Below are 576,716 nucleotides of genomic sequence, written 5' to 3' on the forward strand. Positions count from 1 at the left end.
ACAAGTGCTGCCAGAAATATCTCAGTTTCATTTGTTTGATTTTAAATTAATTTTTGGTTGTTATATGTTTAGAAGCCTTCTAATGTTACCAAATTTTATCTAGTTCCCCATATTCAATAATACAATCCTATATGGGGTTGTGACCCATCATTTAAGAAGCTTTGTCCTACACCCTGATTTGAGCACTTTATTAGCTATGCTATATTGATATCTGGTTTAAAAAAGGGATTAAATTTGTTCATCTTTGCCCCAGGAGTAGAACTAGGAGTAGGTGAAAATTTCAGTTAGATATCACCTCTGTCTTGGGGAGGGGGTAGAAGAGAAGAGAGAGGAAAAAAAAATTGGAACAAAAGGTTTTGCCAAGTTGGATGTTGAAAACAATCTTTGTATGTATGTGGAAAAATAAAATACTATTAATAAATACAAAAAAAAAAAGCAGTAGCCTCAGGAGTTATTGAGTATCTCCTGCTAGAAGTCTTGAATGCATGAATCAATGAGAAAGTATTTCTTAAGCACTTACTATGTGCTATGCACCAAGGACACTTGGTTATAAAACCATAGGACAGACCATGTCCTCAAGGATCTTTTTTTCTAATAGGATAAATAACATAACTGGGGGGGGAAGAGACAGAAAGAATGGGGGGGTCATAAGAAAAGAGATTCACTCCTTTCAAGAGCAGTGTTAAAGTCAATCTGATCATAATGTCATGGCTTGAATTGGAAGGAGTAAGGGTTAGGTGCTCCTGTACTCTTGCAGCTTCCAAGAAGATGGCCAATGAATAAGAAACAGAACTAAGCATAGTTGAGGCCTGCATATAATAATGGACCAGGTAAATTCAAGGGTGAGATTTCCGGAGTTGGACGATCTGAAACCTGCATGTATAATCTCTAGCCAGATGAGAAAAAATGGTCAGAGATAGTCATTTGATGTAGATATTGTAGCAGAGAACGGGGGACAAATATGAGTTGGATTACACAACCTCTAAGTGAACCATCTAGTGGTTGTCTAGATGGTGCAGAGGATAGATTTCTTGAGTTTTCCAGATTGAATTTAAATCTGGCCTCAGACACTTAATAGATGTATAACTAAAGAAGTTACTTAATCCTATTTAGTTCAGTTTCCTCATCTGCAAAAGGAAATAGCAATCCATTCCAATATCTTTGCCAAGAAAACCCATATGGGGTAACAAAGACTTGGATTTGACTGCCATGAAAACAAACTATTCTGGGATTCAGTGATTGGAGACAAGTGAATCTTTGAATTTTAAAAAGAAAAAGCAAGTGGATACTTCAACATAAGATCATGAGATTGTCATTGATGCTTGATAAAATTATTTAATAGACTTTTAAGAAATGGTTTATGATTGCTTAGAAAAGGAAGAGATTATTCTTGTAAGCCAACCTATGTCCATTGAAAACAAGTCACACTAGACTATATTTTTTGACAGGTGTTATTTTGTTAGTTCAAGGAACAATGACTAGAAAACTGGGCTTGGAAAGACTCTTCATGAGTTCAAATTTGACCTCAAATACTTACTAGCTGTGTGACCCCAGGGTCTCTGTTTGCCTCAGTTTTCTCATCTGCAAAATGAGCTGGAGATGGAATTAGCAAATCTATCTAGTACCTTTGTCAAAAAAAATCCAAATGGGGTCATAATAAGTTAAACACAACTCAACAATAACAATAAAAACAGTACTGGAATATTGCAGATATTGTTAATTTATCTTGTTTGAAACAAGAAATTTGGCAAAGACTCTTGCTGTATCTCCACAAACAAGGTAATAAATGGAATTAGAACTGGCATAAAGTTATAGTGAGTGTTGATAGATTGATAGCAACATTGAAGAAGTTATCTAGTATAGTATTCTAAGATTTAGATCTTGAACTTATATTGATGATCTTTTTATGCAATGATTATATGAAGGCATCTTCATTAAATTGATAAATCTCATTAAGTTGATATATTAGATAAGCTATTTGGATTAAGGATAAATATCTCAAAAGTCTCAGATAGTAGACTGAAAGCCAATGTTTTAAGGGTTGCATTTTTCATTTTACTAGTTTTAGAATATATTGGCATATTAATATATGGCTACTTTTCTTTTTGATGAGTTCTTCCTAAAAATCCATTTTGTAAAGGATATCCCTTCCAAATTCCCAGAACTAGTTCAAAATTATAGTACAAAAAATCCTGAAGCTTGAAATAGTGCCCCATCCTTCTTCATATTATGAACAGAGTCTAACTTTTACATAAAGTTCAAAAACCTAACATACTCAGAAAGATCCCATAAAATCCTTCAAGGCAAAAATGGACATTTAATTAAACAGACAAATTTCAAGCATTCCTGAGGAAAAGAACAGAGCAGATTAGAAAATTTGACTTTCAAATATAAGACTCAAGAGAAGCACTAAAATGTAAACATAAAAGAGAAATCATAAAAGACTTCCAAGTTATATGTAACTTCTAAGAATTTTATCATTTATTATGACTTGTAAGTCTACATAAAAAAGACAGCATGGAAATGAACTGATTATGTTGGGAAGATGGGGGAAAATGGAGAGATGAGAAAGAGGGATGCCTTAGGAGAAGAGGAAAGGGAAAGGAAGAATGAGACTAATTATTTCTTAATATACACAAGGAAGAGCTTTAGCAGCGGAAAGGAATATAGAAAAAAGAGGCAGGCAATGCTTGAACTTCACTTATATCTAAATTGATGTAAAGAGGGGAAAATATATACATGCTTAATTGGTGATTAAAATCAATCTTATCCAAAAGGGAAATGAGGAGGAGGAAAGGAGAACATAATAAAAGGGAGGCAGTGGTCAGAATCAAAATAGATGCTAAAGGATAGATAGAATAAAGGTGGGGGGGTGGAAATAGAGGGAAAGGAGGGAGAAAGGAGGTAAGAAGAGAAATAGAATGAAAGAAAATTGTATTGAGGGAAATGTAACTGAATATGAATGAGAATAAATTAATAAAGGAGATTAAATAGAAATGTACAGTAGAATAAATTAGAAATCAAACTCAAACTATGTTATTTACAAGAAACACTTTTAAAACAAAGATATTGCACAGAGAATTGAAATAAGGGATTTGATTGAAATTTTTTTATATTTCAGCTGAAGTAAAAAAGGTATAGGAAGCAATCATGATCTCAGACAAAGCAAAAATAGACCTTATTAAAAGGGACAAGGAAAGAAATCACATCTTACTAAAAGGCACCGTAGACAATATCAATACTAAACCAAATGAAAGAGCATCAAAATTCTGATAGGGAAAGTTTAATGCATTACAAAAGGCAAATATAAATCTATAAGAGCAGGGAACTTCAACTCTCTTCTTTCAGAACTAGATAAATATAATCATAAAATAAGAAACAAATTGAGGAGGTGAAATAGAATCTTAGAAAATTTAGATGATAGACCTTTGGAGAAAACTAAATGAGAATAGAAATGAATGTAGCTTTTTTTAAGCTTATAAATGGCATCTTCACAAAAACTGACTATATGTTAGGGCATAAAAACCTCCAACCAATTTCAGAAAATCTGAAATATCATATGCATTCCTATTATATTACAACATAATAAAAATTACATTCAACAAAATTCATGGAAAAATAGATTAAAAATAATTAGATACTAAATAATCTAACAAATGAGTAGGTCAAAGAATCATAGAAACTATCATGCAGGAGAATAAGTGAGACAACATAACAAAATTTATGGGCTACAAAGCCATATAGGGAAAATTTATATTTTTAAACATGAATAGTAATGAAAGAGAGAAAGACTAGATCAATGAATTGGACATGCAACTAAAATGATCCAAATCGCTATGGAGTAGAGAATTGCAAAATAAAAAAAACTCTGATATATCACTTCATACCCCAGCAGACTATTGAATAGGATAGAAAAGGAAAAGGGCAAATGCTAGAGGAGATGTGGAAAAATTGAAAGGAGTTGAGAATTAGAAGTCATTCTAAAGAACAATTTGGAACTATCCCCAAAGGACTATAAAACTGTGCCTTCCTTTTGACCCGGAAATATCATTATTACATCTGTATCCCAAAGAAATACAAGAAGAAGGAAAAGGAAATTTTGTACAAAAACACATATAGTAACTTTTTTTTTTTTTTTTTTTTTTTTTTTTTTGTGCTGGCAAAGAATTGGAAATCAACAGGATTCCCATCAATTGGGGAATGACTGAATAAATTATGGTGTATGATTATGATGGAATATTATTTTACTATAAAAATGATAAGCAGTCTCAGGAAAACCCAAGAAGAAGTATTTAAACTGTTGCAAAATGAAGGACAATGTTGTACACAGTTAACAGAACCATTGTAAGGATGATCAACTGTGAAAGATATAATTATTCTGAGCAATGAATGATAAATTATGATATCCACTTTCAGAGAATAAGCTGATGAACTCTGAATTCACAATGAAGCTTTTTTTTTTCCTTTTTATGGTCTTTTTTCTTGCAACATGGTTAATATAGAACTACATTTTGCATAATTTCACATGTATATTCAACTTAAAATTGCTTCCTTTCTCAACGAGGTAGGAAAAGTTAGTGGGAAGAGAGAATTTGGAACTCAAATTTTAAAAAGATGATAATTTTTTACATGTAATTTGGAAATATCTAATGAAATAAAACTATATTTTAAAAAAAAGTCATCAAAAGACAGGGAGATGTTAAGCCCTGCAGGACTCTTTCTTTAGAATATTCCTGAATTATTACAGCAAAATAGAAAAAAATTAGGGCACAGCATATAGGATCTAATTTTGAGGAACTAGAATAAATTAAGTGAATAAGAGGATGGTGAAAGGACTTAAAACCTTGCCAAATGAGGATCAATGGGAAGAACTAGAGATGGTTTAGGCAAGGAAAAATTTTGACTTCATGATGACATGATAGTTGCTTTCAAACATATGATAATAGGCTTTTATGTGGAAGAAAGATTAACTGCTTGGTTCCAGTGCAAAACTAGGACCTATGGTTAGAAAAGTCTTTAATCATAAATTGGAAAAATTACCATGAACAGAACAAAAAATGAGAAAGATTCACAAAAGCCATTTCAGCTTTTTTTTTTTTTTTTTTTTTTTTTTCCATCAGAGGTAGTGAAACTATGCTACGAGCACTCTGAGGAACTGATTAAGAAGACAGAATGGCACTAGAGAGAACAAAAGACAGGAACAGATTTGGATTGGATTAATATGATTAAAGGAGATTCAAGCTGAAGGTGATATGCTTAAGAAGGACTACTTAAGTACAAGGTGTCTGAATTAATTGTAATAATGTCATGGAACAAATCTTAGACCTTTTTTTTTTAGGTTTTTTTTTTTTTAAGTTTTTTTTTTTTTTTTGTTAGTAGCTAGAGTCACATGTCTATTCTTCTATCAATACAAAATCTTTACATGATTCATTTATATGCAAATTGAAAATGCCCTTAATGAGATTATTAATTAGGAATAACAAGGCTTTTACAAGTCATTTTAAGTTTTGGACTCTTCTCACAAATGTATGAAAGATGCAAAAAAATACAGGATCTCTTTATGTTTATTATTTAAAATTTAAATATTTAAGTAAATAAAACAAAATATAGATTTTCCAGGGCCTTTAACAGCAAGAGATCTTCATCCATATGTGAGAATCATCCAGGCATTCCTGATTGTAACCACAGAAATCAACTTATTCAATGATCCTCTGATGATATATATCAGGCAAGCCATAAAACAGGTTGATGCATGCTTTTCAAAAATATTTACCTGTACCAGGAAATCATTGTATACTTCAACAACAATACTATATGATGATCAATTCTGATGGAGGTGGACATTTTCAACAATGAGATGAACCAAATCAGTTCCAATAGAGCAGTAATGAACTGAACCAGCTACACCCAACAAGAGAACTCTGGGAGATGACTATGAACCACTATGTAGAATTCCCAATCCCTCTAATTTTGTCTGCCTGCATTTTGGATTTCCTTCATAGGATAATGGTACACTATTTCAAAGTCAGACTCTTTTTGTACAGCAAACAATTGTTTGGTCATGTGTACATTTATTGTATTTAATTTATACTCTAACATATTTAACACGTATTGGTCAACCTGCCATCTGGCGGGGGGGGGAGGGGAAAAATTAGAACAAAAGGTTTGGCAATTGTCAATGTTGTAAAATTACCAATGCATATATCTGATAAATAAAAGCTATTAAAATATATTAAAAAAATTTACCTGTGATAAAGGGGAGATGGTGTATAGTTTAGTTCAAAGAAGAATTGCCTGTGGTCTTCAATATGTTTTTATGTAAGGTCTTCAATATGTCCTTATTTCTGAGGACATCATTTTAAATACATTGAGCTCCATGACATTAGAGAGCCTCCAATTTTTTTTGAGACTGGCTAGTGATCACTTCTTTTACCTAGTACTCTCTATTCTTCCCTAAATGAAGGAGCTGTCACTAATGCTGCCATTTCTGTTGCTGCTACTTTTTTTGATAACTATTTCATTAGCATTTTAAAGCTTAAAATGTGATTTATATATATTATCTCATTTGAATTTTCCATCAAATCTATGAGATAAGCACTATAGATACATTTACATTTTTGGTTGTCTTAATTTTTTTATTTTATTTTTAATTTATGAAATTAAACAAGTATTTCCATAGCACAGTATAATAATAATAATAAAAAAGATGAATGAAACTGCAAATCTATTATGGAAAACTTACTATCTCTTTTGAATATAACAAAAAATAATGAAAATTTCTTTTTTTTTCCTTCTTTCTTTCCTTCCTGTCCTCACCCTAGAGATGGCTATCATTAGACATAAATATCTGTCTATCTGTCTATCTATCTATCTATCTATCTATCTATTTATCTATCTATCCATCCATCCATCTATCTATCTATCTAAACATATACATATATAACAAATATATGTAAAATCATACTCTACCTACTTCTATTTACCAGTTTTTGTTCCCCCCTCATGCAGATAGTGCTTTCCTTTACACTTTGTAATCAGTTTGGGTATTTATCATAGTTAAAATGACTTCACTCAAAGTTGTTCTTAAAACAATCTTGCTGTTACTGTACATAAATTTCTTTTACTTCTGCTCATTTCATTCTTCATTATTTAGTACAAGTCTATCAATGTTTTTCCTAAGATTTTTGAGCTGATCATTTCTTATAGCACAGTAATATACCATCACAATCATATAACTAAACTTTTTCAGTCATTCCCTCATTGATGGGCATCCCCACAATTTCCAGTTGTTTCCTATTACATAGAAAGCTGCTATAAATATTTTTAGAACATAGACATATCATTTTATTTCTCCAAATGCATGTAAAAATAGTTTTCAACATTTGTTTTTGCAAGACTTTGTGTTCCACATCTATTTTATTCTATATGATGTTATTTAATGCTCAAGGAATATAATGCCTTTCTTTTTTTTCTTTAATAAAACATTTATACATGGAAGTGTCTCTTCTCACTCCTTTTTCCTAAGTCATGCTTCTCATCCTCACTTTTTTCTACTGTTGCACTAAAGTAATCAAATTTTGACTTAATTTGGAGGGTATTAACAAATTTTTTGGAGAATTTCTCAACTATATCATTCTCTATAGTCACTTTTGTGGCATAAAGCTGAAATTATTTTCATGGTGGTTCTCTTGAAAATATTAATCATTAGTATTAAAATATATGAGAGTTAAATATCACAAGAAATAATATTTCTTGTTGGCTTTGGACGTATGATAAAACTCACTCTTCCACTTGTTTCATTACCTTTTCAAGAAATACTAATGAACCATCCTATTTAGTGAATACCATCCTCCTTCCCACAATTCTTAGCACCATCACTGCAGTTGTAGAAAGAGGAAGCAGAATAATTTTATATTTTTCTTTGTTTCATTCATTATTATTATTATTACCACATCTGCTCATCTCCTCCCCTCCCCCCCCAAAAAAAAGAATCATTACCAAGTGGCTACTGATTGTCTCTGCAGTTAGTTAGATTGACTGGCCCTAGAGAAAATAGTCTACTTCTATTGCTACGTCCCTACTGAAAGCTTCTCTTTGTAGAATTCTCAAGTTTTATAATCATCTGTAACAAAATAAAACCCTTAGATTCATATTGCCTTTAAGTTCATGACTACACACCTGTACAGGAAGCACTGCAGGGCATAAACACAATTTTTATAATTGGGTGGGAACAACTCAGTATTAAAAAGAAAAAAAACAACACAACTTCCACAGGAAATTCCCAGTATACAGTCTCACAGTTGATTGCCTTTAGTCACTGCTGTTGCTATTACCATTATTTTTGCTATGCTACATAAAGTTACCCATGTCTAAAGATTCTTTTCTTGCTTATAACATAGCATTGCTGCTGACCTTTGTCCTCTGTGATTGCTATCTAGCAATGCTAAGCTAATGAGCTAAGGAAGCCAATGATTAGATCCAGGAAGTTAGAGTTAGCAGTGGAAAATTATCAATCTAACTATCATAAAGTATGGTTGTACATCATTGAAACCATGGAAATCAATATGAATTCTGTGAGGCACATATCAGGCTCATCTTCTGTGTCCTTGTAGAAAAAAAGGGTAAAGAATTATCAAATTACCTACATTATAAATATAATATTCCTTCCCATAATGGAGAATAGTAGTTTTTAAAAGAGCATTGTTTTAAGAAAACTGTGGTAAAGGAACTAATATAATGCTCTTGGGAAGTTTCTAAATTTATCCCAATTGTGAACTTGCCCTATTTATCTAAATTCCTGGAACTCATTGTTGTCTGGTGCTGACCAGTTTTTGACTCATATATCTCATTGCCTATTTTTTTGTTAAACTTTAATCAAGCTTGAAGACAGAATGAGTTTCCAAAACGACAATTATTATATTGTGGTGAATTTGATTCAATTCATAACTCTCATACTCTTTTAGAGTTCCTCAATGCAAGTTTCAGTTGACTTTAAATTTTTTTCTGACTTAGGATAAATTATATTATTTTGTTCAGATCTCATTTTAAAACATAATTTATTTTTCAAAGATAAAATCATTATACTATTTCTCTCTTGCTTCTACAAATATTTATTTGCATTTAGAGACAGCTTAATGATATGCCATTATAATTTTAATCTTTTGTTGAATGGAGGAGATCTCAGGTGTTTTCCTGACTTTCTACTAGCTTATCTGACTATTGCTATCTTTTCAAACCCAGTGAAAATCTATTTTAAAAAATCATGGCAACAATTGCAATGCCTTTTTTTCTTCCAATACTGCCTCATCATAAATATTTAACCATTTAATTATCTAGAGGGCAAATTAAGGGACTCCATAGCCCAAGAATTATTATGAAGGGATTATGTTACATTCTCAGTCATTTGCTCCATAAGGATACTTACATGAGTCATTTGGCTCTCTGCTTTGGGGAATTACCTTCTTATATCTCTAGATCTTCTTTTCCTTATCTGTAAAATAATGAAGTTGGACAAAAATGGAATAGAACATTTCAATAATGACTAGATAATTTGAAATACATACTACTTGTAACAGAGAGGGTCCTCAAATTGGTTTAGTCTTTAGTGACATTATTTCTTTATTTTACTTATTCACCAAATATTCCACAAAAGTCTCACTATGATTCCTTATTTTGGCATAGACATAACCCTGGCTCTTCAAACACTATTCCAATAAAGCACAAATTCCAGCAGAACATAATACATTGGAAAGGCTATCTTAATTAAACTTAGAGAATCTCTTTACCACATTGGGCACAGTAATGGATTTTTATAGTCATAGACCCTCTTGAAGATCATTCTAGTATGCCTCAGAAGGATTATGAACCACATTAATGAGGCCTGTATGCACATCTATGAAATCACAGACCTTTTAAAAATCGATGTATGTTCTAAAGATTTCCAATTATTTTTTAAAGGTCACAGTCCATTTTTACCCAATTCCTGTGAGCATGATATTGTTAATCTCTTTGTTTATTTGGTATATTTCTATCTTATGTGACTTATGGTATGAGTCAGGATCATATTCTCTCAAAAGCAAAAATGTGTTGATGAATATGTTTTAGGAGTTTTGGGCTAGTCGTTTGATTAGTTAGATGATGGAATGAGAGGGAATTATTTAGCTTCATGTTATGACCAATGTTTGAAAACTTACCCATTTGAAGATATGCAGATTTTTATATTTCAATCATAATTTATCAATTGAAAATTTAAAATAACTGACCATGATTGGAAAGAATGCTTTCTCTTTCAGAATTCAGAAAGGTGAAAGTTATTCATAAAGAGAAAGCTATGCTTTGATGGAGGATGGAGAATCAAAGATAGAAGACATGGAAGGGGAAAAAGATGTATTTCACAAAATTGAATGGGGAATTGAAAGTTTTAAAAATAAAGAGTATTTTGAGTAATAAAAAATGAAATTAATTTTTGGTTTCAGGAACATTGAAAACATATTCTTTTCTACCTTCCCTTTAATAGAATCATATAATATCAAAATTTAAAAAGATCTTCCAATCCAGACTGATTCATGCTTGAAAAGTAATTTCATCTTCCCACTATTATATATCTCTACATGTTATAATATTTAAGAGTTAGTTGTATTGATTTTATATCTATAAATATATACATATACACATACATACATACATGCATTTATGAATATGCATGCACACATCTAAATAAAGGTACACATATATACACACATCAATACACACCTGTGAATATCTGTAACAAATGTTTGTATACCCATATTAATATATGTATACCTAGCCACATGTAGCCAAAAGGAGTAAAAGAGGAGAAATTCTCTCTTTTTACTTTAAAGGTATTCTCCATAGAAAATTTCCAGCTCAACATTTCTCCTTTTGTCTGTGGCTTAGTTTTTTAAAATCCCTAGATGAAGGACTTTTTCTCTGTTCAATTGATAGGATCATTCTTGTCTTGAATTAATTATACAGGTGCACTTTTACAGTTAGCTTCACACCTTGTAATTATATTCTAAGTATATCAATTGTAGTAGAGAATTCCCTGTTACATTTAGATAATGTTATTGAAAAGGCCCATAATGAAAATGAGCATAGCATAGCAGAAAGAGCATTTTATGCAGCTTCTATCCCCATATCCATTGTTAGTTAGTTGTGTGACCTTGAGCAAAATACTAAACTGCTTTGAGTTTACATTTTCATCTGTGAAACATGAGAACTGAACATAAGAAATCCACAATACTTGCTCCTGAAAAATTCTTGATTTTACAATTTTGTATTTTAAAAAAACATATGTGTATAAAGTTCAATACATTTCCTGTGATTTTGCAAGATACTAAAGATCTAATTTGAACTAAAGATAAAATTTGAACCAATGTTTCTTTTGACTCCAGATTCAATACTCTATTTATATTGAGCAATTGACAAACATTTAACTATTGCTTACTTATTGATTCATTCTTGTACTTTGTTCTCCACAAGAACCAAAATGGCATCATTATGTTGTAGTCTTGACACAGTGTATCTGACTATGGCTGATCAGACTGATCATGGAAGGCTCTACCACATATAGTCCACACGAACATTTGGAGTGGAAATGTCCTTAAATTTGCATATCTTGCATTTCTTTTGAGTTGCTGCAATTCTGCTTTGCTTATAGATCACAGCCCTTTCTTTGATGTGGACATGCCATGTTGGACAGTTCTTTGCCAGTGTTTCCTTTATCATGTAATTGATTCCAAAGTTCTTCAAAGATACCTTGAGAGTATCTTTGTACCACTTCTTCTGACTTCCATGTGAACACTTGCCTTTTATGAGTATTCTGTAAAAGTCTTTTAGGCAAGTACACATTTGGCAATAGAATAAAGTCCATTAGAGTTACGTTCTCTGCAGTAGAGTTTGAACACTTGGCAGTTTAGCTCGAATCAGAATCTCAGTGTCTGATACTTTGTCTTGTCAGGTGATCTTCAGAATCTTCTTAATATAATTAAAATAGAAGCAATTCAATTTTCTGGCATGACACTGCTATAGTATCCAAGTTTCACAAGTATACAATAATGTAGTCAGCACAACAGGTGTGCAGATTTTTAGCTTGGTAGGGAATCTAAAATCTCTCCTCTCCCTCACTTGCTTTCAGAGCTTCCCAAATACTGATTTACTTCTGGCAATATATGCATCATCCTCATCATCAATGTGTACATTCCCAGAAAGCATACTGCTAGGATAAATGAAGTTACCCGCAGGATTCAAAATTTCTCCATTTGTGATAACCCATGGGTCCACATGTGGATGATGTGGTGCCAGCTGGTAAAGAATCTCTGTGGTGTTAGGTCAAAATTAGTGCAAGCAGCAAAATGATTGATTCATACTTTGTTGCACCTTGGTCTCAGAGGCTGCACAATCACCCTGCAAACAAAAAAAAAATGCACCTACTCTTCTTCACGTGAGTCTTGGCCTGTAGCCTTCCCAAGTTTTATAATGTACCATCATTGGTAGCTCACCTTAATACCCTTTTCATCCTCAATGAAGGCACCTGACAATGTTATCGAAAACATCATGTTAAAAAGCAGAGGAGTAAGCACATGGCTCTGCTTCACTCCACTGGTAACTGGGAAAGTAAAAGAGAGCATAGTTCATTACCCTGGGTTCTGGATATTTTATTTTAATCATACTCCCCACAAGTCTTCATGATCAACAATATCAGAGACCTTGGCCAGATTGAAAAGCATCGGGTACAAATTTTTATTCTACTCCTGACATTTTTTCTGGATTTGTTGGATAGCAAACCCCCAACTGTTTCTTGGCCCCTTCTTGGGTAAATGGCTCTTGAGTAAATGACCGTAACCCAAATAAAGGATAATTAAGGAGAACTTTGGAAAGAATCTTGCTGACAGTGACTAAAAGAAAGAACCCCCAGTTCTTATCACAGGATAATCTAATTCCTTTATCTTTATAGAGAAACAATATCCTTGAATGCCTGGGGGATAACCTCCTCTTGCCCTATAACTGAGAATATTTCAGTCGAATTTTATTTGAGCAGAGGACTTCTTGCCTTATAAATCTTAGCTGGAATAGAATCATACCAAGAACTTTGAATAGCATTAGTTGGAAGTCTAGCTAGAGAGGAATTGACTTCAACCTGAGGTATATAGTTAACGACTTCAGAATTGATAGATGGCATTGAAATCAAGATGATTTATGATTGCTCAGAATGCAATGGATGACTTTGGTGTCTTTAATGTCTAACCAAGCTCAGCTGCCTTCATGGTCATTGAAACAAAATGTTCTCATCCATCTATCTATTCTACTGGGAGAAGCATTCACAGAATTGAGGTAGAATCCCCCTAACTCACCTAGGTTGAGACTTCTCATTTGCTCTCTTTTTTATATTAAAACCATCATTTTATTAAGAGAATTAGGTTTATGCTTCACTATATTGTGATAGAATTTTTATTAAAGCTTTTTATTTTCAAAACATATGCATGGATATTTTTTCAATATTAACCCTTGAAAAAACTTTGTGTTCCATAAGATTATATCATGATCAATTCTGATGGATGTGGCTCTCATCAACAATGAGATTATTCCAACCAGTTCCAGTTGTTCAATGATGAAGAGAGCCATCTGCACCCAGAGAGAGCATTGTGGGAACTGAATGTGTCCCACAACATAGCATTCTCACTCTTTTTGTTGTTGTTTGCTTGCATTTTATTTTGCTTCTCTCTCTTTTTTTTTCTAATTGGTTTGATTTGATTTTTCTTGTGCGGAACAATAATTGTATGAAAATATGTAGGCATATATTGGATTTAACATATATTTTTACTATGTTTTTTTAAAAAAAAAACTTTGTATTCCAATTCCCCCCTTTACCTGACCTCTTTCCCTAGATGGAAAGTAATCTAATATATGTAAGTTCCAACATATAATTTACCTATACATACATTCAGATTTATATCTCAGGTTGAAGGTCAATCCCTCTCTAGCTAGACTTCCAACAAATGCCATTCAACTCCTCTCATATGACAAAAATATCTTTGCCAAGATAGTTATCCGATTATCTTGCTGCATAAGAAAAATCAAAGCAAAAAGGAAAAAATGAGAAAGAAAATGAAATGTAAGCAAAACACAACAAAAAGACTGAAAATGTTATGCTGTGATCTACACTCAGTTCCCACAGTTCTCTCCCTGGGTGTAGATGGCTCTCTTCATCACAAGATCATTGGAACTGATCTGAATCATCTCACGGTTGAAAAGGGACACATCCATCAGAATTGATCATCATATAATCTTGTTGTTGCTGGATACAATGATCTGCCTCAGTTACTCTCAATCTGGTTTAGCTCATATGCTGAAATGGTTTACTGGGGGCATGCCAGCTCTGCATGCTACAAATTCTTGGAACCATGGGTGAGAGAAATGGGTGAATCAGGTAAGATTCCAAAAGTGGAAGTGCCCTGAAAAGATCTTCGAAGCCCTTACACCACAAACTAGAAGCTATACTAAAGGCAGTTTAGAAGAGAATAAGAGGAAAGAATATAGAGATATCTAATCTAGATGGATTTTTTTGTGAAAAAAGATGATTAGTTCTTTTTTGGACATGTGTTTGAGATAACTCATGGATATCTAGCTCAAAATGTCAAATAGGCATTTGCATCTACAAAATAGATACAGAGATTGAAGAGTAAAGAAACAGGCATTTATTGAGCTCCTACTATGTGCTAGGCATTGTGTGCTAAGTGCTTTGCAAATATATTTCACTTGATAATAATAAAATAAAGATTAATGGTTAACATTATCAAAAAGAAAAAAAGTATTTTGTTTTTTCTATTTGTTAAATTAAATTGTATAAATGATAAATTACATGATCATTCTAGGTATCATTCTGTTTTTCCCAACAAATATTAATCAATCATAAACATTTTAAAGTATTTATATATATATATATATATATATATATATATAAACTTTTAGGAGAACTGTTGTAGTATGAGATGATTCTTGTCTCTAAGAAAATGAGATAACTTTGAGTTCAGTTTTTTAAATTTTGGGAGGGGAGTGTGCTTTGTGATTACTATTTTTCTCTCATCCAGGTTTTAGTTTGAAGTTAAATTTCTTTGAATATTGACTCCCTGCCCCTATGTCCCAATACACACATCTTGCTTTAATAGAGTACCTAAAGCAAGAGAGGCTAACAGATGTGTGTGCTGTATTGCATTTTCATATTGTAATTTTCCTCTGCTAAAAAAACTCAGACGTGTCACTAAGAGGCCCAAGGGATTTCCTGATTGGCAGGGTCTTTGAAGTTGGAGAGTGTCTTAGGACAGAAGTTTTTAATTGCAAAATATCTCTAACATTTAGGGAAATACATCTTTGGAATGTGTCTCTTTGAAAGGTCCATTCACCAGTGAGAGTATGGCTCTAAGAATGGATCTTCAGCCCTAATGTTTTCATGTCTCCCAACATATTTATATATCTTTATTAACAAATTTCATTTGTAAAATTCCCTAAGTTAAGCCTCCTCACTTATTTATTATTCTAACTTTAAAATTTCATCCCCAACAAGAAATTGTTTGAGACAGATAAGGATGACTTTCAGTCTCTAACAACAATATAAATTCCTAGTAATTGAGATTTTCTATGTTTAACTCTTTATTGGTAAAATTCTGGTAGTAGTCTATTCTTTTCTAAAGAGCCACTGAAAACTTCCACTAACATTTATTTTGGTTATATACTCATAAGTCATAAAAAAAGCAGATCCCATCCCCTCTCTCCTATTTTACTTTTTGAAATAATTTGCTATCATTTTACGTGTGAATTATTTGGCCTTTTTAAAAGTATATGAACTTGTACAAACTGACTATTCTAATAGCTGACAGGAGGTGGGAAAGCCAGACTGTTGGTAATATGGGGAAACTCAGAAGAACAACATCATCAAAGCTTGTTTAGTTAGGATAATTGTCACAAATCTCTCATCAGTATTCCCTTTAGGATTTGGAAAAGCATCTTTCTGAATTTCATTCTAGTAAAAGGAAATGCATCACAACCAGAAGAATGTTTAAGAGTTATTATCCTTTGAACTAGGAATATGTGCAGGCCACAGAACTAGGCTCTGTGCAGAAAATAACAAGCAAACTATTTTTAAAATGGAAAAAAAATATTGAACAACAGTTCTTTTGCTCAAAATAAATAAATCACTAGAAGGAAATGAATGCCTTGGTAAAGAAGTCTAATCAGGACTGATTATCTCTTGCTTCTGGAATTATACTTTATATTTCAAGGGTCTGTGATTTCACAGGTCATGTCTATCCCCTTCACTGATAGATTACAATAAAACGTTTTTTAGAATTATATTTTTAGAATAGAATACAAAGATGTATTTCTCTAATTAGAATTTTTAGAATTATTTAGAATTAGAATATAGAATTCCCATTTGGGAATAACAATAAGAATGAATGATGGTGGTAATATTGAAAATCAGTCCAAAATATAGCATTTTTAAACTTATCAATTGCTATATTATTTATATTTTATTTAATCATTTGAGTTCATAACTACACTGTGAAAAATGTATTAAAATGATTTTTCTCATTTTACAAATAAGGAAAGTGAAGTTTAGAAAAGTTGATAAACTGTCCAAGGCTACACAGCTAGTAGGAATTTTTTTGTTGTTAAATCATTCCAGTCATGTCTGAATATTTGTGATCTAGAGTTATCTCGGCCTTTCTAGGTCATTAAGTGACTTACACAGGGCACAGAACTAGGAAGTGTCTAAAGCCAAATTTGAACTCAGGATGGGAGTCTTGCTGTCATTAGGCCTGATACTCTATCCATTGTGCCAAGGTGCCAGGATTTAAATCTAGCTTCCTTGATATCAAATCTAAATCTTTAGCAGCCTTTCTGGAATCATAACATATCAGAGGTACATAGAGCTAACTTGCATGCTTTCAGGAGCATTCTCTCTCATATACCTATGCTGCCTATTTAGTCTAGTACTTATTTTTTTGTTTTGTGGTTAGTGTCATTTCCAACTCCAATTTAGCTTCTTTTGAAGTCACTGCTATCCTTGGTAATCATTTCCATGTGTATCAATGTGGCTAATGACTAGTGATGTTTTGCTGTATTGTACTAGAAGATAGGAGGCAAAAAGACAGGATGCAAACAAGTCACAGAAAAGCAGATAAGTTGTTTTTTTTTTTTTAATAAAATAGGTTGCAAATTTGGAGGATGACAACAACTTCTAACCAAGATATAGTTGTTGCACAGGCTATCCTTAATGAAAAAGTACAATTACCTGGGTTGTCCAAGTGTTCTTTAATCTTTGAATGGGGGAAGGGCAAGAAAAAATTGTAAAATAGGGTCACATGTTTAATGGTTGAAATATGTTTAATGAAACAGCCTACTCAATCAAAACTACAAAATACAACTAGAATTTTTTTTTAAATTCCTAATTAATTCCTGTTAATACCTAACATCCCGGTTAGGTATATCTTGAATCAAATATTTACTTGAATATTTTTTGACTATTTACTTGAAGCAAAATAAAAAGATAAATTTTTGTTAAAACTGGAATGCTGTCGATTTCTGATGTAAATCAGTGATCACTTCTATAAACTTGTGCTTAGAATGAGTTACTTTTCATAGAAATCTGAAAATTCATACATATTTTGATCACCATCAGCTGAAGTTTTAAAGATTATTATAGTATAATACATACCAATTATTTCTTGCTTTATATGATTATTTTGAATTTTGAAGAAAAAAGTATAGAATTAAAATAGAAGGAATTTCAACATGAATCATGATCTTTCTTAAGAAACAATAAACACAAAAATAAACAAAACCCACATATTTCTTCTCATGCAGCCAGGAGAATTCAAAATCAATATTTAAGAATTTTCAGCACATAGTCTGTATATCTCTGAAGTTTCTTATTATTGTAAATGATATTGAGATTCTCCAAGATTCTATCACACATTTTCCATACAACTTAAATAGACAGTCATGTGGCTTTTTTGTTGTGTTGAATAGATCCTATTATTGTAGTCTGTTCTTTAATATATAGATATTTCACTTTTTTTTTTAAAGCAACCAGATCTAGAGGAAATATATTTTATGAGTTAGGTAAAACACTTAATTCAAACAATCCATAGCAGAATTCTTGTCCAACTTCTCTTCCTGTCTCATATTTCAGCTTTCACATCCTCTTGCTGCCTGCATTTTCAGGCTAGAAGCAAAAGGTGAAAACAAGGTGTGAAATACCATCTACCACCTTCTGGAAGTCCTATTATTCCTGGGCTTCATTTATTCCGTATGGCACTCAAGGTAAAACCCATGTCCAGCTAAATGTTGATTCCTTCTCTCTGTCTCCCTAGCAACCATTGGTGTCTAATACCACAATACAATGTGATTCTTGTACACTAGGTGAAATACAAGTTTTGGTGAAGTTAACTTGAAGTTCTGTCTATCCTTTTTAAAAAATGTAATATTATAAAATGCTGAGGGTGTAGATTTCCTACTTGTAATCTTGAGTTTTATTCATAGGAAATAACTAGAAGAAAAAAGAGTGAAAAGTAATTTGCCAACAATTTGGAAAGAATAGAGGCTTAAGTAATAATGAACAAAACTGTACAAAATTCAGCAAGACTAATCTAATCTCCTTTGATGAAAGAATGACAGGTTCGACTGGTAAACTGAGGAGGAAGGAAAGAGATGAGGTTTCTTGATTCTGTCTTGAATGACACACTTCAGTAAACAGTTCTAAATTTGTTCTACCCTATGAAGGCTCTTCTGGAGCAGGGTGAAGAAGTGAGCAAGAAAGACATAGAGAAAGAGACAGAAGAGAGAAACAGAGAGGGGGAAGAGAAGATGGAGGAAGATAGAGGGACAGAGACAGAGACAGAGATAGAAAGACAGAAAGAGAAGGGGGAGAGAAAAAGAGAAGAAAACAGAGACAGAAAGCAGAGGAGGGAGGCAGATGGGGGGAATGGAGAAACCAAAACTCAGCGATAGAGGAAGGCACAGTGAGACAGAAGATAGGGAAAAAGCCAGGAATCAAAAGAAAAAAATTATATATTTCTATATTATTGAGGAAAAATTCCACAAGTCAAAGAATTCTTCTTAAGTGTTTGCTATATGAAAGCTGCTGTTTTAGGCTCTCAGGCTGGAAAACACAAAACACAATGGAATGTATAATCTAAATTCCTTGGTGTCAGCAACTGTCTTTTGATTTTAATGAATGAAACATTTATTAAGTGCTTGCTATGTTCAAAACACTGAGGATATAAATAAAAAAAAAATAATCCAGTTTCTACTCTTAAGGAGCTCCCATTCTAATGAGAAAGTCAACGCATATGGAAGTCAGGTGGAAAGTCCCATGGTCCTTAGGATTTAGAATCAAAGCAGATGTTAATGTCTCTTGGTTAATGTTATTATATACTGTCACTATTTTCCACTTTCTTGGGCTCAGATTTAGGTTAGACTGTCCTCCTCTCCCTTCCAGAATTTGAAGGGAGATGGTGGTGAAAGAAGTAGTGATGACCTGCCCGGACTGATACATCCCGCCTCCTGTCTGCTTCCCTGCTTCAGATTGGCTGATTTGCTTGCCCTTTGTATGACAGCTAGTGGGGATGGCCAACATTTCTTCTGCAAGTGTTGCTTACAACTTCTAGGACTGGACTGGAAGAATAATGGCGTTCTGGGAGACATTGGTAATTCAGGGCTGCTGTACTTCTCTTCCTGTTGGTGGCAATTTGCCCAGGATTTCCAACCTTTATTTTTATTTTTTAATTGTACTATTTATTTTTAATACACATTGCTTTATGGATCATGTTGGGAGAGAAAAAGCAAAGTAAAAAGGAAAAAATGGGAGAGATAAAAATAAAAGCCAGAAAAAAGAAGTGAACATAGCTTGTGTTGATTTATATCCAGTCTCCTTAGATAGTTTTCTGGATGCACATGGCATTTTCTGTGCAAAGTCTATTGGGATTGCTTCAGATACTGACCTGTTGAAAAGAACCAAGTCTTTCATAGTTGATTATCACACATTCTTGCTGTCATTGTGTGCAATGTATTCCTGGTTCATTCAGCATCAGTTCATGTAAATCTTTCCAGGCATTTCTATAATCAACTTGTTCATCATTTTTTATAGAACAATAATATTCCATTACCTTCATGTACCACAGCTTTTCTAGCCACTCCCCAATTGATGGGCCTCCACTCCTTTCCCAATTCTTTGCTACCACAAAAAGAGCTGCTACAAACATTTTTGCACATGTGGATCCTTTTCAGTCTTTTATGATTTCCTAGTAGTGGCACAGCTGGGTCAAAGTGTATGCACAGTTTTATAGCCCTTTGAGCATAGTTCCAAATTGCTCTCCAGAATGGTTGGATCATTTCAAAACTCCACCAACAATGCATTAGTATCCCAGTTTTCCCACATCCTTGCCAATATTTATCACTATCTTTTCCTGTCATCTTAGCCAATCTGAGAGCTGTGAGGTGGTATCTCAGTTGTTTTAATTTGCATTTTTCTAATCAATAGTGATTTAGAGCATTTTTCATATTAATATAAATGGCTTTAATTTTATCATCTGAAAATTGTCTCTTCATATCTTTTGATCAGTTATCAATTCGGGAATGACTTAATTTAACACAGATATTTATATATTTTAGAATTGAGACCTTTATTAGAAATACTGCCTATTTCCCCCCAAATTTGTACTTCCCTTTTAATCTTGAATCTATTGGTTTTGTTTGTGCAAAAACATTTTAATTTAGTGTAATTAAAGTTGTCCAATTTGCCTTTCATAATGTTCTTTTTTGGTCATAAATTTGTTATTTCTCCAAAGATCTGATAGATAAATTATCCCTTGTTCTCCTAACTTGTTTATGGTATCATCTTTTATGCCCAAATCATGCATTTATTTTGACCTTACTTTGATATGGGGTGTGAGATGTAGGTTTATGATGATTTTCTAACATAATTTTCCATTTTTTCCCAGAACTTTTGGTCAAATAGTGAATTTTTATCCAAAAACTTGAGTTTGGAAATTTATCAAATACTAGATTGCTATAGGCCTTGATTATTGTATCATCTATATCTAATCTATTCTACTGATATACCATTCTATTTCTTAGCCATTAGCAAATGGTTTTGATGACTGCTGCTTTATAATATATTTTAAGGTTTGGTACTGCTTAGCCACCATCCCTTGTATTTTTTTCCCTTTGATATTCTTGACCTTTTGTTCTTCTGGATGAATTTTGTCATTATTTTTTTCAAATTCTTTAAAATAATATTTTGGCAGCTTGATTGGTATAATACTGAATAAGTAGACCAATTTAGACAGAATTGTCATTTTTACTATTACCTCAGCCTATCCATGAGAAACTGATATTTTTGGAATTGGTTAAATCTGACTTTATTTGTGTGAGAAGTGTCTTGCAATTGTGTTTGTATACTTCTTCAGTTTGTCTTAGGAAGTAGACCCCTCAGTATTTTATTTTGTCTACAGTAATTTTACATGGAATTTCTCTTTCTATCTCTTTTTGTTGAGCTTTGTCAGTAATATATAGAAATGCAGATGATTTGTGTGGGTTTATTTTATAATCTGCAATTTTGCTAAAGCTATGAATTGTTGCCAATGGGTTTTTTTTGATGATTTTCTAGTATTCTCTAATTCATCTATCATCTGCAAAGAGTAATAGTTTTATTTCCTCATTGCCTATTCTAATTCCTTTACTTTTCTTTTCTTATTGCTAAAGTCATCATTTATAGTACAATGTTGAATAATAGTAATGATAATGAGCATTATTATTTCACCCCTGATCTTATTGGGAATGCATCCAGCCTCTCTCCATTATAAATAATGCTTGCTGTAAATTTTAGATAGACACTGCTTATTGTTTTAAAGAAAATTCAGTTACCTTTTGTGTATCTTTTCTCATTTGGTTTATTCTACTGTTTAAATAGTTGTTTTTTTCAAACAATTTTTCCTTCCTTTTCCAAACTGTTGATTTTCTTATGCATACTTCTCATTTCTTTCCTCATTTTTTTCTTCTGCTTCTTATTTGCCTTTTGAAATTTTTTGTGAGCATTTCCAAGAAACTTCTTTGATCTTGAGACCAATTTATCTCACTTTTTGAGATTTCTTCTGTGGACATTCTGTCCTCATCTAAGTTTTTGTTTTGATCTGCCCTGTCACCACAGTAGCTTTCTCTGGTCAAGATTCTTTTCTGTTCTTACTCATTTTCTTTCCTTTTCTTTTGTTTTTTTCCTCTTATTTTTACTTTTGGTGTGGAGTTCTACTCTTGTAAAGGAGGATGTGTCCCAATATTCCTGTGCAGCTCTGAGCCTTGGCTTTGAATGAGAAGGCCCCTTGTGTTTGTAGGGGATAGCTTTGCCTGCTTTGTTCAGGAAACAGCCTGATTTCCCAGAGTTTGCCTCCTGAGCTGGGATTGGAAACTGCTCCACTTATTTGCTCCTCTACTGAGTCAGGACTGAGAATCTTAGTTCATGATTTGCTGTGATTAAGACCCTCAGATGACTTTCCTAGAGTCTATCTGACTTGAGCTAAACACCCTTTTCACCCCAGTAAGAGTGATCTTTCTTGAAATTTTTTCAGTCTACCTTGAGCTAAAGACTGGTTTCATCCTATCACACTCTGTTCAGAAGCTTGGTTTTCATGTGGTCTTCCAGGGAAACTGGGAGAGGTCCAGCAGCTTCCTGACTTTACTCCACCATCTTGGCTCTACCCTGGGAACCAGGATAATGATTACTAATAAGACTTGATTTCCAATCTTTAAAGTAATTATACATAGTAAGCCTTTAATACATGTTTGCCAGATTTAATTGAATTAAAGGAACTTCATGTAGTGTTCAGGTAGATAGCTTAATTAGGAGAAACAGGGATTAGTCTGAACACTGGGAAACTCAAGGTGGAGAGAGCTGTTGGAGGGGAAAGAGAGAGAGAGAGAAAGAGAGAGAGAGAGAGAGAGAGAGAGAGAGAGAGAGAGAGAGAGAGAGAGAGAGAGAGAGAGAGAGAGAGAGAGAGAGAGAAGGACGGGAGAGAGATTCAGAGAGAGAGAGACAGAAAGATAGAGATAAACAGAGGCAATCACACACAGAGACAGAGAGACATAGATATAAAATAGACAGATAAAAGCAAAGATAGGGACAGAGACAGAGAGAATTCCCCATAGTAGCAAATAACAGCAAAAATAATTTTAAGGTTTTCAAAGAACTTTATGTGTTAGCTTTTAGAGCTGGAAGGAAGGAACCTCGGAGACAATCTAGTCCAAACCCCTTATTTTATACATGAGGAAGCTGAGGTTGATTGTTGAGGTGAATTGCTCAAAATCACACAGCTAGTAAAGAACAAACCTTGAATCTGAAACCCAATTTTCAGATTTCAAATCCAATATTCTTTCTACTACACAACGGATTTTTCTGATGCATCACCTTTTCTAGAAAAACTGCTATCAAGAATGCTTAGTTCTGTAGCCATTATAGATTCAGTACTTTCTCACATCTTTCCAGTTGAAAGCAGATCTCATTTACCTTTATCTCATTTTAATTTCACTTTCCTCATTTTACTAATGAGAAAACTGAGAATCATGAAAGCTAAGCAGCTTTAGAATGCAAGGAAAGGAATTATCAGAGGTAGAATTTGAACCCACGTCCTTCAGCTGTTAGAGACAGCCTTCTTTCTATGTCATTGAAAATGTCTTTTGTATCATTTTCTTGTTCAAGAGAAGCAATATGTTGTAGACCTATTATATCTATCTATCTTTTCAATGCTCTTTGGATCATCTGCAATTCCCTCTCTGCCATAGGATAAAATGCAGTATAATCAACCTCACATTTAAAATCTTCCACACAGCCCTTTTTGTAGTGGCTAGAAACTGGAAGATGAATGGATGTCCATCAATTGGAGAATGGTTGGGTAAATTATGGCATATGAAGGTTATGGAATATTATTGCTCTGTAAGAAATGACCAGCAGGATGAATTCAGAAAGGTTTGGAGAGACTTACATGAACTGATGCTGAGTGAAATGAGCAGAACCAGAAGATCACTAAACACTTCAACAACAATACTGTATGAAGATATATTCTGATGGAAGTGGAAATCTTCAACATAAAGAAGATCCAACTCACTTCCAGTTGATCAATGATGGACAGAAACAACTACACCCAGAGAAGGAACACTGAGAAATAAATGTAAATTGTTAGCACTACTGTCTATCTACTCAGGTTACTTATACCTTCAGAATCTAATACTTAATGTGCAACAAGAAAATGGGATTTATACATATATATTGCATCTAGGTTATACTGTAACACATGTAAAATGTCTGGGATTGCCTGTCATCTACGGGAAGGGGTAGAGAGAGGGAGGGGAAAATTTGGAACAATGAATACAAGGGATAATGTTATAAAAATTACTCATGCATATATACTGTCATAAAAATTTATAATTATAAAATTTTTTAAAAATTAAAAATAAATAAATAAAATAAAATAAAATAAAATAAAATCTTCCACAAAATCCAGTTAAGACCTTTCACAATTTAGATCCAACATACATTGCCTACTTTAAAAAATATTTTATTCTTCTATCCTCTGGATCCCAGTCAAACTGTACTTGGTGGGTAACTATCTACTCTCCAGAAAGAACTTGGAATGCATCTTTTCCTTTCCAAATTCTATTCTACCTTCAAAGGTCAGGTCAAGTTTTCCCTGATTGTCAGAATAAAAAAACGTTCTCCACCTCCTTCTCCTCTTTCTTTTCCTTTCTCCTTCTCCTCTTATGCCTCTTCCAGATCTTTTTTTCATATACTCCTGCTCTTTCTCCTTTTCCTTCTCATTTTCCTCTTCCTTTTTCTCTTCCACTTCTTCTTAGTTCTTCTCCAGACCCTCTTCTTTCATATCCTTCTGCTCCTTCTTTCCCTCTTCCTCTTTTTTTCCCTCTTTTTCCTTGAATTTTTCAAGAATATTTTGGGCCTCTCTTTTGTCCCTATTGAATCCTGTCTTTCATCAAACATATATGTTTATGTTTCATCCCCCATTTAAGTATAACACTTGAAAAGATGGCAGAGTTCCTTCCTTCTTTCCCTCCTTCCTTCCTTCCTTCCTTCCTTCCTTCCTTCCTTCCTTCCTTCCTTCCTTCCTTCCTTCCTTCCTTCCTTCCTTCCTTCCTTCCTTCCTTCCTTCCTTCCTTCCTTCCTTCCTTCCTTCCTTCCTTCCTTCCTTCCTTCCTTCCTTCCTTCCTTTCTTTCTTTTTCTTTTTATATGTTCAGTACTTTGTAGCTGATTAATAAATACTACTGAGTTGAAATGAATTTTTGTTGACTTTTACTCATGTTGTTTGTACCCAATGCATTCTTTCTCAACTTTTTAACCTATTAGAAGTCAACTCAGATGCCACCTCTACTGCAAAAAGCTTCCTTGATCCCCTCAAGACCACTAGTGACATTTCTGCTCTTTGACCTCCTTGTAACTCTCTAATCATGCTTTATTTTCATATTTTCAGTCATAGCTGTATGTATCACATTCTGCCATCAGATATAAGTATCACAAAGTCAATGATTGTAATTTATCTAAACTTGGTCTATTCCCCAATGCCTAACACAGTGTTATGACCCAGGACAGACTTTAAATGTTTTCAATGAATTGAATTAAACAAGATGAATACAAATCAGTGGTCTCATTTTAAATTTAATATTTTATTTATAAAATATATTTAAAATTTTAAAATTAAAAAAAATTAAAAATGAAAAACTTAGGTACATAGGAAAGGGCAGGAAGTGTTCATTTTTCATCCACCAATGACCAATTTTTGTCCACAGTTTCTTGAAGTCACAAGTTGGAGTTACATGTAGGTAAATGCCAAAGGGTGAATGAGCAGACCTGAAAAGGGTTCATTAATGTAAAGATGATGAAACTTATATAGAGCATTAAAGCAACTTATATTTACATAGCTAATAAGTGGCAGAGCCCAAAATTGAATCCATATCTCTTGATTATATCAATTAAATGTTTTCCCTACCCTACTTTATTGATAGAGGGGAATGGGATACATTTTATAGAAAACAGAATTTCATCAATGTCACAGCATACTACTGAAAGACCCCTTTGGGAAGCACAATCATCATTTAAATTGACAAGTACACTTTTCTAAAAGGAAATCTGTTGTGAAAGGTGAAGCAAATATTTAGAAGAAAAGGCTTCTTGGCTCACCATCTGCAATCCAGAGGAAAGTGTAAGTAAGAAAATTATTTGACTACTTATTAATTACCACAACAAAACTCTTCCATGTTTTCTAGGTAACTTTCATTAGCAAATCAATTTTTGAAAACAAAACAGCAAACATTGCCAAACCATATTTACCAGTTGTCAAATTAAAGCATTGTTGGATTTGGACCTTTGGTCTTCCAAAGGTCATGATAAAATTTAAAATCAAATGTGGTATATTTAGTTTTTGATTGGCATTTGTGAAGTGGATTCTCTTCACAAAGTTTAGGGAAGTTTATTTTGGTTTAGGTGAGTTCTTTCAGTTTCTTCACTAGTTTTCTAAATCCTTTTTATCTAGGTCAGATTCCCTGAGTATCAGTAACTTCCTAATGCTCCTGATAGAAGGCCTCATTAGAGCACATTTTCATTTCTGTCTTTGTAGCACCTGAGTCCAACACAGTAGATCTCATATAATAACTTAATAAATTATTTTGGTTCAGTGAGCTATTGAATGAAAAGTATTAAAGAAAGGGGCAAAGTATAAAAATCAGAATAGGAAAAGGGACTGCATGAAGTCTGTTGTGATATTAAATGAGGGAGAGATTACTTCTAGGTAATGAAATCAAGAAAAGTTAATGAAAGAGGAAACTTCTGAGTTGGATTTCAAAGAGTGAATAGGGTGACAACTAAAGGAGATGAGGATTGAAGGAGAGTACATTTCAGGAAAAGATAATAAGATGAGAAAAATATAAAGTCAAATGTGGGACATATTTAATATACAGCACATAGTCTTTATCTTACTATCTTACTTGATAAGATACAGAGGAAGATAAAACAGTAGAGATAGGTGGGGTCCAGATTATAAAGGACTTCTAATGATAGGTCAGTACAATGTAATAAACATTTATTAGACATACTCTATGCTTACACTGTGCTGTCTTGAGGATATAATTAATTAAAAGAAACATCATTTCTGTCTCATGGAGCTGATAATCTAATTGAGAGAGACAATATATAAAAGGAGACAAAAATCTCATTGGAGTTGAAAGCAAGCAGAACACAGAAGAAGGATGGAATGAGTTGAGTTCATTTTCTGTCTTCTATTAAGAGAGGCATTTTTTACTCTACCCTCCAGGCCTCCAATCACAAGGGAGAGAAGCTAGAGGAAGATGGTATTAACCAAGGCTTGAGTGAGCAGCAATGATAATATTAGAAGTAATGGGTTTCTCATGGGAAGCACATCTTGTTCTGTGAAGTTGAAACTAAGCACACTGATAGATACAAAGTGGAGGCTAAAATACTGGGCATTATTTGGTATTTGGTAGGCAATGTGGAACCATTAAAGATTTTCAGGCAATAAGGAAATCTAATAAGATCTGTGCCTTTGGAAAATTAATCTGGTATTGGTATGAGTTGTGGAAATGAGAAATAGGATGTGTGTAAATATCTCGAAAGCTATCATGTTGGTAGAGACATCTAAGCTCAGTGGCAGGTAGAATAGTAAGGAAGAGAGAAATCTGAAAGAAATTGAAAAAAAAAAACCCTAAATAGTCCTTGGTGGCTGATTACAAATATAAGATGATAAAAGATTCTTTTGAACTCCTGAGGATGGATGACATTATCATTAGTAAACTAGGATACAAATAGTAATAATGAACAACAGATATAGGTAGAAAGATGATGAATTAAATTCATCCAGATAAAACAGCCAGGAAGAGTTTATTGTTGGACAACTGAAATTTTTATTCTGTAGGAAGTCAGAATGGAGGGCAGATTGGGAAGTATAGGTCTTTACATTATTTACAAAGAAAGTCAATTCAGCAAATAGTGCCTACTTTCAATAGTTCATATTACACTGAAGCTGAAGTTTTAGATTTGGATAAGCATAGCAGAGAAAATAGTATAGAAAGAGATGAGATACAAACTTAGAAAATGCCAATATTAAGAGAGATGATAGTGCAAAGAAACAAGTAAAAATAAAGAAGCATCAGTAAAGAAGGGTAGAAATGGAGAAGCTTATGGTGTTAAAGAGACCAAGGGAGAAGAATTCACCAAAGAAGAAATAGTCAATGTATCAGTTTCTTTAGAGAGGAAGGAAAGGCAATTGGATGATATAATCATGAGAAAAATGAGGAAGAGGAGGATCATTTCAGTTTTGCATATATTAAGCTTGAGATAGCAAATAGATATTCATATGGGAATTTTGGTGGCAATAGAAGAGAGGGATACAAGTTTGGTAGTGAGATCAAGGCAAGAGGTGAACATATAGATTTGAAAGTCATTTGTATAGTTGAAAACAAGAAAGTAGATGTCTTCTCAGAAGGAGATGATGCAGAGAAAGAACAAAGTTCCATAAACTGTAAAGGGCATGGAATCTGATATTCCAAAAGGTAAAAGAACTTGGATTGCAGCTAAAAATCAACTATCCAGCAAAATTGAGCATTATCTTTCAGGGGAAAAGATGAACATTCAGAGAAACAGGTGAATTTCATTTATTTCTGATGAAAACACCAGAGCTGAATAGAAAAATTTGATCTTCAAATGCAGAATTCAAGAGAAGCATAAAAAGGTAAAAAGGAAAGAAAAAAACTTTCTTTTAAAAGTTAAAAAGCTTATATCTCTATATAGGAAGATGATATGTTTAACACTTGAGATTTGTATCTGTTATGGATATACTTAGAGGGGGCAGGTATAATTTGATTTTATTGTAATGATATAAAATCATCTTGTTCATAATTAAAAAAAATAAAACAACAATATTACATTACTTTCATATACCATAAGTTATTCAGCCATTTCCTAGTTGAGGGCATCTACTCATTTTTCAATTCTTTGTCATTACAAAAAAAAGCTGCTATAAATACTTTTGCACTGTGGATCCTTTTCCCTGCTTTATGATTTCTTTGAGATATAGATCCAGTAATGGCATTGCTGGGTCAATGGATATGCACAGTTTTATGGTTCTTTGGGCATAATAGCAAAATTGCTCTACAGAAATTGTTTTCTTTTAAAAATTTATTATCTTTTTATCTCATTAGTTGACAATTGATAGATGTCTAGTTAGTGATTGCAGATTAATTGATTGCAATGATGTACACACTTTTTCAGTTGGTACTTATTACAATCCAATTACATCTCCTTATCTGTGCTCCTTGTCCACATCTTCCTATAAATCCTCCATAGGATGCCCAATATGGGCCTTATTCTAGTTGTTTTAACATTATATTGATACCAATACAACATATAGATAGTCATCATCTGCCACCTGAATGATTACCATAATCTTCTGATTCAGTATTTCTACCTCAATTGTTTCTTCACTAAAGTCTAGCCTCTATTCAACTGTGAAAGTGATTTTTTCAAATGTCAGACTTGGCTATATCTATCACCTGTCTCCTCCTCCTCCCCAACTCTATTTGGAATTTAAGCCCTTCATGAAATGTGTCATTCCTCCATTTCCAATGTCCTTTCATGTGTCTTCTCTCATGCATTTTTACAAATTAGCCATACTAACTTCTGGACTACATACCATTCTTTAGACATAATACACCATTTCCTGACTCAGTACATTTGTACCAACTGTTTACCATGATTAGAATTTTATTCTTTCTCATCTCTCTAGCTTCCTTACTTCATTCAGGGTTTAGATCAAATTCTATATTCTGTAGGAGGCCTTTCCTTGTCCTCACCAGTTCCTAGTTTCTTCCCTCTAAAATCACCCTAAATTTTACACTGAGTATATTTAATTTTTTCATGTTGTCTCCTCTATTAGATGTGAGAAAAGATACTAGGTTTTTGCCTTTCTTGATGTAATCCACATAAATTAAGGGTATTCCATTGTCACTGGCAAGTTGGGTCTTCAAGAAAATTGCTGTTTTCTTCTCTCCAAAGTTCTTAGTGTTAGGGATACTTTCTGGAATCCTATCAGTGTGACACACAATATGGTATGTTCTCACCAAGCTCAATCTTTAGTTATGATTAACATCTCCTATGTCAATAACCTCCGGTGATTAGTGATCCAATTTCATTTAACCAATTAACATCAGTTAGCTTTTACAAAGGAATGTTTACTGAGAAAATATAGCAAGAACAAAAGTTACAAAGCATTTCCTCTAACACTTGGGAACATATTCTCTCCTAAACCAATTTTAGACCCAGGGGAGAAAGGGTTTAATCTTAAAATAATTGCTAAAAAACTCCACCAAATTCACTTCCAAATGCAGTATAGTTGATGGAAGAGCCCCTGGTTTCTTCCTCTTAGATAACTTTGATCTATTCTATGCTGGATAAAAAGGTCATTGGAAATTTTGCTCCCCACCTGCATCAGCTGTCTCTAAATTCTTACAAGGAGTCCACCTCCCAGAACTGTATCAGCTTATTTTTCCTACCTTTTAAAGATCACAAAGTCAACAGCTAGTCAAATACTCTTTTATCTAAAAGCAAGAAAGAGCTAACATAAAAAGATAAAGAATAGAAGCTCAAATTTAAGGGTCATATGTCACCTCCTGGTGGGGAGGGCCCTAGGAACCTCAGCATCCAGAGACTTATAGCTCCCATCACTCAAACCAGGCCAGCAGAAAAGGAATCTAATTTTCCTAGTGGGAATCTTTTGTAAAACTTCAGTTCTGGCTGAGCAGTTTATCAAAAAGGCATGCAATAAACAGACTGGGAATGGTCAGATAACTTCTGTGCATGCTCTCAAGTAAAGAGGTAAGTCTCTTAATTGGAAGTTAATCAGATACTTCCAAAAGTAGGCTCATTAAATGCACACAGAAACTCACTGGCCAGGCTTAGTTATAGATTGAATGAAAGAAAGAGTAATTGGCTTCATTATACTATGAGTTCATTATTATTTATTATTTCTGCATGTAAATGAGCATTTGAATAATATGGAAGTTACCATTCCATCTGTCAATTGACAGTTCTTAAGCTCCTACTATGTACTAAGCATTGTGCTAAGCACTGGGGATATAAAAAGAGGCAAAGTTCTCATGGATTTCATAATCTAATAGGAGAGATACTAAGCAAACAAATATGTATAAAGCCACTACATACAGAATAAAAAGGAAATAATTATAAGTTGGAAGGGACTAGAATTATAATATGTTGAGAAAGCTTTTCTGTAGAAGTTGGAATTTTAATTGGAACTTGAAGGAAGCCAAAAGACAGAGATGAAAAGGGGAGCATTATGAGTATGGGGGACAGCCTGAGAAAATGCCCAGTTCTGAGAGATGACGGGTCTTGTTTATAGAACAGATAGGATGCCAGTATCACCGGATCAAAAATAATGAGAAATGGAAAACGAAAAGTTAGGGGTTAGCAAGGTTTTGAAGGACTTTGAATGTCAAAGGAGGATTTTGTATTTGATCCTAGAGGTGTTAGGGAATTTATTTACTTAGTTGAATCGATACTATCTATAATTGTATAAATAGTAACAATGGGTATTGCCTTTATGGTTTTAAAGGCTTGAAATGTAGCTACTGTTTTGTTTTTATCCTTTTGTCAATATGAAATATTGAGTGGCTGATTTGAAAGTTTTGATAGGAACAGTATTTGATATCTGTAAGTGGGTGTTTCTATTTAAGTGGGCAGGGAGGTCACTCTCAAAGTCATTAATGATTTTGCTTCTGTTGTACCTGATACCTAAAAGGTCAAACTTATTGGAGTTTGGTGTCAAAGGCTTCAGCAGAATTCTTATTCCCTTGCAGAAATCTTTTCTATGCCTCTCTAACCTAACAAGACTGATTTCAGTGGTGAGTGTAATAGTAAAAAGTAATTTTATATGAATTATTCTATTTTTTAAACTTCAAAAATTTTATTCAGTTTGATCCAGTGTGGAAAGACCCCCCACTGATGCAGAACAAAAACGGGATTTTTATGTGTGGTCTTCGAAAACTGGAATGCTCAGAAGTTAAATGGTTTGCTCATTACCACATAGCAAGTATGTAACAGAAAACACTTAAAACCAGGTCTTCCTGACTTTAAGACTGGCCCTCTATCCATTCTGGTACACTGCCTTTTAGTTGTTTTTAGAGAACCTCAAACACATTTATAAAAATATCTACTAAGAAAAATCTTGTAAATTCTACTTCCTTTCCCATCCCCAGATATTTGCCTTTAAATATAGAGTTTATTGGAGTAGCTTCTCTAAGAAAACCTATCCTAATTGTTTTATTATTCCATTAAAGGATACCATTGATGTAGGCACAAAATATTCTAGAAAGAAATTTATAGCCAAGAAAACACATTTGGATTGTCAGATGCGGTTATTTTTGCTCACACTGATTCACTCACCAGCTCAAATTCACACTCAAGCATAAATTCATTTGGAAAAATCTCTTTTCCCCTAGAAATCTCAACTGTAATTGCCTTTATTTTACAATAAATGTACAATTGTTTTAATTCTTTTAGAATTTTTTTGAGATATTTTGATAATTTGAAAATTAATACTGAATATTTTAAAATTATGTAATATACAGCAAATTTTTTTCTTTCTTTTTTCATTCATTCATTTTTCTTACAGGCTGTTGCTATTTGTTATCTGCATATTAAATATAAAATCTAAATTTTATATCTTCATTCTTATTCTCAAAGATACATTTGAGATCATCTACTTCAAGTATTTAGAAACAATATTAGATTTGAAGTCAGAAAATGTCAGTTAAAACCTGCCTCTGGCATTTCTTACCAATATGACTTTGGGCAAATCACAACTTCTAGGATTCAAATTTGTCCATTGGTAAAATTGGGGAATTAGACTTGATGACTTTTAAAGTCCTTTCTAGTTTTAAAATCCTATGATCCTGGTCTAAAATCCTTTGTTCTCTAAGAGAACCAAAATGACACCACTATATTAGAGACAAGTTTCAATGTGTCTAACTGTATGATCAAACCAATAGAAGCTTAGGATGTTCTTCCATAGGCTGAACACAAATAGTTTCTATGAACCTTTGGGATCAGTTCTCTAACTTTGCACATCTCACATTTCTTCTGAGTTAATTCAATTGTCCCTTGCTCATAGAGCATAACACCTTCTCTGATGAGGACATACCATGTTGGGCAGCCCTGTGCCAGTGGGGATCCATGTCATGAAACTGATTCTTAAGTTCTGAAGAGAGATCTTCAGAGTGTCCTTGTATCCCTTTTTCTGTCCACCTTGTGAGTGTTTGCCATGTGTGAGTTCTCCATAAAATAATATTTTTGGCCAGTATCCATTTAACTTTTGAACAATGTGGCCAGCCTAGTGGAGTTATGCTGTCTATAGCAGAGTTGGAATGCTTGACACTTTAGTTGGAAAAAGGACCACAGAATCTGGTATCTTATCCTGCCAGGTGATTTTCAGAATCTTCCTGAGATAATTGAAATGGAAGCGGTTCAGTTTTCTGGCATGGTATGTATGTTGTCCTTCTTTTGGCTATTTCAATAAATAATCTTAGAATGATTTGATATAGATTTTTCAAAAAATTCATTGTGAGATTTTTTTTTCCTCAATGACTTTTTATTATTTTGTATGTTAGCAATAGCTCATCTACCATCATCTGTCTGCATACTTAAAGAGGTATGAAATACTGCTTTGGGAGTCAGATGCCTTAGGTTCAAACCCTGGCTTTTCTATTTCTTTCCTGGTTAACTTTAGGCAAATCATTTCACTTCCCTGGGTCTCAGGTACTCATATATAGGATGACAGGATTGGAATTATTTGTCCTCTGATGTATTTTCAAGCTATAAATCTATGATTCTTTGATGACCAATCTCCATGATATTTGGCACAATGAACTATACTTTGTTGCTTTTCTACCAGCTACTAGGTCTCTCTCTTTGACCAAAGGAGATTTTATGTTTGCTGCTATGGTTCCTTCAGTCTCCTCATGGTGGGAACAATTTTTCGGTTATTAGACTTCTCTAAAAGTGATCATGGGGTTAATGTATCTATTATATAGATATATGACACTTTTTTTAGAGTAGGTAGCTTTTTAAGACAGTTTGTCTTAGAAGAGCATAATTATATGTAGTGTTTTATTCTCATCTTTATTATGTCTTTTAAATTGGTGCTGACTTTGATCTTTCTCCTAGAACAATGTAAATTCCTTGAGATCAGTGTGCTAATTAATTGTTGCCTTGTAACCTCTAAGCTTTGCCCAGAGTTATTATAAACATTTTAGATACTTAATGACAGATCAGTAAAACACATCTCTTGTCATTTCCCCCCTTTGGGATATGTATCTTTTGACTATCTTTTTTAAGACAGTGTTCCTGCAGTAAAATTGTGGGCCTCTCAATATTCTACCCAAACCACATTCTATGACATTGTTTCTGTTGTCTACCTATGACCACCTTTGGTATCTGAATACTCAACCCAAACCATATTCTGTATCATTGTTTTTGATGCTTGCCCCATGACCATCTTTGCACTTAAATCTAAGTATATGAGAATATGCTGACTTATTAAGGATGCTCATGTGAAGTCCTTCATAGATTCTTTCTACTTTATTTTCTCCTAAGGCAGAGACTAAAGAGGCAGTTTGGTCCAAAGTTAACCTAGAAGCCTAAGTCAATTGCATGGATAATATCTTTGCCTGTTAAGTCAGCCATTAGCCACCTCCTTCTACCCTGAACCTTAAGATACCATTTGAAGTTTAGAGAAGCTTAAGCACTCTGTTGAGCAGGAATGGTAGTGGTAGTTTTTGTTTTTAAGCCTATATAATTTTGTCCAGGAGTTTGAATGAAATCACTTTTGTTTATTCTGTGAGGAATTCCATGGTCCACAGATTTAGTTCAGAAAACTCTCCAGGGACTCTAAGAACTTACAGATCTTATTAGCAAGCTGGTGTGCTAGAAGGGTATTCCTTACAGTCATCTGGAGCTCCTGGCAAAATTCTCATTACATGGTAACTACGACATTTTATCCAGCTCAGACAAGCATTTAGGCACAACTTGCCCAGGTTTATTAATGGAATGAATGGACAAATGAAGTCAGATAAATGGGTAGTAATAAATTATAATTTGGGAGTTGTATCACTTTGAGTAAATAATTCTTCTGGATTTCAAGTCCATGATTATAAAAGTTTGGGAATCAACCCCAAACTGAAAATTAAGGTGATGCTATTAGAGAATAGCTAAAATTATGATATATTAATGTAATATGTTACATTATGTTAGGTATTAAATTGGCAGTTTGAGAGGGAACTGAGATCTCTATGAACTTATGCAAAATGAAGGAAGCAGAATAAGAATAATTTGTACAATAACAACATTATAGAGAAAAAAAAAACTTTGAAATATTTCAGAGTTCTAATCAATGTCATGGTAGGCCATGAGTACAGAGGACTGAAGATGAAACATGTCAGAGAGATGTTGAACTTAAATACAGAATTAAATATTCTTAGACATGACTAATATGTGAATTTGTTTTGGATAATCTATGCATCTTTGGCATAAGGATTTTATCTTAAAGTTAGTTTCATCATTCAACTGTGAAAAATAACAGGAGCAAGAGAAAATAAATGTTGGTAAAAGTCAATGAAAAAATTAAACAATTTAAAAAGGAATAAAAGATGCATAACATTTTCAGACTTTATTTTATAAATCATTAATCATTGACACTAAATCAATACATTTCAGCTATTTTTTACAAAATAGATAATTAGATCAAAGGAACAGACTAGTCATGAAAGAACAAAATAATCAAATGCAGTATAGTCCCATATCCAATAAAAAACTCCATTTTATAAGATTTGAAAAAAATGTAATTTGGCAGAAAAGAAGTAGGGACCAACATGCCAGAATACCTCAAAATGGATAGATGATCTAAATTTTAAATATCATACCATAAAAATAGAAGAAATCATAAGAGATTATATCTCATACCTTTGATAGAAACATTTAGCAAGAGCATTCTTCAACAAACAATAGATAGAAGCAATTACAAAAGGTAAAATAGGTAACATCAATTACACACAATTGGAAAGTTTTTGAGTGAACAAAACCAATGCAATGAAACAAGAAGGAAAGTTGTCAACTGAGGAAAAAATATTTGCATTAAATATTTGATCAATAGGGTTCTTATTGGATATGGAGCTACTGCATTTGATTATATAAACTTAAGTCTTAGAAGATTGATTTTCAGTCATAAAATTCCCTCAGAAGAATTCCCTAGAAGGAACTTTAGAGACTATACATTCTAACCCTCTTAATTTAGAAGAAGAAATGAGTTCAGAAAGTTAAGTGTCTTATATAAGGTAATAAGTATCAGAGTCAGAATTTGAATCCAGGTTTTTTTTTACTACAAAGTCAATGCTCCTCCCCACCCCCTAAACCCTTAAATGTTTTTGATATAGGTAATTTCTAATATTCCTTTCATGTCTAAAAGTTTATAATTTGGAACTCAATTTTACTATTTTTAAATTACTATAAAGAATTATAAATTCTGTATCCTTGCTTTCACTATGATTTATTTGTTGTGGAGACTCTAGTTAGTAATTCACACTCTAATTGTAATACTTTTTTTTTTCCATTTCACAATGATCTGCTTTTATAAAGTCGTTTCTAGGAATTTATTATAACGCTGAACAGAGGCTTCTTGCATTACATTTTTATTTGTAAAGTTCCATAAATGTAAAAAAAACCAGCAAAATAAAACAACAAAGCAGAAAGAATAAGTTGGAAATGATCCTCAGTACTCCTCAGTAATAATTTTTTTCAATCCTTATGTATTCCTCACAATTTTCATTATATGCATGAAAATGAAGGAAACCTCTAAAAATCACAGGATTCATTTAGGATAGCTTAATAAATATGGTTAGTACACTTTAAAGTATATTAAAATGTGTAAGGATGGAGTTTTAACCCTCTTCACAGTTTACATAATTAGAGAAGGAAATGGATTTCCTAAATATGAACTCTAAACTAAGTATAAAAATCCTTTCATAATCAAATTGGTAGGAGTGAAAGGCTTTGAACTTTAGATGAAGAGAGATGATGCTGGGATGATGAGGGAAATTTTTAGTGATTGACTAAAAACATCATATATAGCTTTGGGCATATATAGATAAATGGATGGATGGATGGATGGATGGATGGATGGATGGATGGATGGATGGATGGATATCACACTGCAGGACAGTTAGTTAGGAATTGACCATTTGCAGTTGAATGGGTGAACAACATTAATATTGAAGGACTCCTGAGAGGAAATTACCCTGGTAGAGAGGGATGCACTGAAAGAATTTCATTCCTTCCCAGTAACCCTCACATCCTTAACCAGGTAATGACCTTGAGAACTTCAAAAGGTTATATGATCTGGAGTTTCCAGTATAGTAATGGTTAACAGCTGTATTAGAATTAGGGAACATAGCAAGGATAAAGTAGATACATTTAGGCTAAGAGAATTCAGGACTATGTAAAGGCTATATCTAAGGGGAACTTCATAGGGATTTTACAAAGGGACAATAAAAAGACCTCCAGCAAACAGGATTTATGAGTTTACCCTTTGGTAAACAGCTTAGGTAAAGTCTTTAGGGACTTTGGTTATATATGTTATTTAAATGTAAGCAGATCTTTTTCTTAGTGACTTTATGGACTATATACCCCTCTGTTTTTTTGGAAGGGTATACTCTGTAATATACTCTTGCTCTATCTGGTTAGTAAACATACTTTCTAAAAGCTTGACTTTTAGACAGTTTGGCTAATACTCATTGGGGAAGACATTTATTCATTAGCTAAAGTACTAAAAGTTCTGGGTCTTTAGAATTATCCCCAAAACCTAGAGAGAAAAAGTAGTCAGCTTCCCTCTAGGGATAATTTATCAACAGGAGTGAAAACTGAGAGAGCAAATTTTTAGTAGTTGTTACATATCTTATATCCAATAATCAATTAGAAAGAACAGGGAAATACATACTCAACTGACATGTTAGAAGAAATCCCACCCTTTAATCCTAAATGACTTATTCTATATACATAAAAACACTTCATAAATATTATTTGCTGATGGTTGAAATATGATTTAATTCAATTTAATTAAAAATTATATTTAACCTTCTAAGTATAGGACATAGCAGCAAAAGAGAGAGTTAAACATAATGGTTTGAGAACTTGTACTGGTTTCACAAAGACATGGGTGCAAGTTCCACACTGGCTATGTGACCTTTGGAAATTCACTTAACTATATTCTTGACAACTTTCTAAGGCCATAAATAATAAAACTAGTATTAATGTTCCTTGGTAAAGAAAGATCCGTTGTTAATTCCCTATAGTCTATACAAATGAAAATCATCAGTATAGTTTAAACATGTGTATAACTGAAAGGGATACAACAATGGGAAAAATCAAGCATCTGCTCTTTTGCAGATTAAGAGATATAACAAAAAGATTAACACCTTCCCTCCCCCAAATGAAACATAATAATAAGAGAAATACAGACATATCTCTATTAATGTCTGAAAAGACAATATTATTTCTGATTAGAAGGTGAGGAAGAAATGTCAGTAGAGCTAGATTAAAGGTTAATAAGGATTTCAGTGAATGGAAATAAAGGAAGGACATTTGAAGAGCAAAGAAAGTGTGAGCAAAAGCCCAGAGAAGGGAGAATGAAAAATATGCAAAGAAGACAGTGAATAATCATTTGGTTTAAGTTAAAGTTATAATTTGGTTAAAGCATAGAATAAATGAAGGAAAATAAATATGAGATAAATTGGGAATATGGGACTAGCCATAACGTGGAAAACCTTGAATGCCAGACTATGCCTTTTGCACATTATTTACTAGGTCATTAAATATTTTTGAACAATGAAGTGATATGATTAAACTTGAATATTAGGAAGATTAGTCTGGAAAGCAAATTATGAATGAACTGAAAGTTTGATTACAAGCATTGCTCCAGTCAGCAATCCCCAATGGTATATTTGTTCATGAACTTAAGATAGCAGATGCTAATAATATTTCATCCTGATTTAGGAGATCATGATCAAGTGAAATTCTTTATTTTTCATAAATACATTGTGTGTATCTCAGAGTATTCAGAAGCTAAATTAATTTCCCAGTCCTTTCTTCACCAGATGTAACTTAAATTGCACAGTTTTTGCTTTGCTGTTTTGATCCTAAATTGTAATAACAATGTACTAATCTTGATCTCTAGGGAAATAAGTGTTTTCTTAGAGTATACATGCCATGCTCCTGGTAGTAATAGTTATTAAGGTGATAAAGAAGGATAGGATTTTGAGACTCAGAGAGGCTGATGAGTTTGAAGGTCATGAGTTTTAGACTGAAAAAGGGACTGATGGAATGGTCAGCAAGGAAGGAGTTATATTACATAATTATGATAAAGTGGGAAAAAAACTGAACAGTTGGCCCATCTAAATAGATAACTGGAAAGTAAAAGAAAGGAAGCAAAATGTGAAGTAAATTACATAATGCATTAGATAGTATAATGGAACTTGGACTCTGAAGACGTAGGACTGAGGTCAAGATTCCTTCATTGAACAGCTGTGTGATTTTTGATATCACTTTGCAATTCTGAACTGGAGTTTCTTCATCTGTAAAAAAAAAAAAAAAAAAAAAGAAAGAAAAGAAAAGAAATAAGATTTGCACTAATGACCTTATTGTAGGGATTGAATTAAAAAGTGTAAACTGCTTCATGATACCCAGGAATTTCAATATTCATGGTGATAAACTTTTCAACAAACTGATTTCTCCATTTATAATACCACAGAATAACTGGAGTTAGAATTAAAAGACATGTTATTTGTTGTTCAGTTATGTCTAACTCTTCATGACCCCATTTGGGTTTCTTGGCAAAGATATTAAAATAGTTTGCTGTAAAGGGCTAGAATTGAGCAGATGCACTTAACCCTAGCACTTAAGGCTAATTACCAATTGGACAATTCTCTATTAACATGTTTGGAGAATGACCCTACTCAACTCTATGCTGGCTCCATCTGTGGGTGTGGTGAGAAAAGGGAGGAGAGATCATTGGGTGGAGTAGGAGAAGGAGGATCATTCTTGGGCGGTGGAGAGAGAGGAAGGAGATGTGAAGGTTCCTAGATCTAATCCCCTGACAGAGACCCAAAAGACCAAGAATAAAGATTTTTGCTTATCCTGACTCCAGCTGATTCTAAGATATCCAGGGTACTAACTGGGCACAACAGTTTGCCATTTTCTTCTCCAGCTCAATTTATAGATGAGGAAACTAAGGCAATCAGGGCTAAGTGACTTGCCCAGGGTCACACAGTTACTAAATATCTGAGGCCAGATTTGAATACACAAAAATGAGTCTTCCTCACTCCAGGTCTAGTACTCTATTGTACCATATAGTTGCCCAAAAAGATGTTAGGGGTCATTAATCTAATTCTATCATTTTATATAGGAAGAAAATGACTTAATGAGAATAGATATGAATATTATCTCATACATTTCATAATATATTTATAATATAGTTGAATTATTTATCTTACTACATTAAAACTTGTTATGTTTATCTTTCAGTGGTTACAATTTAATTGGCAATTTTTCAGCTTTTTGAGGCATCCTTGTAGGTCCCTGAAATTTGAGGAATTTTGCATCAAGAATCTTTTACAAAATATGATTTACAAACTTCCACCAATATCATTTATATTTTATCTGCCAGGTAATTTACTTAATTAATAACAAAGGCTTTATAGTTAAATAGTAATAAAAATAACATAGTATTTCTTACATAAACCTTGAGCTCATACTCTTGTGAATACAGATATATTTATGATGTGTGGACAGGTATACATGGTAAAAACTTGACTTTGTGTGACCAAGACACATATAGCAAGGGATATTTTATGTCCCTGACAGTATAAGGTTGATGATGTCTTTTCTCTGTTAGACCTCCATTGCTTTCATAATGTTCCTTCTTGGTACTGTTTGGCACCATTTTCTGTCAAGAATTGTCTTTGGCTCTAGTTAGTCATCAATTCTTTATTTTTAGAGTCATATAATATTGTGCATAGTGTCTACAAGGGGTGCTATAGGACTAACTCTTTCACTATCTCAGGCATCCATGGAGAAGGCTATGATGAAGAAGCCTATCTGTAATGTCCAGACTAGCTTTCTCGAGGTCCTTTAGACGGGCCTTGGTCTTTAAGTGGAGAAGTAATAAAGGCAGGACAGCCACCACCAGGCTGGTCAAAGGTAGAATGTCTCCTTTCGAGTCCTTCTTAGCCCTTAAACATCCTATTACAATTACATCATTATAGCATGCTTAATGTATGAACTAGAGAACATTACATCATCTTACTAAGTACTAAATATATATATATATATATATATATATATATATATATATATATATATATGTATGAACTGGAGAATCATCATTTCATCAATTCCATTGAATTAGCACCTTGTTTCAAGTTTACTTTTCCAAAATTCTGGCCCTCTACATCTCTCCTCTTGCAAAGAGGAAGCTCCAACTATTTAACTTTTTTTTTAATGCTTTACCTACATATCCCTCAGCAAAAGTATATCTTCAGAACTATCTATAATACAATCTTCTATCTCCTGGAAGTGTTGTGATTAATAATTCTTTCCCCTCCAAGAAAGGTTAAAGCTCTCCTCTGCCAGTATTTCTTATAATAACTATAATGCTTGCTCTGGTTCTTTGACTTTCTTCCCTCTGAGGATATTTTCAGTATGGAGCTTGCTTCTGTGTTTTGAATCAGGTTTTTTAGACAATAGCTATGAAGGTCTGTAGTGTTCTCTCAAGCCAGGTTGCACAGTAACATATCATAGGACTTTTATTGAGATTAAGTCTGAAATTTTTCTGTTGACAGTTTTTCTTCTAATGAGGTCATCTCTAAATTGAATTGCTTTTAACTGCCCTTCCTCTACTGTCTCCCCTGGGTCTTTCATTTTAGTTGTTGATAACTTATAGTAACAAATCCTGTATCATATTTTTAAAGGATTATTATATCCTTCAGCTGAGGAAAGTATCTCTAGGGCCCTACTTTTATAAACAGAAAGGGGACTGAAAGATACTGTGCTAAGGGAATGATTTTAACCTTAGCCTAGCAGTCCATAGGTTCTATGCAATATAGCAACAGCTGTGCAGGGTAGAGAATTCCAATATACTGTAACTTTTATTCTACATCCCTCAGCAACACATCATGTCTGGATCTTTCTTATTACTTTTTTTTTTACTTAAACAACACTACTCTTAGCTCACCTATGACCTACTAAGTGCAAAATTCATTAGTGTTTTCCCAATTTCATCCATTTTTGACTTCTCTACAATATTGAATATTATTGACCAGTTTTTCCTTTCCTTAAAGAAATTATATTTTCCTGGTTACTCTTACACCACAAAGCTATTTCTTTCCCTCTGTTTTCCCTACTGATCTTCTGTCCTCTTCTCAAGCTTTAAGTGTAATTGAATCCAAAAACTCTGTTTTTGATCCTGTTTTCCTCTTTCTTCACATGCTCTATTGGCAATTTTATTCACTCCTATAGCTTTGACCTCCCATTATGTAATTCTATCCCTAAGGGTCATATTTGAATCAGACCTGATTGTCCACCTAATTAGGGGATGTTTGTTACTGGTTATACTACCAATACCTCTATTTCAACATGTTTAAATTTATACAAATAATCTTTTCCCCTCAACCTACTTTTACTTCTGACTTTCCTGTTTCTATTTGTGTCACCTCATTTCACTCTGTCTCCAACATCTATATCCTTGGCTTTAAGGATTTTTGACCTTTCGCTCTCTCTCAATTCATATAATCTATCAATTTTATTCATATTTTTCACTTCCTCATTTCCAGTGGTTTCCTTAATCAAACTCAGCCACATCTGGTTACATTTTAGATTTCATCATCTCTAAGACTATACCACCTTCATTCCCTAGAACTTGGAAAATCCACACTCCATCCCAAATGCTTATCCTTCTAATTCTTCCATTCTTGTATTCATACTAAATGTATTTGTTGTCACTGTTAAAACCTTTATTCCTTGACTTATTTTCTATTCTTCCATCCACATATCTGCTCTGCTTTCACTTGCCTGAGTATACAGCTTAGACCCACCCCCACCCGGAAAGGATTGTATTGGATGTTTTCCATGTCTGGAATACTCTGCCCCTCAGCTCATTTTCATCTATTAATTTACCTAGCTTAACTTTAGTACACAAATCAAATTCCATCTTCTGCAAGGAGGTCACTCTTGGTCTCCCCAGATGCTAGTGTCTTTCCTTCCCATCCTTCTTACTCTCTCTTCTTCTCATACATACATACATATATGTATATACATACATATATAGCTAGCTATTTACATATTGTTTTCTCAGTTAGATGTAGGTCCCCAGAGGACATGATAATGCCTTTCTTTTTATTCCTTGCTTTTAACACCGTGCCTGTCACACTGTAAGCTCTAGATAATGTTTGTGGATTGCCTGATTACTTAATTGACTAACATTAGAAACTAGTGCAATAGGAAAGTAGTCAAATAGTAGAACAGTCAAATCTGTAATCACTCAGCCCTTTAAACTTCAGACATTACCAGTCTTAATTTTCACACATGAGTATCCTTACTGTTAAGTTTCTGTACTTCTTTTTCAGGGCTGCTAAGCATTGCTGGAGAAGATTATGAAATCCAGCTGAATTTACTCCCTATAAATTTTTTTTCTTTAACTTAAGATGGGCCCCCAGGACCCTTAACTGTATTTTTATTCTACCTACCTTCATTTCTTTCTTCTCTATCCACCACACTCACTATCAATACCCATTGAAAGTAATCTAACTTTTTGTTTCACTGAGAGATATGACCCCTCTCATTTCCTAAGACTCTATCTGTTCTTTTAAAAATCTTAACTCATAGGATATTTTAAAAGTGCTTGCAGTCTCCTAAGTCATATATATATATATATATATATATATATATATATATATATATATATATATATATATATATATATAATTTGCCACTTTTGAGAAATAAAGATTTAGATAGAATTAATTAGTACAAATAGATAAATAATAAAAATATGAAGTTTGGATTTGAGGCCATTGTCATAAAGTCTTTTTTTTTCAACTTATTTTCTTTTTTTTTCTTTTTTTCTTTTATAATTATAAATTTTTTTGACAGTATATATGCATGAGTAATTTTTTTTTATAACATTATCCCTTGTATTCATTTTTCCAAATTATCCCCTCCCTCCCTCTACTCCCTCACCTAGATGACAGGCAATCCCATACATTTTCCATGTGATACAATATAACCTAGATTATAATATATGTGTGTAAATACCATTTTCTTGTTGCACGTTAAGTATTAGATTCCGAAGGTATAAGTAACCTGGGTAGATAGACAGTAGTGCTAACAATTTACATTCACTTCCCAGTGTTCCTTCTCTGGGTGTAGTTGTTTCTATCCATCATTGGTCAACTGGAAGTGAGTTGGATCTTCTTTATGTTGAAGATATCCACTTCTATTAGAATACATCTTCATACAGTCATAAATTCTTAAATTGAAAATAAATCCAGTAAATATTATGAATGACTGCTTTATAGAATTAGAAGAGGCCACCTACACAGTACCTCTCCCAACTTTGCTTAAAGACTTCTAATGAAGGGAAACCTACTGCCTCTTGAGAGAGTCCCTTCCACTTTGGACAACTCTAATTGTTAACAAAGCTTTCCCTTAAATTAAGCCTAACTTTGTAACTTCCACATATTTATCTCTAACTTGTTAAGGACATTGTCAAGTAGGACAATCATGCTCCCCCACAAATCATCCTTGGGTACTACCACAATTGTTTCCTGTTTCACCCATCCCTTTCATTATAGGGACACAACCTTACAGGATAGGAAATTGGCTGCCTTCCATGATAAGGACTAGCCTTGGAAGACTGGAAATGGCAAGAGTCTGTTAGCACTTCCAGATGAATGGAGGCAAATATTTATCAGCACACAAGAACTTTGGTAGAAATAATCATATTTCAACTTGTTTCTAGAAGGGAGAGATATTTGCCTGATATGCTTAATTGAGCTAATCACAGAAAAGGAAGCAAACTATGTCTAGAAAAGGCTTAGACTAAATCAAGGTTGGAATGGAGTACAAAGCAAAGGAATCAAGAATAAGAATATATACAACAAGATAAACAAATGCCAAAAAATTTTTTTAAGGAGAGTTTTGGTCAAATCAATGTAGTAAGTCATCAAAGAATATAAATACAGAGTATCAGATAAAAGACAGGAATTGTAGTGGAAGATAGAGAACATAGTGGATAGAATGCTAAACTTGATATCAGGAAAGCAAGATCAAATTGAACCTCAGATATTTATTAGCTACATGACCTGGCTGAGATCACTTAACTTCAATCTGCTTTAGTGTCCTCATCTGTAAAATGGACATAAAAATAACATTTATCTCCAGAGTTGCTGGAGAAAAAAAATGAGATAATTTTAATTTTCAAATTTTGTTATGCTAACTTAAATGTTAGATAATAATAATAATAATAATAATTATTATTTTTAAACAGCTAGGGCAAACAATTTGTTTAACTCATGCTGACAGCTGAAATAAAAACTGACATTACTTATATCTTCCCATTCTAATTGGTAAGTGGCAGTTAATAGGAATCTGACCCAAATGTGACAATTTAATCACAATTAATTATCTACTTAATGGTAGTTTTCATAGAAACTTCTCAGTAGAATAAATATTTTTAATGGAGAGATTTCAAGAAATTTGTAAACAATTTTTTGAAAGTATATTTCAATATAATTGATTTCCTTATAAACACATGTATTTTATATTGTGTATTTAAAAACATTTTCTTTTTAGAGGAGGAGTCCTTAGGCTTCACTAAGCTAGCAAAAGTTTTGATGCCACAAAAAAAGGCAAAGAATAGTTGCCACAAAGGGAGATAGAAAGGAAGACCAGAACAGGGAATAACAGATTTTAGCTAAAAAAATATTAGCATTGGTGAGAAAAAACTGGGTCTGGCAAATCTAATTAACAATATTAGTTAATATTATGGTACTTTAGTTAGGTGATTGTGGGGAGGACAATGATGGCAGATTGTATGTAAAGTTGCTGACTAATGAAAGTCTAAAGTGAATAAAATTTTTAATTATAAACTAGATATAAAATAACTTTTGGATTGTTTATTATGTAAGACTTTAAAATGGGATTTTAATGCTTCTTTATAGGAGTTTATTGAAGCCCAAATAGTTACTTTCTTATGTTTGACAAGATAAGGCCTTCACAGATGATTCTTAGATCACATCTTGACAGTCACATAGTAAACTAAAAAGTGCAAAGTATATTAACTATGTTCTTATTGTTGATTACAAGAAACAAAAATAAAACACATTTGATTACATGGATCAAAATGAAGCCTTAAACACTCTTCTTTCACCAAGAGTCTTTTATGCACATGCTAGGATCCTATAAAAGCTAATTACATTGATAATCCTTTACAATGATGCTCTGAGTATTGGTGTCAAATTAAGGTATATAATAAGGATTTTATGTTTTTGAAACATGTTGGCCACTATTATAGAGGGTGCATTGTTCAAGGTCCAAGTGGAAGAAAGATGACAAAGTCCTACTGATGCTACTGTTTTCTGCTGATGTGGTCTTTCAAGTCTTACACTTTTATAGGGTTAGTACGTTATTTGGCTCAGTAATATCTATGTTTACTCAAGAGATATTTAATAGTCATACATATAGGAGAAAAAAATGGCTGAACAATACCTGTTTTTCAGATTATGATATACCATTTGGATGGAGAGGCCATTGAATTAATACATCACTATCTCTCTTTATATATATATATGTATATATATATGTAGATACATAAATTTTTGAATATGTATGTATATATGTACATATACATATATACACATGCATATTTTATTATATAGTATTATATAATTATATAAAATTTATAAAGCATTATATAATACTTTTAATCCTAAATTGATAAAAAAAGCCCCATCTTTTAAATACAAATATCCTTCTAAAAATACTGTATAATTATAAATTTTGTAATATAACAATCTCTGAGAAATCACAGTTGCGGTTAACATAAAGGATGGAGATAAATGGTGGATGCAAGTAGTCTGCAGCATATTTCTAATGATAATATATCTATATCTATATCTATGTAGAATGGTTTGAGGACATTATAAAGGAAATATCTGTTTGAAAAGGCATGGACCATTCCTTCATGTGGTGAAAGGGAAGGATAGCAGATCACTATCATAAGATGTCTACTGCTACTCATGAAACTCATGAATTATAGTAACTTCAAGGAAAACTTCCAGCATTTTAAGCATGCAGAAGATCTAAGGACACTGACAAGAATCACACATATAAATAAATTCACATACCTCAACACTTAATTGAATGTCTGATATAATAGATGTGGCCATTCCATCAATTGTTGCAAAGTTCAAACTATATTATTTTTCCTGTTAATATAATTAATAGAAAAGTCCTATGACAACTGAATAAGGCTGGCTAATTGATATAGTGGTTAGAGTACCAGGTCTAGAGCGAGGATGACTTGAGTTCAAATCCAGATTCAGACACTTACTAAATTTTTGACCTGGGCAAATCATTTAACCTTGTTTGTTTCAGGTTCCTCATCTGTAAAATGAGGTGGAAAAGAAAAAGGCAGACTACTCCAGTATCTTTGCCAAGAAAACTTCCAAATGTGAAGAGTTGGACATGACTAAAATGACTGAAAAACCTGTCATTTCTATAATGTACATTAGAAATTGTTGGGAACACAATATGTAACTTTGCTTTACTTCCGTTAGACCTTCTCTTCTTGTGAGAGAATGATGGTGATTCAAGGAGACTGAGAGGTAGTTGCTATTCTCTGACCTCCTCACTGAGAGGCCATTGAGTTGTCTGACCTCCCTCCTCTTCCCTCTGCCTCCAATTTATTTTCCCAATCCACAAGCAAAGCCTGTGTCAGTAAAGGCTGCTTTGCAACTCCTTTAGATGTTCACAACTGTGGAGGCTCTCAGAGAATTGACCTATCCCTTACAATGCACTAAGGGATGGTCCTTAACAAGAAATTACTTTATTAACTCATCAAAACATTTTTGCCAAGATAATGTTCCAGCAGGATGGGAAATATTTTATGTTAAAACATGAGTAAAGTGGGTTCTGACTGAAATATGATTGGAGGAGGTCCTTCTTATAAAGACAGTGTTGTATTTCACAGAAATTCTCTATTTTCAGAAAGTTACCCAACCTTGATTTGCCCCAGATGTCTCAAAAGCATAGAGTCCCTAGGCATAGAGCTATTTAATTATTCCTCCATTCTATATGGTATTAGATTTTAATTGGCTTAAACATGGAAATGTTGGAGTACCATATAAAATGAATTTAAATAGATGATCTAACTATCCATTGCCTTTACCTCATAAATGTCATCTTTTACATTTTGATACTTGTATGTCCTCAATCCCTATTTAAAAAAACAACCAAACAAACAACTTTTATTTAATGTCATTGTCACTTCTCAATATTTCTATCACTTCCTTCCATCCAACATTTAGCCCTCTCTTGTGACAAGGAAAAGTATTTAAACCAACCAGACTGAGAAAGTAATTTCATTTGATGCCATATACAACATACAACAGGTTAATTCTTCAACATTTTACAGAGAGATGTTTTTCATCCTCTGTTTTCTGAAACCAAACTTATTTATCGTAATTAATCTGCATTCAGCCGCTTTAAAAAAATAAACAAACAACATTTTCAGTTATATTACTGTCAATTTTTTTTACCATGTTTTCATTGGATATTCCAGTCCCATTAACCCTGGTTCTGAAAGAATTGGTTGTTGCTGAGATACTAGGAACATTCTAAAAGAGTGCTCTGCATGAGGTCCTGAAGTTGTGTATTAATTATAAATGATGTTCTGGCTTGTTTATATTATAGGGAGCTGTGGAAGAATGGGTAGACATTGTCAGAGTAAGACATCTAGACAAAAATGACTCAAGGAAAATCCTGTTTGTTAAGGGAGGAGACATTAGCTATTCAGTAATTGGGCACAATTGGCCAGACAGAGATGACATTCACTAAAGATCAAGACATGGAAGGAACACTGATGAATTGGCAAAAGTTGAAAGTACCTCTTTAACACCTGCATTTTTTCCTTCCTGCCTTTATTGAATTGTGTGAAGTATAAAATATATGTTTGATTTATCTATCACTGAATTTATATTTTGTGTGTCTACTGTTCTTTTGTTTATTCATTTGGTAAATGGTCCCAACCTTGTTATTTAATGCTTGTTGCTTTTTTTTGACTGTTGAGTTTGAATAGATCTTACTTTACTTTTGTAAAAGATGATTCTAGAATCTCCATACTTAGTATTTATTTAGAAAAACAATACTTGTTGTATCAATTCACCATACTATTATCAATTAAAATTTTAACTAGTTGCAAATGAGTGCAAATAGATTTCTGGAAGAAAGAAATCAGAAATTTCATTTAGAAAATCTCAGAATACAAACTTTAGTAAATCATCAAAGATTTTTTAGGAATGTTTTGAAAAGTTACCCGTTGATTTTTTTTAATATAAAAATGCTTCTTTGGCTAAGTGATTATTTCAACTTAATCAGTTGGTGGTCTAAAAAAGTTGGGTATTATAGGAAAAATCCATTCCAAAATGAAATATAAAACTTGATAACATCTGCTTTATTTTGTTTGTGTTAGATTTGTTGGGTATGTTCAGTGCTTATTAGTTCCTACCTCTATTTATAAGTACAGCAAAACCATCAAAATAAACATTAAAGGCAGTTTCTCCTTTCTTTCAGCAGAAAAAACAATATTCTTTTGAATGATATTCAACAATCAGTTTTATGCTTTATTATTCAGTCTGGTGACACTTGTTTAAATTATTTCAGATTTTCAGTAGTTTTAATCTGATGCAAATGTGTGACTTGGGAATGAATTTATTAATTCTGGAGGGAATAGTTATAGATAGATAAGCAAAGTGCATTCTTTCCTGTCTATAATATAATCAGTATGGAGGATATATTTCTTCAATTCATCTGAAGTTTCTTGGTTATACTTGTCTGTCACATTCCCAAGGTGTCTTCATCTTTTATGCTAATTTGACCTTTCCAATGCAAAGCAGAAAATTACTTTTGTTATTGTTGTTTTTTATATCCTTCATTCAAGAGAATCATGATGTGGGAAGGTGATATCATGACTTGCAAGTGAATTGGATTTAAGTGAGGCAGGGCTATGTAAAGTCACCAGTTTCATTCTCTCCTCTGGAAGTCTGTGGATCCATGAGGAAAACTGAAGATGGCCCAATGTGTAGTGAGAGACTTTGTCCTTTTAAAGCTAAGGTCTTTCTCAGATGTTTCCCAGATTTGTCTGAGGATGCCCAATTAGTGATTAAGGCTAGACAAAATAAATAAACAAACAAACAAACAAATAAATAAAAGTTAAAATTAAAATTTTAAAAATGAGACAAAGACTGGCTTCTTTTACCTCCCCCCAAATAAAATGGGAGTGGAAGGCAATTGCTATTTTCACTCTCAACCATCAGGGTCCAAACAATGACCAAGTGAGGTCTTGGCTGGAACCTACTGTTGCCATTCAATGAGAGCAAACTACTTGTAGAGTGTAAGTGTTCAGAGAAGTTTTCTCAGGCTTTAATTAAAAAAAAAAATCAGTTTGGGGAGGGAAGAAAAAAATCAATATATTTATTTTCAACTAGAGAAAGATAGGTGAGAGGGTAAATATTTTTCTTCCCAAGTTATGTAATAGAGATACTTGTTTCTTTGCTTTCAGGATATGTACACAGCACATTGAAGCTTAACAATAGGACTGTTAGTCTAGTGGGAATTTGGGACATGATAAAACCAGTGTGTCTGTCTCCTTGTATCCTCTTAGATCTTCAGGGCCCACAATTAAATCCAAATTCTGTGTGTGTGTGTGTGTGTGTGTGTGTGTGTGTGTGTGTGAGTGAGAGAGAGAGAGAGAGAGACAGAGACAGAGACACAGAGACACAGAGACAGACACACAGAGAGAGGTATTGGTGGTGCAACTAGTTGGCACGAAACATTTCCTGAAGGTTGTGTTTCCTTTCCCTTTTCCTGAGATTTGGCTAAGGGTAAAGAGCTGGAGTCACATGGAATACAAAGCTTTTTGATTAATGTCCAAGTTGCTGCTGCTGTCACCACCTCTTCCAATTCTGAGAGAGAGAGGAGAGAGAAGAGAAGAAAAGAAAGAAAAAGAAAAAAGAAAAAAAAAAAGAAAAGGAGAGAGAGAAAGAAGAGACAGAGACAGGGAGAGAGGGAGAGAGAGAGAGAGAGAGAGAGAGAGAGAGAGAGAGAGAGAGAGAGAGAGAGAGAGAGAGAGAGAGAGAGAGAGAGAGAGAGAGAGAGAGAGAGAGAGAGAGAGAGAGAGAGAGAGAGAGAGAGAGAGAGAGAGAAAACTTAGCTACGAAAAGGGTGAGTAGATACTCCAGTCCCAAGAATCCCTCTCCTCTGTATTGGGTGTTTTGTTTTTTTCTTTTCTTCTGTTTCCTCTGACTCTTTGGGACCTGTAGCTAAGATCTGCAGACAGGGAGGACTGGAGGGAGAACTGCAGGGAGGAAAGCACTGTGCGCGGAGAGGGAGGATCGTCTGCTGGGAGGACCGACGCGCTCCGCTCTAGTGTCTCAGTAGTTTGCCGGAGTCCAGATCCCGGCTTCCCCGCCCCTATTCCCTGCTCCTCCCCCACTATCCACCCCTCTCCCTTCTATCCCCTTTTCACCATGGAAAGTCTCCCGGGGGCCTTCTCGCACTAGTTGAAGAGATAAGCAACTTTGCTTTCTCGCGTGGGCCAAAGCAGGGCAGGGCAGGGAAGAGCAGAATCTGGCAAGGACGGTGCCAGGACCGGACCAGACCCACCACAGCACGATGACCGAAGAGAGCAAAGGGGAAGGCAAAGGAGAGAGCGGGAAAGACCTAGAGAAGCAGCTTCGCCTCCGAGTATGTGTCCTGAGCGAGCTCCTGAAGACCGAAAGGGACTATGTGGGGACGCTGGAGTTTCTGGTGTCGGTGAGTTTTCCAGGAGTGGGAGAGGCGGAGGAGATGGGAGGTAAGGGCCGGTGGCTTTATGCAGAAACGCTGCTGGAAAGGTTAGACCGGACTCCTCCACCCTTGGAAGCTGGGGAGAGATTTCCTTTTCAGGGGGCGATCTTACATCCCTATGCATTGGAGGAAGGAGGGAGAGACCTTGCAGAGGCATTGACTTGCGGAAAAACTCCTCTATCCTGAATCTCAGAGTTTAGGAATCACCTAAGCTGGGACAAAGATTTTTGAGACTTGGAAGCTCCCAGCTTTGCAAGTACCTTGAGGTTCTTTGGTTTGGCAACCTTAGATCCAAAAGGAGGAGGCACTTGATGATGGGAAAAAACCTCATTCCTTCCTCATTTTTCACCTTTCCTTTGTCCTTTTGCTTTCTTGCAGCAACACTAGATTTTTTTGGGGAAAAAAAATCATTTAAGTATTAATTTCCTTGCCCTCCTGGGATTTTCGCTTTAGGACTCTGATTTTGCGATCTAAAGCTGAGTGGTTCATTCAGGTACATTTGGTTAAACTCTGAATCTGCTGGGGTTTGAGTTCGTTATTTAGGTTACATGGCAGTGCAGTCCCTTTATTTATAATAATCCTTGAAACATAGGATTCTGGTAGGGGGTAACAGAAAGAGCAAAGAGGTTTTGATCTGCAGCAGCTGTTGGATATTAAAGCCACATGTGGTGCTCACACCCCTTCCTACAAGTCCCTTTTGCCCTTCTTTAAAACTTCTGTACTATATTGTGGGCTTGATATTCACTCTAAGCACGAGTGTGGTATAATAAAGCTCATGTCAAAAAAAAAAGTAAAACCCCCAAACTTATAAACTTTGAGATTTCTTATAAGATTTTACCTCAGAGTTTCAACTTTACTGAGAACAAACTTTGAAAAAGTTGTGTCAACTTTAATGCCAGGAATTACATTTTGAGAAGCTGTTTAAGTTCCTTTCATTCATGAAAAAGAACTTAAACAACTTCTCAAAATGTAGTTCCATTTTCTGATGTAAGTACAAAGAATATGGACAACTGTACCTTATTTTCCTATTTGCTTTGGGAGAACATCATTTCAGGAGTTTAAGTGACTTAGCTATAAACAGTTCAGTTCATCTACTTAACTTTGTATGAAGCCTGATTGTTATTAGGGCTCTGACTTTCTTCTCTCTCTACCCACCCTCTTTCATCCCCCTTTGTCTGGAGGGAAGTGCTTCAAACACCAAACTTCCTGCTCAACTTTCTGAGATTTGTATACTTTCAGCATATGATCATGGAAGAAGAAAATCTTTGACTCTGGCAAAAATGTACCTTAAATTTAAGGAAGATGCACCAATTGGCTTTGGTAGACTAAGCAATTTAAAGCCAAGTCAGCTAAATTGAAATGCATTTTTGGTAAATTTGAAAACTTTTAGTCTCAAATTTGGCTTCTCTCAAAACTTTTTTTTTTTTAAATTCTGTCAACAAAAGTCTTTCAGTTTTGTAAGAACTAGTTACTTTAGTGTGGTTTTTAGGGGGGAAAAAGGACTGGTCAGAGTGCTGATTTTGCAGAAATAGCCACCAATAGATAGATAGAGAAGGTAAATTTCTACAAACAACACTGTCATATGGTGACTTTTCCATTTAAGCTTATTTCCTTATTTATCTTAATAGGAAACCAATCTTGCTGATTTAAGATTAAAGTTAAAAAGGAAAAGTGATATGGTTAATTTTTAATTTTTGGAAGATCCTCCCTCCCCTCATATCATTTTTCACCTCATCAAGAAATTATAGATCCTTCTGCTTTTTCTATTTTCACTGGACTATTTTCTACATAAAAACATGGATATCTACAACTTTGGATCATAGTTTTAGAATTGGAAGAGACATTAAGATCATCAAGTCCTGCCTCCTCATTTTATAAATGTCTAAAAGAAGTATAGGTGTATGCCCAAGATAACCCTGGCAGCTAAAGGCAGAGCTGGGACTCACACTCAGGTTCTCTGCCCCCAAATTCTTTGCTTTTTTCTCTGTCTCATGATAACAACATATTATGGCTTATTTTCACATCATATCTTTCCATCATTCAAGATCCATTCTTAAATAGGAAAACAAAAAACATAAATTTGTGGGAAAATTATAATGTATTCAAAATGAAATTAATTTGGGGTTGAATGTATTTGAAAGTCAAATGACTGTCAATTTTGTGTTAATTTTTTATGTTCAGAGGAAAAAGCTGCTTAAATCTTTTTGTACTGACAAAGATAGAATTTGTTTACCAACATAGATACTTGTATACATGCATACATACATACATACACATGACAACAATAACAATAGCTTAACTATATAAAACATTGTAAAAGATTTACCCGAGAAAAAAGATGAATAAGAAATTGATAGTTAAGTAGAAGAGATAATACAGTGACAAATTCATATACTGTACTTTATTTTAGACTGGTTGTTTCATTGGTTTGAGGAACTCTTGTTGCAAAAACTATTCAACAATGCAGATCAAAATATTACTCTATAGCTTATAATCTTAAAGTATGGTCTGAGACACCTCAGTGTCTCAGTATCCCCTCAGGGTTGAGATTTAAATAATCATAGACATACACAGACATAGGTATATATGTCAAAGGTGGGACTTGAACCCAGGACTTCCTGATTCTAAGGCTGGATCTCTGTTCACCTCACTTCATAAGTGTAGGTTTGATTTTGTCTATTTCTTCCTATTGGATATTCTTCCTTCCCTGGGCTTCTGTGGAATTCTTTTTGTTTTCATTTTTCCTAAATCCCAAAGGTTCTGTTTTTTCCTTTATCACCCTTCTCTTACCTTCTAAGAATGGAGTGTTGATCAAGACCCTCAGGCTTCATCTCTCTTTATATTATCTTCCTTTGTGAGCCTTTACAAATGGTGGTACACTTATCTCAACTATGCATATAACTCCTAAATCTTTATGTCCAGTTCCATTTGATCCCTTAAAAAGTGGTGTTGCCTATCAAACTGCTTCCTGGACTATGCTACCAAGAAATACCACTGGTATCTGAAACTCAATGTGTATAAAAGTCCCTTTGTCCCATTCCTTCTTAACCCAATTTCTTTATTACTTTTGTCAAGCAGGGGTTCTCAAACTACGGCCCTCGGGCCATATGTGGCCCACATTTATGTGGCCCGTTGGGTTATGGCAAATGGGCTGAGGAGTGGAGACTATAGTCCGGCCCTCTCATTGTCTGAGGGACAGTGAACTGGCCCCCTATTTAAAAAGTTTGAGGACCACTGCGATTGTTACAATAGACTTGCAGTCATCTAGACTCAAAACCTTGTAGTCATTTTTGACTTTTTACTTTATTTTATACCTTTCTCTCATGCGATCTATTGCCAAGTCCCATTGTTTCTACTTCCATAATATCTTATGCATATGTCTATTCTCTCCAATTCACATTCTTACCACCGAAGTTCAGATTCTCTTTACTGTTCTTTTATTATAGCTTTCTTAGTGGGCTCTCTCTCTCTCTCTCTCTCTCTCTCTCTCTCTCTCTCTCTCTCTCTCTCTCTCTCTCTCTCTCTCTCTCTCTCAGTTCTCTTTTTACTTATCTGCAAAAATAATCTTCTAAATACAATCACATAATTTCCTTGCTCAAAAGCTGTCTATTGGCTTTGATATCAAAATCAAATTTCTTAGCTTGACATTAAGGTCCTCTAACGTTTGTATTCAACCTACCTTTATATCTTCATTCACATTATTCTTTCACATACTGTACTTTTCAGCCTACCTGACCTATTAACTATTCCTTAATTTCAAATTATCCCCACCCACCTCCAAAGTTTCATAGATCATCTAAATATCTGGGAATGCACTCTTTTTCCCTTGTCTTTCAGAATCCTTCTCCTCAAGGTGTAATTCAGGTGCTTGCTTCAGCATAATCCAAAACTGTCAACAGAAAGCGTTGCTCTACCTCTTCAAATTTTTCCCAGTAATCTTGACCTCTATGTCTCCTTTTCTCTTATAACACTAGTCTTGTATTACAATTATTATTTTGATTATTTATATGTATTTAACACCTAAATTTATCAAAGCCTTTCTTTTCCTCAGAGCAAAATTTGTATATATCATATAATAATATCCATGCTCATTAGATTGGAAGCTCTTTGAAGATAGAGATGGTCTTTTTTTCTGTACCTGTGTTGATAGCACTTAATACATGTTTATTGAATTGCTGAATAAAATAATTACCAAATTATTATGAAGTATGAGAAAGAAATATCATTTCCATCTGGGCTAATTAGTGAAGACTTCCTGGAGGAGATGGAATTTGAACTTTTCTGAAATAGGTAGGATTTCAGTTGGTCACAATAAGTTGGGAGAACATTTAAAGAAAAGTAAAGTAAAATGTGTGAGCAAAGGGGGAGGGGTTAGGTGGAGTAGAGTAGAGAAGCTTGGAGCTTATAGTACATGGACCATTAAAAAGTTCTGAGCAGTAAAATGGCAAATCAGATTTGCTCATAAAGAAAGATTAATTAGGCATGGGCCTTGTTAGGAGATTATTATAGTAGTATAGGAAAGAGGAAATAGGTTGTGAACTATAGTGCTAGTGGGAGTAGGAAGGGGATGATATATAAATTAAATATTATATAGAATTCACAGGGTAATGAATTGGAAGAGGTAAGAAAGAAAAAATAGATGCAAGCATAATGAATTCATTAGTTCATTTTTAATAGCAATGTATATCTACCACGGTTAGTGTGTCGTGTAAACTACTGGGGATACAAAGATTTTAAAATGACACACTTTGTCTTCATTTAGTCCAAACCAGTCCACAATTGAGAATCCTAGGAAAAACCTTATTCCTATTCTAGTTCTTTTCAATGAAATGTTCATTTTAATAAAATTATTTCTGTGCTTAACTTCCCTCATCTATTAAAGTCAAAACTAGCCTTTCTGTACCCTAAAGACAGAGCCTCAGTGTATTTTGGCTCTATGATTTAGGCAGTTACTACATTCTAAGTTATTTTTCTTCATTACCTAACAAGTCAGTTGGAGTTCCTCTATTTCTGTCATAAATATTATAGCTTCCTCTTGTCTTAACAAATTCTTAGCTCTTTTTACATTATTGTAGGATCACAATATTTCCTTGAAGTCTAACTGGAAAAGTTTTGAATGTTCCCCCAGTGTTTAGAGCTTTGAGAACATAAGGGTGCTAAAGGGACAGCTATGAAAATGAAATTATCTATTCTGTGTTGTGTATGTGTTTCAAAGCAGGTTTCTCAGGCTGTGAGTACCTAATAAAATTTATTGGTTGAATGGATTTGGGGTTGGTATCCTGGCTCTCTTCCTCAATTTGTTTTTATTTCTACTGGGAATTAATTGAAAACATTGTTACAATTGTAAAATGATCCAAAATGCTAAACCAAAATAGGATACTGTCCTTGAGAAAGATGGAAACTTAAAAAAAAATTTTAAAAGGCTTGAGTAAAATCTACCCAAAACCTGGATAGCCAGCCCGTTTTGCTATGCATTTTATATCCTATATTGAAATCTATCTGTAATTTAATGTAAGAAAATTTTCTTGTTTGTGAATCAGTCTCCTTGCCTCAGATTTCTCTTTTCCATTAAATAAGTGATTTTCTTAAAAGGTAGGTATCATCATGTCACTTTTCCCACACTATTCAATAAACTACAATGGCTTCATAATGTTGCTTGGGTCAAAAAGAAAATCTTCTGTTTGACTTTTAAAATCCTTTATAATTTGATTCTTTATTATTTCTTCAGTCTTCCTACATCTTCTTCCTCTATACATTCCTCTATACATGAACAAGTGACCCCAGCCAGAGAAATCCCAGAATTCTCTCCCTCCTAATCCATCCTTCCAAGGTTCCACGATTTCTTTCAAGCCTTAGCTAAAGTTCTATGCTTGGAAAGAAGTCTTTTCTAGATCACTTTAATTATACTGCCTTTCCACTATTGATTATCTCTAATTTATCTTGTTGGTTTTTTTTTTTTCATAGTTTTTTGCATGCTGTGTTCTTCATAAGATTGTGAGCCCCTCAAAGAAAGAGAATAAGTTTTGACTTTTTTTTCTATTCACAGCACCTAAAATAGTGTCTGGCATATATTAGGTACTTAATAAACGCTTATTGAGTTTACTTGACCATCATTTTACTATGTCAGTAGAGAACAAGGCTTTATTATTTGGAGACTAAAAGAGTTAATAATATCATTAGAAACTTGAATTTTAGGTTCAAGCAACGCATTTCCTAATTATTAAATGCACTAGGATAGCCTCTTATTAAGCCTGTTCTAATACCTTTTGGGTTATACTCAGTTGATGATTTTTTAAAAACATCATATTCCTGCTATAAAATTATTAAATTTTTAAAGTTCCCCAGGAGTGGCCCAAATAATTTAGAATGCATATTTTATATTTTAGTTTTAATTGGTGACTCTTGTGATTGTTTATCTTATGCCTTTAACCCCTTCATGATCTGTTTGTGTAGAGCAAAGATTCTTTGACTCTGCCCTATTTTTGAGAACAATCTTATGGTAGAAATTTGACATGCAGTGGTGTGGACTGGGAAATACTCCAAATTTAGAAGCACAAAATTTCCATTTTATCTGTCTTTTAGTTGGCAGAAATTTTTTTTAATTTTTTTATTATTTTATATATATATATTTATAATATTATCCCTTGTATTCATTTTTCCAAATTATCCCCCCCCTCTACTTCTTCCCCCTGATGACAGGCAATCCCATACATTTTACATGTGTTACAATATAACCTAGATACAATACATGTGTGTAAATACCATTTTCTTGTTGCACAATAAGCATTAGATTCCGAAGGTACAAGTAACCTGGGTAGACAGACATTAGTGCTAACAATTTACATTCACTTCCCAGTGTTCCTTCTCTGGGTGTAGCTACCTCTGTCCATCATTGATCAACTGGAAGTGAGTTAGATCTTCTTTATGTTGAAGATTTCTACTTCCATCAGAATACATCCTCATACAGTATTGTTGTTGAAGTGTATAGTGATCTTCTGGTTCTGCTCATTTCACTCAGCATCAGTTGATGTAAGTCTCTCCAAGCCTCTCTGTATTCCTCCTGCTGGTCATTTCTTACAGAGCAATAATATTCCATAACCTTCATATACCATAATTTACCCAACCATTCTCCAACTGATGGACATCCATTCATCTTCCAGTTTCTAGCTACAACAAAAAGAGCAGTTGGCAGAAGTTTTAAAAAATTATATCAGGAATATTAGAATTTACTCAATAATACATCTAAATAGGTAATAAACAAAGATGTAAACATTCTCCTAAGCCAGTTCTTGAGATGTTGAATTCTTGTCCCTACTACAGCATTATTGTAACAGGTTGAAAATGTATATTGGATGTCTTAGGCAAGTCTCATGATCCATATTTCTTAAGTTTTAGGTTGTTAGATCTTTATCCCCATTGGAATGGTGCTCATGAATGCTGGTAATTAAGGCCATTTAACAGTCTGGGATGGGTACTAAACTTGGGGATAAAAGACTTGGTTCAAACTGTGATTTGGGGTAACTGGTACTTTGTTCTGGGGTCAGGCTAAAAAAAATTAACCAAAGCCAGTAAATCCATGAAATACATGCCCAAGGTCAGAGGAAGGTCAGCAGAAGAGACTCAGATAACAGCCTTGAAGATAGTTTTCCTGAGACCAAACCTCTACTCAGGATAACATCCCTTTATAATGGCAATTTCTCATCCTTGTCCAATTGTATCTTAATTCCTTTGGGTTTATGGATAGATAGAAAAAAAATTTTAAGAAAAAGAATGGAATCATAGGTTTGTTTGCCATTAAGTTGATTTCTTCTTTCTTCTCCTTTCTCTTTCCCTCTCCTCTCAATGAATTCAGTAGGCATTTCTGAAACAGCTGCAGTAGAGACATTAGTATAGATTGGAAATGTTGCTTAATTTTTATAGTCAAAGAACCTGGACTCAAATTCTGATTCTGCAACTTACTATGAACCTGTGAAAATTTCTGCCAATGGATTGTCTCTTCACATCATTGTCTGATATCTCCAGTAAGAGAAGTGACAGTGCAATATTCACATATGATATTCTTTGTCTTAACTCATTATCTTAAGATATAGTGTAGACATTTAAAAATTCAAAAAGTGAAATAGCCTCTTCTGAGAATTCTATTCCAATATATTATTTAATGATAATAACATCCAGTCATCATGTACTGCTTTGATGTTTGTAAATTGCTTATTTGATTAAATTTTATTAAAATATTAGCTTATTTGATCCTCATAACAACACTGAGAAATTAGTGATTTTATTACTCCCATTTTATAGATGTTGAAAGTGAGGCAATGGTTAATTGATTTGCCAGTCAGTGTCTGGGGTTGGATTTTAATTTGAATCTTTCTGACTGTAGGTTCAAGAGTATAGTATTGAGTACTGTACTATTCATCTTTCTGCCTTGATTATAATACCAAAGAATAATGCCACACTTTTTGAGCATAATGTGAAACTCCTAAATTGTCCTTTTGTGATTGATACTGCATCTGTTTTATAGTCTATACAATTTTTCATCAAAATAGACCTTAAAATTAATTCTGATTTACCTGTTACCTGAGTAAACTTTACTGTGCTGCATTGGAAATAGCATGCAACTTGGAATTAAAGGACCTGGGTTTGCCTGTCAGCTCTGCTATTTTTAACCTTTGTGACTTTCAACAAAATACTTAATATTTCAGGGTCATTTGACTAAACTATAATCTTAGTGGTTGTTGTTTTTCTAATGACTCCATTCTCTTCCTTCCTGTCTGATCATTCTTTCTGTTTCTTTAGCTGGATCTTCATTCAAGTCATACCCCAAAACCATGGGTATCTTCCAAGCCTCTCTCTTGAACTCTCTTACCTTCTCCTTCTATACTATTTCACTTTATGATTTCATTAGCTCCCATGGTTTCAACTATTATTTCCAAGGAGTTGATTTTCAGAATTATTGGTTTAGCCTTAGAATTTCTCCTGACTTCCAGTGCCATATCTCCAATTGCCTCTTAGACATATTAAACTATTTGAAAAGCAACCTGTTGAAAATTAAACCCTTTTCTTTTCCCTTAAATATTCTTTTCTTCTTAACCCTGCTATTATTGTGGAGTGTAATGATTCATTAGTACCCTGGATATCTTAGAATCAGCTGGAGTCAGTATAAGCAAAAATCTTTATTCTTGGTCTTTTGGGGGTCGTCCTCAGGAGATTACATATAGGAACCTCCACGCCTCCTTTCTTTCTCTCCACCGACAAAGAATGATCCCACTAGTCCTACTCCATCCTTTAATCTCTCTCCCCCTTCTCTGTCCACACCCACCAATGGAGCCAGCACAGAATAGTTGGTCAGGGTCATCTTCCAAGCATATGTTAATAGAGTATGGTCCAATTGATAATTAGCCTCAAGTGCTTGGTTGGATTCAGTGCAACTCAGATTTTCAGCCCTTTACAATGGAGAATACCTCCTTCCTCCCAGACTCCCATGTTCAAAATCTAGGACTCTTATCAATATCTTATTCTACTCAATTTTCAAAATATTTCCAAAGCCTGCCTTGATAACTTTTAAAATATTTTCCTTTATAACGTATCTCATATAAATCCCCTTTTCTCCTCTGTCACAACCCCCATCATAATTCAGGCCCTTATCACATAATTTCATAATCACATAATATCATAATAATTTATAATATTGCTCTAGTCAGCTGATTAGTCTCCCTGGTTCAAGACTCTCCTTGCTCCTGTCCATCTTCCATTTAACCATCAAATTTTTTGTCCTAAAGTACATGTTTGACAATGTCCCCCCTTCAACTCTCATGCCTATCCCCCAATCAATCAACTCCAGTGTTTCCCTACTGCCTTCTTTTTGACTTTTAAAGATCTTCATAACCTAGCCATTTTCTGCCTTTCCAGTTTTGTTACAGGTCATATCACATCTTCGATCCTCCATTCCACTACTCTGCAGTCCAGTGACACTGGCCTTTATTCTTTTTGATTATCTCTAATTTATCTTGCATATATTTTGTTTACAAATAATTGTTTGCATGTCCTCTTTCTTATTAGGCTGTGAGCTCCTTGTAAAGAAGGATTTTTTTTTAACTTTGTACTCCTGACACTTAGCCAAATGTTTGAGACATAATAGGGGCTTGATAAATACTTGTTGACATGTCTTGATTGACTTGACAAATCTAGCTCCACATATTTTACATCTAGCCATTATCTATTTCAAATCATTACTTTAACTGAGGCCCTTATTATCAGGAGTCCCAGAGTACTGTAAATACTATCCTTACATATCTTCTCATTTCAGCTCTCTATTTTTCTTCCTTCATGATAATGCCACTTATTTTCCAGTCTTATCTTTCTCTCTCCTCTCTCTCTCTCTCTCTCTCTCTCTCTCTCTCTCTCTCTCTCTCTCTCTCTCTCTCTCTCTCTCTCTCTCTCTTTTAATTCTTGATGGGTGATATGTTGTAGTAGAATCAGGTCCATCTCCCTGGGGACATACACTGACTTTCATGCCTCCATGACTTTGTTCCAATATCCCTTATACTTGGAATAATCTGTCTTTTACTGTTTTATTTGTCTACCTCCTTTCCTTTAAAAATTCACTTCATCATATGGGGCAAGTTAAGAAAATGAAAACTTTTTTTTTCCATCTTTGCTTTTTCTGAGGCAAATTGCCCTAAAACCAAGAATGCTTTGTATCAATCAATTTGACAAGTTGAGCAAGAGGAAATAATTATAAAGCAAGTGTTTTTTTAAACATGAATCATACCACTTATAGTTTTATCAACTGAATTATAAAGCCTAGAACTGTTAAAAGCATCAAATGGTATTTGCTACGTGCACAAGAGTATATGGTAACTGCATCTGTTTATTTGTTTTATAAATGCATCTACAAAACAGAGATGGATTGTCTTTGGAAGAAGTTTGTTCCTAGCTAGGGAAATCAGGGGAGACTTCCTTTCTTAATTTGCCCCATATGATGAAGTCTTCAAAGTTAGGTGTTGTTGCAGAGGAATTGATGAAAATTAATCACTTAAGTAAGCAAGAAGACTCTGATTATTGAGATAAGTTTAGTACCATGGTCTCACCCTTTAAGAGAGATTGTCCAGTCTGAAATCCAAGTTATCTCAAACCCTGAGGACCAACTCTTTACAGAGGTCTCAAGCAGTCTCACCTTACCATACCCTGTCAGGAATCCCAGTCATATCCCTGAGGTTAAATTTTCCCTTTAAAATCCACTTATGGGTTATCTCAAGGCTGCGGCTTTCTTTGGGTCAGCCCTCCGTGGCACTCTGCCTCCTGGTGTCTTTCTCCCTTACCTACCCACCCATGCCATCTGGTATTTCCCCTAATACCACTATGCTTCCCAATCCCAGTTCTCCTTCCTACAGTTAACTTTTTTAGGGTGCTAAATTCCTTTCAGGATTTAGCCTGCCAGCTAAAGGTTTGCTCCAACCTCATGCAATGGCCCCTTTCTATTGGGTAATTGTAAGCTCCACTGAGGAACTTGTCTTTCATATACTCTCCCACTGTATTTCATATTTACCATTTTTGGTGTCTGTTGTATTCCTTCCATTTTTCTGTACTCTATTCCCCCCCTAATTTTACCCTTTTGTCAAATAGAATGATCACTATGAATTCTTCTCATGACTGAACTCCAACCTTTGGGGTAAGCCATCATTTGTTGACAAATCACTTCACAATACTGAAACTAAATCTTTTAAATTCTGTCACTTCTTGTTATTATTATTATTCCATCTCCTAACCCCCAACTCTTTAATTTTTGTACTTCTGGATTTATACGGGACTTAAATAGTATAATCTCTAAGAGCATTTATTATATATCCTTTTGACAAATGAAAAATCCAAAAGACTGAGTTTTGGGGTGATTAATGATTAACTAATTAGGCTAGCTAATAATCAATAAAATGATGGTCATTGGCTTCTCTTGGCAACCAAAGACAAAAGATATGGAAAATCTGAAAGGTTTAAATAATCTTTGAGAGGGAATTCTCTCAACAACCAAAAATCAGCCCTTACTGGTGGATATTTAAATGAAAAGTTGGAATAGAAGTTTTCAATTCCTCCTGCAGAAAATGTGGCTTGATCATGAGGCTGAAATGCTTTCAGCAATCTGCATTAGAATCTGTTTTCACCCAGACTACTTTGGTAGTACTCTCCATAGCTGGATCACTCTAAACTCTAGTGGGGGGAAACTGGGATTCATATCCTTAGGGCAAGAACTCATCTAAACTGGATTCTAGAACTAAACTCTACTAGTTGGGCTGGATCTTGGAGAGAATGAAGAGCATCTACCTTGAAGGCTAGGACAATTCATCAATTAGCCATGTTCTTTAGAATATCTAACTCTAATATGACTTTCCTGAATTGAGGAAATAAAGGAAATAGATCCCAAAATAATAATTAGTTGTTAATATAATAGTAATTTCACTTACCATTCAATAAAGGCAATATTCATTCTTCCATTTGTATGCATATGTGACTTCTAATTCATTATATTTTTGCCTATTCTATGTATACTAAGTCTAATATATCATAAAGAGCCTTTATGTTTCCTCTTTAGTATAGGATATATATTCACCATTTAAAGTTAAGTATACTTCAAAGGTTAATTTGGAAGATATATGTAAAAATTAATCATATTAGGTTAAATTTAGAATACTGAAGGAAACTATATATAGTTATGTTAATCTGTAAATTAGTTAACAATTTCAAAATATTTGAAAGTTTAGTATTTTTTGAGGTTGTCTAATATAGTAATGTCTATTACACTGGACTTTACAATTTTGTATTTGTTCCTTGAATCATCTATTTTAGTTGTATCATGGCCAATTAGAATGGCTTAATAGCTGCTAACACATTGTTAGTGATTGTGCAAGAAGTGTTGATATTTGCCTATGTTATTTTGTTGCTTAGTGCATCAATTTAGCCTTGTTTTGCTGCTCCCTTGGAGTTCTTATTTTTTCCTGTTTGAAGTCAGTCTCTGGGGGAGGAGCATAAGCAATAGCTTGAGAATCTAAGATCTGTTCACTTATTCAATGTTTTCATGGTAGTACAAAGTAGGGATCACAGCACTACTTTATACAAAGTATTCATTCTTTATGTGGATATTTAAGAAGAAATGTAGCATAGATATTTAAAATTGAAATCATGAAATAGCCCTTATGTAGTGAAATTGTTGAAAATAGTAATTCATACATCTTAGAGTTTTGTCTCTATATCCTGCAAAAATGCCAATTAACCCTATAGTGACAATTAACATGAACAGCAGATATAAATTTAGAAGTACTTGGCTCAGGCACCAATCTACAAAATCAGTCCTATCATGTTTTTTTTTGGTATTTAGTTCCACTACCAAGATCTCCCATTAGTTTGCATCATTTTCTTCAAAGTGCTTTACTCCCCCAGGGAAGAAGTACAAAACACGTTGTTCTTCTGCAGTTACTACTGCCTCCAGCCTTGGACAGATTTGGTAAAGAAAGATGTAACGTTGTTTAAGTAGCATGCCATTGCAGCATGGCATATAAGATTTGGTTTTGGGAGAGACCAGGCTTTGAATCTTAGTTCTGATACTCACTAGCTATGTGACAGGGAGTTAATTACTTAACCTAAGCCTTATTTTCCAAATCTATGAAGTGGGCTTAATGATACCCATAGCCATGGAAGGCAGCATGGTAGATAGTTTGATCCTAGGACTTGGAGTTAGGAATCTTTTCTTTGAATAATATGTCAGACCCTTACTAGCTATGTAAAAAGGGACAAGTTACTTAAACTGTCTCTGTTTTCTCACCCATAAAAGGGGGATAATAAAAGCACCTATTTGACAAGTTTGGCAAAGATAAGATATATAGTACTTTGCCAACTTTAAAATACTCTGTATATATGCTAGCTATGTATGTAGGGAGTTTCTGTGAGGAAACCATGTGTGTACCTTAATCTGCTGCATGAATATGTGCGACATTTTTATGGATGAAAATTAATAGATAAAAGGTATACTGTAACATAAAGCTATTGTTCCTGACTTTATATTCCAGGGAAAGGAACTTAAATAACCAACAAGAGATAAGCAGATGGATTCCTTTGATAATAATAATAGCATTTATATAGTATATGGTGTTTACATATACTATGTGCCAAACATTATGCTAAGCATTTACCAATATCTCATTTTATCTTCACAATAATCCTGAGAGGTAGGTATTATGATTATCCCCATTTTATAGTTGAGGAAATGGAGCTTAAGTAATTTGCCCAGAGCCACCTGTTTGGGGTCTGAGGCTGGATCCAGGCCCAGCATTCTATCTGCTTTGGCAACTAACTGCAAGGGAGATATTTTATTGAATATTTCTAACATTCATTTTGTAAGGATGGTGGTCTTTGCTTTTGTCTAAGGATCACATTTAAAACCCTTCACAGTCTGTCTCCAACCTATTCTAAGCTTATTATACATAGTATTTCTATTTTATGCCCTCTACATTCCAACCAAATTGACTTACATGCTGTTCTCTAAATTCAGTAGGCCATCTCCCATTTTAATACCTTTGCAGAGACTGTCCTCCATGTCTGGAAAGCATTCTATCCTCACCTCCATTTTTTAGAATCTCTGGGTTCTTTTTTAGATTCAATTCCATTGTCACCTCTTATGGGAAACCTTTCCTGATCTCTTTATTCATCAGGATTCTCCACTTCCTCAAATCATTTTGTATATACTCTTCTGTTGACTGTCTTCTATATCTCACTCACCCCCTCATTGTAAATTTCTTGAGGGCAAGGGTTATTTTCATTTTTTCCTTGTATTACCAGAATCTAGCATAGTGCCTGATGTATAGAAGATATTTAATAAATACTTGTTGAATTGGATCCTCTCAGCTTATCAGTAATGTATTGTCTGTGGGCAGAGTATTGTTCTATTACTTTAATCATGTTCTTAAAAATAATATATTTTGCTTTTCATCCTTTATTGCCCACTAGGATAATAAGATACTTGTTTATAATAAATTGGCCATTGTACCTATATAGTGTAACTTAAGTATATATAATTGTCATAAATCATCCCTTTGAAAATTTGAATTTGATGAATCGGTCCATTATTGGATTTGTCTGGGTCTGGATAAGTTTGAATGTCATATTTTTCTTTTTCATGAATAAGCACATGTTCATTTTATCTTTTTCTATTTATAATTCTGTATAAATCATATTGTCTTTGAGTCTTTTTAGTTTGTTGCATTCTAATTTTAAGCTTATTCTCATCTGCAAAGATACTTTTTACTTTAACTAAACACCTTGTTCTGAGTTTGTATAAAGTATAATATTTGAAAAAGCTAGAATATTTCCTTGTTTTGTTTTGTTGCTTGCTTGTAATACATTTCTATATAATGTTGTGCATTTTGATATGACTCTAATCATACGTGGGTCTGATGTCCTTATACAGCTGATACCTAGTAAACAGCAGTGATTCCTAGTCTCTTTTATGTCAGAGAACTATGTCTGTTGTACAATATGTCAGAGAACAACTTGTCTGTAGTAAAGTTTGTTTGCTATTTTTATGCCTATTTCCTCAATCTTTTGAGCTCTTCAAGTTCATCTCATAGCTTTTTATAATTCAGAAAAATCAACTTTATGACATTTGTCAAATAACAGATTTGATATGATTTTATAATATCTTGAGACCCCCCCCTGGTTAGGGGCGATGGAATTCCAGATGAGCTATTTAAAATTCTAAAAGATGATGCTGTTAAAATGTTACACTCAGTATGCCATCAAATTTGGAAAACTCACCATTGGCCACTGAATTGGAAAAGATCATTTTATGATCCCAGTCTTAAGGAAGGGCAACATCAAAGAATGTTCAAATTATTGAACAATTGTGCTCATCTCACATGTCAGTAAGCCTGTGCTTAAGATTCTGCAGGCTATGCTTTGGCAGTGTGTAAATTGAAAATTGCCAGAAGAGCAGAATGGTTTTCAAAGAGGCACAAAAACTAGAGACCAAATTGGCAGCATTTGCTAAACTATATAGAAAGCAAGGGAGTTCCAGAAAAAATCTACTTCTGCTTCATTGACTACATATACTAAAACCTTTGACTGTGTGGATCACAACAAAATGTAGCAAGTCCTCAAAGAGAGGGGAGAATCAGATTATTTTTCTTGTCTCCCAAGGAATCCTTATGCAGGTTAAGCTATAAGTTAGAACTGAACATGTAAGTAATGACTGGGTTAAGATTGAAAAAGGAGTATGACAAGGTTGTGTATTGTCATTTTATTTACCTTCATGTGAAATACCAGGCTGGTTGGATCAAAAGCCAGAATTAAGTTTACCAAGAGAAATAGCAATAATTTCATATATGTAGATGATACCATTTGATGGCAGAAAGTGAAGAAGAAATAAGAAATCTCTTGATGCAGGTGAGAGTGTAAAATAAGGCTTGAAGATTAATAACAACAACTGTAACAAAAAATTAAGATCTTGGCAACTGGTCTCATCATTTTCTGGAAAATAGAGAAGAAATGGAAGAATTTCTTATTCTTGGGCTTGAAAATCACTGCAAATATCAACTGCAGCCATGAAATTGCTCATTGGAAGGAAAGCTATGGTTAATTTGGACAGCATTCTAAAGAGCAGAGATGTCACTTTGCCAACAAAGCCCTGTATGGTTAAAGTAGTGAATATTAAAGTAGTGAATAATAGGGAGTAAACTATAAAGAAATCTGAGTTCAGCAGAATTGGTGCTTTCAGATTGTGCTGGAGAAGATTTTTGAGTCTCTTGGAAAGCAAGGATATCAAATCACTCAGTACTTAAAAACCAATTCAGACCATTCACTGGAAGATTAAATACTGAAGCTGAATCTTAAATGTATTAGTTCCATAATGAGAAGACATCACTCACTAGAAAAGAACTGATAGTGGGAACGATTGAAGGCAAAGGGAAAGGGAAAGGCAGAGGATGAAATGGGCAGTAGATAGGATCATGGAAACAAAGAACATGAACTTGGAAAGGCTTTGGGAGATAGTGGAAGATAGAAGGTCCTAGAGTGTTATGGTCCATGGCATCAGCAAGAGTTGGATATCACTGAATGAAGAAAAACAACAACTAAGATACAGAGCATTCCAATTAATATCCATGGTTTTATGGTACCTTCCTATTTTAACTGGACTGTTATTGTGATGCTGTGTGGTTGGTAGGTTCCAATAAGCTGTGGACAGTGGGATAAGGCATTAAGCCAAGACTTGGAAAGACAAAGTAGATGTTGAAATCAGACCATAAGGACATGTTGAAGAGATGGTCTGGATTCCGGATTTATAGAGATGTCAGATGTCAGAAAGAAACAGTGGGCTGATTCCTGGTAAGCAGTCATCAGCAAGGCTACAAATACAAGCTGGAGGTCAAAGCATGTCAAGTGGTCAAATCTAGGCAACCAGCCAAAAGCTAGAAAGTATACAAAAGGAGGAGGTAGAGAGGAGACAGTGAGTCAGTCATTCAAGTGCAGGTTGTTTACAGTGTACACATGGGCTGTGCTCCAAATATTCATTTGTACCTGTATAAAATGAGAGGTTTGAACAGTATGATTTATAAGGTCCTTATACCGTTAAAATCCTATGATATTTTAATTCAAATACATTGGTTATTTAGAAATAGAATAGTCCGTTTGGCCTACAAAACCCTTCAAAACCTAGTTCCTTCCTACCTTTATATTCTTATTTCCTTGTATACTATGATCTAATGATACTGGTCTCCATGTTGATTCTTGAACATCTCATTCTGTCTCCCAACTCTATGAATTCTCAGTGCTGTCTTTACCTTAATCTCTTGGTTTCTTGGACTTCCTTCAAATCTCAACTAAAATTCTACATGTTGCAAGAGGCCTTTCCAGTTATCTTTAATCATGATGCCTTCTCTGTAGACTAATTCCAATTTATTTTGTATAAATCTTGTTTCTGAATAGTTGTTTCCATGTTGTGCCACTCTTTAGATGGTGAAATCCTTGAAGGCAGGGATTCCTAACCCCCATCCCTTCTTTATAACTTCAGCTTTAAGTATAGTAGTTCCTGCCACAAAATAAGTACTTAATAAATACTTGTGGACTTGATTTACTGAAACTATATCATAAAGAGTAATTAGATTCTCAAGCTATTATAAAAATCCACTTAAACCACAACGTAGCTGAAATATTATGTATTTGCCATTATAATGTAAAATATTGTTGCTATGCCTATAATCAAATAAAGAAAAGAGGGTGCTTTAAAAATTATTTAATTCTGATTCTCAAAGAAAAGTATATATAATTAGAGGAAGACAGGATTTAAAAGTTAATGAAACTGTTTCCATATATGTATATGTATATGTACATATATGTATAGGTATTTATATACACACACATATATATATGTATACATGCATACACATATATTCTAGGACTAGAAACCTTGATTTTAACTCTCCTTAAATAGTTAAGAAAAGAGAGATACTAAGGAACTGTCAAGAAATTAAAGAGAATGGAATAAGAAATGGGGTCAAAAGTGTGACTATAAATTTAGAATACTAAACCTAATTTTCAGTATCTGGAACAATTAGATATGATAAAACAAGCATGGTGAAGAAAAATTGAAGCCATAGAGAAGATAAAATTAAGAAAACAGCCACTTTAAAAGAGTTGAATTCTATTCCAAACCACCAAAGAATTTGCAGATGAGATTATAAAACCATTTCAAATAATCTCTAAGGAGTATTGCAGATTTACAAAGTTACCAGAAGAGTTAATATGCTCAAACATTGTCTTGATTTTCAAGAAGGGAAAGAAATCAAATTCTGGAAATTATGTTTTTGCCATTAACCAGTCTAAATTATACTGCTAAATACATGGTTTATATGTGTTTCAAAAAGACTGTTATACTTAGGAACTAGTATAGGTCCATGAAGAATAGGTTATTTTCAAATCTCCTTTTATTATTTTTTGATAGAATTGTTAGATTAGGAGAAAGATAGAAAGCATAGACATAGAATCATCGGATAGTCTTTAGAGTTAGAAAGGATATTAGATGCAATACAATCCAACTTTTCCATTTTGTAAATGAGTAAACATTCAGGCCCCATATAGATTAATAAATTTTTGAAATTCACATGGCAAACACAAAACACCCATGATTGAACTCATATTTATTTACTGTAAATTTAGTACTTTTTATATTACACAATTTAAATCAGTTTCATTTTATTTTTTTATCAGATTGTTATAAATTCTGAATGAGATTATTTGTGTATGCAACATACATGCTTAATAATTTATAAGAAAATAGATGGGTAGAGGAAATATAGTATAATAACTTTTGCTACTCTATGAAGGTTTTTTTTTCCTTCTTGTATTTGATTTATTTACTATTTTCTCCCCATCTCTGAAGGTTTTAATGGAGATATCTATTTAATATTTAATGGAGATATCTATTACAGAAATATGTTGTAGATAATATAAAAACTGATATGAAAAATATGAAAAATATGAAAAATAGGAGCCAGGTACTATATACTGGTGCTATGAAAGAAAAGTCTTTGAAATCATCAACAGAGAATTGGAGGAAATTAGAAAAATAATGAAATTTTAGGCTTTTATAGGATCTTAACTTGGTGAGAGACTATTTTGCCCACCCTCTCAGAAAAGGACTTTCTTTAATTTATCACTTATAATTTAACACCTGTCTGTGCTTGAATACTTCCAGTGACAGAGAACTTCATTCATTTATTCAACAAGTATTTATTAAATGCCTACTGTGTGTCAGGTATTGAAAGTCCAAAAGGCAAGAAGGCCAGTTTAATGAGAATGTAAAATGGATGAATAATATGCAACCAATCTAGAAAAGTTGTCTGGAGTATTTGTGAAAGGCTTTAAAAATAATCAGGGGCATTTTAAAGTTTGTTTTAGAGATAAAGGATAACATCAGGAGCTTCTTGAGTAGAGAAGCAAAAAAAAAAAAAAAGTATGTGTTTCTCATTTCTAAGGAGGATAAATTGAGAAAGGAGACACTGAAGAATAAGTGGCCAGTTCAAGGTTCTGACAGTAGTCCAGGCAAGAGGTGCTGAGAGCTTGAAGCAGGGAAGAGGGTAGATATGAAAGATAGTGAGGAAGCAGAACTGACAAAATTTGCAGAATCTATGAATGTGAGACATGAGGGAAAGAGAAAAGTGAAGGATGACTCTGAGGTTCCTTTAAGAGAAACAGAAAGTTAAGAAAAGGGGAAATAAAGGGAAGAAACATGTTTTCTGATTTGTGTATATTGCGTTTGAGATGCTTAAGGGACATTCAGTTGCAGACATCCACTAGGCAGGTTATGATGTATTAGAATTTAGGAGAGTTAGTGCATTTATAGACAATTCTAAAATGTCTTCTTTATGATAAACCATTCTCTTATATAAGTTACAAGAATGTTAAAATAGACAGTTCCAAGGACAGAGTATTAGTTTGGCAATAATTATCACCTACCAGGTTGGCATTAATAAATACTTAGTGTACATTTCTGCCATTCGGCTTAGACTTCTCTGACTTGTCTTATAAGGAAACTATGAGTATCTTTGTCAATTATCTTGTAATCAATAGTTGTGGAAACTAAATGATAGAAAGAACAGTGGAGTTGGTATTCTGTTTATGATGGGGGGCAGCAAGGCACAGTGGATACAGTCATCCTCAGAATTAAGAAGATTTGGGTTCAAGTCTCACTCCTAATACTGCCTATGTGCTCCTGAGCAAGTTATTTAACCTCCCAGTGTCACAGACAATTCTCTAAGACTATAAATTGCAGAGAAAGTGCCAACCTGCTTTGGTTGAAATAATTTTCATTACCTGGGAGATCTTTAGGCCAAAGAGACCACAATTTCAAACCTTTTCCTATTCCACTATATGTGCTGCTGAAGCAAGCACTCTTTTCCTATTCTAAATATGATTTTTTTGTACAACTACCAAATTGAAATGCTACTGAAGGAATATAACCAGGCCTACATTGACATTCTCAGTATAAACAAAACTGGAAGTTATAAGGAAATTACAGCTAAATTAAAGGACATATTCTACTTAGGCTAAAAACTAGCTTGAGGCAAAAAAGACACATCATTCTAAGGAACACTTTTCTATTTTGCTTGGTAGTGTTCACAATGAGCAAAACCTGGTGGTCTTTTTAGACCACCATGAATATAAATGCAGACTCTACATGAATGCTTTCGGAGAAGAAGAGGTTAAAAAATCCACATCAAATTTGAGTAGATTTTTCAAATGAAGCCAAAAAATAAAGGTATTTCAACAGTCAGTCAGTAAACATTTATTAAACACTTATATGCTACAGGCACTGCTTCAGTGCAAAGGTAGAGACAGAGGAATAGAAAGGAGACTGTGTTTTGAGATTCTAAGAAGAAAGGAATCAAAAGCTTACCATCCCAGAAAACTCATGCCTATTTTTCATTCATGGCTCCCTTTCCCCCCCCCCCCCCCCCCCCAAGTAAGTGCTGCAGTTCCTGGACAAAGAGAACTGCACAATAGGAGATTTTAGTTCAAGTGTAGGTGTAGTGAGAATAAGAGATGACAGGGTCATTTTCCAATACAGATTCTTTGATTCTTTTTTAGGATGTATATTTTTGTATATTTATTTATTGTTTCTATATTTTGGATACATATAAAGACTTTTTTCCACTAAACAACTTTCTTTCTTAGATATAGTAATTTTATCTGAGTATCTTTATTTTTGGGAGTAGAAAGAATAAAAAAATTATATTTTAAAATTTGAAATAATAATATATGGCACTATAATAAGTAATTCTATGTTATTAATATATGTAACATAAACATAAATAAAAACTAACATAAAAATTAAAATTTTAAAATTAATAGTAAATTAAGTAAAAATTATTTCCATAACATTAGTATAAATAATAAACATTTGCCAAATCAGAAAGTGTAGAAATTTTAAAAGATCTATATAGAAAGTTGGCTTAATTGTACATACAGATCATGTTGGGTTTGGTTGTTAGGGAAATTGTTAATGGCTGATGCTTTATTAGATTGTCTTTGGGATTTAACTACTTCTCTTTTTATTATATGGAGACAATGTGAATGAATCAAATTTAAAATGAAATTTGGAGACTTAGTAAGAACTTATTCTTCAAGGAAAAATAATTTTTTTCTAAAGTGAGATTTTTCTATGCTTGTCTTATATTTCTATTATGTCTTGTGATGTTAATCTCTTCAAAAATAATTACTTTTTAAAAGTTTCATATATATTTCCCCCCTCAGTCTTGAAAATGTTGGGTAAAATAAGGGAAAAAAGAGATTTTTTTTCATATTAGTAGCATGCGACTTAAAGTTTGTGTTCCCAAAAATATCTTATAAACAAGAGGAGCATATTTGCCTCTAAAGTTTAATAAAAATCACATTGAAAGCAGTTGTGTGATTTATGTATTAGATTAAAAACAACTCAAGTGATTCAAATAACAAATAAAATGACTCACCAAATATATTAAAAAATTTAGGTACTAGGACTCAGATTTCCCTAGAATTGAGTTGTCCCTTTTTGATAAGGGTTGGAGGTTAGGAAATATTGAATAATATTCTAGAAATGGTGTAAGGAATATCCATGAATCAGAAAATAAAGTGAGCCTCTTTTTTTAAGAGTTGAATACTCAGAGTAATTGGGAAATATTAAAAACCATAAAGGGCTGATATACGTATATAGGGAAGTATTCTGCTGAATAGAAGAATATATATAAGTATTACACATACTGAGAAAACATGCATGAGTTATAAGCCTATCTCTTGTTTATTCCATGATTATGCACTTTCTTCTTCCTCCACTCTTTCAATCTCTTTCCAATCTCCTGGTTCCTTTCTTGCTGTCTACATGACAAATTTTCTCCATCTTGAAAAATATCCTACATCTTCTTGAAGGCAGATACAGGTTTTGTTTTTTGTTGCATTCCCCAAGAACTAGTTCAATTCCTGGGACATAATAGGCACATATATATATATGCTTATTCACTTGACTTCCCTGTACCATCTGTCCCTCTTTAAAGCTTACCTATTTTGATTAAGAATAAATTAATCTTTCTATCACTGAGGTTCAAAACTTCTATATTAATTTATTAATTAATTAATATATTAATTAAATTGTCATATCTGGGGCAGCTAGGTGGCGCAGTGGATAGAGCACCAGCCTTGAATTCAGGAGGACCCGAGTTCAAATTTGATCTCAGACACTTAACACTCCCTAGCTGTGTGACCCTGGGCAAGTCACTTAACCCCAGCCTCAGAAAAAGGAAAAAAAAAATTGTCATATCTTGTCATTTCTATCCTTACTGTGTCTCTTGTACTTGCCACTTTCCTATCCATCTGGTTCCATTGTGGTTCAAATCATCCTTGCCTGAGTTTTTGTAGTAGTTTTCTAATTGGTCTTCTTTCCTTAAAGTTTCTTTTCTCTTTAAACCATCATTTACATATTTGGAAGGTGGAGGTCTGTTTATGTTACTCCCCTATTCAAGAAGCTGCATCATTCCTATTGCTGCTAGAATGAAATATAATCTTTTAAAAATCATTATGACTTAATCTTGGTCGACCCTTCCAACCTTATCATCCATTGTTAACATTTAACACGGTTAACATTTCTTATTAACAGTCCTTTGATTGTCCTTGTTAATTTGCACTGGCTTTTTCCCAGTCAAATGAGATAATATTTGTAAAATGCTTAGCACATTGACTGGTGGTATATTTTATAAAACCCTCCCTTCCTTTCTTTTCTTTCCTCCTTTCTTTTCCTCTCTCACTCATTGCTTCCTTTTTTCCCCCTTCCTTCCTCTCTTCTTCCTCCCTTTCTTCTTTCCCCTTTTACTTGAATACTTTTTCAGGATTCTGGATCCTGTTAGTGGGCAATATTCTTCCCCATGACAATTTGCCTCATTTGTGTCTGTGTGCATGTATATATAGATAATATATGTACATACATTACATATATCCATATTTACATGCTTCACACACTCTTGCTTCCCAACTTTGTCCATTTCTCTTAAAACAGTTTAAAACTTGTAAAACAATATCAAGAGGCAGCTTGATGGTTTAGAGTGCTGGGCCTGGAGTCAGGGAGAACTGAGTTCAAATATGACTTCAGACACTCACATTAATCCCTCTTTGCTTTAATATGCTGAAGAAGGAAATGGCAAATCACCAGTGCCTTTGCCAAAAAAACCCTATGAACAGTCAGACCTACAGTCTCCTGAAGAGTTGGAAAAAACTTGAACACATGAACAATGTCAAAGATAGTACCAAGTAATAGGTATTTCATAAATGTCTGTTTTTGATTTACCTACAACCTTGGAAGTAATTTTTATATAAATCAGATCACAAGTTAATGAAATATATAGGGGATTATATACTTCCTGTGCACAAAGCACTATGTTAGGAAGAGCAGAAATTCAAAGTTTAAATAAAATCTTTCCTCTTGAATTTTGAAAATTAATTAGGAAATAATGGCTCATATATAATATGATAATACAATAAATCTGCAAAAGAATCTTCCTCTTTAAATCTGTTTAATGATTTCCTTTGGTTAAGTAAAACAATGGATTTTCCTCTTAGTTTTAGATGTGTTTTATTTTCTTAGCATTTCAGTCACAACTCTACAACTCTAAAAATAATTGAAATACTTTTCATCTTTAATGGGATCACTGTTAAACTTAGTAGGTAATGAAAAGCAGAAAAAAGTTCTAAGTTGCTGTTTGATTTGTAAGTCTATCAGAATTTCAGAAGCTTGTGAAATTCTATGTAAAACTCTCAAGAACAATAACATTAAATACTTTGTGTCAGGCACTGGTGCAAAAGAGAGAAAAGTGAAACAACTCTTAACCTTAACATATAATTAATTGCCTTTATAAGTATACATAGTATATGTACAAATGTGAATAAACATTCTAGTAAAAATGTGATTATAACAAGGTTTACAGATATCTAGTTTAATTGGTTATTCCTGAACTTGTCAAAATATTGGTTTTAAAATAAGTAATTTAACAGTTGATGATGGTTTAGTTTAATGAGCTATTTCCCTCTCCAATCCAATCTCCCATTTATTTTTAGAGTTGAAAAATAAAAATATTCTGAAGTCTATTCCTATCTGTTGTTCTCTGTGTTGAGGCTTTTGGAAAGAAAAAATCCTTTTTTTTTTTTTTTTTTTTGTAAAATGTTTCATTGCTACTATTTTGTGTCCTGACAGTTTTACTTATAGTGGGAATTAAGGCAGATGTTAGAATTAATCTTCTACTCACAGGGTAGTTCCTTGTGTTGTGCTCATTAAAAATGCTGTTGTAGAGAGAAGAAATGTCCATTAACATGGAGGGGATGGAAAGGTTGTGGGAATAGGGGGAGGGGATAGATTTTTGAATGCTGACTGGTATCTATGGTAGTTTTCATTTTCTTTCTTTAAATAACCCCAGGTATGGGTTGAATATATTGAAATGAACAATTTTGCTTTATTTGAAGCAAAAATTTGCTTTATTATAAGAAGTATTTTTAGTCCTTAGAAGGAAGGATGCTGGAAGGGAAAAAAAAAAAAACCCTGTATGTTGTAATTGACCATTTTCTCTACTTCCATGTCACCCTGGTTAGTCCATGTAGCAATGAATTCCCCCTTGAGAATTGTGGACAGCTGGATACGGTCTCCCCTGCTGGCCTATGAAGTGTCACTTTGAGTCCCTGCCAAAGACAATGGGGGAGGGGAGAGGTCACTTAAGGACTGTGGAAGGCATTCTCTTTCTCCAAAGAGTCCTGGACCCTTGTCTTTTTCTTCAATGTTAGCCAGTGCTGGGAGCCGGGATTCTTGCTGCTAACATTTCCTCTTGGGGTTAGCCATATAAATGCTATTTTTTAAAAATCGTCTTTTGTGAGTATCTTTATCTATCCGAGCTTACTAAAGAGGGAAACAGATTTGTTACTGTCGTCATTATCAACATCATAAATTGAGATTAGTGAATAATCTTACTTACATTAAGGTAAAAATTTTTAAAAAGTATCATTGAATGGGAGGGAAGAGATATAGTGGTCTGTGTTTTTTGATAAGGTTATGTGATTTCCTTTTCCTTTCCTCTTTAAAGAGACCATTCTATGGCTAATACATCATGAAAAGTCAAAAGGAAGTGCAAACAATTACCATAGAAAGTCAAAATCTTTTCCATTCATTACTGTTTTCTACTGTTTGTGGCTTGTCTGACTAGTTGTTACAAAGTAAGGAAAAACCTGGGCCTGTTTATCTGTTCTTCCTCCGTCACATGGGATTTCATTGACATCAACTGCTGCATTTATCAGAGGGAAATCATGACAGGATCTGCTTTAACTAGTACAGGCTGCAATTCCAACTAATCAATACAAAATATTGACATATTTTAAGGTAAATATTGATTAATTAGGCCTAGGATTTAATTCCCAAATGGCTATACAAAAAAGATAGTTCATTTTATTTTTCTAGGAAAAAATTTGTCAACCCTTCAAGATGACTCTTATTTGTGCTGAGATGCACTTAATTGCACTTCATCAGACATAGCTGGTGATATTATTGCATCTAGGTTGCATTTCTATATCCCCCTCTTTTTTGTATTGCTGGTGTTTAGCACGATGTCTGGCACATAGTACACATTTAATAAATGTTTATTGACTGATTGTAGGAGCAGACCAGTCATGCTCTGTTATGGTTCTTTTGTCTCTGGTCTACAGTGTGAGGGTTAAGCACATAGGGCAAATTGAGTCAGTTGTCAAAAAGACAGGTAATCATGCAGTGGAGAATAAAGTAGTCCTTAGTCTAAGTATCTTTTACACACCAAAGGCTAGTATTTCTTGAGAAAGAATTTATTAATTGTCCTGTGACAATGGCAAGTGTTAGAAGTCAATGGATTAACACAACTTAGAACTGAGGAGTCTTTGTTCATAGCCAAAGCGACAATAATAGCTGTCTACTGGCTACCAGATGGTTTAAGCTAGAACATTTTAGCTTTTGGCTATACATACATACATGCATACATACATATACATATATATACATATGTATATATATAATATATATATATATATACACATATATGTATATCTATGTTAGATTTGTATATTTTCTCCCTTATTTTCTATTATATGTATATATCTATATATATACATATATATAATTTTTAATTTTTTTTGGTGAGGCACTTGGGATTAAGTGACTTGTCAGGATCAGTATCTGAAATCATATTTGAACTCAGCTCCTTCTGACTCCATGGCTGATGCTCTATCTATTGCACCATCTAGCTGCTCTGATGTTCTGTTTTAAAGATTGCTGTAACCATATCTCACAAATATATGTCTTCTATCTCCATCTCTAATTTCCCCTCCTAAGATCGAGGCTCACATTTTCAATGATCTATTAGATATATAAACTTGAGTACTCTTTTATTCCTCATTTATAAATATCCTCTAAGGTTAGGTTTAGCTTTATTATTATCCTCTAAGTAGGTTTATTGTCCATCTGCAGTGTCTGTCTGAGATATTCTAGTCAGGTTAGCAAATATTTCTTAGTATGTACCAGGAACTGCTAAATGTTGGGGATACAAAGAAAGGCAAAACTAGATCCTATCCTCAAGGAGTTCACATTATAATGGAGGAGACAGCTTCTTATCAACTATGTACAAACAAGATATAGATAGGATTTCTTGGAGATGGTTACAAAAGGAAGACTACCATTAAGGGGAACTGGGGTCATAATTTATGAAATAGGCACCCTTTATCCTTTTGATATTTTTTTGATATTTCTTTTTGGACAATTAGACAATGGTAAAATTTCTGAATATAGTTATAGAATGTGAGTTCAAATTTTGCCTCTGCCATTTGTTCTATGTGTGATATTGAGCAAATTACTTAATCTCTTTGGATCTTTATTTGTAAAATTATGGGGTCCAGCTAGATGATCTCCAAAAGGTCTCTTCCATCTCTTTGACTATGATCTTATGAACTTCAAATGTTAGGCTGGACAAGAGAAGGCATGGAGAAAACTTGCTAATTCATTGTCTTTAAGTACTTAAAGGACTACTAGTAGCAATAACAACAATTGTAGTACTAAAAGTAGAAAAATGAATAGCTGCTTCAGGAGGTACTAGATTTCCCTGAATCAGTTATCCTAAGAATTTAAAAATAATTTACTATTATTTAATATAATTTTCCTATATGTATAATATACTCTAAATATTATTTCTTTCACATTGGTCCTCTCTATATATTCCTTCTAACTGTACTAATAATGAGAAAAAAATTTTATGAATTATAAGTATTATCTTCCCATATAGGAATGTAAACAGATTAATTGTGCCCTTATGATTTCCCTTTTCTGATTATCTTTTTATGCTTCTTTTAAGTTTTATATTTTAAAGTCAAGTTTCCTATTCAGCTGTAGTTTTTTTCATCAAGAATGCTTGAAAATCCTTTATTTCATTGATTACTTATTCCCTTCCCCCAACCCCACCAAAGGATTATACTTAGTTTTGCTAGGTAATCCTAGCTTCTTTGCTCTCTGGAATATCATATTCCACGCCCCCCAGTCCTTTAATCTTAAACTACTAAATCTTGTGTTATATTGAATGTGCTTCTATGATATTTGAATTGTTTTATTCTGACTACTTGCATTATTTTCTCCTTGACCTGGATGTTCTGGAATTTGTCTATGCTATTCCTGGGAATTTTCATTTTGGGATCTCTTTTAGGAGGTGTCAATGTATTCTTTTAATTTCTATGCTACCATCTGGTTCTAGAATATCAGGACAGTTTCATTTGACAATTTCTTGAAAGATAATCTCTAGACTCTTGTTTTGATCATGGCTTTTAGGTAGTCCAATAATTTTTAAATGATCTCTCCTGAACCTATTTTCCATGTCAGTTGTTTTTTCCAATAAGATAGTTCACATTCTTTTCTATTTTTCATTCTTTTGGCTTTATTTTATTGTTTCTTGATTTCTCATAAAGTCATTAGCTTCTATTTGCTCAATTCTAATTTTTAAGCAGTTATTTTCTCCCATGAACTTTTGTGCATTTTTTTTCTATTTTGCCAGTCTTGTTTTTTAAAGCTCTCTTCTCCTCATTGGCTTTTTGTACTACCTTTTGCATTTTATTTCTCTTTACAATTTTTTCCTCTACCTCTCTTACTTAATTTTCAAAATTCCCTTTGAATTCTTCCATAGCCTGAGACAAATTCTTATTTTTCTTGGAAGCTTTTGATATAGGAGCATTGACTTTGTTATCTTCTTCATCACCAGGGTAACTTTCTATGATCAGAATTTTTTTCTGATGTTTGCTCATTTTTAAAGCTTATTAGTTGAGTTTCAACTTTTTATTAAAGTGGAGCTCTATCTCCAGTATGGAAGGTTGCATTGTCCCAAGCTTTAGGGGTTTTATGCAGCTGTTTTCAGAGATTCTTCTATTTACATGTAAGTTTTTTGTTCTTTCAGGGTGGTATGATCTAAGGAGATGATTATTATTTTCTTGGTATTCTCTGGTCTGTATGTAATCACAAGTATTCTTTTATGCCTTAGAAGTGTAAGGAAGGACCCTGCTCTACAGTGGCTGCAAGTAAAGTGTGCTAGTGCTCTTCCTGCCCTGAGACTGATACCCAAGATAGTCTCCTGGATTTGAGTAGGGACAAAACAACAGAAACCTGCCTCAGTGCTAGCAAAAGACCATTGTAATCTTTTCTGACTAGTTATTCTACCTCCTGTGATTTAACAGTTCTGGAAATTGCCACTTGGAGGGATGTGGAAAAGAGCTCAGGAGAATCTCTGCCTTTATTCTGCCATCTTGGTTCTGCTTCCCTGGACCAACTTACTTTTTGACCTCCTTTCTAATTCTTAATTTCTATAATTCTATAACTAATACTGTTAGTAGTTTCCAGATGAGACAAGACATGAAAACAAATTGGAAAGTTAATTTTCAAGTTTAAAACTATTAAGACCATACATATTAAAATAACTATTTTTGTGTTGGCATTGATCTCAAATTGCTTAAATGGTTATTCATCCCACTCTTAATCATTAGGAAATTGGACTAACCAATGGAATGTCTAAAAATTTTGTAATCAATAAGGAAAATATTTTTTATTTCCTCCCCTTTTTATTAGAAACACTTTGCTAAAACTAAAGGACCAGCTTATACTAGTTATGATGAAAAGATTCTTCTCTCTTCTGTCCTCAGAATTTTAATCTAATTGAGATCATAAAAATAAGGAATCTGTATAATGGATTCTAGATGGATATCTTATTATGTAGAGATAGTTTAAATCTTTCAGAAAAAATGCTTAAAAATAACTATTCAAGGTCAATTTAGCATTGTATGCTTATTCATTTATTCCTAAAGCAATCTGTATAAGGAATGGTAATGTGTATGAGAAATAATGGGCTCATTCTGTCACACTGATTTCTTTTCAGCCCTAGGCAAAGGGTTTTTTGATTGTACTAAGACTTTGACTTGAATATACAAATGCACAGCAAGATTCTTCAAAGATGATGATCACTACAGATCAATAATTCTGTATATCTTTATTCCCCTTTGTAATACCATTACAAAGTGGTACAGTATATATAAAGTTTCCACTTTGTACTTTTTATTCCATCTTTCACTTATGTATAGATGTTTCCCCATTGCTGTGTCCTCTTTGTGTGTCTGTATTTATCTCTATTTCTGGGTCTGTTTATCCTTTTATTTGTCTGTCTCTCCCTGAAAATCTTCATTCTGATAGCTTTAGTTATTATTATTTTGCAAATGATTCTAAAGTGTGAGGCAGCCAGGTGGCACAGTGTATAGAGCACCAGTCCTGAAATCAGGAGGACCTGAGTTCAAATTTGGTCTCAGACACTTAACTCTTCCTAGCTGTATAACTCTGGGCAAGTCACTTAATCCCAATTGCCTCACCAAAAAAATAAATTCTCAAGTGAATATCTCAATCCATGCTCTTTTACCTTACATCTAGTTCTTTATTTCCAATTACGTGCTACACCTGCTCATCTTAGTGATTCAAGATATTGAACTTACCATGTCAATTCATCATCATTCATTTTAAATACCTACTACAGGCCAGCCATTGTTTGAGATACTAAAGACTATGTTAGGGACTGAGACACTGTGCTAAGTGCTGTCCAGCACTAAATTTCTCCTTTTTCCATTTCCTAATTGTATTGACAGAAGAAACATTCTCAGGAATTTGTTTGAAAAGTCATTATTGCCTTGTATTTCCATGATGACCAATTCCAACCAGTTGTCAAATCTTGTTGATTCTCTTATATCTCACATCTCTCTTGTATATCAACTGCCACTCATAGCTCAGATGCTTTGTTGCCTCTAGTCTGTGAGAATTATCAATGCTTATCTGTTTTCCACATGATTTTTTGGGGGTTGCAATCTATCTTTCTACTTTATGTTGCTCTCCCTTGGATATATTCTACTTCATTTATTCTGTACTCTCCCTACGGTTTCATATTATGGTTTTACATGCTCCCTTCTTGGAGTTATTTTGCATGCAGTTCTTCATCCCCTTTGCATGTTTCAATTTCCTGTTAAATTGTAAAGGCCCTTGAAATCAGAACTATGTGTCCTATTTCAATTTTTATAAGCACAATGCTTAGCTCTGTGCTGGAAGATAATAGCCACTTAGTAAATACTGATTAAATTTAAACTAAGGAGAAGTAATTCTAGTCATTAAATGAATAGTTAGTGTGGGCCACACATTAAATGCTAATGATAAGAAAGACAAAAGCCAATAAATCCCTGTTCTCAAGAAGCTTCCAGTTTAATGAGGAAAACAGCATACAAACAACTATGTATAAACAGAAAATATACAGGATAAATAAAAGGTAATCAGTAGAGGAAAAAAATGGTGTTGAAGGAGATCAGGAAAGCTTCTTTCAGAAATAAAAGTTTAATTGAGACTTGAAGGAAACTGGGAGTTGGACACACATATAAAGCCAGGAGTTGGAAAACACATACACACATGTAAATGTCTGTGTGGCAGTGTGTAGACATAAAGATACATATAAGAATAAAAATTATTGAGAAACTGGTAAGGAAACAACCTTTAGCTATTTAAGAAGATTGTTTTCTCAAAAAGAGCCATCTGAAATCATGAAATTATGTTTGTACAAATAGGTTATTTTCTCTTCTGTTTGATATTCAGATCCAGTAGTGGTATTTATGCATCAAAGGGTACACACAGTTTATAATCCTTGGAGCATAATACCAAATTGTTTCCCAGAATGGTTGGACTAGTTAACAATTCCACCAAAAATGCATTAGTGTCCCAATTTTTCCATATCCCATATAGCATTTGTTACTTTTCCTTCCTATAAGTTAGTCAGTCTGATAAATGTGAAGTGGAATCTCAAAGTTGTGTAAATTTTCATTTCTCTAGTCAATAGTGATTCAGAGTATTTTTTCTTGTGACTATTGATAGCCTTGATTCTTCTTCAAAAACTGCCTATGCATATTCTTTGATTATCAACTTTTGTTTGTATAAAAGCTTTTTAACATCATTTAATCAAAGCTATCCATTTTACTTTTATCCATAGATCTGACATGTACATTTTTTCTATGTTCTCTTAATTTATTTAATTATTTTATGTCTAAGTCATTTTTCTATTATGACCTTACCTTGCTATATAGTGTGAGATGTTTTAAGTTTCTGCCACACTGCTTTTCTCGTTTTCCTAGCAATTTTTGTCAGATGTTGAATTCTTTCCTCTAAAGCTTGGATACTTGGGTTTATCAATCACTGTATAATCATTTGTGAATGTATATTGTATGCACTGTGACATATGAAACATTTGAAAGACATAGTTTCTGAGAAATTAGTCATTTTATTAATTATGTTAGCAATAATTAATAAAATGGGTCAGTGACTCTCTAAAATACCAGACTCTCAAAGAACCTACTCAATGCTTATATGCCCTTGAAAGAGTGGGTGTTCCTGAGGATAGCAATAGACTCTGATTAGTTAATAACTAAGAAGAATGAATATTATAATGAGAGTTGTACCTATTCTAATTAAGGGCTAGGAGACATGATTTTCATCAATCATTCTTAGATAGAGAGATATATCCAGAATACTTCTGCTGTAAGCAATCTAGACAAAAAGGAACCATCTCTGCTTAGACCTGGCTGAGTTTAACACAATTGGCCAGAATTTAACTTAAATTCTCTGGAAACTCTCTTTTTGGATAGAGTTTCCCATCATCTTGAAACGCATGTGTACACCTGAGATTTAAATAATCTTATCCATCAATAATGTCCTTTAGAGACTGAACAACTTCTGAAAAAATCCTGATTGTGTTTCAGCAGTTGATCATTAACATAAGAGAAATAGTCATTTCTCTCAGTAGCTAAGTATTACACCAATATACCACTCTATTTCTTAGCCAATACCAAATTGTTTTGATGATTACCAGTTTGTGACAGTTTAAAGTTTGGATCTGCAAGGCCACTTTCCTTAATTTTTTTCTTTGATTCCTGTAAGGGCCCTTTAAATGGGCGGACACAGTGCATCGGGAGATTTGAGTCCCCCCAGGAAGTAATTTGTGGATATTAGGACTGCCTTGTAGGTGGGATCTTGTCCACATTGAGATAGCTTTGTAATGGATGACTTTCTCGCTGATTGGCTGTGTGTGTGTGACCTCACAGGCCATTTATAAGCCCACTGCAGGCAGCAGTCGCTCTCTTTAACCTGGCGCTCTTTACCCTGGCTCCCTAACCTGGGTGGCCAAGCCAAGATGGGTAGCCAAAAGAGGTAAGGATTTTGGTAGTGAACACATGGGTCTTCTGACCAGGTGTTCACTCAGGAACCAACAAGTCAGGGCATCAGTCAGGGCATTATGTGAGTACATATAATAAAGGCTTTTAAGATTACACGTGGCTGTTCTTGAGTGTGCTACCGGTTATTAAACTATAGATTCAAGAGATCGTGGCCAGAGACCTTTGAAGGCCTCAGAGGAGGTGAGCCGGGTAGAGTTCACACTGCAAAGGTCAGTGGTCAAAGGTACTCTGTTGGGCCTAAGACAGACTAGTAATTGTAACTGCCAGGAGGGCATGTTACAGATTCCCTTCATATTCTTAAGATTTTTTTTTCTTTTAGATGACTATGATGAAATAGTAATGATGAAATTGAGGTGTCTGGCACTTAATGTTGGGGCTCAGCACCAAATGATGAAGTTGAAACCTGACACCAAATGATAAGGTTGTGGCATAGCAATCCCAAGTTCAAAACATGAAGCACAAGGCATAATGGCTTTTTCATTGTCCAAAGGTACCTTTATTTATGAAAAGAAGTTACAGACAAAATGAAGAAGAAAAATAGACAGCAGGAGTGATATATATGAAATAGGTTTGGGAGAGAATATAGTTAGCAAGGAAAGGAGTTTAAACAATTAACAATGGAAAATACAAGTTTTCCAGTGGAATTCACAAATAATCAGGAGAAAGAGGATATGTCATGAGGTGAAAGTTGCCATTAACTGGCAGACGAAATCCGTAGAGGAATCAGTTAAGTATAACTAGGGAAAGAAACAAGAGACATAGGGGAGGGGATGAGGAGAAAGATACCCTAGAAAAGAATGCTGTGGCAAGCTAACCCAAAAGTTGTTAAATTTATAGGGGAAATTTAACCACTGGGGTTTGAATTTATCTCTTGGCTTTCTGATTGGATACAATAAGGTGGGGTTTCTCAAGACTTCCAAGGAGTAGGATTGTAAGGCTGAGCTGTTCCCCATCAGTGCCTTTTGTGCCTTGCCTCAGAAAATATTTTAATCTTTTCAGTACTTCAGACTTTTTCTTCCCTCCTTTCCTGGTTATGCAGAATCTCATCAGTAAAATGCAGGCATTTTATAAGTATATATATATATATATATATATATATATATATTTATGAGTATAAAGACCTGCTAGTGGCAAGATTCTTTTATTATTAAGCCTCTCATTGAGATCTTAATCAACAAGCATTTATTAAGCACCTGTAATGTTCTATAATGTTATTCCACTTTGCATCTACTTCTCTGTTTGGTTTCAATTCCAATGAACAAGATGCCAACCAACTGAGGATCCCTCAGTCTCCTTCCCCTTTCCTTTCCTTCCTTCTTTTGAGTGTTGTCTCCCCCCTATTCAATTGTTACTTCTTGAGAGTACAATATCTTTTATTAGTCATACCTCCGGTGCTTAGTACCATGCTTGGCACATAGAAGTTACTTAGTAAATGTTTTGGGGGTTGGATTGGATTTCAGGCACTATATTAGGCTTTGGGCATACAAATACAGAGCATGAAACAATCACTATTTATAAAGAGTTTATAGTCCAATCTATAGAATATTCTAATATATAGAACATATGTGTCCATATAGAATAAATATAAAGAGAACAAATCCAAAATAGTAAAATATAAAATCATTTGGGAACAATCATATGATATCTGACAAGTGTTTAATTATTTATGAATCAAAAAGGGAAATAAACACACCCTTGGCCCAGATTTGTGCTGAGTACACACACACACACACACACACACACACACACACAGGAATATCAGGAACAGAATGGATAGAAAGTCTCTCCCTGGGAATTCCTCAAAAGTTGAGGATATTGAAGAACTAAAGGTTTTAAATATATTTCAGGATTGAGATTCCATTATACCTTTGTAGCTAACTCTTCATCCACAAAAGATGGAACTGACTGAATTCAAAATGATCACCCTAAGGCAAAATGAAGGGAAGTGGTTTTGGCTTGATTTTCAAATAGGACTGGTAAGCCCTCTCTAGTTTCTTTCCAGGGGATGACTGACAACTTGAGAACCAAGCTTCTGAGGGAATTGAAGAGGCTTCTTCAGATAATAGGCTAGTCATTGCCCAGCTAAAAGAGACTGTCAGCCAGAAAGAACACTGTAGCCCTCCAGCAAAAGAGTACAATATCACCCATCGAAGCCAGTGGCTAGTGGTGGGAATGACTGAAGCTGTGCACTGAAAAAATGAGTCCATTGGCTCCATCCGCACAGAAGAGCTACTATGTCCTCAGAAGATCCCAGAAGCCTAGCAACCTGCTCAGCCAAGGCTGGCTGAAGCATACTAGTGGCTAATTAACCTGCTCAGCATCATTGAATAGCAGATGTTGAATGGTAGTGTGGTCTGCTGGGTACTGTACAGCAGTAGCTGAGTTATATGGGAGGCATTATAACTCTCTTCTCTTTTGTTTGGCCCAGACTAGTAGCAGCTTTTCCTGTCCAGCTGAGATTTTTATGGCTATAAAGATTCCTTGACTGAGCAGCAGAGTGATTTTATCTATCACCAACACCATGCCCCAGAGCAAATTTTGTATGTATATAGAGAGGGAGAGAGAGAAAAAGAAGGAAGAGAGAGGGAGGGAGGGAGAGAGAGAGAGAGAGAGAGAGAGAGAGAGACAGACAGACAGACAGACAGACAGACAGACAGACAGAAGATACAGACGGACAGAGAGACAGACCGGGGAGTTGTTTTACACCCATATATTCCCTTCATATGATCCTCACAACCTTTGTCGTTTACACTGATGACCAATCTTTTCCTGCTAGGATCTACGAGTATTTGTGGGAGAATGTGCCCTTTAGTGTTAGAGGAAATCTTTTGTGTCATTTGAATAAATACCTTTGCTAAAGAATTGAGTCTACCATGTGATTATTAAGGCAACAATATTAGTAGGGACTTGTGAAGTATTGTTAGAGGATTTGCAACTCATTGGGTTTTTCCTAGATCCTGGACAATAGTAATAGTAGCCAACTAGTTAGAGATTAAACCTTCCATTTATGAACTTGTTAAGTGAGTCTCAAGAGAGGAGTTATAGATAAAAAAACCCAAACATATATATGTATGTATGTATATACGTACATAGGTACACACAGTATATATATGATGGAGTATGGGGGTCAGAAACACAACCCTCCAAATATATTGGAATTTTAGGACTCTCCCCATATGACTTTCCAAATGTTGGAGTATGGTATTGAAATCCTCCAAATATATTGGGGTTTGAGACTGGTGTTGCAAGGTGTCTCAAAAGAATTTGTAAGCTTAGACCATCTCCAAATCAAGAGCAAAGATTTTATCATGCTACTGCTAATCTTCAAAAAGGGAGTTATATCTATTAACAAGGTGGAAGAGCCATCATGAGGGGGAAGATGCCATAAGGCAGATAAAGTTCCTAGAGAAATTGCTGCTACAAGGTGGGGAATTCATAATGAACTCACAAAGAAGTGGGAGATGAGTAGGTTCTTTTTGACTGAATACAATAACTGTGGGATTATGGTAGTTTGTCAATTCAAGTAATTCAAGGAATTCCACAAGGACTTATTGCAATAGAGGACCACTTAGGGATAACTAGAGGCCTATTTAAGGACTAGATAATTCTATCTATGCTCCTCCCTCTTTCCCTTGGGAATAGCTATATGAATTCATCTAAGGCCCACTGCAACAAAGGCTCACTTAAATTCCACTTAAATTCTTCTCTTGTTAGTTGCCAATCCTTATGGCCCACCGTTATTTTATTCACCCCATCATATGTATGTGAATGTGTATTTATATACACACATGTAGATATAGATGTCTATGTCATCTATATGTATATAAAGTATAGAATACAAATATACTTATATAATTAAAATGGCTTGCAATAATGTAAATGAATATGAAATATTCAAGATGTCAAAATTTTCTAATAGGATATGTTATTTTGTTTGCTTTTGAAGTTTTATGTAACTGAGAAGATAGAAAACAGCTGATGTTGTAAGTTAAGTCAAAACAGTTAGTGGATGAATATTCAAAGAACCCTTACAATGCTGAAAGAAGTGGGTTAAATTAGTCATATAGAAAATCGTTTGTAAGAGTCACAGTGTTAAAAGATGTTCCTCACATTAATTTAAGGCCAGGCTATATTCCTCATTAAAGGCTCCTTTTTGTCTGTTCTGGTTCTTAATCTCATTATTCAGTTGAAGTGGTTATAAGTCATTCAACCTCTCAGAGCTCTAGGTAAAAGTCTAAGCTTACAAGCTGAGAAAATGTCAACTTGTCTGGTTCCTATCCCTATTAATAAAAATGATAATAATAATTTATGCATTATAACCTCAATACATTCTCATCTTTGTTCACAAATATCTATCATCTATTATCCATATATTTTCAGCCTGTATTTTTTCTAGTCCTTCTTTCTTTGTTTTGCATCATTTTGTATGTTTTTTCCATATTTGTCACTTTGAATGACACTGCTGTTTCATCATATTGACACACTACAATTTATGTTGCCACTTGAATATTTGTTTTTTCCTATTTGTTTTTTATAAATTGTATTATATTTTATTATATTGCCCAATTACATGTAAAGATTGTTTTCAAAATTCATTTTCATAAGATTTTGAGTTCCAAAATGTTTACCGCTTGTCCATCTCCAAGACAAAAGGCAGTCTGTTATAGATTACATATGTGCAAGCATGTTAAACATATTTCTACATTGATTATGGTATGAAAGAAGAAACAAAACAAAAGGGAAAAACAACACAAAAGAAAAAAAAAGTAAAAATCGTATGCTTTTTAAATTTTTTAAAATTGTCTGCATTTGGATTTCATAGTTCTTTATCTGGACGTGATAGTATTGTCTGTTCTGAACAGACTTGGAACTATCTTAGATCATGCTGAGCAGAGCTAAATCTATCATGGGTGATTGTCACACAGTATTGCTATTACTGTGTAAAGGCTTCTCATGGTTCTGCTCACTTCACTTAGCATCAATCAGTTCATATAAGTCTTTTCAGGTTTTTCTGAAATAGGCCTCCTTATTAATTCTTATAGCACAATAGTATTTATATTAATATACTGCAACTTCTTCAGTCATTCCTCAGATGATGGGCATTCCCTCAGTTTTCAATTCTTTCCCATGACAAAAAGCTGCTACAAATATATTAATACATGTAAGTCCTTTTTTTTTTTTCCCTTAAAACAGGGGAAGTCTTTGGCAAAACCGGAGTTAGAATTCTTGAAAATAATTTTCATGTCTCATATTATGATTATAATACCTAACAGTATTTTGTTTTGTTTGTTATTTTCTGCTGTGAGGAATCATAGCACACTACAAATGAGTCAGGAGACTGAGCATGCTACTGCAAAAGCAGCAAAACTTAAAAAAAATTCCACAATGAGTTCACCCTTTGAGTACCTTTGCTACAGAACACAGGCAAGTTCACAAATAAGTAACTTGTTAATTTATTGAAAATTCTTTTGGTCAGTTCCTACATTGTCCAATCTCTAATTTGTCCACAAGGTTAATATAATCAGACACATAAGTATCAAAGCACACAAATTAGAAAATGTTATTTCAGTTAGACATCCTGGGTTGAATTAATAATAGTTTCTTTTTGGAAACTATTTGATCTGCCAAGGGCTGTTATTTTCTGTTTTGTAAGTAGCATGAGAAATAAAATCACATTGTTTTCTATAACAATAAAAGATGAAACCCAAATCAACAACTGATGTTTCAGGGCAGAATTATCCTCAAGGGTTTTAAACTTTAGTTTAAATCACTCATCAGAATGAAGCTAAGGAATTGTAGTACAACACACACACACACACACACACACACACACACACACACACACACACACACACCCACACACACACACTGTCCTTCATATAGATTGTTTTGAATAGAAGGAAAGGAAGGGAATAAGCATTTACAGTGCCTGCTTTGTACTGTGTTTAAATGTTTTTGCAAACTTTATCCCATTTTATCTTTAGAACAAACCTGTGAAGTAGATGCTATTGTTACCTCTATTTTACAGCTAAGGAAATTGAGGTGGAAATTGGTTAAGTGTTTGAACTCAGGGCTCTCTGACTCCAGACTCACTTCCCACCTACTATTCTCATTAGCTGCTCTCAATAGCCACATGCTTTATGCTTTGCTACGTTGGAAGAAATGAAGGGAAATTAAACTATTCTTTATCTTCCACAGTTACAGTCAACTTGGGGACACATCTTTGCACCATATCTCTGTAGAGCAACATTTAGATTGTTTATTTTTCAGAAATATTTGAAGTAAAATTGTTCCAAATAAGCCAGATCTGACATACATATATTTTAATTCCAACACCATATGGAAAAGTTTTGACTCCTGGATGCCAGCATTTTTTAAGTGTAGCACAGAGACAAAAAGAGTGACATGTATATTCAAATTAAAATCAGATGTTAGTGATTTGTTTATATGATTTAAAATTCAGAAGAATTTGTATAAATAAAATATTAAAGAACCCTCTTCAATAACTAAGTAGTAGGCTTTAAAAATGTATATGAATATTTAATTTTCATGATTTCCCTTTTAGTTTCTTTTATATCTGTTCTGATCTTCCTTCATACTATCCATCCCATCTTTTTCATTTCCATTGCCACCCTCCTACTACAGGATTTTATTGCTGTGCTCTAGAATTGCTGAAAAAGTCAATTGGTCACTCTGCCTCAGGCATTTCCTTCTTCCAATCTGTGTTATATATTTCTGTATCAGAAATTTTTTTCTGATTTGCAACTTTACATATGGCATTTCTCTTGCTTAAAACATTCAATGATTCTCTACAGCCCATGGATGAAATCATATATTCTTGTAGTCTTATAGTTGGAACTGAACAAAAAAGGCTGTCCTGTAAGTTCCTGTCTCAATATGAATTCTTTCTACATTTACTTGATGTATACTATAATATCCTCTGCTCATCAAACAACCTCTTTTGGACTATTTGTTGTGATTGGGTACTTTATATATATAAAGTATATATATATGTGTGTGTGTGTGTGTGTGTGTGTGTGTGTGGTGATTGGGTACTTTATATATAATATATATATATATATATATATATATATATATATATATATATATATATATATATATATATAGTAGACCAAATAAAAAAATCTATTTTAAATTGGACAGAATGTTGTTGCTTTGTGGGGTATCTGTCATTATTAGAAGGCCCTTATGCTGAGCTAAAATATGCCCATCTGAAACTTACATTTTTACTTTCCACTTACTAGCTGTGTGACCCTGAGCAAATCAGTAAACCCTGATTGCCCCCCTCTAAAACAAAACCAAAAAAAAAAAAAAAAAAAAAAAAGGAAAAGGAAAAAATAGCATAGAATAAATTTAATCCTTCATTGTAAAAACATATTTGGAACTTTTTATCCTTTGATTTATTTTTTTGGTGAGGTAGTAATATTTCAATTTATTATTTCATTAATGACAAGATGCAATTTTTCAAGGTTATTGGCAATGCATCTCAAATATTTGTTTTTTCAAATAGCTTAGTGTATATCTTCCTCTTATTTTGAATGATTATAAAATTATCATGGGTTTTCCACATTGGAATTCCTTAACATTTATAAGTCTTTCTCTTGACTAAATGCAAAATTTTATATCAGGTATCAAAATTATGCAAGTCAATCACTAAATGGATTGGAATTTGGGCTTTCCTTAATGGAAAGTTAGTAGTGACATTAGTAGGAGTTCCCAAATCAAACTTTTCCTTGGTGGCCATTTCTCTTGTATTTGTGGGTCCTAATATGATATTAATATTAGAATGTAATCTCTTTGAAGGTGGAAAATTTCTTACTTTACTGTTTACATCCTTTGCACAGTGGTTGGCATATGCTAATAAATGATTATTTATTAGTTCCTTGATGAAATTGTTAAAACACCAGATGTGTCCAATTGAGTACACAGTTTTAGTAGACTATTTTATGTAATTTTTGCGATTTGTTGATTAGTACAGTGGAAGTCAAGCATAGTGATATAAGCATAAACTGTTGTTGTGGTGGTGGTTAATTATTATTATATCAGCTAAGTAGTGCAGTGGCTAATGCACTGTGCCTGGAGTCATTTAAATCCAATGTCAGATACCTTCTAGCTGTGTGACCCTGAACAAATCACTTAAGTCCATTTCCTATGAATTACAAGGCATTTGGACTTCTTTGGAATGCTCCACAATGTCTTCCTTTCCCAGGAAACATTACTAGAAATCTTATCATGCTGCAAGATTGAATCTTATTATTAATATGTCATTAATACTTTGTCCCTCTTGTTGGACCCTCTGACTGAACAACAAGGCCATGCATGAGTTTTATTGTCTCAATTTAATGAGACCACTCAGCACAGTTCCTCCCCCCTCTGTATTTTTCACTACTAGACTGCTTTTGGATTTCTATGTAACTTTCTATCTGGACTATGCTGGGGTACTTAAATTCCTTTCCCTCCTCCCTTTTTAACTTCCTTTTTATATTGTTTAATTGTAAGCTAAAGGCAAGAACTATGTTTGTTTTTAATGTATTTTTGTATCCCTAGTACTTAGATGGTGCTTGTCAAATAGCACTTTATAAATGTATTGATCAACTAATTGACTTCAGTTTTCTCAACTGTAGAAGTGGGATAATCACCTACTTTATAGCATTCTTATGAGGATCAAATGAGATAATATTTGTAAAAGTGCTTAATTATGTGTCTGAAATAGAGTGATATATAAATGTCCATTCCTATCTTCCTCATCCCCCCACTTATAGCCTGATTCTATTGACTGACATAGAAGATTTGAACATTCTTTCCAACCTAGGTCAGTTTGCTCCTTCCTAGGCAGCCTGAAGGCAGGATTAATTCCTCTCTTTGGGGGCTTACTGTATTGGTTCCAGACTTATTATGGACATCTTATCAGGTTCAGTAACAGCAGCTCAGAACTCTAAAATTCAGCAATTCATCAGCATCAGCCTCTCTGGTAGTGATGATTAAAAGCATACCATGCTCAGCATCCCATAAGTAATTATAACGTAGGCTAATTTGTGTCATGATGATAAACTGTATATATTAACTATAAAAAGAATTGTCTTACTGAACAAAGCACAAAGTACAGCCATCTTGGTTATTTAGATGATCATCATACAAATTGTGAGCTATCCATGTACTTATTTATTTTTTTTTTTGGTTTTATTGATTATGATCCCTGCATGTTGATAACTTTTTAGAAGGAAAAACACAATAAGCACCTATTAGTCAGTTTGGCTTCTGGTTAAAAGGCTGCTAAGAAACTTAGTGGGAGAGGTCAATGAAACTAATTTTTCTCTCAATACTATTTTCCCCCAAATACATGTAAAGATAGTTTTCATCATTAATTTTTTTCTAAGACTTTGCATTCCAATTTTTTTCTCCCTCCCTCCATTAACCCCCCTTCCCCAAGACATCATGCAATATAGGTTAAATATATACAATCCTTTTAAACATTTCCATATTTTTCATGTTGTACAAGAAAAGTTGTACTGAAAGGGGAAAAAACAAGAGAAAGAAAGAGTAAACAAAAAAAGTGAAAATACTATGTTTTGATCCACCTTCAGTCTATAGATCTCTGGATACGGATGGCATTTTTCATCCCAAATCTATTAGAATTGTCTTGGATCATTACATTGCTGAAAATTCTCAGAGCTAAGTCTGTCATAGTTGATCATCATGTAATATTGCTATTATTATGTATAATGATCTCCTGCTTTGACCACTTCACTCAGAATTAGTTCCTGTAAGTCTTTTCAGTCTTTTTTGAAGTCTACCTGCTAATCATTTCTTAAAGAACAATAATATTCCATTACATTCATATAACATAATACATTCAGCCATTCTTGTTGAATGAAACTATTGACCAAGATTAAGTTTTGTTTTCTGTGCCTTTCATTTGCTTATGTGAATAAAATCATAACCTCTATCACTTTGACTATATACGGACTATTTTCAAATTCAATAGAAGGTAACTTCAAACATAACTTGATGATTGTATGTATCTATTTGTGATATATGTTAGACATGGATTTTTGTGCATATATCTAAAGGGATAAAAATTTGCTACTATAAATGACTTAAGACTTGTTCTTCCATAAGTCTTTACTATTTCTTTCAGTAATACTACCTTTTAAACAAGTCTCCTGTACTAGAAACTATGGAGTTATTTTTTTCTTTCCCACCTCTTATAGACTACCAGTATTATTTTCAACTCCATAGCATCACTTTCCTCACTGCTATTTATTCCTATTACTGCCAGATTACTGTAGGTGTTCATTACATTTAAGCTCATTAAAAAACTTATGCCTGATGCCTAATGGTGCATTAGGCAGGCAATAAATGCTTATTGACTGACTATAAGCTCCATGAGCTAAGAATTATGACTCTTACAACAGTGCCTAGCAAAGGAGCTTAAAAGGTAGAAGCAAGTTAAACTATGTTGAGAGGCAGCTGTTGTATCCAATGCTAACATGAAATCTTTGTTTAAAAATAGTAGTAATTCTTTCTATATAAAAGAAATGTTAACAGAATTCAATGCTTTTGACATATTAAATCCAGATATTGGTAGATTCATAATTTATTCACTTTATTTTTGCCAATCTTTTAAAAATCTAACTTGGTTCTTGTTCTTTCTGTTCAGTCTTTCCTGATTTTTATCTAGAAATAATTTTTTCCTCTTGAACTCTTTCAGATATCTTGTTTGAAATATTTATTTGCCAGTTTTGCCTTTTAGTAACTGGCATTGTTAAAGTCTTTGCATTGATATAGTCCTTAATCCCCAGCTAAATTGTTTTTCTTCAGGTAATCAATGCATTTATCCTTTTTCTCTTTTTCTTTCCTCCTTCCCTTCTTCCCTCCCTCCCTCCTTTCCTTCCCTTTAGAAGAATGAGGATGGAGAAAAGACAAGTTTTAGTCTTTAGACAAGTAAAAAGATAATTGATAATGGTTTTAGTTGAGTGGTGATGAAGTAGCTTTTATGTTTACCTGTGAAAGGCAAGAGAAATAGAGAACTATAGCTAGTAGAGGTAGATGGAGAAATTGAAAGTTTTTTTGTTTTGTTTTGTTTTGTTTTTTCCTGAATGGCTAAGATTTGGGCAGCAGGAAAAGAATAAGTAGATTGGGGGAGAATAAAGACTAGAAAGAGAGTGGGAATGATATTGAGTGAGGATGGTCTGCTACAGAAGATCAGAAGAGATACGATTCAAGGCATATATAGATGGGTTTATGTCAAATACATGGGCTGCTTTTTATGAGAGACTGAAATATAATCAAGGAATGCTGTTAGAAATGTATAAGATGGAATATGTGTAGCAAAAATAGAAGAAAAGATGGTAATAGGAGCTGAGTAAATTGAGGGACTGTGAAGTTAAAATATTTGAAGGAACATTAACATATTTATTGAAGTTCCCACATGAGGGTACTGAAGGAAAGGAGAACATCAGATAGGTCAGTTGCCACCATAACCTGGATTTGGTGCTGAATTTGGTTGGACTGAATATTAAAGGAAGAGATGCTTCTTAGTGATGGAGGTAGAGGAATTGGGGGATCTTTCCCTCCTACCAAATATAACCAGTGAGGGGGCTATATGAGAAAAGGATAACTAGGAATTCAGTATTCCATGATTTTAATGAGGCTTCTAATCTGAAAATGCCACAGATTTGCATTTCCATCTTTCATCTCTTTCTTTAGCTCCAGTTGCATATCAATAGCTGCCTACTAGACATTTTCATCTGGTTTTCCATTAATAATTTAAGCTCAACACATTTAAAATAAAACTCACTGTTTCCTCCTTAAACTGAATAGCTTTCCTAACTCTTTCATTTGTCTTGAGTGTATTTGCATCCTTCCAAGTACCTAAGTTTGGAATTACAGAGTCACCCTCAGTTCTTCCTTCTCTGTCACCTCACATATCCAGAAAGGTATGTAGTCTTATTAATCCCTGCCTTCACAATATCTCTATCATTGCTTTTTCTTCCACTCAACACTGCTCTTGCATTCTTCACTTCTCAAATGAGCAATTGCAATAGTTTCCTAGTTGACCTTCCTGCATCCATTCTTTCTCCATCTCTCATCCATCCTCCACAAAACTGTCAAGTTGATATTCCTAAGCTTAGATTTAGTGACATCACTCCCCTAATCAAGAAGTTCCAGTTTCTTTATTTACCTCTAGGATAAAATATATACTTCCACGTTTGATATTCTAGCTCCAGCCAAATTTTTATTGCACATCATTTTCCTTTGAGCACTCTATAATATGACCAAAATGATGACCTCATACACTATGCATGACATTCAGTCTCCTGCGTCTGTTCCTTTGCAGTTCTCCACACTTGGAATTTTCTTTTTCTTAGTCATTCTTAGAAGCCCTAGCTTCATTCAAGGGTCATCTCATATGTTAGATCCCATATAAGGTGTTTCTCAAGCCCTCAAATTCCTTTTGTTTACCCTCAAAACTTTGAATATACTGTGTATTTTCTTGATTTTTGTACATTCTGTTTCCTCCATTAGAATATAATTTGGCTAGAGGAAGAGGTAACATGTAAGGTTTTCATTTCTGTACTGTTTATATTTGATTCAAAATATTCTTATTCCATGTTCAGTGTCAGAAATGGAAGGAATCTTAAAGACCATTTATTTCTTCGTAAACCTTATTTCTCTATGAAACTATTCAGGAATATCTTGTTTCCTAACTTTTAGTCTAGTACATCATCCATTATACTGTGGCACTTCATATGTCTAGATTTAAATTTGAACAACTATTTTGAAGAGTTTATACAGACTAGGTGACTTGGCAGTTTGGTATGCATATGTTTGCTAATAAAAATAGTAAAAGCAATGAATTGTTCATATATTCATTTTTTCAACTCCCAGTGAAATGTAAATGAGTTTCTTTGACTACAAATGTAGAAATTTATGAGTGCCTGTGATTGATTCAGGAAAGTAAAGCCATTACAAGAATCTGTTAATGTTAAACTGGAATATTATATGTCCACCAGTCCAGTCTCTGATTTAATAAACAGAAGCTCAAACAATTCAGGATGGAAAATACAGCTGAGGTTTCTTTCAAGTGAACATGCTGATCATGCTGGATGCTTTTCTAGGTCATGTTCATTTCATGAAAAAAAAAAAAAAAAAAAAAAAAAAGCCAATTCCCCAGCTTTCTCAGAAGAGGAAGTAGAGAAGGTCCCTTGCTGCAGTGGGGGAAAGCATAGGGGGGACAAGAGGGGGATGGGCAGGTGGATCATATCTTTTCATTCACAAGTACAGAGATGGCAACAGGCCCAGTCTCACACGGTTCCCTGCACAGTGCCTTTCATTCTAAATTCATGCTGCTGATTAGATGTAAAAGTTTCTTTTCTTTCATAGTAGTCAGTTTTAAAAAAATCCACTGAATACAGTAACAAAGCATAAAAGTATAGTACAGAGAACATACCAAGACTTGCCAATTTCTAGGCAGAATAAACCTTCTGGGATTCTTAAATTTCCTTAATCATGAAGCAAGACACAATAATATAGGGAGCTCCCATCAGTGTTTGGTATGCTCTGAAACTTGGCTCTGAGTTATTGTAATCTCAATTTAGGGAAGAAGGATATTAAAGAAAGTGATTATGATTGAAAAATAACTTTTCAAAGCATTTGAAATAAATTTATAATTGAATGTCTATGCTTGTTATTGAGGTATATGAATTTGCAACAGAAAACGTATATTATATGCCACCTTACAAGTTGAGGATGATTTATTTAGAGCTAGAAGAGACCTCGATCTCTAAGTCTCTAAATCTCTAAAGCTTAACTTTAGAGAACATCTCTTCTAATCCTTCTTTTCAGGTGAAGAAAGTGAGATTACATAAATTGCCCTTGGTCACAGACAAGTACATATCAAATTCGGCATTTGAGTCCAGGTCCCTATTGACCCTTTTGTATGGGACCAAACAAATTAGATTCCACTTACAGATGATACTCTTTCATAAGTTGAAAACTACTTTAATGTCTTCCATGCTTAGCTAAAATCTAAATTAGTAGTACTTCTCTGAGCTACCAATCCACATTCCCAATCAGTTGCCAAGTCTAACAAAGTTAACAACAGATTCTGTGTCCAACACATTTCTAGCGTTTTTTGTCTCCTCAAATTACTGCTCTTGTTTAGACTTGGTCATTTCTATGCAATAGCCTCATAATTGGTTTCCTTGTTTCCTTGTTCCAAATATCTCCCCATTTTTATCTACCTTCACATAGCTATGAAGGTGATCTTCCTAAATCTCTGATCTAAATGTCATGCTCTTACCCAACAATAAATCCCAATGATTTATTATAACCTCCAGGATCAAATATACTTCATTCTATTTTATGTTTAAAGTTCTTCACATCATTCTTTTTTACCATTCTCACATTCTCCATGCATTGTGTAGTTTAATCATTTCTGATCCCTTGCTATTTCTTATACATGCTACTTCAGCCCTAGTGTTGTACCTTTGCAAGAGCTGTTCTATATGCCTAGGTTGTTCTTTTTCAACGTTTTTTTGGTTTTCTTCAAAATTCAGATTAAATTCTACCTTCAATACCCAACGTTATTAATGCCTTTCCCTTTGAGGTATTACCTTAAATCTAATTTCAGTGTGTAGTGTACATACCTTTTAATGGATATCTTATTTTTTCCCCTTAGAATATAATCTCGTGTTCTCTTATATCTATTCTTAGTGTATAGTGTACATACCCTTTAATAATAATAATACCTTTTTCCTTAGAATTTAATCTCCTTTATAGAAATGTAACTACTCATTTATCACAGAGTGTGATAAAGAAATGAGTGCTTAATATATGATTATTGATTTCAGTCAGCTATCAGTTTAACATAAAGGAACATAAACTTCCCTATTGACAGTTTTGACTGTTCAAGGTGCAGTTTATTAAATACCAAAGTGGGGAAAGAAAAGGGCTATACCATTTTTAAAGCAATGTGATGACTATTTGAATATAATTGATTGCCTTTGGAATACTGTGTTTATATTTTGCATTTGAAACATTATTCTGAAAAGGTATCCATAGGCCTTATCAGACTTCCAAGGGAATCCCTAACATACAAAAAGATTAATAATTCTATTGTTTTATTAATATGTTTTGAAATTTGCCAGAAATCTATCAGTTGATTGGTCTATGATTTGAAAACTCTTGAATAGAACTGAACAGGGTTTTTTTTTTTTTTTTTTCCCAATTCTGTGATACCTCTTGCATTTTTAATTATTTTTTCAAACATCGCTGACTCAATTATTTTATCTGCCAAGTTTTTGAATAACCAAGAACTTTGCAAGCCAGATGACTTAGGGCCCAATAAGTTAAACTTTAGGGTACTAAGGTATCCTTTTAAATATCTTTTTTATTAGCTCTTCATTTGCTATTTCTGTTCTTTCCTTTTTGCTTTTGAAGTTTTTTCTCCTTGATAAGAAAACAGAAGCAGAATAAGGTTTACTCTTTGAGGTCAGGAACTGGGGTGTGTTTGTGTGTATGTGTGTGTGTGTGTGTGTGTGTGTGTGTGTGTGTGTGTGTGTGTGTTTATATGTATGCATGCACCCACTGGTGCCTGTTTTTGTATTCCCAGAAAATTAGCATAGGTAACATTTTGCCCTTCCTCAGCCAACTTGCTTCTTTGTCTGTTTTTAGAATTTCATTCTTAAAGGATTCTCATAACTGCCTGTTCTATCTCTGTAGATTTCTTCCAACTATGCTAATAATAACAAATTTCTCAGGAGATGCATGTGTCATTTTTCCATACAGGGAAGTAAATATTATTGAATTCTTTATTACTTTTCTTTCATGTTTTCCTTTTTATCCTTCTGAAATCTTTTATTTCTATTCATTTATCCTATTTTCATCAGAATTTAAAATTATTTATGTAATATTTTCTCCAGTTACATTAAAACAACTTTTTAACATTTGTTTTTAAGAATTATGATTTTTAAGATCTCCCCTCTCCTTACCCACAATTAAGAAACCACATGAAGTTATTCAAAACATCTCCATAAAAAGTCCCAAAAAATGAAAACAAAAACCCTCAAGAAAAATTAAGCCAAAAATAGAGAGATGTAGAAAATAATAGAAAATGCTTCAATTTATATTCTGACTTGATCACTTCCTTCTCTGGGTATGGATAGAATTTTTCATTATAAGTTCTTCAGAGTAAGTGAGGATGATTGTACTACTGAGAATAACAAAGTCATTTACAGCTGCTCATCCCAAAACATTGCTATTACTTTGTGTACAGTATATATCACTGTGTTCATGGAGGACTTTTCCAGTTTTTTGTTTTTTTTTTCTGAGAGGATCCTGCTCATCATTTCCCAGAGAACAATAATATTCCATCAAAGAAGCTTGCTTCAAAAATGTTTTTTATTTACTATTGCTAATTATATTTTCACCCATTTATCCTTTCTCTTTTCACCCTGTCTCTCCTCAAAAGTGTTTTGCTACTGACAAACTCCCTCTCTCAATATGCCCTCTTTTTTATTACCCTCCCTCCTTTCTACATCCCATTTCCCCTCTTTTTTACTGCAGGTTAAAATAGATTTCTATACCCCTATTGAGTATGAATGTTTTTTTTTTCCTTATTTGAGATAATTCTGATGTAAGATTCACTTACTCCTCCTCTCTTCCTTCTCTTCCCCTCAACTTTAAAAGCTTTTTCTTGTGTCTTTTTAAAAAGGCAGATAATTTGCACCATTCCACTTCACCTTTTCTTTTTATTCCAATACATTCCTCTCTCACCCTTTAATTTCAGCATTGTTTAAAAAAATTATCAGAACTCTTGAAAATTGTATTTCCCTCCTCAAAGTTTTTGCTCAGTTTTGCTGGATAGGTTATTCTTGGTTTATTCTTAGCAACTTTGCCTTCCAGAATATCATTTCCAACATCTTCTTTAATTCAGAAATTGCTAAATCTTCTGTGATCCTGACTGTGACTTCATGATATCTGAATTGATTCCTTCTGAATACTTGAAATATTTTCTCCTTGATTTGGAAGCTTTTGAAATTTGGTGGGCACTTTTCATTTTGGAATCTCTTTCAAAGGAAGTGATTGGTGAATTCCTTCAATTTCCATTTTACCCTTTGGATATTGGTGCAGTGTGGGACAGACCACTGGCTCAAATAAATCAAATAAATTAAGGAGATTTCTCAAGGTAAAAGCAGAAAGGAATTTTATTATGATCTCCAGAGAAAAGGAGTTTCCCTTCCCAGAAGCAGTTAGGCAAAGAGAGGCAAAACTCAGTTAACAAACAAGAGTTATATAGGGGCTTGAGGTAACACTCCCTATAGGGCTGATTCTTTGCCCTGATTAGCCAGGACAAATGACCTCACATAAATGAGGAAAAAACTTTCAACCCAACTACAATTGTTTTAAGAATATGGGAGGGTCAGTGCCAAGGTGGCTCCAACTTAGTCTCACAAAGAAAAAGTCCCACTTCTTGTAAACCATGTGATTTCTGGAGAAAGAAATCTGGCTCTGGGGCCCACCTGACCTTCATTCAATTTTTACAACACTGTCTCCATCTTGTGAGACAACTTTCACAGTTCACTTCATTCAGTGCTAAGATATTGCTGCCATTTTCCTTGATGCTTCCTATGCTGTCTTGGCTCTTTATTTTGATTATGAATTTCAGGAATTTAATAATTTCTTAAATTATTTTCCTTTTATATATTTCTAGGTTAGTTGTTTTTCCAGTAAGATATTTTATGTTTTCTTCAATTTCTTCATTATTTTTATGTTATTGCTTTTTGAAGTCTCATGGAGTCATTCTAATTTTTAAGGAATTATTTTCTTCAATTAGGTTTTGTGAATCTTTTTCTATTTCCTCTATTCTGCTTTTTAATGTGTTTTTCTCCTTCAGTATTCTTTTGTGCTTCTTTTACCAAGCTGTTAAATTGTCTTTTCATAAGTATTTTGGATCACCTGTTTTCTTTTCCCATTTTTTCTTGTACAAATCTTCTTACTTTCTCTTTTTAAATGTATTGGAATTCTTGTTGGGCTTGTGTCCAATTTCTCCCCTCTGTTTTGAGGTTTTGCTTCTAGCTGTTTTCATGTTGTTGTTTTCTTTTGAGTTTTTGTCTTGGTCTTTCTTGCCATTGAATTAACTTAGATTAATTAATTAACAAAGATATTGCAATATTTTCAGTGAAAGGAGTGATCATAACAAAATTATGGCTTTCTTCAAATAATAAAATTAGAGGAATTTAGTCTCATCATCTGATTTGGGGAACAACAACACATTGGCCAAAAATATAGCAAATAATCTGAATTTCAGTCATATGAAAGAACTGAAGGTATTGAACTGCCAAAAGGGAAGACACAGATAGAAAATTATATTTGGATGGTTATAAATAAGTAACATAGAAGACAGGTTCTTAACTAGGAATTCTTAAGCTATTTTTTTTTTTTTTATTATAAACTTCTTTAGTAATTTGGTGAAATCTATGGATTCTATCTCAAAATAACATTTTAAAGTGATTAAGATATGTAGGACTATGAATGAAAAAATATGCAGAAAAATACAATTATAAAATATTAAAAACTAAAATGTTTTATATCAGCTTGTGTTTTTTATTGACACATTACATAATAACCAGCACTTTTAAAATATAGGCAAATTAAAGTTAAAAAAATTTTAAAGACAATGTGAATGTTATTGTTGCTTAATAAGAAAATCAAACTAATGAAAACTATCTTTGCTGCATTTTGAAAAATAAAAATCTATTATAAAAATGAGCTGGAGAAGGAAATGGCAGCCCACTTTGGGTTCTTTGAAAATGAAACCCAAAGTAGGGTCACAAAGAATTAGATACAACTGAAATGACTGAACAACTGTAGAATTAACAATAGAACCAGCAAAATTCCCTGTACAGTGAATGAATGAATTTGTTAATTAAATTAATAAATTGATTTCACTTAAAAAAAAAAGGAAATCCAACAGAGTGGTCTTGGGCAAGACAATAGACATGTCATATTGAACATTCTATGGCTTTCAATTTCTTGCTTTGTCTTGAAAATGCTGATTTCCAATTTCCACAGTATTGATGCAAATGCAATTAAAACTCACATAGCTTGCTTTATAAGATGAAGTTAAACTTCCCTCAATAAATATTAGAAATCTCTGAGGCTTTTTGAGGCAAACTATAATGGTAAGATCAATTAATTAATTTTTGACTAGTTCAGTAATTTTGATATAGTTTAATATAAGAAAAAAAGATTGGCAATCTGTGGTTCAACTAATGCCATAAAGATAAAAAAATAACTTTTGAAATATTTCTTATGGATTTAAGGTGCTGATTAATTTCTTTTTTCAAAGAAATCGATGGGAATTTTATATCCCCCAGTATTTGAAAGTTTACATGATTATTAAAGTTAACTTTTCTAGTATTTGAGTTTCCATGATTATTAAAGTCATTTCTCTTCTTCTGCAATGGCATCTTAGTCAATAGAACTTGTAATTTTTAAGAGCATCCATACTGGTGACTTCAGAATTTTATATTGAAAGATTTATCTCATTTATATGATTAAAAATATACTTTCCAGTTAAGTCTACCAACTCATAAAATCCTTTCTTTTAAAGCACTTCAGGTAAATTTTCTTTCAAAAAAAGTGAGATTTCTACCTATTGTTTGAACAAATGCATCAGGAATTATACTTTTGGGGGGCAGCTAGGTGGCATAGTAGATAGAGCACCAGCCCTGAATTCAGGAAGACCCGAGTTCAAATGTGGCCTCAGACACTTAACACTTCCTATCTGTGTGACCCTGGGCAAATCACTTAACCCCAGCCTCAGAAAAAGGAAAAGGAAAAAAAAAAAAAAAAAAAAAGGAATTATACTTTTGAAAACCTGTGTGAGACACAAGCACTTTATATTCTCTTGTATCTTGACAGAGCTGATCTTTTAAAAATACAGTAATTCAGAGACCTATTAAAGTTGATTATTTTTGTGACTTGACTTCTTTCAGAGTTGTTGGAAGAATCTTTCTTGCCAGTGCATGTCTTTGTTAAACAAGCAATGAGTGATAAAGATGAGAAAAACTTCCTTTTTTAATAATGTAGCAAAACCAGATTATTATCTAATATCCTAGGAGCTGCATTTCTGTGAAAAATGTGAAACTTTTTTTTTTAAACAATCAGATTCTTTTTAAAAATAATTTCCTATGTTTTACCACCTTTATAGTTATTGAAAGGAATTCATAAAATCAAAATTTTTCTGTAGTGGCACCAACATGTGTATATTAAAAGAAACCACAAAAAAATCAAGGAGCCAACTTTATGGAAACCTGTCTATAGTTTCATCTAGTTGGTACTGAAAGAGAAATATTTAGGAGGCTAGAATCTATAACATTATTCAATTGGATTTTCCCTCCGTTGCATTCCACAAATCAGTTCAACCACTTCCCAATACACATAGCTTTACTAAAGCCTCTCTAATAATGTGAATTTTTTTCATCACCAATTCATTACAAGACCTCACAAGAGATGCTTATGAAAACAATTTTTTAAAAATGGGAAATTAAATTTTGGAAGTAACCATTTTTTTCCAAATAAAACTTTCTTAACATAAAAAGAAGCATTTTGAGAAGAATTTTCAAGATGGCACTCATGAGATGACCTTTCAGTATTTTGTACTTGCATTCAGAAGAGTTTTTCTACACAAAACCTTGCTGTATTTTGTGCCTCATCATGTTCATTAATAAAGAGAAACCAAAAACACATAGTATTCTTTTTACCCCCTTATCTTCACTATTTCAACTCAAATTGAATCTGTAAATGAAGTAAAAAAAGCTTAACATATTCAATTCATTTGAAATTTTTTGAAACAAATCTGCATAGAAGGCAGTAATTTGTATGATAAGCAAAGTGTAAGATATTCAGTAACTTTGTATGATAAGTAAAATAAAATAGATTTTACAATTTAATTAAAATTTTAACACTTTTAAAGGATTTAACATGGATTATATCAGTACCTCAGGATTTGTATCCTTTAGAACATTCAGCTATTGTTGCCTTTTTTATATCTTCCCTAGCAAAAATCGTTTCTGTTTATGATATCATTCAGTTTTCTCATAGTTGTTTTTTAAATGTGTGATAATTTTATGAAATAATAATACATGGACAATTACTTATATAGAGTATGTATGCCTTTATTCTATAACAAAGGCAATGAATAAAAATAGACTGTGATGATAAAATCATGTAAAAAAAAGTATTGCTGATCAAAGAACTTATTGCTGCAATTTGTTAGAAATAATAATGTTACTTTAAGTAATAATACATGGACAATCACTTATATATGTAGGGTATGCATGCCTTTATTTTCTAACACAGGCAATGAATAAAAAAAGACTATGATGATAAAAACATGTAAAAAAAAGTATCTCTGGTCAAAGAACTTATTGCTGCAATCTGTTAGAAATAATAATGTTACTTTAAATAATACTTCCAACAGTTATCTCTTTGAACTTGCTTGGTCTACACTGCTTTATGACTAGTTAAGAATTCTCAATAATCACAAGTTAAGAATTCTCATTTTCTCACCTCCAGGTTTATCAAACTTTAACAAACAATTGCAGAAGGAATAACACTAGAAATCAAGCCAAATGATTTTCCATGAATGCATGAGAGATGAGATTTTACTTAACTACAAAGGGAAGAGTTGCACAATAATTTACTGTTCATTGTTTGTCCTCTCTTCTGGAAGAGGAACATGACATCAGGAAGATAATGTTATGACTTGCAAGTGAATTGGATTTAAGTGAGATAGGGTTTTGCAAAGTCACCATACCAAGTTCCCTGCAACCGTCTGGCTCCAGTGGCAAAATGTAGATCAGAATAATGGTAAATGGCCTCAGGTAAATAATTGGCTAGATACATCATATAAGTATCTGTATATTACTAGACTAAGATCATAGTTAATCAGTCTAGTAATTTCAAAGTAGTGATGAACATAAATGACATTTTGAGAGCTATAATAATTCTACTTAATATGGTCATATCTATGATTTTCTTTTGGTGAAAAAGTCATAGTTGTGGTTAATAATACTGCATTTTTTTTTGCCTACAAATTCATAATTGAAGAAAATGCAAAACTTAAGTCAAAAATCAGTGAAAATCAGAATGTAACTTTTCTCTATGCAATTTCACAGATTCCCTGGGGTCATTAGACCCCAGATTAAAAACCCTTGTATTATTTTTTTTAGGCTGCAGTTCTAGAAACAGAGGTTACTATAAAGAATAAATCCAAAAGAATTAGGATTTACTGAAATGGAGTGGTCTGACTTTGGAGATGGATTCTCCTTCAATTGGTCTTCAAGCAAAGGTTAAATGATCTCATTTGTCAGTTGCATTATAGGCTAAATTCTTTTTAAGTTATGAATGGGATTAGATGAGACAACTAAGTGGCTCAATAGCTAAAGTATTTACCTGGAATCAGGAAGATACTAGTTTATATCAGGCCTCAGACCCTAGCTTAGGCAAGTCAATAAGCATTCTTTTTGCTTCTGGAGAAAAAAATAGCAAATCATGGTATTATCTTTGCCAAGAAAATTGCACCACTAGTATTGTTGTGATACGGTCCAAGGGTCATGAAGATTTGGACCCACCTGAACAATAGCAACAATAAATGGGCCTTTCCAACTTTGAAAAATTTTTTTTTTTAAATGACAATTTTTTTGGGGAAGATACTAGAGTTTAGCTTGTGTATATATTTGCTTGCTTGGAATATCTATTGGATTTCTATTCCAGTTGATATTTACTCTGTTCACATCCCTGGAGCTCACTCTTGGTGAATAAAGCATTCACATCTGCTCTTCTATCTGTTGGCATCTTTATTATTTGCCTAGTAGCTGGTTTTTTTTTTTTTTTTTTTTTTTTTTTTTTTCACAATTCATGTGGCTCTGAGCTTCAAGGCATATAGCTTGGCAAGAAAAATTATAAGGAGCTGGGCGCCCCTGTGACTGCATGACAGAATTCAATTCTAGTCTTTCTGGCTTCTTTGAATCAGAGCTGCTACCACAACAAACAAACAAAACAAAAAGCAAGCCCACCCTAGTGATGTCACTTTTTTGTAAAGTTTTCTTCTTCTTCTCACCCACCCACTTTGGTTGTCAGGGAGGTCTGTAGAACTTTGATTTCCCCACCCAGTAGTAGAAGCTCCCCTTAGGGCTGTCAATGAAAAAGGAAGATAGTAAAGCTAAGAAGGGTTGTGAACATCACATGATTTGCCTATGGGATAATGAGTCTGCTGACAGTAGAATTGTTCCTCTGGATAAAATGCTAAGATTATTCAGCCCCTTTCTGTTTAGTCTGAAAGAAATTATCTTTCTTCCCTTAATATTGTCCTCTTCTCTTGTCTCCAGTGGTCTTAGATGTAAAACTTTTGTAGCTGTGGGGTTTTGGATTAATGTGCTATAGTTCTTTTGATCAGTCTTTTGACAAATGGCCAATGATTCTGGAGAAAGAAACTGGAAATTTGTTTGGGGAAAGAGCAAAGGGGACACATAATGTATCTGGAAAATAATATGTCTTCCAGTTAAAAAAATGCACATTCATACTACAGCAAGGTGACAAAACCTGTATTTATAGTTACATGATAATAGCAATGTAATTTATTTCCTCAAATATCAAGATTTAAAAAAAAAAGATTTTCTTCTGAAACTTTATTAGTTACAATTAGAAGACAAACATTATTAACTATATTATGTTGTAAGATTACTTGTTTCAAGTACACTTGGCCTTCTATATCTTCCACTTCTTTTTGCTTTAGAACATAGATGGTCATACACTCCCTGACTTCTCAGAGAGGTGAGAATCCCAAAAAGAAGGTGATCACACTCTCTCTGACTTCTCAGAAAGGGAGTGAAAACACCAAAAAAGGAGGTGATCACACCCTCCCTGACTTCTCACAAAGGGGGTAAAAGAACTAAAAAAGGAGGTAATTATGCGCTCCCTGATTTCTCAGAAAGGGGGTGAAAACACCAAAAAAGGAGGTAATTATGCGCTCCCTGATTTCTCAGAAAAGGGGTGAAAACACCAAAAAAGGAAGTGATCTCGCCCTCCCTGACATCTCAGGGAGGGAGGTGAAAACACCAAATCAAATATTGTTACTAGGTTTCCTTTAGGCCTAAGTGTCTTAGCTGAAAAAGGTAGACATAAATCCATCAGCATGGGAGGCATTACACAAGCATATGGCAATATAACACAGGTTAGTAGTGATGTAACAAAAACAATATGAATCAACATAGTGCTATAACAAAACAATATGAATATACACATCCATAAATCCTGTAAGGAGTGTGTATAAATAACAATCACACATACACCTTCTTCAGCAGTCAAGAAGATAGTCCAAAACCAATCTATTGTCCATTACTTCATATGTCAGGGAATCCAATAATGATTCCTGCAAATTTTGAAGTCCTGCAACAGTCTCATTATCAGCCATGCTCTTTCAGTGTCAGATGTTGCTTGGGTCTTTTCCTTTGTTTTGAGGTTTTTTCTCTTTTTCTCTCTCTTTCTGATGGACAAGGCAAATACATCTCGTTGGCACTCATCTGATTCCTTCTTCATCTGTAGAGATACAAGCAAACCCTCTCCCCCAAGCAGTTAATCTATCTGGTCCCTTCCATTCACCACTTTCTAGGTCACTCCACATCACCTGGCAATTATCTAAAGATAGTGGAGCTGCTTGCACTGGATATTGCCCTTTCAGTGGATTATAAAACCTGTTTATTGGAGCCAGTGCATCTTTCTCAAAAATCAAGAAGTTAATAGAATAAAGAGCTAAATTTAGAAGTTCTCTAGTATTATTTGTGGCTCCCCTTTTCTTTTGTTTTTGGAGGAGTGTCTTAATGTCTCTGTTTCTCCTCTCCACTATTGCCTGTCCTTGAGAATTAAAGAGTATGCCAGTGGTGTGTAAAATCTGATACTGTGCATAAAAGTGTGCAAAATGTTTAGAAGTATATGCAGGTCCATTATCTGTTTTTATTGCTTGTGGCACCCTCATAATTGCAAAAGCTTGTATAAGTAATTCAGTGACCACTTGGGCTGTCTCTTTTGCTGCTGGTATTGCAAAAGTGAATCCTGAAAAGGTGTCTACCACAGCATGGATAAAAGACAGACGACCAACAGATTTATAATGAATCTCATCCATCTGCCAAATTTCATTGGGTCTCAAACTATGAGGGTTCTTCCCTGGAGGGGGTGTAGGAGTGTGGAAAGGAAGGCAAGCTGTACAGGCTTTTATATATATATATATATATATATATATATATATATATGTATGTATCTTTTAATAGTTTTTATTTACCAGATATATGCATGGGTAATTTTACAACATTGACAATTGCCCAACCTTTTGTTCTAATTTTTCCCTTCCTTCCCCCCCCCCCACCACAGATGGCAGGTTGACCAATACATGTTAAATATGTTAGAGTATAAATTAAATACAATATATGTATACATTGTATAGGCTTTTACTATGCTCCTAGCTTCCTCTCTTGTTATTCCAAATTGTAAATGTAAAGCTCAAGCAGCCTGATGATATTTAAAATGAGATTCTTGGGCTTCTTGAAATAAACGAGTATTGGCCAACATGGTTAGAAGGCTATCTGCCTTTGAATTACCATCGAAAATAGGACCTGGAAGTCCACTATGAGAATGGACATGCAAGATATAAATCTTATCTGGATGCCTCCTCACTTGCTCTTGAAGTTTCTTAAAGAGCTGATACATATTATGGGTTGAAACTATGAAAAGGTGTACTTGAATCAGATAACCAAGCACTTTAGGCTAATTACCTATTCAATATAAGACAATGACTCTTATAGCATAAGTTTGGAAAAATGGCCCTTTTCACTGTTTGTTGCTGGCTCATTGTTTGGGGTTAAGATAGTCGTAGGTGAGAATTAGAGGGTGGGGTGACAGAGGGCAAAGACTCACTTGGCCACAGAATGAGGAGGAGAAAGGTGGAGATTCTGAACTCCAGAATCAAGAAGAGATCTTTGGCAAAACTCCTGGCAGTTTGACTGCTTCTCCCCCCAAATCCAAGGACTTTTACTTATCGTGACTCTGGCTGATCCTGAGGCCTACAGGGAGCTAACCCGGGCTTAATATATTAGAAGCTGCAAATTTTATTTGGGCTGTGGCAATTCTTTGTATCACACCCACTGAATAGGCTGAATCAGATATTATATTTATATCTCCTGGATAATAAGCAAGAGATAGAATGATTTCATACCATTCATTCTACTGAGTGGATTGAAAAGGAGCTCTGACTACTCTCTTTATAGTTAAGTCACGAGAGTATACAGCACAAATATTATGTTTGTATGCATCTGTAAAGATAGCTGGTCCTTTAAGAGGAACCTTAGAAACCTTTTCTTCAAAAATACATTGCCAATTATGTAGGGTTATCTTTAATGGGAACATGTGTGTAAAATTTAGAGCTGTGACCAATAAAATTTGCTGGGATGGTTTCACAGCACACATTAATTTTTGCATTGGTCTAGAAGGTATATATCTTTTCAGGTCTGATCCCAGATAATTGCACTACTTGCTTAATGGTCTTTAATAAAAGCACTGGGTAAGGAGTAAGGCTTTGTTCTGGTTGTGCTGGGAGGTTCACCCACTCTATCATGATGTCTGCTTGATGAAGGACTGCTGTGGGTGTCTCTTGTGTAGCAAAAACTGTTATTTCCAAGGGTTTTTGAGTGACTCTTTCAACCACATTGGATAAAATTAGTTCAACTTCTCCCAAAGCCTTGAGTTTCTTTTGTAAGGTGGTGTGGTAAGTTTAAAGCAGTGTCTCCCCTTAAAATGTCATATAATGTTGGCAATTGATGGGCAGGTAAGCCTAACACTGGCCATATCCATTGGATATCTCCTATCAATTTCTGAAAGTCATTTAATGTGTTCAACTCCTCTGTTCTTAAAGAAAGCTTTTGTACTGCAAGCACTTTAGGATATACTAAATATCCTAAATATTGAAAAGAAGCGTGCCTTTGAATTTTTTCTGGAGATATATGCAATTTGTAGCTCCTTTGTGTTTCTATGGTTTTTGTAGACATGCTTTTAACATTGCTCCTTGGGTGCATACTTTGAGGTTTATGTATACTTCTTTCAAGTGAGACCCTTATTAAGTACTAATGAGATAATGAGAAATTAGGTTCTTACTAAGTGCTAAGTTGGTACTTAACAATTCTCTAGTTCCAGAAACCCACTAACAAAATCTGGTTTGGTGTTTTCACCTCCCTCCCTGAGAAGTCAGGGAGGGCGTAATCATCTCCTTTTTGATGTTTTCACCCCACTTTCTGAGAAGTCAGGGATGGTGTGACTACCTATGTTCTAAAACAAAAGAAAGCAGGAGATGAAGAAATATACTTGAGGGAAGGATTCTTGCAATAAGGTGTTAACTCAGTGGAATTGAGATAATGATTCTCTAGTTTACATGTACTTAGTATACTTCTACAAGTTGATACCTTGTTGTAAGATTACTTGTTTCAAGTACACTTGGCCCTCTACAATATTAAACATTTTGTAACTGTCCAGTTTGAATCCATATCCAAGTAATTTCTCGTTTACTCATTCATTCATTTAACAAAATGTTAGAAGACATAATGCCTTGAACAAAACATATAGAATCCAAATATACAAATATTCCAAGGAGTACAGACACAAATTGGACAAAGTCCTTTTCCTCTAAAAGCTTAAAATAGAATGTGTGAAGTAGGTACACAAATAATTATAATACAAATGAAAAGTATATCAAAATGTACAGCAAAATACCATGACACTTCCGAGGAAGGGGAGGTAGTTTCTAGCTCATGGGATCAGAGAAGTTTCCCAGGCAAAATGACTTTTGTACTGGTCCTTAAAGTGTGGAAAGGGTTTTTATAAGGCAGAGACTGAGTAAAAGGAAGCCATTTCAGACAAGAGAATGGTATAAATGAAGATCTTAAGGCAAAAAAAAAAAAAAAAAAAAAAAAGAAAGAAATATATTCAGTGGACAGAGAATTAGTTTGAATGAATACAGATTACACAAAAGAAGTAATACAGCTTGTGACTGATTGTAAAGGTAGAATGGAGGCAGATTATAGAGAGATTTGTATTATATGCTGAGCATTTTTTCTGGTATTCATTGAATACCTATTGAATATTGAAATGATCACAGCCTCACAGTACCTGGGGGGAATAACTAACACAGTGGATGGCAGATAGGATCCATAAAAGATCTACACAGGCTAGAATAATTGGCTTCATCTAACAAGCTAAAACTTGATATTGATAGATGTAAAACCTGAATCTTGGGTTTAAAAAAAAATTGCACATTTATAAGATGAAGTGTCATGGCCATCCAACATTTTGTATGAAAGGATATATTAATGAACTGCAAACTAAATATAAATCAATAGGGTGACATGGCAGTCCAACAAAGCTTCTTTAGGTTATGTTAAAGAAGTGATTGTGATCAGACTTAGATAAGTGATGATGGTATTATTCTACTATATTTTGGTATTGGTAAGCAACATAAATAATATTTTGAGATCTTTAATAACTACAATGTGATATGAAAATACATGGAATTCCTTTGGTAAAAAGGGATACTATAAATAATAAATACTTTGGTTTTTCTTAAACCTCCATGCAAAATTAAAGAAAATGCTAAATTTCAGTTAGAGACTAGTGAAAATCAAAATGTATTTTTCCTATTCAATTTCATAGACTAATTGGGGTCACTGGACCGAGGTTAAAAACCTAGATAGAATTGTGTTTGGTTTTTGTTAGCATCTCTCAGATCCAAAGCAGCTTAGAAATAATGTGATCACTGCTGCTCTTGTATTTTAATATATATTCATTGAAAAATTGGAATGAATTCATAGTAGGTTAATTATCACTAAAGTTCTTCAAAAAGAACATTGTCAGAAATTTTGTAGAGATATACTTTACTATTTTTCTGAGTTGGAACTGGATGATCTTTGTTGTCTATTATAACTCTGTGGTTCTTTGAGTCTGTGATACCATGAAAGTTATTTTAAGAGATTAATTGTAGAGTGGGTTGGGAATAAGGCTCATGCAATAGGACTCTTTGGTCCTCTGATTTTTATGGGGGGCCTGGGTCAGAAAACTCTGAACCTTCTGGCTTTGGTTTACCACCCTCCACCTTTAATTCACCTGGAGATTACTCTTTAGCTTCTAGCTAGGAAACTTCTATTTCACATGGAAAATTATAAATTAATGGCTAGAGTGATGTTATTGAGATGAAACACTATCATGGATCCTGGATTTATAGAATTTATTATAGAGAGTATTTTTTAAGGTACAACTAAGTTTAGATGATTGTGGAAAACTTTTATGACTCTGAAATTCAGTGCTCTAGAACTCTTAGAACAAATGTTTCCTGCCTACATTAATTTTAAATCTACCCTAAATCATCTCCTCAGTATAGCTTCTATATCAATTTTATTTTTAATAATAGAGCATAACATTAGAAAATGAATGCTAACTATGCCTGATTACAGGTGAGATTGAACACTTAATATAGAACATGAATTGATACCTTATTTGGATTTTCATTTGATGCCATGCAAATGATAGCCATTTCAGTGTACTTATTTTTTGCAGTCTGTATCTCTGTTTATCCTAAATTATCTATAAAGAATACACTGAACATAGTAGAAATATCCTTTTGGTTCTTTTAGCATCTCTGGGGAACCAACGTCCTTTATGTGCTGTCTCTCGTCCTTAATTGAATGGGCTACTTCTTTTCATCATAAACAACTCTAATAGTGTTATTCCTATTAATTTTGTATAGCTATGTTACTTAACACCATGCTATCTTTACAGTGATGGTATGGACTAAAATCAATTTAGTTAACTTAATTGAATAAATTTGAAACCTGCTCCACCAGTTGTTTTGTAGAATTTCCCAGTGGTACTGACTGGTTGATGTTTATATAGCTAGTATGTGTCATAGTTGGGTCTGTATAATAATGGTCTTTCAAAAATGTGTCATATATGAAAGTGTTAAAAAAAATTGCTTTCTAGATGTGTGACCCTGGGCAAGTCACTTAACCCCAAGTGCCTCAGGGGGAAAATTTGCTGGGTTACTTTGGAAAAACTATTTGTATAATTCTATAATAAGTAAATTCTCTTTCAAAATATTCCACTAGTTCTTAATTTTGAGACATAGCTTGATGATTCTAGGCTATTTCCTTTCCACATATTGGATGCCTTGAATAGTTATGCATGATAATATTTCCTTATTAAGTCTTTTTTGTTCGTTTCCATTTTCCCATTCCACCAATATAGCTTATAATTCTTGAATTCTAACCAACATATGATGTAAGTTTCTGGTTTGATAGAAACTTTTTTTTTTTTTTCGGTATGTCATTTGCTGGCCAAAGTAAACTTAAAAAAATAACTTATAAAAGCAGCTTGTCATGTAGCATTATGATTTATACATGGATAATTTTCAAAAGGTATATGAAACCATTCATTTAGTATTGTTATTATGTTTGAAAGCTTAAATAGATATATTAGGTGATTTTCTGTAAAGTTGTACTTAATGCTTTTATAACACATGATGGCATTAACATTAAACATGTTTTATATTATATATATATATGTATTTACATGTGTATACATATCCACAATATATATGTATGTGAGTATACATTTACAGACATGCAAAAATGGGTCACTCACATGTTGATTTCACATAACGTGAACCAGTAAAATAATGATCTGCACTATGTCCTTAGTGGAAGTTACAAGCAGGAATCTTATGGCAGGATGCTAGAATAATATTTAATACCGAGGTGTCAAACATGTGGTCTCCAAAATTCCTCAGATTAAAATATAATTGACAAACATCTAACAGAGCAAATAAAAATATAGTAAAACATACATTATGTTATGTGGTATTCTAAGTCAATAGTGTGTCCTGCAAGATCCTTATGTATAGGTTAGTGACCTTTATTTCTGTTTGAATTTCACACCAATGATTGAGTACATTGTTGTTTTGGTTTATAATGAGCAATTCAATATCCCCTCAGCAGATGCTATACACTAAGTGGGACTAGGAAGTACTAAAAGCAAAAACAAAAACAAAAAAAACTCAACAATTCTCAAAGAGACCCTAAACATTTAATCAATGGGAAGTGACTTTGGAGCATAGGAAGGTAGAGTAGTATGAGAGGAATGGTATTGTAGTGGAAAGTTCAATGGACTGGGAATCAGGAACCTTGAATCCTAGTCTGGTATACCATTGCTATGTTACATGACTTTTTTACTTAAGTAAATATTTTAAGCCTTCTTGACCCTCAGTTTTGGCATCTGTGTAATGTGTGTATTGGAGTAAGTGCTCCTCAAGATCCCTTCCAGCTTCATCCTTCTGTGATTCTAAGAAAATATAATTTAGAGTATTGGAGATTGGGCTATGGTTATATTATCTTAATACACTATATTGAATTTAAATAGCATTCTTTATGTGCACAACAAAAACATTTTATACACGGTCCCCACTTTTCTCTAGGGAACTCTTTAGAGATAGTACCTCATTAATTCTCATAACATTCCTGTAAAGTTACTAGTAGTGTTATCTCAAGTTTATAATTGAAAAAATTGAAGGACAGTGTGCCTCAAAAATTAGCTCAAGATTATTAAGTATCCTTTATCAGCAAAAGAATCTTGGTCTCTTGCTTTCCAGAGCACCTCTTCATCTATTCTGATTTCAGTTTACCTTTTTTCATACAGCCTTTCTGGTTTTCATATTACTTATTTCTTGTTGCACAGTAACATTCAATTACATTCAGATACTAAATTTTTTTTTAATCTTAATCCAGTTGATGGACACTTAACTTTGAAGTAGCGAAGAGCTAGAAACAAAGACATCTGCTATGAAGAGTTTGGTTTATATACCACCCCTCTTTCTATTCGATTCCTATGGAACATATGACCAGTAGTGAGATTGGGTCAAATGGTTATAGATTCACTTTTCTTGCATAATTCCCTTTTGATATCATTGATTGTTTAAACCTATACATAGCTCTATTAACAACTTTTTAGGATGCCTGTTTTCCCACAGGTAATTAAATTGTTTTTTTCAACTAAGTAAGTAATTATTAAGTGCCTGCTGTGTTCTAGATTGCATGCTAAGTGTTGGGGATAGAAAAGAGGCAACAAGTCAGTGTCAGTTTTAAGTACATTATAATCTAATGAATTTTATTGTCAATTTAGCTAATTTCCCAATTCTGCTAGATATAATCTCAGTTATTTTAATTTCCATTTCCTCTTCTGATTACTTATTTAAAACACATTTTCACTTGGTTTTTTATAGTTTACAGTTCTTTCAGAAACTGTTCCTTTGCTCTTTTAGTATGTCAATTGGGGAATAACTTTTGATGTTTATTTTTTTTTTTGCCAGTCTCTTATGTATTTTGTATGCCAGGCTTTTTGTTGATGATATCTGGTGTGCAATTTTTTTTCTATTTTTTGTTTTATCTATTTTCAATTATTTCATTTGCATAAAAATAAAAAAGCCTTTATGCAGTCAAATATTTATCAGATCTTTTTATTATTTCTTCTATTCCTTGTTTAGTTAAAAATTATTTCCCTAGCTACAGTTGTGGGGGAAAAAAAACCTTTATGATATATATATGTATATATATATATATATATTTTTTTTTTTTTAATAGTGTGATCTCCTATGGTGAGGTCATGAATGCATTTTGAATATATATATATATATATATATATATATATATATATATATAAGGAATTGATCTGTGCCTATTTTTTGCCAAATGGCTTCCCAATTCTCCCAGCAGCTCTTGTCAAAAAAGGAAATCTTCTCCTTAGTCTTTTATGCTTGAGGGTTTATCAAATATTGAATTACTATTTTTGATCATTATGTTCTTATAAATATTACTAATCTAGTCTGTTCTGTCTTTTTCTCCTTTTTCCTCTCTTTTTAAACAGATAAGAAATAGTTTTCATGACTAGAAATATTTGTTTTAAATAGGGAAATAAAGAAGAGTTATGACTGGGTAAATGTTGTTATTGTTGTTATTGTTTGTCTTTGATTCTCAAAGAGAGGACCATGACTCAGAGAGGTAATTCCATTACATGAATGAATTGGATTTAAGTGAGGGAGGGCTGTGTAAGATCACCTGTCTCATTTTACCCTCCAGAGCCATCCAATGACAAGATATGGAACAGGATGACCAGAGATGACTCTGGATGCAATGGGAGGTCTTGAATAATCTACTTGAATCCCTATAATATTCCAGCACTTTATAGCACCGTTACAAGAATATGAGGCTTCTGCTCCTGTGTGCAACCCAGTAGATAGAATTGAGTGCTGCTTTCATAGGTGCTGTTTTTTATAATTTTCTGTTGATTTTCTTTAGTCTTCTTTTTACATTCATCAAATAACTCACAATAAGGTGTTCTTGATCTTTCTCTTGTTCTGTCTGAAGATTTTTGTATTTCCCTATTGCTTCCAGCAAGAATTCCAAGTTTGGGTCACTTGGACCCATGGTTACGTTTTGGACCTACAAGACCAAGATAATTTCTTAGGCAAAGCAGAACCAAAAGGGGAAAAAGTAAAACTAAAATTCTTTTTGTGCTGCCCTGCAGTTCTCCTCATTCTATATTACAGCTCTGATGAGATGGTTCTCTGGGGGGTACTTCTTCCTGAAACAATTTCTTTTCACCACTACTTGAATAGTCTGTAACTACTCAACAAATCTCCAGAAGTGGAATCTTTTATTGTTATCCAGTTGTGATATGTCCCCTGTCCCTTCTGTTAATTGGTACATATGTATACAAATGTGGTGATGATGATAATTGACATTTATATAGCACCTACTATATGCTAGTCACTATGTTAAAGTATTTTATAAATTTTTTTTTCTCATTTAATACTCATAACAATCCTGGAAGTTAGGTGGTGTATCAATGTATGGGGCAGTAGCGACACCAAAAACAAAGATTCTCAGAGTAAGAAAAAGGAAAAAGGAAGGGGTTTATTACAGTCTTGTGAGAAAAAGACATCTCCCATCTGACTAGGTATTTGTCAGCAAAAGCAATGCAAGGTAAAAATTGAAAAACATAAGATTAAATAGCCTGAATGCAGAAGGCCCAATCCCCTACCCTTTTCTCCCATTGTATGGGGGAGTCCGCTTACATTCTAATATTGGAAATCTAATCCAGAAATAAAAGAACAAACTGCCTTTAAAAGAGGGACTTGAATGCTAATTAAGAGGTAATGGGACAACAGGAGAGGAGGAACACTTGGAATTTTTTTAGCTATAGCTCTATTTATTATTATAAAGTCTGAATTCACAATTAAGTTATAATTTAAAGCTATATTTCCATGAGAGTGTTTTCACCCAGCTATTTCCACACATCATTATCCCCATTTTGCAGATGAGGAAACTGAGGGATATAGGGTTTTAATGACTTGCCTGTAATTACACAGTTAGTAAATATCAGAGGCTAAAACTGAATTCAGCTTTTCTTGAATCTGAGCCCAGAGTTCTATCCACTGTACCTTGTAGCTCCTATTGTTTTGGGCTGCTTTAGGAAGGCTATGAAAAGTTGAATTCTTTCAAATTCTAAATGTTTGGTAGGTAAAACTTTGGTTTAGGAATGAGAGAAATAAGAGGTACTTTTCCTCTCTCTACAAGTGGTTTGGCTTTAGGTATTTTCCTGAATTGATTTTTATTTTTAGCTATCAGATGCTCAAATTTTGATTTCCAACTAGTTTGCTATTAAATAGAAAACCTCACTGAGACTAACTTATCTCCTTAGTAAATACTAGCATATTTTCTATTCATTATCACTCAATTTCATCTAGTGACCCAAAGCTACTATTCTTACTTCATTTGAGGAACCAACTTTTCAGACGTAGTTTAAATTCACTTACTCAATCAGCATGTGTTAGGTATTTTGCTAAGCACTGGGGATTCCTTTGATTAATTGTCTATATCTAGTTCACATCTCAATGATATATCTGAAAGAGAATTCCTACCCTTAGCTGTTGAAGGAATACTATGGAACACTACATATAAACATATACACATGTAGATAGATGCACACACACATATTTCCCACACAAATAGAGGTGTGTGCACACACATACTCTTATTTGTATACATTTTGTCTTCCTGCCCAATATAATACTTATGTGCCTTAAGGGGATGAGATGTGTAGTTGTTTTTTTTTTTTTTTTTTTTTAAATATATTCCCAATATCTGATAAAACTTCTGAGGTCTTACATGAGACATTTATTAAATGATTATTGAGTTGAATTGATCTATTATTGACATTTGAAATCTAGGTTCAGTTGAGTTGACCAAAATCTAGATGTTTTCCCCTATGCACCTTGAGGGGTGTTTTCTTTGAGGAATACTCAATTATCTTTAGTTAGATTTTTTTATGGAAGCAGAGAGATTAATCACCTGCTAGTTAGGTCTTTCTCTACTAGTGACTGTGCCACTGAAACCACTTTATTCTTTAAGGGGACACACTAATTCTCCCCCATTGCTCAGTTGGAGAAATGGAAAGGGGAAAATTCCAACAAAAATTGATGAACAATAGATGTCTATGAGATTGTCTAATCCAAGAGCTATTAGATTAATCAAAATCCTTATATATCTCATTTTGATGTTCATTTTTCAATAATTGTCATTTTCCCCTGAAAAACTAGAAATTTTAATAAATTCTATTAAATTTTGCTTTTCAACTAGTCTGCTATTAAATAGAATTTTATTAAATGCACTTTATTTTCATACTTTGGACTCAATAAAGACATTTTCTATATCTTTTAAATAGTAAATAGGTTTATAATATAATTATGGAAATCAGTTTTAGTATTTTGTAATGAAAGGAAACAGAGATGATTATAGGTACAAATTATGGGCCTTCATTCTTCTGTTTTAGAATGAAAGAATATAAAGGCAGAATGTTTATAACTAAAGTCTGTTCATTTTTATAAGTGAATGAAAAATATTTAATAAATTTTTATTATAGGCCACATACTATGATAAGCTCTCTGGGCACAGAAAAAAACTAGTACTTTCCCTCAAGAAGCACATTAAGAAAAGAGTACATTAAGGGAATTGCTGACAAGGAAGGAAATTTTACTTTGGGAAGTCACTAAGACAGTGAGTGAAGCAGTAGGTTGGTATCAGAACAAGGAGGAAGCAAAATGAGATGGGATGGAGAGTTGTCAAGATTTTATTTCAGCAGGGTGCAAAGTAGCAAGGTGGAGTAGATACTGGGTGGTCTAAGGGAATGCCCACCTGAGTGTCTTAGTGGCTTCCAGGAATGGTCACTAGAGATCTGTTTGGGAAAATAAAGTGTCAACAGGACACATTATTGTAGAGATTCTCACCTTTTTTTTTTTTTTTTCTTTTTGTCCTTTGGTCTCTATTATCTGTATCCTTTTATTCTACAAGAATGGAAATAAATTCTAACATTTACCATACATATGCTTATAAGAAATAAAATTAAGAGATCTATTTAATATGAAAGAGAATCAATTCTGTCTTTTACCATGCATATTCATTTAAAATAACAGATTAAAGTTATTGAATTCCATAGCAGTAGTAGCAAAATAACAATGTCTCCAAACTAGCAGTAATGGAAGCCAAATAGAGTAACTGTGATGAGAGAGCAAAGGCATTCTTGTACCATGATTAAAACTTGTGGGAGGTAAAACTGAGGAGCATCAATAATTTTAAGTAACAAACCTGGACCTTGATAGACAGAAGTTGGACAATGTAGGTCTACAAAGATGGTGGGGCCAATGAAGAAGATAGCTTTCTAGACTTACTAGCAGGCTTAAATTTCCTTCTCCCATTTGGTGAAGATATTAACTTTATTAAGTCATAAATCTGGGGCAACTGTAGATACTGTTTAAGGAAGGTTGGGTTCATCAGGGGAGAAAGTTTCCTTTTGTTTCTATAGAAATAGGCATGAGTCATTGCTGTAGACTTTATTATTTGAATCATAAATTTAGAGCTGAAAGATCTCAAAAGATCAAATAGTCCAATCTCTTTTTATAGACAAGGAAATTAAGTCTTAGAGAATTTAAGTGACTCACCTAGATCAAGCTGGGATGCAAATTTAGAGGATCTGTTTTAAATGTTATGTATGATAAATTCTCTATGCTTCATGCCTTCTTAGGTTTATGTAAACAAGATAATTGAAGACACCAATAGAGAGCAAAATGAGCTAAATGTTGATGTCACAAACCAAAAGGAACAAGATTGTTGAGAATTTGTCTTCATTAAACTCTGTCTTTGTAAATCCAGTACTTTGGAATTGAGTTGTAGGTTACTCTAGTAGTCACTTTCCCTTTAAAACTTTGATTTAGTCAGGAATTTCATTTAAAAAAGAAAAATTATCTAATAATAATTATAATTATATAGTTCATGTTTGTATCTTGTCTTTGGATTTGTATAATTATACATATATATGCATATGTGTGTGTGTGTGTGTGTGTGTGTGTGTGTGTGTAGAGGCAAGAGAGCGAGCATGCAAGAGAGAGAGTAAAAGAAAAGAAACAAAATATCTCCACAATAAAGTTGTGAGATATGTATTAAAATTCTTCTATCTCCATTTTACAGAGGAGGTAAGTAGTGTTTAGAGAAAAGTGCTTTGCCTAAATATAAAGAACTAGTTAAGGAGTATAGTCAAGTTACATCCTCTGTCTCATGAGTCCAGAATTCTGATAAAATTTGTCTTAGGATTGGTTTTATGAAGTCATTTATTTCAATGGAAATTAAATTTATAGAATTGTTGAACCATTTTACACTTCAATTTGTCATGCCTTTACACAGTGAGGTAGACCTAAGAGTCTAGATTTAGGTAATTCATAAAGTAGATGAATGTTCATACTATATGTAAATTATTTTTATTTGAACTTTAGTTTTATTTTGTTGTGGTTATGTCACTTCTAGTTCTACATCATTGTGATAGTTCCTAGCATAAGGCTGCTTACTTTTAAAAACTATGATATACAGAAAAAGACATCCATATACTGGCAAATCAGAGATGGCTGAGAATGTAATTCAATAAGCATTTATTAAATGCTTGCTGTTTTTATAGTCCTGGAGTCAGAATAACCTGAGTTAAAATTCAGTCAAAAATTCTTACCAGATGTGTGATTCTGGGCAAGTCATTTTCCTCACTTGTAAAATGAACTGGAAAATATGTGACAAATCACTCCAGTATTTTTACCATGAAAATCCCAAATGACGTCACAAAGAGATGAACACAATTGAAACCACTTCTGCAGACAACTTGTCCTGGATATTGAGTTAGGTAGAGACTTTAAATAAGCCATCATCCCTGCCCTGCAGAAGCTTTTATGGCATATATATGCAAAAAGTGTACAATAGAAAATAGAAATAGCTGGATGAGTTTGATTAAAAACAGTAAGAAAAAAGCAACTTTTATGGCTTATAATACAATATTAGAACTTGGAAACAGTAGAATAGTGAGAACACATTTTAGATATCTTATTGCTTTTAGGGAATAGGGCAAGCAATTCTGTCATCTGATTAAGGTCAGAACCAGAAGTTAAAGAAGGGATGATAAGTGCACAGGAAGGAGCATTGTCATAAAAATTATTTGTTACAAAAAACAAAATTATCTTATTGTTCATTTAAATTGTTGTGCATATTGCCTGAATAAAGTAGGTGTTTCAACACTTTAATCAACCAAATAGTTTTCAAATGCCTACTCTGTGCCAGACATCAAGGTAAGCATTGCAAAATACAACATCTGATTGACTAATTTTAATTGGAAAATTGCTAAATGATAATCTAACAATACTGTCTTATCCAGCCATTCTGGTCTATCTATAATACATGATTAAGAGCTGTTTTAATCGAAGAAGTGCCTAAAATAGGTCTCATCAGCACTGCAGATCTTTCAAGTATGTAGTCTCCCTTATTTATTTCTTATGGGTAGAATGAGGAGAAAGAGCTTCTGCTGAATTTTCTTCTACAAGAAATGTTCAGTTAGAGAAATAAAAGGCTTTTCAAATTCTGAGATTCTTATTCAGTAAGTCAAATGTCAGTGTAATTGGAAGCAAGTGGCTTTTAGGAGGACATAGAGTTATTGGATTTCTCTGTTTAAAAAGGTCAAAAGGGCTTCCTGACTGCCTCATCTTTATGCAGTCTATTTTAAGTTATCAAGGATTGATGGAGCCACTGGAAAGGAAATCTAAAAGTTAGCATTGGAATCTGACTTGATTTGCATTTCAGTTGCAAATATGGGAAACTCTTAGGTATGCCAGCCTATTTTAAAGTAATCTTTTAAAACTAAAAAGTTGGAAAATTGCAGGATCCCTTCCAATACTTTTTATACTTAAAAAAGAGAAGTAGGATTGTTGAGTTAAGCATTATTATCGCATGCTTCTGAGAAACAGGTGGTGAGTTCTGTAATGTGCTTTTATTTAGTCATTTCATTTTGGGACAGACATATCATTTTGACTGGAGAATTGACTTGAATCCTCCTAAAGTCCATTGGCAAAGTTTGCCACCAAATACAAGAGGTCATTCAATTCTGTGGCCTCAATGCCTCAGCTAAGGAGCTCTAATGGAAAAATCCAACTTGAATGAAAAGTTGTACTCTGTACCTAGAAGAGATCATAGATATGAGCTGTGTGGATCTCCCAAGTGTTAAAAAGGAGCTCCTCTGTTAGAGAAATTTTGGAGTTATGGGTTCTTACTTGTTAGATTGGCTATTGCCTGACTGCTTACTTCCCCCTTGAAGGGTAGCTTGTTTCAAGGGCTATAGCTATTTTGTTACATTGAACAATATTTCCTCTGTACCTGATCTCTCCACTGATAAAACAAATTAGATAAAACATTAATATGGAATTTCCTACCACCCACACTAGTTTACAGAATGAAGATTAACAAAATAGTGACTTCAGTTCTTAAAATGAAATTGTAACTTCTGAGAAAAAAAAAATATTATATGCTGTTACTTTGGTGTTAGATTTAGCCATTATTCTCGCTCTCTTTTGCAGAATCACTGTAAAATCTAGTGGCTTAGCTTCTTAGATACAATCTCCATAGAATAGGAATCAATCATGGGGGTATTTCAGGGAGGCATGAAAAATGGAAAGGGTCCTTCATTCTATAAAAATGTGTACTTTTCATTTATATTATGATTTTTTTTAAAAAGGAGGAATAAGCCTATGCTTTCATTGATGTAGGTAATTCTGGGATTAGAAAACTGACTTCTACTTTGTCAGAATGACTGTGCAATTACTTGTCCAGGATCATACAACCAGCATAAATCACAGAAAGGACTTGAGTTAAGGCCTTCCTTGCTTAGAAGTTGGAAATCTACTATATCACTCTTTTATAGGCAGGTTCCTTTTATATTTTATCACAGTAAAAGTATCTTTTCTTTTATTCTCTCTGATATTAAAGATGTTGCTTGTGGGTTCCAGAGAAGGTACAACAAGAGGGAAAAGGATAGATTGAAATAATGTTTGTGATTACCTGGTGTAGGATTACATATGTCTGAATTTACCATTTGACAACTATCCATTTCATGTCTGAGTCCCAATAGAACTAGTATAAAATAATAAAGGGTTTAAAAAGTTCTTCCAATCATTAATTGCTTTAAAGGACATAAAAAACCTGGATACATAGAAAAATTTTCCACTTGACATTTTGCTTGATGGAGTAGTGACTATTAAGTAACAGTTAGGTAGAATTCATTCATTTTTAGAACAGCCAAATGCTTTGCACTTGCTTATAACTTTGCAAAGTAAAAAATATGGGAAGATAATGTTTATCCTTTGCAACATTGTCAACTGAGATTACTGTGTTGGCTTTTTTTTCTTGTGACAAATAATGGTTCTCAGATTGGGAGAGAAATATTGATGGATTTAGTCAATTAAAAATTTGAAAGTAATTTAAGGAGTGGTAAAAACGCAAACCTGATAACTTATACTCAAGCCTTGAAAATTTCTGTGATTGCACTGGTAGTGCTTGCTATTCCTACACATCCCAATTCTTTCATTCCTTAATATACCAGTCTCCAGAGTTTTATTTTTCCTTTCTTTACTCATAGGGACTCTATGAGTAAAATATTTTTGATTGAAGACTTCATATGTAAAAAAAAAAAAGGAGTGTATCCCTTGCCTATGTATAGTTGACTTAGTTATAAATTATATAATATGAGAGTCCTAATAATTATGTACATTAAAAATAAAAGAGACTAAAAATTTCAAAAGAAAATATAAACATGAAATATTATATGGTGCTAGAGTCAATAGGGAAACACTAAAGTTGCTGAACTTAATTTGGTAAGAATTTATATGACCAGACTGATTTTAAGAAAATTATTTCAGTAGTTATGTAGAAGATGGATTGTATAGGGATGAGATTTGAGTTAGAGAGACCAAATATGATATTATTGAAATAATGTAGCAGAGAAATATTGAGGATTGAGCTGGAGTGGTGGGTGTTTGATTAGAAAGAATAGGACAGATGTGAGAGATATACACATATCCCTCCCACTGAGTTTCTCCATTATGGTTTCAATGTATCAGAGATTGGCAGTAGAAATTAAATGGGAATTATTTGGGATTTTTTGCAGAAGCCACAGGTAATAGTAGAATCCCAGTAGATGACTCATAGCCTATGACTGCATATGTAATGTCCGGGCTAGCTTTCTGGAGGGCCTTAGGACCAAGGCTTGTTCTCAGAAGAATAATCACCACTAGAATAGTCAGGAATAAAGTCCAAAGTCTTTATTGTCCCCTTCACAGTCTGTGTCTGTCATAGTCTGACCCAGTCTCCTCTGCCAGTTTGCCAGTCTCCCTCTGAGTCTGACTTTGTCCTCAGTTTAAATATCCTATTACAATTACATCATTATATGATGAATGTTGGAGGGGATGTGGGAAAACTGGGACACTGATACATTGTTGGTGGAGTTGTGAAAGAATCCAGCCATTCTGGAGAGCAATTTGGAACTATGCCCAAAAAGTTATCAAACTGTGCATACCCTTTGACCCAGCATTGCTGTTATTGGGATTATATCCCAAAGAAATACTAAAGAGTGGAAAGGTACCTGTATGTGCCAAAATGTTTGTGGCAGCTCTTTTTGTTGTAGCTAGAAACTGGAAGTTGAATGGATGTCCATCAATTGGAGAATGGTTGGGTAAATTGTGGTATATGAAGGTTATGGAATATTTTTGCTCTGTAAGAAATGACCAGCAGGAGGAATACAGAGAGGCTTGGAGAGACTTAAATCAACTGTTGCTGAGTGAAATGAGCAGAACCAGAAGATCACTATACACTTCAACAACAATACTGTATGAGGATGTATTCTGATGGAAGTGGAAATCTTCAACATAAAGAAGATCCAACTCACTTCCAGTTGATCAATGATGGACAGAAATAACTATACCCAGAGAAGGAACACTGGGAAGCGAATATAAATTGTTAGCACTACTGTCTATCTACCTAGGTTACTTATACCTTCGGAAGCTAATACTTAATGTGCAACAAGAAAATGGTATTTACACACATATATTGTATCTAGGTTATATTGTAACACATGTAAAATGTATGGGATTGCCTGCCATCGGGAGAAGGGAGTGGAGGGAGGGAGGGGATAATTTGGAAAAATGAATAAAAAAATTTAAAAAAAAACAATTACATCATTATAGTATACTGAGCATAAGCCAATCTAGAGTGATTATATCATTATATCATACTAGATATATGTGCACTAGAGAACCATTAGCTCATCAATTTCACTGAGTTAAAACCTTGTTTCAAGTATATTTCTCAGAGTTCTGCCCTCTACACACATACTTAGTCCAAATTTTATAATAAGGTTCTATGAATATCCCATAAAAGAAAAAAAAAATCAGACTTCTCTTATATGAAAGGATGTCTAAAAAATTTCATAGGGATATTTCAAATTGTAGGAATGCTGCTTTTCTAATCCTCACGATTTGGAAGGGATCATTGTACAAGTAGAATCAAAAGGATTTGGCAACTGATTAGATATATTGGATGGGAAACAGTGAGGAGTCAAAGATAATACCAAAGTTGTGAAAACTTTCGTGATTAGTTGGAGGGATGGTAATCATCTCATCAGAAATGGAGAAGTGTGGAAAAAGGGTGACTTTGGATGGGCTGGAGAAGAATGATATATGCCACATTGATAACAAGCAGTTAAATTTTACTTCTCTATGACTCAAAAGAGAGCGCTTAATCACTCTTCTTTGCTCAAACCATAGGGTGCCTATCATAGCCATGAAATGACTTGGGGAGTTTTCCTAATAGGCATCTCCACAGTTGCTATAAGTAGCATTTAGGGTAAATCATAACAGTACTAATGGGCCAATTAGATCACCTCACAATAAAGCTATGGTCCCCTGGGGTGACATCACAGCAGTGTAGGAAGTTCAAAGACTCATTTTTGGAGTATTTTAATAATTTTTATGAATTTCTATGGCAAAAAAAAATCAGAATTCTGGTAATGAGCTTTTTAAAACTTTTAATTAGGTGAGAGAACTCAAAGAACAGATGTTATTGTTTCTGAAGTTGAAATCTTTGCAGTTTTGCAATCATCTATTTGAGTCCAGATTGGGTTCTGCTGGCATATCCCTCATGAACATACAAGATCATCTCTGCATTAGCAATAACCATTAGAGTATGACTTAGTGGAGGAAAAATGGAGAAATTCATATGTAATTTAAATGAATAAGTTATATAATATCAATTTTTCCTTAAACATTAGAAATCACTATAGTAAAATAGGATTTCTGATAATTTTCATTTATAGTATGTCCAATTTTCTTAGGATATAAACATTTGACATAAGGACAATTTAGCCTGTTTTTACATGTATTTTGGAAAATAAGATGTGCTTAAAACAATTTTCTTTTCAGTACCTATTGCATTGTGGATTATTTGTGGAAAAATCTTAAAGTTTATTTTAATACAGTGAAGTAGAGGAGTTTGCTGTGATCCTGTGTAGTATATTCTTTTTACTTGTATGAGTCAATAGACTTTCCTATTCTAAAACAACTCATTTAATCCAAACTATGTTTCAACTCTGAGAAAACAGGATGAGAAAGCACAAAAGAAATATTGGTTTATAGCTTTTAGACAGGTGGATGCAATCATTTTGAAAGATGATATTTTCAATAAGTTTCAAATGGATACATAATCTAAATATAAAATGTATGTCATACATGAATTAAGAGGGTCTGGTAAACAGGCACCTTTTATGACTAAATAGGGGAAAAGTTCTTGACAAAAATGGATATAAAGGATGACAGTAAAAAATGAATTATATATTCGTTATGTATTAATTTAATCATATAATTATTAATATGTTAACTATATGAATATTAACATTAATTATACAATTATATTATTTATTATTATGATATATCAATTATATAAATTATTAATTACTTATAATGTTATTTGTACAAATATTAATTATAATAATTATTAATATTAATTATATAATTTAATTTTTTTTTTTACCAGAACAAAATGAATACAGTTAGAAAGGGAACAATGAACTGGAAAAACAATTTTGCAGCAAAATTTTCTGGCAAAGTTCTGATATTTGTCCACATGTATCTAGAGAATTAATAGTTATATGTGTATATGTTTATATATATATATATATGTACATATAAATAATTTATATTACCTATTTCTTGGTCATATATATGTTTAAAATACTAATATCCAGGATATAGAGGGAATTGGTACATTATGTGTTTTTTTATAAATAAATGTATGTATATTTATGTGCTCCATATCTTTAATCTATTTATATGTCATTTTGTTATCTCTTATTTATATATGTATATACATAAATACGTGGATATATATACTACATATTTGTATATATTTATGTGAATAATAGATAAATGATCAAAAGGTATGAACATGTAGTTCCCAAAAGAAGTCAAGCTAAGAGCAACCACATGAAAAAATGTTGCAGGTCACAAATGAGACGACAAATACACAGTTAAATAAATTACTGCAAGCTTACCCTTTTTTCCTATTAGACTGACAGATGGCAAAAAAGAAAAATGACACTAAATGGAGAAAATGTGGGAAGATAGACACATAAATGAACAGTTGCTGGAGCTTTGATTTGTTCCAACCATTCTGGAAAATAATGAAAGTCACAATATATTCTTTAACCCAGTGATATCGTCCAGAGATATCAAAGAAAGAAGGAAAGGACTTTTTTGCATATAAATATTTATAATAGTTCTTTTTGTTGTAGCAAAGAACTAGAAACATATGGAGTACCCATTAATTGGGAAATAATTAAACAAATAGATATAATTGAATATAAAGTAGAACCCAGAAAAGGAACACTGGGAAATGAGTGTAAACTGTGAGCATTTTTGTTTTTTGTTTTTGTTTTTCTTCCCAGATTATTTTTAACTTCCGAATACAATTCTTCCTTTGCAACAATAACAAGCAACAACAAAATTCGGTTCTGCACATATATATTGTACCAAGCATATACTATAAGATATTTAATATGTATGGGAATGCCTGCCATCTAGGGGAGGGAGTGGAGGGAAGGAGGGGAAAAATTCGGAACAGAAGAGAGTACAAGGGATAATGTTGTAAAAAAAAAAAATTACCTATGTCAAAAAAAAAGTTATAATTATAAAATTAATAAAAAAAGGAAAAAAAAAGAATATAAAGTAGAACATTTTTGTGCCATAAGAAATGACAGAACAGATGAATTCAGAGAAGTAATTGTAAAACTGGTATAAATTGCTGCAGAATGAAGTGAACAGTACCTAAATAACAATGTATACCATTAGTAGAATATTGTCAAGGAAAACAATTTAATAAATGAGTGAGTGGGCATTTATTAAGCACTTATCATGTACCAAGCATTGTACTAAGTGTTAAAACAACCCGAGTTATCATCTTGTAATCCTAACAATTAATAGAAAAAGTGAAACAGCTCTTGTTCTCAAGGAGTTCACACTGTAATTGGGGAGACAGCACATGAAAGAAAATTCTGCTGCAGAACAGATGAGAAAGTTGAGAATTCCTAAGTCTTTATTAGTGTGGTGAATGGAAAGGCCCAGATATCCTTAGGTTCCTGTGAGAGACTTGAGCATTATGGTCAATGTAATAAGCAATTAAGATTCCAGAAAAAAACCAATGGAAAATCATGCTTTGGTGAAGAATGAAATACGCATTTTCAAATATGATGAATATATGGATTTGATTTGCATGATTTTATAATTCATAGCGAGAGGGTTTGTTTTTTTTTAATGAGGAGAATTTGCATTATGTGAGGGGGTAATATAGTGATAAAAAGTGTTTGAATTATAAAAAAAGAGAGCCAAAGAAAGTTCAGAAGAGGATACAGACAAATAAAGCAATGTTGAAATTTCCATGTTAAATTTGAAATAACACAAAAAAGCTCAAACTGAATTTAGTGGGAATGAACAGTTTCATAGATCTTTTTTTTTTTCTGTCTCCTTCACTCCTCCCTTGTCAGATTCATAGTAGTATGAAAGTTAAGAATAGAGACTGTTTTGGTAGAGTGGACCCTGGAGTGAAGAAACTCCTTCCAATGCAGATCTATACCTTCTCTGCAAATTAATAGTTTTTGAGTTTTCTGGGAAACTGATATTATTACAACTTATTTGCCCACTGTCTACAACCAGAATGTGGGGGAAAGGGAAGGAAATAAGACTTTATAGTGCCTATTTTATGTCAGGCACTGCACTGAGTACTTAAAAAAAGAATTATCTCATTTGATCCTCTTAACAGTATTTTGAGATAGGTATAATTATTATCAACATTTCACAGCTGAGGAAATTAAACAAGCAGGTTACTTGACTTGCCCAAGGTTACAGAGGTGGTGTCTGAGGCTGGCTTTGAATTCAGGTCTTCTTGAACCTGGGTCCATTGCTCCATCTATTATGCCACCAGCTGCTGCTGACATGTTATAGGTAGACTTTGAACCCAGGTCTTTCTGACTCAGAGCCAGTTCTCTATCTGCTATAACCTTTGCTTCTCTATTGATTGGGAGGAAAGAAGGAAGGAAAATAAAAACAAAAATAAAGCACCTTAGCATATAGCTTAATAAGAATTGTAATAAGATACACCTGGAGTCAGAGAGACCTGGCTTTAGTACTGGTGTCCAAGATAAATGATTTGGAGAAAGTTATTCAATAATTCTGAATTTTAATTTAAAATGAAAATAATAATATCAGCCTCATGTACCTCCCAAAGCTGTGACTGAAAACTCTTTTGTAAACCTTAATATGATTACATATATGTATATGTGTGCATATATATATATATATATATATACATTTACAAACATATAATATTTGTAAGAAAATTTATTATTATATGAATTGTTATTATCCTTTATTTCCAGTGTGGAGTAAGAAATGGCAAATAGGTTCGTGTGGTTGAACAGTGACAAAGGTTGGCTATTTAATTGTTTTATTTAAAGTATTAATTTAGCAAATATCACATATCCTTATCCCTCTATAGCTATAAATATATTCTATATCCAAATATATTTTTCTTGTCCCATATTGGAACCTATCTACATACTACCTCCTTCTGTAATTTAAAATTCAATATATTGATGTTTAATTGTATTTGGCCATTGCTTCATTTAAAAGTATCTTGTTTTTACATTGGTTAATTTGCCTGTATACTTTCTCTCACCTCCACAAGAACTGTCTTTTATAAATGTTTTTTTTTAAAAGTAAAATAGTATTAAGAAAAGAAAAAAAGATAAGAAAAACACATTGAAAAAAAAAAAAGGTGATACAATGCAATATTCTGTACTTCTACACAACATCCCTATGCTCACCCTACCCCTCCCTTCTTTAAAGGATGGATTGTGCTTTACTATCTTACTATTGCATTTCCTCAAATATGCATTATGTGTATTGTAGGACAGATGTATCACTTTGGGCTAGCATTTAGGGACTACTGTGCTAATCTGTACAATAAAGAATCAGATTTTTGTAACTCAGAGAACTTGAACTTAGAAGTAGTACATTTGCTATAGTTGCTGCTTTTTTTTCTCAGAATAGGATGAGATTTTATAGCTAACCTGGTAGACAAAATTCAGTTGTTGTTATTGTTGTTGTTTAAAATCTTCTATGGGCAATAAGGTGTTTTGCTATTTTTGACAGTTTATCTCTTTGCCTACATAATAAAGGTTATAGTTTTTAAATAGTGAGTGCAATTTTTTGGATATAGTCCACTATAGATGTAAAAATGTATATGTGTAGTTGTGTAAGTAGATTTTTTTTTTTTTCAGGAGAGCACCAGTCTTGTTTACCTGAACTAAATCAGCCTCATGAATATTCTGTTGTCAGGATTGTAGTAAGCCAATTTCTATTGAAATGAGTTTATTAATGACATTTTAACTCCATTTGATTCACTGTACACTTTTTCAATTTATTTCCACGTGTATATTATTTTTTTGACACTTGTTAGGATTTGATAAAATTTCTTTCCCAGAATTTCACTTGAATTTAATGTTTTTTCCCCTCATTGCTTTTAAAAATATTTTGATGTTACAAACCTCAAAAATGAATACTATGCTCACCAGAAAATGAATCATTTTAATGACTACAGAATGGTCTGAGGATATGTGTGTGTGTGTGTGTGTGTGTGTGTGTGTGTGTGTGTGTGTGTGTGTAAATGTACACATTCTTTTTTAGTGGCATTATATTGAGTGAGATATAATGTTCAAACAGGCAAGTATAGTAGAAGCAAAATTGAGGAAGGAGAGTGATCTAATTTAGGGTAAGAAAATAGAAATTAGGGAAGACTTTCAATAGGAAGTGACAATGGAGCTGAATCTTCAAGGAAAAATAATTCCGAGAGGCAGAGATGAAGAAGGAATGTACTCCATGGATGAGGAAAGGCTGACAAAAATGTCCAGGATACATGTTCAGGGAATAACTAATAGTTAAGTTTGGCTAGAATCTGGAGTTCATGACTAGGAACAGCCTGAAAAAAATGTTAATGTAGTTGCAAGCTAGAATGTGAAGAATATTTAATTGCAACAATGAAGAATGTGTCATAGAGATTTTGGGAAGTCACTCAAGTTTGTAAGCTAGGAAGTGATAAAGTCAGGTTATTACTTTAGGAAGACTATTTTGATGATAGAAGATTGGTAAGTAAAAGGGAAATCAGGTCCTATAAAGCTTTAAAAAATTTTCAAGGTAGTGAACACTAGTACATTTGGTGCTGAGGAGAAAATAAGAGCTGCTGAACAAAAGAGGATATTGATTATTCTGCAAGATTTTTGCCAGGATAGAGATGAAGTGGTGAGAAGGAAGTATAGAAAGAGGAGGGACAAGTAAGAACTTCAAATTTATCTTCTGTATCATGAACATTTATCATAATGTTAATTTCATAATAAAATAAAATTCACTATTTTTTTCAAAGTTAAAACTATGTGACTGCAAAGAAAGAAAAAAAAGTTGGAGACAGTAAAATGAAGAAGTAAAAGTCTGCTCTATGGGCTATGTTAAAGTTAGATTTTAAAATTAGTTTTTATAATTTCTTGAGAAGAGCACAGAAGAAAGTTCTTTTGACTTAAGTTGTTTTAGAAAAGGACATCATAAACTCTGTGTAGAAGTCTCAGACTCATTTGATGGGAGTTTATGGTTAGCTTTAAATATAATGCTTTAAATGCTTTAAAATATATAAAATGGAATACACAGAATTACAAACAAAGCCAAATATGTTGAAATATAGTTACAAAAATTAAAGCTATAAGCTCATGGATTCTAGGTTACAAACCCCTGATTGATAGGGATTGATGACTATTTGTGGAAAAAAATCTGTGAATCATTCCTTCATGATATTTTGGTAGAAAGTTGAAATTCCTATTTTTTCAACATTGCACCTTAAAGATTCTATGAGTTTCTTTGTTTATTCATAAATAATAAGACCATTAAATTAAGACTGGGCAAAGTGATATAGATAATGGGAGAGAATGATGAATTGAGTTTCATGACTTTATTTTGTTTCACTATTTCCATGATGAATGTAATAGTGATCATTCCTAGGTAGGTTTGTATTCTCTAGTTAGACTTAAATGAGAATAAATGCTGCTTAGATTTTGGAAATGACTAGTTTCCTGTGGCAGAAAACTTTGTTAGAGAATTTTGTCCATATAATTGATTTAGCTTGGTGGATTTTCCCATCGGATTTTTTTTTCTTTCATTGTAGTGAATTTCTGAAATTATCTGCTTGAATATAAATTCCTGAATAGCACAATAGCTTTTGGCATAGTAATTCTCTTCTTCCAGCAAACTCACACACAAATCTATCAGCATATCTACAATGTACAAAACAGTATTTGTATGACAAAAAGGAAAATAAAAGCACCCTGCTGAATTGTGATAGAATTCAACTGTGAATTCAATTAGTTATACTTAACAAATGCTTCCTTCCCAGAAATACTGATTGTTCCATATGTCCACCAGCTTAGCACATAAAGCACAAACTGGCTAACACAAATCACTGGATGAATAGGATGGATTTGTCTTCTGTGTTTGTGTACGTGTGTGTGTATGTGTGTAATTCTTCACTTGATAATAAGATGTACTTACATATTTTAAGAATTATTATTCTGTATCTTCTTTCTAAGGATAGCAAAGGGCTTCAAAAGTATAAATTTTAATAGTTATTTATTACAGGTGTCCAGTTCAATTTGGTCCAAGAATATTTGTTGAACACTTACTCTCTTCACAAGCTTGATATAAACTATCAGTATATAATGATGAAGTTCCTGATATCAAGGATCCTATATCCTTTTGGGTAGTGAGAGTAGCATTAGTATGATATAGAGGAGAGGAAACTGCATTTGGAATTAGAAGAGTTGTGCAATTTGGGATAAATCATTCAAATGTTTGAACTTTTAAAATGAGACTAGTTGTTCTCTGAATCCCATCAAGAGAGTTATGTTGTAGGAACCCATGCCAGGCATGTCATATAGTTCAACACTATGATCACTAAAATGAAAAATTATACTAGATGGTCTCTAAAGCTCTTTCCTATTTTAAATTCTGTGGTTATATGGTTAGGGCAAGAGATTAAGAATGCAAATGAGAGACTTGGACAAAGTGTTATTAAATATTTGAAAGAACAAAGGGTACTTTGATTGGGGGGCACAATCAAAGAAGGTATCATAAAGATTTTAAAAGACAGAAATAGATTGATTGGGAAGAATCAATTCTAGCTATGAAGAATTAAGTACATTAAGACTTAGGAGATAATGTTAAGTATGAAAACAAGAGAGCATAAAGTATGTGAAGAGTGTAAGATGGAGCTACAATGAAAAGGTGAAGCCAGATTGTAGATGGCCTTGCATGTCAGCATAAAAAGTTTATGTTTAATTAGTGGCAATGAGGAGCTACTTTAATTGTTTTTAGGGCAGACAAATGAGAGATATATTAGTAAGGCTATTTGGGTAGCAGTATAAAGACATTTTTAAGAGAAGGAGAAATTAGAGCCAAGATTGTCAGTTGGGAGACTATTGGACAACTAAACATGAGTTGTTCAGATGATATGAAGTAGGATGACACTGGATTTAGTGGAAAATGGACACACATATGGGAAGTATTACATAGGTAGAATTGATAGGATTTTATTAACTGAGCACATGAGATGAGGAATGGTAGAAAATAAGTTACCAAGATTTGAAGAATGGTTCATTGATTGGAGCCAGAGCTATCAATAGAAATAAAGAAGTTGAGGGAAGGGAATTTATTTTGTGGGCACATGGTGAGCTCAGTTTCAGACATAATAAGTTTGAGGGAATTTTCAGTACAGTACCAGAAATCATAAAAATCACAGAATTTCCAACATAGGACAAATTGCATAGGATTGAGGGATGGATTGGAGAGAAAGTAAGAGCAGTGAATTTAATCTACTGTTTCCTGAAAGGTGGAAGTCTACAACAAATGAAAGATAGTTAACAAGTAGCAGCATCAATGAAAGAGTATTTAAAGAGCAGACCTGAGCATTTTTGTATGTATTAGAATAATGAGCTAGATAAGTGGGATGTACAATAGAGAAAAGTCAGTCTGTTTAGGCAAAGGCATCCAAGAGCATGGATGACAAAATAACCTTGATCTGACTTCTCCTGGGGACTGGCTCATGTCTCCTACTTTAGGGAAATTGCTACTTGGATCACTAATTATAGAAATTAGTTATACCTGATTTGGTAGCTATTACCATTTTTCTTGGATAGCTAGGAAAGGGAATTTGCCAGATAACATTTCACATATCCTGTTTGTACCAAAAGGAAGAAGTCACAGGCAGGAGATGGCCTCATCCCCAACAAAGGATTTCTCCCTTCTGATGAGGGAGAACATAATATCACCTAGTTCACAGGATTATTGTGAAGACAAAATGAGAAAATATTTGTAAAGCACTTTTTTACCACATAGCACTACATAAATGTTATGATTATTTTTGTTGCCATGTTTCTGTTGTTGTTGTTACTGTTAGTACTTTTGCTGCTGCTTCTACTATTACTACTACTATAATTACAATATATAATCTATAATGAGTTGATGAACTCACCAGAAGAAGATATTAGTAGCTGGGGTAGGAAATGTCTTCTATCATAAATGAAATTTGAGCTGACTCTTGAAGGAAGCAGGAACACTTAAGGCAGAAGTGAGGAGGGAAACATTCAGTTTAAAGGAACTGAGTGGGAAAAGGAATGTTCAGTTTATGGAGCAGCAAATGGGCCAATGTCACTTCATTGTAAAGTGAATAAAGGAAAGAACTGAGTGGAAATAGCAAGATTGAAAAGATTATATTAGGTTAGGTTACAAAGAGCATTACATGCAAAACAGAAGACTATAATTGATGTTGGAGGTAAAGTTCATTGAGTAAGGATATATAATGTGGTTATATTTAGAAAAATCATTTTGGTAGCTAAATGGAGGCTTGATTAGTGTGGGGATAGAGGGGATTGAGAGACCAATTAGAAGGCAACTGCAAAAATGTAATCAGGAGGAGATTAGAGCCTGAACTAAGATGGTAGCTATTTGAGTAGAGAGAGGGAATTTAATACAGAAATGTTGTAAAAGTGAGATTTAGCAATAGGCTTAATATACATGGAATGAGTGAGAATTCAAATGAAAGAACATTGACAACAAATTAGAGTATCTTTCATATGACACCTTACTCCTTTCCCTTCCCCTTAGTTAACAAAATTTAATTAACAACAGAGTAGAATTCGGGGGAAGGCATTTTTTCTCATTTTTATTTTAATAGGTCTGGGATAACTCTAACAGTTGTGATTAGAAAAGAACAATTACTTCCTTCATTCAGTGGTTCTTGTAAGCCCCAAGAAATATAGGAAAAATGTTAGTGCCAAATGCTTCCAGAGGAAATGGTTCTAATATCTGAGCATCTTGGAACACTTTCAAAGCTGACCATCATGGGGATGCCACAGGAGGATGCCACACTGGCTGTTTTATACTCTGGATATGTTTAAAAATGAAAAACAAATATATGTCCGCACACGCGCGCACGTGTGTGTGTGTGTGTGTGTGTGTGTGTGTGTGTGTGTGTGTGTATAATCATTTCTATCTAATAGGTATGTAATATAGAGGACTACCTTCCAGATTTTTCTCTGAAACTATATTTATATGGGAGTTTAATTATCTATAAGCTAGACAGTTGCAGTTTTGTATAATGGAGGGAATCACACACTGGATGTTTCCTGCCAATAAAATCAGAGGTTGAGGCAAAAAAATTCCTTTTTTTTCCAAAGGAATATATTCTGAATGGGCAAATCTTTAACAAGAAATCTTTGCTTTTTTAAAGAACTAATCACCAAGAACAACTGCCTCAGAATGCTATCCTAGTATTTTCTGTACTTATTTTTTTAAAGAACAAAATTAAGTTTTTAAAGAGCAAAATTACCCAGATTCAGTATAAAGGACTAAGTTTAAATAAAAACTCCATGAAGCCTTCATGGAGCTTACAAATCTAGGTGGATCACTGTGTTTGGAATGTCATCTTTTATGAGTGGGTAAATATCAGAATTCAATTCAGTTTAATCAATGTGTTAAAATTTTATGAAATTTATTTAAATGACTTTTAAACATCGTTTTTTATGACTAAATCTCCATTCCCAGAAAATACATTTCTTCAATAAAACTGGAAAACAGCAACAACATTATTTAATGTTCTTTTAAGTGCCTATGGCAATTATTTTTATAGCACTTTCTCCAATTTATTTTTAGTGAAATGGAGATATTCTTTTTTGTAACTCTAGTGACCATTTTGGATTTTCCCTTTTTACTATCAAAGATGAAATGTATCCAATTTAATATCACTTTTTGTATATGTATTGTCACATTTATTTAATTTAATGTATTTAATTCTATTGATTAAGCATTTCATATGCAGAAGTAGTTGGAATTAACATGGTGGAATGGATAGAAAGCCAGCCTCAGTATCTGCCTTTTGGCACCTTCTGGCTCTGTAATCCTTGGCAAGTCAATTAACCTCTCAATGCCCTAAAGTAACTATATAAGTTGCTGAGGAATTGCCAAGCTAATTTGTAGATGAAATTTCTTTATCTTGGAATTCTCTCCATTAGTGAAATCATAGGTCTATCCCCAGCCCTTGCCATATGCATGAAGCATTGTGTTAGGTGGTGGGAATACAAAGGGAAAAAAAAAAAGATGTAAGAATACTAGCAACCGATGAGCTTACAAATTTTTATACATCATTGCCGATTGGTCATACTTGCAAACAGAACCAAATTGCTATTCTGTTTATTCTGAATGAAGAATCTTCTGTCCCTATGATATTAGAATAATCTAGTAGGTTAGGTAGGTATCAGGTTACTAAAATGAGACAAATTACTAGGCTGTAAATAGCAATGTTACAGCCTCCCTGAATGAGCCAGCGATTCTCAGAGATTTTCTTGTATGAAATATGATGAGAAAAACATCTAAGAATGGATGTCTGGAAGATGAAAAGCCCAGAAGAATAAAAGAGAATTAAAGGAGATCACTGAAGCTTGGCAAATCTAGAATTTAAAATTAGGATCAAGTCTTCTGGAGATAATAGTGGACCTGGACTTTGATTTCACTTTTGAGCCAGCAGTTACTGGTGAGCAGAAAGAAGCAAGAAAAATATTCCTGTCATCTTCCTACCTATTATATATCAATTTGGACTTCTTTCTCTCATTTGGTTTCTCTGTAGTAAAACTGTTGTTACATGCCTATCTTTTCTTTTATATTAATTAGAGTGTGACCATTACATATGTCTTCATCATATCTGTATATCTCTATTAGGGGAGAAATAGCTCTTATATCTCATGAAAAAAATAAAATAACTTACAATATTGACTAGCATAATAAGTCTGAAAAAATGTGAATTTTTTTAAAAATAGAAAGTTTAGAGTATACAAATATATGCACTTGTAGGAAAATGGGTGTTTCTATGTTTGAATGCTGCAACTTTCTTTATCTCTATGTGTCTTTGCATAACTTTCTCTGATCCATCTCTGTCTACATAGCTTTCTTCCTGGCTCCTTTGGCTATGCTCAGATTGAGAGCACCTGAATAGTAAATTGCTGAGGGTCTTTTGGCTGTTTCTCAAATAAGAAAGTGACTAAAGGAGACAGAGAAACTCAGAGAATGGATAGGAAAGCAATACATGGAAAATGAATGTTGTCACAAATGTTGGAACAAAGGAAGAAAAAAGTGAAAACATTTTCATATGGGGGGGTGGGGACTGACACTAAATTGTTTCCAAAATTGTTTATTTTTTGGTTTTTTGGCTAGGTAATTGAAAGATAGTATAAAGTAAGCTTGGATATATATTTGGCTCCATCAAGAATAGATTATATAGATTTCATGATAAGGACAAATCTCCCCTATAGTAAATAAAAGAACAAGATCTGTTACTTCACTGATGTGGGCAATGATTTATACAGATCTCAACTGCTCCATAACTTCAAAGATAGTCTTCAAAAGTAATTCCAGAAATAAAAGAATATAAAATTTAAATAGAGCAATATACTGCATCATTTCTAGAAATTATTACAATTTTATTTTGGGAAGTGAATAGCAAAATGGCTATGGGATTGATTTGGGAGATTCTTAAAACTACTATATTCAAAATTATAAAATATCAGGAAGATACAATAACTCTTTGAGTGAGTTTTGGAAATTAAAATATAATACTTGTATTTATCTAATTTCTTAGTGTCACAGGTTTTTTTTTCCATAACATTTACACAATGTTGTGATGTTTAAATATTTTTGGTAACTTTTTTGCTCTATTCAACTATATACAATTTTAAGCAATAAAATTCACTTATGGTAAAATATAAATGTGGTTAGCATTGCCATTTTTTAAGTTGAGCAAAAAGGTTTCATGTTTTTAAGGAGAAAATGAATAGAATAAATTGTGCAATTAAGGAAGGACATGGTTTATTTTGACCAGTTTTTAACAATCACTGTATCTCATGAGTCCACTTATTATCTCATTACTTCAAATATTGATAACTTTAATTCATTGCTTAAGATACTGGCCCAACACCATGTAAGAATTAAAATGATTATGAAAGTTTAAACATTTTCTTCATAGTCAAACTTTTCTTTCTCTTTTACTTTTTGCATGAGTTTTGGCTTGTCTATCATATGGATGATTTTCAGTGTAAACTTGGCATGTAACTCATCCATGTTATAGCAAGACTTCTTGGAAGCTTGTAAAGGTGTTTTTTTTTTTTTTTTTTTTTTGTTTTCTTTTTTTGTAAAGAACATTGTTTTGCTGTGCATGCACATGGGAAAATATAGCATAAACTTTAAGTTTAAAAGTATATGAAAAATGCATTACTTTGGGCATTTAAACAGTGTTAGAGAAGTCTGTTTCTTTTTTCAGTCTTCAATATCCCTAATTCAAGTAGTAATCTAAACTATTTGAATACTTCCATAGCATTTTTTTCAAATACAGAAATCAGTATATCTTTGCACCATTTCATTTATTATCATCACTTAGATCAAAGTCTCTTAAACTGTGCTTTATAACCCTATATGAATATGGGGGCCATAAAATTATAATTTATTCTAGATAAATGTTTGATGTGTTTTCCTGTTTTAAATACTTAAATGCCCAAAGTTGTGTAAAAGTTTCTCAGGTGAAAAGGTGTTGTTAGTGAAAACTTTTTAAGAAATCCTTATCTTGATCAGAAGTTTATAAAAAGCCTATGGAAAGATTTTAGGAAAGGCACAAAAACTTGGAAAGGAAAAAAAGTGCATCTTTGTACTTTTACTAACCTTTGATTTACATTTATTATGATGAAGCTGAGCCTATGAATCAAATATTCTGGATTTCTGCCAATAATCTCTCCATAGAAGAATAGTAAGTTGTATTTTGCAGACCACTCAAATTTTTTAAAATTAATTTCATTTAAGCTCCTTGAAAGGAAAAGGAATTTTGATGGAAAATTAAATTTTTACTTTCCCCTTGCTTCTAGACCCTGTCTCTTATACTGTAATAGATCTCGACACACTTCAGGAATAAAAACAATGCAAATGTTCAATCAGGAAAAAAAAATAAAGAACTGTTAACTTGGTTTTCATAATTGTTAGTTTTGTCAAAAATCCATTAGATCTTTATGCAGCAAACAGCTATTTGAAAATATCTAAAATGTTTTTGTATATGAGGGTGTCCCAAAGGAGCTTTTTAAACTCTAAACTTTTGGGACATACTATTTAGCATCCTATAGACCCAGAGAACTACTTAATATTACTATAATAATATATCTTCTTTTTTTTTTTCCATTAGGCCTTTTTGCATCGAATGATCCAGTGTGCAGCATCAAAAGTTGACAAAAATGTTACAGAAGAAACCGTGAAGGTGAATTAAAATTGCCATGAACATTTCTTTCTTTTCTTTCTTTAAGTTTTCCTATTTACCTTACTTACCCATTTGTTTCTTTATTTACAGATGCTTTTTTCAAACATTGAAGATATACTTTCAGTTCATAAAGAATTTCTCACTGTGGTGGAAGAGTGTTTACATCCTGAACCTAATGCTCAACAGGAAGTTGGAACCTGCTTTCTTCACTTTGTAGGATATTTTTTCATATGGTTTTCTGTTTAAGTATTTGTTTGTTTGTTTGTTTTCTTTCTTTGGGAAGTTTTAGCATAGAAGCATGTGCAGATTTAGCATGGAAAATAAAATCTTATACCAACGATTCAAGGTTTTTTAAGGCCACTGGGAACTTGTACTCATAGCTAGAAAAAATACTGCCTCACATCATTTTATTCAATGAAGAAGAAACAGCTCCTTTTAAAACACAAGTTAGTCTTTAGCATACTCTGAAGCTTTGAACTCTAATGAATATTCAGGCTGCTCATCATGAATAGATTTTTATGTTTCATTAAAACATAGGGAACTTGTCTTTTCAACTGGGAAATCCTCACTCCACTGGAGTCTGGATGAACCTTTTCTTCCTCTGGGTGTTCTCTTGGAAAATGACATGTTACAAGCATCTTAACTGTTGACAGGTGTGCAAATCTAGTGATTCCAAATGTTCCATGTTTGAAAATTTCTCAAAAAACAGATAATTACTTAACAAAGTAGCAGAAAAAAAACAAGCTTATAACTCCTGGTGATTATTTATTAGTTCATTCCTTCATTCAACAACCATTTATTTGATTGCACATTTCAGTTCTGTATGTAGTACAATAGCCATTTTTATCACATGTATAATATCTTAAATTATTTGAAAAGATTATAGGCAAAGCTAAAATCTACTTCTACAATAAAAAGGGAAAATTTTCATAGCTGAGGATTTTCATAATTAAATAAAACCACACATACAATCTTCCCCTCTCCCTTCCAGTTTCAAATTTTAACTGATTGTATTAAGTGAAGATTCATTTTATATTTATACTTGAGTTAAACATAATATTGAACAAATCATCACTTAAAGTGTGTGCTCATGACAACTTGTAATTTTATTGTTTTCTTTGAAAGACTTGCTTCCATTTCTAAATGAACTAATTACATAGACTGTGTTTGCTGTTATAATTTTTTAACAAAGTACTTTTCTAGGGAAGATAATTTGAAAGGTAAAGAGAATGATCACAATTGTTTTGTTCCATGTATTAAAAAGGATTAGTTTCTTGAATTTCTTTGCAAAAATATTTGCCTATTACATGAATGTAGACTTTTACAGCTCTGGATACCACCAAGTAGAAAGTTGCATTGTGGCAGATGAGCATTTTTTTTCCTAATTTTACCACAAAAGAGTAGCAAAGATGGAAGGTACTGATTTGGCTGCATTACCTCTTCCTACTATGTCTTTGGTATTCAGCTTTTCTCTGGAACTAGAGGTCTCTCAGATAATAATCTGTCTCTGGGGAGATATGTTTTTTTTATTTTTTCATAAAAGAGTGCAGGGTAGGGAGCTGATCCCATTTTGCTTCAGATAAAATATTAGTACTATATAACATTTTGAATCTTAAAATATATTCCTAGCATCATTATTTTGCTACAAACTTCCTTTCTGCTGTTCTTATTCATTATATTAAGGATCATTTTTCCCTTTGATAGATACTTGATATACCTTGGAAAGTAAAGTTATATTATTTTAAAAAATCAACTCATAGGCATTCAATTCATATTGCATGCAATGTACTGTGCAGCATGCTATGAAGACAAAAAAAAGTATATGATAGAAGACAGTATAGATCTCATGGAATTCATTTTTTATTATCTAGTTTTATCATGTTTTTGGATTGGATGTTCCTTAAGTTTTAAATCTTATGATGCCTTCAACTATGTTTCACTGTATCTTACATTATCATGTCTATAAAAATAAAATAAATATTGCATTTTTATGAAAAAGTAGAAATTTATTATAAAGCAAAAACTGGCTATTATAATTAATTCTGAATCTGTATTGAATAAAATAATTTGTGGAATATAAACATTCTTATGCAGAATAAAATATGAATTGTCAATTTTTTTCAATATGACACAACAATCATAATTCATCATTTCAATACCACTTTTAAATTTACAAAATGCTTTATAGATATTATTTGTTCCTGACAACAGTATTTTAAAATTTATTTCCCAATTTGTAATATTGAAAATGATTTATTTCCTTATATAGTCAGTGATACCAAGAGTTATTTGTTTTTATTGGAAATCAAATATATAAACATTTTCTTTGAAAATAATAGATACATTCATCATATCTTGAGTTTTAAATTTTGTTAACTTAGTTTACAAATCATCTTTAAGTCAATTTTAATAGAATTTTATTTTTTCCAAATACATGCCCATATAGTTTTCAATATTCACCTCTACAAAACCTTGTGTTCCAAATTTTTCTCCCTCTCTCAAACTCCCTCCAAATCTGATATAGGTTAAGCATGTAAAATTCTTCTAATGGTGTTTCCATAATTGTCAAGAAAAATCAAATCAAAAGGTTAAAAATATGAGAAAGAAAAACAAACAAGCAAAGAAACAACAGCAACAAAAAGGTGAAAATACTATGCTTTGATCCACATTCAGTTAGTCTATGTACCCATTCCAACTGTGAATGCTAGCTGGTTATCAGCAAAGTCCCAAGGAAACTTGGGAAATTATATCAAACAACAAATTTATTTATTTATTATCTCAAAAAAGATATGAATCAGACATTTTTAAAGAGAAGTCAGTTTATTATAAAAGTTGCTTTTTAGTAATGGATATTACTAAGAAGGATATTAGAGAAAATGATTAGTAGTCTTAAAGAGTCTGTCCTATCTGACATTATCTTACCTTTCCTTTCTTTACTTGTCTCATTATTATTACATCTATAGGAAATCTCTATGCCAGTGACATTGAACTACTCTTTGTCCCTTCCTTGAATGTTTCCTTAGTTCTTTGATCTTCATGCCTTTTTTTAAAAAAAACCCTGTGCTCTCTACTGAGAATATTCTTCTGCCCTATCTGCTTGATGAATTCTTACTCTTCCTTTAAAGTCCAGTTCAAATACTACCTCCTCTACAAATCCTCCCCTGTTTTCTTTTGGTTATTTATGAGCTTGTCTCTCTAACATCCCTTATTATTTTGTTTTTCGATTCTCTAATGCATTTTTCATTTAACATTGTTTATTATAATTTTTTTCTGTTGCTTTATTTCTCATATAAATTGTACACTCTGTGAGTTCAGGTACCATTCTAATTAAGGCATCTTATCTAAATTTTGTTCTTTCTCCAGAAAATAGAATTTCCTGCATATAGTAAATACTTAATAGAAATTATTGAATGAATTAATGAGTATAAATAATTCAGCAATTAGAATGTGCACTTTCAAATGTTGTCTTACACATATGTACATGTATATCTTGTCTATAGTTATATATACATATATTATATGTGTATATTAAGCTGGGAAATAATATAATAAACATAATTTCTCCTTAATTCTATTCTCAGAAAGATAAGTTCCGCATTTATGATGAATACTGCAGTAACCACGAAAAAGCACAGAAATTGCTTCTTGAACTTAACAAAATAAGAACTATAAGGACATTTCTTTTGGTAGGTATATTTTTTGTTTGTTATCATAGTCTGTGGTCTCTTGATAAGCATACTGAAAACCAGGACAAATTAATACCTGAATGTAGAAGCTGGTTTTAGTATAAGTAAATATGCATAAATAATAGAGTAGATGCACCTTACTTCTAAAAAGTTACTGTCAACAGATGAATTTTCAGAAGTAAGACTTGAGGAGAATGCTGATCATGCCCCCTCCTGGCTGTTTTTAATTTGATTCTAAAAGACAAAAATATCTGGAGGAAAAAAGAATACTGTATGTCAAACCCATCATTTTTATATGTCTAATTCCTCAGGGTTTAATTTAATCTAGTTTCAGAGTTCTGGCTGGGACAGGAAGGAAGAGTCAAGTAAAGGTGGGTGTGGTAGAGAAGAAATATGAAGATTGGCCTTCCTCTTTGGATCAGGAATGTCAGTCAAAAAAAAAAAAATTTTCCTAAGTTGAGACTACCTTTGGATATCACTGGCAAAGTGGAAAGACTGTTTACTGCACCATGCTTACTGCCAGCCTAAGCTTTCTTTGCTTTTCCTTGTACAAGATACTCTGTATCCTGACTTCATGAATTTTCAATGCCTGGAAATCTCTCCCTTCTGTCCCTCCCTCTAGATTTCCCCAGCTTCTCCTGATCACGATTAAAACTTCCACCTCCTGAAAGATACTTTTCCTGTTCCCCTTAATGCTGATAGTTTCTCTCTGAGATAATTTTCACTTTATCCTGTATATACTTTTTCTTAAACATAGTTGTTTGCATGTTATTTTCATAATTAGATGGTGTACTCCTAGAGGGTAGGTACTATTTTCTTTTCCTGAATCTCTTGCACTTAATACAGTGATTAGCACATAGTAGATGCTTAATAAGTAAATGTCTGTTTTACTTGTCAACTTTGAGAACATTGATAGCCTCAGAATTCCTCAGAAAGTATGATTGATTACTCAGTGATGTTTGCTGAAATTTTGAGTCTTTTCACAGTAATTTGATTAACCAACTAAGTAATGAGACTATGTAATAACTTTCATTATAGTAGAGCTGGACTGGATTTCAAACCAAGTTTACTTTATTATTTTATTGAAGGATTGCACTTTTAGCTTGTCTTGCAAAAGGGTATAAAAATGAAATGACCTGGATTTAGAAAACTCTAGTTCTATGTACAACTTAGTCATGACCTTAAACTAGTCACTCATTCATTTTTGTAATTCAGTAACCTCATCTGTAAAATTAGGATAATAATAATCACTTTAAGAAGCCAGTGGATATAGTGAATACAAATAAATACGGAGCTGTTCTGAGAGCCAGAAAGAACTGGGTTTGAGTCCTATTTTGTAGAAATTTGGGTTATGACTCAGAACAAGTTAGCCAGTCTCTCCCAGTGAATTCTCTTAATTATTATTTGCAGAATAATTGCTGATGTGCTGGTGGAGGGAAATTCCATTCCAGGAATTCCTTATGCCAGAGATGTCCAACTCACCCTGTGGGGCCCAAAAAACTAGTGAGTAACTACTGAGTGACTGCAGAGTGAGGCTCAAACCAGAATCAAATGTGTTTAAGAAATAAGTAAAAATACAGCACAACATATAAAAAGTAAATTTGTAAATAGTCTAACTCCATGTTCACCCTACCAGGATGTGTGACAGTGGGGTGGTGCAGTGGTGACTTGGAGTCAGGAAGAAGACAGATTTGAGTACTACCTGAGACAGAGAGATCCTAGCTGTGTGACCTTGCACAAGTCACTTCAGGCCTCAGCTTTGGTCTCCACATTTGCAGAATTAAAATAATAGTATAGACTTCTATGATTTCTTGCAAGAATACAATAAGATAACCTATGTAAGGTATTTTGTAAATCTTAAAGTAGGGTGTAAATATGTAAATAGTAACTATGCAAGCTATGTAAATAGTCATGTTAGCTATTACAACCTCTTTTCTCCCAACACTTCTCAATATGTATTAGATGTTGCTTTTCCTTAAATGAATCACTCTATATGCGTGCATGAGTGCGTGCTTGCATGCATGCGTGTGTGTGTGTGTGTGTGTGTGTGTGTGTGTGTTTAAAATCAATTGTTAATTTTGTTGACTCTTCATGATCCCATTTGGAGTTTTCTTGGCAGAGATACTGAAGTGCATTTCCTTCTTCAGCTCATTTTGCACTTGAGGAAAGTGAGACAAATAGAGTTAAGTGACTTGCTCAACATCACTCTGCTAGTAAGAATCTGAGGTTGGATTTTAATCTTCCTGATTCCATGTGCAGCACTTTATACCCTAAGCCACCTAGCTGCTCCATGTTTAAAAGCAGTAGTTCCAAGTAAACTTTTATGTTGAATTCTATAACTATGGGTATTGTATTTATTCATGACAATACCAATTCATAATCAGTTAAGAACTCATTGTTTAAATCAAATGCTTCATAAGAGGATAATTTTTGACAATATTACATTTTATTAATCAGTTAATCCATGGTTCACTCCACAACTCATGAAAAAAATTGTGTACCTAGTCATGTGTGCATGACTAGTGAATAAGGTATTTCCTTTTCAATCTAGGCTCAGTAGGGGGAAAATTATTATGCTAATTGTTTCACATATTTGGACCACAGTTTCCCCATATTTAAAGGCTAGGAGTTGAATTGGATGACTTCTAAGGTTCTTAACAAATTCCGTTATTTAAAATAAATCAATAGATTGAGAATGTTTATGCCTGTTAGTTACATCTTAGCTCATGTAAATGGTATAAAGGACATAACCCTCTTTTCAAAAATTGTTTGTGATTGAATGCATTCTTTATAAAGAAAAAAGCCACATTTCATCATGTGTTTTTCCAAGTTTTCCAGAGAATTTTATAGCAATGGAAAGTTTCATAGCCTCAGGATTTAGTAATTCAATTATTACTTATTCTTATCCTAGAATTGTATGCTACTTGGAGGGAGGAAGAACACGGATGTTCCATTGGAAGGCTATTTAGTAACTCCAATACAAAGAATTTGCAAGTATCCTCTCCTTTTGAAGGTATTTATTTGTTTATTTCTTTAATTTCTGTGATCATATTTTAATTCCACTTCCACAGAAGCTTAGCCAGGAAAGGTACTGCCATAGTTGATGTAACAAGGGTGGGTATTTAAAGACTAAACAAGTAATGAACATACTTTTCAGTCCCATACATAGGAAGAAATCCTCTTTGAATACAAACATAGTTCACTGAAAGGCTATTGCCTCTGGTAAACTGAGACCTGTGAAAGACTACTAAAAAAGGATAAGGTCTTCCAATTTATCTAGGGCTCAATTGGACTCTGATGACTCTGAAGGAAAGTGAAACTGACACAGCTCTGCCTCACTTAAATTCAGTTCACTTGCAAATCAATTTATCAACCTCCCGATGTCATCTGTCCTATTCAAGATTGAAGGACAAATAGCAACCTTGAAAATATTGCATGTTTATTTCTAGACCATTACAATAAAGTGAGTCATTAAAGGGAGTCACTTGAAATTTTTGGTTTCCCAGTACATATAAAAGTTATTTACATTATCCTGTAGTTTACTAAGTGTGCAGTAACATTGTGTCTTAAAATGAATAAAATTAAAATATTTTATTGCTAAAAATGCCATCATCAGGATATTAAGTAAGTTGGAATCTTTTTTGCTGGTGGAGGGTCTCATCTCAAAGTTTAGGGCTTTTTACTGATCAGGATGGTGGTATAGTAATTTCTTAAAACATGTCGACAATGAAGTTTGCCCCATTAATTTACTCTTCCTTTCACTTGAATGCTGAGTCCATTACAGGATTATTAACCAGACTAATTTCAGTATTGTGTCTCAAGGAATAAGGAGACCCAAGAAGACACAGTGAGCTGAAAGACTAGTCAGTTGATGGAACTTTGAGAATGCATACATTTAATGATTTTTTGCCACCCTAATATTGCTGAGGTTTGTGGTGCCCCCAAATAAATTTTTTTTGAGAAAGTTTTTTTTTGCTATAGTTTAACTTGGAAAATTATTCTCATATTCTCAGTAGAATTGCTTCTTTATATGTAGTTTAGTTGGATTAATAAATGCTTATTTGGATTAAATTGATTATCCTTGTAAATAAATTGTAATCCAAAAAATATATTGATAAGTTTGAGTGTTAGGATGATTATTGGCACACAGAATTCTGTAAGCATCAGGTGTGAGAAGAGGTTGAAGAGTCAACAAAAGACAGAGAATGCTTGTCCAGAAAAGTAAAGGTGTAGTATTATTATTATTTTTTTTATGGAAGGAAGAAGTATAGAATAGTGATAAACAGTGTCATATTGTCCTTCAAAATCAAAGAGGTCAAAATGACATTACTACATCAGGGTAAATGTTCAGTCTGCCTGACTGTAGTTGATCGGACAACTATGAACTTGGAAGACTCTGTCATGGGTCATGCACAAATAGTCTGTGTAGTGAGGAGGTGAAGCAGTGACTATAAAATATTTTTCCTTAATGTTTGATCAAAGATAGGATGGCAAATTGAAGGAATACTGCACTTGAGAGAAGGTTTTTAGATATTGTTTTGTTTCCTTTAGAACAAGGGGAGTTCTCAGTATATTTTTCGCTCATGAGTAAGAAACCAATAGAAAGGGAGATATTAAGGAAGCAGAAAAGGGAGAACATACCTGATGGTGAAAAAACAAATCCCAAAGGAAAGTGACCCATATGAGATAAAGGGTACAAATGGAGAGATTAGCTCTTGGCAAAATAGAAGGTTAGTCTTCACAAGAGTCACTAATTTTTTTGCTTGTTTTATGTCAAGTGCAACAATCCAAACATGAATTTTGTTGTGGAAAAAAGTTTTAACAGAGCTTCTAATCTCAATGGAGAGGAACCTTATTCTTCCAGTTGTCCAGTGGACTGAAAAATACATTGATCAACATTTTAAAAATATGAATCAGAATAATCTTTTATTCACAGAGTAGAATTTTTTTTTAACATTAAGTTTGTAGATTCACTCGTGATGGAATCAACTCCACCATTGTTCCTACTTGAAGTGTGTTAGTCTTCTTCCTTAATACCTCATTCTTGTAATTTTCTGAACTAAGGTATTCCTTACAAGGCATCATTCTCCTTTATGTGATTTCTCTCCATTAGGTTGTAAGCTCTTTGAGTGTAGAAGCTATCTTTGTTTTTTACATTTCTATCCCCTTAGTATCATTTAATAAATCCTTTTTCATTGATTTATTTATATAGCATTCAGTCATTCATTTGTTCATGACCATGATGCATTCTATCTGTAACATGGTACAAAAACTTTTTGGTTACTTTTTACTTTTCTGGGGGAAACTACATGGATTAAGTTATAGAGCTAAAGAACTCTACTAGCTAAAATTGGAGAAACATGGATTTTAGGAGTTGACAATTAGTATATTTTTCATGGGAAGTAATTATATTCTTGGCAGAGCAATTTGACTTTCCCTTCAATTTTTTGCTGTCTTACATCAGATACATCCCACATTCTTTGTTGGTTTACCCTTACATCCTCTTCACTGAGCAGCATTTTGGTCATACTAGGCCCATTTTTCTACAAGCTATAGACCATGATTGGCATTCAAGGCTTATTTCATAGTTACTTTTGCCAAACTCACCAGGCTGGAGAATGGCCTGGTAAGTCTGAGATTATCTTTTATGGTGTGATGATCTATTTTAATTTTTAAAAAATTATGTTGATAAAAAATTTATGTCTATAGTGATGTAATATGTTTTCCTCTAGTGTTAGTTTTTCAGAACAGAGTGTGAACGTCCTGAACAGAAGGTCAAAGTTGATGGCAGAATTTTGAACAATAACAGAACTTAAAAGAATGTGTTCTAAGAACTGCATATTTTCCCAGTGTATGTTAGGGGGTTTTAGTGTCTTTCTCTCTCTTTTTTTTTTTTTAAAGAATGCCTCATATGTGTCTTATAAAATTGTGCTAGTAATATAATGATAGCATCTGTAGTAAGAAAACAAATGACTAATTAAAAAACAATGTGGTCACAACTGTCTAGACAGTGGGTGAAGATGTTTAATTTTGTCCCTTTAGAAAACGACAAAGTCTTTTCATTTTATTTAAATGATTAAAGATTACTCTAATTCTGATATTTTGAATAGCAGATTATGAACACAAGCCAGAAGAATTCGTGGCTATGGCTTGTTCTTCTGTATTATATGTAATTGTGTATTCTAGAGATTTGTAGGCAATTTAAAAAATGGCACCTATTAGGGTTTTGAGTTATAATAAATTATGTAAGTTATATTCTAAGAAAATTATATTAATTATTTTGCTTTATTGTAGATGAAAATAGTTTTTTGTTTCTTTAGCATTTCAAAGAGTAAAATATTTTGTTACATTTAAAACACATAGTTTGTTGGTCTAGAACTTATTCTGTTCATATGTTATAGGGAAATATCAGCATATCATACAGATGATTATTAATTATGTACACTTACAAATTCAAAGGCTATTTATAAAGGAGTTTTGCTTGCTAGATAAGATAACTGAAGGTTCCAGGAGCAATGAGAACTTATATCAGCATTTGAAAATTAAGAGAAAAAGAGAAAAAATGGAGAACAACTCTCAGAATAACATTCATATAGTAGAAATTCTATTTTTTTTCCGAGGGAAAGCTGTGATATTATTCCATCTGTGAAAATAGCTCTAATGATCTTTTCTGCTTCTGCTTCCTACTTACTTTGAACCTGCTGTACTGGAGAACCCAAGATCAAAGATTGATTTATTTTTGTGTATAAACAGGAGTTGCTGAAACGGACTCCAAGGAAACACAGTGACTATGCAGTTCTGATGGAAGCCCTCCAGGCCATGAAAGCTGTTTGTTCCAACATAAACGAGGCCAAGAGGCAGATGGAAAAATTAGAAGTCTTGGAAGAATGGCAATCTCATATTGAAGGCTGGGAGGTACAGTTATAATTCATATGTAAGACCTGAATACTGAGGCCTAGTGGCAAGTTTAAAAGAAGTAAAGTATACTACACTTTATGTAGTACATTAACATTTGGTGGCACAACTTTTAATTTAGTAATGTTTTTTGCCTCCTGTACAAGCTACCGCCTTGTGTAGACATGGGGGAAGGGACTGGTAGAAAGGAAATGATAGAAATAAATGACTGTCTTTGGCTGTGGTTTCTGCTGTTAAAGAGCTTACATTCTTATTTAAGAATATATAGTATGTATACAACTAAAAAAACCTTCAAGTTAATGATATTAAAGTTCCTAGACAGTGTTATTCAGTTTCATCTGAAGAAATCCTAGGGTTTTTAATTGTCTTTATACTTTTCTTGGTGGACTCAATGTGGACCCCAGCTAATATAGCCATGGCCTATATCAACATATGTGTTGGAGTCTTCAGGAATTGTATAATCCGTAACCCTAGTTCTAATCATTAACCCTACAATTTCTTCGTGTAAGGAATGACCATATATTTTCTTTTTCTTGGTTACATTGTGTATATAGGAATTTGTTTTAGAAATGGGGTGAAGAGAAGAGAAACAAGTTTAACATATTTCTAGGAGTTTTGGTTTTGAGACTTTCTAAATTTGATGATACATCCAGGATTTAATTCACAGAAAATTAGAGAATTTAGCTATCTACATCACTGTCAAAGACCTCTGTTTCCTGATTCATTAAATGAAGAGATTGGGCTAAGTGACCCTCAAATTTTTTCCAACTTCAACATACTATGATTCTCTGACTTGTTTAAAGGAGAAGAGTTTTTTTTTTTTAAGTTAAACAAAATTTTGTATTTAATATCAGTTAGATGTTTACAGATATAAGTACTGGTAGTCAAAGTTGTCTAATAGAATAAAGAATGTCTCTTTAGTTTGGTTTAGTCTTGTAAAGGGGCTTATCTAAAATCTTACCTTTAATTGCATTGATACACAGAGTTTAAAAGTGTACAATATTTGCTTATTAGTAAATGAGCCACTTGCAATGTAAAATACTTCATCCAAATATTTTTAACATGTTTTCAGCTAACTACTATTCTATGGTTGTATTTTTGTAAGAGCATTCCTTTTTCATGCAGGTTTTCATTGTTACCTGTAAATTACCCACAATAAATAGCTTTCCACTTAGTTTTGCAATTGTGTTCATACATATAAACCTGAAGGATTTGTAGAGAATCATTAATGAAAATCATAAACTTAGTGATGGAAAGAACCTTTTAGATCCTTTAGTTTATCCCCTTCATTTTGCTATTGAAGAAATTGCTATTGAGCAAGACTGAGATCCTTGCTTAAGGCTTCATGAGCAGTAAAGTGGCAGTCAAGATTTGAACCCAAGCCTTTTCACTTTATATGCATCATTCTTTCTGCTATGTCATGCTGCTTCTTTTGCTCATCTCTTCCCTTTTAACTCTTGTTTTGAGGAAATCTCATTTATCTAGAACATCTGTGCTTTTCTTTTGCAATGGTAGTGACTTCATATTTCAGCAGTGTTTAGTCCAAGCCAATTAAAATAATTGTGATTCACAGTTGATTTTTGAAGATAATTCCTTTCCTCGTAAGATTTTGCCCTGCTGGGATGATAAAACTGGGATGTTTGCTTTTGCAGTATTGCTATGACTTGAAAGTTGCAATAAAATTTTGATTTGCTTCAAATTACTGAATTTGTCAGTCTACCAAGAATTTTACTAAAACAACAACAAAACCTCTCATTTTGAATATTTTAGAGAATTAAAAGTTAATTATTTTTCCCATGTAACAAAAGTTATATTGTTTAAAGAACCCTTCTTTTCCAAAATTTTTCTCTCCTGCAAAATGTAAATTTCCTAAAAGGAAAGAATAATGTGCTTTCTATGTTATATTATGTTTTTTTAAGGGCAGAGAAAGTGTAGAGAAGAAAAATATTTTTTATTCAGATAGGACTTTATGGTTAGAAAGTACTTAGCCTCTATATTGTTTTATTTGATCCTCAGAAAAGAAAAATCATTGAAATAAGTGACTATAAAGTATCATTAGCTTTATTTTAGAGAGGAGAATTTTGAAATTAGAAATGAAATAGGTCTTATTACTGTAATATCAGTACTTGTTGTGGCACTTTATTTTATAACCCATAATTTTGGAGGAAATTTAAAACTTATGATTTTGGATTCAAGGTTGCCATTACTTTGCTTTCTTTGTATATAATGAAGAGATTCTGGTTTCTTTCTTTGATACATATTGATTCCTTAATCATTGAAAAATTCAAAATGGAATGATTTTTCTTTAATATGATTTTAGATCTAAAATTATAAGAAACTTTAGAGCCTTAGCTTCTAAAATGACATTGTATTGTATGGCCCCTGATCCCTTTTAGCTCAAGATCTGTGGGCTTATAATCCTTTTCTTTCATTCTTTCTTATTTTGTTATTTTATCTTGTTTTTGCTTAGACTTTCTTCTTTATTTTCATCAGAGAGCTGACAATTTGATGAAAGAAATCCTACTTGATACATTTTCAAAATGCCTCAGTAGAAAGGATACTTGATTTGAATCAGAAGTCAATGGCAATGCAGGATTCAAACACAGGTCTTCTGATTTTTAAGTTTGGTGCTCTTTCTGCTACATAATGGTTGCCTCTTGTTATCTGTATTCCTATATTATGATTAAATTTGTGGCCATACAAGGTAATGTTTCAGAAAAAAAAAATGTGACAAGATCCTAAGAGCTCCTTTGAGTTCATAAAGGATCATTGAATTTGCTACTTTTCTTGTCCAATGCTGCTATCACAAGTGTTAAATAGAAGTGTATTTACTGTTTTTAACATGATAATAAACTTTTTTATTCTATTCTTTGTTAAATCCTTCCCAAGTCATAATAAAAATTGACTTTTATGTAACACTTTATTTATATTGTATCATATGTTTCTTATAATATATCTGCCAAATAAATGATGCAGATATTATTATCCTCATTTTATTGTTAAGGAAAGATTCAAAGATTCTAAAAGATTAACTCATAGTTTCATTACTAATAAGTCCTGGAGAATGTATTCAAACCCAGATATCTCCTGATTCCAGGTCCAACATTCTTTACCATATGTTAAGTTGTTACAGTATCATGCATATATTTGTGTGTGCATGTTTATGCATATAAATATTTTACCATTTAGTTAGTTAATCAGTAAATATTTAAATGCCTTCTACATCCTAAATACTAGTATTCATGTTAGGCACTAGAGATCCAATTGGAAAAATGAAATATTTCCTGCTCTTTTACATTTTTGTCAGGGGAAATCTTATATACACACCTATTAATAGTGTGTGTGTGTGTGTGGGGGGGGTGTATGCAAAGTAATATCCTTTGGTGGAGGATGGTGGTACTATAGGATCCTAGCAGATGGATGGCCCAAGACCATACTTACATATTCCCTTGGGTCACCTGCTAGTAAACCTAATTAGTTCTATATAGTAAACGCTTAATAAATCATCAATCAATTCATCCATCTGTAGGAGTTGGCTTTTGAGACAAACTTTGAGAAACTAGGGATTCTAACAGGGAAAAGGGAGGAAAATACCTGTTCTAGCCACAGGGGTATTGTGTTTAAAGACAATGAGATGGGGGATAAAAATTTGTGGGAAAGGAACAACAAGAAGGACAGTGTGGGTAGACCGTAGACTATGCAAAGAGGAGTAATACATGAACAGTTTGGAAATGTATGCAGGACCAAGATTGTAAAGAACTTGAAATAATGGCCGGAAGTACCTGTACTTGCTTCCCAAGACACAGAAGAGTCATTAAGAGTTTCTTGAGCACAGGAGTGGTATGGTCAGACCTGTACAACAGTTTTGTGTGATTATTACAGATAATATGATAATTATAAAAAAGAAGAAGCAGCTAGGTGGCAACGAGCAAGGAGCCAGTAAGACATGCATTCAAATCCATCCTCAGACATTAAATGCCTGTGTGACTTTGGACAAGTTACTTAAATTCTGTTTGGCTTAGTTTCCTTAAATGAAAAGTAGGAATAATAGCAGCACCTATCTCCTAGGGTTGTTGTGAGGGTCAGACGAGATAATATTTGTAAAGTGCTTAGCAGTTCCTGGCTTGGAGGAGGCACTCAACAAAAGTCTGTTTTCTTCCCTTATTCCCTTTTTAATCTAATAAACACTTTACAATTTGTACAACTGATCTACAAACTATTGAACCACAGAGTGTTGTCTGTACATGACTGTACTCATGAAATGTAAAATGACCTAAAAGAAGTTAGCATATACATTGAGTATTTCCTTTAGTAGTCATTTTCCTCATCTTTAAAATAGAGATTCCAGTAACCCTGTGACAACTGCTTACAGAGGCACCTAGATGACAATGAGTGCTGGGTCTGGAGTAAGGAAGATCTGAGTTCAGATTTGGCATCAGAGACTTACTAGCTGTGTGACTCTAGGCAGTAACTTAACCTCTGTTTGCTTTAATCCACTGGAGAAGGAAATGGAAAACCACTTCAGTAGCTTTGCCAAGAAAACTTCATAAACATTATGATCCATAGGATCCTGAAGAGTCAGACTCTCCTGAATGACTGAACAATTGTCTCTCTCTCTCTCTCTCTCTCTCTCTCTCTCTCTCTCTCTCTCTCTCTCTCTCTGACTCTGGCTCTCTGGCTTTCTCTTGAAAATCCTTATCAATTGAATCAATGTAATTCAATAATCATAAGAAATAAATGAGATTTTCAAACACACACATACACAAAGAATTATATATATCTATAGACACATATATATTACATATACACATGTGTGTATATATATATACACATATTTATAGACACCCAAACATTATAAACATTGTATATATGTAAGAATTCTTGTTTTTTTCTGTCCTAATTATCTGTGGAGAATATGGGGAACTTGAACAAGAATCCATTAGGAGAAGTAGTGAATGAATTATAATCAGGAAGGTGTACCCATTTCATTAAGATCATGAATCCATTCAAGTTTTAAAATATAGTTATAAAGAGTATCTATATCCTTCTTAAAAGAGGTTTTACTTTTAATATGTTCCTAGTTTGAGATTTTGTCCATCTCTTTTTCTAGACCAGATTAATCCCAGGTGGCTGTTTGGAATGTCTTATTTTTCATGTTTGTTCTATATCTTGCTTCTTCCTTTAATTTAAATCAAAACTATGCTTCCCCCACCCAAATCTAGAATATTACAAAATAAAAGGCTTTAGAATTCTTATTCCCAGTATAATCTATGCATCCTTTCCTAAACCAGGTGATGATGAATAAATTAACTCATCCAGGGATATTTAAAGAAAAAAACAACATATAGATTTCTCTTTGTATTTTCATTGTTGTTTAGATCCCATGCTGACATATCCTTTCAGTAAGCTCTATAGAAATACCAGGTATGATGTTTGCACAAGCATCTTTGAATACCTTTACATAACATGATGTTTACATAGAGTTTATATATTATTGTATATATTTGGGATTGACACTGTGTATACAACAAATGACCACAACTCTGAAACTCTGTCAATCTGTTTTCAACATTCTTCTAATTGCCACATTGTTTCTGCACCAGGTAATGTGATTTCTGCATCATCTTCTCTGCAATATTAAATAATGGCTAATCTTTTTATTCAGTGAATTCCTATACATGTCCTATTATCCTATTATCTTAAATACCTAAATAGTCCACTGGAAATTCTTGTACTGTGCCAGCAAACTGTTCTAATTCACTGGAATTGAGAACATGAAGCCCTAAAATAACTCGGCTCTTATATATCATTAAGATACATAAGATACATCTTAGAGATGAAGACAAATATAATTAATTTGGTTGTTTATTTACTTTTCTTGTGTTTCTAATCAACATTTACGAGTCAAATGCCTTGCTCACCTCTGCTTTATCTTTGAACATTCAAATTCTCTGCTTCACCTCTGAAACCTTTCATTTTGTGAGAATGACATAATTATCTCTCACATTTGCTCTCGTTCTCTAGCTCTAGCTCTCTCTTGGAAATCCTTAAATTTTTACTAATTTTTAATTTTAGTTTTTCAAGATTTCACTTAGATCATATATCTTAATCTGTTTAGCTTTTCAACATATATTCCATTTTAAAAACTCTTTTCATAGCTTTTTTTATCCTTTTTATTTTTATTCATCAATGAACAATAAAAATAAAAGCTCTAGTTATTCTGTGCTCTTTTAATAACATTTCCTTCATAATTGAAAACTCTTTTTTTGTGCTGTGGTGCTTTCATTATCTGTTGAAGTTATTTCATTAAATGTTTTCAGTTGCATGTAGAATTTTTAAATCATTATTCCTGAGAAAATTCTCTTTGAAAAATTTCTCCTTCAGAAAGCAATTTGATTATTGATTTTATATGTGAAGTCATGTGAAACATAATTCCATATTAACTATGTTGCAAAAGAAAACACACACAAAACAGGAAAGATAAAGTTTAAAAAGTATGTTTCAATCTGTATTCAGAGTTTATCAGTTCTCTTTCTGGTGGCTGATAGCATTTTTCATTATGACTCTTTTGGAATTGCTTTGGATCATCATCTTGATCAGAATAGCTAAATCTTTCACAGTTGATCATTATAAAATCATTTCTATTATTGTGTACAGCGTTCATCTAATTCTGCTCACTTCATATTGGATTAGTTCATAGAAGTCTTACTATGGTTTTCTGAAATTATTTTTCTCATAATTATTTATAGTACACAAGTATACCACCATAATCACATACTACAATTTGTTCAGTCATTCCCTAATGTAGGAGCTTCCCTTTAATATATAAATAAGTCCTTTTCCCATTTATTTTACCTCTATGCCATACAGGTCCAATAGTGGTTTTATTGGGTCAAAATATATGCCCAAGACATTTATATTTTATATTACATTATATTAATGTCATATATATATATATACACACATATATATATATACTTTGTCATAGTTCTAATTATTTTCCAAATTGGTTGGAATACTTCACAACTTCATTCATTAGTGTTTCAATTTTTCCTTATGCCCTCTAGGATCTATTTTTCTTTTCTGTCAGGTTAGTCACTTTGATAAGTATGATGTGGTGCCTCAGTTGTTTTGATATGAATTTCATTAATTAGTAGTTAGACTATATTTTTATATGACTGTTGATAGTTTTTGTTTCTTCTAAAATTTTCTTCTTTATTTCACTTATGATTAATTCACTATTTTCAGATTTGATACTGGTAGTTTGGTTATCATCTTTTTTAAAAATCAAATTAGCCAATGGCTTATTTATTGAATTGGCTTTAAGAAAAAGCTCCTCTATCTCATTGTAATCTTTAATGAAATTATTAATTGTTTTTATGATTCCTTCTTTGACCCCATTATTAATTCCCTAAGAATTTATAATTCTCTAGATTCCAATTAATTTTTAATCTAGACTTCCACAGCCCGTTTACTTAATGTAGATTTTATTGCATTTTGGCCTCTAAAGGATACATTTAATATTTCTGCTTTTCTGGATTGTATTGTGAGGTTTTTATGCCCTAGTACATGGAAAATTTCGTGAAGATTGCATTTACATCTGAGAAGACAGGTATACTCTTTTTATTTCCATTCATTTTTCTCAAGAGGGCTATTATAGCTAACTTTTCTCAGACTTTACTCATCTCCTTGACTTCTTTATTATTTTTATGGGTACACACACACACACACACACACACACACACACACACACACACATATATATATATATATGAGGAGGAGGTGGAAGAGGAGGAGGAGGAGGAGGATGACATATATATATATATATATATATATATATATATATATATACATACACACATATAACCTTTACATTTTTTTAATTGTTCTTTTTATTTTCAAAACATATGCATGGATAATTTTTCAACACTGACTCTTGTAACACCTTGTGATCAAACTTTTTCTCCCTTTCCTCCACCCTCTCCCCTAGATGGCAAGTAATCTGATATGTTAAACATGTGCAATTCTTCTATACATATTTCCACAGTTTTTGTGCTGCACAAGAAAAATCAGATCATAAAGGGGAAAATGAGAAAGAAAACAAAATGCAAACAAATAACAACAAAAACAATGAAATGCTATGTTGTGATACACATCCAGCTTCCACAGTTCTCTTTAGATGGCTTTTTTCATCACTAACTCATTGGAACTGGACTCAATCATCTCATTGTTGAAAAAAGCCAAGTCCATCTGAATTAATCTTTGTATAATCTTGTTGCTGTGTATCCTGGTTCTGCTCATTTCATTTAGCATCAGTTCAACACAATGCAAACAAATAACAACAGAGAGAGTGAGAATGCTATGTTGTGGTCCACCCTCTGTTCCCATGGTTCTCTCTTTGCATGTACATCCACTGCACAAGTGGAACTGGTTTGAATCATCTCAATGTTGAAGAGAGCCACGTCCATCAGAAATGATCATCATATAGTCTTGTTGCTGTGTATCATGATCTCGGTTCTGCTCATTTCACTCAGAATCAGTTCATGTAAGTCTCTCCAAGTCTCTCTCAAATCATCCTGCTGGTCATTCTTATAGAACAATAATATTCCATAACATTCACATACTATAACTTATTCAGCCATTCTCCAATTGATGGGCATCCACTCAGTGTCCAGTTTCTTGCTACTACAAAAAGGGCTGTCACAAACATTTTTGTACATGTGGGTCCCTTTCCCTCCTTTATTATCTCTTTGGGATACAAGCCTTAGTAGAAACACATCTGGATCAAGGTTATGTAGTTTGATAGCTCTTTGGGCATAGTTCAAAATTGCTCTGCATAATGCTTGAATCACTTCACAACTCCACCAACAATGTATTTAGTGTCCCAGTTTTCCCACATCCCCTCCAACATTTGTTCTTTTCCTGTCATCTTATCCAATATGAGAGGTATGTGATAATACTTCAGATTTGTCTTAATTCGCATTTCTCTGACAGTAGTGATTTAGAGCACATTTTAATATGACTAGAAATGGTTTCAATTTCTTCAGATGAAAATTGTCTATTCATATCCTTTGATCATTTACCAACTGGGGAATGGCTTGAATTCTTTTAAAAATTATTATTATCGCTTGTTATTGATGGAACATATGCATGGGTAATTTTTCAATATTGACCCTTGCAATCTCTTCTGTTCCAACTTTTCCTTTCCTTCCCTCCACTCTTCCCCTGGATGGCAGGCAGTCTCGTATATATTAAACATGTTAAAGTATATCTTAAATACAATATATGTGTACATATTTATACAGTTTTCTTGTTGCACAAGAAAAATTGGACTTAGAAAGGTAAAAATAACCTGGGAGAAAAACAAAAATGCAAGCAGTTCATACTCATTTCCCCGTGTTCTTTCACTAGGTGTAGCTGATTCTGTTCATCATTGATCAATTGGAACTGAATCGAATCCTCTCATTGGAATTGCTTGAATTCTTATAAATTTGAGTCAATTCTCTCTATATTTTAGAAATGAGGTCTTTATCAGAACCCTTGAATGTAAATTTTTCCCTAGTTTATTGGTTCTCTTATAATCTTGTTACATTAAACCTTTTTCAACCAGTTTTAAATGTAATTAAATTTCAAACATTGCTTATTCCAAAAAAAAGGGGGGTTTTTTGTTATGAGGTTTTTAATATGAGTAATTTCTTTCATTCTCCACCCTTTCTATCTTCCTTTAGTACATATCTTTCTTCTCTATCCATATTTCTTATATCATCTCAACAAAATCAACTTACTTGCACCTTCTTTCTATGATGAAGTTCTTAGAAGATACTTGTATCATTTTCCTTTGTAGAAATGTAAGCAATATATCATTTTTTTCCATGTTTACCTTTTTATACTTCTCTTTAATCTTGTATTTGAAAGTAAAACTTCAATTCATCTTTGGCCTTTTCATCAGGAATGGTTGAAAGTCTTTTATTTCCTTAAATATTCATTTTTTCTTTGAAAAATTATATTCATCTTTGCTGGGTAGGGTACTTTTGGTTGTAATTCCAGCTCATTTGCTTTCTGCAGTATCATATCTCAAATTTTCTTCGGTATATCTTAAAACTCGTGTTCCTTGCTATACCTCATTGGCATTCAGATTTTTTTTTTTCTTTCTAGCTGCTTAAAGTATTTTCTCTTTCACTTAGGAGCTCTGTGGTTATTATATTTTTGGGAATTTTATATTTTGAAATCTGTATTAGATGGTGGCCAATTAATTTTTTCAATGTCTATTTTACCCTCTGTTCTATTGCATATTGGAGCAGTTTTCTCTTGATAATTTCTTGAAATATGATCTCTATGCTCTTTCTTTCATGATGGTTTTCAAGTAGTTCACTAAATCTTAGATTATCTCTGCTCAATTTATTTTTTCAGATCAGTTTATTTCTGATGCAGTAATTCACATTTTCTTTTTTTTTATTTTGACTTTATTTTTTCTCAGTCATTCGTTTTTACTTGTTCAATTCTTTTTTTTTTTTTTTTTTTTTTTTTGTTTTGTTTTGTTTTGTTTTTTAGGCTGGGATTAAGTGACTTGCCCAGGGTCACACAGCTAGGAAGTGCTAAGTGTCTGAGACCAGATTTGAACTCGGGTCCTCCTGAATTCAAGGCTGGTGCTCTATCCACTGAGCCACCTAGTGCTCAATTCTAATATGTAAAGAAATACCTGGGTCTCTAATTTTATTTTTTATATTCTTTTTTATTTGAAAAAAGCATAAGAAAAAAAGAATAACATAAAAGGAATACAAAACAAAATAAAGCAAAATAAAAGAGAACATTGTCATGTGCCAGCAGAACATCAAGGAGATTCAAAATATATAACAACAAATTACCAGATCAAGAAAGTATATTTATCAATAGAAGAAATTATATTTATGAATGTCCATTCTTTCTTTATTTCCTTGTAAATTGTTCTATGGTTCTCTGTTGTGCCCCTTATTTACTTTAATCTTTTTTTCCCTTTTCATCCCCACCATCACTCTCTGGCAAGCTATGAACAAGAAAAAAGATTTATGTGTGTGTGTGTGTGTGTCTCTCTCTCTCTCTATGTATATATCTATATATATCTATATCTATATATATAGATATAGATGTATATAGACACACACACACATATATATGTATATATATATATATATATATATATATATATATATACACACACACACACACATACATTCATACACTTACACACATACATTCCACATACATACACATGGCTTTCCTATCCCTACTGACTCTTTAATTAACTTATGTTGCATAACTTGCTTTACTATTCCTTAACCTCCCTCCAATCACAGATCCCTCCCTTGTTTTCTTCCCTCACCCTTTGCTTCCCTAACTGCCCGTTCTTCCCCCCTTATTTATTTATAGATTTTGGAAGGTACTGTACCCTTCATGATATATCTGTAATGTTGCCTATTGAACCCATTCCCAATGTGAGTAGATTTTCACAACTATGAGTCCTCCCTTCTTCCTGTCTAATGCCTCTGGGTCTGTTCTTCCTCTGTACCTCATTTGCCCCAATCTTTCTTTTGAGCTGTCCTGTTGTTAATGTCAATTTTAAACATATGTTATATATTTCCCATGTAGAAAAAATATATAACAATTTGTCCATGTTGAGTTCCTTGAAATTGATCTTTGATAATGGCTCTTATATGTTAAATTTTCTATTAAGTTCGGGTTTGGTTGATAGAAAGACTGCAAGTTCACTTAAAGTTCATTTTTTCTCAGTCAAAATTGTAGCTAATTTTGCTAGATATGTTATTTTTGGACATAGGGCTAGTTCTTTTGATTATTGGTAGATATGATTCCAAGATTATTGTGACTGCTGATAAGTTTTGTACAATTCTAATTATAGCTCCAGCATATTTGAATTTTTTTTTTCTTCTTTCTTGCGAAAATTTTCTTTGATCTGGGGGTTTTGAAGTTTGGAAATAATATTCCTGTATGTTCCTGTCAGATTGGCTAAGATGACAGGAACTAATAATGATGAATGTTGGAGGAACTGTGGGAAAACTGGGACACTGACGCATTGTTGGTGGAGTTGTGAAAGAATCCAACCATTCTGGAGAGCAATCTGGAATTATGCTCAAAAAGTTATCAAAATGTGCATACCCTTTGACCCAGCAATGCTACTACTGGGCTTATATCCCAAGGAAATACTAAAGAAGGGAAAGGGACCTGTATGTGCCAAAATGTTTGTGGCAGCCCTTTTCATAGTGGCTAGAAACTGGAAAATGAATGGATGTCCATCAATTGGAGAATGGTTGGGTAAAATATGGTATATGAATGTTATGGAATATTATTGTTCCGTAAGAAATGACCAACTGGAGGAATACAGAGAGGCTTGGAGAGACTTATATCAACTGATGCTGAGTGAAACGAGTAGAACTAGGGGATCATTATACACTTCAACAATGATACTGTATGAGGATGTATTCTGATGGAAGTGGATACCATCAACATAGAGAAAAGCTAATCCAATTCCAATTGATCAATGATGGACAGAATCAGCTACATCCAGAAAAGGAATAGTGGGAAATGAGTGTAAACTGAGAGCATTTTTGTTTGTTTGTTTGTTTTGTTTTGTTTCTCTTCCCAGATTATTTTTACCTTGCTAATGCAATTCTTCCTTTGCAACAGCAACAACAACAAAATTCGGTTCTGCACATATATATTGTACCTAGGATATACTATAAGATATTTAATATGTATGGGAATGCCTGCCATCTAGGGGAGGGGGTGGAGGGAAGGAGGGGAAAAACTCAGAACAGAAGGGAGTACAAGGGATAATGTTGTAAAAAAAAAAAATTACCTATGCATATGTACTGTCAAAGAAAATGTTATCATTATAAAAATTAATAAAAAAAAAGAAGAAAAAAATATTCCTGTGTGTTTTCCACAAAGGATCTCTTTTGAGGTAGTGATTTTTTCCCCCTGTTTCTACTTTCCCCTTGTATTTCCTGTATTAGTGTGTCAAAATTCTCTTTTTGGTCACAATTTTCTGGCAGTCCAGTTATTCTTGTATTTTCTCTTCTTGATCTTTTCTCTAGAACTGTCATTTTTCTTATAAGATATTTCACATTCTGTTCTATTTTCTCATTCTTTATAATCTTTTTTTTTTTTTTTTTTTTTTTTTTTTTTTGCCTTATAGCTTCATTGGCTTCCTCTTGTCCAGTTTTTTTCAAAGAGCTATTTTCATCTTTGAGACTGTATTTCTTTTTCTAATTGGTTAACTTTTATTTCATAATTTTCTTATTTTTCTTGCATGGTTTTTATTTTTAGTTTTTCCTCAATGTGTCTCACTTGCTTTTTGAATTCTTTTTTGAGTTCTATAAATTCTCTTTCGATAGGGAGCTGTGTCACATTACTCTTTGGGGTAGAAGCTTTTTTTTTACTTCAGTGTCCTGCCCTGAAAATGAACCCTGTTCCTATAATATGTTTCAGTGTTGGGTTTCTTTGCCAGTTCATTTTTTTAAAAATAAGAGATATTAGTGTAAGTACCTCTAATTGTGGGGTGGGGGGAATGGTGCCTCAAGATTCCCTTCAACTCTCCCCTCTGACCAGGAACCCTAAACCAGAAGTTAAATTCTCCTGCAAGTACCCACAGCCTAGCTGCTTCTGAACTCCCCTGGTGCTGGTCCTTCTTGCCTAGGATCAGGTCTCAACAGCTCAGCATTCCCAATCATTGGAGGTTCACTTCCTCTTCCCAGATTCAAATCCTGACTCAACAAACAGTCTGGGAGGTGAAAGTTTGTGGTTGGCTGAACTCCAGTCACAACCAACTATCCCAAAGGGATCCCACTTGATTTTTCTGTGGAGCTAGCCTGGGGATGTTTGCACTTCAGATAGCTTAATCCCTGATAGCTTAATCCCAGCCTGTGGTCTTTCTTCAGATCTTCTCTAGTGGTATCTGGAGAACTCCAGTTCAGCTCTAGTCTTCTTAATTTTTTATCAGTCTGTGTTTGCTGTGAGGCACAAATTTGTTTTCTTTGTGGGGGAAATTGGGAGAGCTTGAAATTTACTAACCTATTCCACCATCTTCCCAGAACCCTCCCATTCAGTTCTAATTTTTAAGTAATTATTTTCTTTTTTTTTTTTTTTTTTTCCCTGAGGCTGTAGTTAAGTGACTTGCCCAGGGTCACACAGATAGGAAGTGTTAAGTGTCTGAGATCAGATTTGAACTCGGGTCCTCCTGAATTCAAGGTTGGTGCTCTATCCACCTAGCTGCCCCCGAATTATTTTCTGCAGTGAGCTTTTGTACCTCTTTTCCCAATTGGCCAATTTTACTTTTTAAATCATTCTTCTTTCCATTAGCTTTTTGAATTTCCTTTTGCACCACTCTCAATTCTTTTCCTAATTTTTCCTCTGTCTTTCTTACTTGACTTTCGAAATTCCCATTGAGCACTCATTTTTCTTGGAGGTTTTCGATGTAGGCGCTTTGACTTTGTTATTCTTTTCTGAATGTTTTGATCTTCTTTGTCACCATAATAACTTTAAATAGTTACAAATCTTTTCTCTTGTTTGCTCATTTTCCTAGCCTACTATTTGGCTTTTAACTCTGTTAAAGTAGGGCTGTAAGATATACTGAGTTAAAGAAACAAAATCCTACTTTGTTGACACTAGGGCCAGATCTGGGATTGGAGCTGCACTGGGGACCAGGCTGCACTGGAATTACATGCTGGATCCCTACCACGGTGCTACAGACCCTCTCCACTTTCAAGTCCTCTCTGGTGACTCAGGGGAAAGAGGTGCTGAAGTCTTTAGCACTGCTGCTGATTCAGAAACCCCTCACTGAGACTGGGGCCAAGGCAGTGCTAGGGCTGAGGTTGAGTCTGGGTTGAGTCTGGGTCTGGGTCTGGGGCCAGAGCTACACTGGCACAGCCTGCACTCACACTGCATGCTAGACTCCCACCCTGGTGTCACAGATCTTTTCTGCTGACCTTCTAAGTTGCCTTCAGCTGGAAAATATTCTATTCTGTTTTTTGGGGTATTCTGATGCTTTGAAAATTGTTTAGAATAATTATTTAAAGAAATTTGGAATGGTTTGGGGGAGAGGTTGACTTAGTTCCTGCCTTTTATTCTGCCGAGAATGGCTCTACCTTCTAAATATTTATTTTTTTTTCAGTGAACTTTTGTAACCCTTTTTGCATTTCCCCCACCCTTACCATTTGGTCAGTATTCTTTAGGAGACTTATATCACTGAATTTTTGTACTTTTTCTATTAAAACAATTTTTAAAGTGTTATTTTCCTTACCATTTGGTGACCCTATTCTCAAGGTGTAAGTTGTTTTTTCATAATTTTCTTCCTTTGCTCTCATTTGTTTATTTAATTTTTTTTCTACCACCTTTTTGTGATATGTAAAAGCATTTTTCCCCTTTGAAGTTTTGCTTTTGTAACTGTTTTCTTTCACTGTCTCCTTTTGAGTTTGTATCTTGATCTTTTGTGTTAACGTAGTAAATTTTTATGGCCATTTTTGTTTGTTTGTTTCCTCTTTTTTCTAGCCTATTTCTTGATTTTTGAATTTTATTTTAAACTTGGCTTTGTTCCCATCAGAAGTGAGGAAGGAAGCTTTAGCCTTTTTACAATGCTATTTTTAGAGCTAATTTTGGGGGTTTGGAAGTTTCTGTATCTTCTAAGTTGGTATGATCCCTCCTGGTCTGTATTCTAGTTCTTCTCTAATATTTGCCCCTTATCCCTTGGAATTGCAATTGATACTGCTTTCCTGGTCCCCTCTTCCTTGGACCTAAAACAGTATTGGTATTCATTGTCCCTGAACCTTTATGACCTGATACTGTTCCTCACAGTTCTCTCTATCTATTAACCACAAGTGCTTCTCTTGTCTGTGGAACTAAGATGAATAAGGAGTATAAGTTAATAGATTTGTCCAACACTTTCTGATCTTGTATTCAGTGCTGATCTCATGCAATCCCATTCTGACCATTTGTCAGGTCCCCTTACTGCCTCTGGCTTCAGTGCTCCTAAAACTTTACTGCTTCTCTTTCTAGTACCTAGTCCCACCATTGGTGTTTCATCCATTATGGCTTTGGTGAGCCTTAACTCCATGTCATAGATGTCTACTTCTCATGTCTTGAGTTGTCTTGGGCTAAAACAATGTTTCATTATGACATTTTGTTGACTTATCCCCATCAGTATTTGAACTGAGGTCTTTAAAGTTTGGAGATGAATTTTGTGAGAGTTCAGCTGAATGCTCTCTCTACTGTGCCATCTTGTTTCTACTCCTAAGTGTCTAAAATGGCTTACAATTTTATGAGTGGCTTTTGATTTTTTTTTCTGTGTTTTCTGTGTTATAAATATAAATACATGAATTCTTTTATACTTATCTTTTTTTTTCTTTTAAATTTTCTCTACTTACTTCCAAATGTATCATTAATTTATTTTTTTCAGTGTTTCTAATACTTTAGGTAAGTAACTTACCCTCTTTGGTCCTCAATTTCTTCATGTGTAAAATGAAGTATCTGGAATAATTGATCTTTGAGGTCTCTTGCAGCTTGTGATTATGATCCCTCTAATGTGTTTCATTTAATGACATTTTAAAAAAATATATGGCTCTTTCATTTCTAACAAATCCCTTCTGCATACCATCTCATAAGAGCCACACCATAAAGCAGGGAATTTTAATAAGGACTAAACAAGTTAAGAAAAATTAATCAGCTGAACCTGGGAGTATATGCAGTGCTTCACATGCATAGTCACCACATTTCTGAAGAAGAGAAAGAATAACATTCTCTTAGTTCTTACTTGTGGCCCAGCCTGGTGATTATAATTACACGACATTCAGTTTTGATTATTTTGATAATTTCTTTTTATATCTTTATGGTCTTTGTATTGCTTTTCATGGTTCACTTTACATAATTTTATAAAAGTCTTTTTTGCAAGTCTTTGTATACTTCTATGTATTCATATTCGCCATTTCTTATGGCACTGTAATGTTCCATACCACAATTTGTTTAGTCTTTTTCCAATCAATTGTTTTCTGATTTGCTTCTAGTTCTTTATTAATATGCAAAAGCTGCTTTAAATGTTTTTCTATATGTGGTGTCTTTCTTGGTCTCCAACCTCTTTGGCGGATATGCTGAGCAGTGGAATTATCAAGGCATATGGATATTTAAATTATCTTTTTAGCGTACTTTCAGATCACTTTCCATTGTAGTTAGACCACTCAGAGCTCCACCAATAGTTTATTGGTATGCTCATCTTTCCAGAGCCCCTCCAACATTTATTATTTATATCTTTTTGTTCCTTGATGAATAGTCTTTCCCTCACATGAATGTATTTTGCTACTGTGACATTTTTTTTAAACTACATATGTTTCATTTCATTTGTACTAAGGTTCTACTCCAGCCTGATCCAAGCCTATTCTGTTTTATCTGGTATAAATCCAACTTCATCACAATTGATTTTCAAAAACGCTGTAGTTCTAATTTTTGTCATAATTTTAGTTAAAGATTTTTTACTACCTTGGAAAGAGCCTCTGTCATTCATCAAATTCTTTTCTCTCTTGTTAATCATAATTTTTTTCTTTCAGAGTTATGTCTTCCATTTTAGTATCTTTTAAATGTTTCATTTATCTTTTCATTCATTCTGCTATTTCTTACTGTTGTTACATTATCCCTAGGGAATCTACATATTTTATTTTCCTGCTTTCTGTTTAAATTTGGGTTTATTGGTTCACTTTCCTTTAAAGTATAATTCTTATTCATTACTGCTTACTATATATGGATTTTAATTTCCTATGCTATGTGTTCTGATATGTCCATATTGTATTGTGAATCTTAGATTACAAACTCTTAAAGGTGACAGAATATGCCTGTTATTTATTCCCCATGCCGTGTGCAACATAATGCTGTGTTGCAGAAAGATAATTAATAGATTCCTCAGATGAAGCTACTTTTAATATTCATCTTATAGGAATAGGTAGTCATATGCAGTAGAACATTAGTCATCATTTATGTTAATGCTACAGCTGTTCCTTAGAGATTATCCCCAAATTATTTTATACATAACTTGTTTGCATATTGTTCCACTCATTAGACTGAAAATTCTTTGAAAGCAGGGATTGCCTTCTGCTTTACTTTGTGCCACTAGGATTTAGCCAAGTGCCAGAATTATAGTAGGCACTTAATAAATGCTAATTGGCTGTTAATTTTATGCATTTATTTTTTGTTACTTTTAAAATATATTCCTAGTTATACAATTTAGTTTAGTATCAACAGTGTATCATTTAATATCATTGAAGGTCAATATTTCATATTAACTGGTAACTCATTAGAATCAGACATCTTATATCTATCTCTCTATCTTAACTTCCTCCTTTTCTGATCATACAAATCATACAGTAATATATTTTATGTCAGTTCTGTAGTATAATCCCTTATTGACAATATGACTCAGCTTATTCATGGACACTTTATGTTTTTGTTGTTGTGTTCTGAATTATGCACATGGTGTTAAGAACTATGGATGCAAATTCAACCAAGGAAGATAATTCTGGCTTTTAAAAAGCTTACATTTTAATATGAAGGGAGGTGTGGGGAAGAATTAAAGGGGAAGTAGAAAGTGGGAAGCAGAGAAAGTCTGCTGTAATATAGATTTGGAACTGTCCTTTTTAAAGTAAGGCAAAATCCTGGTTTTGCACAAGGTAGGGCTCAGGCTCAAGTAGCAGAACCAAGAATAGTTTCAATGGTGGAATTCAAGGCTCTTGCTTTGGGACTTTTAGGTGAGGACAGGACTAGAGTCACCATAATTTGGAGCTGGTATCACAGAATCAGATGGAACCTTGGTTCTGGGCAAGATAAGATGAAAGCTCACCTACTGGAGGATGTGAAGAGGTAAAATAATTTGTAATTGGGGATAAACTTATCCACCTAGTTTTGCCTATTTTTTAAAACCATAGAAATTCTTATACTAGCTATAATAATGAAAAAAATGGATATTTTCACCAATTAATACCACTTTTCATTTCTTATGTCTTATCAATCTCAGTTGTACAAGTAGAAATAGAAGACAGAATATCCTATGCTGGTGTACTTTATAATCTTATCAAGGAGGGAAATGGTACACAAAAAGACATGGAAACAAATTATAAGCAATGTGAGCAATAATAAAATAATTGTTGTAGGGAACTATAAAATTATTAATTAGTTTCCATTCCATAATGAAGCAAATGAAACAACCTTATTCTGGCATTCCCAGACTTTCACTATATTCCATTCAAGTTTGTCACATGCCACTTAACCTCTTTAGGTCTCAAATTTCTTCAGGTGGAGAACGAGGAGATTAAATTGAATGACTACTAAGTTTTCTTCAAGCTCTCAATTTATGATCCTAGAAACCTCCCTGACCTTGTATACTGTAGTCAATCAGCCAATAAACATTTATTAACTACTATATGCCAGGAGCTATGCCAAGTCCTGGGAATACAAAGAAAGGTGACAGTCCCTGATCTCTATGAGCTTACAATCTAATGGGAGAGACAACTAGCAGAATGCTATGTCAAAACAACCCATATACAGGAAATAACAAGCTAGGCACTACAGTTAAGAGGGATTGAAAAAGACTTCCTATAGAAAGTGGAAGAGTATTTTTTGAGATTTGAAGAAGCTAGAGAAACCATGAGAAATTCATGCATGAAACACAGTGAAAATGCTTAAAGTTAGGAGATAAAATGTCTTGTCTGAGGAAGCATAAAGAGGGCAATGTCACTGGATCACAATGTATAGAGGGGTGAAAGGCATAAGACTAATATGATAAAGGTGGGTATGAAAAGCTTTTAATGTCAAGCAGAGTATTTTATTTTTTATGCTGAAAATTATCAGGAGCCACTGAAGTGAGTGAGGATACTTTTTCTTATCTCATTATCTCATATTAAAGATACAATGGTGAGTGAGGGATATAGAATACAGAAGGGTCATATTGTCAGATCAGCACTTTGGGAAAATCAGCTTGACAGTTAAGTGGGGATGGACTAGGGTGGAAATAGACTTGTGGTAAAGATAACAGAAGTATTTTGCAGTCATCTAGGTATGATGTGCAGCAAATTGGTAGGAGTGTATAGAGGAAAGAAAGGGAAGCATTCAAGGGATGGTCCAGTGAAATCAGCAGGGTGTGGCTATAGATTGGATATGGCAGTTTGGAGAGAGTGAGGATGTATACCTATATAAGTAGCCAGCCTGACTGATTGATTGGGAAGATGGGAGGATGAACTCACTTTCAATAGTGAGTTCAGTCCTTAATGTATGAATTTTTGATGACTACAAAACATTCAGTTCAAGATGTTTAATAAGCAGAGAAATTAGGGCTGTACAAGTAGATTTAAGAATTGTCAGCATAGAGATACTGGTTAATCCATGAGAGTTGATGAGATCACCAAGTGGAATAGTATAAAGAGAGAAGATAAGATATCCCAGGAGAAAGCCAGAAAAGACTTCTGGCAGGAGTAAGTTGGATGAAGATCCAGCCCCGGAGGCTTAGAAGGAGTGGTCAGATGGGTAGGAGAACTAGGAGATAGAACTGTCACAAAAATACAGAGACAAAAGGCAAGTTGTGTCAAAGCTTTTCCTTCCTCCCTTCCATTCAATACTGTGACTTCATCTCTCTCTGTCTGCAACTCTCTTATATTTATTATTTTCTGTTAGAATTGGAGCTCCATTTTTTTTAAATAGCATTTTTATTTTATTTATTTTCAACATATATTGCTTTATGAATCATGTTGTGAGAGAAAAATCAGAACAAAATGGAAAGAATATGGGAGAGATAAAAAAAATAGAAAAAAGAAGTAAATATAGCATTTACATTCAGTCTCTTTAATTCTTTTTCTGGATGCAGATGACCTTCTCTGTCCAAAATCTATTGGGATTGCTTTAGATCACTGAACCATTGAGAAGAACCAAATCTTTCACAGTTAATCATTGCACATTCTTGCTGTTTTTGTGTACAGTGTATTCCTGGTTATGCCTGTTTCATTCAGCATCAGTTCATGTAAATCTTTTCAGGCTTTTCTAAAATCAGCTGGTTCATCATTTTGAAAAGAACAATAATATTCTGTTATCTTCATAGACCACAACTTGTTCAGCCATTCCCTTATTTTTCAATTCTTTGCTATTATAAAAAGAGCTGCTGCATATACTTTTGTATGCATGGGTTCTTTTTTATCTCCTCTGTGATTTCCTTGGAATCCAGTAATGACACTGCTCAGTGTACAGTTTGATAGCCCTTTGGGCATAGTTCCAGATTGTTCTCCAGAAAAAGTGCATCATTTCACAATTCAACAATGCATTAGTGTCCTAATTTTCCCACCTACCCTCCAACATTTATCATTATCTTTTCTTGTCATTTTAGCCAATCTGAGAAGTGTGGGGTGGTATCTCAGAATTGTTTTAATTTGTATTTCTCTAATCAATAGCAATTTAGAGTCTTTTTCATATAAATATAAATGGGTTTAATTTTGTCATTTGAAAATTGTCTGTCCGTACCCTTTGAATGACTTGTATTCTTATAAATTTGACATTGTTCTTTATAAATTTTAGAAATGAGACTTTTATCAGAAACATTGACTTTAAAACTAAAATGGTCCTCTTTAGCTAAATGTAGAAATATCAGGCAGCCATAATTGTTATTTCTTCTCAGAATGATTAAAACTCTAGAAAGTACTAGGCATAATAAGTAAATTGAAGATAATCTTGTTTTATTTGCAGTGTGACTTGAAATTATAGTAAAATTAACATTTGACTGATAAAATATTACAAATATCATTGCTTATTAATATCAGGTCTTAGTATAGCAGCATGCTAATGGCAACTAAGGGTTAACTACAAGACTGTACCAATTAGGAGATTTGCAGACCCCAGAGTTTTTTCTACATCTATAATCTGCATAATGTGCTTGATTGTTTCAGTTCTTGTTCTAATTCACTCTTCTGTCTGACATTCTTAATGTGTGGACTTTGATGATCCTGATCCTGGACTAAAACCTGGACTTTGGTTCCTTCACTGCTGACTTTTTTTGTGTTACTGACTTCTGTGTGGATTTGCAGACTCCTTAGCCTGACCCCGATTAGCCCCTCTCCAGCTGCATGGAAGGAAGAGCCAAAGACTTCTCTATGACATCTAGAACTCCAACTTAGTAAAAATAAAATATCTAAGTAGTATTCAGGATGTGAACTGCCACATGTGGCTTCTATCATTGAGCTAAGGAGAATACTGCTGAGACATTGTTAAAACGCATTTATTGAGTGAAAAGTAAGGATATGTTTAAAGCAGGAACTATCACATGGGTATGTCTTAACCTGGAGTTCTCATGTTAGTATGTCTATACTGTCCAAACATTGCTTAAAATGTATAGTTTTTTTTTTTTTAATAGGTCTGTGGTTTCACATATTTAATCATTTCCTTCTGCTAAACTCAAGAAAATAATGAATAGATTAAATCCTAGTGAATCAAAGGTACACTGAAGATCTGTGTGGCCTAAAATGTAAACACTGAATGAGGGGAAATGCTGTAAGCAGTACTATTAGGATTACATTTTATGGACAAATCTGAACATTGTGAGCCAGTTTCTCTAGATATATAAACAACTAATTGAGAATTAATTAGGCGATGTGGAAGTTATATTGAGTATTTCAGGATATGTTATGTGTTGATCCTGGAATAAAATGGCCCTTCTGAAAGTTGTCAGTTTATTCTAATGCTGTGAAGGACTTAATGCAAGTTTGAAGGACATAAAGTACTCAGAAAGTCAATGTGGTGTGGTAGAAAGCATGCTACCCAGGTTCAAATCCTAGTTCTGCCAGTTATTAGCTTTGTGACCAAGGGTAAATTGCTTAAAGTGTTAGACCTTCACTTTTCTCATGTGTAAAAAGGAATTACTAATAGAAGTGTGGGAACTATTTGGCTTGTCTGCACAGAGGAATTATTGATGAACCCCAAGATAAACTGAGAATTATGAGACTAAGGATAAAAAAAAAAAAAAGCTTATTTTAATTTTTAAAAACTAGATTAGAACCAGTAGAAGGAATCAAAGCAATAATGAGTCAATTGTTAATAAATCTTGAAGTGAGAGAGTGATCTCTTTTAAGCTATTGTCTGCCACATCGTCTACAGATCTCTTGGGGTGCTTAGGACTACTAAAATGTAACTGAGGAAAACATTTCCTATATTACTATAAAATCCTAATACCTAGGATAATATACATAAAACTAAGGGAATTGCTGCATTTTAAAAATAGTATTTTTTTCCATTTAAACAATTCTTTTTCTTTCCTTTTCCCAGTCTACCCATTGAACCCCCCCCCCCAAAAAAAAGCATCCTCATAAGAAGTATTTTATGTTTTAAAAAAAAGCAAATTCTTTCTTTGGCTAATTCTAAAAATATTTGCCTCATTCTGCAAATTGAGTCTATAGAATCATAATTGCTTACAGCATGGATCATAATTCTCAAGTATTTAAAATTTGTTTTTCTTTATAGTTTTTATTATTATATAAATTCTTCTGATGGTACTGTTTAGTTCTCTATATCAATTCATACAAATCTTCTTTTTCTGTAGTTTTATCATTTTTATTGCATAGTAACATTTCTTTATATTAATATATCATAATTACTTTAGCCTTTACCAATATATAGACATTTGTTTATTAGTTACCTTTTCTTTTCCAACATAAGAAGTCCTGGTCTGGCTAAACTCATCATTCTTTACCTATGATACTCCACTAAAATTACATTTAGATTTTTTATTTTCTTTGTTTCCTTTAGAAGCCTATTAATGATGGGAATTATTAGATTAAAGGGATATGTATAATTTAGTGAGAGTAGAGTTGATTCTAACAGAATTTGGGACTTTAGAATATGGTTTTAGGGTATAGACTTTAATGGCAAATTTTTGATAATCTGTAAATGTATGCCTGTCCGTGTTGTGGGTTTATTTGTTAGCTTGCTTATTTTTGTTGCAGCTAGCTACTCTATAATCTAGCTATCCATTTATCTATCTACTTATCTTTTGCTTTATATTTATGTTTTTGTCTCTGTCTTTCTCAATAGATAGATCCTTTAATGAATGGATGAACAAATTATTTTATCGATAGAAACATGTAAGGGAAAAAGAGATAGAAATGGAGCTATAAGAGTAGTTAGCTACACAGCCAAAAATTATCAATCTATTACCATTCTTTAGATAAAAATAAACAAATCAAAATGAATTGAAAGATAGTTGGATGAATTGTAGAACATTTATTTAAAATTTATTTTGTGCCAGATACTATATTGAGTGCTGGAGGATGTTGTTTTTGTTCAATTGTGACTGATTCCTTGTGACCCCATTTATGATTTTCTTGGCAAAGATATGCTTTGCCATTTTGATTTCTAGCTCATTTTATAGATAAGGAAACTGAGACAAAGAGAGCTAAGTGACTTGCCCAGGGTCACACAGATAGTAAGTTTCTGAGGCCATATTTGTAGTCATGAAGATGAGTCTTCCTACCTCCAGTGCTGGTACTCTATTCATTATAGTGCTTAGTTGCCCACAAAGGTACATATACTTGCAAGCAATTCAGTCCCTGCCCTCAAGGAACTTACATTTTAGTAGGGCAACTCAAAAAGTAAAGCAGTATTTCAAAAGGGTATAGAAAGACTACCCATTTGGAGATGGTCAGAAAATGAGGTAGAAACTTAGGTCTGGGTAGAGGCTTTCCTATAATTTTGTCTCAGACACTTAACACTTTCTAGCTGTGTGACCCTGGGCAAGTCACTTGACCCCAATTGCCTCAGGAAAAAAAAGGAGCCCAGGGTGATGGAATCTAATATTTTGGTGGGGATGCCATGGCTGAGAAATGAAATGAAGACCTGGAAATGGCCAAAATAAGCAGAAAGCTCATCTATGTGGAGTTAAGTTTAGTTCTAAGAGAGGTGTCCATTTGGTAAGTACTTTTGTTAGGAGAGCACCCACACTGATTGTTATAGATTTCTCATGTATTGAAGGATGACAGTTTTTGCTTCTTTATTAGTAATGTATTTTCCCCCTATTTGTTTCTTTGTTAGGGTTCCAACATCACAGATACCTGCACTGAAATGCTAATGTATGGGGTTTTGTTGAAAATCTCTGCAGGAAATATTCAAGAACGGGTGTTTTTCCTTTTTGATAATCTTTTGGTATATTGCAAAAGAAAACACAGGTAAGATGCTCACTCTAGAATTATTTATCTGTTTTATATTTTAAACCCTAAATATATACCATGGCATAACTTAACAAAGGTTTCCTGAAGATACTTTATTTTGAATGGAATCTATACTTCAGATGCCCCTTATATTTATAATGGCAATGTACAGCCCTTCTTTGTAATGTTATATTATAGGGCATTGACTGGAAGATGTGAAAGGGATTGTTGAGACCATATACTACAACATCCTCATTTTACATGTAGGCCCAGAGAGGAAAAGATGACTTTCCTAAAATCACAGGGGAAAGTAGAGAACTAAATTCAAAACTAGTTCCTTCAAATTCTAATTTAGTACTCTCCCACACTTTAATGTTTTCATTTGATAAAATAGATCCTTAATCTTAATGGGAAAAATACTTATTTGGTGAAAATAGAGTTATTAGAAAATGTTTATAGAGTATTGAATGATGTCAAATAAATAGATTATTGAATTCTAACATACTTCCTGAACTTTTCTGAGCTTTTTTCTTAAATGAATGGATAATGGATATGGAGGAGTAGCCTTATGTACTACATAGATTCATGTGAGAAAATCTAGAATCTTGAGTGGTGAAACATGCTATATAAAGCATCTAGATCAGAACTAGTGAAGGGATAAAGAGAAAGGGTCATTGCAAGCATATACTACAGAACACCTGGACAAAGGACAAATTTCTATTTGAAAAACAGAAAATAAACTTGGCATGAAAGAAAGATAGTTTGGCTTTGGAGGAATTCAACTATTCAGACATTTGCTGGAATATTCTCTGCCAAAAGCAGAATAGTTGCCAAATTTGTGACTTTCTTTAATAGTAATTTAATTCTTCAGAGGTAGAAACCATGAAGAGAACTGCTATTCTGGACTTGGTTTTGACCAATGAAGAATATAGACTATGAGGGTTTTTGCTAGCCAGAATACATTACCCCCCCCCCCAAAAAAAAAAAAAAGTTTTACAAAGACAAATTATTGTTATTTTTATCCTTCATTTTCAGTGAGGACCATTCATATCACAAAGTGATGTCTTGATATGCATGTGAATTAGATTTAAGTGAGTCAGGCAGAATTGCAGTCATCAGCTTCTCTCTCTTCCAGAATCAGAGCAGTCCAGTGGCAAGACAAAAATGGCAAAATGATGATGATGATGATGATGATGATGATGATGATAATGACAGATATAATAATAGAGATTGATGTTGATGATTGGAAAGCCATTCTTGGCTCTTTTGTTTTGGCTCAAAATAACAATGAATTGAACAGTTTGGAAATCTCATCATTACCCATTGTCACAAGATACTCAATCTTCCAACTCCTTGTATTTTCACTGACTATCTTACATGTTTAGAAGGCCTTTATTATCTCTACCTTCTGGCTTCTCTAGCTTTCTTCAATTCTGCCTAAAAGACCATCTTCCACAAGAAACCTTTCCAGATGCCCCTAATTATAATTCCTTCTTTCTATTGAATATTTCCTATTTATTCAGTTTATAGATTATTTGTACATAGTTGTTTGTACTTTATTTCCCTTTTTCAATAGTGAACTTTTTAAGAGCAGGGACTATCTTTAGCTTTTCCTAGCATTCTCAGTGGTTTATGGTGCCTGACACATAGTAAATGCTTAATAAATGCTTACTGACTGACTGACAAGTAGGAAAGAGAAGGGAATTAGAAGTAAATTGTAGGACAGAGCTCCTGAAGTCCTGCCTGCTATTTTTTTAAAAGTTTAATCCTATATCTCTTCTTATGACCATTTCCTAGGATGATGCAAAGTCCATGCATCTTGAATAACTTAGGTAAACTAATCAGCTCAAAAGGATAGAAACCGATGCTTCACTCCCTCCCATTATATGAACAGAGATCTGCCTCCTTCTTTGGGGTTTAGAGCATTGAATTATGTAATAATGGTAATTAGTTGTGCAAGTTAACATTTACATGGCTCTTTAAAGTTTAGAATAGCGCTACACATAGATTATTCATTTGGTCCTTATAAAAACCTAGTGAGTTTGATGATGTTACTATCACAATTTTTCAGATGGGGAAATGAAACTGAAAGTTAGTTGCCCAGGGTTATCCAGTGACTAATTGAGATAGGATTCAAACTTTTGACTCTGTGTCCAGTAACCTTCTCACTTATATCATCTAACTGCCTCATCTCATGATAGGAAGTTACTTATTCAGTCTGTCACTCAGAGGATAATCCCTGTATTAACAGGCATTAAGTGAGAAGAGAGATAAGCTTCTACAACCCATTCCCCTTTTATATAGTGAAAAGATGTCATCTTTTAATTTTGTCATCATAAGAGAAGAATAGTGTAGCTTTATAATGTCTTTATTCCCTTGCCTCATCATGGCAGTGAAGGGAACTTGAAGGCTGGGCCAGTGGTGTGAGCTAGCTTTGGCCATTTGTCTTAACATAAAAAAAAAAAAAAAAAAAAAATTATACATGTCCCCTGGCAACAGATCATAACCTACTTTTAGAGTACCAGCCTATATAATCACAGAAAATTTAATAGATGAAATTAATAAAAACATTTACTAATCACTAACTATATGTAAAATACTGTGCTGAGTTCTGGGGATACAAATTAGAACATAAAATTCTCCCTGTTCTTAAGTAATTCATATTCTACTGGGAGAGACAACTCGTATAAAATGCTTCAACAGCAAATCTTATGAAAATGAGCCTTGGACTTTTAGGGTGACAGCAGCAAAGAAGTAGAAATTATTCTTCCTTAATGCTATTTCCCCTGATTAAAAAAAAAAAAATCATATTAGTTTCTGATGTCAAACTATTTGAAAGTACCAGAAACATTGATGGTAAGAATTTTCTTTTATGCTGTCTTCAAAAATAGCACTTCTAGGAACAATCACAGAGCTATATTTTCACAGGGATTTCTTTCCAGAATGACAATTGTGGCTAGTGGGCTGTAAACATTGCTATTACAAAGGCTCTGGGTGGAGAGGGTCAGCAAAGTGATGGGAGTGGTCTGACTTGTCTGACACATGTTGCCTCCTGTTTTTTTTCCTTGAGGTGCCCTTCTGCTTCAGCTAGTCTGGCCCACCCATCCTGTGAGTGGCATTTAGTTGGCAACTGGTGAGAAAGTCTGGCCTCTCCACAAGAGTTGCTTTCATGGATGATCACAATAAGGGTTGGATTGGAAGCAGAACTGGTGGTCTTGGGGGTACTACCACTCTTAGAACTGCAGATTCTATTTTCCTGTTGGTGGCAGATAGTCAGTAGGCTAGATTCTTGATATCCCAGGAACAGGATATATCAACCCATTCTTGATATATGGGTTGCCCATGGCAACCCATAAAAAAAAAAAAAAGGAAAATATACAAAATGGATCTCAATTGTATGTACCCTGCTTTTCTAATTCTTCAGTGGTAGTGACAGGATTGTTAGGAAAATGAATAGATATGCTTTATAAACCATTTATAAACTTTAGTTTGATTTGTTGTTTAATCAATTCACTCATGTCAGATTCTTTTTGATCCCATTTGAGGTTTTCTCAACAAAGATATTGAAGTGGTTTGCTATTTCCTTCTTCACCTCTTTTTGAGGATGAGGAAACTGAGGCAAACAGGTTTAAGTAGCAGCTAGTATATGTCTAAGGCCAGATTTGAATTCAGGTCATTCTCAGTGTCCTGATATACACATGTATGATTTTTTCATGATCCTATGGACCATACATTCTTTTTTAGTTTTATTTGACAAAGATACTAAAGTATTTTGCCATTTTTATTTTACAGTGGAATAAGGCAAATGGAGGTTTTCCTCAGCAGGAGTCAACTATCTAATAAGTAACAGAGGCTGGATTTAAACTCAATTTTCTGACTCCAAACCTAAAGCTTTTCAATGCAGTCACCTAGATACTTCTTTAGTTTGACGACTCTAAATGTGTTTCCATTTCCTATTGACAATAAGTGAATATATTCCTATAGAAATTAAATCATGTTATTCTCAAGATCCTCAGTAAAACAGAAAGCAAAGAAAACAATGTAGTTGCAGCCAAGTGGAAGAATAACTCCATGGAGAGAAGAAAATGTGTTGTGGAAAGGGCTTAATCATATATCCAACAAGAAAACAAGAACTATATTTTATGGGTAACTTGGCCATCATTTATTGAAGTTTCAATGATAAATGCTTTCAAAAAAGGCCACAGTGAAAATGCATTTTCAAATTCTGCTGTGAACTTTTATTCGATCAATGCACAAGCTAATATTCCAGAACTTCAGTGCAAAGTTGGGAAAAAGATAAGCATAAGGAGAAATACACAGGAACCAATGATTCAGGAACAAAAAAAAAAAAGGAATAAAAGAGGCTTTTGTAGACCACTCAGAATTCCCTCACTTTTAAATCATGAATACATTTTCTGAAAAAGAATTTGTAGATGCTGCTTATCATAAATATGACATGATACATACTATTGGTGCATACTATTAGATTATATTTTAAAGGAAAAAAATTTCCATGATAGATCTAAAGTCATCTCTGAATTATCAGTTTATAGATAGTATTAGAACCAATTTGTTAAATCAAAGATTGTTATTGTTCTGTCATGACCAACTCTGTGAATGCATTTAGGATTTTCTTGGCACAGATTATGGAATTATTTGCCATTTCCTTTTCTAGCTCATTTTTACAGATGAGGAGCTGAGGCAAACAGGATCAAATGACTTACCCAAGTTCATATAGCTAATAATTATCTGAATCCAGATTTCAATTCATGACAATGAGTCTTTCTGACTTCAGCCCAAGTACTCTTTCCACCATGCCGTCTCAAGATCCTCAGAGTAAAGATAAGAATTAATATTTTTAAAATTATGAGAGAAAAAGATATGTTATACAATTGAAGTTCAATTCAAAAGTACTTAAACAAGTAATTGATAATGAAAAATGGTAACTGGATAATATTTTTGTTGTAAATCAATTGACACAATAAAAAGACTGAAAAATCACAGTGAGCAAATACTTGGTTTATTTGGCAATTAAAGATGGGACTAAAATCATCTGTAAAATCTAATAAAGAAAAAAGGAGAGAGGATGGAATTGCTCTCAAGAAAGTATAAAATTTCTTTTTTTTATGCCAAGTTTCCACACAAAAGCAAAAGTATATCTTTTTTCATACAATCTTTTTACCAGTGTTCCTGTATGAACATTAGAAATGGGATACAATAGTCTACCAAAAAAAATGAAATGAAAAGTTGCAGAGGGAACTGGAGAAGCACATGTTCGATGTGATTGGAACACAGGTTGGAACATGTAGCTCTTCCTGAGATATATTAAATCCTTTTTCAAAATTGCTAATTATTTAAATGATTAAGATTTCCCTCACTGCAAAGTAATAATTTAATGATTAACAGCTTGGAATCCTAAAAGGGTTAATGAGACTTTCAAAAAGACTGCATAGCAATCACAGTAATTAAATGATAGGGTTAGATCTGGCTTTTATAAGGAAGATTTGTGTTAGAAAAAAAAAGGTGGAATGATTACAGTTATTGCTATAGTATAAGTTATGACACTGCCAAGAAACTTGGGGAGGTAGGGCCTTCTTTTCATACTCCATCCTTGATGAGTTAATAATATCCATTACATTTGCCCAGAAAGATATATGAGAAGAAAAACATCCCATAAGCTACTGCTTTATTGGGATGACAATGGGTAATAATGAGATTTCCAAACTATTCAATTCATTTTATCTTGTCCAAGCTGAAAGTCTTTTGGATGAGAAGGATGGAAAAGAAATGGTTAGCAGTATATATATATATACACACATATATATATATATATATATATATATATATATATATATATATATATATATATATATATATATGAAACAACCCCAAAACACACAAAAAAACCCCAAGGTAGGTGAAGAAACAACTCTCTCTCTCCCTTTTAATGAGTTCAGGTCACCAAATTCTGATGGACTACATCTTGATATACATGAGATCTGGCAATTATAATTATTACCCAGCTGTTAGAGATCTTTAAAAACTATGTGGAAAACCAGAAAAGTGTTATAGGACTGGAGAAGAATATTAAAAAATGTGTAGTAGTAATTATTTTTAGAGAAGAGGGGAGAGGTTTCAAATTTTCAGCTCCTGATATTGGGTATTAAAGGGATGATGTATGAGCATGTACAAAACAAAGCAATGATATCAAAGTACCAACATAGTTCAAAACTGTTCATACTAATCTCTTTCATTGGCAGAATGATTAGACTGGCAGATCAGGGAAATATAGTAGAGATATTACACTAGATTTGCACAAAGCATATGACAGAATTTCTCTTGCTCATCAAGGTATATGAGCTTAATGCATAATCTAATTAGGTGTATTAAGAACTGGTAAATTATTAGAATTATTAAATAGATAGATGTGCCCAGATATCTAACCTTGGCTCTGTATTGGTCATCATTTTAATAAATGTTTATTTTTATTCTGAACTTGACAAATATAAAAAAAGAATAGATTTTCATAAATGCATAGTAGAACAATAATAATAACAACAAAAGAGTTTTCTTTTGTTATATACAAAGATCTTTTCTTTTCAAGCATATAATAGAATCTATAGTTTTGAAAGCCATTTTATTTATCTTCTCTTCTATAGTAACTATTTTAGTCACTATTTTTTATCAGTGCTCTAGATGAAAGCTTCAATTATATGCTTGTTGAATTTGCTGATGATGTCAAACTAGAGAGGGCTAATATAGAGTTAGGATAAAAAAAAGTCTTGATTAGCAAAAATGATGGGTAAAATTTAATAGATAAATATAAAATATTAGATTTAAAATCTAAATGCCATATTTGCAAATTGTGTTGGTATGAGACAATAATTCCTCTAAAAATTATTTTAGAGAGTTTAGTTTACAGTGAGCTTAGTTTATTATCAATAGCATGATATTATAATGGGGAAAAGAGAATGTTACAACTAGGACCAGAACATTTACAAAGAGGAAACAAAAAAATGTTAATTTTGGCAGTGCTGTAGTTTGGGTTGCAGACAAGCCTGAATCAGAAAGGACTGGATTAGATTCTTATCTGTGATTCATCCTGCCTGTGTGTCTTTGAGCTAGTCACTTAATTTTTCACTTCCTTAGGCCTCTTTTCTAGACTAAACTCAGAATAATTGATATTCTACACTAGTAGGAGCAAGTAATCTATTTCTTTGATTGTCACAGTTTCTTCCTGGGCAGGTTAGACACTTTTAAAAATTGTTAACTATTTTAAATCATTAGGATGCTCTTTACAACAATAAATCAGGAATTTAATGATTAATAGATTAGGAATCTGGAAGAGTTCATGAAACTTTCAAAGGGGTCTCCATTAAAATCCAGGAGTAATTAAGTTACATGGAGGATCTACTTTATTGAGCTATTAGTTTTATTTTCTTTGTGCCACTTTGGAATAAATTAACTAGATTAAAAATTTTATATGTGCATTTTCCAAATTATTTCTATGATAATCAGTGTTTAGGTAAGCACCATCAGGTTATGCAAATATAGAAACAGCTGTTACTTTCTCCTGTGTATTGTATTTTTAAAAAGTTAATATGATTCTTTCCAAAGCTTTACTTTCTTTTGGGACATTCATTTGAAAGAGAGGCTTTTCTTCTTGAATGTGGATTTATTCCTGTTATTTATTTCTCTCCCTAAAGTTCAGGTCTTCTGTGACAGTAAAGCTGCTTATTCAAATGTGAGGATCATTCATGGCCTTATGACCTTAAATGTTGAATAATTAACAAGATAAGTAAAATCTAAAGAAATTAAAATCCTGCTGAGTTGAAAATGTTTTTAAGTAACCAAACATTAGGAAGAACATGTGATATAAAGAACAAATTCATAACTATTATAAATGGAAATAGCCAAATAAATCACTATGTCCATTCCCTGCCAGGAGATGAGGAGTTGTTTAAATGACACCATCTGCTCTCTTCTTAAAACAATAATCTTCTTTTGGTAGCTAACAAGATCAACAACATCCCAGTACTTCCTAACTTAAAATATTAAGAGACTTCAAAAGTATTCTTATACAGATTCCTCCCCCCTGAAGTTTCAACTTCATGAAATGGTAAACTGATTATAATACTTTAATCTGTGATTAAGAACCAGGAATGTTGTGGAGTTAGCAATAGAGATAGCCAATGTTAAATTTGTAATATGAACATATTTACCTAGGAAACTGACAATGCTACAGATTAAGGACTTGATCTATTTTGGCTGTTGTTGATGTCTAGACTTAAGGAAGTTTATGGAGAAAATAATAATACATATTTTAAACATATTTTTGTGTATATATTTTTGAGAACCAGTTGTTAGATATTTAACAGCATACCTTGTCAGTGTTTTCCATTGGGTGATATTGGAAAATTTAGAGAATTAAATTATATTCAATGTTTTGATTAATTACATGAGGCTATCTGACACACACACACACACACACACACACACACACACACACACACACACACACACACATATATATATATATACACATACATAAACATATATATGTATGTATATTCTAATTAAAACAAGCCTTTTAAAATAATTATAAAAGCTTTATTTTATTTGTTTTAAATAACTTTTTATTTTTCCAAATACATGCAAAAATAGTTTTCAACATTCACCTTTGCAAAACCTTGTGTTTCAAATTTTTATCCCTTATACCTCCTATCCTTTCTCATACACAGCAAGAATTCAGTATAGGTTAAACATATGCAATTCTTCTAAACATTATATCCATATTCATCATGCTGCACAAGAAAAATCAGATCAAAAGGTGAAAGAAAAATAAAAGAAAAAAAGTAAACAAGTAAACAACAACAACAAAAGTAAAAATACTATGCTTTTATCCATATTCAGTTTCCATAGCTCTCTTTCTAGATGCAGATGGCTCTTTCCAACACAAGTCTATTGGAATTGAAAAGGCTATATTCTTTATTGAAACTGATACCAGAAAAGTAAGTGGAATATTTTGAAGTAGGAGGGAAAACAAGAGGGAAAAAAAATCTAATTGAAAATTTTTCTTGCCTTGGAATCTGTTCTCAGTATTATCCTGGATACTTTTTCATATTTTTCAAGATCATCTCTCTGGGTTTAGGATAGAGATTGAAAAAAAAATGTTCACATATTGGAGGACACAGCTCAGGGGAATAGGACTATTTAATTTGAGGAATTTGTCTAACTTCCGCGACATCACAGATTCTCTTTGTGACTGTGTACCAATAGTTCATTATCCATCTTGAGAACCATCTATCTACTCATGCAACATTGATTGTGAAAAAGAAAAGCAAACAGGTGGCAAAAGACTGGGGTTGGGATGGAGAAAAACAAAGTTAGATCTAAAGAAAGAAAAGGATTTATGATATGAAGAATGCATACTACGAGGACACTTTAGACAAATCTGCCGTAACTGATAAAGACGGGTGAAAGCTGAGGAAGAGAAATAGATTCATAATCAAAGAAAAGAGAAATTTTATTGAACAAATACTTTGCAACAAAGTAAACTGAATTAACATCCATGGAAAACAAATGTATTCATATTACTTTTATAAGATTCCATGAAGAAGTACTATAACTATTGTTATAATAAACTTTATTATAACAGTTTAAGAAATCTCAGAATAGTTCAAAAGCAGAATAAAAGAATCAAATGAAAAGATCAAAGGAATAAAGGTATAAGAATGAAAATTAAGGCTTTTAAGAAATCAAGACTAGCAAGATTAGAGGACTTATAACAAAACATTTGCTAATGAAGTAGATACTGAAAAATAGAATTGCATAATTATAATACATAAATGTAAAGAGAGAATGAAAATTAAACAAAACCTAAAGATAAGAAGATTGAAGATCATAGTAAAGCTGTAAATGAAAATATTGAATTGAATAAAAAATACAAAAAGATATTCTAAGGAGTATAGGTTTTCCACAAAAATACTATTAAAATGAAAATTAGAATACTATGTTTCAGGAAATTATTACATTTTATGATAATCCTTGGATCACCAATGGAATCAAATACTGAATTTCATTTACCAACATCTATCTCTCAGGAATTGAAACATCAAAGAACAAAATCTGTAGACAGCAGGTAAAAAATAAAAAGCTTTTATGTTCCAAGGACAATGAAAAAAAAAAGAATAATGAAGGATTGTATTAGATTACAAGAAGTCTAAGAAAAAATTGGAATATGTTGCTCATTGCTTGGCAGCCAAAAAATGTCTTTTTAAAAATCTTATCCTGACCATGTAAGAAAACAATAAAATTCTCAACAAAAAAAGAAGAAATTGAGTCATTGTTTGAAAGAAGTCAGAGATTATCAGGAATGCAACTTGAAGACTGAAAGACATTTAAACACTTTTTGAGAACAATGAGAACTAGGGAAAATATTTTTCCCCACGTCGTAATGGTGGCTTTTTGTGTTTTGATTTTCTTACTATTTTAAAAGGCAGTGATCAAAAATGCTTATAGTTAGATAAAGAATAATTCCTCCTGGACAGTGTGATAGAGAATAAAAATAAAGGCATACTGCACAAACCTGATATTGGATAGTATAATGAGGAGAGAGATGGATTGGGAAAACTGAGATCAAATTATTATAAACTATATAAGAAGATTTAGATCTCTGAAAACTTTTAATAGCTAAGTGGAAAAGAATCAACAAACTGAACATACAGTTAAAATAAGTTGAACATAAATAAAGAACCCTCAAACACAGAAAAAAGGAGAAATTCTTAAAAATGGAAGGAAACCAGAAATTAAAGACAATAGAACTGATAAAAAACTGATTTTTTTCTATTTTGGGAAGAGATTACTAACAACATAGATAAATCATTACCTACCATGATCAATAAGAAGAGGAAATATCAAAAAAAATTTTAAAAAAATAATTAATTCAAAGCAGAAAGTAATAAGTAAACATCAGCAACTTATAATCAGTTCCACTGTAGCAAAGTGAGAATTCAATCAATCAATAGATTTTTACAAAATTCCCATATTAATCAGTATTTTTTTAAAAATTAGAAAAAAATAAATCCATATTATTAATGGTTGAAAAAAAAATCCAACAATCAGGTCCAGAAGGATTTACATGTTTCTATGAAAATGTGTAAATATTTTATGGATTAAAATGTTTTTATGAAACATTTAAAAAATTATTAACAGAAATGCTAAACTATCAGTTTCAAAATTGGAAATAGAAGAAATTTTATCAAAACCCTTCTTTGAAAAAATTATAGACTTGCTGTCAAAACAAAGAACGAATATTTTAATCTAAATTCAAGATAACAGTGCTCATTTATATATGCTAAGCCCTCTAAAATTCATAGCAATCAATGGAAGTATCTGTGCTCAAAATCAATCTCTGTCTGTCTGTCTGTTGGACTGTCTTTAAGGGCCTACTTAGACTGTAACTAGTGGGAGTAGGGGTAGTATACAAAGATGCTGGAAGAGTAGAATGGAGTGAGGTTGTAAAGGGCTTGAAAAGTCAAACAGAAAAAATTATATCTTAATTTAGAAGCAATACAAAGGCCCTGAGTTTATTGAGTAATAGTATTTTATGATCTGACCTGTGTTTTAGGAAAATAATGTTGTCAGCTATGTTCAGCTTACATTGGGGAAAAACTTGAAGCAAAGAGATAGATTAGAAGGCCAGTGCAGCATTCTAGGTTAGAAGTAATAATATCTTGAACTAATGTGGTAGCTGTTTAAGTAATGAGAAAGGGAGAGAGAGGAGAGATGAATTATAAAGAAAAATGACAGGATTTGGTAACTAATTAGGTATAGAAGATGAGTGAATGAAGAGTAAGGAATGCTAATGAAGTTTTAAATGTAGAATGTTAGTGGGGCCTTTCAATAGAAATAAAGAAATTTGGCAAAGTATAGGTTTGTGTGAAAAGTCACTGAATTCTATTTTGGACTAGTTGAGAGTTCTACGAGACTAGCAATTTGAAACTTCAAATAATTGATTATATGGGACTGTGCTCAGGAGAGATATTGGGTGTATAAATAGATGTGAGAGTTATCTGGTTCATAATCATAAAATGTATCTAAACCAAGAGCTAGCTTATATGTTATAAAGATACACTATAAGCTTTCCTAACATTAAATAAAATAGATCCTGAAAAAAAATTTTTTTTTGGTAGGAAGTATATGAATTTAACCTGCCAAAACACGAACTGACTTTATATTTCTTTTTAAATAAATAAAAACAAATAGTTGTAGAGATAGTCACTGCTCATGAGTAGATTGTGCCAACATATTAAAAATAATACTGCCTCAATTCAAAGTTTTGATGTAATCAAATTATAAGGAGTATGCTTTATATAGCTAGGGAAACAAAATCATAGAAAAAAATAAATCTAGGCTCTGAAGGGAAACAAGTAGATATGTGAATGACACTTGAATATATATTACATTTGGGCAATATATGAATAACAAAAAATGTGACATTGCCAGAACCCAAAATATTGCAATATAATAATCATTGAAATGATTTAGTACTGATTGGAAAGAAATAAAACAGAAAAGTAGATCAGTGGAATAGATTAGATAGGTTACGAAAACAACCAAAAATAGTTTCTCAGTGTGTGATAAATCGTCTGAAATCTAAGGACAATACTTAGTAAAGGAATGACATTTCAACAATTGCTGGAAAAATTGGAAATCATTTTTCTAGAGAAGGAGCTTAGACCGTTATTTAAAGATGACTATCTTGAAACAAATATGTAATCTGAATATAATGTCATATTAGCAATTAGAGAAGTACTTTTTATCTCTATGGGTAAAAAGTAGAGAATTACCCAGAGAAATGTTAGTATAGATAAAAGAAAACAGTAAGAAAAAATTTGGATCATTTTGGTTCCATAGAATTTTAAAAATTAAACAAATAAAATCATTGAATATAGGTAAGAGATACTATTGACTGAAAAAAAATTGTATCAAATATTACTTTAAAAACCACCAACATCCAGTATATATAGGCAATCAATAATAACATATAATTTCAATAACTGCATTTCAATTGATACATATCTAAAGGATATAAAATGCAGTTTTAAAAGAATAATTTCAGTCTATCAATGGCAATATGAAAGTGACATTTCATGACATAATGAAATGAAGGTTGTGAGGTATCAATTGATTTATATACTTAAGAAATTTTGAAAGATGATAAAAATGGAAATAGTTAATGTAGGAGGGGCTGTGGAAAGAGACATACTAATACATTGGTGGAACCTTTAATTGGTCCAAATGTTTTGCATGTCAGTTTAGAATATATGAGAGATGATTAAATTCTCTACCTTCTGATCCAGTAGTCTTGCTAATGGGAATAAAACTAAAGGAAACTGAAATCTGTAAAAATTGTATAACATTTAACTAAATAACACTAGCATCTGTGTGTGTGTGTGTGTGTGTGTGTGTGTGTGTGTGTGTTGTGTACGCAAGAACTGGATAAAAAAGTGAATGCTTATTAATTAAAGAATGGTTGAAAAGGGGCATATAATGGAACACATGCTTTATTAAATGGTGAATATAAAGAATTTAGAGAAATATGGTAAGATTTGTAAGAATTAATGTAGAGTAAAATAAAAACAGATCCTAAAGAACTACATGCCTAATAATTTCTTTTTTTAATATATTTATTTATTTATTATTTTAAAATTAATTTTATAATTATAACATTTTTTGACAGTACATATGCATAGGTAATTTTTTACAAACATTATCCCTCATACTCCTTCTGCTCCGAATTTTTCCCCTCCTTCCCTCCACCCCCTCACCTAGATAGCAGGCATTCCCATACATATTAAATATGTTATAGTATATGCTAGGTACAATATATATGTGCAGAACCAAATTTTTTTTTTTGTTGTTGTTGTTGTTGCAAAGGAAGAATTGTTGCAAAAGGAAAAAAGTAAAAAATAACCTGGGGAAAAAACCCAAAAATAATGCTAACAGTTTACACTCATTTCCCAGTGTTCCTTCTCTGGGTGTAGCTGATTCTGTCCATCATTCATCAATTGGAATTGGATTAGCTCTTCTCTATGTTGAAGATATCCACTTCCATCAGAATATATCTGCATACAGTATCATTGTTGAAGTGTATAATGATCTCCTAGTTCTGCTCATTTCACTCAGCATCTGTTGATGTAAGTCTCTCCAAGCCTCTGTGTATTCATCCTGTTGGTCATTTCTTACAGAATAATAATATTCCATAACATTCATATACCATAATTTACCCAACCATTCTCCAATTGATGGGTATCCATTCATTTTCCAGTTTCTAGCCACTACAAAAAGGGCTGCCACAAACATTTTAGATGACTAATAATTTCAATGTAATTTAAAATATCTTACAATACTCAGTGATTACAGTATGATTTCCAATGTAAATGAAAAATCATTTTAAAAAGTCCAGGACTCTAAATTAATTAAAAATCAGTAAAGACACTTGAGAATAAATGTTAAAGCTTATTTCACTCTTTTTGAAGCAGAAATACAGGGGATAATGAAGAAAAATTGTGTATATATTGTCAAAAGTTATTCCTAGATTCCTTGATTACATGTGAAGATTAAATATGGAGACTTTTTTCCTCCTCCCCAAAATGACTCTGATTGAAAGTACAAAAAACATAATCTTAAAATTTTATTTTTAATGAAGAACTCAGTTTTCCAGAAACTATAGCAAAAAATATGATTAATGTAGCTATAACATCTATCTGAATATTGCAGAGATATTTCTAATTACAATCTGTTGTTTTTAGCAGTAATTAGATATTTAATGAAACATGGCATGTAATAGTTCTGTTTTCTAGTGGAATATCACAAAGTTAGCTAAAGATTTATATAATAATAATGATAATGATAATAATAATTTATATAATAATCTAAGGTTTACAAAATTACTTAACACATATTATCTTACTTTATCATCACAACAAATCTTTCTGTTTAGTACTTTTCTCCCTATTTTACAACAGGCAGGTGACTTACCCAGGGTCATACAGCTAGTCTCTGAGATATGCTTTGATCTAAGTTATTCCTAATTCTAGCTCTCTAGTACTGTATCCACTGTTCAACATATCTACCTAAAATTAGGAAATATTAAATAGGAAATGTAGAATTATAGAAAAAAGAACTGGATACAAACTCAAGAGACTCCAATTTGAGGTCTATTTCTGTTTTTATGTTCTTGGACAGATCTCTCAACCTTGCTGGGCCTCAGTTCCTCAAATGTGACATAAAGTTATTAAAGGTTAGATAGCACTGAAATTGTGTGCAATAGGTTTATGACTTGATTATGGCTATGGAAATTTATGTTTTATTAAAAAAGGAAAATAATAAAAGGGGAGTGCAAATATAGTATTGTATTTTAAGAAGGAACAACTTCTGCTAATAAATGCCTTGGCTTTCGACTTTCATCATTTGCAAAAACCCCAGACAAATAAATAAACAAAGTTATACTTAAAGATCCAGGACCCAGATGAGGGAATTGCATATAGGGGGTGGGTAAGTGATCAATGGCTGGAGATATAGAATCAGTATTCTGGAGGAAATATACTTTATACTACTAAATTAAAAGAAAGAAATAAGTGACAAATATTAAATGTCTAGCATACAACCAAGATAAAATAATAGTTATGGAGAACTTAAATCATTCATGCAATTTACTGGAGCTTATTCGTTAATAAAATCAGAACCACTGATCAATTCTAAATTTCCCTTAATTATAATTTCACTCTTTAAAAGTCAGAGAAAGTAAAAAAGCAGACTCTAATTCTAGACTAGATTTTGACTAATAAGAAGGAATTGGTTGGTGAAGTAGAATTGATTAGAACATTGGGAGGCAGCATTTATTCCATTTTAGGGTTGACGTGTTAAGAAGGGGAAAACAAGGTATAGTTGGATAATTTCACATTCAGTCTAGGTATTGTAGGAGCAGCATTCCCAAAATGGATAAGTATGATATAGTAGCCTAAATTTCTATAGTATTTTTATCTGAAGAGAATGAAAACAAAATCTTAAGTTTCAAATTAAAAAGACCCTTTGATAACATGTTCCTGGTAGAATATTTAGGCAGCATGAAGCCTAATAAAAGCCCAAATAGATTTGAGGAGTCTGAAGATGCCTGAATATAAAAAAGAATGCATTTTATGGCCTAATTTTGACTATGTTATCTAAATAAGAATTATCACTGTGCATCAAACCAAATAAATAAATAATTAATTTTTTGTATTTCAGGCAAAAAAACATCCATAGTGACTGAATAACTTCATCTACCTCAACAGTCTAATTGAATGTTTCTTTTCATGTTAAATGTAAATAAAAATCTAAATATTTAGTTCAAACATACAAAATGTACAGCAATTTAAGTAATAAAAACAACTTACTCATACATAATATTTTAGATTTTTGCAACATTATTTTCCTTACTGCAAACTTCTGAGAAAGGTGGTGCACATATTTTTATCCCTATTTTACATTATTGAAAGTATTGAGGTTCTGAAATTTTAATGATTAAATAATGAGATAGTTTCAAAATAAAAATCTGATTTTCATGAAAACCGGTTTTATCTGTAGACCTTCAGATATTTCATAACTATATTCACAAAGTGTTTCATTGATCTTATTTTCTAATAAGGCGGTTAAAGAATAGCAAGGCCTCTACAGATGGACACCGTTATCTTTTTCGTGGCAGAATCAATACTGAAGTGATGGAAGTTGAGAATGTGGATGATGGAACAGGTAAGTAATTTTTAGATTGATAAAGGATTTTTGTGGTAAAAATATGCACGAATATATTTTTCATAAGAATCACTATTAATATATTGGAGCTCAGAAGTCTTTAGCTTTGGCTATATAAGAAAGTATTGATTACCACATACATAAGCAATTAGTCTATATTGAATAGTAGTTTGGTTTGTGAATTGTTGTAACTATAACTATAATTTTTATATTTGAGACTACTTATTTCTGATATAAGTGTAAATGTAATATAAGAAAATTTAAGCTATATTTGTGTTATAGCTTAACCTAAATCAAGGGAAAAAATGAAAACTATGAAGAATTTATATATATATATATATATAAGTTCTTCAAGCACCATTTGAGTGTTATAAAGGGGTTTCTTCTTCAGAAACTCCTAATGCCATTTTTGCTTTTATTTAAAGCCTCATTCTGTTGATCTCTATCTATTTTGTGGTATACCTCCCTGTTTCTTCTTAAACTATGGTTTACAATCACACATGTAGTCTTGCAACTGATTGTGGGGGGTCATGAAATCATGATTTATTATTAGTGAATGTTTGATTTTTATATCAATATAATGGGGGTCATGAGTAGAAAAAATTGAAGAAGCCTTGGTCTAACCAAACTCATCATTCCTTTCATGTAATATTCCATTTTCCATCATCATGATTTTGTATCTGGCAGCCATCCTCTTCCAGCTATATTACAGACTTCTTATGAGAAGGCACTATTCCATATTTGTCTTTGTTCACAACATCTGGCCCATAGTAGTTGCTTGATAAGTGCTTGTTGATTTAGAAGCCATTTATTTAGAGGAGATGATTGAATTGGTGGTAACTGGTGAAATTATCAAGAGAAGTTATAACAAGAAAAGAGACAAAGACTTTGTGTATATACAATGAGATGTGGATGATGTCCAGCACAAGAGGCATCGAAGCAGTGGTCAGAAATATAGTCATATAGCCAGTACTGGCTAGCATCAATGTCAGGAAAGAGGTATAGTGAAAACCAGAAAGAAGAGAATGTATATGAAGGAGTGCTTTGTCAAAAGTAGCAGATAGGTAAGCAAGAATGTAGACTAAGCAAAAATCTTTGGATTTAGCAATTAAAAGATCATTTGTAATGTTGTAAAGAATAATTTATTTTAAATATTGGTATGGATTACATCAAACTAAAAAGTTTCTGTACAAATAATACTAATGCAAACAAGATTAGAAGGGAAGTAACAAATTGGGAAAATATTTTTAAAAACAAAGGTTCTGACAAAGGTCTCATTTCCAAAATATATAGAGAACTGACCCTAATTTATAAGAAACCGAACCATTCTCCAATTGATAAATGGTCAAAGGATATGAACAGACAATTCTCAGAGGAAGAAATTGAAACTATATCCACTCACATGAAAGAGTGTTCCAAATCACTACTGATCAGAGAAATGCAAATTAAGACAACTCTGAGATACCACTACACACCTGTCAGATTGGCTAAGATGACAGGAACAAATAATGATGAATGTTGGAGGGGATGTGGGGAAACTGGGACACTAATACATTGCTGGTGGAGTTGTGAAAGAATCCAGCCATTCTGGAGAGTAATCTGGAATTATGCCCAAAACGTTATCAAACTGTGCATACCCTTTGACCCAGCAGCGCTACTACTGGGATTATATCCCAAAGAAATACTAAAGAGCGGAAAGAGACATATATGTGCCAAAATGTTTGTGGCAGCTCTTTTTGTAGTAGCTAGAAATTGGAAGATGAATGGATGTCCATCAGTTGGAGAATGGTTGGGTAAATTATGGTATATGAAGGTTATGGAATATTATTGCTCTGTAAGAAATGACCAGCAGGAGGAATACAGAGAGGCTTGGAGAGACTTAAATCAACTGATGCTGAGTGAAATGAGCAGAACCAGAAGATCACTGTACACTTCAACAACAATACTGTATGAGGATGTATTCTGATGGAAGTGGAAATCTTCAACATAAAGAAAAACCAACTCACTTCCAGTTGATCAATGATGGACAGAGGTAGCTACACCCAGAGAAGAAACACTGGGAAGTGAATGTAAATTGTTAGCACTAATATCTGTCTGCCCAGGTTACATGTACCTTCGGAATCTAAAGTTTATTGTGCAACAAGAAAATGATATTCACACACATGTATTGTATCTAGACTATATTGTAACACATGTAAAATGTATGGGATTGCCTGTCATCGGGGGGAGGGAATAGAGGGAGGGGGGGATAATTTGGAAAAATGAATACAAGGGATAATATTATAAAAAATATATATAATAAAAAATTATTAATAAAAAAATAAATATTGGTATGGAAGCTAGATTGCAGGGGATAATTGAAAGAGAATGAAATATGAGGAAATTAAGGAAATTAGATATAGAGATTTTTAAAAAATGATAATAGTGTTTTTTATTTTCAAAATACATGCAAAGATAGTTTTCAACATTCTCCCTTGCAAAATCTTGTGTTCCAAATTTTTCTTCTCCCTTCCCTAGACAGCAAGTAGTGCAGTATAACATATTTCTACATTTACCATGTTGCACAAGAAAAAAAAAGAGAAAAAAAGTAAGCAGACAACATCAAAAAAAAGGTGAAAATACTATGTTGTGATCCATATTCAATCTCCACAGTCCTCTCTTTGGATGGAGGTGGCTCTCTCCATCACAAGTTTATTGGAATTGGCCTGATTGATTTCATTGTTGAAAAGAATCAAGACCATCACAGTTGTTCATCACATAATCTTATTGTTGATGTGTACAATGTTCATTTGGTTCTGCTCACTCCACTTAGCATTAATTCATGCAAGTCTCTCCAGGGCTTCCTAAAACCATCTTGCTTATCATTTCTTATAGGACAATAATGTTCCATATATGTATTATACCTTATTCAGCTATTCCCCTACTGTTCCTTGCCATCACACTTCAAACATTTTTGCATATGTGGGTCCTTTTACCACTTTTATGATATTTTTGGGATACAGGTTCAGTAGAGACACTACTGGATCAAAGGGTATTTGTTTGATACCCATTTGTGCATAGTTCCAAATTGCTCTCCAAAATGGTTGGATCAGTTCACAACTCTGTGTAGAAATGTTTAGTTTGTCAGTGAAAAGAGTAGTGCTATATAGAAAATTTCTTAAGGATTGAGAGCCTAGTTGTGTTTTTAGGCAATAGGGATGGAGCCATTGTATTGAACTTAATAATAAAAAAAAATAAACTGAAAAGATTGAAGGTGCTAGCCCACAGAGAAAATGGGATGGAACAGAATCATTGATATATGGAAAAAGTTTGGCTTTGTTAGGGAGAAGGACTACCTCTTTCTCCTATTAACTAGTACTTATTATGTTCCAGGTACAATGCTAAATGCTTTTTACAAACATGAAATTTAAATAGTTTTTACAGTGAGTACAAATGATCAAAGACTTAATATTGAAGTTAAAAGCTCCTGGAACTGATCCCAGAAAAAGAAAAGGGAAGAATGTGGGGGGAATGGAGAGCTTCATAACACTAGCCTGATCCTTGCCTTTTTTCTCAAACAATACTTATGTCAAACTAGATATCCTCCCTGCCTCTTGTCCCTCTTGTTTTTCTTGATTCTTAATATTTTGATCACTACCTTAACTGCACAATTATTGCCTGACAATCCAAGATTTTAAATAGGTTGACAATTTTCCTGTCTGGAGCTTTTATCTTAATAGTCACTACAGATTTATGTCCATAGGAAATGCATATGTCCTTTTCCATTCTTCCCCATTCTATTTTCACTTAAATTCTGAATTTGAAATTAGAAAAACACAATTTAAGGAAAGATTGACAAATACTTCTAGATAAAAACCAATTTTTTCTCCCTTTTCAATGTCCCCTGATCATTAACATAGGATAAAACACAAGCAGGGAAAGTATGCTCTTCAAAGGGATATGCCATTGGGATGGAAATCCAACCAGAAGTTCTGGTTGAAAAAGATTCCCTGTGAAACCTACAGTTGCTTCAGTGTGTGAATAGTATTGTGCTGATAGATAGAAATATGCCCCATGAAGAAATAATCATACCTTGTGATTGAAGAGAGGTCTAATTGGTTGATGCTATTTGCATCAATTGAAAAATGCTTATTGATTAAATATACTGTGTTGAAAAACTTGTATTTAGGAGATAACCTATAGTGAGTAGTGAATGAAAAGTTTTGCTATTTCTTTAAAGATTATTATTAACTATCATTTTCTTTAAATATTGAGTTATGTTGTGGTAGTTGGATGCATTGAATTATTTAAAAAGTATTTAGTTGTTGGCCAAAGAAATAACACTTAGTGGTTTTATTCTAAATCCATAGGGAATTATATATAATATAAGGGGGAAATTTATTTATTTTTAGTAGTCTTACTTCAGTCCTTCATTTTGACATATAAAGTGGCCCAGAATTCTTAGAGAGTATTTCATCAGAGTTTAAATTTCCTAAGCAGCAAAAGCTTATAGTATAGGTCTGATTATAAATTGCGTACGTGTTCTTCAAGGGCTCACATAGTTTATTTTGGAGGGAGCATCAAAACACAGTTGATCATCAACAGATAAAATTGTCATGACAATTAAAGGACAAAGATATGAAGTAATTTGTTATAGTGAGGAGAAAAAAATGTGAAAGTTAGTGTGATTTTAATGTCTATTTCAAAATCAGGGATTCTTTGTTCCATTAGGCTATAAAGCATTAGACTTGATGCAAATATAAATTGTTTTTAGCCTTAAGTAGGCTTAATTCCCATTATTGTTATTTAAAAAGAATTTCCTTGAATCTATATAGACATACCCAGGCATTGTTGATCACCAGAATGGGAGTGAACTGAATATTTAGTCATCAGTTTCTTGATGCTGTGAATAATGCATTCTGGCATTTTCTAGCATTTCCCAGCCCATATATACAATACTTGGCAGTTTTCCATCTCATTAAAATGCAGAGTTATTGAAAGGATCCCTGTGTGTCTGCTGAGATTTATGGTTACTTCAGTTTTAGAAAATCCCATCTCATTATGCAAAAGTGTGCTGAATTAAGAATAGAGAATTTGCAAAGTATAAAGCTCTGAAGCAATTAGTGGCTTATTCAAGGCTGCCCTTTAGATTTTCCTTGCCTTTACTAAAAGTCAGAGATGACCTTTGATAGTTTGTACTCATTGTAAAACTATTTTAATTCAAGATTTTATGTGATGCATTTTGTGAAATTAAATATTTTGACCTGTGGAGATCTATAGCTCCCTTTAATTATCAGAGCAAAAGTTGATGGTGTTATTGAGCCTTCTCATGGTAGAGAAGTGCAAGGAAATCAGTGCTTCTGTTATCATTCTATGACTATTTGTGCCCTGGGCACCATTGTTGAACTAAATGAGAATCAAAATTACTAAAAGACTGTGAAAGAAACAGTTAGTTTTGCAATCATTGTTAGACTATGAGGTGCTTGGAATGCCTCAAATTGTTCTGCAACTTTTTCATCAAGAAATTTAAATTTAAATAAAGGAGATAAAATCTAACCCCCATAAATGTTTAATTATCACTTTATCTTAAATTTTTTAAAATGCCACCACATTTTTTTTTCTTTCCAAGATAATCTGTAAGACAATGAGTTTTATTTCTTATCCTGTCCAAGGGCAATTGACTGATCTTATGAGTACAAATCTAAATTGGATATTCATATACTTATAATGGGAGCTAGGCTGCACTATGGATGGAGTGCCCAGCCTGGAGTCAGAAAGACTACTCTTTCTGAATTCAAATCTGACCTCAAATATTTACTGGATATGTAACCCAGGGAAAGTTACTTAACTTTGTTTGCCTCAGTTTTCTCATCTGTAAAACAAGCTGGAGAAGGAAATGGCAAACCCCTAAAAGAGATCATGAAGAATTGGACATGGTTGATAAATAATTAAACAAGAAACAACACATATAACAGGCAGTGAGTTTTTATCTTTCTTGAAAAGTGAAAAAAAATTATTATATTGGGTGATGCTTTTGAGGTGAACCTGAATTATAACTTTAGTTATTTTTAGGGTCACACTATTAATTAATTAGGCATTCATTGGATGTCTTATGTCCTTTGCACTCTGCTAAGTACTTGGCAGGGAAAAAAATTTGGCTGAGTTATTAAATTAGCATAAGTCCTGGTATTTTTCCTCAAAGAAGTTATGATGTACTTGAACAGACACATAAATTTAGTTACAATAATGAACACACGTAGATATACACATGATCATCTATACATTTATGCACGTACACACATGTATATGCAAGTTTGTGTATATGTATATCTCTATATATAAATGCATAAATGTGTGTGTATATGTATGTATATATACATATACACACACTAGTAAATATCAATATTTATTAAATATCTTCTATGTACCAGGCACTGTGCTAAGTATATGTATGCATATATGCATGTAAGCATGTATGTGCCCACATGAATATAAATATATTTTATTTATATATAAATTTACGTATAAATATATTTTATTATATATGTATATGTGTGTATGTGTTTGGATTACTATAAGTAAGACAAGTAGATGCCATAGTATATGATAGAATGCTATATTTAGAATAAGGAAGACCTGGATTCAGATCTTAACTTCGGGTCATTACTAACAGTGTGAGCCTGAATAAGTCACTTAACCCCTCTAATTCATTCCCCTCATTGGTAAAATGGTCATAAGAGAAGCATCTTCATCACAGAGTTGTTTTGAGAATCAAATGAAACAACATATATATTATCCTTTGTAAAATTTAAAATTAAACATACACACACACCTTTTTTTTTTTTTTTTTGTAGATTCAATTAATTTTTATTTATTATTTATTTTATGTGATTTTGGGCTAGATAAACAGAGGACAATTTATAGAATGAGGAAGGTGATAATCCCGCTGAACCATATCAGGAGTATTATGGGATATATTTGTGAAAAATGTTTACAAACTCTTGTGTGTCCAGAACAGATGACAAGAATGGGAAAGGGGAATAGAAATTATATAAAAAAAGTATCCATCAAAAGAACTGGGGATGTTTAAATGAGAGAAGGAAAATCTTTGCATCTCAACACAATCTCTATATTATTATATTTTATATGGAAGTTAAACATATTAATTTATCTTTGAGGAACCAAATTAGGAACAATAATTTAATGTCAAAGAGAAACAAATATGAGAAGAAATACCTTAATATATAGAGAAGTTCCAAAGTGGTCTTATAAATGTTGATCATCATCATCATCATCATCATCATCATCATCATCATCAGTGTTTTAGGAATTCAGAGATCACTGAAGTCTATAGTAGTAAGAAATGGCTTCCTAGAAAACATAGAATTTTAGTGGTTTTTAGAAGAATGGAAAGTAAATGGAAAGGTAAGGAAAAGAAAAGAAGGAGTTATCCAGGATAGGCGCCTATACTGGAGCCAGTATAGTCAGCAGCATGGGTGTTGACATGAGACAATGAGACACACTGAAGCAGATGAAGGAAGCTTTTTGTGTGATAGTGGGGAGCAAGGTGAGATAATTAGGATACAGCTGTTGAGGTTGAGAAGGGGGACCCCAAAAGTCCCAGACTGGTGTGGCGAGGTATCTCAAAAGAATTTGCAGGCTTGAACCCATCTCTTAGTTAAGGGGCAAAGTTTTGATTGATAATAATATAAGCCTTTACTAAGTGGACTGAATTGTAAGGGAATTCAGTAAAGAAATTGAAGCAAGGAGATAGACCAGTACAGCTTTCTATCATAGATATGTTAATTCTATGGTCCAAGGGCAAAGCTAAGAAGTAATTTCCAGATAAATTGAGGATGGTCTCTGAAATTTGATGATCACTGACCAGGATCATCAGTCAGCAATGAACTGAGAAATAGTCTTATTCACTATTATCTCAGGAGTTTGTTCTGTGGGAGTTTTCTGATGCTAGAAGCTATTGGCTAAGGAGTGGTCAGAATCAGATGGATTGGGTGTGCTCAGTTTCCTGAGGCAGATTCCAAAGCCAGAAGACTCAGGACCACTGACCCATTAGAACAGAAGCCCCCCAAGGTCAGGAAATCCCAAATCACATTACATCAAAACTAGGTAGAAATTTTAAAGCTAAGGAGTTCAGATTGAATATAATAGCAAATAAAATTTTTGAATATAGGGTTAACAAGAGGAAAGTGGTTTTTTAAGGAAGATTTATTTAGCAGTAGTATTCAGTATGGTTTGAAGGGAGATGAGGGGTAGAGAATTGTGATAAGAGACTGCTACTGCTATTTCACTTGTGAGGAAATAAGGCCTTGTACTATGGCAGTAAAAGTGCGAGTAATTTGGGAGTCCCTAAAGAAGTAGGTTTGTATTTCCAGCACTTTGAATCTACAATACCTTCTGGTTCCACCAGAGATTATTATATGTAAGTGAGCATGATTTTTCCACCCTCTTGCTTGTATCTAGTTGGGTATATTCTTCCAAAACCAGATTTGAAAGGAAGATTGACCAGGGAATTGCCTAGGGGGGAAATATTTGCTTGACTTTATTTTTTTTGGGGGGGTGTGGTGGTGATACAGAGCAGGTTTGGAGCTTGTCTCTGAAGAAGTAAGATTGTTAAGAGGGAAAGAGGAATATAGGAAGGGAGGGAGAATAGAGAGTGAAGGAGAAAGGGAGGGAGAATAGAGAGTGAAGGAGAAAGAAAGGGAGGAAAAGCAGATGTGATAGAGAGAATGGAGAGAAAGGGAAGGGGGAGAGATAGAAAGAAGGAGAGAAAATAGGGGAAAAGGAGAGTGTAGAAAAAGAGACAGGTGGAAGGATAGCAATTATAGCCATTGCTTTATTTTTTACTTTGGTGTATGAAGGGGAAAGTGAAATAGTGAATATAGGGGCAGTGTAAAGTTTAGTTCTATTCTAAAACTTTCCTGTTTTTCTACTAATTTAATGAATACCAAGGTCTGCAATTTATTGACTTTTCAGTCTTTAGGAGGTGATGATTGATGATTGTCATTTGGGAGTAGGAAGCAAAAAAAGTTGTTACTTTCAGCTCCTCAAAATATTATAAATTTGTTTCAGTACTTATAACATTGTGACGTTCTAATTAAGGGAACATATAATGTTAACTTTGATATGCTTAATTAAGAATGTTTCAGATAGTTGTGGAATTAAATAACTAAAATTTGGCAGTATGCTCTTTGGAAGTATATATCCATGCTTGGAAATAATCTGATAAAAGCAATGGGGCAGATTAGGGAAGGTAATAGATTTTATTATTGGCTTCATTTAGTGAAAATATTTGCCCCTCCTTACCTTTCCAGTCTGTTTTTGACTTATTCTTCTGCATATATTCTGCAACACCATGACACTGACCTTCCTGATGTTCCTGTTTCATCACTTGACTCTATGAAATTTCTTTGGCTGTCCTCCACTTTTCTTATTTATTTTATTTTTATTTTATTTTCTTATTTATGCCTCCCAGTTTCCCTGGCTTCCTTTGGATTTCAACCAAATTTCCGCTTTATGAAAGAAACCCCTTAAATGGTAGTGTCTTTTCTTGGTGATTATCTTTAAATATCTTATATCCTTATATTCTTGTTTTCCTTTAGTGCATGTTGTCTCCCCTGTTACATTGAGACCTCATTTAGGTTAAGGACTTTCTTTTGCTTTTTTTTTTTTTTTTTTTTTTTTGTATCTTCAGGGCTTAGCCAAGTGGCTGGCACATATTAAATTCTTCATCAATGCTTGTTGACTGTATTTGACATGATCTGACTTGTGACTCTAACTGAATAAAATATATCATTTGGGAAAATGCTACAGTTTGCTTTTCACAATTTTATAGGAACAATTTCCCAGACTTTTTCATTTTTATCCACCCCAAGTGATCCCTTTGCCCAGGTAAATTTCTTGAAGGGAAGACAGAATATCGTTTATGAATAGTTACTGATATTTTCACTGAAGTTATGCTTACTGGTTATGATTCCAAAGTTTTTACAGTATAGAAAAGTACAAATTACTTTTTAGTGATGACTTTTTCCTGGTTGCAGTCTTTTCTCGGTTAGGGTATGAAGCAAAAGTACATACTACTAATAAGGAAACACTCATTATATCTATTGTCAGGTGAAATGAAGTGGCACCGTTTAACCTTAAGTATGTTTCACTGCTATGTGGCTATTTGGAAAAGTGAACCTGTGGGATCTGGAGAAAACAACTTAGCATCTAGCAGATTCTTAGAAAAAGTTGGGTTTGGACCATATCAACTGAGTGGCAAGAGTGCAAGATAATTTTGGGGAATAGGAATAGCTAGCTTTTAACTGAATACAAATCCTACCTTTACAAATGTTTACAGAATGTGATCATTTAGGGTAAAGATCATTTTGTTATTCCCTTTTCTCTATATATTGTTTATTTTGAACTTTGCCCTAATAGTTCTTTTTTATTTTATTTTATTTTTAATACACATTTCTTTATGAATCCTGTCAGGAGACAAAAATCAGAACAATTAAGAAAAAAAAAAACAGGAGAAAAAACAAACAGAAAAAAGAAGTGAATATAACATGTGTTGTTTTACATTCACTCACCACAGTTCTTTTTCTGAATGCAGGTGGCATTTTCTTTCCAAAGTTTATTAGGATTACTTTGGATCACTAAGCCACTGAGAAGAACCAAGTTTTTCACAGTTAATCATTGCACATTCTTGCTGTTATTGTGTGCAACGTATTCCTAGTTCTTCTTGTTTCACTCAGCATCAGTACATATAAACCTTTCCAAGCTTTTCTAAAATCAGCTGATTCATCATTTTTCATAGAACAATAATATTCTGTTACCTTCATATACCACTTATATTCAGCCATTCCCCAATTGATGGGCACCTAATCATTTTCCAATTCTTTGCCACCACAAAAAGAGCTGCTACAAACATTTTTGCACGTGTATCCTTTTTTCTCCTTTGTGATTTCCTTGAGATCAGACCCAGTAATGATACTGTTCAGTCAAAGGGTATGCACAATTTTATAGCCCTCCAGGCATAGTTCCAGATAGCTCTCCAGAATGGTTGGATCATTTCACAACTCCACCAACAATGCATTATTGTCCCAGTTTTCCCACATCACCCCAACATTTATCATTAGTTTTTTTTTTCAGTTATCTTAAACAATCTGAGAGGTGTGAGGCAATACCTCAGAGTTGTTTTAATCTTCATTTCTTTAACCAATAGTGATTTAGAACATTTTTTTCATATGACTATGATGACTTTAATTTTGTCATCTGAAAATTGTATTTTTATAAATTTTACATAGTTCTTTATATGTTTTAGAAATGAGATCTTTATCAGAAACACTGGCTGTAAAATTTTTTCACAGCTTTGTATGTCTCTTTTAATTTTAATGTAATCAAAGTTGTCTGTTTTGCATTTCATAATATTCTCTAGTTTTTCTTTGGTCATGAATTCTTCCCTTCTTCAATGATCCAATGGGCAAATTATTCCTTGTTCTCCTAATTTGTTTATGGTATAATCCTTTATGCCTAAAACATGTATCCATTTGGATTTTATTTTGGTATGGGATGTGAAATGTAGATCTATGATGAATTTCTAACATCATTTTCCAGTTTTCCAGCAATTTTTGTGAAATAATGAGTTTTTATTCTAGAAGCTGGAGTTCGGGGGTTTATCAAATATTAGATTACTAGTCATCTTGTTATTATCTTGTTATTCTTTTAAAAAATTCTAGATTTAGGGGTCAATTCAATGAATTTCATATAAATTAAATGTGAAATAATTCTGTAAATTAATTATTTAAAATTAATTTGTTCCAGCTGACTTTCACAGTAGTGGACATATTGTTGTTAATGGTTGGAAGATACACAATACAGCAAAGAATAAATGGTTTGTGTGTATGGCTAAAACACCTGAAGAAAAGCATGAATGGCTAGAAGCTATTATGAAAGAACGAGAAAGGCGAAAAGGTAGGTGATACATTTCATTTTGTATCATTTTACTTATTAATTCTGGCCAAAAGAAATCTCTGCTTTCTCTAAACTTCTAGAACAATTTTTTTGTTTTTCTCCCATATACTTTCACACACTTCTTAAGATCTATTTATTTGTGAACTTGGTTTACCAGATGCAAGCTACATTATTGAAGAGACTCTCACATTCATTTTTATTATAAAGCTCACCTCTAGAGTAGGTGCTTAATCAATATTGACTTGGGTTCATCAAGTTGATTGGGTAATTAGCAACCATCACATTTCACAGCAATCTTCACATAATTAAATATAAATTTTAAAGCTAGTAAATGTAGAATGGCTATTTATTCTATGGTTAAAATGCTTTGTGTGCATTATTTTATTTTCACTTTCAACCCTTTTGAGTTGGGCATCTCATTTTCTCCCAAATTGAAAAAGAAATTGCTTAGATGACAAAACTATTTCATTTTACAGATGAGGAAACTGAGACTAAGACAGGTTAAATGATTTGACAAAAGTCTATCATCTAGTATGATAAAGTTGGGATTTAAATCATGATTTTCTAAGCCCAAATCCAGACTTCTTTCTACTACATAATACTGCTTATGAAAAGGCAAAGAAGAAAAGGGTAATGATTCATATTGATTTGCAATTTTAGAAAACTTTCCTAAGGCTTTTGTGGCATTTTTTTCTATGAGTATCCTATTATAGCATTCTTGTGAGATTCAAAATAGAAAACAATATTATAGGTAATTTAATCGGTATTTGGAAAGACTCCTATTTGTTTCTAATCTTTCTCTTGTGCCATTACTTTTTAAGCCTATTCATAGTATCTGACAAATAACTTCATACTATTGGTTCATAAAAGACAGGATTGAACAATATAACAGCACATAGAATATTCATTTTCTTATTTGATACTCAGAAACCCTTCTAAGAATTATAAATATTATTATTCCTATTATGCAGATGAGGAAGTTGAGTCTTAGAGAAATTAAATAATCCATACTTGCACATCTAAGATGTGCTGGAGATGGGATGCAAAATAAGCCATCCTTAGTCCAACACTTTTTATTGTGAAATATTACTTGTCATGGACCATTGTTCCCTGACCCTCATTCAGTAGATTAAGTACTAAATGACTGGATGAGTCAATTTCTTGTAAATTGTAAAGTGAACCGTTTTAAGGGGACATTATTTGAAGACAGCAAGGTGCTGTGTAATGAGCAGTGTTTTTTTAAACTATGTTAAACAGTTATTTTCAGCTTACTCCTCTGGAAGTTTGTAACCTAAAATGCTTCAGTATTTAAGAATAAACATTTATTTTTATGGAGAAATGTATTATAGTTAATCAAGAGCTGGCCTTCTTCAGGGAGACGTAGGTCCAAGATCTGTCTCTGACATATAGTGAAAATGTAATCTTGAATAGGTGATTGTAACCTCTCAGGGCCTCCAAGTGTAAGAGTATAGGATACAAAGCAGGTGTCATCTTGCAATGGTCAAAGGAGTTTCATCCCTGGGAATTCTCTATGAATGGAATCAGTGGTTTGCCTTCTCCTCATTCTATTTTCAATATCACAAGAATACTATAATTCTTTTTCTATGAGAAAAGAGACTTCTGAATTTCACATCACTACTTCAGAATCATATGAAATCTATCTTAAGTCAACCATTTCAGGAATATAAATTTAAAAAGCCAGAAATACCTATACCTATATATTTGCAGGAAAATAAGTACTGTTATTTAGTAATTTCTTTATCAGTTGTACTATGTTCCTTGGTGAGCACAAAGAAGAAATGTCTAATGAATTGTTAATTGAATTAAATCAATGAAAAACATCTTTGCAGGTTAAAAAAAAAACTGCATTATTTCTTGCAACTTTTGATGGTCTTCTTAAAATGATACATTGATAATCAACAAAAGTAAGAACTAAGACCTTACTGATAACTGACTGATTTCACTTCAGTTCTACAATATTAAATTCAATAAACATTTATTAGATTTCTTATTTTATGCTATGCAGTATTTTAGGGAATAGAAGTGTAAAGGCAAAAATGAGACAGTTTTTATCCACATGGAACTTGTGGTTTACTGGGGAGAAATGGCATTCACACAGATAAATAAATAGAGAATATATAGAAAATCAATTTCAAGTAATTTGGGATGACATACTTGAGTACTTTGTCTTTGAACAGCTATGGATGTTAAACAATATTATTATTAACTTAAAAAATTCATCAATTGAATTTTTTATTGAATTGATTAATTAATTATTTTTAAAACTTAGATTGGATGTGCATTGTATTGTAAAATAAAAATTTGAAATGGAAATAAATAATATATTTTGCATAATTTGCTATGATTTTTATTATATATTAATGATAAAATTGAAGGATTCCAGATTTTATTCACATCTATTTATTTTTCCTAATCCATAAAATGAAGTTGGTCTAGATAGTCTCTTAAAAGTTTTAAAATTCTCTGAGTTTATTTTCTTTGTTAAAAAGTATATAATGTTATTTTGATAACTAAAGAATGAAAAATTTATTTATACCATAAAAAGTTTGTTTCTTTTTCTATGTTTTCCCCATTTATATTAGGTTTAAAACTGGGGATGGAACAAGATACTTGGGTCTTGATTTCTGAACAGGGAGAGAAACTTTACAAAATGATGTGTCAACAAGGAAATCTTATCAAAGACAGAAAAAGAAAATTGACTACCTTCCCTAAATGTTTTCTTGGAAGGTAAGTTGATAACCTCTATTAAGGTGTGTGCTTCTTTTAAAAATATTTATTTTTAACAAAATTAAATAAAAAAATTTGAGCTCAAATTTTATTTCTCCCTTGTACCCTTCCCATCCATTGAGAAGATAAACAATATGCAGTGGTGCATGTGATGTCATCCACAATATATTTCTATATTAGCCATGTTACCAAAACAAAACAAAACAAAAAAAGCAAGAGATATTAAAAAAATGAAAAAGGTATGTACTCAGGATTCATCATCTCTGTAGTTGTATAGCATTTTTTATCATGGATCTTTAGGAATTGTCTTAGATCATTATCTTAATCAGAATAGCTAAGTCTTTTACAATTGGTCATTATTAAAGTATTTGCTATTACTGTGTACAGTGTTCTCCTGATTTTGTACATTTCGCTTTGCATGAGTTAATTTATGTTTATTTTTTCAGGTTTTTTTTTTTTTTTGAAACCCCCTTGCTCCATCATTTCTTAAAGCACAATAGTATTCATGTATTACAATTCATTCAACCATTCTACAACTGATAGGAATTCTTTTATTTTCCATTTCTTGTCACCACAAAAAAGAATTGGATAAATATTTTTGCGCATATTGGTCTCTTTACCTTTTCTTTTGTCTTTGGGATCTGGATGCAGTATTGGTATTGCTGGCTCAAATAGAATGGAGCATTTGGGGCATAATTTCGAATGATTCTCCAGAATGTTTACAATTGTTCACAACTCCATCAGTGGCGCATTAGTGCTCCAATTTTTCCACATCCCTTCTAGCATTTATCATTTTCCTTTTTTTTTGTAATATTAGCCAAGTTGATAGGTGTGAGGGGGTACTCTAAGTTATTTTAATTTGCATTTATCCTAACTAATAGTAATTTAGACCATTTTTCACATGACTATTAAAAGCTGATTTCTTTGTCTGAAAACAGCTTTTACCATTTATCAATTGGGAATAACCTCAGTTTCATTCATCTACATTTATATGTGTATATATATGTGTGTGTGTGTGTATGTGTGTGTGTGTGTGTATGTATAGTATATGTATGTATATGTACAAATGTGTTTGTTCACACATGTGAAAAGTGAGGCCGCCCTCATTTGCTCAGAGAATTTGCTACAGATATTTCCCACTTCCTTGCTTTTCTTCTGATTTTAGCTATATTGGTTGTGTTGGTACTATAAAAGTTTTTTTCATTTCATATAATTTCATGATATACCAGTTCATGTTTAGTTTCTGCCAAATTTTGCTTTCCAGATTTTTGTCAAATGTGAGTTCTTGTCCCCAAAGCTTGAGTCTTTAAATTTATCAAATGATAGAATGCTATGTTCTTTTACTATTGTGTCTTGAGCTGCTAATTGATTTCTTGGATCCACCACTCTACTTGTTAGACACTACAGAAATGTTTTGATGATTACCACTTTGTAGTATAATTTGAAATTTTGTAAAGCTAGGTCACTTCTATTTTTTTTTTTTTTTAGTGATTCCTTAGATATTCTTAATTTTTTGTTCTTTCAGATGAATTTTACTATTTTTCTAATTCAATAAAATAATTCTTTGATATGAATGAATAAGCAATTTAATTTAGGTAGAATTGTTATTTTATTATATTGATTTGACCCATCCATTTTCTCCTATTTTTTATTTATTTGAAAAGTTTTATGATTATTTTTATATGTCTATGTGTTTGTCTTCATAGATTTTTCAAGTATTTTATATATGCAGTTATTTTAAATTAAATTTCTTTGCCCATCTGGTCCTGCTAGATTTTATTGATAATATGTAGAAATGCTCATGAATTATGTGGGATTATTTTATATCCTGCAATTATGCTAAAATTGTTAATTTTTCCAATTTGGTTTTTAGTTGATTCCCTTGTGTTCTTTAAATATATCATCATTTCATTTGCAAAGAATGATAGTTTTGTTTCCTTACATTTTAATTTATTCAATTTATTTTAATTGCTATAGCTATTTTATACAATAGTGGTGATAATAGATATCCATGATTTACCTTAAACCTATTGGCAAGTCTTCTAATTTATCCCCCATTACAGATGATTATTGCTTTTGTTTCTAGATAGACTCTATTTATCTTTTAAAAAGAGACTTCATTAATTTCTATTTTCTAGTGTTTTAATATGAATAGGTATTGTGTTTGTCAAAAGTTTTTTCTGCATCTATTGATATAATCATATGTGGGATTTTGTTGTTGTTGTTGTTATGTATGTGGTCAATTATTCTGATATGTGTCCCTCATATTGAATCAGTTTTTCATTTTTGGTATAAATCCCACCTGGTCATAATTTATGATCTTGATGCCATATTACCAAAATCTCCCTGCTTCAATATGGATTAGGGAAATTGTTCTATAGCTTTCATTCTTTGTTTATGTTCCCTGTTTAAGGTATCAAAACCATATTTGCATCCTAAAAGGAATTTGGCAGGACTCCTTCTTTTTCTCTCTTTTTTTAAGTAGTTCATATTATATTGGGATTAATTATTTCTTAAATATTTAGTAAAATTCACTTGTCAATCCACCTAGTCCTAGGGATTTTTCCTTAAGAAACTCAGTAATACCTCAATCAATTTCTTTTTCTAAAATAGAGTTATTTAGATATTCTATTTCCTCTTCTCATAATTTGGTCTATTTATATTTTTTTGCAAAAATTTTGCACACTCTCTTCCCATGGTTCTCTCTCTGGGTGTAGATGGCTCTCTAAATCACTGCGCAAGTGGAAATGGTTTGACTCATCTTAGTGTTGAAGAGAGACATGTCCATCAAAATTGATCATTGCCATTGTCTTCTTATTGCCATGTACAATGATCTCCTGGTTCTGCTCATTTCACTTAGCTTCAGTTCATATAAATCTCTCCAGGCTTCTCAGAAATCATCCTGCTGGTCATTTCTTACAGAATAATAGTATTCCATAGCACTCATATACCATGATTTATTTAGCCATTTTCCCATTGATGGGCATCCACTCAGTTTCCAGTTTATTTTGCACAAGTGGGTCCCTTTCCCTTTTTTAAGATCTCTTTGGGATATAAGCCCAGTAGAAACACTTTTGGGTCAGAGTATGCACAGTTTGATAACTTTTTGAGCATAGTTCCATGTTGCTCTCCAGAATGATTGGATGTATTCACAATCACCAACAATGTATCAGTGTCTCAGTTTTCCCACATCCATTCCAGTATTTGTCAGTATCTTTTCCTGTCATCTTACCCAATCTTCGAGGTGTATAGTGGTGTCTCAGAGTTGGCTTAATTTGCATTTCTCTGATCAATAGTGATTTGGAGCATTTGACTACAAATATTTTCAATTTCTTTATCTGAAAACTGTCTGTTCATATTCTTTGACCATTTATTAATTGGAGAATGGCTTGAATTATTATAAATTTAGGTCATTTTTCTATATATTTTAGAAATGAGGCCTTTATCAGATCTTTTGGATATAAAAATGTTTTCCCACTTTATTGCTTCCCTTCTAATCTTATCTACATTAGTTTTGTTTCTACAAAACCTTTTTATCTTAATATAATCAAAATTATCTATTTTGTGATCAATAATGATCTCTAGTTCTTCTTTGGTCACAAATTCTTCCTCCACAGATCTGAGAGACAAACTATACTATGTTCTTCTAATTTGTTTATAATATGTTCAGTATTGATGTTGGTGCCTTTTAGCAAGATGTTGTTTCCTTGCTTATCTCTTGATAAGATTTATTTTTGTTTATGCTTTATCAGATTATGATTGCTGCCCCTTTCTTTCTTATGTTATCTAAAGCATAATAGATTCTGTTACAGCCCTTTATTTTAACTTTGTATGTGTTTCTTTTTTAAAGTGTTTCTCTTCAAAGAGCATATTGCTGTATTCTGGTTTCTAATTCATTTTGATATCCACTTCTGTTTATGGATGAGTTCATCCTATTTATCTTCATAGTTATGATTACTAAGTATGCATTTCCCTCTTTCCTATTTTCTTTATTTTTATCATTCTCTCTTTTTTTACCCTGTCCCTCCTTAAAAATCTGTTTTGCTTCTAACTATTGCTTTCCTAAATCTAGCCTGCCTTTTATCAACCTCTTTATCTTATTTCCTTCCTTGTTTATTTTCCTAGCAAGATAGATTTCTATACCTAATTGAGTGTGCCTGTATATATGTATACCTATCCCGCTTTTTACCATTTGTAACAAATGAGAATGAACTTAAAGTACTGTGCACTCATTTCCCATCCCTCCCCCCTAAAAACTTTTCATTGTGTGCATTTTTAATGTGAATTAATTTCTCCTATTCTTCCTCTTACTTCTCTCTGGGCACTCTTCTTTTTCATCCATAAATTTTTTTTTTTTTTAAATCCTCACAACATAATTAACTCACTACAGTAGCCTTTGTTTCTGTAGTTTTTTACTGATATAATAATGACCTAGTTCTTAGGAGTTACATGCCTTCTCTTCGCATATAGGATTGTAAATAATTTCACCTTATTTAGATTTTTATGGTTCTTTTTAAACTTCTCTTAAAGTTTTGTATTTGAAAGTTAAAATTTCTATTCATTTCTGATTTTTTTTTCATCAGAAGTGCTTAACGTTCTGCTTTTAAATTTTTCCTCTTGTTTATAATGCTAATTTCTTTGCTTTCTGGAATATATTCTAATCCTTCTATTCCTTTCAAGTGGTTTTTGCTAAATATTTCATGATCTAAGAGGGCTTTAATGATATTTAAGTGGTTTCTTTCTTTGTGTTTGAAATATTTTCTTTTTTTACCCTAAAGCTCTTGAATTGGACTATAAAATTCCTGAGAGTTTTTATTTTGGGAACTCTTTCAGGCAGTATATAATGGATTCTTTCAATTTCTATTTTATCCTCTAGTTTTAGGACATTGGGACAGTTTCCCATTAAAATATGTTTTTTTTTTCAGGTTCTTTGTTCATGACTTTTCATCCTTTGAGGGGGTGAAATTGTTGTTTAGTTGTTCAGACATGCCTAACTCTTTGTGACCCCACAGACCTTACTTAGCACCCAATGCTATCCTTGGGTTTTCTTGTAAAAGATGCTAAAGTGGTTTATCATTTCCTTCTTCAGTAAATTATGGCAAATTTTGTATTCACTAGCTGTGAAGTATGTACCAGTTTCTTGACATCCTCAAACATAATTAATTTCTTTGCTTTTAATATTTTCATCTGTTTCATTGATAGCAAACAGTATCTCAAAATTGTTTTAATTTGTATTTGTTAATTATATGAGATTCAATATATTTCAAATGATTATTAAAGTTTTCTCTTTTTTATAAAATCTGTTCCTATTCTTTATTTTCTTATTCATTGTACAAAGGGAATTCCCACTGTGACTTTTTGATACTTTATTACATAACTTAGAGGCAAATTCTAATTTATCATATTTGTAACAAGTATTTTCTCAATATCTTATTTTTCTTTTAATTTTTTAAAAAAGTAACATTATAGTTTTTTGTTTTTTTTGTACATTGGCTCTTAAAAAAAAAAAAGCTTTTTATTTACAAAGCATATGCATGGGTAATTTTTCCAACATTGACCCTTGCAAAATCTTTTGTTCCAAATTTTCCCCTCCTTCCTCCCATCCCCTCGCTCTAGCTGGCAGGAAGTTGAATACATGTTAAATAAGTTGAAATACATGTTAAGTCCAATGTATGTATACATATTTATACAATTATCTTGATGCACACAAAAAAAATCAGATCAAGAAGGAAGAAAAAGAAAAAGTGAGAAAGAAAACAAAATGCAAGCAAATAACAATAAAGAGACTGAGAATGTTATGTTGTGTTCCATAGTTTGTTCCCATGGTTATCTCTCTGGGTGTAGATGGCTCTCTAAATCATTGCACAAGTGGAACTGGTTTGAATCATCTCAGTGTTGAAAACAGACACCTTCATCGGAATTGATCATCGTATAGTGTTCTTGTTGCCATGTATAATGATCTCCTGGTTCTGCTCATTTCACATAGCTTCAGTTCATATAACTCTCTCCAGGCCTCTCTGAAATCATCCTGCTGGTCATTTCTTACAGGATAATAGTATTCAATAGCATTCATATACCATGATTTATTTAGCCATTTTTGCATTGATGGGCATCCACTCAGTTTCCAGTTTCTTGCCACAGAGAGGGCTGCCACAAACATTTTTGCACATGTGAGTCCCTTTCTCTCCTTTAAGATCTTTTTGGGATATAAGCCCAGTAGAAACACTGCTGGGTCAAAGGGTATACACAGTTTGATAACTTTTTGAGCATAGTTCCAAATTGCTCTCCAGAATGAATGGATCCATTCACAACTCCACCAATAATGCATAAGTGTCACAGTTTCCCCACATCCCCTCCAACATTTGTCATTATCTTTTCCTGTCTTTTCCTTATCTTTTCCAATCTGAGAAGTGTGTAGTGATATCTCAGAGTTGTCTTAGTTTGAATTTTAGTTTTGAATTTCTCTGATCAATAGTGATTTGGAGCATATGACTGAAAATTGTCTGTTCATATCCTTTGATTATATATCAATTGGAGAATGGCTTGATTTCTTATAAATTAGAGTCAATTCTCTATATATTTTGGAACCTCGGCTTTTGGGATCTTTGGGTTTGTCAAACACTAGATTACCATAGTCATTGACTATTTTGTTCTGTGAACCTAACTTATTCCACTGATCAACTTCTCTATTTCTTATCCAGTATCAAATGGCTTTGCTGACTGCTGCTTCATAACATAGTTTTAGATCTGGTACAGCTAGACCACCATCATTTGCTTTTCTCTTCCTTAATTCCTATGAAATTCTTGACCTTTTGTTCTTCCAGATGATTTTTTTTTTTCTAGGTCAGTAAAATAGTTTCTTGGGAGTTTGATTGGCATAGCACTAAATAAATAGATTAGTTTAGGGAGTATCTTTATTATATTCACTCAACCTATTCAAGAGCACTTGATATTTTTCTAATTGATTAGATCTGACTTTATGTAGAAAGTGTTTTGTAGTTTTTCTCATATAGTTCCTGACTTTCCCTTGGCAGATGAATTCCCAAATATTTTATACTATTAACAGTTATTTTAAATGGAATTTCTCTTTGTATCTCTTGCTGTTGGATTTTGTTAGTGATGTATAAGAATGATGATGATTTATGTAAATTTATTTTGTATTCTGTAACTTTGCTATAGTTGTAGATTATTTCTAATAACTTTTTAGTTATTCCCTGGATTTCTCCAAGTGTACCATCATAATATCTGCAAAGAGTGATAATTTGGTTTCCTTGTTACCTATTCTAATTCCTTTAATCCCTTTTTCTTCTCATTGCCAAAGTTAGCATTTCTAATACAATATTGAATAGTAATGATGATAGTGGGCAACCTTGTTTCACCCCTGATCTTATTGGGAATGGTTCTAGTTTATCCCCGTTACATATGATGCTTACTGATGGTTTTAAATAGATGCTACTGATTATTTTAAGGAAAAGTCCATTTATTCCTATACTGTCTAGTGTTTTTAATAGGAATGGGTGTTGAATTTTATCAAGTGCTTTTTTCTGCATCTATTGAGATAATGATATATTTTGGTAATTTGGTTATCAATATAGTTAATTATGCAAATACTTTTCCTAATATTGAACCAGCCTTGCATTCCTGGTATAAATCCTTCTTGGTCATGGTGATGATTTTCTGTAATCTTTTGCTAATATTTTATTTAAGAATTTTGCATTAATATTCATTAGGGAGATTGGTCTACAAATATGTTTCCCTGTTTTTATCCTATCTGGTTTAGGTATCAGTACATGTCTGTTTCATAAAAGGAGTTTGGGTAGGAATCCTTCATTTCCTAGTTTTTTTAAATAGTTTATATAGTATTGGAGTTAATTGTTCTTTATATGTTTGGTAGAATTCACATGTAAATCCATCTGGTCCTGGGGATTTTTTTCTTAGGGATTTGTTTAATAGCTTGTTCTATTTCTTTTTCCAAATTGGGACTATTTAAGTAATTTATTTTATCTTCTGTTATTCTGGGCAATCTACATTTTTGTAGGTATTCTTCCATTTCACATAGGTTGTCAAATTTATTGTCACAAAGTTGGGCAAAGTAACTCCAAATAATTGCTCTAATTTCTTCTTTATTGGTGGGTAGTTCTCCCTTTTCATTTTTGTGACTAACAATTTTATTTTCTTCTTTCTTTTTTCTAATCAAATTAACTAAAGATTTATCTATTTTGTTGGTTTTTTTTTTTCATAAAACCAACTCTTAGTTTTATTTATTAATTCAATAGCTTTTTTAAATTTCAATTTAATTGTTCTCTCCTTTTATTTTTAGAATTTCAAGTTTAGTATTTGATTGGGGTTTTTTAATTTGTTCTTTTTCTAGCTTTTTAAGTTGTAAGCCCCATTTTTTGATCTTCTCTTTCTCTATTTTATATTAATTAGCATCCAGAAATATAAAATTACCCCTTATTAGCTGCAACCCACAAGTTTTGGTATGTTGTCTCAATATCGTCATTTCATTGAATGAAATTATTGATTGTGCCTATGGTTTGCTGTTTCACCCATTCATTTTATAGGATGAGATTATTTAGTTTCCAATTTCTTTTTGGTCTATTTTTCTCCTGGCCTTTTATTGAATGTAGTTTTTATTGCATCATGATCTGAATAAAATGCTTTTCTGCATTTGATTTTGAGGTCTTTATGTCCTAATATGTGGTCAATTTTTGTACAGGTTACATGAACTGCTGAGAATAAAGTGTAAAGTGTACTCCTTTCTGTCGGCATTCAATTTTCTCCAAAGATCTGTCATATCTAATATTTTTAGTATTCTATTTACCTCGTTAACTTCTTTCTTATTTATTTTGGGGTTTGATTTATCTAGTTCTGAGTGAGCAAGATTGAGATCTTCCATTAGTATAGTCTATTTCTTCTTACAACTCTCTTAACTTCTCCTTTAGGAATTTAGATGCTATACCACTTGGTGCATATATGTTTAATATTGATATTGCTTCATTATCTTTGGTACCCTTTATTTAGCAAGATATAGTTTCCTTTCTTATCTCTTTAAATTAGATCAATTTTTTTGCTTTTGCTTGATCTGAGATCAGGGAGTCATAATAGATTCTGCTCCAGCCTTTTCTAGGTATACATAGAGAGTACATGTAAAATCTGTATGTATTTTACTCTTTACTCTGTATGTATTTCTCTGCTTTAAATGTATTTCTTGTAAACAACATATTGTAGGATTTTGGCTTTTAATACAGTCTGCTATCTGCTTACGTTTTATGAGAGAGTTCACCCCATTCACATTTATGGTTAAACCAACTAATTCTGTATTTCCTGCCATCTTATTAACCCCAAATTATACTTTTCTCTTTCTTTTTCCCCTTTTACTCCTCCCTAATATTTTGCTTATGAGCACTACTTACCTTAAGCAGTCCTCCCCCTTTGAGATCCTTCCCCTTTCTTATACCTTTCCCCAACTATTTCTGTTTTCCCTTCTGTTTAGCCTACTACTTCCCTTTTCCCCATTCCCCTTCTACTTTTCTATAAGGAGAGAGATGTTTCTCAGTGAAACCAAAGAACTAATATTCTTTCTTTGAACCAAATATGATGAGAGTAAGATTCACACAATATTTGTTACCCTCCCTTCTTTCCCTCAATTATAATAGGTTTTCTTTGCTTCTTCCTGAAATGTAATTTCCCTCATTTTACCTCTATTTTCTCCCTGTTTCTATCTCCCCTTTCTACCTCCAGTTTCTTTTTTATATTATAAAAGTATAATCAGATTATACATGTACTCTCTATGTATACCCATAACAAAAATATGGTTTTCAAGAGTTTTTTTTTCTTTTTCTTTTTATCTTTATATGCTTTTCTTGAGTTGTATATTTGCAGAGCAATTTTTTTGTTTTGTTTTGTTGTTGTTGTTTAGCTCTGGTCTTTTCATAAAAAATAAATGGAATTCACCAGTTTCATTGGATGTCAATCTTCTTTCCTGAAAGAAAATGCTTAGTTTAACAGGGTAATTTATTCTTGGCTTCATTCCAAGTTCCTTCACCTTTCAGCCTATCCTATTCCAGGCCTTTCCATCCTTTAAAGTGGAAGCTGCTAGGTCCCAGGTAATTCTTATTGTGGCTCCTTGGTATTTGAATTGTTTCTTTCTAGCTACTTGCAATATTTTTTCCTTGGTTCAATACTTCTGAAATTTAGCCACAATATTCCTTGGGGTTTTTATTTTGGGATCTCTTCTAGGAGATGCTCAGTGAATTCTTTCAATGGTCATTTTACCTTCTGATTCTATGATATCCGAGCAGTTCTCTTTGATGATATCCTGAAAGATAGTGTCTAGGCTCTTTTTTTCATCATGTATTTCCAGGAGATCAATAATTCTTAGATTGTCTCTCCTAGATCTATTTTCCAGGTTGATTGTTTTCCCAATTAGGTATTTTACATTTTTTTTTCTATTTTTTCATTATTTTGGTTTTGCTTGACTGATACTTCTTGTCTCATTGAGTCATTCATTTTCATTTGTTCAGTTCAGAATTTTAGTGAATTATTTTCTTCATTTGCTTTTTTACTTCTTTTTATATTTGTACAAATAAATTTTTAAATGAGTTGTTTTGTTCTATGGAATTTTTTTCCATTTCACAAATTCTGTTTTTTAAGAAATTATTTTCTTTTTCTGTTTCACAAATTCTGTTGCTTTTGCCCCCATTCTTCTCAAATCTATCTTTTAATGAGTTATATGCCTTTTCCCAACCCTCTTGCAAATTTTTCATTTCCTTTCCCCATTTTTTCTAGCTCTCTCTTAAGATTCTTTAAAATTTCTTCTAGAAGAGCCTTGTGTAATGGGGGATAGGTTATATCACCTTTTGGGGCTTCATCCGGAGACAATCTGTCTTTTGTCTCACTTGGGTTTGAAATATCTTCTTCTCTTTCACCATAAAAGTTGCCTATCATCAGAGTCCTCTTTACTTTTTTATTCATTTTTTTTTTTTTTAAAGTTAAGGTCTGCTGTTAGAGTGGGGGAGGTTTTCCAAGCTTCCTCTACAAGCAGCAGCTTCCTCTATAAACAGCCATGACTGTTGGGTCAGTGCTAATTCCCTCTGGGTGCTGGGTAGGCATGACCAGTTCCCATGAAATTCTGGCATTTTGGGGTTCACTATTGATCTTTTGTGTTTGTGTTGGATGTTTATAACTTCTCTGCTGATCAATAACTAGGATAGAATGGATAACACTGCTGTAGATTCCTGTAGATTTTCTGCCATGCAGAGCCCACACTGGCTGCAGAGTCTGCACTGCCCCAGACTCTAAGCTGGCTTTTGTGCTCAGCTGCTGGCACTTGGCTGCCTCCTTCCCATTTCTGATTGAAACAGACCTTTTCTAGTTAACCTCAGAATTATCTCCTATTGATAATTTGTTGCACCCCCAATATTTATGAGTTCTGCCCACCCAGAGCTAATTCAGAGGCTGGATTTGCTAAGTCTGAAGGTTGTAAGAGAATGTCAGGAAGAAATTTGTATTTGTCTCTGCCATCTTGGCTCTGCCCCCAGAAGTCTGTAAATTGAAACTTAATGTAGTAAAGCACACATATAATATTCCTAACATATTTTTTAGTGAGGCAGTTGGGATTAAGTGACTTGTCTAGGGTCCCACAGCTAGGAAGTGTTAAGTGTCTCAGTTTGGATTTGATTCCTGATTCCAGGTGTTCTATCAAACACTGTGCCAGCTAGATGATCTTGATATCCCTGATGATTTATAAATTCTTTATTGTGTGTTCTTTATTTTTATTATCATAGATTTTTGCCTATTATCTAGCAGGAGTTCATTGTAGTGTATAATATAAAAATGGGGTACACACTATTTGCCTATTTTTGAATTATAATAAATTGCTCTCCAGTTTTTAGTTTTTTTCTATGTACTTATGGTCTTGAGTTCACTAAAAATTGTTAAACATGAATTTGTGATGTATCAGCATAGACCTGATAATGTAAAATTGACTTAGATTTAAAAGGATATTTAGCAGAAGTAAACAGATTTGATAAAAGAATATTTTGAAGCATTCATCTAAATTGTGAAGATCTCCTTTTAAGTGCTTGTGAATGCACAATAAAAAAGAGAATAAGCCTACCTATTGAATATTTTTTTGTTTCCTCATTGCTTTTTCCATCATAGTGAATTTGTGTCTTGGTTGTTGGAGATTGGTGAGATTCATAAACCTGAAGAAGGAGTTCATTTGGGACAAGCATTATTAGAGAATGGAATTATTCACCATGGTAAATATATTTTAAAATGATATCTTGTTAAAGTTTTTCATTAAGGTGTACTTCCAAGGTTAGCTTTATTATGTGTAGTTAATCTATTAATTCTTCTGTATTTGTGTTTATAGTGTATGTAAATATTTATGGTAATCTCATATTTTGTGGTTTTAAAATATTTAAATAATTTAAGAAGTTATAAACAAGATAATATGTACAATGAAATATAAATATCAAGTTGTCAGCACATGGGATATTTAATTATAAATATATTAGAATAACTTGATTTTCATATTTTTATTTACTCTTTCTATTTAAGGAAATATTTAGAAAAATGTGAAATCATATTAACCAGTTTGATTTATTTCTTTATTCCATTATATTTTTAAAAATCTTCTTACATGTTATTTTACTCATGAGATTTTAAGAAGTTTTCTGTAGTAAAGTGGAATCCAGAATAAGTAAAAACATTGACCTGAATACAGTAATATTATTTTTTCCGTTCAATAGATTTTGAATTTTCTCCAGCAGGTCATTAATACCATACCAAAAAAGTATTGGCAAGTGACCCTGCCTGTAACTATATTCTGTTTCTATCTCTATCTGCAGCCTACTAGTGTGGAGTCTGATCCATGAGTTTTGGTATTTATTTCCTCTTGCTAAGTATAAAATCACCAGCTTCCAGGTCTTTCATTACAGGCCATTATAAATTTATGTACTTTTACTGCAAAATGGAATGATTGACTCCAAAATGAGTAATATTTTGTATGTTATAAACAGGTTTTCCTTAGAACAGGGAAACAAAACCAATCTTATAGATTGAAGGGCTTTCTGCAAATCTATCTTGAATTGGACTTTCTGAAACTCATGGTTAATTGAAATCTGTTCAAAATTTTATGATTTAGAAATCATTGCAGCAAAACAATGAGATTATAAAAGCTATTTTTCTTAAAATTGAGGACTAGCAAGGAAGAAATTGGAACAATGAGTAGAGATTTCATCAAGGCATATGTAGGCTTTATATAAGGAAATACTATTCCAAATTAATATTATGCCAAAAAGGAATATGTGAGACCTGGAAGTAACAGGTTCTTCCTTATTAGAATTTTTCAAGGAATTCCTAATCAACTTTTTGTCAATTATGCTATAGCAGGATTTCTTATTTAAATATAATGTAGCTACTTGATCTTGGAGATCACAGCTTTGAAATTCTTTCTATAATTATTGAGTATTTTATTTGCATGATAAAGGTAAAATAATACCTAACAGTAAATAAACTATAGATTGGTTAGAATAAAGAATGTTTGTTGAAAGTGAGTTTCTGGTCTCATCTCAAAGATAGATTTTTTAGGTTCTCCTTCTCCCCCATAAACATCAATTTAGCACTCAGATTCCACAATCCTTTAGTTAAATCTTGTTGACTTCTCATTCCAGTCTTTACATTTCAATCTTATTTTAGTGAAAGCCTTGATTTCTTACTTGTAGGCTTCTAGGCACCCCTTGAAAAACAGCTTTTCCTTTTAAACATAAACAAATTTATTGTGGGTCATCAAACATGAATGAAGTTTCCTTGCATTTTTTCTCTTCAGCACCAAAATTTTGTATCTCTACATTCTTCCTCTACTTTTCTTCGAATCATTAAATCATTCAACAAGCAGAAAGGACACTGTACTAAGTATAGGGGATTCAAAGATGAAAGTGAGCCAGTTTTTTTCTCCTTCAAGGAACTTTTACTTTAAAAAGAAAAACAAAACAAAACAAAACAACTTTTATTGATATTGTTTGTTTTTACATTGCCTAAAATCCCTCAAATCTCTTTCTCCTCTCCCAGAGAGCCATCCCATAAAAATAATTTTTAAAAAATGAAACAAAGGGAGAAAGGGAAAAAGTCATCCAAAACAATTAATGCATTGGAAAAAAATCTGACAATATATACAAACTTTCATATCTATGGGTCCCCTCACCTATAATAAGGAAAGGGAGTGGGTGACTTTTAGGGGCCAAATTTATTCTTCATGATTTTCCAACATTTGTTTTTAATTATTTTGTGGTGGCTCTATATTTACATTGTTGTAGTTGCACATATTATTTTCTTGGCTCTGCTTATCTTACTGTGAATTAGTTCATATAAGATTCTCAATAATCTTTGTCCTCATAATATTTGATGTTTCTTGCAGGATATCCCACTTGTTTAGCTACTCCCTACTGATATGCATCCTTCCCCCCCTCAGTTCTTTGTTACCACAAAAAGTGTTGCTATAACTATTTTGGCGTATAGAGGACCTTTAAAAAATCAGTGACAAGAGCTTTCTTTTAAATAAGATGAAAAGACATTCCTTGTTAGAATTAATGTTTTCATCTTGGCTTTTAATTCCATTTCCTCCTTCTCTGCATTTTTACCAATATTTTATCTTTTATCTTCAATGTATTCTGCCTGCCCTGTCTATTGTTTTAGACCTTCTTAGTCTAAAAAAATCTTTTCTTTAGAGTGCTACATACTTATTGAAAGGTGATTTGTACTTTTCTGATCAATGTATTATAGCCATAAAGAACATCAATTAATTTCCTCTCTTCCGTAACTCCTTTCAAATGACATGTTCTATAACTTTAGGCTAATGAGAAGAACACAATCATTTGGGGGAACATAAAAAGGGTATTAAGATTCAAAGTAGGGGTAAGGTTCTGTCTGAGTTGCTTTGGAATGATGGTGATTTTTTTTTTTTTTTTTTTTTTTTTTTGGTAAGCTGTTATAACTTCATGAATGGTTAAAGATTTTGAAATTTTAGAGTTCCTGGCCCAAGTATCCCAATTCCAACAGAACTCTGAAAATATAAAATATTTTATACTATCTAGGATGCAGTTAGAAATATTATTATTACTTTCCAAATACATAGTTTATGAATGAATTGTGATTAATAATATTTAAAATAACCATTTAAGTTAATTATCAGATTGATGAACAAATTTGGATCGGGATTAAAAATTTCCCCAATAATTAGTAGAGATCTTAATACTATGTTTCTAATGAATATATATCTTTCCTTCAAAGAGAGATCTGGGTATATGCATGATTGCATGTGTGTGTTTATTAGATCTAATAAACCAACACATTCTATTATTAAAATAAAAACACTTTGACTATAATATTCTCATTCTGCTAGAGATCATCAGAAATCAGGATTAATGGCAATCCATTGTCTTTATTTCATATCTAATTATTCACTAATCTGTCCTTTGTAATGGGATTTCTGTCCCAACAACATGACTGAAATTGTTTCATGACTGAAAAGTTCTCTTAAAGCTTACTAGTGACTGGCTAGTTCACAAATCAACAATTTTATTTTTTTTCCATTTCAGCTTCTCTGCAGTTTCTGATCACCCTGCCCTTTCTTAAAGTTCATTCTCTCTTTTCTATCCACATCTCTGAATTATCTTTATTCTCATATTGATGTTCTTTTATTTCCTCCATTGACTTCTCTTTTTCCCCTTCCTTCAACATGGACACTGTCCATGGTTCTGTCTTCAGTCTTACCCTCTTCTTCCCCACCCCACCTCCCATCTCTGCATATATTCTCCCTCTGAAATTTGCATGACTTCAGTGATCACTGAATAGATCACTATTAATAGATTTCCCAAATTTGTATCTCCAATCTGTACCCCATGCTAAACTCTAATTTTATACTTCCAGAAGTGAATTAGTTAATCTGTTTATTCTCAAACTCAATATTTCTAAAGCAAAATCCAATATCTTATTCCCCAAATGAGTTCTACCTACTGAATTCCTTTCTTTTTTCTAATATAATCAGCATCTTGCTATTCATCCAGGCTTAAAAAGTTGGACTCAAGCTTTATAACTCTTTCCTCTTAACTACTATATACACATGTGAAGTCATATTGATGCTATTTCTTACATCTGTTCTTATATATCTATTTCTGTGTTATCAGAATAATTTAGATCCTTATAATATTTTACTGGGGCTAATTAAATAACATTCAAGTAAATTACAAGTAACTCAAGTCTCCACTTTCTTTAATCTTTTCTATATACCATTATCAGAATAAATTTTCCTAGGCACTGATCTGATCATATTATTCACAGGATTGTAAGATTTAGGGGGGGGGGAAGAAATGGAAAGATCATCTAGTGAGTCCACCCTCATTTAATAGATGAGGAAAATGATAGATAAACTAAGATCTGAGTCCAAGTCTTCTAACTACAAATGTAGTACTTTCCTTGATACATTGAATTCTTTGCTCAGTTTTAATTTTTCTTTATATCCTACAAAATTAAGTCCCTACTTACAATGTAGGATTCAAGACATTCAAAATGTAACTGAACTTAGTTATATACTACTTATATCATACAAAGTGATATCCTCAGCCTGATTCAATTCAATTCAATTAAACAAATATATATTAAGAGATCACTTTCTATAAGATAATGTTGATTTTTTCCTTTACAGTCACATAATATTTTATTTTTATGGTTCTTAATATATCCTACTTTAAACTATTTATGGCTCTATTTTTTCATCTTCCTTATCACTTCCACACTAGATTTACAGTTATTTGAGTGAAGGAACCATATCTTACTCATCTTTTTATCCTCCATATTGACTTATGCTACTAAGTAGCATTTGTTGATATTGATTGAAGTGACTTATATTGAAAGATGAACACAATGCATTTTCCCAAATTTAGTTGCAATGATAATTTAAAATTGATTCTGGGGAGTTGAAACATTTAAGTAATGACTACAGTTGTCATAATAGGAGTCAATTGGTGGTGTAGTGCTTAGTGGTGGTAAAATTTTTTTCTTCCATAGTTTGATTTAACTATGGTGTACTGTCCCTTTCTGGGAATCACCATTCAGAATTTTAGATTGAGTTATGCTGAAGATTGTCAGATGAAATTTATGTTGGAAAATTTTTTTGCCTATAGAAAGCTTTTTTTGCCAAAGAATTATCTTCAGATATTTAAATTTTCTCACAAAATCCACTAATTCCCATACAGAGTTAAAAAATACATTATATGGTTTCACAATAAAATAATTACATTAGAGTATAGAAACATGAGCCAGACATGCTACTTTCATTAGTATGTGGTCCCAGCTGTGTTTTAGTGAAAATAGAATTCTTAAAATAAAGTTGAATGAACCATCTGTTTTAGAGAGAGTGAGCAAGAAAAGTTGGCTATTATTGTTATAATTCACATTGCAAATATTGCTGAGAACTTCACCAGAGGCAAGACTTAGTACAGTGGATATTGTTTCCTTGAGCTCATATGCTCTTTCTGTGGTATTTAGAAAGAGTTGGTTTCTTTCTTCTTACTTTGTTCAACATGTTCTGAGCACAAATGCTTCAACTCATTACATGGGAACTCAGAAACTTAATGATAGGGTTGCATTGTTGAGTTAGTGGCAGTACTGAGAAAATGAAAACATTTTTCACATCAGAATTACATGAGAATCTCCCAATTAGTTAACTAGGTACTTTGCTACTATATTATGTATGGCAGTAAAGTAGAAAGGAGGTGAGTAAAGGTGAAAATGGTTCTGTATTCAGACTTTTGTACTGGATAAAGATTGCCAAGCACTGCTTAAATCAAGGAGAAAACATGGAAAGTCTTCTTGGAACTTATGGCCCACTCCTCAGAAGAGATTCAAAGTAACTACATGGTTGTACAGAGGACCAGTTACTTGATCTCAAAATATCCTGGAATTTTGACAGAGTTTTATGGTAGCATTTTAAATACTTTATGAGAATAGGAAAAATAGTTGGAAAAAATAAAATAACTGATCTTGAAAAATGGCATAGAAACTCAAAAAATTTCTTTGGATTTTTTCTCTTATATTTTTCTGCCTTTTGGAATTCCTTTATTTTTGTCCATGGAGAAAGTGCCAGAGGTCCATGTTAAACATCCCTCTATCATTTATGCATTTGAGCAATGAAAATGACTTGGGGAAAATAGATAAATCTTTAGAGATTTATTTGTATTAAACCCACCTTTGGAGTTTGATCCACCTCAGCCAAGTGTACCCATATGGAACTCAGTTCCTTAGTGTTTCAGATAACTTTCTTTCTAACATTTCAGGGAAGTAACCAAAGACCCTAATCTATTTAGGCAAGAATTAGAGCTCACTAAATTAAGTGATTGATTGTATAAGTGTTAACACCCCAAAAATATTATTTAAATATAAGTCATTTTAGTTTTAATTTAAAGTGTTTATTTTTCTTTTAAGAGCCATAATCACCATATGAGATTAGTTATAATGGAATTATGCAGTCTAGGGAAGAGAAAGCTGAGTGGCAGTCTAGTAATTTTCTGCAATTATGCACATGAAGAAGATAGATATTTTGAAGTTAGAGATCAACAGCCTTTAGTTTTTAGAAGGGAGGCCAAAAAATGGATTTATGCTAAAATATGGGGTGTTTAGCCTAGAGATTTAAAAAAAAAAAACCAAAAAAAAAAACATTATCATAGTCAGAACTGTTAAGTAATGGAATGCAATATTTTGTAGTATTATTTGGGTTTTAAAGTAAGCTAGAGGTTTGTTAGAAGTTTTGGCTCACCCTGAAAGGTGAATGAGCATTTAAATTCTTTTTTGGATGTAAGAAGCAGGTAATAATTTATTGAGTTCTAAAAATATTTTAAAAATCACTGGATTTTATCATTTTATGTATTAGAATAATTTTAGCAACCATCTGCTACTAATTTGTAAAGGGATTTCAAATCACACCTTAAATTTAGGAATTTTAAAATTTATTAAAATAACCAATTATTTTTCTTAATTCTTATTATTTAGCTTAAACTTGAAATGTGTTTTATTAAATTAGAAATTTTAAGCTTATGGATTATGTACTTTATAATTAAATTCATATGGGGTTTAAAGTCTAAGTCTTTTTTAAAAGTCTAAGGCTTTTTATTACCAATTAAGAATATTAATACATACATGTTTTATTGTTGTTGTTGTTCTCAGTTACTGATAAACATCAATTCAAACCAGAACAGATGTTATATAGATTTCGCTATGATGATGGGACATTTTATCCAAGAAATGAAATGCAAGATGTGATTTCCAAGGTAATAAACTCTCCCAATCATCTTGTGGATTGGCCTGTTGTGATTCTCTACCAAAGCTTTTTGAGATACTGAAAAATCCCTGAGAAATTCTTCCAGTATGGCAAATTCCTATTGGCATATAAGAATAAATGTTTTTCCTTCTTCTAATTTTTTGAATGTAATATGTATACATATGTACATACAAATTAAGATATAGATAAGTACAAATCAGCAATAGTACAAATACTTTGGAACACTATAACTGCCAATGGTTCCCTTCAGAAATTTTCTATTCAGAATATAGATGTGCATGTTTAGAATGAGATTAACAATCAGTGCTTTATTGTCTATGTTTAAAGCTATGAATTCATTTAGTATAGTTAATTTTTTCTATTTCCATAAAACATTTTTATTTTAGGAAAATATTTGAAATCTTTTTCATATACAAATATATTCATAATACAATTTAAATTTTTCTAATTTTATTTAGAAATTTAAATAATATGCTTTAATTCAAATAATTCCCAGTTGTTTGAAGCTTGTGCCACTATATAAAATAATAAATAATTTGTTATTGTTATATCCTAGGAGTAATCTTACTAGATCTGAAATATCTTTATTTCATGCAGGGTGTAAGGTTATATTGCCGCCTTCACAGTCTGTTTACTCCAGTGATAAGGTGAGAACAATTACTAAATTCTCAGAAATATTTATATTGTGTATTCTATAAATATTCATTTAGAAACTTTACTTTTTTAAAAAAAGTAAAGGATTACAATTAACAGAGTTTAAAATAAATATCTGTTCTAATATAGTTAACTTTTAACTGTCCTAGGGCTGCTGATTTAATTTCTTTATAATTTTTAGATTCTTTTCTTTTTTCAAGTTAGGACAAGTCAACAAATTATGATAATTAAGTTCCTACTGTGTGTCAGGTAGTGTTTTAAGTGTTAGAAATGCACAGAAAAATGAAAAATATTCCCTGCCCTCAATATGCTCACAATCTACTGGGGAAGACAACATGCAAGAAATTATATACAAAAGAGATAGATATAAGATAAATTAGAGATAATCTCAGAGAAACCATACTAAGATAAAAAGAACTGGGCCTCTTGATTCTATTTCTTGGTACCTCTTTACATCTTTAAGTCATTGAAGCTTCATAGATATACAGGAAGAAAGAAATCCAATTGAACAAGATTTTTAATGATAATTATTCTAGACCAGGAGTATATACACACAGTGATTTATTGTTTAGTCATTTTTTCAATTATCTCCAACTCTTTGTGACTTCATTTGGAGTTTCCTTGGCAAAGATACTAAAGTATCTTTACTTCTTCATTAAACACATTTCCAGATTAGGAAACTGAGGAAAACCAGGTTAACTGACTTTCCCCAGAGCCATGCAGCTAGGAAGTAATAGGCTAGATTTGAACTCAAGAAGATGAGTTTTCCTGAGTTAAAACTCAGCACTATATTCAGATAAGGAGTACTTATCTACTTATACAGTGAATAGGGATCCCCTAAAATGTGGAAGATCAGGAAAGATCTTTCCTTTTGAAGGAAATGGAATTTGAGCTATCCTTGAAAGGAATTAAATGTTTCAAAAGGTAGAATTGAGGAAAAATACCAGACATCTGGGACAACTGCAAAGACATGTGCTGGATATGAAATGGTGAGTTCAGGAAATAAGCCAATTTTCTTAGAGTATTAGGCAAATAATATATAATCAACTTGGACATATAGGCTGGAATCAAATTGTCAAGGACCTTAATTGCCAAATAGCAAGATTTGATTTAATGCTAGCGGCAATTTTGGGAACCACTGGAGCTTTTGAAAGGACAAGGTCAGATTTTGCATTAGGATTATCATTTTGGTGACTGTATGGAGGATGAGTGAGAAGGAAAATGTTAGTGGCAAAGGATGATTAGAAAGCTATTTCAGTAATCTAGATGAGTAGTCATTGAGCCTGAACTTGGCTAGTGGATGTTTGGAACAAAAGGGGTTAGATGCTAAAGGAGTAGAATTGATGAGAGTTTAAAAATGACTGGGCATGCAAAGTAAATGAAATTCAAGAATTGAGAATGACTCCTAGATTTTGAAATTGAGTGACTGTAAGATGAGAGATCCCTGGATAGATATAATACAATTGGGAGAAATGGATTTGGGGTTAAAGATAGCAATTGATAAAGTGGAGGCAAGGAATATAGATAACTATTTTTCTGCCAGTTTGGCTGTGACAAGAAAGAATGATAAAAAAAGGGAAAAAATGAAAGGTTTTTTTTTTTTTGTTTTTTTTTTTTAAGATTGGGAGAGATTTGGATCTTTTTGAAGGCAACTGGGGAGAAGTCATTGTATAAGGAGTTAAACGTGATGGAGCAAGAGATGCTGTAAAGTTGATTCCTGGAGGAAATAAACACAGATAGGAGCACAAGTAGAGGGACTCGCATTGGCAAGGAACTAGTTATCGCCTTATTTTTTGAGACAAGAAAAAAGTAGATAATAGGAAGGTATTGAAATGATTTAAAGTATAGGGTCAGGAGAAAGGAACTCAGAATAAATGACTTCAATTTATTTCAGTGATGTATGTCACTTTTGCTGAGTTGAAGTAAAATTATAAACTTGATTATTCTGGCCCCAGTGATCAATTATACTTGTGATCACTCTTTCTGCATATCTCTGTGTGGGAAAAGATAGTTGTAAAGATGGCCTGAGAAGAGAAGAAACAGTTGGGAACTGCCATACTGGGGACATCAGTAGAGTGCTGATCAGAGTAATAAAATTGGCATAATGAATAAAGACCTAGTTGAAATTAGATATATAATTTTGTTATTGTTGTTGAATGCAGTTAGCTCTGTAACATGAATTCATTTAATGAAGTTGAGTAATATGGAAATAAGGGCAGAAAAAGTAAATGTTTGACTGAAAGGTGAAATTTGGAAAGGACCAATTGTGTTGTCAGAAAAGGGATTAAAGATCATGATAAAGCTCTAAACTGAATGTAGAAAATGTGAAGAACCAGGAGATCTGGAAGGATGGAGTATGATGTTCAAAGAGAAATTTTAGAGTTATGGATTGGGGGGTTGTAATATTTGTAGAAGATGAAATAAAGATAATGATAATAATGACAATAATAAGTAATAAGGAAAGTAATAGACTGTATTTATATAACACTTGAAAGTTATTGATGTAGCCCATAATAATAATAACTGACATTTAGATTGCAAAAACATTAAATGATTTACCCAGGATCTCACAGATAGCCATAGTCTGAGGTAGGAGGAATCTTTTTTCTTCCAAGCCCAGAACTTGTACCACATGGCCTCCTCATCTTCCTTATACCAAAAGTCTAGGATTTTCCCTATTACATGATGTTATCTCTAGTGAATATATGTTAATTTGATCCCTTATATACACACAAGAAAACATACAGATATCTGGTTTTAGATAATATATATCTATATCTATCTATCTATCTATCTATATGTATCATATAGACACACATATATATCCAGCAGTACATATACGGACATTTATATTTATCAACACACACACACACGTGTGTGTGTGTGTGTGTGTGTATAGTGTTTAAACTTATGTATTCCTATGTAGTATGTGTATATATATATATATATATATACGTGTGTGTGTGTCTATGTATATATCTATGTGTATATAGATAGACACATTCATATGTGTATATATATATATATGTATATATATATATACACATATGAATGTGTGTGTATCTATATGTATATTGTCCTAGGTGTTTCAATCATTTATCTCATTGGAGTTTTGGTGGTGGAAAGTACAGTAAATGTAAAAAAACAAACAAACAAACATAATAAACAGAAGATATAGAATCCTAAATGTAACTAATAGGACTAAATTGCCTTCAATTTAGCTTTAGCATTATGGAAATAATGTCATTTTCTTATCCTTTTTAAAATCTAGGCTTGTAAAATTATAAACTTGATTATTCTGGCCCCAGGGCTCAATTATACTTGTGGTCACTCTGTCTGCATATCTCTGTGTGGGAAAAGCTAACTGGTATGGTAATTTCTACCATCTTGCCTCCTTAATTCATTTGTTTTCCTTGGAGTGTGGCCTTGTTGTGTCTGTATTAAGTGCTGCCAAAATGGAAAAAACAGTTTTAATGCACAGAGAAGGACACAAGAAGACACTTAAGTTTCCCATATCTATAATTCTTTCGTAGCATTTTCCTTGATTTGTAGTAAATTAATCCTCTTTTGTTACGGATTATATTGGGTTGTTTTGTTTTATTTTGTTTTGTTTTTCCAGCATTTGATGAGAAAAGAAGAATGATAATATTTATGAGAGAACATGTATAAACAGAACAGAATAGAAAATAAACTGAAATAGAAAAATTGTATAAATAAACTTTATAATGAGCATTTTATAATTCACTTTTAAATCTGCTTTGGGATTGAGAGACAGAAGGATTAATTGTGATGATTTAAATATTATGGATACCTTTTTTTGGATATACTTCATCTAACATCATCAAACAAATCATCAAAGAAGTTTCTGAGCTTTTCTGTAGTAAGTTGAAAACTATATGAAGATGTCAACCAGTACTTGTTCATTCCTTTGTTTTAAAAAGTAGCTTTTTCTTGTTTTTTGTTTTTCCTAAAGGGATAAAGATTACCACCTAAGGACATACAAATCTGTGGTCATGGCCAACAAATTGATAGATTGGCTAATTGCACAGGTAATTAGTTTTGTTACTTGGTGATTTGAATGGTTTATTGCTATTCAAAATATATATTTTAACTTGTATTAGAATTGTGCTTATAATTGTCTCATCTTCTACTTCAGTGTAACCTTCTAGAAGTGACCTTTTTATTTTTGTAGCCAGTGAAGCACCCATATCATAGGCACTGAGTATTTATTGAATAAATGAGTGAATGAATATGTGAATAAAATGATATGAACATGATTGCTATTGTTGGTCAGTTGTTTTTAGTCATGTCCTATCCATTATCCCATTTGGGATTTTATTGGCAAACTTACTAGAATAGTTTCTGTTTTCTTCTTCAGCTCATTTTCCAAATGAAGAAACTGAGGCAAATAGAGTTCAGTAATTTGATCAGGGCCACATAGTCCATAAGTGTATGAGGTCAGATTTGAATTCATGAACAGAAGATTTCCTGACTATAGGTCCAGCATTTTATCCACTGCGTCACCTAATGTCCCATACTTATATACATGGGCATTTTTGTTATGAAAAGGTACTAAAAAGAAGCTTCATATTACAGATAAAATAGTGAAAATCATTTAAAAGAAACTTATAATGAATACCACAAATGGGTAAGAAATCATATTCTGACCTTCTTGACTGGTATGTTTATTCACTGATTTATTTTTAAAAGTTTGTTGACTACTACTGTTTAATTTCTCTGCATCTCTATTTTGTGTTATACAGGAATAATAATTGTGCCCTGGTGCAATGAGCATTAATCTGAAATCTCTGTAGGGTTATATAAACTGTGAATGGAAGATGATAGGGAAGTATCATGTTATTTTTGTCTTTCTGTGATTCTCATGAGACTGGTGGTTTGCTTCCACGTTAAAAATATTTTTGATGTCATCGTTTTTGAAAAACTTATATTTGTTCACAAGAAATGAGAAACATGGTACACAGCTTATTTTGAAATAATAATATTTTTTGGAAATATTTTCAAATATCATTCCTGTTATCAGAAAATTATTTGACAGAGCTGACATCAATTTTAAATGAATGCATTATTTGTTATCATCTTTTGTTTTTCCTGTGTTAGGCCCTAAACATAATAGGTACTGTATGAGTTTATATATAGTACTTTCACAGAATCATCATATTTATTTATTTTTATTTTAGAATAAACATTACTGAAAGACATAAATTCTTTATCAAGATAGTTATTGCATACAATGAGGGTGTAAGCAATGAAAATCTGAAAAGGCAACTGAAAGTCTTTTGTATGATATTTTTCTAAAAATACCATATCTTCCTAGTTATATGCATGACTGAATAATGTTTATTTAATTGGGGGAAATTATTAAGGAATACAAAATAGAATTTTTAAAGGTACTCCAACAAGGTATCTTCCAAGAATATGTCAAAATAGTATGGCAGATATGACATTGGAACTAATCTAGCACTGAATATTGACATAAAGTAAGTATTAACATATTCAAATTGTCTAAGTGTCTAAGAAATTTATCACTGCTTTGGAGAAGGTCCTGGGCAGAGTTCAAGAGTAAGAAAAGTATTTTATGAATAATGTACTTCTTCAAATGACTTTGTATTAATTTTAATCAATTTTGGAACATTACAGACTATCCTAAGTAAACAACCTTACATTTTGAAAGAGATTTTTGTCACCAAACATTCTAGGAAAAAATAGATGAAAAATATGCATCATTACCAGTTATGAACTGGAATAGGATATTCAACTCATTGAATTAGTCTTTTCAGGACAAGAATTGTAGGTAGATAATACTATAAAACTTAGAAATGAATAGAGGGAAGAGATAATACTAGATCTTATTGAGAAATTTCAAATTCATTGAATCAACTCAAGTTCTTCATTGTCAAAAAATCCCATTTTTTTTTAACACTGATATTCTCTCATTGAAGATCTACCACTCTGAATCATAGAACAACACAGAACCCAAAAGAATTATAATTATTGGTGGCCCAGAATGGATGTAAATTGATTAACTTATTACAAGCACTTACTCCTAAATAAGATAGTATTAAAAAAAAAAAAAAGATTAAGAGCATCTTTTACTGTACATATGGTGAAATTGAGGGTAAACAAAGAAGTTGGTGAAATCATTGGAAGCAATACATATGTGGTAAAAGTTGAAGGTACTGAGGTTATTTAACCTGGAGGGGAGAGCACTTTTTGGAAGTAGGGGAAAGTTCCTGATAACTATTTTCTTATATTTGTACGACTTTGATGTGGAAAATTTATGACTTGTTATGCTAGACAGTTGAGGGAAGCAGGGGGACGAATAGGTAGAAGTTGCAAAGAGGCAGATGTAGGCTTAATATAAGTATTAATAAGTATAATATAAATATGCATATGCATTAATAAATGTAGGATACAACATCAATAATCATGTAAAATGCTCCCAAATTACTAATAATTAGAAAAAAACAGGTTAAAGAGGTTTCATTTCACATTCTTCAGATTTGAGAAGTTGACCAAAAAAAAAACAAAAAAACAAAAAAAACAAAAGCTTCTGGTGTCCTGTATCATTCATTCAGAGATTCTGTTACTCTGTGCTGTACTGACATCACTGAAAGATATTTGAGGAAGGTCATAAGGCTTCCATAAGGCTTCCTCAGTAGTAGAAATTCTAATGGCAAGTTTATAGATATCCTAATAGAATTTATGGAAAGACTTGGAAATAACACAGGATCACAAGGCAAAGGTGGAATGTAGATTGTAGCAGAGTGAGAGTAACTAGTAATGAGATTATAGAACTGCTGTTGTGGGGAAAATAATCTTCTTTGTGTTGTTTACAAATAAGTGCTATTCCTAACCTTTTTTTTTTTTTTTGACCTATGGTTTCATTTCATTCCATTTAAGGAAATTCCCTTTTCCATTATATTACTCTTTTAGTCTTAGAAAGTTACCCTGAGAGAGGGTAGGAATTTATAGGCACAATATGTTGTATCCATGAAAGTCTTCCTAATTTCAAGACCAACTCTTTCCCTACTGCAGCATACACACTCTCATTGCAAACATTTATGTTACTTAATCATAATTTGTAATTCATTTGATTTGTCTATGAAGTAAGAATTATGAAGGCAGCTAGGTGGCACAGTAGCTAGTGTGCTGTGCCTGGGGTCAGGAAGACCCAGATCTGTGAGTTCAAATCTGTTCTCAGTCATCTACTAGATGGGCAATCCTGAGTAAGTCACTTAATTAAACCTGTTTGCCTCAGTTTCCTCATCTGTAAAATAAGCTGGACAAGGAAATATCAAGCCATTTCAGTGTCTTTGCCACAAAAACCTCAAATGGGGTCATAAAGAGTTGGCCATGATAGAAAAATAATCCAATAAAAGACCAATGAATGCTTCCGCATTTTGAATTTATTTATAATGCTCAAAATAAGCTTTGGATTTCCAAATGATAATTTTTTTTTTTTTTTTTTTTTTAGAATTCAGACGATTCCAGAAATCTTTATTGCATTCCCAAGACAGTATAATAGATGTTGAGGATAAAAAAAGCAAAAAATAGAAACCCTCAAAGGAATTTATATTTAAAAAGATAAAATATATACACATGTAGGTAGATGTTTAGATGAGAGTAGAGTTTGATGAATAGAATGGGAAGTCTTGATGAAATGATCTAGAATAAATTGTCTAAGAATGGTAGAAGGATATTTTGTATTAAAATACAAACCAAGAAACTAACACTTTTTGACAAAACATTATAAAGATGACTCAAAGATGTATAAAGGAAAGCTGATGATTTCTAAAATACTTTGAAAAACCATTATGAAACAAGAATACCAAGTTTTCTTTGGGGTTGAATGTGGTTTATAAATTAACATAATTTATTTAGCTTTATAGTTTTATATGGTTACTATCAATTTCTTTCATTCTGACATTATAGAACATTCATCAGAGAAATGTATAGCCAAAGTTAAAAAAACAAAAACAAAAACAAAAACAAGTCCATTCTCAGAGCGAAGGTGGAATTATAACTGTTGAGCAGTTGGGGTCCCATTGTTATATCAGCCTTATTGAAAGAGAATGAGACATATTCCTGGCACATTGGATAGAGCCCCATGTGGGATTTATGGGAGGGCTGCACAATGGTTACACCTGATTTGCAGCCATAGATAAGTTGTCATCTTCACCTTCAATGGGAAAACCCACATCAATGAAATCACAAATATATTGGAGAATTAGAAAATGTCATTTTGTATGCTTCTGAGTTCATAAAAGGCTAATGCTTATCAACTAAAGCGTATTTGTGTGAGGATTACAGCCCCAGCTATAGTCTCATAAAAGCATAACTGGAAGGGAGCCTACATCTCAATTCAGGGAGGAGAAAGATGAGGCTCCATTTTAGCTATCTTAAAGTGTTTGAAGGGTTGTCATGTGCAAACTAGATAAGGGAACTTCTTGCTTGCCTGCAGAGAACACAACTAAGAGCAACAGGGAGCTTGCAGAGGAAAAACTTTAAACTTTATGTAAGGCAAAACTTTCTGCTGTTAGAGCTGTGCCCAGGTCTGCCTTTGGATTTGATTGATTATTTCTCTATAGAGTTCTTTAAGCAAAGGCTAGACAAACAATTACTTGGTTTATTGGACAAAGGGATACTTGTTTTGACTTGGTAACCTCTTCAGCTCCTTCCAACTCTAAATAAAAAGATAGGAGATGGCATATTGAGTTTGGGGAATAGCTGGATCAGATGAATTATATTAGTAAGCAAAGAGAAATAATGTGAAAAATGATTGGGAAGGAAGCATGTAGACAGATTGTTGAAGGTCCTGGGTGCCAGACTAAGTCTGCATTTTATAATAGATAGAATAGCAAGCCACTAAAGATTTTGGATCAAAGGACATTGTCAAAACTCTGCTTTTTAAAATTATTTTGGCAGTTGTAGATGAGTTGAGAAATAAAACACAGCAGATGAGACCAATAATGAGGCTATTACACATCTAGGTAAGTGGTAATAAGGACCTGAACTTGAATCTTGGCATTGTAAATGGATAGGAGAAGAGTAATAGAAATATCTTGAACTGAGAATCAAAAGGAGTTGGAAGATGAATAAATATGATCGTTGAGAAAACTCATCAGGTAGTGTGTTCCCTAAGGTGTAAGACCAAAGTCAGGAAGATCCAAGTTTAAATACTGCCCCAGATATTTCTAGGTGTGAGACAAATCAGCTTTAGTTTTCTTATCTGCAAACTGACCCTATTTCACATAATTGTTGTGAGGATCAACTGAGATAATTTATGTAAAATACTTAGCAAACCTTAAAGAACCACAGAAATGCTCTCTATTAAGCAAAAAGAAATGCTGTGAAGGATTTAAATCTATGTGATTAGGGAATTGACTATGCCTTTGATAGAAATAGAAATACTTGAAAGAAATGGTAAGTTTAAAATAGGGGTAGGTTTGAGTTACCACTGGGGCATTCTAGTGACCTGCCTGATATATTGTATACATGTAATCAATGTTTACTGATTGTTGTGGTCAAAGGCAGTTGAAACTGCACATTGGAGTAATTAGAGGTACATTTGTAAATTCTGAATCTTCCATTTAAAAGTAATGATTAAGATACTATCTGGTATAGTTGAAAGAGCATTGGTCTTGGATTCAGGAGAGAAGTGAGTTCAGCTACTGAAAAAGTTTTGTTTCTTTTGATTATTGTTTAGGCAACTGGGGTTAAGTGACTTGCCTAGGGTCACACTGATACTAAACTTTAAGTATCTGAAGTTGGATTTGAACTCAGTTCTCCTGACTCCAGGGCCAGAACTCTATCCTCTGGGCCACTAGCTGCCCCCAAATTTGTTTTGTTTCTTTTTGTTTTGTTTTTAACTGCTGAAGAAGTTGCTGTAAAATGATGATAATAAAGCCTGTTTATTTGATAAACTAGAAGCTCCTTGATTGAAGGGATTGTTTCCTTCTTGTATTGGTACTGCCATAGGGACCTGGAATACATTTTTAGGGGAGCAGGGAACCTAAAAATAGAAGAAGGACAAAGGGAGAATGCAGTTGAAGCACAGTGGCAAAATTTGGAGAGTGTCAGTACTATTTCATTAGATATTATAAACATGACAATGAGAAGTAAATAATTGTGCAAAATAACTACAATTACATAGGATCTTTGATAAAACTAAGTGTGTATACGTGCATGTGTGTGTGTGAGAGAGAAAAACAGAGAGACAGAGACAGATAGTTTATATGTATAGACTAAGAATTCAAAGAAAAAAAAAAAGATCAAAGGTTTTAACCTACTCAAGATTGCCTTGCCACTGGCATTCATAAGACACAGGGGATTAAAGGCTATATTCACAAAGTCCAGCTTGCAATATATTCTAGCAATTCCACTATCAAGATTATTGATTGAATTCTTTACTTAGGAATCTGAAAGAGAGAAAACTTAACAGTCACTTAGTCTACCCATACATTAAGGCTGACATTATTCAAATATTGCAAATACTATTCAAGTAGAAATTTGTATGTTTAAAATAATTATCTGGAGGGATGTTTCGTAATCTTCTTAAACATCTGAAACACCCATTTATACAGTGTTGGATAGAGCTGAGAGGAACTTAGCTTTTTAATGCTCATAGATTAATATCATCATAGTAAGGGGGGTTGGGCGAGTAGAGAGAGATTGGAACTCTACATAGAATTCAGGTGATAATTTAGCCATTCTCTAAAAGGCAGTTTGAGGGAGAATCTATTCTTATTCTATATCCCTGGCTTCCTGGACTGAAGCCAGAGAAGTTCAGTCAAGAAATAGACAGTTTAAGGAAACTGAGGCAGTAAAAAAAGAACTGGCATGCACTGGAACAGAGAAAGATTCTAGCAAGGCGCCAAATTAAAGTAATTAAGGAGTGTTTTTTTTAATAGTTTCAATCTTTTAATTCTCCTCCCTCTGCAGTCAGGATGAGAGAAAGATAAAACAAACTATTTTCACTCTCTTAACAATTAATTTGCCTGGATTCAGAATTTTGTTCCCCAGCCCAAACTACAAAGATGTCCTTTCTGAAATGATAGCGTGGCCAAAGCTGCACTTCAGAAAAGCCCTTAATTATTGACATAGGGGGCATAGGATGCCAATCTAGAGAAATAAGAGAGTGTGCTAGGAGCTAAAAGTCCATGACCAAGAGAAAAGTCAGGAGTTCCCACCTGCAAAGTTACTGAGACAGAGAAAGGCTTGAATAGTTTAAGTCTGTCTAGGTTTTAGAAAGCAGGTAAGTATTCCCTGAGGCTTAGAAAGAAAATAGGCAGTTTTAAAATCCTATATCTAGTCTAGAGAGCATGTAAACCAAGTCCCATTTTAAAAGGTATGGGACAAGCTAGTTCTCTAAGAGCGCTGGAAGCCTTGGCTCCTTTAAGAGCCAGGTACAAGCTATGGGAGGGGCGTTCAGAGTTTTGGCAGAGCACCTTTTAAAAGTGAATAGGAGACTTTTCTAGAGTCCCCAAATCTCCCCACTGTACTCCGAGAAGGGGACAGGATGGGAGCATTTAAATGGTAGGTTAAGCCACATGGGAGAGGTTAGAAAAGAGAGAGGATAGGGGAAGGGAGAGATGTTATCTTACCCAGTGCTTCTCAGGTGGCAAAGGTGAAGGCTCTCACAGTTGGGTACAGATACATCTCCAAGTTCACCCCATCCATTGACTGTCTCCTGGCTATAGCCTGACCACTACAGTGGAGTGCGAGAGGGGCTCAAACACAGATATCTCCCCCAGAAGAGATCAAGGAGACTGCCAGCCTGGGACCGGAGAGGGATGGCCACATGATGGAGGAGAGGGGTATAGAGACACTCTCCCATGTGTCGGAGTTGAGGCCTGAGGGCAGGCTTTTCTGAAGAGATAAAGGGATTAGAAATGCTTTGGCTCTAGAAGCAGCCTCTAGAGACAGAGTGAGACAAAAAGAGAATTTTCCTGAAAAGTAGTCTCCACGGGAGACTTTGCTCGCACCCCAAACCTGTTCTGGGTGCCCTATGTTTTAGAGATAGAGTGAGACAAGGGTAGGAACACAAATATTCTTCTCAGAAGCTGCTCGAACTGCTAAGGATGAAGATTGGTTTTGAGAGAACTGAAAAGGTTAAGGTTAGTTTTTCAGGGTGACAATTTTAGGGGTCCCCTTGAGGGCCACCAACTAATGAGGGAAAGGAAAGGGGGAACCCCATTTCTCGGTGCATAGATAATCCCATGAGGCACAGTGTTCCCTGTAAAATGAATTTACAGGCCCCAAAACCTAGATTGATAAATAAAAGGCTTATTGTAGGAATTTGGAAGTAAAGTTCAGTTAGAAAGACACCAGGGCCAAAGGCTGGGCGGGCAGGAATCTCTACATGGCTGGAAGGATAAGATGTGTTGGCTGGGAGGGCTCCTGCAAAGAGAGAGTTCCCTCTTGTTTCTTTTATACCTAGAAGATGATGGGCAGTACTCCTAAGTTTTCATTGGGCTTTTCAGTTACCTCAGATCAGGTGAGGGCTGGGGGAAGCTGAGCTGAGAGTGGGGGCTGGGCCCAGATATTCAAAGGGTGCCTTTGACCAGGATTTGTGAATCAAGGCCAGCCATGGGTTGGGCAATTAGAAAGGAATCTTTAAGGGACTGCAACCCCCATCAATAGGATTGTAGAATTTGGACTGATTATAATTTTCTGAAAGGCAGACTTCACATAGATGTAATATTCTTTAAACAGTGTTGCATAGATGATATATATTTATGTAACCTTATAACAGTACTAGAAGGCAGGAGCTATATCTGTGTAATGTTTTTTTTTGTACAGATTTTACATAAAGATTGGGGCTTAATAAATATTTCTTGGTAATGATACTGACAATTTCTTTAGTTCTCAGTTGCTGTTTTTTTGTTTGTTTGTTTGTTTGTTTGTTTTTTCCCCTTATCCCTGCTGTCAAAATCAGTAGATGTTAAATATAAGATATTTTAAAAATATGATTACTTGTTCATTTTATTTTTGTAATTAATATTCATATTTATTTTATAACAAGAAATATATCTATTTTCCTAATATAATGATGGAAAAAAAAAAGATTTTAATGACCGTTTGACAATTTTCAAGGAGGAAAATATTCTATGGGGTGATAGTCAAACTGTATGGCACAATCTGTAAATGATTTTTTATTGGAACATGTTAATAGAAATTAGATACATGGGAAAGTATGCAACAAATCTTTCCATTCTCATTAATTTTATTGTACCCTGATTTTGTGGATAATAGGGAGATTGCCGGACCAGAGAAGAAGCAATGATCTTCGGCGTAGGTCTTTGTGACAATGGATTTATGCACCATGGTGAGAATTCATCTTGCAAAAGTTAACATGTTTATTCTATTGTTTTCTTGTGTAGTGAGAATCAACATGGGTTTCTTACTAACAATGGAAACACCCACATGTTCTAGTATTCTCATCAGATGAAGAAGAAATTAAGAGGAGGGCCAGAGTAAAGATGTAGATAATGTAGACCACCATAAATGCATTATCATAAAAGAATACTACTATTAACACATCGCATAATACTCCCAATGATATTGATATGATAATATCATATCAATAGTGAAGAACCATCAATATGGTTCTTCATAGTTCACAAAGTGCTTTTTGGATGGTAGGTAATGAAAATTTTATTTTCTTTTTGAAAATGAGGAAACAGAAGTTGGAACAGATTAAAGGCTTTTTCAATGGTAACAAATAGCTTGTAAGTAGCAAATTCCAAGAAATGAACCTTTTGATTCTTCTTTAATTCCAGTTCTCAGCCTCTAGGCTCATAGGGATTGCCTTCTTTATTTCCCTATTTTTGCTATTATCATCTCAGTCTTCCCTCTCTTCCCAATAATTCTGTCACCCAGCATGTTAGCATATTGAATTTTAAGCTACAAATAATTCTGTCCCAATGAAAAAGACAAGTACTATTTTTTTTAAATTAATGTTTCCTAAAGCTTCAATAGAGTTTCTGTCTGAGGTATTGTTATATAATTTTTAAAGACAAATTTTAATGATTCACAAATTAATCATTATTTAAGAAAAAAATTCGTGCTGTTTCTTCCTTCTCTTCCATCTTGTCTGACTATCCAGTTATATTTCTCAATACTGAATGTATGCTTTTAAGGGCCCCTTTCCTGTGTAGTTGAGTTAGAGAACTGCTTTTTTTCTTTGCTCTGTTTGAACTTTTGTTCATCTGGATAATTTCTCTGGCACATGATTCATCTAGAGTGGACCGCATGAGGCAGCTGAGACTCTAAAAAGATCTTTGGTTTTTATATTTTAACAGCATCTGCTACTCTTACTCATATATTTCCAGAAGATTGCTAATCTTAAGGGAAGATCAAGATCAAAGTTGTATTCTGTTTGGGAATATTGATCTTGGGCAATGAATTAAAAATTATGTCATCCTTGCCCTTTAGAAAATTTAAGATAAAGAAAATAAATTATAATTTCACAGAGATGACATTATAATATGGGAATAAAAGTTACAGACTTTTTATTTCCTTCTTTAGGGAATATCTTATTTCATTAATATCTTTATTTTTAAATGTTTAATTTTAGTATGTTAAAGATCTTTATAGAAGATGTAATCCGGACATGTTACTGGATTTTATTGTATCACTCAATTAAGAAGCAACTAGATAGTACAGAAGACTGGATCTGGAATTAAGAAGACCTGAATTTCAATCTAGCTTTAAACTAATTTTGTGAATCTACACAAGGCAATTAATTACTCTCTGCCTCAGTTCTTTCATTTATAAAATAGAGACAATAATGGCACTTACCTCTCAGGGTTTCTATAAGCATAAAATTACATATTTTTAAAATGATTTGCAAAACTTAAAGCTCTACATAAATGTTAGCTATTATAGTTGACAAAATTATTGGCATGATCTATGTGCCAAACACTGCATTCAATATTTTTTATATACAGACATTTGGTGGTGGAAAAATTGGGAAACAATACTATGTCATTGGCTATTTAAAAAAGCAGGCATGTATGTGTATTTATGGATGTGTTCATATGCACATTTGCTTTAGAATTGAAGAATTTCCTGTGGCTTCATTTTCATCATTTTGGGAGTAACATTCTGTTACTAAAAATAGAAAAGAAGAAATATTTATGACTAAACATCTTTTTTTTTTTTTTTTTTTTTTAAAGTGGCTATCAAGATCCTATAGAACAAATTATGTGGCTGAACCAAACTTAGTTAGCTCCATTTTTCTTAATAGAGAAGCACCTACAGATCTGAAAAGCAATTAAATCTTACAGTAATGCTAAGACTTTTCAATACTCTGTGTAACACATACTCTAATGTATATATTCCATCTTGTATGACTACTAATCTTAGGACCTTACTGAACCCACTGAAATTGAAATAGATGAATAAAATTGATTATTTTTCAAATGTTATCTGACACTGTTGCTTTTGAAAAGCAAAGTGCTGGAAGTTCATGGTAAACTAAAATATCACTTAATCTAGAGGAAATAATTCTGGACAGAAGTTCTCAACCAAATATTTAATTCAGTGGGAACTGTACACACATCTGAGGGCAAGAATGCAACACATTTACATTTTTTTCATAGTTAACTTAGGATTTTAAAAACATCCTAAAAATGTTTACTAAACTTCTAAAACACATAATTATGTGTTAAGGGCATAGCCATGTTCCCAGTAGGTTTTCCAAGTCAGGATTTCATGATTTTCTTGGATGCAATATTGTAATCTGTTTAGCTACAGATGTCATCTTGAGAGCAACAGGTTTTGCTAATAACAAAAATGTTAAAATTAGAACATGTTTTTAATTTTTGAAATTCATATTTCCTTTGTAGCTTCAATAAAATATTTATCCTTTGACCTATGTATTCTAGGGAAAGGAGATATTCTTAATAATTAGCAGATATAGTTAGCAGATCCTAATCCTTTCTATGGACCATACAAACCAGGTCATTAATGATTTCACTTTGTATCAAGTGATTTATGGTAGCCATTCATTTTTAGTTTATTAAAAACATAAATTTCCTTTTTTGTTTAGTCCTTGAAAAAAGTGAGTTCAAAGATGAGCCCCTACTTTTCCGTTTTTTTGCGGATGAAGAAATGGAAGGATCAAACATGAAACATAGACTTATGAAGCATGATTTAAAAGTTGTGGAAAATGTTATTGCTAAATCATTACTGGTAAGTTGTTGGATGATCTATGGATTTTCCCCTCCAATAGATACTAAGTGAAAACAATAGCAGTGTGTTTAATACTATTATATTTTATATCATTCTATTTGAAGTTTACCTTTTGCTTCATCTGATTCAATAACACCAATTTTTTTATGCCATTTCAGATTAAATCTAATGAGGGAAGCTATGGTTTTGGATTAGAAGATAAAAATAAAGTTCCAATCATTAAATTAGTAGAAAAGGGATCAAATGCAGAGGTAAGAAAATCTGGTCTTTTAAAAAAATGGCATAGGATTTTTGTTGAATTTGTAAAATATGGAATGTAAGAAACCATCTCATACTTTACTTTAAACTCTCTGTATTGGTAGGTGCTGCCTTCCTTGGAATTTAAGTTCCTTGAGGGCAAGGAAATTCCAGGTCCTTTAAGTATTTTCATTAAGGATTAAGGAATATTGTGGAAAATTTTTCATTGGCTCTTTACCTTCCAAGGACATCTGTCAATTCTGTCCTCTCTTTCCTTACTCCAGGAATGTAGAGATTATTGAAGATGATGAAGTTGGGTGGTCAATTTTGGTTATAATCTGGCTTGAAATACTAGGAAACCTGGTAACTGATTTGGTATTTCTAGTGTACTCCAATACAATTAAAATTTTACTGGAACTGAACAAAATAATTAAATAGAAGAACTATGTCAGATGTACATCTAGCTGCCTTAGTGGAGACAATGTTTATCTCAAGGCAGAATTCAAATGCTGTATCAGATACTTTCTAGATTTCTGTCTCCTAAAAAGTCACTTTAAACTTTTTAGCTACAGTTTCATTTCTGTAAAATGAGGATAATAAAAATATGTAATTCATAGGGTTGCTGTGATGATCAAGCGAGATTATATATGTAAAGAAAGAGATTTGCTGGTGAATGGACTTTTCTCTCAGAAAAAAAAAATCAAGGGACATACTTTGAAGTTTGAACTGCCTTGTTCATAGTTTCTTAAGTATATCTCATCTAAAAAACAATAAATCAAGCCTTTTTTGTAGCATCTCACTCTAAATCTGTGTAAAAGCTCATATGGAAAATTTAATAATAGTTCTTGTGAGCTGGATCAAAATAGCTCCAAAAACCCCTATGTAAAATGCCCTTTGAAAACCCTACACTATTAAAATATTCCATTTAGCCACTTTAAAGAGAGGATTTTTTAATTTCCCTATTTATTCCATTGTCTACTCCCAAATGATTTTCAATTTAAATGTACATCTTTCTGATTTTAATTGACAGAATGTGGATAGAAGAAAATCTGCTTTATTTATAAAAGGACATTTTCTACATTGAGATGACAGTAATACATATCAAATAATAGTAACAATCCATTATACAATGGGTATCCCTTCACTTTGTTTCTTATCAATAGTTCTATATTTAATGTATACTACATTTTGTGTCTTATATTACATATTTAATGCCTCATTTTGATTATACAGTACTTGTGATTATATAATTTTTTTATTTTTCTTGTATTTTTATTACAACTCCCTACCCTTATTGTAGATAACAAAGTAATAATGCATTTTCTTTCCAATATGAAGAAGAATGCTAGTGATCCCAATCAATAAGAATTGCTTAGGGTTGTAATTTCTGTTAGTAGTGACAGATTTGCACTGAACCATTCATGCTCCTTCCCTATCAACCTTGTAAGGAAAGGCATCATAAACTTATACTATATAATTTATATTCAGAAAAATTCTGTGGAGTTACTTGCTTCATTTTCAACAGCACTCAGAATTTATGATGGAAAATCACCAAATAAATTCTTCACCTTTTCTTTTTACTTTCCATTGAATTAGAAAAATGTGTGGTAGCATTTGGTATTGAATCTAATTGCATTTCAGATAACTTGTTAAATTATAGAAATTCAGAGTTGAAAAAATCTCAAAGGCCATCTCATCCTAACCATACATGACCACAAATTCTGCAAATAACATTGATGACAAAATGGTAATCATGATTGAAAACCTCTATTGAAAAGGGATCCATTACCTCCTGAAGCAATTCATTCTGCTTTTTAATAACTCATTGTTAAGAAATTGTACCAATTTTTTTTCAAAATTCTAAAATGCTATCATTATTTCTAAAAATCTAGCAATTTTAATAACATCAAAATTTCAGCTATTTACTAATAGGTGTGAGAGTTTTATTCTAGACAGCTCGGAATACTGACAAAACAATGGATGCCAATTACAATAATAATATGCATTTTCCTGTACCTTGTGTTCCAGATTTTTTCTTGTGTCCTGAAAACACTTTATACATTCAACCCAAAATTATACACACAAAGGCTTTTATCCAACTACATATCTTTAGATCAAAATCTGGCTAAGTGGTCCAGTCATGGAAAAAAAAAATAAACCAAAACGTAACATTACTTGCATTCATTTTCCAGAATCCCTGGGGAAATATTCTTTTTCAAAGGAAATCTTTCTAAAACAAGTTCTTCTGGCTATAGTTTTTAATAAAATGTGCTTTAGCAGAGCTTGTTCAATTAGTTGGAACTCTTACATCAGAGCTTCTTGAACTTTTTTCACTTGTGACCCATTTTCACTCAAGAAATTTTTACATGATCCTGAGTATATAGTTATATAAAATAGGCATACAAATCAAACATTTACTGACAATATATCATAATTTCAGTTATAAGACTTTATATAGGGTTGCAAATCACATTTTAGAAATCTGGGTCTTATACAACCTCTTCTAGTTTTGTCTCTTGTGAATCAATGAGTGTAAATGGGGTCAGATTTTATGTGAAACTTGAATTTGTTCAGTCTTATATTTGAGTTACTTAACTTTCTGAAGCATACATTTATTTTCATTTTACTCTTTTATTTCACAAATTACCATGTCCAATGTAAATTATTATGGATTAATAAAGTTTTTTTTGAGTAATGACATCTGTTGAATAACAATTTCTCAATTTATCTACATATTCTAAGAAGCTCATGTCCTAGAATTTCTAAGTTGCTGTTATAGAAACCATTTATATATATTAATACAGTCCTCTAGTGACCTGAAATGGTTAACCCAATTTTCAGAGTAGTTTAATTTGGAATCAAGATAGAGAACACAGACAGTGAAATTGTTTAGACTTGTATGTAGTTAAGGTCCATGAAGGATGTGATAACATCTTAATTGAGATTGGAAACTTCCTTACTCTCCAGTTCTTAGTTATTATCCTTTTAAGATGATGCCATTTTTTATTGACAGGCCCAAAGAGAGAAGACAAATAATTTCTCTAAAGGGAAGTAGAAGAGAAACAGTTGTAAATTATTCTACTAAGTGATGATTTTTATAGCTTATTCAATGCCTAAAACAACTTTTCCCTTAGTCTCTAGATAATATAAAAGAAATATGATATGTGGTCCCTGCTCTTAAAGGATTTATAGTCTTGATAAGAAGATAAGGTTTGTACAAATGAAATAGAGTACATGGTCAGACTTTTAAAATTGAATTAAGTGCCACAGAAATCAATAAATTTAATTGTATTATTTCTCCTCCTCTTCACTTCTCTCCTAAATCATTAAGTGTTTCATGAAGAATCAGTCCAATATGGAAAGGACAGATAATTTCATATTCGTGAAAAGGGTAGACTTTAAGTTGATTTTCAAAATAATATATTTTCTTTTTACATTACACATTTCATAGATTACTCACTTCCTGAGAGGGCTTTTAGAAAACAAGGAAACAACTAAATAAATCACCTCATAGGAAAGGGTATATAACATTTCTCATCTGCAGCATCCCCTTGTTATTGATTTTAGTCATGCTTGTCTCTTCATGACCCCATTTGGGAATTTCTTGGAGTAGTTTGCCATTTCCTTCTCCAGCTCCTTTTACAGATGAGGAAACTGAGGCAAATAGGGTTAAGTGACTTACACAGTATTTGAGGCTGGATTTGAACTCAGGAAGATGATTTTTTCTAATTCTAGTGCCAGCACCTCATCCCTTGTGCCATCTAGCAGCCCAGAACATCCTCATCTTTCTTTGAAAAAATAATAAAAATCTTAAATTGATTTTAGAAAATAGATTTAGATTTGCCTAGAGGAGGAGGAAACATATTTTGAGAGTAAGGAAGAGAAACCAGCCAAGCATGAGTATGACAGATGTATGAATTCTGTCAAATTAATTGGATTCTTTAAGTCTACATGCAAAATAGTAGTCTCTTTGGTCTGTGAAATTCATTCTTCAGTTATATCAAATAAATTTTAGTTGAAGAAGTTATGAATTTAATCACATTTTTCCCTAAAAAATCAGACAGAGATTGAGATTATAAGCTTAAATTTATGTGTATATGCTATCTCTAATTAAGCTCTATTCTCTTTGAGGTTGAGACAGATTTCAGTCTGTTGGAAATGTGTGAGTCACTAGATAGTGTACAGACAGTAGCACAAAGAAAACTTTGTAAACAAAACAAAACAAAACAAAAACAACAACAACAATAATACTTTCTAGGAACTTAACTCAACTTGGATCTTCTGTTCCAAGATGCTGATAGTTTACAGATAGTTCTTCTTAATAATCCCATTTTTGATAAAACTCAATTCTACCATTGTATTTCTGAAATGCTGGAATGGCAAGTTTACTCCAGCATCTTAGCTTCCAGACCTAAGAGACTATCTGATTTACTTCCTTTCATATAACTTTCTTTAAAAAAAAGTGACCATTTTTTTTTTAAACCCAGTGACTTTGATTATTGCAAGGTTGTACAGGCCCTGTTCAATTGTACATGGCAAATTGATTAGTTCAGTGAATGAACTAATCTAACAAAGTTAATTGCTTTTGAGAGGGTGAAAAAATATATCACTGTTCTTATACAAGAAATCATCTGTATGCATATAGAGTGAGTGGGGGTTGATAAGAAACAGACATTTATGTATGTTTAGGAGCAGGGATTTTCTAAATTTGGCATTCCTTCTTTCTTCCCCCTCTGCTCATCCATATCTTTCCATAGTAAGTTTATTGCTCAGTCATTTTAAAGTTATGTCAGACTCTTCATGTCCATGTTTGGGGTTTTCTTAACAAAGAAACTGGAGTAGTTTGCCATTTTTTTTCTTCAGCTCATTTTATAGATAAGAAGACTGAGGCAAATAAGATTATTGCATTATATTAATAGAAGTGGGAATACTGCCCTTACCCTACACCTGTGTGACCTTGAGAAAATCAAAACTTTCTTAGGTCTCAGGATGGCTTTCTTTATTTGCAAAATGAAAGGACATAATGATCTTGTGATAATGAAAGCCATCAATACTCAGAGAGAGGACTATAGGAATTGAGTGTGGATCACAATATAACATTTTCACTTCTTTTCTTGTTGTTTACTTGAATTTTATTTTCTTATTTTCTTCCTTTTTTGATCAGATTTTTTCTTGTGAAGCAAGATTATTGTGTAAATATGTATGCCTATATTCTATTTACATATATATTTTACCATGTTTAACATATATTAGATTATTTGCCATCCTATAGGGGAGGGGGTGAAAAATTGGAACATGAGGTTTTGCAAGAGTCAATGTTGAAAATTTATCCTTGCATATGTTTTGAAAATAAAAAAGCTTTAATAAAAAGAAATGAGAGGGCACCTTTTCTGAAGCTCTTCCAACTCTGTCTTTATGATAGAATTCTATGACTTGACTGAGAATGTAAGCTTCTTGAGGGCAGGGGCTTTTATGTTTGTATATTTGTATTACTCATGCCTAGTAAAGTGATATATACTCAGTATTTAATACTTTTAAAAACAGAATTGAATAATTACACAACTGAGAAATATCAGAGCCATTGTTCAAAACCAGATTTTTCTGCTTCTCATTCTAGCATTCTTTCCTCCCTGTTGTATTCTCTTTTTTTTGCATGTATGCAGATACAACCAAACTTCAAAATCTGTTTATAATGTTCTATTTCAGCTTTAATGTGATTTTTTAGTAAAAAAAAAAAATATATATATATAACTTCATGTATAATTCAACCTTCCTCTTCCCCCCTTTCTTATTTCTCTCTTAGATGGCTGGAATGGAAGTTGGGAAGAAAATTTTTGCCATTAATGGTGATCTAGTTTTTATGAGACCATTCAATGAAGTGGATTGCTTCTTGAAATCATGCCTGAATAGCAAAAAGCCTCTTAGAGTTCTTGTGAGCACAAAACCAAGGGAGTAAGTTGTTTTACTTTTTATTTTCAAAAATGGATAGAGAGGAGTGAAATAGCAAAGCTATACAAATTAATATAGTTACTAATTCCTGAAATTAAATACCCTTTTGCTTGGATTAAAATAATTACTCAATAGACAACTTTAGTAGAAAAGCGATAGCATGTAAAACATTTGGTTGGGTCTACAATTAAACAGGTTTATTTATATAGTTGACTGTGAATATTTCAAGTTTATGTTGTAGTAATAATTGAAAAAATCATAATGAATATTTTAGGGACCAGAATTTTACTTTTTTTTTGGCTTAAAATTCTTTCCTATGATGAAATCATGTGCCCTCATTCTCTCATCCTTATTATAATAATGACCCTTATGATGTTTTATAGCTATTGTTTCATTTCAAGTTCACAGTAACTTTATGAGATAGGCCTTAGTTTCAGGATACAAATGGCTACTGAACCATTAATTTCTCTGGTATAGGAAATTCTCTAGTGAGGAAACTCCTTCTACAGATACAGGTCAGGTACTTCTGTGTAATCTTTAGCCAAGAGTAAATAGAATTAGAAGGAAAATCTAAAGGCTTTATGCACAAAGTAAAGTTGATAAATTTAATTTAGGAGTTCAGATTAACAACTTTTTGGAACAGTCAAAAGTCTTTTTTGCTTAATACCAGATTCAGGGCTTTCTTCTTAAAAAAAAAAAATTGAGCTTCCAGATAAGTTAATTTAAAGTATTCACTATTAGATAATATATTTACTGTAATATATGTTAGATTATCCCTTATTCCCAAGTTGTTTTTTCAAAATGTTAAATCCCTTCATTTAAAAGCATTAGCTTTTCTGAAATAATTGCTAAGCTTAAAAAGTGATCTGCAAGAAGGAATATACCTCATAACTGCCTTACTTAGTTTTAGAGGTAAATAAGTAAATAAGAAAAATAATTTTGAATGATTTTCCCTCTCTTCCATATTTATATCTAATACTCATTATGTCTCATGCACTTTGCTAAGCATTTTATAATTATCATCTCATTTGATTCGTAAAATAACCCTGGAAAGTAAGTTCTATTATTATTCTCATTTTACAGAAAAAAAATAATTGGACTGAATTAGTAGTGAAGAGACTTGTGACTTGTTCAGGGTCACACAAATATTAAGTGTTTGAGGCTGTAATTAAATTCAGGGCTCCCTGACTCTAGTGTACCCTTCTATCCTCATTTTAAAATTCCTCTTTCTAGCCATTCAAGTGTGATAGAATAAAAGGTAAGGCCAATAGGGAAACATTGGTGAGGCACTCCAATATGGTTTATGCATATCCAGAAATAGAAGAGGAAAAATATAGCAGTTAAAAAAACTTAGGCTGCTACTTCTTTTTATTCCTTTTTCATTGGTTTGAAATTGGGATCTGTTTAACCTTTAGGGATTTTCTATTATATTAATATTACATTGAAAAAAAGTTATACCTTATCTGCGATTTTTCATTTTAAGAATTGCTTTTTATTGAGTCACATGATTTTTTATTCCATTTCAACTCTGACAGTAAAATTCTGATTCCTTCTCTTACTTCAGCAGTACAATTCCTGCCTTGCATCTGATCACATTTTTTTTTAACATTGGAAAAGCTCATTATTTTTCTCTTTGTTTTTAAAAAAGATTGTTCTAATACATCACCATTGCTTTCATATACTTTATGTCTTTTACATTGATTTTCCACATTTCCCCCCTTATTCTCTGCCATATTTATCTTAATTTATTTTTTCATCTGTTGAACTATTTTCCCATTTCATAACAGATGATAAAATATATAATGTTGAGAATCATCATGACCTCCTTTAAACTTTAACTGTTTCCCCCCTGTTAATATATTAAGAAACCTTTATAAAGATTTCTTTTTTATTTTTATTAATCTGTTATCTCATTAAGTAATCCTCACACATGTTAGTCTCTGCAGGAAATACTATATCTTAATTTCTATAATAAACTAAATTTATCTTTTCTCCCATAATATGGTATTTCAAGTAGGAAGCTATATTTGCCAACACACAGTGGGAGCCTATATTTCTTTTCCCAAAATATTCTTATGTTTCTCACAGGCAGTACTGAGTAGAAGGACCTGACTAGAGGTCAGAGTAGGATCCACATTTCATCATACTATTAACATTTCAGACAGACAATATCTGAAAAAGGCCTAAGAGGCCACTCTGATATCTGAGAAAACAAGAGCAAGAACAATTCAGCAAAGTTCTAAATCTCTAAGTTATCACAGCAAAATGAAGACTTATCCACCATTAAAAGGAGACTGAGCTTCCTCTGGCTGTACCTCTTAAAAATAACTCTAACAGACATTTGTCCTCTTTTCTTTCTCACAGCCAGTATTATTTCATTCTGAATTATATCATTGATAGGCACTGGCAAAACAATGAAACACTGAAGACTAATGCTATTCAAAAAAAATAGATTCAGCCCTGAATAACAAATGAGTAGAAATGTGTGAAAACAGATTTTTCTGATGTCAGTATTAGCAATAATTAAATAATTTAGTTTTATGTAAATTAATTTTTAATAAAACTATTAAAGATCATTTGGTGCGGTGGAAGGATACATGGCTTAGGACTCAGAAGTCCTGGGTTCAACTATCGTTTCTGCCACTTAAGAACTTCATAATCATGGATAAAATATTTTCCTTCCCTGTGACTTTGTCTCCTTCTCTGTGACATTCAGGGATTAAACTGGTTGGCCTATAATGTCCTTACTGGCTCTAGATCTATGATCTTAAGATCAAACAAATAAATTATTTCCATTTCTATTAAGAGTACTTTGAAATATTCAGAATGATGCATTGGCCAAACCAATAAGTTGGAGAAGTAGCCATTGTGCTATAAGATAGTTTTTTTGTAATGAATTCTTGACATTACTTCACTTCTAACTCTACTTAGCATGTCCTTGAAGTATTAGTGAAATTTATTTTCATGATTTTATTGGCCTTGTAATTTTATAATATTCATCACTTTCCCATTGGAAACCATTTTTGTCAGCAGTATAAAAAGCAAGTACTAATATTTGTTACATAGCTTCATTCCATCATCCATTCATTCATCCTTATTTTTCTTCTATTCATTTTATATTTAGTCATAATTTTTGGAAAGTTTCTTGGCATTTTAATTAATTTGATGAACCTCACTGTGCTGTGAGATAATACATTTGAGTCCATTATTTTTCCTGAATTTTTTATCTTATTTATTCCAAGCTTTTTGTTTTCTTCTAATTTGTTTCTGCCCTTTTATTTATTTCTGTTTTTGTTGGGGGGGGGTTGAAGTTCATTTTAGCATATATCTTGTTTATATTTGTTTCTAAGATACTAAAAATTAAGTACAAGAACAAAATTGACAAATATATACTGTTTGTATTTCTATGTTGCTTAAAATAGTTGTTTGTTTTTCTTATTATTTGTTTAAATATTCTATTTTTCTTTTAATTAAAAAGAGTGATCTAACTTTTCATATTATTTTACATTAAATTTGTAATCTAAATCCATAACAGATTACGTACATACCGTTTCAATGACAGTTAAATATTTATTGTTTTATTTTGGATTTTGATTGAAATTAGGACAGTGAAAATTCCAGATTCAGCAGATGGTCTTGGATTCCAGATTCGGGGATTTGGTCCTTCAGTAGTACATGCTGTTGGAAGAGGTATGAAATTCAATCTAAGTGTCAAATATTTTTTTCTGATTTCATATCTTTATTTTTCATATTTATGACCATATGATATTAATAATATAGTTGGCACTTTAAATTTGCATATATTTCACTTTTTAATTATTGACAACAGGTTTTTAAATGGCATGTTGCCTTTTTTTCTTTTCCATTTTGGAAAGGAAGGAAAAAAACTCATTTCATTTGCACAGTCAAGAGAAATTTATTAAGCTCTTACTTTGTGCCAGGTACTGGGCTAAAAGCTGGGTTTATAAATCAAAACAGAAAAAAAAGAAATAGTCCTTATCCTTAAGGAGTTTATATATGAATAGAAGAAAATAGCACATAATAAAGAGCTGGTAAACAAAGGGATTGAGGGACCCTACCTAGCTTGCAGTGTGGTTGAAATAATCCTTTGGAAATAAGTCAGCTATTCGACTCATTGTGGAAGCTTATTAAAATAACAAAATAAAATTTTAGACAGAATTAAAAATAAATATTCTTTCTATAAATTTTGGGACATATGGATTGATATACAATTAAAAACCTTTTATAACATACTAGTTTTGTACTTCTCTGAAAAGTGATACCAAGATCCAACCTGGAGAAAGATGAAGATATCTTTGACTTGAGTTTCTTCTTTAGATTGGAGTTCTTGAAAGAATCATTCAATCAGAAAGTGAGACCATTTTAGTTGAAGGTACTTACAATGTGAGAAGTAGGCTTGAAATCCAAGGATCCAAGGCGAAGAAGTTTATTTATCATTGCTACAAGGTTGTTAATGAAAATAAGTAGTTTCATAAATGTGGGTATTTCAGTTCTGCCAATGGATGGTCTAGGTTATCTTTTGTTATTGCTGTTTTTAACATATTCATTTTTTGGTAGTTACCTATGGTTACTTTCATTTAAATTTCAGCAATGTGAATTTTCAAGATTAGAATTATCTGTAAGATTAAAAATGATTGATAGAACAGAAAATAACTGAACTCATGCTAGAGCAGTGAAATAATGGGGAAAATGTTAATTGTATAATTAAAAATATTTACTTATGTTACAAATGGTTTATTCAGATTTAAGCCACTTTAAGGAGATTTATATATTATATATAAATATACATATTATTATATATAATATATATATATATTATATTATAATTCTAATATATAATTGAAACCATGCTAACAAAATGAAGAAAATGTAAGAAAGTAGCTGCCAAATATAGTAAACAGCCTGTTATCTTTTATGAGATAAATTTATAAATTATAAACATTTCTGAGCCATATGGAATATTAAGATTTGATTAGGTAATTTTTAATAGAGCGTTATAGAATTAGACATATCTAGATTCTAATTGTTGTAAAAAATCTGATGTTGGAGAGTGACTTTGAAACCAATTACATCTTATCAAATAGCTGTCCTATTATCAAATATCAGGCCTCTGGAAATTCACTGTTTAGAAACTTATTAAGATAAGCTTATTAAAACAATAAATTTTTAAAATAATTTAAAATACTATATATTCTTTCTTTAAAAATTTGGACATATGAGACATATGAATTGATACATAGTTAAAAATTTCATAACACAATAATTTTATAATGTTGTGAAATGTGATACCAAGATTAGATGCCTTATTTTTAATTTTCTTAATTTAAAGGTATATATTCCCCTTTTTGGCTCTGAAGAATCACTTGAAAAATCATTGATATTCTCTTTGTGCCTGCTATAACACTAAAGGAAAATATCTCAGTCAAACAATGGATATATTACTATATAAAACAATATCTATTTGATTTTCCCTGAGAAGGATTTTGGACTTTGAAAGTTAGAAAAATTAATGTATTTTCGAAAAATAGCTTTTTTCATTGTGGTTACCTTTTATTTTTTTGCTATGTTTGTTTTGTAAAAAAAATTCAAAAACATTTCAGCATTTAAGTTAAAAATACCTAACATCAAATAACTACTGATAGTATAAAATATTAGGAATCTATCTGCCAAAGGAAAATCAGAAACTATATGAGCAAAACTACAAAACACTTTCCACACAAATAAAGTCAGATCTAACCAATTGGAAAAATTTTAAATGCTCTTGGATTGGGTGAGCAAATGTAATAAAGATGACAATGCTACCTAAACTAATCTATTTATTTAGCACTATACCGATCAGACTCCCAAAAAATTATTTTAATGACCTAGAAAAAATAACAACAAAGTTTATATGGAAAAACAAAAGGTCAAGAATTTCAAGGGAATTAATGAAAAAAAAAATCTAATTAAGGTGGTCTAGCTGTACCAGATCTAAAATTATATTGTAAAGCAGCGGTTACCAAAACCATTTGGTATTGTCTAAGAAACAGATTAGTTGATCAGTGGAATAGGTTAGGTTCAAAGGACAAAACAACCAATAACTTTAATAATCTAGTGTTTGACGAACCGAAAGACCCCAGCTTTAGGGATAATTGCTGGGAAAATTGGAAATTAGTATGGCAGAAACTAGGCATTGACCCACCCTTAACACTGTACACCAAAATTAGGTCAAAATGGGTTCATGACTTAGACATAAAGAATGAAATTATAAATAAATTAGAAGAACATAGGATAGTTTACTTCTCAGACCTGTGGAAGAGGAAGGAATTTATGATCAAAGAAGAACAAGAGATCATTATTGATCACAAAATAGAAAATTTTGATTATATCAAGTTGAAAAGTTTTTGTACAAACAAAACTAATGCAGACAACATTAGAAGGAAAGTAATAAACTTGGAAAACATTTTTACAGTCAAAAGTTCTGATAAAGGCCTTATTTCCAAAATATATAGAGAATTGACTCTAATTTGTAAGAAATGAAACCATTCTTCAGTTGATAAATGGTCAAGGATATGAACAGACAATTCTCAGATGAAGAAATTGGAACTATTTCTAGCCATATGAAAAGATGATCCAAGTCATTATAAATCAGAGAAATGTAAATTAAGACAACTCTGAGATACCACTACACACCTGTCAAAGTGGCTAGAATGACAAGGAAAGATAATGCAGAATGTTGGAGGGGATGTAGGAAAACTGGGACACTGATACATTGTTGGTGGAATTGTAAATACACCCAGCCATTCTGGAGAGCAATTTGGAACCATGCTCAAAAAGTTATCAAATTATGCATACCCTTTGATCCAGCAGCGTTACTACAAGCTTATATCCCAAAGAGATCTTAAAGAAGGGAAAAGGACCTGTATGTGCAAGAATGTTTGTGGCAGCCCTCTTTGTAGTGGCCAGAAACTGCAAACTACATGGATGCCCATCAACTGGAGAATGGCTGAGTAAATTGTGGTATATGAATGTTATGGAATATCACTGTTCTTTAAGAAATGATCAGCAGGATGATTTCAGAAAGGCCTGGAGAGACTTAGGTGAACTGATGCTGAGTGAAATGACCAGGACCAGGAGGTTGTTGTATTCTTCAACTACAATACTATATGATGATCAATTCTTATGGATGAGGCCTTCTTCAACAATGAGATGAACCAAACAGTTCCAATAGAGTAGTAATGAACTGAACCAGCTACACCCAGTGGAAGAACTCTGGGAGATAACTGTGAACCACTACATAGAATTCCCAATCCCTCTTTTTTTGTCCGCCTGCCTTTTTTATTTTCTTCACAGGCTAATTGCACACTATTTCAAAGTCTGATTCTTTTTGTACAGCAAAATAACTGTTTGGACATGTATACATATATCGTATTTAACTTATACTTCAACATATTTAACATGTATTGGTCAACCTGCCATCTGGGGGAAGGGGTGGGGGGGGAAGGAGTGGAAAAGTTGGAACAAAAGGTTTTGCAATTATCAATACTGGAAAATTACCTATGCATATATCTTATAAATATAAAGCTATAATAAAAAAAGAAAAAAATTACCTAACATCATTACTAAATCTAAATAAGTTATCAGTCAATATACATTTATTAAATGTCAATAGGCACTGTGCTAAGCACTAAAAGCACAAAAAGAAGCTAAAGGCAGTAGGTATACTTTGTTAGTTTGTAAACTTGCTGCTAATTATTATAGACTTTGTGAAGTAGATAATCAACTTTGTCATATGCAAAAGATCAATCTAATTGAAACACAATTTTTAGAGGGAACGTGCATTTTGACAGAGCTAGTGAGATGGACAGATTTTCCCACAAGATATCTGCTATCTTTGGCTGTCTACAGGACAACGGATGCATGTTTTGGCTCAGAATAGAGCACTGCACTGGGGCAGTGGTAGCATCTTCATGTGGGAACCAGTTTCACCTTTTTTTTTTTTTTTCCTAACATCTTCCTTTGTGACATTTAATTCTTTTAAACTGAGGGGAATTTTCCCATATTGAAATTGTTGTTAGCTAATAATGTCTAGTCAATTTATCAATAGTTTAGATTTCCTTATTTCTAAGCCTGTTTCTGTGAAAAAAGTGAATGGCCTGGAGTTTTAAAAAAATAAACTAAGTCCAAATAAAATAATTATATTTTCTAATACTTGCCTTTTAAAAATAGCTTTTGAAACCAGAGTAAAAAATTTAAATTTCTACATATGCATATAAAAAGATACCCAGAAGCAAAGTCAGACTGTATATTAATAGATTTTCTAAATCTCATTTTTGGGCTAATTTACTTTTAATAGGATAACATTTTTATGGCATTCAGGAAAAATACATAATTTTAGTTAATAAACAGGAATTTATTAAGTGCCTATTATATATTTGCATCAGGAATACAAACAAAAGTAAAACACATTATTTGCCTCAAATCTAATAGGGGAATCTCAATGACTAATGGAGACATGATTTCTGTATAATTAATCATTTTAGTAATAATGATAGAATTTTATTAAAAAAGGGTCAATGACTCTCAAATTTTAAAGACTCCATATGCTTTTGCGTCCAAAGTATGTATGTACTTGAAAGAGTGGATGTATCTGAGGTAGCAATTAGTTCTGATTGATTAACAAGTAATAAGAGAGAATGCATATTACACTGAGAAGTGGACCTATTCTAATGGGGTTATAGGTTGTAACTTTTAATTATGTCATTTACCTCATGCCCATCCTTGGGCAATCTAATCAAACAATTTTTTCCCACTTACATTTGTATAAAGCACAATGGGCTTCCCTACTTTAGATTAAATTCCTGGCAAGGTTGAATAGAGTCTGTACATGTTTGAGGAAAAAATTAATTCATTCTCATGATCAGAAATGTCCTATAGAGTCTGCATAACCTACAGCTTCTAAAAAAAATCCTGGTCCTAATTTATGAGGGAGAAATAATCATTTCTCTTGCCAACAAAGTAATTTCTTTATGTTTTAGACTAATCTAAGTATTTTAGTTCTCCCTTATTTCCTTTATTTCAAACTAAAATCTAGTTGCTGTTATTTTTACATATTTGTTCTACTTTTGACCTCATAATTACTATACAGAACAGATGTATTTTAATTATACATATTTTTGTTGTCATCTTCAGTTATGTTTGCTTCTTCATGACCTTATTTAAAGTTTTCTTGTCAAAGACGTTGGAATGGTTAGCATTTCCTTCTCCAGCTTATTTTACAAATGAAGAAACTGAGGCAAACAAGCTTAAGTGATTTTGCCAGAGTTACACAGCTAGTAAGTGTCTGAGGCTAGATTTAAACTCAGGTACTCCTGACTGCAGCATCTACACTGTATCCCAGTGTACCACTATATGGTTGAAAATTGTTGTTATGGCTGCTGTAAGTATTCTTTTTTCCTATGTTCATTATCTCCAGTTCTTTTAACCATTGTTCATATGACATATATTTAAGTCCTTTTCTCATCTTTAATCACTGCCATTTAGACAAAATTATTTTCCTATCCCTATAAAAATAGAGCATCCGGAACAAAATGTAATGCTTCTGATATGCTAATACAAGTTTAAAGTATATCAAGACTCCCAGTTCCCTTCATCCAGACATTACACTTATATTAATGCAGCAAGATTGAATTAGATTTTTTTGTCTAGTCAGTGCAGTAATGTTATTCATTAATAGCTTATTGTATTTATTCAAAGGCTGAGACAACTGAAGGCTAGTTAGGAATTAAAACAAGACAATGGAAGGATACTGAAGTAAGTTAATGAAGATGCTTCACGGTTTATTAGAGACCAATCTTTATATTAAACCTGAAACAACAAAGACACAGTGAATTTAAGCAAATATTTGGATAATGGAGGATATAAAGTTTTATTTTTGCCATTGTATCTTTAGTAAATAGGGGAATTAGGTGGGGTAATAGATAGAAAAAGTGGTCTGAAATCAGAAAGACCTGGACTAAAATCCAGCCTCAAATACTAGTTGTTTGACCCTGGACTAGTCACTTAACCCTATTTTTTTCTCAGTTTCCCCACATGTAAAATAAGTTAGAAAAGAAAAAAGCTAACTACTTCAGGGTCTTTGCCAAGAAAACCAAAATGAGGTCATGAAGACAAAACTGAAATAACTGAAAACGTAAGACTTAGCAACCATGAATAAATTATTGAATTATATTTGTCTCTCTTCTTTTTCTTTTGTGCTAGGTAGCCCAGTAGATAGAGTACTAGGCCTGGAGTCAGGAAAAACCTGAGGACAAGCTCAGCCTCAGACACTTACTAGTTGTGTGACTTTGACCACTTAACCTCTATCTATCCTAGTCATTTAATCATTGTCTGCCTCAGTTTCCTCAAGCATAAAATGGGATAATAATAGCACCTATTTCCCAAGATTATTATGGAGATTTATTGATACATTTGTAAAGCATTTAGCACGGTGCCTGGCACATAGTAGGTGATATCTTCCTTCCTTTTAAAAATTTGTATATTTGCTTCTATTCTTCAGTTTGATTAGTGGGACCTGAAAATCTGTGATCATATATATTTCTAGATTTGGGGTACTGATGTTAAGTTTTTCAATATAATTCTGCTTCAATATTAAATTATTGACAATTGAAATCACAAATAGAAAGGAAACTTTTTAGAATTTCTGACTTGAGGATTGCATGTTTTAGGAAATTAGCTCAACAAGTGATTTCAAAAGGAAAAACAAGTCCTAATTAACATTAGAAAAGTTGTTTTGTAATTTTTTTGCAAATTAATTTCAAATAATGTATTGGAAGTATTTCCTTTAGTCATAACTAGAATATCAAGTTAAAAAAATATATGTTTAAGTTACATTTTTGACAATTTTCCCAATTTTTTTAAAGGTACTGTGGCTGCAGCTGCGGGTCTTCACCCTGGACAGTGCATAATCAAAGTAAATGGAATTAATGTCAGCAAGGAGACACATGCCAGTGTAATTGCCCATGTCACAGCTTGTAGAAAATATAGGCGACCAATGAAGGTAACCACTCCTTTTATTTTAAGAGTTTGTTAGCTGAGTAGAAATCTACTCCTACTCTAGAGTACGAAACACAACAATAACATAATAGCAAGATGATGTTTATTTCTTGTTCAAAAGTAACTTTTAATTCGGTGTTTCAACATTCAACTTGACAACACAAAAAGATGTTTTTTTTCACATACAAATGGCTATTGTTATTTACATCAAAAAAGTATGCATTTAAAGAATTGCATTCTTTTGTTATAGAATAGAACTACTGCTTATTTAGAAGGTGCTCCAAGAAAAGTTCCCATTTTAATGTCAGAGCTAACTTCATCTTTTTAGAATTCTAAAAGTTGGTCTTTTTCTTCACCCTATAATGCTTTAGAAAATAATATTGAGTTATGTATGTGTGGGAGGAAATAGTGCCTTACTGTAACTGAAGTGTGCCTGTATTTCTACAATGTAACACTGTTCTTGAAGAAACTAGATGATTCATGCAATTTGTGATTCCTTGGTGCTTATTTATGTATTTGACATAGGCAGCCAGATGCCTTAGTGGATATAAAACTGGGTCTGGAGTCAAGAGGACCTGAATTCCAATTTCTCTTCAGACGCTAGATATGTGACCCGGGTAACTTAACCTCTGCTTTAATCCACTGGAGAAGAAAATGGCAAATCATTCCTATATCTTTGCCAAGAAAACTTTATGGACAATGCTTTAGTTCATGGTTTGCGAAGATGAATGACAGAACAACAATTGTGTATTTATGAGCTTAAAAAAAGTTAAGGCATTAAGTTTTTGCCTTGTTTTATCTGAGAGTGATTAACATAGAATCCAAGGATCATAGAGCTAGAATTGAGGTGGTGAGATATGTTTGTTATCCAATTCCCTTTCTTTACAGATGTAGAAACTGAGATTTTAAATGGCACATTCCAAAAGTGACACACAGGCACAAATAACAGAGTAAGAATGAAATCTAGGTGCTCTAGTTCCTAATCCAATAGCATTTTTAGTGTCCAAACTTCCCCAACAGGTCTCCAAGCCTATTTAATTCTAAAAAACCTATCCTTGTTTTTAAACAAGGGGAAAAACCCTACTTCAGGGAATCAGTTTTAAAAAAATATGTCTTCTACTTAAGAAGGTAAGTAGAAGCTTTATATATATATTTTTTTTTTGTTTTGTTTTTTTAATCCAGGCTTATGAAATAAGCAGGAAAAATTCCTTCATTTAGTACTTAGCATTGTAAAGACATTTTCATCTTTATTGTCTGAAAAATCTCAAGTGCAAGAAATGTTTTCAGGGTCATTTAGTTCAATAAGACTGACTAGAAATCCTCAAGTTCTCTTCCAGGATTGAAGAATTCCAGTGATGGGGTACTACTCTATGAAGCAGCCCATTGTTCTACTTTGGACAGCTCTAATTGCTAGAACTCTTGCCATTCTTTACCGCCAACCCCATTCCACACTCCTTACCATCATATTGAGTTGACATTTGCCTCACTGCAACTTAAACTCATTGTATGTTGCTCTGTCCTCTTGTGTCAAGCAGGAAAAAAATGAAATTGTACTTTGTCATGACTTTTTTTTTTCTTTTACCATTTCTCAGCTTGTTTTTATAGATCAAGTTTGGATAATTTCTTTTACAGCAATTACAACATTTTGTTGATATCTTTCATTTTTATGTGATCAAAATTTCTTCTAATTTCTTCTTCATTTTCCCTCTTGAATAAACATTCTAACATTATGAAAATATTTTTAAATAAAAACAAAAAAGAGGAAGAAAAAATCAGTAAAACTGATAAAATTATTGAAAAAGTCTGAAAATATATCCAGTGTTCATTCCTGTGGAACACACAACTGCAAAAGAGGGGGGTTGAAGGATCTTTTTGTATCTTAAACCTCCTATTTAATATTTTATTTCCCCAATTCCATATAAAATGATTTTTTAACATTTATTTTAAAAAAAAAATTTTGAGTTCCAAATCATTTCCCTTCTCTCTCTTTGAGATAATAAGCAATTTGAAACAGATTATACAGTGCAGTGTCATGATGTAATTCTGGAGAAATTGAGGCAAGATAGAGGTTAGAGAGTATTTAATAATTTATTTAAAAGGGAGAAATTTACTAGGACCAAATGCATCTGTGGTTTGGCCCCAGGGCTGAATTAGACTATCATCTCCAAGAATCCAGCAAACAATGTGAGTTCTTAATGACTTGTATACACATGCCTCAAACTCTGAGGGTAGATTGAGGGAGGGGCAGAGTCCAGGTGCTGAGAGCAGGAATGGGACTCTGACAGGGTGGGGTGAGCCATCAGAGATGGGGGGGAGGCATCTTGATAAGAAAGGATCTGACATTCCCATAGCTTGGGATGGGGAGAAGCATTCTGTATTCTAAAACATAAGATCTTTTATCCTTATCAATATTCTGATAAAGAGGGAGGGGAAGTTTTGCAGGACTGAGCTTTGAGCTGATAATTATAAACTGAAGCAGAACACTTAGAGAAACTTAGTCAGGATTGGGTCAGGATAATTAGGGAAACTGAGTCAAGAGGATAAAAGAGAACTGTGGCATAAAAATGAAAGTTTTTCAATACTAATTAGTTCCCATTTTATCCATTTTAGTCTTTTTTTGAATACTCCCCTTATTCTTCCTCATCAGAATTGTCTGTGTTTGTGTTGTCAAATTTCTTTTTCTGAGGGGATCCTAACCATATTCAACTACCTTTCCCTATTTTCCATTTAAATTTTTTGAAATTCACTTTACTCAAATTTAGTGTGGTCATGAGCTCCAAAAACAATATAGTTATTTTTTTAAAAAAAATTTTCCAGTTATCAAGCCTTCATTTTTCCCCTTTTCACTTCCTGCTAAGGAAGGAAGGGAACAAAGGAAGGAGTGACAGAATATTTATATCATTGAAACGTAATCAAGCAAACAAATTTTGCAGATATGGTTGCTTAAGATTTTCATCATTTTGACCTAAGTAATTAGTTACTCCTTATAGTTGCTAACAGAATATAAATAGTAATTATTTTCATTGTTCTGTTCATATTTTGAATTATTAAGACCCTTTAATTTTAAAAAGTAATTTGTTTAGTAGATATGCATAAAAAGATTATCCCTTCCCCATTTTCCCCAGCTTGGAGAAATGGAAATAATATTAGTTTTCTAGAAAGACCTGCCTTTCAGTACTAGATATACTATTCCCCACTTATGTGATTTTGAACATATTACTCAATATCTCTGAGAATAACATCACCATAAAATGGGAATTGCAATATGAGTATTAATTATGTGGTTGGGTATTTTGTATGTCTTAAAAGGTACTTTGTATGTCTTAAAACACTATAAAGAAATATTATTTGTTGCTATTATTTTTGATGTTGTTCAGTCATATCTGGCTCTTCTTGATGCTATTTGGTCTTTTCTTGGAGTAGTCTACATTTCCTTCTTCAGCTTATTTTACAAATGGGGAAAAGTGAGAGAAAAAGGGTTAAGTAATGTGCCAGAGGTCACATAGCTAGTCAGTATCTAAATCCAGATTAGAATTGAGAAAGATGAGTCTTTCTTACTTCCTGACATTTTATCCACTGTGGTACCTCACTGTCCCATATTATTTTCCTTCCTCTTGAGCATTTTCTTGTCAGATGAAATTTATCCTGCTGCTTGTGAGATTAAGAATAGTACGAACCTAGGCCAAAACTTGAAAGGACAGATCTATGTGGGAGAGGGTAGTAAGAAATATGCATATATGCTTATATATGTAATATTTTATACTCATGTTATTTTGAATAATCAAAATACAGATATAATTTGTGGGTAATAATAAATAATTTTCACAAAAATTAGTATTGGAAACAAGTTTATCAATATGAATATCTATGCTTTCTTACTGCATATATTTAAATTAATTCCACAGCAAATGATATCATAACAATGTTTGCTTAATTTAGTTACTAAAGTGAATTAAGAAAATTTTTTGGGTAATAAACATTTTCATTCACTAAACCTTTTCCCCATTCTTTTAGAATTTTAAAAAGTAGTAATATCTATTTAATTTTTACTTCTTAAACTTGTACATTTTATTTCAAAAAGATTACTGATCAGTGAAATGACCGAAAGTCAGAGAACCAGGAAGAGAAAGATGAATAAGAGTTGTAGTTTAATCATTTTGACTCTTTGTGATGCCATGTCTGTGGGGTTCTCTTGGCAAAGATCTTGGAATGGTCTGTCATTTCCTTCTCTAGTGAAGTAAGGAAAACAGATTAAATGACTTGCCCAGGATCACACAGCTAATATATTAGATTTGAACTCATGAAAATGAGTCTTCTTGATTTCAGACCCTTTCAAACTATTACATTTGAAAATTAAGGTAAACTGAGAAACAATGTAAAATTGAGTAAGCTTTTTCATATTGTGTGGTTTTGTTTTACATGCATACATACACACTTTTAGGGAATAGAAGAATGAGAGGGAATTTATACCATTTGGATTCTTTCCTATTTCAGCAAGATTCCATACAATGGGTCTATAACAGTATCGAGAGTGCCCAAGAAGATCTTCAGAAAACAAACTCTAAACCTCCAGGAGATGATGGAGGGGATGCTTTTGATTGCAAAGTGGAAGGTATGACTTTTTCCTTATAACATTCTTTTTCAGTCTCTTTAACCTATAATTAATTATGGATCTTCTTCAATAAAAGTTCTTTAGTGAGAATACTTTATGATTACAATATATTATATATTGTATATATATATATGTAATATCTTCCTTGCAAGACCTTTTTGGAAATCATGGCTTATTATTTGTATCATGTGAAAAAGGTGACATCTCACTTGTGTTACTCTGAAATAGCAAGTAACTTCTAAAATCAAGACATTTTCCTATAACAGCACTTTTATATAAATGTTTTGCTAGTTCAGGTAATTTAAGTATTCTATAGAAAATAATGTAATTATAGCATATACTTCTGAGATTTGTTAAATTGTAAAGGTGAAAATTGATTTTCATTCTAATTTTAAGACCTACTCAAGATCCACATGAGTTTTAATATTCTCCCATGCCAACTAAATCCAAATTCTTTATCTTTGTAATTTTACCCTTCAACCATAGTCAAGAGAAACTTGCTTAAAGGCCAACCTTTTATCTCGTAATTACCTTCACTGTGAACTCAATTTTATTGTGAATTGAACCTCCAGCCTTGTGATTTTTTGTTTGTCCTTCAATTTTGAAGAAGGCCAGTGACATCATGAGGTGAATTACATTACATTAAATGAGACAGTTGCAGTCTTCAGTCTCATTCTCTTCTTGAGTCAGTAAAGTCTAGTGGTAAGACAAAAGTCAGGATGACTTATGATGGTTCCAATGTAGTGAATGATCTTGACACTTTTATTTATATCTATCAGGCTCTAAACACTCCATGGCTCTTGCATGAACTATTTTGGGGGCCTTTAGAATAAATTGTTCTTGTTCTCCTTCCATCAGGAAAAGTCTTTGCATTCTTAGGACAGACATCCCTCTACCTTGCCAATAGGTTTAAGGCCTCTTGATTACTCTTAACCTGGTTTAACTAGTCTGCTGAGACAATTTATCAGGATGTGGCTGTGTACATATACTAGTTCTTGGAGCTACAGGTAAGGGTTATGTGGATCAGGTGGGCACTGAAGATGGATGAGAAGCCCTGAAAATGGCTGAGCAAACCCTTACACAAAATGTGTTAGTCCTCCTATATTGTGTAACCATTGTGCAACCTTACATACAACCCACTTAACTCAAATTCAAGTTTATTCAATGAAAGCCTCCACTGCAAACTATACCCAAGTTTTAACAAACTAATTCTAACACCAAAGGATTATTGCCATTTGACAAAGAAGCAATAGGACAGAGCTGAGGTTATTCTTAGCCCATTTCCTCATGAAAATATTTACCAATTGAGATCGTCTTACTTTTGCCAGGGGTGGTTCAAATCATACATTGTCTGGACAATCAGAAGGAAGGCACCTACATTTGAACAACCTTGTTGCCCCTCACTCTAGACCTTTGATCATTAGGAGTAACCATTGATCAAATTTGTTGGTTGCTGCTAGCCTAACTAATAAATTGATCTTGCTTGAACCATTGTCTCTTAGTTTACCTTAATTTTCAAATGTAACACTGTTTGGAAGGGCTTAAAATCAAGAAAACTAATTTTCTTTTTTTTTTTTTTTTAATTATTATATCTTTTTTACTCTTACAAAACTTTCTGTTCCAAATTTTCCCTCCTTCTCCCCACTCCCATCCCTAGATAGCAGGTAGTCCAATACATAGAAAACTTACTTCCATGAGTTCAAATCTGGTATATTAACTGTGTGAACCTGGGCAAGTCACTTGTTTGCTCTATTTCTAATCTCTAAAATGCACTGGAGAATAGCAAACAACTTTAGCATCTTTGGCAAGAAAATTTCAAATGGGGTCACAAAGAATTGGACAAAACTGAACATCAACAACACAGTTTATAAATCTTTTTATGTTTGCTTAGTCATTTAGGTCAGCTAGGTGACATAGTGGATAGATGTGGGCTTGGAGTTAAGACTCATCTTCATGAGCTCAAATCTGGCCTCAGACACTTATAGCCATATAATCCTAGGCAATTCACTTAACCTTACTGTTTACCTCAGTTTGCTCATCTATAAGATGAGTTGGAAAAGGAAATGGCAAACCACTCTAGTATATTTGCCTTGAAAACTCCAAATGGGATCATAAAGAGTCAGATACAACTGAAGTGACTCAATAACAACATTATGTACCAGAAACTATGCCAGTCACTGGGGAAAAAATAAATAGTACTTATGAATTTCTTTTGATCTACAAATTTTATATGGTTGAATGATTTCCTGATACTTCTGAAAATCATTTCACAGCGTTTTTATGAACATTGCTTCATGCTAGGTGCTAGGAATATAAAGAAGAAAATGAATTCCCTTATTCTAAACAATTTATTGGAAATAGTCACAGACTTAGAGATGGATTTAGAGTCCATATGGTGCATCTACCTTCTCCCTCCCCACAGAACAATCAGCTAAGGAAACAGATTCCCAGAGAGTACATAATTTCCTCAAAATCACATAGGTAGTAAATGACAAAGCTAGGATTTAAGTTCAAGACCTATGACTACAATCCAGCATTCTTCTCATTTTTATCACATTGTTGATCTTGTCTCTACTCTCCCATCCCTCTAATTTATTTGCCACACTGCTGCTGATTGATATTCCTAATGCATAGTTATGACTATGTCATTTCTTTACTGAAGTAATTTCAGTGGCTCTCCATTGCCTTTCAGAGAAATGTCAAACTCCTTTCCATGATATTTAAAGCCTTTTACTGTTTGACTTCAACCAGAATTATCAATCAGGCAACACAGTGTAAATCAAACTTATTAAGACTAGTTTCTGCCAAATATCAATGAGGCTACATATTACTTTCAGTAGAGCTGATGCTTCATACTTTCAGGATTCCTTTTAAATTACTCATGATATTCTTAGGACATAGTTATCCTATTGTTGTCATAGTTATTCTCCTCTTGATAGTTTTTAACTAAATATTTATTGATCATTCTTCCTCCCATATAATATGTGATGTTACCTATTGGCAGGGACTTGAACAGTTGAAAAAGCTGCTTGATGAGCTGCCTTTTTTACTTTTTTTCCAAGGAGTGAGGACATTTTCTCAATACTTCAGTTTTAATATATCATATTTTCTTTACAGTAACATTTCATCTGAAAAAATTACCAAAGTAATACTCTACACTCCCTATTTCCTATCACATTTCATTGTCATTATATGGAAACAACTTAGTGTAAAGTAGAAAGTATTGGAAGTGGAATCAGAAAAAGTTGTATTAGAATCCTGATTTTTTTAGCCTATTGGTGGTTTGGTCTTGGGTGCTTAATAACTCTGAACTGATTTCATGATGTTTAGAATGACATCACTGAACTTGCATTATCTGCCTTAGGCAAAATTTGTTGGGTAAGTGACTTAATGTCTCTCAGCTTGTTTCCTCATTTTACAAATGAGGACCTCCAAGATCCTTTCTACAACTAAACATCTAATCCCATAATCTTTTCTCCGATCCTGTGGAGTTTGTGATACATACATACACACACACATACATATATTATGTGTGTGTGTATTTACTTACAGCAAAATAATTATCAAGGACAGTTCTGTACCTTTGGGTTAGGGGACTTGGTTGCATGTACAATAAAACTCTCTTGAATTTTGTTTGAATCTAAAAAAAAAAAAAAAAAAAAAAAAGAATTCTCTGAATTGACTGGATTACAATTATCTTTATCCTAGAAGTAATTGACAAGTTCAACACAATGGCTATCATTGATGGAAAGAAGGACCATGTGAGTCTGACTGTAGACAATGTCCACCTGGAATATGGTGTTGTATATGAATATGATAGCACTGCAGGCATAAAATGCAATGTTGTAGAAAAAATGATTGAACCCAAAGGTTTCTTCAGCTTGACTGCAAAGGTATGAGAGCTTTTGGGGCTAATGGGATGGTAATGAAAATAAATATTTTTGTAACTCGTAATATTTGAAAGCAGATAAGCCAATTTTTTAAGAAAGTTAAAAAGTTTAGGGCTTAAATTTTTTAAATGATTTTATTTACTGAATTGTTTCTACTTTGTTCAACTATTACTCTACCCCTTATCTATATATACCTTCTCTTTTCCACTTATCTATTTTTTCAATTTTTCAACTGGTGAAAGTTAATTTTGAATTACTGCTTCATAATATAGGTCAAGGCCTGATCATTGTATTCCCATTTACTCCTATTTTAATGCATTCCTTAGAGAATATTCAGTTATTTCAAATTTAAAAAACACAATTAGATAATATGCCTTTTTTAGGTATTTAAATAAAACACCTTGGATTAAAAATGACTATAACCTTTTCTGTACTCATTTCTGGCCAATTAATTGACTCAACCCTGTATTTATGAGTTCTGAGACATTGCTACTGTTAGATAATAGCTAATGGCTATAGTTTTATATGCTGAAAGTCTACATAGAGTAAGGAAATGAAATTTGTATTCTTGAGAAGACATTTCACATGGGTTTCTTCCTATTATATATATCAATAATTCTTACAATTTTACATTTAATTATATATTGGCATAATTAATTTATGAAAATCAGCATTTTTTTAATTAAAAAGACATTTAAATATTACTTAATAAAGTAAATATGTGTTTTAGAACAACAAAACAATGGTATTTTTCAGTTTCCTAATTCAGGGATTTTTTAAAACATTCATTTTAAATTCAGAAAATCTATATTGTTGTATCAATGATTGGGTTTTAAAAAATCAGACAAAATAATTTTCAATGTTCTCTCTTGATATTGTTATATGTTAATTTACAGGAGAGGAAACAATTTAGTGGGAAGAACAAAGGTCTTATTAACCAAAAAAATTTAAGTTCAAATTCTAACACTGGTGATAACATGGGCAAATCACTTTTACCTGTAGAATGGAATGATACTTTCACTTTCTGCCTGTTTTTTTTTTTTTTTTTGGTGTATGTGTGTGTGTGTGTGTGTGTGTGTGTGTGTGTGTGTGAGTGTGTGTGTGTGTGTTTGAAGAATACATGTTGTATTGTACATTGCATAAATGTTAGCTATCCACAGTTTCCTCTGATGGCTTATTGTGGCAGAGAGGTGTTGGGCTCTCAAAGGCAATGCCATGGAAAGCAGCCTCTGTTTAATCCTATCACATAGGATAGGTTCATCACCAAATTGGTTACTGGGTGATACAAATGTGGAAGATCATCTATTTTATTGCAGAATAGTCCATCTTTGAGTAAATGTAGTGAGTACTCACACTGAAAAAATTAAATTTGAGGCTTAGCTAGCCTTGTGACAGCAGTCTGCAATCCCTCTTTCTCTTCTTCATCTCTACTTCATTTCCCTCTATATTTTATTGTGATTTCTTATATATTCTGTCCATAACATGGAAAAAATAACACATAAGGAGTAATAGTGCTAAGGAATGTATAACTCTTTGCAAAGTCCCTACTTGTTGTATAAGTATGTATTGCATTAGTTGCCTGCTTAAGAAACTAGTCAATTATGTTCACCAGGACATACTGAATGACATTAAAATGACCTCAGGTTTGATCTGAGTATATATGCCTAAATACTTTTAGCTGAGGCATTTCCTTCTTCCATAGATAGAGTCTGGTTTTTTCTTTTTAGTTTAGATTTTAATTTTAATTTATATGTCTCTGATTTTTAAAAATAAACATTTAGGTGTAAAATAAATATTATTAACTGCCCCCCCAATTGGCATGCATAATAAAACAATTTTGAAGATATCTTGCCAAGGAAAACCAGATTCTTAATTTATAATTCTTAATTTATTCTTAAATTTATAAAATTTTATTGTGAATCTCAACATTTGCTTAAGGGAATAGTGTATATTTGTCAGTAGGGAATCTTAGTTTAAGTCTTCTGTTCAGGTTTACAGTTATTAACTAAATAAAAGGATGATAAAGATTCAAAGATGAAGTAAACTTTAAAAGTTCATTTAAAACTGAAATATATTAAAATATCCCACACCATTAGTTTTATTACATTGGAAAGTTTTATGACTCACTCAAACCTAAATGTTTAAACATCTATACAAGAGGTACAACTAGTCTGATTATTAAGCAGAATCCATTAAATAGAAAAACCATGTGGGGAATGTGAAATTAAAAAAAAAATTAAGATAATTCATTTAAAAGGGTGAGAAATATTGTTTTCCTATAGTTCTGAAAACTAGTCTATTTCTTTCCCTCTATAATTCTAAAACATTTATGATTTTTTTTTACCCATAAAGGGTTGGCTTCCTATACAAAATCAGTCAGCAGTCTTCATAAAATCAGTATTAAAATCAGCAATCAGATTTATGAACTAATCTTTGTTCAACATTTTTGAATATATATAAAAATATATATTCTTCCTTCTAAACAAATATCCATGAAGTAAAGCTTTCCTGTATTACTAAATAATGTCTCTTTGAATAGGTTGATTTTAATATGTTAATTTGTTGTTTTTCTATTATAGATTCTTGAAGCTCTGGCCAAAAGTGATGAACATTTTGTGCAAAACTGCACTAGCCTAAACTCTTTAAATGAAGTCATCCCTGCTGATCTCCAGAGTAAATTTGGCACCATTTGCAGTGATAAAATTGAGCACATATGTAGAAGAATATCCAGCTACAAAAAGGTAAAAATGTTATAATTTTTAATGCAGAAAGTAGTTAATTAGCCAGAATTCATTGAACTATTTTCTTTTACAAATGTTTGCTTCTTCATGGAAAGTTTTAATGAAACCTGCTACCTACCCCTGATAGGATTCAAAATATATGATAAGACATTTTTGGACAAGAGAAATATGTAAATATATTTTGCTTAACTGAATATTCATTATCTTGGTTTTGCTTTTCTTTTTCTTTCACTAAAATGGAAAAAAAGTAGGAGTTGGAATGAAGTCTAGAGATAGGCTCCCTTCAACCCTAAAATAAAAGAATAAAAAATGGTTGTTGAAATTACAGAAGAAGACAGATTGAAAGCCTTTGGTAAAACAAACAAGGAGGCTAGATTTAGAACTTATCTACGATAAGATTAGAACTTATGATAAAAAGGAAAAATGAGGTATTCTTAAAAGATCTATAGTTTTCATGTGGGATCCTTTTTTTCTGTTCTATTTTGTATGTGAAAATGCTCTTTTTTAGTGTTAAAAAGTTAAGTGATCATATTAATATTAATATCCCATATTGTAATCTTAAAATTCTACATATTGCTTAAATCAAAAGTCTTAATACATATTTTCTAAAAAGTTTTGGATTTAATTTAACTCTTAGTTTTGGGGAAGTATCCCATACCTTCTTGGATACAAATGATAGAAAACATTTTCCAAGTCTTTCTTCCAGTACATGAAATTTCTTTGAAGATAAGACCAAAACTTTATCTGAATGCAAAATATGATTACTACATTCTGTCTATGAGTAAAGCTAGAAGAAGTCAGATCATTTTAAAGTTAGCTAAGATAAAATTACAAAAAAGGTGATGATATTGTAGAAGTTAAAAATGCCCAGAGTGCATTTTGTATGAACTATGTCCTTGGAACCATCTATTTCCCCTTTGCAAACTATGCCCACTAGTTGACAATTTTTCTTGGAATGGAAAGGGTAAATGAATTCAGTTGGGATAATTAAAAGAAATAGTTTAGGATTTGATCTGTCTTAGGCTTTTATTGGAACTTAGTTCACTGGTTCACTACATGCTGTGTATAGGTTTTAGAATGGTGGGATTCACTAATGTGAAAACTATCATGGGGTCTCTAGAAGGGGAACTAATTACAGAAGTGCCAAGAGCACTGACTCTATTTGAAAATACAGTACTTTATACATAGCACAAGACATTATAAACCTGTGATAAATAAAATGTTGAATTGAATGAGAATTCATTGCAATCTATTCTTTCTTTATTCTTAAATTAGAGCTTAGTGTTCCTTTGATGGGAAGGTTCTGTTGTTGCTTGATGGTCTGTATCAGTCCTTCAAGGCTGAGATAAATATGTAATGTTTGAAATTCTCAAAAGCTGTTGAGCAAAGAAAGCATATCTCTTGCTGCTTCTCTGTAGTATAAGGATTTTAAAAATTTTCAAATCTATAAGAAAAACTATTGAGGCAGAGTTCTGAGCTAATGGCACTTTTTTAAAGGGTTCATGGCTCTCTCCAATGAAGTGGACCTCAAATTTTCCTCATGATTTGAGATTCCCACTTCCTTCAGGATCTTAGTTTTATAGAGTTTGATACTTGGACAATACAGGTGAAGCAGACCAAAAATACAGAATCTCATTAGTTGATAGACTGTACCCTTGAAGAATCTACACAAAATACAGCATCCCAATGGTTGACAGTCTAGCCAGCAGACCTTAACAGACCTATTTTGAACTTTCAGGAGGTTCTGCTAAGCCAAGGAGCAGGTTTATGAGGTTGGGCTGATAAAAGGATGTAAAAATATGCCATATATGTATGCCAACTGATCAGAAGGGCAGACTACAATGAGGAGCAGTTATTGGCTACATACCCATAGTCATCTCCCCACTTTGGGCAATAGAGGAATAACAAAGGACAGAGGGGGAACAAAAGTAGCTGGGGAACCTTCTATGTAATTGAGTCACCTGTGTCATATGGGACTTCATTGGTCACCATAACAAGGAAAACCTAAGGTGGAGGTCCTCTAGTTGGTTTCTTTTAATTAAACAAGTGAATTTATAATCTGCAGTTCACAGCTCTAATACTATCATAACTTTTAATTACTACTATGGAATCATTTCAAACTGATTAATTCTTTTTGGAATAAAATAAGAGCCCAATAAATCATCATCTATCATAGAAGATGTATGAGCCCCATTAAATCTCCTGAGTTCTTAGATTCTACTTAACTAACTTAATACTATTCTTGGCCTATTATTTCCCTTTTTTGGTACTTTTTACCCATGTTATCCCCTTCCACATTCCATAGACCAAAGCTTCTGAAATGGTGGATTTCAACCTTACATGGTATTTTGTAACTGAATGTAGGGGTGATGGACTTATTATCCATGACTTGGATATGCCTTATGATTTATTATCAGCAAATTATATATATATATATATATATATATATATATATATATATATATATATATATATATATATATATATATATATATATATATAGTCATTTAAATTTTCTTATGCAAAAAGGAATCATGAGTGGAAAAAAAATTAAGAAGCTCTTCTATAAGATGCAGTTAGGTGGTGCAATGGATAGAGCATGAGCCCTAAAATTATGAGGACTTGAGTTCGAATCTGGTTTCAGATACTTAAGACTTCCTAGCTGTGTGACCCTGGGCAAGTCACTTAACCCCAATTGCCTGGGGGAAAAAAGAAGCCCTTCTATAGACCAATTGTCAGCAAACAAGGAAAATTTTGATTGTGATATAGACTCTTGTTGTATTACTTTTTCCTTGGATATAATGTCTCTCATTTGTAAAGTACAGAAGATTTATACAAAATTCTCATTGCAAAAAAACCTGTGAAATAGACAAAAGTTTCTTAAACTGTGGGTTGTAATGCCATATGGGGTCATGTAACTCAGTGTGGGAGTCACAAAAAATTTGACAACAGTAAAAAGTTTTTGAATGCAGTGACTGAAAATTAATTCAAATCAAATGTATAATGAATCCAACTTGTTTCTGGCAGTGCTTGTCTATGTCACGATTTCACACAATTTCACTACAACTTTTAATACAGAGCATGTGCACTTTGCACTGTGCATATATGGACACTGCCAAAAACATTTCAACTCAGATTCAAGCATAAAGATTTCTTGAGTGAAAAGAGATCACAAATGAAGAAAAAAAAATTCAGAAGCTCTGAGATATACAATATAATTCTTATTATGCTCATTCTGAAGATGTGGTTTATCAGTTTGCCATAGAGTTGCTTAGAATAATAAATCACTCCATAGTAAGTCTAAGAGCTAGGATTTTGACCCAGATGAATTTCATTCAGTGTTCTTATCACTGCACCACAGTCCCTGAGAACTTCTCACACATATAAAAATATGTCTGTATGTATCTATATCTATGGTTTCATCAGTATAGGAAATTCCCAATGCTGAAATTCTCCCATTGATATGAAAGAGCCAATCATCTCTGTCTCAGAGAATTGATTTGTTACCCAATTAATATGTGTCAAAGAGAAGATGTGAACCCAGTATTTCTGAATAGAAATCTGACCTTCTATCTGTTTTTGTCATCCCACCTCTTACAATAAGGACAAATAATGATAATATAAAATATGAAGTAAATGAAATTCATGCTAGAGGTATAAACCAATTAGTGTGCATTATATGAAATGAGAATGTTTATTATTGACTACATTGGTAAAGACTTGACTACATAGGTAAAGGAATAGAGAATGATCTAGGGTTTTAGGTAGGTAGCATTGCAATAGAGGGGAAAAAAAGAAGTCACATTCCAGGAAGATGGAAAAGCATGAGTAATAAAGAATATAGAAAGATTGGTCATGGAAGGAAAGAATATAGCAAATTATTCAGTCTGACTAGACATTGTGAAAGCGTTTGAAGGCAGACTTCAGAGTTTTCAATTTAATTTTTTAATCACTGAGGTGAAGGAACAGTAAGTAAAGGGGATTAAAATGTTTTAAGTGGTAGAATGATAATTTCAGTTTTAAGTACATACTATATCTAGGCACTGTTGTACATGGGGGATGTGAAGCCTTCCTTCAAAGAACTTTCACTTAGAAAAATATTTGATCAGCAAATTTATATAAAATTAATGCAAATAAATTTGAAGAATAAGTCAGTTGAAAATGGCCTCATGTCATAAAGAGAAACAGATTTTGGAAACAAATTACTAAATTAAATTTTGACCACTATGAAGATTAAAATATGAATAATTAAAATACACTGGTATGCAGATGTCCTATATGCGATTAGAAATACAAGTGTATAGTCATGGCTGGGAATAATTCACAAACATTTATTTGGTTGTTTATATGTGATGATGTTCTTAATGTAAATTGGTCCTAAGCCATATAAACCACTCTTGGGTAGTGGTACATAATTCTAAAATTTACTCTCATATTTTTTTTTGGTAATTCATTTTGATTTTTTCATTGAGGAATGAAGACAATGTTCCCATGATTTAGTTTCTTTATGAATTGTTCTTTATTGACTATTGGTAAATTTAGGTTAATTGAATATCTCTTCCTCTTTTGGAAAACATTACCAAAAGTCAGAAAGATGATTTCAGGAGTTTTTGGCATAGAATAATCATTTGAATTAAGTTAGAATTTCTGTGATATTACTCTGTGTATAATATGGTATGACTGTAATGTTATATACTTTATATATACTAAATTCATGGCATTATGCATGTTAACATTTATTATGTTAAATTTACAACTTATTATATTTTAGTTTTAAAGCATATTAACAATAGCAATGTAGTTTTATTGTAGATGAGCAGTCTGCAAACATCCCATTTTTCTCTGAGCTAAAATGTATCCATAGTAACCAAAGTCTTATAATGTCTTAGCTTTTCTCTTAGTTGGATTGCAAAAGTTTAAGTTCTAAAAATGGAAACTAGAAAGTTCCTAGTGTTTCTATTATCAGGCTTATTGAGCACATTATAGATTTTTTAGCCTAGTTCTATAGGCTTTAAATGTTTTTCAGCACATATATTAGAGAGATTTGAACCTTAACTCATGACCTGACTAAATTTGTGACCAGTCACTGTAGAATAGTGTGTGAATGATTCAGAAATAAAATATGTACTGTTTAAAACACAACATTTACTGTAAATTCTCTTTAATATCCTTCTTAATTTGGGATAAATTCTTCAGTTTTAGAATAATTCCATAAGTGGTCATCCATATGTGAATATGTGTGATTGTGCATATGTATATACACATGTGTGTGTGTGTGTGTATACTGCTTTGAATTAAGTATTTAATGAGGATTCATTTGATAGTTCTTATTTTCATCTATGTACCCATATGTTCCACATGCATATAGTTACAGAAGGCAGGTTCATATATGCACTGACTTGGAAGTAAAGAGCTAGAATTTTAGGACTAACTAGACCTACTTCACCTCTAACTCTTTATGGCATTCAGGTAAATGACTGAACTATTCTGCTCTTCAATTTTCCCTTGTGTAAAATAAGGGCTCTCTGCTAAATTAGCCCTTTCCCAGGCATAGCTAGGTGGCATAATATATAGAGTATTGAACTGAAGTCAAAAGACCTGAGTTCAAATGCAGCCTCAAAAACTTATTAGCTGTGTGACCTTGGGTAAATTACTTAACCCTATTTGTCTCAGCTTCCTCATCTGTGAAATGAGCTGGTGAAGGAAATAACAAACCACTTTAGAAACCACTTTTTTGCCAAGAAAATCCTAAATAGTGTCACACAGAGTAAGACATGCCTGAAAACTTATTAACAAATGAATGTCATCTAATCATGATATGATAGAACACATCTAGATCTGTTCAGGTCAAAAAAACATCTCAGAAGCCTTGGCAGCCAGTCATAAGGCTGCCATGTTAGGAACCTCTACAAACAGAGAGCTCCACCTTGGCTCTTTTATAATGAGAGATTTAGCCAAAGGGGCCTGTGGGTGGTGTCCCAAGTTGGCTCAGATCTGGGTGGGGGTTGTGAGAGCCCAGATCTCCTATTGGAATTCAAAGGGGTGCTTTTGACAGGATTTGTGAATCAAAGGTCCTAGCTTCTTGAATTGATAATGCATCTGCTAGATGGGGCTGGGAATCAAAAAGGAATAAATCCATGTGAAAGGATTAGTTTCTTAAAGGGAGCACAACCCACATCACAGGGACTGAAAAGAACTTACTTGTGCAACCATTTCTACCCATTTTGGAGCAACTCTAACCATTAAGAAGTTGTTTACTCTTCTTGTTTCTTACTGTTCTTTATAGAAATAGCTTCTCTCTAACTTCTAACTAGTGTTCTAGTCCTGCATCAAGTAAAAAAAGTCTAATTTCTTTTCCAGATGGAAGTTCTTTAAATGCTTGAAGACTACCATCTTATCCTTCCTAGCCTTGTCTTCTCCAACATTTATAGTTTCTTCAAATCTTTGTTTGGGTTGGTTTTGCCTCAGAATCATGATTCCTTGGTTTCTTTCCAAAGCATCAGTGAACTTCTTAAAATGTGGTACCTAGAACTGAAATAGTGGGGAGATTTCAGTTATCCAGATATGTTCTCCATTTCTGTCTGATTGTCAATTTCTCTTCCAGAGCAAGTACTGATAGAGAATTTTGTTTGTCTTAAAAAAAAAGACTTATCCTTGCAAATATGGAGGAACCAATCATTTCCCACAATCTAGCACAGGATTTCTTAATCTGGAGTCTGAGGATTTGTACTTTATTTAATTTTAAATTTGATAATTCTAATGCAATGTAATTGGATTCCATGGCAATCATTTGTAGTTTATTTTAAATTTTATTTTATGATCTTTATTTACAATCTTATTTTTAAAATATTATTTTACTCTAAGAAATGGTCTATAGGCTTTCCCAGACTACCAAAGAAGTCCCCATTGTTTTATAGAATGTTCCCCATGTTCCTAGAAAGCAGAATCTACTTTAGAATTCATTTTCCACTCCCCTGACCTAAAGGTTCTCATTTTTACTTCTTTGCCACCTTGTATCCAAAAATCTGTCACCAAATTGAGGCAATCTCAATGAATTCTCAATGAATTCAATTCTCAAGTCTTTTCCTTTGCTGTTTTAGCATCTGAAAGAGTTATTGTACTTTTCTTTCAGTGACCTGTAATCATGAAGTACAAATACCTCTTTATTAAATTTTAGAAGGGCAAGAGGCACTTCATATCTGTATTTTTAACTCTTGTTTGTTGTTTTTAATTCATATGATTAATTCCTTCATGGTGTTGTTGAATGTCATAGTAGTATGTGAAATTCTATAACATAATATAATTTATTTATTTAATCCACAGTTTTCACGTGTACTTAAGAATAGAGCCTGGCCTACCTTTAAACAGGCCAAGTCCAAAATCTCTCCATTGCACAGCAGTGATTTTTGTCCCACTAACTGCCACATCAATGTCATGGAAGTCTCTTATCCCAAAACCTCAACATCCCTGGGGAGTGCCTTTGGAGTACAATTGGACAACAGAAAACATAATTCCCATGATAAAGAAAATAAAGTTTCTGAGCAAGGTATGGTGATTCTTGTAAAATTTATTTGAAATTTAAAAATAGATGTTTATAATCATTTTCATTGTTTTCATGAGTATCTTACTCTAATTCATGAGTTCATAATCTGGAGTCCATGAATTAAAAAAAAAACATATTTTGATAATTGAATTTTAGTTATAATTACTATACTTATTTTATGCATTTAAAAGCATTCTAGAAGGGTATCTGCAAGTTTCATCTTGCTGGCAAAAGAATCCATTAGAAAAAGGGTTAAGAACCTGGTCTTTATAAAGTTTGTTAATAGGAGAGAGGGGAAAAAAAATGTAGCACAAGGTTTTAAAAGGGTGAATGTTGAAAATTATCAATGCATATATTTTGAAAATAAAAAGCTTTAATTTAAAAAAATTGTTAATAATATACAAATCACTAGTGGTAGAAAGGAGAAGGATGAAAGGATGCATGTACTACTCATTCTGCAAGGCACCTTATTTCTTGTCTGTCTCCCCTGGTCCTGGAGAAGCAAAGCAGCAAAAATTAACATTGTAGAAAAACTTAGCCTCTTCCAAAAGTTCAAATTATATCCAAATGGTAATAAAAGATAGGGGACAATTGCTTAATGTTCCGAAAAAAAAAAAAAAAGACAAATGGAACTTTCTTCACATAGCCTAACAATTTCTTGGCATAATTTATATAGCCAATCAGTAAACTAGTTCAGGAATTGGTAGAGGTTTTTTGAGAGGGAGAGAGAAATTGGGGAAACTGTATTTATTAGACATTCCAGATGTTTGATTTGTCAACTTTCTTATAGAAGAGTAGATAAAGGCACAATCTGGTAAGTTTGTGTCATTTAAATAATAATAAATTTGATATTTAATAATAGCAACAAAACCAATAATTGTAAGAATAACTGAATTTTTCTGCAAGAGATCTTTCCTGGACTTCCTAAATCATAGTGCTTTCCTGTTGAAGTACCCTTTGTACATAGCTGATTGCATTTTGTTTCTCCCTGTGAATGTGAGGTCCTTGAGAGTAGAGATTTTTGTTTGTTTGTTTATCTTTTTATCCCTAGCACTTACTATACCTGACACAATTGCTAGTTGATTAATTGATACTTATCATTAGCACTTTTGACATAGTATCTCATTTGAGCCTTACAACAAACTTGTGATATAGGTACTATGATTGTTTTTCTTTTCTAGAAGAATAAAAGTAGTTTTACAGTGGTTAAGTGACTTGCCCACCAGCCATACAGTAAGAATTGAAGACTCAATTTGAACCTTAATTTTCATTACTTCATACCAATCCTTGTTTTCCTGCTACTCCACACTCTCAATTGGCCTTTTTGAAGTTAGCCTGCTTTTTAAAAAGAAGAAGCAATTTTATCATCTATTTTTAAATATGGATTTTTTCATCTATGTGTCTTTCCACAGGCATGTAGGTTTTAACCACTCCTTTTTGTATTAATTTTCATCCTTTTTCATGTATCTAAGTGATTGTCACTTTTGTTACTGGAGGTTGATAGATATTATGAATAGAAAAGTGGGCCTGAAAAATAGAAGCAACATGTGGTGGGTAGAGCACTGTGTTTGAAGTAATAATAGTGAGTTCAAATCTTGCCTCAGATATATAGTGTGTAATCCTAGGTAAGTCATTCAACCCCTCTGTGCCTCAATTTATTATTTGTGAAATGGGATGGAGGCTTCTCCAGATTGCATCTGTGATTTCTAATGTCCCTTCCAGTTCTAAAATTATGACTCCATGATCCTAAAGTAGAATGCTGTTTCCAATTCCACCACTTTCTTATCCCAAATGAAACTCTAATTGAAGGGTTGTGCTATAACTGCTCTGGCAGCTGCAGTGATGAATACAGCCATCCCTTCTTTGTTTTGACCCAGACAACAGTGGAAATCTTTTCCTCTGGCAGTGGGAAAGGTGCTTAATGTGATTTCCCAAGCTTTAAGGAAGTCACCTAAGGAATTTTAACTTCCTCATAGCCCCAGTGATAGGAAGGATGTTATCCTCATTATTCATGGATTTGTCTTTAAAATGAATTATAAAGATGTTGTAAAAGTTAATGGATATATTAAGTTTGTGTGAAAATATTTGCATCTTGTAGGAAAACTCAATCCTATGGTATATATCCAGCATACCATCACCACTATGGCAGCCCCTTCAGGACTGTCTCTGGGACAGCAGGATGGGCATGGCCTCCGGTATCTGTTAAAAGAGGAGGATTTAGAAACACAAGACATTTATCAGAAATTGCTGGGCAAGCTTCAAACTGCTTTGAAAGAGGTGGAAATATGTGTCTGTCAAATAGATGAGTAAGTATATTATATAATATCTTTATACTTTTCATTTTCCCATTTTTGTGAAATGTGACTTCTTAAATTATTACCACATGTTCATCTCTGTTATCGCCAAATTGAGAATTGATGAGAATTATGTTAGTTGGAGGTCCTACCTTCCAGAAGTTTGATATTTGAAGACTGTGATGAAAATGCAATAAACATATTTATGATGAGACATAAATATATAATGTAAGACTCATATAATTTTATTTTATAGTATCAAATTAACATTATAAACAAATATAAAAACATAAATTTGAACTATAAAATCTTAAAAAGGAAAGAGATAAAAAGCAATCTCATATCTAGCATAGTACTGACAATATTCTCAGTGCTCAGAAAGCATAGTTTAGATGAATGAATAATGACTGTAATTTACAAAAATCCACAACCATTCCAATAAATAAGAAGAAAACAAACACATAAATTCAGTTCAAATTACAAGTTGAAATTTCTCCTTTTTAAGACTAAATCAGCACCTACATTTAATATATAACTCATTTTACCTCTAACTGAAATGAATATTTCTACCTTTCTAGTTGGAATAGTTTTGCTTCCCTATGATTTTTGTTGCTTTATCTTTCATTTTATATTATCATATATATGTATATATACATACAGGCATACATCTTATATATATAATAGGCTTATATACATAACACCTATATATGTATATCCATGTCTATCAATGTATTTATATTTTTATTTGATGACAATCATCTTAAGGAATTCTATTTATTTAATATAGTCCCTAACTCTTATTAAACTTTACTTTTCTCTTCATGTATTTGTAGTTGCAAACTTCTCTGTCAAGGTAATATTGACACATGGATTTTATTTTGTACTCACAAATTATGGTTTATAATTTAAGTATAATGAGGGAAAGGAAAGGGGGCATAGATAGTAAGATAATCCCATGAGGTGCAGTGTCCCCTGTAAAATGAATTTATAGGCCCAAAAACCTAGATTGATAAATAAAAGGTTTATTGTAGGAATTTGGAAATAAATTTCAGTTAGAAAGACACCAGGGCCAAAGGTGGCTGCTGGGCGGGCAGGAATCTCTACATGGCTGGAAGGATATGATGTGTTGGCTGGGAGGGCTCCTGCAAAGAGGGAGTTCCCGCTTGTTTCTTTTATACCTAGAAGATGATGGGCGGTACCCCTAAGCTCTTGGAGGGCTTTTCAGTTAGCTCAGCTCAGGTGAGGGCTGGGGGAAGCTGAGCTGATAGTGGGGCTGGGCCCGGATATTCAAAAGGGTGCCTTTGATCAGGATTTGTGAATCAAGGTCAGCCATGGGTTGGGCAATTAGAAAGGAATCTTAAAGGGACCTCAACTCCCATCAAGTACTAATACATAATCTATATTTTTATTTTTGCAACTATTGCTGCTACATTCCTCTATTGTAAATGCACATGCAGTTATTAAAGTCTCCATTAGTAGCTTAGTTTTTAAGCAAATCAGTCCAAATTAAGAATTCAAAGTCTCAAGGACAGATGCATCATAATTTAAAAATTATCATTGAATGTTTCCTACATCATTTTGTCAAGAGTTTTATTAATAGTTTGGATTTAATCTTTTTTTTTCCCCAAATGAGTTATTTTTCAAATGAATGATAGGATTTTAAAAATGACTTTTTTGATGACATTTGGTGTGGCATACTTATTACTTCCTCTGTTTACCAATAAATTAGGGACTTGGAACAAAGCTGATGTGGGAATGGCAAGTTATTTTTAAACAATTGTTTGTTATTTCCAAACCTCAGTTCAAAAATGATCTTTTGGCAGAAAAGTTGACAGTTTTTGACATTAAAACTTAACTTCCTTTAATAAATGTAATTTTATTATTTAGATTGTACTGTTCAATATGGTCTATAGTAGATTGTTTTAAAACTTTGTTTACAGAGTGCTAAGAGGTTACTTATGTATTCTATAGATAATTAATAAACATTTATTTATTATTTAAGAAATATTTGAATAGAAACTTATCTATTAATGCTTTGATGGTTGGGGATCTCATTAATGGGGGTACTTCCTCCTATATTGCAATTCAAAATAAATCCACAATAAATTATCCTAAAAATGTCCTAAGATTTCAACAAATAAAATATTTTCTTTTTGTACTCTAAATATTTCACATCCTTTAAGGACATAAGAGCCTATTTGCTCTTTGGAATATATAATTTGAAGTTATAGCTCTGGTCATTAGGACCAAGATTAAGCTTATCCTACAAGAAGTAAAGTGTCTTTTCCTTTTAAGAAAGTACATTTTGATAACAATAAGTTCCATGTTTCTGTTTGTTTCCTACCCTTTTGTTCTTATATTATAAGGAGAAAAATCCATATAAATCCCAAAATTGATTAAAGGAATAGGGAAGAATGAAAAGGGAAAAGTAATAAAAATTATTATAGTAAAAGAATTAAAACTAATGTAAAACAGGAAAGAATAAATTATAGAAAATAGGAATATATTGAGTCCTGTAGCATCCCCCCAAAAAACTTAGGAATTTGCCTGATAAATTGATTGCTGAGTACATGACTTTCACTTATAGATTCCAGCTCATCAAAGGTAGAAACAGATATTAGGATGGCCCTTGATGTCAAACTTGGTTTGAAATTGTTGAAAGATCATCATGTACATTTTCCTAAATAATTTAACAGAAATTACTATGAAATCAGACAAAGAATTGAAAGCTAGTCTCACCTGAGGAAATGATAACCTGCTCCATTTTAAATGTCTCCTGAATTGGAGGAGGTACTATTCCTGCTCTTTCACAAAAGAAAATGAAAGAAAACTAGAAGATAGTATAAATTGCTACTAAGGTGATTATGAAAACTTCATCTACCAATTTTTTTTTTCAGTGATAATAAATCAGGAGTTCTTAATTACCATGGTTTACACATATAGGTTTTTCTGTGGACAGACTCCAGAAAGTTCACAAACTTTGATGGGGGAAAAAGAGTCATATCCTTATTCCTATATAATTTGTTCCATATGTAAGATTATGCATTAATAAACAACCTATAGAGTGCATAGGTTTCACAGCAAGTCAAAGGGGGATTTATGACACAAAAAATAGACACAAAAAAACAAATGATGCCTTTAATGAAATATGGGCATGTTGAGATATTTATTCTACCTCCCTCCCCCAACCATCCCCACTACTCTTAAGGTTTCAATTAATTGAATTTTATTAATTTTTTTTTTAAATTTAATTTAATTAAAATTAATTCAATTGTGTTTGCTAAATCAGTGACACCTAATTCTATATACCCTAATTCCTGAATTCTTTTCTCATCCTCAGATTACCATTTCCAAATGCAAATAGGATATGTGGACTTGATATCCTATAAACTCCTCAGTTTTGATGTGTCAAAATTCGGGCTTATTGATTTTTCTCTGAAACCTGATCTTCCTCCTTTTAACTTCATGGGACTACAGAGTATCTCATGTCCCTCTTTCACTTCTCTTAGAAGCAAATTGCCAAATCATACATACTATATACATATACTATATGTGAACATAACTCTGCCTATCTTTCATTTCTTGTACTTCTTTTCTCTCCTATATTTCCACTGCTACCTCCCTAATGCAGATAATCTATCAATCAGATCATCTCTTATGACCATATACTGCTTACATATCTTTCTATCTTCTTCATTTGACCCTTTCAATTCACACTTTGTGCTGCTGTCAGACTAATCTTATGCTTAGATTTCATCATGTTATTTCTCAGGATTCTTTAAAGACTTTTTTATTCTGTCAAACACTATTCAAATTCCTCAGCCTGACATTCAAGGAAACACCCTTTTCCTAAAATGTGACTTGAATATCTTTCCAGCCTCATTTCATTACAAAGTCTCACAAGTCTCTGTCCTGGACAATCTTAAATCTCTTTCTTTGTGTATTGTTTGACTTCCTGTTCTCCTAAGCTCCCATATATTTAATTGTCATCTATATGCTGATGATTCTCAAATTCATTTATCTAGCCTAACCTCTCTGCTTACCTCCGGTCTCATGTTTACATCTTCCTATTGGACTTCTCCACTTGGATATCCTTTAGACATCATAAACACAACATATCCAAAACTGAATTCATTATTTTTCTTCCCAAATGTTTTCCTGTTTCTAAATTCCCAATGATTGATGAGTGTACAATTATCTTCTCAGTCACCTGACCTCTTCCGTCTAATATCATCCTTGATATTAGAGATATTTATTTTTCTCCTAAGCAGGTATAATTATGTTTGTGCTCCCCATTCATTTGACTACAGTGGCTCTTTCTTATCTTCAGTATCAAATATAAAACCTTTTTTTTTTTTAGGTTTTAAGCCTTCTATAACTTGATTTCTTCTTGTCCAGTCTTTTTCCTTCCTTCAAGTGCCAAGTAAAATCACACCTCCAAAAGGAAGCCTTTTCCATCCTTCTAAATTTCAGTGCCTTTATTCTATTACCTTCAATTTATCCTTTATATAGCTTGTCTTTTGTATGTATTTTTCTTCCCCATCTCCCCCTGGTAAACTCTTTGACTATAAGTTTCTTAATGGCAAAATTGCCCTTTTAATTTTTCTGTTTTCCCACAATTTAGCATAGTATGTAACACATAGTAAGTACTTGTTTAATAAATTCTCATTGGTTGTGAGTATACTTTTTCCTTAATATAATCCAACTTGTTTATTCCTTAAAATCAATTTTTGATTTCACCCCATTTTTATACATTGCTTATCATTAATGTTCTAACTCAACAGACTGATGAGCCAAATGCATGTTATAGTCTGAGAAATAGCAGTTTTTAATCTTTCTCTTTTCTGTGTGAACTACTGGGTAAATTTCCTTTGAGTAGTTGTGGATTTATTGTAGATACCCTAAGGAATAATGGAGATTGATGCAATTAGCTTGTTGCAATCTATAAACAACAACATTGCCTAGACCTCATTATCCCTAAGGGAATTTCTTTTCCATCTGGATTCTGGAAAGGTCATCCTCCATAAGAAGGTCATACTTCAAGACCATGACAAATTTATTTTTATTCATGCTTCATTGGATAACTATGGGATCATTTAGTACAGTTATCTCAATAGGTTCATCTTAGAGGTTGTATCTTGTATGGCTGTATTTTATGCATAAGAAACACCTCATTGGAAGAAAGTCATTGAGTCTTTTTCACATCCAAGGCTTTAGATTCCATAAGACTATTTTTAAAGTCAACAAACAATAAAACAGCATAGTCTCCTTTTCTTTGTATTTTCTAAATAGTCTTTTAGCTGAAGATGTAGAATTATATAGAAAATTATTTATGAAAGCTTAACTATTCCCTGCTCATACGTTCATCAGGGATAAATATTTATCAAAGATAAATATATTTTTTCTTTTCTTGCTTTTCTCTTGTGTGATTTTTCTGAATATTGATTTCTCAGTGATTTTTAAATTATTTTGCCTCCAACAAGGATATCTCCTGTGTCTATTTGGTCTATTTCAAACATTTTTCCTAACCTCATTTTCCTGAGTACTATTTTATCATCCTCATATAACCACTGTAGTGAGAGCTATAGAGGTACTATTACTATTGAAAATAAGAACAAATCACTGTCATGATGATGTCCATTGTGTTCAATTTCCTAGTTACTAGGGATTCTCTTTCACTTTTTATGTAGAAACATTTTTGAGATGATTTGACCTGTGTCAAATTTGTTTTGCCTTTCTCTGATACTTATTTTTTTTCTAAAGAAACACTGCTTATGTCTTCTGGCACCATTGTTTATTTAGCAAATTAGTTTATACTTTAGAATGGTTTTGCCTTTGGATACTATATTTATCTTCTTGGGAAGGAAATTAAGTGTTAATTAATTAATTGCTTTTTGATTGTTAAGACATTTTCTCAACTCTTGGTTTTCATTATAGTGACTGCCTTACTACAGTTAATTAAGAAATATAATAATAATCAGAATCATTGGTTTTACCATTATCCATTTTCCATTTCTCAGCATTCAACAATTTCTTTGAAAAGCCAGTTTGAACTGATACCATTGCATGTACTTTGTTCTTATTATTTTTCCTGTGTTCTTTTAAGAAAGTTCTTTTGTGGGAGCAGGGAAAGGGATATTAGAAACACAACAAAACAACTTGTTGGAATTGGTTTTATCATGTACACTAAAACAAAAGAAGATCATTTCTTGGAACTCTTGGTCATCTTAAAGATAGCCAATATTTATGATAAGGCATTTAGGTGATATAGTGGATAGAATTCTGGAGGAAGAAAACCTAATGTGAAATCCTTCTGAAAACATTTACTGCTTATATGATTCCAGGTAAAAGACTTAATTTCTTGAGCCCTGGTTTCTTCATTTATAAAATGAGATATTGGACTTGATGGCTTCTAATGTATTACTTGTAAATTTATCATTTTATATCCACCTTGTTTAAATTTTAAAGCCCTTCAAAATATGGCTCCAGTCTACATTTTAAAAATCTGTATAATGTTCCTCTATATACTCTTCTGTCTAGACCTCTTGCCATGCCTTGTACAGAAAACTCCCTCTTCCATCTATACCCTTCTTGCTTTGAAAGTACTTCCACTTCACTTCTGCTTCTTAGAATCCCTTCTTTCTTTCAAAATTTTTTCTCAAATGACATTTTTCCAATGACGTCCTTCCTAAGTTTTGCTTAATATTTCTCTCCCAAGTCTATTTAGCTGGCATTTAATTCATTAATATTTTACATGAGCTTATTCATATATAAATAAAATGTGTCCTTCTTTACAGCAGAGTTAATTTACTTTATGTCTGTCAATGACTACTGCCTAATACATAGTAAATACTTAATTCTTGCTGATTGGTAAAGTCCAGAGCCTATTATAAACCAGTCAAGAGAATTAAATGAATAATTCTGTTTTGTTGCACTAAGGTAGTTAGTTGATCATTGATGTGAAGGTGAAAAGGGCAAAAAATCTAGAGGAATAAACTAATTGAGGGGCTGATCATTGGGCCCTATCTTCATACAAAAAGAAAAGAAATAATAACATGAGTTATTAATTGGAGAATATGGATAATTTGAGAGCTTAGAACTCATGATGAGGATGGAAAGCCAGAAGAGTCAATAAGTAGAAGAGGTGAAATATCCATAATTATATTAGAAAGGCCAAAGATTTAAAAATTGGGTAGAAAAATTGAGTAAATGGCAAGATAAATGGTACAGTTATGATTTTGAATGGCTGGAATAGAGCTGAAAACCTTGAGGGATTTTTTTGGCAAGAATATTAGAGAATTGAAACTATTGAGAATGGACTTTTGTGATCTCTATTCCACCTCCACACATATTTTACTTGTAGAGCATTTTTATATATTTAAGGACCAGAGCTGATTTGTTTTTAGTTCTGGTTCATCTTTGTGTTTTCATCACTATAATCATAGCATGTGGAATGCTAGAGCATTTTACAAGAAAGAAATCCTTTCTAGTTCTAGCTGTATGATCATAAGCTCTTTCACCTTAAGGTTTGAACTCATTCTTTTATGTATCAGGAAATTGTACCTCACATCATAATTGTTTCTGTTTTTCAAGACTATGAGTTTCATGCAGCATATTTTTATTTCTAATTTATTCAGTTGATGAAAACAAGAAGGTAGAAGCACAGAAATGTGTGTATATTTGTCATGTTTAATAAATAACAGAGTTATCATCTTTAGCAGGCAGTGTTGAAAAATTACACTTATTCTGTTTGGCTTTTTATCATATTGCAGCCTTCTGTCTTCAATAACATATTCTCCCAAATTGGAACACAAAACATCTGAGTCTTTAATACCAACTGACAGTGACAATGAGAAGGGAGAAAGGAATGGGAAAAAGGTCTGTTTTAATGTAGCAGGAGATGAACAAGAAGATTCAGGGCATGATACTATCAGCAATAGAGATTCATACAGGTAACTCCTTAATTCTTTTGTTTTTTCATGAACCAACCAATGCAACCAAATGTGATACTGTTTTCAATAGTTTTTCTTCCAAATAATAATTTGCAGATGACAAGCCTTTACAGAGCAAAGGAAAATAGAAATCTGAGCAATTTGGGTATTTAGAAAAGGAACCAGTCAACAAAATACATATCCCAAAATCATTCCTTTCCAAAGTTATCTTATTCATTCTTTTCAAGAGCAGTTTTATTTTTCTTTTCTAGATCAAGATTGTGGGAAGGATTAGTCTATAAATAAGTGGGATAATTTACATATATAGTATTAATATTTCAGGTAAAGACAAGATTCATTATATTGTACAATCTGTTTTCAAAGTCTTAAGTCTTAAGTTGCCTGATATTTAGAGAAGCTGAGTGATGTGCCATGAATATGTAGCTACTGTTTGAGCCAAGATTTAAACCTGGAACCTTCCTGCCTATAGTTCATAGCTAAATGATTTGGTTATCTAGCCAAACTTATTAGAGTCTAATCAGAATTAAAAAAAAAAAAAGAACAATGTTAAAGAATAATTAAGAAATAAGGCAGAAGATAAGAGTTTACATTACAAATGTGTCACTATTGGGGACTCTGAGTGTGGACCAGAGTGATATTCTAATGCCCCCTAATGAAGACAGATGTCATTAGTAATTTTTTGTCCTTTAATTTTGGTTAGTTTGAGTAGATTCTCTTTACTAGATAATGAGCCATAATTATGAAACTATTCTCTCTCTCTCTCTCTTTATATATATATATGTTTATATTTTTATATATATATATGTGTGTGTATCTATATCTGTATAACTATGAATGATACAGATCAACCTAGTTTTAATATTTTCTTGCCTGCATTACATGGAAAATTTTATAATTTCTAATATTTCTCATTACAAAGCAAGTTTTGGAACAGATGCATTTATCTACAAGCTGTTAAAAAAGTTGAGAGGCAGTTTGGTTTTTTTTAAGTCAATGTCAAAGCACCATATTCTCAGTCTTACCTACCCTCCCCCTCTCAGCAGAATACTGTAGACATGAACTCTAAAGTTGGTTAATGAAAAATTTTGTTTGATTTGATTATGCTATATTAATAAGAGATTATCTTCTAAGTTTTATAATTACTTTATAGTTTTCACCATCTCCAATTAGAACTACATGGCAAAAAGGAATTTGAATTATAGAGTTTTTCTAGAACAAGATTTTATATATCATTATTGCCTATAATAAATTGTTTATAATAATATCTTATGTTTAACTAAGACATATAAGAATGAATGAAACAGGAAGAGCCCAGGAGAGTTGAAATTCACCTTCAAATGATCTTTGCTATTTCTTTTTTTCAGTGATTGTAACAGCAATAGAAATTCCATTGCCTCTTTCACTAGCATATGCAGTAGCCAGTGCAGTTCCTATTTTCACAGTGATGAAATGGACTCAGGTAAGTTCAGGGAAACCATCTAAAATTTATTTTGTTTTACTAGAGATATTATTAAGAGATTGTTTGGTTTTTATTCATTTCATCCTTTTATCTGCCATAGTAGGCCACAAGAGTGTGTTATTTCACTTCAGTTTAATGTGCTCTGTGGTTTGGGAGTCCTTCAATACAACAAAGTCAATTTTTCTGACCCACAATGGAGAGAATGGATTAATAAGATCTGACACAGACTGATTAATTTTAATCAAATCTCCATTATGGTCTTCTTGATGCAACTGAGGAATTGTAGGTAAAGGGAACGTTATACCCAGACTCTCACAAAGTGTAAATAACTGGATAATACATTTTGAAACTATAGAAAAAGTCCAGAAATATAAGTGAAAATGAAAAGGGAATAATCATTAATCCAAATTTTTTATCTTTTATATGTCAAGTACAAAGAAATTTTGATGAATAGATTTTTAAAATTACAATACTAAACTAGCATCACAAAAATTCTGTTTGAAGGAAGTATTAAAATATGGCACTGCAATATTATAATAACTCATACGTATAGAGAATGTGAAGGTTTGCCAAATTTCTTATGTAAGTTAATCTCATTTGATGCTCAACAAACTTGTGGGGTAGGTTATTATTATCATTCTCATTTTATAGATGAGGAAATAGGCTCAGAGATCCTAATTTAATTCCTTATGGTCATATAATTATGACATAGCTAAGATGAGAATTGAATTCACTTTATTCTTCTTGACTCTTATGTTTGACCCTTTATCTACTACACTATCAAGTTCAAATAGTAAGCAAGGCCACTAAATATTACTTCAGGATCCCTGTGGTCTGCATATTCACTTGAAAAATCACATATTAACATTATCTAAGCTCTGTTATATTTTCATTTATCTTGTTAAATATTTCCCAAACTAATTTTAATGTGGGTCTGGCAGTACTCTGCACTCTGATCCATTGCATTTGACACTTCTATATAATACACCAGACTACTTCTATGGATTTTTATAATATTTCTTAATTGAACCAAACTTTAATGTTCTTGTAATTATTATGATTCCAGATTTTTGAGAGAAGATAAATCAGTGAACTTTTAAGAACTATAATTCATATTTATTTCCTTTTGGGATGATTACTAGTTTTAAATATTTATAAATCAGATGCTGTTTGCTACTTATAACCTACAGGTGATGAACTTCCTTTGAGCATTCGTATTTCTCATGATAAACAGGACAAGTTACATGGTTGTTTAGAACATCTATTTAGTCAGGTAAGATTGACTGAGGCTTTTCATTAAATTTTCAATAAGCATAGTTCAGGTACTGCTCTGAAAGAATAATTTTTTCTATATTGAAATGCTATTTGTTTCCTCATGTATTGTTTAGAATCCTCAGGGAAAGGCTTTGGGCTTTTTTTTTAATAATAGCTTTTTATTTTCAAAATATATGCAAAAATAGTTTTCATCATTCACCCTTGCAAAACTTTTTGTTCAAAATTTTTCTTCCTCCTGTCTCCCCACCCATGCCCTGGATACCAAGTAATCCAATATATGTTAAACATACACATATTGCAACATGAATTATGCTGCACAAGAAAAATCAGATCAAAAGAAAAAAAATGAGAAAGAAAACAAAAAGCAAGCAAGCAACACAAAAAAAGATGAAAATACTATGTTGTGATCTATATTCAGTCCCCATAGTTCTCTTTCTGGATGCAGACGGCTGCCTTCATCAAAAGTCTATTGAAATTGGCCTGAATTATGTCATTGTTGACATTCCCTATTTTTTCAAATAGTTTACATAGTATTGGAGTTAATTGTTCTTTAAATGTTTCACATGTAAATCCATCTGTTCCTGGGGGTTTTTTTCTTACGGAGTTGATTAATACCTTGTTTTATTTCTTTTTCTAAAATGGGACTATTTAAACAATTTATTTCCTCTTCTGCTAATCTGGGCAGTCTATATTTTTGTAGGTCTTCCTCTATTTCACTTAGGTTGTCAAATTTATTGGCATAAAATTGGACAAATAACTCTTGGTGATTACTCTAGTTTCCTCTTTATTGGTAGATAATTCTCCCTTTTTCATTTTTGAGACTAACAATTTGATTTTCCTCTTTCCCTTTTCTAATCAAATTAATTAAAGATGTATCTATTTTGTTAGTTTTTCATAAAACCAACTCTTAGTTTTATTTATTAATTCAATAGGTTTTTTTTTGTTTTTTTTTGTTTTTTTTAGTTTCCATTTTATTGATCTCTTATTTTTAGAATTTCAAGTTTGGTATTTGATTGAGGGTTTTTCATTTGCTCTTTTTCTAGCTTTTTTAGTTGCAAGCCCAATTTATTGATCTTCTCTTTCTCTATTTTATGCAAGTAAGCATCTAGAAATATAAAATTTTCCCTTAATACCACTTTGGCTGCATTCCACGTATTTTGATATATTGTCTTATTATTCTCTTTCTCTTGGATGAAATTATTGATTGTGTCTATGTTTTCCTGTTTCACCTATTCATTCTTTAGGATGAGATCATTTAGTTTCCAATTTCTTTTTGGTCTATTTTCCCCTGGACTTTATTGAATGTAATTTTTATTGCATCATGATCTGAATAAAATGCATTTACTTATTTCTGACTTTCCGCATTTGATTTTAAGGTCTTTATGTCCTCATACATGGTCAACTTTTCTATAGATTCCATGAACTGCCAAGAAGAAAGTATACTCCTTTCTGTCTCCATTCAGTTTTCTCCAAAGATCTATCATATCTAATATTTTTAGTATTCTATTTACCTCTTTAACTTCTTTCTTATTTATTTTGGGGTTTGATTTATCTAGTTCTGAGAGAACAAGTTTGAAATCTTCCACTATTATAGCTTTGCTGTCTATTTCTTCTTGCAACTCTCTTAACTTCTCCTTTAGGAATTTAGATGCTATACCATTTGGTGCCTATATATTTAATATTTATATTGCTTCATTATCTATGGTACCTTTTAGCAAGATATAGTTCTCTTCCTTATCTCTTTTAATTACATCAGTTTTTGCTTTTGCTTGATCTGAGATTAGGATGACTATTCCTGCTTTTTTTTTTTTACTTCAGCTGAAGCATAATAGATTCTGCTTCTGCCTTTTACTTTACTCTGTATGCATCACGTTGATTTAAATGTGTTTCTTGTAAACAACATATTGTAGGGTTCTGACTTTTAATCCAGTTTGCTATCTACTTACATTTTATGGGAGATTTACCCCATTCACATTTACAGTTAAAACTACTAGTTCTATATTTATACTATTCTATATTTCCTGCCCCAAATTATACTTTTCTCTTACCTTTTCCCCTTTCATTCCTCCACAGTATTGTATTTAAGAGCACTACTTGCCTCAAGCAGTCCTTCCCCTTTAGAGAACCTTCCTCCTTCTTATATCTTTCCTCCACTATTTCTCTTTTCCCTTTTATTTAACCTACCCCTTCCCTTGTCCTCTTTCCCCTCCCCCTTTTTTATAAGACGAGAGATGTTTATCGGTGAAACCAAATATATCTAATAATTCTTTTTGGGGGCCAAATCTAATGAGAGTAAGATTCACACAATATTCATCACCCTCCTCTCTTTCCCTCAATTGTAATATGTTTTCCTTGCCTCTTCCTGAGATGTAATTTCCCTCATTTTACTTCCACTTTCCCCCCCTTTTTTGGTTACAATCCCCTTTCCATCTCTAGTTTCTTTTTTTATATTATAACAGTAAAATCAGATTATGCTTATACTCTCCATGTATATGCATAACAGAAATATAGTTATCAAGAGTTTTTTTTTTCTTTTTACCTTTTTAAAGCTTCTCTTGAGTCTGTTTCAATTTTTAATGTGAGGGAGGCAGCCAGTACAACCAGCTGAGTACAAATGCCAGTGCAGACAGTGCAGAATCCCGGGGCAGTGCAGTCACCAAATGGCTTAAATTCTTATAAATTTGAGTCAATTCTCTATATATTTTAGAAATAAAGCCTTTATTAGAATCCTTGGATGAAAAAATTCCCCTCCCCAATTTTTTACTTCCCTTCTAATCTTGTCTGCATTGGTTGTACAAAATTTTTAATTAAATATAATCAAAATTATCCATTTTGCATTTCAAATTGTACTCTAGTTCTTCTTTGATCGTAAATTCTTTCCTTCTCCACAGTTCTGAGAAATAGACTATCCTTTGTTCTTCTAATCTGCTTATCATTCATATATATACTTTTTTATATATAAATCATGAACTCATTTCAACTTTATCTTGATATTAGGTGTAGGTGTTGTTGGTCAGTGCCTAGTTTCTGCCATACAGTTTTCCAATTTTCCCAGTAATTTTTGTCAAATAGTGAATAATGCTTTGGTTTTGAATTTTTATAACTGAATTAAAAAAAAAAAAAAGCAAGCCCAATTTTGTCTTCTTGGAACTGCTTCACTTTGATGGCAACAACAACAAAAAAGAGTATAAATTTTTTTATTTTAAAAAAAATCTGATTTGATTATCATTATACATTCTTTTACAGTTTCACTCAGTATTCAACTATCCAGTATATCTTAATACTGGCATGTATGGCAAGGAAAGAGACTGGACTGTTTGGCTGATCTGTTTTCTTTTAGAGAGTTCCCTACCATAAGAAAATCTTCTCTTCCAACTAAGTAACCATTCCACCCCACCCAACCTTATACATAATAGCCTACAGCTTTGATTGAAAGGAAAGAAGGAAAGAAAAAGGAAGGGAAGGAAGGAAGTAGAGACAAAGGGAGGAAAGGAAAGAGACCTATTATGCACCAGACACTATGCTAAGCACTTTATAAATATTATTGATATTTACATAAATTTAATATCAATAATAGTTATATTTACCCAAGAAATAAATACCAGAATTACCATTTCACATGTGATGAAATTAAGTCATATAGACACTAAATGACTTTTATAGCATCATATAGATAGTGCATGAATCTCAATTTGAACTCAGGATTTCCTTATTCTAGGACCAGTGCTCTATCTATTCTATCATCTTCCATTTACTGCAATAACAGCTGGAGCAACTGAGGGATATTTCACATGTACATTGCTTGGAGTTCAATTTTTATCAACATAAACAAGCCATCTCTCTATCTACTAGGCTACATTTTCCTTCCTATTAGGGATATGTTTAAATATAATTTCTTATTGAACAATAATATTCCATAACATTCATATGTCATAACTTACTCAGCCATTCCACTACTGATGAGCACCCACTCAGTTTCCAGGTTCTTGTCATTACAAAAAGGGCTGACACAAACATTTTTGCACATACAGGTCCCTTTCCTTTCTTTAAATCTCTTTGGGATATAAGCCCAGTAGAAATACATACAGAGGTATGCATCCTTTGATAGCTCTTTGGGCATAGTTCCAAATTTCCTAGGAAGAAAAAAATTATAAAAAATGCTCTCAACTAAAAAGGCTTTGTGTGCCTTTATTCTCCTTTGTTTTTCTGGAATTTATATGAATTCTCCAGAATACTGATTGGCTTGGGTTTTCTTGCCTAGTAATTTTTGCTTTAGGAAATATAATGAAATGAAAACAAAAAATTGCTTCTGCTATTCTATTGTACTCAGAAACCTCTAATATTGGCAGGTGGACTCAATTACCAATCTTCTTAAAGGGCCTGCTGTAGTGAGAGTCTTTGAACAGACCAAGTACTTCACACCAGGTCGAGGATTACAAGGTAACATTTTTAAAATTACTCACAGTTGGGGACAAGTAAAATTAATACATGTATATAGAAAAAAAAAAGGAATAATTGATTTCCAGTTCTAGAAATTTTTTTTTTCAAATTGTTGTTACACTAGTTTCATGATTCATTCACTATTGATTCTTTGAAAAATATTTTTAACCCTATTGCAAAATTTTACAAGATGAAATGGAATTAAAGTGTATATGATTTCAATGAACTTTTATATCTACCTTTTGTAACTTTTATAAAAATAATATTAGGTTCTATTTTTATGAATTTATTGTTGTTATCTCTATAAAATGACATTTGAAATAACTGTTAAAATATATTGGAGATAGGTATAGAGATTAAAAGAATAATTCAGAAGCCTATAGATTTACAGTCTGTCTTTGAGAAGGTTAAAACACAAGAAATATTTTCTGTCCTTGTTTAGAGTTTCAACAGGAAATGGAACCTAAGCTAAGCTGTCCAAAAAGATTACGGCTTCACATCAAGCAAGACCCTTGGAATCTTCCCAGCAGTGTCCGTAATCTTGCACAGAATATCAGAAGATTTGTTGAAGGTCAGGTTGAAAAGCAAAGGAAAATAATGTGTAATTTTAGAAATACTTTTGATATCCCTCTCCAATCCCAAACTTTTGTATTTTTTATCAGTTAACATTTTTTTAGAGAGTATCACATAATTGGGGAACAGGAATGAGGGAGAAAAGTCACTCCGGAGAAGGTGAAAAGAGAAAATAGAAATCCCAGAAATTTTTAATTTTAGTATCGCAACAGAAGAAATTATGAAGTTACTCCCTGAGTAACTTAGGGACTTGTGAGAAAATAATAGGGAAAGAAAATGACAATAAACAGTATGGGACAATCTGAGGGAAAGAAAATGGGCCTTTAATAAAATAAAATTCATGCTAATTGAATAAGCTTTTTTATGGTACATCTTTATAGACAATTATTACATATGAATTTATATGGAAGCCAAAAACAGCCTGGATCTTAACATGTTACCCATTTGTGTCCTGAAGCAAATCTAAGATTTCTCTACTAAAAGTACAGGTTAGGTGAGAGGCCAGGCTGAATCTTTGATTTATCTCTATGTACATGCCACAAATACAGTAGCCTAGATGTTGCTAAGCTTTGCTAGGATGTATGTGAACTACATTCCTGGTGTAGCATAAAGAAGAAGTGACATCTTCACCTGCATTGCTCTAATCTATTTTTATTTTGAAGATGAAAGGACAAAGGTATTTTTCGCACATTTAGAAAGGCATTATTGGTTCACTGAATTGATAGGTTCAATAACAAGAAACCCTGAGTTCAGAAGGGAAAATAATAGGAAAAAAAAGTAGATATTGTGATAAAAATGTTTTAAAAGGCAATTTACTTTAGGCCACTAAGACATTTCTTCACTAAATGCTTTCTAGGAAACTAGTGTCAATATTATAATGTAGCATAAATTTGTAATTTATGCCTTTGAAAAAATTTTCAATTTTTAAACATCATATCTTTAAATTAGAGTAGAAATAAAGAATTTATTCACAACTGTTTTATTTTTGAGAACCTAGTAATTTTTGCTGATGTAAACTTTTTAAATGTTAAAACATACTCTAAGGTTTCAGGAATTTCACTTTCTCTCTTTTGTTTCATTTTCTTCCTTTATACCCCATTGGTTATATGAGTAAAGGCACATATAATAATCAGGCCCTTCAGTACCTGCAGACCTTTAAATAATGGGGTGGGAGGTGAGGAAAGTCTGGATATGTAGTGAGAGTCTCCTTGGGCAATTGAAATAGATTGGACACCTTTTGAAAATGTTTTGCTTGGGACACTAGATTTTAAACTTGTATCATTTATTGTTAGGAAAATCCAACTTCAGACATTTAATAGCTGTATGCCTTTGTTCTGGCCAGAACCTCATAGGGAATTTCCTTTCTGGATTTTGATTGAATTTTTTGATTCATTTCTTATCTAACCTTTACTAAATGGGTGTTGCTTTAGATAAACTGAGACCTGAGAAAGACCATAGCTAAATAGGACCAGGTTTTCCCACTGCCATCCATTTGTCCTGGCCTATGTCTTAACACTGGCAGTTAAGAATGAAACTGCTGACTTTAAACCTACCTTCCTCATTTAAATCCAATTCACTTGCGAATCAGCCCATCACTCTCTTAATGTCATCTGGTTCTTTTGGAGAACTAAAGATAAACAGCAACTTATTGTGAGGACCAAGTTGATGCATTAACCCATATAAAAATAAAGAGGGAATTTCATACAAGTAATGAGTGAGTTCATTTTTAAAATTTTTTTATTCGCTTTCACTGATAACAAATTTAAATTCAGTAATGCTCTGTGAATTAACATTTTTTCCCCACAGGTAGGAAAAGAGCATTAAAGCTTGATCATATTAAAATTTGTTAGTTGTGTTCCTAGCCTCAATTGAATTTTCTCGATGAAATATGAATTTTGCCATATTCTGCTAAAGATTGCCTCTTTCTGACTTCTTAGATCATCCTGATTTTAACTCATTAATAGTATAAGGGATTAGAACTAATTCAGTGAATTTGTAAACATAGAATATTCTCTCTATCAATACACCTTTTCTATAACTTAGAGGAGTTGTCCAAAAGCAGTAGTGTTAAAATCAAATACAAATGTCCTACTAAGCCATGCAGAAGATCCCCATGAGCCATATCTTGACTTAGAAAATCATATATTAATATTATCTATGTTTCTCATATTTTTAAATTGTTTTATTGAATATTATTTCCCAGTTACATTTTAATCTTGTTCAGGCTGTACTCAGGATTGTGAACTACACATGGCCTGTAGACCATATGTTTGACCCTTCTGCCCTAAAGCACTGGAAAGATTTATGGGATTTGCTTAGGGTTATATCCAATATCTTTCAAAAGTAGGATCTGAACCCAGTTCTTTGTGACTCAAAGTCAGTTTTTAATCTAACATGACTTTTAGCCTTATGTGACATGGCAACATTGGATTGGGAGTTAATAAACTTGAGGTCTAATACTAAGCTGTCTCTTATAGGTGTGTGACTTTAGACCTCAGTTTTTTTCACATGTGATATGAAGGAATTAGATTAGACAAGTAAACCATAAGCCTTTTGATGTATTGGTATAATTGCAAGGTTTCCACAAATTCATTTATATACCACAAAGTTTCATTTTGATTTTGATTCCATTCCAATACATTACTTAGCTTAGTATAATAAACAAGCAAACATATTTAGAGTGAATAGTTTTACAAATATATATTTTCAATTTAAACTATATATTTGCATGTCAATATACAGCTATTATAACTAATAAACTAGTAATTCATTTAAAGTTATTAAACTTATAAACTTTTGTCATTTTTAAAAAAATTATTATTACCACATGGGTCTAATAAAATGTTTTAGGCTAAAAAGTTTTTTTTTTTTTTTTTTTGGTCAAAAAAGATGGAAGCAATTAGACTAGTTGATATAGCAAGTGCTATATAAATGAATTGTTATTATTCCTTTGATCTCTAAAGTTATGTGATTCTAATATAGTTCTAATTTATTATATTTTCTCCTAAATAGAGGTGAAAAGTAGAATACTTCTGGCTCTTCTTGAATATACAGGTAATTTTAATTTATATGTTCATTGTTTTCTACTGGTTTGGCAGGTATGGAATATCCACACAATGAATGACATTGCTTTGTGAAGCTCACAGATTTGGTTTACAATATAGTTCCTGTTCGTGTCCTTAGTGTAGAAACCAAAATAGAAACTAAATAGTTTTTTTTTTTTCTGTTAAAAATGTCCACAGACTAGTACATATTCTTAAAGTTATATGTAAGTATGCAAAAAATATGTGATTTTATCATCGTAAGGACTCCTGTCTACCTATAGATAAAGCAATCCACCCATCATTTACAAATTTGGAGAGTTGCTTGAGGTTTGGAGAACTTAAACCATAGTCAATTAGCTAGTAAGTGTAAATGGCAGCATTAGAACTTAGGTCTTTATGCCTATTTCTATAACTCTTTTCTGTTACACCATGGTGTCTCCCACTGAATATATAAGTTCCTAAATTTATAGTTTTAGAAAACATAAAATGACTAATTAATGTTGTTATAATTTTGAGTGGACCAACTGCCTTTTTCCTCTCAAAAACTTTCCAGAAGCTAAGCAAATAATGAGAAATGAACAAATATTATTTGAAGCTAATGCCCTCAAGAGAAGATCAATTATTTGGTCAGACTATAATTAAGAATTATGTAGACAGTGAGAAGCTATGGAATTATCAACCACCTTTTAAAAAAGCCTTAATAATACTCTGAGCTCAATAGTACAAGTTAAATAAATGCTACTAAAATAGAATTGACAACAAAGTGTATTGTCTATTAAATATACTTTTTATTTATTAATTTCTAAATGATCGCATGCAAAGCAGTCATTTGAGTGATTCTGACATGCTTACACTTTCTCTTTTTCATTGTGTGGTTTCTGTCAGCCTTTGATCTCATATTTATATTTTCTGTTATGCCATACATAAAGCAAATGTAAGTATAATTCAGTTTGGAGACTATATATATAGAAATAGACATATCCACAGTTTGCTCTTATAAGACTTTGTTCAATTAACATGACAACTCTTATAAATGCCATTCATATTTGGGTCACGTTCTGCGTTTTTTTCTCTGATATATTCTTCCATCTCCATCCAACCATACCCTCATTTCTATTTTAGACAAATGCTACTACTTGTATTTCTTGGGCAGCCCTAATTTTATGTCTCACTAATGATTCAATTTAATTTAGCTCATTAAACACAGTTTCTACATAAAAAGAATAATGGAAAACCAACATGCTGAGAATTAAAACGCTTAAGCTTTAATCTAAGCTCTCCACTTAATGTAGTAGCCATGTGACTCTTGGATAAACTCCTTAGGGGCAGGAATTATTTTTGCCTTTTTTGTATCCCTTAGCTTATTAATTATAATATAGTAACCTTTAGTAAATGCTAGTCAACTTCTTGACTTTTTTCTGGGCTTGAGTTTCTGCATCTGTATCATGGGGATATTGGTCTGAAGGATCTCTGACATCCTTCTTCACCATTGTTCTATAATACTATTATGTATAAAACTTTGTGTGAAACTCTAGGAAAATACAACGGTAAAGAAATTTCCACTACCACAAAAGGGTAGGGAAAATTAGGTGTGTACGCAAATACTTACACTTCAAAGAGATGATCATGAGAAAAGCAGAGAGTACTATGATAGTACTTAGGGTGGAAAAATTGTTCTGGAAACAATTTGGATAGAGTGCTCAGTGCATGAAAGGGAATAGAAGATGCAAAAAGAAAACAAAACGAAAAACCTGAAGGCCATTGTTGTTCGGAGATTTTTCATTTTTATCTGACTTAATTTGAAGTTTTCTTGGCAGAGATGCTAGAGTTCTTTGCCATTCGTTTTGCCATTTCCTTCTCCAGGTCATTTGACAGATGAGGATGCAAATGGGATTAAATAACTTGCCCAAGGTCACATAGCTAGTAAGTATCTGAAGCCAGAATTGAATTCAGGAAGAAGAATCTTTCTGACTTCAGGCCTGGTACTCTGGCCATCACCTATGTGCCTAAGAAGTAAATTAGTAGCAGGTTATAGAGGGCCCAACTGAGGAATTCAGGCCATCAAGTGTTTGGAATAAATGAATAATATTATCCAATCCAACCATGAGGAATGTTAATGTGCTAGTAGTTGTATGAATTGAAGAGAGAAGAGGAAAACACTTAGAGAAATACAAGGGCAAATTCAAGGTATTGAGTTAAGGTTGTGGGTTTAATATGGTTGAAGGGAGGGGGGAAGAAACAGGCTCACAGGAAAAAAATCAGAAATACAAGAGATAGGAACCGAAAACTCATTGAATAGATCAGATGTAAAGGAAAAAAAGAATCAAAGATGTCGCTGAGGTGGTTGATAATTCCATAGCTTCTCACTGTCTACATCATTCTTAATTATAGTTGTATCTTTCAGATGCATAGAAGGAAAATAAGGATTTGGAGAAAAACTTATTTCTGTAATGTTTACATGGAAGCAGAACACATAGTGATATATATTTTTTTTAAATAAAGCCTTTTATTTTCAAAACATATGCATGGATAATTTGACAGCATCGACCCTTGCATAGCCTTGTGTTTCAGATTTTCTCTTCCTTCCCTCCAGCCCCTGCCCTAGATGGGAAACAATTCAATAAACATAGTGATATTCACTAAACAAATTGAAATTTGGGTGGTTTTTCAAGGTTCTATGATTTGATTTGGGAGTCATTGGAATGATGGTAATTGAAGTTTTGGGAATCAGTTATCTTTTTAAATGACAGAAAAAAACAGAAACAGAGACAGGCAGAGATACAGACAGAGATAGAAAAGAAGAGAGATAGAAAGAGGGGAAGGATAGAGAGGATAAGGGGGAAGAGAAAAGAAGAGAGATTGAGAGAGGGGAAGGAAAAGGGAAAGAAGAGCAGAAAAAAGAAAGGATAGGAGGAGGAATATAGGGCCTAAGAGAAAACCGTCAGGGGGAAGCAATAAATGGTGTTTTGTGTTTGGAGTCAGAAAGAGCTGAATTCAAGTCTCATCTTAGAGACTCAATAGCTGCATGACCCCTGGGCAAATCATATTATCTGCCCTTATCTTAGTTAAATAGGGTTATTATAGCATCTAGCTCCCTGGATAGTTGAGATAGTTAAGTGCAGTAACATATATTAAACACTTAAAGCACTACATAAAAGCTAATTATTATCAAAATTATCTCTATTAAAGAGTGGAACCAGAGAAGGAGGAAATCAAGATGGTAGGGTAAGCTATAGGAGATGGCAATATTTAAGGGGGAAAAAAGTCAAATAATGAGTGAGTTACTAGAAAGAAGGGAGTGATCATAAGTGTCAAATATTTCACAAAAGTCAATAAGCTTGACAACAAAGATCATTTGGTTTGGCAATGAGGAGGTAATTGCTGACTTTTGAAAAGGCAATTTCAGGGTGTTTGATTAGGAAAAAAGAATGTGTAAATAGTATCCTTTGAAAACAAGATTCTCTATTCCAAATGCAAGACTAAAACAGAGTGACATGGAAAGATATTTCCTTTAAGCATGTGAAGAATTTCTGATACCTAGGATCTAAGTAGAAATATCTAACTTCATTGTTTAAGCTAAAAGTAGCTTGTATCTGGCAAATCAAAATATTTAAATAAAAATTTGGATTGGGGAAAAGAAGAGTTTAGCTGGAAATATTTAAAGTGAATAAATCTGTGAATATACTTTGGGAGTATATTCCACACATAAGTGGAAGGAAAAGAGTCATTAGCAGTGAGAAATTAACAGTGCTTGAGACAGGGAGATTAATCCTGCTGAATGTGAAAGGGATTGGGGTTCAGTGCATAAGCCTGTGTAGTGTTGTGATTTATAAGGATACCTTTAGCCCTGAGGCTTGGGTGAAAGAAGATGATACTTGAAGATATATGAAAGCTTTGAAATTTAAAAGGAAAATTTTCAGTCTCCATAAAGTAGGACCATTTGTTAATGCTAAATGGGAATAGTAAGTAGGGAGAGTAACTCTTAGCCAGTATAGGATGGTAGTTGTAGAAGAGCTACAAAGAGAGGAGTATTTTCTATATCACCACAACTCTTAAAACATCAATAGTAATGAACTAAATGCTGCCATTTTTAAAAAAAATGTAGAGTAAATGTCTCCATAATAAGTGGTTTTAGGGAATAATTAAATGCTATATTGAATCTGAAATCTTCAATAAGCTCAAAAGTCATTTATTTTGAGTGTACCTGAAATATTGTCCATTTGTAGAAACAATAAACAAATTGTCAAATAAAATAAGCTTATGTTTAAAAAAAAACTATTGGAAGCAGAAAATATATGTCATAGTTTTTGCTGTATTTTTAATTGTGAAGCAGAAGTGTGGTAAATGATAATTGTAAATTGAAAATGAGCTAAGGAAGACCTTGGAATTTACTATAAAATATGGAAGACCTAGTTTCTGTTCTTCATTCTGTCTCCACCTCACTGTGTGATATTAGGTGGACTCCTCTTTCAAGATTGTTTTTTCATCAACAGGAAATTAGAACAATAAATTTTACTATTATTTTGAATATAAATAAGATGGCAATTTCTGCTACATTACATTTCTTTGGAAGGAAGTAATGCTGCATGTCAATTTATACAACATGTGTGGTTGGCAAAAAATTTCTCCTAACTGTGTAGTAGTGCCTTTAATTAGCCTACAACTCAGTATTAATGATGTAATAATTCATCCAGTTAGATGTTCAGGTACTTGTAGGAACCTTTAAGGCTTCTTAGTCAGAGAGTTTACTCCTGTTCAAAAGAGGAACATTGCCATAGGAAACTCATTGAAATTAATTAAGCATGTACTGTGTTTAAGGAAATGGAGACATCGTTTAAATAACTATTTAGGTCATATTATTCTGGGCAAAAAGTCAGTTGTAAGCATAATTAGGTGTTAGATTCCACCAAGTGTTAATTATGGCACCTGAAAGATTGATAACAAATTTTGAATAGATCTTTTAATTTGTTAAGTTAAAATAGAAAAGAGTAACAAACTAGAAAGATGAAGACTTCACCTCTATTTTTTTAAAAAAAGAGGGAAATATTTTCTTTCAGTAGTAATTTGGAGATAGACTCTTTTAGGAGATGGCAACTGTTTTGACTTTATGTTTATCCATGTTCAGAAAAGAACAAGACTTCTCTTACCATGAACTTTGTGCTTCTCCAATCTATATTATCATAACTTTCCCTACTATTAGGTATATAATTAGGAAATGAAATTAAGAAAATCATGATTAAATTAATTAATCAAGTTGGTAGAAATACTCCTCCAAGCTTACCTGGGTAACATTAGACATCATTGCTTCAAAGATGTGGCCAAAGAGGATTATTTGCAGATGCTACCTAAATATTGTATCTGACAGCTGTTGAGATCCACTTGGTTAAAACTCAAGAATTTTTTTTTCTTTTTTGGTGAGCCAGGTGGGGTTTGAATTGCCTAAGATCACACAGGTATTAAATGTTAAGTGTCAGGCCAGGTTTGAACTCAGATTCTCCTGATTTCAGAGTCAGTGCTCCATCTAGTTTCCCAAGAATTTTTTTTTTTTTTTAATGTAGCTAATAATTCTACACATAACAGTACTTTTAGGTTTTCTAGTGAGATTTAAAGAAGATCAACTCTTAAGGATAAAATAAAAATTCACAAAAACTCATTAGGAAAAATTTAGTTATTTATTTGATAACTAGATTTAACATCTTGGATACAAAACATAAGATTTTTGAACTTTTCTGCTAACCAAATTACCAAACCTTGGCTGAAGAGTTGGGGGGAACAATCAGAAGAATGGTTTTTGCATTTTCATCTCAGTACTTAAAAATTAAATAGTTTCATCAATAAAATAGAACAACACTTAATAAGAGTCACAGTTATTTGCATAATTTATAGCAACTTTGAACCAACTCCCTGTACTTTCTTGGCAAAAGATTATGTGAACCCTGGCATTAAACAACAACAACAACAAACCCACTTTGGAGGCAAAGTCTTTTTTTAATTAATTTTATAATTATAACATTTTTTTGACAGTACATATGCATAGATAATTTTTTACAATATTATCCCTCGTACTCCCTTTTGTTCGGAATTTTCCCTTCCTTCCCTCCACCTCCTCCCCTACATGGCAGGCATTCCCATACATATTAAATATGTTATAGTATACTCTATATTCTAGATACAAAATATATGTGCAGAACTGAACTTTGTATGTTGTTGTTGTTATTGCAAAGGAAGAATTGGATTCGGAAGGTAAAAATAACCCAAGAAGAAAAACAAAAAAATGCAAACAGTTTACACTCATTTCCCAGTGTTTCTTCTCTGGGTGTAGCTGATTTTGTCCTTCATTGATCAATTGGAATTGGATTAGATCTTCTCTGTATTGAAGATATCCACTTCCATCAGAATACATCTTCATACAGTATTGTTGTTGAAGTGTATAATGATCCCCTAGTTCTGCTCATTTCGCTCAGCATCAGTTGATGTAAGTTTCTCCAAGCCTCTCTGTATTCATTCTGCTGGTCATTTCTTACAGAACAATAATATTCCATAACATTCATATACCTTAATTTACCCAACTATTCTCCAATTGATGCACATCCATTCATTTTCCAGTTTCTAGCCACTACAAAAAGAGCTGTGGTGGCCAAATATTAACTTTGTTATTTTGTCCAGAGATAAAGTTTTTTCACAATTCAGATTTTGTGATAATTTTCCTTTGTAACTGAGGAAATAGAGAACTTTTCTTTTGTGGTCAAGAGTTCAGATGTTTTAGGTTATCTTTTCTATGGAACAACATGGAGCCCTAGGGTGGATTTCTTACTGATTAACCCTTTACCTGGAATAGTTAAGGCTCAAATACAAATAAAAGTTTCCACTATTACATTTTCTAAACTTATTGTAATAGAAGATATTAATTAATGAAAATTGACCTCTGTTGAGGTATATACATTCTTCCTATCTTAAAGAAGACAGTGCTGTTAAAAGTATTATTTGGTTTAAATGTGACAATATACATTATCAAATGCAATCTGATAAATTTAATATTATAAAATATTATAAGTGAGAGGAGAGTTATTAGTTGCCTCAGATATTTCCTGTTCTTTAATTATGCAGTAATGCTTATTATCCCTATTAAATAGTCTTCAAATTTAGCATCTATGACCCTGTTTTGCATTTGCAAATTCAAACATTGATATTTATGTGGTTAAATAAATGCTCTTAAAAGCAAATTCTAGAATCCTAAACAAGAGGAAAAAAGGAGTTCTATGGTAGATTAACATTTCATAGAATGCTAGAGCTAGAAGGGATATTATTGATCATTTAATTCCATTCTCTCATTTTATAAATAATGAAATTGAAACCCGGACAGTCAAATTGAGTATCCCAAAGCCAGAAAATAAAGCTGGAACTAGAATTTGTATTTTCTGGGAACTATTGTTTCTAAAATAAATCTTGATCTGTCTTTAAAAAAAGATTTAATAGCAACAAAATAGTTATAACATGCAAATATAGTTTAATCATTTCTTTAAATTGCATTTAACTCCATTGTTTTATAATATAACATTGCTAAAGGCAGTATTTCAAAATAAAGTATGTTGAAAATGAACATTTTTTCTTTCTTTATCTTATTTATTGAATAGGAAAACTAAGAACAAATTGTGAATTTAAGTCAAATCTTAATTTGGTCAAATCTTCAATCAGTAGTCTCTTTCAAAATTGTTTGTTATATGCTTTTGGATCACAGATAGTGAGATACAGCTCCGAAGAGACATGGTTTTCTGCCAAAGTCTAGTGGCCACAGTCTGTGCTTTTTCTGAGCAACTAATGGCTGCCTTAAATCAGATGTTTGACAATAGCAAAGAGAATGAGATGGAGACTTGGGAAGCAAGTAGACGATGGCTGGAACAGATTGCCAACGCAGGGGTTCTTTTTCACTTTCAGTCGCTACTGTCACCCAATTTGGTAAGTCACCATTGAAATTCTATTTCTTTCCCTATAAATTTTGGTGAGTTGTAACATCTGTGTTATTCATGTTATTAGGAATATTTATGCATTCTTCATTATTTCATTGTTTTAGCATATTAGCTGCTGGTTCTACTAATCAGGTTTACATTAAACACCTACTATGTGCAAAGCATAATACTTGACTTTGGGGAAGATAAACTTTAAATTAGATTAGTTCAACACATTGTCTGATCTTATAGAACTTATATTCTAGTAAAGGAATATGATATACTCACAAATTAATTATATAAAATGATTTTAGTAATAATGGTAATCATGGATTAACAAAACTTTATCAGTGGATGATATCTTAGCTGCATCTATTAATACTTCCACCTTTAACAATGGATCATTTAACCTCTCCAGTCCATTCTCCTAACCTGTATATTGAGATGATTGTATTAGAGGATTCATCTAGAGTTGTGTTCCTCTAAAATTCTGTACTTCTAAGAAACATGAGTGCTGGAGAGGTCAAGTGATTTTTCAATTGTCACAGTACTTGTTACTGAAAGCCTTGGAAACATGTCCCATTTCTTGACTTACAATAGACTATTTAAACCTATTATACTGCACTTCCCTGACAAAATTGTTTTGTTACTTTTAGTATACTTAATACACAGGTCTTTTCCTGACACTTCAGCTCAAGTCCTTCCATTTGCTAATTGATATGTATGTCTCAGCAATGACTAGAAAAAAATCATCAGAGAAGAAAAGTTGTTTCTGCTCTTATTTCTTACTTATCATCTGGAACAGAAGAGACATCTTGTAATAAAATTAAAACCCTCACTAAGATTGGTGTTTTGGACCTTATGTTTAATAGACAACCTATGACAATGTTCGTGGCTATAAAGTTTGACAATCTGTTTAAAATTTGCAATTGTTGACTAATTGTGTAGTTCTCTTTTGTCCTCTTAAAACTTTGAATATTACCATCACAACAGTAAAATATACTTTGTTTATGCATTTTTCCTATAATGGATATAAAACAAATATGGTAAAATATTTAGGAAATATTTCTAGAGCAAATTCTAAATCTTACAAGAGATTTTTTTTTCCCTAGTTCTGGTAGGTGCAGTAACTGAAAAATTATTAATTAAACTCATTCATTTTGATTTGTCACCTTTCATAAAGCTTTTTCTATCTTGATTTCTGGAGAATTTAATTTTATAAATCAACTTTCCATTTGAAGTCATCCTCTGAACATGCTTGCATATAAAGAAATCACTTGCTTGCATATAACCACTTGCATGTAACCAAATGCTTGAGTCACTGCTCAGAAGCTACAGATATAAATAATGATATCTTAGCTGCATCTAATAATACTTACTTAATTACTTAAGTACTACTTACTAATACCTAATATCCAGAAGCTTATTGTGAGTAGAAGATTGGCCTTCATGAAAAATCCTTAAAATAATTGGCTCATAGGAAAAGCCTTTAGAGTTTATTTAATCTGATGCTTTTTTGCAGATATAGACAGTTAAAATTGAGAGAAAGTAAATTACATGTCCAAGGGCATACAAATTGCCAATGATAGAACTAGGATTTGAATACAGGTCTTCTAACTCCAAACCCGGTACTTTTTTCATGGCATTTATCTTCAGTGCTGTTTAGTTGACTTTAGTAGCAAGGTTTAACTTGAAATCTATGAACATTAAAAATATATTTTATTTCATGGTAATTGATTTATTTTATAATTATAGGACTTTTATTTTATGTATTTAATTCTTAGAAGGGGTCCATAGATTTCACCAATATATCAAAGAGCTTTTTGACACACACAAAAAGACATACAATCAAAAGTTGGAAGTTCAGTCTAAGGGAAAACAAAAATCAAAGCAACCCTTGATTTTTTTTTTTTTAATAGGTTGAATACCTGACTTGATATTTATAATTAGGTAGTAATCAAACAAGCTCTCTCTTATTGTAGATAGGACATATATCCTTCATAAAGTCCTGTTCAATGCCTCTTTATGGTGTGAAGATGAACATGGGTTCACAAAGGGCTATGCTAGGGAAGCATAAGCTTTGGCATTTCTACCATGCTGGAATGGCTTCAAGTAGTCTTCAAAGTGGAACATTTCAAGGACAATCCTTGCTAAGGAAAACTTCTCAACAGTAGGCTGGCCATTGGTGATGAATTCACTGGCAGCTTATGGAACAGAGAAAAGCCCTATTAGCTCTTGACCGGTTGTGTCCTGGAGACTGCGTGAAATTAATTGTATTTAATTCAGACCAATTCAGTAAAATGTTTTTGAATGTTATGATTTGTCAGATACCGTACTAGATGATAAGGGAAACATCAAAATAAATAAGATGTAGGCTCTTCTCTCAAGATTACTCGTAGCACAAGTTCTTAATTTGTGTGTGTGTGTGTGTGTGTGTGTGTGTGTGTGTGTGTGTGTGTGAGATAGTCTAATGATACCTATGAACTCCTCAGAATAATGTTTTAAATGCATAAAATACATGGTATAAAAGAAATAATTACTATGCATTAAATTAAAGATGTAATTTTTTCCAAACTAAGTCATAGATTTTGTGCAATCTTTCTGTGGTTAAGAACTCATGATATAGTAGGATAATAATTCATGTTTACAAATGACTCTTAAACAAATTAAATTACCTGGTGTCTAGGTATATAAAATAAATGGAAATCTAATTCTAGAAATGGTCTGAGGAAATAAAACATTTTTATCTAAGAAAAATCTATGGTAATTTTGTGCAAGAAACAGTATTTTGAGGCATTTGAACTGGGAAAAGTGGGAATGAGGGAAATGTTTTTCAACATAAGACATATCATAGCAAAATCAAGGAGGTACAAGAAAATAGAATTTATTTCTGAAACAGTGAACAGTGCAATATTACCAGAGTATGGAGTGTATGAAGTGGAATAGCATGGCAAGACCAGAAAACATTATTTTGAAGCTTTCAGGGGAATGCCTTGCTTTGGAATTTAGGCTTCTTTTTTTATTATTATTTTGTATTATTCTGAAAAGTGGAGTGAAGTGATTAGGACTGAATTAAGATGATAAATCTGGCTGTCATGAAAAAGAGACTGGAGGTAAAGAGACTAGTTAGGGGAAAGGATTTTGCAGGATAGTGATGAGGGAAGGAATAGAGAAGAGGGGATTACATTTTTAGAAGTATTGCTGATGTGGGACTGGTAGCACTAGGCAATTAAAACAAAATGCAGATGCCTATTTATTTGGAGGAATCAAACAGAGAAGATAATTGAGGAACTGCTGCTACTAAAGCTTTTAGCATGGGTGTCAGGGAAAATGATGACGTCATTAATCAAAAACAAGGAATTAAAGAGGAACGGTTTTGGTAGATGTTAAAATTATTATGTACATATAGTATCTTTTTATCTTCTTTGATCTTTTGAGGTTGTAAAGAACTGGGAATCAACCATCAATTGTAGAATGTCTGAAAAAATGATGGTATATTACTTTGATACTATTGTGTTGTAAGAATGAAGTTTCAGAGATGCCTGGGTACACTTGTATGAACTAATGAAGAGCAAAGTCGGCAGAAGCAGAATAATATAATACAATTCCAAAAACATGATAACAAATAATATAATATCATGCTATACCATACCAAATAGTTAAATTCACATTTATTAAGCACCTACTATGTGACAATTATTATAATAAGCATTGGATATATAAATGAGAAAAAAAAAGTACCTCTGCTCTCAAGAAGCTTACCCTCTAATAAATGAACACAAGATACAAATGCAAGCTAAAAAGTGGTTGGGGTAGAAGGTGAGGGGAGAAGGTACTCAGCATAGCGTCATGATGAGGATGGATTTGACTCCAAAAAGTTCAGCTCATGGGAAGTGGACAATTCACTTGGCTTTTAAGCCCTCTTTATGTAGAAGCTCTGAGAAGACATTTTTGCTCTGTCATTTAATACTCCAATCAGAGGGGCACAGGGTATTTTACCAGTACCTTTGGTCTCCTTAATAATGAGCTTCCTATTGAAGCATCTGAAGTGACACATGGTGGGGTCAGGGTATGATGATTGTGGAGTTGAATCCAAGGAGTAGCTGATGAGGAAGTTGAGAGGGGAGATGAAAAAGAATGCTGTATTCATTACAGAGAGATAATGGACTAATATGCCGAATCAGAAACATATTCTGAACATAGCCAACATGGAAATTTGTTTTGCTTGACTATACTTATATGAGAGAAAGGTTCCTTCCTTCCTTCCTTCCTTCCTCCCTTCCCTCCCTTCCTCTTTTCCTTCCTTTCTCTCTTCCTTTTTTTCCTCTCCTCATTTCTTCCTTCCTCCTCTCCTGCCCTCTCCTCTCCCCTCCTTTCTCCTTTCCTTACCTCTTCTTTCTCCTCTCCTCTCCTCTCCTTCCTTTCTTTATTTCCCTTCCTTTCTACCTCCATCTCTTCCTTCTTTCCTTTTTTCCTTTATTCTCTTTTGGGGTGTGAAGAAAAAATGCACTATTCTCCAAATAGTAACTTGATAAATGCAAAAACTGGTTGAAAAAAAAAAAAGGTAAAATCTTAAACATTTAAATTGCTCTAGCGTATTTTTTTACTTTTCATCTTTCTATTTCCAAGCATATAATATAGGGCTTGTGACAAAAAAAGATTTTTAATATCTACTTTTTGGGTAGCTTGGTTGCAAAATGGATAGTGCCAAGCTTGGAGTCAGAATCATCTTTCTGAATTCAAATATGATTTCAGTCACTTATTGGCTGTGTGGCTAAACAAATCACTTCATCCTATTTGCTTCAGTTTCCTCATCTGTCAAATGAGCTGGAGAAGGAAATGGCAAAACACTCCAATATCTTTGCCAAAAAACAAACAAACAATCAAACAAAAAAATAAAATAAAAAACAAATGGAACTATGAAGAGTCAGACATGAGTAAAAACAATTGAACATACAAGAACAAGAACAACAAAACAAATTTTTTGATTAATTTTTTTTTCTATAGAAAGATACTGTGCTTAGTTTTGAACATAGCAAGATCATAGGTTCATCTTTATATTTTAAAAGTTTTCTCTTTAGGAGCAGAAGCAATGCAACCAAGTGCTGAAAAGTATGTACAATGCTTATCTAAGTACATAAAAGTTAACTTGCAGGAATTAAAATAGCATTTCCCCCTATTTTGGATCAGTTTTTGCTAACTCTGCTATGGAATTGGGTGGGGAAGACCACAGGCTCAAATAAATCAAGACTATTTCTCAAGGTAAAAGCAGAAAGGAATTTTATTATGATCTTGTGAGAAAGGGTGTCTCCCTCCCAACAACTACTCAAATAAGGAAAGAAGAGGCAGTTAACAGATAAGAATTATATAGGGACCTGGACTAACACTACCTATCGACTGGGTCTTTGCCCTGAATAGTCAGGACAAATGACCTCACATTCTAAATCATAAATGAAGAAAAACTTTCAATTCAACCACATTTTTAGGATTACTAAATTACCTTCTATAGGAGTTTCAGGGCCGAGGTAGGCCCAACTTAGTCTCACAAAGAAAAATTCCCACTCCTTATAAACCATGTGATCTTTAGAGAAAGAAATCTGGCCCTGGGACACAGCTGAACTTCACTCACTTTTTACAACACTGTCCCATCTTGTGAGATAGCTTTCACAATTCACTTTATTCAATTCCCCCTCTCTTTCATTAGTTGAAAGCTTCACATCAAAGTTTATATATTTCTTCAACTTCCTGATTGATTTCATTTTCGGGTCTGACCTATCCTCCCAGGCTCTGGTTTCACCTTTGTCTCTTGAACACCATCAATCATGCTAATCCACCATCAATCACACTAATCCCATGACTGTACCTTCTACCTTAATGATTTTGGACAAAGTTTTCTGAACCACATTGGTAATAAATTGCATCATATAGGGAGGACATAACTCCACTAAGGAATAACCATAAAGCCTGTCTCCAATAGCATCCTCCAAAGCAAGACTACCAAGAGATGTTAAAAGGGGAAGTCCAAGTTTGAATCATTGCATGTATTGATTTTCTGATGTTTTGGTTATAGCTTTTACGAAGGCAATAGTCAATATTTTCTCCTAAAAATATGGTCTTTTCTCATGGGAATATTAATTATGAAATCACCCAGACAGTTTCCTCCTTTTCTTGCCCTTCATTTTAATCATCTTGGATAATACAGATTGGAAAAAGGATGACCCACCAAGTACTATGAGGATAGCCTTCCACAGGTATCTCCTTCTTATTGACTGGAGTTTTCTTTTTGGGCACAGGTAGTAGGACCACCTATCATCCTAACCAATTATGTCCCCTATAATTTGAGTAGGTAACCATACACAAACAAAAATGCCTACCACAACAGAAATGCTAAAATAAATAGACAAACATATGCACCTAGCAACAAATAGATGACTAGGCCAAATACTCACTTACCTACTCTAGAATATAATATCACATTTTTGTTTTGAATTGTGCTCATAGCTTCTATTAACCATTTGCTCTGGTTATAAAAACTTGCCATTAGAGAAAAAAAAGCAGGAACATAATTATAATAGCATCAAAAGAGGTCCTTCAGATCTTGGCCTGAGAGCATACACATGATAGTAACAATTCCACTTTAAGCCAGATTCAGAAATAATTAGGTGGCTTCTGATTCAAAAGACCACCACTGGGAAACTGAGTCAGAAGGATCCTACCTTAAGCAGAGGCCAGGGTCCTTATAACTCTTGCCCAGATACTAACTTACATTTATTAATAATTCAGGCCACATTCTTCTGAGTTGCTTGTGGCATACTTCTTTCAGATAGTAGATCACTGGCTTGATGATGTATCACAGTCATACTGGAATTTAAAACTCCAAATAATATCAGCTACAATTCTAAGAGATTTTATTTCCAATAGCAAATCTCATCAATCAAAGCTTCAGGTGAATTTAGCCCTCAAAAATCACATAACCTAAATAGGTATTGACTAGGATGCTACATTGATTCATCCTAGAAGATTCACAGCTTATCTATCATATCTAAGTAGATGGTTTTAAATTCAACATTACATAAATCATTTTGCTTTTAAAATGCTCAATACATAGAAAAATTCTAAATTGCATATTGTCTATAAGAGAAACATGTTCAGAAAGACAAAGCCAAAAACTTATTCTCAGAATCCCTTTAAATAAGGGGTACAACTTTAAGATGATTCATAAACTAATCAAAACTCATATAAAATATAGAATTTCCTAATTTCACATAAAATAACTATCAGAATTAACAATATTTTTTCCATTCTAAATTAAGTTAATTCCACTTCCTCCAATTGAGGAGTCCTTCTTTTTGGAAATATAAGTAACATGAACAACAACACCATTATTGTTAAAATTCCTCTATGCACAAACATTCCCATCTCCCACCAAAACATTCCTATTTGCAGAGTCAGTTTTAGAGATGATAAATTGCCCTTAATAGTCCATTCTTGAGGTCCTCCACAGGTCCTTTAAGCCTGCTGTTCTTCAGCCTCTGCATTTGTAACATTTGGTAAGGTCTTTCCCACTCTGCATCTTCCAGGACTTATTAAGTGTTACTCTTCTGCAAACTCCAAAGGTGTTGTCTGAGTCAGCAATCCTTGTTTCCTAAAGGTTAAAAAGGGATAAGGATACGACCAGTACGTAATTCCTTAAAAACAGATCCTTTGTTTTAAAAGAGGGTTTTTCTTTTTCTCCTCCCAAATAAAATAAACCAATCTCATATGAGGAAAGTCCCAGGTCACTTCTGGGAACCATTCTAATTCTTTAACAAAGGAATAAGCAAACATTGGGTCCAAAGCAATTTAGTCCCTAACATCAATTTAGTAATCAGTTTCTTAAGAATATGAGTCATTCTTTCCACTTTCCTGGATCAGGGCAGATGGAATTGCCACTCGATTTGCAATTCTTCCCTATTATTTCTGATAAAACCTTAAAAGTAAACTATGTTCCTTTTACAGAATCAATAATCTCTACTCCATACTTAGGTACAATTTGTTCCAATGCTATCCCATTAACGCCAGCCACTTAAAGCGGTAGAAGAGTTCAGGGGAAAGCTTCTACCCATCCACCTATATCTGTTTCCCCACTGTTGTCATTTCATTAAAACAACCTAAATATTTTGGAGCAAGGCTCCCCCTCACTCTGGGGGACACCTCCTCAATAATCTTCCTATTTATCTTCTGACATGTTATATACCTTTTAGATACAATTTGCTCTACAATTACACATATCACCATACACCAGATTTTCTTGCTTTTCCTTCTTTGTTAAAGAAGAAAACAAGACAAATCTTAAGATTAATGTTCTAAATAGCTTTGGATCAAATTTCACAAAATTTATGCCACATATCCAGCTGGGCCCACAGAATGTTAAAACACAGCTCATACAATTTTTACAAATTACCCAATATTCTATTTAGCAAGCAACATAGTAACGTAAGTATATTTTATCTAATTAGGAGATACAAACATGTGACCTCTATAGGTAAGTTATCAGAGAACCAAAGTTTTTAACTTAAAATCAAATCAAATACAGATCTAAATTTTTAGTAACAGTACTTCAATATCAATGCACACATTTCTAAACTCTTATATCAGATTGAACAAATTCACAATTTTAGCATGCACAGGTTAATAGTAGTTATCTCCTACAATTTAAAAATCAGAATTCTAGTGTAAACACACACAACCCCAAAACTTAAGGTATCAGAAAACTGCCCTTTCAAGTTTGGCCAAAGGGCTTTAAGAAATTGACAGACTATAATAAGACCCTGGGGGAAGAGGGTCGAAGAAATTTGCATCCAGGTATCTGGCTACATGTCTGTGCTCCCTGGCTGTCTCACTCTCTATACCAGAAATGCTAGGGAAAGGTCCATGTCAAAGATGTTGGGATACCAGCACAAACCCCAGAAGAATTCAGGTCAGTTAGGGCCATCTCCCTAGCCAAGATAGATTCCACAAACCTGCAAAGCTTAGAAAAACTTAGAGAGGGAGCAGGTTGTTTTTTTTTTTTTTGTTTGTTTGTTTGTTTTGTTTTGTTTTTTTCTTCATCCCCTCCCCCTTCAGCAGTTTCCCCCAGAAGGATTTTAATCACATAAGGTCTACTTAAAAACACCATAAACCAACTCAATTCAGCTTATAGTGCCAAGCAACTTAAAACATTCTCAAAAACCCCAGAATCTTTAAAAATGTTTTTTTTTTTTTCCTTAATAGTTCTGTAACTTAATTATTTCTGCAGACTCAAATTGGCTAGTTCTTAGTCCAGAAAACTGTCATTTTTTCATTTCATTCATTTTTTTTTTTGGTAGTACACTGCTTTTCCATTTTTCTAAAAGTTTTCAAACTCTCTAATTTCTTTCAGTTTCTGTTCTTCTCAATCATACATACTTAAACTTTCTCACTAACCTTTCTATATATATCAGTTAAAGATCTTATCTTTCCAAATCAGCCTGATCTTTTCCAAACCAGCAACAGAGGCTGACTCCTTAATTTTCACTCGGATTGCTAACTTTTAACCCAGAACACAGAATGTAAAGCAGACTTATACGTAGAAATCACACAGACAGATATAGAAATCTATTTTGCCTACAGTTTTAAGTCAGACATACTCAATTAGCCTTGGGAGCATCCTCCCCATACAGAGCAACAATATTTAATCATTTTACTTTTTGCCCTTCTATCTTCCCAAGAGACTATCTCTTCTGCAGAGGGAGGCTTTTGGCTGAGCCCTCCCATTCTGAATATTTGATGAGATTTTACAGAATCAAATGCATTTAGATCCCACTCTCCCATACCCAATTTGTCAGAATCATCCCCAATCCCCAATCCCCCCAAAAGGCCTGTCCTGTCCAGAGCAACCCTCCAGAGTCTGTAACCCTCAACTTGAGGGTCAATTCAACGGTCTTACAGGTCACTTACCCTTTGGTGTCCCACATATGAAAGTTGCCTAATTGACTGCCATCCAATCCCTTCTACTTGGGATTTGTCATAGATTTACTGAGTTATGTTTTGCCTTGAGTATCTCCCCTTTGGGTGATTTTACATTGAAGAGCAGGGAAGGACGTGGAAATTCGCAGGCTGCCTAAAACAAGGCAGGGTGCCATCCTGCTAATGCTTGAGACCCACCAATTTACCAGTTAACGCAATCCTAGACGAGCCCCCATAAACTGTATGGGACAAAGACCATAGGCTCAAATATTTGAAGGAGATTTCTCAAGGTAGAAACAAAAAGTAATGTTACTATGATCTCATGAGAAAGAGCATCTCCCTCATTCAGAATTAATGTTTATAGGGGGCAGCTAGGTGGTGCAGTGTTTAGAGCACCAGCCTTGAATTCAGGAGGACCCAAGTTCAAATCTAGTCTCAGACACTTAACACTTTCTAGCTGTGTGACCCTGGGCAAGTCACTTAACTCCAGTCTCAGGAAAAAAAAAAGAAAAAAAAAAAAAAGAAAAGTACTTTACATATATTAACCCCAGCCTCAGGGGAAAAAAAAAGAATTAATGTTTATATTACTTTTTATCCTGTCACAAAGCAATATTAATTATATTTTTATAGAGAAATTCAGCTAGTGGCACATCTCTTTTTATGTTTTCACAGTTACATTTCCATTTAAAAAAAAAAACAGGAATAAGAGCAAGGTTATGATATTGACTGTCAATGAAATGGGTTCAACTTTTATGGATGAAATTTTAATTTCTTTTTGATTGCTCAGTATTCATTCCAATAAAAGTACACTTTCTTATTTGGCCCCTAAGAATGAGAATTCCATTATTATAGCCTAGGTTACCAGAATATTTTGATTTGGAAAGAATCGCAAATGTAACGTGAACCAACCTTTCATTGTATAGATAAAGAAAAAGAAATTCAGAAAGGTCAAATGATTTTCTTAGGATGTCACAATAAGTAGTTTGTGATTTAAAAGCTTTCTTTCTGACTCCAGATCTCATATTGCTTCTGTTACTCCATATATCTCAGTTTAAGTCAGAGAGTGAAACTTTTTTGTTAAGTACTTACATTGGGTCAAGTACTTGGGATACAAAATGAAAAATAGTAAAATTCTTTTTTTGGAGGGGAATGCTAGAAAAATTTATTTTTAATTCTTGCAAGAATGGGTGCTTAGATTAGTAGACCCACCTTTGAAACTTCAAAGGCAGCATTTTATTTTCTATCCTGAAGCATAAGTCCTTCCCCTGATTCCTCCTTAATTGGATGTTTTATTTATTAGTTTAATCATTTCTTAGTTTTAATTTTATTAATCTCTTCTTTAAAATTTCAGCATTTCTAAATTGGTACTTAGTTGGAGATTTTTAATTTTTCTAGTTCTAGTTTTTTTAAGTTGCATGCCTAATTCATTGATCTCCTCTTTCACTTTTTTTTTTTTTTTTTTTTTTTTTTTTTTTTTTTTTTTTTTTTTTTTTTTTTTAAATTATGTAGCTATTTAGAGAGAGAAAATTTCCCTAAAAACTGCTTTGGCTGCATCCCATAGGTTTTAGCATGTTTTTTCGTTATTACCATTTTCTTGGATGAACTCATGGATTGTTTCTGTGATCTGTTATTTGACCCACTCATTCTTTAGAATTATTTAATTTCCAATTGGCTTTTAATCTATCTTTCCCTACCCTTTTATTGAAAATAATTTTATTGCATTGTGGTACAAAAAGGAAGCATTTATTATTTCTGCCTTTCCGCATTTGATTGTGACACTTTCATGGTGTTAACACACTCAGTTTTTGTGTAGGTGCCATGAACTGAAGAGAAAAAGGTGTATTTCTGTTTCTACTTAATTCCTCCATAGGTCTATCATATTTAGAATTCTATTAGCCTTCTCAGTTTCTTTCTTGTTTATTTTGTCTGATTCTAAGAGGGAAATGTTGAAGTCCCTCACAAGTATAGTTTTGCTGTCTATTTCTTCTTATAAGTGGCTCAAAATTTTTCTCTAGGAATTTGGCTGCTCTACCATTTGGTGTACACATGTTTAGTATTGTTACTACTTCATTATTTTTTTTTTTTTTTATTTTTGTATTCATTTTTCCAAATTACCCCCCCTCCCTCTATTCCCTCCCCCCGATGACAGGCAATCCCATACATTTTACATGTGTTACAATATAGTCTAGGTACAATACATGTGTGTGAATATCATTTTCTTGCTGCACAATAAACATTAGAATCCGAAGGTACATGCAACCTGGGCAGACAGATATTAGTGCTAACAATTTACATTCACTTCCCAGTGTTTCTTCTCTGGGTGTAGCTACCTCTGTCCATCATTGATCAACTGGAAGTGAGTTGGATCTTCTTTATGTTGAAGATTTCCACTTCCATCAGAATACATCCTCATACAGTATTGTTGTTGAAGTGTACAGTGATCTTCTGGTTCTGCTCATTTCACTCAGCATCAGTTGATTTAAGTCTCTCCAGGCCTCTCTGTATTCCTCCTGCTGGTCATTTCTTACAGAGCAATAATATTCCATAACCTTCATATACCACAATTTACCCAACCATTCTCCAACTGATGGACATCCATTCATCTTCCAGTTTCTAGCTACAACAAAAAGAGCTGCCACAAACATTTTGGCACATATATGACTCTTTCCGCTCTTTAGTATTTCTTTGGGATATAATCCCAGTAGTAGCGCTGCTGGGTCAAAGGGTATGCACAGTTTGATAACTTTTTGGGCATAATTCCAGATTGCTCTCCAGAATGGCTGGATTCTTTCGCAACTCCACCAGCAATGTATAAGTGTCCCAATTTCCCCACATCCCCTCCAACATTTATCATTATTTGTTCCTGTCATCTTAGCCAATCTGACAGGTGTACTACTTCATTATTTATGTTAACCTTTATCAAGATGTACTTTCTTTCCTTATCTCTTTTAATAATATCTATTTTTACTTTTGCTTTATCTGAGATCAGAATGGCTATCCCTGCCTTTTTTTTTTTTTTAACTTTAGCTGAAGCACTGTTCCAGCCTTTTCCCTTTACTCTCTCTGTGTCTGTCTTTGACAAATGTATTTCTTGTAAACAACATATTATAGAAATCTGTTTTTTAATCTACTTTGCTATTAGTTTCCTTTTTATAGGAGAGTTCATCCCATTCACATTCACAGTTATGATTATCAACTCTGTATATCCCTCCATCCTATTATCTTCACTGTGTATACTTTTCTTTACTTTTGATCTCTCCATACTGCCCTTAATCATGTTCTTTTTTTTTTTTTTTAAATTAAAGCTTTTAATTTACAAAACATATGCATGGGTACTTTTTCCAACATTGACCCTTGCAAAACCTTTTGTTCCAAATTTTCCCCTCCTTCTCCCCACCCCCTTCCCTGGCTGGCAGATAGTCCAATACATGCTAAATATGTTAAAATACAAAAAAAGAGAGAAACTGAGAAAGAAAACAAAATGCAAACAAATAACAGAGAGAGTCAGAATACTATGTTGTGTTCCACACTCTCTTCCCATGGTTCTCTCTCTGGTATAGGTGGTTCTCTTCATCACTTAACAAGTGAAACTGGTTAGAATCATCTCATTGTTGAAGAGAGCCACGTCCATCAGAAGTGATCGTCATATAGTCTTGTTCTTGTCATGTATAATGATCTCCTTGTTCTGCTCATTTCACTTAGCATCAGTTCATGTAAGTCTCTCCAGGCCTCTCTGAAATCATCCTACTGGTCGTTTCTTACAGAACAATAATATTCCACAGCATTCATATACCATAATTTATTTAGCCATTCTCTAATTGATGGGCGTCACTTAGTTTCCAGTTTCTTGCCACTACAAAGAGGGCTGCCACAAACATTTTTGCACATGTGGATCCCCTTCCATCCTTTAAGATCTATTTTGGGATATAATTCACTGCTGGATCAAAAGGTATGCACACTTTGATAACTTTTTAAGCTTAGTTCCAAACTGCTGTCCAGAATGGTTGGATCCATTCACAGTTCCATCAACAATGTATCAGTGTTCCAGTTTTCCCATATTCTCTCCAACATTATTGTTTCCTGTCATCTTAACCAATCTGACAGTTATGTAGTGGTATCTCAGAGTTGTTTTAATTTGCATTTCTCTGATCAATAGTGCTTAATCATTTTAACCCACTCTACCCACTATCCTATCTCCTATCATGTCTCTACCCTTTTCTGTTAGTAGGAGTTTTTTATCTACCCCATCAACTATTTTATCTCCTGTTACCCCCCCCTCCTTCTCTTTGTAGTATTTTAACCCTTTCCACCTACTGCCTTATCTTCTATCACCCTTTAACTTTCTCTTACCTTTCTCCATAATGTTTCTGTCTCCCCTTCTATTGCTTTTCCTTTTTCTTTCCTCTTTCTCCTCCTACTTCTTTATAGGGTTACATAAATTTCTATACCCAACTGAATGATTAAATTATTTCCTCTTAGAGCTAAAACCAATGAGATCAAGCTTCAGAAAATGCTCATCCCCATCCCTTCTTTCCCTTGAGTATAATATATCTTTTGCACCTCTTTATGTGAGCTTATTGTTCCATTATACCTACCCTTTCCTCTTTTTCCAAAACAGACCTTTTCCCACCACTTAATGTCTTTTTCTTTGATGTCAAAGAATGACATCTCATCAGAGTCTTATCATAACCACATCCTCAAACCCTCTGTCTGTCCTCCCTCTGTCTGTCCAAGTGACAGATACAGTTCTCAAGAGTTATAGATGTTGTTTTCCTATCTAGAGATGTAAACAGTTTACTCTTTAATGAATATATATTTTCTCCCTGTTTACCTTTCTATAATCCTCTTGAGTCCTGTGTTTGTAGATTAAATTTTCGGTTTCTTCTGGATTTTTCAATAGAAATGATTGAAAGTCTTTTGCTTCATAAAAGATCCATTGTCTCCCTTGAAAGATGATGCTGAGTCTCACTGAGTAGTTAATTCTTACTTGTAACTCCAGGTCCTTTGATTTCCTGAATATAGTATTCTGATCCTTTATTGTAGAAGCTGCCAGATCTTGGGTGATCCTGACTGCTGCTCCTTGAAATTTGAATTGTTTTTCTCTGGAAGCTTGCAGTATTTTTGTTTTTTACTTGAGATTGTAGTTTTTTCACAAGAATATTTCTTGGGTTTTTTTCTTATGGAAACTCTTCCTGAAGATGATTGATGGATTCTTTCGATGAGCATTCCCCACTCTGTTTCTAGAATATTGGGGCAATTTTCCTTAATGATCTCTTGAAGAATGCTATCCAAGCTCCTTTTTCAGTCATGGCCTTCAAGTAGAACAATGATTTTTAATTTGTCTCTTCTGTATTTATTTTTCAGTGAGCTAATTCACATTTTCTTCCATTTTTTCCCCATTCTTTTTAGTTTGTTTGATTGATTCCTGCTGTTTCATAGAGTCATTTGTTTCCATTTGCCCTGTTCTAATATTTTATATGTGATTTTTATATCTTTTTCTACTTTTTAAGTTGTTTTCTTCAAACAATTTTTCCTTCCTTTTTTCAAGCATTTGAGTCTCTCATGCATATCTCTCATTTCTTTTTTCTTTTTTTTTTTTTCTTCTACCTCCCTTATTTGCCTTTTAAAGTCTTTTATGAGCACTTACAAAAAAGTCTCTTTGGGCTTGAGACCAATTTATATCACTCTTTGAGATTTCTCCTGTGGACATTTTGTCCTATTCTGAGGTCTGTCCTGTCACCATAGTAGCTTTCTATTGTTAAGATTCTTTTATGTTTCTTTTTCATTTTCTTTCCTTTTCTTTTGGTATTTCATCTTTTCTTACTTTTATGGTTCAGTTCCACTCTTGGGATAAAAAAGGGGCATTGTCCAAGCTTCCTATGTAGCTCTGAACCTTGGCTTTGAGTGTCCCCTTGTGTTTGTGTGGGGTAGCTTTGCCTGCTCTCTGCTGAAACAGCCTGGTTTCCCAGAGTTGGCTTCTGACTTCAGAAGCCGAGTTAGGATTTGCTCCTCTACTTGGCTAGGACTCAGTGTCTTAGTTGCTGATTTGCTATGATTGAGACCCTCTCACTGGCTTTCACAGAGTTTATCTGAGCTAGCCTGATCATCCTTTTCACCTTAGTGTGACTGACCTTTCTTGAAATCCAATCTATCTTGAGTTGGAGAGTGATTTCATTCCATCAGACTTGGTTCAGAAGCTTGGTTTCTTGTGTTTTTTGAGGGAAACTGGGAGAGCTTGAACAGTTTCCTAGCTTTATTCTTAACATCTTGGCTCCATCCCCAGAAATTATTCATTAAATTTTTTATAAATAAATTTCATTAGATAACAGATTTGATCAAAAATATGGTTTGTTAAATCATTAATGTAACAAGATTTTGTTATTCAGTCATGTCCTGTTCTTCATGTCCCCATTAGATTGTTAGAGGGTTGTTGGTTTTGTTTTTTGTTTGTTTGTTTTTGGTCAAAAATACTGGAGTGTTTTCATTTCCTTCTCCAACTCGTTTTGTAGAAAAGCAACTGAAACAAAGAGGGCTAAATGACTTGTCCATGGTCATGTTGAGGTTCAAAAAGAGACCCCAAAAGTTTGAAGTCATAGCCTGGTGTCATGACATATCTCAAAAGAATTTGCAGGCTTGATCCCATCTCTAAGTCAAGGGGCAAAGTTTATTATGATTGTAATGCCCATTCAAGTGGGCTAAATTTCAAAAGGATTTAAGAACCAGGAGCAAGAAGATATATTTATGGGAAAAGACAGAGATCTGGTTCTTCCCATCACTGATATGCTAATTTTATAGCCTAGATGTAGAACTGAAGAGAAGTCTGGCATGTACTTCACCATTTGTCTCAACAGATTTTATCTGGCATTATTGTTGTTATTGACCAACAGATTTTTATCTGGCAGTCAGCAAAGTTTCTAGAACTTTACAATAGTATTTGAAAGCTAGAGGATCATTAAGAAACAGATTGTTATGACAGTAGTACTCCTAAGGGTCTGGGATCCTTAGGGTTACTGATATATTTCCCCTAGAAGCTGTACCCTATCAGTCATGACAATAAGTAAGAATCTGAAGTTGGATTTGAACTCAGGTATTCTTGAGTCCAGGTCCAGCATTCTACCCACTATACCATTTAGCTTCTCCTTTTATAAGATAGTTATTTGCAAACAAAAATTAACTCCCTATGATTAAAAAGATTGAAAATAATCTTTAACAAAATATGATAAAAGTAAATTGGCTAGAAGAGAGAATAAAATTTTGTATTAGTAGAGAAAGATTCACTTTCTTGTAACTTTTACAAGGTCATTTTATCGCCCTTCAGTCCATTAATGATGATGTGTTTGTTTAGATTTTTTTTTTTTTTTTTTTTTGGCAACTGATAGTTATATTTTGTTGGCGGACAGGAAAAAATGTAAAAAAAAGTCTTTATTTTTGTTTTGCTTGTTTAGACTGATGAACAAGCCATGCTAGAAGATACACTGGTTGCATTATTTGATTTGGAAAAAGTTTCCTTTTATTTCAGACCAGCGGAACAGGAACCACTAGTTGCAAGTAAGTAATTATATTTTGGAAGATATATTATATTCCTATTCCTATTCAATAACATCATGCATTTTCAATAGGAATGTGCTACTTAAATAGTTTAAATAGATTTTATATGAATTTCTAAAACTGTAGAGTGAGGTCATTTAAAAATTATCAGATTAAAACTTATATGGATTTGGCTTATTAAATTGCATCTGTAATTTAAAATCCTTTTAATTCATGAGTTTAACCTCTGACCCTTTCAGATCAAAAAACATTTGAGTCTTATTAGACTAGTTTATTAAAGTAAAATATTAGAATAGTTAGCAAATATATAGCAATATAATTTCATTGAGTTTTACCTCTTCATAATCTTCTGAGAGAAGTATGTTAATTATTGAGGTTCCTTATTTCTCATGTGTTTTATCATGTCTTTTAGCAACATTCTCAGGTGCATTTTACATGAGAAAGAGTAGAGGATTTAAATGTGCTTGCTATTCTCATTTTTGCATTGTTTATATAGGAATAGAAGTAAAAAATTATTTATGGATTTAGATTCTTACACTGAGTTTGTATTTAGCAATGTCATCTCATTGTGACATAATCATGAAGATTCATAGTTGAAATGTTTTAATTGAATAATAGCTATGTATGTTGTGAGATATGTAGATAGAAAATAAAGAGCAGCAAAGAAGGAATCAAAAAAACTAAGTTTGAATCACAGTTCCAACAGTAACTCAGTGTTAGAATGGGCAGATTTCTTATCTCCTTAGGACCTCTGCTACTTCCTGTATGGAACAAGTACTTTGGATTAGATTATGTCAAAGTCCTATTATAGCTCGGAAATGCTACTATTCTATAAATAGAATAAACAGAGAACACCCCAGAGATTGTAAAAATAATTGTTCTTGTTCTGATGAAGAATAGTCACTTATAGGGGCAGCTAGGTGGCCCAGTGGATAGAGCACCAGCCCTGAATTCAGGAGGACCTGAGTTCAAATCTGGTCTCAGACACTTAACACTTCCTAGCTGTGTGACCCTGGGCAAGTCACTTAACCCCAGCCTCAGGGGAAAAAAAGAAACAAACAAAAAAAGAATAGTCACTTATCAAAGAAACTCCTTAGTCCCTTCTTTTGTTCTTTTTGGCCTGTCAAATCAGAAGTAGGGTTAGTGGGAGGAAAATCAGGGCAAACATAATAAGAATGGGAGCTAGCATTTATGGAGTGCTTTAATGCTCACAAACAACTTATTTGATCCCTCAACTCTGAAAGGTAGGTGATATCCCATTTTACAGATGAAAAAAACTGAGACAAAAGTGGTAAGTGAATTGCCATTGGTCATATGGTAAATAATTTTCTGAGGGAGGATTTGAACTGAGATCTTACTTCACCATGGTACATACTTAATAGTGGAATATGACAATTCTTATTGATTCATAACACCATTAATTTTTTTCAGGATTCTAATACAATAGAGACCTGGACTTAGAATCAGCCAGGCACAATATAAGTCTGCCTCACATGTTTATTGGCTCTGTGACTAAGCAAACCATTAAAAATGAGGATAATATTAGCACCTAGCTCACAGGGCTCAATGTAAAACAATTTGCTAACTCTGTATTTAAGTCAAATAGTAAGCATGTTCAACTTTTCCTTCCCTCTCTTTCTTTCCCTCCTTCTTATCCCTCCCTCCCTCTTAGGTTTTCCCTCCCTCCCTCCCTTCCTTCCTTCTCCCTCTCCCTTTTTTGGTACATTGGAAATTACTTTGTATGGACTTTTTGTTTCTGAAAAGAGGAAGGGTTATGAATTCTCTGTGAATTATTCCTATTTAAATTTGTGATTTTTTTGGGGGGGTAATTCAATGTTTGATTTATATTTTTCACAACTTAATGTGGTATTTTTCAGTGACTACCAGGAAAAACCTTAAGGAAGTGCATGTTTAACATGATGCTATGGGAATTATTAAAGTAAAAACCTAGATATGTTTCATAATGGGAGCTGTATGCCCAGTTTCTTGAACACTACTTGCAAAGTGAACCCCAAGGAATCATTCCAACTAAAATATGAAAGAGACAGCTGTGCTGGGAAATTTTGAATCTGAACCACTGTGAATCTAAACTTCTTATTTAGTTGAGTGAGACATCTGGTATGTCAAATGTAAGGAAGCTTCCTAAAAGAGAATTTTATATACTGTGGAACAGTAAATTTGTTGTCTTTGCTAATGAGAATCTGATTTAGTCCTCCTTCACTGAATGACAATGCAAGTACACACCATCTCAGCCATATATAATTAAGAAGTTTAACATGTTGGTTTCAAGAAATTTCTGGTATTTTTTAAAAGTTAAAGAAAATGATGGTCTGCAGAGCCTCATCTAAATAATGTAACATTAAATATATTTTCAGATGTGCCTCTTACATATCAAGCAGAAGGAAGTCGGCAAGCTTTGAGAGTTTATTTCTACATTGATAGCTATCACTTTGAACAACTTCCTCAAAGATTGAAAAATGGAGGAGGATTTAAAGTCCATCCAGTTCTTTTCGCACAAGGTAGATATTTCTTTTTCTTCTTTCAAATATGCCAAAAATAAGTAATTTTAGGTGTTTATATCAGTGATATTTAATGACATTTATTTCTCAGGCTTATATTTTTATTTCTTATTATTATTAGGTATTTACATTTTAGACTTTTCATAAAATAGTATTCCTTGTTTTGAGTTCATTTAATGAAATGTAAAGAATTTGGAGCAACGAGGTGGCTCATTGGATAGAGTGTTGTGCCTGAAGTCAGAAAGACTTGGGTTCAAAGCATCTAAGCTTACTATCAGTGTGAACCTGGGCAAGTCATTTAATCTCTTTGGTTCAGTTTCCTGATCTGTAAAATGAGTTGGAGAAGAAAATGGGAAAATCACTCTAATATCTTTGCCAAGAAAACCCCAAATACAATCAAAGAGAATAAAACAAGACTGAAAAATTACTGAGCAATCACAGCAAAAAAATTTAGAGAGAATCAAGGAGATAGTATCACATAGTTAAAGGACTGTAGAAGTCATGAAGTAAGTGGCATTCCTTATTCTATACTAAAAATTGGCATTTATATAGCACTATAATGTTTGCCAAAAATTGAAAAACCTTATCTCTTCTGAGCCTTATAACATCCCTGTGTGGTACTGTAAGTACTACAAGTATTACTATTCCCATTTTAGGCCTAGGCAAAATAGCTAAATTCATATATTGATTCGAACATTTACTATCTTTGTGACCTTGGGTCAATCATTTAATCTCTCTCTGCCTCCCCATTGTAAAATCGGGATAATAATAGCACTTACCTACAAGGGTTGTTTGAAAATCAAATGGAATATTTGTAGAATACTTGGCAAATCTTAAGTCAAGGTTTATAACAAATACTAGTACTGTCAATTGTTCTTACTCATGTATTTGACAGTATCAGGCAACATTTCAGTGAGGGTCTTTCTGACTTCAAGTTCAGCATTTTCCCACTGTATCCCATGGAATTTAGTTCAGACTTATAAGAGATGGGGACACTCCTTTTCTTGAACCTCCTTTCCACAAGAGATTTGTTCAAAGGAAATGGTTTTAAGGTGAAGCAAGGGATATTATGATTGTTGTTGTTCATTCAAGTCCAATTCTTTGTGACCCCATTTAAGGTTTTCTTGGCAAAGATACTGAAGTGATTTGTGATTTCCTTCTGTAATTTATTTGACAGATGGGGAAACTGAGGCAAACAGGGTTAAGTGATTTGACCAGGGTCACACAGTTAGTAAGTGTCTGAGGTCAGATATTGAATCCAGGTCTTCCTGACTCCAGGCACAGTGCTCTATTCACTGTATTGCCAAGCTACAGCTGTGAGAGTGCAATAAAGTCTGTAGAATGTTTTTTTTTTCTATTTGAGCTTTCTATTTCTAATTGATTCTAATTAACACCACTGCTTTAGATAAAAATCAAACTCAAATAGAAAAAGACACTAAACTGTTATCATCCAGTGGATTGCATATTGACTTAGTTTTTACATGTCTTATTTTGTTATTATTTATTTAGTTAAGTTAACATTTTAATCTAGTCAGATTAAACACTCCTTGGGAGTGTTGCAGGCCATTTGAAGCCTGTAGAACTCATTTTTAATACCTTTGCTCTAGAGAATGTATATAACTTTTCTCATGTTTAATTATTTGTATTTGTATTTGACTCTGTGACCAAATTTGGAAATTTTTGGCGAAGATAATGGAATAATTTATTTCAGATCATAGTCCTCCATATTATGTACTTAAAAATAATTATGTGTACCTATAAAGACTCTTTAGCAATAATTAGTTTTAAAAGAGGAGTAAAAATCATCCAGAGAATATTGATGAGTATGATCATAATTTTGACAAGAATAACTGACTTGCATGTAGCATATAAAGTTTACAAATAATTCTGCAAACTTTTTTTCCCTCATTTGATCTTCCTACCTACTGTGTTAGATATGAAATGGGAACCATTTCTCCATTTGACAGATGAAGAAATTGAGACTCCGAGAGAGATTAACTGATTTATACATAATCATCCCAGTTGTAGGAAGCAGAAGTAGAATTTGACACTGATCTCTTTTCCCCAGACTTGATCACTTTCTCTTCTCCCTATACCTCAACACAACAAAAGAGATGGATAAAAGTTTTCAAAGCATGTGATTTTTAAGGGGAGAATTTAAGCTAATTTCATATAAGTCATTGTGGAGAGTTTTGAAAATAATAGTACAGAAACTAGATTGTGATTTAATTGCTAAAGAGAACTGGAAGGTGAGGAATTTTCCACCAGTTTAAATTGTCTTTTCCTAATACTGAAGGTCTCAAGGAATTGCCTGAACTCTAAGTTGTGACTTGCCCAGGATCCCAAAGAGAGTATATAGCAGAAAGATTTCTCTGCCTCCAACTTTGCCTTTCTATCTCCACAATACTATATTGCTTCTCTACAAGTAATATGTGCCAAAACAAATAGAAGGCATAGCAGAGAAAATTTATAATAGTGGAAACATTTTACTCTCTTTTCCTTTAAAATGATTCTTCTCGTCATCTATGGCACTAAATCACTATCCTTATTGACTATGTGTGAGGTCTTATTGAAAACAGAACAATTTTACAATACAGACAATTTAAAAGGAAAGTATATCAAGGCAATTCCTTACTTTTTATATGGTAACAATTATTTGCTTAAATATGATTCTACAAAGCAACTATATTCATTTTTTTGAAATTTTATGTAAGTAAATTGAATTCAGAAAAATGGAAAAAAATCATAATAGCACACTTTATAGTACTTTAGTTTGATTAGAACATTTCAGCAGCTGAAATCCTATAGAGGTTTAAAAAAATGTGAAACAGTTGGTCTTCTTAATGATCTGTAAAAACAAAGGTTGTTTATTTAAATAAAGGTACAAACTGTTTTCCGACCTTCACAAAATGCACAGGAATCATTAGTTTTCCTTAGTATTCATTAGCTGGATCTAGAGGCAGAAAATTCAGATAGTAGCCTGAGTAGAGATTAGCATCTGGTAATTGAAAAAGGTAAGAAATGGAGAAAGATTTCCAAATGGAGACTGTTCCTAGGATACAGGTTTATATTAAGAGTTTTTAGTTTTAAATGTTAGTGCTATGTTTCTTCCCTGGATCAACAAAAAGAAATGGATTTGAGTAAAGACAAAAGGAGACTTCTATGAATTCATTTTCAATATCACCCCCTGATATGTTCTCAAATACTAGGGATTTTTATTAAAGTAAAAAATAAACTGTTTTTATTTTCCTGGTTTATTTCACTAAGCATTTATTAAATACCTACTATGTATCAAACACTGTGTCAATACTACTTGGTAACATTTAAAAAACTGTGATAAATCACAGGCAGCAACACCAGAGGGATCCTTCCCAAATGGATACTATCACTTAATTAAAAATTTAGTTAGTATATAACATAAAGTTACCAGAAAACAAAGAAAATCAAGAATCTAAGTTGTAAGATGCAGGGTTAAGGAATATGCAATTACGAAGGGACAGAGAAAGCAATTGGTCCAGAAAAGGGAGGAAGGGTAGAACAGAAATCCAATTAAGTTATTCTCATCCATTCCCATTCCCACTCACCTCTGACTACTCCTCACCCTTTAATGTAATTCATACTGCCCTTGGTTTGAGTCCCTAATGTGTATTTACTTACAGTTATTCCCTTGCTTGCTAATCAAGACATCACCTCTCTGATAACATTGGTCCTCATAGAGAATGAAGGACAAACATCAGTTCTCAAGATTAGTATTGAATCATTGAGACAGCCAGCCTTAAGCAGCTTTTAGAAAGCAGCATTTACTAAGTTAGAACATTAAAAATAGTTGATACAAAACTTCCCCTTATCCAAAGAGATTAAAAATAAAACACGTATTCTCCCTCAAACACATAGAATTTCAGAAAAATGAACTCAAGCACAGAAAGGGCATAGAATTTATTCATAGTTTCTAGTCAGTGCAAGTTCTTCTGTCCCTTTCATGGAATTCTTGAGAAGTTCCCTTAAGCATGGTGAATTTGCATCCATCTAGCCATCTGTCCTTGGCACCTGATGCAAAAACTGCAGATTTCTGGTTCCCAGTAAGATACAATTTCCTCCAGACTCTTAGAAATCCTGTCATTGTGACTAAAGAAAGTCCATAACCAATTAGAACAGTTAACTTGTCTAGCATTTTATTTAATCAAATGTCTTTCAGAGACTTCCCATTTAAACTAAGGTCTTGATTAATTGAATGAAATGTTCCCATCTGATTAAGGTATCAGACTAAAATAAAGTCAAAGTTACCATATTTTTAGCAGGTGATTCTGGTGCTGAAACAGGATTTTGGTTTATATATTTGGCTAGGCAGGAACAAAATCAAAGACTATAGATGATCATCAGGTAAATTGTTACTGGACATTTTTTTTTTAAAGGCAGAGTAAGGCAGTTGAAATTAGATATTAAGAGTCTGCTAACTTTTCCTTTTCTTTAAAATTTAGGTCTTAACTACTTTAACTAACTTAGATCTTAACTACTTAACTAATTTAGGTCTTAACTACTCTCACTTAGGTAGCAAAAGTGAAATATGTTTTATCTTGCAAAATTATGCAATAGATTCTGGACCAGTCTTAAAACCAATTCAGAATAATTAGGAAGAGAGGGATTTCTTTACCATGATTGTAAAACAAAGCAACTAATTAAGTCTCCACTGGCTTGGTGCTTATGACTCTATAATCAAAAGAGGCATTGCAGTAGTAAACTGGGGTAGACTTAGGAGAAATTAATATATCTGGTTTTCATAATATACCATATTAAAAATAAGTATTTATATAATACATATAAGTATTTAGTATTATAGACAGCTTGTAACTGGAAGTTTGAAATTTGGAATTTTGTTTAAGTCATAGAAGAACTCAGTTGTCTAAATTATTGATTTATTTGAAGTATTATAGATGCTGTAATACTGAGAGTTAATTCTATCCCTTGTCCCTTGAACCATCCTTAACTTACTAGTTCTCTCTCTCTCTCTCTCTCTCTCTCTCTCTCTCTCTCTCTCTCTCTCTCTCTCTCTTTCTCTCTCTCTCTCTCTCTCTGTAGGTTTTTTCTTCATAAGGCATTCTCTTAAATTATCAAGTCCTGAAGTCCTTCTTTTTAATCTCCTCTTCATATTTTGTTTAATCCTTCCTTGCAGATTGTAAGCATTAGGGAGGTCTCTTTGTGCAAATGTCCCTCACTGATGCTGTTTGGCAACTTAAAGTCTTAAAGAATTGCCTATAACCCTGAAAGACTTAAGTTACTTGCTCATTTTGTCAGAGAAAGGACTTGGGCCTACAGCTTCCTAATTTTTTGTATTATGCCTTTTTTTTCTTGTATCTACTGGGAAAAGAACTTTGCTCTGGGATTTCACATCCATTTATGTCTATTTTATTTTGCTGTGACTTCATGTAAATCACTGAATAGTGTTGTCTCTTAGAGTCCTTTTTTTCAAAAGGCTTGGGTTAAACCTTTGAAGTGACTTCCATCTAAAACAAACAAAAAAAAAAAACAAAATCTTAGAATCCTTAATCTCATATGTGGTAGCCCAATAAGCCCAATTCAGAAAATTAAAATTCTTCTATATTTCCCCAAAATATTAAAATAATGTCCATCAAGTTCCTTTCATTTTGGATTAAAAGATTTAAAGCAATAACAAACATCAAAAATAAACTCATCTGGCTTAACCTCCCACTTTTTTAGATATTAGGAATCTGCGAATCCTATAGGAAAGCTATCTTACCTATTTACAGATATCAAATAAAAGAGAAGATTCAATTCCATACCTTTAAAGCTAGGTTGTATTCAATAAATGGTTTTTGAATGAATATATAAATCAAGAAGAAGGGTATAATATAGAGCAGTGGTCCTCAAACTTTTAAAATAGGGGGCTAGTTCACTGTCCCTCAGACTGTTGGAGGGCTGGACTATAGTAAAGACAAAAACTCACACTCTGTCTCCGCCTCTCATCCCATTTGCCATAACCCCGCAGGCCGCATAAACATCCTCAGCGGGCCATAGTTTGAGAACCCCTGGTACTATAGAGCAGTATTAAATTTCTGATTCCTAATTTCTCTATTGCATTGCTGGTTCATTTTAGGATTAAGTTTTTGCAATATTCGCAGCTTCTAAATGTTTCCTAAACATGTGTTTGAATATAGCGTCATCACTAATGGGATATCTTTATGGGATATCTTCTTGTGTCTACCATATGTGACAATTTCTGTTTAAAAACTCATCATTTATCTTTATCCACAATGTCTGGGAGTGCTTCTGCCTGACAACTTGAGATACTTACCATATTGGCAGCAGTGATTAGAACACATACTTAATGGAGAAAGCATAAAAGGCCCCCTATTTGAGGCAAGATTTTGAGGTTTTTAAGATCCTTTTGCCTAAGCTGTATTGATTTCTTGCCTATTTTGACTCCTTAGGCTGTCCTGATATATGACTTAAATATTTATTGTTTTTTGATTGCTGCCTAATTTTATCCTATTGTTCCATCTGGATTTCTAGCTTTTCTTTCAGTATGTAGTCCGTATTCTTAACTTGCTACTACTTGTCATTTCAAGTTAATAATCTGGTTCCCTGGGTCTTACCTTATGTCTTTGTTGAATCAACCATGGCTTCTATATGCTTTTTCATCCTTTAAAAACTATCTTATGAAAAAATGCTATTAAAATGCTACTATATTGCTAGGAAGAAAAGAATTCAGCCAATCCATTAGCATTAGTTAAGTGTTTACTAAGTTTTAAGTAATCACTGAGGATAGAAAGAAAAGCAAAAGATAGTCCCCTACCTTCTAAGGGTTCCCAACTTAATAGGTGAGAAAACATGCAAACAAATGTATACAAACAATCTAAAGCAGAAAAATAGAAAATAACATATGAAAGGCACTAGAATTAAGAGGGGTTGGGAAAGGCTTTTTGCAGAACATGGTATTTTAGCTAGGACTTGAAGGCTATTTCAGTAGTCTGTGTATCAAAAAAGAAAAGGAGTATTCTGGAGATGACAAAGATGAAATTGATAGGAAGGAAGGAAGAAGAAATGAAGGAAAGAAAAAATATTAAGATATTACTATGAACAAAATACTGTGATAAAAATTGGAGAAAACAAAAAGAAAAACAAAACAACTGCTTTCAATAAAGCATTCTTTAATTCATTAAGTCATTCTTAATGATGATTTTTAACAAATAGGAGATTTTAGCTACTATTCAGAAAAAAGTCAGTAGATTTTAGGGTACAGTGACAAAGCTTAAAAACTACCCTATAGCTAAAGAATTGATTAAATCAGTTAGGAATTTAAAGGATCATTTTTACATTTCATAAAGTGATTTACATTAAAGATCATTTATGTTACTTACAATATATTTGAAGAGTATCATGTGTGAATATATATGTTTAATAAGATGCCACTAGGTGGCAGAGTGATTAGAGGTCTGGTCCTGAATCAAGAAGGGTCTTTCTAAGTTCATTTTGGCCTTGGACACTGGGTGACCCTGGTCAAATCAATCAGTTCTCTTTGTATCAGTTTCCTTACCTTTAAAATGAACTGGAAAAGGAAATGGCAAACTCCAGTATTTTTTTTCCAAGAGAACCCCACAAGAGGTCACAAATTACTGAACAACAAATAATATCTTTAATAAAGATTATATATTATATAGGGTGCTCCAAAGGTCTTCAGTTTTAAGCTATTAAAACTGTATAATTAAGCTATTATATATAAGTATCATGCAAATATTTACATATATATAATTTATGCATATATAAATATATATACTTTGCCTACTTAAGTTGTTAAAGCTTAAAACTTCACTAAAACCTTTGGAATAGCATACACACACACTCAGATATTATCCATCTATATATGCACATTTTTGACATACATGTAAAAAAGGTATATCTAGTTTTAGGGGATACATAGACTTTTTCTTAGCAACTACCTCAATTACATATTTGAGTTTGATGATTTGGATTTGCTTCTTATCTAAACTTGTTTAGAGGACCATAGATTTAAAGGTGAAATAGATACTGGAGACAATTTACTCCATTCAACACCTCATTTTTCAGGTAAGGATACTCATACTTGGACACTTTAAATGACTTACTCCCCAGTTGTAAAGTAACCTAGAGGGAAACCAACTTTGAGAGAATTTGATAGAAGTGATGATTCAATAAATGAGGCAGAAAGAGCTATCAGGTGAATAGAAATTAAATTAAGAGAAACTAATGTCACAAAAAAGCTGAGTACAATATATCTAGGAGAAAAAGATCACCAATAGATCAGCTCCCTAGGCTATATTTGAGTCTTATTTTATAATATACTTTAAAATAAAAGTTTTAATTATGGGAAAAGTCTAGAATTCTCAAATTCTGTATGCTCATGAAATAGTAAATGGGATAATCATTGAGTAGTTAAAAGTTAACATTAAATTTCATTTTAATGATTTATGAACTGTTAATAATGCATATTTTGGACTCCACATATATTTACTCTCATGCTATAATTGAATCTCTACTACATATAATTGGAAAAAAAAATTGAGAGAGATTACACTATGGGGGCACCTAGATGGCACAATGGAAAGAGAGCACTGGCTCTCATATAAGGAAGACTTGAGTTCAAATCCAACTTTAGACATTTAACACTTATTAGCTGTGTGACCTCAGACAAGTCTCTTAGTCTCAATTGCTTCACATCTCTCCCACCCCAAAAGAAAGATTGCAGTATGAAAAAATGAATAACAATGTGTTTTCTAAAAAAATAACAACCCCCAACATTTCTTCTTTCACACAGCACTGGAAAGCATGGAAGGATATTATTACAGAGACAGTGTTTCTGTGGAAGAATTTCAAGCACAGATTAATGCCGCTTCATTGGAAAAAGTTAAACAGTATAACCAGAAGCTTAGGTGAGTATTAGTCTACTTATTAAATATTATCATATTTGATCTCAAAAATTTTTTTATTATTTAGAATTAAGATATCATTTTTCATATGGCTTGTTGGTAGACAAACCATTCATCGTAGAAAGTTTTATAGAGTAATACAACCATTAGAAAAAAAATCTGTACTTTAAAAAAAATGCATAGTAGTTTATACTTATAAGATCACAAAATTTATAACATAGATAACTTAATAATTTATATAGGGTAAATTTATATATTTCAATATATAATATGTAAATATTTGTGATATAGTTTAAGAGATAATTATTATATCCCTCAATTTATATTGAATTAAATATTAATGCCTATTGCTTAAAATTTCTAAAATATGATAATGAATAAGCAAACACATTAGGAAGCAGAGTTGATAGAGTATTATCCTCTGTAACAGATTTTTCCCCACTCTGAAAGAAGGCAAATTTTCTCAGAGGGTTATATTGAATAAGCAACAACACTTGAGCAGACTCAACTCTTCATCAAGAAATTATACTCTATAACAGTGTTAAACTCCCAGTGCATAAGCATTTGTGGCTTACAAAACTCCCAGTTACTGGGTTCAGATTACAGTGTAATTGAGAAATTAAAAAAAAAATAAAAATGTAGTACAACATGAATTATGTCAACTTGTAGTTTTCTAAATTAATATGTAGCTTGCAGGAATCTGTTTCTAATTGAACTTGACACTAGTACTCCGTATTCTGAGACATCCAGAAAGTACACCAACTGGGCCATAAAACATACAAAATGTACCTTGGAGGATACAACTGAGATTCTTCTATCTTGGCTGCTTTCACCAGATGGATGATACATCAGGAGGAATGTGACTGACAAATGCCTAATAAAAATAATGATAGTGGTGATAATGATGATGATGATGATAATGATAATGATAATAAGGATTTACATAGCTCTTTTAGGTATGCAAAATAGCTTACAAACATTATTTTTTTATTTGATCCTTACAGCAGTCCTGGAAGGGATAGGCTATTATTATCCCCATTTTACAGATAAGAATACTGAGGCAGGGACAGCTAATTGCTATAGTGGATAGAGCACTACTCTTGAAGTCAGGAGGATCAGATTTTAAATCTGGCCTCAGACACTTAACACTGCCTAGCTGTGTGACCCTAATTGCCTCAGCAAAAAAAAAAAAAAATACTGAGACAGACAGAAGTTTAAGTGACTTGCTCAGGATCATACTGCAAGTGTCTGAAGCAAGAATTGTACTCAGGTCTTCCAGAGCTATATCCAGTTATCTTCCCTATAAGAATATGTGTGTGTGTGTGTGTGTGTATATATATATATATATATATTTTTTTTTTTTTTTTTTTTCCCCTGAGACAATTGGGGTTAAGTGACTTGCCCAGGGTCACACAGTCACACACTTAGGAAGTGTTAACTGTGAAACCAGATTTGAACTCACGTCCTCCTGATTTCAGGGCTGGTGCTCTATCCACTGCACCATCTGGCTGCCCTAAGTGAGAATAAACTTTCTATGAGATCATCAACTTAAAAAAAAAAATTTATTTCATTCTGCATTTAACAAACAAGCATTTCCATAACATGGTGGGGGAAAGAAAGGAGAGGCAAGAAGAAAAAAAAAGCTACACAATAACTATTATATATTTAAAAGGAATGGTAACAACTGTTTTCATCTTTTATCCTATTTCTCCCCTCCCTCAATCTAAGCATAGTACTTGAATCACAGCAAGTGCTGAATAAATGCTTTTTGACTATTGACTACCTCAGTTCAGCTTCATTGTTTGCATTATTGGACAAACATGGTGACCCAGTTGTTTGTATTTTGAAACAGTTAAATGAGAAAAGAATAGGATCATTTTGAACCAAGAACAGTACATTTATTTATTTGTCTTTATCATCAATTGCTTCATTTAGGAGCTTCATTTAAATAATATAGTGGAGGACTTGTACTAAAAAGAAGTTTCATTCAAATATTTGTATTTCCACTAATTAGCCATGTAATCTCAATGAAATAATTCTCTTTTAATTGTATAACTTACTCATCTCAAAAAAGAACTCAGCCATGTTTGTACTCTCTGTTGCAAGATTTCCCTAAGGATATCAATTTGTAAACTTATTATTAAATCAAAACTATTACATTTTCTATATGTTAGAGGAAACATCAGAAAAACCTATAAGTTCAAGCCTTCCTCTAACACATAAAACCTATGTTATGAAAGGCAAATCACTTAACTTTACCATTCCCTAGACATGCCTTTAATGTTATTAATTACAGAGGATTTTCCACATAAGGGAATTCCTCACATAACTGACTAGATTTTTTTTTTAAAGTATTTACATGTAAGCAAATAATCAACAACTGCATTACTCAGCTTCTGTATTGGTACTATCATTTTACAAATCCATAATATTAGTTTTTCAAATAATCCTAATGGATGCTTTTTTAATAGAAATTTTAAATATCATGTGATAGTAATATATAGCACATATTCTAGAAGCAAAAAATGCTAGTTATGTAAAGTAAGAAGGTTAAAGTCTCCATATGAGAGTCTAGTTTTATATGTCTATGGCCTCCTCCCATCTCATCCCTGCTGTGATTTTCTCTATTACTATGCAGGAGAAGAGAATTCCTTCAGGCAACTAATTATCTAGTCACAATTGCCTTTCTTGACCTAGTTTAATCTTTTTCTACTCGTTGGAACTTAGCTGAGGGAAGTAGCATCAGTACTGACTCCTAGCCTCATACCGCCCCATGTAGGGATCATTCTTGCCTAATCTTGTCACTTTTTTTTTTTGTTCACAACATTTCACACAATATTCCCTTTCTGTCTACCAATATAGCCATTTGCAGGCCCCCACTGCATATCACACCAATTGTTTCAGGAAACTCTTATTTGATCTATTTATATCAAACTTTAATTATTCCATCTTTTATTTGGTTGTCAAAGTGATTTTCCTAAAGTACAGATTGATTGGGGCAACTAGGTGACACAGTGGATAGAGCATTAGGTCTACCCTTGACTTCTGTGTCTGTCCAATTGTCAGTTTTCTGACTAAAGTTATTTTTAGGCCTTTTTCATCTCTAGGTTTTGATAATTGCTTTACACTGGTCAAAATTGTATTTTCTCTGGTAATAGTTTGTGGCAATGTGTTTCCATTTTGGTATCAATAATCCCTTAGAATAGGTTATATTGGTTCTGTCTTAACTGTATGCTATGCCTTGTCATATTTTTCTTTCATTCTAATTTAATCTTGATTTTGATAATTTTGGCAATATTTAAGTGAACTTAACTACACAGAAACAGATTCTTAAATTCTGAAATCAGCAAACAGTAATTTATAGTTTGTTAAGTAAGGTCAGTGACATTTAAAAATATTATTGCTTCTTGTTTTCCATGTTTAGCATCTTCAAATTTTGTTTTTTAAAAGCCATTTCCTGCCTAGGGGAGGGAGGTGGGTGGGAGGGAGGAAGAAGTATTTAGAAGACACAATTTTGTAATGGTGAATGTTAAAAACTATGTTTGCATGCATTTTCAAAAATAAAAAGCTATTAGTATAATAAAAAATATTTGTGGTATATAGACATGAGACTTTTGTGTAACCTACAAAGTTGCTTGTCCTTTTTTGTTTCTTGAACCCAAACTATTTTGTGATATATGTTTCTGGTATCTTTTATGTCATTTATGTCCACTCTTGTATTTAAGGTACCAAGTATTAAACTATATATTTTTTTAATTTGATAGGTTTTGGTGAGTACCAGAGTTTTTCTCTAAATCTCCATCTTCTGCAACAGATACAGGCATTTAATCCAAAATTAACTTCATGTTATTCTCCCCCTACCCTTCCCTACTATGGATATGATTACTGCAAAGGGAGTTGAACTACTCTCCCAAGAAATGCTGTTTCTCTGAAATTTTGATCACATCATGAAACCAAATTTACCAACTTCTTTTTTTCCTATCAAGAAAAATCTGTTAACTATCCTTCCATTTAGCTGCTGGGTTTATTTAGAGAAAGAATGTCAATATTGACACAATTCAGTTCCACATATAGCATATCAGTTCCGCAGTAATTGGGTAAGGATCTTAGTACAAACCATTAAATTCATTTTTTATGGTTGATCTAATACTGTTGTTAGCATCCTCTCTCCCATTTACTGTCACTCTACCATGTTGACTAGAGGAGCAGAAGTGGTCCACATAACAGTAAGGGCCATTTTTTGTATTTTTTGTTTGTTTGTTTGCTGTACAAGTTACCATGGCAAATAATCTTCTTTGTACATATTCAGACTATTAGAAAGTAGACTCAATCTGACTCAGATGCCATTCTCCACAATTTTTTGCCATGGTTGATGCCTTTTGAACATGTTATATACTCCAAGAATCCATGATCACCTCTATACTCTTTAAGGAGAGATCAATATATGTTTTGGTGGAAGATCTATATGTAAAGAGTAAAGATAGCAGCTATGTTCTTATTATATTTCTTTGACTTTGTGATCACTATCTCTTAATTCCTCTGTGAAAACTACACATGGCATTCTAAATTATGGGTCCCTGTGTGATCTTATTGTGCTTTATAAATATCAATTCTGGAATGGAGGCATATATTTTCTTTATAATCGTGCATCTGTAGGTCACTTTGACTTGACACAGTAAAAAGTCTTTTTATCGAATGTTTTCTTCATTTTGTCATATAACTTTTGAAATGATGTTCTTTTTTTGTTTGCTTGTTTAAAGCATGGGATTCTGCTTACTCTTTGTTCATTTCTTGGATGTAATCCTTATCTCACCTGAAACAGGCTTTTTTTTTTTCCCCCAGGGCTTAGATGGAATATACTTTTCTCATGAAAAAAACAAAGAAAAGTGCCCCCTTATTCCCAATACATACTAAGTGCCAACAATTAGGAAACCATTTGCCACCATGAAAGCCATCTATTTGGAGCTCTAGAACTTCAAGGATAGGCCATTGGACTCCAGCATGGGTTGAATAAACATATAAAGGAACACTTATACTTAGGATATTTCTAAGTCTACAGGAAACATGTGATTATCTCTTGGAATATCCCTCAGTCATTTTTAGTTTTGTTCAACTCTTTGTGACTTCATTTGGGGTTTTCTTGCCAAAGATAGTGGCGTAGTTTGCTGTTTCCTTCTCCAGTTCATTTTACAGATAAGGCAACTGAGGTAAACAGGGTTAAGTAATTTGCCTGGGTTCATACAAATAGTAATTGTTTGAGGACAGATTAAACTCCTGAAGATGTCTTTCTTACTCAAGGCTTGACACTTTATATCTACTATACCACCTAGCTGCCTTATTGCTTGTAATAGGTGAAGTCTTTAACCTTGACCACTAACTTAACACACAATCCTCCTGATATTGAAGTAAAATTACAGTAAAGCTCAATGCATACCTTTTGTAGAACTATGGTTTCCATTCTTAGATTTTTCTTGCATTTGCTTCTGTTTTAGTTATCAGTATCAATAAGAATGAAATGCCGTCAGAAGTTTGTTAGATTGATTGGCAATACACTCTACAGGCAGCCAGTGTAACATAGGAGAACTGTCATTCTTATATTCTAGAGGAGTTCTTCAGTACAAGGCCTTATGTGGGCTTAGAATTGGACGATAAATCTTTTTTTTTTTTTTTTTTTTTTTTTTTTTTTAATTCAGGTAGTAAATCTAATGACCTACTTCTATAAAGTGCCTTTCTTGTAATGGAGCTAGCTGGTTTTCTTTTTGACTTTGTTGTGATCAGCCCAGTGGTATTACATTTTTATTTATCCATAATGCTAATCCCGAGTGGAAAAGTATCCAGGAAGTGCCATTGTTTATGATAGGATTATTACCAGTATCTAGTCCACTGCAAAACTATAATAAATAGGAAAAAACATGAGACTAGCATTCATCATGAAGGACTTAAGAGCTGATTGAGTATTATCACTAGTTATATCAAAAAATGATGGCCTCCAATTACAGGGATGCTTTCTAGAGTAAGGGAAGGGATAGTATTGCTTCCACACTGCTATTAAAATAGTTGAGTAAGGTAAGGGAGATTGAGGGTTGGGTGGACTGAATACAGGACAATTTGTCACCATTGTAAAAGAATACTCTTAACTGGAGACTTATATTGTCATGATCCATCCATCCTAATAAATAATGAACACTTAAAAATGTGATTTCTTAGTCTGAGGCATCAAACTGTGATACTAAAAATATGTACTTACATCACCATGTTTATTGCTGCTGTTGTCATCAAGTTTAGAAGAAAATAGGTTGGTTAATCCATCACTTAACAAAGATCTTTAAAAAACAATGACTTTGAAATTAACTTCCACAGAGGCTAAAGCAGATCATGAGTAAGCTTTTCTGTATACCATAGGGTAGATGATTGAAAGCAAATTAATTCATCACTACCACTGCAGAAAGACAATGCAGAGAACATGACCTACTAAGAATAGCAAAGGCCAAAATTCATTTTTTTTTCTTTTAAATGAGCATATGGGTACCAAGTGGACTACATATCCATCATGGGAAGGAGAGCCTATAACTAAATTCAGAGAGATCTATGACTTAAAATTTTAGCTACCAGTGTATTTCTTTGGCCATTGCAACATAAAGATTAACTGCTAAGGGTATGTTAAATTTACTAGCTGTGTACTCTTTGTTTGCCTTAGTTTCCTCATCTGTAAAATGGGAATAATAATAGCATTTACCTCCCAGGATTATTGTGAAGATCAGATAAGATTAAAATTGTAAAGCATTGAGCATAATGCCTGGCATATAATAAATTCTATGTAAATGTTCATTTGTTATTCATTAGTTTTATAGCTGAAATGAATATAGATTTATTCCAGTGAAAAGTATTCACAAAATCATGGGAAACAAGTCACTGAAATATTAGTTATTTATTTAAAGAGACAAGTACTTTTGTGTTTTAGAAAATGAGTAAACAGGTGAACATGATATATAGATGTAAAGTGTTCATTAGCCTTAAAGGCCAAAGGAGATCCCTTTCATTTTACAGGTGAGGAAATTGAAGCAAAGGGAAGCATTGAGTAACTTACTCTGTCACATGACTTATAAGTGGAGAATAGTACAGCCTACACAGAAGTACATAATCAGTGCAGGCCATTACCAAAACAACAAAACAAACAGTTCAATGCAGGTGGCCTATGGGTTATGATCAGTAGAGTTATCTTCCTATATTAAGAATAGACATCATGCTATTATAACTACTTGTTAATGATGAAGATAACTACAATAACAACATAATACAATATACCAATATCTATAGTAACAACATAACAAAGTTAACAATAGGACCAGACAATGAATGAAAAATAATTTAAAAAATACAAACTAACTTTTCTTCACTTCAGTAATTGATATAGTCTCTTTAACTCATGAAATTTTTATCATTCTTGTTTAAAATTTTTGCCATTTCTCTAGTTTTCAGTACTGTGTTTTAGGATGAAAAAAATGAAACTGGATTATTCATTTAATTTAGAGTTGTGAAAATTTACTTAGAATCTATTTAGAATTTGTATAAAAGTGCAAGAAGAGTTCCGGTTAACAAAACCTATATTTAATTAAAATTTTTTTGAGAGGTAGTATTAACTAAAGATAACATAATTCTTGGTCCTGAGGATGTAGCTATTTAAACAGTATCATAAAGAAAATATTCAAGTGAAAGCTTGAGTTTTTATAGTTTCTATTTTTATGAATAATTGAGTTATGAAATTTCAGTTTTTAACTACCTACAAATTTGCCAACTCTGTAACCTATCTCCTCCTTAGCTTTATATTTCTGTTTTCTATCCTTTCAGCTGAATTGCATTTACTTTTATAGATTAAGATGCTTCAGCATTTCTGTTTGCCTGACATTTACGAGGGAAAAATAAAGCAACATCCTATCTCTATTTACTTGCAAGTTGGGGCTTAGAGTTGTCAGTATTATAAATTTAGCCTGATCTAATAGTTTCCTAATGAGATGTTAGACAACCAGGAAAAAAGTAATTATATCTGCAAAGATTTTAAATTACTTTATTATGTTTAATAGCTTAGTGGGTTTTTTTTTTAATTTTATGGAAAAAAAAAAAAAAAGAGCATGAAGGTCCCAGCATTTAGAAAATAGGACTGATAATTATGTGGCAGATTCTTCAACAAAATGTAATTACATGAAGAACCTAGCCATATTTATTTATCTCTAGGCAGCTCTAAACTTTAAACAGGCCATTCATGTTATATAATTAATGTTTACTATGTAAAAACACTGCATTTGATGGCAGAGGACTCAAGTTGAAAACCTGCATCATTACTACCTTTGTGACCTTGAGGAGGTTACAACTTCTCTAGACCTTAGTTTTAACATCTATGAAATAAGGTTTAAACTAGGTGGTTTGAACCAAAGTTCCTTCTAGCTCAAAATCTATAATCCTAAAATCCACTCTAATTTGTAATAGGAACTTTACCTCAAGTGCTTCCGAAATCCAAACAGAACATGTGACAGAAAAATTTTGAATCATTTAAGCTCTATTCTCTACCATCCCTCCCCAATACACACATATGATTTATGATCAGTAATTTTATATATTCTTTGACTTATAGAAATGGTATAAGGAAGTATCACTTTAATAATGTATATGGAAAATAATTGGATAGCTAATTTGGGCTTTTGTTCAATAAATTTTGATAGATAGTAAAGTATATTGGTTTTCCTTTTGTCATATATGCATATATATTTTAATTTTTTCTTTATCTTTTTTCTGGTCATACATGTACACTCATTTTAAAAAAATTATCAGAACAAAAAGGAAACATTACAAAAGAAAAAAAAAAGTAAGCCAAAGAAAAAAGTGAACATAGCATGTGCTAATTTATGTTCACAGAAAAAAGTTCTCTCTCTGGAATCAGATGGCATTTTCCACCCAAAGTATTAGAATTGGCTTGGATTACTGAACTGCTGAGAAGAACCAAGTCTTTTAGAGTTGATCATTGCACAATCTTGATGTTACCATGTACAATGCATTCCTGGTTTTGCTTGTTTCACTCAGCATCAGTTCATGTAAATCTTTCTAGGTCTTTCTAAAATCAGCTTGTTCATAATTTTTTATGAAACAATGATATTCCATTACTTTCATATACCATAACTTTTTCAGCCATTCTCCAGTTGATGGACATCTTCTCATTTTGCAATTCTTTGCCAGCAGAAAGAGAGCTGCTATAAACATTTTTGCATAAATGGATCTTTTCCCTTATGTTTTTTAATGTCTGTGATTTCCTTGCCCACGCAGCACTCTCCCCTATATTGTAATGGGATGATTTGTTCTCCTGGTTTTTCTTTCTTTTCTTTGAATCAGCTTAGAAAAATATTCCTAGGTTTTTTCCACTTCCATGTTCCTTTCTTATGGTTCCTTATCATTCTGTTATATTCATATACACAAAAATATCTAGCCATTTCCTAACTAATGGAATGAGGAAACTCTGAGTTCAAATACCAATTCAAAGACTTTCTAGCTTAATTATGAAGCCCAGAGCAAATTACTAGACTTGGCTAAGTCCCAGTTTCATCATTTGCTATGTAGGGATAGTATTAACACTTATCTCACAAAATTATTGTAAGAGTAATAGAAGATAATGTGAAACATGTTTCTTACCTCAAAGCACTATTTAAATAATAGTTCTTGTTCTTCTTGTTATTATCCTAACAGCAGCATTGAAACATATTAATCTCTCTTTAAATTAGGGACAAGAAGAGATAGGTGCTTAACTAAGAGAAATAGGTGAGGTAGTGGCAAGGAAACATGAGCAGGTATGATTTTGTGTGCATGTCCCACACCTTGAATGTGGCAGTAATGAAAGGACATCTTACCTACTTCACTATTATTCTATATCAATATTATACTAGTAAACTAATTTAATGTTAGCTTTGATGCCTAGAGCTAGAGGTAGAGAACAGCTCCATTAAGAGATGATTATTTATATTACAAAATTTGCTTTGTAAATGGATTTGTCTTTACCTAAAGAATCTGTTACTCGTTTTTAAATTCTACTTAATTATTACCAAAATGCTATATACATTGAGACATTGCTATAAATTGGACAAAAGAGTAGATTTAGTGTCACAGAACCTGAGTTTGAATCCTGGCTTAGCTATTTCTTAGATGTATAACTTTGAATAAGTCATTTAATTCCTTTGCCCCAGTTTTCCCATCTATAAAATGAAGACAATGAACTAGAAGTTTCTAAGGTCTCTCTCGGTTCCATAGTTATGATTTTGTGACTCTTCAGGAAAATATCTATTGCCTTTAGATATAAATGGGTATATGTTCTAACTTAAGTGTTAACATCTGTATTGAAATAATTTAGCTTGTTATTGAAAGGTTGTATTCCTAGCTGATTCCACATTCAATTTTATTTCAGTTGAGGCTTAAGAAAACCCTTTGTGTGTGTGTGTGTGTGTGTGTGTGTGTGTGTGTGTGTGTGTGTGTGATTTTTCCCCTTTGTTCTGATTAAAAAATAAATAAAACAAAAAGCAAATAAAGATAACTAGATAATCAGACAGAACTAGTCTTTGTTTCAAGATAGACTATTAAACAGTTTTAAAATTATGACTATGAGTTCTCTTATCATTCTGGCTAATAATTCTCTCCTTGGTGACAATATTTATCCAATTAAATAAAAGTAAAAACATTTATTGGACAAAACAAGTAGTTAAAATCATCTTCAAAGAAAATCTTTTCAGTGAATCACTCATTTCCTGAAATTAAGCAAAATTTATCGTTTTCACCAAAACAAGAGAAATAGAGATCAAAGTGATTGGGGTTCTAAGTGGCCTGTGGAATTAATAAAAAGTTAAAGTAACAAAAAATAAGATGTGCACCTAAAAAAAGATCAGTAAAATGCAAATCATCTCTGTAAGAAAGAATGATTAATGCTTGTGGAAGCAGATTGATTTATATTTCTAACTTACTGACTTCTCATCAAAAGGACAATAGCTTTTGAAAATATATTCAAGTTGTTCTACTATAGTTTCTTGGGTGAATTTTATTCAGGGTGGTTTTGTTCAGATTAATTTGTTCGGACATTCCATACCTCTTTGTTTTGTAGGTATGTATGAAATGGAAAGATGAATGAATGGCAAATATTTTTTCAAAGCTTTACTTCCAAAATAGCTAGGAAATGTAGTCTGAGATTACAGCTCAAATCATGAAAAGACATGATTTGGGCTTAAAAAAAGCAATAAAAATGTTCCTAAAAATATTTGATTATTGTATCTTGTTGGAGAGACAGGAAGTGGGAAAGAAATATCTAAGAAAACAACTTGGCAATAAGGGAAGCTCTCTAATAGACTCAATTGAGGGAACATAGCAATGACAAATTCCAGAGTAGTATGAAAATTTCAGAACATTGTAATGAATTATTTGCATCTATACTAAAAGTCTCACCAAAGCTATATCCCAAATAAATTAAGATTTGAGGAAACAAATTAACTGCAGTGGAAAAGGATTAAATAACACCTCTGTTTTCAAATGAAAAGGGAAAAAAATGGGGATAGCTCAGAGCTTGGAGCAAATTATATTATTGCAGCACCTCAAAAAGAAAAGGCATGATTATCCACCTATTTTGATGAATTATTTCTATTATAGGAGAAAGGTAGGGAGAAAGGAGCAATTACTTAGCCCCTGCTACTTAACAGGCACTGTGCTAAGAACTTTACAATAACAGCCTTGAGAGATAGATGTTATTATTATTTCTATTTTATAATTGAGAAAACTAAGGCAGGTAGTTCAAGTGACTTGTCTAGGGTTGCACAGCTAGTAAGTCTAAGATGAGATTTGAACTCAGGTCTTGCTGTTCAAAAATATTAAAATTTCCTCAAAATGAAAAAAAGATAAAAAAATTATAATTAAAAAGGAATTGGAGCCCAAGATAAGAGATGAGATAATAAAGTACTTAAATACTTTAAGAAATAATAGATAACATGTAGCTCTTTAACATTTCAAATGTTGTATATGTATAATTTCATTTGTTTGAATTAATATTTTCAAATCTCCATATCTAAGCACATCAGAAACTTAGAATTTTGACCTACTAAGCCAGAGGTTGTTATTTGTCCCTATATGTGGAAGGGGAAGATCCTTACGATTTCTGGCCAAAACAGAAAGATTGCTGTTTACATTCAATCAGAGTCCAACAGGACCTAAACAATGACCTATTTATTTATTTTAAACTTTTTTTGGACTAGGTGAAAGAGGATTTACTTGTTCCCTAGTCTTAATTACTGAATGGGTGTGACCTTAGTCATACTGAGACCTGTTGAAGACCTTAGCTTCAAAAGGCCAAAGTTTCCCATCTCATCCAGGGCCATTTCCAGTCCTCCTGATATGTACCTTGTCAGTGGACCCAGATGGCTGTGGAGGGGAAAGTGAGGCAGGTGACCTTGCACAGCCTTCTCTCACTTAAATCCAATTCATTTGCATATCATGGCATCACCTCCCTGATGTCTTTGTCCTCTTCAACAATGAATGACAAAAAACCTCTGTGAGTAAAATTGGTCCATAAACTGGAATTGATTAGTTGGAAGACTCCTTTTTTCTTTCTCTTGTGCCTCCCTTCTTCCCACTCTCCCTTCATTCCCCCTCATCCTCCACTCCCTCCCCTCTCCTCTCTTCCTCTCTTTTATTCTCTTCCTCTCTCACTCTTTCCTCCCTTCCTTCCTTCCTTCCTTCCTTCCTTCCTTCCTTCCTTCCTTCCTTCCTTCCTTCCTTCCTTCCTTCCTTCCTTCCTTCCTTCCTTCCTCCCTCCCTCCCTCCCTCCTTTCCTCCTTCCCTCATTTCCTCTTTCTGTTCACATAGGGTATCATGCCCTTCCTTATCTATAGATGCTCTTAAAAGTATTTCCCCTTCTTTTGTACCTCTGAACCTTCTCACAATATCTTGGGGTTTACTGGTTAGATTATTTTCTTAAGGACTATGCCTTAAACCAAAACCAATCTGATTTTTAACTAATCCATTCTCCAACTAAATACTATATTTCTACAATGTTCAGCTAAAATAAAAGTGCTTATTAATAATAAGAGAAGTCTTATAAGGCTGTTATGAAATGGGCTGCTCTAAATTTATGTTTTAGATCAAAGTTATAGTCTTTAAAGAAGCCAATCATTTATATTCCATGTGAGGTATAAGAAGAAAATTTTAATGAATTTTCTGGGTATTATTCTGATTAATCAACCTACCTTCTTTGGAAACCAATTTCTACCATTGGCATATTGAAAATGTAATTATCTAAAAGCTTAAATCTTTTCCACTTCAATTCATTTTAGTTACTTTTCTTCACTCTACTGTAATCCTATGCTTGGACAGTTGGTTTAACAGTTCTAAAATTAGGACCTTGCTTTTATTCCTTTTGAAGTTTTTCTTATAGAATTCATTTCATTCTTCTGTCCTGTTGAAATCTCTTTGCATGTTGATTTTATCATCCAATAAATTAGCTATCTGTATTAGATTTGCATCACATGCAAATTAAGTCTATCATTTCATGAATGATAAATCTTAAAGTCTTCATAAATTCATTGCTAAAAATGTTGAAAACATATGGCTAGACAAAGCTGTAGCAGAGTACTATAGACTTCATTTGAGATCAATATCAATCTATTAATCAATATTTTTATAAAGTCATTCAACTAACAATAAATCATTTTGCAAGATACAGACTGTATTTTGTCTTCAAGAAAAATATTGTCAAATGCTTTTTTCTATTGCATTTCTCTATTCTACCATTCCACTGACCTAGTCAATAAAATAAATGTGGCTTGAATTATTCTTAGTGAACCTCTCTTGGTTTCTAGTGAATGTGACTTCTCTGTGTATTCCAAACTGCTGAATAATTTGTCTTAAAATTTTGCCTGGAATTGTGGTCAAGCTAATCAGTCTCAAGTTTGGAGAAAATAACTTTCCCCCCATTTTCTAAATAGAGTTCTTTCCTTACTTCTGCAAAGATCACCTTTAATGGGACACATTGATTAGATCTGAAAATGTATTCAGGATTCTGTGTTCAAATTCACCCATGATGTTTCAACTCATTCTTAGATTCTCAGGACTTACAAAAACATTTCCTTACTCTGACTCAAATTCTTATCCATGTATATTAAACTCTTTTGACTAGTTGCTCAAGAAACATTTAGTCAGGTACTGTGCTGACAGTTGAATATACAAAAAAAGCAAAGGGAGTCCTTGCTTTCAAGAAAATCATGATCTAATGTGGAGATAATATGCAACTAACTATATATAAATAAGATATTTAAACTAAATTGCATATAATCTCAGGGGGAAAAGCATTAGCAAGAAAGGGATTTGAAAAACAGCTTGTTTTCAGGATGTAGAATTTTATCCCAGACTTAAAGGTTCCTTTTAATAAAAATATATTAAGTAACTATTACAAGACAGGCCAAAACCTAGAGGAACAATTAAAGACAAAATATAGTTCTCTCTTTTTTTAAATTTTTTTTCATTTTTAAAGATTTGTTTTAAACATCCATTAAATTATTTTTTTCAATTCTAAATTCTTTCCTTCACCTTGTCTGTCCTCCACCCTTTGAGAAAGAAAGCAACATACATATATGTATATGTATATATGTATATATGTGTGAAATCATTAAAAACATCTCCATTAGCCATATTGCAAAAAGAGCAAAAAGCAGAAATAAAGTGAAACAGTATGCTTCAAACTGTATTCAAACTTCAATTCTTTCTCCGGAGGTCATTAGCATTTTTCATTAAGAGGCCTTTGGAATTATTTTGGATCATTCTCTTGATCAGACAAGCTAAGTTTTCATAACTGATCATTGTTACAATTTTGTAGTTATCATATACAATGGGTCTCTTGGTTCTACTTACTTATATCAGTACATCTAATTCTTGCCAGGCTTTTCTCAAATCATTGTCTGTCATTTGTTATAACAAAATATTTTTCCCATCAAAATCATATTCCACACTTGTCCATCCATTCCTCCATTTCCATTGCCACTGGAAAATTGTTAATATGAATGGTTTCTTTTTTTTTATTTATAGATCCTTTTCCCTTTTCTTTGATTTTTTTTTTTTTTTTTGAGATATAGATGCTCTAGTGGGAACATTTTTTAAGAAAAACAATAAATATGAAGAACAGATCAAGAAGAGAAAACTTAAGAATAATTGGATTATCTGAAAGCTAAAATAAAAAAAATCTTGATATAGTAATACAAAAAATAATTAAGTTGTCCTGAAGTGTTAGAAAATGAGGGAGAAATAGAAAAACCCCATCTAAAAAAAATCCCACAAGGAAAACCTACAGGAACATCATAGCCAAATCCCCAAACCCTTTAATCAAGGAGAAAATATAACAAGCAACAACAATGAAAAATAATTCAAATATGACAGAATAACAATTAGAATTATACAAAAACTAGCAACACTACACTAAAAGACTGTAGGTCTAGGAACACTATATATTGATGAGCAAAAGAACTAGAATTCTGGTCAAAAATATCATGCCTAACAAAGTTTAACATAATCTTTAATAACAACAAAAAAGTGAATATTTAATAAATTGCCATAGTTTCAGGAGTTTTGTTTTTTGTTTTTTTTCTAAAAAGACCTGAACTTAATAGAAAATTTGATATATAATTTCTGAGAGAAATATAAGAAAAACATCAAAGATTTATTTCAAGGAACTCAATAAGGGCAAACTGTTAATGTTTTATATTATATTATATTATATATTAATATATATTATATATTATATGTGGAAAACATATGTCTAAGATTATCCTTAAAGTTGGATGGTTCAAAAAAAAGTAGGATAGAGTTCAATGTGATGTGATTCTATGTATGAAAAGCTAAAAAGAGTAATTATCTTAATGAAATGTGAGAGCAAGAACTGACACACAGGAATTTGATGGAGGAGGATTTTTTGATTATTGATCTGAAACTTTATGTTAAAATTGGGCTATCTTTCATGGATGTGAGTGTATGGACACTGTCACAAGCTTTTAGGCTTTTTTACAATCCTGTTTTCATAGATAATTCCAGGGATTTTGAAGTTTTCATGCTTGCAAGTTGTTGTAGTCCAGGGAGAAGTGTGCTCACTGCTTTCCTGGTCTACATCTGTTCCCTACCCATGAAAGACCCCTAATTCCTCAGCATCCTTGTTCCCTTAGGATTGAAAGTGATACTGTTCTTCAGAGCCTCTGATGCTTTATTATTGAAAGTGCTCCTCTCACCTTGGAACTGTGAAGAGAAGTAGGTACAGAAAATGGAATTATGAAATTTTACCTTGTCTCATATTGAGGATTAGCGTAGGGGTCCCCCATAATCTCTTTCTGACCAGTTGCCAGATCTTCTTACTATCCCTACCTTGAAAAATCCTGAATCTGTTGGTTCTGCTATTGTCTTGCCCAAACCTCCAGGTGGTATTACCACCACTGAGCTTCAGGTGTGCCCTCACCTTTGTGAAAGCTCTTTCCTTCTGTGCTTCCTCACATATAAAATGGACTTAGGGAGGAAATGGCAAACCATTTTATAATCTTTGCCAATATCAAATGGGGTTATAAGGTTATAAGAAAATATAATATATTTTGATACTGAAAAATGACAAAAATAAAGATATCTAAATATGAAATAAATATATTTAGTGGTATATTTGAAAGAATTAAATACATTTTTTTACTTTGTGTCATTTAATGCATGTGAATAATTTTAAATTTTTTCACTTAATTTCAAAAATTTAATGTGAAAATTCCAAACTTTCTTGAGAAATGCATATTTTGTCAGATGATTGCTATTACTGGTAAAATTATTTTGTTTCAGCTTTTTTATAAAGTTTCTTTGTATAATTTTATTCCATAATTTTAATGGTCATATTTGGGCAACATTTTGTTAAATAGTCACAGGTGACTTATTTAAACTCTCCTTTGCCCCATCTCTAAAGCATTAACAAAACATTGTTAAAACATCTTAACAAGGCTTTATTGATGACCATTAGCTTACCACTAGGTGGCAGGTGTGAAAATAGATAACTGTAACAATAGCCAAGAAGGGAAACATAGCTAGAACTTTAAAGAACTTAGGAAAAATTTAAAAATCTGAGTGGAACAAAATGAGTTTTAGAAAAACAGAGAACTGATTTTTCTCATGCAACCCAAGGAGGACCAGAAAATATCAAAGCCATATCCCTACTTAGAAAAATTGGAAACTTCATGATATATTGGAAACAATACTGGTTTTAAAATCAGAGAAACTTTAAACAAATCTTCACTTTGCTGCTTACTACCTGCTTGACTCTAAGAAAGTTACTTTATCTCTCTGGGTCTCAGTTTCTCCTGTATATTAAAGGTACCTTCCAACTCTATGATTCTCTCCTGTGTAATTTAGGAGTCAGACTAGATTAATTCCTAAAACTTATTAGGCTCATTTAGATCTGGAAGTGATCCTAAAAGTGATCTAGTCTAACTTCTTGGTGAGATAACTCAAATTTAGAAAGGTTTGACAAAGTTCAAATAAGATGATTATTATAAGGAAATATGTGATAGAAATATTGAAACCAGATCTTTCTGACTCCTAACCCAACAATTTTTCTACTCCCAAATGTTGATATTAGAAAGAATTGAAGGGGAAAAGGGGATATGCTTAGCCTGTAGAGGGGAAGATTCAACATGAACATTATTATATTCAAGTATTTGAAAGATTGTCATATAGGAAAAAATTAGATTTTTAAAAATACCATTTGAACCATAAGAAAGAACTATGAACAGTTTACTGTTTGTTACTGATTTAGTTGTATTTGTTGTATCTGGGACTTTTTTGGCATAGATATTGAAATGGGTTAACCTTTTCTTCTCTAGCTCATTTGACTGATGGGGAAATTGAGGCAAATTGGGTTAATTGACTTGCCTAGGGTTATTCAGCTAGAATGTATCTGAGGCTGGATTTGAATTTAGGAAGATAAATATTCTTGTCTCCAGGGCTAGCACTCTATCCATCTCACCATTCTAGATACTCTAGTAGGAGCTACAAAGAGATGCATATTTATTGTAATGAAAAACTTGCTAATAATTCCAGTCATAAAAATAATGGAATAGAAAGCCTTATGAAATAGGGATTGCTTGTTGTTAGAGATCTTTGACTGGAAGAGTTGGGCGATTATGCATCAGGTATGTTGTTCAAGGCATTCCTTTTCAATCATTGGCTGACTTCTGTGATCCCTTCCAACTGTGAAATTCTATAATTCTATTATGCTTAACAAAGAGGTAAAAGTGAAGATATGACATTATCTTATCTATTACACTAGTAATGTATTTCTTATTCATTAGCATTAACTTTCACTGAAGTCAAAGAGAAAGGGAAAGGAAAACCTTTGATAAATAAATAATCTTGTCTCTGTATTTTCTCTTTCCAAGAAATCATATCAAAATGCAACTGTAGTTACTGAATGATAAACATATACCTGATGCCAATTTTGATCATTCAAGATGTTCAGATACTTGCTTGGTGAGACAAACTTCCCCAGCTAAATTCCAAAGATTTACTGAAAGACATAATATGTGTTCACTGTTGTTCTCAAATATTAGGAGTAGGGGAAAAAAGACAACACTAGGCTTAAAGAACTGCTCTGCCTTTTGGTGGCTATGTGATCTGGGGCAAGTCACTTAATCATTCTGAGTTTACAAATGGGGCTTATAACACAAATAAACAGTTTCTCAAGGTTTTTGTGAGGTTAAAGTAAAATTTAAACTTAAATTTTTTATAAATGACAATGGCCTTTTCTGTCCTAGAGAAATTAAGTTTTTCATTCATGACAAGGAATTTGGGGATTAAGATGGTGATAAATTTTCCTCTCCTTACACTCCAACCATTATTTATTTGTCATTGATGTATTCCATTATCAAGAGGATATGTGTAATATTTAAAGAACTCTACTAGATACTGAAGACACTAGAATAAAAATGATATATCATCTGCCATCAAGAAGAAGATCTACCAGTATGGAGAAATAGCCTCTAGAAAGATAAGAAAATGCAAAATATACACAAAAAGAAATACAAAGTAATTTGGGTATTGGTGGATTTGAGAATATTATCAACTGTAGGAGATTGGGGAAAAAAGACTCCTTTAGAAAATAGAACCCAAGCTAAAATTTGAAGAATATAAGATCTTTCAAGGGGTGATTGTAGGAATGGAGGATCTTCTAGGCATGAGGAAATCGGTATGAAGCAAAATTAGCAGATGATGTATATATCCAGACTTTTATTTAGAGATATTATTTTGTCAGTTTTGTGGTAGATGGATTAGGGAGAAGAGAAAGTGCTCTTCCAGGAGTCCAGGCAAGAGATGATGAAGACCATAACTAGAATGGTAGTTCTGTGTTTGCAAAGAAATATCTGGATATGAAGAATGTTGTGGAGCTAGAGTTGACAAGACATTTGAAATATTTCTATATTCGGTGAAAAGTTGAGGGTGAATCTGAGGTTTCAAATCTAGTCATCCAGAAAGATGATAGTGATAATATAATCAACAGGAATAGGAAAGTTAGATGAAGGAGTGAGTTTTGTGAGTGTGGATAATAATTTCTACTTTGGACATGCTTAATTTGAGATATTACACAAAGGAACTGATGATACAAAGTTGCATAGTTGAAGGGAGGGAAAAGAGGACTTTTTATATAAACTTGAGAAATATTTTTGTCTAGATGATAATTGGATCAATGAAAACTGATGAGAGTAGGCCGAGCAAATATAAAAATGACAATTCTGCCTTAATTGTTCTACTTGTTTAGTGCCATTCCTATCAAACTGCCAACATATTATTTTATAGAACTAGAAAAAATAATAAAAAAATTCATCTGGAAAAAAAGGCCAAGAATATCAAGGGAATTAATGAGAAAGAAAGGATGATGGCTTAGCAGTACTAAACCTAAAACTATATTATAAAGCAATAGTCATCAAATCTATTTGCTATTGGCTAAGAAATAGTGGTGAATCAGTAGAATAGATTAGATACACATGACACAATAATCAAGGCCTATAGCAATCTAGTGTTTGATAAACTCCAGCTTGTGAAATAAGAACTTAGGATTGACAAAAATTGCTGGGAAAACTGGAAAATTAAATGTTAGAATATCTATGATACATCTCACATCCCATACCAAAATAAGCTCAAAAAGGACACATGGTTTGGACATAAAGGATGATGTCATAAACAAATAAGGAGAATGAGGGATGATTTACCTATTAGATCTTTGGAGAAGGGAGGTATTATGACCAAAGAAGAACCAGAAAACATTGTGAAACGTACAACAGATAATTTTGATTATATTAAATTAACAAAACCAACACAAAAACAAAAAACAAAAAAAAAACAAAGCCAACAGAAACAAGATTAAAACTGAAGTACAAAGCTGAGAAAACATCTTTATAGCCAGTATTTCTGATAAAAGTCTCGTTTCTAAAATATATAAAGAACTGTGTCAAATTTACAAGAATACAAGATACAAGAATACACTTTACACCTAAGGTGACAGGAAAATGATAATGTTGGAAAGGATGTAGGAAAACTGGGACACTAATGCATTGTTGGTGAAGTTGTGAAATGATCAACTATTCTGGAGAGCAATCTGGAACAATGAGCAAAAGATTAAAAAACTGCATACCCTTTGATCCAGCAATGCCTTTACTGTGTCTGTAGCCCAAGGAAATCATAAAGAAGGGAAAAGGACCCACATGTGCAAAAATGTTTTGTAGTAGCAAATAATTGGAAAATGAGTAGATGTCCATCAATTGGGGAAATGGCTGAATAAGTCGTGGTGTATGAAGATAGTAGAATATTATTGTTAATATTATTAAAATGATGACAAAGCTTATTATAGAAAGGCTTGGAAATATTTATAAGATCTGATGGTGAGTGAAACAAGCAGAACTAGCAACACATTGTTCACAATAACAGCAAGAATGTGTGATGAAATGCAGATTAAAACAACTCTGAGATATCATCTCACACCTCTCAGATTGACAAAGATGACAGGAAAAGATAATGATAAATGTTGGAGAGGATATGGGAAAATTGGGACACTGATGCATTGTTGGTGGAGTTGTGAAATGATCTAACCATTCTGGGGAACACTCTGGAACAAAGATCAAAGGACTATAAATGGCTGAATTTACATGCTGACAACAAGAATGTGTGATGATTAGTTGTGACAGACTTGGCTCTTCTCAGTGTTTCAGTGATTCAGAGAAATCCCAATGGACTTTATACAGAAAATGCCATCTGCATCCAGCAAAAGAACAAGGAGACTAAATATAAACCAATACATGCTATGTTCACTTCTTTTTCTGTTTTTTAATCTCTCCCATTGTTTTTCCCTTTTGGTCTGAATTTTCTCTCCCAACATGACTCATAAAGAAATATGTGTTTAAACAAACAAATAAATAAAGGGGGGGGGAAATAAATTGATGAGATTCTGTAGAGGAAGAATCTAGAAAAGGAAGAGAAAAGCCTATTGCAGAGTTATTAAGAAATGGCCACACAGCCCTCTTTGTAGTGGCTAGAAACTGGAAACTGTGGATGCCCATCAGTTGGAGAATAGCTGAATAATTTGTGGTATATGATTATTATGGAATATTATTGTTCTGTAAGAAATGACCAGCAGGATGATTTCAGAAAGGCGTGGAGAGATGTACATGAACTGATGCTGAGTGAAATGAGTAGAACCAGGAGATCATTGTATACTTCAACAACAATACTGTATGATGATCAATTCTGATGGACGTGGCCATTTTTAACAATGAGATGAAGAAATGAACCAAATCAGTTCCAAGAGAGCAGTAATGAACTGAACCAGCTACACTCAGCAAAAGAACTCTGGGAGATGACTATGAACCACTACATAGAATTCCCAATCCCTCTAATTTTGTCCTCCTGCATTTTTTATTTCCTTCACAGGCTAATTGTATACTATTTCAAAGTCCGATTCTTTTTGTACAGCAAAACAACTGTTTGGTCATGTATACATATATTGTATTTAATTTATACTTTAACATATTTAACATGTATGGGTCAACCTGCCATCTGGGGGGGGGGAAAGGAAGGGAAAAATTAGAACAAAAGGTTTGTCAATTGTCAATGTTATAAAATTACCCATGCATATATCTGGTAAATAAAAACTATTAATAAAAAAAGAGATGGCCACAGACTTATAGTCTCATAAAAGAATGAAATAGGTTATCAGTAGGAGAACCTGAAGAAAGCAATGTCATGAAAAATTGAGAAAGGAGAGGGCATGAAGTGGCCAACAAGAGCAAAAGGTGCAGAAAGATTATAGGATTATAGATTTTTACAAATTTATGGAGTTCTACTCCAGGGATTCTTAACGTTTTCCACTTTCAATCCCTTTTCATTTGAGAAATTTTTACATGACCTCAGGTATATAAATCAAATATTTATCAATAAGAAATCATAATTTTCTGATCCCCACAATTAAATATGCAACTAATATGGGGTCATGAACCATAGTTATAAGTAGTTTTGAACTAGTCCAATACCCTCATTTTACAATTTAGAGAGCTTAAATACCCAGGCCACCAAGGTATTAAATGAAAGAACTAGAATTTGAACTTAACTACTATGCATCTGTGTGGATACCTTATTCCTCTCCAATCCTGATTTTCAGCCCTGTTTTATGTGTTGTCTTCATTAAAATGTAAACTTCTTGATGGCATGGATCTGTCTTTTTGCCTGTATTTGTATCTCCAATGCTTACTAAAGTGCCTGGCTCCATGCTTTTTGACTTAACTTTACTTTGCTACATTTCTGACTTCAAATCTAGCCCTTACTATGATGTGTTCTGCTGCTTCAGTAATTCCGAAGACTGAAAAAAAGTTTTTAAATTTAATATTTGAGAATATTGGCAATTTAAAAAAGAATAGATTCAGTCAAGTATTAGGTCTAGATGCCTGATTGAAGATGAAAAATGATGGGGATAAAAGGAAAAAGTTAAGGTAGAAAGTATAGGTGAATTTTTCTAGAAATTTGATTGTGAAAGAGAAAGAATATGAGCTGATAGCTTGAGGAAATTGTGGAGGAAGGGAGGGAAGGGGAAAGGGAGGGGGGATGGAGGAGAAAGAAGGAAGAGGAGGAAAAAGATGAACATGATGATGATATAGGTGAATTGAAGAAAACTTTGGAAGATCTGTGGCAGAATACAGGAGTACAATAATAAAGTATCCGAGAAGAGTAAAGAGAATAAAAGAAAAAAAAAAAACATTTATTAAGCACTTAAAGCAAGAAATGAAAAGTAGTGGCTAGAGATCTGATCTCAGAACCAGGAATATTTAGATTTAAATGCTGCAATTGACACATGCTGTCTTGTGACCTTGGATATGTCACAACCTTTGTGGTACTTCACATACATCTTTAGATTTTAGATGAAGAGCAGGAGCAAATACTTGTACCAATGAAATGTGCTCCATGATTTTGACCATGCAAGGAGAAATGATCTAATCTAATAGAGCTGTGAATAATAATCTTCATATCACATGTATATCTTTCAGTATTATTCTTTCTGCTTAATGTTCAGATTTTCCCTGTGCTTGTTTTCCATGTTCCCCTTAAACCTTATTTCTCTCTTTCCCTGTAAGCACCATCACTTTCTTGTTCAGTTTGTCATGATCCTACTGGTTGGTGCTAGGTAATTATTTCCATTTGTAAAATTTCTCCTTCATAAGCCAATGATTCCCACATCTCAGTTTCTTAAAGCGCATTTTCTTCTCTGACCTTTAATGTCCTATGTCCATGGTCAGACTTATCAGAGAATGCCTTTATCTGATGCTGCAATGTTATATATTCAGTGTAATTATCTTGGTCTTAAGTTATTTCATAATATATTTTGTGAAATTTCATGAAAAACCTATCAAATGAAAGATTATATGCAATTCAATTTTACATTCTACAGCTAGTTTAGAAGAAAATCAAGCAGTGGAACACTAAGTTTCTCTTCCTATATATCTGGATTATAAAAGAGCTATCTATTAGAGAGTATAAAAAGCAACAGTAGGACACTCAGAAGTCTTAATAACATTTAGTATATTCAGAGTGCTATGACTTCATTCTTGCTCACTTCAAAAGCATAATAAACTGTTGTCCAGCTTTGGATCAAGGCCAATATTACCATTAACTTTTCCCATAAAGTTTGATTAAAGAGCATAACAAGCCTTTTGTAATTAAGTGAAGTGCTTTAGAAATTTATTTGCTGTCCACAGATTGTCATACTCTGAGAAATAGTGGAGTTTTATAAAAAGCTATAGCCTTAGGAGGTTGGTAGAATTTCTGGCTAAGCTGTCTCTTTCTGATAGGAATTATCTTCTCTAGGAAGCCTTTAAATTTTTTCCCCTTTAAATGAATAACAATGGTTCAAGGTCTAGTCCTTTGGATTAACAAGTAATTATAACTGTATTTAAATAATAAATTAATTGTATATGTTCTTATAATACAGGTTGTTTCATTTTCTTTATTATTGTGCTTATAATCCATTACTACATATTGTTTTTCATTTTCCCCATTCTGAGGGTTTTTTCTACATAGTTTAAATAAATAATAACCAGTTCTAGTTTCAGTCAATCACTCTGTGATTCTGTGGTAGGAATTATTTTAGACTTTTATTTTTAAGAATATGCTGTATATATTATCACATATTTAAGAAAATATTTTTGTCATGTCATATAGTCTTATAGAAAAGATGGGATTCCTTTTAACTGAGGCATCTTTTAACTGCTGATGAAGAAGAATGTTACTTACCTCATATCAAAGAGATAGTGCACTAAATATATAAAATGAGGCATGTTTTTGGATATGGTTAACATTTGAACATATTTTCATTGATTATGCATATGCATTCAAAAGGTTCTTATTTTATTATTTTACCCCCAGTGGACCTGGGAATAGAAAGAAGAAAAATGCCTGATAATCACAAAAACATAATTACAAATATAGATTAATAACATGTTCTATCTTATGTCCCCCAAAGGAAGCTTCCTTTTATTTTTGATTCATAGTTTTAAATCATTTCTAGCATTATCCCCTAATTCATAGGGAGAGGAGGAGTATCTTTTAATCCTTACAACTTTCTGACCCTTCCATCGCTCAGTAACTTTTCCTTCTTTTGCAGTTATCATCTAATTACATTTTGTAGTTATATATGGACCTGAATAATATTTTTTAACTTTCCTCAGTAATTGAGTCCCACACTTTGCTTTTAAACTTCCTCTCTAATTTAATGTTTTTCATCAGTGTTGATGACTTTACTATGTATATTGATGACTCCTTTAAACATTCTGGCCTCCTAATTTATCAACCTCCTCATCTCCCATTTACCTCTTCACTCATACTTCCTCAGCCACCTATTAGTGATCAACACTTCTCCTTTCCATGATCCTGAAACCTGAATTTTTCTGATAGTCCTCTCCTATCTTTTTACCTCTTTTTAAACCTCATCCTTTTTGATCTGTTCATTGTCATCCTGACCCCTGCTTCCATTGTTCTTCCTCTGTCTCTTCTTCTCAACCCCCTCTGCTAGGTTTACCTCCTGCTTGTTCTAATTTTATAATTAATTGTTTCAAGAGGTCACCATCTTCTACTTTGTATCTTGTCTTTCCATTACTGTGTTACCTAAAAATGTGTTACCCCATTATCCACTTTCTTTTGTCTTGCTCCAGAGGAGAGCAATACCTCAAGAGGAGGCTTGCAGTGTTCCAGAGGCAAGAGGTAAAATTTCATGTATGGAAAACAGCAAATGGGCATGTTTGGCTGGACAATAAATCCTTACCAAATCAATCTCCTTACATATGCTTTACATGAATTCATATGTATTAACACTTAAATTCCTTCTCTGTTCAAGGAGATGTGTAGAGAGGAAAGAGAAAAAATTTGGAACTTAAAAATGAATTTTTACATATAATTTCAGATATTTACATATAATTACATATAATTGAGCTATACTTGATGAAATTAATCAAAATATATTGAAAAAATGACTTTAAGCCTTAAAAAAAACCCAAATCATCCTTCCTAAATTATATATCTATGTTAAAACATTTAAGATCCTTCATTGACTCCCTATTGCCCATAAATGAAATTAAAACTTTTTACCCTAGTATTAAAGACTTTTTACTTAATTTACTCAAAATTCTAATGAAACAGTTTTCTAATTTTTTATTACCTCTTCAGATTTCTGTGCATTTTTGCAAGCTGCCTGAAATATATTCCCTTTATACCTCCACATGTGGAGTATTCCTTTTCTCTTAAGGCCTAGTTGAGACACCTCTTTCATGAAGTCTATTTTGATCCTCTCCACCCAAAGTGATTTTCTTCTTATCAACTTTTCTTGTAGAGTATTATCTGGACCTCCCATTGGTCTTTATTCTATTCTACTTTGATTTATGTATATTTTTGTATGCATGGTATTATCCCCACCCAACTGTGCCCCTCTCTCTTTAACATTTTTCATGTTTGTACCCCCAACATCTTGTATATAGATAAATTAATTGAAAACTTCCATAAAACTTTTTCCCCATAAATTCTTTACTTCTTGAATTGATCTTTTTTTTTTTTAACTGCAAATTTGAAAGTTTTTCCAGCTGAACTTAATAGAAAATAACAGAATGAGATCAACATGATTTGTTTTAACTGAATCAGCAACATTCTCTTTTAGAAAGGAATGGGACTTTCTAAAAGAGTGTGCTCAATATAGTAGCCACAAAAAGTCTCATGTACACAGCACATAAAAGTTTACAAAGCTCTTTTTCTTGGCTGTAGTAGAACTTAGTCAGCAGTAATTTCAAATTTGTGTAGTGCAGTATCCTAAGGAGGTGATAATGATCTTTGGTAAGTATTTGTATAGCATATTTTTCTCCAAGTGCCTGCCTCAATATTTAGAGAAGCCGCAATTGTAACAAGGGATTTAACTGTGTTGAGCTCTGAAACATTTTTCCTCTGATGTAGCCTTATTAACTGTTTCCAGCATTTTCTGTGCTTTGAAAAATTTCTGCACAGAAATCATGGAATTAAATTAAATTAAATTAAAAATTCCAACCCTCCAATTTAACTTCTACTTATTTGACTTGAAAGAATTGCCGAATTAACCTCATTATCTTTCCCTAAACCTATTTCTTGTTCTCATTGATTATTTATCATGAGCACTATAATTAACTCAGTCTCCCATGTTTAAAGCATGACTTAAGAGGATCCTGTCTATTATTGAATCCTGTGATTGTACCTTTGTAACATTTTTTTTCACATCTGTCTACTCTTCTTTATTCCCATTGCTGTTCCTCTTTTGTGATGTACCCTCATTATCATTCAGAAGGACTATTGCAGTAAGCATCCCAATAGGGTTTTCCATTTTGATTCTCCCTCCTGTTTGGCCTCTTTCACTTCTTAATCACACACCACATTTCCCATTATATTTTTCAGTATTTCCCCTTTTGCACTCATATGTCAAAGGCATGTATTTATAGTTTGTATAGGTTGGATGTGTTGGAATCTTACAGTGAGACATACTGTGCCGTGAGGAGAAAGGAGGGACTAATGGTTGTGATTCTTCTGGAAGACTTGATAATACTTTATATATATTAATTTCTTAGTTTATATATATTGAATTATCTTGGTGAATCCTGTGAAACTCTTCAGAAGATATCTCTCTTTTCATGTATTGCAAGACATGTAGAATCATAAACTAATTATTTTCATGGCTGTCTTTTTCTTTAGCTCATCATTAGCAATACAAGGTGAAATGACTAATTGTCATATGAAGTCATGCTTTCTGTTGCTTTTGGGTATATGATGAAATCGGCACTGGCACCTTATTTATTAGCTTCTCCTAAGGGTATATGAGAACCAATGTTCAATTTAATTGTCATTTATTGATGCCTTCTGGTTTCATTTTTAGTAAGCATATTTCATTTCCTATAACAATATCTTACCTTTTTGGGCATCTGACCAGGAGTACCAAAAGTTTTATTAGTGTTTCTAGATGACCTAAAGTCTAAATGATACTTAGCATTCTCTGGTTGTTGCTATCATTATTGAAGTGAAAAGGGAGAGCCACAGAACTAAGGCATATTTTCTTTTTTTTATTATTATTATAGCTTTTTATTTACCAGATATATGCATGGATAATTTTACATCACTGACAATTGCCAAACCTTTTGTTCCAATTTTTTCCCCTCCTTCCCCCCACTCCTCTCCCCCAGATGGCAGGTTGACAATACATGTTACATATGTTAAAATATAAATTAAATACAATATATGTATACGTGTCCATACAGTTATTTTGCTGTACAAAAATAATCGGACTTTGAAATAGTATACAATTAGCCTGTGAAGGAAACCAAAAATTCTGGCGGAGAAAAATAAAGGGATTGGGAATTCTATGTAGTGATTCATAGTCATCTTCCAGAGTTCTTTCGCTTGGTGTAGCTGATTCAGTTCATTACTGCTCTATTGGAACTGATTTCGTTCATCTCATTGTTGAAGAGCGCCATGTCCATCAGAATTGATCATCATATAGTATTGTTGTTGAAGTATATAATGATTTCTTGGTCCTGCTCATTTCACTCAGCATCTCATGGAAGTCTCTCCAGGCCTTACTGAGATCATTCTGTTCATCATTTCTTACAGAACAATAATATTCCATAATATTCATATAACCACAATTTATTCAGCCATTCTCCAATTGATGGGCATCCACTCAGCTTCCAGTTTCTGGCCACCACAAAGAAGGCTGCCACAAAAATTCTTGCACATACAGGTCCCATTACCTTCTTTAACATCTCTTTGGCATATAAGCCCAGTAGTAACAATGCTGGATCAAAGGGTATGCACAGTTGGATAACTTTTTGAGCATAGTTCCAAATTGCTCTCCAGAATGGCTAGATGCATTCACAATTCCATCAACAATGTATCAATGTTTTCCCACATCCTCTCCAACATTCTGCATTATCTTTCCCTGTCATTCTGACAAATCTGACAGGTGTGTAGTGATATCTCAGAGTTGTCTTAATTTGCATTTCTCTGATTAATAATGACTTGGAGCATCTTTTCATATGGCTAGCAATACTTTCAATTTCTTCATCTGAGAATTGTCTGTTCATATCCTTTGACCATTTATCAATTGATTTCTTCTAAATTAGAGTCAATTCTCTCTATATTTTGGAAATGAGATAAGGCATATTTTCTATTTCACTTTATAACCCAAAGGATTCATAAATTAAGAGGTATTCAACTGAAGAAGAGCTCCTTCATATTTAACTAGGCTTGTCTTCAATAGATAGGAGAGTGTTTGGAATTATACTTGAATCCTTTTCAGATTTTAACAAGATTTGTGACTAGTATAATATTTGAGAATCCTACATCATCTTCTTGCTACAATGAGACACTTAGAAGCAAATGAAATACTAAAGTTTTACTCTATAATCAGATATTTATGGGCTCTGTTATCCAAGAGATGAAAATGAAGTCTTCCTTGAGTTTTGAGATAGTCTAAGTCAAGGGAATCTACTACTTATTAATGTGTTAAAATGCAGGAAACATTTAAAGGTTCATTTGTACTCAAGATGCTTTCTGGAAGTTTAGGTAATTTTATTCCAGAGAGGTTCCTATGCCTTGTCCTGGATGATCTTGCCGCCCTTCATAGTCTCAGGAGGGTAAACCAACACTCAAGAGTATAACTTGCCTGCTAAACTCATTTTAACCATGACTTGAATTAGTAAAAAAAAACTTACTGAATATATATATTTTTTAACTAAAAAGGACAAATGTATCTTCCATTATTATTTCTTAATGATAGGTAAGTTAAACCCTGGGAAAACTTGACTAGAAAGTACTGAGCCCTTGGATAGAAAGTTATTTCTAAGCAAACACATTGTGTAATAATGTAAAATTGGAGGTAGGGGGAGAATTCCCTTCCCCCTCCCATGGCTACATGGTTATATGTTATCTTAGGCATTGAAGATTTAGTAGTTACTTTAAAAGTATCAATATTTATTACAACTTCATTCTGTTTCTCATAGGTCCTGCTTATTCCCACTTTCCTTAAAAATAGTACAAGAAAAGTAAAAAGCATGTGTGATCAATTAAAAAGATTTCTTAATGATTTCTAAATAATAAGTAACATTTTTCCTCTTTTGGATTCTTTTAGGGCTTTCTACCTGGACAAGTCAAATTTACCTCCTAACTCCACATCAAAAGCTGCTTATATAGATAAGGTAAAAGGAAATAAAACTTACTTTAATCATTCTTTGCTAGGTAAATGCATTATTCTGCTGACTTGTTTAGTCTCATCTTGGGCAACAGGATAATTGTGACCTCTTCAATGATGTATTTGAATTATCCACTTCTGTCATCTCAGAAGAGTGATAATAGCACTTTTTTCCTAGTCCATTCCATAAACACAAAAAGACACCGTAGTCATAAAATATTTCTTGATGGAATGAATTTTGCTTTTCTTTATGTGTATTTTCTCCTGCAGCTCATGAGACCTCTGAATGCTTTGGATGAACTCTATCGCCTAATAATCTCATTCATTCGATCTAAACGAACAGCAGCCTGTGCTTACACAGCATGCAGTGCCTCAGGTGTTGGACTGCTGTCAGTTTCTTCAGAACTCTGCAACAGACTAGGAGCATGTCACATCATCATGTGCAATAGTGGAGTGCATAGGTATGTGTCCTTCTCCATCTTTCTTGTTTCAGGGGGAAGTGTGAGGTTTTACTTAGTGTACTTTACTTTCTACTTTCATTTGGTTACATGAGAAGGGGCATTATCATTTTTGAACCCCAGAAGCAGTCAGATATTCTGAGCATTTAAAAAAAAAGTTTTGAGATTTGGTAATTAAACAAAATAATTTATAAATAACAATCACTGAGCTTAATATATTGTTTGTATAAATAAAATTGATACTTGTAAATAACAATTTAGGTTTATATAAATGCTGTATTTTGCTAATAAAGCCTCAGGTTTGTCAAGAAGGTCTCAGTTATTATCTCTAGAGATGATTAGAAATAGCTGTTCAGAACAAATAAAGTATTTTTTAATCCCTTGCAACCCAGCATGTTTTCCCCCCTTCTCCTTATATCACAAGTAGAACTGTGTTCTTTAGCAAAGGCAGAATTCTTATTGAGGAATGGAAGAGAGAATTTTTAAGGGAAATCTTTGCTCAGGGATTTTGTTTTGCTTTAGAGAGGGAATATGGAAAATAAAAAAGCAAATTCCATAAATATAAATGAAAAGGTGGGAAGAAGTAAATGAAGTATGTTATATAAATGATTATCTTTTGGTCTTTTGTCATCTTTATTAAATGTTGGAGGAACCATGAAAAAATATACATGCTAATGTAATGCTGGATTAACTCTGAATTGGTACAGCTATTTTATAAAATCAGTTGGAATTGTATTAAAAGTTACTAAATTCCATATGCCTTTTAATCCAGTGATTTCATTAAGTCATATATATATACATATATATATATATATATACATATATATATATATATATATACATATACATATATATATGTATATATATATAATAGGGATGTCAAAGAGAATAAGAAGTGTTCCACATAAACAAAAATATTTATAGCACTAATTTTTAAATAACAAGAAAACTAAAACAAAAGAACACTGTGGAATCAGAAGACATTGGTTTGAAACTTAATTTTTTCACTTATAACCAGTTTGACTTGGGCAAATGAATTAATTTCCATAGGTCTCAGTTTCTTCATTTTTAAAATGAGTGAACTGAATTAGATGTCCGCAGGACAAGATGGAGGTAATCATGGATCTGTGAATATAAAGGGAATTATTGAGTCCTATGGGAAAAATACATGAAAATTCAAATAAATTTGAAAAGATACATGAGCTAATGCAAAATAAATAGAATTAGGAAAAACATTTAAATTATGATCACATTAATATAAAGGAAAACAAAATTGTAAGACAAATAAATGAGTTCCAGGAGTGGAATCAATATGTCAAGATAAAGTCAAGAAGCTGCTCAAACTCTCCCAGGGTCCCTTGAAAATAAATCAGCAACTAAGACCCTCAGTCCTGGCTCAGTATAGGAGCAGATCAGGGGGCAGCTCGAAAGGTAAACTATGGGAAACCAGGCTGTTTCCTGAACAGAGCAAGCAAAGCTACCTCCTACAAACACAAGGGACTCCTGTGCTCAAAACCAAGGCTCAGAGTTGCACAGGAAGCTTGGGACAGTGCTCCCTTTACCCCCGGAGCAGAGCTCTTAAAAAAAAAAAAAGAGGAAATAACAAAAGAAAAGGAAAGAAAATGACCAAGAAACAGAAAAGAACTTTGACCATAGAAAGCTACTATGGTGACAGGGCAGATCAAAACACAAACCCAGATCAGGAGAGAATGTCCACACAAGAAATCTAAAAGAGTGAAATAAATTGGTCTCAAGCCCAAAGAGACTTTGTGGAAATGCTCATAAAAGACTTCTAAAGGCAAATAAGAGAGGAAGAAGAAAAAATAAGAAAAGAAATGAGATGTATGCATGAGAGAGTCAAACATTTTGGAAAAGGAAGGAAAAAATTGCCTGAAAAAAACAAGCATACTTAAAACAGTAGAATAAATCAAGTGGAAAAAGAGATACAAAAGCTAACTGAAGAAAATCACTCGTTAAAAACTATCACAGAGCAAATGGAAGCTAATGACTTTGTGAGATAGCAAGAACCAGTCAAACAAACTAAAAATAATGAAAATATGGAAGAAAATGTGAAATACCTCATTGGCAAAACAGCCAACCTGAAAAATAGATTCAGAAGAGGCAATTTAAAAATTATTAGCTTATCTGAAGGCCATGACCAAAAAAAAGAGCCTGGATAGAATTCTTCAAGAAGTCATTAAGGAAGACTACACCAGTATTCTAGAAACAGAGGGGGAAATATTCATTGAAAGAATCCATCCATCACCTAGCAGGAAATCACACAAGGAAAACTCCAAGGAACATTCTTGTGAAACTCCAAAACTTCAATCTCAAGAAAAATTCTGCAAGCTGCCAGACAAAAACAATCGAAATATCAAGGAACAACAGTCAGGATCACCCAGGATCTGGCAGCTTCTACAATAAAGGATCAAAGGGCCTAGAATATCATATTCTGGAAGGCAAAGGATGTGGGGTTACAACCAAGAATTAACTACGCAATGAGATTCAGCATCATCTTTCAAGGAAGGCAATAGATCTTCCATGAAGTAAGAGATTTTCAATCATTTCTGTGGAAAAAAACAAAACAGAATAAACAGAAAATTTAAACTACAAACACAGGACTCAGGAAAACCATAGAAAGGTAAACGAGGGACAATATATTTAAAGGCAGACAAAGGGGGGCATCACATGGACTGAGGGTGTGGTAATGAATGGACTTTGATGTAATGAAAGTCAACAAAAAGGGCATTAAGAAGTGGGAAAAGGTCTATATTGGTAAAAGACGGAAAGGGAAGATATAATAGGAAAAGACTTATTAAAATGGAGGGAAAAAAAGAAGGGAATGGGCATTGTTTGAAATTTGATCTTACCAGTTTGGGCTCTAAGAGGGAATAATTTAATCATTTGGTTAGGTATAGAAATTTATTTAAAAATATAAAGAAAAATATAAAGGAGGAGAAAAAGGAAAAGCACTCTTCACCCTGGCTCCCTAGCCTGGGTGGCCAAGCCGAGATGGGTAGCCAAAAGAGGTAAGGATTTTGGTAGTGAACACGTGGGTCTTCTGACCAGATGTTCACTAGGGAACCAACAAGTCAGGGCATCAGTCAGGGCATTATGTGGGTAGGTATAATAAAGGCTTTTAAGATTACACATGGCTGTTCTTGAGTGCGCTACTGGTTATTAAACTATAGATCAAAGAAATTGTGGCCAGAGACCTTTGAAAGCCTCAGAGGAGGCGAGCCGGGTAGAGTTGACACTGCAAAGGTCAGTGGTCAAAGGTACTCTGTTGGGCCTAGGGCAGACTAGTAATTGTAACTGCCAGGTGGGCACGTTACAAATGGAAAAGAAAAGGGAGGGACAGAACAGAAAGTAGGACAGGAACACTAGGAAAAATTGTAAGAGAAGGGGGGAAAGGTTGATAGAAGTTAAATTAGTGAGTGGAGTGGGTTAAAAAACACTACTAAGAGAAAGGGGAGGGGTGATAGGAAGTAAGATAAGGAATGGGTTAGGTAAAAAATAAAACACAAGACTAAGGACAGAGTGGAAAGAGAGATCAAAAGTATATACAGGGGAGAAAATAAGATGGAGGGAAATACAAAGCTTGTAATCATAACTGTTAATGTGAATGGGATGAACTCTCATAAAATGGAAGCAAATAGCACCATGGATTAAAAAACAGAATCTTACAGTGCATTGTTTACAAAAAACATATTTGACACAGAAACACATACAGAATAAAGGTAAAAAGCTAGAACAGAATTTATTATGAATCATCTGAAGTAAAAAAAAAAAGCAGAGGTAGCAATTCTAATCTCAGATAATACAAAAGTAAAAATACATCTTATTAGAAGTGATAAGGAGGGATATCTTGATAAATGGTACCATAAATAATGAAGTAGTAACAATATTAAATGTGTATGCACCAGATAGTAGACAGATTCCTAGAGAAGATTTTAAGTCAGTTATTGGAAGAAATAGATAGCAAAACTACTCCAGTGGAGGACTTCAACCTTCCTTTCTTAGAATCAGACAAATCTAACCACAAAATGACAAGAAAGAAATTAGGGAGGTCAATACAATCCTAGATATCTCTGGAGAAAATTGAGTAGGGACAAAAAATAATTTTCTCAGCATTAGATGGCATCAACCCAAAATTTCACCACGTATTAAGGTATAAAAACCTCACAGTCAAATGCAAAAAGGCAGAAATAGTAAATGCTTCCTTTTTAGACCACATGCAATAAATAATATATTCAATAAAGGGTCAGGGAAAGAGACACTAAAAACCAATTAGAAATTAAATCTAATTCTAAAGAATTCATAGATCAAACAACAAAGCATATGAACAATCCAGAATTTCAAGCAAGAAAATGACAATGATGAGACAATATAGAAAAACCTATGGGATGCAGCCAAAGCAGTTCTTAGGGAAAATTTTATATCTCTAAATAGCTAATAAATAAAAAAGAGAAAAGGGAGATTAATGAATTAAGTATGCAACTTAAAAAAGCTAGAAAAAGAATTAAATTAAATAAAAATTAATTCATTAGCAAATTAGAAATTTTGAAACTCAAAGGAGATATTAATAAAATGGAGACTGAGAAACTATTGAACTAATAGACAAAACTAAGAGTTGGTTTTAAGAAAAAACTAACAAAATAGATAAACCTTTGGTTAATTTGACTAGAAAAAAGGAAAGAAAATAACCAAATTACTAGCATCAAAAATTAAAGGGGTGAACTCAACACTAATGAAAAAGAAATTAAAACAGTAATTAGCACAGCTCTATGGCAGCAAGTCTGACAATCTAACAAAATGAATGAATATTTACAAAAATATAATTTGCCCAGGTTAACAGAAGTTCCCCTTCTGTTATTAATTAATTCTGTAATTAATAAATTAATTAACTAGTCCCACTTTAGAAAAATAAATTGAAGAAGTCATTTTTATACTCTCTAAGAAAAAATCTCCAGGGCCAGATGAATTCACAAGAGAATTCTACAGAAAAAAAAAAAAAAAAGTGAATCCTACCAGACTTTTAAAGAACAATGGATTCTAATACTATGTAAACTATTTACATATAGGTATATTGGTAAAGAATATAGAATATATATTAAAAATATAGGTATAAAAGGAGTACTACCAAATTCCTTCTATGAAACAACTGTGGCACTGATATCTAAACCAGAAAGGGCCAAAACAGAGAAAGAATATCACAGACCAATCTCCTTAATGAATATTGATGCAAAATTTTAAAATAAAAATTAGCGAAGACATTACAGCAACTTATCATCAGGATAATACACTATGACTAGATGAGATTTGTATCAGGAATGAAGGGCTGGTTCAATGTCAAGAAAACTATTATAATCATTGACCATATCAATAACAAAAGCAACAGGAAATCATATGATAATCTCAATAGATGCCAAAAAAGCTTTTGACAAAATGCAACATTTTGTATTTTTTAATTAAAAACACTAGAGAACATAGAGATAAAGAGAGCTTCCCTTGAAATAATAAATAGTATCCACATAATACTTACAGCAAGCATTATTTGTAATGGAGAGAAGCTGGACTCATTCCTATTAAAAACATTAGAAAGCATAGGGATAAGGGGAGCTTCTCTTAAACAATATTTAATGGAGAGAAGCTGGACTCATTCCCAATAAGATCAGGGGTGAAACAATGATGCCCATTATCACCATTATTATTCAACATCATTCTAGAAATGTTGGCTTTAGCAATAAGAAAAAAAAAAGAATTAGAATAGGCAATGAGGAGAAAAAAAACTGTCACTCTTTGCACATAATATGATTAATTACTTGGAAAATCCTAGAAAATCATTCAGAAACCTACTGGAAGCAATTCACAGCCTTAGAAAAGTTGCAGGATATAACATAAACCCACAGAAATCTTCAGTATAGGAGCAGCTAGTTGGTGTAATGAATAGAGCACCAGCCCTGAAGGCAGAAGGACCCGAGTTCAAATTTGACCACATTTATTTAACACTTCCCAGTGACTGGGCAAATCACTTACCTCTAATTGCCTCAGCACAGCCCATCAGGAAGAGCTAGAGAAATCACATTTAAAATTTCTGTAAACAAAATACTTGAGGGGTCTACCTGCTGAGACAAACCTAAGAACTACATGAACACAAAGACACATCTCACATCAATAAAATCAGATCTAAATAATTGAAAAAAATATCAATTGCTTGTGGCTGAGCTGTGCTAATATAATAAAAAAATGACAATTCTGCCCTAAAATTGGTCTACTTGTTCAGTGCAATCCCAGACTGCCAAAATATTATTTTATACAACTAGAAAAATAATAACACAATCTGGAAGAACAAATGGTCAAGAGTATCAATAGAATTAATAATAATAAAAAAAAGGATGGTGGTTTAGCAGTACCAAACTTAAAACTATATTATAAAACAACAGACTTCAAAACTATTTGATACTGACTAGGAAACAGAGTGGTAGAATAGTGGAATAGATTACATACACATGACATAACAATCAAGGCCTATAGCCATCTAGTATTTGAGAACTCCCCAAACTCCAGCTTCTAGAATAAGAACTCACTATTTGACAAAAGTTGCTAGGAAAATATGTTAGAAAATTGTGATAGACCTACATCTCACACCCCATACCAAAATAAGGTCAAAATGGATACATGATTTTAACATAAAGGATGATGGATGCCATAAACAAATTATGAGAACAAGGGATAATTTACCTATCAGATTTTTGGAGAAGGGAGGAAAGAAGAACTAGAGAACATTAGGAAAGTCAAAATACATGACTTTTAAAACATTAAATTAAAAAGATTTTGCACAAACAAAATCAATAGAAACAAAATTAAAAAGGATGTACAAAGCTGGGAAAAAATCTTTACAGATCGTATTTCTGATAATGGTCTCATTTCTAAAATATATAAAGAACTGTGTCAAATTTATAAGAATACAAGTCATTCCCTAATTGTCAAGTGATCAAAGGATATGAACAATTTTCAGAAATGAAATTAAAACCATTTATAAACATATGAAAAATGTTTTAAATCCCTATTGATAATAGAAATACAAATTTACACAAATCTGAAGTACAGCCTCACACCTCTCAGATTGGTTAAGATGACAGGAAAAGATTGGGATAAATGTTGGAGGGAATGGGGAAAACTGAGACACTAAAATATTGTTGGTAGAGTTGTGAAATGACCCAACCATTCTGGAGAGCAATTTGGAGCAATGACCAAAGGGTACAGAACTGTGCATACCCTTTGATCTAGCAGTGCCATAAGAAAATCATAAAGTATATAAAAGGACTCACATGTGCAGAAGTGTTTATAGCAGCTCTTTTTGTGGTAGTAAATAATTGGAAAAGAAGTGAATGTCCATCAATTGGGGAATGGCTAAACAAGCTGTGCAGAGGGAAATAATAGAATATTGTTGTTTTATAAAAATGATGAACCTGCTAGTTATAGAAAGGCCTAGAAAGATAGTGAGTGAAACAAACAGAACCAGGAATACTCTGTACACAAGAATAGCAAGAACTATGATGATCAACTATGACAGGCCTGGTTCTTCCCAGTAGTTCAGTATCTGAAGCAATCTCAATAGGCTTTGGACCAAAAATGCCATCTGCATCCAGAAAAAGATGTAAGGAGACCAAATATAAATAAACATATGCTATGTTCACTATTTTCATCATCTTTGTATCCATTTCATTTTTATGATTTACTTTTGTACCTCTGTTGTAACTGAATTATTATTAGGGTTCAATTGAAAGTATAAAATAACTAATTGGCAAAATAAACTGTAGACTTTTGAAAAAGTCTTTACTTAAGAGGTCATTGTACCTCTGGATGAATCTCCCAAAACTAAGCATCTATTCATTACTTCATTACATCAGCAGAGATATTATTTTATTGCTTCAACGAGTCTCTATATTGGTCAAACCACAGTCCATCTGTGCCTTGTGGTGCTATTCTTGTCCGCCATCTACTGGAAATACTCTCTAGAGGATCCACCAGTGTATTGATGGTCTTCCTCCAAGCTTTATCTATCTGTCTATCTATCTATCTTTCATTTACATTTCTCTGGGTCACAATTCTGCAGCATCTTCAAATCAAAGATTAACATATCTAAGTTGGAAGTGCGTCAGAAAGGCATTTAGTTTATCCCATAGCTAAAAAAAGCAGCCTTTTACACACTACCTGACAAGAGTTTATTCTATCTTTGCTTAAAGTTCTTCAGTAGAGACAGGCAGTGAGGAAGGAACTTTGATTTCTGCTGGGGAAGTCCATTTCACTGTTAGGTCATCCTAAATTAAATACAAGGTAGATTTTCCCCTCCATATTTTTTCCTTCCAAATTTGTTTCTTTGCAACTTCCAGGCATTGCTCTAATTTGTGCCCTCTGCAATCAAATAGACTAATTATAGTCCCTTTTCAACATGAGCATCTCCAAAGAGTTGAAGGCAGTTATCCTGAATCCTGATACTTGTTGTACTATTGTACCTTCAATGGGACCTCATATGATGTGAACATGAAGGAAAATCATTAATCTTCCTAGAATATACTTCCTTTGTCTTTTAAAGGGAGAGAATGCTGAGCAACAGGACTTCCAAGGTGCTTTTTAAATTCTGGATCTATGACTATATAAGTAGACATGAGTGGGAGATAGGCGATAGCTTGAGCTATATAAATCAAGCCACTATTATTCTCTTGACCACAAATTCCCCTCAGACTGATTCTAGGATCTTAACCCACAAGATCCTTGTGAAATGCAGTATCATTTAAATAAAGACTTTTTTGATTTTTTTTTTCTGTTCGCAACCCCTTTTTGTCCAGGAAATTTTTATGTGATCCTGGGTATACAGATATATAAAATAAGTATACAAATCCAATATCTGCTGATAAGAAATCATAATTTTATGACTTCCACATTAAATTATGAGATCCCACATGGGGTCACAAAACACATTTTAGGAAGGTGGCATCTGGTTCTGTTTCCAGCCTGGACCTTTCAGATCTCACTGAGGGGAGAAAACACAATGTAAAAAGTCCCCACCTTTCAACAACCAGTGCCAACTATTGAACAACTGCTGCTAAAAGATAGATAAATCCAAGAGCCCCAAGAAAGTCTGTATCCTTACCCCTGTAAAGGTATCACTAATTCTACTTCTAGCTACCACAGGTAGTCCATTTTATGAAGATGTAAAGGGATAATAAGGATATTAAAGCTACAGGTACTGACGACCTGAGATTTAATTTAGATTAAATTTAGATTAAACATGTGCAATTCTTCTAAACAAATTTCCATACTTTTATGCTGCACAAGAAAAATCAGATCAAAAAGGGGAAAAAAGAAAGAAAAAAAAAGCAAGCAAATAACAAAAAGATAAAAATATTATGTTGTGACCCACATTCAATCCCCACAATCCTTTCTGGATGCAGATGATTCTCTCCATCTCAAATCTTTTGGAATTGGCCCCAATCATCTCATTATTGAAAAGAGCAAGCGCATCACAATTAATTACCATATAATCTTGTTTTGTACAATGTTCTTGATTCTACTCACTTTACTTAGCATCAATTTATGTAAATCTCTCCAGGCCTTTCTGAAATCATCCTTCTGATCATCTCTTATAGAACATTCATATATCATAACTTATTTAGCCATTCCTCAACTGATGGGCACTCACTCTATTTCCAGTTCCTTGCCACTAGAAAAAGGCCTGCAACAAAAACTTTGCACATGTGGGGTCTTTTTCTCTTTTTAAAATTATCTCTTTGGAATACAGACTCAGGAGAGATACTTTTGGATCAAAAGGTACACATAGTTTGATAGCCCTTTGGAAAATGCTCCAAATTGCTCTTTAGAATAGTTGGAGCACTTCACAGCTTCACCAACCATGAATTAGTGTCCCAGTGGAATAAAGATAATGCATTAATATTTCCTTTCTCTTCATTTTGTGGACCTTTCTATCTGACTGGCACCTGAAATCTATTACATCTGTTTCCTACTTCCATTAAAATATAAACTCCTTAAAAGCAGAAAAAGCAATTTTTTTCAATTTTATCCCTAGTGCTTAGCACAGTGCTTTATTCGTAGTCAATGCTTATTAAATACTCTTTTTTTCATTCATCACTTCACTATCTGGTTATGTTTGGGTTATTCCTATTCACTTATTCACCTAATTATTAATTCTATTGATTTTTGTGTTTCATCCTAGATATCACAACCAGTATTCCCTGAAATAGGCATGTAGCAATTTTAGAATAGTTTCTGTATAGGGAACAGATATCTATTATGCAATCATTACATAGCCACTGAATTTTGGGTTGAGTGTGTGACTCCTGGAATATTATTACCTTCTGTCTTTCTGATGTCCAAATTAAATTGTCCTTTATTCAAGTTAAAAACACTTGAAGGTGATTCTGTTTCATTTCTGTTATCCATGTGGGGATTTTAAAAAATATGAACTTTGATTTGTAGTGAGTCTGTATTTATACTTTCAGATTTGTAAAATATGTACTGATGCTAGAAATCTCAATTCTATTCCCTGAAATCCTTTAACAATTGTAATTCAGAAAATAAAAAGAAAACAAAATCTTTACTTTCACTACACATAATTACTATCAGATTTTCACAGTGAAGGTTTACCCTAAAAATTGGAATAACATTTCTGAGATTTTGTACTGTGATCATTTCAACTAAACATAGAAAATAACCTAAAACCCATGTTGCCTAGGAAAATGGCATAATTTTGGCTATCATAGACTCCTTGATTCTGATGGATTTTATTAGCATATTGTAGGAAATCTGGAAATCTATAATGATTCAAAGGATTAAAAAAACACAATCCAAACCTAGGAAATTACAGTGCTTACTTTTTATTTTGAAAGAATTTAATTGTTCACAGATTTCTAATTCCTTCTGACAATCTAAAAATTTTTTATAGTTACACATGCTGGATTTGAAATTAGTAGGAGTAGATTTCAGGATGAATTATTAAAAAGCTACCCATAATATATTGCCTGGTTCTATGTTTTATTGGATTTTATTTCCTGAGGAAGTTCTTTGCATATATATTAAAGTTTTCTGAAAAAAACTTTCTTTTTGATCATTTATCTCATCAACTATTCTTATTCATTATGATTTCAGCTCAATTCAACAAGCATTTATTTTGTACCAAGTACTTAATTCCTTAATTGCAGAGAACTATAGAATGCAAAAATTTATCAACATTTCTATGAGACCACACACCACTTCAGCCAATAAACATTTATTATTTTTGTGAAGTGGAACAGCATAGTAGTTAAGGACACAAGACATGTAGAGTACAAGTTAATATGCTTGAAATTCTAGTGGAGGAGGATGAACAAGGATACATTATATTGCTTTAGGAAACAACATCAAACCAGGAGAGGATTAGCTGGCTGAGAGATTTGCTACCTGTTGCTAAAGAAGGTTATTTTAAGAGCATCCAAAAACCCCCAACATATACAAAAATCTGTATTCCAGGACCTTTGTAGTAAATACAGAAATAAAAATTAATCATCTTTAACTAAAGAAGTCTGTAATCTACATTTGGAGATAAAATATATGAAACTATATGATGTATACAAATTGGACACAAAGCAGTCTTTTTCCTAGTCCTGCTTACTTCTCTTTGTATCATTTCATAGGGAAGAGAGACTAGTGTTAAGGGGATTAGAAAGGCCTTCTGCAGTAGGAGCTAAGCCCTGAAGAAATCAGGGACTCTAAGAAGGGAGACCATTCTAGGTTGAAGGAGAGTCAGTAGAAGGCTGCACAAAGATCTGATAGTGGTTTGTCATGTGTATGGAACAATAAGAAGTATAGTATCGCTATAACATAGAATATGTGGAAAAGATCAATATGTCAAGATACTAGAGAGGGAGAAAGGGACCAGGTTGTGAAGAGCTTTAAATACCAAAGGAGTGGTTATTTTTTCCCCATAGACAATAGCATGATAGCAGAGTTTATTCACATGGTGAGATCTATTTCTTAAAGCCTTCTCAAGGATGGATTTTAAAAAGGAGAGAACTAAAGACAGGAGACTAATTAAGAGCCTATTGCAATAGCCCAGACAAGAGATAATGAAGCTTTCTATTAAGGCAGTCAATTTTGAGTGAAAAGAAAATAATGTGTATGAGATATTAAGGAGAAAGAAGAAAGATGTGTTATTAACTGCATATGTGGCATGAATAAAAGTAAAGAATTGAAGATGACACCAGGTTTAGAAACTTGGATATATAGGAAAATTTAAACAAAGGCTAAATTGATGGGAAAGAATATAAGAGAAGGCCTGTAAGTATATTATCTTTAGTTATAGAGGAAGAAACTGAAAGTTATAGGGGAAGAAAATAAGATTATTCAAGGACACATTACTAGAAAATGGCAAAGCTAAGATTTACATCTTAACTTTTGTGATTCCAATTCTGTCATTCTTGATAGAAGATTACATGGAGTATTTTCATTAAAAAAAAGTTAAAAAAAAAGAAAACATCAAAATTTATCTATAATAAATATAGTTACATTTCAATAATATTCATATGAGATTGGTCTAGTTTAAGAAACTATCATTAATGAGAACAGGAAAAGGGAACAAATATTTTTGGGGAAACAATTCTTATTGATATATATTCTTTTTACATGAACTATATTCCTTAGAATAATATTTTTAATAAAGAGAAAGAAGATAAATGAAATCAGCAAAACTAATCAACATTTTAAAAAAAAATCTGATATTATTTGCAGTGTTTAATATCCATAAACCTCTACCTTTACAGAGGAGGTGAGGAAGTTATCTTAGGGGCCAATGTGATCTTTGTAATTTGGCAACATTTGGTTTTGGTTTAATGATGGTTCTTTACATTTACATTGCTGTAGGCATTGTATAAGTATTTTTTCCTGGCTCTTTACTTCCTTTGTAATTAGTTCACATAGAACTTTCACACATCTTTCTATTTATATCAATCACTTATTACTTATTACAGACTTATTATCACTGCATATAACGATATGCTTAAGATTGGTCACTTTTTGGGCTTATTTCTAAATGGATGGACAAATTTGCGGCTCTACCAACATTATATTAATTTTTCAGTTTCCCCAGAGATTTACTAAGAATTGTAATTTTACTTTTTTGTTACCATTGCAAGTGTACTATCAGATAGAACCTCATATTTACTTTTATTTTCATTTCTCTGTTGATAATTTTAGAGCCTTTCTTCAAATGACTTTTAATTGATTGTTTTTTTTTTTTCTTCTTCTAAAAACCACTCATTCATTGAAAGGCAATTGCTTCCTCTTTCAAATCTAATTCATTTATCCAATTGGAGGTCATCTTGGTCTATGGTGGCAGTGTTGATATAAATCAATTTTCTGCCAACTGTTTCCAGTTTTCAGATAAGTTTTTGTTGAACTCTGCATTCTTACCTCAGTAGCTCATTCTTACCCGAATAACTAGGGCCACTATGCTTATTAAATACTATATTCTTAGGTTCATTTGCTTCTTTCTGTTCTTTACATAATATGTCTCGCTGATTAGCCTCTATTTTTATCCAGCTCTAAAACAAAGAAGGAAGTAGAAAATCACTCCATTATCTTTGCCAAGAAAATTCCAAATGAGAGTCATAAAGAATCATACAACTCTGAAAATATATTTTAATAATGCCTTTCGTAGTATGGTGTGAGGATCTAATGCTGCTAGGTTTCCTTCCTTTCCCCAACTACTTTTTCATTGTTTCTTAATAGCCTTGACTTTTTGTTCTTCCAGTTGAATTTGTTATTTTTTTTTTCTATTTCTATTGAGTATCCATTTGGTAGTTTGATTATTATGACATGGAATAAGAATTATGACATATGTATAAATAAATAAGAATTTAAGTACCTTATTTTGCTATCTTAGGTTGGTCCATCTGTAAAGAATATCTCTATAATTCTTTAACTCTGTCTTTATTCCCTTAAAAATGTATGTAGATGTGTTTTTATAATTCTTGTTAAGTAAATTTCAAAGTATTTGACATATTCTAGAGAATTTTTAAAAATGGAATTTTAAATTTTAAAATTTAAATTTTTAAAATGGAATTTCTTATTCTCTTTGTTGTTGCAAGGAGTATTGAAAATATACAGAAATGTTGATGATATATGTGGCTTATCAAAACCTTATTTTTTGCATTTATTAAAATAATCATTTAAATTTTTCTGGTCTAATTAATATGGTCAGTTATCTTTTTAGCTTTACTGATATTGAACAGCATTCCTGCATAATTCCTATATGTCTGTAATAAATATAACTTTATGTTATATGATCATTTTGATATGTTGCTGCAACCTTTTTTTTCAGTATTTATTTGAAATATTGGGCTATAGTTTTCACTTTCTATTTTGACTTTCTCTGGTTTAACTATAACTAAGGTTATAGTTGTAACAAAGAAGTAATTTAGTAATACTCTTATTTTCCTGTTTTTTTTCAGATTTTATTATATTAGAGCCATTTTTCTTTGATAGATTCTTTTTTATCAGTCTTCTAGCTCTATATACCTAATATCAAAATCTCTGAGTCAAAGGGTATAGATATTTTAATTGTTTTATTCATTTCCACAAGTAGTATATTAGTGTACAAGGGGTTCAGGGAGGATTAGCATTTCTAATATGAGGGCTTGCCAAGCCCTTTTCAGGGTGATTTATCCACCTTTGATGTCCACCCATCACCCAACTTTCACCTTGACCCCAAGAAGCTATAGAATGTGCAGTGGCCAAGTCTGGTAAAATCATCATGGTAGGTGGGCTAAACAATGTTGAAGATTCTCAATAAGCCTCAACCTAGTCAGTGAGTTGGAGGGATGTCTACTCCAAGCATATGAAAACTTTTCCTAGTGGAATGGGAGAATAATTTGTTCCAACATGAAAGCAGCTGAAGCAGCTGTGGAGAGTTTAATCAGACATAAAAAAGCCAAAGTAATTCACTGCATCTCGGGCCATTGCCAGTCATTGTTCTGTCATTGGACCTCAATGATTTTGAAAGAGAAAATGAAGCTATTTTGTACAATTCTGCCTCATTGAAATCCAGTTCATGCAGAAGTTAATATATCTTAACCCATCATCTTCTATTTTATCTGACCATCTTAATGTGCTTTGGCTTCTTCAAAATGAAGTACAATCATCAACAAGTATTTCTATCTGCCCTTATGGAATTATACAAGCTTACTGATTTTACTTCCAATGCCCTATTCTTAGAAAAGAATTCTAAGGAACACAGGCTTGCTTAATATAATTGTAAAGATCTCACTGTATAACTAGTCAGCCTTCCCTCCTTTATTACAACCCCATCCTTTAGGCTGAAGGTGAATTATCTTAAATATCAAATTCCTAAGTATCCTAAATCCCTAATGTGTTTATATCATATATCTTTGATAAAGGTTTATTACCTTTATATAAATAAATGGCCTTATTTCTACTTTTGGTAGCTATCAGGATAGCTTCTTGAGGTTCAAGGTTACATGCAGAAAGAAGATAAAGAGTGGATAGATAGAAATAGTAGATGGAATAGAGTAGTGGGGTCCAAGCTGTGTAATGTTGTAAAAAGGTAGAGTGAGAGAATAAAGTTAAAGGGTCCGATTGGGAAAATGTAAACAAGTCACCTGTATTCATCTCCTTCTGAAAAAGCATGACTTTATTTCTTTTTTTTTTTTTTTTTTTCCACTAAGGCAATTGGGATTATGACTTGCCCAGGGTCACACAGCTAGGAAGTATTAAGTGTCTGAGGCTGGATTTGAACTCAGGTCCTCCTGACTTCAAGGCCAATGTTCTATATATAGTGCTATCGGTGCTATCTAGCTGCCACAAAAACATGACTTTCTAAGTTTATTTATCATTCTCAATTTACTGGTTATGCTTTAACTTTTCACAATATACAAAGATAAATACAGTATTGGTGTACTAAAGGCACAGTACATTGTGTTTATTTTTGTTTTTGTTTTTTTGCATTCTATGTGGTTTAAAAACCCTCACAACCATTAATTTTCAGGGAAAAATGTTTTTCATATTAGGAAAGGATTTTTTTTCTTTTGGGCATTGTCATATTTGTATAGCTTATTTTTAGTATGTAAATAACAACAATAATGACATTTATATTATAATTTAAGGTTTTCAAAATGCTTTATATAATTAATATCATTTCTGATCTGCACAATAATTAAACTTGGCATGATGTTTAAAGAGTCTATATCATCATAAATTTTTAAGGTGAGTTTTGAACTCAAGCTTTTCTGATTCTAATCATTTTTGAGGAATGGCTTTCTGGGGCATGCTCAAGTTTTGACCAATATGATGTCCCCATTGGTATTAAAAAATAGGCATTTCTACAGAAGACAGCAGGGATTTGGAGATAAAAACATAAATTCTGTGTAGTGTCTCTTTGTGGGAAAAAGGAAGAAATGAGTGAATTTAGGTAATGAGATATGGCAGAAGCCACATACTCTTCCATTTGAGAGGTATTGTATCTTAATAGAAAATGTATTGGGTTTAGAGTTCAAATATGGCCTCATATTTATTAGTGTGTGACCCTGAGCAAGTCATTTAACCCAGTTTGCCTCAGTTTCCTTATCTGTGAAAGAACTGAAGAAAGAAGTGGTAAACCATTCCAATAAGTTCGACAAGAAAACCCCCAATGTGTCATGAAGAGTTAAACACATCTGAAACAACTAAACAGCATTGGATCTAGTGTATGAGGACCTCAATTCAAATTCCTGAATCTACTGCTTGTTATTTGTAGGTACTTGGGAATTCATTTTATTTCCTTATATGAAAAAAAAAAAAGAAAAAAAAAGAGAATTCAACTCAGATATTTTATGTCCTTTGCAGCTCAGCATATATGAACTAGCTCTTGATTAGGCTAATTGGTGTGTTGCTTAATTGTCCCTTATATCTACTATCAATAAATAGGAAAAAAAAGAGTGTCTAATATATATTGGTTACTTTTAATGAATAGTTTATATTTTGTTTCTTCTCCTATTTCTTCCCTAATTTTTATTTTCTATTGTTTCCATTGTCTACTAGATGAAAAATAGATATGACAAGGATGGGTAGCCTCTTGACAAACTATCAAGAGAAATAGATATCCTCATACATATAACTCATAACCATAATTATTTTGCCCATTACATGTAAATACCTAGTGTGCCATCAAATTAATTTACTTTTTCTATAAGTAAATACTCTATTTGGTTCTACATTATGACTTTCTAAATTTGATTTTGAGATAGGGGAATTTGGGTAGGGTAGAAAGAAAAAAAATTTCCCTGATAGAAGAAATTAGGAAAGATGCTAAAGGGATTTCTAAATCCCCTTATTGTTTTGTACAGTACAGCAACTTTTCCATTCAATGTAGTGTTTGATTTTTTATTCATTACTCCTGTGTCTGCTTATCATCCAACTTTTTTTCATTATGCAGTAAAAATCAGAATGCTCTAAAAATATCAAGTTGCAAAGCCTCTTTCTTAATCTAAAACCAAGTATACCCCTTCTACTATTCCCTGGGCAATACGAACAAATAAATTTAAAGTAAAAATTATCTCTAAGGGAAATTATTCAGTAACTGAAGTTTTAAAAGGGGCAAATGAAACATAAATGATTCAAGATAAGTAAAGGAATATAGAAATACTGGTATTTATTCCAAGAACCTAAAGCAAAATTATTTTGGGGATTTTTATTTATTATTTTACACCCCACACACTTCTAAATGTGATATTAGTTACTAGCATCCATTTTTAGTAAATTTTATTGAGATTGAGTTTTAGAAAGATAGAAATTATTTCTCTATTTGTCTTTGTATTCTTAGAGTCACAATTAAATATTAGTAAATAATTTATTGAAGTTTATCCTGGAAAATACTCTGGTCCTAGGTTTCCAACTTTTAATGTATATAGACTTATTTTTGAACCAAAGAACCAAAGGTACAATGAAAAATAAGTGGATTTGGAGTCAGAGGACTGAGATTGAAACCCCAGTTCTACAAGTTATAAGCTATGTGATCTTCCTAAATTATTTATCTTTTCTGGCCTAAAATATTTTCATATATAAAATATTGGATCAGATGACCACCAAGGGGTTCCTTCCTGCTTTAAATTTCTTATTTTATTAATTTAATTGGGTTATTGGAGGTTGGAAGAGGGAGATTCTTTCCAAAGGGAAGCATACTTAAAATATAGCAGGAAGAAAGCTTATAACACTTTAATCCTATCCCAGGAAATTTAATTCCTAGGAATGTTGGAGATATCTTACCATAGAATGACCCTCATAAAACAAATTTTTGAAGAGCAATAACTTTAGTTATAAAATAATATTATAAGGAGACTCCTATAAGAGAAAGAAATGTGAAATTTACTAACAATATGAAAATGAGATCAAGGGAAGTTGTCTCCATCTTCATTATTTTTTGCATTATAGATTTTGAATGTGTTGCCAATAATTATTAGATAATAATTGAGTATAATTTTATTTTATAATAAAATCTACAAATTCAAATGATATGATAATTCTGAGAGTGCTTTGAAATCTTTATAAAGATATATTCAAAACACATTAAAGGTTATTACCTTACATTGTTCTAGTATTTCTGATGTGTAATGTCAGGAGAAACTTGTTATCCCTCCTTCAGAAAGATTTGATGGTGTGATTAAGCTTTGAATAGACTCTGATTAGAGATTTCTTTCAAAATCAGAAATGAACTTTTGTGATTTCCATAGTATTTTACATTAAACATTGGCGCTATTTGCTATGAAAAACTGTCCTGTGTTAGATCAAAAAAACCTGTAGACATGAATGAATGTTCTCTTCATATCTTTTATAGTGTTAATTATATTTTTCTTGATTGCAACTCTGTTCAATTTACTAGTCTCAACCCCAAAGTGTCCTCATATACCTGGACATATAATGTCTATAAAATCTATGCATAATCTTATAAGTAGGTATATGTGCACATGAATCTAGGCTTTGTATGCTGGTAACTGGCTAACTAAATAAAATAATATTTGGATGGCTGAAATTTTTAGATGTTTCTTCCCTTTCATAATAATGGGCTTCCTGTGGTCTTCCATACCCTTGAAACAATATAATCTGATAGCTAATGTTCAGGCATGTGTTGTACTTCAGTGAATTCAGCACAGCATCAATTGGTATTGAGAAAGTGATCAGTTATGTAGTTTGCCTCTTAGAATAAATTTCCTAAAAGAAAATGCCAAAACTTTAGAGACCATAAAAGTCATATAGTCTAACACTTTGATTTTATAGATAGGAAACTGAGATATAGAATTTTTGTCTAAAATTATTTGTCTAAAGATGTAAAGCAAATATGTAACAAATCTGATTTTTTTCTATTCAAATCTTCTATCTTTAGTGACACTGCTCCCTGGGGATTACTATATACATTATTCTATAATTCAGTCTGTCTATTTGGTAAATTCAAATTCTATTTGTAATGATATACAAATACATATGTACAAGCAGTAAGGAAACTTAGAAAAATAAGTCCAGGCATATACCCAGTATGGATGGATATATGTAATACGTTTCATTTTAAACTGAGTTTTTTGGAAATCAATTCAAATTCCCAAATAAACAGTGCTATAAAGGGTTGTTATGCTTCCATATTAATCCATAAAATTCATTTAGCTGAATTAGATAAAGTGTAATACCAGCAATGTACTTATAAGCTAATTTGATAAGGGAATGGAAACCAGGAATAGAAAAAATATATACACAAACACACACATAAAACAGAAGTATTAGAGTTGATCTCTGGAATATTTCTGTCTTCAAAATAATACACACACACACACCCCCACACACATACAGTATAATGCTGGAGAAATTGAGGCAAGATAGAGATTAGAGATTTTTTCTTGGACCAAAAGATTCATTTTGGTACCAGGGCTGATGCCTTAAAGCATTCAGCACCATCAAATGTGAGATTTCAAGGAATTATATATGGCTCTAAAGGATCAGGGAGAGAAAGGGGTGGAATACAAACACTGATAAATGTGGGAATTTCCATGGATGGTCCATCAATCTGGTTCTGACAGGGTGGGGGTGAGGACCATAAATCCTTGATAACTTAGAGGACTTAGGAGTCAGGATGTCTGAACTCCCCTTTATTTGGGATTATACAAAAGAGTTTTTGACTCTTTTGGAATGCCAGAGTGTCCAGATCTATATAACCCTAATTATCTTGGTCCTAATGAACAAAAAAGGGGGGTGCAACCAGGGAGATTGAGGAAGAAAAATAAAGGGAATTGAGGCAAAACAATTTAGGGAAACTGAGGCAGGACAATTAGGGAAACTGAAGCAGGACAATAAAAGGAAACTGTGCTTCAACAATACATATACACATATTCACACCCATTATGCAGCTAGATGATAGTGGTTAACATACTGAGTCTAGAGTCAGAAAGATCTGAGTTTAAATCCATTCTAAATACTCAATAAAAACTGAGTGACCTTTTACTCATCTGTAAAGTGGTGATAATAATAGTTCCTGCTTTCCAGGGTTGCTATGAGGCTCAAATGGGATAATAATTATAAAGTATTTTGCACATTGCACAGATAGTAGGCACTATATAAATGCTTATTCCTTCTCTACCCTCTCACATTGTCCTTTCTCTCATTTCAGTTAAGCAATTGAGGGCTTTTTTTTCCCACCAAATCATCATGTAGGCACAGTCTTTAACTTTTAAAACAATTTGTTATTCGGATTTTTGGAGGATTCTGCTATTTAGCAAATAATGTTAATGTGTCATTCTTGTGACATCAAAGGACAAGTAGACAAATAGGCAGGGTTTAAATAATGCAAATTGTTGTAAAAGTAGAACATTCAAGGTAACATAACTGAGTAGTTTAAATGAAGTGGAGATGAGGTAGCACATTTTATTTATTATACTTTAGAGAAACACTTAAATATTATGCAAATTTTTCTCTGGGGATTTCTAGTATTTAGGGCTTGACTCTGGCTTTTTGTTCAGAGTAAAAGCAAATGCTTCCAAAAAGTATATTTACATTTTGAGTGTACCCAATCTTATGCTTTGTACATAAATTTGAAAGTTACAGAAATCATATTAGTAGGGACACCTAAGGCTAAATTACCTGAATTAATTACCAACTGGGGTGTTAAGGGAAGGCTTCAAGGAGGAAGTGACATTTGTTCTGCGATTTGAAAACATTATATAAAGAGTCCTATAGTTAAATTATGGGAAATAATCTTGCCCAGCAACCATAATTTTCCAAAACAAAAGAATAGTCTTGGGAAAGCCATTATTCTAGCAAAGGGGAAACTCTCCTACAGAGAGACTGAAAGAATATATTTAAATATAATAACACTTGTGGATCAGCCTGTATCAATGTGGACCATGCTTTCCCTTATGCATTGATTTAAAATTTATCAAGAACCTCCTTCTTCCCCTCTGTCCACATAAGGTACCATTATCCTTACCTATAGATGCTCTTAAAAGCAGATTTTCTCTTTTGCACTTCTGAACCCTCCCAAGATAACTTGGGTTTTATTGGCTAGATTTCTTTTTTTTCAGGCCTTAGAACTAAAGCCAGTCTGATTGTAAATGGCCACCAATAGGTCCTAGGTTAAGCTCCAATTTCTCATTGTTTGGATCTTGATTGACACATATTGAATATAAACAGCAGTCATGTCTGCTTTTACCAGAAACTCTGAGGATTTTCCCCTTCTAGTTTCATTCATAAATTTATTGATGTATATTTTTTTTGGATAGATAATCGAGGAGATTCTTTGCCTCAATTGCTATCCAGTCTTAATCACTTAATGTTTGCCTCCTCAATCAAGCTGAGACCTGTTGAAGACCTGAGCTTAAAAAGGCCAAGTTCTCCCACTGCATTCAGGGCCATCTCCAATCATCTTAATCTATATCTGCTCTGGAGGGCAAAGTGAGGCAGGTGATCTTGCCCAATCCTCCCTCATTAAATCCAATTTACTTGTATGTTATGGCATCACCTCCCTAATGTCATGGCCCTCTTCAACAAGAAAGGACAAACAATAATAACGACAAAAACAAAACAAAAAAATCTGATAAAAAAAAAAAAAAAAAACATGGGAAAGAAAATTAAAAAAAAAGAAAAAAGAAAAACAAGAAGGAAGCAAACAAACAACCTTGATCCACATTCAGTTTCCTTAGTTCTCTTTGGATTCAGATGACTCTTTTCATCACAAGTCTACTGGAATTGTCTTGAATCACCTAATTATTGAAAAGAATGACAACTTATTTAAATGTGGTTCACTATAGAAAAATAAGTTGTGGCTTCCCAGAATTGAATATGACAAAGAAGAGGTGGTGGTATTTGATTATTTTATGCCCAATGCAAAAATCTGTCTTTTCAATACAATTTTTTTTCCTGATGAACTTGTATGAGGGCTAATTTTAGAACACCACAATCTCTGAAAAATAGAAGATGCAGACTTATCTCCATAGATAATATAAAATTATATGGGAGTGGCAAATATTCAACAACAAAATACTCAAAAGAATTGCAAAAAGAGATATTGTAAATCAAAAGTATAATCAGAAAAAAGGAAAACTCATATGAGAAGACTAAAGAATGAGCTAATATTAAGAATAACTAAAGACTAAAATTTTGGATATCTCTTCTGTAGAAATATCTTGGAAGAATATAGAAAAGATTACACAGATGAGTAGGAAACCAAAGAAAGAAGAAACATTGATGAGATCACAATTCCATTGAAGTATTAAAGAACTAAATTCTATATTAATGCTTTCATGACCTTGTTTTTAATATATATATATATATATATATACATATATATATATATATATATACATACATACATATATATAGACACACACACACACATACATATATATATATATATATATATATATATATATACACACATACACATTACCTTCTCTCGATAGAATGGAGGGCATTTTATTTTTTTGTCTGTATTTCCAGCTCCCTACCACAATGATGAGTACAAAGTTAGAACATATTGATTGATTGAATTATTTTACATTATTCTAATATGATATATTGTAAGAGAATCTTGTAATGAAAAGTTGAATTTACATATAGTCTATTTGGTCAGTAATTTTTTATTAAAGAAGTTCTTTACAACTAATGATATGAAATTGTGATTATGTATTTTCATGAATTATAAAATTGGGGACTGCAATGAAGCCTAATTATTGTATAATTTTGTAAGATATTCAATAAAATCTATGATTCTAAAATTAATGATTTAGCTGTGGTCTTAAATAGAATAAAAATCTATGGTTGCATATTCATAGATATTTGTTAAACTTTTCAATTAAAAAATTAGAAAATATATAGAGATTAATAATGTAGTATAGCAAACTGTGTGTATCTAATCAGCCACTGCATAGTATCTATATTAAGGGAAACTGAACTTTGTTTGTTTGGTGGTTGTTTTTTAGTGAGGTTAGGTCTGGTTACTTTGTAAAAATGTGTTTTTTATATAACAAGAAAAATGGAATTCAGGAAATTTCACTAAATTTAGCTAGTTGGGGACTGAATATTTTGTTCCTATAATTAAGTTTTGTAACTTTTTTCTAGTTGCACTAGAAACTAGAACACTAGTAACACTAAAAAAATTAGGTGGTATGTTTATATTTATATGATTGACAATAATTAACACTTTCATTTCTAAGTGCTAAAGACAATGTGTTCTAGAATTTTGAAATCAAGCTCACTGGTCTATGGTTTGAAGCAACCACATTTTCCTCTTTTTGAAAATCAGGACATTTGCCAATTTCTAATCACGAATCCCTTCTTCCACTTGCCACTTATGGGAAGATTGTGAAAGCAGTTCAATATTCATGCTTCCACAGTACTTGAGAGTGTAATGTTTTTTGTGACATGATTAACTTTTTTGGTTCAATTAGTTTACTTTTTTATTTTGTGTTTCATTTCCATATTAGTCACTTGGACTCTATTCTTCTCAATCTGAAATATGGTAACTTTGTTGAAGAAAGCAAGTAGAATGTGTGTGTGTGTGTGTGTGTGTGTGTGTGTGTGTGTGTGTGTGTGTGTGCATGTATGTGCATTTGTGTATGCATTTATTTGAAAAGGGGAGGGAAATGTACAGATGTCTTCTGTATATTTGAAAGAGAACAAAAAAGGAAGGTGGAGGGGTTTAGAGACTGAAATTTTTTAAATGGGATAAGAGGAAATAGATATCATGTTATATGCCTATACTTAAATGCATATATCAAATGTGTATAAGTATATAAATATATACACATTTTGTAAACTTTAAAGCTCTATAACACACATACATGCACACCTATCAGAACCTTCTTTGGTATTTGGAATTGAAAATAAGAGAGGGAATGGAAGAAAGTTATTGTGTTCCAAAGTCAAAGCAGTGAAGGAAAGCAGAATCATTGCTTTCATAATAAGATTATAACACCTGGTTGAAAGTGATTTCAATGGAGTATAAGGTTGACAGATATATCCCAGTGGATTTCAATGTAAGAAGCTGTGATTGTGTTTCAGAAAGCATATTCACTTGAGTCAGAAACAATAGAAAAATGATTGCCCAATATAAAATCTAAAATGGGGAAATGGAGATGAGAGGTGGGACTATTTTCAAATCAGGTTCCTTATATTAAAGGTATGGCTTTTTGTGACATGATTGACTTTTTTTGGTTCATTCAGATACCAAGATTTTGGTATCTATAACGCTAACTAAGATTTTGACTAAATGGGTCCTTGCCTGAAAACCCACTTATCCTTGGCTAGAAGTTCAGTGATAACCTATACATTAATCTCAAATGTGAAACTATAGCAAAGACTTCAGCAAAGTCTTAATGTATTTTTAAAAAGAGGGAGTAGGCAGTCTAAAATATGTGTACATGATAATAGATTTTTAAGTTTAGGTTTAAGAATAGGAGTTTAGAATTTTCAGGAAGTATAAAGTGGAAATTTTAAGTCTCATTATGTGTAATAGGACTTTCATGGCTAATTTCTGCACTGCATTGAAAATGTAACCCTTAGACATGATTGATTTTTTGCCTTAAGATATATGGAATAATTGAAGTATTCCATGCATGCTCGTATTTAGCTCCAGTTGTTGCTCATCACTTATTTCTGGATTGTTTTTCACAATGTTATTTATTACCTGCCATCTATTTTCTTCTCATTTTCTAGTTAACCTTCTTACTTTTAAACTGAGATAATAAACATCGCTTAACCCTAATTTAAATATGTAAATATTAATTATACAATTTCTATAAAATACTTTACTAGCTGCCAAATTATTGGTAGCTTCAGTAATTTTTTTCATTATATATTAAATGATCCAGTATAAACAGTACATTTTACCTTTCTAATTTATGTTTTATACTAAATGATGACTCATCTTTTTAGTACAATTACTATTTTACTGCAGCTCAGAAATTCCTTGGGACATGAATGTTAAAATAAGCTTCATGATTTTATTCATTGAGAAATATATATTTACCTCAAGAGGTTGCAGATTCCACCTTACTAAAACTTTTCAAGCAAAGACTAAATGATCTTTATTTGCTATGTTATGCTTCCTCAGATACTGGTTAAGAAAGGAATATTTTTTACCTTAAATGAGAATTTATGCCTTATTAAAACATATATAGTTATGTTTATATTAGTTTATATGTGTGTATATATACACACAGACACATACACATGGGATAATTGATTCTTACTTTTTTGTGATATTTCATTTAATTAACCATGTGTTCTCCGTACTTTTGGAAAAATGATATACATTTTATGCTACGTTCATTTCTTTTTTTTCTGCTTTTTATCTCTCCCATGGTTTTTTTTCCTTTTGCTCTGATTTTTCTCTCTTAACATGATTCATAATGTGCACTAAAAATAAATAAATAAATTTCTACTAGATGAAGAAAAAAAAATATGTGCTAGTTTTTTTGTAAACTCTCTATATTTTCTAGAAATTTGTCATGCCCTTTATTTATTTCGAAGGCATTGCTAAGGGTGAATGAAGCATGGAAGATCAATATGTGAACAGCAGGCCTCTCCATATTAATTGAACATAGGGTATGTCATGTGTAAATCAATAGAATATATTGAGGAATTAGTCAATATGTAATTTTTATCAGCTCTAAAAGTTCTATCTAAATTCAGGATAATTGAATGAGATAGAGAAAATATCACTTCACAACAATAAGCAGTTGTAATATTTAATAAGGCATTTAATTAAAGTTGCAAAGAGACTTTTCAATACTATATATTCAATATTTGGAAGCAAGAAATTTGATTACTGTAAGAGATAAGAATGATAATATTTTATAGAGAAAATACAAAAAGCCACATATTTTTAAGCAAATATATTTTTGAACTCATGCATTTCTCCTTGACTTGAAAGTCCACAAGATACAATAAAAAGGAAATTAGTTGCACAAATACTGTTGTGTCTGCCAGCTGCCACAAATTCCCCATTTTCAAATGAAATGTTTTGTAGGTAGAAGTCATAATTGACAATGTTCCACATTCTTTCACCTTTGCAATTCTCTTGAAGTTCTGACAGGCACTAATTATTTCTTATTCAAAATTAATTTACTATAAGGTAACTTTGACATAGCAAAAATATCACAAAAAAGCACTGCTGATGCAATTCCTAATAACTTTTTTTTAATAGTTCTTATTTACCAGATATATGCATGGGTAATTTTACAACATTGACAACTGCCAAACCTTTTGTTCTAATTTTTCCCCTTCTTCCCCCCCACCCCAGATGGCAGGTTGACCAATATATGTTCAATATTTTAAAGTATAAATTAAATACTATATATAAGTGTGTGTGTGTGTGTGTGTGTGTGTGTGTGTGTGTTTGGACATGTATACACATGTCCAAACAGTTGTTTTGCTGTTCAAAAAAGAATCGGACTTTGAAATAGTGTACAATTAGCCTGTGAAGGAAATCCAAAATGCAGGCGGACAAAATTAGAGGGATAGGGAATTCTATGTAGTGGTTCATAGTTATCTCTCAGAGTTCTTTTACTGTTCATTACTGCTCTCTTGCAACTGATTTGGTTCATTTCTTCATCTCATTGTTGAAAATGACCATGTCCATCAGAATTGATCACCATACAGTATTGTTGTTGAAGTATACAACGATTTCCTGGTTCTACTCATTTCACTCAGCATCAGTTCATGTCAGTCTCTCCAGGCCTTTCTGAAATCATCCTGCTGGTCATTTCTTACGGAACAATAATATTCCTAATAATCATATACCACAATTTATTCAGCCATTCTCCAATTGATGGGCATCCACGTTAATTTCCAGTTTCTGGCCACTGCAAAGAGGGCTGCCACAAACATTCTTGCACATACAGGTCCCTTTCCCTTCTTTAAGATCTCTTTGGGATATAAGCCCATTACTAACACTGCTGGGTCAAAGGGTATGCACAGTTTGATAACTTTTTGAGCATAGCTCCAAATTGCTCACCAGAATGGCTGAATGTATTCACAATTCCACCAACAATGTATCAGTGTCCCTGTTTTCCCACATCCCCTCCAACATTCTGCATTATCTTTCCCTCTTATTTTAGCCAATCTGACAGGTGTGTAGTGGTATCTCAGAGTTGCCTTAATTTGCATTTCTCTGATTAATAATGACTTGGAACATCTTTTCATATGGCTAGAAATAGTTTCAATTTCTTCATCTGAGAATTGTCTGTTCATATCCTTTGACCATTTATCAATTGGAGATTGGCTTGATTTCTTATAAATTAGAGTAAATTCTCTATATATTTTAGAAATGAGCCCTTTATTGGTACCTTTGACTGTAAAAATGTTTTCCCAGTTGTTTTCCCAGTTTATTGTTCCCTTCTAATTTTATCTGCATTAATTTTGTTTGTACAAAAGCGTTTCAATTTAATATAATCAAAGTTTTCTATTTTGTGATCAATAATTATCTCTAATTCTTCTTTGGACATAAATTCATTCCTCTTCCACAGGTCTGAGAGATAATTAATAACTTTTTATTGTAGTATTTTGAGCAAAAACAATGTTAGCCTTTAATGGAGGGAAAAGAATTGAATGCCATAGAATGAGGGGAGAAAATGACATGATTTAAAAAAAATGAGAACTACCTAGTGCAAAATGTTTATTACATATTCATACATGAGCAAACAATCCATGTACAAGAACATTTAAGTAATAGCTTTCTTTGTTTTTTTTTTGTTTTTGTTTTTGTTTTTGTTTTTTTGTTTTTAATCTTATCCTTTAAGGATGTGTTGGTCTTACAGTACTTCTCTCCTTCTTGTTATTGTTGTTGTTGTTTATAATAATTAAGTTAATTAAATGATGGGAAAAAAGAGGAATGTATGAATGCTTCACTATTTCATTGGATTAATGTGATTATTCCCTCTATCTCTTTTCCCTTATGTTCCCCTATTGTTCACTTTTGGAGTGCTTATCCTTTAGTAATGGTTATACTAGAAAGTTAGACCTTTTTTTTCCTCATTTGTATGACTAGGACATCTATTTTGATGATACATTTTCACATTAAAATGATACTGCTTCTTGAAATTATCTAATCATAGGAAGTATACTTCATTCTATTTGCTTCCACTTTGAATCTCCCCATTACCATTTAGGTCATCAATAATTTTGATATTTGGAGTTTAGGATAGTTTATGATTCACAAACATATAGTATCATTGGAAGTATTTTTTGATACCAAATCTAAATGAGAAAAGTATAAATGTTTCTCTTTTTTACCATGTACTAATAGTGTTATTTTACTTATGCTTTCAACTAGTGAAATTAGTAATATCCATAGATTTTGGAAGTCCTTTGTTAATTCATAATTTCAGAAAATATCTTGACTTTTAAGCTAGCATTTTAGAGCTGCCTTAGTTTTTTTTTTTTTTTTTTTTTCCTTCCCATGTAGTTTAATGTGCTACTAGAATATAAATGGAACCATTCTAATTCCCAGGCAACAAAATGTATGGGATTTCTGGAATGGATAGTAACTTGCTGATTAGCTAACATTCTAAAACAGACACTGTTGTCAAAAACTTACAAACAGGAAATAAATCAACCCTAGCTAGAGGGAGCTCAAAGCCAAAAAACCCATATGGCTTTATTCCTAAAAGTGCTTGATAGTTAATTATAGCATGTGGCCTTTGTGTCTCAAAGAAGCTGTTGTCTCTGTACAAACGCCCAACTTCATATATAATACACCTTTTTTGGAGACTTGAGTTTGTGTTTGATACAGTGAGTATAGATATAAATATTAAGTACATCAGTAGATCTCTGTTGATTTTGAAATGCAATTTTAGTGTAAAGGTCAAGTTTTCATGTGGCCCTATTAAAATGTCCAATCATTTACATGGCTTATATTATGATTGTTAGTTTGGAGATAGTGTAACCTATTACAATTTAATTTAAATGTGAGAAATATGCCTTCACAAGAGCATTTTATGCATTCATTTATAATTGTACTTAGATATGAAGCTAAAGTGCAATAATATTTTTAAAACAATTAAAGTATTAAATCAAACTTAGATGCAAATAAGTTTATATCATGAATCTGAAGGAAAATATAAGGACATAACTGAATCATTTTATTTTTCCCTTCTTAGTTTAGGAATCTTCTGTTATTGAATTTACTAGGAATAATACATAATCTTTATATATTTAAATTTGGGTTCTACAATGCAAACAAAAACATCACATTAGTGAAAAGAGAAAAAAAAATGCTCTACTAAATGCTAGGGTTCATTGTGATATAAGAAGACTTTTAAGTTCTGGAAGATCATTCCAAGAGATTCAAAGTACCTGAGAATCCCAAATAGGAAATAGGAAAGACCAGGCTCATTACCAAGTTGTATTTTGTTGTCCCAGAAGCAATGTGGCTAAGTTTGAAGAATTCAATTTGCACTGGGTAATGAAAAATACATTTATTAACTTGTAGAGGGTTATGTTCTGTGTTGATGAGAGGAAAAAAATCATAATTTTTTGAAGTAATGAAGTAAAATATAGAATACCTCCAGCATTTCAATATATTATTTTCATGGATGACTCATTTGTCAAAATGAGTTCTGAGATGAATTAAAAGTAACCTGCATTAATGCTTTTGCTAAATGCCAAGGGCCTAATGGGAATTGAAAAGAATTTATTTATCCTAACCTAAGCAATGGATTAGTCTAAGTGAATTCAATTGAGTGGGAATGACAGGTGGTGTGTATGTGTGTGTTTAAACTTTTGATTTGAGGGACTCTTTTTTTCCTGGCTGGTAATGGCTATGACTAACAAAAGAGATAAAGGACATTAATTAATATGATTCATGGGCTATCATCTCCTGGTTCTTTGAGGTTCAAATCCTACTTTTGAATTTATTAGTTGTATGAGAAAGAGAAAATTGCTAGGATAAGTCATAAATCTAAAGTTGGAAAAGACTACTGAAGCCATCTAGTCAAACCCTCTTGTTTTAAAAATGAAGAAAGGGAGGCACAAGGAAGTTAAGTGTTTTACTTAAGGTCATATATACATATTAAACATAAATGGGAGGATTAAACTTAAGTTCACTGATTATTATAATGCATTAGTATTCTTTCCTCAGTATAATGTTGCCTCTGAGTTTCACATACTACTCATCTATTTATCTTGATATGACTTTTTGCCTTTATCTATGAAACTAATACTTTCTTTTTTCTTCTCTTCTCTTTTCTTTTCTTTTCTTTTCTTCTCTTTTCTTCTCTTCTTTTGCTGAGGCAATTGGGGTTAAGTGACTTGCCCAGGGTCACACAGCTGGGAAATGTTAAGTGTCTAAGGCCATATTTGAACTCAGGTCCTCCTGACTTCAGGGTGGTACTTATATCCTAATACTTTCTTAAACAATGTGATTTTCTAGTTGGAGGTTCAGTACAGATCATACCCTATTTATAACTATGAATATCCTATTCAAAAAATCATATACTTTTTGTGAATTGGCTTTTCCATATGAGAAAAATGATTATTAATAACCAATTATTATTATTAGGATTCTAGGTCTTTCTTTTTTCGCTTACTCAGTCAAAGTCCAGACCTTGTAGGTCCATGCAGTCTCTGAAGGACAGAACTGATGTTGGACTAACATAACTCTGGGAACACTCTTCTCATCTTGAGTAGAACACCACGGAACTGGGAAAGCTTATTTCTGTTTAAATTATAAAAAGAATTGTAAAGAGAATCTAGCCCTAAAAAGAATTAGGGTTGCGACTTTGAAATCCCATTTTTCAACTTATATGGCCTAGTTGGAGATGGATCCCTTTGTTTAGATTGTTGGAAGTAAGAGTGGTCTGTAGAGAGAAATGACTTTGTCCAGTTAGCTGGAGGCAACTTAGTCTCACCAAGCTACCTCCTCAGCAGGGGGAGCTAAAGGTATTCAGCCTGCCTTCTCATTAATATGTCCACCCCATCATTGGTTGTTGACCAATGTTGATACCTGCCTGTCAGGTACATCCACTTTTATAAAGATATTTACACATTCAGTTGTCTCTGGTTACTAAGAGAAAGCATTTACTGTCAACTTATTATTTACTAGCCTAATTAGTAAATTCATTGTTTTCATTCCTCTCACATAGATATTGGTATATTATACTAATTTGGGGGGGGAGGCAGTTGAGGTTAAGTGTCTTGACCAGGGTCACACAGTAGATGTTATGTATCTGAAACTTGGTGTGAACTCAGGTCTTCCTGACTTTAGGGCTCTAAACACTGTGTCATCTAGCTGTTCCTTATTTTACTAATTTCTAATTATAGTCTGATAAACACATTTTTTATCAATTTGGTTCTTATAGAAGAAGAAAAATATTATTATATATATATATATCATTGTTTATACTGCATATTTGTATTCTGAACTATTTGTTTTCTTTTGATGAAGTTTGTCAACTGAGTATTTAAATTTTCATAATCAGCCAATTATTCCTGATGTGTAGACTACATTCTGTTTTTACAATTTTTGTTTCCATTTTAAATCATTTGGGAATATCCTACAGTGACTTGAGACCCTTGGTAATTCACAAAGTTCTATGTCAGATCACATATCGATTTATTTTTTTTTTGGTCTTGTAATATTTATTGATAGATATCTGGACTCTTTATTCTAATTTGGAAAGTGTATTCTCTTCTTCTATTAACATATTTCCTGATTTTTTTTATCTGTTTATGCTCAGGGTCTTTAATTGAGTTTTATCCTTTTCAGATCTTTGCCAATTTTAGCCTGAATTTAACAGAGTATTATAAACTATTATCAAAAGATAAAGACTCTAAAAGTGAACAATAGGGAAACATAAGAGAGAAAGGCTGTAAATTGTAAAGTAATAAATTTAATAAGTTCAGATAAACAAAGAAAATTCATATGATATATGGTTAATTTTTAAATGAACTATATGGACAATAATCAAGCATTCATAAAAATCTACTGTGTATCTAGCACTTTGATAAGCATTGGGAATATAAATTAAAAACAAGAAGAATAAAATACCCTCCCTCAAAGAAGTTTATGTTCCAATTCTGTGGCAATAAATGTCACACAAATTTTAGGGAAGGATGAGATTCAACTGAACTTTATGAAGAAAAATTCTTTCAATAGGTTGTAACATCTGTTTTAAGTGGCAGCCACATTTTTAATATGTATAATTTTTCTTTATAATTTTTCTACTGCCCTTTCACTTAGCACACCCACAGTAGCATCATATGCTACATGATCATCCAGCTATCAGACACATAGGGTGACACTTTCAAAATCTACTAGGTATAAACTTTTGATTAATAATGCTTGACCCATACCTGCTTCCCAGTGACTCTCCAGAAAAAGCAGGGAGGCTGAGAGTTCTGATAGATCAGGCATTAGCTTTATTATGGTATCTTTTCATACTTTTTTCCTGGTCTTTGGTTACAATTTGTGATTTTTGCTTTGATTTCTGATTTTAAATCTGATAACTTCCTCTCCTTACCACCAACCAACCTTCCCCAACTCTCTACCCTAACCAATATAATTTCTTGATTCTAACCATGACTATATATTGAACCTGAGCTCACTATTAAACTTTTCGTTGATGGTTTGTTAACATATCATACAGGAAAGGTAATACAGTACAACTTCTGATTAAAAACAAAACAAAAACAAAAAACAAAGAAAGAAATAAAAAAGAGCAAGCAGTCATATGCCCCAGTCAGGAACAAAAGCATTTCCACCCAGAGAAAATTGCATGAGCCTCGTATTTAAGTGAAGGAGATACAGTGGAACAACTTAAATCTAAGTTGTGAGAGATCTTATTAATAATCTAAACCATTCTAAATAGGAATCCTCTCTACAACATACCCTATAAGTGGTCATCTAGCCTTTGCTTGAAGATCTTTGGTGACCCACTACTTCTAAAAGCAGATCATAATACTTTGGTATAGTTATAATTGTTAGAAAATATTTTCTTTCATCATGAGTTCCTAACCTGGTGTCTGTGACCATTTAAAATATTTTGATACTTATATTTTAATATATTTGGTTTCCTTTATAATTTATGTACTTCATGCATTTTCTTTTTCATTTCTTCTCTCTTTTTTTTGTCTTCAGGTAGATTTTTATTTCCAGTTCATTTAAAAATATTTATTTTATTCTGAACTTAAGAAATAAAATAAGCCTTTTCATAACAGTAGAATAGAAAAAAAAAGATGATGTCACATGAAACTGCAAATCTATTATGTACAATTTGCTGTTCCTTTGAAATATACAATAAAGTTATCATGTAACTTCCTTTTTTCATCATTCGGTACCATTAGACACAAATATGTGTATATGTATGTATAAAATCATTCTACATATACATCTATCAGTTTTTTCAGAATGCAAATAGCATCTTAATTCATAGATCATTTGTAAATATTTTGGGTATTTATATTAGTCAAAATGCTTATTTGCTTATAGTTCTTAAAACAATATTGTTATTGAACACTATATACAGTGTTCTCTTGATTCTCTGCAATTTGCTCTTCATTATTTATGTGCTTCATGAATTTTCAAATATTGTATTGATAACAGTCCATATATGTTTCCAGATTGCTAGAGGAGTCCATGACATAAAAATGGATAAGGATTCTGACTTAAGACAAGGCCAAATCTACTTCCTTTTTAATTTTATTCATTATTCTTAGTTCTGCTTTTTGGATCACACAAAAGCCAATTATTCTTTCCCTTATGACAAACCTTTAATTCTTTGAATAGATCAATGCCTAGGAAGTTTCTTAACCCCTATTCATTTAGTTCCATGGAACACTGATCAGGGAACTCATCTTTATATCAATACTTTTCTCTAGATACTTATCCCTTAAAAGGAAAATAATCGATTTTATAGGACACTTGGTTGGAAAGAGACTTTAGCTTCAGAACTTCAAACAATGTTATACTGTCTTATTCCATGAAACAAAGTCACTGAATGCATCTCTATTTATCTCTCTCTTTTTTAGTTCTCCTTCTTTCTTTTTTCTCTATTTATTTCTTACGGCTAATAAAGTTTATATATCACTTTCTGAATTTTAAAACTGCAAACTTGTACAGAATATGACATTGCTTTCCCATTTTATTGATAGAGTCTAATAAATGTCCAACATATAGGAGAAATGTGATGTGCCTTTTATAAGCATATATAAAAATATAATTTATAAACCATGTAATTGTATGGAAATATGCTTCCATACCTACATGATACCGCCATCCCAACCCCATGCATGTATTTGTTTAAATTAAGTCTTTGTAATTTAATGTTGAAGGAATTCCTGGAAAATGAAAAAATGTGCTTGTAGCATCTGATGCTGACACCATATTCATGCATCACTGAAAAAATCATTTGCTTGCTGGTTTGTGGACCAAAATTCTTCCAGAGACTGCCAGAATTTGAAATGATTTCTGCAAGTGTTGTATTTTTCCACTCAGCTTTTACAATGAAATAGTTGGGGAAATATGTAAAAGCTTATGAGCCAAGAAAACTGAGGTGACAACAAACCTTTTAGATCTTTAATTTCAGTCTTATTTCTGACCTTTGTGTGCTACTATTAAGGAAAGGATTTGACCCTGGTTTGGGACACCAGCCATTTATAATGACTGTCAGCATTTCTTGCCATTTCCCTATCTTCATCCTGACATTTGACATTTGAGATTGTTTCAAAATTACATTGTGAGGATATTGGAAAACAAATCTCCATGACAGATATTCTGTGAAAGAGGGCATTATCTCTGTCAATTTAATAAACTGTATGCAGGAGCACAATAACACAAGTTCAAAGAAATTTTTCCAATTTAAACTAGATTTTCTGTTAGAGGTATCATTTTTTGCAAGTAATTATTAATTCTAAATGAGTGGTACTTTTGATATGCTGAGACAGAGAGCAAAGCCCTGGTCCTGGTGATATCTCATCTAGGAACATAGTCCTTTTTTGGAAATAACACCTTTATAAAAAAAAAAAAAGTCAGATGGCACTCAGAAGCACATTTCTCTTTCTCATGCTACAAAGATAATTTGCTGCCATAGTGCTGAGTAGTGAAACTGCAAGGACATTCATACCTTGACCCAAAAGTATAACTCAGTATAAATGAATAAAGGAAATAGATTAAAAAGTATTTACATTCTAGTTAAAATTCTTTGCAACAAGCAAATTCTTGTTACAAACAGAGAAAGGAATTGTATTCTTTTATCAGGGTACCAGAAATAAATTTCAAGGAATTTAGGGAAGAAGTGAAGAATTTTTTTTTAGTTACAATGTAATGGCATAATGGTATCTATTGATTGAAATCTTAGTCAATGGAGAATTAAAATTGGAGTGCTAGAGACATTATATTAGAGGAAGAAAAAAAGTTTATATTCTTTCACAGAATTTGATAGTTAAATATTTTGGGGCGAAATAATTTTTTTAAGCTTTCAATTCTACTTCTTGATATTCATTAGTATTTGTTATTTTATATCAATTACACACATAAAAAGCAATCTCAATCACATCAGATTGATAGACTGTACTTGCTACTGGCAAAGAGAACATATTCTATTAGCAGTTAATTATAAAATACTGACCCATTAGGATATTGTTAAGGGTTTCAAATGAGTGCCACTGAAAAACTAATTTGAAGGCTGTTGCTCGAGTCATTTAACAGCCAATGAAACTGAACATGTTATTTGTAAGAAAACAATTGATTACTCCTATGCATACAATGTAAAGCCATTCAGCTATTTCTAATGTGATAGTACAATGTGTCAATTCTCTTTACCCATTTTTTAAAATGCATAATTATAATATTATTCTATATGCCTTAGATCAACTTTTTGTACTTTGATCACACAACTAATGATATTTAACTATATCTGTTTCATACATTCTTCAGGAAAACTCTTTCTGGGGGACATATCATCATATGAATATAACAATAGGTTTTTGAAAGCTATGGGTACAGAAAATAAGCTCTGGCAAATCCTATCAAGTTATAAAGAATTAGAGTAAGGTCCTAATTGTACATCTGTTGGCAAAGAGCCAGACTAAGTCTGGAGAAATGATGTCAGAGATTTACCATATAAAGTAATGGAATTTTGCAGTCTGAGCAGCTCATAAAGACCATCTTATTAAGATAGTGAGGTGAAATTCAACGTTAACAAAGGACATATCAATACTGAAAATCCCAAGGAATAAATTATTTTCTCTTATGGAAAAATATCCAATGAGATAATCAAAACAAGGGAGCTAAGGAAGGTAATTGGGGAGCTGAAGAATCATACAAAAAAAGTCAGTCAGAGGAATTACAAAGTAAAGGGATAAAGTAATAAAAAGGCTCCTAACAACTATTAGAAAAAACAAAATTATATTAATAATAATGATAAAGAGTATGGAATATTGACTATAAGGGTAGTCTTGGGGTCAGGAAGATACATAAAAGTGTGTGTGTGTGTGTGTGTGTGTGTGTGTGTGTGTGTGTGTGTGTGTTGCTCCTAGCACATGGCATCTATGTGACAGTGGTGAAGTCATTATTTATCGTCTAAATGTCCCAGCCAATTAAGACCCTAAATTATATGTTCATAGAGAGAATTACCTCATCAGGACTTAACTCACAAAAAGGAAATGACAGTTCTAGATTCTCTTGCCCCCTTTGCCCAAATGTGTGGTTCAGATAACCCAATGTCGAGGAAACACTTTAGAGGATTAAAGATATAAAAAAAAAAATTAAAGAAACAAATTGCAACTATGGGATAGAAAACATGAAATAATAAAAAATGTGTATAAAGGTGCTTTCAAAGAAAAGCTGAAGAGAAAGAAGAAAGGAAACTAATTCCTTAAGCATGCTAGAATCCAAGTCTTACTTTTCCCTGCAAAATTTATATGGGGTATTTTCTACATGAAAGGGCTTTATTTACAATAGTAAATGTATCAATACAATAGTTTTAATACATTCATAAATATATACTCCCACATAATGCTAAGATAGCCTTTATAGCACCAAATTCTACTCATTTTTAAATTAATGGGACAGTACAGTTTCATTGTAGTTTCATTATAGTATATCTATAAACTTTTCACAAAATGCAAAAATGAATGATAAACATGGTAACATTTTCCTTTTACAAGATGTAAAATACATGTAATTGAATTGAATTGAAATATATAGGTTAGTCTCTTGTTAGTCCTCAATTTTTTATATTCACAAAAATATTTGAATATCTAATAAATTTCTTATTGATAATGGAAACATTTTATTTTATAGTGGTTTTAATATTGATTTTTATATCTTGATCTTAATTGAATGCTTTTGCTTTGACCACATAGAAAAATTCACTCTCTAGATCCTAGCTTAATACTTGTGATCTAGCAGATGACTAAAATCATAATTGCTGAAGAAACAGGCTACTTAAATAACTCCATATTAGAAAATAAATTGAACAAGTGATAACATTAAATAACAAAGGAAAAAATTCCAGCATCTTATGAGTTCCTAAGCAGATCCTATCAAACATTCATAGAACAATTAATTCTAAAAAAAGAAATATTTCTTACTTTTCCTGTGGTATAACTATTTAGTCTTGATATCTAAATTAGGGAAAGACAAAGTAGAAAAGGAAAACTATAAACCAGTATCCTTAATGAATGTTTATACAAATAGTTTAAATAAAATATTAGGAAATAAGTTGCCACACCATATTAAAAAAAATGATTACTATGACCAAGTTGGGTTTATGCCATGAATACAAGGTTGACTCAAAATAGGAAAAACTATAAATATAATAAATCATATTATTAATATAAATGATAAAAGCCATATCATTATATTATATATAGATGCTTAAAAGACTTCTGATGAAATCTACTACTTATTTCTGGAAAAATAGTTTTTAGAAATAATTTAGAAATCATAAGAACAAATTAGTAAGTACTATTTAAATTAAAAAATCAAAATTATTTGTGGAGAAAAAAGATTATTCCAATATGATCAGGAATAAAGAAAGTATTCCCCTTAACACTATTACCAGTTAACATCATGTTTTAGCAGTGGAAGGGAGGAAAGAAGGAAGGAAGAGAGAGAGAAAAAAAGAGGGAGGAAGAAGGGAGAAATTCAAGGAATAGTAATGGCATAATATTTCATACCTAGAGACTTAACTAAAATTTTGAAGGAATAATTATCAACTTCCCCAAATTTAAAGATATGGCAGAAATCCACAAAACCATCAATATTCATATTTGTATACTTAGAAATGTATATATGTCTAAATATGCATATATATAGTACACATTCACTCAGGAAGAGCTAGAAAGAGAAATTCCATTAAAATGACTATACATGCTTTAAAAAAAAATACTCAGAAGTATATCTTCCAGCATTTACTTGAGTACTAATCAAGTCATTTGCACAAATAAATTCTGAAATAATACAGGCCTAAACATTTGATGAAATATTAGTTAATTATGGGAATTTTGAGTCAATATAATTTAAAATGACAATATTAATGTATTAAATATAATATTTAATTTATACCAATAAAATATTAAAAGAATATTTTATATAGCAAAAAAATAATGAAATTTACATGGAGGATCAAATGGACAAGGATCTCAAGGTTAGTAATAAAAAAATAGGAAGAATGTTCTGTATTGCAAATCAATATTCATTAAAATTATTTGGTACTGATTTGAGAGAGAGAGAGAGAGAGAGAGAGAGAGAGAGAGAGAAAGAGAGAATACACATTTAAACAAATTAGGAACAAAACATATAGAATCAAATACAGTATTTCATAAACCCAAAGACACTTCCTTCTTAATTATTGTGGGAAATATTTATTATTTCACAAACACTGCTGTGAAGACTGGACAGATATCTGTCAGAAATTAAGCTTATACTAGTACTTTATATAATATACCAATATAAGCTCCAAATGGATACATTACTTATATTTAAAAGTTAAAATATAAATAAGTTAGAGGCACAAGAAAGAAATTACTTTTAGAATGATGTGTAGGAAAATTATTTATGACTATAGTAATAATGACAATCACATAAGATAAAATGGACAATTTTAATTATGTAAAACTTTAAAAAAATCTGTATAAGATCACACAAAGTAAAAATTTAAAGGGAAAGAAGTTATCAGGAAAAAAAAATATTTGCAATAAGTTTCTATGATAAGCATCTCATTACCAAGATATAAAAATCACTGATTTCAGATTTATAAGATTAAGAGCATTCTATCCTAGATAAATTTTTAAAGGATTTAAGTGGTTTTCAAAGAAAAACTGGAAGCTTCAACTATCATTTGAAAATATTATACATTAGCCATTCTGGAGAGCAATCTGGAATTATGCCCAAAAAGTTATCAAACTGTGCATACCCTTTGACCCAGCAGCGCTACTACTGGGATTATATCCCAAAGAAATACTAAAGAGTGGAAAGAGACATATATGTGCCAAAATGTTTGTGGCAGCTCTTTTTGTTGTAGCTAGAAACTGGAAGATGAATGGATGTCCATCAGTTGGAGAATGGTTGGGTAAATTGTGGTATATGAAGGTTATGGAATATTATTGCTCGGTAAGAAATGACCAGCAGGAGGAATATAGAGAGGCCTGGAGAGACTTAAATCAACTGATGCTGAGTGAAATGAGCAGAACCAGAAGATCACTGTACACTTCAACAACAATACTGTATGGGGATGTATTCTGATGGAAGTGGAAATCTTCAACATAAAGAAGATCCAACTCACTTCCAGTTGATCAATGATAGACAGGGGTAGCTGCACCCAGAGAAGAAACACTGGGAGGGGAATGAAAATTGTTAGCACTAATATCTGTCTGCCCAGGTTGCATGTACCTTCGGATTCTAATGTTTATTGTGCAACAAGAAAACGATATTCGCACACATGTATTGTACCTAGACTATATTGTAACACATGTAAAATGTATGGTATTGCCTGTCGTCGGGGGGAGGGAATAGAGGGAGGGAGGGTAATTTAGAAAAATGAATACAAGGGATAATATTATAAAATATATATATATATATATATATATATATAATAAAAAAAAAAGAAAATATTATACATTACTAACAATTTAAAAAATTACATTACTAACAATTAGCAAAGTTCAAATGGAAACATCTTAAAAGTTCTAGCTCATGTAACAAAAAGGATTTTAAAAATGAAAATATAAATGCTGTATGGATTGTTGCAAAGCAGTGTTATACCCACAGAATATGGGCTACATGTAGTTCACAGCTCTGTCTAGAAAATGAAAATTAAGCATGTTTCTTCCTTCTGATGCACTTAAAATATAAAAAGATACTATTTTTATATATAGTTAATATGAAAATTTGTTTTGAAGGACTTTATACATATATATTTAAGGATTTTTCCCTCATCTTAGGTGAGAGTAGGAGGAGATACAGAATAATGAAAAAAAGACTTAAATTTAAGTTAAATCATTAAATATATTAAAAATATTAAATTGAGTTAAATTCAGATACTATCTTGTGATCATAAGCAAGTCACTTAACTTCTGCTTCTTCATCTGTTAGATGGGAACATAAATCGCATATACCTCATAGAGATATATAGCATATACCTCATAGGATTATTTTGAGGATCAAATAGCTATTATATGAAAATGGCTTTGCAGTCCTTACAGCACTCTTTATTAACTAATATTATCTATAATATACACTTTGGGCTGTGTGTGTGTGTGTGTATATGTGTATATATATATATATTTACATATATATATACATACACTCTATGCATTATATGTGACATTTAATATGTGTGTATGTACATATATATAATATTTATAAATATTTGCCAACACATGCCACTAAGTGGCGCAGTAGATGGATCCCTGGGCCTGGTATCAGGAAGTCCTGAGTTCAAATGCAGCCTCAAATACTTATTAACTATATGACTGTGGGCAAGTGACTTAAGTCTAGCTTGCCTCCATTACCTCATCTGTAAAATGAGGGTAATAATTGCACTTATTTCCCAAAGTTGTCATAAGGAACAATGAGATAATTGTAAAACACTTAACACAGAACCTGGCACATAGTAAACCGTAAATAAGAATTAGCTGTTATAACTATTACATATGTGATAGATAAATAGATGGCACTGTATGGATTGAGATTCCAGAGTACTCTTTTGAATATATAGATACTGTATTTTTGAATATATAGATACTGTATAACTACAAGTAACAATTTATTTTACTTTGTCTTTGTCCACAGATGCACTCTGAGTGTTACTCTGGAACAGGCTATAATTTTGGCTAGAAGTCATGGACTGCCCCCCCGGTACATCATGCAAGCTACTGATGTAATGCGAAAGCAGGTAAATTGAAATGACATGTTATATTCTTCCTCTTAAAAATATAAAACGTATCTCCACTAATGCCTAGCTATTAATACTGAAAAGTCCAGTGCAAAACAGAAAAAAATACATATAATCCTGAAACCTTTGCTGTGTCCTCTTTAGATTGCTTCATGTTATAAAATGTAATTTTCAGTTTAATTTGCATTCACTTTGTGTGTGGGAATAAAATGAGATAGTATAGTTGTTTGAAAATTCATATCAGGAAATAGCAGAAAATGAGAGAATTAAAAAGCAGTGGACTTTTAAAGTGACAAAAAGAGGTGATCACAGCTCATTTTTCATGCAAATGCCTCCATGACTTCCTTGTCCTGCTGGCTCCATGATGATGGAATGCCTTTAACGAATAATGGGATGGTGGGGCACCCCTGCCCTGAAAGACTGAAGAACTCCAAAACTGTCCACAATCTAATCTGACCATGGGAGATTGTTACTCATTTGTCTAAATGGGGTTTGGTGATTTTACGGTTCAAACGAGACACTTAGGAATGGGAAAGTGTGTTGAAATGTAGATAGATTTTTAGAGATGATCGATAGATAGATAGATAGACAGATAGATAGACAGACAGACAGACAGACAGACAGACAGACAGACAGATAGATGGATGGATGGATGGATGGATGGATGGATGGATGGATGGATAGGTAGATAGATACATAAAGCACAAGGGATTCTTATCATCCTTTATCTAATAAAAGGAGAATCTTATTTATCCTATTAAATAGAACCTAATTTTATAAGTTTTATCAAAGAATAAGAAAGAAATTGTAGAACACCAGAACTGATTTTTTATTTTCAATATTCTGGGTCAAGATTATTTGCCATTAATGGAAGTTTCAGAGCTCTGGTGTATTTTAGATAAAAATAGATCTCAAAACATGTGGGGCAGAAAAAAAAAAATCTATCAGTACAACATGCATTTCCAAAGTACCAACTCTGTGCAGCAAGATGACAGCTAGGTGGTACAATGAGTAGAGATTTTGGCTTTTAGTCAGGAAGATCTAAATTTAAATCTGGCCTCAGAAGCTATGTGACCCTGGGCAGGTCATATAACCTCAGTTCCTTCAACTACAAAATGAAGACAATGATAGCATTTGCCTCCTGGATTGTTGTGCGGATCAAATGAAATAATATTTATAAAGTGCTTAGCACACATAGTATGTTCTTAATATATGTTTATTTCTACTCTGCTTGCTATGTAACACACTTAGCTAGACACGGGGAAAATAGAGAGTTGGCACAAGTCATGATCTCTGTGCCAAGGAATTCATCATCTATTAGGGAAATAAGGCACATACTTGGTATTCAAGATGGTATTAGAAAGCTAAAAAATCAGGTACTGGGACGAAGTCTCAGGAGGTGGATGTGGCAGAAGGAAGGCAGTGTTTTGCTGACCAGACAAGATTTTAAGGTTAAAATTCTTTTGATTTGGACCTTAAATGATTTGTTAGCAAGATACTGATGATTCCAATATCATTAAAGCTAGAAGCTACCTTAGAAATAATCTTGTTTGACTTCCTCATTTTATGGATAAAACAAATAAAAGATGACATTCTCAAGGTCACAGAGTTAATCCACAGATCTAGTTTTATCATTTCTTTGCTGAAAAATCTTTTGCAAAATCCTATTGCTTCCCATTTCACGTTCAAACTTCTCTGCTAGGTATGCAAACTCCTGCTATCTGATAATTCTAGTAGTCCCATAGTCCTACACGCTATGCACAATCTCTACTATGAAATTATAGTAATAACTGAATTCTAATGCTTTTTAACTTTACTTATGGTTTTTCTTACATTCATAGTCTTCCTATTGTCCCTTTTTTACCTATGAATTCATGCCCACAAGATAGAGTTATCTGCTGGCCGATCTCTTCCAGTCTCCCACATAAAAATTTCATTTTCTTTTCTCCTTGTCTATTTTCTCCCTAATACCTTTGCTGGAAGGAATTCTTACCCATACTGGTCATTGCTGACCCGTTTGGTTCCCAGGTGACCTTTTCAGTTCAGCTGGGTAACCCAACTTCTGATCATTAGAACTGATCTTTATTCCAAGCCCACTACACTCATTATATAAAAATTCTTCATTTCTTTGGTAAGAAAAATGGTATTTTGACTACAGAGAAAAAAGAGATAAATAATAAAACAACCTTCTTGGGCTGCCATCTATTTCATTATTTTTTCAACCTTCAAGTACCTCTTCCTCATCCTTTGCCATTAGAATTTTCTGATCCTCATCCTCTCCCACCTCTTACATCCCAGTGGTATTTAGAGGCTAACATAATAGGTACAAATGTAAGTGATTTCCCATTAAGCTTAGACTAGTCATTCTGTGGTACTATGGAATGCATATTTGTTTTAAAAATACTTTACAGGGTTGCATACTTCTTTTTAGTTCTGAAAGAAAAATGGGATATAATGGTACTGGTATTATTTTTAATTTTAAGCTTGTAATATTTTAGTAGCATTCTGATTGAGAAAAATGTGTGTTCCATTTTCCAAACTTACAAATTAGTTTTAATAACAACACATTTGTAAATTGAGGGCAGCTTTTGTAGTGGTATTTCCCATAAGTGCTTCATTAGTAAAATAGCACTATTATTAAATATTAAGTGAAGTATAGTGAGTTTACTTTACCTTTCTATTGAATCCTACCTAAAGCACTTCTTTGATTTAAGTTGTTTAAATCTTGATTCAAAAAGATGTCTCTGTATCTTATATTTGTAAAGCAAAAGTATAAAAATATACCAGTACTAGAATTTACCAGTATTTTTAATTTTATCTGCTTTCATGCATTTCCTAATCATTTATTCTTGCATTTTATGATAATTATATATAATGTTAAAATTATTATATCAAAACATACTTCAGATTTTTATTATTTGGATTAATGCTTGCATGTCATATATCTTATAATGTTATTGTATAACATATGGTACAAAATTGATAAATGTAGCTAAACAGCTTAATTATTGGAAGTTAAAGTTAACGAATCACACTGAGTATCTATTATAGCAAAATGATTTGCAAATTCATAAGTTGTAGATACCTTTGGCATTTCCAATACTGCCAAGGTAAATAAATAATAAAAGCTTTGGCCAATTAGAGTGTATAGTAAACTATTCATTTTTACTTTCACAAATGTTTGAATTTCCTGCAAATGTTGCATTTCATAGGATTGCTTATGTTAACTAGTGGGCAGACCTAGGGCAATTGAATGCTACAATGGATAGTATATTAGTTATGGAGTCAGGAAGGCCTGAATTCAAATGTGACCTCAGACAACTAATAGGATTTGATCTTGGGCAAGTAAGTTACTTAATCTGTTTACTTCAACTTCCTCATCTGTAAAATGGATATAATAATAGCACCTACCTCCCCATGTCATTGTGAGGATCAAATGAGATAAATAATTGTAAAATGTTTAGCATAGTGCCTGGTACATAGTAAACATTATGTAAATGGTGTTATCATTTATTTCTTCCTCATGGTGAAATCCTCCGATCCTACCAATTTCAGGTGTGTTGCTGATCAAAATACATGAAAGAATATTCTTACATGTTATAAATGAGAAGTAAATCTGTCAAACTTTATTATTGTTCCACACAAAGCAGAAGAGTTTTACAAAAAGTGAAAACTTTACTGTAAACAAATATATTTATAAAGTGATGATATGAACAGAATTATTGTTTTTCTAGTATACTTTTCTTTTGCATTATATATGTTACGTATCTAAAGGGAAATTAGACTGATATCAGATCTTACATCACATGTTATATAAACAACTATAGTGATAACTTAATTTTGTGTAATCATCTATTAGATTATTGATTTTACAGTTCATACTTAAGGATTATGCAGAAAAAATTCAGCAGTGAGTCAGATCTAGACCCACACTGAATTATGTCTTGTTTGCATAATCTATGACACTTCATGAATTATCCTTTCCATGTTGGGACACATTGAGATGTCTGTGTGATCCTGGATAAATGCCTTGATCTTTCATTATCCAGTCAACTTTCTAAGAATCAAGAGAAGATGAAGGGACTGTTTGGCACAGTGCCTGGGACACTGTCAGTGCTTAATGAATGCTTGTTGACTTACCTTCATTAGTGTAAGCACTTTCATAATCCAGGACTATTTTTTTCATTTCTATGGAAATGAAATCACAAGTCGAATCTCTAACTCTATATACAAGATAAATATTTTTAAATTTTTATTTTATTTTTAATTTATGGGATAAAACAATATTAATATATTCTTTTAGTTAGCAATGATTAAAAAATGTGGTGATGTAGTCAGATGATTGTGAAAAACAATGTATAGCCAGAGAAGTACTCTACATAGCAAATTCCTATGATGCATATGAAATGTGTCTATTTAGAAAAAATTTATTTATATGGCAAAATATTATAGAAAATTGCTAGTCTTGGGAAACTAGATATCCTGGACATAGTCTTGTAAGAAAGCTAGAAAATTATTCTGGGTCCTTTTATCATTCTGCATATTGAAAAAAAATCAGTTTTTTCACCCCAAAACTGTTAAAAGAGATGGAAATCAGATTTGTGAAGATTATGTAGAATTAAGTTAATGTATTATTGAAGCAAAATGAGATTGAGAGTTTGCTAAGTCTTTCCAGTGCAAAGTACATATCAATTCACTAATTACTAAATTACTTAATTATTATGATTGCTCTTGCAAAATCCTATTTGTTATTTTTAAAGGATTGAAAAAAGAAAGTACTTTAAATGTAAGTTCTATAAGCAAGTTTATAACTGAGGAAGGTTAATTTTTGTACCCATTTCTATTACATTCATTTCTTACACAGAATTAGTATTTGAAGAGTGTTCTTTGTAAACACTCTGTTTCACCATGTTCAACATTTCACAATAATTTTGTTAGGCACTCCCAATTTTTTTTCCCTTTAATGGAAGGTCAATATTGATTTTGATTTAAATTTATCTATCTATTTAGTTTGCTTCTGAGTACATTTCTTAGTAGGTGTACTCTCTCATTTTCCCTCATTTCTTCTTCATCTTCTTCTTCCTCCTCCTCCTCCTCCTTCTCCTCTTCCTCCCTGTCTGTTGCTCCCTCCCCTCCTCTCTCTCCCTCTAACTCCATCTTTTTCTCTCTCTGTTTCTATCTATCTGTCTGTATGTATGCCTGTCTGTCTCTCTTTCCTCTATGTTGGACTTAATTTCTTTTTTTTTTTTAACCACTGTCTCCCAAAGTCTCTCTCTTTCTCTCCCTCTTTTCTTCCTTTCACATATCATTGATTGGAAGGAATTTCAAGGTAAAGTGTTAGGATGAAATCAAGTTTAATTTCATTTGAGAAATTGCAAAGTGCTTTAAGTGAACACAAATTGCTCATTATTGAAAACGTTCTCTCTAATTACTCTGAATTCTCTAGAGTACCAGTATTCTCTCTCTCTCTCTCTCAGTGATGCTATTATCATTCTTGACTATGGAACACTACAAAAGGAATGAAATTAAATTTCTACCCTAAAAAACCGAAGAGCAATCAAAAAATTCATGAGAGGCATAAGCATACTACAGTGTATCAGTGATAATATATGTGTAATATAGTATGAGTATTGTTATGTATGTGGTATATATTACAATATATACTGAATTAGGTCCTATTTTCCAGGATTAAATCTGACAGTTCTCCCTCAAAATTATACATTTCAATCAATTTTATTTTATCTATGCTTTAATATTCATAATAAATGCATTGATGGGAATTTGAAAGGTAGTGTTCTAGAATTTGAACAAATTATTTATTTTTGATTCTGCAATTAAATACCCCATATACTATTTTGAAACTGATATATTAGAGACAGTCATCAGTAGGGATTGGAGGATAGAAAGTACAAATAAGATGTATTATGGTAACAGAAGGACTTGAACTCAAAAAGTCAATGACTACAAAACTCTTCACAATGTTGCAGGAGGAAAAAATATTGGTTAATAGAAAAGATGCTTTAAAGCCATCATGGCCATCATATAGTTATGGCATTACTATGGTAAAGGAATAAAGTTCTAAAAGGTGACAAGATTTGACTTTAAAGCTGAGAAACTACAAAGGGAAGACCCTCATTTTTGTGACATTTCCTTTGAATTAACATGCGTGATATGAATCAAAAGCATATTGACTGGAGAGTGCTTTGTCCTAAAACATAGTATCAGAAGAACTTGTGGATGAAATTATTTATAAAACACACCATCTTGGTATCCCAGTGACAATGGGACAAAAAAGAATTAATTTCTTGAATATTATTAGTGTCATTACAAAATGGAATTTTATGAGTATTTCAGGGATCCTATTTCTGTAATATCCAGGGAATAGCAGCTCTTGAAACTGCATATCATGAATGCTTTAAAATCTAGGGTCATATTAGAAGGAGAATGTGAAGAGAGAGTAGATGATAACATAAATAGTATTTTCTATATTTGTATTTTAGTGAAGTCATTAGGCACAAAGGGAAAAAAAACAAAATTAGTTGACATTCCCAATAAAATGTAAACTCTCTGAGGACAGAGACTGTTTCAATTTTGTCTGTGTGTTTCCAGATCCTAAGTGCCTTATTTCTATATTATGATCTTCAAAGTTTTTTTTATTTTCCATCATGTTCGTTTTACAAGGGATATTGATCAGCTAGGTGGTTTAATAGATAGCATGCCAGACTTGAAGTCAGAAGACTCATATAAATGAGTTTAAATCTGGCTTCATATACTTGCCAACTGTGTGACGCTGGGCAAGTCACTTAATCCTATTTACTTTAATAAATTTAGGTAAATAAATTTACCTAAAATAAAATGGAGAAACAAATGGCACACCACTTTAGTATCTTAGCCAAAAAAATCCCAAATATGATTATGAAGAGTTGGATATGTTTGAGAAATGATTGAACAGCAATGAATAAGGGCTATTGGCAAGCCAATTAAATTGTTGCTGTCTGTATAAATAAAAAAAAAAGTGAATTTAGCCACTGTTTTGCTACTTAACAGGAACTTTGGAAAGATATGAAAATTGGTTTGTAGCACATAACTAACTCAAGTTTACAAAAGAACATGGAAACACAAGTTCTTCCTTTCAGGGGACTATAGTGACATTTTCAATCTGGTGAGACATAAGAATGTCAAAGATGACTAATTTTGAGAGCAAGTTGAGTAGCTTTAGGATTTAAATGAAAACATCTTTGTTGTGTGTTCCTAGCCAGGGAGTATTTTGAATCATCTCTTTTCTTCTCTTGTTCTACCAGAAAAAAACTAATTTTTTCACTTTTTATTTTTTCAATTATCAATCATATATTTCCTCTGTCTTTGACGTGTAGCTTATGATTTTGTCTAGAGGTCAAATAACAGTTTTTAATTTGCCTTATTTATGTGGTTATGGTTATCAGATAGATAGGCATAAATTTTCTTCAAAACTAAAAGCAAAACATTCAAAACAGTGCCATAATCATCTTCAATGTAAAAGAAAAATTGTCATAAAAATATCATTAGTCAAGGAAAGCAAATTCCTACATTGTAAATGTCCATATGTATTTCTCATTCTACACCCTTAATCACTTCTTTCTTAGGAGGTGGATAGCATAGTTAATCATCAGCCTTCTAATGTCATGATGAGCCTTACTGGTCAGTTTTTATGTCCATGAAAGTAGTTCATTTACAGTGTTTTTGCTTTTGCATACATTGTTCTGGAACTGTTTGCTTTACTCTTGTGTCAGCTTGTACTGTAGTTCAGAGGAATCAAACATGAAGCATGAAGGCCACATTGCAGCTTTCACTTGTGTTCCAGATAAACCAGATTAAAATGTAACTGGGAAATATTTAATAAAGTAAATAAAATACTATAGAACATAATGTTAACATATGTTTTTCTAAGTCAATATCTAATAGTCGAGAACATTATATTTGCTTTGGTGGCACCTCTATTTGAGTGTGACATCAGTGCTCTAGTTAATTGTTTTCATCTCTCTGATAAAGTAGAAAAAAGAACCAAAATGTTAAGCATTTAATATTCATGGGGGGAGAGAATAACATAACAGAATGATAGTATTCATAAATCCTTGCATCTCCATAAGGAGCTTCTTCTAATAATCTAAAAAATGAATAGTAAGCATTGTTCTGATGAAACTTGAGTGTTAGCAGTTTGTGATTTATCAACCATATTAGCAGAAGAGGCTTTCTTGAGAAATGTAAGCTGATTAAATAAATCCCCTAATCAAATGAGTCAAAAAATAAAACAAAACTCTGTAACATTAAATTCTCCAGGGTCTCATCTGAAGAAATGATTTTTAGGTGCTCATCAAAAGAAAAGAAAATACCTTTGAATTAATTATTTTGTGTGAGCAGTTGAGAGAGAGGGCATCAACACTGAGGAATAGAAATTTCCACTAATACTACTATTTAGTAAATTGAGACTTCAGGCCACTCATTCAGTCTCCGTGGGTATCACTTCCCTCATCATGAAATGAGGGTGCTAGGCTAGACAATCTCTGTGGTTCTTTCTAAATATAAATTCTAGGATGCTACTAGTATAAACATAATCTAATAAAGGTGTGACCCTTTCTAAGAATGATTTATTTAGACTGCATATTCCCAGAATCATCTAATTCCTTGAGAAGCTATTACTTTTCCATTTGACCTCAAGGTCAGGAAAATAAGACTCTGTCTTTGACGTGTAGCTTATGATTTTGTCTAGAGGTCAAATAACAGTTTTTAATTTGCCTTATTTATGTGGTTATGGTTATCAGATAGATAGGCATAAATTTTCTTCAAAACTAAAAGCAAAACATTCAAAACAGTGCCATAATCATTGTTTCAAAGAGAGATATGATGTCAGAACTCTTGCTTTTGATAAAAAGAAAACTATAACACCACACAAACAGATATATAACTTTTGCTGACAGTTAAGAGATCCAGGAGAAAGAACACTGACATGTAAATTAAAAGACTCTAATTTCATATCTTCCTGTATCTGTGATCAATATTATCTTCAGGCAAAGTTTCTTTTCTTCATCCTTGATAGGGATTTTTGTTGGGCAATATGGCATTGTGTAATTGTGATTATTTCATTGTGTTAAGTTCTTGTTGTTCTTCAGTTATTTCTGTCATTTCTGAATCTTCCTAATTCCACTTCATGTTTTCTTGGCAAAGATACATGAGTGGTTTATCATTTTCTTCTCCAGCTCATTTTACAGATGAAGAAATTGAGGCAAACAGTATTAAATATCTTGCCCAGGCTTACACAGATAATGTCTGAGACCACATTTGCATTCAGACCTTCCTGACTCAAAGCCCAGCACTCTATTAACTATGCCACCTCATTAAGTATTTAGCTTAATAAATTAAGTTCTTGATAAATGCTTGTTAATTGAATGATTAACTGAAAATACAAAATGACACAATATAATATATTAAAGGAGTACAAGGAATAGAAGAACAAGTCTTGCCACTGTTACATGCTTGTTGTTGAATCCTGCAGCCGACTGTTAGAGGGAGATTCCACACTAGAATATTTCCCACACCTAAGAAATCGGAGTTCTAGATTAGCAAAAAGCTAACTATAGGAATGCAATATAACTTCCCAAGGAAATGTATCCTATACTATGTAATATAATTAAACTCATTTTGAGGGGAAAATATCTTGTAACATCTTCCCAAGGCATTACTTGGTCATTTCTAGAGATAAGCATATTTTACAGGAGTGGTGAGGTAATTTAGAGCAAACCTGCCCTAAAAGTGATCATTGATAATTATGTCATTAATCTATGCTACCCTTCCACTGTTCCTTAGTGTTATGTGGTTACAATATGGTCATTTGGAGGACTTATTTGGAAATGAAATTGGAAACTGAATTTCAACCTATTATAAAATCTCAGCATTGGAAGGTATTTCAGAAATGATAAAGTTCACTTGGCAACTGGGCAAGAATACTCTCCATAAGATATGGCAAAGTGCAGTCTGAAATCATCCTAACTGCAGAGGGAACCAGATTAAAATATAATTAGTAAATATTTGACCAAAAATATAAAAAATACAATAAAATAGAGAAAATGTTAATGTCATTTTCTAAGCCAATATAAACCCACTGGGATCCTTTGGCAGAGTTTATGTCCCCATTTCTATTTGAGATAAATCCCATTGCTTTTTAAATTCACATTGCAAGAAAGCAAAGACCTGTAGCTCTAACTGTTATGGAAAAAATACCTTTCCCTAAGTTCATGTGGTAGGTCACTGCTGCCGAATAAACTTATCCCACACAGAAATTATAGAGATAAAATCTTGGTTTTATTATGCTTAAGCACAGGTTTGGGAAGCAGAAAAATTGCCCTGAAAAAGTCTTCAAAGAAAAAAACCACATTAGACATACAGAAAAATATATATTGTTTAAATGTAAAACAATACTCATGGCTACTTGTGTCATAAAGATCACACAGACCCAATCAAATAGATTCATTATCTTATGTTTCCTTCAATTAAATTTAAACAAATTAGGGTTAAACTAAATTAGTAAATAGGTTTCTCCATAATTTGCAAAATCCTACACATTAAAGAAGTCACAGTGGGCTTATTGAGGTAAAGGGACGACATGTTTCAAAGATAACCCAGTTTTGAGTCAGAGAAATTTTTAGGTTTGTTCCATTTTTCCTCTCCTTTAGCTTCTTAGGAATGTAAAAAGTCTTCCCTTACTACCAACATGCCACAAGGTTTTAGCCTATGTGAGGTTAATATTGATAGAAAACAGGCTTCAGTTAGTCAAATGTTCCAGGAGGAAGGACATAATAAAAATGCATGAAAGGAAAATAAAAAGTTATCATCACACTTTAAAGAGGATTTTCTTTGGTATGAGTCTAAATCTACTTCACTGAAACTTAGTTCATTGCTTCCAATTAAATTTAATTCATGAATCAGTTATTAAAAAATAGTGTGCCTAGGTCCTAGAAATACATGGACAAAAAAATGAAATAAATCCCACTCTCAAGTACCTTACATGACAAGGGGAGGGGATAAATCACTCATTCGCACACACATATACAAAAATTATTGTTCCATTCAACAGATATTAAGTACTATACTAAATGCTGATTATACAAAGACAAGAAAAAATAAAGACCTGGGGTTGTTTTTTTTTGTTTTTGTTTTTGTTTTGTTTTTTAAAGAAGGCAAGGATTCAATTACAGTTGAGGAATAAATGTATTCCAAACATGAGGGGCCACTTATCAAGACCCAGAAGCAAGTGTTGTCATATTGGAGCTAGAGAATAGCTAATTTTGCCCTCTCAAGCACAGTGGAACAAAGACTCTCTCTTCCACATGCTAAACCTTTAAATATTTAGAGACAATTATTAAAAACCCTAAAAGTTTTCTTTTCTCCAGATCATGCATATCAATTTCCTTCAAGTTATGCCAGTATCATCTGATTTCTAATCTTCTCACTAATTATTCTTACCACCTTCTCCAACTTGCACTCCAGCTTATTAAATACTATCCAAATTGTAGCACCCCCGTATTAAACACAGCCTCCACAGGGGAAAGTGCTGTGGGACTTTTTACCACCTTTGTGATAAAGACTGCATTTTATTGACTCATAATCTAACCAGTTAGGTTTCTGTTCTGTGAATTACAGACTTATGTCTTGTCTCCTGGACCATTATCATCCTGGGTAATTATTAACCACTTTCCCCTTAGCTTGTCTGTTACCAAATAGGATAAAGATGATTATCACCTTTTCCCCTCATTGGTTATTATGTACATTAATTAAACAATGTTCCTAATAGATTTTGAGTTTTTATAGAAAACAGAAACTATTTAAATATGATGTGTTCACATTATTTAGTCACAATATACTTCAGTGATTCTATATATTGACTTCATAGCTTAAAATTTTGTTGGCTGTATTACTAGTACTTGTAGATTATTATCCAAACATTAAAAGGCAAAGAACTCTATGCTATTCATTTTTTAAAAAAATTGAACATAATGCCATTACCATTATCAACCAGCAACATATTTATTGAATACTTATGAGCAAGTCAGTATTTCCCCATGACTAATTGATCTAATAGATGTAAGGATGGAGATAAAAGTGTGAATCACACACTTCAAAATCACTATTCAAAATACTAACCTAATTCCATTTTAGTCTTTATATTATAAAATTATATTACAGAAGTTTATGATTCATTGTTTTTCAATTCTCTTTACGTCTTACTTTTCTTCAATCTCGGTCTCTTCCCTCCCGTTTCTTATTCAAATTTTCTCTATCCTTTCAATATCTAACCCAAGTATCATCCTCTCTAAGAATTCTTCAGTAACTACTCCAAATAGGAATGACCTCTTCCTTTTCTGAATTGCTTTATCAATTGTCCATTACATTAATATATGATAGCATTGAATGATACACTGTCTTATATTGTTTTCCTGTTACTTGATGTTTCTTGATTTTTTTATTCATAGAAGGCAACCTTTTTTTAAGGACAAGGACTGACTTTTTTTTTGTGTGTGTGTATTTCTGTTCCATTCATTTGCTACTCACCTATCAAATTAATCTTCCTAAAATGCAAATGTGACCCCTCTCTTGCTATTCCACCCAAAAACTCCAGTTTTCCCCTGTCACCTCTAGAATCAAATTTAAAATCCTCTGACACTCAAAGTTATTCATATTCTGGCCCACTTTTACATTTCCAGCCATTCATTTCCCCCATACTCTGTGATCTAATGACAATGACTTCTTTGCTATTCCTCACATATAACAATTAATCTCCAATATTTGGTAATTTTTTCATTAGCTGTTCTCAATGCCTTGCATATTCTCTCTCACAGCCTTCCCTGGCTTCCTTCAAGTCCCAGCTTTTACAAAATTTTTCTGGATCCCTCTAATGTTACTGCCCTTTCTTTATTATCTTCATTTTATCCTATACATAGCTTGTTTGTACATAATACTTTTTTTCAATATGTCTTCCATATTATGTTATTAAATCTTCAAGAACAGGGGATGTCTTTTGATTCTTATTTTTATCTCCAACATTTAGCACAATATCTGGCACAAAAAATTTGCGTTTAATAAATGCTTATTGACTAACTAATTCACTGACTTTTTATATATTAAAGGAAATCAGTGTCTGTCTTTTTTCATTTACTTTCTCTTCTCTCTCTATGTTTCCCCTTTAGACTTTCCATTAATCAAAGTTACCCAATAGAATTAGGAAATTATCAGTTGCCTTCTGTTTTGTTGATATTTTTATTTGAGTACAATATTTCTTTGCTTCTTTTTCAGGCAGGTCATATGTTTCTTGGGTTTCAACTCTTTAATAGCAGGTTTATTTTTGTTGTTAATATTTTAAAAATGCTTTTTGAAATCTCTTAGTATTTCTGATTACTGTAGTAGAGTGCATAATGCATGGAACTTGGGGTTAACACACTGGGTTTGACTTGCATAATAATACTTCTTCCCGTCCCTTAATAATTATTAGCTACGTGACTCTGGGTAAGACTTTTCTATGTCTCAATTTTCTCATTTGTAAAATGAAGGATTAGACTTTAACTTTTACAGTCTCTTGTAGCTTTGTGATCTTATGATGGCATGATATTGTGATATGGTAAAAGATTTAATAAATAATAAACCAATAGTAAAAGTATCAATTATGATGGGTAGGCTATAAACATATACACACACATATACATTTACAATGTTAGGGAAGATGTCTTTAAAGGAGAAGAAAAGGATAAAGAATCAAAAATACTATCTAGAAGAGAATTTGCTACTTATTACCCTTTGATCTTTGACAAGTTACTTCATATATTTGGTATCCTTTTTCTCATCTAAAAATGGTCTCTATAACACTTTTCAACTGAAAGTTCTATGAAAATTCTTAACCTAAAAATTCAATTAAGTTCAGTGAATCTTTATTGAGCATCTGCTGAATGTGAAATAAATTAATGACAGATAAAATTTTTAGATAAGACAAAGCCTTAGTTTCCATATACAACATGAATTGATTGCAAAAAAAAATTAAGGCTTACACTATGTTTTTAAGAAACAACAATTTGGTGAGATGGCAAGGGATTTTAAAAATGCAACATGCAACATATTTGATTTACCATTCAAAGCAGAAATAATTAAGATTTATTTGGATAAACAGTGGTATAAATAAAAATATGCTTTATGGAGTTTCCTTAAAGGATGACTGCTAACTATAAATATAAATTGAATATTAAGTGATAATCAAAGGAAACAGAATGTAACTTTGTTCCTTTCTAGATATTTTAAATGTCTCTGAAAATTTTATGAAACAAAATAGGAAAATCACTTTGTTAAATATATCACTGGAACTCCATATTTAACTCCATATTAGTTATTCCATCAATGAAATTTTTTCATGGTGTTAAAATAAATTAAGCATAGCATACATTATGGAATTATTAAGAATGTCTCATGGAAAATATCAGAGTAGTAAAAATACGTGAAATCTCTTATTTATATAGAAATCATAAAATTTATTTGAAAATTTCAGGTGTTTTTTCTTTTTCTTTTCCCATGCCTGATTGTTGATGAATTAGAAGTGTCTGAGACAGAAAGAACAGAACAGAGATAAAACTTAGCCTGTGAACTTTGATCTCTACTTGAATTAATCTCCTAGGAAGAAGGTTTCCATTAGTTTGCCTTTTCATTCTTGCCAGACACAGGGAAAACTAGAGACAAATGTAATACCATATTTAGGAATATGAGGTATATAATGCTAGGGTGTGATAGGGAGAGAAAATGTCGAGAACTGAGATAGAATAGCATTCTAAGTTCCCTCAGTTCATGTAAGTCTCTCCAGGCCTCTCTGAAATAATCCTGAAATCATCATTTCTTACAGAACAATAATATTGATGGGTCCATTCTTTGAACAGTAAGCTGCAAGGTAGAAAGTCTTGAAATCTGTACAGGCTTATCTCTTTTTCTTATTGCTGTAAAGTTTAAAATAGTTAACTATGGAATTAAGGCAGAAATGTTGTAGAACAGGTGTTGCATAGACCTTTAATAAATTGCCCTGTCTCTTGCTGGTAGCAAAAGATAGTGGGTATTTATAGTCTTCTCATTCTTACTTTTCAGGGTCCTAAGTATGGATTCTTACTAACTGAGCCATTTAGATGTGATAGTAGATAGAAATATCTATTTTTAACTAAACATTTTAATGGCCTTGGTGATTATAAAAATACATATTAATTATTTAAATATTGGTATTGGAATTTTAAAATATTAAAATAAGTCATTATTATGTTTCCAGCAAAATAATTGGATTGAACATAATCCTCTTTTACAGTTTCTCTCCCCTCTCTCCTGGCTCTGAAGAAACAAACATTTGGAGTTAATATTCTAGATTGGAACTTCCTGCTCAATAAATATTCTGATTTCATTAGGTTGTATACTTCTTAAGGGTGGGCACTAAATTTGTTTGGTTATTTTTTGCCATGCTTTATATTCCTTGACATTTAGCACAGCGCCTGAATTTTTGTAGGTACTTAAATAATTGTTGAATAGAATTCACCATCATCTTATTAATGCATTACTCAAATAATATTGATATAGCTTTGGATTAAGAAAAAAATATTGGTATTTGTTTTAGGGAGCAAGAGTACAGAACACAGCCAAGAATTTAGGAGTCAGAGACCGGACACCACAATCTGCTCCACGGTAAGTGTAAGCTCAGATCAATTATTTGTATAAATGATATGTCTCAAGTTTTTAAACATTCTTCTTTAACCTGCTAAATGGTTTGTCTAAACTTGTTCTGGATTATGAACTTTGGGGGTTTAATTTTGCTTTACTATTTTGATAAATACATTTCTGTGTAATTCATATCCTTGTAATGCTTTGTATTTTATTTTATACATTACAAAAACCATTCAAGGAAAAGGGCTGTAGGCTTTTCCAAAATGCCAAAAGGGTCTATGATACACTATTACTACTACTACTACTACTACTACTACTACTACTACTACTACTATTATTACTACTACTGCTGCTGCTGCTGCTGCTGCTATAACTACTGATGCTACTACTACTACTTATTCCTATTCTTCCTTCTACTACTACATAAAAATAAAAATAATAATTAACATTATTATAGCACTTATATAATACAAGTACTGTGCTAATCACTTCACAATTATTATCTCACTTGATCTTCACAACAACTCTGGGAAATAAATGCTATTTTAGAGGTAAGCAAACTGAGACAGAAATATTAAGTGATTTTCCAAGGTCAGACATCAAGAAGTTGTCTTGAACTCAAGTCTTCCTCACTCTAGGCCCAGTGCTGCATCATTTGTACCATCTTGCTGCCTGAACACCTAAAAATGGTTAAGAACTTCTGTATTTTAATAATAGAGGCTGTCCGCTAACATGTAGGGACAACTTATGGAGTATTTGAGAATATTTATTTTTGTATTTACTTCTGATTTAAAAATAAAGCAAACAGGATAATAGGATATAACCTAAGATCACATATTTTTCAATGATCATATTCAGTTTAAGTCAAAATCTACTTGGAAAAATGCCCAGAAAACTAAGTGGCTGCCATCAGTTGTAGAATGGACAATGGTATTTAACTTTATGGAATGTTATCATTCTATAAGAAATGATCAGCAGCATGATTTCAGAGGGGCCTGGAGAAACTTAACATGAACTGATGCTGAGTGAAGTGAGTAGAACGAGGAGATCATTATACATAGAAACAGCAAAATTATATGATGATCAATTCTGATGGATTTGGCTCTTTTCAACAAGGTGATTTAGGCCAGTTTCAATTGTCTTGTGATGAAGAGAGCCATCTGCCTTGAAAGAGAGCACTGTGGGGACTGAATATGGATCACAACACAGTATTTTCATCTTTTTATTATTGTTTGCTTGCATTTTGTTTTCTTTCTCATTTTTTTTCCTTTTTGATCTGATTTTTTCTCATGCGCCATATGCATATGCATAAAAGAATTACACATGTTTAACATATTGAATTATATGGAAAACAAGGTTTTGCAAAGGTGAATGTTGAAAATTATCTTTGTATATTTTTTGACAATAAACAACTTTAATAAAAAAGGAAAAATACCTAGAAACATTTTAATATAGTAATGTGAGTTCTGAGAATATTTCACTTATAGTAGAGTGATTTAATGTAAGGTACTAATCTCTCATCCATTTTCTAACTATGTGATTTTATATTTCTGGGACTTGGTCTCAAAACACATAGGTTCATACCCTCTCTCCTACCATAATTTACCACATAATTAGGGATAAACCATTTCACTACTTTTTACCTAAAGATTCTTCATCTGAAGAATGGAGAGTAGGAAATGAATGGTACCTTCTTCAAAAGATTTTTACAGAGATTACTTTATAAATTATAAAATTTATAGAAATATAGAACTAAAATTAAATTATTATATAAAGGAAAGAGGATCAGGAACATTAAACTTAATTGTCTTTAGGATGGCAAACATAACAGGCAATAATACAGTAGCATGAAAACATAGTGTAGTAGAGAGAGCCATGGTCTTGAACTTGAGTTTTAGCCCTAGCACCAGCATGATTTTTTTTGCTGAGGCAACTGGAGTTGTTACTTGCCCAGGGTCACATAGCAAGAAAGTGTAAAGCCTCTGAGATCAAATTTGAACTCAGGTCCTCCCGACTTCAGGGCTGGTTCTCTATCCACTGTGCCACCTAGCTGCCCCTCACCACCAAATTTTACTAATAATTAAAAAAAAACATTTATATAAAACATCATAGTTCACAAATGATGGTAAATAATATTCATACAGCATATTAAAGTTTAAAAACATTTTTCTTTTTATAGTATTTTATTTTTTCAAATACATGCAAAGATAGTTTTCAACATTCACCTTTACAAAAATTGGTCTTCCAAATTTTTCTCCCTCTCCCCCCCATCCTGCCTCCCCAAGACAGCAAGTAATTCTATATAGATTGAACATGTGCTATTTTTCTGAACATATTTCCATAATTTTCATTCTTTGCCAGAAAAATTAGATCAAATTGAAAAAAAGAAACATGAAAAGAAACAAAAAACAAGCAAACAACCAACAACAACAAAGATGAAAATACTATGCTTTGATCCACATTCAGTCTCCTTAGTTCTCTTTCTGGATGTGGATGGCACTTTCCATCCCAAGTTTATTGGAATCCCCTTGAATCACCTTATTATATAAAAAGTTTTTCTCCTAAGAATCCTGTGATATAAGTAGTTCTGGGATATCTCAGATACTTACGAATTTGTCCGAATAACTTAACTTTTTCTCAGTTTCCTCATCTGTAAAATAAGTTGGAGAAGGAAATGGCAAACCACTCCACTATCTTTGCCAACAAATTTTTTGTTTGATCAACCTAATGAGATATCTATCTGTATAGATGCATATGCATATATACATATAGACATTTAGATAAATATATATGTAGATTTGGATATATGCATATATATATATATATATATATATATATATATATATATATATATATATATATATATATATATATATATATATATAAACAGAGAAAGTTTTGCAAAAGCTTGTTAGGAGAGAAGAGAAAGGAAAGAAAACCTAATTCAGGGACTGTTCTAATTGTTGAAGGAATATATGTATATATATATAAATATATATATATGAAGTTTCTAAGCCAAGGTGGTTAATGTTAGGAAGACAGAAAAGACAGATGCAAGCAATATTGTAAATGCAGAATTAAAAGGATTTGGCATCTAAGCAGATATGGGGATTAAAAAAAAGATGAATAAAAGAAAATTCAAAAGTTTTAGAGTCTGGGCATATCTATATAATTTATAAAAAATTAAAAAGAGGTGGTGAAATTGAAAAAATAAGAGAGTATACCACTATCTGTTTTGAAAGGGTTAAGGTTACACTGCCTTTGAAGTAGAGTACTGGACTGAATCAGTTTCCATTACTAAGATGTGATACATTTGCATATTTCCCCCAAAAAGGATTATTATTATTATTTTATTTTTTTGCTATTAAAGACTAGACAATTGTAGCTGCTTTTGTGTAAAGTAGCCATTAGAGTAAGAAAGATGACTGCAGCATTTATGAAGTTATATTTCTTTCTGATAGTGTGGGCAATGGAAGTATTTTGAAATAGGTAAACATTTTTCCCTCCCGAAAATGTATGAATAAACCAAGGTTTTGCCAGCAATTTTTCCTAGTGCTGACTCCTCCATTTTTCATTAATTCTGCTGCTCTTGTTTATGGCACCTCTCACAGTTGATTTGATTAAATTCTTAAGCTTTATATGGCTGAAGAATAATTTCACATGGGTATTTGTTACAAATACTTGAACATGTATAGTATACAGTATTTGGATAATAGATCCACTGAAGTGTTAAAATTCCAATAAAAAAAAGGTAATAGCTGAACATTGTCTGCAGATTACTATAAAACTCCATGATGCTGATCAAAAAGCCAGTGTGCAAGTAGTAAATAAAAAGAACAGACATAAATTGCTTCTTCCTTCTATGAGGCCAAGTTTACATACTCAAAGTGCAATACATAGTTGCAAAGATCATTATCTTTGTCGTGTTTTTGTTTGTTTTATTAAATTTAAGATTTTCTTCTATTGGTATTCTTTGCATTCTTTCTTTACCTTGCTGTTTGCTTCTAATATTTGTGGGCAAAGTTTTTGTATGAATGTAATTATGTGGAATATTCAGATTTTCTTTGCATGATCTTTTCTAGAAGACCTGTAATCCTTCACTTCTATCTTCTCATCTTATATTCATGTTTTATAGAATTTTCATTTGTTGTTCTGATTAAAAATAAAATGTTCCATTCATTTTCTGTCTGATTCTGTCATTCTCTTTTTCAGAATATTTTTTATTATAGAGACAGTTTCTATCTTTTGTTCTTAGTTCTCGTGTATCATCTTGGACTTGTTGCTTTCTTTTCTTAATTGGATTCTAATTTCTATATGTGTTCTTGACATTTTCACTTAATAATTTTGCTGCTCTTTTGAACCATTCTTGACATTCTTCAAGTTTTTGCACTGTCCTGTTAACAGCCCTGCAGTATTTGTCATAATACTTTCAACTTCCTTAATGGATTTTGAATCAATTTCCATTGCACGAACTACTTTTCAATACAGATTTATTTCTCCATTAAAATTTTTATTTCTAACTACTTTATCATTGTTTAGTTGTTTTGTGACCCCTCTTAGGGTTTTCTTTGCAAAAATTTGCCACCTTCTTCTTCAGTTCATTTTACAGATGAGAAAACTGAAATAAACAGTATTAAGTAATTTACCCAGCAACACACAACCAGTAAGCAGATGAGACCAGTTTGGAACTCAGGAAAATGACAAATTAGAGCCAGACTTCCTGGCTCCAAGTTTGGTGTCTATCTTCCATTCCACCTAATTGCCCCAAGGATTTTGTTAGTATAAATATTAAATAAAGAAGGTCCCTCTGCAAATGTGACCAGCCATTTCTCTTTAACTTGAAATCTTAGACATTTGTCTGATATATTAAGAGATTAAATCATGGTCACCTCCCCAGGATATGCTAGGTACAACTTGAATCTGGGTCTTCCTGACTCTCAGACTAATTCTCTATTATGCCATTATGTCTATGCAATATAGATATGAAAATGTCTGATCTCTTGACTTCACCAAAGCCATAAGGACAGTAAGAAGTAAAGGATTTTGTACACACCAAAAAAATACTAGAAATATTTTATACATTTTTTTTCTATTTTTCTATTATCTAGAACAGGTCTAACAGTATACTAGAGTCAAAAGGACATGGATCATTTAATGATTTTTTGTTCATAATTCCAAATTTTTTTTAGAATATATTCATACAGAGATTTACCAACAGGGCATTATTGCTCCTGCTTTTCTAGTTTATCATTTTCTTTTTTTTTTCCCTTTATTTCCTATGCTACTCTGATACATATCAGATGGAATGTCAGCGATTATATAACCATCAACTATGTCAAGGTCAAATAAGTTGTGGTATACAAATGTGACAGAGCCCTGTTGTCGTATAAGATATAGGGCAGCTACATGGCACAATAAATAGAGCTTTGGGTATGGAGTTGGGAGCTCTTTAATTCAAATTTGACCAGATGCTTACCAACTATATGACTAATTTGTTTGCTTGAGTTTCCTCTTATATAAAATGAGAATAATAAAAGCACCTGCTTTGCAGGGTTGTTGTGAGGATTAAATGAGATACTATTTGTCAAACATTTTACATAATGGCTAGCAAATATTTAGTATTATATAAATGGTAGCTATTATTTCAAAATAGTATCATTTCCAAAAGATATGGAAATATATATGAAATGATAAAGAATGAAGTAAGCAGAACTAAAATAATTTATATAATAATAATACTAAAACAAATAACTTTGAAAGCTATAAGAATTATGATCAATATAAAGATCTGGATCTTCATGGTTCCCAAGAGAATTCTGCAGTAAAAGAAATGAGGTAAAATGACTTGTCTGCAGTAAAGTCTTGAAGCTAGTACTTGAACTTTGGTCTTCAAGTTCAAAAAGGAATAATGATCAAATATGCTAAACATGAGAGATATATGTTTGTTTTATAACATAGAATGAGGCATAAACATCTTTGTATATAGCCTTGGAGTTGGTTTCTTTTGCTTGACTGTGCATATTTATCATAAGAGTTTTTTTTGTTTTGTTTTGTTTTACTTTTCTTCTTCCTCACCCCCAGTAGAATTGGGGATGGGTGGGGGAGGAAAAATTTCTTTTAATTATTTTTAATACAGAAACTGGGGAAGAATTTCTACAAATATGAAATTATGCATGTCCATACAAAATGAAGTCACTCTATTAATAGTTTTATTAATTGTTTACTATTACAAGACCTTTGTTACAATAAATATCTCGTGAAATGGGAAGAATCTGTAAATGTTTTCAAGGTAAAAACAAAACTCATCAATAAAACTCAACAACAACATCAGCAAAAGCATCAGTGATATCTGGCTGATAAACCCGACTAAGGGAGATGGTCCCAGAAGTGAATGTAAATAATAAGAAAAATGAGGCAATTGAAAAGTTGAGTCATGGGTCCATGAAGTAATTTCTGCCTAAAGCTCTGGTGAGATCACCAGTTTTTCTCCCATGCTGTGGCAGCTTTTGTCCCTGACCAGAAAAAGCAGGAAGTGCTCCACTGTATTGCTATTGCCAAGTTGGGTATCCTTAAAGGAGATATGGGTAAAGGAAAAGAAGAAGGAAGGGAAGAAAGATTCTTTAATGCAGATTTATAATTTCACAATATAGGTAACCCCCAATTTAATTTTTTAAGTTAGACCTCAATCAGTGAGAAGTTAAATGTCTTATCCATGGTCTTGGTGTCAGAGGCAGTATCTGAATCTAACTTCTCTTATTGCTAAGATTAGCCACTTAGATGCACTTTGCCACACTGTCTCTTAAATTTATAGAGCAAAATACTCTTCTTGTAATAACTGTGCATTAGATACTGAATTTTTTACTGAATCTATTTTACTGTAAAAGTAGTGAAGTTAAATAATTTGTCAGCTTCCAATCCAATTCTGATGTTCTTTCACTTTTCAGGCTGCTTGTTTTCGTTACAACTTCTTCTCTATTCCCTGACCTGTAGCCAGGTCTTTAAGAGCCATTGCATCCATATTTTGTCATTGAGGTGGATGAATGGGAAAGACAATAAAAAAAACAGGTCCTTCTACCATAAGCAGAGGCTCCCAACTGAGACACAATTATCAATAAAAAAATGTTTTGGTGCTTAGTGACTCAATCTAACTCAACACATTTTCTACTTACAACCTTATCAGCCTATTGTAAATTTCCTAAACCCTACATTTTCTATTATAAATGTGTTTGAACTCAAGTGACCCTAAAGCTTTTGCAAGAAACATCACTGAATCTAAATGTCACCTAGACCTATATTTCTTACCCTGAGCTATTATTTCATTACATGATCACAGGGAGTAGCTTTTTCATCAGTGTTCAAGGCAGACATATCAAAGATTCATCTATCTGGTGGCATTAGTTACATTCTCCTGAAACACGTGTGATGCATTGTAATGGAATGTACTGACATGGACCAGATAAGATAGGGCAAGCCATTAGCTACCTCAGGTGAAAACATTTGACAGCTGGCTATGCAGCTTCCATTTCATGTTTTACAGGGATAAATAAACTACATTTTCTCATTTGTTTGACAGCAGTGTATATTGCAGTTAAATGAGAGGATTGAAATTAAAGATGGAAAAATGTTTATTCTATTACTCTAGCTCTAGCAAGGCAGTTTGAAACTTCACTGTCTCCTTCAAATTCAGAAGAGCATTTGAAGCACTTGGGCTGGCTATCAGCTTCTCCTAGGAGTGTGAAGGAAATGTTTCTAGGTGAAATTCTCTCATTGTAACATTCTACTTCTTTATGTTCATAGATAAGAACTAATTTACATTGTACCAATTCATCTTTGTCATTCTCTGAAAGCAGGAAGATTTCATTTGCCCAAATGCAATTGAGTTCTTAGTAGTAAAGTTTGTTCATTTTTCTCATTGACTACTAGATTAGTGAGTCAGCATTAAAACTTCAAGTAAAGGGGTGAGTTTTGCTACTGGGAACTTTCCATTGTCAACAAAATTTAGCTTTTTAAAAAATTAGCAAGAATGATGATTGACTCTGAATCAATAGGTCTAGGTTTGAACTAGCTCTGATGCTTAGAAACAGTAGGTGAATTTTTTAAACTGGAGCTTCACTTTCTTCATCTGTAAAGCAAGAACTATCTAAGGATAACCTAACAGATAAGACAACCTAGTTTATTTATCAAGGTAAAATTTGAAAGGAAAGCTTTTCAGCCTGCTGTCAAATGTTTTCACCTGATATAGTAGATTGGCTGTCCCTTCCTGTCAGTCCATTTGTTTAAATTATCTCTAATGTTGCTTCTGCTTCTGTGATCCATTTCTGTTATGTAATGGTACCTTGCATCAGAATCAGATTTTTTTGCATATGTTAGCAGTAATTAATTGCTTTGGGGACTATGAGTCATGATGATTCCTAGGCATTAACTGAAGGAAGCTAAAAGATTTGTGGATATGAGTTAAAAATCTTCATGATGTCAGAAAGTTCTCAAGTGTTAACCAGTGTTTTTGTACATGTAGGAAGTGTACATTTCATCTATAAAAGGCCCCCATTGACTGCCAAAAATGTTAATGAATGATTATCATATCTATCATGGATAGCCAAATACATAACAATTACAACTTAATTATGATCACCTTTATTTTTTTAGTTATTATTTAACATTTCTAAGTCTCAAGTAAACAAAAGATAAACTCCTTCTCCCTAGGGATTTACTAAGCTCAGATTCATATAAAAAGAAGTAACAAACTACAAAAATGTTAATATTTAGTATTGTTTCTTTACATAGTATATGTCTATTATGTTACTTTTACAATACTGGAACATATCACTTGTATTTTAGTGGTTAAAACTGTGAGGCAGAAGGAAAGAAATCTCATAGAGAATAGAGATCAGACTGATAAGGAAGAATTGGTGAATGACAAAGTATTAGCAGATGTATGAATTGTGGAAATGATTACTACTCATATTAACAGTAATATATTATTGCCAAATGCTTGACAATATACTATATTTTATCTTTAGTACAGAATCATTATTCCCATTAGATTTGTAATGCTATTGTACTTCAGAGAGGTTTGAGGATTTTCAACCATGTCACACATCTACCAGATAGCAAAGCTTAAGTCCTTTTGATTTCAGAAAGGAAATCACATTGGTAGAGATAAAGCTAGCTTGGATTTTCCTTTTGCCCACAATAAAAATTATATTTGGCATTGCTGGCCTTGAACCAGCTCTTCATGTCCTTAGTTATTTCCCAGGACAACCCTCCTTCAATAGTCAATCTTTTATTTTATTTTATTTTATTTTTTTTTCTTCCCTACATCTTGACCCCTTGATGAATCAGTTTAACTATGGTTTTCTTTTCTTTTCTTTTTTCTTTTGTTTTTTGTTCATATATTTTATCTCATACTCCCGACACATACTATATGCAGTAATAAAAAAGAAAATCAGATAATTATAAAATAAATACTATGTGAACCTGTACAGGTAAATGCATTCTTTTGTCATGGGATTACAGAATCAAAAATCTGGAGCTGGGAAGGACTATATATACTTCATGTGATCTTTAACAGGGGCTATGTACCTATTTATTTTAAAGTTTATTTTAATAACTATTCCAGTATATTTTGTTTCTTTTTTATTAATTTTATAATTATATATTTTTTATTGACAGTATATATGCATGAGTAATTTTTAATAACATTATCCCTTTATTCATTTTTCCAGATTTTCCCCTCTCTCCCTCTACTCCCTCCCCTAGATGACAAGCAATCTCATACATTTTACATGTGTTACAGTATAACCTAGATATAATATATGTGTGTAAATCCAGTATATTTTGTTTCTTTAGCAATACTTTGTATTTTGTCTTATACATTTAAAAATATTTTTATGAGAATGGCTTTGCCAGTGGGATTCATCTCTCTCTCTCTCTCTCTCTCTCTCTCTCACACACACACACACACACACACACACACACAATTAAGAAGCTCTTTTCTGATCTAAAATCCTAATTTTTCATTCAAGGAAGTTAGCTACAGTTGACTTGCCAAAGAACATACAAGTAATGAGTGAGTAGTAACGCCTGAATTTAAATTCAGCCCTTCCAACTTAAAAGTGATTTTTTTAATAATTTCTACCATATGCTGGAGAAATATCACAAATAATTAGAATCTGGTTATCCCAAATAATTGCAATTAATCTTTGTCTATTTTTAAGTATCTCTACCAAGCATTGAAGAACTAATGACACAATTTCTCTATCATTTATTAGGTTGTACAAGTTGTGCCAACCACCTCCCCCTGCTGGAGAAGAATGAAGCAAAACTCTCACTAAGAAAGCAAATAGCTGCTTCTGGAACAATGTACAAGAAGCCTGGGTTTTTCCTAATAAATCATGTTGTGACTCTGGATAAACTTCCTGCTCTAGAGAAATTGTTTATCTATATTTTTCTATCAATGTTACTTATTAAGCAAAAAAGAAAAAAAAACAGATTTGGGGTTCTAAATCTCAATATTTCTCCTGTAAGGATATAAGAAGCTAACTCATTTTGATGCTTTTTATCCTGGGAGATTATCATTGAAAATGTGTCGCAGTTTCTAACAGTCAGCTTGAACTCTCACAAATCAATCTCTCATCATAGATTAGCATGAGACATCAATTTTAAAAGATATTGCCATTAATCCTTGAAATTTACAAAAAATCAAAGAACATTTCAAATAACAACAATGGAGTGCTTTCTTTTTCATTTCATCCTATTAAGGGCATCAATACTGACAAATTTAGACTATTTCATTTTTTCAAAATGTAAAGAATAATGCAATCAACTGTTCTACTTTATTTGATCATTTATTTCTGGATTGTGGTTATCCTTTTTAAATGTTACTAAAATATATATTTTTTGTTTTTCTTTCTTTTCTTATTTTGAAGTTGAATATGTGAGAAAATATATAGAGAGGTTTTAAATATTTTGTAGGCTGTGTCATTCTCTTCCATCCTTTCTTAGCATTGGGGAAAAATGAATGAAAATAAAATCTTTTTTAGCTCACTTCCTGGAATCCCCCAGGATTCAAAGATAGATAAATAAGAGAACTGGTAGTTAACATACCTTTCTATGCTTTCTTTATGATCTTCATGATCTCCAAATGCATTCTCTGGCCCAATATTGTTCATGCCTTCTGTGATCTATGTGTATATGAAAGATATTGTCAGCTGAGGGCCAGCCTTGCAGTCAGAATCCATATTCAAGTACTGCTCTAGTATTGAAGTACACAGCACTTGCTGTGTGACTTTGGGCAAGTCACTTAACCACTCAGTGACCCCAGCCAATTCTATTAATTTAAAGTTATAAATGAGTTGTATACCTGCCCCCCAGGGAAGGGAACATTCATATTAGGGAGATTCCCACAGCAATAAAATCATGACTCTGGATGTTCCAGTCTCCATCCAAAAAAAAAAAAAAAAAAAATGGTGTTTGTGAATATGTAAAGGAAGTCTTTAACTCTTTGTTGTATAATTATTGTCTTCCTGTCTCAACTGAATGTTGAGGGTTTGGAATGTAGGGAGAGAAAGGTGATGACAAATAGGACAAGGAATAGATTGACCTTATTTTAAGTTTGATTTTTAAAACTTAACTCTTTTACAAGGTGGTTAGAGAGGTGAGACACTTGATTTTGCTCTCCCTCTATAGGACTATTGCCTATTGAGACTCCAAGAATGTTAAATGGTGCATTGCGAGTAGTTTCAGTATTATGACATACATACATACATACTATATTAAAACCACATTTGTGATGATTTGTATGACCTTTTACAAAATAGTTCATAATTCTTGGAAACATTGCATACTTAGTATTTTAAATTATACCTATAATTTGTAAGATTTTAAAGTTAGTGAAGTAGTTTTGGTGTTGGGTTTTGAAACCAGTATTTTTTTTTTATTTTTTTTATAATTCACAACTTTTAGAATAATGGGCTCATCTTTAATGGGTTTGTGACTTTTATTCTGGTTCTGATTAATTTATTTATGTAAAATTATTACATATTCTAAGCACATAAAGAGAAACATTTTCTGAAATTAAATTTTACTTGTGAGATTTATCATCATTAAACCACCATTATTAAAAACTGCTACCATTATTAGCAGTAAGTTTCATAAAAATGCAACAAGATTCATAAACATATATGCATATATATGTATATATATATATACTCACACTCAGTGACATTCTTTTCCATAGTTAGGTGTATTGGAATTTTTTATATAGCCACTGACATATATGCATATTTATAGGTATTTTAAAAAAAACTTGAAAGTTCTAGCAAATTTTTCTAGTAAGTATATCTACATTCTAAAACTTTTAGCCATTAAACAAAAGCTTTAATGTAATGTTTGTATAGATAGTTGTCAGTAATGATTTTCTACTGATTTGAAATATATATATATCTATATCTATATATATATATATATGTATAAACTAATGCTTACATGTAGCAAATGTCACTGAACTTCAATAGCAAAATTGGAGGCATATGTGTAACAAAGTCACTATTAGGAAACAGAATAATAAAAATATAGACTTGTATTTTATCACTGGCTATTTTATTATTCTGGGCATGATAAAAGTAACCACCTGTACTTTCTAATAATACTTTGTTTTCCTAAACAACAAAAAAAATCCAAGAGCCTCTTAACCTATCCTTTTGACAGTGGTCATCAAGGCCAGTAGGTCTTCCTCAAAACTTTTTTTAAATTTAAGATTTCTCAATATTATGCCAGGAATATTGTTTACCAAACTTGGACACATCCATGAAAAATAACAAATGTTACACAAGTTAAGGTATATGACATGTTTTAGGAAGGTAACTTATTCCTAAAACATTGCATTTTAAAAACATGTTATAACTCTTTAAAAAGTGGTGGCAATGGAAAATTATGCATTCAAATGTAATTATATCAGCATTATTTGTTATTGCAAAAACATACATGCCAACTGGAACCAACTAAAATGTTCAGTAATTGACAGTGGGCTACATAAAATATGGCATATAATTATGTAATGATATGTTGTGATTCAAATCAATATATATGAGGGATATGAAGATATTTAGAAAACTAGATATGAAAACAACACAAAGAAGGCCAAATAAGAAAAAGAAAGCCTAACTGACTATAACCATGTAAAAGTCAAAATGAGAAGTAGACATAGAAAGAATAATTGACACATATGTTGTTGTGGACATTTAATAAGCTGAAATTCATGTATTCAACTTTGAATAGTTATAAATTATTTTAATTGGCTTCATTGACATTTGAAGTAAACAATAAATTATCAAGCTAAAAACTTTAATGTAAAAACTATCTTACAAGGAGATAAAATGTTCTTTGACAAATATAAAGAAATAAAGCAAGGAATTCCTTTTCTGTAATAGATATCATCTATAGTATAAAATCAATAATACTCTAATCCCTCATTCTATCTCCCCTTGCCTCTGTCTTCCTTTAGTAAGTTGAAACTGTTCCTAGAACATAAAAAATTATGCTTCAAAGAACGGTAGGAGGCAATGTATCTACATACATACCCACATATATCTCTCTTAATTTTAAGGAGGGCACTAGATAGCAAGAAGATTTGAGAATTTATATTTTTAACTAACCAAGAGGGAAATATATATTAGAAGACATTTCCAAATACCTGGAAAAGTTATTGGAAATTTTTCTTCAATCAATGTGAAAACATGAAAAATTGAGGAAGCAGGAGTTTGTTATTGTTGGCATTTACTGGTCTGTAACATTTAGCTTATGAAAGAGGTTATCAGTTATATTTTTGTACTTCAGGTTGAATTTATGATAGAAACTTTATGGTTTAAACCATGGCATTTCCTTAATTTTGGCATGATACTATTATTCATTAATTTTAAAACAACTTTAAAGAGTTTTATGATAATGCAAGTATTATCTGTTGTCTCTTCCATTAGATTGTGATTTTCTTGAGGTCAGGGACTGTCTTTTTATATTTTTGGGGCTTAGCATAGTGCTTTGCACATAAATCCCTGTACTTAATAAATGTTTATTGATTAATTATGACAAAATTGGCTTTCCTAAGATGTGAAATCATGTTACTAGATGCTACTCTGTATGCCCCTCCACAAACTTTGACACATATTAATATGTATATCTTTAAAACAAACAAACAAACCTGATCTGTTATTTTAACAGTGTTGGAAATTCCCAGTGAATTATTCCTTTATCAATGTAGTTTGGGTCCTTCTCTGCAGCTTAGCAGTTTTAGAGAGTATTTGGGGCACTGGCATGTTCACTGGATTGCCAAGAGTTAGGAGGCTTCTGAAATATGTCTAAGATGAGCTGTAATTCCAGTTCTTAATGATTATAGTCTGGCTTTCTTTCCACTATCTTACCATTGTCTCTCTCATGTACAGTGAAATTGTGTTATTTATGATTATTATACATGGCTTTCATAGATGAGGTAACATATGAATAACAGCTAAAAATCTACCACTATCTTGGAAGTAGGAAGTTCCTTTTAAAAAAGAGAAATAAGCAAGAGGCTAGGGGACAAAATAATTTAAGAACTTGAGCTGTTTTCTTTTTCAGAATAATTTTAGCATATGAATTATTTGTATAAAAAAGATGACAATTATAAATGTCATCTATTCATTGAAGCAGAACCTCATCTTCTAAAAATTTTGTTGGCAGTTAATTATAAGAAAGTACTCCAAGGATATAAAAGTATTTCTTTTCAAAGGTCTTATAATTAGGATACTTCTCTTATTCAAGACAGGTTTCTCTAAGAAAATAACAACTTTTCCTTCTTTTTCAAATTCTTTACATGTTTAACTTCTTATTATAATAGAATAGTAATAAAGATATCCATTTCTCTTAATCATCAAAATGTTGATGGAGCTATGATAATATATTACATTTCTATTACAGCATTTTTTCCAAGTTAAAGTTTGTGAGGCTATATAGATGGATGAGTTTGCTTGAGTTAATACATGATTGGTAATCCAATTTAAAGGTGGGGTAAATAAATAAGAAAGAGAAAGAAAATGGCTTTTAATTATGATCAAAATTTAGTTTTAAAAACAAACAAAAGCTATTCTTCTCTTTTTATGTATATTGGGGATAAATTTATGGAGACCCAGGTTATTCTCTAGGTGAGATAGAATGTTTCTAGGCCAAAGTTGGGCCAACAAGCTAACACCCTCCAATACATTGATCATGTGTAGCCCTGTGTAGTACTTACTGTTCCATGGTAGTCATTAATGACCAAAAGGTATCTTTTTTTGGGGGGAGGGGGTTATCTTGTTTGTAATTTAGTGTCAATAATCTTAGTAAAAATATACATTGGACATTTTAAAATGTTCTGCCTATGCACTAACATTTAGTCAAGCAAAAGTCTGATTTTAAAGTTATTTAAAGTTAAAGCTGAACCCTTTCCTTTATAATAGAAATCTGATTTTCATTATTCTGGGTTTGTATGTAAAATATATGTATGTATACATTTTTATATGTGTGTATATGTATACATAAACATGTGTTTTTCTATATAAATTAACTAAATGCTTTTATTTTGAGGATATGTTATTGACAATTAATTTCCCTCCATATGAGATGTTGGGTTATCAGTAAGGATGTATATATGCATACATAAGATATTCTAGTACCAAATGACCATTGCCTATTCAATGCTTTTTTGCTCACTGCGCGTATGTTTTTTTCATGATGAGATCTCTCCTTGTATAGAAGAGTTGTTGATGTTTTCCCTAAAGAACTGGTCAAGAGCCAAACTGTTAGCTTTTTAGGAGATATATGTTTGAAAATTAGCAGATTCCTATGGACTTTATCATAATGAAGTAAGTGACTGGATAAGATGCTCACAAGACAGATATATTTTCTAAGCTGGATGTGTTATACTTTTACATTCTCAGATGCACCCATAGCATCTCTTAAGTGTCAGAGATTACTCATGTTCCTTCTTGTTTTAAAATAATTACTTTGCAGCACAGTTGCATGGTGGCATCATGTATCTATACTGAATGAAGCCAAGAATATTAAGTTTATGAAAGCCTCAGAAAAAATGCTTCAGTTAAACAAGTTATATGTTCAGATAAATATATTTTTTGTAATGCCTCAGTAGAGGATATATTCTGCTTTTAAAAATATTTTATATATATATATATATTCATTTACACCAGGTATTCATTATTTTAAATATTAAATACCTATATACATAGTGCTTTGTTTTAATACATAAACATGTTGATATATAATGCTCATAATTTAATAGTAAAATTCATTGAAATATGATGCTAAAGTGCCACATTTTTTGTAAAGTATTAATGTAATATACTTTGATTGACTAACTATTTGGTTTTTCATTGGAATTTATCAAAGTTCATCATATTGGATATATCAATTATTATTTTTTAGTCTACAATAATAACTGGAATAGTAATCCTATGTCATAAAATGTTAATAATAAAGTGGAACTTAATGCATAAAATAAACAGTGAGGAAGCTTATTCAAGTGTTTGAATGTGTATGCATGTATGTTGTTCATGCCTAAGTGTGTACATGTGTACATGTGTAATTTTAACACATAATTCAAACAAGCATTTATCTGTTAACAGTGAGCCAGACATTTTGGGGATGCAAAGAAAGTCTAGTTCTTTGCCTATATTCAGAAATGTTTGTAATGTCTGTCATTGGAGAGATAAGACATACAAAAAACTTCTTTAACAGTGTAAGGTAGAATAAGTACATAATGGTATATAGAGGTAATAATTTGATTTTTTAAAAAAGGTCAAAAATGGGAAATAAGTGGGGAGTAGAATATTAAGTGGGTCTTCATAGAAAAATATAGTACTCAACCAACATCCTGAATAAACCAATCAACAAATATTCAAATATGCAAGACTTTTTTCTAGGCATTACATAAGCTATAAAGAAATCAGAAACGTATTCCTGTTCTCAAAATGCTTGTAATCTGACAGAAAATGCATCATGATACAGGGGAAAGAGGATTGATTCAATTTCACAGTACTGAAATGAATTAACTGACAATGACAGGCTTAATGTAGGCCCTGATAAAAAAGTACTCAATATTATAATTTTTAAAAAATCACAAAATCTACAAATTTAGCACCTTGATTCTTTTTACAAAGTGGTGCAACCTACCTCACCCCAGACAAAAGGTATCTTGCTAAGATATATAATATGTTAAAAAGAAAAAACAAACCACAATTGTAAACAACTATTATTATATATTATATAAGAATATATTATAGGAATCAGAGGGCCTGTTTTCAAATCCCACCTCTAATACTATTTGTGAGATCTTGGATAGAGCAGTTAACGTTTCTGATCCTCATCTGATCCTTATGTGTAAAATTAAAAGCTTGATGAAAAAACAAGCCCCCAAACCTTTGAGGTCCCTTTCAGTTCTAAATCTATAATGGTAAGGTTGACCAGAAAAATTCTTTCATACTTTATTGGAAACATAATATTAATTTTGGTATTCCAAAAATGCATGTTAGAACCCATCGCTATTTCTCTTCACTCAATGTCCAAACATCAAATGGGGCTCCACCTGTGACCTATTGTTGGTCAATCAAGGAGAGCCAGAATGACTTGGGTTTAAGATGTGGTTCCAGCCTCTAAACCCAAGATTTCTTGGAAGATATCACCCATAAAAATTATATTCCTCTGGGTAGAGCACCAGCAGGTGAGGTTATAATATATATTGAAGAGAGAGAAGGGAAGGAAATGAAAAAAAGAAAAGAGCCATGTTAAGATGGCGGAGAAGATACATGCCACTGTGTAAGCTCCTTTCTTCCCTCACAACCAACTAGATTTAATCAGCCTCAGAAATAGCATTGGAATGATAGAATCCACAAGGACTGGAAGCATGACTTACCAGCTGAAGAGAATCTGGAGTTTCAGCAGGAAAGGTCAGCTCCCAGGGGAGGAAGAAGAGAGGCCAGCGCAGACGGTGGGGTAGTGGCACACTGCGCCGGTCACACTGGGGAGGGCTCTGGGATCAGAGAATCCACTGACATAGAAGAATCTGGCACAGGCTGTTAGCTCTTCTCTGCTTATAAAACAGCAGTTCAGAAGAGAAATCTAAGCCACTTTAAAATTTAAAGCCAGATTGGATCTTCCTGGATCCCAGGGGTGACTCTGCAGATCTCGGCAGTGGGGGTGTGGCCGACATAGGCAATCCAGGCTTTTACCTTGGGGTAGTTAAGAGATTGAAGAGTGGGCAGGGCGGTAACTCATAGTGCTTGGCTCGGCTGGCTGGAGGCTGTGGAACAAAAGTCCCAGAGAAGAGGAACCTTTGAACTAGGGACTGCGGTTTCTGGCAGACACTTGCCAGTTTGAGTGCAGGGGCTTTTCACGTCACCTGCTGCAGACATCCACACCCCACCGGGACGCATAGGCTAGGCTCTGAGTCACCTTTACTTTTCAGTCTCAACCTCAGGGAAGCCGATAAAACACAGCGCCCTCAAGGCACAGCAGTGCTGATCACCTCTGAGGCACTTCCAGGGAGGGGGTGGGGAACTCTCTCCCAGAGCTCTATCTTAGCTCAGGCGCAGGGGCCGCTGCATCCATCCAGTCTGGGAGGAAGCTGCTAAAAAAATAAATAAATAATTTCCTACCCCAGGGACAGACCCCAAAAGATTTTTTAAGTATGAGTAAGAAGCCCAAAAAAACCCATAGATTCCTTCTACACAGAGAAAGAGCGGGTATCCAAACCCGAGGAAGTTAACAGCAGAGAGTCAGCAGATAACAACCTAAAGGGGAACGATTCCTGCCTCCCATCACATAACTCTCTCCTTGAAGAGACTATTAAAAAGTTAAGAGAGTTTGAAGAAAAATGGGAAAAGGAAAGAGAAGCTATGAAATTGGAGTTGGAAAAAATAAAGAATTCACAGGAGATGCAGGAAAACAAAATTAGTGAATTAGAAAAGGTAAAAAAATCACAGGACAGTAGGATTTCTGAATTGGAGAAGATAAAAAAGTCCCAAGAAAATAGGATTTCTGAACTGGAAAAAGAAAATAATTCTCAAAAAAATAAAAATTAGGGAAATGGAAAAAAATTCAATAGAGCAAAATAACTCATTTAAAAATGAAATTGGGCATTTACAAAAAGAACTAAAAACTGTGAATGAAGAAAATAACTCCTTAAAAGTCAGGATGGAACAAATAGAAATGAATAATTCATTGAGAACCCAAGAATCAGTCAAACAAAACAAAAAAAAAAAAAATGAAAAGCTGGAGAATAACGTCAAATACTTACTGGGAAAATCTATAGACCTGGAAAATAGATCTAGGAGAGATATCTGCAGATCATTGGACTTCCAGAAAACTATGACCAAAAAAAGAGCCTAGATTCTATTTTACAGGAAATTATCAAAGAGAACTGTCCAGAGATAATAGAAACAGAAGGGAAAGTAGATGTTGAAAGAATTCATCGAACTCCTTCTGAAATAGACCTTAAAAAAAGAACACCAGGGAATATTGTGGCTAAGCTGCAGAATTACCACACAAAGGAGAAAATCTTGTAAGCAGTTAGAAAAAAACAATTTAAATACCAAGGTGCCACAATAAGGGTCACACAAGATCTGGCTGCCTCCACATTAAAAGATAGAAGGGCCTGGAACCTGATATTCCGTAAGGCAAAAGATCAAGGATTGCAACCAAGAATAAACTACCCAGCTAAGTTTAGCATCTTTTTCCATGGAAGAAGATGGTCATTCAATGAAATAGAGGAATTCCATATGTTTCTAAGAAAAAAATCAGACTTAAACAAAAAATTTGATCTACATCCACAAGACTGAAGAGAAACAGAAAAAGGTACACAGAACCCTTGAGAACTATATCTCTGTTGTGGGTATATAGAAAGGACGCATGGATAATTTGATTTTACTGATATAAAAGAAAAAAAAAAGGAGGGGGTGTAGTAAAGGGAAGGGGGTAGTATCAGAAAAAGGGGAGGGAGTGATAAAAAGAGGGAAACTACATCCCAGGAAGACGCATAGAAAATACACCATATCTGAGGGAATTTAGAGAGGGGGAGAATCATTGTGTAAATCTTACTCTCATCAGAAGAGGCTCAAAGAGTAAATAATTGTCATATTTGTTTTTCAGAGAATTCTCTCTCACCTCATTAAAAGGGGGGAGAGGAAAAGGGAAAAGGAAAAGGAGAATAAGGGAAGGGACGTGGAGGGAGTGAGGAGGGATACTAAAAAAAAAAAAAAGGGAGGGCTGTGCGTCACAAGGGTGGTCTGTAAATTAAATATCGGGGAGGGGGTTCAGGGGGGTCAAGGGAAAAAGCATAATCTGGGGATAATATGATGGCAGGAAATACAGAATTAGTAATTTTAACTGTAAATGTGAATGGGATGAATGCTCCCATCAAATGGAGACGGATAGCAGACTGGATCAAAAGTCAAAACCCTACAATATGTTGTTTACAGGAAACACACTTAAAGCAGGGAGATACATACAGAGTAAAGGTAAAAGGTTGGAGCAGAATCTATTATGCTTCAGGTAAAGCCAAAAAAGCAGGGATAGCTGTCCTTATCTCAGATCAAGCAAAAGCAGAAGTTGATCTAGTTAAAAGAGATAAGGAAGGAAACTATATCCTGCTGAAAGGTAGCATAAATAATGAAGCCTTATCAATACTAAACATATATGCACCAAGTGGTATAGCATCTAACTTTCTAAAGGAAAAGTTAAGAGAGTTGCAAGAAGAAATAGACAGTAAAACTATAATAATGGGAGATCTCAACCTTGCACTCTCAGATTGAGACAAATCAAACCACAAAACAAATAAGAAAGAAATTTAAAAAGTAAATAGAACATTAGAAAAACTAGGTATGATAGACTTTTGGAGAAAACTGAATGGCAATAGAAAGGAATATACTTTCTTCTCAGCAGTTCATGGATCCTATACAAAAATTGACCATATATTAGGACATAAAGATCTCAAAATTAAATGTAGGAAGGCAGAAATAATAAATGGCTTCTTCTCAGACCACAATGCAATAAAAGCTATATTCAGTAAAAAGTTAGGGATAAATAGACCAAAAAGTAATTGGAAACTGAATAATCTCATCTTAAAGAATGACTGGGTGAAAGAGCAAATTATAGAAACAATTAATAATTTCACTTAAGATAATGACAATGATGAGACATCATACCAAAATCTGTGGGATGCAGCTAAAGCAGTAATAAGGGGAAATATATCTTTAGAGGCTTATTTGAAGAAAATAGAGAAAGAGAAGATTAACGAATTGGGCTTGCAACTTAAAAGGCTAGAAAAAGATCAAATTAAAAACCCCCAACCAAAAATTAAACTTGAAATTCTAAAATTAAAAGGAGAAATCAATAATATTGAAAGTAAAAAAAAAAAAACTATTGAATTAATAAATAAAACCAAGAATTGGTTTTATGAAAAAGCCAATAAAATAGACAAACCTTTGGTAAATCTGATCAGAAAAAGGAAAGAGGAAAATCCAATTGTTAGTCTTACAAATGAAAAGGGGGATCTTTCCACCAATGAAGAGGAAATCAGAGAAATAATAAGGAGTTACTTTGCCCAACTTTATGCCAATAAATTTGATAACTTAAGTGAAATGGATGACTTCCTCCAAAAATATAGGCTTCCTAGATTAACAGAGGAGGAAATAAATTGCTTAAATAGTCCCATTTCAGAAAAAGAAATAGAACAAGCTATTAATCAACTCCCCAGGAAAAAAATCCCCTGGACCAGATGGATTTACATGTGAATTCTACCAAACATTTAAAGAACAATTAGCCCCAATGCTATATAAACTATTTAAAAAAATAGGGAATGAAGGAGTCCTACCAAACTCCTTTTATGACACAGACATGGTACTGATACCTAAACCAGGTTGATCGAAAACTGAGAAAGAAAATTATAGACCAATTTCCTTAATGAATATTGATGCTAAAATCTGAAATAAGATATTAGCAAAAAGACTTCAGAAAATCATCTCCAGGATAATACACTATGATCAAGTAGGATTCATACCAGGAATGCAGGGCTGGTTTAATATTAGGAAAACTATTAGTATAATTGACCATATTAATAATCAAATCAATAAAAACCATATGATCATCTCAATAGATGCAGAAAAAGCATTTGACAAAATCCAACATGCATTCCTACTAAAAACTCTTGAGAGTATAGGAATAAATGGATTATTCCTTAGAATAATCAGGAGCATATATTTAAGACCTTCAGTAAGCATAATATGCAATAGAAATAAACTGCAACCTTTCCCAGTAAGATCAGGAGTGAAACAAGGTTGCCCACTATCACCATTACTATTCAATATAGTACTAGAAACGCTAGCCTCGGCAATAAGAGCCGAGAAAGAGATTCAAGGAATTAGAGTAGGAAATGAGGAAATCAAACTATCACTCTTTGCAGATGACATGATGGTATACTTAGAGAACCCCAAAGACACTGCTAAAAAGCTATTAGAAATAATTCAGAATTTTAGCAAAGTGGCAGGACACAAAATAAATCCACACAAATCCTCAGCATTCTTATATATCACCAACAAAATGCAACAGCAAGAGATACAAAGAGAAATTCCATTCCAAACAAATGTTGAGAGTATAAAGTATTTGGGAATCCATCTACCAAAGAATAGTCAGGAATTATATGAGCAAAATTACAAAACACTTGCCACAAAAATAAAGTCAGATTTAAATAATTGGAAAGACATTCAGTGCTCTTGGATAGGCCAAGCGAATATAATAAAGATGACAATACTCCCCAAACTAATGTATTTATTTAGTGCTATACCAATCAGACTCCCAAGAAACTATTTTAATGACCTAGAAAAAATAACAACAAAATTCATATGGAAGAATAAAAGGTCGAGAATTGCAAGGGAACTAATGAAAAAAAAGTCAGAGGAAGGTGGTCTAAGTGTACCTGATCTAAAGCTATATTATATAGCAGCAGTCACCAAAACCATTTGGTACTGGCTAAGAAATAGAACGGTAGATCAGTGGAACAGATTAGATACAAAGGACAAAAAAGGGTACATCTATAGCAATCTAATCTTTGACAAACCCAAAGATACCAACATTAGGGACAAAAATTCATTATTCGGATGAAACTGTTGGGAAAACTGGAAATTAGTATGGCAGAAATTAGATATGGACCCACACTTAACACTATATACCAAGATAAGATCAAAATGGGTCCATGATTTAGGCATAAAGAATGAGATCATAAATAGATTAGAGAGACAGAAAATAGTCTACCTCTCAGACCTGTGGAGGAGGAAGGAATTTATGACCAGAGGAGAATTAGAGATCATTATTGATCACAAAATAGAAGATTTTGATTATATCAAACTAAAAAGTTTCTGTACAAACAATACTAATGCAAACAAGATTAGAAGGGAAGTAACAAATTGGGAAAATATTTTTAAAAGAAAAGCTTCTGACAAAGGTCTCATTTCCAAAATATATAGAGAACTGACCCTAATTTATAAGAAATCAAACCATTCTCCAATTGATAAATGGTCAAGGGATATGAACAGACAATTTTCAGATGATGAAATTGAAACTATTTCCACTCATATGAAAGAGTGTTCCAAATCACTACTGATCAGAGAAATGCAAATTGAGACAACTCTGAGATACCACTACACATCTGTCAGATTGGCTAAGATGACAGGAACAAATAATGATGAATGTTGGAGGGGGTGTGGGAAAACTGGGACACTGATACATTGTTGGTGGAGTTGTGAAAGAATCCGGCCATTCTGGAGAGCAATCTGGAACTATGCCCAAAAAGTTGTCAAACTGTACATACCCTTTGACCCAGCATTGCTATTATTGGGTGTAAGGGCCCTTTAAATGGGCGGACACAGTGCATCGGGAGATTGAGGCCCAGAAGTAATTTCTGTGGATATTAGGACTGCCCTTGGGCGGGATCCTGGCCATATTGAGATAGTTTTGTAATGGGTGACTCTCTCGCTGATTGGCTGTGTGTGTGACCTCACAGGCCCTATGTAAGCCCACTGCAGGCAGCAACCGCCCTCTTTAACCTCGTGCTGTTCACCCTGGCTCCCCAGCCTGGGTGGCCAAGCCAAGATGGGTAGCCAAAAGAGGTAAGGGTTTTGGTAGTGAACACATGGGTCTTCTGACCAGGTGTTCACCAGGGAACCAACAAGTCAGGGCATCAGTTAGGGCATTATGTGAGTAGGTATAATAAAGGCTTTTAAGATTACACGTGGTTGTTCTTGAGTGCGCTACCGGTTATTAAGCTATAGATTCAAGAGATTGTGGCCAGAGACCTTTGAAGGCCTCAGAGGAGGCGAGCCGGGTAGAGCTCACACTGCAAAGGACAGTGGTCAAAGGTACTCTGGTGGGTCTAGGACAGACTAGTAATTGTAACTGCCAGGAGAGCACGTTACAATTGGGATTATATCCTAAAGAAATACTAAAGAGTGGAAAGGGACCTGTATGTGCCAAAATGTTTGTGGCAGCTCTTTTTGTTGTAGCTAGAAACTGGAAGTTGAATGGATGTCCATCAATTGGAGAATGGTTGGGTAAATTGTGGTATATGAAGGTTATGGAATATTATTGCTCTGTAAGAAATGACCAGCAGGAGGAATACAGAGAGGCTTGGAGAGACTTACATCAACTGATGCTGAGTGAAATGAGCAGAACCAGAAGATCACTGTACACTTCAACAACAATACTGTATGAGGATGTATTCTGATGGAAGTGGAAATCTTCAACATAAAGAAGAGCCAACTCACTTCCAGTTGATCAATGATGGACAGAAATAACTATACCCAGAGAAGGAACACTGGGAAGCGAATGTAAATTGTTAGCACTACTGTCTATCTACCCAGGTTACTTATACCTTCGGAAGCTAATAATTAATGTGCAACAAGAAAATGGTATTTACACACATGTATTGTATCTAGGTTATATTGTAACACATGTAAAATGTATGGGATTAACTGCCATCGGGGGGAGGGAGTGGAGGGAGGGAGGGGATAATTTGGAAAAATGAATAAAAAAAATAAAATAAAATAAAAATTCAGGGAAAAAAAAAAAAAAAAAGAAAAGAGCCATGTTGCCCAATTGGTCATTCCCCATTGATTTTCCAGGGGGGTAGTTCCTCTTTCTACTCACTGATGTTATTTCTCCTTCCTTCTCAAGGAATACCATGACATCAGGGAGGTGATTCCATGACATGCAAGCAAATTTGATATATGTGCATAAAGGCTCTGCACATATCTTTCCAGATTGTTATTATTTTTTAACTAAGTAAAAATGGCCTCACTTGTCTGCTTCATTTCTTACCTAGCCTTAATCACTGATTGGTGTTGCCTCCGAGGAACGGAGACCTATTAAAGATTTTAGCTTAAAAAGACAAAGGTCTCCCACTGCATTCAGGGCTATCTCCAGTCATCCTGATCTATATCTGACCACTGGATTCAGAGGGCTCCAAAGGAGAAAGTGAGGCTAGTTATTTTGCACAGCCCTCACACACATATATCCAATTTGCTTGCATGTCATGAAATCTCCTCCCTTATTTCAAGGGCAAAAACATAAGAGAATTAATGGAAAAAATACAAAATATGGTAATCTAGCAATACCAGAACTAAAGCTACATTATAATGCAGCAATCATCAAAACCATTTGGTATTGGCTAAAATATAGAGTGGTGCATCAGTGGAATAGGATAGTTACAGATGACACAATAAATGACTACAGCAATTCCAACTTTGGGAATAAGAACTCACTATTTCACAAAAATTGCTGGGAAGTTGGAAAATAATACTTGGCATAAACCTACATCTCAGATCCCATACCAAAATGAGGTTAAATGGGAACATAATTTAGACATAAACCGTGACACCATAAGCAAATTAAAGGAACAAAGCATATTTTACCTATTATATCTTTGAAGAAGAAAGGAATTTATGACCAAAGAAGAACTAGAGAACATTATAAAATGTAAAATGCACAATTTTGATTACATTAAAATAAAAGTGTTTGCATAAACAAAACCAACATTAAAAGAAAATTTAAAGCTGAAGAAAAATTTAGAACCAGTATTTTGGATAAAGGGATCATTTTAAAAATATTTAAAGAACTGAGTCAAATATAAGAATACAAATCATTTCCCAATTGATAAATGGTCAAAGAATATGAATAGATCAAATTCAGATGATGAAATTAAAGCTATCTCTAGTAATATGCAAAATGTTCTAAATCACTATTGATTAGAAAAATAGGAAATAAAATAATTCTGAGATAACACCTCATTCTTCTCAGATTGGCTAAGATGAAAGGAAAAAATAATGATAAATTCTGGGGATGTAGAAAAACTGGGACAATAATTTATTGGTACAATTGTAAAATGATCCCACTATTCTGAAGAGCATTTTGGAGCTATGCCCAAAGGCTATAAAACTATACATAACTTCTGATCCAGCAGTGCTATTATTGGGCTGTTTCCCAAGGGAATCATAAAGGAGGGAAAAGGACCCAAATATGCAAAAATGTTTTTGTCATCAATTTTTGTGGAGGCAAGGAATTGGAAAATGAGTAGATGTCCATCATTTGGGGAATGGCTGAATAAGTTATGGCAAATAAAAGTAATGGGATATTATTGTTCTGTAAAAAATAATGAATAAGCTGATTTTAGAAAGGCCTGGAAAGATTTACATGAATTGTTGCTGAGCAAAGCAAGCAGAACCAGGAATATATTGTACATAATAAGTACAAGATTGTGCAATGATCAACTATGAAAAACTTGATCCTTCTCAGTGAATCGATGCTCCAAAGGAATCCCAAGAGACAATGGATAGAAAATGCCATCTGCATCCAGAGAGAAAACTATAGAGACTGAATGTAAACACATCCTATGTTCACTTTTTTCTTTTTTCTTCCTTTTTTTTCTCTACCATGGTTTTTCACTTTTGTTCTGATTTTTCTCTCTCAATATGATTCGTAAATATATACTTAAAATTTATGTTCACGTATAATCAGAAAAAATTAAGTAAAAAATAAAAGATTTAATCAAGAAAATATAGAAACTACAATTGTCTACTATATCATTCAACATTTAAGACCGTTTAAAACAAAATTTAAAATATCTGAGAGTATACCTCTAAAACTGGCACAGGAATTATATAAACATAAAACACTTATAATACAAATAAAGTTAGATTTAAATAATTAAAGTAATTCTTATTGTTCATGAATAAGTAAAGTCAACATAATTTAAAATGACAATTTTACCTAACTAATCTATTTATATAATGACATCCCAATTAAATTATTAAAAAATAACCTTTCTAAGTTAGAAAAATAATAACAAAGTTTGTTTAGAAAAGTTCAGGAACTGCAAAAAAACTGGGGAAAAGGATGAAAAGAAAGCAGATTCAATAGTATCAGATCTCAAAACACATTATAAAATAAAAGCTTTGTTAAAGTACAAAATGGATAATATTATTTTAAATTAAAATTCTTTTATGAATAAACCTATGCAACCACAAATAAAAGGAATGCAGAAAATTAGGTTGAAAATTCTTCATAAACAATCTCTTAGAATGTGATTGTTTTGGAATATTTCTGTGATATAGAAAATGACAATGTGGTTGATTTAGAAAAAACATGGAAATAATTGAACTTATGAAAGGAAATGGTATACACCTCCAGAGAAATGATGACAAGTGGAAATAAGTATAGTATGGTTATATCTATATAGATTTGTAATATGAGTATATGTATATATGTTTGTAGACATGTATGTGTATACATATGTATGCATGTACATCCATACTTTATTGTAGTCTTCCTGGAGGATGGGGAGGGAAGGAAAATAAAGTAAAAACTTCATACCAAAGGAAAAAAGAAAACCCACAAGGAAGCAAAAAAAAAAATGGACATCTTCAAAAACAATGTATAGTATTAATTATACAAGTTTTCTTGAAATGGAAATGTATTGCTTTATATTGAATCTCCTCTTATGTTTTGCTATGTACAAAGGAATATCCCTCCTTTTCTTATTTTGTACTTACATGAAAAATAATTTTAAAACCTAAAAAAAAATAAAAGAAAGAAGAGTAGCATTCTTATGAACTTTTATATTTAGAAGTTTAATCCATTATAAGCAGGCTTTCTCTTTAGATGTATTTTATGATCTATAGTACCTTATTGCATTTTAAACCTTGAGCCCAAATTATTATACTGGCCTAATTTGAGTCTGGTCCACAATATGATTCATGCTTTCATTGAAATCAGTGCAGGGTCAAGAAAGGATCCCTGGGGAACTCCACAAAATTTCCCCTTTCAGCTGAAGAGAGGCTCAGCCACTGCTTTTGCCAATTTGGCATCAAATCCATTTTTTTTTTACTGTCTCCTTTATGATCTTGGTTTCAATTAGCTCTTAATAATTGTTGTTCTCTTATTTCCAATCCATAGGCAATTTTCCTTAGAAGAGGAAACAGACACAAAATAAAGAGTTCCATGAATGTGTATCATTGCCCCATTCGCCTCCAGCAGCAGTCCCATCCTTTCTTTGTTACTTTTTTTTCTCTCAACATAAATAAAAGGATCCTTGATATTCTTCACATTCATTGAATTCATCTGCTCAGTTTAAGTTTTAGCACTCATTCCTAACATTCATACTGTACTTTACTTTTGTGCTTAGATTCTAGTATTTGTCATTGCTTCTAATTTCTATAAATATACTTTAATAATCTAAATTGGTTAAATAATCTCTGAATAACCTGAGAATTAATTGTTCTTGCACCTGCTAAATTTCATATCTAATTATGGTTCAGAGAACCAAATCCTAATCCCATCCTTACTCTTCAGTCCTCGGTGTTTCTGGTAGTAGTTTCTGTGACCCATTTTTTCATCTAACTGCTGATAGCACATGAATGAGTGAAGATTTACTTATATCCTTATATCTTCATTAATGATGATTTATTCATTTTCCTTTGATGGACACTTATATAGTTTTCTGCCAATGAATGAGTTAATGAATAAAAATGCATTTATTAAGTGCCTGCTCTTTATGTCTCAGATACTCTACTAAGAATTGGTTGATGCAAAGACAAAAATACTTCGACATTTACATTTTATGGGAAAAATAAGGGTGTGTTAAATATACATATACAGTATATGTATGTATAAACATATAAATATTTAGTCCTCTTTCAGTCATGTCCAACTCTTTATGAAACCTTTTGGGGTTTTCTTGATAAAAATACTAGTTTGCCATTTCCTTCTCCAGCTCATTTTGCAAATGAGAAAACTGAGGAAGAGAGGATTAAGTGATTTTCCCAGAATCACACAGTGTGGAAGTGTCTGAGGTCAGATTTGAACTAAGTTATTCTTGACTCCAGGCCCAGTGCTCTATTTATTGCCCTGAATTGCCACTTTACTTCTTTCATCTTTCCTATTTTCTTCCCAAGGCCATTTTTTTTTCAAGGCCATTTTTTAAGAAGCTTTTTTCCTATTTTCCTGTTTCTCTGGTACTCTTTCTTCATTTAGAAAGAGCTATGAAATACTTGCCAGAAAGGTAATGAAATCTTATTTCTGTACCATGCACTGAAAAAATAAGTGTGTGCTATCCCCTCTCTATGTACAAAGGAGAAGCATTTAAATAAAACATTCCATTTGGTATGCTTTAATAGACAAGGATGAAGACAGAGGAGTCACATAAAGAACAACCATGGGATGGCTAAGGGCACATAGGCAATCAATTTGTTAGGAAATATTATGGTCACTAAAAATATATTACTTCTATATCTGAATACACAGTTGACTCATTTCTAAAGGTATGCAACTCAGTGCAAGAAACTGAGGATGGATTTATGATTTAACTGCTATAAAGGCAATAACTACCTTTAAGAATGAGAAATGAAGATCTGCACACAAGCATGGCAGTGAATGCATTAAATATTAAATTTTAAAAAATCTGAGGGATAGGGAACTTATAGCAAACATTCAATATCCTGGGAGAGGAGAGAGCCTTTTTCACAGGCTATCCTCATTTTATAAAACATGACAAAATATCCCTGTGTCACTAAAAATAACTTAGTAATTCTTCTTATGGTTGCTTGTCCTTCCTACTCAAAAAAGACCATGACATCAGGGAGGAGATGCCATGATATGCAAATAAGTTGGATTTACATGAGGGAGGACTGGGCAAGGTCGCCTGCCTCACTTTCCCCTCTGGAGCCATCTGAGTAAAGTGGTAAGATATAGATCAAGACAACTGGTATTGTCATGGTGATTATTTATTTAAAATCAAAAGTGAAGATACTACTTATTTGGGTTACTTTCTTACTTTTTTCTTTCCTGATCATTGGGATGGAGAAAGTTAAAAGACAAGGACATTGTTCTTCTGAAAAGTCATATTTGTGTCAAGTTACTGGAGTAGGCAGAAGACTAACAAAATAGAAGTCCTATTTTTTCCAGAGGGAGTTTCCGAGATTTGATTAGAATGCTTAATTTTGTTTCATTTTTTATCTCCGCATCCAGGCCTGGAATCAGTTCCTGAGTCAAATCTGACTTCAGACCCTTGACACTAGCTATGTGACCATGAGCAAGTTATTTAAGTGCCCCCTGTCTGTCTGTCTCTGCCTCCCCCCCAAAAAAGTTTACACTATCAGTAAGTGACAGAATCTAGTTATATTAAATCCCCCCAGAACAGAGGTTTATGTAACGTGCTCTCCTGGCAGTTACTATTACTAGTCTGTCCTAGACCCACCAGAGTACCTTTGACCACTGTCCTTTGCAGTGTGAACTCTACCCGGCTTGCCTCCTCTGAGGCCTTTAAAGGTCTCTGGCCACAATCTCTTGAATCTATAGCTTAATAACCGGTAGCGCACTCAAGAACAGCCACGTGTAATCTTAAAAGCCTTTATTATACCTACTCACATAATGCCCTGACTGATGCCCTGACTTGTTGGTTCCCAAGTGAACACCTGGTCAGAAGACCCACATGTTCACTACTAAAATCCTTATCTCTTTCGGCTACCCATCTTGGCTTGGCCACCCAGGCTAGGGAGCCAGGGTGAAGAGCGCCAGGTTAAAGAGAGCGACTGCTGCCTGCAGTGGGCTTACATAGGGCCTGTGAGGTCACACACACAGCCAATCAGCGAGAGAGTCACCCATTACGCAGCTATCTCAAAATGGACAGGATCCCACCTACAAGGCAGTCCTAATATCCATAGAAATTACTTCCAGGCCTCAATGATGCACTGTGGCACAGCCCATTTAAAGGGCCCTTACAGGTTTATATACATTAACTGTCATTTTAGATTAGATATATTTCAATAAAATTGATTTATATTGCAATCCATGTATTTTATTTTACACATTTAAAAACATTATTCTAGGAAGAGGTACATAGGATTCACTAGACAAAGAGGTTAGTGACATTAAAACAAAACAAAACAAAAAAACAAACAAACCTCTTTCCCTGAGTCCTAAACTCTTTCTCCTGTATATTGTCAATAAATTCAAGTGATTGACAGTAAACAATTCTATTTCAAGTCTTATCAAAAGTTACTAAACAGTGCTTAGTTTATAAAGTTTTTTGATTCTTCTAATCAAGTGATGATTGAAATAAGAGTTTTATCCTCACAATTAAGGAAAGAGATCTTTTTCATGAAAAAGAAAAGCTGAGATTGCAAAGCATTTTCCAAACATTATCTCATTTGAGTATCTCAAACAATCCTGTGAGGTATGTGCTTGTTACCACCCCCAACAAAATGGGGCTTCTGGTCACTTGGATGTCCAAGGTAGGATTTGAATCTACTTCCCTCTGACTTCAAGTGCATGATACTATGTTGCCTCTTTCAAAAAAGAAAAAAAATCTTAATATGCTTATCAATCAGCATTATGACCTAGAATTAATGAGTTTATATAAATATGATCCCAGCTACTTCCCCCACCACCATGTGTGTGTGTGTATAATTTTTGTTCTCCTATTTCCAATCCATAGACAATTTTCCTTAGAAGATAAAACGGACACAAAATAAAGAGTTCCATGAATGTTTATCATTGTCCCATTCACCTCCAGCAGCACTCCCAATCCTTTCTTTGTTGCTTTCATACACACACACACACACACACACACACACACACAAATCTGCATCTATCATTTGCTAAGACACAGACATCATTGTTGGAAAGAATGAAAGGAACAAGCTTTCTCAACTGACCTGTTTTAAAATGGCTTACTCTGTCTCTGTGACATTACTTAGTTTTTTGTATGGAAGCCAAAATAGGCACTATGCAGAATTTTGCTTGAAAGAAAATGGAATTACAAGAGCATTTGGGTGTCACAGTCAGTTATAGAGACAAATAGCTGATCCCAGAGACCATGATGAAAAATTTACAAAATTAAAGTATATGTAAATTTAACAGTAACAGCTAGTCCTAAATAAAATTCTTCTTACTCCATAAACATAATTGAAAATGGGCCATAATGCTTGGTAATAATAGAAATACGTTAAAGCATGGGACAGGTCTATTTTTGATAAAACAAAGGGTCTGTGAAGTCATGATAGACCAATTCTTGGAAGGAAGCAGATGAAAGCTAGGGAGCTCACAGAAAAAATCTTACTTGCTAAGAGAATATGTAAGTATGTGGTATTTTGTAAGGTATTTTGTAAGTAAAAACTGAGGGGAAATGTATAACTATATTACTATAAGTAGTAGTAATAAAAATTACATGTGGTTATTATCCCTATTTTACAGATGAGGAAACAAATTCAGAGAGATCAAGAGAGGTCCCTGACTTCATCATATTCACATATTGAAGATCAACTCACTTCTATTCAATATTTTGTTAACTGCCACATGCTAAATTTTGTATTATGTTCTATAATTACAATAATAAAAACAAGACAATCTTTGCTCTCAATAAGTAAATGTTCTAATGAAGGAAAAACAAATTCATGGGGAGAAAATAAAAAACAATCTATATAAAATTAATACAAATTAATTAAGTATAAAAGATACATGAAAAAACATTTTCATCAAGAAAAAAAAAACTGGTACCTAGAAGCATGTATAGAATAATTATACATACATATATATATATATATATATATACATACATACATACATACATTTGCACACATATATGTATATGTATATCAACTTGTCTAATTGGTAGCCCAATTTGTCTAAAGGCTCCAATCTTTAGGGTGGGGGAGGGAGAGAGAAGAAAAAAAAAAGGAAATTTACATAATAATTTTGTTGTATATATGAAAAGAATAGCAAGTTATGCATACTGGATTTTCAGTTTCATCTAAAATCATCTTGTATTTATTTATTTATTATGGAAATACTTGTTTTATCCCATAAATTAATAATATTTTAAAAGAATATTAACAATATATCATTATATAACAATATATCTTTATAACTAGTTGAATTAATAAAGACCTGCTGAAGGACCTTAAAAGCAGGTAGGAGTTCTAGGAGAAAGGATTTAAAAAGAGACCATTACTGCCATGGGAGACAGCCTGTGCAAAGGGATTCCAACCCAAAGGTCTTCCAAAGTAGAGATTCAACATTATCTGTTATAAGAAGGGAGTGGTGGTGGAGGGAAAGGTGAATGAGAAATAGGCTTACAATTATAGCACTGAAGGGAACCTCATGAAATCATGAAGTCCAACCTATTTATTTTACAGATAAGGACAGCGGCTCCCAGAGAAATTAAGTAATTTGCCCATGATACCATGGAGCAATATAAAAGCCGTGGTACAAAACTGGTTAAATAGTCACAGCCAATTTGCAGCTATTAATGAGCCAGATTTAGAGGAGGAGGTCTCTAATAAATAGGTATTTGATTCTGCAGCATTCTGATTTGGTCTGGTTCTCTTCAAAACCATTATTCATTTCGATCAAACAACATTTTATGGAGCATCTGCTATATTTAATGATGAAGTAATTTGGATGAAAATGTATATGAAATTTGAACTTATGGAGGAGATTATCTTGGAAGAGTTATTATTTAATAAATGAAAAATATTCCTGTCAGATCTATGGATTTATAACTAAAGAAACAGAGAGAATCATGGGAAGTAAAATAGATAATTATGATTACATGAAATTAAAAGATTTTTATACAAGCAAAACAAATGCAGGCAAAATTAGAATGAAAACAGAAAAGTAGGGGAAATTTTAAGGCACACATTGCAGGCACTGTGCTAACCTCTGAGGATAAAAATAAGAAAATGAAAAGTCCTTTCCCTCAAGGAGCTTATAATTTAATATGGGCAATGTCATACAAAATCTCTTGGGAAAAGCCAGCAAAGAAAATAAAATTGAAATCAAGAACAGCTGATGGAAAATGCAAAGTTTAGAAGATGAAGATATAGTTCACAGCTTCAGTGGTAAGAATAGGAATCTATAAAATATCTTGAAAACTTGAAATTACATTTTAAATCTAATAAGATAAAGCTATATAGATAATTTTATAACTTTTTATGCCAATTTCTGGACCTTAATTTTAATAAAGTATTAGAAGTAGGAATTGAACTCAGTTCTTCTCACTTGAAAGTCTTTCTATATTACCATGTTGCCTCCTTATCTTCTGGATTGTTTTTTTTTGGGGGGGGGAAGGGATACTTAGTGAATATCAATGTAACACTTAGACAATATAATCAGGCAATCACATTTATAAGTGAACCATGCCCATAACTTCTTATATAATACATATCTTAGCCAACATATATTATCCATGAGATTGATGTAAGAACTCAGTTCAATAGCATTTGATCATAATAGTTGCTACACAAATTGCAATTTTTACGTGTTTTCTTATTGCTTGAAGCATCACTGAAGATATTATGTCCAACTTTGGCCTTGCATACTTATATACTGTTTGCACCATTTTCATTCCTAATAATAAATTATAATGAAGATAACTCACATGTATCTAGGCCATCAAGTAGCAAATTGGCTCTTCTGTATATTCTTGCAGTCTCATAATAACCCCATGAGTGAGTCTCAAATTGTTCCCATTTTACAGATGAATTCACTGAAACTCAGGTTAATTGACCTACTGAATCATAAAGCTGGAATTTAAGATGTCTGAGCAGGAGGGAATGTCTGGTCCATGGGCTTTATAAGATTCTAGAAATTATTTGCTAAGACAACTGCAGGCATCGATGAGCTGAAAGCTAGATACAAGAACCTCCCACTGCTAGAGTTTTTTGTATGGCTTGTGAATGAGGTTCTAAATATCCAAATGGCAAATAATCTTGTCAGAAAAAAAAAAAAGTTTCCAAACCCTCTGTTTAAGAATTTGAACCCAGGTTTTCCTGTCTCCATATGCAACTTTCTATTTATTATGTCAAAATGTCCCAAAAGAGACTATGCCTTTTGAGAGAACAAAATTATGACATAATGGGCCAGGATATCTCAGTGGAAATTTCTGAGAGAAAAAAAAAACTGATCAAATACTTGAAGTCCAGACGTTTCTCAGTGCCTGATGTTATGCATATTTGAACATACATGTTCCATTTATTGTGTCTGGATTCAGAACCATGAGAATTGAGGAATAGAAAGGTGTAATTTATTTGCTCATCTTGTTGGGCTTTGGGTCAGAAGAGCATATGGCCTATATATTCCTGGATTCATTCCCTGGCCTTTATACAAAAGGCAAAGATTGGAGACTGCAGAATTAAATTCCATAGCAAAAGCTTGAATGACAATACAAGAAACAGAAGCATTTAGTGACCTTGGGTTTCACTTTCCAAAAGACAGTCACTTGCATCTAGAAAGAAATATATCTTCTTACTAAAACTGCCACTGTCCCAAATAAAAGGATGATCAAATGCTATTAAACTGAGTTCTCTCATCAGCCTCATGAATCATGTATGGTGGATAAGAGACATTTTCCACAGCTTTGCTTAAACTCTCAGAGGTGTCTCTCTCTGTTTTCTTCCTCTGTGACTTGATCCTTCAACTAGTGACAAAGACAAAAAGATCTTATCAAGATTCATCCTAACTAGAATAAAATTGTTATCTCTAAAAAAATAAAATCATAGATTTTTCTGAGTTGGAAGGCAATTCAGGGACTGTCTGATCTAGCTTGTACCTGAACAGGAATATTCTTTGAAATATACCTAAGGGATTTTTCAGCTTCCACTTGAAGGATTTCACAGATAAAAAACACCACCACATAATCATCAATGCGCCTTTGTTAAGCACAAACTCAGATCTGGAAATACAAAGAGGCAAAAAACATAAACAAAAACAAAAAACCCAGCAAGCCTCAGCCTCCTCCCTGCCCCACCTCCAAAAAAAAAAAACAAAACAAAAAACAACACTATTTCCCAGGATAGCCAGTCCTTTGCAGAGCACTTATTTTTAGAAAAAATTTCCTTAGATTAAGCTGAAATTTATCAAGTTCTATCTTCTATCTATTGGGTCAAAACTCTATGGCCTGGAACCAAGCAGACCACTTTTCACTCTTCTTTTCAATGATAATTCCTTCAAATTATTAAAAGCAGCTGTCATTTCTTTGCAAAATCATCTTTTCTTTAGAATAAAAATCCCTAGTTGTTTTAGGCAATCTCATAAAGATTTTGAGGTTCCTTAACAGGCAGCTCTCCTGTGGAATCAAGCAACTGTTTCTCATTTTACAAAGTGAGCATAATACTTTGGTTTTATTTAACTCTGTAAGGATAAAACAAGCCTACTTCTTCCTGTAATCTGACTTTCACTCTTATACAAAGAATTCTTATACTAAGGCAATCTAAAGCCATGGTAGCTCACACTGTTGACTCAGATTTAGTTAAGAGTTCAGTAAAGCCACAATATAATAATTTACAGTTATACCTTTTCAACTTTGTCTTATTACATTTGAAACATCTCTTCAATGTCAGCAAACCCTTTATATTCTGGAATCAATTAGGTAATACACTGGACCGAACATTTGACTTAGAATCAGAAAGACTTACATTCAAATGCTTCCTCAGCCACACACTGTATGACCCTTGGCAAGTCATTTAATAGCTGCCTACTTTAGTTTTCCATAAAATAAGGATAATAGGACCTCCATTCCACTGTTGTGAGGATCAAATGAGATAATATTTGTAAAGTGTTATGTAAATTATAGTTATTGTTTTTTAATTATATCCTATGCATTGTCTCTTCCAAATAAATTTCATATGTAAATTTGTATTTATATTTTTCAGCCAAATTTCCTCATCTTTAATTGTAGAAGAGAGTTAATAAATATTTCTTTAATTGATTTGAATGATAAAAGTATTGTAAAGAATAAAACTAAGTACTGAATCCTGTACTATCCTACTGGAAACTTTCTCTACTACTAATTCATTAATCATTGTGCTTTGTCTTCAGTAGATTAATTAGTTGTGAATATATCTCATATATGATGGCTAAAGATATTGATCTTTGCAGCATATCGACATAGATTTTATTAAATGCATGGTAAGATCAGGAATACAGAATGGTCTAAAAATCTTAGTGCACTTTAAATTTTTTGAATTATAAAACAGATATAAGACTTTTGGAGCAGCCTGCACTGTGGCTAAAGAACTATTTTGATTTCTCAAATGATTAACTTTCCATCAAAAAAGGAAATGTGGTTAGTATGGCATAATCAACATGGCTTAGATGAATTTATGCTGGCTTTAAGAGATCACTGTTTTCTTTTTTATGTGCTCACTCTGTATTCATTTAGTCATCTGATCCATGTTTTGTGCTAGGAATCAATATCAATTGCATTAAAAATAGAATACAGCTTCTCCTTATTCCCTTATTTTGAACATCACCTCTTGGTCTGATTTTTTTTTTTTGTTACTCTCCATAATTTCTTAGAGAATCAGTCAACAGTTTGACTAGATATTAATGACTAAAGCAGGCAGCAAGGTAAGAACAATGAAATAAGGAAAATGACAAATATATCTTCAAGAATGAGGACAAAATAATGAGAATCTATGATATCCTTTATATTAATATTAAACTTACTTTTTACCAATAATTATAATAACCTATAGCAGTATAGTTTTATAATTATGCAGCAAAAGACAACTCTATTGGAAGACAGAAAGCATGAGTTCAAATTAGAGTTTCTACATTTACTAGATGTGTAGTCATAGGCAACTTGCTTAATTTCTCTTAACTTCAGGTTCCACAGCTATAAAATGGGGAAGATGGGGCTTGGATTATCTAACTTACAAAGTAATAAACAAAGTTTTTTGAAATTTTAAAATCACAATATCAATATTTATTATTATTGTATCTGATCCTTATTGGATTTATTTGGATTGGAATTATCAGGAAGAATGAGAAAGAGTTTATTAAGGGAAGACCATGTAGAAAGCATTGTAAGAAAGTAAATCGCAAAAAAGTTGACCTGCTTGAGACCACACAGCTAGTAGAGGCTAGAGTAGGGGTTTAAACTTAAAGAGACAACATTGTGAAATGGAAATTTCACCAGACTGGGGAGCAGGAGACCTGAGCTTTTAATTTGCTATATGTTCTTGGACAAGACATTTTACTTTTCTGAACCTATGTAATGTTTGCTATCCTTCTTCAGAATGGATCAAAGAAGAATTAGCAGAACAGAAGATTGGTGGTAGGGATCATTTCCCAATGGGCTCAGAGTTAAAAGATGCTAAAGCAGCTCAATTTTTTGAGAACCTACCAACAGAAAGCCAATCACTGGTTTAGATTGCTTCCAACAGAGAATAGCTAGTTGCTCTATCAGTTTTTATTGGCAATTGATGAGCAAATGTGAGGATGAGATGGGCTTGGAAGGTACCTCTATGAGGTGAGAGCAAGCTTTAGAAACATCGATGTCCATACCAAAATCTGTGGGATGCAGCTAAGGCAGTAATAAGGGGAAATTTTATATCTTTAAAGGCTTATTTGAACAAAATAGAGAAAGAGAAAATTAATGAATTGGGCCTGCAACTTAAAAAGCTAGAAAAAGACCAAATTAAAAACCCACAACCAAAAATCAAACTTGAAATACTAAAATTAAAAGGAGAAATCAATAATATTGAAAGTAAAAAAAACCTATTGAATTAATAAATAAAACCAAGAGTTGGTTTTATGAAAAAGCCAATAAAATAGACAAACCTTTGGTAAATCTGATCAGAAAAAGGAAAGAGGAAAATCCAATTGTTAGTCTTACAAATGAAAAGGGGGGTCTTTCCACCAATGAAGAGGAAATTAGAGAAATAATAAGGAGTTACTTTGCCCAACTTTATGTCAATAAATTTGATAACTTAAGTGAAATGGATGACTACCTCCAAAAATATAGGTTTCTTTGATTAACAGAGGAGGAGGTAAACTGCTTAAATAGTCCCATTTCAGAATAAGAAATAGAACAAGCTATTAATCAACTCCTCAGGAAAAAATCCCCAGGACCAGATGGATTTACATGTGAATTCTACCAAACATTTAAAGAACAATTAGCTCCAATGCTATATAAACTATTTGAAAAAATAGGGGATAAAGGAGTCCTGCCAAACTCCTTTTATGACACAGACATGGTACTGATACCTAAACCAGGTAGATCAAAAACTGAGAAAGAAAACTATAGACCAATTTCCTTAATGAATATTGATGCTAAAATCTTAAATAAGATATTAGCAAAAAGACTTCAGAAAATCATCCCCAGGATAATACACTATGACCAAGTAAGATTTATACCAGGAATGCAGGGCTGGTTTAATATTAGGGAAACTATTAGTATAGTTGACCATATTAATAATCAAATTAATAAAAACCATATGATCATCTCAATAGATGCAGAAAAAGCATTTGATAAAATCCAACATCCATTCCTACTAAAAACGCTTGAGAGTATAGGAATAAATGGACTATTCCTTAGAATAATCAGGAGCATGTATTTAGGACCGTCAGTAAACATAATATGCAATGGAGATAAATTGGAACCTTTCCCAGTAAGATCAGGAGTGAAACAAGGTTGCTCACTATCACCATTACTATTCAATATTGTACTAGAAATGTTAGCCTCGGCAATAAGAGTGGAGAAAGAGATTAAAGGAATAAGAGTAGGTAATGAGGAAATCAAATTGTCACTCTTTGCAGATGATATGATGGTATACTTAGAAAACCCCAGAGATTCTAATAAAAAGTTATTAGAAATAATTCACAACTTTAGCAAAGTTGCTGGATACAAAATAAATTCACATAAATGCTCAGCATTTTTATACATCACCAACAAAATGCAACAGCAAGAGATACAAAGAGAAATTCAAACAAATGTGGAGAGTATAAAATATTTGGGAATCCATCTACCAAAGAAAAGTCAGGAATTATATGAGCAAAATTATGAAACACTTGCCACAAAAATAAAGTCAGATTTAAATAAGTGGAAAAACATCCAGTGCTCTATCTGAGCGAATATAATAAAGATGACAATACTCCCCAAACTAATCTATTTATTTAGTGCTATACCAATCAGACTCCCAAGAAACTATTTTAGTGATCTAGAAAAAAATAACAACAAAGTTCATATGGAAAAATAATAGGTCAAGAATTTCAAGGGAATTAATGAAAAAAAAGTCAGATGAAGGTGGTCTAGGTATACCTGACCTAAAACTATATTATATAGCAGCAGTCACCAAAATCATTTGGTATTGGCTAAGAAATAGACTGGTCGATCAGTGGAACAGATTAGGTACAAAGGACAAAAAAGGGTACAACTATAGCAATCTAGTGTTTGATAAACCCAAAGATACCAACATTAGGGGTAAAAATGCATTATTTGAAAAAAACTGTTGGGAAAACTGGAAATTAGTATGCCAGAAATTAGATATGGACCCACACTTAACACCATATACCAAGATAAGATCAAAATGGGTCCATGATTTAGGCATAAAGAATGAGATCATAAATAGATTAGAGAGACAGAAAATAGTCTACCTCTCAGACCTGTGGAGGAGGAAGGAATTTATGACCAAAGGAGAACTAGAGATCATTATTGATCACAAAATAGAAGATTTTGATTATATCAAACTAAAAAGTTTCTGTACAAACAATATTAATTCAAACAAGATTAGAAGGGAAGTAACAAATTGGGAAAAATATTTTTACGTTAAAGGTTCTGATAAAGGTCTCATTTCCAAAATATATAGAGAATTGATCCTAATTTATAAGAAATCAAATCATTCTCCAATTGATAAATGGTCAAAGGATATGAACAGACAATTCTCAGATAATGAAATTGAAACTATATCCATTTATATGAAAGAGTGTTCCAAATCACTACTGATCAGAGAAATGCAAATTAAGACAACTGTGAGATACCACTACACACCTGTCAGATTGGCTAAGATGACAGGAACAAATAATGATGATTGTTGGAGGGGATGTGGGAAAACTGGGACACTAATACATTATTGGTGGAGTTGTGAAAGAATCCAGCCATTCTGGAGAGCAATCTGGAACTATGCCCCAAAAGTTATCAAACTGTGCATACCCTTTGATCCAGCAGTGCTACTGCTGGGCTTATATCCCAAAGAAATACTAAATAGGGGAAAAGGACCTATGTGTGCCAAAATGTTTGTAGCAGCTCTTTTCGTAGTGGCTAGAAATTGTAAGATGAATGGATGTCCATCAGTTGGAGAATGGTTGGGTAAATTATGGTATATGAATGCTATGGAATATTATTGCTCTGTAAGAAATGACCAGCAGGATGAATTCAGAAAGGCTTGGAGAGACTTGCATGAACTGATGCTGAGTGAAATGAACAGAACCAGAAGATCACTATACACTTCAACAACAATACTGTATGAAGATGTATTCTGATGGAAGTGGATATCTTCAACATAAAGAAGATCCAACTCACTTCCAGCTGATCAGTGATGGACAGAAACAACTACACCCAGAGAAGGAACACTGGGAATTGAATGTAAACTGTTAGCACTACTATCTACCCAGGTTACTTATACCTTCGGAAGCTAATAATTAATGTGCAACAAGAAAATGGTATTTACACACATGTATTATATCTAGGTTATACTGTAACACATATAAAATGTATGAGATTGCCTGTCATCTAGGGGAGGGAGTAGAGGGAGGGAGGGGAAAATCTGGAAAAATTAATACAAGGCATAATGTTATAAAATATTACTCATGCATATATACTGTCAAAAATGTATAATTATAAAATTAATTTAAAAATAAAAAGAAAGAAAGAAACATTGATGTCAATTCCAAGTTTTCATTCTGGGCTAGAGAAAGATCTGTTTTCCTCTACCTGGGTCCAGTTTGTTGAACTTAATCCTAATTTGGATGTGATTATGAATACAGGTTGCGGGGAGTAGCACCAGAAAGAGTATATAATCCTTTTTCTTTGTTTTTGTCTGTTTATTGTTATTATGATTAGTTTTGCTACAACTAGTAATTTCACCATGAACTCACTATTCATAAATATTGGGTGGCCCTAGTGTGACGCGATTAAATAATTTTAGCAAGGTTTATCATCCAAGATTTTTTTTTTTAAATTAGGCAGAACTTGCCTATTATCTTTCTTACACAAGACAACTGAAACAACTCATTGATATGCTATTAAGAAGATTATGGACACTTTCCCAAGATATTTAAAAAAAAAAAGTAAACAAATATATGTCTGGGTTGCTTTGGGTTACTCTTACCTTAAACTCAGCACATGAATTTGATGAGGTATAAAAGTTATACTGGTCTTTTATTATGTAAGGGTTAGATCAAGTGACTTCTGAGGTTACTGCCAACTCTAGAATCTTACTAAGATAGCATATTTTTTCATCCAAGGAAGAATAATAGGATAATTTATGATGGGAATAGAAGGAGGCAATTATTTATTAAAGATAAGGGGGGGAAAGTCTTGGTACTCTACTATTATACTTATGATACAAAGAGAAACCAAAGAAGACCTCAAGCACATTGAAAGCTTATAGGAAGCCATGTTTAAGACTTATGTGGGATAGAGAACACACAGCAGTTGTGATTGATACCACTTGAGGGAATATCCAAATTGATAAGCTCACATATCCATTGCAGAGCACTTTTAGGAACAAAAGTTATTATGATCTATCATAAATTTTCATAAGAAGGCCTTCTTTTTGTTCACTCATATATTTGGTTTTACCAAATAATACCATTTTTTAAAGCCACATGACTTTTTATTTAGCATTTGAATTGGTTTTGCATTTCTTCTCTTATCAGACCTCAGTAAAGTATTATTATCATTTATTTTATGCACATCTTATAAATTTGTAAAACTCAAAAATACAAGTTGCTAAGCCTGCCTATAAGGATATAAATATTAAGTTCCCTGTGAGGGTGTTTAAAATGTTTTCTCAGGTAGAATTGATTACATGGAAGTGAATAAAGTCATTGTCAGTCAATAAATATGAAGGCAGTACATGAAAGGCTCTTATACAGAGACACAGAAGACAATGTATATTAAACCTATACTTTATTAAATGTCATGTATTAAAAATTGACTACCATGATGGGAATGTAGAATCTTGAGAAACATAACACTGAACTGAGATTTAAAAAACCTAGGTTTGGGGGCAGAGCCAAAGTGTCTGAGAGGAGATGTGTCTTTTTCTGAGTTCTTCCCACATCCCTCAAATTATCAACAAATTAAGCCTCTGTACTAGTTCTGGAGTGCAGAACCCACATATATTTGGAGAGTAACAAATTTCCAACAGAAGATAATTTGGAAGATCTTCAGAACAGATCTGTTTCAATCAGGCATGGAGGGACATCTGCCAAGCACAGGAAGAAATCACAGTACAGGCAAGTGCAGGGACTCCGGCTGTGTAGTCTTTGCTACCACAGGGAATTTGCAGCAGGTTTGGCTACTCTGTCTGGGTTGCAAACCAGTAGAGCAGCAGATTAGCTATATTATATCCAATACAAATGCAAAAGGCAAATAGTGAGCCTCTAAACCCCAGAATAGCCAAACCTGGTAATGTCTACCCAGCACTGGAAGCTAATCAGCTCTGATTCAGTCCAGCTGCTGATGCCTATAGAGGAAGCTTGGACAATTTCTGCTTTGCCCTAAAAGCAGGCCTCAACTTTTTTTTCCCCCTGAGGAAATTGGGGTTAAGTGAATTGCCCCAGGGTCACACAGCTAAAATGTTTCTGAGGTCAAATTTGAACTCAAGTCATCCTGACATCAGGGCTGGTGCTCTATCCACTGCTCCATCTAGCTATCCCAAGACCTCAATCTTTTTTTTTTTTTTTTTTTTTTTTTTTTTTTTTTTTTTGGAGAGAGATTACAGACCTCAAATCCTAAGGTTCCTAAAAGCAGATGAAGCCCCAAAGGAAGATATGAGCTGGTCCAAATTTTACAAGGCTTTCTTGGAAGATTTCATAAAGGATCTTAATACAGAGTTAAAAGAAAAATGGGGAAAGAAAATGAAATCTTTGCAAGAAGGGATGGGAAAAGCATATAACTCCCTACAAAATAGATTCGACAAAATGAAAAAAGCATATAACTCCTTAAAAAATAAATATGAAAAAGATACCAATTCATTGAAAAACAAAATTTGTGAAATGGAAAAAAAAAAAAACGATGAACAAAACAATTCAACTGGCCAAATTCAAAAGGAGCTAAAAAAGGTAACTGAAGAAAATAATGCACTAAAAATTAGAAGTAAAAAAATGGAAATGAATGACTCAATAAGACTTCAAGAATCAGTCAAACAAAAACAAAAATATGAAAAAAATAGAAGAAAATATGAAATATCTCTTAGGAAAAAACTGACCTGGAGAGGCAATATAAACCATGATGAAAAAAAGAATGACATTATCTTACAGGAAAACATAAAATAAAACTGCCCTGATGTCTTAGAATCAGAAGGCAAAATAGCCATTGAAAGAATTCATTAATCATGTTTTGAATGAGACTCCAAAATTAAAACCCCAAGGAATATCATGGCTAAATTTCAGAACTATTCCACCAAGGAAAAGGTATTGCAAGGAGCCAGAAAGAAACAATTCAAATATCGAGGAGCCACAATTTGGATTACCCAGCACCTAACAGCTTCTACCTTAAAGGATCAAAGAGCTCAGAATCTGATATTCTGAAAAGCAAAGAGAATTGCATTATAGCCAAGAATAAGGTATTATGAGCATTATCTTTCAGGGAAGAAGATGGACATTTAATGATATAGGTGAATTTCATCTATTTCTAAAGAAAAGACCAGAACTGACCAAAAAATTTGATCTCCAAACACAGAACTCAAGAAAAGCATAAAAAGGAAAGAATTCTTGAGATCTACATTTCTGTTATGGGTATATTTAGAGAGTGCAGATATAATTTGATTTTATTGTGATAATATGAAAAATAAACTAGAGATGGAAAGAGGATCATACTGGAAAAAAGAAGAAAAAGAGGTAAAGTTAGGGAAATTGCATCTCACAAGAGGCAAAGAAGAGGGAAAGAATAGAGGGGGATGAGCATTTTGTGAATCTTACTCTCATCAGATTTTACTCAAAGAAAGAGTAGCAGACATTTGGTTGCACAGAGAAATTTGTCTCACTTTATAAGGAAGTGGAAGGGGAAAAGGTAAAAGAAAGGGAAATAGAAGGGAAAACAGAAGTATTAGGGAAAAGGTATAAAAAGGGAGGGACTGAAAAAAGGGAGTGCTGTTTGAGGGAGGTGGTCATCAAAAGCAAAAGACTGGGGAGAAAGGAAGGAGGAAAGGAAAGAGAAAAATACAACAGAGTAAATAAGATGACAGGAAATATAGTATTAGTTCTTTTAACTTTGAATGTGAACGGTATGAGCTCTTCCACAAAACGGAATTGGATAGCAGACTGGATTAAAAGCCAGAATCCAAAAACATGTTGTTTACAAGAATCATATTTTAAGTAGAGTGATACATACAGAGTGAAGGTAAAGGGCTGGAGCAGAATTTATTATGCTTTAGATGAAGTAAATAAAAGCAGAAATAGCAATCCTGATCTCAGATCAAGTAAAAGCAAAAATAGAGCTAAACAAAAGATATAAGAAAGGAAGCTATATATTGTAGTACAGACAATGATGTAATACCAATACTAAACAAATATGCACCAATTGGTACAGAATCAAAATTCCTAAAGAAGTTAAAAGAACTGCAAGAAGAAATAGACAGCAAAAGTATACAGTGGCTTGTTCTCTCAACCTACATAAATCAAACCACAAAATAAGTAAGAAAGATATTAAGGAGGTAAATAAAATTTTAGAAAAGTTAGTTATGATAAATTTTTGGAGAAAAATAGAGACCAAAACAAGTTTATTTTTCTCTGGGAGATTCATGGAACTTACACAAAAATTGACTATATATTAGGGAATAAAACGCTGAAAATCAAATGCAAAAAGGCAAAAATAGTAAATGCATTTTTTTTTTCAGATCATGATGCAATAAAAATCACATGCAATAAAAGGCCAGGACAAAATAAACCAAAAATTAATTGGAAATTAAATAATCGAATCCTAAAGAACAAATGGTTGAAACAACAAATCATAGACACAATCAATAATTTCATCCAAGAGAATGACAATAATGAAACAATATACCAAAATTTATGGGATGCAGCCAAAGCAATTATTTGGGGAAATTTTATATGTCTATGCTTACTTGCATAAAATAGAAAGAGATGATTAATAAATTGGACTTGCAACTGAAAAAGCTAGAAAAAGACCAAATTTAAAAATCCCAATTTAATACCAAATATGAAATTCCGAAAATAAAAGAGCAAATTAATAAAATTGAACATAAAAAAGAAACAATTAAATTAACAAGTAAAACTAAGAATTTGTTTTATGAAAAACAAAAAAAACAAAAAAACAAAATAGATAAATGTAAAGTACAGGCTAGTTCCTTGGAAGACCTCGGGGACAGCCAGAGTCAGAATAAATTAAAGTCCTTGGTCTTTAGGTGGAGAAGTGAAGGAAGCAGACAAACTGCACAAGACTCCTGGATTCTCGAGTCCAGAACCACCAGCTTCTCTCTTCCTCCTCCTGCTGCAGAGTGCCTCTCTGGACTTTCTCTCTCTCTGCCCCCCAATCCTTGCCTTTGATTATTTTAAAACCAAACATTCAGCAAACATCCACAGTAAGAAGAACTATTTATACAAAACATATATTAATAGAGTCATTGTCTCACATAGAATAGGTAATTAGCCTTAAGTGCTCTCTTGTCTGATTTAAGCATACCTTTTCAGAGTTTCAGCCCTCTACAGATAAACCTTTAATTGATTTAATTAGAAAAAGGAAAGAAGAAAATCAAACTGTTACTCTTAAAAATGATAAGGGAGAACTTTCTATCAATGAAGAGGAAATTAGAGCAATAATTAGGAGTTATTTTGCCCAACTGTACGTCTATAAATTTGATAACCTATATTGATGAGAACTAGATAAGGGATATCTAAATGAAATTAGGTTTAATTGAGGTCTAGTGGTAGGCTCGGGGTATAGGAAGTCCCATAGAGCTCCTCTGCAACCCCTTTGGATTCAGGGAAAGGATATGGAGTTAAATGAGGTCTAGTCGTGGCACAAGAGTTCTCTCTAAAGGAATTTACAGACCCAAAAACCTAGATTGATAAAAGAGGTTTATTATGGGGTTTGGAAGTAAGGTTAAAAGGTAGGAAGACACTCCTACCAGGATAGTTCCTGTGGGCAGAAATCCTTGACATGGCCGGCTTAAGGATGCCATGTTTGGGACCTCTGCAAAGAGCGGACTTGTTTCGCTCTTTTTATAATAGGGGCTTTGGACAATCTGAAGGGGCTCCTGGGTGGAATCCCAGGTTGGCTTCCTGCTTGAGTTTCAGCTAGGGTTAGAATTTGAATAGAATTCAATGTGTTTTTAGATAAGGATGAATCTGTTTGTGCTTGAGGTGGGGTCCCTTCCCTGAGGCAGAGTCCAAGGAGGTTTTAAGAGTTTTGGGGTTTTCTCATCAACATGAAATGGAGGAATATCTACAAAATATAGATTGCCCAGATTAATTGAAGAGGAAATAAATTATTTAAATAATCCCATTTTACAAAAAAGAAATAGAAGAAATTATTAATCACCTCCCTAAGAAAAAATCTCCAGGGCCAGATGGATTTACATATTAATTCTATAAACCATTTAAAGAACAATTAGTTCCAATATTATACAAACTATTCAAAAAATAGGGAAAGAAGGAGTCCTATCAAAATCCTTTTATAACACAGATATGGTGCTGATACCTAAACCAGGTAGGGTGAAAACAGAAAAAGAAAATTATAGACCAATTTCCCTAATGAATATTGATGCAAAAATCTTAAAATATTAGCAAAGAGATGAAAGAAAGTCGTCCCCAGGATAAACTATGACCAAGTAGGATTTATACTGTAGTGCAGGGCTTCTTAAATATCAGGAAAACTATTAGCATAATTGATTATATCAACAACCAAACTAAAAAAAAATCACATGATTATCTCTATAGATGCAGAAAAATATTTGATAAAATCCAACATCCATTCCTATTAAAAACACTAGAGAGTATAGGAATAAATGGACTTTTTTCCTTAAAATGATCAGTAGTATCTATTTAAAAGCATCAGCAAGCATCATATGTAATAGGGACAAACTAGAATCATTCCCAGTAAAATCAGGGATGAAACAAGGTCTCCTAATATCACCATTACTATTCAATATTGTATTAGAAATGTTTGCTTTGGCAATAAGGGAAGAAAAAAGAGATTAAGGAATTAGAGTAGGTAATGAGGAAACCAAATTATCACTCTTTGCAGATGACATAGGATGGTATACTTAAAGAACCCTAGAGAATCAACTAAAAAACTACTAGAAATATTTCACAATTTTAGCAAAGTTTCAGGATACAAAATACATCAACATAAATCATCAGCGTTTTTACTATATTACCAAAAAGTCCAGCAGCAAGAAATACAAAGTATAAAAAGAGAAATTCCATTTAAAATAACTCAATAATATAAAATATTTGGGAATCTCTTTGCCAAGGCAAAGTCAAGAACTACATGAACACAATTACAAAGCACCTTTCACACAAATAAAGCCAGATCTAATCAATTGCAAAAATATCAAATGCTCATGGATAGGCTGAGCCAAAATAATAAAAGTGACAATACTACCTAAATTAATCTACTTATTTAGTGCCCCAAAAAATCAAACTCCCAAGAAATTATTTTATATATCTAGAAGAAATAATAATAACATTCTTCTGAAAGAACAAAATGCCAAGAATTTCAACAGAAAAAAAAAAAAAAAACATGCCAATGAAGGTAGCCTTGCTGTGCCAGACCTAACATGACATTATAAAGCAGTGGTCATCAAAATCATTTAGTGCTGGATAAGAAGTTACCAATCAATGGAGTAGGTTAGGTTCACAGGATAGCCAATGACTATACTAATCTAGAGTTTGACAAATCCAAAGACTCCAGTTTTGGGATTAAAAAAATCATTTTTTTTGAGTTTTTGACAGAAACTGCTAGAAAAATTGGAAACTAATATGGCAGAAATTAGGCATTGACCCATACCTAACAGCATATACCTAGAGAAGATTGAAATGGATTCATTATTTAGACATAAAGTGATATATATTATAAGAAAATCACAAGAACATAGGATAGTTTACCTCTCAGATCTGTGGAGAAGGCAGGAATTTGTGACCAAAAAAGAACTCGAGCTCACTATTGAACACAAAACAGATAATTTTGATTATATTAAGTTAAAAAGTTTTGGTACAAACAAAACTAATGCAGGCAAGATTAAAAAGGAGACAATAAATTGGGAAGACATTTTTACATTCAAGGGTTCTGATAAAGGTCTCATTTCTAAAATACATAGAGAATTGACTCAAATTTATAAGAATTCAAGCCATTCTCTAATTGATAAATGATCAAAAGATACGAACTGAAAATTTTCAGTTGAAGAAATTGAAGCCATCTGTAGTCATAAACCACTATTGATCAGAGAAATGCAAATTAACACAATTCTGAGGTACCAGTATACAACTCACAGATTAGCTAAGAGACAGGAAAAGATAATGATGAATGTTAGAGGGGATGTGGGAAAACTGGAACATTAATGCATTGTTGGTAGAATTGTGAACTGATCCAACCATTCCGGAGAGCAATTTGGAACTATGTTCAAAGGACTATCAAACTGTGCATACCCTTTGATCCAGCAGTCTTCCTGCTGGGTTTATATTAAAAAGATATTTTAAAGGAAGAAAAGGGATCCACATGTACAAAAATGTTTGTGGCAGCCCTTTATGTGATGACCACAAACTGGAAACTGAACGGATGCCCATCAGTTGGAAAATGGCTGAATAAGTTATGGTATATGAATGCTATGGAATACTATTGTTCTATAAGAAATGATTAGCAGGAAGTTTCAGAGAGGCCTAGAGAGACTTACATGAACAAACATTTTTTTTGTTTGATCTTTTTAAAAATTATTTTCAAAACATGTGCATGGATAATTTTTCAACATTAACCTTTGCAAAATGTTGTGTTCCAATTTTCCTTTCCCTTCCCCTAGATGGCAAGTAATCCAATATATGTTAAACATGGTAGAAATATATGCTAAACCCAATATCTGGATACATATTTATACAATTATTTTGCTGCTCAAGAAAAATCAGAACAAGAAAAAATGAGAAAGAAAAGAAAATGCAAGCACAATAATAAAAAGAGTGAAAATGCTATGTTGTGAACCACTCCTTTCTCTGGATGCAGATGTATTTCTTCATCACAAGATCATTGGAACTGGTCTGACTCATTTCATTGTTGAGAAGAGTCATGTCCATCAGAATTGATCATTGTATAATCTTGCTGTTGCCATGTACAACGATCTCTTGGTTCTGCTCATTTCACTTGGCATCAGTTCATATAAGTCTTTCCAGACTTCTCTGAAATCATCCTGCAGGTCATTTCTTATATAATAATAATATTCCATAACATTCATATACCACAACTTATTCGACCATTCTCCAATTGATGAGCATCCATTCAATTTCCAGTTTCTTGTCACTACGAAAAGGGCTGACACTGACATTTTTCACATGTGAGTCCCTTTCCCTCCTTTAAGATCTCTTAGGAATATAGGCCCAGTAGAAACATTGATGGGTCAAAAGGTATGCACAGTTTGATAACTCTTTGAGAATGTTTCCAAATTGTTCTCCAGAATAGTTGGATCCATTCAAAATTCCACCATTTTATTAGTGTCCTAGTTTTCCCTTGTCCTCTCCAACATTCATCATTATCTTTTTCTATCATCTTAGCCAATCTGAGAAGTGTGTAATGATATCTCAGAATTATTTTAATTTGCATTTCTCTGATCAATATTGATTTAGAGAATCTTTTCATATGACTAGAAATGGTTTTAATTTCATATCCTTTGACTATTTATCAATTGGAAAATGAATGGAATTCTTATAAATTTGAATCAATTCTCTATATAGTTTAGAAATGAGACCTTTATTAGAACTCTTAAATTATAAATGTTTTTTTTCCAAGTGAATTCTTCCCTTCTGTTCTTGTCTGCATTAGTTTTGTTTCTACAAAAACTTTTTAACTTATTTTAATCCAAATTATCTATTTGGTATTCAATAATGAGCTCCTGTTCTTTGGTCACAAATTTCTCCCTTCTCCACAGATCTGAGAGATAAACTATTCTATGTTCTTCTAATTTGCTTATAATATCACTTTTCATGCCTAAGTCATAAACCTATTTCACCCTTATCTTGGTATAGGGTGGATGTGGTTTTCTCAACATTGAGATGATTCAGGGCAGTTCCAATGATCTTATAAGGATAAGAGCCCAAAGAGAGGACTGTGGGAAATGAGTATGCATCACAACATAGCATTTTCACTTCTTTTGTTGTTGTTTGCTTGAATTTTATTTCCTTTCTAATTTTTCTTTTTGATCTGATTTTTCTTGTACTGCAAGATAATTGTATAAATATGTATACCCATATTCGATTTACATATATCTTTACCATGTTTAACAAATATAGGATTACTTGCCATCTTGGGGAGGGAGTGGGAGAAAATTGGAACACAAGGTTTTGCAAGGGTCAGTGTTGAAAAATTATCATTGCATATTGAAAATAAATATCCTTTGCATTTTGAAAACCAAAAAAAAAAAAAATAAATAAACCTAGGTTTGAGGTCCAGGTCTGCTACTTTTTATTTGTTTAGCAACCTTGGATAAGTATAAGGAAGTTTGTTCTTTTTCTGAATAACCACAAAAGTCTAAGATCCCTTTAATTCTAAATTTATGGTCTTATGAAATATAGGATCATAGTATGTCCTGGAGAAAATTTATAATTAAGTCTAGACCACTTGTTTCTTTTAATTTTCAGTGTGTTGACATACCCTTACTCTATGCCAGTCACTGAGCTTAGTTCTGTGGATATAAAATGAAGCAAAATATAGTCCTTGCTCTAAAGCATCTCACAGGGGTGACAACAAGCAAAGAAATATGTGCCAAACATTCGATATATAAGATAAATGGGAAGTAATGAACAGAAGGAAAGCATCAGAATTAGGAGGACTTGGAGAAGGCTTCTCATAGCAGATAGGATTTTAATTTGGACCTAATGGAAGCCAGGGAAGCCAGGAAGAAGAATTGAGAAGTGAGAGCAACTCAAGCATGGGGAGATAGACTTCAATGATATGGAGAAAGATAGATGAAGAAGCTTTCTCTATTGATTAAAATTTGCCATTTATAATTTGAGTGTTACCTTGAGCCACTGAAAAGTTAAAGCTTACATTTGTGTCTTTCTTTTTAATCATTCAACTATCACCTTAGTTCAGGTCTTTTTCATACCTTTCATGGGTTATTTCAACAGTCTACAATCTCTCAAATGCCAGGTCTTTCCCCACTCTAATCCATGTAATGGCTATGGTGACATAGCCATTAAAGTTATTTTCTATGGTGCAGGTTTAAACATTTAACTTTACTTCTTTTCACCATGCTGCTCTCCCCACCCTGCTTTCAATCAATATATATATACTTCAGTGAATTCTTATTGTGTTGAGATGAAATATACACTCCTATGTTTGGCAGTCAAGGCTTCATAGATCTACATTGTTTTTATAATTTACTCACCTCTATGAACTTCAATCCAACCATGTTCACCTACTTTATCTTTCATCTCCATGTATTAGCTGACCTATATCTAGAATACTATTTTCACTATCATCTTATATCAGCCTTGGTTTCCTTGAAGACCACTCAAGCACATATTCTCCAGGAGAATCTTTTCTAGTCTTCTCAATTGTTAGTGTCTTCTTTTCTTAACCTACATTGTGTGTACCTAGTATGTATCCTGAATACATACAGGGAAACATATATATATGTATATGTATATGTATATTATCTATCTAAATTTATCAAATATTTCCCTACCTATTGGGGAAAGAGACACACAGATTAGGAAGTTTATGTGCAAAAGGTTAGGTTTCTTAAAGGATGAAAAGTATTCCATAAGGAAAAAACAACTCTTTAATCAGAGGTAATATGTTCTATATATTGAGAGGCAAGGAGGAATTACCAAATCAAAGGCATAGAGACAGGAGAGATTCGGTGTTTTAGAAATCAGCTTAACTGAAGAGTGTAGGCAGCAAAATAATATATAATGAGACTGATAGGGTGGAATAAAGTTGTGAAGGTCTTTCAAAACTAAACTGAAAAATTTACATTGTATTAGCTAAGCAATAGGGAACCACTGGGATTTATTGAATAAAGGAAGAATTTGGTCAGATATGCACTTAAAGAAAATAATTTTGGCAATTGTATTGAAGGTAGATCAAAGTGAGAAGGCACTCAATGCTTCCAGATGATTCTGCTTGACTATAGCTATAGAACTCTTGCCAATTTCCAATGACAGCAGAAGTTTTCTCACCCATGAGTTCTCTAAAGCAATAAAATCACATTTGGACCCAAAAAAGAGTGTAACACTACATCATTCTACTTAAAACACTGTTGTTCTGAGACCTATCAAATAATTCTGATATGACACCATTCTTAATTTACAATAATTCTGGGTTTGAAAATAACTGCTTTCTAACATGCTACTTTGTACCTAGCAAATAATTCCTAAAAATTATGATTTTGTAATCCCCATAGTCAGAGCCATAACTAGGTCAAATAATTGGACTCTGGGGGAAAAAAGAGTTCATTTGGAGGTTTAGAGGGCCAGAGGAAGTCCCGCAGCTGATTGAAGTTCTACTAGGACAGGGGTGACCCTTTTCCCAGAAAGTCAACTTTGATTCCTTGATAATTAGTTGAAAAAAGTGAGCCTGGGAGAAGAGCATCATGACAACAGGAACTTTGGTGTAGTAGTTTTGGAGCAGGCAAGGGAAAAATAATAAGGTGCAGAGACAGGGAGAAGAGAACGTAAGAGAGGTCTACTTCTCAATTGTTTTTACTCTGAACCAAAAGCAGGTTCTCTGAGCCCAGGTATTCATTCAAAAAAGATAACCCCACTAGAAGCTAGATCTAGAGAGACATTATTAGAGTGTTCTGCTAAACTAATCCAATTAAATACTTATTGGAAGCTGCAGAGAGATTCCTGATGAGCCCACTACATCTTATTTCCCTGCTGTTCTATGAAGTTAGACCTTAAAATAGGCACAGCTGCAATAAGAATGTTTTAGTTATATTTGTTATATTAGTTATATTTGGGACCTTTAAATTTTATCAGAAATTCAGCTTAGGCAGCTTCAGAAGCATCTTATATAAACTTAATCATTAATATAAAACTGACAGCTCCCAACTCCCCTCCTCAACCCTATCATAGACTGAAGATATCAGGAGATGCTTTAAGAGGATAGATGCCCAGAAACAGAAAAGAGATGTTTTGATTTCTTCCCAATTACCTTCCTCCTAAACAAAGCACTATTGAAAACCTATAGCTGTTTCCAAGTAAAAACATGGCCTGAAACTTTTGTATAATAGTCTTGCTCTTTCAATCTCAAAATATTAGCTAGATCTGATTCTTATTCTTGCTCTGCAAAACATCCAAATCAGCTAAAGGTGTCAAGATTGCAGCCGGTCTAATCCACTGCTAATGGGGAATTGTCCATTCTCCTCTTTCACTATTCTTTCCATTTCAGCTTCTGGGCATTGCAGGGAAAGCTACAACTGTACCCTCTTTGCTTGGTTTCCCCATCTCCTTGGCAACTCTTTACTTACTCTGGAGCAATACAGAACCAATTTTTTTTTCTCATATTGTAGATAGTGAAGCCACATGTTGTTGTGGCAAGAGCATCCTTGAATTCTTATTCAATTACTACTCATGTGACCTCCCAATAGAAGATATATGGATTTTGAAATCAGAGGATCTGAGTTCAAATCCTAACTTTGAGTATTGTCTTACTTACGAGGAAGATATTTAATGCTCTTTTGACCTCAGGGCCCTTTTTGGTAATTAAACAAATAAGTGAATTAAATGATCTCTGAGATCCTGTCTAGCTACAATTATAAGTTACTGTAGTGTTCTTACTGTTCTTGGTTGGTTTTCTGGAGGTCTTTGGACCAGCCTTCATTTCAATTGAGTAATCACAGCAAGAATAGCCAGGTGTTAAAGTCCAAATCCTTTATTATCTCCTTCCCAAAATAGTTTCCTTGCCTGGGGCCCAGGCTAGCTTTCTTAGAGGGCTTCTGGAGTCTTGGTTTCAGTGGAGAAGCTGAGAAGGAGAGCCTTGCTACCACAGTGGTGTGAGATGGGATAGATGAATCTGACTCTGAATCCAGGGCTTGTGCTTTAGCCTCCAGCCACCACAAAGGTGAACAATGGAATGAATCTATCTTTCAGTCCCTGCTGGCTGTTATATACACTATTATAATTACATCCTCAAAGGTGTGAATCTTGTAGAACTATATTAAGTACTAAGTACATGTACTGAACTAGAGAACTGTTAATCACCATGCTAAACTAGATAATCATTGTCTTATTAATTCCACCTTATAAGAATCCTTGTTTTAAGTACAAGAGTTCTGGCCCATAATAAGTTACTTAACTTTTCTGGTCCTCAATTTTGTAAAAATGGAAAGCTTGGGCAGATCTCCATTTTATCTTTCCGATCTACGTTTATGCTTCTTTTTAATGTGAACAAATAGAATTAAAGACTACCTCAAAGACAAATTTATAACAAGGTGAATCCAATTGCTTCATCAATATCATTCAAGATTTCTTGGAAGATATAAAAACAATAGTAATTTTGTACAATGACCCTCTGATTATCATGCAAGGTCTCAGTTATCCCTAAACCAGTCAATCAATAGGTCAGCAAGCATTTATGAAATACCTATGATGTGCCAGGTAATAAGTTAATCACTACTCCCTGTACTGGAATTGCTCCACAGAATCCTATTCAATGAACTTTTAATGCTATAATTTCTTGAGTCTACCCTTTCAATTGGCATGATAATAGTGGTTTGAGATTTTAAATATGTGTTTCTATGTTTTCCCTCCCATATCACTGTACAAAAAGACTCTCCTGAGGAGCTATCCTAAACCTTGGTTTTAAGATGGCAAAAATGTTACTTCTGCAAAAGAGTACAGGGAGGAACCTTTTATTACTTTTGGAAGCCATATCTGAAATTTTGTTACATTCATTTCATTTGTTTTATGATGTTTGACTTGGCACAAACAAGCAATAAAAAATAACAGTTTTACTTTACTTTTAAACGTTGTATACACTGCAAGGATATATGTTTATGGTCCTACTTCTGGTTAAAGTAAGTGCCAAGATATTCCCTTGTCTCTCTTTTTCTATACAGAGATGATATAAAATAACCTACACAGTTTGAAGAATATGCCAAATCTGAGAATGTACTATATTTTTGTCTGAACAATTGTACATAGTGGATTTATAGTAGTGGTGATGGCAGCAGTGGCAGTGGTGGTGGTGGTGGTGGTGGTGGTGGTAGTAGTAGTAGTAGTAATAGTTGTTGTAGTAGTTGTAATATTAGTAGTAGTAGTGATGTGGGTTAAGATTCCTTTCTAATTCCCAGCCCCCATGAATTCCAATGGGAGATATCTGGGCTCTACCAGCCCCTACCAGATCTGAGCTAACCTGGGCTGTCCCAGCCCCTATTCTAATGATCTGCTCAGGTTTCCCAACCCCCACAAACAGCTTCCTCCTTATCTAAAAGCCCATTGAATTCTATTCAAATTCTAACCCTGGCTGAAGCTCAAGTCAGAGGCTAACCTGGGACTCCACCCATGAGCCCCTTTAGATTATAAAAAAGGGAATCCTGGAGTCCACTCTTTGCAGGAGTCCCAGACATAGTATCCTTACTCCAGTCATGTCAAGGGTTCCTGCCCACTAGTGCCAGCCCTGGCCCTGGTGTCTTTCTACCTTCTAACCTTACTTCCAAACCCCACAATAAACCTCTTTTATGAATCTAGGCTTTTGCGCCTATAAATTCCTTTACAGAGAATTCTTGCGCCATTACTAGACCTCATTTAACTTTGTATCCTTGCACCGAATTCAAAGGGGTTGCAGGAGAGCTCTATTTGACTTCCTGTATCCTGAACCTGCCACTAGACCTCAATTAACCCTAATTTCATTTAGGTATCCCTTATCTAGTTCTCATCAGCAATAATAGTAGTAGTAATAGTAGCAATACTTGCAGTGATGGTGATGATTCAGGCCACTGTGCTAAGTGCTTTACAATTGTTATCTCCTTTGATCTGTATAACAACCCTTACAAGTATGTGCTATTGTTGACATTTTAAAGATGATGTATGAGGTACTTGCAAACTAACATGTCACCAAGGCAAAGAGTTTTGTTACTTAGAAAACAAAGAAACTTTCATGCTCTAATTACCTACATGGCAGGGGATTGTTATCCACCTTTATACTTTAATCCTTGTTGTTAACAAGAGAGTGTGGGAACATATACCTTAAAATCCTAGAAGTTTCCTCAGATTTCTTTCCTTTCTTGTTATGTGGCCATAAAAAAAACACATCATTGAAGACTGCTTCTTTGCAAAAGACTGTGGTTTGAATTTATTTATCTGGTCAATTTTTCTGCCAACTTCTAGGCTCATGTTTTCACTTGTCTCTTAGACATCTCCAGTGGTCCTCAAACTTTTTAAATAGGAGGCCAGTTCACTGTCCCTCAGACTGTTGGAGGGCCGGACTATAGTAAAAACAAAAACTCACGCTCTGTCTCCGCCCCTCAGCCCATTTGCCATAACCAAGTGGGCCCATAAACATCTTCAGCGGGCCGTAGTTTGAGAACCCCTGTATGAAATGAAGATACCTGATACATTCACATTTTAAACTGAACTCATATTTCCTGCTAAAATCCTCCCCCTTTCCTAATTTTATTATTATTATTGAGGATATGATTATCCTCCTACTCATCCTCAACTTTTTTTTAACTCTCACCCCATCCCCTTTCTACCTTTGTAATATATATATATATATATATATATACACACACACCCTGGAATCATCTCCCTCCTAACCTATTGCAATAACCTGCTGGTTTATCTCCATGACTCAAGTCTCTCCAAGTGAGGTCTGAATATATCCTCCTATTCAATTAACTTTATTACTCCCCTATTGTATCCAGGATCAATATAAAATCCTCTATGGTTTCAAGGTCCTTCATAATCTAAACTCTTCTTACCTTTTCAGTATTCTAACAGCTTACTCCCTTTTATGTACTCTGCAACCCAGTAACATTGACTTCCTTGCTATGCATCTTACAACATCCTCTAGCTGCCAACTTTGTGCATTTTCATTAACTGTCTGCTACTGCAACACTCCCTCATCATCTTTGCCTTCGATTCCCTCGCTTCCTTCAAATATCAGCTAAAGTGCCTTCAATAAGAAGCATTCTTGATCCTCCTTAATTTTAGCACCATCCTCTGGGACTACTCCCGTCCCCCAATTTATCCTATATATATCTTGTTTGTACATAGTTATTTGTATGTTGTTTCCTGTATTAGACAGCGATCTCATTGAAAGCTGGACCTGTTTTGTTTTTTTTTTTTCTTTTTGCCTATTTTTGTTTTCTAACTATTAACATAATGACTATCAAATAGTTTCAGGGTTCAGCTGATATAGCACATTCTCTATAATACAACTTCCTGGAAAGTTTTATAGAGCATCTTCCTTACAATAAGCCTGGGAGGTAAGGAGTGAAAGCATTAAGATCCTCATTTATCAAATGAACAATCTGTGGCTCAGAAATATTGTAACTTTCCTGAGTTTATAACTAAAAAGTAAGGGAGCTAAGATACTAACACAGTTCTCCCAGCCCCCAGATAAGTGAAAATAACAACAATAATAGTATGTATACAGTGCTTTAAGATTTGCAAAGCATTTTGCATATACTGTTCTTTTGATCCTAAAAACAATCTTATGAGGTAAGTACTATAATTATTCTAATTTAGAGATAAAGAAACTGATGTTTAGATTAAAAGATTTGCTCAGCATCATATAATTAGTATCTCAGGTAAAATTTAAATTCAGGACTTCCTGACTCCAAATCTAATAGTCAGACACTCTTCCACTCAGTTGCTAATGTGTTGATGTTTCACAACCGTCCAAAAGTATTAAATTTGATTATCTCAAATACTTAAGAAAAATATAATTTCATTATTATTATTCTACCCATTGATTCAGTTAACAAGCAACTCATACCTGCCTATCCTTTATGAATCACTGAATTCTTCCACATGTACACTTCAGGAAATCCATCAAATTTGCTTGTGGCCTTCCCCACTTTCATTTAATATCATGAGCAAAACCAAAGAACATTATGACTGGCTACCTTTCATTCCTCAGTCTTTTGATATGATCATCACTCTTTTTGCAATTTTTACCTAGGATTTTGCAGAGCTCTTTACTATATTATAGCCTGTTATAATATGTTATAGCCTATGTGTTATAGCCTGCTCACATCAACTAGGTGTCTTTCATTGTCCTGTGTGGGATGCTCATCTTTAGTTCCTTGAAGGCCTGGGTTGTCCAAGTCTTTTGCCATAGAGAAACACCAATAAAATGTTTGTATTGAAAAAAAACAGACCCAAAACAAAGCCTTTTCTCTTACGGGATGCCTGGGTTAGTAAAAAATACTTTGTGATTTCCTGAAATAAACTTATTTCACTCTCTTCTTTTTGTATTCATCATCCATTTCAATATCTATATACTCTGTCTTTCCCAGATACTATTAGGCAAGCTCTGTGAAATGTTCATAAAGTTCTGTTATATGCTGAAACCTACACCCCAGATATTCCCCATCCATTTCTTTTTTCCTATGTGGATAGGCAAGTGATACTCTTTAAGTGACTATAAATTTCTTCTAAGATGCTTTGCAATGTTTTTAGAGCTTCATGCTTTTTGCATAATGTCACCAACAAAGTCATCATCTAAGGGAATGCCTGCTTGACTTAGAATCTGTCCTGGATCCCTATGTTACACTGGCAAATACTTTGGGTGAGTATATGTCTCCCCACTTTATGCCTCACATAATTTTTCTTATCAAAGGGTCATTGTACAGTTAATTCTATTGTTATGTCTTCTAAGGAATATTAAAAAAATATTGAATTAGGAATGTGAGATACCTTGCTGTAAATTTGTTGTTGAGGCATAATTTGGTTCTATTAGGTCAATTAAAAAAAAAAAAAAAGCATCAATAAGCACAATGAGTCCTCTTATTCCCTATATTTTCCAGTCAATTGTGAGATGACAAAAATATAGTCAATTGTTTATGAAATTTTATTTCTGAAGGCCTGTTTTTCTCTACTAATAACCCCATCAAAGATGCCTTCAATTTATGCATAGCATAGGTAACCCTCATAAAGATTTTGTGTAAAAGGGAGAACAGGCATATATATTACTAGTTGTGGGTCACTTCCTTTGGTGTCAATAAGATGTATTTTTTGTAGTTCTTAGTTATCTCTCTCATGTATATGTATATGTCAACACAGATCTATATGATATATAAATATATTGATCTATGATACATGTCATTTAGATATACATAATACATGTTTATTTGCTTAAATATAAAAATACTTATATATGTGTGCACACATAAATGTGTATGTATATATATATATATATATATATATATATATATCCATAATCCATCTCTCTATCTATTTATCGCTCATTATTACCTGCATGTTATCTCTCACATTAAAATGTGAGTTCCGGGGGCGGAGCCAAGATGGCGGAGAAGATACACATGATTCTGTGAGCGCGCTTCTTCCCTCACTACCAATTAGTTAAATCAGCCTCAAAAATACACTGGACTGATAGAAACCACAAGGACTGGAAGCACGACTTACCAGCTGAAGAGAATCTGGAGTTTCAACAGAAAAGGTTAGTTCCCAGGGGAGGAAAAAAAAAGAGGCCAGCACAGATGGTTGGGTACTGGCACGCTGCACCGATTGTGCTGGGGAGGGCTCTGGGATCAGAGAAGCCACTGAGATAGAAGAATCTGGCACAGGCTGTTAGCTCTTCTCTGCTTATAAAACAGCAGTTCAGAAGAGAAATCAAGCCACTTTAAAATTTAAAGCCAGATACTAGATCCACCCCAATCCTGAGGGTGACTCAACAGATCTCGGCACCATGGGTGTGGCCGACTTAGGCTGTCCTGGCTTTCACCTGGGAGTACTTAAGAGATTGAAAAGCGGGCAGACACGGCCCAAGGTGATACACAGTGCCTTGCTTGGCTGGAGGCTGTGAAACTCAGCCCCGGAAGTCCCAGAGAAGTGGAACCTTTGAAATAGGGACCGCGGTTTCAGGACAGACACTTCCAGTTTGAGCGCAGGGGCTTTTCACCTCATTTGCTGCTGACATCCACGCCCCACCCGGATGCATAGGCGGGGCTTTGTGTTACCTTTACTGTTGTCTTAAACCTCAGGAAAGTCACTAGGACACACAGTGCCCTCAAAGCACTGCCATGCTAATCACCTCTGAGGCACTTCCAGGGAGGGGGGTGGGGAACTCTCTCCCAGAGCTCTCTCTTAGCTCAGGCGCGGGAGCCACTGCACCCATCCAGTCTGGGAGGAAGCTAGCAAATAAATAAATAAATAATTTCCTACCCCAGGGACAGAGCCCAAAAGATTTTTTAAATATGAGTAAAAAGAAAAGAAAAATGATCGACTCCTTCTACACAGAGAAAGAACAGGTATCTAACCCCAAGGAAGTTAACGGCAGTGAGTCAGCAGATAACAGCTTAATGGGGCATGATTCCTGCCCCTCATCACATAACTCTCTCCTAGAAGAGACTATTAAAAAATTAAGAGAGTTTGAAGAAAAATGGGGAAAGGAAAGGGAAGCTATGAAATTGAAGTTGGAAAAAATAAAGAATTCACAGGAGCTACAGGGAAACAAAATTTGTGAATTAGAAAAGGTTAAAAAATCACAGGAAAGTAGGATTTCTGAATTGGAAAAGACAAAAAAGTCTCAAGAAAATAGGATTTCTGAATTGGAAAAAGAAAATAATTCTCTAAAAAAAATTGGGAAATGGAAAAATATTCAATAGAGCAAAATAATTTATTTAAAAATGAAATTGGGCAGTTACAAAAAGAACTAAAAACTGTGAATGAAGAAAATAACTCCTTAAAATTCGGGATGGAACAAATAGAAATGAATGATTCATTGAGAACCCAAGAATCAGTCAAACAAAACAAAACAAAAAAAAAAAAAAAATGAAAAGCTGGAGAATAACATCCAATACTTACTGGGAAAATCTATAGACCTGGAAAATAGATCTAGGAGAGATAATCTGAGGATCATTGGACTTCCCGAAAACTATGACCAAAAAAAGAGCCTGGATTCTATTTTACAGGAAATTATCAAAGAGAACTGTCCAGAGATAATAGAAACAGAGGGGAAAGTAGATGTTGAAAGAATTCATCGAACTCCTTCTGAAATAGACCCTAAAAAAAGAACACCACACAATATTGTGGCTAAGCTGCAGAATTACCACACAAAGGAGAAAATCTTGTAAGCAGTTAGAAAAAAGCAATTTAAATACCAAGGTGCCACAATAAAGGTCACACAAGATCTGGCTGCCTCCACATTAAAAGATAGAAGGGCCTGGAACCTGATATTCCGTAAGGCAAAAGATCAAGGATTGCAACCAAGAATAAACTACCCAGCTAAGTTTAGCATCTTTTTCCATGGAAGAAGATGATCATTCAATGAAATAGAGGAATTCCATATGTTTCTAAGAGAAAAAAAAACAGACCTAAACAAAAAAAATTGATCTACATCCACAAGACTGAAGAGAAACAGAAAAAGGTCCACAGAACCCTTGAGAACTGTATGTCTGTTGTGGGTATATAGAAAGTACAGATGGATAATATGATTTTACTGATATAAAAGAAAAAAAGGGGGGGTGTAGTAAAGGGAAGGGGGTAGTGTCAGAAAAAGAAGAAGGAGTGATAAAAAGAGGGAAACTACATCCCAGGAAGAGGCATAGAAAATACACCATATCTGAGGGAATTTAGAGAGGGGGAGAAACACTGTTTGAATCTTACTCTCATCAGAAGAGGCTCAAAGAGTAAATAATTGACATATTTGTTTTTCAGAGAATTCTCTCTCACCTCATTAAAAGGGGGAGAGAGGAACAGGGAAAAGGAAAAGGAGAATAAGTGAAGGGACTTGGAGGGAGGGGGGAGGGATACTAAAAAAAAGGGAAGGCTGCGTTTCACAAGTAGGATCTATAAATTAAATATCGGGGAAGTGGTTCGGGGGGTCAAGGGAAAAAGCATAATCTGGGGATAATATGATGGCAGGAAATACAGAATTAGTAATTTTAACTGTAAATGTGAATGGGATGAACGCTCCCATCAAATGGAGACGGATAGCAGACTGGATCAAAAATCAGAACCCTACAATATGTTGTTTACAGGAAACACACTTAAAGCAGGGAGATACATACAGAGTAAAGGTAAAAGGTTGGAGCAGAATCTATTATGCTTCAGGTAAAGCCAAAAAAGCAGGGATAGCTGTCCTTATCTCAGATCAAGCAAAAGCAGAAGTTGATCTAGTTAAAAGAGATAAGGAAGGAAACTATATCCTGCTGAAAGGTAGCATAAATAATGAAGCCTTATCAATACTAAACATATATGCACCAAGTGGTATAGCATCTAACTTTCTAAAGGAAAAGTTAAGAGAATTGCAAGAAGAAATAGACAGTAAAACTATAATAGTGGGAGATCTCAACCTTGCACTCTCAGATTTAGACAAATCAAACCACAAAACAAATAAGAAAGAAATTTAAAAAGTAAATAGAACATTAGAAAAACTTGGTATGATAGACCTTTGGAGAAAACTGAATGGCAATAGAAAGGAATATACTTTCTTCTCAGCAATTCATGGATCCTATACAAAAATTGACCATATATTAGGACATAAAGATCTCAAAATTAAATGTAGGAAGGCAGAAATAATAAATGCCTTCTTCTCAGATCACAATGCAATAAAAGCTACATTCAGTAAGAAGTTAGGGGTAAATAGACCAAAAAGTAATTGGAAACTGAATAATCTCATCTTAAAGAGTGACTGGGTGAAAGAGTAAATTATAGAAACAATTAATAATTTCATCAAGATAATGACAATGATGAGACATCTGTGGGATATAGCTAAAGCGGTAATAAGGGGAAATTTTATATCTTTAGAGGCTTATTTGAAGAAAATAGAGAAAGAGAAGATTAACAAATTGGGCCTGCAACTTAAAAAGCTAGAAAAAGACCAAATTAAAACCCCCCAACCAAAAATTAAACTTGAAATTCTAAAATTAAAAGGAGAAATCAATAATATTGAAAGTAAAAAAAGAACTGCTGAATTAATAAATAAAACCAAGAGTTGGTTTTATGAAAGAGCTAATAAAATAGATAAACCTTTGGTAAATCTGATCAGAAAAAAGAAAGAGGAAAATCAAATTCTTAGTCTTACAAAAGAAAAGGGGGATCTTTCCACCAATGAAGAGGAAATTAGAGAAATAATAAGGAGTTACTTTGCCCAACTTTATGCCAATAAATTTGATAACTTAAGTGAAATGGATGACTTCCTCCAAAAATATAGGCTTCCTAGATTAACAGAGGAGGAGATAAATTGCTTAAATAGTCCCATTTCAGAAAAAGAAATAGAACAAGCCATTAATCAACTCCCCAGGAAAAAATCCCCAGGACCAGATGGATTTACATGTGAATTCTACCAAACATTTAAAGAACAATTAGCCCCAATGCTATATAAACTATTTGAAAAAATAGGGGATAAAGGAGTCCTGCCAAACTCCTTTTATGACACAGACATGGTACTGATACCTATACCAGGTCGATTGAAAACTGAGAAAGAAAATTATAGACCAATTTCCTTAATGAATATTGATGCTAAAATCTGAAATAAGATATTAGTAAAAAGACTTCAGAAAATCATCCCCAGGATAATACACTATGATCAAGTATGATTTATACCAGGAATGCAGGGCTGGTTTAATATTAGGAAAACTATTAGTATAATTGACCATATTAATAATCAAATTAATAAAAACCATACGATCATCTCAATAGATGCAGAAAAAAGCATTTGACAAAATCCAACATCCATTCCTACTAAAAACTCTTGAGAGTATAGGAATAAAAGGATTATTCCTTAGAATAATCAGGAGCCTATATTTAAGACCTTCAGTGAGCATAATATGCAATAGAAATAAACTGCAACCTTTCCCAGTAAGATCAGGAGTGAAACAAGTTTGGCCACTATCACCATTACTATTCAATATAGTACTAGAAACTCTAGCCTCGGCAATAAGAGCCGAGAAAGAGATTCAAGGAATTAGAGTAGGAAATGAGGAAATCAAACTATCACTCTTTGCATATGACATGATGGTATACTTAGAGAACCCCAAAGACTCTGCTAAAAAGCAATTAGAAATAATTCAGAATTTTAGCAAAGTGGCAGGATACAAAATAAATCCACATAAATCCTCAGCATTTTTATATATCACCAACAAAATGCAACAGCAAGAGATACAAAGAGAAATTCCATTCCAAACAAATGTTGAGAGTATAAAGTATTTGGGAATCCATCTACCAAAGAATAGTCAGGAACTATATGAGAAAAATTACAAAACACTTGCCACAAAAATAAAGTCAGATTTAAATAATTGGAAAGACATTCAGTGCTCTTGGATAGGCCAAGCGAATATAATAAAGATGACAATACTCCCCAAACTAATGTATTTATTTAGTGCTATACCAATCAGACTCCCAAGAAACTATTTCAATGACCTAGAAAAAATAACAACAAAATTCATATGGAAGAATAAAAGGTCGAGAATTGCAAGGGAACTAATGAAAAAAAAGTCAGAAGAAGGTGGTCTAAGGGTACCTGATCTAAAGCTATATTATATAGCAGCAGTCACCAAAACCATTTGGTATTGGCTAAGAAATAGACCGGTAGATCAGTGGAACAGATTAGACACAAAGGACATAAAAGGGTACATCTATAGCAATCTAATCTTTGACAAACCCAAAGATACCAACATTAGGGATAAAAATTCATTATTTGGAAAAAAACTGTTGGGAAAACTGGAAATTAGTATGGCAGAAATTAGATATGGACCCATACTTAACACCATATACCAAGATAAGATCAAAATGGGTCCATGATTTAGGCATAAAGAATGAGATCATAAATAGATTAGAGAGACAGAAAATAGTCTACCTCTCAGACCTGTGGAGGAGGAAGGAATTTATGACCAGAGGAGAATTAGAGATCATTATTGATCACAAAATAGAAGATTTTGATTACATCAAACTAAAAAGTTTCTGTACAAACAATACTAATGCAAACAAGATTAGAAGGGAAGTAACAAATTGGGAAAATATGTTTAAAATTAAAGGTTCTGACAAAGGTCTCATTTCCATAAGAAATCAAACCATTCTCCAATTGATAAATGGTCAAATGATATGAACAGACAATTCTCAGATGATGAAATTGAAACTATATCCACTCATATGAAAGAGTGTTCCAAATCACTACTGATCAGAGAAATGCAAATTAAGACAACTCTGAGATACCACTATACACCTGTCAGATTGGCTAAGATGACAGGAATAAATAATGATGAATGTTGGAGGGGATGTGGGAAAACTGGGACACTGATACATTGTTGGTGGAGTTGTGAAAGAATCCAGCCATTCTGGAGAGCAATTTGGAACTATGCCCAAAACGTTATCAAACTGTGCATACTCTTTGACCCAGCATTGCTGCTATTGGGCTTATATCCCAAAGAAATACTAAAGAGTGGAAAGGGACCTGTATGTGCCGAAATGTTTGTGGCAGCTCTTTTTGTTGTAGCTAGAAACTGGAAGTTGAATGGATGCCCCTCAATTGGAGAATGGTTGGGTAAATTATGGTATATGAAGGTTATGGAATACTATTGTTCTGTAAGAAATGACCAGCAGGAGGAATACAGAGAGGCTTGGAGAGACTTACATCAACTGATGCTGAGTGAAATGAGCAGAACCAGAAGATCACTGTACACTTCAACAACAATACTGTATGAGGATGTATTCTGATGGAAGTGGATATCTTCAACATAAAGAAGATCCAACTCACTTCCAGTTGATCAATGATGGACAGAAATAACTACACCCAGGGAAGGAACACTGGGAAGTGAATGTAAATTGTTAGCACTACTGTTTATCTACACAGGTTACTTACACCTTCGGAATCTAATACTTAATGTGTAACAAGAAAATGGTATTTACATACATATATTGTATCTAGATTTTATTGTAACACATGTAAAATGTATGGGATTGCCTGTCATGGGGGGAGGGTGTGGAGGGGGGATAATTTGGAAAAATGAATACAAGGGATAATATTATTTAAAAAAATTACTCATGCATATGTACTGTGAAAAAAAATTCTAAATAAAAAAAAAATGTGAGTTCCTTGAAAGTAGTGACTATTTTTGCCTTCATTTTTATCCTCTACTGCCCATTACCCCAATTCCTGACACATAGTAAATAATAAATGTTTGTTGACATACTAATATGTCAAAAATCAAAAGGAAAATGAAGCAATTCTGGTTTTCTTGAATTTTGTTTTGACTAGTGCTGTGATTTCACCAATGTAGGTGGCTCCAGTAAGAAACTTGCTCTATTGACACAGATTGCTACTGTCTCTGCAATTGACAACCTTAGAGAGTTGCCTGGGGCACTGAAAGTGTAAGTGGATTGCCCTGAGTTATCCAGTCTATGTCAAAAGCAAAATTTCAAACTAGACCTTCCTGTCTTAGAGAATAAATTTTATCTGCTATTTTATAGTGTCTCTCTTCTCTCATCAGTTATATTCACATATATAATACATATATACATTTGTACAGGTGTTGTATATATGTATGTGGAATATATCTATGTATATATACATTATATAATGTATATACACATATATTTATACAAATATATATTTACACATATGTAAATATATAACATATATATATATACATATATATATATATAATTATATCTATCTTTAGATAGGCTATGCATCTTTAGTTTCTGAAATTTCTTTTTCATGCATTAATCTAATCCCAAAGCCTTTTTCTCCCCTATTAGTTTTCTTTTTCCAGGTTCTATGAGAGTGATACTGAATCCTTCATGGCTCTCCACCACTGACATGATCCATTCTATTAATTACAGTAACACCAATCTGTCATGATCTTTTCTAAGAAATGCTGTTCTCTCATTATATTTCACTTTCTTTCTTCTATCCTTTTCTAGGATATTTTGGAAACCATTCCCAGGATCCAGTCTTATTCTTTTATCCTTCCCTTCTTGATTTTCCCCTTTGCTATTATAGCCTTCTTCTTTTGAAACTGTTTTCTTCATTCACCCCTAGGATATCTATCACTTCTTTTCCCCTAGTGGGAATTAGTATTGAGAAACATATGACTAGATTGGAGAGAGAGAATTCCTTATTTATCCAAAACTCTGTGACAAAGCCTATCAAAGGCTTCTACCTCACTGATATAGGAGCACTTCACAATGCTTCCAATGAAGCCTTTCTCTCAGCAAGACCAAATTCCCAATTCTCCCTTTGATTCCCACTTTTCTTTTCCCCATGCTCTACCCTTAGTCTCTTAATCACTGCAAATACATGTGGGGAAAATGACAACTTATTTTACATTATTTTTGATCAGTTTTTCTGTTATATCACATGAAAAAAATTCTTCTGTATTATTTCACCATTAATAATTGTGATTTACTAACCAAAGACTTTGAATTGTGGTTCCAGAAATAGGATTTAACTTTTTTTGGTGACTTTTGCCCTCTTCTCATAAACCACTTTTCTTTCAAAATTTTCTCTTTAAGTTGAGTAATAATATCCTCACAATAACCAAAGTCATTTACCTTGGTATCATCATTTACTCAACACTTATTCTCATCACATACCTAATTAACTCTCAAATATTTTTTGTTTGATCTATACAAAATCTCTCTTATACATAGTTTTCCTTCCTCTTCACTTACAAAACTGCAATTCTAATTCAGACCCTCATAATCTCTATTCTGAACTATTGCAATATCTTTCTATTTGGTTTCTCTGTCTCATCCAAATTACCACTTGAATTCAGACTCCAAACCAATTTTGTTAAAGAACAAATTATATCATCACACCTTGCTTAATGAATATCAGTGACTCTATTGCTTCAAAGAACAAACTATCTCTATTTGACATACATGCTTTTTATATACTGTTTCCTTAAAACATTTTCAATTCTTTTTTTAAAGAAAAACTTTTTAAAAATAATTTAATATTCAACTTTTATTATCATTTCAAAAATTTCACCTTCCTTCTCATAATTATCTGCATTTTGTCTCTCCCATTAAAATGTGAGTTCCTTGAAGGTAAAGAATAGTTTTATCTTCATTTTGATCCTCCAATACCCATTGCCTCAGCACTTGGCACATAGGAAATATAGTTATGTAATACATATTTATATATTAGTCATATTGCAAAAAAATCCTTGAATTCTTAAGCCTAGTGGTGCTCTTTTTCTATTCTCAATATATCTCATGTAATGTAAAGTCATGTACAATATATTTCTATATTAACCATATTGAAGAAAAACTTTGAATTATTAAGCCTGTTAATGCTTTTTTCTATTTTCAACATATCTCAGAAAATATAATTTATTTATTTTTGTTGTTTTTTTTTAATTTTTAATTTAAAATTATTTTATTAAAAAAATAGAGAGTAAGAAAAAAAAGAAAAACAGAAAAGGAATACAAAACAAAATAAAAACAAAACACAGATGAACACTGTCAGGTGCCCTGAAGAACATTAGGGAGGATTCACATATATAACAACAAATTACTAGATCAAGAAAGTGTGTGTGTGTGTGTGTGTGTGTGTGTGTGTGTGTGTGTGTGTGTGTGTATATATATATATATATATATTAGTAGAAGAAATTATATTCATGAATGTACATTTTTTTTGCTTCTTTGTAAATTATCCTATGGTTCTTTACTATATATCTTATTTACTTTATGCTTTTTTCCTCTCTTCATCATCCCTACCAGCACCAATCATGTGTGTAATTAAGAAAATATACATTTATATATAGCTATGTAGATACACACACACACACACACACACACACACACACACACACCACATACACACATCTTTCCTATCCCTGCTTATTCTTTAACTAAATTTTGCTCTATAATTTGCCTTGTTATTATATAACAACCTCCACCCTAGGATCACTTCCTTGTCTTCTTTCCTCACCTTTTGCCCATCCCTCCCCCCTTATTTCTTTATAGATTTTACAGGGTGTTATATCCTTCATGGTATTATAAGTAGTATTGCCTATTGAACCCATTCTCAATGTGAGGTTTTCAGAACTATGAGCCCCAATCCTCCTTCTGTGTCTATTCTTCTTCTGGACCTCATTTATATAACATGATTAGTATTTTTACTTTAACTCTGCCAATCTTTCTTTTGAGCTACTTCTTGGTGATAGGAATCTTAAACATGTGATATACATTTCCCAGGTTAAAACAAACAAACAAACAATCACATTTGTTTATGTTTAAACAGTTTGTTCATGTTGAGTTCTTTGAAAGTGATCTTTGTTAGTGTCTCTTATGTGTTAAATTGTCTTTTAAGTTCAGGTTTGGTTGAAAGAAAATCCTGAAAATCTGTAAGTTCATTGAAGATCCATTTTTTTCTCATTATGATATTTTTGGCCAAAGATTTAGTTCTTTTGGATTCCAGAACATGTGGTCTTTTATTGTAGCTGCTGATAAATCTTGTACAATTCCACTTGTAGATCCAGCATATTTGAATTGTTTTTCTTGTTTCTTACAACATTTTTTCTTTTATCTCAGATTTTGAAATTTGGCAATACTATTCCTGTGTGTTTTTCACAGAAGACCTCTTTGAGATGGTAATTGGTGATTTTTTCTATTTCTACTTTCTCCTCATGTTCTATCACTCCAGGATAATTTTCTGAGATTATTTCATGCATTATTGTATAAGGTTCTCTTTTTGCTCACAACTTTCTGACAGTCCAATTATTCTTATGTTTTCTTACTTGATCTGTTCTTCAGATTTGTCACTTTTCTTATGTTTCACATTCTTTTCTATTTTCACATTTTTATAATGTTTTGTTATTTCCTGGTCTCTCTTGTTTCACTGGTTTTCCTTGCCCAATTCTAATTTTCAAAGAATTATTTTCATCTTTGAGACTCTGTACTTCCTTTTCTAGTTGTTTAACTCATTTTCCATAATCTTCTTGCTTTCATTGAATGACTTTTATTTATTAATGTTCAAAAGTTTTTTCTCAATGTTTCTCATTTTATTTTAAAATTATTTTTTGAGATATTTTATAATCTCTCTTTGGGCAGGGAATCATTTCACAATACTCTTTGAGGTAGAAGCTTTTTGTTTTACTAAAATGTCCTCCTCTGAAGATGAATCCCAGTCTTCTCTATTTCCATAATATGTTTCAATGATGGTATTCTTTCTTTTTTGCTGGGTAATTTTTTTTTTTTAATGACAGGTGTTAGTGTAAACATGTCTAATCATGGGGTTCAGGGATGGGTGCCTCAAGTTTCCCTTCTGCTCTCCACTCTGACCAAGAACCCCAAACCAAGAGCTCCACCCTCTGCAAGTGCCCACAGCCCAGCATCCCTACCCCATTGCTTCTGCATTCACCAAGTCCTGGTATCTTCTTGCCTAGGGCTACATCTCAGCAGCAAAGCAGGGCCTAGGATTACCAATCAGTCAAAATTCACTTTGAGTCTTCCCAGACTCAAATCCCTACTCATGACTCTGTTGTTCCTGCTGAGACTTCAGTTGCACTCAGCTAGCCTAAAAGGTCCCAGTTTAGTATATCTGAGGAGCTAACCTGGAGGTATTTGCATTTCAAATATGTTAATCCCCAGCCTGGGGTCTTTCTTCAGGTCTTCTTCAGTTGTATCTGAAGGACCTCTGTTTTGCCCCAAGTCTTCTTGATATTTTACCAGTCTATGTTCATCTTAAGGTACAAATTTGTTCTCTTTGTGGGGGAAAATAAGAAAGCTTGAAATTTACCAACCTACTCTACCAACTTTACAGAATCGTCCTGATTTTTTTAAAATAAAACTTCAATGCAAAAGAAAACAAACAAGATGTCAGAGCAAAGGTCTCAATTTAACTGAACTCTCCCAATGTTCCCTTCCAAAAAGTCTTAAAATAATTCCTCAAATTAAATTCTGGAATGTCAAAGCCAGCAAAAGGTTGGAGTGAAACATGTTTTCAGCTCAATACACTTTAGGTGATCTGCAGGAAAGCTCATCAGCTTAGAGCACAGTATATACTAGCAACATGCCTTGGAGGCAATTGCAACACCATGTTTGGGAGCTAGCTGCCCAGAGATGCTAAGGGGGTCAGACCATCTGGTCAGAAAGATTACAGAAGAAACTTTACTGGCACTGGGTACAAGACTTGGTTGAGTTGTCTATATGTAATTTGAGGATCACAATCCCTGAGGAAAGAAGAGTACTAGTGCTTGAAGCCACAGGGGAGCAAAGCCCTCCACATTTAAGATGACATTTTATGGCCTATGCTAAAAAGATTTTTAATATTTTACATTTAAATATTAATCCAGAAATAATGGTTTGCCTTAACCTTAACTATATGTAAAAGATACTTGATCATGCTTGTTCATCAGAGTTCTTTATTCTGCAATTGCTTAAGAAGTTCTCCAGGAATACTGCTTCTAAAAAAATAACTATAATTAATTAATATGATACTAAATATTAAAGGAGGCTTATTTATTTAATTTGAAATATTAGTTCACTGATATAGGTCTTTAACTGTTCTGTATCCGATTACTGTTAGGCTATTTTTGTGCCTCCATTCTCCCTCATCTAATCAACTGACAAGTCTTATTGAATTTTCATTTTCTCCAACTTTCATAATGATCCTTTTTTCTCTATTCACATAGTCTCTACAGTAGTAAAAGTCTTACTCATCTCATAGTTGTAATAGCTTCATCAGCTTATAATGCTGGTTTCTGCCTTTCCTCTCTTCACTTCATTCTCCATACAGTGGCCACATAAATATTTTTGAGACTCAACAAGATCATACCATAGTTATGCACAGAAACCTTTAGTGATTTCTAGTAATTATAGACTATAAAACAATCCCCTGAGCTTGGAATTTAAATCTATACACAGTCTACATCTTAACTCCTTTTCAGGTTGTGTTTAATATAACTTCTCTTTCTCAACTCTGATACAAGAAAATAGGACTACTACTCTATTTCCTGAACTTGATATTTCATCTTCTGTCTCAATATAGTTGAAGGATCCATCCTCCATATCTGAGATGCACTCTCACCTTATTTTGACATTTAAGAGTACTTGACTTCCTTCAAATTCTACCTCTTCCAAGTAATTTTACCTCCCCCCCAATTGTAAGTGCTTCTTTTTTCTTCAATTTCACTTACAGTATACATATGTGCATACATGTTGTAGCTATTCAATAGAATATAAGATTGGGGTGGCAAATATTATTTTTATATTTGTTTTTATATCCTCAGTTTTTTGCAGTGCCTGTATATAGTATAATGAAATTATTATAGTCATAAGAGTTATTTGACATCTTCTAGTCCAACTATTTCTTTTTTTTAGATGAGAAAGCTGAGGTTTAGAGAGATTAAATGACTTAAGGTCAAATAGGTAATATTATAAATGGCCGATCTGGAATTTGAATGTAGGTCCTCTAACTCTAAAACCAGAGGAGGCATATAACAAATGTTTAATTGAATTAAATAGGAAACTAGGTAGGGAATAAAATCCAGGGAGGTAAAGGAAGAACTGGAAGAGAACAAAGAGTAACAGTTTTTAATATTCCTTTTTAATTACCAGAAATTCTATTCCACAATGCAAGTAGACATTCTTTTTGTGCTTATGAGTTGTGTGTTTTTCACTAAAGACTTAAAGCTTATGGTGGGTGGTAACATACAGGGGGCATGATTTCCAAATGAAGAAGCCCTCAATTTGAAAACCTTGCCTGGGGCACACCATTGTATAGAATGTTATTTTATTTTCTGTAAATTTGTTGCTCTCTGTCCCAGCTCACATAATTGCTATATGAATCTAATGAAAGTTTATAGAAGAAAATATAGAGCAGCTGGAAACCCGGGAAGACTTTTGTTTTGTTTTGTGAAAGTCAGAAATTTAGAACAAATGATGAGCGAGGTAGAGGGTCTAGTAATTGTTTCACCAACAACTCTCCAAAACAAATAATAAATGTGTGGGATATACTTTTAAGTTTAATTTGCATTATTAGCATTTTTTCTCCATTTTATTCTTAAATCTGGAAAACAATAAACAATAAATCAAGTTCTAATTTGTGATATTTGCTGATTTTAGAGGTATAAATGCTCATGCTGAAAAAAAAAATAACCATTAGCCCTCAGAAACCCATAAAAGCTGAATTCAGCATGTCCCAGGTAGAGAGTAATTACCAAGTGTTCTTGTTTTCTTTTGACTATTGGGCCTGAATTAAGGCTAGTGATCTCTTGAGCTATGATCCCTAGGACTGAGCGGATTGGGGCCCAAGGCAACCTATTCAAGAGGAATATGAACAACAGGTGGGGAAACAAGGGTAACAACAAGAAGTTAGTGGTATAGTTGGGCATCTTAATAGGAAATATAGAGTTGACATTTATGCCTTGGTCTTTCTGACACAAAGGCTAGCTCCCTCTTTACTATGCCACACTGAATTGCTATGGTAAAACTTCTAAAAGAATTTTCACATGCATTTGGCAATTCTAATTTCTACAAAGAAGTATTCACAGGGGGATTGTTTTTCTAACAAATTTATACCCGAACAGACCACATATGTCAGGACTGAGGCTTAACTGGGAACAAGAAGGATAAGTCCATGATAACTGGCATCTGGTATCAAGATAGGCTTATTGGAATCTCTAAATCTAAGATATTAAAATCTTGAGAGCAGACAGATCAGAGAAAATCTCTGTTGGGAAGGTCAGATGTTTGGGAAAAAACAACATTTCATTGCCTGTCAGACAGCAACAGGTAGATGTCTTTTGTGGTAAGAGGATGCTTCACGTTGGCAGGGAAATATGACTTCAGGTGACTGTTCAGGAGGAAAGCACTTGTCATGGGGTGGCAGTGGGGAGTGTCTGACTGGGAGTACAGTTAGATGTCCTATCAGGTGAGTAAAATACAGACTTAAAACAATAAGAAAGAGGCAGAGTTGTCATGAAGTCATGTCTAATATTCCCAAGAAAATGACTTTCCTAAATTCTCACCCATTTTCCCTACCTTCCCCCCAACCAGCTATTTGCATGCTCTTTTTTTCCATCTTTTCCATGAAGTCACCAACTGTATCAATCAAGTGCATGCACTAAACCTTTGTTATAACTCTGTCTTACTCTCCATGACAATGTTGTCCTGGGATCATTTGTTTTCCTTTCAGTCCTAAAACTGAAAGCTCAAGCAGTCTAAAGAATTAAGAACTTTTCAAGTTCTTAAATCCTTCAGAAATCTATACTCCCAAGACCAAAATGAGTACTTAAATTCCTCATAAATCCTTCCCTCATCCATCCTCAGCTTTCACATAGTTATACAAGTTATACCTATTTTCTTTATTTCCTATTTATACTATCCTATATAAGTAAATGTGCCTTAGAAATCTCCCAGTTGTATCCAAAGAACAAGAAAGGTACTAGTAGTAGAAGGTTTAGGAAAAAGCTCAGACAAAGTGCTCCATATGGAAGTGCTTAATATTTTCCTTTCATTTTTGCTGGGTTCAGTCAATCAGTAAGTACTATCTGCTCTCAAGATCTCTCTTCAGAACTTTAGAATTGATTGCATGCATGGAAGATATGAACACAATACCGCCCAGTATGGGATGCCTTTATGAGAGAAGGGGTTGTGCTTTATGAGAAAAGCAGAACTGAAGTAGCTTAAAAGAAATGTGAGATGTGTAAAGTTCATAGACTGTTCATAAAAACTATTTTGCCTGACTTGTGCTAGAGCATTTTTAGCTTATATTGGTCTGATCACCACAGTTTTGACATGTTGTAAATTGACTAACAGAGGGATGCCATTTTGGTCTTCTTCAAGAATGAAGGACAGCAACCAACAAACCAGTTATCAATCACTTCCTCTTCCTGTTTTGTACAATTAATTCCTCCAAAGCCCAGCACTGAAACTCTGTCCAAAGGTGGCCTTTCTATACTTTCCATTCTACTCTGGAAGGGATCTTTTACAAATACACAAGGCTGTTAGCATCAGATCTTGGAGTTGCCTATAGTTTATCAATTACCAGAGAAAACTACAAATCCTTTTACATTTTTGTTTTTTAGCATCTAGCACAGAAGGCTAAGAAAGTAGATAGTCAGTGTCAGGTAGATCTAAACCTAAGAACAAATTTTGAGGACTGAAGTTGGAGCGGCAGTGTGGAGTGAAAGTAGTGGCTTGGGGTCAGAAAAACCTAAGTTCAAACTTTATCTTCCCAGTTTACTAGCTGTGCATCTCTGGACATCAACTATAAAAAAGAGAGTTGAACTTAATGCTCTTTATGATCCATTTTGGCTAAAAATCTATGAATTCGATGACTGATACTTACAATGACTGACAGACAAGGTAGATCTTGACCCTCATTTAAGGGAAAAAAAGACAGAGACCCATATATGAGAGAACAAAACAGAGATATTAATATTCGGGGACTAGCATGCGTGCAGCTGGGTGGTGCAGTGGATAGAGCATTGGGATTTGTTAGGATTACTAAGTGAGAACTCAGGTTGTCTGGACAGTGACAAGGTGAGAATTCAGGTTTTCTGGACAATTACAAGGTGAGAACTCAGGTTGACTTGATAGAAGGAGCAAGCTCATTGGCTGAAGTGGTTCTTCCCAGAAGCCCTTGCATTATCCCACGCCCATTCTCTGGGAGGATAAAAAGCAACAGTGGGCCTGGAAAGTGAGTCTACATGGAGAAGGATAAGAGCTGGAGGAGATTCAAGGAGAAGACTCTGCATTGCATCAGGCTTGACGGGGCTCTCTGCAGGAAGGGAAGTCACTTCTCTGGACAAGAGTTAACAGCAACTGCCTGGAGACAACGGTTCGTTACAGGAAGAAGAATCTGTCGGAGAGATTTGAGTAGAAGACACAGCAGATCTCTTCCCAGAGAGTGATCCGGCAGCTTCTAGAGACGACAGCTCGCTACAGGGATTGGAGTTAGGAAGAATTATTTTTGTGAATTCAAATCTGTTCTTAAACATTTACTAGTTGTGTGACCTTGGGCAAGTAACTTAAACCTGTTTGTCTCAGTTTCATCATCTTTAAAATGAACTGGAGAAAGAAATGACAAACTGCTCCAGTATTGTTGCCAAGAAAACCCCAAATGGGGTCACGAAGAGAAAGATGTGAAAATAACTAACCAACAATTAGAATTGAGAAAAAATTTGGATGTGACCAACAGTGATATAGAAGAAAACTATTTTTATTTTGTAAAATATTTCCCAATTATAAGTTCACCTTCACATTCTTTTTTTAATTTGCATCCCAAATTCTTTCCTTTTCTTCTCTCCCTCCCTCCTTCCTTCTTTAAGAAGTTAAATTTGTGATATTTATATGTGAAATCATGTAAAACATACTTCAATATTAGCTTTGTTGCAAAAGAAAAAATATATACAAGACAAAAATAAGAAAAGAAGAAAATGGGAAAAAATGTTCTTCAATCTCTACTCAGAGTTTGTCAGTTCTCTTCTTGGGTATGAATAGCTTTTTTTACTATGGGTCCTTTGGAATTTCCTCAGATCATTGTCTTGATGAAAATAGCTATGGCTTTCACAGCCAATCATCATTACAATATTGCAGTGGTGGCAAATGCTCATGCCTTAAGGGAGAATTTGATTTTTAGAAATGATAGCCCATGTTAATTAGTGCAAGTTTCTAGAACACTTTTTTTTTCTCAAATAGTCTTGTGAGCAAGATAATACAAATATTCACATCATAGTATAACTGATGAGGAAAGTAATACTTGGGGTGATTTCCACAAAAATCCCCAACTGGGAAGTATCTCAAGCAGGATTCTAACTAAGGTCTCTTGATTCCTTGTCCAGTACCATCCAAAACATTATCCTCTTCCTAGTCAAAGGTCATTCAGAGAAAAATATGATAAATGCTGTTTGTTATATCACTAAAATAGTGGTCTGACTATGAGGCAATGTCATTATTCTGTTTTTCTTTTTCAGTAATTTTAAGTAATTTCAACAGAGTTTCTCCAAAAAGTTGTGGTGACAAAATTGTTGAAATAATCATATTGTCTTGAAGGTAACTACTTTGGAATCACAAAATTGTTGGCTTATACAGAACTTTCAAGGTCATTTTGCCCAAATCCCTAGCTAATGTATACAATCTTTATTTGAGTAACCTTTGTAAGATAAGGTTCACTATTATCAAAGTATTTTATCTCATTTTCAGACAATTATAATTGCTAGAATTCTTTATGTAGAGTGTATGGGATATTTAAGGAGAACTAGCATCTCTGACATGAGAGCTTGTTTAGTTCTTTTTACTGTTTCTCATTCACCTTTTGGTGTACACTTTCGCTAGTGCTCACCTGTGGCATCTAGAAGCTGTAGGATGTGCAGCTGCCACATCTTGGCAAACTGTCTTCCTGAACAAGCTAAACCAGGTTAAGGATAACCAATCAAGCCTCAACCCTATCAGTGAGTTAAGAGGATGTCTGTCCCAAGCATGGGAAGACTTCTCCCAGAACAATAGGCAGATGAGAGCAATTTTTCTGCCTAAAACAGGTACTGTGGAGTGTTTAGAGCTTGGTAAGACATTGAAGATACAGCGGTCATCCACTATATCTGTGTCAACACCAGTAGTCTCACTTTCATTTTTCCATTGGACTTTGATGCCTCTGGAAGAGAGAGTAAGGCTGATGATTTTGCACAATTCTGCCTCATTTAAATACAATTCATACACAAGTCAATCCATCATTCCAGGATGTTATTAGTCATCTTCAAAAATGCAGGATGAATGTCATTCCTTATATTAATTTAGCATGAATATTCCTATAGTTAATACATAGATTTCTTGGTTAGAATCATAGACTTTTAGAACTAGACAGGATCATAAAAATCCATCTAATCTAAATACCTTATTTTACAGTTGAGGAAAACAAGGACCAAAAATGTCGAGTGATTCAACAGAGATCATACAGCTCATTAGCATCAGAGTCAGTCTATTCCACTGCCCAATCATCATTTTCAAAGATCATTTCCTCTAGCTTAGTAATGTGAAATCAGTCTAGTTATCTTCCAGAGGCCATTAATAAGGATTATTTCATAGGTTAAGTTTTAATGTGACCTGTATAATAGGCTTTGGAGTTCAGTTTTCTAGTCCCTTTGGAGTCATAGGCAAATTCTAGACTGGTTTTACCCATAAGATTTTATGAAAATTGAAATATCTTTAGATTATTGCCATTAAAATGCCTAATAAAGTCCCATTTATGTTGATTTATGAATAAAGACTCATAAACTATAGTTCTGAGACGAGCACAACTCTTCCTTTGCCTTATTCACTTTCATTTTTCATTATATTCACAGGAAACATTTAAGATGTCAGCTTCTTATAATCATTATGGAAAAGGTGATGAGTTTTTCCTTGGTTCTCCATAAATGATTCTAATGCCTATTTCAAATGATAGATTTATATCACAATTGGATATAAAACTATTACCCTACTCATTTGAAGGTTTGAATTTAATTTTTATTTAGCCTTGAAAAATGACCCATTAGAGCACTTTAGATATTCTTTCTATAAAATTTTATGATTCTGAGTGAACACAAGAAAAAATAAAGGATGCAAGGTTGGTCTTAGGCAAAACTGAGAAACCATCAAATGTTTATAAAATTATATATCACCCTTGTATGAAAAAACCTACATGACATAAATCATTTTGGGAATTTATCATTTCTGGATAATTATCCCCATTAACAAAACTGAGAAAAATACCATATGAGATGGCCTAGGATATGGTCACTATCTTTCCTTTAATTCACGGAGTTGACAAAATTCAAAGAAGTAGATTTACACTTACAAGTTGAAGAAAACACCCTGAATTCTAATTGAACTCATATAGAAAATAATGCTGTCACACAGTGATTACTCTTTCTTAGCAACGTTTATGATTATAGTTATTTGAGGTTATATATTAGGTAGGTAGACCTTTCACCATTAATCTTCTCTAATAGCTTCCTTAGAATGAGATTCCTCCTATAATTCTACATGCCTTCCCACAAGTAGTATTGGTGAGCAATTCCCATTCTTATTCTTGACATTTTCATAGTCCCAAAGAGATAAAGTATGTGCCAATCTCTGTTGTCATTTCTTAATTTTTTCTAGTGATTTTGAACACTGTAACTTTCACATTAGTCCCACAATAGTATTCCATGATAGATGATATTGCTAACTTTCTTTCTTAGACAAACTTTCATAAAACTTCATAATAATAAATAAATAGACATTTTAAGTGTTTATTATATGATTAGTAAGCAAATAGATGATGAAGTAGACAGAATGCCAACCCTGAAGTCCAAAGGACCAGAAATGGTCTGTATCTGTGTGACCCTGTCACTTAACCTTGCTTGTATCAGTTTCTCTTCTATAAGATGAGCTGGAGAAGAAAATGGCAAATCATTGTAGTAACTTTTCCCAGAAAGCCCCAAAAGGAGTCATGAAAGGTTGTATATTATTTCAACTGATTTAACAGAGTAGAGCATGTTTGATGTTAGGGATACAGATCAGAGAAGCAAAGATAGCTTCTGCCTTTGAAGACCTTAAACTCTAATGGAAGAAATAACATATAGAGTAAACATGGTAATAATAAAAGAGAGGGATATTTTGATTTGAACTTTTTATAGTCAAGATTAGGTTATCAAAAAGGAATAGACTAGTTACTCTGTGCCAGAAGCAATGATTTAATGACAGTTCCTAGACATGAAAGTAAGAAGAGAGAATTAGTATGTTGGAAAGTGGCTAGGGATTAAAGGAAAGCATGACAGTAACTTCCTAATTGTAGTGGGCCATATAAAGCCTTCATTAATCAGGATAATGGGGATCACAGGACTGGAGTTACAGAGTTAAAAATATAAAGTTTCAATTATGAACACCATTCCATCTAATCCAATTATATTTTTATGGTAATTCCCCAAAGTTGCAAAATAGCCTTGTTTTTTACCTAAAGAACTCTACCTAAAGAGCATCATCATATACTTACTGGTGTATGTATATAACACTAATACCTAAATTTTCCTTCCATCATCAAGTCTAAACTTGCCATTATTTTTAGCTTTTCTCTTTGAGAGCAAACTAACTTTTATCCCTCTTCCACATAACAGCTTTACTTGAAGACAGGGAGAATTTTTACCCAAGACTTCTCTTCTCTAGGTTAAATATGTACAGTTTCTTCATCCAGTTCACTTGTAGTATGAACTTGTGGTCCTTGAACATCCTTATTTCCCGCTTATACATACTATCTATTATTATTAATCTTCTTCCCAGAACTGAACACAAAATCCAAATGTAGTATTGCCAGGATAGAGTATGGTCAGATTAACATCTTAGCTTTGGACATTATTTCTCTGTTAATTAAAACTGTTTGAATTAATTTTTTTGGTTACTGTATCAAACTATGCACTTATATTGAATTTGAAATTATTTAAAAACCCTATATTTTTTAGACAAATTTATATTTTTATGTTGTCTCCTTCCGGCCTTGCATTGATGAATTTGATTTTTGTACTCCACATGATTTCACATTAACTCCCATTAATTTTCATTTTAATAAATTCAGTGTACTTTTCTACCTATGACTGTCAAGATACATTTGCACTCTGATTGTAATCCAGTTGGTTATCTATTCATCATTGCTTTATATTATCAGAAAATTATATCTAGAAATTGCAAATCTTTGAGATATTCTTTTGGAGATGTTTTTGCCCCCAAATTTATAAGAAGCCTTTAATGATTGCTCTTGGGATGTTGCTGTTAAATTAGTTTTAAATCCACTTAATGATGTTATCTCTCCATCTTTTCCTTAAGAATATTATGGAAAATTTTGTCAAATGCTTGGCTAAAATCTAGGGAAATTGGATATATTGAATTCCTTTCATTAATCAATCCAGTAATACTATATAAAAGCAGAATAAATTGAGGATAGAATGTTATCAATTTAATTATACTGGCTTTAAAAATAATTCTCTTTCTTTTCTAAAGAATCATTGAGCATTTCTTTAATCTTTCATTATACACAGTTGTAAGGAATGGAAATAAACCACAATTGTTTAAAATTCTTCTCCTTCCCTTCCCTTTTCTGAAAGTCAGTAAAAAAAATGTCTTCTATTTCTGTTGAGATTCAAAAGGAGACCTCAGAAGTTTGGGGTTGCAGTCCAATGTCACAAGATGTCTCAAAAGAATTTGCAGACTTGAACCCATCTCCAAGTAAAGTGGCAAAGTTTATTATAATTGTCATGCCAGTTGAAGCAGGTTAATTTTCAAAAGGCTTTAACAAAGAACCAGAAGCAAGAAAATAAATTTATAAGAAAAGACAGAGAGATCTGGCTCTTCATGTCACTAGTATGCTAATTTTATGGCTTAGAGGTAGAACTGAGGAGGAATCATTTGTCTCAGAAGCCCCTGTTATCACTGACCAACAGATTTTTTTATCTGTCAGTTAGCAGTGTTTCCTAAGACTAGGAAACTTTAGGATCATTGTTAGAACAAGAGCTCTCCTAAGATTTGGAGCCCTCAGATTACTGCTGTGTTTCTCCTGGAAGCTACACACTATCATTCCTGTAGTATCTCATCTTTACTTGAAGGTCCTTCAGAGATCACTGACAATAACTCAGATACTAACAACTGACAATTCTTTCCTTATGTTATGATATAGTTCATCTTGACCAAATAACTTGAAGGCATCAAGAACATTGGGTGCACTCTCACTATCTACTGACTTCTCTTGTGTTGAAGTCATTTTTCTTCTTATGTTCTTTCCAATCCGAAAATCATTCTATGTGACTGATGTAAAATGATATTTGAAGAGATTTGTTTTTTTTTCTCTGTAATCAGTGATCATAGTAAAATGTACTCCAAATAACGGTCCTGTGTTATTAGGGAACATCTTCTCTTCTGCAGTATGACTTTAAAAATACAAACTTTTTAAAAAAATCGTAATTTTTCCTGGACTTTTCCAATTTATTCTGATCATTAGGACTCTTGAAACTATTTTTACAGGATTGTACCATACTTTGATATTCATCCTCCGAAAGACTGAACCACAGACAGATATATACAGCAGTCATTTTTGGAAACATTCACTTTGTGTCAGTCACTGTGGTCACCACTTGAGATACACATACAACAGTCTCTGCCCTCAAGGAGTTTATGTGGCAAATGAGTAAGACAACATATAAAAGGATACTGTAAAGAATGGGAGGTAAGCGACCATGTTAAAGATAAGCACAGTAATGATTTGGTGGCCCAGTTCCCAGAATAAGGCAAAAAATTCATGATATATTTGTTCTTGCTTTCATTTTCTGTAACGTGCTATTGTCTCCAGAAGCTGCCGATCACTCTCTGGGAGAAGATCTGCTGTGTCAACTCAAATCTCTCAGACAGATTCTTCTTCCTGTAGAGAACCGTTGTCTCCAGACAGTTGCCGTTAACTCTTGTCCAGAGAAGTGATTTCCCTTCCTGCAGAGACCCACTTCAAGTCTGGTCTAGAGCAGAGACTCCCTTTTCCTCCAGAGCTGCCCTCTTTTATCCTCCCAGAGAATGGGAGTAGGATAATGCAAGGGCTTCTGGGAAAAATTACTTCAACCAATGAACTTGCTCCTCCTAAGCATGCAAGCTCTTCCCCAGGAATTCACAAGTCAAACTCCCAGGAAAGGCTGGAACTAGAAAATTGTTAAGTATCGACTTCGCACTTAGTAAGAACCTAAAATCTCATTATCTCATTAGCACTTAGTAAGAACCTAACAATTTTCTATCAATGTCTTTTTACAAACCTAAATTGGTTGATGAATTCTTTGTGTATATACAATAATCTTGTAGTCAACTGCTTCTTTTCCTTTGATCAATAAATAGCACTTATTTAATTTTAATAAGCCCAGGGCTTAGTCCTGGGAATATAATGAGAAAAGTGAAATAGCTTCTTCTTTCAGGGAGCTTACATTCTAATAAGGGGAGATAACAGGAACATTTGTAAGGATATACATAATGTATCCCAAATGAATACAAAGTAACTACAGAATATGATGCATTAACAACTGGGTTGGAAATAGGAAAACTTCATTCATAAATTGATTCTTGCACTGTTTTCTAGGAAGTCAGGAATTATAAGAAATGGGAGTAATAAGCCAAAATCAGAAAAGAGGCCCATATGACTACACCACAAAGTACAAAGTAATTAGCAATGTGTAAGAGGATTAAGAGGATAGTAAAAGAAGAGGTTGTGAAGGAATTTAAATATCCTAGAGGCATAATGAGTCACTGGAATTTATTGAGCAAATGGATAATTTGATCATATCTATGCTTTTGGAAATTCATTTTGGTATTTGTATGTAGTCTAAATTAGAATTGGAAGAGTCATGGATACCAAATAGACTATTACAATAGTGTAGTGAGATGATGAGGGACTCAAAGGAAAATATATCTGCATAAATGGAGAAGAAAGGACATTTGTGAGAGATATTATGACAATAGGACTGATTAAGATAGGTCAAATGACTGGACATAGAGGGTGAGAAAAAATGAGGAGTCAAAAATAAAATTAACATTGTGAACCATGGCTGACTGGAAGGATAGTGGTACACTTGATGAGTTTGAGTTGACTATGATAGATCCAGTTGGAAATAGACAAGTAGTTAAAACTAGTAATGAAAGCCTGGTGCTGAGGGGAGACACATGTTTGATATATTGATCTGTGAGGAAACTTTAAGGGGATGGTAATTAAACCCATGGGTTATACTTTTGTGTATTCAGCCTTCAGAGCTGACTGCTGCTGAATATTAATCCTATGATCCTATGTAAATAGGATAAACTAAGGGAAGACCTCTCATCAGAATGTGGAGTCTTGACCTATGCCTTAAATGTGACTTGAGATTTTACAAAAACAAGTTGAGTTTATAGCTAAAATCTGTAGTTGGTTCATTAGCTAAGATAAGCAAACATTTCCCTCCTGCCTTCTCCACACACACACACACACACACCTTTTCTTTAGCATTTAAGTACCTAATAGGTAAAATGTAATCTGGGAGCAATATTTAGTTTCTGGGTAAATTAGAACTTGACAACCAATGAAAGAAAAAATCAGAAGCTGGGGTGGGGGCTTCTGGTTAGGGTCTTTGAAAGAAAAAATCAGAAGCTGGGGTGGGGGCTTCTGGTTATGGCCTTTATAATCTTGTGTTTTGCAGTTTGCAGTTTGTACTTTTACTGACACCTTGTCTGTTGGGAGTTGCCCTTTTATTTGAGATTGAAATAAATCCCTTTTTGGTTTCTACCTTTAAAGTCTCTGATTTTAATTTGATTTGGACTCATAGATATCCCATACAGTATTGGGGGCTTGTCCAGGGTATTTCCTGTTCATGAGGGGTTTCTCCCATACTGAATCCATGAACAGATGCCCTCCATAGTATTATCTACTGGTCTACAGTGGCTGGCTCTGTAAATCTATCTAGTGTCCTGTTTTGTTAGCCCCATAGGAAGAATCTGGATGAAGTACCAAAATGTATAGAGATTAAATACTGTTGTTTTGTTTGGGCACATGCTGTGTTTGCTCAGAGGAACTCTCAATCTCCTACAGACTGGGTATAAATTTAGAGGAACCTTCCATACCTAGTTGATTAACTCCTAAGTCTTTGGCTCCAGATCTTGCCTCCTCACTTCCATCCCAAAGTGGAGCTGAGAACAGGAGCTTGATTGATTTAAAAAATCAATTTGTATTTGTGTATGTGAGCCTGTGTTTTGTCTTCTGAGTTTCTTTCAGTCAGCCAAATTACAAAGGAAAAAATTTGGCTATTTGGGATTTAAAAATGCTTGTTTTGGGATTTGGGCAAATGAACTTTGTACATGGCAATTAAGGATTTTTTGGAGGGGAGATTAATTGTGCTTAATTTTAACAAGATTGGTGTTGTACCTGTTATTTATGGTTCCAGAAAAGTTTATAGAGATTCCTTGTTTGGAGAAAGTTGAATTAGTTGAATTAAGATTTTTTGATTAAAAAATTATTAATGTGAATTAATGTGAAATTAGGACAATATTCTATATTCTATGTGAGTTTTAATTGCTTGTATGGGTTCCTTTAATGTTTGCATTGTTTAGGGAGATTCTGAGAACAGTGATCTATGTCTTTGAATTCATGGATAATAACTAAACATGTTTTGATATAGATTGGTTATCGAGCATCTTAAAGTAAAATGGTTTGTGTAATGCTTGTTTTAAAATCCATCTACTTAGATATGAAGATAAACTGTGAAATTTCTAGGATGAATCTCTTACCGTTATCAATGTGAGATTATAGTCAATACTTATTTAGGACATGTGATCCTTGAAAGCTAAATTCACCTGAACCTTTGATTAATGAGACTTGCTATTAGAGATAAAATCTCTTGGAATTTTAGCAGATATTTGATTATTTTGAGTTTTGAGTTCAAGTATGATTGATGGATCATCAAGCCATTAATCCACCATCTGAAAATCAAATGTTATAAGCTATTCAGAGGAATGTGATCCTGAATTGTTACAAGTGTTAGTAACTGGGCAAGAGTTGGAAGGACAACCTTGGCCTCTGCTTAAGATGGGATCTTTTTAACTCAGTTTCTCAATGGTGTTCCTTTGAATAAGCATCCATTTGATTATTCCTGAGTCTAGCTATAATATGAAATTGTTATTGCATACAATTACTTTAAGTCAAACTTGGCTAAGGATGCTTTATCCTGTCATATATGTGCTCTCAGGCTGAGTACTGAAGGAACAGTTTTTGATTATAATCATGTCTCTGTTTTTCCTCTTATAGCAAATTTCTACAATCAGGGCAAGAGGTCAGGAGAAGCAATAAGCACAATTCAAGTATATAAGATGTACAATCTTGCCGTTTCCTATCTGAAAATTTGTAGTCATTATATCCTAAATAAGTAGGTGAGTTGTTTACCTGTTGCTAGATACATTTTTCTATCTGTTTTTTTTTTTTTTTTAATATTTCGGTTGTTACTGACTTCTGATAGGCATTTTTATTCAGGAAGAGTTCTCTACTTTAATTACTGGAGACACAAATAGTTGGGATGATGGATTGTCCCAAATGGGAGTTGGGGGTACAGAATCCCAATTTGTAAGCTGAATATGCTCTTTAGATTCCAGGGCATGGTCGAAATAATTACTAACCAGACAACAAAGACACTGGACTTGTTAGCAGATCAGGCCACTTAGACTACATTAGCAGTACTCCAGCATAGATTAGTATTAGACTACTTGTTAGCTGAAGAAAGTAGAGAGTGTGGAAAATTAATTTTGTTTCTACCTGAAAATTTGGGGTAATGGACAGATAATGAATGAAATTGCCTAGACATCAAAATTGGCCATTCTAGACCTGGTTCTATTTGTTCAGGTCTTCAAATTTTATGATTCTCTATTTGGAGGCCCATCTCAATGCTGCAAAGTGGAGAGTTTCCTTGTTTTGGCATTAGATTACTTCTGCCTTTGTTATGGATCTAACACAGTGCCAAACAATCTGGTCTATGCTCACAACCTTTCTTTTGAATTACCCAAAGTCAATCAAGTAGCAAGAATGAGTAATTGGGAGGTTGGGGATGCCCTTGACAGTAATAGAGAAGTTAAGAAGAAGGGAAGATTTTTCTGAGTGAGGGATGGATGGCATGAGGGAGAAAACAAGCTCACTTTTGAATATTTTAAATTTAAAATGTCTATAGAAGACCCAGTTCAGTAGGCAGTTGTAGATTTGATTTCAGAATTACATCTCCCAGAATTGATTCTCAGTTTAGGGAGATGTAAGGATTGCAAAAATAGATAGGATTACTATTTATAGTTGATGTTTGAACCCCTTACAGCTGGTAATATCATAAAGGTAAATGATATAGAGGAAGAAGAAAAGGATAGTCCTGAGGACATCCACAGTTATTTAGTATGACCCAGAATATATGCCTCTCTTCTACAAGCTCACTGAAAACAACTGTGGAACAATTCCAGTTGTAATCAGGATGTATATATTTCATCTTATTTTCACATGGTTTTGCTTTATTCTTGTAGGTCTATTTTTTTAAAGCTTTTCTTTACGTATAGGATGGATACTTCAAGCATCTAGTGGAGTTACATATATTAAAATATTCTTGCTATTGAATTAAATAATTATCATTTTTAGCTAATAATAAGTAAAATTTTCTACTGTATTTAACTGAATATTCCCTAGGACTCCATTCCTTCGATATTTTTATGAAAAGTATTCTTTCCCTCAGAAAATCACCCTCAAAGTCACCCAGGATGCAATGGAATCCAATGGAAGAAACAATAACAATTGATGCCTTTCCCCAGCATTTCAGGATCTTATTGATGGACATTTCTACTTCTAATCAGATAAAATTTCTTAGCCCCGGTTATGTATAAAGTTAGTTAATGTCAGTTAAAGTTAAGTAAAATAAAGTCCAGGGACTTGCTATCCATTATGATGCCAATGTGTACATTTCAGCAGTCACCTTTAAATTTGTATTACTTGTTTTTTCCCCACACATGGATAGTCATGGAGGTAGCAGAATATTTAGGGTGAATAATAAGTAAATTGCAGGCTGTATTCCAGTAACTAATTAAGCCAATAACAAATGATACATAATTAATGCTTATTAGACTGAATTACCTAATTCAGGCTTTGCTGTTTCAACTTTTGAAAATATTTCATGCTCAGTAAGAAAAGGGATTCTTAATTTATGGCTACCTAGGAGAGAAAGTTGAGTTCTTGCTATGGCCCAGTCCAGTAACACATATAGTTGACTAGATTTAGTTATATGAAAGTGAAGCTCAACATTAAGCAAGTGACACATGTGTTTGGTGAAATTGAAAAGACGGCTGTGATGACTACATTTCCCCTGTGATATTATAAATGTCAAGGATACTGAACTCCTGACTAATTGTCATTCCTCTTACAATTATGGAGAGCTATGGATAGTTCCTGATTTTCTGAGTAGTCCTATTCCCCTGAAGGACAGCACTGACCATTTTAAGAGTTGTGTTTACTTAAACTGATGACAGTAAACTAGAGCCAGCACATTTATAAAAAAAAAAATCATATAAATTTGCTTCTTTCAGTTAACCTGCTTGGACTGGATGCTGTGTCATCTTTCTTGCCTGAAGGGAAAAAAAAGATTCAGTTAATGTCAGTGAAACTATGTCAGTGAAGGCTGTTTGCAAAGCTAGTGAGATTGCACTTTGGCTAGAGGCAAAATACTCAACAGTTGGATTTAAGGAATAGATTAATTTTATGATTTCATGGCTAATATGGGGGCAGGAGAAAGCTAGTGGGTACAGGCTTCAGATATAAAATATGTAGTTTTGTTTTTTCTCCAAGAATAATCATTAGTATTATGATTAACAGTAATAGTGCCCATTTATAAAACACTCTACATTTACTAAGTGCTTTATTCAAAGCAATGCCTTCAGGTAAGTAGTACTTGTGTTTTACCCATTTGGCAGGAGAGGAAATGGAAATACCTAATCCAAGGGTTTTCCATTAATAAATGGAAGATGCTGCATTTTTAGTGCAAGACATAGCCTGAATTCAAACCCAATAATCGTAGTTATCAGTCTTGTACTGTTGGAATACATGGGAGAGCTACTTTGATTATGGCAACATTTTTCTTTTAAAAAATTCTGAATAAAATTTTATTTTTCCAACTACTCTTATAGTTTTCATCATTTTTGTAAGATTTTGAGTTTAAATATTTCTCTTTCTTATCCTTTACCTTCCTCTTTCCCCAAGACAACAAGCAATCCGATATAGGTTATATATGTACAATCATTTTAAACATATTTTTCTATTTGTTATGTTGTGACAAAAATCAGAACCAAAGGGAAAAACACAAAAAGAAAAAAAAATGGGTAAAAATAATATGATTTCTATTAGTATTCTGTCTCCATAGCTCTATCTCTCTCTCTCTCTCTCTCTCTGGATGGAGATGGCATTTTCCATATCTAGTCTATTGGAATTGTCTTACATCACTGTATTGCTGTAAAGAGATAAGTCATAGTTGATCACATAATCTTTCTGTTATTATGATGTTCTGGCTCTGTTCACTTCACTCAGTATCAGTTCACATAAGTCTTTCAAGGCTTTCCTGAAATCAGCTTGTTAATTTCTTATAGAAGAATAATATTCCATTATGTTCATATGCCATAACTTATTCAGCCATTCCCCAATGACTAGATATCTATTTATTTTTTTTTTAGTGAATTCACCCTTTTTCATTTTTGATTCTGGCTATTTTATTTTCTTCTTTTTAAGTCAAATTTTCATGGTTTCCCTCTCCCTTAAAAAAACTGCTTTCTGGTTTTATTATTCCATGGTTACCATACTTTCAGTTTTATTAATCTTGTCTTTGGCTTTTCAGGATTTAAAATGTGGTGTTTAATTGGGTATTTAAAGTGTTTTTTTCTAGTTCCTTTTTATTGTATGTCTAATTCATTAATCTCCTTTTTTTTCTATTTTTAAATGAAAATATTCAGATATATAAAAATTTCCCCAAACACTGCTTTGACTTCATCAAATTTTGCTATGCTGTCTCACTTTTCATTCTCTTTAATGAAATTATTGTTTCTATGATTTGTCCTTTGACCCAACCTTTTTAAGGATTAGATTGTTTAGTGTCCATTTGATTTTTAACCTCTCTTTCCCTAGACCTTTCTATAATGGCATTTTTTTTAGTGCATTATTATCTGGAAAAGATTCATTTAATATTTCTGCTTTTTTCCACTTGGTATTATGGATTTTATGCACTTTTTATCTAGGTACCATGCACCCCTGAGAAAAATGTATTAATTCTTCCTTTTCCTAATCAGTTTTCTCTAGAAATCAAGCATATCTAATTTGTCTAAAATCCCATTCATTCCTCAAGTTCTTTTTTAAAAATCATTTTGGTTAGATTTAACTAATTTAATCATGAGAAATTTTAGTCTCCCTGCTAGTATTATTTTATTGTCTATTTCTTTTTATAACTCATTTAACTTTTTCTTAAAGATTTGGATATTATAACATTTGATGTATGTATGATTATTATTGATATTACTACAGTGTTCATGAAACCTTTTATCAAGATGTGGTTTCCTTATTTATGTCTTTTAATTAGGTCTATTTTTGCTTTTGCTTTGTCTAAGTTCATGACTGCTACCCCTGCTTTTTTTTTTTAACTTTAGCTTAAACATAATAGATTCTGCTCCAGGCTTTTACTTTTACTTTGTCTGTGACTCTCTATTTTAAATGTGTTTCTTGCAAAGAATATTTTGTATGGTTCTGTTTTTAAAACACTTTGCAATTTGCTTCTGTTTTATAGGTGAGTTCATCTCATTCATATTCATAGTTGTTATTAGTAAAAGTGAATTTCCCTACATCCCATTTTTCCTTTCCCTCTGTCTGTCTCCATCTCTATCTCTGTGTGTATGTGTGTGCATAACACAATACATAATATAATATAAATAACTTATAAAATGATATACTGTGAAACAAGTAGTAATGATATTTTGGTACCATATTTTATTATATATATACACAGATTTTCAGAACTGTGATACAACTCCGAGACCATTAAGAACAAGCTCAACCTTAAACATAATTTCTTTTTTTTTTTTTTTTTCTGATTCTGAAAGCTTTTTTTTTTTTTTTTTTTTAATTTCATTTTATAATTATAACATTTTTGACAGTACATATGCATGGGTAATTTTTTACAACATTATCCCTTGCACTTACTTCTATTCAGATTTTTTCCCTTCCTCCCCCAACCCCCTCCCCCAGATGGCAAGCAGTCTTATATATGTTAAATATATTACAGTATAATTTAGATACAATATATGTGTGTAGAACCGAATTTTTTGTTGCACAGGAAGAATTGGATTCAGAAGGTAAAAATAACAGTTTACATTCATTTCCCAGTGTTCCTTTTCTGGATGTAGCTGGTTCTGTCCATCATTAATCAATTGGAATTGGATTAGCTCTTCTCTATGTTGAAGAAATCCACTTCCATCAGCATACATCCTCGTACAGTATCATTGTTGAAGTGTATAATGATCTTCTGGTTCTGCTCATTTCACTCAGCATCAGTTGATGTAAGTCTCTCCAAGCCTCTCTGTATTTCTCCTGTTGGTCATTTCTTATAGAACAATAATATTCCATAACATTCATATACCATAGTTTACCCAACCATTCTCCAATTGATGGACATCCATTCATCTTCCAGCTTCTAGCCACTACGAAAAGGGCTGCCACAAACATTTTGGCACATACAGGACCCTTTCCCTTCTCTAGTAGTTCCTTGGGGTATAAGCCCAGTAGTAGTATGGCTGGGTCAAAGGGTATGCACATTTTGATAACTTTTTGGGCATAATTCCAGATTGCTCTTCAGAATGGTTGGATTCTTTCACAACTCCACCAACAATGCATCAGTGTCCCAGTTTTCCCACAGCCCCTCCAACATTCATCGTTATTTGTTCCTGTCATCTTAGCCAATCTGACAGGTGTGTAATGATACCTCAGAGTTGTCTTAATTTGCATTTCTCTGATCATTAGTGATTTGGAACACTCTTTCATATGAGTGGAAATAGTTTTAATTTCATCATCTGAAAATTGTCTGTTCATATCCTTTGACCATTTATCAATTGGAGAATGGCTTGATTTCTTATAAATTAAAGTCAATTCTCTGTATATTTTGGAGATGAGGCCTTTATCAGAACCTTTAACTGTAAAATTTTTTTCCCAATTTGTTACTTCCCTTCTAATCTTGTTTGTATTAGTTTTGTTTGTGCAGAAACTTTTTAATTTGGTGTAATCAAAATGTTCTATTTTGTGATCAATAATGGTCTCTAGTTCTCCCTTGGACACAAACTCCTTCCTCCTTCACAAGTCTGAGAGGTAAACCATCCCATGTTCCTCCAATTTGTTTATGATTTCGTTCTTTATGCCTAAATCTTGGATCCATTTTGATCTAATCTTAGTATGTGGTGTTAAATGTGGGTCCATGCCTAGTTTCTTCCATACTAATTTCCAGTTTTCCCAGCAGTTTTTGTCAAATAATGAATTCTTATCCCAAAATTTGGGATCTTTGGGTTTGTCAAAGATTAGATTGCTATTTTTATTCACTATCTTGCCCTGTGAACCTAACCTATGCCACTGATCAACTAGTCTATTTCTTAGCCAATACCAAATGGTTTTGGTGATTGTTGCTTTATAATATAGCTTTAAATCAGGTACACTTAGACCACCTTCCTCTGACTTTTTTTTCATTAGTTCCCTTGCAATTCTCGACCTTTTATTCTTCCATATGAATTTTGTTGTTATTTTTTCTAGGTCATTAAAATAGTTTCTTGGGAGTCTGATTGGTATAGCACTAAATAAATAGATTAGTTTGGGGAGTATTGTCATCTTTATTATATTCGCTCGGCCTATCCAAGAACACTGAATGTCTTTCCAATTATTTAAATCTGACTTTATTTCTGTGGCAAGTGTTTTGTAATTTTGCTCATATAATTCCTGACTCTCCTTTGGTAGATATATTCCCAAATATTTGATACTATCGACTGTTATTTTGAATGGAATTTCTCTTTGTATCTCTTGCTCTTGGATTTTGTTGGTAATGTATAAAAATGCTGAGGATTTATGTGGATTTATTTTGTATCCTGCAACTTTGCTAAAATTCTGAATTATTTCTAATAGCTTTTTAGCAGAGTCTTTGGGGTTCTCTAAGTATACCATAATGTCATCTGCGAAAAGTGACAATTTGATTTCTTCATTTCCTACTCTAATTCCTTGGATCTCTTTCTCAGCTCTTATTGCCAAGGCTAGAGTTTCTAGTACTATATTGAATAGTAATGGTGATAGTGGGCAACCTTGTTTCACTCCTGATCTTACAGGGAAAGGTTCTAGTTTATCACCATTACATATGATGTTTACTGAAGGTTTTAAATATATGCTCCTTATTATTTTAAGGAATAGTCCATTTATTCCTATACTCTCAAGCGTTTTTAGTAGGAATGGATGTTGGATTTTATCAAATGCCTTTTCTGCATCTATTGAGATGATCATATGGTTTTTATTAATTTGATTATTAATATGGTCAATTATACTAATAGTTTTCCTAATATTAAACCAGCCCTGCATTCCTGGTATAAATCCCACTTGGTCATAGTGTATTATCCTGGGGATGATTTTCTGAAGTCTATTTGCTAATATCTTATTTAAGATTTTAGCATCAATATTCATTAAGGAAATTGGTCTATAGTTTTCTTTCTCAGTTTTCGATCTACCTGGTTTAGGTATCAGTACCATGTCTGTGTCATAGAAGGAATTTGGTAGGACTCCTTCAATCCCTATTTTTTCAAATAGTTTACATAGCATTGGAGTTAGTTGTTCTTTAAATGTTTGGTAGAATTCACCTGTAAATCCATCTGGTCCTGGGGACTTTTTCTTAGGAAGTTGGTTAATAGCTTGTTCTATTTCTTTTTCTGAGATGGGACTATTTAGACTACTTACTTCTTCCTCTGTTAATCTGGGCAAGCTATATTTTTGAAGGTATTCTTCCATTTCATTTAAGTTATCGAATTTATCGGCATAAAGTTGAGCAAAGTAGCTCCTAAGTATTGTTCTAATTTCCTCTTCATTAGTGGTGAGTTCACCCTTTTCATTTTCAAGACTATCAATTTGCTTTTTCTCTTTCCTTTTTTTAATCAGGTTTACTAAGGGTTTGTCTATTTTGTTGGTTTTTTCATAAAACCAACTCTTAGTTTTATTAATTAATTCAATAGTTTTATTACTTTCAATTTTATTAATCTCACCTTTTATTTTTTGAATTTCAAGTTTTGTGTTTGTCTGGGGGTTTTTAATTTGTTCCTTTTCTAGCAATTTTAGTTGTAAACCCAATTCGTTGGCCCTCTCTTTCTCTATTTTATGCAAGTAGGCCTGTAGAGATATAAAACTTCCCCTAATTACTGCTTTGGCTGTATCCCACACATTTTGGTATGATGTCTCATTATTGTCATTTTCTTGGGTGAAGTTATTAATTATGTCTATGATTTGCTGTTTTACCCAATCATTCTTTAGTATAAGATTATTTAGTTTCCAATTATTTTTTGGTCTATTTTCCCCTGGCTTTTTATTAAATGTTATTTTGATTGCATTATGGTCTGAAAAGGATGCATTTACTATTTCTGCCTTACTGCATTTGATTTTGAGGTTTTTATGCCCTAGTATATGATCAATTTTTGTGTAGGTTCCATGAACTGCTGAGAAGAAAGTATATTCCTTTCTGTCTCCATTTAGCTTTTGCCAAAGATCTATCATATCAAACTTTTCTAGTATTCTATTTACCTCTTTGACTTCTTTCTTATTTATTTTGTGGTTTGATTTATCTAATTCTGATAGTGCAAGGTTGAGATCTCCCGCTATTATAGTTTTGCTATCTATTTCCTCTTGCAGCTCTCTTAATTTCTCTTTTAAGAATTTAGATGCTGCACCACTTGGTGCATACATGTTTAATATTGATACTGCTTCACTATTGATGCTTCCCTTTAGCAGGATATAATGCCCTTCCTTATCTCTTTTAATTAGATCAATTTTTGTTTTTGCTTGATCTGAGATGAGGATGGCTACTCCTGCTTTTTTGGTTTTGCCTGAGGCATAATAGATTCTGCTCCACCCTTTTACTTTTAGTTTGAATGTCTCATCCTGTTTCAGGTGTGTTTCCTGTAAACAACATATAGTAGGATTCTGACTTTTAATCCAGTCTGCTAACTGCTTCCTCTTTATGAGGCAGTTTGCCCCATTCACATTTATGGTTAGAAGGACTAATTCTATATTGCTTGCCATCCTATTAACCCCTGCTTATGCTTTTCCCCTTTCCTTCCCTTTTACCCTCCTATCCAGTATTCAACTGGTAAACACCACTTGCTTTTCACAGCCCTCCCTTTTTAGGATCCCTCCCCCACCTTAAAGATCCTCCCCTTATTTTACCCCTTTTCCTCGAAATTACTGTATTCCCTTCCCTTTAGCTTACTCCTTCCCTTTCACTTTTCAATGAAGTGGAAGAAGTTTCACCATAAATCGAATATGTCTATTGATACACGCTATGTTCATCTCCCTCCTTTCTTTCTCTCAGATATAATAGGTTACCTTTGCCTCTTCATGAGATGTAGTACCACCACTTTATACTTTTTTATGATATAATCTCCTTTCCACCTCTAGTTTCTAAGACAAATTGTACATATGTTTTTTACATATTTTTTTGACAGAAATATAGTTCTCAAGATTTCTTTTTACCTTTTTTAGAAGTCTCTTGAGTTCTGTATTTGAAGATCAAACCTTTTATGTAGGTCTGGTTTTTTCATCAAAAATAGATGGAATTCATTTATTTCGTTAAATGTCCATCTTCTTCCCTGGAAAACGATGCTCATTCTTGCTGGGTAAGTTATTCTTGGCTGCATACCAAGTTCCTTAGCCTTTCGGAATATCATGTTCCAGGCCCTGCGTTCTTTTAATGTGGACGCTGCTAGATCCTGTGTTATCCTTATTGTGGATCCTCCATATCTGAATTGTTTTTTTCTAGCAGCTTCCAATATCTTTTCCTTTGTCTGATGGTTCTTGAACTTGGCCACTATATTTCTTGGCGTTTTGATTTTAGGGTCCCTTTCAGTAGGTGATCGATGAATTTTTTCAATGTCTATTTTACCCTCTGTTTCCAAAACGTCTGGGCAGTTCTCTTTGATAATTTCCTCGAAAATGGTGTCCAAGCTCTTTTTTTCCTCCCATTTTTCAGGGAGTCCGATTATTCTCAAATTGTCTCTCCTGGATCTGTTTTCCAGGTCTGTTGTCTTTCTGGTAAGGTACTTGACAGTCTTTTCAATTGTTTCATTTCTCTGGTTTTGCTTGACTCCCTCTTGGTTTCTCCTTGAGTCATTCATTTCTACTTGTTCCAGTCTAATTTTCAATGATGTATTTTCTTCACTCACTTTTTTTATATCTCTTTGTAATTGTCCAATTGAGTTTTTATCTTCTATGGAATTTTTTTCCATTTTATCCACTTTATTTTTTAGAGAGCTGATTTCTTTTTCCAGCTCTCTAATCCTGTTTTCCTTGGAGTTGTTTACCTTTTCCAGCTCACTAATCCTGTTTTCCTTGGAGTTGTTTACCTTTTCCAGCTCACTAATCTTGTTTCTCAATGATTTGATTTCTTTATCCACTCTGTCTTTGAATGCATGGGATGACTTCTCCAGGCTCTCTTGCCAAGCTTCCCTTTCCTTTTCCCATTTCTCTTCCAGCTCTCTTGTGAGAGCCTTTTTGATTTCCTCTATGAGGTTCTTTTGTATTGAGGAGCAGCTTATATCCCTCCCAGGGGATACATCTGGGGACAGTCTGTTCCTAGTCTCCTCAGCATTTGAAGTCTGCTCCCTCTCCACACAAAAGCTGTCAATGGTTAGAGCCCTTTTGAATTTTTTGTTCATTTTGTCAGAGTAGGAATCAAAGAAAACAAACTGACAAGAGAAACAATTGGTCTGTTTTGCGGGGGATGGGGCTGGATGGTATTAATGGGCTTCCTCTACAGACTGGGGGTAGGGCAGCAGAGAGGCACTAACAGAACAGCGATGACTGTACTGAGTCTGCGCTCTGAGGCTCTGAGAACGCACCGAGTCAGTCCAGGTGGGGGTTGGGGGTGGCAGGGCTCTGAGAGACACTGGCTTTCTGGGGTTTTAATCTTCACCTCCGGTGTTTACACCCTCTCCACCGCTCCTGGCTTGCTGCCAAGATGGAGCATCCACACTGGGGCAAAAGCCCTTTCACAGAAACGGCAGAGATCACACCCCTCCCCCTCCGGTCTGAGCTGTGTGAGCTGCCTGTCTTGCTCTGGCTGTCTGCCCTCAGTCTGCGCCAGTCTGATTGACCCTCCCCCGAACAAACACAGACCTTTTCTGGCGACTTTCAAGGATGTCTTCTCTTGGTGATAATTTGTGGATTTCTTTCTGGGTCAAGCATTAAGTCAGAGGCTTGTCATGAAGTAAATTCTGAGAGAAAACGAGGAGCTCAAGCAGTTGTCTGCCTCCACGCCGCCATCTTGGCCGGAAGTCCATAATTTCTTTCTAGAACCTCTCTGAAATATGGTTCTTATCCTTCTATTTGATGATATCTAATGACAGGGAATTCTTTACTTCCCTAGGCAGCCCATTGTTCTTTTGGAGAGTTCTAATCATTAGAGACCTCCCTTTCCTCACGATGATCCAAATTCTCCCTCTCTGAAACTCTATCCATTGCTCCTCAGTCTCTTTTATATGACAGATCTTTAAATACTTAAATATAGCAATTTTTTCTTGTCTAGTCTTCTTTTGGTTAAACAGTCCTGATTCTTTCAACTGTGACTTTTTGTGATGTTCTTAAGTCTTCTCTGGATTGATTCCAACATGGCAAAGTCTTTCTAAAATGTAGCTCTAGAAGAAAGCACAGAACTGCAAATATTGTTTGACCCATTTCAGGACATTTTGCTTTTAGTACTAAAGCTCATTATAATAGCTTTTCAGGCTGTCACGACATATTATTAACTCACATTAAAACTGTACTCAGTGTACAAACAGACTCATGATTTCACTAATATGAATATTTTAGCAAATGATGCAAATCACAATTTCCATGTTTAACTATCCTGCAAGACTCTATCCTGGTCATCTCACAAGCTAAGCTTATAGTTCTCTAAAATTTATAGGTCTTTTTAACATGGACTATGATAAACATTTCCACATTTTGCATTTTTAAAACCCAAATAGAATTTTGTGTTTATTTCCCCTTAAATTTACTTTAGGGGTTTTGTGGGATAATGTGGACAAAAGTCACATAGGTGTGTGGACTGGTGGCTCTCAATACCTTGTTGTCTTAAGATGCTTAATAAATTCCTTTTGATTTTCTCTACCTGCATTTACTTCATTATTTAAGGTAAGGGACAAATAGATTTTCTTTTAATACCATCTTCTTGTCATTGGCACATTTAATAAGCCTGCCATCAACATTTTCATTTTAGGCATTTATAAAATATTGAACAAAACAAGCCTAAGGAAAAAGACCTATGCCACTTTACATTTACATCCTTCCAGATTTGCCTTAATCCATTAATCAAATTTGTTTAGTGGCCTGACCACTGAAAATATTCTAAATCTGCCTTACTTATACTTTTATACTGCTCACTTCTCTCTAGCCTGTTGAAATCTAGGCATATAATCATTACAGAATTCTCCTGATTGTCAAATCAACAACAACAACAACAGCAACAACAACAACAACAAAAAAAGAAAGTCTATGATATTTCAGCATGATTTTAAAAATTGCAGTCATGTTCTTTGTGATTACTGCTTCCCTTTCTAATTGATCAAATATAATAATGTTAAGAATTTTGTTTAAAGATAGGTCAAGATTACCTTTATTTGTTTGAAAATCAGAAATAAACCTTGTTTTTCTCCAGTCCTTTGGGACTTGCATCATTCTTTGCAGTTTTGCAAAAATCACAAATGGTGTAGCACTGACATAAATTATTTTTAAATTTATTTTTTATTTTCAAAATATATACAAAGAGAATGATTTCAGCATTCAACCTTGCAAAATCTTGTATTCCAATTTTTTTCTCCTTCCTTTTCCCCCAACCTCCTCCTCTAGACAGCAAATAATCCAATATATGTTAAACATGTGCAATTCTTCTACATATATCTCCACATTTATCATGCTACACAAGAAAAATCAGATCAAAAAGGGAAAAATAAGAAAGAAAACAAAAAGCAAGCAGATAACAACAAAAAAAATGAAAATACTATGTTGTGATCCACATTCAGTCCCCATGATTCTCTTTCTGAATGAAGATGGCTCTTTCTATCACAGGTCTATTGGAACTGGCCTAAATCACCTGATTGTTGAAAAGAGCCACATCAATCAGAAATGATCATTGCATAATCTTATTGTTGCTGTGTATGATGTTCTCTTGGTTCTATACTTAACTTCAGTTCATGCAAATCTCGACAAGACTTTCTGAAATCATCCTGCTGATTGTTTCTTATAGAACTATAATTTTCTATAACATTCATTCTCCAATTCATGGGCATCCATACAGTTTCCTTTGTTGCTACAAATATTTTTGCATGACATAAGTTATTTAATTCATCATATATGGATATAGTACTTCTTGCATTGGTCACTTGAATTTATGAAAGTCAGGCAGATAATTCTATTTCTTCACCCATTGCTGGTTTTATCCATTTGTGAACTAATATTTTTTTAAATACTAACTCTATTTAACTATTAATAACAATAACAAAATAACAACTATTTTAGCCCACAAATAAATGTTGAGCCCATTATGTGACAAACCTACACAGTTAGATAACAATAGGATAATATGATCTAGTCATTGATTAATTACAGTATTTTTAAATTTTCTTTTTTTAACATTGTTTCTGAGCAATTGGATCATTGTGTATGTAAATATATTTCATTTCCCCCCCCCATTTACATGTCAAAACAATTTTTAAACTTTCTTTTTAGTTTTGAGTTCTAAATTCTATTCCTCTCTTTCCTCCTTTCTTCTCTCCCCCTCCTTAATATGGTAAACAATCAAATATAGAATACACAAGTGCAATCATGTAAAACATTTTCATATACACTTATCAGATTTGCTACAATGACAAAAAAAAAAGAAGGTGATGGATGTTGGAAGAGATATGGGAAAATTGGTATAGTAATGTACTGCTGGTTGGAGTTGTGAAATGATTCAACCATTCTGCAGAGTAATTTGAAATTATGCCCAGAAGTCTAAAAAACTGTGTAACCTTAAATCAATAGTAGATCTCTATTCCAAAGACAAAAAACAATTGACTGGGTTTTACACTTAGCATTGACTTCTGCTGAAAGTGTTGATATCTCCTTGGGGAGAATATCGCATGTAGTTGAACTTTAGGAAAATAAATTAGGATAATCTGTTTTAGGAGAAACAGAAGGGAGAGAGAGAGAGAGAGAGAGAGAGAGAGAGAGAGAGAGAGAGAGAGAGAGAGAGAGAGAGAGAGAGAGAGAGAGAGAGAGAGAGAGAAGAGAAGAGAAGAGAAGAGAAGAGAAGAGAAGAGAAGAGAGAGAAGAGAAGAGAAGAGAAGAGAAGAGAAGAGAAGAGAAGAGAAGAGAAGAGAAGAGAAGAGAAGAGAAGAGAAGAGGAGAGGAGAGGAGAGGAGAGGAGAGGAGAGGAGAGGAGAGGAGAGGAGAGGAGAGGAGAGGAGAGGAGAGGAGAGGAGAGGAGAGGAGAGGAGAGAAAAGGGCAAAAGAGAGAGGGAGAGGAAAGGAGAGAGGAGAAGGGTGGAGAGGGAATGGAGAGGAGGAGAGAGATGAGGAAGGAGGGATAAAGAGGGAGGAGAGGGGGGGAGAAAGGGTAAAAAGGGAGAGAAAGGGGGAGAAAAGGGGAGAGAAAGGAAAGAGGGAAAAGGGGGAAGGGGGAAAGAAAAGGAAGAGAAATCTATGAGGGAAATATCAACAAGGAAACATTCTACCAATGCATATTGATATCTATTTTCCAACTTATAGACTTAGATATATTTGGGATGTTGTAAGACCAAGTAACTTACTCAGAATCATACAGGCAATGAGATGTAATAATTGAATACTAGTCTTCCATATCCTGCAATCAACTCTCCGCATCATAATGTCCCTTCTTATTTATTATAGGGAGGGAATCAATGCAACCTTTATTTAGCTTTGGGTATTAGGTTTGTGAGCATCCATTTGATTTAATTTAACTTTTTAAAAAATGCTAAATCAGATAAACTTTTAAAACTAATTTTTGTCTACATTCTTTCCAAGTAAAGTGTTACATTGTTTGTTTGTTTGTTTGTTTGTTTTTTCCAACAAGTATTAAAATAAAACAACCTTTTGCTTCATTCATGTTTTGGTTTTCCTACTAAAGTTGGTACATGACAATAGATTTCTGTCTATAGGCAGTGCTTCTTAGGATGAATATTTGCTTTTATCAGTAGCATAGAGCTAAAACCCATTTAGAGATATTTCTTAGAGTTATTTACTAAATTTACATGTAATATTCTGATTGATAAGCAAGTCAAAATCCAAATTAAAAAACCAAAGACCTAAAGGAATAACCAGAATTTGTTCTTTATGAAGGAAACAATATGCAAATGTGTTATCAGATATAGATAAAACTGAAGAGAATGGTGTGATACTCTAGAAATGGTATTGAATTTTTTGGCAGAGAATGTTGTCTTAAATTTTGGTTCTATCATTTGCTAATTGCATGTCCCTGGATAAATTACTTAACCTTTGTATACCTCATTTTCTTTATCCCTAAAATAAAAGGGAGAGGCCAAGATGTCTGTAAAAGCACTTTCACCTATAATTCTATGATCCTATGAGGAGGAGTGACATATATTTTGAGTTACAAGAGGGTTACTTCATTCTATTAGCTCATACATTACTTCTACTAGCAGGTCCATGCAAATGTTTCTATTTCCATCGCCTCTGTACTTTGAGTCCCAGCTTTTGCTCAGAGAAAAGACTATCTCTATCCTAATTATCCTTCACCCTGCTCTGAAATGCAACATATCATTTTCCTTTTAGATATTTTAAAGGGTTTTAATTTTTGCAACTATGGGGAAATAGAGAGTTACAATAACAGATCTCTTTTCAGCTATACATAGCTAACTCTCTGATGAACTGAGATAATTTTGTTTAAGATATAACTTTAAGATATTTAAGAATTTATCCAAATTCATTTTTCTATGACTAGCATAATTCCACTTTGTCATAGCCTCACCATTCCAGTGCCATTGTTCAAACCCCATTCTCCATCTTTCATTGACTACTCTTTTATTCTCTTTTCCTTCAGTTCAAATCCACTAATGTCCCTTTCAAAAGCTACCCCAAAATTGTGCTCTTTGGAATGCCTATTCCCTAGCTTTTTCTTAAAAGAAAAAAAGTAACAAGCTAGATTTTTTTTCTTTTCCTTCTTGTTTCCTCTATCTTTTTACTCTCCTTGAGCCTTGACTTTTTAGACACACCTCTTGTTATTCCCTACCCCTTTTTAAAGCAATGATTGCATTCATACTGTACCACTTGGTCAACTGGTGAAGTTGGAATACCCCTTGCTCCCTGTTACCATTTCTAGGTTGCCTCTCTACAACCCTGACTCAGTAATCTTTATTTCTTTGAGGTTCATTCAATCCTTATTTATAATCCAATTAAAATTTTGGTAACTTGGTAATTTTCCCCCTTGATATTGTTGATCATCATTTTTGACTTGATAATCTCTTCTTTCTATATTTCTTGGATACAGCTTGTTCTATACTATATTACCCCTATTCTCTTCTTATCAATCTGATACCTTCTCAATTTTCCTCACAGGATTTTCATCTAAGTCTTCTCTACCAGCAAGGTGCTTTCCCCAGGGTTCTGTTCTGAACCTTCTCCCCTTCTCCCATTATATAGTTTACTTAGTAATCTCATTAACTCCCATGGGTTAAATCTTGTTTCTATGCTGATGATCTACTAATAAATTCCTAACCTCTCTACTAATTTTCTTCATTACAAATTGCCTAATGGCCATCTTAAACTGAATGCCTTATAGACATTTCAAATTCAATATAACTTCATTATCTTTACCTCAGAAACTTTCTCTATCTTTTTAGTTTCCCAGATTCACAACATAGGTATCATCTTTGATCACCATTAATATAGGCACTTAACACCTCATACTTGGATAATTAAGTAGCCTGATGATCTCTCTGTCTCTGTCTTCTGTCTTCTAGTCATTCATATATATATTCAGGTGTTAAACTGATCTACTTAAAGTATATATTTGACCATATAATCCTCTTTTCTTTTTTTTTATCAAAGCTTTTTATTTTCAAAGCATATGTATGGATAATTTTTCAACATTAACCCTTGCAAAATCTTGTGTTCCAGTTCGCCCCATTCTCCCCACACCCTCCCCTAGATGGTAGGTAATCCATTATATGTTAAATATGGTAAAAATATATTTTAAATCTAATATATGCATACACAAACACACACACACATATATATACACACACACTCACACACACACACACACACACACATATATATACACACAACACAATTATCTTCTTGTGCAAGAAAAATCAAATCAAAAAGGAAAAAAAAATGAGAAAAAAGGCAAGCAAACACCCACAAAAAGAGTAAAAATGCTATATTGTGATCCACACTCAGTTCTCACAATCCTCTCTCTGGGTGTAGATGGCTCTTTTCATCACAAGAACATTGGAACTGGCCTGAATCACCTCACTGTTGGAAAGAGCCATCACCTCTATCAGAATTGATCATTGTATAATCTTGTTGTTGCCATGTACACTGATCTCTTGGTTCTGCTCATTTCACTTAGAATCAGTTTATGTAAGTCTCTCCAGGCCTCTCTGAAATCATCCTGCTGGTCGTTTCTTATAGATCAATAATATTCCATAATATTAATATATCATAATTTATTCAGATGTTCTCCAACTGATGGGCATCCACTCAGTTTCCAGCTTCTTGCCACTACAAAAAAGGCTACCACAAACATTTTTGCACATGTGGGTCTCTTTCCCTCCTTTAAGATTTCTTCGGGATATAAGCCCACTGCTGGATCAAAGGGTATGCACAGTTTGATAGCCCTTTGAGCATAGTTCCAAATTGATTTCCAGAATGGCTGAATCTATTTACAATTCCCCTAACAATTTATTAGTGTCTCAGTTTTCCCACATCCCTGCTAACATCGTTTATTTTTATCTTTATCTTATCGTTTTCTGTCATCTTAGCCAATCTGAAGGTATGTAGTGGTATCTTAGAGTTGTCTTAATTTACATTTCTTTGATCAGTAATAATTAGAGCACCTTTTCATATGACTAGAAAAAGTTTTAATTTCTTCATCTGAAAATTGTCTGTTTATATCTTTTGACCCTTTGTCAGTTGCAGAATGGCTTGAATTCTTATAAATTTGAGTCAATTCTCTCTATATTTTAGAAATGAAACCTTTATCAGAACCCTTAAATGTAAAAATGTTTTCCCAATTTATTGCTTCCCTTCTAATCTTGTCTGCATTACTTTTGTTTGTACAAAACCTTTTTAACTTAACATAATCCAAATTATTTATTTGGTATTCAATAATGAGCTCCAGTTCTTCTTTGATAACAAATTCCTTCTTTCTCCACAGATCTGAGAGGTAAACTATCCTTTGTTCTTATAATTTGCTTATAATATTACTCTTTATATCTAGATCTTGAACCGATTTCAACCTTATCTTGTTATATGGTGTTAGATGCCATACTAGTTTCCAATTTTCCCAGCAGTTTTTGTCAAATAGTGAGTTCTTATTAAAAAAAAAAAAAAAAAAAAAAAAAAAAAAGCTGGAGTCTTTGGGCTTGTTAAACACTAGATTGCTATAGTCATTGGCTATTTTGCCCTATGAACCTAACCTATTCCACTGATTGACTGCTTCACTTCTTAGCTACTACTAAATGGGTTTGATGACTGATGCTTTGTAATATAGTTTTAGATCTGGCACAGCTAAGTCACCTTCATATGGATTTTTTTTTCATTAATTCCCTTGAAAATGTTGACCTTTTGTTCTTCCTGATGAACTTTGTTACTATTTTTTTTTTCTAGATCTGTAAAATAATTTCTTGGGAGTTTTGATTGGTATGGCACTAACATATTACCTTCTTTTCAACAAATTCCAGTGGCTTTCTATCAGGTGCTAAATCAAATACAAAAATCTCCTATTTGATGTTCCTTATATGTTTTGGCCTCCTCACATCCTTCCAGTCCTCTTATACTTTAATCTTCCCCACATACTTGAATTACAGTGACACTGATTCCCTTGCTGGTATTTACATACTCCATTTCCATCCCCATGTCCAAGCATTTTATTGGCTGTCTTCATCTCTGCCTCCTAACTTCCCTCAATTTTTAAAAAGTTTCCTATAATAAGGCAGTTAGATGGTGCAGTGGATAGCACACTAGTCTCAGACACTTCCTAGCAGTGTGATTGTAGGCAAGTCACAACCCCAATTGCTTTGGCAAATTTATAATATAACATATGTGTGTGTGTGTGTGTGTGTGTGTGTGTGTGTGTGTGTGTGTGTATATATATAATGAAAAAAAATCTATTCCTACTCTTATAATCTTATTGTCACGCCTCTAAAGCTATCTTCAGTTTATTTTGTATATGTTATTCATACATAATTGTTTGCATGCTATCTTTCACATTAGATTATGAGATTCCTGGGGATAGAGACCAGTTTTCCTTCCCTTTCTTTGCATCCTTAATACTTAGCACAGTGCCTTGCAATAATTGCCAATATGTGCTTATTGATTGACTTACTGACCAAAAAAAGAAAATCACATTCCCCACTCCATACCCCAGAATTATCAGTAAATTATAGTAATAAAAATATACTTGCCAGGAAACAGGTCCTTTTTTATTTTTGAGTTGATCCCCTCGTAACTGACAATCCACTTCTTTCTTAAGCTCATTGATATGAACGTTCTCATTTTTCCTAAGCTGTGATATATAAATGTGGGAATATTAGAGTAGGGTATTGTCAGTTAAAATTGACTTTGATGTAGTCCGGACCTTTATTTCATTTGTAAAAACAATGAATCATAGTCCAATAGGTTAAATTCAGTTGTCTAGTTCCATTTTGACATTTGTATAAATCCTTATTTTTTTTAATAGATGCCCATTCTCCCAGACAAACATGAACAAAATATACTTCTTTGGAACTAGATTCAAATAGTCTGTATCTCACAGACTGTACATGTTCTGTCTCTATTTTTCTTCACTGGTTGTTCTCCATGCCAAGAATATATTCCCTCTCCACAGCTTTTTACACAAGGATGCTAATACACTTCTACAAGAATTATTTCCTGATGTTGTCAAGTGCTAGTGAACAACTACTCTGTGTTTAACTTTCATTTATTTTAACTTATTTTGCATGTATGTGTTTATGTATATGTGAAAATACACACATATTGTCTTTTTGAATAGGAAGCATATTCATTGAAAGTTGGGATTATATTAACTTTTGTGTTTATATCCTTAGCACATTGTATACTGTCTGGAATGTAGTAGATGGTTAATAAATGCTTATTGAGTGTCTAAAAAAAAAAGAAGATACTACCATATTTATTGATCATAAAAAGTACTTGTTTTAGTAGGGTAAAATGTCTTAAAAAGAATTTCTTCTCAAAAAGTGTCTCCTACTTACACATCAAAATCATTCAAATATTCTATGTAATATACAACAATAGGAATTATCTTTTCAGTATGCTGATAATTATCAGGTGATTCATAAAATAGGGAAATCTAAAATTTACCAAAATCATTCACCATTTGGATACTGGAAATTCAACATAGAATCCAAATTGATGAGAGATTCTTTGTGTATGATGAGGTTTTTCAGATGCTCCTGTTTGTATATGACATGCACTGTGCAGGTTGTATCAAGTCCTGGCCTAGAATATTGCAAAGATACCCAGATGAGATATTTAGGTACTCAAAGGAGAAAAATCAACTTCAGAGAGAAAAATCAATGAAGATGATCTATTAATCATTTTATAACATAAAATTAGAAAGACAATTTATAAAATTGGTTCATATGCACATATAAATATATGTCTTATATACATATGATATTTTATATGTATATAATAGATTTATTTATACACATATAAATTTATGTATTAAATGTGTATGTGTACATATGCATGCATATTTACACAAAGTTACACATGTGTATAATGTGTTTTGCATATATTATATAGTATATATTATGTATACATTTGGCAAACAGGACAAACATATCATGAGGTAGACTTAGAATTAAAATTAAACAAAAGAATGAAAATAAATTTGAATACTCAAGGAGATTACAGTGCTTCTTTAATGACCCCAAAATTCTACCAAAAAGACCCATCTTTATAATCCTAAAATTCTTTCAATGTTGTATAGCCCTGAAATGTGAATTACAAAGGTGAGTGAAACATTTTTATATTGACCCCTTAGAAAGTTGCATGGTATTTGTGAGCAGACTGCAATATAAAATAAATAAGGAACTTCAGAGAATAGCAATAAAAGAATCATATCTTAGAAATGGATCTTAGAGAATGGGCCAGTCATATGGCAAGAATGATGGTTGATAAATAAGACCATCTAAATGCTCCACTAATACCTCACAATATATCAGGAAAATGTAAGGGGCTCCAGCATTTTGTGTGGACTCCCTCTTATTAATAAACTTATGGAAAGACCTGAATATTGGCAAACGTGGTTTTGTTAAAATTTGCATAATTGAATATCAAAATTGATAAGACCAGAGATCCACCTGAATATTTGAATATTAATATCTTTCGCTCTGCTTTTAGCTGTTAGAGAAGTCCGTCAAATCTTCATATTCTGGATTTTGCTCATCAATAAGTTTTCATGAACCTACTCTGGATTTTTAATTCCAGAATTCATCATCCATTTCCTCCTTCTGGTTGAGTAGTTAGCATATGTTGACTAGGTTTTTCTTTTTTCTTCTTTGTGCTCATACAATTTGGTTCCTTGAATTCCTTGTGACTAAATGTTTTTTAAGCACACAATTCTACCCCACCACTGCTTTTTATCTATTGTTTTTCAATAAGACAACAGTATTTTCCTTTTGAGTCTCATTGCATTGTTTCAGTGATAGATGCCAATGAGGTCTCTAATTCACCTTGTTAAATATTCATATTAAGTACATTTATGATTAGATAGCTGAAACCACAGGACTTATGACTGCCATTATTCTTGAAAATAGTTTCAGTAGGATTGCAATATTTTCTGATTCTCTTCCTTTGTCAGACCTATCACTCTCTTTTGTATCCATTAACATAGACATTTCCCCCCTTCTCCCATGATATTCACTTTAAATATCTCTCTTTTTTAAAGATCTTGAAGTTTCCAGGCTAAGATATTTTGTCCATCTCTCATTAAATACATTCCAACACTGATAAAGAATCCTTATTCCTAAATATTAGTTGATAGTCTAGAAAGTCAAACATTGTTTTCAGATACAACCTTCTTAGCATGTTCATTTCCCATTTCTCTTGATTTAGAAACAGTGAAGAAAATATTACTCTTGTCCCAGTGTTCATCAATAACATGATAAATATTATCTATAGAAATTGCTTTTAGCTTCTTTTTGTTGAAACTTTGTAGTCTTCTAATAAAGCATTGGAAGGACATAATGATTATTCCTAAGATCAGATTTATCATATATGAGATATTTTTGTGCACATCTTCAAACTTAGTCCTCAAGTCTTTATTGTATCTCTTCCTGTGCTGATTTCCTGTGCTGATCATGAGAGCTTAAGAACATTATAAGTGTTTGATAATTTTTTCTTATTATTATTAAATTACTGAATGTATAAATAGGGCATAACTGGTCTGTTTCAGAAATAATGTCAATGAAGCTATACTAAAATATGAAAAACAATGATGTATTGGATAATTTTCATTTTGCAAGATCATTGGTGTTCATTAGAGAAAATGGCCTGGATCCAGGGAAGTTTTCTGCATTAGCAAGCTTCCAAATAGGACCACTCAAAGTTCTGGGCTCTTTTCCAAAATCATGCTATGGTACATATTCACTCAGTCACGCACAGAACGGCTGCTTGATCCTGGATCTCTATTATAAACACATTTTGCAATATGTTCTGATTTTTGCTCCAAATCCAACATGTCTGAAGGTTGCCAAAATGGGGGAAAATATTTTAAGTTCAGGTAAGAAATATCTGAAAACTGAGCAAGGAGAAGTATTAGTTTAGTATAATAAAATCAAATAAAAGGGTCTGTGTAACTGTAATTATTTCAGTGAACCAATTCCAAACAAATACCTGAAAGACAAACAAGATTTGTTTGTTAACAAAGGGTTCATTACATCCACTGGTATATTCCTATTGTCCTCTATAATGAGCAGTGAACAGTTAACATTATGAATTAAGGTTCTAAAACACAGTTGAGATTGATAGATTTCTAAAGTGTAATTTAATTATCTTTTAATGTTTGTAAATTGGGAAAGGAAAATCTCTGTGTAAATCAAGATAATTATTTTATTTCAATCTCAAACATATATTCTTTTTTATCAAACAATCTCAAAGTCCTAAATTGAGTTTAATGATATAATGGTCATAAAACTAGATAAGAAAATCTGTTGATTGTGCCTATTAATGCTTTTTATGAAGTGGAAATTTTAAGAACAGTTAAGTCACAAAATGTGAAAATATTATAAAAAATGTCTAGGCACTTAAATTGTGATATTGAACAATATAAAATGATCTATTAATCTTGGTATTATTTAAATGTTTGAGTTAACAATTTTGATTGATAGTGAAGGAAAATTAAGTTCACCTTTATTTATGTAGATTTAATTGACATAACCTTTTTCTACTTTAAACAGTTGCTCCTGCCTATTTCTTAAGGGAGCTTGTGATCTCTGTATTCATTGTTGAGATACTTAGAATTTTTCTTAGGATTTTTGGGAAACTTGGTTCATTTGAAGAAAAATGTTACAGTTCTGGAGAAAAGGAAATTCTCTTCTTGGTAATTTTTCCTAACACTATTAGATCTGATTCAACTTGAGATATGATCAAATATATCTTTATAAAGTGATGAAACTTATAAGCCATCTTTGCCTGACCATTCAGTACAACTCTCATCTACATCCCCCCCCCTTCCTTAAATTTGCTCTCCAAAATCCCCCCGAACTGGAGGATTTCCATGTATTCTTTTTTACTTTAAGTGGATAGCAATGAAGTAGAAGTGCTGCCTATCAGTTATTCCTCACCCTATTTATAAGAATGGATCATATTCCTTCCTCCCATTAATATTTTTCTTTATGATAATCTAGACATTTCTTCTTGGGGATTACTTATTTGAGATATGTGATAGCTTGTTCAAGCTATTATTGTTAGCCTTTTGATTACCTTTTGGTTGATGTTTAACTTTATTTCCTCCAGGATTCAACTTAATGAACTAACAAATTATAATAAAGATATGTTCACTATTTATCTTTCTAGGGAACAAATGCCATCTAGGTTAGGATAGTATCTTTACTTTCCCACTAGTATTATTGTATAGAGTTTTCATTAACATTTGCCTCCTTTACTCTCTTGTTTCCTTCCTACTTTTCTCTAAATCTGTTTTGCTTGCTTGAAATAATGAACCAAAATTTGTCAAATGTCTGTTATATGCCAGGAATTGTGATTGATGCTATAATAATGACAATGATAAAGATAATATAATAATAACAAGCACATATCTAGATTTAAGGTATGCAAAGAACTTTGCACATATTTTTAAATAAATTTTATCCTCTCAATATCTCTGTGAGGTAAATAATATTATTCCTTCTGTTTTACAGGTAAGGAAACTAAGGATTATTGTAGATTACATGACTTGCCCAAGGTCACGTAGCTAATAAATGAGGATTCCTAAAACCACTAGGCCTCCATATTAAGTATGGATTCAAAGACAAGAATAAAATAATACTTGGCTTCAAAAATATATTATTTTGAAACCAGACTAGACCTTAGAGATCCATTAGGCTAGTGCCCTCATTTTACAGTTGAAGAAACTCTGACATTGAGTGTTTAATGTGATTTGGCTAGGGTCACATAGAAAATATCTGAAGTAGTTAACTCATCATTTTCAGATTCTAAGTTCTATTACTACACCTTGTTGCTTCTCCAATGTGAAGAGATTATATATTCATTTGTGAGACAATATATACACATATACAAATAAAATGTATATAAAATAAACATAAGCTAATTCATTTGGAGTAAGTACTCACTATTAGCTAGGAAAGGAGGATCAGGAAAGGTCTAATGTAATAGTTATATTTTCATTTATGCCATAAAGCAATTTTAAGAGGTTGAAGTGAATAAATGCATTCCAGACAAGGAAAAGAGTCCATACAAAGACACAAAGATGGAAGATTGTATGCCATGTTTTAGGATGAACATAACCATAGATAAATCAATTATGGGAGAGTTGTGAATTCTTATATAGGATTAGACATGTTTTGAATCCTATAAGTCTGTTTTGTATAACCAAAGTTCTGTCTTCTTTACACATCAAGTATTCCAGTTGACTAGGGTCAAATAGGTTTGAGACACAAATATAGCTATCTACTCTCATTTCTCCACTTATTCTATTCAGTCCTCAAACATTTTATAATCTAACTTCCAACTTCATTGTTCAAATGTAATTATTCTCTCTAAATTGCCACAGATTCTTTAACTGCAAATTCCAATGGCCTTTTTTCAATCCTAATCCTTCTTGCTTTCTATGTAGCTTTGACACTCGATCACTCTCTCCTTTTGGAAACTCTTTACTTTCTCTTTTTAGGATTTCATGATACTGATCTATTCTGAGTCTCCTTCTACTTGACTGATTGCTCCAACCTAGTTTCCTTTGCTGCATCATCATCTATAATCCTACCCCTAATTGTGTCTATTCCCTAAGGCTCTGTCATTAATCCATTCAGATTTTTTCTTAACATATTCTTGGTGATCAATTTCCATTATCCTAATTATAATCTCTATGTGGATGATAACCAACTTCTAAGTTTATTTCCAACCCTATGATCTTTGTTTTAAGAGCTTTGATTTTTATCATCAAATAGCTATTAGACATCTTGAAGCAGATATCATATAAACATCTCAAATTCAATATATTCAGAATAGAATTCTTTTTTTTTTTCTTTTCAAATTCACTTCTCCTCTGAACTTTTTCATTTCTATTGAGGGTAACACCATCCTGCCAGTCTTTCCATTTCATAACTAGGGCATCCTCAAATTTCCAATCCTTTACTCTCACATATTTAAAATTGTCAGACTTCATCAATTCTACTTTCAAACAATTTCTCACATCTGTCCTCTTATATTCACTCACAGGGCCTCTCACCTAGATATTATGATAGCCTCCCAAATGTGCCACCTGCCTCAAGTCTGATCTCTCTTAATCATATAGCTGCCAAAGTGCTTTTCTTAAGGTATGGATCTAACCATGTCACTCCCTTGCTCCAAAAACTCTGGAAGCCCCCTATCCCACTGCCTAATACCTCTGTGACAAATTATAACTAAACAGCCATTTAAATCCCTTCACAGCCTAGTTTTAATCACCTTGTCAGCACTCATTATACATTTTCCTCTATCACAAACTCTACAGTCTTGCCAAACTTCCCTTATTGTTCCCTAGAGAACCTTGGAATACACTTACTACATATTTACAAATCTTGGAATCTTTAGGATTTTTAAACTTTTCTAACCTTTAAATTTTTTTCTAATCTTTAGTTTTTTCTTAACATCGTCTCACTGCATATATATGTGTATGTGCATGTGTATGTGTACGTGTGTGCATATGTGTATGCATATGTATGCAAAATTCACCCTAGCTTTTAACTATAGAGAGAAAATCACAACTCCAAACAATATCGATAGTACAGTCCCAGTCTTGTATATGAAGGAGAAAAAAGCTGGGTTGTCCCTTCTTTTCAAGCAAAGCCATTTAATTCAAATTCACACAAAAGAAAACTTGTCTTTGTCATCATAATGGATTTGGGTTTTGAGCAAGGCAAATGGGTAACGAGGTATAATGTTAGGTATCAATACTGATTGAAAAGAATTGGCAAAGGAAAGAAATATACTTTCTAAACGAAACTGCCTAATGAATGTAACAATTAATGAACAGAAGAAATTCAAATGAACCTTGAGAATATAAATCATTTAAGAGCTTTTAGTGCTTTCTTTCAGAATGTTTTTTTTCAAACCTCTAGTCATTATTTTCTTCTTTTTTCTCTCTGTTTTCTCTGGTATCATCTTCTGGCTCTGAGCCATCAATGAAAGTGAGAAGTTTTATTAAAGAGAATTTCACCTAATAGTATTTAACATTTTAGGAATTTATGAGCTGTCACAAACTTCGCCTTTAACATGTTTCAGAATTGAGTAGCTTCTGATTCTGGGACTGCTGCTGTTTCTAGTTCAGGTTCCTTATTGCATATATTTTCAGTATGGGTTTGCATTACAAAGCTAAATTTTTCATCTGACACCTTCCAATGTAACTTGGGTATTAGTTAAGAAAAGAAAATACAGTATGCAATGAAGAGACCATTTCAGCACAGACATAATCCAATTATTTGATTGTTGTTGATGATTGATAAGTAGACACAGATCCATAAAGATATTAGGAAACTTTATCAAATAGCAGAAAGGGACCTTTCAGGCTTTACCTTTATGCACTCTTTCTACGTAAAAGTATATTGAATGACTAATATGTGCCAGAAGCTGGGATGAGTACTGCTGATATAAAAATAAAAACTGAAATTGTCCATGACCTTGAGAAACTTTTTTGGGGACATATGGAAATTATGTAACTAAAATTATAAACCTAATGTATACAAAATAGATACTGTTTTAGTGTACCTATTTTTCCTCAACTTCTCCAGCACTTATTTTAATTTGCTATCATATTAGCCACTATGATATGTGCAAAGTGATAATTGTTTTAATTTTCATTTCCCTAAGTTTAGTGATCTAGATCATTTTATATCATATACCACATCTATATTGATAGCTTTGATTTCTTCTGAAAACTTTTTGTTATATTTTGATTATTTATCAATTGGGAAATTTGGCTTTGATTTTTAAAAAATGGGCTCAATTTCCTATATATTTGAGAAATTAGACTTCTATCAGAGAAAATTCCTGCAAATTCTTTCTCTCATGCTCTGTTTTCTTTCTAATTTTGGTTATATTAGTTTTATTTGCATCAAAAATTTTAATTTAATGTAATCAAAATTATCTCCTGTGATTTTCTCTCTCTTGACTGATCATAAATTATTTCCTTATCTATATATCTGGTGGAAAAATTTCCATGGCCCTTAATTTTTCATTTATATTGTCCTTTATATCCAAATCCTGTGCCCATCTTGAGCTTATGGCATGTGGTGTGAGGCAGGTCTAATTTCTGTCAGACTGCTTTCCAGTTTTCCCAGCAGTTTTGTTAGATAGTAAGTTCTTGCCCCTAAAATTTGTGTCTTTGGATTATGAAATACTAGAGTATTTATTTTTGTATATTGTACACTTTCCTTCATCTCTCAAAGGATCTCACAGCAAAATGAAATTCTTAGCCAGTATTGTAAGGATTATGACATACTCAGTTCTCTGGTTTAGAGATAATTATATACCGTGCTTCTTAGGAACTGCTTTGGCTATAAATCTCAGAAAATTTATTGATAGGAATCAATGTTTTGCAAAGCATACTTATATTTATAATGAATATGGAATCAAAACAGCAAAAACCTTTTATGGTGAATCAAAAGGCCATGGAGGTAAAGTAGCTTATTATTGTTGGTAAAACAAGAAAACTACACTATAGTTCTCATGTTGTCTTTGTTACCTTTCTGTATGTACATAGACATATGTATACATATCTACTATCTATCCACACATTTATATAAAACACACATGTTGGGGCAGCTAGGTGGCTCAGTGGAGAGAACGCACCAGCCCTGAAGTCAGGAGGATCTGAGTTCAAATTTGGCCTCAGACACTAAATACTTCCTAGCTGTGTGACCTTGGGCAAGTCACTTAACCTCAATTGCCTCAGCAAAAAACAAAAACAAAAAAGACATGTCTGTCATCTATCTATATGACTGAGGAGGGGAGCTTATGATTTCATCAGTTTAAGGAACTCTCTGAAGAAATTATTGTAATAATGAAGATCAAGGCTTTACAACTTTTTAAGTCTTAGAAAGTTGCCTGAGACACTTAGATATTAAGCAATTTTCCCATGACAATGTAACCAATATGTGTCAGAGAAAGGTCCTGACATTGGGATCAAAAATATCTACTACACCATGATTCCCCTTACTGTGGCATTATTTTTAGCAACTTTAATCTCATTTTGCTCATATAAGGTTTGTCTATATGTCTATGCAGCTGTTCAGCTGCCTACAGTAAATTTCTGTGTTCAAATATATTAAAACTCAAATGAATGGATTTTTCTTTTTTATACTCCATCTGCATGAAAAAAGAAAATTATTAGTTTTAAAAAGAATTATTTTTACAGAAACATATATTGATAACCAATGTTCACAGTTTGTAGTGTTCTCTGAACCACTAATAATATTACTTAGTAAAACTTTATTTTTATTGCATTTATGTTTCGTTCTAGTGTTTTGAATATAGGTAATTTAAGAATGGTGTACATTATGTATCAAGGCTCTTAGTCTAGGCTGAACTCTGCCTCCATTGCCAGACTTGGCCCTAGAGGGCTGTTAGTATCATCCATCATCAAAGAAGAATAGTATAGTGTAATGGAAATAACACTAAATTGGAGTAAGAGGACTTGAATTTAAATCCTGGCTATGATATTTATTAGTTGCATGATCTTGAGCAGATCACATAAATCTCTGTACCTTGGTTTTGGTACCTATAAAATGATAATAATACTTATACTACCTACTTCATGAGGTTATTGTAACAAAAAAAGCTGCGTAAATCTGTCATTACTCTTACTGAAAAGATGACCATTCTTGAGAAGTCCACAATCTAGCCAGGGAACATAAACTTTATGTTTATGTCCCATGGGAAATAGAGAGTGAATGCTTTAAGAAATTGTGGATGGCTTCATTACTTCATAGATAATAAGATAATAATCTAAAAATGGATGACCTCCCTCAATTATTCAGAGATTCAGAGATTCAAAGAATTACAGATACATAGTTTTTCTCTTTGTCTCTGTCTCTCCCTGTCTGTCTGCCTCTGTCTTTTTGCTTTTGTATATATATATACATACATATATATATATGTATATATATATATGTATATATATAATATACATATTATTTCTACATGCATGCCCATACATAGATACATATATGTATATATGTATATATACATTTACATATATACTTATATATCTATCTATATATGTATATATATATATATATACACATATATACATATATAGATAGATATATAAGTATATACACGCAGACATTTCTTTCCACTACAACACATCAGATCAATACAGATATCAACTATCTCCCTGGAGTTAGAGAACTCTGGTTCAAATGTTTCCTCTGTTTCCTATGGAACTTTGGGGAAATCAGAATTTCCCTTAGCTTCAGTTTTTGCAACTGTAAAGTAAGATGAACTTCAGAGTCTAGATCTATATGTCTATGAAACAAGACTTTAGGATTTTTATATATTAAATACAATCAGTGGTTTCACTCTTACTGTACTATCCAGAATCCTGGTCTGAAGCTCTATTGTCCCTGGTCTATTGCCTCTGCCTCTCTTGCCATAGTTTTCCAGGCTATGTTTACCTTAATAATAATTATCGTCATTTATGCTTGATTTTTACTAATATCTGCCCATGTAATCTATTAAGTTTACTGCTCTCCTTGAATTGGGGTCACTTAGTATTTCACACTCCTACCTTTAAGCTCATCTTTCTCCCATTTCCCACTCCTAGCACTCAGACTAATCTTATTTCTGAGGTCTGTATCCTTTTCATCAGTTCTTCAATTTAGCACTTTATCATATTGCTATTGGACTTACATTTCCACATTTTCTTTTAGTTATTAGGCCCTGGGTTCTTAGATTATTCTTTCATCCTACCTATGCTTTGAGTTCTTTCTTTATACTTATATTTCTAGTATCTAGATTTCCTGCCTCAACACTCCACTTTCCATGGAAATGGATTCCTGGTATTTGCCAGTTTATAATGGTAAATTATACTTCCATGAACCATTCAATTAATTCATTGGGACACATAGTATTGAGGTTAGTTTGGGCCATTTTCTTCATATTACATGAAGTAGGCTTGTCCTTTCTCCTTCTGACTGATTCTAACCTATTTCCAGATACTTGACTCTCAAATAATTTACCTGTAACCTAATTCTTCTCCCAATCACAGTCTTATTCCTGTCTGCCACTACTCAAGTCCTAATCACAATGTTACTTAAATTATCTAAGCTTTGGACCAATGATCCAATTCCCCTTCTGAGGTTCTGACAAATCCATCTGAGAACTTCTTTCTTAAATCATTCAGTACAAATATCACTTAGGCATTTAATCCAGGGTTCAATGTTCAAAGCTTCTTTTTGTTGGTCTCTCAATGGGGTTGGGAGTAGGAATGTGATTTTATATATTATAATGAATTATTAAAAATCTACAAAGCAGCTTGTGGGATCTATTGCAACTAAGTAACTTTAGTTAACCCAAACTTTTCACTTCAGTGATATTTATGGTCTGATTTTGGGTTATCATGTAATTGCTTCTAGATTTTGTCATCGAATATTTTTCTTTCCTTCTATGATTTTAAATGTTTCCTCTTATTAGCTTTTTTACTTTAGAGAAACATATACATTTTATTTGTATGAAGATAATCACATTCTTGATGTGACCCATTTATTTCTATCCTTTCAAACAGGCTATTTTAATTCAAATTCAGAGATTTAAGGTAAGAGAAACTGTCTTTGGCCTTGATAGTTTACAATCATCTTCTTTTTTCTTGCTTCATGTTTACTCCATGCTGCAATTCCATTTACCAACTTCTTTAGAACTTTGTACTTTTTTTAGTTATCTCTAATCCATCTTGTTTCTCAAAGATAAAGATTAGTTTGTTGTTATTTTGACACAATGTTAATTGTTCTCTGATTTTAACTTAATTGATTACATATAAAGCATATAACACTATTGTTGAAAATTTAAAGTATGTTAATTTTTAGAAAACTATATTTCACAATTTGTCATTAAAATTACCTTAAAACATTATGTAAAAATTCATTTTAAGCACTTTTAACATTTCTGAATTATTAAAAAAAAAAAAGAAAAAAAAGAAAAACACAACCAAGCTATTGAGCTAAAGATTTTATTTTGTGGCTGAGGGGGAAAATTCATCATGGCCTTAATTACTGTCTGCTCTGTCTATATTTTTTATTATTATTTTTGTCAATATAAACAATTAAGACTAGGAAATTCATTCCATTAATCCCTTCCCCCCACAGTGTCATAGGAGACCATCATAATACCACAGTAGAATTTCAGCATTATCTTACATGCATCTGTCTGAAAGCATTCTCTTTATAGAGCAGTGCTTAAAGAATAAGAAATCAGCTTCTCAGTGTTCTGTCATTATTGGTGGTCTTCATTTTCTCAGTTGGATTTCATGTTTCTGGCAATTCAGTTTTAAATTAGCTTATATACTCCATTAATATTTGTGCTAGATTTGCTGGGATTATTGTGCATATGTTTATATGTATTTGACATTGCTCTCTGAAAATTTTAAATTTGATTTTATTAAGATCACTGATGTCTTTGATTTGTATTTTATTCATGATTAAGCTTCATTTATTGGACCAATATCAACCTGGCCTGAGAATTCATTTCACATTTGCTTACTAAAACACTTTGATTTATATACAGTAGCCCTCAAATATTATTGATTCATATTAACTCAGAAAGCTTATTACATTTGATAATGCTAGATGAAACACTGTGACCAAAGACTAATTTTTGACATATTGATCATTTCTTTATTCTTCAGATGTGTCTAGAAAGTGCCTCTAAAAAATCAAGTTGAAATCAGTTAAGTCAATATGAACAAGAAGCCTTGGGCTCTGTGTATGTGAATGATAAAAGCTGGTTTCTTCTTATTCTAATTTGGAAGTTCAAATATTGACTAAGTTTAATAATACATGCATCCAATCCACTGAAGGAATGAAGAAAAGATGCAATGACCCTTCATGTTTATATTCACCAATTTAAGTAGCATGGAAAGTATAGTGTATTACAAGTTTGACTATGGGAACCAAGCAAATCAAATCAACAATTTTTATGAAAAAAATGTATTAACTTTTTAAATCTGCATTCTTAGTTTTCATCTATGGAATTACTCTATAAACTCCATAAGCTTAAAGGATTTCTATAAATATGTACCAAGATTAGGCTAAACACATGCAATCATACCATCACCCACAAAGAAATATCTTACAACGCCCCCTACACATGTGGAATAATTACTGATTTAATTTTGCAGTATTCTGGGAGAGAAAACTGGCTACTTTTCCCCCCTTTTTGCCACTCTACTGGTTCTGAGATTTAGAGAGGAAGAATTTTGACTTTATCCTTATATAATAATAAAAGATAATTCATATAGATAAAATTGATAAGAAGAAAAACAATCAACCCTAAGAGATAAACAGTGTTAGTTTTATTTCCTTAACCCTCATTCCAACTAAAAAAAAATTATATTAAGAGGAGAAATATGAAGTAATAGGGAGTTGGCTTCTAAATCAGGAAGATCTAGGTTAAAATTCTACTTTTGCCACACAGATTCTGTGATCTGATAAGTTAATTAAACTTTTGGTACCCCTAGCAGATTTCTAAGACTACAAATTATCAGTTTGAATTGATAGGGGATGTGGGGTGTTTCTTTATCAGATACACCATAAAATATAGATAGATGAACAAAATGAAAGACAGAGAGACAGAGAAATGACTTGGCTAGGATCAAATAAGTTGCTACTGGAAAAAACCTGGATTCAGACCCAGTTCTGAGTCCCATTCTAGTATTCATTTAGAACAACATTTACACCACTTTTTTTTTTTTTAAACATGGGAGTAAACTATAGAAATGTCTACTATTTCCCCATATATGCTGTCCCACATAGAAATGTCATCTTCTATCTTCTTTCTATAGAAAAGTGTGTGTGTGTGTGTGTGTGTGTGTGTGTGTGTGTGTGTGTGTGTGTAAATCTACCATGTAATTTGAATGCAAGGACTTTACCTAGTCATATAAAAAATACTTCACAAGAAAGGATTCCGGGAAAGTGGAAGAGTAGGTTGGTAAATTTCAAGCTTTCCTGGTTTCCCCTACAAATAGAACAAATTTGTGCCTCAGGGCAAACTCGTGAAAAATCAAGAAGACTTAGGGTAGAACAGGGTCCTCCTGATACAACTTGAGAAGAAATGAAGAAAGACCCATGGATTAACCCATGTGAAGTGCAAACACTTTTGGGCTAGCTCCACTGAAATATCAAGTAGGGAGACTTGGAGCTAGCTGGATTTGGCAGGAGCTTCAACAGGAACCACAGAGACTTTTACCTCCTGGACAGCTTGGGGAGAACCAGTCTGAGTCCAGTAATACTGAGGGAACCTCAGTTGTGCTGCTGGCTAGAGTTCTGGGTGAGAAAGAACCAACACACCTATGAGGGCAGAAATAGTGGAGCAGGGATATTGTGGATTGTAGATACTTGCTGGAGGATGGTACTCTTGGTTTGGGGTTTCTGGTCAGAGGGGAGAGCTGATCTGAAGTGGGAGACACCATATCCCCATTCCAGGATTAGAGAGGCTTACACTAACACCTCTTAATAAAAAACCCCACCATAGAAACATACTATGGGAACAGGGAAGACTAGGTATTGTCTTCAGAGGGGGACACTAAAATACCATAGGTACTGAAATCATAGCTATTGACAATCAAAAGAAGTAGGCTCTATATGTGGGGGTATGTGTGTATGCATATATATATATATAGTTTCTTAACTATAGCCTGTTTGTGGTATGGTGATAGGGGATGAAAAGGGGAAAAAAAGAATAAAGTAAAAATAAAGTACTCAGCAGAGAACAAAAGAACAAAAGAACAATTTACAAGGAAGTAAAGAAAAGAGAGACACTCATGAATTTAAGTATATATATATATATATATATATATATATATATATATATATATATATATATATATATGTAAGGGGCCTTTAAATGGGTGCCACAGCGCATCAGGAGACTGAGGCCCGGAAGTAATTTCTGGGGATATTAGGACTGCCCTTGGGCGGGATCCTGGCCATATTGAGATAGCTTCCTAATGGGTGACTCTCTCGCTGATTGGCTGTGTGTGTGACCTCACAGGCCCTATGTAAGCCCACTGCAGGCAGCAACCGCCCTCTTTAACCTCGTGCTCTTCACCCTGGCTCCCCAGCCTGGGTGGCCAAGCCAAGATGGATAGCCAAAAGAGGTAAGGGTTTTGGTAGTGAACACATGGGTCTTCTGACCAGGTGTTCACTCGGGAACCAACAAGTCAGGGGATCAGTTAGGGCATTATGTGAGTAGGTATAATAAAGGCTTTTAAGATTACACGTGGTTGTTCTTGAGTGCGCTACCGGTTATTAAGCTATAGATTCAAGAGATTGTGGCCAGAGACCTTAGAAGGCCTCAGAGGAGGCGAGCCGGGTAGAGTTCACACTGCAAAGGACAGTGGTCAAAGGTACTCTGGTGGGTCTAGGACAGAATAGTAATTGTAACTGCCAGGAGAGCACATTACATATATATATATATATATATATATATATATATATATATATATATATATATATATATACTTTCTTGAACTGGTATTTGTTGTTACATATTTTGAATCCTCCCTGAAGATTTCCTGGGCACATGACAAAGTTTTCTTTTGTCTCATTTTGTTTTATATTCCTTTTCTGTTTTTTTTTTTTTTTCCCTTATTGGTTTCTTTAAATAAAATAAATTTGGAAGAAAAACACAACTTCCCCTCCCAAAAAAAAATGCTTCACAAGAATACCTATTTTACATGTAAACAGAATCATTTTCTTACAATTACAGTAAGAAAACCAAAACATTATTAAAGAAAGTGAATATTAAAATCCTTAATGACTTTCAAATGCTTTCTTGACCCTCAAAAGAAAACTACCCTTTAAAAGTATATGAATTGGAATTTCTGTTTGACAGAAAAATTGGTATAATGCTCAGGAATTTAAAAGAAAATGAAGGTTCCTTAGGAAAATAAACATTTTCTTAAATTAAAAACTTGATTCATGAATATATATGATATTTTGGTCTTTGTAACTTCCATAAAATCTGCATTATATTTATGTAGGCTTTTGTGTGGTTATTCATCATACTCCCAAATTGCTTTGGGACAATGCTGAAAATTAAGCAAACAGTATGTATTTCAAGGTAAAGGAAAATTTTTTGTTGTTGTTGTCATAGGGGAATGCTATTATGATCTGGTCTCATTTAACATTTTTTTATTCATAACCTAGAAAAATGTCAATTAACTTTAAGATAATATGAAACAAAAAGGGGTTTGAAGAAACTATAAAGACTTCAAAATTAGATAAGAAACATCAGTATAAAAACATAAATTAATATTAAAACAATCAATACTGTTTCTATTAATATCTTACTCAATCTTTAGGTAATATCTAAAGTTGGGTAGGAAAGATTAACTTTCTTACTACATTTTTCGATTCTCTTTACCATTCTGACATTTTATTAAATCTGACATTTATATGATTGTTTTTTACTTTTTGAAGCCTATGTATATTTACATACATACATATATGTTGTATATGTTTCTATCTGGCCAGGCATTTATATGTAATTCCTATTTTATGCATGAGGAAAAATAGACATACAGAGATAATACGGTGTATAACTGATGCTGATGAAGAAGCAACTAGAAGAAAGATCTTCTGACACTATTGAGAAGAGAAGGATCCAAGAGTTGGAAGAGACCACAGAAGGACATTAGTCTCATACTCTGCAGGAAAGATGTCTGATCAATAGTATTACTGTCCCAACTTGAAGAACTCCAGTGATAAGGAGAGCAATTTCCTGAAGTAGTTTATTCTACTGTCAATAACATTCTTCCCTTAGGTCATTTTTTATCTTTAGTTTTAGAGGACTTGGATCTCTCTTGATTCATTTCCAGCAAATTTGACCACTCCTTAGTCTCCATTGCTGAATCTTCATCCACTGTACACATACTAAATGTAGGTGTTGTGTAAGGCCCTTTGCTGGGTCCTCTTCTCTTCTCCTTCTATACTATTTTGCTTGGTGATATCATTGGTTACCATGAATTTAATTATAATCTTAAATGGTTCCCATTTTTAAATGGTTAAATTGCTATGGTCCAGTCTAGCTCCTCTGAAGGGCTCAGAATAAGTCCTTGTCAGAATAAGGAAAGGTCCTAGCCCCATGTGTGGACGCCAAATGTAGAGAGCTGTCGTCTCCAGAAGCTGCCGGATCGCTCTCTGGGAAGAGATCTGCTGTGTCTACTCAAATCTCTCAGACAGATTCTTCTTCCTGTAGGGAACCGTTGTCTCCAGGCAGTTGCCGTTAACTCTTGTCCAGAGAAGTGACTTCCCTTCCTGCAGAGAGCCCCGTCAGGCCTGATGTAATGCAGAGACTTCTCTTCTTCCTGGAGTGCTGTCCTCCAGCCCTTGTCCTTCCCCAGTGCAGAATGCTCTCCAGGCTCAATGTTGCCTCTTTTTATCCTCCTAGAGAATGGGTGTGGGATAATGCAAGGGCTTCTGGGAAGAACCACTTCAACCAATGAGCTTGCTCCTCTTAGAATTCCTAAGGTGTAAACTCCCTTTAAAGGCCCAAACCAAAGGTCTGAGCCAGAGAACTGTCAAGTCAACCTGAGTTCTCACCTTGTAATTGTCCAGACAACCTGAATTCTCACCTTGTCACTGTCCAGACAACCTGAGTTCTCACTTAGTAATCCTAACACCTAACCGATATGTCTTAACATGTCTCCTGATATATTTCACATCAGAAACTGGTTTCCCATAGACATCTCAAACTCACCATGTACAAAAGAGAACTCATTAGCTTTCCTAATTAAACTTCCTCATTAAACGTCCCTATTATTATTGAGTGTTCAATTTTCCCAATCAAACTTATAACCTCAGTGTTATAATCAACTCCTCACCTTCACTCACTACACATATTTAATCTGTGGCCAAGTCTTTTATATTCCTAGCATTTAGGATAGTGACTGATACATTTAAACCTTAACAAATGTTTGCTGGCAAATTTCTCCTAATTACAGAACAAAATACAAAGAAGAGAGACACACAGAGAGAGACAGAGAGAAAGAAAAAGAGAGTGAGACAGACATACAGACACATGGGGAAGAGGAGAAGGAGAGAAAGGGAGAGGAAGAGAGAGGGGGAGGATGATGAGGGAAAAGGGAAAAAATTCATAGAAAGACTGAGGAAGAATAAAATAGATTGAAAGGGGGTAAAGAGAAAGCAGAAATAAGTTCCAAGAGAAAAAGATGGTGAGAAAGAAAAGGAAAGATTGTTTTCCTTAAAAAAAAAATGTGGTAGGAAAATAGAAGCTGAGAAAGTATTATATTTCCAGAGGATCTTTAGGAGAATATTAAGCAATATGAATCTAATCTATAAAACAAGATTTGATGTAAGAAAAATCTGGCATAATGACAATTTTAAATATAAAAGAGGCATCTGTAAGATTATAAAAATAGTTAAATAGAATACTTGATTGGTACTTGTATGTATGATATTAATCATTTACATTTGTATAATTTTTTTTTCAATTTTAACATTTCATTTTTCCATTTACTTTTTTGCATTTACATTCAATTTTATTTTTTCAATTACATGTGATAACATTTTTAAAATTCATTTTTAAAGTTTTGAGTTTCAAATTCTCTCAATTTTTCCCTTCTTTCTCTAATCTATTCTTGAAAAGGATATAAATGTACATATGCAGACATGTAAAACATTTTCATATTAGCCATGTTGCAAAAGAGAATAGATCAAAAAACCCCACCAAAAATCCTAAGAATAATAAAGATATTTTTAAAAGCATGCTTCAATTTACCTTGATTTCTAGAAGTAATCTTTCTCTGGAGGCAGATAGCATTTTTTTTATCATAAATTCTTCGGATTGTTTTGGGTATTGTAATGATGAGAATAGCTAAATCTATCATTTATCATTGTACAACATTGCTGTTTCTGTGTACATTGTTCTTCTGATGCTACTCATTTCACTTTTCATTTAACACATAAAACTTCCCAAGTTTTTCTGAAAGCATCGTGCTTATCATGTATTCCATAACAATCATACGCTGCAACATGTTCAATTCCCCAATTGATTGGTGCCTCTCCAATTTCTAATTTTTTATTACTACAAAAAGAACTGAAATAAATATCTTTGTCCATTTGTACACTTTTTCGTTCCATGTTTTTGGAGTACAGACTTAAGATTGGTATTAGTGGGTCAAAAACTGTGGTATACATGATTTGATAGCTTTTGGGCATAGTTTCAAATTGCCCTCCAGAATGGTCAATGTTTCCAAGTCAACAACCTTAGTGTCCCAATTTTCTTACATACCCTCCAACATTTGTCATTTTCCTTTTGAAAGGTGATTGGGGATAAACTACTGTTCACTGCTGATCACGCTTGCAAAAATGTATATCAACAAGGCTGTAAGGCATAATAAATTAAAGTTCTTTTCACACTCTATGAGTCTCCTGCCTCATTCATCTTACCTCTGAGATCAAAGGGTTCATATGCTTTGAGCTCTTAAAAGATGGCCACATTAATAGATAAAACCAAACAAAATAGATAAAAGGAAAGAAGAAAATCAAATTGTTATTATCACACATGAAAAGGGTGAACACCATTCAGAGAAGCAGCTCATGGGCTTTCCATATACATGGTATCTACCAATGGGAAGAGAGCCAATCCAGCAATTCAACAACTCACTCACAGGTGAGAAGCCCTGTCAAGGCATCCCTGCTCATGAGCAACTATGCTCTGACCCTCTGGCTCAATAATCATTCCCATGATAACAAAACATTGTTCCTTGTTCAACAAGGGCGTTTCTGCAATGTGGCAAAAAAAACTTATCGTGCACCTAAAGTTGAGGTGGCCTCAGTACTCCCTCTTGGCAGGGTCCCATAACTCAGCAATCTTTTTTGTTTGTTTGTTTGTTTTTATATTTATAAAACTAACTTTTACTTTTATTTATTAGTTCAATAGTTTTTTTTAACTTTCAATTTTATTAATATTTTATTTTCAGAATTTCAAATTTGGTATTTAATTGGGGGGGAGGTTTAACTTGTTCTTTTTTCTAGCCTTTTTAGTTGTATGCCCAATTCATTGATTTTCTCCCTCTTTATTTTATGCAAGTAAGCATCTAGAGATATAAAATTTCCCCTAAGAACTGCTTTGGCTGCATTCCATAAATTTTGGTATATTGCCTAATTACTGTCATTCTCTTGGATGAACTTGTCAATTGTGTCTATGATTTGTTGTTTATATATTTGTATGGATGTGTATATGTATATGTAAGTACATGTATACATTTATGTATATATATATACATATGTCTTTATGTACACACACTACATGCACACACACATGCAACCACACGTGAATATATCTGTGCTTAAATATGGCCTGTTTGGGGGAAATGAAGGGGAGGAAAGGGGAGAAAAGAATAAAATAAAACCATACAACAGAGAACAAAAGAAAACCTACAGGAAAGCAAAGATGGACAGTTCTGAACATAATAACAGAATACATTGTATTCTATTATTGTATATGTTTTCTTGAAATGGAAATTTATTGTTACTTTTTTGAATCTTTTATAGTCTGCTGTGCAAATGACACTTTTTTTTTCTATTTTGTATTTAACTCTTAAATAAATAAATAAATTTTAAAAAAGAAATTTAGACAATGAGACTGTGGAGAAAAAGGAAAATCAGACTGAGTAATAGAATAAGTATCTGGGTTGTACAATGAAGCATCTAAATATAGTACTGTGGGTACTTTCTTTTCTGATTCAGATTATAATCATTCTCTGACTTCTTATCTGGCCTAAAATAAAATAGATACTGTGCTTGAAGAATTTGGTGATGATGGAGGTGGCCTTTCCAGATTTAACTAGAGTGATCCTTAGACTATAAACACATAATCTATCATGGAACCTGTGCTTACATTCCACTAGTAGAACCTTTAGACCCAGGATACATCTCCATTCCATAAAAAGACATCACAGGAGAAATGTAGTGAAAAGTATAAGAAAAAGTCACAACACTTAGAGCATAACAAACTAGTCATAGATTCAGAAAGAGCTGGATTTAAGTATTTCTTCTTGCTGTGTGACATTGGACAAATTATTTAATCTCACTTCTCTCTAGACAATTTTCTAAGAGTATAAATTGTAAAACAGTTGCTATCTATATGGGCATGCTTCATTTCTCATTTCTTGGAACAAGGAAATTGAAGGTCTAGAAAACATACACTAACACCACATACTTGTGTTGAGTGAAATATTATATATACATATACATACATATATATATATATATATATATATGCTTTGCAAACTTTAAAGCACTGTTATTTATTATTAGTTTTATTTCTGTCATATATAATTTACTATATGTTTATGTATATTTTGCATACGTTCATATACATATATATATAGACATTTCTTTCCTATATAAAAAGCATGTATACATAATTTTTTTCCTCATTTGATAATATTGGACTTCAAATAAGGGAACCCTAACTTTGAATCTACTTCAGACACTTAATAGTTATATAACTTTGGGCAAATCCCTTTGGTTCTCTAAGACTCAGTTTCCTTATCAGTAAAAGTGGGGATAATAATAGCACTGACTTCTTAGGTCTCTTCTGAAGAATAAATGATAAAACATTTTGCAAATCTTAAAATGCTATATAAATGTTAATTATACAGTAGAAATAATATATTTTACAAAATATATTGTGTAATAAATGTATTACTAAAATTGTCTCTTGGGGAACTATCTAACATGAGACTCTGCCCTTAGAATTCTTTTCTGAAATTCCATCTCTGGTTGACATTGGAGGGGAGAAGTGTGGTAGGGAGGATCTCGGCTCAATTTCCCTTTATGTTGTTATTTTCTAGGTAACATATCAAGTTAATCCTTCCTTTCTATCCCTAGCTCTAAAAATCAGTCTCAAATATATTTTTTTCCCAAGTCTCATGGGTGAACCTAAGTGTTCCTAGTCATTTTTCTTTATATAAACTAAAAACAATTATGAATTGATCATACATAATAATGTTTTCTGCAGTGTCAGATACATAAGATATATGACTACCATACTTATATAATCCCTCGTGTTAACAGAATTTTAAATATAGTCTGGTCAGCCCCAATCTCTAACCTAGAAATAGCAGGAAAAGTAAAAGAGAGCAGGCTAGAGATGGGGGGGGGGTCAGGAATCAAGTAGTAGTTTAATTAATTAATTTCAGAATGAAGAAGCAGTTTGCAGACTTTTGAAGTTCTCCTAAGGAGAGCTCTACATACTGGAATGCAGGCACAGTTTATGTACATAAAGTACAAGTGGGAAAGAGGGAGGAAAGATGGAGTATAATATAATCATTTCCAGAAGCTGAGTGGTTTCCCACAACAGACCCATGAGTGTAAGACAACATAGGTGTTCTTGAATCTTGTGGGAACAGTCCTCAAATTGATTGTTTCAAGTCTTGAGGATTATTACCTGTGAGCAAACAGGTTCTGCAATCTTTGATTCACTTCACTTCATATACAAAGGCACAGTAATGTAGTGATTGTGAGAGCATTCTCAAGAATTAATTAATCACTTCAAGTTGCATTGTGAGTCTCTGACTCTCAAACAAGAATCTGCTGGTGAAATGGGAGCTCTAAAAGAAATCCAAGTTGTTAGTATATTTATTGAAGACATTATTATGCATTATTATGAAAATCATAAATCCGTTTCCATTCTCTCATTTTGGTCAAAAGCTGGAAAGACCCTGAAGACCAATGAGGAACATTTATCTGAAACATGATTTCAATTTTATGTTTAGGCAACAAGGAGAGAGCAAAGGAAGTTGAGAAAAAAAGGGACATATTTTGCCTCCTATTCCATAAATCTTCCACTTGCTTGTTTAGAGTACTAAGGTCTTCTATTTGAGAGGATTGATTGACATAGAAATAACACCCCTCCCCAATAATGGCACAGCCCCCCAGCCCCTCCTTTGATCATTAGGGCATCCAGTGCCCAATAATTTTGTAATGACATTAGGACAAGTGAATCAACCTGCATTTGGAGGCTGGTGACAAGCTTCCCTATATGTTCTAAGCTCATGATTAATTCTGCCAAGAGGTTTCTAACAGATGGGTGCAGCATACTAAAAAGTGATTGTTGTACCTGTCAGGCATCCAGTAGATACCTCTACTACCAAGGAAGGTGTGTGTGTGTGTGTGTGTGTGTGTGTGTGTGTGTGTGTGTGTGTGTGTGTGTGATTGGACAATTTTAAGTAGAGAAGAACTTCAGCAGAATGGTTTCCTGAAAATGCGGTAGCAAAGGAGGCTTTCCCAGAAGGGATGGAGTCTGTGATATAGGGTAGAATTACAGAAGAAAAATAGTCCTTTGGAAAGGTAGTGAGAGAGAAGGAATTAAGAGATAGATAAACATTTTGGAAAATGAAAGATCAGAGACCGAAATAGTGACAAGAAAGAATAGGCTTAGTTCATGAAAAGAGTAACTGCAAACCTCAGGCTACATCCAATTTCTTGGACTGGAGGTTTCTGTCTACTGTTGTCTATTTTTCAGCCTGGGTGCTTGGGAATAGCTGTGTATCTCTGATGGTGGCTCCATCAGACATAGTTTAATTTTTAGGGTCAGGTCATTAATACGTTCCACTATCCAGGTGGGAATCATTACTCTTTTGATATATGACAGGACTCCACTCCCCAAAGATTGGCTGCAGTGGAGATGGTGAGCTGGACTTCAAAGAGTCCTATCCACCATGGCTCCAAAGAGTGTTTTTTGGAGATGACATTTCCAATAGATCTAGTCACTGGTTTGAATTAGGGCTGAGTCTTGTCTGAAATTTCTAAAGAATGGGACTGTGAGATAAATTGACAAGTTTCTGATATTTTCTGAGCCAATCCAATACTGAGCCAGTATTATAGAAGGGAACTTTTAGCTGCTTTGCTTAGCACTTACAGGTACAGTGGCATTGGGCTTCTTTTACTATCTCAAAGAGACTAAGTTTGTGAGATCCAAATAATCTAGATCTAAGGCTTAGTAGTACCAAAGGAAGGAATTTTGGTCTAGGAGAAATTAGAGAATTTAGCAAACAGAGGTTTTAAGTAATCCTTTAATTCTTCCAATAATTCCTGACTACTGGACATGATAGGCATGTGTGGGTCAGTAGTTGATGAGATTACATTAGGAAATGATGAGATTAGGATTCCTGGTGGTCAGGGAGTTAAATGATAAGGTTAGTGGTAGGTTTGGGATTCAGGGAACCAAATGAAGAAGTTCGACTCCCCTAAATCCCCTTAGGATTTGACAAAAGGTAAGGGAGTTTCGGGAGTGGTGCAGAGGTCCTTCATAAAGGAATTTATGAGCCCGAAAAGTTAGACTGATAAAAGGAAGTTTATTATTGTCTTTGGGAAGTCAGCTTTTGCTATATATGAACAGATAGGCTGGATTCCTTAGTGGCAAGATCCTGACAGAAATATAAAGATATAAAGTCTCATCAGGGAAATAGATGAGGGAGATAAAGAGAGAGTTACACTGAAAGAGCATATTATTTCAGTGGGCAAAGGTTTCCTTGGCATAACATAGCATGGCATGGCAAGTTAGGTCCTCTGCAAAGAGTGAGTTTAAAATTGGCTCTTTTTATAATAGAAACCTTAGCTACAAGCTGAGGTTTTTGCTTTTGATGAACTGGAATTGAATAGAAAATCTTAGAATTGAATGGGTGTCTCTTCAATTCAGTAGGTTTGGAGAATCTGGACTCAACCAGCCTCACCTAGATAACAGAATGAAGCTGTTTGTCCTGAGGCCAGAGGCCAGAATTCAAGGAGACTTTCTCCTTGAAGGAGTTTTAGAGAGTTTTGGGGCTCCCTTTTCATTGTGATTACTACAACAATGAAGTCTGAGTAAAAGTGTAGGGGAAAGTTTATTTCTTTCTCATGAGAAAAGGTGTGCAGTCTTTGACACACATAGCATGATTTTAGACAGAGAGACACACACAGAGGTAAAGAGTGTACCCATTTTTATTCCCTAACACAAGCTTCCCTACCCAACCTCCTACCTCCCTTTCCCCATTGGATGACATTTCTAGGTACGGTTTCTTTTTCTTTTTTTTCCACTTCTTTATTAAAGCTATTCATTTATTTTCAAGGCATATGCATGGATAATTTTTCTTTTTTATTAATTTATAATTATAACATTTTTTGACAGTACATGTGTATAGTGAATTTTTTACAACATTATCCCTTGTACTCCCTTCTGTTCCGAATTTTTCCCCTCCTTCCCTCCACGCCCTCCCCTAGATGGCAAGCATTCCTATACATATTAAATAAGTTATAGTATATCCTAGGTACAATATATATGTGCAGAACTGAATTTTGTTGTTGTTGTTGCAAAGTAAGAATCGGATTTGGAAGGTAAAAATAACCTAGGGAGAAAAACAAAAAAAATGATAACAGTTTACACTCATTTCCTAGTGTTTCTTCTCTGGGTATAGCTGATTCTGTCCATCATTGATCATTTGGAATTGGATTAGCTCTTCTCTATGTTGAAGATATCCATGTCCATCAGAATACATCTTCATACAGTATTGTTGTTGAAGTGTATAATGATGTCCTAGTTCTACTCATTTCACTCAGTATCAGTTGATGTAAGTCTCTCCAAGCCTCTCCGTATTCATACTGTTGGTCATTTCTTACACAACAATAATATTCCATAACATTCATATACCATAATTTACCCAATTATTCTCCAATTGATGGGCATCCATTCATTTTCCAGTTTCTAGCCACTACAAAAAGGGCTGACACAAACATTTTGGCATATACAAGTCCCTTTCCCTTCTTTAGTATTTCCTTGGGATATAAGCCCAGTAGTAGCACTGCTGGATCAAAGGGTATGCACATTTTGATAACTTTGGGCATAATTCCAGATTGCTCTCCAGAATGTTTGGATTCTTTCATAACTCCACCAACAATGCATCAGTGTCCCAGTTTTCCCACATCCCCTCCAACATTTATCATTATTTGTTCCTGTCATCTTAGCCAATCTGATAGGTAGTGGTAGCATGGATAATTTTTCAACATTGACACTTGCAAAAACTATGTTCTAAATCTTCCAAACTTTTTCCCCACTCCCTACCCAGTTAGGAAATAATCCAATATATGTTAAACATGCTAAAATATATGTTAAATCCTAGATACATATGCTAATAGGTGAGCAAGATAAAGAGAGGGTAATACTATGTGTGTACATATATATATATATATATGTTAAATCATATACACACATATATGTATATATGTATATATATATATTTATATATATGTATATATGTATGTATATATATATGTATATATATATATACATATACATACACACATTTATACAATTATCTTCCTACACAAGAAAAATCACATCAAAAAGGGAAAAAAGTGAAAAAGAAAACAAAATGCAAGCAAACAACAACAAAAAGAGTGAAAATGCTATCTTGTGATCCACACTCAGTTCCCATAGTCCTTTCTCTGATGGCTTTCTTCTTCACAAGATCATTGGAATTGGCCTGAATCATCTCATTGTTGAAGAGGGCCACATCCATCAGAACTGATCATCATATAGTCTTGTTATTGCCGTGTACAATGATTTCCTGGTTCTGCTCATTTCACTCATCATCAGTTCATTTAAGTCTCTGCAGGCCTTTCTGAAATCATCCTGCTGGTCTTTTCTTACAGAACAATAATAATCCATAACATTCATATATCATAACTTATTCAGCCATTTTCCAATCGATGGGCATCCACTCAGTTTCCAGTTTCTTGACACTACAGAAGGTCTGCCACAAACATTTTAGCACATACAGGTCCCTTTCCCTTCTTTAATTTTTCTTTGGGATATAAGCCTAGTAGTAACCCTGGTGGGTCATAGGGTATGCCCAGATTGATAACTTTTTGAGCATAGTTCCAAATTGCTCTCCAGAATGGTTGGATTCATTCACAATTCCACCAACAATGTATCAGTGTCCCAGTTTTCCCACATCCCCATCCAACATTCATCATTATTTTTTCCTGTCTTCTTAACCAATCCAAGAGGTGTGGAGAGGTATAAGTGCAGTTTCTAAAAATGAGGTAAAACAAAAGAAAACAAAACAAAAAAACAAAAACAAAACAAAACAACAACAACAACAAAAACAACAAAAAACCTGAGTATATCAAATGTTTAACAGAGTAGGGCATTTCCTACTCAATCTAGTCCCTGGTCCCAAGGAGTTTCCATTTTAGAAGGTGAAGTTAACAATGGAAAGCAGCTGGGCAAAGAACAAAAGATTCTGTTTAAAATCTCAGGCCATCCCCCTTGATTACAAAACTCAGTTCCTGCTTCTAAGGAACTTACATCCTTATCTTCTTTTGGGCTAGATTACCTCTACCCCTAACCATCTCATGGGTTTCAATTTAATTTAAATTTCATTGCTCCAATTTTTATACCATGGAAACCAAATTCATTTCTCACAGGTTTTGAGTTATTGTCCAGGATGAAAGCAGCTTAGCTAATGAAGCTCTGGTGAAATGGGTGATTATATCACTACATATTTCTTTAGGAACAATACATAATGGAGTGATTTTTTTTTTCTAAGAGGATTTTTGCTACTCTAGAGTCTGTGGCAGTATGATAGTGGGACACTTTCATTTACTGGGAGAATATACTGACAACCAGAGCATATTTGTAATCATGGGCAGGTGGGAATTGAAAAATTAACCTTCCAAGTTTTAAAGGGCACATCTGAGAGAGGAAACTGCCCATGGCCAAGCTTCAGAGGCTTGGATGCATTGTGCTTGAAGCAAGTGGGATATATCTCATAGGTGGTAACAACAGCCCAGTGAAAACTCCCTCACCAATACTTTTTCAGGCAAATTTTACTAGCCTGTCAGATCCCCAGTGGCTGAATGAATGAAGGAGTTTTATCACAAAGAGGAATATTCTTAGGGAGTACGGTTTGGACCTATTCATGGTTTTATAAAGTTTACACCTCTATTTCAGGGCTCTTCCAGGCTATGTAATAAACTTTCTTTTCTGGGCTAGAGTTGTTTCTTCTTTTGGTAGATTACTTTGATGGGTCATCAGGTTGAGATGATATGCTAATAAGGCCACAAGGACTCCTGCTAGGGGAGCCACACATTCAGGAATTTCGGGAGTTAAAGTTGTGCTGCTTGGTCTGCTAAATAAATTTCTTGGGCTTAAATGATATTTTCTGGCTGTGCCCTGGAAGTTTAATTACTGTTATGGCCTGGGGAAATAGTAAACAATCTAATAGACAGGAAACTTCTTTTTGATACTTAATGGGCTGTCCTCAGAAGGTGATGAAGCCCTAATATTCTTTAGCATTCCAAAGTCAAATGCCATCCCAAATGCATACCTGCTATCAGTATAGCTATTAATCCTTTTTTCTTTTCCTAAATCACAAGCTCTATCTACTGGCTCAAGTTTGGTTTGTTTTGTCAAAAGGGTATAAGATACAGACGCACATTTCAGTAGTTGTAGTGATGCCATTGTTGAAGGATAAGAAGGGACCCCAAAAGGGGGACCAGACTCCCTGTATAGTGCCAGCAACTGTAGAGGTTCAAAAGGACACCCAAAAGGTAGGGTTGCAGACTGATGTCATAATATATCTCAAAAGAATTTGCGGGAGCCAAGATGGCGGAGAAGAAACACAGGACTCTGTGAACATCCTTACTCCCTCACAACTAATTAGAGAAATCAGCCTCAGAAATAGCGCTGGACTGATAGATACCACAAGGACTGAAAGCACGACTTACCAGCTGAAGAGAATCAGGAGTTTCAACAGAAAAGGTCAGTTCCCAGGGGAGGAAGAGAGGCCAGCACAGACGACTGGGTGCTAGCATACTGCACCGATTGTGCTGGGAAGGGCTCTGGGATCAGAGAAGCCACTGAGATAAAGGAATCTGGCACAGGCTGTTAGCTCTTCTCTGCTTATAATATAGCAGTTCAGAAGAGAGATCTAAACGACTTTAAAAAATTCAGATAGATTAGATTTTCCCGGATCCTGGGGGTGACTCAGCAGATCTCGGCACCAGGGGGTGTGGCCTCAGCTCCCACCTGAGACTAGTTAAAGAGATTGACAAGTGGGCGGATACACCAACACACACTGCCTAGCTTAGCTGGAGGGTGTGGAACTCAGCTCCAGAAGTCCCAGAGAAGCTGAACCTTTGAACTAGGGACCACGGTTTCTGGCAGACACTTCCATTTTGAGCGCAGGGGCTTTTTACGTCACCTGCTGCAGACATCCACGCCCCACCGGGAAGCATAGGCTGGGCTTTGTGCCTTCTTTACTGTTCAATCTCAAACATCAGGGAAGCAGCTAGAACACAACGCCCTCAAGGGACAGCATTGCTAGTCACCTCTGAGGCACTTCCAGGGAGGGGGTGGGGAACTCTCTCCCAGAGCTCTATCTTAGCTCAGGTGCAGGAGCCACTGCATCCATCCGGTCTGGGAGGAAGCTGGTAAAGAAGTAAATAAATAATTTCCTACCCCAGGGACAGACCCCAAAAGATTTTTTAAGTATGAACAAAAAAGCCAGAAAAACTATAGATTCCTTCTACACAGAGAAAGAGCGGGTATCCAACCCCGAGGAAGTTAACAGCAGAGAGTCAGCAGATAACAACCTAAAGGGGAACGATTCCTGCCCCCCATCACATAACTCTCTCCTAGAAGAGACTATTAAAAAGTTAAGAGAGTTTGAAGAAAAATGGGGAAAGGAAAGGGAAGCTATGATAGAGAATAACAATGTCCTGAAATTGGAGTTGGAAAAAATAAAGAATTCACAGGAGATGCAGGGAAACAAAATTTGTGAATTAGAAAAGGTTAAAAAATCACAAGAAAGTAGGATTTCTGAATTGGAAAAGATAAAAAAGTCTCAAGAAAATAGAATTTCTGAATTGGAAAAAGAAAATAATTCTCAAAAAAAAATTAGGGAAATGGAAAAAAATTCAATAGAGCAAAATAATTCATTTAAAAACGAAATTGGGCATTTACAAAAAGTACTAAAAACTGTGAAAGAAGAAAATAACTCCTTAAAAGTCAGGATGGAACAAATAGAAAGGAATGATTCACAGAGAACCCAAGAATCAGTCAAACAAAACAAAAAAAAAAAAAATGAGAAGCTGGAGAACAACGTCAAATACTTACTGGGAAAATCTATAGACCTGGAAAATAGATTTAGGAGAGATAATCTGCGGATCATTGGACTTCCAGAAAACTATGACCAAAAAAAGAGCCTAGATTCTATTTTACAGGAAATTATTAAAGAGAACTGTCCAGAGATAATAGAAACAGAAGGGAAAGTAAATGTGGAAAGAATTCATCGAACTCCTTCTGAAATAGACTCTAAAAAAAGAACACCACGGAATATTGTGGCTAAGCTGCAGAATTACCACACAAAGGAGAAAATCCTGCAAGCAGCTAGAAAAAAAAACAATTTAAATACCAAGGTGCCACAATAAGGGTCACTCAAGATCTTGCTGCCTCCACATTAAAAGATAGAAGGGCCTGGAACCTGATATTCTGTAAGGCAAAAGATCAAGGACTGCAACCAAGAATGAACTACCCAGCTAAGTTTAGCATCTTTTTCCATGGAAGAAGATTGTGATTCAATGAAATAGAGGAATTCTATATGTTTCTAAGAAAAAAAACCAGACTTAAACAAAAAATTTGATCTACATCCACAAGACTGAAGAGAAACAGAAAAAGGTACACAGAACCCTTGAGAACTGTAACTCTGTTTTGGGTATATAAAAAGTACTCAAGGATAATTTGATTTTACTGATATAAAAGAAAAAAAGGGGGGTGTAGTAAAGGGAAGGAGGTTGTATCAGAAAAAGGGGAAGGTATGATAAAAAGAGGGAAACTACATCCCAGGAAGAGGCATAGAAAATACACCATATCTGAGGGAATTTAGTGAGGGGGAGAATCATTGTGTGAATCTTACTCTCATCAGGAGAGGCTCAAAGAGTAAATAATTAACATATTTGTTTTTCAGAGAATTTTCTCTCACCTCATTAAAAGGGGGGAGAGGAAAAGGGAAAAGGAAAAGGAGAATAAGTGAAGGGACTTGGAGGGAGGGGGGAGGGATACTAAAAAAAAAGGGAGGGTTGCACGTCACAAGGGGGGTCTGTAAATTAAATATCGGGGAGGGGGATCAGGGGGGTCAAGGGAAAAAGCATAATCTGGGGATAATATGATGGCAGGAAATACAGAATTAGTAATTTTAACTGTAAATGTGAATGGGATGAACTCTCCCATCAAATGAGGACGGATAGCAGATTGGATCAAAAATCAGAACCCTACAATATGTTGTCTGCAGGAAACACACTTAAAGCAGGGAGATACATACAGAGTAAAGGTAAAGGTTGGAACAGAGCCTATTATGCTTCAGGAAAAGCCAAAAAAGCAGGGGTAGCTATCCTTATCTCAGATCAAGCAAAAGCAGAAGATCTAGTTAAAATAGATAAGGAAGGAAACTACATCCTGCTGAAAGGTAGCATAAATAATGAAGCCATATCAATACTAAACATATATGCACCAAGTGGTATAGCATCTAACTTTCTAAAGGAAAAGTTAAGAGAATTGCAAGAAGAAATAGACAGCAAAACTATAATAGTGGGAAATCTCAACCTTGCACTCTCAGATTTAGACAAATCAAACCACAAAACAAATAAGAAAGAAATTAAAAAAGTAAATAGAACATTAGAAATCTAGGTATGATAGACCTTTGGAGAAAACTGAACGGCAATAGAAAGGAATATACTTTCTTCTCAGCAGTTCATGGATCCTATACAAAAATTGACCATATATTAGGACATAAAGATCTCAAAATTAAATGTAGGAAGGCAGAAATAATAAATGCCTTCTTCTCAGATCACAATGCAATAAAAGCTACATTCAGTAAAAAGTTAGGGGTAAATAGACCAAAAAGTAATTGGAAATTGAACAATCTCATCTTTTTTTTTTTTTTTTAATTTTTTTATTATATATATATATTTTTATAATATTATCCCTTGTATTCATTTTTCCAAATTACCCCCCTCCCTCTATTCCCTCCCCCCGATGACAGGCAATCCCATACATTTTACATGTGTTACAATATAGTCTAGGTACTATACATGTGTGTGAATATCATTTTCTTGTTGCACAATAAACATTAGGGCAGACAGATATTAGTGCTAACAATTTACATTCACTTCCCAGTTTTTCTTCTCTGGGTGTAGCTACCTCTGTCCATCATTGATCAACTGGAAGTGAGTTGGATCTTCTTTATGTTGAAGATTTCCACTTCCATCAGAATACATCCTCATACAGTATTGTTGTTGAAGTGTACAGTGATCTTCTGGGTCTGCTCATTTCACTCAGCATCAGTTGATGAACAATCTCATCTTAAAGAATGACTGGGTGAAACAGCAAATTATAGAAACAATTAATAATTTCACCCAAGATAATGACAATGATGAGACATCATACCAAAATCTTTGGGATGCAGCTAAAGCAGTAATAAGGGGGAATTTTATATCTTTAGAGGCTTATTTGAAGAAAATAGAGAAAGAGAAGATTAACGAATTGGGCTTACAACTTAAAAGGCTAGAAAAAGACCAAATTATAAACCCCCAACCAAAAATTAAACTTGAAATACAAAAATTAAAAGGAGAAATCAATAATATTGAAAGTAAAAAAAAACTATTGAATTAATAAATAAAACCAAGAGTTGGTTTTATGAAAAAGCCAATAAAATTTTTTTATTTTTTTACCTTTGGTAAATTTGATCAGAAAAAAGAAAGAGGAAAATCAAATTGTTAGTCTTACAAATGAAAAGGGGGATCTTTCCACCAATGAAGAGGAAATTAGAGAAATAATAAGGAGTTACTTTGCCCAACTTTATGCCAATAAATTTGATAACTTAAGTCAAATGGATGACTTTCTCCAAAAATGTAGGCTCCCTACATTAACAGAGGAGGAGATAAATTGCTTAAATAGTCCCATTTCAGAAAAAGAAATAGAACAAGCTATTAATAAACTCCCCAGGAAAAAATCCCCAGGACCAGATGGATTTACATGTGAATTCTACCAAACATTTAAAGAATAATTAGCCCCAATGCTATATAAACTATTTGAACAAATAGGGGATGAAGGAGTCCTACCAAACTCCTTTTATGACACAGACATGGTACTGATACCTAAACCAGGTAGATCGAAAACTGAGAAAGAAAATTATAGACCAATTTCCTTAATGAATATTGATGCTAAAATCTTAAATAAGATATTAGCAAAAAGACTTCAGAAAATCATCTCCAGGATAATACACTATGATCAAGTAGGATTTATTCCAGGAATGCAGGGCTGGTTTAATATTAGGAAAACTATTAATATAATTGACCATATTAATAATCAAATTAATAAGAACCATATGATCATCTCAATAGATGCAGAAAAAGCATTTGACAAAATCCAACATCCATTCCTACTAAAAACTCTTGAGAGTATAGGAATAAATGGACTATTCCTTAGAATAATCAGGAGCATATATTTAAGACCGTCAGTAAGCATAATATGCAATAGAAATAAACTACAACCTTTCCCAGTAAGATCAGGAGTGAAACAAGGTTGACCACTATCACCATTACTATTCAATATAGTACTAGAAACGCTAGCCTCGGCAATAAGAGCTGAGAAAGAGATTCAAGGAATTAGAGTAGGAAATGAGGAAATCAAACTATCACTTTTTTCAGATGACATGATGATATACTTAGAGAACCCCAAAGACTCTGCTAAAAAGCTACTAGAAATAATTCAAAATTTGAGCAAAGTGGCAGGATACAAAATAAATCCACATAAATCCTCAGCATTTTTATATATCACTAACAAAATGCAACAGCAAGAGATACAAAGAGAAATTCCATTCCAAACAAATGTTGAGAGTATAAAGTATTTGGGGATCCATCTACCAAAGAAAAGTCAGGAATTATATGAGAAAAATTACAAAACACTTGCCACAAAAATAAAGTCAGATTTAAATAATTGGAAAGACATTCAGTGCTCTAGGATAGGTCGAGCGAATATAATAAAGATGACAATACTCCTCAAACTAATGTATTTATTTAGTGCTATACCAATCAGACTCCCAAGAAACTATTTCAATGACCTAGAAAAAATAACAACAAAATTCATATGGAAGAATAAAAGGTCGAGAATTGCAAGGGAACTAATGAAAAAAAAGTCAGAGGAAGGTGGTCTAAGTGTACCTGATCTAAAGCTATATTATATAGCAGCAGTCACCAAAACCATTTGGTATTGGCTAAGAAATAGACCGGTAGATCAGTGGAACAGATTAGATAGAAAGGACAAAAAAGGGTACATCTATAGCAATCTAATCTTTGACAAACCCAAAGATACCAACATTAGGGATAAAAATTCATTATTTGGAAAAAACTGTTGGGAAAACTGGAAATTAATATGGCAGAAATTAGATATGGATCCACACTTAACACCATATACCAAGATAAGATCAAAATGGGTCCATGATTTAGGCATAAAGAATGAAATCATGAACAGATTAGAGGAACAGAGGATAGTCTACCTCTCAGACCTGTGGAGGAGGAAGGAATTTACGACCAGAGGAGAACTAGAGATCATTATTGATCACAAAATAGAAGATTTTGATTACATCAAACTAAAAAGTTTCTATATAAATAATACTAATGCAAACAAGATTAGAAGGAAAGTAACAAATTGGGAAAATATTTTTAAAAGCAAAGGTTCTGACAAAGGTCTCATTTCCAAAATATATAGAGAACTGACCCTAATTTATAAGAAACCGAACCATTCTCCAATTGATAAATGGTCAAAGGATATGAACAGACAATTCTCAGATGAAGAAATTGAAACTATATCCACTCACATGAAAGAGTGTTCCAAATCACTATTGATCAGAGAAATGCAAATTAAGACAACTCTGAGATACCACTACACACCTGTCAGATTGGCTAAGATGACAGGAACAAATAATGATGAATGTTGGAGGGGATGTGGGAAAACTGGGACACTAATACATTGCTGGTGGAGTTGTGAAAGAATCCAGCCATTCTGGAGAGCAGTTTGGAACTATGCCCAAAAAGGTTATCAAACTGTGCATACCCTTTGACCCAGCAGTGCTACTACTGGGCTTATATCCCAAAGAAATACTAAAGAGCGGAAAGAGACATATATGTGCCAAAATGTTTGTGGCAGCTCTTTTTGTTGTAGCTAGAAACTGGAAGATGAATGGATGTCCATCAGTTGGAGAATGGTTGGGTAAGTTATGGTATATGAAGGTTATGGAATATTATTTCTCGGTAAGAAATGACCAGCAGGAGGAATACAGAGAGGCCTGGAGAGACTTACATCAACTGATGCTGAGTGAAATGAGCAGAGCCAGAAGATCACTGTACACTTCAACAACAATACTGTATGAGGATATATTCTGATGGTAGTGGAAATCTTCAACATAAAGAAGAGCCAACTCACTTCCAGTTGATCAATGATGGACAGAGGTAGCTACACCCAGAAAAGAAACACTGGGAAGTGAATGTAAATTGTTAGCACTAATATCTGTCTGCCCAGGTTACATGTACCTTCAGAATCTAATGCTTATTGTGCAACAAGAAAATGGTATTTACACATATGTATTGTATCTAGGTTATATTGTAACACATGTAAAATGTATGGGATTGCCTGTCATCGGGGGGAGGGAGTAGAGGGAAGGGGGGATAATTTGGAAAAATGAATACAAGGGATAATATTATAAAAAATATATAATAAAAAATTATTTAAAAAAAAAAGAATTTGCAAGCTCGGGGCGCAGTGGATAGAGCACTAACCCTCAAGTCAGAAGGACCTGAGTTCAAATTTGGTCTCAGATGCTTAACACGTCCTAGCTGTGTGACCCTGGGCAAGTCACTTAACCCCAATAGCCTTAGGGGGAAAAAAAGAATTTCTAGGCTTGAACTCATCAAGGGGCAAAGTTTATTATAATTGTAACACCAATTTAAATGGGCAAACTTCCAAAAGGATTTTTCAAAGAACCAAGAGAAAAAAAAGATAAATTTATAGGACAAAGAGCCAGAGTTTCATGTTACTTATTTGCTAATTTTATGACATACAGGTAGGTCAGAGGGGTGGTCTATTCACTCTTGCTTCAGAAATTTGGTTATCACTGACCAACAGATTATCTGACAGTAATGTTTGTGAGACTATTCCAAGGCCAGAAGACTTTAGAATTATTGACAGACAGATTGTTAGAAGAAAAGCACTCTAAGTCAGGGTACCTCATCATTGCTGTGTTTTCCCCTAAAGCTGTACCTCATCATTTCCCCTCTCAAGCAATTTGAACCTCAAATTCATTTGGACCAAAGGGACAGAGAGCTCATCTTCTGTTAGTGCTTTAGGCTGATAAGGGGCACAGAGCTGGCCCTGGCTAGTGGGGTCCAGACTGAGAAAGGGAGACATGTGACTTGTAGATGGCATCAGCAGCATCAGGCGCTGAATGTCAGAATTAGATATCAGGTGATATTCAGGTTGACCAAGCAGTTGGAATTTCATGGTTTACAGTCTGGAAGAAACAACTCTCACAAGTAGCTTAAAAATGCAGAGGATGAAAAAAATTAAAATAAAATAAAATTAATAAAAGAAAATAATTAAATGCAGGAGCCAAATATGAGCAAAAAAAAAAAAAAAGAATAAACAAAAATGGAGTTAGTATGGAGATTATGGAGATTACTAGGGACAATAACCAGGAGGGGAGAAGAGGTTATCATGAATGTCTCTCATCCAAATAGCTTTTCCTTGGATAAATACCAAAAAACATTTTCCGAAAATCTATGCTTTTGTTTCCTTAAAGGAGTAGGGGCAATGGCTGGAACAGTAGTGTTATATACTGTGAAAGGAGTGCTTAGGTGGCCTAGGGTGCAAGCACCATAATGTTTAAAAAGCATTAAGCATTGGGTAGAGAAGATAATATGCAGAGTGGAGAAAATAATCACTCTTAAGTGGGCTTGATCTCCTTTAGCAATACCTTTGAGACTTATTCAGTCTTATAAGGGAAGGCTTTTACTCAATTAGTCAAGGTGTCAAAAAAAACCAAAAGCAGTTTGAAGCCGCTGCTAGGAGGCAAATGTGTAAAATGTATCTGCCATTCCTCTCCTAAATATGTACCCCTCTGAATGGGCTTTAGGAATAGGGGGAATTTTTTTTAATTTATTAATTTTATAATTATAATTTTTGACAGTACATATGCATGGGTAATTTTTTTTACAACATTATCCCTTGTATTCACTTGTACAAATTTTTCCTCAATCCTTCTAATCTCTCCCCTAGATGACTGGCAATCCCATATATATTAAATGTGTTACAGTATAACCTAGATAAAATATATGTGTCTAAAACCAAATTTCTTGTTGCACGGTAAGAATTGTATTCCGAAGGTATAAGTAACCTGGGTAGAAAGACAATAGTGCAAACATTTTACACTCCTTTCCCAGTGTTCCTTCTCTGAGTATAGTTGTTTCTGTCCATCATTGATCAACTGGAACTGAATTAGATCTTTATGTTGAAGATATCCACTTCCATCAGAATATATCTTTATACAGTATCGTTGTTGAAGTGTATAGTGATCTCCTGGTTCTGCCCATTTCACTCAGCATCAGTTCATGTAAGTCTCTCTAAGCTTCTCTGTATTCATCCTACTGGTCATTTCTTACAGAGCAATAATATTCCATAACATTCATATACCATAATTTACCTAACCATTAACTCCAATTGAGGGGCATCCATTCATTTTCCAGTTTCTAGCCACTACAAAAGGAGCTGCCACAAACATTTTGGCACATATAGGTCCCTTTACCCTCTTTAGTATTTCTTTGGGATATAAGCCAAGTAGTAACACTGCTGGATGAAAGAGTATGCACAGTTTGATAACTTTTTAGGCATAGTTCCAAATTGCTCTCCAGAATGGCTGGATTCTTTCACAACTCCACCAGCAATGTATTAGTGTCCCAGTTTTCCCACATCGCCTCCAATATTCATCATTATCTTTTCCTGTCATCTTAGCCAATCTGACAGATGTGTAGTGGTATCTCAGAGTTGTCTTAATTTGCATTTCTCTGATCAATAGTGATTTGGAACACTTTCATATGAGTGGATATAGTTTCAATTTCATCATCTGAAAATTGTCTGTTTATATCCTTTGACCATTTATCAATTGGAGAATGGTTTGATTTCTTATAAATTAGAGTCAGTTCTCTATATATTTTGGAAATGAGGCCTTTATCAGAACCTTTAACCATAAAAATATTTTTCCAATTTGTTATTTCCCTTCTAATCTTATTGGCATTAGTTTTGTTTGTACAAAAGCTTTTTAATTTGATATAATCAAAATCTTCTATTTTGTGATCAATAATGATTTCTACTTCTCCTTTGGTCATAAATTTCTTTTTGTTTTAGGGAGAAAACAAGACAATTCTTAAAATTTATATAGAACAGGTTTTAAAATTGACAACTTTAGTCCCTAAATTCTAATTAAGTGTTCCAGATAAACTGAATTGCCATTTGGCTATTTTCTAATTCACACAAACCATTTTTATTTTGTGAGCCAGGAAGGTACCAGTTTTTACTGATAGATCCCTCAAAAGTCTAACTCTATGTAACTCAAAAGCAGGCTGTTTGTTGCTAGTTTTTAAAGTAGTAGTGACCTGCT

General features: G+C 33.0%; 1 protein-coding gene across 1 annotated transcript; it reads left to right on the top strand.

The window, feature by feature from the left end:
• The first annotated feature begins 52,025 nt into the window (after positions 1–52,025).
• PREX2 (phosphatidylinositol-3,4,5-trisphosphate dependent Rac exchange factor 2) lies at positions 52,026–440,482 on the top strand. Its single transcript, XM_074278839.1, has 40 exons — positions 52,026–52,295; positions 144,119–144,190; positions 144,281–144,403; positions 147,772–147,876; positions 150,788–150,889; positions 154,630–154,791; positions 179,878–180,011; positions 196,687–196,790; positions 208,596–208,745; positions 211,349–211,493; positions 223,659–223,759; positions 230,721–230,824; positions 231,433–231,482; positions 235,463–235,538; positions 244,765–244,837; positions 247,565–247,707; positions 247,866–247,958; positions 253,748–253,896; positions 257,498–257,583; positions 264,816–264,952; positions 269,443–269,560; positions 273,269–273,453; positions 276,030–276,191; positions 283,515–283,737; positions 285,833–286,040; positions 293,801–293,980; positions 295,345–295,439; positions 296,630–296,712; positions 301,064–301,154; positions 301,597–301,725; positions 304,740–304,781; positions 312,510–312,727; positions 330,129–330,231; positions 332,607–332,750; positions 341,560–341,674; positions 371,919–371,985; positions 372,249–372,439; positions 414,261–414,363; positions 430,022–430,089; positions 440,340–440,482. Exons 1-40 carry the CDS (start codon positions 52,155–52,157, stop codon positions 440,383–440,385), a joined length of 4,821 nt encoding a protein of 1,606 aa, XP_074134940.1. The 5' UTR covers positions 52,026–52,154; the 3' UTR covers positions 440,386–440,482.
• Positions 440,483–576,716: the final 136,234 nt, after the last annotated feature.

The sequence above is a fragment of the Sminthopsis crassicaudata genome, chromosome 1 (genome assembly GCF_048593235.1).
Source record: "Sminthopsis crassicaudata isolate SCR6 chromosome 1, ASM4859323v1, whole genome shotgun sequence".
Classification (NCBI taxonomy): Eukaryota; Metazoa; Chordata; class Mammalia; order Dasyuromorphia; family Dasyuridae; genus Sminthopsis; species Sminthopsis crassicaudata.

Excerpts from the sequence above, each read along its gene's own strand:
- PREX2 (XM_074278839.1), top strand. The coding sequence starts at position 52,155 with ATGACCGAAGAGAGCAAAGGGGAAGGCAAAGGAGAGAGCGGGAAAGAC. Across the intron at positions 208,746-211,348 it reads AGAACGAGAAAGGCGAAAAG|GTTTAAAACTGGGGATGGAA; the intron begins GTAGGTGATACA and ends CATTTATATTAG. Across the intron at positions 211,494-223,658 it reads CCTAAATGTTTTCTTGGAAG|TGAATTTGTGTCTTGGTTGT; the intron begins GTAAGTTGATAA and ends TTTCCATCATAG.